Source organism: Lissotriton vulgaris, chromosome 12 (genome assembly GCF_964263255.1).
Source record: "Lissotriton vulgaris chromosome 12, aLisVul1.2, whole genome shotgun sequence".
Classification (NCBI taxonomy): domain Eukaryota; kingdom Metazoa; phylum Chordata; class Amphibia; order Caudata; family Salamandridae; genus Lissotriton; species Lissotriton vulgaris.
The window spans coordinates 78345285-78857260 of record NC_141700.1 but is presented as its reverse complement, the minus strand read 5'-3'; the positions used below and the strand labels follow the sequence as shown (position 1 = coordinate 78857260).

The following is a 511976-nucleotide window of genomic DNA, read 5'->3' as shown; positions in this document are numbered from 1 at the left end:
ACGGCTAACATGTTTACCTCCACAACTGATGCAAATAGAAATCATGGAGTCCTATTAAACTGACACAGCATTAGTGACTTCTAGATCCTTTTTTTACTTTTCAATGTGTACCGATTATGTGGCCCCAGTGAGAATTGGCAACTTAGGGGTCGATTATGATGGCGGACGGATTGCCTCTGCAGGGCTGGCGGAGGCAATCCGTCCGCCATTCTACCTGAAATGATCCCCCGCCACATTAGGATGGCTGGGGGGTCCGCGGCAGACGGCAAGACCATCCGCCGCTTTTCCGCCGGTCGCAAAGGCGACGGGTGGAAAAAGTGCTCACATACGGTGGCGGTGTCTGCGAGACACCGCCAACAATATTAAGATGCTGGCGGTCCAATGCCTTTCCATGGCGGCATTGACGCAGGTTCGTCCGCCATCATAATCGACCCCCTAAGTTTGTCTTCTCGATTACAAATGCAACAAAACTCTATACAAATCACAACCATAAATCCCTTTGGGGGCTTGGGTCCAAAATATAGTACTCCCAAGAGCACAACCCCATCAGTTAAGGCTAGAGAAGTCAGACAACCATTTCTGGATTCCTAGAAACTCAAAGAAATCCAGAAGTGTACAAAATATTAATTTCTGTTTGTCAGCAGACTTGGTTCATGATTGAATCGACCTATAAGTTTGTACCTTTTTTTAATGTATGGTAAGTTTTCAAAATAGACATTTCATTTGGTTGGGGGGGTTTCAAAACATCCATTTTACATAAATGCTTTGTTTTATTTCCACTTTTATCAACTCAGCATAATTAGTGAGCAATTCCATCCTCATTTTAGTATTTTCTTATTAAATAATTAATTGTTCTAAATGTTCTTTTTTTTTTTTTGTCAATTTAATTAAACAAATGCCACTAATGTAGTTCAGTCACTTTTGAAAGCATACTTTATATCGCACAATTACAAATCAATAAGAGAACTTCATTATCTGAAGGCATAGTATCCGTCTGAAAACAGCATTGAGTTAGATTGCACATGGTATTTCTTGTTTACTAGCACACTTCGTGTATGGCCCAGAAGATCTTGAATTTAATATTTTAACATGCTGAAGGCCAATTAAGCTATTTCAAGTCATGTTTTGTGTGATGTCTAGCTGTCAGAGTACGCACTTTTTTAGTGTATGAATGAGGCTACTGGGGAGGATGCTGCAGGAATACAGGTTTGAGTTATCAAAGTTGAGGTTAGTAACACCTTATGATGCACTAAAAAAAATATACAAAATGTCATTTTTAAAACTTCAAACGTTGACTCCTTTAACAACTGTGTTTCTTTGGGTAGCAAAGAAGAGACGTCCTTTTAAAATTATCCCTAAGTTTGTTTCTGTGAAATGTTTAACGTGAACCGAGATTAACAGACACGTCTGGTATGATGTATATGGGTGAAGTAACCACCAACATTACAAAATCAGCTATTGACCCTTGTAGGCACATATGGTTTGCCTTGTTTCAATAATACATTTTGTGAGCACACTTTTATTGAAAATAATTAAACAGTTTTCAATAAATAGTACAACAATGTGTGCAATGAGTGAAAGAGGAATGATCCTTCCAGAACACTGGCTTGGGTATGAGTCTTGTTAAAGAAGCTATGAATTTCAAGGCAGATTGTATCCATAGGATGAGCATCATGTGCTAATAATCCTTGCAATCGTTTGGCAATGAGCGCCCCCCACTTAGCCACAATAAAATTCCCTTGACTGTAGCTCTTTTGATGCCCTTGTGTTGAACAAGTATACAGATTATCTGTCATGTGGACGATCTAAAACTTTCTAAAGGCGTGCCTGGTACAGGCTCAAAGCGGCCATTAATTAACCACATGTATCATACATACCCTAAACTCATTTAAAGATTTGTTATGATGAAGCGCACCTGCCTCATAGGTACTCCACAAAAAAGGAATCCTGAAATGAATATTTTTATTTAATGAATGTCTACTATCTTGTCTGGGATCAAGTTCTGTGGAAAGAACTATGTTCCATATTTTGTAGGCTGGGTTAAGAGAGTTGGATTCACCTTCACTGCTTGGATTTTTTCAATCTCTATAAATGTTTGTAAAGCATGCGTGTGTGTTTATCAGGCACTCTCAAAGGTTCAATAAACTATCCATGCGGGGTCAAGAATTTCCTCATTCAGTTTAAATTTAAATTATTTAAATATGGAGGATTTCATGTCGGCCTTCCCATGATTTTGAGCACTAATTCCCTAAAGCTTCAAGTTTCAATAGCAAATACAATACATTGTAAACCTATTTTAATTCTGAAATAAAGTCTTATGGATCATTGCGTTTGCCATACTGTGCCTGGGTACTGTCCCAAAGGAGTTTGAAAATCCAGACCGATCACAATCGACTGTCTGAAATGGTGTATTTAGATAGGAGTAAATAAATGTAAAACAATGCTTGTGATTGTACTTGCAATGGAACGGTTTTTGTATGTATGAAGGACAAATTTATGCACTAATATTGGATTCAAATGTGTGTGAAGCATCAGAAATGTCTCTAGAAAATATTTGAAAGGATTATACTTTCTGCAGTTTTTTTGTATTTTCAAATAAATAACGGGAATGGAAATACCCCTAAGAATTTACCTTGTATTTCTTTTTTTTTTTTACTGGCGATTTGTGATACCTAGTGACTCACTGGTGATGCTAGATGGTATATTTATATAATTGGCATATACCAGGTTTTGGTTTTTAGAACATTTTAAGGCTCTATAGATCACAGGGTATATGGCGTCAGTGAGCTTCTTACCGACATCAGTTATCCCCCCCAGCCCCTCCAATTGCAGCAGAATAGTTTCTGTCGTCCTGGACAGTGCACAATATAAATGGTAACTATAGATAATTGCATTTTGGAGCATGGCTGCTAATGGAGCCTGAAGCACTATGATTCCAGAAAATGAGCAGAAAGATACAACTTAAATTCTTCACCATGAGACCGTCATGATCGTGAGCGTACAAGATCCTGAGCACTTTAAAAACCAGAACAATTGTCTTTCCACAACCACTATATATCTATGAAGCTATAGTGCAACATGTTGTCACTGGGAGAAAAAAACACAAAGGATTAAGTTCTCCAGTATTACATCTCTCATAGATTCACATGCTTGTATCTTCCCCGTCGTCATGGTGGGAGTCTCACGGTAACAGAATGACCAAGCAGTATCATAGAGAAGAAAAACTGCATAGAAAATCCCCATAGGGGCTGTATTTGGTAACCAGACCATTTCTTTGTTTGGTCCAAAAGCCAGCCAATCAGCATTGCTGCCCTGCCCTCACACTCCCCAGCAGAAGCTTCCTGCCTCAGATTTGCAACCGCCTTCGTGTGAGAAAGGAGTCTCCCTGAGCTCTGCTCAGTATTCTGTTCCTGTGTGAACTTTTGACCCTTTGGAATCTTATTTTCTATCTGCTGGATTAAGGTATTGTGTGTACTTACTTTTTCTCATGATGGCTGAAAGCTCTAAAAAGAGGCTGTTCAGGCCTTGCAGGTCCTGTGGGAAGGCCAGACTTTTCTCTGAGGACCCACATGAGGACTGCCTTTACTGTCTCTATCCTAAACACTTGGTGAAAGACTGTAAACTCTGTAGAAAATTTTCTGACAAAACTAAAAGAGACAGAGAGGCTAGATTACTGTTATGGCTTCAGAAGAAGAAGGCCACATCAGGCTCAGACTCTGAGGAGGAATCTTCTCATTCGACTCCCAAGAAAAGAAAGGCCTCTGTTTCTGTGGAGAGAGTAGAGTCTAAAAGGAGTAAATCTAAGGAGAAATCAACCTCATCTCTTCCTATTACTCCTCTGGAAAAGCAGTCAAGTCTTAAAGGGCCTGGGTCTGCACCTCCGACCAGCTCCCTAGCTTCTGCTCCAAAACCTGTGGTGAAGACTTCAGCTCCATCGACGACTTCACCGTCGACGACGACTTCGTCGACGACGACAGCTTCATCGACGATAGGATCTAAAGCTACGTCGACGGCTACGACGTCGACGACAACAACATCGAGTAAAATTTCACTGTAGACGAAAAGACAGTCGACGACAGGTTCGATGTCGAATGTCGACGGGGGCCCTGTCGACGAAGGTCCCGTCGACGAAGGTCCCGTCGACGATGGTGTCGTCGACGATGATTCCGTCGACGGCGCCGTCGACGAGAATCGTGCTATCTCTGCAAAGGCATTCAAATCACCGCAGTCGAAGACCATGATCTCGATCCGGTCTTTTCAGTCGACCAGGGGTTCGGCTACTATCAGTAAATCTGCAGAGTTCACCTCATGGACAAAGATTTCTCCTTTGCCACCATCCTCATTGCTGGAGCAGGACTCAGATGGAGAGGAGTCCTCAGGTGCCGCCTACAGTCCTTCTCAGCTTCAGATAAAGAGCCAAGACACGGACGAGGAGGAGGTATATTCCTTCAGAGACAGACCCCAATCTTCCAGATATGAGTCATTTCAGGAATCTGGGGATTATGATGAGGAGGAGGAGCAGCATGAGGACTCACGGGAGGAGGAACGTCAAGAGACGGTTTCCATACCTCTCACTCTTGTGTCTGACCTTAGGTTGATGTTAAACGACTACTACCGTCGTTTCCCAGAGGCGAATTCCTCGCAACCAGCTTCGCAGACGCCTTCCTCGCAGACGCCTAAAGCACCTGCTTCACAAGAGCAAGGGGTGAGATCACCGCAGGTGGTTACTATAAGGGATGACCTAACGGAATCCGACGAAGATGAACAGCCTGAAGGAGAGCTTGTTCATGATGCTTCGGGGCGGGAATGGGACGAATACATTTTACCATCGGCTTCGTCACCTGTCCCACTACCGTCTACCTCTCCTCCTCAAGACATCGGAGGTTTCCATGATATCATGGAAAGAGCGGCCAAGAGATTCAATCTGGATGTGGAAGTGCAAGAGACGGATTGTTTCCTGTACGATTTCAAAGATGATAACAAAAGATCGCTTCGCTCAATTCCGATTATCCCTCACATCTGGGAGGAGGGCCTAAAGATTCTGAAAACACCGGCGTCTATAGCGGTTTCAGTTCCCCGAATTTAAAAAAAGTACAGAGCACCAGAGTCCACAGCAGCCTGCCTCATTGGGCACCCCAGGCCGGAATCAGTCGTGACGCAGGCGGCGCAAAGAAATTCAAAGAACCCGGTGGCTACTTCCCTAGTGCCACCAGACAAGGAAGGAAGGAGAATGGATGGAGCAGGTAAGAGGTTTGCGGTCATGGCAGCCTCTACCATTAAAGCGGCAAATGCTATGGCACTGCTTGGCCGTTACAACAGACAAATATGGTCCGATCTTGCACCCATACTTTCTGCACTTCCGGAAGATAGAAAGGAGGAAGCGGCAGCCCTCCTCAAAGAAGGAGCTAAATCTGCTGCCGAATCTATCGACATCGCCATGGATGTCTCGTCTATGGCCTTCAGGCAGATGGCTGGAGCGGTTTCGCTTCGCAGGCAGGGCTGGCTCAAGGCGACTTCTTTTCGTCCAGAGGTGCAGGCGAAAATTGTCTATGCCTTTTGACGGTGAAAATTTATTCGGGAAGCATATCGATGAGGCGTTGCAAGGCATAAAGTCGGACACGGATACAGCTAGAGCGCTGGGATCTCTTCAGCAGGGAAGGTTTCAGTCCTTTCGAAAGAGGGGTGCAAGAGGTCAATTTAATCAAAGACCCTCTTTTCAGTCCAATCGATATCAACCGTATAATCAACAGGGATATCGACAGTATAATACCAGCAACCAGTTCAGGTCCTCCAACTCCTCTTACCAACAGCAGTCCAGAGGTAAACCAAACGCCAGGGGGAAAAATCAGCAGTCTAATAGACGTCAATGATTTCAGGCCGGCGCTCCCCACACAACAGATCCTGGAAAACGACCACTATCTGTCTCTATTTTACACCAACTGGATGTCCATAACATCGGACAAATGGGTTCTAGATGTCATAAGCAGGGGCCACACTCTGGAATTTGTGGAAATACCACTGGATCATCCCCCAGTATTCAGGCTCAACCAACATCGCCAGGAAATGCAGAAAGAAGTACACTCGCTTCTGCAAAAGGGAGCCATAGAGGAAGTGCTGCAACATCTCAGAGGGAGAGGCTTCTATTCGCATTTCTTCCTCATCAAAAAGAAACAAACCCTGAAATGGAGGCAGGTATTGGATTTGAGGGATCTCAATCGATACATAAAGAAGATACCCTTCAGAATGCTATCGTTGCAGGAGATTCTGTTAATGATAAAGGAAAAAGACTACATGGCGTCCTTGGATCTCATAGACGCTTACTTCCATATTCCCATTCACCGGAAGCACAGGAAGTATTTGAGATTTGTTGTGGAGAGTCGCCACTTTCAGTTCAAGGTCCTGCCATTCGGACTCAAATCAGCACCGAGGGTGTTTACCAAATGCATGGCCCCGGTGGCTGTCCATTTAAGACTGCAAGGGCATTACATTTACCCATATCTGGACGACTGGTTGGTGACAGGTCCATCTTTCAGGGACGCAGCAAGGTCTCTTCAAGGCTGCAATCGGCTGTTCCAACGCTTGGGTCTGAGGACCAACTTGGAGAAATCCTCGCTGACTCCGGCCCAAGGCATCCAGTTCTTGGGGGTATGGATATGCACCAGAGCAGGGAAAGCCTATCCTTCCGAAGATCGAAGGAGAAAGATCATGGGGCTATTGGCATCACTGCAAAAAAAAAGTCCACTTCCGTGAGACTGTACAAGTCCATGTTGGGGATGATATCATCCTGCATCCCACTGGTGCCAAACTGTCGTCTTCGAATGAGACCTTTGCAGGAACAACTAGACGAGCAGTGGGTCCAATCCAAAGGAACCTTCGAGGATCGCATTATCATCACGAACCGTATGAAGGTGGCCATGTCATGGTGGAAGGTTCAAAGGAACTTGGACCAAGGCTTGAGCTTTATTCCTCAAGATCACCAATTCGTGATGACAACGGACGCTTCGCTGAAAGGATGGGGTGCGCATCTTCAGGAGCTAGAAATTCAGGGCCTTTGGTCAGATTGGGAAGCTCAGCTTCACATAAATATATTGGAGCTAAAAGCGGTGTTTCTGAGGCTTCAAGCATTCCTTCCCAGAATACGCCAATTGTCAGTACTTCTCCAGACGGACAGCACCACAACCATGTTTTACTTGATAAAACAGGGTGGAACGAGATCCAAACAGCTGTCGACATTGGCGCAAAGAATCTGGAAATGGCTGATATCCAACGGCATCTCAATTCAGGTCCAGCATATACAGGGAGTCCTCAACACACGGGCGGACGCCCTGAGCCGCACTTCCAAGGTGACGCACGAGTGGGAACTGCACGACACTCAGGTTCGCAACTTGTTTCAAAGGTGGGGCACCCCCGCATTAGACTTGTTCGCAACAAAGAACAACTCAAAGTGTGTCCAATTTGCGTCCAGGTACCATCAACAAGGTTCCAAGGGAAATGCATTTCTCATGGACTGGACAGGAAGATTTGCCTACGCCTTCCCTCCGTTTCCGGTGATACCGCGAATCCTGCGCAAGATGAGATTCGAACCCTGCCATGTCATACTGATGGCACCAGCCTGGCCAAGACAAGTGTGGTTTTCAGACCTACTTCAAATGTCGAAGGGCAACAAGATCCAGCTTCCGACATTTCAGAACCTCATCTCCATGAAAGAAGGGCAGATTCTGCACCCGGATCTGCAATCGCTAAAATTGTCAGCATGGAACCTCACGAGCGGGAATTTCAAAATATAGACATTCCGCAGGAATGCAAGCAAATTCTTTCGCAAGCCAGAGCTACATCAACAAACAAAACATATGCAGCGAAATGGACCCGTTTTTGCCACTGGTGCAGCAGTCAAAACTTACATCCGTTTGAGGTACAACCAGAGGGTGTCTTACCTTACCTACTGTCACTTTCTAAGGCAGGTCTCTCACATGCCTCGGTCAAGGTTCACCTGGCAGCGATATCACGCTTCAGGCGGAAGCCAAATGAACCATCTCTCTGGTCTTGCAGGATCATAAAAGAATTTATCAAAGGACTTTTTAGAGTTTTCCTACCCATCCGGCGCCCACCAGTACCGTGGCACCTCAATACAGTCCTATTGCAGCTTATGAGGCCGCCTTTTGAGCCCATACACAAAACAGACTTACAGTTCCTGTCGTGGAAAACAGCCCTTCTGCTCGCACTGACATCAGCAAGGAGGGTTAGCGAAATCCAGGCCTTTTCAGTGGAGGAACCCTTCTTACAATTCCGTCAGGACAGGGTTATATTAAGAACAAATCCTACTTTTATTCCCAAAGTGACGACGTCTTTTCACCTCAATGAGCCTATTATTTTGCCTACTTTTTTCAGCAATCCCTCATCGGAAGCAGAAAGGGCCTTACACTCTCTAGACATCTCCAGATGCCTAAAATTCTACATTGAACGGACAAAAACGTTCCGCAAGTCCAAGCAATTATTCATTGCATTCGAAGTACAAAGGAAAGGCCTTCCTTTGTCAAGACTGAGTATTGCCAGGTGGATATCCTCAGCTATCCAGAAATGTCATGAAAAAGCGGGGAAGCCGCTATGTTCTAAGGTGCATGCACATTCCACGAGGAAGATGGCAACTTCAATGGCCTTGTTCGCAGGAGTGGCGCTGCCTGACATCTGCAGAGCAGCAACGTGGAAGAGCGTGCATTCATTTACAAGACACTACTGTCTAGACACTGCGTGGAAGGAGGACACGGCAGTGGGACAAGCTGTTCTGAAACGTCTATTTCAGTAAGGTATGATCTAATGGCATGATTAATTTTTTATACAGTACTTTGATATATATTTAAACATGCATTTATCGTATTCCTTATATATTGATATGTATTGTTATATCATTGCTTTGCGGCAGAGCTTCCTTATGAGTTCTGTCCTGGAAACGCTACAAATGTTGTGAGCACTGCTTACTACTCTGATACAAGCATGTGAATCTATGAAAGATGTAATACTGGAGAAGGAATTAGTTACTTACCTGTACACTATAGTTCTCCAGTATTATCTTTCATAGATTCACATGCGCCCGCCTCCCCGTTTCTCAGGCAGAACCTGTTTCTCGGTATTTATCCATGTCTCTCACTCGGGGACGGAAATCTGAGGCAGGAAGCTTCTGCTGGGGAGTGTGAGGGCAGGGCAGCAATGCTGATTGGCTGGCTTTTGGACCAAACAAAGAAATGGTCTGGTTACCAAATAATACAGCCCCTATGGGGATTTTCTATGCAGTTTTTCTTCTCTATGATACTGCTTGGTCATTCTGTTACCGTGAGACTCCCACCATGACGACGGGGAAGATACAAGCATGTGAATCTATGAAAGATAATACTGGAGAACTATAGTGTACAGGTAAGTAACTAATTCCTTATGTTTGCCACCTTCTTTTTTGTTTAAAAAAAGTTAGTGATTATCTGATTAAGAATCAAATTATGACTGAAATTCCCAGGTTATGTTTAGGACCATAATGTGAACTCACAACAGCCAATCAAGACAAATCACACACACCAAATGTAATACTTATGATCTCATTCTTAGTGATACAGCTGCAATTACAAATGTTACATTGAGTCTTAACAGATGAGATTATTTATCGCCTATGCCTTACCACTTTCAAAGGGAACTGTGAATGTATTCTCATTTATTGGGTTAATTACATGTTTAATTGTTTTTTCAGTTTGGTGTTGCTGTTTATTGGTATATATTGTGAGGTTATGAGCCTTGCACCTGCTGTTCAAGTTATGATTTGCATGGCTATTGTGTTAGTTATGGATTGTGGTCTTAACCATTGTGAATTTCAGTTTTAATAGCCATACCTATTACCATATTTTTCTTGGTTTCCATAACAGCATTTTTACTGTTTTTTTAGATTCACAATTTTGGTTTTTATTAAACAAATGTTAATGCGTTATTGTCAAGTGGCACAGGTTTTACATACAAGTTAGTCCTAGTTGTATGCTAACATGGGAGCACTAAATCTTTAGAGTGTATGTATGACAGTCGTACGACTTACAAAACAAATAGAGAATGGTAATGCTAACATAGCGTGTGACATCACCATATTATTTTCAGGCCATATTTTCAAAGCAGCACTTTGACATTGCATGTATCTTTTAGAGTGTGGGAAATTTCGGTTCTCCATTTTTTTACAAGGATTCGAGCTACTGGTCATCCTGCCTCGTGAAAAATCAAACTTGGAAACAGATAGAAATGGGTACATTTGACTGCGAAACTATGCAGGAGTTCCCACACCCACCTCTCCAAAGAGAATAATTAGAGGAGAAATTATAAAGGGATGTGAGCATTTGGGCGTGGCAGACACGAGGGCTGATTGCTGAGGGGCATGCTGAAGTGTTGATATCTGACGTAAGATCCAGTGGCTTTATAAGCTGCACAGGGATCCTTACAAGGCTTGGCAGAAATAATTAGGAATTTCAAATAGTCATTCAGCGAATATAATAATCATAGGTCTGAGAAGATATTTAGTTATTCGCTAGGGACTAAACAAATTGAGTATGGAATGTAGGGACTACATTTGATGAAATATCCCTAAGGGTTTCTTTAAATTCAATATGTCTCATTATCATCAATTTGATACACAGGTATCATGGTTCTATCGCACAAGTTACTACTTGTGTAATGATATATTTTTAAGAGACATTAGTTAGTGATACATTCCTTATCTTAGAATATCCACAGCGCGTCAGACTGGATACGGAAAGTTTCTCGTCAGCAGTACCATTGCGCGTCTGTAGGTGGCGTCATGCGGGTCTGCGTCTGTCGCTGGCGTAGTAAGCGCTGAGATGACATCACATACTACTTATGAGCCACCCATGCGCGCTGACATCAGTTTGTACACGACTTTCCAGCTCAGGAAAGCAGAGCCATGAAAGAAACTGACCACTGGTGCCATGAAACTAGGGCCCTGAAAGGGATGTCCTTAACCCTAGAAATCAGTTTGCAGAACTGGAGGATGGTTGGGGCGGTAAGGAATCTATCTCTAACTAATGTCTCTTATAGATATATCGTTACACAAGTAGTAACTTGTGCTTCTGAAATAGACATGTTAGTGAGACGGTTCCTTACTTTAGAATAGATATCCCAGCAATACCAACCCCGGTTGTGGGTCTGCGAATAAGATTACACCAAAAAGTCACAGAGAACAGAACAGCCAAAGAAGCCATCTCTCCAGACTTGCCTGTCAAGGCAGTAATGCTTGGCAAACTTGTGCAGCGAAGCCCACGTAGCTGCTTGACAAATGTCCTGCAAGGGAACACCGCGTCCCAAGGCAAAAGTGGCCGCCGTCTCCCTGATAGAATGGGCACGCAGCCCCACAGGAGGCTTCTTCTTAGCCATTGACACGCTTCAATGCGCAGAACGACCCACTGAGAGATGGTTCGTTTGTGCATGGCCTGACCTTTTTTGACGCCCACGTAGCCAACAAAGAGCTGGTCATCCACCTGGAACTGTTGTGTGAGTTTCAGATAGAACAAGAGCGCACGTTTTGGGTCCAGACGGTGGAGCCTCTCTTCCTCTTTTGAAGGAGGCGGAAAGAAGGTGGGCAAAGTGATGGTCTGCCCGATGTGGGAGGGCTGACAACCTTTGGTAAGAAAGAAGGACTTTTCCTTAAAACCACCTTGTCCGGATGAACAGAAAGGAGGTTTAGAAGAAAGAGCCTGGAGCTCACTCACTCTTCTGGCAGGGGTGATAGCTACCAGGAAAGCCATCTTTAGAGTGAGAAGACGTAAAGGACAGTTATGAAGAGGCTCAAAAGGAGCGCACATCAGATAGGTCAAGACAAGATTTAAGTCCCATTGAGGCATTATGAAAGGCACAGGAGGAAAAGTGTGCATAATGCCTTTCAGTAAAACGGTTAACAACCAGGGACTTAAAGAGAGAAGTCTGATCTGGAAGCCTTAGAAAGGTGGAGATGGCTGAAAGATAACCTTTGATAGTGCCCAGAGCAGAGCCCTGCTGGGCCAAGAATAGTAGGAACAGAAGGACCTCAGAAAGAGGTTCCACAGCCTTTGCTGTGCACCATGCCACAAATTTGTTCCACCTACAAGCGTATAGCGTCTTAGTGGAGGGACGCCTGGCTGCCAGAACGACATCAGACTTCAGGAGGCAGATCGAAATCTGGCAACCGTCGCCACTCAATCTCCGCGCATGGAGGCTGGACAGGTTTGGGTGGAGAACCGCCCCCTGCTGCTGCGACAGAAGATCCTCCCGAAGAGGCAGTCAGATCAGGGGATCGATCGCCATGCTGAGTAGCTCAGAATACCAGTATCTTCGTGCCCAATCTGGAGCCCAAGGATGACTTGGGCCCGGTCACGCCGAATCTTCAGCACAATGGGAAAAAGTGGTATCGGCGGAAAGGCGTACAACAGACCGCAGCTCCACTCGTGATGAAAAGCGTCGCCGAGCGAGTGCCACCTTGGAAATTCCAACGCGTAGAATTGATGACATTGCGTGTTCTCTTTGGTGGTAAATAGATCTAATCAAGGCTCTCCCCACTGCAGAAAGAGACCTTGCGCCACGTCAGGGTTCAGATGCCATTCATGGTCCATCCGCCCTGGCGTTCAGAGAACCTGCCAGGTGTTGAACCACCAAGGTAATGCCTTGATGTTCCAGCCATGTCCAGAGGTGCAGAGCCTCCTGACATAGGGTCCACGACCCCACCCCGCCCTGTTTGTTGCAATGCCCCATGGCGGTGGTGTTGTCCGTGAACACCTGCACTACATTCCCAGGACAGAGGGAAAGAATGCCTTCAGTGCAAGTCGGATCGCCCGAAGCTCCAAAAGATTGATATGGAGTCGGGACTCCGCCGGAGACCAGATGCCTCTGATCTCCGGATCTCCCAAGTGGCCGCCCCATCCCAGGAGGGACGCATCATTCACCACTGTGTGCTCCGGTTGAGGAAGGGAGAGGGATCTGCCACTACCCAATCGCGATTCGTGAGTCACCACTGCAATTGTCGTGCAGCGCCCTCCGAGATCTGGACATGATCGGACAGGTTGCCCTGATGCTGAGCCCACTGGAACTTCAGGTCCCACTGCAAAGCCCGCATAAGCCAGACCCAGGAGCTGGATGGTCATCCTGACTGAAACCCGGGATAGAGGCTGAAAGATCGGAATCATAGCCTGAATATCCCGGACTCGCTGCACGGGAGAATAAAGCCAAAACTGCGTCGAATCCAGAACCGCTTCGAAGAAGGCACGCTGATGGAGAACCCCAGCAAATGCAGGAGGTCGACCGTAGTCTGAAGGTGGGTGACGACTGCCTGGGCGAGCCGCCTTCAACAACCAGTCGTTGAGGTAGGGGAAGACTGACACCCCTGACCTGCGCTGATGAGCTGCAACCACCACCTCCACTTTCCTGAACACCCGAGGGGCGCTGGTAAGGCCGAAGGGGAGCACGGCAAACTAAAAATGCTCCTGGACTACCGTGAACCGCAGGTAACGCCGGCAGGACGGGGATGTGAAAATATGTGTCCTGCAAGTCCAACACTACCATCCAGTCTCCAGGGTTTAGGACAGCCAAGACCTGAGCCGGAGTCAACATCTTGAACTCCTTCCGGAGGAAGCGAATGACGTTCCTGAGGTCCAAGATGGGGCGCAGGCCCCCTTTCTCCTTCTTGGGGACCAGAAAGTAGTGGGAATAGCAACCACGTCCTACTTCTAGCCCAGGAACGTGCTAGATGGCCCCCTTGGCCAAGAGGGCTGTGACTTCCGGTTGGAGAAGCGCAGAGTGATCCCCCGACATGCGGTGAAACTGAGGTGGCATGGCTGGGGGGGGGGGCAGACTCAAAGGGGAGCTGCCCCTTCAGACTATTTGCAGCACCCACCTGTTCAAAGTGACAGAGCGCCAGTGGGGGAGGTGATGTTGAATCCTGCCGCCCACCGGCTTGGGGTGCACCCTAAAGCTTGGACTAGGAAGGCTTTGAGGTCTGATGCTGCGGAGGCGGACTGACCCGCACACTGGCCCCCCCTGTGCCGCAAGGCCACCGTCGTGAAGATGGCTCTCCCCAAAGAGTCCGCGGTGCCTAGCCCACACCGAATGCGGAACTTTGCGGCATTCTTACCCTCGGCAACAACTTGGGGAAAGTACAGCCTGAACCTCCTCAGGGCACTGGGGAAGAGTTTGCTCCACAGTGTCCCACACAGCATAAGAGTAGCGACCCAAGAGACATGCAGTGTTGACGGACCGCAGCCCCGGGCTGGCAAGGAAAATAACTTTTTGCCAAACTGCTCCAGCTTTTTCGACTCCTTATCCGGCGGAGAGGTAGGGAATGCACTTTGGGAAGTGGAAGCCTGAATGACCAGGTTCTCCGGGGTCAGATGATTTTTAAAAAAAGGCAGGGTCACTCGGTGCCGGGGGCGATGACGCCTGGCCATGGTTTTATCCACAGGAACCCCTGTTTGTCCGGTCTAGTCCAGGTGCCCATCAAAACATCCATCAAGGACTCATTGAACAGAAGCAGAGGTTCCATAGAACTTGCCGCCAGCTGGAGCACTTCAGTAAGTAGGTTCATCTTGAGGGTAACAGTAGGCAAATCAAGGTCAAGAGGCTCAGCTGCTCTACGGAGCACCACAGTGTATGGGATGCCTTCCTCTATGACAGCGGGAGGAGACACAAGCCCAGGCTCAGAGGAGAGGTCAAGGCCACCTGCATCCTCCGAGTCCTCTGCCCACTCATGTTTGGACTTGCGCTGCCGTGCAAGAGGGTCCTCCGACCCCTCCCTGTCATCCCGCTCCTCCACGCCCGAGGCACAGGCTGCAGCGGCAGGGAGGCACAGAGAAAAACAAATGCTCCAACGGCGCCGATCCAGCTCCATGTCCCAATTAGGGTCCCAAGCCGGAGCAAATTGCCCGGAAACTCGGGCAAGGGTGAAGGTGGGACGAACAGAACCCATTGCGGCGCCAGGAACGGAGCCGCAGGGGGCACCAGAGCCACCGGCGGAGGTCCTTTTGGGGCCAGAGCCGGGACAGTCGGCGGAGCAGGTAGCAAGCAATGGCCCTCAATAGGACCGCGGGGGCCGGCGGGAGCCCTAGGCCTGAAAATGCAGATCCATGGTGGCAAGAAACTCTTGCACCTGGACCAGAGTCGCCGACGGACCCGGATAGGGCAGGTAGGCCGCGGGACGCTCAGGCTCCAACTGTACCATAGGGGAAGGACCCCTGGCCCCCTCGTCCGGACACAGACGGGGGGGACGTCAGAGGGCGTACACACACTTCTTCAACTTTTTCTTATGACGTCTATTACCCGATTCCGATGGCGAAGACTTTGACCCCGAGGAGGGATGATGGCTCCGCGGTCGGTCCCTCGAGCGACCCCTGGACCTCGAATGGCAGGGAGACAGCAGTTTTCGGGACCGCTACCACAAAGCCTTCAGAGCCATGGCCAGACAGTCTAAACATGACCGGGAGTCATAGTCGCGCTCCAGACAGTAGAGACAGAAGCCATGGGGTCGGCCACAGACATCATATGGCGACAGAGTCAAAGACTCAAAAGAAGTAGAGACAAAAGTCTCAAAAAGTTAGTCAAAAAGTGACTCGGGGGAGAGGAGCTACGTCAGCAAACAAGATGGCTGCTTAGGCTCCCGGCTCCGCCGACCTCCGTAACCCGCCACAATATCCTGTACATTATCCTGATTTTACGCCTAGTCTCTGTGTGCATGAACTGTTCCGCACTCCGATGGTGAAATCTGGAAACTTTTATCGGCTTGTTTGACGAAGTTCCATCGAGTAGAAGTTTGCGGCCTACTCCAGCGGGGAAGCCGGGGCCTCGAGTACTTTCACAGCTGGGCTGCAGTGCAACAACATCGGCCGGTAGAACCAGGCTGGGTCTGGTCAACCGGAGTGGAGGCTTTGTTTAAGCCCGAATTTGGCGGCGATCGTTTCTATTGCTCAGCATAGACTGAGGAGTGATTCTGCTTGCTGCTGGCTGCGGGTGGGGGTCCCCGTCCCGCGGACCCGGTATTGGGCCTGCCTGGGTTCGGTGGTTCGGGGTCTCTGGCCTGCGGCCTTAACTGGGTAGACCGTGGCTGCGAATAAAGACCGGTCACCCTCCGCATCTGCACGTTTGTGATCCTGTTTGCCCCCCCGAGGATACCAGATTCACCCGGGGAGGTGATTGTGATTGGTGTCGGGCATGAGACTATGGATCGAACGGTGCATGAGCCATCGCTGAGGTTAATACTGGCAGAAATTTGGGCGTTTCGCTCACATGTTGATATCTTATTGAGCAAATTGGACACGCGCCTATCTGAGATGCTCCTGGTGGAACCGGACCCAGCCTTACTGTTCGAACAGGAATCTGCGGCCATTCAAACCGTGGCCATTTTGACTCCGTGCGAGAACCCCGTGAGGAAACCAGTATTGGAACCATCGGATGGTGCCCTGGGAGACGGTATTCCCGAGGATGTCATGGTATTGCCGAACCTTCCACCACTATCGACTTTGGAGATATCAAAAGGCGTTCCCCTCCCGGAGACTTTTGTTTGTGACTTTCCATTCATTTTGTGGTCATCTTCTCCTTTCTTGGTGACTCTACGACTCCTGTGCAGGATACATTGGGACGGTTCATCTAGGAGGGAGAGTTTTGATGACTCTCTTCTCCTTTATTACTTCTTTGTGTGCCTTTGGGTCTCGCTGGGGGGTTTCGTGTGTTTGTTCGGAAGGGCCAAGGTTAAGATCGACTAGGTCGGGAAGGGTTGGAGTGAATTTCACAAGTGTACGACCTGCAACTGTTTGATTAATAGGCTGGGCGGTGTATCACGGTACCCTCTAATTTCTTCTAAAGTGTTGTCATAAGTTTGTCTTTTAGTGATGGGGGGGTGGCTGTTTCTGGCGGGGGGACTAAAGGGGCTGGGAGCCCAAATGGATAAGCCCTCCTCCATTCTTTTTCCTACCTTTAGGGTTTTAGTTATTAGGGGCGACAGGGGTCAGGCTGTAGCCATTTGCAGGGTGGGGGGCTGGAAAGGGTTTTTTATTTTGCCTTTTTTATTTCTATGGCCTTTCTTTTCCTTCTCTTTCTTTCCTTAAAGGATCAGTATAGCTACGAATCATTTGGATTCTTATCGTGTGCTTGCATTTAGTGCTTATGCTTTTATGATATCCTGATTTCTGGGTGGGCAGGCCCCGAGAACTGGTGCAACATTGAATGTATATTGTGTTGTCGTTTGTACCGATCTATATGCTTTGGTGCCAATGCTCCATTATAGTGGTTATTACATGCATATCCTGTCTCTTACCCTGTCCCCCGCATTCTTCTGTTTGATTGTATGGCACCTGATCCTCTCTTATATAATATAAAATGGAAACTCTGTCTCATCCTGGAACCCAGTTGTGCATTCTAATACAAGTTTTATCCTGAATCGCTGCCAGACCTCTGGGTTGTCGGCTGATGAGCTGTGTCGTACTGTGATATCGGCAGTCTTAATTTGTCTAGCGGCGGCCCCCGCGGTTGTACGCTCATCCTTGTATTTTTATTGAATGCTAAAATAAAGGTTTTTCAAAACAAAAAAAAGTGACTGGTACGTGCTCTAACCGGATCTGTGCTTGCTGGCATGGAAAAAGAAAGAACCGACGTAAGCGTGCATGGGTGGCACCTAAGTAGTCTCCATGACGTCATCTCAGCGCTTACGACACCAGCGACGGACACAGAGCCATGCAACACGACCTACAGACGCGCAGGGGTACTGCTGATGAAAAACTTTCCGGATCCAGTCTGACCCCTGGGGATATTCTAAGGTAAGGAATCTATCACAGACGTGTCTCTTTCAGATAGGAACTGTATGTTGTAAAATACAATCAACTTGTAGGTCTATTGATTCTACAAGGAAAGGTGGGGAGCTCCAAAAGAACAAGTTACTCACCTTTGGTAAAGCCTTATCTGGTGGAGACTATTTAGCTGCAGAATCCTTACCTTCGAATTATCGCCTGGCATCAGACTAGATCTGGAAATGTTTCTTGAGCAGTACACCTGTGCACTGGTAGGTGGGGTGTTTCGGCTCCGCATGACATCGATCACCCCAGAAGTGACTTGCGCAGTGCCTATATAGGCACCACCCCAGCACGCCGATATCAGTTTCTGTTCACAACTTTCTACATCAGGATCGCGGAGCCACGAGCGCCTCGGACCACTGGTGTGGAAAGCTAGGGTCCTGAAAGAGGGACAGTCCTGACCCTAGAAATCCATTTGCAGAGAGGATGGGTGGGTCGTTAAGGCATCTGCAGCTAGATAGAGTCTGTACCAGATAAGGTGTTACTGAATGTAAGTAACTTGTTTATCTGAAACAGACTTCTACCCACAGATTCCTCACCTTAGAATAGATACCAAGCAATGCCTAGCCGGAGGTGGGTCTGCGGGACAAATTCCCACTAGAAGGTCCTGCAGGGCTGAACAGGTAACATATCCATACTGACTGTCAATGCAGTAGTGCCTGGTGAAATGTGCAAAGAGCCCACATTGCTGTCTGACAGATGTCTAGGACTGGCACTCTGCATGCTAACACAGTGGTCGCAACCTTATTTCCGCTGGAATGAGCACTCAAACCCTCAGAGGATTGCTTCTTGGCCAGTGCGTAGCAGATTTTAATGTAGAGCACCATCCATCGGGAGATGGTCTGTTTCTGCGCAACCTTTCACTTCTTGACTGACAGTTCACAAAGAGTTAATCCTCCAACAGGAATTCTTTTGTGCTGTCAAGGTAGAACACTCTTTTTTGGGTCCAGTCGATGGAGTCGCTCCTCTTCCTTAGAGGGATGTGGCAGAGCATAAAAGGTAGGCAGGGTGAAGGATTGGCCTACATGAAAGGGAGTGATAACCTTTGGCAAAAAGGAAGCTTTAATGCAAAGAACCAGCTTTTCTGGGAATATGGTTAGGTATGGAAAGCTAGGATGACAAGGTTTGGAGCTCAGTGACCCTCCGGGCAGATGTGATCACCTCTAGGTCTTGATGGTAAGGAGTCAGAGAGGGAAGATCGCTCAAAGGGAGCACACATCAAAAAATATAAGAACCAGATTGAGGTCCCACTGAGGAATGATAAAGGGTGAAGGTGGAAACGTGTTAGGAGACCTTTAAAAAATCTATTTTAAACAGGGCATTTGTAGAGGGATGGCGGAGCAGGCAACCGCAGGAAGACGGATATGGCATCAGAATTGTCCTTATAGGTGCCCAAGGCATAGCCTTGCTGGACAAGAGCAAGAATCAACAGAATGATCTGAGTAATGGGAGCAGAAAGAGGATCAACTAGCTTTTCGGCACTCAATGCGACAAACCTGTGCCTGCGGTAGGTGTACACTGTCTTGGCGGAGGAGTATTTGGCTGCCAAAATAAAACGGCAGACTTCGGGCGGAAGGTTGTCAACTGTCGCTGCTCAATCTCCACACAAAAAGGCAGAGGGTTTGTGGGTTCAGGTGAAGAACCCTCCCTTGCTGCTGCGACAGAAGATCCTCCCAAAGGCACAGCCTGATCGGAGGATCATTGGCCATGCTCAACAGCTTGGGATACTAAACTTTCCGAGCCCAGTCTGGAGCCACAAGGATGACTTGGGCGCAGTTATAACAGGTCTTCTTGATAACTCTGGGCAGGAGTACAGGAGGCCTGAGCTCCCATAGAGACGAAAAGTGTTTCTTTGGAAACCAGCAAGCATAACTGCAAAGATTGTGGGTTTGCACAGGTGGCAAATTAATCTAAAAAGGATCTCTGCACTGCTGAAAGAGACCTTGCACCACCTCCGGATGGGGATGCCATTCGGAATCCACAAGGCATCTTCCGCTGAGTTTTTCTACCCTGGCATTCAGAGAGTCTGCCAGGTGTTTAACTACCAGGGATATGCCATGACGTTCCAGCCATGTTCAGAGGTGCGGGCCTCTTGACAAAGGGTCCATGACCCAATCCCATTTGTTGCAGTACCACATTGTGGTGGTGTTAACACCTGCACTAGCCTTCCCATAATGGAGGGTAAATAGTCTTTCAATGCCAGCCGGATCACCAGGAGCTCTAGAAGGTGGATGTGGATTCCGGCAGGGACCATAGGCCTCTGATCTCCAGCTCTCACAGATGGCCACCCTATTCAGTTGTATGACTTTACAATGCATTCGGTTGTAACGCATGCCTTTACCACGCATGCGTTACAGCGCAAATGCCATCACCACGCATATCCTTTACCACGAAAATGCCTTTTAAACGCATACTTTTACAATGATTTTCGTTGTTAAAATATGCAGGTTAATGGCATTTTCATGTTAAAGGATATCACCCTTTAAATTTACCCCTGCGTAACACCACCCCCTCATTTCCCCTTACCTCTCCATCTTCCGAGGTGACGTATGTCGTTAAGAGGAAGCAGAAGTGTCCTTCCGTTTCCTCTAAGGACGCAGATTGCCTCCACATCTTTTTCTTTAAAGGACAGAAACAGGTGCATTTATTTAAATTTTATTTTCGGGGGTGCCCCCCCTCCCCGCCCCCCAGACCCCTTTTTTAATTCCTCACTTGGGGGGGCTGAGACCCCCCCCCCCCCCCCCAAGTCTCCCCTTTATTTTTCTTTTAACTTTAGCACACATGCCTTTACTACGTATCTCGTAGTAAAGGTATGCGTGGTAAAGGCTATTCATTGTAACCACGCATGCGTTTTAATGCATGCATGGAAACAGCCGCGTTGTAGTGCCAGTTTCCCCCTATTCCAGGAGTGACGCATCTACCACCACTGTCAGATCTGGTTGGGGGAAGGGCAAAGGTCAGCTGCCAATCAGTTTGTTAACCACCACTGCAGATCTTCTACAGTTTTGTCGGATTGGGTGAAGTCGAAGACCTCTTAGACTTATTACTTTTCTTCATGTGGGACTTACCTGAACACCAATACAACTTCAAATGCAATGAAAATAGAGGGCTCCAGGATTTTCCTCTTGACCGGTATCGAGACAGACTCACATTGAGTGGCAAGAAGCTTGAGTGACCTCTCCTTCAAGGCCTTGGGGTGGATGGCTTTGCAGTCGACACAGGTCTTTGCCTCTGGTGCTTGCAGCACGACCTTCATGTGAACAAGATGCGTGTCCATTTGTCGGTGACAGGCACTGCAGGCTTTGAAGCCAGCGTTCCAGTGGAAATCCTTGCTACACCATGAGAAAGAGTTTAAATAAATAAAAATAAAAAAGTCAGTCAAAAAATGACTGGAGGTAACTCTCCGGATCTGTGCCGACTGATAGGGAAAGAAAAGAACAGATGTCAGCGTACTGAGGTGGTATGTATAAAGGAGCACCACTCTGCACTTCCGGCACAGACAATGCCACCTACAGGTATGCAAGAGTACTGCTCAAAAAAAAATCTCCAGATCCAATCAGACACCTGGGGATAACTTTAAGGTAAGGAATCTGAGGCTAGAACTCTCTATCAGCTGTATACAATACTCTCCTAGTAGAGGAGTTACTTTGACAGGGTTGTTTCACTTAAAGATCTTTATCTGAATGAGCATAACTTGTAGTGAGTGAGAAACACCTGTCAGTTCTCATTTTCTCTGAAGAGGATATACTTGCCATTTTCTTCTGAATGTGCATACCCAGGCTCTGTAGTTCGCATTATAAAAAAAAAAGGTCAATCACAACTAGACATTATGCTTACAAGGGTTGGCATAGAAAGAATGAGTGAGTCTGAGTAATCATTTAGCCAATATAACAATCATTAACATTAGAACACATGTAGATATACAGTAGGTACTGTAGGGACCTGTAATGAAATATCCCTAAATGTTTCATAACATTAATTTTGTATTAAATTATGATTGCAGAGTTTACCACATTATCAGTATGATACACAAGCCTCATAGTTCTATAAGGAACTGTATGTTGTAAAATACAACCATCCATGTATGTCTACTTATTCTGCAGAGTAAGGCGCAGATATCTATATGTGTATACAATACTCCACTGCAGACGAGTTACTCCGACAGGGTTGCATGACTCCTAACAATCTTTATCTGAATGAGAATAACTTGTAGACAGGAGTGAGATGCACTTATCGGGTTTTCTTTTTTTCTTAAGATAATACACTTGCTACTTGGTTTGTATGGCCTTAGGAGATCAATCTGAATTTGCACCCCAAAGCTGAGCGGTTCACAACATTATAAAAAAAATAAAAAAAAGTCTAATAGAGACTTAGCTGCAGATTCCTTACCTTAGAATATTCCCCAGGCATCAGACTGGTTCTAGAAATTCTTGAGCAGCACAGAGTGCCGGTAGGTGCTGCTGATCAGCGCTGCCAGCAGCAGAAGTGACTTGCTCGGTACCCACATAGGCACCACCCCAGCAAGCTGACCTGAGTTCTTCTTTTCCACAGCATCAGTGCCTATCTGGAACATTACCTCAGTCATTTTTTTTACTGACTTTATTCGAACCTTTGCTGACATTTCCATGCCAGTGTGCCTCTTTTTTCTAGAGATGTCCATCAAAAAAACCTGTGGGTTTCAAACCCCGTGGAGCCTGTCATAGACAAATGTCTGTGATAGACCCCCCCCCAATATTTCCTTAACGTCAGGAAAAACCTCATACTAATTCTTAAATACCTAAACCCTACCTCCTAAAACAATCCATGTCCTTGGATACATGTCGTAATCTCTGAACAAAACTGTGCATTTACCCCTCTTACCCCTGAATCAATCAACCACTGATACCACCAACTCTTTCACCTATTCACTTCGCAATCTAGTCTAGTTTTGTACCATGGATTTATGTACTCTGTACCATATAATGTTGCTGTGCAAACTGTGTAAAGAGCTCAGATACCTTCGGGTCAAGTTTGCGCTACATAAAATAAAAACAAAAAATTAATAAAGTGGTAATAGGAAGGAGAAAAATATGAAATCTAATACTTTCCTATATCAAAAGGTGAAATGCAAAGCTAAAATGTATCTAGAGAACAAGTTACAGATACATTGATACAGAAGGTAAGTAAGACATATGTAGTTATAGATTCTTTACCTTAGAATTTCCCCCAGGCGTCGGACTGGATCTGAAGAAATATTTTCTTATCAGTACCCCTGCGCGTCGGTAGGTGGCGATGGTTGACTCTGCCTCAGTTGCTGGCGTTGTGGTCACCTGGATGACGGCCCCTACATGCTGATGTCAGTTCTGACACGACTTTCCACGCCAGAAGTGCACAGCCACGCAAGACACTGACCACATGTGCACAAAACTAGGGCCTAGAAGGAGTCCCTACCCCTAGAAGTCAGTTCGCAGAACGGGGAGGATGGGTGGGGTGGTGAGGAATCTATAACTACATATGTCGCTTACAGATACATCGTTACTGAAGGTAACTAACTTGTTCATTTGAAAGAGACTGTAGGTATAGATTCCTTCCCTTTAGAATATATACCCGAGCAATGCCAACCCCGAAGGTGAGTCTGCAAACTAAGCTGAGACCAGAACGGTCGAAAAAGCAGTCTCTCCGGACTTGGCTGTCCAGGCAGTAATGCTTGGTGAACGTGTGCAAGGATGCCCATGTGGCTACCAGACAGATCTCAAGTAAGGGAACTCTACGTCCCAAAGCAGTAGCGGCTACCGTCACCCTGGTAGAGAGGGGACACAGTCCCACTGGAGGTTCCTTTTTAGCCAAATAATAGCAGATCTAAATGCATAGGACAACCCATTGAGAGATAAGTTTGTGCACTGCCCGACCATTCTTAGCACCCGCATAACTCGCAAAGAGTTAATCCTCCACCGGGAAGTCTTTTGTGCGGTCAAGGTAGAAAGACAGCGCACGCTTTGGGTCCAGACGGTGAAGTCTCTCCTCTTTGGAAGGGTGCAGAGGTGCGAAGAAGGTAGGCAATGTGATAGTCTGACCTATGTGGCAGGAAGGAACCAATTTGGGCAGAAAAGCGAGTCTAGTACAAAGGACTACTTTGTCCGGATGGACAGCAAGAAAGGGAGGTTTGGAAGATAAAGCCTTATGCTCACTCACCCTGCAAGCGGGAAAGCCATATTTAAAGAAAGAAGAGGACAATTATGTAGTGGCTCAAAGGGACCACACATATGATAAGTGGTACAAGGTTGAAGTCCCACTGGGGTATTACAGAAGGAGGAGGAAAGAGATTAGTAATGCCCATCAGAATCTCTTAACAATTGGGGACTTGAAAAGATAAGGCTGATCAGGTAGGCGAAGAAAGGCTGAAATGGCTGAAAGATAGTCCTTAAGCGTGCCAAGAGCAGAGCCCCGTTGGGCCAAGGTAAGAATGAAGAGTAAATACCTGAATGAGGGGCAGAGGCGAGATCCACAGCCTTTGCTGTACACCATGCCACAAATTTGTTTTTATCTACAGGTGTATACCGTTTCTGAGGAGGGACGACTGACTGCCAAGATCATGTTACAGTCTTTGGGAGGAAGGTTTAAAGCTCAATCTCCATGCGAGGTAGAGGCCGGACAGGTTCAGATGGAGGACCATCCCCTGCTGCTGCGACAGAAGATCCTCCCGAAGAGGCAGTCTGATCAGAGGATCAATACCTATGCTTAAGAGCTCGGGGTACCAGACTCTTCGTGCCCAGTCCGGAACCACAGGAAGACTTGAGCCTGGTTGCGCTTGACTTTCTTCAGCACTCTGTGCAAAAGTGGCACAGGTGGAAAGGAGTACAGGAGGCCGCAATTCCACTCGCGGCAAAAGGCGTCGCCGAGCGAGTGGCACAGTGGAACCTCCAACACGCAGAACTGCTGACATTGTGCATTCTCTTCAGTGGAGAATAAATCTAACATAGGCTCTCCCCACTGCTGAAAGAGACCTTGTACCACCTCCGAGTGAAGACCCCATTTGTGTTCCATCATGCAACAGCAGCTAAGTTAGCCTGCCCTGGCGTTCAGGGAACCTGTCAGGTGTTAAACCACCAGGGATATACCCTCATGTTCCAGCCATGTCCAAAAGTGAAGGGCCTCTTTACATAGGGTCCAGGACCCCACCCCGCCCTATTTGTTGCAGTTACTACATGGCGATGGTATTGTCTGTGAACACTTGCACTACTTTCTTTGAGAGAAGGAAGGAATGCCTTCAGTGCCAGACAAGTCACCCGGAGCGCCACAAGACTGATGTGGAGCCCAGACTCAGCCTGAGACCTAAGGCCCTGATCTCCGCCTCTCCCATGTGGCCGCCCCATCCCAGAAGTGACAGATCTGTCACCACTGTGAACTCTGTCTGGGGAAGGAGAGGGATCTGCAGTTGACCCAATCCTGGTCCATGAGCAACTACTGCAACTGACGCATAGTCCTCTCCGAGATCTGGGCGACATCGGAAAGATTTCCCTGATGCTGCGTCCACTGGAACTTCAGGTCCCACTGCAGAGCCTGCATAGGCCATCTTGCATGATCCACTAGCAGGATGCAGGAGGCCATGAGGCCCAGCAGCATCAGTATCATAGCCCGAATATCGTGGACTCGCTGCTCAGGATATACCCAAAACTGTGCTGTGTCCAGAACTGCTCTGATGAAAAGGAGTTCATGAGATGGGTTCAGGTGCGACTTCAGCACGTTGGCTGTGAACCCCAGCGAATACAAGAGGTGGGCCGTAGTCTGGATGTGGGAGACAACAGCCTGGGGCGAACTCACCTTCAACAGCCCGTCGTTGAGACAGGGGAAGACTGGAACCCCTGAACTGCACAGGTGAGCTGCAACTACCACCATCACTTTCTTGAACACCTGAGGGGTGCTGGTAACACCAAAGGGGAACACTGAAAATTAATGCTCATGGCCTACTGTGAACTGTAGGTAATGACAGTTGGCAAAGGGGATGTTAAAGTAAGCGTCCTGCAAGTCCAACGCTACCATCCAGTCTGCAGGGTCGAGGGCAGACAAGACCTAAGCCAAGGTTAGCATTTTGAACTTCTCCTTCCGGAGGAAGCGGCTGATGTCCCTGAGGTCTAAGATAGGAAGCAGGCCTTTGTCCTTCTTGGGTACCAGGAAGTAGTGGGAGTAGCAACCATGACCTACTTCTGGCACAGGGACACCTTTGATAGCCCCCTTGGCCAAGAGGACCATAACTTGCTGATGGAGAATAGCCAAATTATCCCCTTTGGACTATCTGCAAAACCTACCAGTCCGATGTGATGTTGTGCCAGTGGGGAAGGTGGAGCCTGCCGCCCACTGGCAACTGGTGGCCCTGAAAGGTCGGACTAGGGAGGGTTTGGAGGCTGCTGTGGGCGGGGCATTGGTGGACTGGCCTGCCCTCTGGCCCTAAAACCCACGATGCTGGCTCCCATGTTCCCGGCTGTGCAGCGGCTGGGCAGCTTGCATGGGCCTGTGGTTCTGGGTGGAAAGTGTTGGGCCACGAAAGGGGCGAAAGGCACACTGCATGGGGTGGGAAGTTACAGCAAGGATCTGGCCGTGGCCCTAGAGTCCTTGAAACACTTGAGCATGTTGTCCGCCTTGTCACCAAACAGGAGACGGCCATCAAACGGCATAACAAAAAGGGTAGATTGGACATCTCCAGATAAGCCAGAGGTTCTCAGCCAAGGGATTCCGACGTGGAAACAGTTCTACCCAGCGAGTCGGCGCTATCCAGCCCACACCGGTGAACTTTGCTGCGTCTCGACCCTCCGCAACAGCTTTGTTGAGCACGGCCCAGGCCTCCTCCAGGCACTGTGGCAGCACTTGCGCAACCGTGTCCCACACCGTGTGTGCGTAACGGCCCCGGAGACATGGGGTGTTCACCAACTGCAGTCCAAAGCTGGCAGAAGAATACATCTTCTCAAGATGGTCCAGCTTCTTGGACTCACTATGTTGAGGAGCTGTAGGGTATGTCCTTCCTTTTGAGGCTGAGGCTTGGACCACCAAGCTCTCGGGGTAGGGTGTTGGGAGAGGAAAAGTGGGTCGCCCGGAGCCGGGCGGTGGCGTCGGGCAATCATCCTGTCCACAGGAGCCCCTGTGCTGGGCATGGATCAAGTGCCCAGGAGGATGTCAGTGAGGGCCTCATTAAAAGGTGAAGAATTGACTTGGTAGTCTGGTCTGCCCTATTCCCATGATGCACTGGGCCAGGGACAGACTAATTTGCATGTAGCCAGGTTCTGAGCTGGGATGGTGCAGTGAGCTAAAAAACTGTGATGGATCAAGCCCTGATCTTTGGACTGGGTAAGAGTGGTCTGCTTAATTCAGACACTCTGTTCATCACCACCCCCTTCTCTGAATCATTAAAAGGCAGCAGGGGCTCCGAAGAGGCTGCTGCTGGCTGAAGCACCTCAGTCAGGAGGTTAGTCCAGACTACCACTGTAGGAAGCGCAAGGCCCAATGCCTCAGCCGTCCTATGCAACACCTCAGCGTAGGAGGCTCCCTCCTTCGTAGCCACAGTAGGGGGAGAAAGCATACCAAGGTTTTGAGAGGCATCCAGACCACTGGTATCACCCAACTCCTCTGACCAGTCTGGCTCTTTAAGCGGGTCTGCTAGAGGGTCAACAGACCCCTCCTAATCCTCCTCACCTTCCTCTTGCTGGCAGTTAGGGTGGAAAGGAATGCCAGTAAAGAACAGTGGAACAAAAGTACCAGTCGACGCCGGTTTGGCTCAGTGTCAGTGGTGAGACTGGGGTCGACACCGGCTGGGGGCACAACCGGCATCCGAGGCATCACTGGAATTGGCACTGGGGAAGGTACCGTGAGGTCGACCAGCACCGATCCGGATCAGGCCGGGATCCTTGGGGCCCCTTCGGCACCGGATCCAAAGCCGGCAGCCTCGAAGGCCCAAGGCCCCCAGCCAAATCCGTGGAGCCCGAAGGTGCGCCTGTAAAGTCGGACTGCCCAAAGATGCCGTGAAGCGCTACGTAGAAAGCTCTAAGCTGGGTAATGGGACACACCAGCTCTGGGAAGAGGGATCCGAAGGCGGAACCGGAGAGGAAAGATGTTCCGGGTCCCGCATTGCGTCGGCCAACGGATGAGGTGAAGGCGAAGAGTGACGATGCTTCTTCGCCTTCTTTTTGTGTTTCGACTTACCTGATGAGTGCAAAGACTTTGATGACGAGTGGTGATGGCTCCACAAACCGGTCCGGAGATTTTCCTCTCGACCGAGACCTCGAGTGTCAAGGAGCAGACTGCCGGCCTCCAGAAGCTTTTGGGATAGCTCCCACAAAGACTTTGGGTTCATGTTCAGACAGTCGGAGCACAAGTTTGGGTCGTGGTCACGCTCCAGGCACCAGAGACAAACCAGGTGCGGATCCATAACAGGAGTCACAAGGCTTGAGCAGGTCCAACGATGGGACATGCTTCGTGAACCAGGAGTCGAAAGACTCGAAAAAGGTGTCGACAAAAGTCGAAAAAGCTTTAGTCAAAAAGGGATTAAGGGGCACACTCTCTCCAGATCTGCTTTGGGCTGACGCGGAAAAAGAAAGAAATGACGGGCGGCGTCTAAGTAAACACCGCCACATCATTCCGGTGACCACAACGCACGGGACGGGCGCAATCTCGACTGAAGCGCAGGTGTACTGCTATGAAAAGATTTCTTCCCATCCAGTCTGATGCCTGGGGTTAATTGTAAGGTAACAAATCTATAACAGTCTCTTTCAGATAGCAACATGACAGCCTTTAAAGTTTGTAAAGGCAGTGATTAACCAATCACATAATGCATTTATCGCTATGTGCCGCAATACTTCTGCGAAATACAGCAAAAATAATTAAACAGATATCACTAAGATCAAATGCCTTATAACTTTAACAAAACTACTTACCCTACTTACCAGTAGCACTCAAAAAGGATCAATTGAGCACTATAATCTATAACCCAACTAAATTTAATATAAATCCATTCAGCCATTTTCAGCCTGCGCAAAGTGAAATAGGTGAGGAAGATATGAGTACTCATTGAAAATGTATCCTCATTTTAGCTTTCTACAGCACAAACGATAAATTCTAGGACATGGACGAAATTGTGCATTTGCCCATCTACTCCTGTATCAACCAACCACCGAAGCAGAAACTCTTTCGCCCATCCACTTCTATTGCATTTCTGTACCCTGTATTTATGTGCCCTGTAATCTTGCTGTGCATAGTGCTCGGTTTCCTTCGGGTCAAGTTCGCGTTATATAAAACTAAAACAATATTAATACAGCCGCTTCCCCCCCCCCCCCAGTTAATTTCAAAAGGAAATGCTTCAAGATTGCTTCAGTTTTGTCATAAATATAGAATGTTAGCACCCTATTTGTTCATTAGAACACGGTGGGAGCTGCAGCTGATCACTAGGTATTTAACACCAGAGGTGCCTGGCCTCTTGGCACAGGACCACACTTTGCCCTGCTTGTTGCAGTACTATAAGGCGTGGGTGGTGTATGTGATCTGCGCCAGCCTTCGCTTGATAGACGGTAAAGGGGCCTTCAACGCCAAGAAAATTGCCTGCAGCTTCAACAGATTGAGGCGGGCTGCGTTTCTGACGGAGATCAGAGACCTCTGATCTCCATCTCCCTAAGATGACCTCCACAACCTACAGTGATGCATCTATCACCATCACCAGCTCTGGGGGCGACCAATGAGCAATATTGATCATCCTGGTCCTGGAGTACGTCAGCCTAAGGTCAGAGGTATGAAAAAAAAGCATCGAGAATGATGTCTGACGAACTGATTAAGAGGTCATGCTATGCTGACACGGTCCAATACTACCTGTATCAAATTTCAAGGCATTTCGTAATTTTCCTGCCAGCACGTTTTTAATGGAAAAAAGAAGAAAAAAAAGATGGAAGGTGAAACCCATAAGACTTCCGTTTAGGACCCATTTGTAACTTTTCTGGAACTTGGAGCTTCATCCTTTTTTCTTTGTTAATATAATACGTACATGTTGAGTTATCAAGATGGACAAGACTCAACTTACAGAATAGAGATTGGAAGAAAGCCTGCAAAGCAAGATGTTTTAATATCAGCTGAAGCAGACAGCTATAGTAAGGAGACTTTTTCAGTGACGAGGCAGTAATGTATCAAGACTTCGCACCAGTGCAAAGTCCAGCATAGTTACAGAAACCGTCTTGATAAAGTAATAACTTTTCAGTACAACACATTTTTAGCACTGGAAAATAGCCTGAAAAGTAAAACAAAACTCATGCAACAAGTGTGCCCACAAAAAGGGGTCATGTTGAAGCATAGGTCCTGATACAGGTCGCAGACCCTCTTAAAATCCTGTTATTAAGGCAGCTTCTATGAAAATTCAACTTGGTCGATGCTCTCAAGCACAAGAATGCCAGTCGGGACACGTCCGAAAAATCCTACCCGATATCTAGCTGGAAGGTGCCAGGGCATCAAGATGCAAATTGTACTGTGCTAATGTCTCCTGAATATGAACAGATCCTGCAACTGGTCATGGTGTGTACCGAATTCCCTGGGCCATTGTAAATAACACATGAAACAGTGGCCTTCAACGAGGCTATATTGCTTAGCTTTAGTGCAAATCAGGCACCTCCAGGCTCACTTTGGAACGCAAGGAGCTGGAGGATCTCCTGTCCAACTTCACCTGCCTGCCACTGTCGGACCTAGTACAGGGACCATACCGACTCACACAGTTGGCAACACCAGTGCCAAAGTGCATGCCAATTCGATCTGGATTGACGGCAGCATATTCCAAAAGCACCAATCGAATCTCAACACCACTCTCTGACACCGAACAGTCAGCCCAAACCCGGTATATGTTAGGCGATAGCGCACCTGTGGTTATAATGCAAGATTCCAATCCAACACCTCTACCCCAATGTCACTATCATCAGAGGTTTCACGCTGTTTAGGTGTGAATCAGACCCTGTGCAAGAAACACCCTATACCCTTCAAGACATTGATGAGGAGGAGACAGGTCACTCCCACCTCATTATGCTAAGAATTCATTGTATGTATGTAGACTTACAAACTGGTAATGAGCAGGACATCTCAACAGATTTAGAATCACCACCGGGGCCACCAACAGAAGAAAACATTTGGTTGGCACTGTCGGTTCGGAAGGTAGCTGAAGCACTAGAATTGTAGCTCCCAACTAAAGAGAGAAACACAAATATATTAACATTCTTCGATCAGGACTAGCTTCACCTGTGCTGTTCTTGCCATTTAATAAAGCCCTTACTGTGCCCTTTCTGCTAGATGTTCAACCATACTTGTGCCTGCAAATCATCCTATGGCTAGGCGATCTAGAGCAGCCCCCAGTGATCCAGACATCCTAATTAAGCACCCTATACAAGAGAGCCTGATTGTTCAAACTTCATTAAGTAAGGCCAATCCAATTTCCTTCCTGACGAACCTTCTGAATAGGGAGTCGAAAATAATTGATGCTATCAGAAGGATTATGTTACCCTGTAAGTATCTGTTCTTGGCATGTAGAGCTGTAGATTCATATGCTTTGCATACTCCTGCCCTCTAGTGTTGGGTGCAGATGTTTGCAAGTTGTTTTTCTTCAAAGTCGTCTTTTTTAGTCACAAGGAAAGGTAATTCCTCCCTTCAGTGATAATGCGCATAGGCATTGTTAACCTCATCAGTGCTGCAGCAATTCCCCCTCCTGTGCTGACTCATTTTTTCCCATTGTTCATGACGAGCTGAGCTCGTCATGAGCATCAAAGGGGTTAAGATTCTTTTCCAGCAAGAAGGTGAAAATGGAGTAGGTGAGTGAAGTACAGAGGTGTCCATGCGTATGTAATGTAAATCGGAACTGCAACAACTACAGGTACCCGGGGAGTTGGCCGGGCACATGTGAATCTACCGCTTTACATGCCAAGAACAGATGCTTACAAGGTAAGTAACAAACCGTTTGCTGTAGATACGGGAAACATCCTTTACCACGCAACCATTACAACACGTAATGGTTACATCATGGTTTTAACAACGCAAGTCGTTACATCGACTTGCACTGGAGGGCGCTCTACACTAAGGAATAGTGTGAATTACTATTCCAACACCTTCCCTACTGTACGTAGACTGGAGCTGGAATAGTAATTCACACTATTCCTACGTCCAGCGCCTTCCAACGCAAGTCGATGCAATGACTTGCGTTGTCAAAACCGCGATGTAAAATACCGCGTTGTGATGGTATGTGTGGTATCATCATACATTCGTAGATACACATGCTTTGCATAGACTATATAGCAGTATTCTCCCAAAGCAGTGGCTAACCAGTGGGTGTTGCAGCTGTTTGAAGAAGTGTCTTTAACACTGCTTGTCCTACATAAGCTTGTTGACGCGCTAACACATCCACACAATAATGTTTAGTAAAGGTGTGTGATGTAGACCTTGTTGCTGCTTTACAAAGATCAGCTATGGGAATGCTACTTAAATTGGCCATAGACGCTCCTATTTTACGGGAGGAATGTGCTCTAGGAGGTATAGATAAAGTTTTTAGTTTTAGCATAGCAAATTTGAATACATTTAACAATCGATCTAGAAATGCCAGATTTAGAGATAGGATTACCTTTGTGAGGGGTAGCAAATGCAACAAACAGTTGATTTGTTTTACAAAATTCCTTTGTCCTTTCAATATATTATAATAGTGCTCTTCTGATCTCAAAGGTGTGAAGAGCTCGTTCTGCCACCAAATTAGGTTAATTTTAAGAATGATTTGTAGAGCGCACTTACACCAATTGGTTTCATGGCGCTGTAGGAAAAGGCAGGATTCGCTACTCGACAAGACATTAGTTGTAGGCTTGCTTATACAGCCAGGTTTTAAGTGTTCTTTTGAATTTCATGAGGTTCGGACAGGCTCGGATTTCCAAGGGGAGGGAATTCCAAAGTCTAGGAGCGAGTGTGGCAAATCTGCAGCCTCCTGTGCGCTTCCGTCTGAAGGAGGGGGTGTGGAGAAGTGAGAGGTGGGCTGAGCGTAGGTTACGGGTAGGGGTATGCCTGACCATCAGGTTGTCTATGAATTAGGACTTTGGCCGTGTAAAGATTTAAAAATCAAACATCCCGTTTTGAAAGTGCAACGTTGAGACATGGGGAGCCAGTGAAGCTTCCTAAGTAACGGAGTGGCTGGTTGCAATCTGGGTTGACTTAGAATCAGTCTGCCTGCGTGGTTCTGAACCATCTGCAGTCGCTTTAACAGGTAGAGTGGCATGCCAAGGTATAGGGAATTGGCGTAGTCCAGGTGGGACAGGACAGTGGCTATCACCACCTGGGTGAGGGCCTCTGGCGTGAGGAGACGACAGACCTTTCTTATTTTCCTAAGTTGGAAAAAGCATTTGGAGACTACAAGACCCACTTGCGTTTTCAGTGAGAGATCGCTGTTTAGTGTGACTCCAAGTGTTTTTGCCGACAATGGGGAGCCCATCTCTAGAGGCCAGTAATGTGGGCCCCAGTGCTTGTGGCTGTCCCCTGTGAGTACCAGCTCAGTCTTACCAGGGTTTAATTTGAGGTGGTTTTGGTCCATCCAAAGTTGGATGAACCTCATGGTAGACTGGAAGTTGGTGATTGATTTCTCAGTGTTGTTTATCGTGAAGAGCAGTTGTAGGTCGTCTGCATAGTTGAAGACCGTCACCTTCCTATCCCTAAGGGACTGAATTAGGGGGAAGATGTAGAGGTTGAACAAGTGGGGGGACAGGAAGGGAGCCCTGTGGGACGCCGCAGGTGATTCTCTCTTTGGGGGAAAGAAGACCGATAACTCAACTGATTGGTTAATATGAAAAGCAGAAAACACTTTTGGAAGGGATTTTGGATTTGTACGAAGAACTACTCTATTTTTATGAAGCTGAAAAAAGGGTTCTTCTAAACTAAATGCCTGTTGCTCACCAACTCTCTTTAATGAAGTGATAGCAATCAGGAAGACAACGTTCCATGAGAGAAACAGTAAAGGACAATTGTGTAATGGCTCAAAAGGTGGACCCATGAGTCTTGTACGAACAGTGTTAATATTCCAAATTGCTGCAGGTGGTACTCTGGGTGGCATTACTCTTAAGGCCTTCCATAAAGACTTTAATTACTGGAATCTTGAACAAAGATAAGTGTTGGCTGTTTTGAAAATATGAAGCTACTGCTGCAAGGTGCAATCGAATGGATGTACAGGCTAAGCTAGCTTGCTGTAGATGCAAAAGGTAACCATATTTTGTATAGATGCATTTAGCAGATCAATACTGTTGTTGTTACAGTGTACAACAAATCTTCCATTTTGCGGCATAACATGCCCTGGTGGTAGGCTTTCTTGCCTCTAAGAATTGTCATATAATCTGGCAGGACATTTCAATAGTCAAACTCTGACTACAGGAGCCAAATCACTAGGTTGAGCTCCTCGTGGTTTGGGTGTTTGATTTCTCCATGGTTCAGCGTGAGAAGGCTGGAATTGAAGAGTAGGTTTTGATGTGGAACCATTAATAGTCCCAAGAGTGTGGTGAACCATGGTTGACGGGCCCATGAGGAAGTCACTAAAATGAGTGTGAGTGAGGTTTGCCTGAGCTTCCGGACCAGAAACAGAAGGAGAGTGAGAGGCAGACAAGCGTAAGCAAATATCCCTGACCAATTTATCCATAGGGCATTGTCTTTGGATAGCAACCTGGAGGCAAAGTTTGGGTATTTTAAATTGTCTACTGTGGCGAAAAGACCTATTTGTGGGAATCCCCATTTTTGGAGGTTTGGTAGAGGAACCTGGGGATAAAGTTCCCATTTGTGTATTTGTTGCTGCATCCTGCTGAGGTCAGCAATTTGATTGTTCACTCCTGAGAGGTGCTCTGTGAGAAGGTGAATTCTGTGATGATTTTCCCAACGCCAAAGAGTGACAGTTGTAGGGAGTATGTCCCCTCCCCAGTTTTTGTACATAGTACACGGGTGTCATATTGTCAGTGCGGACTAGGGCAACTTTCCCCATGAGGTGAGACTGAAACGCTTCTAGTGCTAGATACACAGCTAGGAGCTCTAGATAGCTGACATGGAGACTTTTGTGCTGGTTGTCCCACATACCTTGAATTGTTATATTCAGTAGATGAGCAACCCAACCTGTGAGAGATGGTTCTGCTTTTAGTACGATCTGTGGAACAGCGTCAATGTAGGGCCACCCTTTTGGTAAGTTTTGTGTGTTTCACCACTGCAGAGAGCGATGGGTGCGGCGTCTACCAACACTAGATCTGTTAATTGACCCTGTGATTGATTCCACTGACGTGATAAGCATTCCTGTAGGGGGTGCATGTGTAATCGTGCATAAGGCACTATTGCGATGCAGGATGCCATCATTGCTAGTAAGTAAATTCTTTATTGCTTGGTTAGTTAAAACCGTTACAATATATAACATTCTACGACGTTTAAAACAACTTTTAAGAAATAGGGAAGGAGTAGTAAGTAGCAACAGGGAAGAGGAGGAGAATTTTAAAAAACGAGGATAAAACTATGTTACAAAAAGGCCGCCACTGATTTCAGTGGGCTTTGCTAGAGCACGAGTTGTTATTCAAACAGTGTTCTTAGCTCTCGACGAAGGTCGGTTCGATGGCTGTGGGCCTCGTTTTTTTCACAAAGCTGTCCAGAAATTTTACTGATCGGCAGATCAGTTGTGGGTCCGCTGAGCATAGAATCTGGACAATCGCAGATCGACAGGTGCGGACTCCTTGCTCGTTGAGTTTGTCTTTCAGCCAGTGCCTTCGATCTTGATACATTGCAGGACAGATACAGACTATGTGCATAATGTCTTGTTTACCTGCGCCACAAAGATCGCATTCCGTTGTTTCTTGCGGTCTCCATTTAGGTTGATCTAGTTTTGTGGGCAGAATGCCCATCCGTAAAAGGAGAAATTTACGTTTAAGTGTCAGTGAGAATGCGGTGTCTAGGTAAACTGCTGGAGCGAGTCTTGTGTAAGATTTAATAGTCATCCAAGCGTGGGTTCGGGTGCTAAAAGTTATTTTGTCAGTAAGAAACGAATGTTTTTTAGCGATCCTTTTAATCACCTGGTTAAACGAAGGAACTGGCAGTTTTGTTTCCCACAAGGTTCCCAGCTCGGTTGCTTCTAGTGAAAGTTTTAGATACTTTGAGTAGTCAGAGTTCGGACTAGTCTGGATTGCTTCCCAGAGTGCGCCGTACATTACGTTCTCCTTATTCATCCAGACATTGTACCAGAATTTGATGGCTTCATATTTTTTCAGCAAAACCTGAGATTGTAGTCCGAACTCAAGTCTAACTTGAGCTGGAGAAGAACTACTTGGTAACACAAAAACCCGTTTGAAGACTTTGGTTTGTATTTTGTCCAGGAGGATGGCACTTTTTCCGTGGTGCAAGATGCTGCCGTATGCTATTGTGGGCAGTAATTTTGCTTTCATTGCGATTAGTAGAGGGGATACGAGAGGACCCTTTAGCTCGGTTGCCAGTCTGGCAAAGGCGTGCAATAGAGTTGCCCCCTTATTTTCTACGGCTTTAAAATGCTCTTGGAAGTTTAGGCGCTTATCTAGGTATACCCCCAAGTATTTATAGCTGTTCACGGCTTCCAGATGATCATTATTTATTTGGAAGATTGGCTGATTTTTGCGACGTCGTGTTATGAGCAATGTCTTTGTTTTCCTGATGTTTATTGTTAGCAGGTTCCTTTTTGTATAACTGGACAGGTCGTGTAGCAGGCGTTGAAGGCCAATTCTTGTCTGGCTCAGCAGTACCACGTCGTCCGCGTATGATAAGTGCAGAGAGCGATGGGTGCGGCGTCTACCAACACTAGATCTGTTAATTGACCCTGTGATTGATTCCACTGACGTGATAAGCATTCCTGTAGGGGGTGCATGTGTAATCGTGCATAAGGCACTATTGCGATGCAGGATGCCATCATTGCTAGTAGTTGCATGAAATTCCAGACTACTCAGTATGGGTTGGTCTGAAACTTTAGTAACAGAGTTAGAATATTTTGAATCCTAGATAGTGTATGGACTGTGAAGCCCAATTGATGGAGAAGGTTTAATGTAGTCTGAGTGTGTTGCAAACACTTTTGGTGTGTGCTGGCTTTGACGAGCCAATCATCCAGATATAGGAAGACATGAATTTGTTGTCATCTGAAATGAGCTGCAACTACTGCCAGACATTTTGTGAACACTCTGGGTGCAGTAGTAACTCCTAATGGGAGTACTTTGAGCTGATAGTGATATCCTGCTATCACAAAACTGGGTGAACTGAAATGTGGAAGTATGCATCCTTTAAGTCTAGTGTAGACAAAGTCGCCTTGCTATAGACTTGGGAGCACTTGCTAAAGCGTTATCATTTGGAAAGGTTCTGACAGTATGTACATATTTACCTTTTTTAGGTCTGAAATTATTCTTAGGGACCTGTCTTTTTTCGGGATTAGGAAATACAGAGTGTAAACCCCTGACATTGCAATGGAACTGCTTCTATAGCTCTCTGTTAAAGAGCATGCACCTCTTGTTTAAAGAGCTGTAGGTGTTACGAGAGTTTGTGAGTATGAGGTGGAGTATTGGGAGGAGTGCTGGTAAGCTACAAGCAATGCCCATATTGGATAATGTCTGATACCCATTTGTCTGATGTTATTGATTGCCAAATGGGGGGGAAATAGTGAAGTCTTCCCCCGACAGGTGTAAAAAGATTGGGGGGGAAATGTAGGCAAGTCGCTGCTTATTGGGAGAAGGGGAGTTACGTGCTGGCGTACCTTTACCCCTACCCTTGAAATTGTTTCCTCTATACCCTCCTCTACAGAAACCTCTAGATGGAGAGGGTTGGGTGTTGGATTTATATGAGGAGGCATTGGGTCTGCGGGATTGCCTTTGGACACTCCTCCATAAAATGGACGAAAGGAGCCTGTTCGATGGAGTCTGAAGAGTGCTCATATACTTCGCTACTTTTGTGTTTTTCTTCATTTTTTCTAGTGCCTCATGTACTTGTTCTTTGTCAAAAAGAGTATTGAGGATAGACTTCTGAACTTCTAATTTAAATCCTGAAATCCTAAACCATGCAGGTCGTCTAAGGAGAATGCTGGTATTCATTCCTCTTGCTGCAGTGTCAGCAGCATCTAAAGCACGTCTAATGGAGGAATTAGATGCAAGTTTTCCTTCCTGCACAAACTCTTGTACTTTTTTTCTTATGCTCTTCTGAGAGGTGTTGGAGTAGATCTTCCATTTCGTCCCAGTGGCCCCTATCATATCTGGCTAACAGGCCTTGTGTGTTGGCAATGCACCACTGGTTAGCGGATTGAGCAGCTACTCTTACAAGATGCATCTATTAATTTAGATTTCTTCTCTGGGGGAGGTGCATCTGCTGAAGTTTGTGAATTTGCTCTTTTGCGAGCATTAGATACTACTAAAGAATCTAAAGGTAACTGTCCCTTAATAGAAATGGGATCCGACGGGGGAGGTTTATTTTTCTTATCAAACCTAGGTGTTAATATGCATGCATGCACAGGGTCCTTAAAAATGTCACTGGCATGGCTCTTCTTGCCTTTTAGCGAAGGCAATCATTGACTTGTTCTATGTGTAGAACTTCGTGTCACCAATAAAAATTATTTTTCTAAAGATTCTTTGTATAAGGTAGCACCATGGTAAGATGCTGCCCTAGATATCAACGCTTGATATGTTACATTGTCATCAGGAGGTGATGGTTTTGAAGGATATAAAACACTTCACCATTAAACATGGGTGAGTCGATATTATAGTCATTCCATGGGTCTGTTGGTAGTTAACAATTATCATCATCATCTCCTATATCAGGCTGTGTTTGTGGCGAACCCGGAGGTATAATGTGTAAAGGATCTGAGCCTGGAAATGGTGGTAGTGGTGAAGATGGTGGAAAAGATTAGGATGAATAGGGGTTTCATCTATGTCCTTTTTTAGAGGAATTTTGCAGCCAATTTCCTCTGTACCAACTTTCCTTTTGGAAGGTGTAACTCCTTTAGCCAATATGTGTCAAGTATTTGGATTAATATACATTTTCATTTGCTTATGGTCCAGTTTCTCCTTCATAAGGCCCAGGATAAGTTCTGGAGGCTTTTGAAGGGTATCTTTTGATTTCGGGGGTGAAAGTTTTGGTGCCGAACTGGACTGGTCTTTTTGTCTTTTGATTCCGAAGATGGCTTTCCTCGACTCGTTCCTGAGCCGGAAAGCTTGACCAACTGTTTTGGTGCTGGGCTAGAGGGAGGGGAGTCCAAAATCTTGTCTCGTGCCGACCATGGCCAAAGGCAGTGGTCGTGCCAAAGCATTTTGCTTAATGGAAGAGAGTTTGATGGGCAAAGGGGCTTTGTTACTCACGGCACCCTGTCCCATTGTAACGTCTTCGGACTCCAACTCGATTTCCAGTTTGGAATTTGATTCTGGGACAGAGGGGGCTTCCTCTTCTTCTGCCGCCGACACTTCCATCTCTTCGTGTTCTGTATCTTCTCCGAAGATATCCAGAGTGTGTTTTGTCGCTGCATGTCTCTTCATCGAGCCCAACGATCCTGCTAAGTCTTTTTCGATCATAAAGGTTGACAAGCATCGCAAACGTCTTCTTTGTGCTCCGGTGAGAGACGCAAGTTGCAGACTTTATGCAGGTAAGTGTGCGGGTACTTGGAGTGGGACTGAGGAAAGAACTCAAATAGAGTCCGTCCGTTCGATCAGCAGAAGAATGGCTAGTATGGAATGGAGTAGAAGTCAACTGATGTGGCTACGCCCGAAGGTCGCCTACGAGGACTTAGACAGAAGATGGAGTTTTCCAATCTATTCGATACACTGAGAATAGTGAAACGCGTACGATTTCAATACTGTCGAGGGTACAGTGGATTGCACACAGAGGGGTACTCGAAGGACGGTTTTGAAAAAGAGCGGCGCAAACCACGTTTGAACCCGATGGCAGAAAGAAAACAATCTAACAATGGAGTTGATGCCCATGCGCACTATCACTGAATGGAGGAGTCACCTTACCTTGTGACTGGAAAGGACTTCTTCGAAGAAAAACAACTTGCAAGCATCCCGACCCAACACTAGATGGCAGGAGTATGCAAAGCATGTGTATTTACAGCAAACATGCCTCAAACAGAATATTTTCTTTGACTAGGCTAGAGCCAAGATCCATTAAAAACAGTTTGCCTTGAAGAAAAGTACACCGCAACTGCAGGACATGGCCAGTGACCTCTTGCGGACATGCCAGGGCCTTATAGCCCATACCATACAGGATGGCATAGACGTACCAAAGTATTTAAGATAGACATTACTGACTGCATCAGCAGAGATATTGGCACCGTGGTTGTGCTAAGAAGGGGAACCAGGATGCAGTTAACCACATTTTCTGGAGACTTGAAAGTGTCCATGATGTGCATGCCCTTTACCGGTTTCAGGCTGTCCAGAGAAAAGGCTGATTCATCTATAGAACAACTGAATGAGAGGCACATAACACAAACTTTGCGGATGCAAAGGCCCGCTAAACAATCATCCCACAACATAGAAAATTCAGAGGCAGTTCTTGGGGGCTAGGTGTTGTCAGTGCTCGACCAAGTAGACTGGATGGCATTCTTGGACTTGTAAGACACGCATTTCCGTACACCCATCCTGCAATCTCACAGGCGTTACCTGCTGCTAATGATGATCCAGGAACACTGTTAGTTTACCATGCCCCCTACAGTCTTACTGCAGCTCCTTGGGTGTTCATGAATGTGATGGCATTTGTCGCTGCCTGTTTCACAGCTCTGGAGCACATGTTTTCCTATACATTGAAGACTGGCTGCTAAAGGTGGGCTTGTATACAGTTATGGACACCTTCAGTCAACTGCTGACCTCCTGACATCCGGCAGACTTCCATTCATTTCTGCAAAGGTGATGTTCAGAGTCTGTCCTGCCATAGTGATTCTGGGAAATTCAGGTTCTAATCCTGATGTCTCAGGACCAGCCCTGTGCTTTGTTTTAGCACGACAAGCTCAGAGGCTTCTTGGATTCCCGCCCTCGAGCATCATCCTCATCCCAAATACCAAATGGCAGATGCATGCCCTGCAGTTGAAATTCATTGGCCAGCAGGCTTGCCTCACGGATGTCTCTTCAAATCCATTCAGATCTTAAGAGAGATGGGGCAGGATCTGCAGTGCTGACTGCAGCACATCAAACTGATCTACAGAGCGGCACTCATCTGCCCACACCCAAAATTCCTGGAGGTGACCAACATCGTGCTATGTTGGGGAGAGGCCCCTGAGAGTGGTGAAGAACAGAGACCTGTCTCCGGCAGAGTTATATAAATCTTTTGAAGCTTTAACTACCTTGAGCCAATACCCATTAGTGTACAGAAGCGCTGGCGAAGAATTCTCCGGATAGAGTCTGGTACCTGTGGATATAACTGTGTTTCTGCACCCACACCTTATTGGGGGGAGGGGTAATGGGGCGGGTCATTACTCTAAATTATGGCGCAACAGGTCGGGACAAAAATATTAGAGACCAGGGAATTGTTTTTATTTGGGGCAAGGACAGTCGTCCCAGCATAGGCAATGGACTTCCTCACTACCTGAGGGTATAACACTTTTTTGCCCAAAAGGAGTTGGGGAAGTTATGGAGGCTTTGGGCCACACCCTATCACCCTCTGGTCATAGTAGTCTTTCTGCTGACCTGCAAGAGGCAAATTGCTGGGAATACCCGACAAGTGTCAAAGATATTCTTTAGTACCCATAACTGCATCTCAGTTTACATGGGCAGCCGCTGAGGTTCCGTGACGATTTGAACCCGTGTTTTCAATATTGTCGGAAATACATAATATTGGTATCAGCGAACCGCAAATGATCCATTTAGCATATCCTGGTGTTTTCGCTACGCTACGAGCAAGAGCGCTCCTGTTATGAACACATTTCTGATCTACCCACGGCATCCATCTTAGATCATGGCAGCCATTTTGTATTTCTTGCCCTCACATACGCAATAACCTCTGATCACTTCATTTCGATTAAGGACACGTAGCCTTAGCCGGAGATTCACCTCTTTCATGACACGTGCACCTTAAACCAGATCACGCTGTAGCTGCATGACTCGACAAAGGCTGCCTCCTCTGCCCGAGGCCAGCCCCACCGAACTGGTCTTCGTGTCCATTGTCCTGATCATGATTAGGCGGCCGAAGCCGGTAGCCTTGCCCATTTACAACCTACAAACATCTCTTATCCCGCTTTCCTATCTTCCACACCTGGCTCCGTTTCTTTCTTTCTGAATCTTTATTAGGGGGAGGTAACGAAATTTACGATGAGGCGGTCCGGCTCTTGAATGCAATATTGACAAGGGATTGTGATGAACTAGTGGGAACCCCTCTTCGTAGATGTTTGGTATCAGATTTTATCGACGGTTCCTGTGTAACGCCAAATATTTATTGTTTAGGACACAAAGGTTTTGGGAATGTACCAACATGTGAAGAATTCGCCTGAAGGCCAAAATTTAGTATATAAGGAGCAACCCTCTTTGTACAATTTGAACAGGCTCCTAGAATCTGCCCATGTGTGGTTTCTGTGACTTCTGTGTCCCTGCAGTAATAAACCTTTGGTCTTTGACGCCACCATCGAGAAGCCCGTGTTTCTGTTCATTCGCGCACCAAGGCAGGTGGAACTCCGGGGTCTTTGGGTGTTGTTCCCTGACACCTCTGGACGGAACCAAAAAGTCCAGAACTCCAATTGGCGCCCAACGTGGGGCGACGTCATTCGGTACCGGTCCAAAAGCCTGAAGAGTTCGAGAAGCTTCGTGAGAAGATTCCTGAGGGAGGCGCCCCACTTCATCGATCCCGGCATATCGCAAAAGTGGCCCGAAGTTCTCTTCCACGAGGGTTCCCGTTCAGGACGGCTGCAGTGGGCCGTTGCCTTGACCGTCGCCCTGTCTTGGACCCGAGGTGCAGTTCTTAGTACAGCGAAACGTGACGGGTTTCTCCCTGGTGACGTCTTCAGTGCCTCAGTTAAGTATTTAGTGATAGCTAGCTGGTTACTCACTTCGTAAGGGTTGTTAAAATTATTTTCGATTCTTGGTTTGGTTTGGTTTCGTAAGATTATCACTGGTTGTTCTGGTTACGATAATCTATTTGGTTTAGTTTGGGTATCGATACATCAGTTCGTTTTGGTAGGCCTAAGTTCTTGGTTCAGGTGCACATATCTGTTTCTTGTTTTGTTTGTTCTGTGTTCCGGTCTGAAAAATGGTAAGTAGGAGGAATTGTATGTTGTCTTGTTTTGGTTGCAACCGTGACTCACGATTGGAGGACTCATGTCTGGTTCCTCCGATTGGGACTCCCGTATATGACTTGTATTGTAAACATGGTGTGGGTCCTATATCTTATAATGAGGTGTGGGTCCGATACACTGAGAAAGATGGTGTCCTTAGTTGGCCACTGCATGGTAGTTTTGAACCCGAAATTCTTGACAATTTAGAAGCAAAATTGTTTAGGAAGAAAGCCCGGCCGGCAATGTTTGATTCTTTCCGTTACTGGCGAAAAGAATCTAAACAGAGAGAAATGAAAAGGTTAAAGAAAGAACAGAAAGAGCAAGAAGAGTTGACTCTGGAGCAAGCGGCTAAGCAGCTGCAAGTTAACGAGTCAGAGAAGGCCATAGAGGTGGCCATTAGAGAGCATAATTTAGCGATTGACAAGTGCTACCCTGCCTTGCCATCGAAAACAGCTAAGATACTAGAGGATTCTGAAAACGATCCTCTGCTGTCTTATCTGTTACGGTCACCTCCACCGTATGCACAAGGTGCTACGGCTCCACTTGTACCGAATGTTCTATTGCCGGTTGCTGGACAACTTGGTGTTCCTGCCCCTCAGAATCAAGTTCCTGTACCTCCTGTGGTCAATGTGAATGTTCCTACGGCTCCTCCTCTTCCTGGGTTGCCGACTTCTATACCTGTATCTGTCTCGCTTACACCTACTGTTCCACAAACTATCTTTTTCGATACTTCTACTGTCCCGCTATCTGTTCCTACCTCTACTGTGTTCTCTGCGTCTGCTAGTGTGTTGACTCCACTTTCTGTTCGTCGAAGAATCACTGATTCTGTTTCTAACATTCTGTCTCCTTTATATAAAACTTTAATCAAGACTCCTACTTCTGACTCTGTTCAGAGACGTAGTCAGCTTCCGAGTATTGAAGAACGGGGAATTTTAGATTCCACGGCTCTCAGATGGATTTCGAAGAGTAGGAGATATAGTACGAGAGATGTGCTAGATACATTTATGCAGTGGAAAGAACCAACGCAACGGTATGTCTTTGACGAGATGTGCTCGCTGCTACGTGAGGAAATAGAAGAAGATGATGTTGAATCAAATCTAGAAGACTTAATTAAGGTTCAGAAAGAGTTTGCTGCAGGAATGATAGTAGGTGAAAATATAGAAGAAGCGATGGAACTGATTTTAAGTTATAGAAATGACCCATCACTTCGTTCACCAAGAGATTTAGAGAAAAGTAGAACGAAGCTAAGTCGCCAATATCCAATGAGGGAGGTTCCTCCAATTTGGCGCGAAGCTGTGCAAGCTAATGCGGCCCATGGTATTGCAGCCGCTCCGGCGCAATTCCAAAGAGTGTGGATACACATTCCGTGGAAGCGAGCCGAAGTGCTAGCAGTGAAGCAGGCCTTGCCAGATCCGCGTAAGAATCCTGCTGGATACTATAAGGAATTAACACAGACAGTTGAGGCTTGTATAATGAATTTAGCGGACATAGATATGTTATTTGGCAATGTAGTTCCGCAACCAATTTGGGCTAAAATTCGTAGAGAGGATCATCAAGTTGCCTTAGGTGGTGATTGGGCAGCTATCACTGCAGCGGATGGTCAGCAAACAGGTGGTGCAAAACCCGAACCCCTAATTGCTAATCTTCCAGGTAGAATAATCGACTTAATGAAGACTCTGATGCCCGCATTGCGTGTTAATTGGGACAAGTTATCAGCATGCAGGCAGAAGAAAGACGAAAGTGTCTCCGACTTTTTCACCAGGTTCGAAGAGACTTTTGTAGATCACAGTGGTCAGGATATGAGCACAGAAGGAGGACAGAGACTGTTTGTCGATAAATTTGTGCATAATTTGTTACCTGAGTTATGCAATAAATTAAAGGATTCAGAGAGTGCGTGGGCTGTTTCTACAACTGCGCAAATACTTGCAACTGCACAGTATTATGAAAACAGGGATAAAGAGGAAAAAGAGAAATCAGACAAGAAAACGAAAGATTTAAAAACTAAAGTCCTTTTGCAACAGGCATATCCGCCTCGCACGAATCAGACTAATACGCAACAGGGCTCGTATCAAAGGACAGATTATAGTTCACCGAGACCTCAATATCAGTGGAACCAGTGTGCGTACTGTAAGAAAGAGGGTCACTACAAGAATGAATGTCCGATCTTAGCGCAAAATAATGCAGCAGTAGCTCAGAGAGGTCGTGGTGGTTTTGTGCAGAATTCTAGAGGTCGAGGGCGAGGTGCTGTGCCTCCACAAACGAATGATCGACCTTCCAATCACTTTGATCAACGAAATGGCCAGTCGACTCAGCAAAATAGATCTCAACAATATCTTGTTGAAGACTATTGTGAAGTGGATGAGGGATTTCAGCAAAATGTGTACTAGGACAGCCATGGACAGAGAGAGGGAGTAGTATCAGTTCCAGTGGATCAGAGTGGGCCTTATGTCGCAGTAGCAACATCAGGTGTAGTCGAACCGTTTCTGTTGGATACTGGTGCCGCAAAAAGTTCTATCATTCATGCGAAACTCCCTGGCGCACCTTTGTCCGGCTCAACAAATGTTTCTGTAGGTTTTTCAGGCGCCCCTGTTTACAACCCGATATCTGGTCCTTTGTCTATTTCTGTTGGACCGTGTCACTTGAAAGCACCCCTGATTTTGACGACGGGTTGTAATGAAAATCTGCTTGGTTTAGATTTGTTAAAACGACTATATGCGACATTGTACTGTTCTCCGGAAGGAGTACAGCTTACATTGGGTAAAAGAATAACCTCTCCGATGTATTTGTCAATGGATGCACTCCTGCCAGAGCTGCGTTCACTCCCTGATTCTCTTTGGGCGACTGGTCCTAATGATGTAGGCCTCTTAGAAATACCACCATATGTAGTAACTTTGAAAGCAAATGTAAAATTTCCAAGAATTCCTCAATACAAAATATCTAGTGAAGGTGAGCGTGCACTTTTATTGATTGTTCAAGATTTGATTAAGAAAGGTGTGGTTGAAGAAACTAGAGGAAATGTCTGTAACAGTCCTGTATTACCGATCTTGAAACGAACTGATCCTACAAAGCCTCCAGTGTATAGGTTTGTCATCGACCTCAGAGAAGTTAATAAGATTGTAGTTCCGCAGTTTCCTGTAGTTCCAGACATTACTGCCTTGTTAACATTGATTCCTGCTACAGCTACTTGGTTTTCAGTCATCGACTTGAAGAATGCCTTTTTCAGCATTCCGATAGCCGAGGAAAGCAGAGATATTTTTGGCTTCTGTCTAGGAGGTCGAAGTTTCAGATTTAAACGCGCTCCACAAGGCTATTGTGAGAGCCCATCTATTTACAGTCAAGCATTAAAAAGCCAGTTAGATACCTTTGTCCTTCCTCCAAGTTCTGCTCTAGTACAGTATGTAGACTATCTTCTAGTGGCTGCCGATGACAAGGAAACTTGCAAAGCAGCTACAATTTCGTTATTGCATCATTTGTCTAATTTGAATCACAAGGTATCACCTTCGAAAATGCAATACTGCTGCCAAGAAGTGACCTACCTAGGTCATCTCTTGTCAAAGGAGGGAAGAAAGTTGACCCCAGAGAGAATAAAAGCAATTACGCAGATGAGTGTTCCTCGCACGCAGAGAGAAGTACGTGCCTTTTTAGGTATTACCTCTTACTGTAGACAGTGGATCCCAAATTTTTCTCTTTTAGCAAAACCATTGGTAGCTTTGACTGGGAAAAATGTTCCGAGTCCGGTGCCACGGTCTGATGAATGTCAGGAGAGTTTTTCTGAGTTACGAAAAGCATTGTGTTCAGCTCCTGTATTAGGTACACCTGATTACAGTAAGCCATTCACGCTCTACGTCCACGAGAGAGAAGGTTGCGCGTTGAGTGTTCTGACACAGACATTTGGTGATAAACAACGCCCTTGTGCGTATTTTTCATCAACATTAGATCCGGTAGCTAGAGCGTTACCTAGTTGTTTGAGAGCTACAGCGGCAGCTGCGGCTTCCATTCGACAATCTGCTGGTTTGGTGATGAACAACATGCTAGTGGTCATGGTTCCTCATGCAGTGGATACACTCATGAATCGAACCAAGACACAACACCTCACCAGTGCGAGACTATCTGGTTACGAGCTGACGTTATTAGCAAGTCATATTCAGATCAAAAGATGTAATGTATTGAATCCAGCAACACTGTTGCCGGCTAATCAAGAGTCGAGTGATTCCGAGCCACATGATTGCTGTTTTAGAACGGAGGAAGAGACAAAAGGACGTATAGACTTGAAGGACACTCCATTATCAAATCCAGATGGCACGCTGTATGTGGATGGGTCATGTTTTAAACTGGAGAATGGTGATGTGACTGCTGCTTACGCAGTAACGACTTTGAAGACGATTGTGGAGACTGCAAGAGTGAGTCAGAATTCTGCCCAAGCTGCAGAATTAATAGCTCTAACAAGAGCGTGTATTTTAGCTAAGGGAAAGAGAGTGAATGTTTTTACAGATAGTCAGTACGCGTTCGGCGTGGCCCATAGTTTTGGCCGTTTGTGGAGAGAAAGAGGTTTCATTACGTCCCATGGGACTAAGATTCAACATGGTCAGCTAGTTAACGACTTGTTGGAATCTCTAACCTTGCCGACTGAAGTTGCGATTGTAAAGTGCAGTGCTCATAAAGCAATCACGGATGATGTTGGTCGTGGGAATGCTTTTGCTGATGAAACCGCTAAACAAACAGCTAGAGACATGATGAGCAGAATGTATGTTGCTACGTCTGCAAGATGGATTGCTGAATCTGAAATGTGTGAGGATACAATGGAAAGTGTGAAAGAGATTCAGAAAGAGGCAACTGAGGAGGAAAAACGTGTATGGAGAGAAAGTACGGGCAAATTGGATTCGAATGGGTGTTGGATTGATTTGACAGAACAGCAGCGTTGGATGTTGCCTGATGCGTATGTGCTTGCAGTGGTGACGATGGCGCATGGAGTAGCGCATATAAGTTCTAAAGGAATCTGTAAGATGTTGGCTCCAGTCTGGAAGAATGATGGAATCAGTAAATGTGCAGAGAGAGTGGTGAGAAATTGTATGGTATGCCTGATGCATAATCCTGGTAAGGGAACTCCAACTCCTGCTGGTCACTTCGCTCCTCCTTCCTGCCCCTTTGAAGTGATTCAGTTAGACTTCATTCACATGGATCGCTGTAATAATTTGAAATACGTCCTGGTGGTAGTCTGTGCTTTCTCCAGGTGGATTGAAGCATACCCACTAAAGGACAATACTGCCCTATCAACTGCCAAAATTCTTCTCAAAGAATATTTCCCTAGATTCGGTATGCCACGGATTGTATGGTCAGATAACGGAAGTGAGTTTATAGGGAAAGTTATGCAGAGTGTGTGTGCCGGCCTAGGTCTGAAACAAAAGTTCCACAGTGCGAACCATCCCCAGTCTGCTGGTTTAGTGGAGGGTTACAATGGCACCCTCAAACTAAAACTAGCTAAAATACAAGCATCCACAGGTTTACCCTGGCCAGACGCACTTCCTTTGGCTTTGTTATCAACGAGAGCAACTGTACATTCTAGAGTGGGGCTTAGCCCCTACGAAATCGTTTTTGGCCGCCCGGCAAATATTTGGGGTGTGCCGAGGCCTAAGGAGTTTTGTTCTATAGAATATCCTATGCTAATAGACTACCTTTACGACTTGACTGCTAAATTGAGTCTTATTCACCAACAGGTTTTCGATGCATTGCCAAAGCCTCCGGAGAGTCCAGGGCATCAGCTGAAACCAGGAGATCAAGTGGTAATCAGAAATTTCGCGAGGACGAAGAACCTTCAGCCCAGATACATCGGCCCCTTCCAGGTCCTGCTTGTGACGAGAACAGCAGTTCGTGTAGCTGGTCGCAAGCATTGGGTGCACGCCTCCCATGTTAAGCGTGTACCTTTGCCACTTCCTTACGACGACTGGGTGAAGAAGGGAATTGGTGCCTCCGAATTTGAACGCACGCCAAAGTTCATCCCTTTCAGCGATGCCAAATTGATCACTGACACTCCAAACTCTGACTCTCCTCCTGAAAAGACTCCTTTGAACTCTGAACATTTGTCCCCTGCATCAGAAAAAACTGTCATCTGCGAACTTAAACACTGCAACAGCTACCAGTGATACGCTATTTGCCGATCAGACAGTACCTGCGAAGCAAAGATATAATTTACGAAACCGTAATATGGACAAATAAAGCAGGCAACTGCCCATTGTGATATTTTGAAATTTTGAACTTTTGCCTTCAGCCAGGAAGTTTGCTATTGTTTTATTGTTTTTAAAATTGCCTTGCCGTCTGGGTAGCCGTAGGGTCGTGGCTGTGTGCCTAGTTGAATCTGCAGGGGTCTGACACAAGGTCGATCTTTCTGTTGGTTCTGGGAACTCCCAGGGCTGATAGAGGCATTTTCATCTACGTACACATCATCAGTGGTCGCGAGCGGATTGTAGAAGATGGAGCTTCCTGCGCTGCAACGAGAAAATGTGATTTATGTTCGCAGAAACAGACTTTACAGAATCCTTCACAGCAAATGCTTTTTGATACAATGTGCCATTACATTCTTGATTGTTTTGATAACGTTGGTGGGTGGAATCGTTTTCGGTATAAGTATGATTTTTGTGCCAGTTACTACAGTACCTCCCCTTGATCCTGTTACTTCTACTGTTTCCTCTATACACTCTTTTCATTCGTTTCCTGAACATGAGCAAGCTCGACGCTCAGAATTCATTAACAACACTTTTGTACAGCTCTTGCACCAACACCAATTGGTAGTTAACACTACAGACTGCTGGGTGTGTGGCTTGATACCCCACACTATGGATAAAGGTATTCCCTATCTGGTTTTGCCTTTCAGCTACAATGGATCATTTCAGGCCCTTCAAACCATCTTTGCTTATGCCCTTGAAACCTATCCTCCACGTCCACCACGTTCCACTTAATATAACTCTGCCAACAAAGCTTTAGTCCAGGGAATTATTGACATGATCAAGGACGTCAATAATACTCCATCATACCCTAGAGACGAATTGCGAGTATATTTAAGTTGGAATTCTTCAGAGTATCGCCTTAGTTGGGGAGAAAGCAAGCGCAAAAGCTCAACTCCAATCTGGGTCGTACCTCACCGAGGTCAGGTCTGTTTGCAAGGTAATGGGAGGAATCCGAGAGCTCAGCTAGGGAGGAGTGAGTGTGTAGAGACTTACGTGTTTCCGGCTAACTCTTCCCCTGCCTTTCTTACTGCTAGGGGTACCTACTTCATCTGTCGAGACAGAGCTTATACATGGTTGCCTGCCGACTTTTCAGGATCATGCTATATTGCTCGATTGTTGCCCCCAACATACACTGCTTCATCTGATTACCACAGAACCAGAGTAGCGAGAGGTGTCTTCAGCAAGGAAGATACTGCTGGTCAGGAAGCAGGAGACTTCTTCAAAGGTTTCCTTCCGTTCTGGGGGCCTATGGCCAATAGTAGAAACATACGTCAGCTAACACGGGTAGTTGAATCTACTATTACCGAAACTGCTGGTGCCCTTAGCAATTTGACAGCTGAGCTTCAGGCGGATAGACTCATGACGTTGCAGAACCGTATGGTTCTAGACGTTATCCTTGCAGATCGAGGTGGGGTATGCAGAATGATCCAATCGAGCTGCTGTGTCTTTATTCCTAATAATGCTCCAACAGTATACGAGGCGATCTCTAAGCTACACAAGATTTCCGACTCTATTCATGTAGACAAGGGAAACTGGTCCTTCATGGAGTGGTTTTGGACTCGGATCTCAGCGTGGGGATGGAAGGTTCTAATGGTCATTGGTGTCATCTTAGTATTCCTCTTCTCATGTTGCCTGATTATCCAGTGTGGTCCTGCTTTGTGTAGTCTCTGTGCTGCAACTTGTCTTAAGAAACCACCTGTGTTTGGAGAAAAGGCACGAGAAAGGATGATGATACAACAGCATGTCACTGACCTGATGAGCATAGAATTAGATTCTGACATAGACTGAGTAATTGCCTATGTAAGGGCAAAAGGAGGGTCTGAGGTTCCGTGACGATTTGAACCCGTGTTTTCAATATTGTCGGAAATACATAATATTGGTATCAGCGAACCGCAAATGATCCATTTAGCATATCCTGGTGTTTTCGCTACGCTACGAGCAAGAGCGCTCCTGTTATGAACACATTTCTGATCTACCCACGGCATCCATCTTAGATCATGGCAGCCATTTTGTATTTCTTGCCCTCACATACGCAATAACCTCTGATCACTTCATTTCGATTAAGGACACGTAGCCTTAGCCGGAGATTCACCTCTTTCATGACACGTGCACCTTAAACCAGATCACGCTGTAGCTGCATGACTCGACAAAGGCTGCCTCCTCTGCCCGAGGCCAGCCCCACCGAACTGGTCTTCGTGTCCATTGTCCTGATCATGATTAGGCGGCCGAAGCCGGTAGCCTTGCCCATTTACAACCTACAAACATCTCTTATCCCGCTTTCCTATCTTCCACACCTGGCTCCGTTTCTTTCTTTCTGAATCTTTATTAGGGGGAGGTAACGAAATTTACGATGAGGCGGTCCGGCTCTTGAATGCAATATTGACAAGGGATTGTGATGAACTAGTGGGAACCCCTCTTCGTAGATGTTTGGTATCAGATTTTATCGACGGTTCCTGTGTAACGCCAAATATTTATTGTTTAGGACACAAAGGTTTTGGGAATGTACCAACATGTGAAGAATTCGCCTGAAGGCCAAAATTTAGTATATAAGGAGCAACCCTCTTTGTACAATTTGAACAGGCTCCTAGAATCTGCCCATGTGTGGTTTCTGTGACTTCTGTGTCCCTGCAGTAATAAACCTTTGGTCTTTGACGCCACCATCGAGAAGCCCGTGTTTCTGTTCATTTGCGCACCAAGGCAGGTGGAACTCCGGGGTCTTTGGGTGTTGTTCCCTGACACCTCTGGACGGAACCAAAAAGTCCAGAACTCTACCGCATCAGTATTTGGACCCTGCCTTGGTTGGCATGCAGGGAACACCAAGCAACCCAGTGATTTGGGACAGCTAGAGACCGCAGGAAATCAGGGTGGTGTAACTTCTTGGAATCCATGCATTTTCTTAACCCAATTGTTGTGCAATCATCAATAACATCCCTGAAGAACTTAGTACCATCTATTTCCAAGGATTTGGAGGTTGGGCTACAGTCGGCAAGCATCCAAATAATCTCCCAACTGTGGGTATTTCTGTGAATCACTTAACTAGGAAAATCCATGTTAGAAAGGCTTGAATTGATCAAAGTATGTTTTCTTAAACAGGATACGAAGCAAATGTTAACACTAAGCCTAAACAAATAAAACACCATTTCCTCTCAATTTCCAAGTTATTTCAGCAGTATTTGGACAGTGTGAGACAGCATCCAGGACACCCTTTTCAACCATGGGAGTTTGACAACTAGATACGGAACGTAATCTAAGGTGGTGTGGCCTAAATGTACACGACAGACACCATTCGTACTGCCCTAGACCAAGGAAAGAAGGCCGTCCTGATTTTATTAGACCTGTCAGCGGCCTTCGACACGGTCTCTCATGCCATCCTATTAGATCGGCTAAAAACATCGGGCGTGAAGGGGACGGTACTAGAGTGGTTGGAAAACTACCTAAGGGACAGGAGACAGGTGATAACCCTGGGGGAATTTACCTCCACGGAAAAACATCAGACGATGGGAGTACCCCAGGGGTCCAGCCTCAGCCCGACATTATTCAATGTCTACACTGCGCCTCTGATTAAACTAATATCATCTTTTGGCATAGAGGTAGTAGCATATGCCGATGATACGCAGTTAATACTGGTTACGGATAGGGACAACCAGTCATGGGAAGAAACATTCAAGGAATGTTTAACTGCCACCTTTGATTGGATGCGGAAGAATCACCTAAAATGTAATACAGGAAAAACAGAGATCATTCCGCTAGGCCCAAATAATGACTTTATTCCCAGGCAATGGTGGCCAGAAAGGGCAGAAATACCGCCTCATACAACCATAGTTGCTCGGAACCTGGGGGTCACGTTTGATTCCAATCTCGCCTTCAAGCAGCAGGCAATAAAAGTGGCAGGAATGTGCTTTGGCTTAATCAAAAGCCTGAGGAAATTCTTTGATTTACTCCCTTTGGAGGCGAGGAAAACTGTTGCAGTAGCGTTGGTAACGTCGCGCTTAGATTATTGCAACAGTTTGTATGCTGGCACAAATAAAGAAGTAACTTACAGGCTTCAGCTAGTGCAAAGCGCTGCTGCCAGATTGGTGCTAAAATGGCCAAAAAGATCGTCAGCCTCAGGGGCATTAAAAGCTCTTCATTGGCTTCCCATTGTAAAAAGGATCCTGTTCAAGGTTTTGATTATAACATTTCGAGCAATGCACAAAACAGGACCATTATATCTACAGAAAAAATTCAAGAGATACTGCCCAACCAGAAACCTACGATCATCAAATTCCAATACTCTGGTGATTCCTAGGTTTCGTTTAAAAACCCATGAAGGAAAGTCCCTGGCAGTACTGGGTGCAAAGGCTTGGAATACTCTGCCTCTTGCCCTGAGAACTCTGGATAAAGAAACAGAGTTCCGCAAAGAATTAAAAACTTGGATATTTAAACTGCAAGATAGCATGGCCAGAACTCTAGTTTGATGCTTGCCTCTGTTTTTGGTCCAACTCTGAGTCACTTTGTCATCTGGTAATTTGCCGGAGGTAGCGCCTAGATGCTCCATTGGAGCGATTGCTGCGCGATATAAATAAAATTTTACATTACATTACATAAATGGATCCATACGTTTCACCTTCCTCAGACTGCTCTACAAGCATTAACACAAAACATAAAACCTCAAGTTCTTCTCACTTTCTAGGGCAGATTGCTTCTGTATTTGGTCCTATATCAGACAGCTCTCATGGAATCCAACCATGGGTGTTCCTGAAATCTAGAACCTACATGGGTGAAAAAAAATGACACTTCCACAAACTGTTAAAACAGAAAATTCCTAAAGATGCACCAAACGTCCCATTGTCCTGCTGGAAATAGACAGCCCTATAACACAAACGTATAACATTACATGGTAGCTTTGGGCTTCAGTCAACTTGTGAAACAAGCATTTGCAATGCAATAGGTCTCGCATTAGGAAAGTTTGAGCTATTGGTATTGTAAATGACAATTTTTTTATTTATGTGATGGTTTTGAAAATAGCGAAATAATAGCTTTGTCATTTACAATGCCAATACTTTTAACTTTTGCAAATGTGACACCTATAGCATTTGTAATGCAATATGTGTTGTATTTACGTGACTTAGATGTATTGATATTACAAACAACAATTGTTCTTAATTTTCTTTAAATAATTAATTCATAAATAAAAGTTGCTGTAATTTATAATGGCAATAGCTTAAACTTTTGTAAATAACTTTTGTGAAAATTATGTTCAGTGTATTTTATTGTGACGAAAATCCAAGAACAGAAGTGAAATATTAACATCTTTTTGTGACATTTGTAATAAAGCTTGAAACATTGAGAGAACATATGTGAGCCAGTTGTTGAATGGTTGCGACGAGTGATGCTGTGGCGTTCAGTGAGGCTGTGGCGTTGGTGAGTGATGCTGTTGTGATGCGATAGAGTAATTATGTGGGGTGTAACTATGTGGCACTGAGTGGTATTTGGAGTGTATGTTGCATTGAGTGCAGTGTAATTATGTGGCGTGCAATTATGTGGCACGAAGTGGTATTTGGAGTGTATGTTGTGTTGAGCGCAGTGTAAATATGTAGCGTGTAATTATGTGGCACTGAGTGGTGTTTGGAGTGTATGTTGCGTTGAGTGCAGTGTAATTATGTAGCATATAATTATGTGGCACTGAGTGGTATTTGTAGTGTATGTTGCATTGAGTGTAGTGTAAATATGTAGTATATAATTATGTGGCACTGAGTGTTATTGTTTGGGGTGTAATTAGGTGGCATGTAATTATGTGGCACTGAGTGTTATTGTTTGGGGTGTAATTAGGTGGCGTGTAATTATGTGGCACTGAGTGGTATTTGGAGTGTATGTTGCATTGAGTGCAGTGTAATTATGTGGCGTGAATTATGTGGTCTGATGTCAATCTACCTTTTGCTCCTTAATTTGGAGTTTTCATTAAAAAAATGGTGTGCTTGAATTTCAAACAGTTCATAAGTTACCTGTTGAACAGGTTAATTATTCAAGTTTGCTGTTTCTGATGATAAACTGGAACAAATGAAGTGACGTTTTTGTCCGGATCGTATTAATAAGACAAATGCGGAGATTTGTGATGTTTGATTGAAGTGCACACCGCTGGCAGTTATCAACTGGAATCTTAGTGAATTTGTAGTATGAGAATTCGCGCCCAATTACCGAGCCTTCGCAATTTTTACAGTCTTCCTCAATACAGGGTTATCAGTTTGGAAAATAAGTAACTAATAGCACAAGTTTACAGTTACAAATCGGCCCACTTTGTCATGCCCAGGGAGACAGAAATGTTAGTCGGTTCAACCTGTGGGAGCTTCTAAGCTAATCGCTGCATATCGCATAAGCCCAAACCACGTGACTTTCCGATAAGAGAAAGTAATATCTTGGGGCAACCAACAAACATACTAGTAACAAGTCAGTGTTTTTTACTTTTTTTTACTAAGACGAACACCTGAGGCCACCAACGACAATCTGATCTGCTTAATAAAATGTTAGGGGAAACGCCAATTAAACTGCTGCTGACCAGGGACCCTCGTGGACTATCCCTGCAACGTTCCTGCTGCTGGGCTGACCCTTTGCCTCACACCTCGCGGAACCCGCTGCGCGGGTCCCGCATCGCCCGCACTCCAGGACAGGGCTGCCTCGCTGAGGTGAAGAGCTTTGGCGGCGCACCGTGTGCCTCATTGGGCGGAAGGAGAGAACACTCTGCCCGGGCTGCGAGCACCAGGTGAGGGACAGGGACTCCATTTCCCAGGAGTCCCTGTGTAGCCATCCCCTGCACCTGGACGCTCTCCCGGGTAGCCCCGCCCCCAACCGCCGGACTAAAGCTGCTGCTTACCGGACCAAGTTGGGAAACGCCAATTCAACTGCTGCTGACCAGGGACCCTCGTGGACTATCCCTGCAACGTTCCTGCTGCTGGGCTGACCCTTTGCCTCACACCTCGCGGAACCCGCTGCGCGGGTCCCGCATCGCCCGCACTCCAGGACAGGGCTGCCTCGCTGAGGTGAAGAGCTTTGGCGGCGCACCGTGTGCCTCATTGGGCGGAAGGAGAGAACACTCTGCCCGGGCTGCGAGCACCAGGTGAGGGACAGGGACTCCATTTCCCAGGAGTCCCTGTGTAGCCATCCCCTGCACCTGGACGCTCTCCCGGGTAGCCCCGCCCCCAACCGCCGGACTAAAGCTGCTGCTTACCGGACCAAGTTGGGAAACGCCAATTCAACTGCTGCTGACCAGGGACCCTCGTGGACTATCCCTGCAACGTTCCTGCTGCTGGGCTGACCCTTTGCCTCACACCTCGCGGAACCCGCTGCGCGGGTCCCGCATCGCCCGCACTCCAGGACAGGGCTGCCTCGCTGAGGTGAAGAGCTTTGGCGGCGCACCGTGTGCCTCATTGGGCGGAAGGAGAGAACACTCTGCCCGGGCTGCGAGCACCAGGTGAGGGACAGGGACTCCATTTCCCAGGAGTCCCTGTGTAGCCATCCCCTGCACCTGGACGCTCTCCCGGGTAGCCCCGCCCCCAACCGCCGGACTAAAGCTGCTGCTTACCGGACCAAGTTGGGAAACGCCAATTCAACTGCTGCTGACCAGGGACCCTCGTGGACTATCCCTGCAACGTTCCGGCTGCTGGGCTGACCCTTTGCCTCACACCTCGCGGAACCCGCTGCGCGGGTCCCGCATCGCCCGCACTCCAGGACAGGGCTGCCTCGCTGAGGTGAAGAGCTTTGGCGGCGCACCTTGTGCCTCATTGGGCGGAAGGAGAGAACACTCTGCCCGGGCTGCGAGCACCAGGTGAGGGACAGGGACTCCATTTCCCAGGAGTCCCTGTGTAGCCATCCCCTGCACCTGGACGCTCTCCCGGGTAGCCCCGCCCCTAACCGCCTCATCTCCTCATTAGCAACTGCTGACACCCGCTACGCGGGATGCGAGCGGGACGCCCGGGGATAAGCCCGGGACAAGGGCGGGACCGTCTGTGGCCGTCCGGGGACGTCCGAGGACGGGCCGGGCCACCCCCCTAAAAACCTTACTCTTGTACTTGGACTTCACTGGACCCAGACTGTAAGGTAGGCTCTTACCCATGGCTGCTAACACTGAGAACTCCAGCATGGTGGGGTCCAGTAAAAAAACATTGGATAATTATTTCCCAAGGGTTTCTGTGGACTTGGACAAGGATGACTCACTACTTGAACGTAGGATTGAACGCCGTCGCTCCATTGAGTCCCTGAAAAACAGACCATGTACTGATCTGGCATCCCCATCCACTATGTCGGTCATTGTTAGTGACACACCCTATGAAGACCCATTATCGCTGGATAAATTTCCTTTACTCCTCAGAAGTACTCCACCGCCCACGGGCTCCTTATTGGTTGTGTCTCCACCTAATGTTTTGTTCTCGTCTGACCTCAATTCCTCTCCTAATGTAGATATTGCTCCAAAACCTCCCCCCAAAGAGCTGCCCAAAAGGTCAGGCAGACCTCTTACCACGTCCTTAGCCCACGGTCCACCGCCATCTAAAAAGAGGAGGGGGCTAGGAGCTCCTCAACGAGGCAAGCTTAGTCATACCGAGTTTGGTAAGCCGCCAAAACTTAAGACCACTGGCGGTACTACATCTAAAACTCTGGTAACAACTAATACTACGCCTATAGCAGTATCAGTTCCAGACCCACAACCTATACAACCCACTAACACCCGAGGGAGGGAAATAGAGGCTGTCCCTACCCCAAGTCCAGTAACCATTCCCTCTACTAATATTGAGCTGAACACTGTTGAGCAGTTGCTCAGGTCCTTCATGCTGCCTATTCTGGATATTCTAAAAAGGGTGGAGCACCGACTAGGTAATCTGGAGGCATTGTATGCTGATAAGACAAGTGTGCGTATGACCTCGCCAAGGCCTACCATTGCCTCCACAATTACACCCCAGACTCCAACTGTCTATGCTCCCAACCCGCCGGCTCCAAACGGCTGTAACAGTGGCAATAATGGAGCAACTAAACCCCCTGTTAGCAATAAACAGAGCTCTGTAATCCCGACCAAGAATACTGCTAAGGCTAATACTGTAATCAGTAAGCCTGTGAATAATAACCAGCAGAAAAACTTGGTGTCACTGCAGGCCCAGGCTCCTGTCCAAACAGCAACAAATTCTACGGCCCAGGTTGTAAGAGTTCCCCAGAAGAGCGATGTTAATTCTACCACTAAGACCCTGCAACTGGGTAGGGGGAGGCCTGCAAAGCCGACTAACGATAAACAATATGGTCCCAATGTTGAATTACCCCCAGAGTCGCTACCTTTTGTAGTTGTACTCACAGGTGTCCCCCCACTAGAAGCAGGCAGAAAGGAGGGCCATCCCCAACTTAAGAATAAGATCTTACATTGGCTAGGACAAAACAGACCTCTCCCATATTACATCGACGGGGAGATAATTCATGTTAGACGCCTGTCTTGGCTGGGCACTAGGGAAAAAAATATTGAGGGGGACATCGTTGTTATCAATTTCAGGAACCCAGAAGCAGTCAGGACCATACTAACAGGACCCCCTAGGAATTTGAACACTGCTATAGTCCCATACGACCTAACATATTTCTATCCAAGGTCGTATATGACCCCTGTCCTCTACACCGGGGGGTTAACTGACCCCAAAGATATCAGGAATATCCATATGCCTCCCACTAACAGCTATATGTGTCATCTCCAAAGGCCTTTGCCCACCAGGAATAATACAGAGTGGAATATAGTCCCTGCTAGCGGCCGCAGTCTGCCCTTTGTGGGGCTAGAGCATCTGCAGGGGTCTAGAAATATGGAGCACCTGATTCCCTTTACCCCATTGGAAACCTTGAACAGATATGGCGCCCTTTCTGGCCTTGACGGTTGCGATTGACTCCCCGATACGGCTGCCCCCCTATCGAAAGATTTAGGAGTAGTTGGAGGGGGGCTAATAGAGGAGGTCACCCGGAATAGGACAAGGTTTCCAATCACACCTCTCCATTGTGCCAGTTCCCCTTTAAGTATAAATGAGGTTAATTGCACCACAACCAATCATGAATCCACTACGGTGCAGACGAGGCCTGAAGTGGGTGACCAAACTGTAGAAAACATTATATCCCCGAACCTGTTAATTGACCAGTTGTCCCGTAGAGACAAAAATTTATTGTTGATATCATGGAATGTGGCGGGCTTGGGTGCTAAGCTAGATAATACGGAGTGGTGTGACTATGTGGACAACCATGGTATCTTCATATTCCAAGAGACATGGGCCAGGGCTGTCCACCACAGATTGGGTTTTGCTACCTACGCTGAACTTGCAACCAAGGGTCCTAGAGGCAGACCATCTGGTGGACTAACAATTTGGGTGGGTGTCCATCTTGGGTTCTCGGTTAAAAGGATCAATACTAATACTTGTGACATACTATGTATCCTCCTTACTCGTCCTAGCACACCCAAAATAGCGATTATTAACATCTACCTACGCCCTGTCGTGGGGAGTGTGGTCTCCCGTACTCTAGAGTGCCTAACTGCTTTATTAAACTCCCTCCCAAGTGATACCAAGGTGATAATGGGGGGGACCTTAATTGTCACTACGAACCACTTGGGGGGGTTCCCCTAATAACAACTGATGAGGATGATGCCTGCCGGATCCCGCCCCCAAATGTTTACCAAACCAAATCTTGGTCACCTATGGCAATGCAGCTCACATCATTGACATACACATATTCACTTAAAGCTTGCAATGGTCGCTTCCCGGGGGATAGCCCCGGAAGGAGTACCTATAGTGGAATGGGCCATTCATCAATAATAGACTATCTTATGGTTAGTATGTCTTTATGGCACATGATCCGATACTTCCATGTACCTGATCGCTCAGAAAGTGACCACAACCCTTTGGTAGCAGAGTTAGAGTTGCCACTTCCTGATGGGGAGTATCAAGTTGATGATATCCCCTCCAGTAATATTAGGATCCTACAGGGTGGCAAGAGAATCAGTTGGGCCTCCATTAAATCATCAGCAGATAATTTGGCATCACTGTATAATAGTGTCACTGCCCAACTAGAGCGATTAAAAATATTGCTTGAAAGTGCCCACACCCTTGATAAAGATGCTAAACTCTTAAATATACATAATGATTTAATGCTCATCCTAGCGGTAAGCTTCTATAAATCGGTAAAGCAGACTAACCGACAGGCATGTACCACAAATCCTTGGTACAACCAGTCTTGTAGGAGGGCGAAGACTATTCTAATCTCTGCCCTAAAACAAGGCCATAGAGCTACCATTATGGTCACAAGGAAAGCCTACAAGAATCTCCTTTCCCACGCAAAATCTGAATGGGAAACTGAGAAGTGGCAGGCAATTAAACAGGCCCTAATAACGAAAGATGCCCGAACATTTTGGAACCTGGTCCATACCGGGAAACCAGAAGGCACGGCAAAAATCGATCCTAACATCGCTGAGGAAGCATGGCGAGCATTCTTTGGTAATCTTTACTCTAGCCCTGCTCTTCATCATAAGGAACCACTCATCATATCTTCGAGTTTGGACCTTGGATGTCTTCCACCACCCTTTACCATGTCGGAAGTCACAATTGCAGTCCAAGCATTAAAATGTAACAAGGCCCCAGGGTTGGACAAGATCCCCGGTGATCTTTTTAGAGAAGAGCCGAAGATCTGGGTCCCCTACCTGACCGTCATATTTAATGCTATTCTTGACGGTCAAGAGATTCCAAATACCTGGTTGGGGGCCGAAATCATCCCGATTTACAAAAAGGGATCACCGTTGGATCCATCAAATTATAGGCCAATCAGTCTTATCGATGTCACCCAAAAATCTACGCCAAACTACTTTTGCAGCGCTTGCAAGATTGGATTAGTGAGAAAAACATCCTCTCTCATCTGCAAGCAGGGTTCCGTGCCAAAACATCTACCATCGACCAACTACTACGGCTCCAGGTATTATACTGGAAGCACGTGGTCATGGAAGGGGGTAGTCTCTACCTGACATTTGTGGACCTCAAATCCGCATTTGACATGGTGGACAGGAACCAACTATGGAGTATATTAACAACAATGGGCATCCCACCCTACTTATGTCACCAATTTAAAAGACTCCATGAAGGAACCTATGCAAAGGTACGTTATGGCAAATATGGCCAGCTGACGAGAGCTTTCCCTATTGAGAAGGGAGTCAGGCAGGGATGCGTTCTTGCCCCTACCTTATTTTCTCTTTTTTTAAATGGCCTTGTTGACGACCTAAACAGTGTTCATAATATTGACGCTCCTAATCTAGCTGGTGGTAAATTCCCTGCACTTATGTTTGCGGATGACACCCTGCTCCTCTCAAAAACACCTATGGGGATGCAGCGGGTGTTAGACCAATTCACCAAATTCTGTAGGAACAGGAATTTGGTGATTAACATAGACAAAACAAAGTATATGGTGTTCAATGCCAATACAATAAATTGCCCACGCCCGTTAATGGATGGACGACCTCTGGAAAGGGTAAATAATTTCACTTACCTAGGTCTGACCTTAAATGATAAAATGAGTTGGGCAACTCAAATGACCAAGGCTAATTTAGCCCTTTCTCAGTCCACGGGTGGGATCCTCAAGGTGCAGAAGTCTTGTGTCCAAAAAGTAGTCAGTGTTCCACTGGAAATATACAAAGTCCAAACCAGATCAGCTTCCCTTTACGGAGCTGAACTCTGGGGCCACTGTCCAGCGAGTGAGATTAGTACAACAGAGAATAACTTTATTAGGCATCTCCTCTCCTTACCAAAAAACACTCCTCTTGTTCCTCTAAGGTTGGATTTAAACTTGAGACCCATTGCAGAAGCTATTGCTTCACGCCCGCTCCTTTATTGGCGCAGACTGTGGAGCGTCCCGGAGCTTGCGTGTTATAGAGAGGAATTGAAGACTGTGATGGCACGCCCGAGTGTAGGGAGGATAAAGTGGTTATCCTTTATAAGGGAGCAGGCGTCTAGGATTGGCATGGAGAACCTCTGGTCCAACCCGGAGGACACATGCAAATCTATCTCTAAGAGAACCCTGGCTGAGTCTATAAAATATTACAACTTAGAAGAGGTCCTTCGTTCAGCTAGGTCTTCTAGTCTCACTGACACCTTTTTGGATTTTAAAAATGCCTACAGCTTTGAGAAGGAACTAGACAGTATAGAACCTGTTTTAGCAAAAAAACTGTATCTACAGTTTAGATATGGCACACTACCCCTCCATTCTTATACTAATAAATGGAAAGCGGGTCCAGTTCACCCTTGCCCAGGCTGCAACGATCCAAATGAATCCCTAATCCATGTGATATTGTTTTGTCCTGCTTATTTTGCTAGCAGGAAAAAATGGATTTTACAGCTATGTATGAACCTAGGAGTCAGGAACCATGTAGAGTTTTTTAGAATTTTAAAATCCGATACTAATACACTAATAGTTACTGCTATTTCTAAATTCTTGTTTTCAATGTGGTTAATTAGACGGAGATTGATTCGGTAGTATTAAGCTACTCTAACTCAGTAAGATCATGCTTCTACTGCGTTCTGAATATTTAATCAATGCATTTTCTTGCTGTAGTGTTTTTTTTTTCCCACCACCCTAAAAACCACATATTAACTGCTTTTATTCAAAATGAGATTTAATTGTGTATTATTTTATTATTGTAAATGTATTTTTCATTATTTGATGTACTTTTATGGTTCTTAAACAAACCGAAATAAAGTTAATTTGATTGAAAATGTTAACAAATCGCCATTGTTTATTGCCCAAACAAATAAATGAAACAACAATGGTACAACAATAACTGCACTCGTGCAGCCAGCTCCTCCGTTTTAGAAGTACTGGTGGCTGAAGTTCAATGGGATGACCGTCCCATCATTGTAGTGGACACATAGGTGTTAGCCTACATTTAGCATGACCAAGCTTCTTATAACTAAAAGGGAAAGTGCGGTCCAGCCTTCCCGTAAAGGCTCGGTGTAAGAAAAACCAGGTTCAAACAGAGCTTCAAAAAGAGGAAGATATCAGAAAGAGGAGCGGGTGTTAGCCCGCAGTGCCCCTTAAATGGCACTAGCAATACCCACCCTGGTTCTATTACAAATATCCGCCAGTATAGATCAGTAAATTACCAGAATAAACAACAACCCTATACCATGTTTTAACAGCCTTGTTCTGTAATAACTACTTTTCTAATTTAATAATGAAAAACAATGGTCAGTAGGTGGATCGAACCTGCCAGCCTCGCGTTCATAGCACAGAGCTCTAACTAACTGAGCTGACCAATTAAGCGACATCGTAGGGATCATACGCTTATCCAGGATATTCTAATTGCTAAATCATAGGTTGTTCCTGTGTACAGATTCATTCAAGAGGCATACAGACGGGCAATTACTGACCCATCATGGTTTCAGGCCAAGACATTGAGGTGCTCCGATAATCCTGCACCGACTCCCACACACCGGGGAGCGTCACCCAAGAACACCTATTATTTAATGAGATGCACTGAACGCACTACACTAACGAGCTGCACAGAAAAGATGTATTGAAGGGTAGAATCACTCCACATTGCAAACTCCATGTTATTCTCACACCCTGGTGTGGGGGGACCTGGGTCTTAGTAGCCCAACTTGCTTCTGCTAAGGCTGGTGAAACAGATATTAACAATATGAAGGGGAGTGTAATAGTGACAGCTATCACAAATTGCGTCGAAGGGTTATGTGGGAACTGCTAGCATCATCTGCAGCGGCGGAATGTGTGGGGTACTGCTAACAATTAGATTCAGTGGGGTATGTATGAGCTGCTACCATCGTTTACAGCTGCGGTATGTGCAGGGGTTGTTGCCATTTACAGCGTCTGGGTATACAGGGTGGCTGGCACCATTTGTAAATTAGGCTACTAACACCGTCTGCAACTGTGCTTTGTTTAGCAGGTATCTGTTGCAACAGTGGGCAGTGTGGTGGCTACTGGCACCATCTGAAGGGGTTACTAATGGGCTGCTGGTGCCGTGCACAGCCGGGATATTTTCAGATGGAGATATCGCTTGTGATGGTGTACAATATACGGGGCTGTTCGAAATAATTGCAGCTAGAGAGATGTAGTGGCTCGCTTGTATGATTAGCAGCAAGGGTGGTAACACGATTTCCAGGGGTGTTGTATTTGCTTGCTAGCATCACGTGGCCCCTTAGTTTGACGAGTTGCTGTCTTGCACTGCTGTCTTCTAACTGCGGGGTTGGGCTGACGGGCCTCTGATCGGCTGAGCTCGCTGTCAGTTTGCACGCACTGGAGAGACGCTCGAGAGCCGGGAACAAAGGACTGACCCACTCGATAGCACCTCCTGCCAGGAACCCTGTCCGAGGCTCACAACGATGCACTCCCTGGAGACTCCTCTATCAAAAACGAGGCCTGACACGCAAATCGGATTTCCGGCCGGGAGAAAGGAGAGGCGTGACACGCACGAAGGAAGGAAGGGGCGGAGAAACAACGGAGCGGACTGCCGAGTCTGGACACAGGGAGGAACAGGACGAGAGGAGTATAACAGACCCGGTGAGGGGGGGCGTTGGGGCACATTGACAGTGCCCGCCACTCCCAGTGATGGAAGCCCTGGGTGTGCCCGGTGAGTGGGGTTGGGAGGGTGTGTGTGTGTGCGCGTTTGTGTGTGATTGTAAGCCCTGCGTTTGTGTGTGATTGTAGGCCCTGCGTGTTGGGGTGGGTGCAGGGGTGGGGGGTGAGTGTGTGCGCGTGGGAATGTGTGTGCGCATGTGTGACTTTCCCTGTGTGTGAATGAGAGAGCATGTCAAGGGGAGGCAGGGGATGTGCACGGCGCCGTGCGCGCCCTCGAGGAGGAATATGAGACAGCAGAGGCGCGAGCCCGAACGCTGTCTCAGATTCCCCCAAAACCGTCGACAATAGGTCCTTCGCTACGCTCGACCTAAAAAAGCACTGGAACTAATTTTCATACACAAGAAACACCATGCATTACAATATACACACTGCTCTGATTACAGTACTCACTGATTACTTTCAGTATTGCAAATGCTACTTACCAGTATGCATCTGTTCTTGGCATGTAGGGCTGCTGACATTCATATCTGTGCATAGATCGCCGCCTAGAGTTGGGTCCAGATGATTGCACATTGTTGTCCTGGAAGAGTCTTCGAAGTATCACGAGATAGGTGGCTCCTCCCCTGGACTACAGTGCGCATGGGCATCGACTCCATCCCCAGATTGTTTTTAGCCATTGTGGCCGAGATGGAGTGAACTACGTGAGTGATGACCATGCTATGAGCATATATATGAATACTGCAGCTGCTACAGGCGCCGGGGAGGAGGGCGGGCGATATGAATCGCAGCAGCCCTACATGCCAAGAACAGATGCATACTGGTAAGTAGCATTTGCAGTTCGAGGCATGTGGGCTGCTGAATTCATATCTGTGCATAGAATATATAGCAGTCCCTCCATTATCGGCGGCCGCCCGTGCCAGCTGCAGCAGTTTGGAAAAGTGTCTTGAGAACAGCCTGACCCACAGCTGCCTGCTGTTTAGAGTGCACGTCTACACAGTAATGTTTAGTAAATGTATGTGTGGTAGACCATGTGGCTGCTCTAAATATAACCTCTAAGGGAATGTTCCCAAGGAAGGCCATAGAGGCCCACAACTTTCTGGTGGAGTGGGCTCTTGGTGGAATTGTAAGAGTGCGTTTGGCTTTTGCGTAACAGATCTGAATACATTTCACGATCCACCTAGCAATACCAGCCTTGGAAATAGCGTTACATTTGTGGTGTGATGCAAGGGCAACGAAAAGTTGCTTAGTCTTTCTAAAATCCTTGGTCCTGTCAATGTAATACATCAGGGCCCTTTTAACGTCAAGGGTGTGGAGCATCCGCTCCGCCAGCGACTTAGGATTTTGAAAAAACACCGGCAACTCGATTGTTTGGTTTATGTGGAACTGAGACACAACCTTGGGTAGAAATTTAGGGTTAGTGCGGAGCTCTACCCTGTTAGCATGAACTTGGAAAAAAGGCTCTTGGATGGTGAGGGCCTGCAACTCACTAACCCTCCGTAGCGATGTAATTGCTACTAAGAAAGCCACTTTCCAAGTTAGGAACTGAAGCTCGCAAGAGTGTAGTGGCTCAAAAGGAGGACCCATCAGCCTTGTAAGAACCACATTGAGGTTCCATTCGACCTGGGCCTCATGATGGGGTTTGGCCCCGAAGTCAGTATGAGGATGCTCCTCTTCCGAGCTATCCTCTACGGTGGCAATGGCCCCGTCGTCGTCCCCTACCTCCTCAACGACTTCCTCGAACTCTTCGTCTCCCGCGTCGTAGTCTTCCTCGCCCTCCGACGCCGGGTTAGAGTCCGAAACATTCAGGATGGTGTCGTCGTCAACATCTTCTTCAAAGATGTTTGCTGGTGGGGGTGCCGATCTCTGGGCCTGCAGTCTTGCGGCCCGACGTAGCTTGAGAGTCTTCTTCGACCGGAACTTGGAGCAGGCCATACACTTGGCCTCGTCGTGGTCCGGCGACAAGCACTTGTTGCACACTGGGTGCACGTCGATGTGCGGGTACTTTGAGGCACACACTGGGCACCTCTTAAATGGACTTCGTTCCATGTTGAAGTAGTCTGGAGCGTCGTGTAGGCCCGTCCGCGCCAACAGCACGCGGAAGGGCAGCAAGTGATCGGAGACGATGAATAAACCAACCAGAACGACAAACAATACCGACGCAAGTCCTAAAGACCTTTTGGTCTCAAGTAAAGAAACGTAAACAACTATCGATTCCGACAGAGGGAACCGAAACACATCCGAACCCAATGGCGGAAAAAAACAATCTGGGGATGGAGTCGATGCCCATGCGCACTGTAGTCCAGGGGAGGAGCCACCTATCTCGTGATACTTCGAAGACTCTTCCAGGACAACAATGTGCAATCATCCGGACCCAACACTAGGCGGCGATCTATGCACAGATATGAATTCAGCAGCCCACATGCCTCGAACCTTCCAACATGTTACACATTTGCCCCTGCAACAAATAATAGCTCCATCTACTTTGTCCGGGTAACGCTACAGAGTAAATAAGACAGAATCTCAGAAATTCCTACAGCACTGATATGAGTAAGCCAACACACAAATACCCCAGTGGATTATCCAACTATTTTCCAATGGAAGATACCATGATAGTGCAATTGTCACGCACGACTATAATCAAGGGATCCACCCCACAAACATGTTATTGTGCAAGTCTGTACATATAGCTAGACATGGACTAATTTGGAAGGCGCCGGAATAGGCCCTTCACGTATTGGTCTGGTCGGAGCGCATATTCTTTGTTTATGTAACATTGTCAGCGCAGATTTAGGATTATACTCTGTATTGTTTTGCGATATTTGATTGTTGCACCGGTGTGGCCGGACTGCAGAATTACGCTGGTTGATCCTTGCACTGTACTTTTGAAAACTATAAAATGCCAATAAAAACAGATTTGACAAAAAAATAATAGTTTAGTACTAGTCACTACCTTTAAAATGAAATGCAGAAACAAGTACTGAAAATACTCTTAGGCATTTGTCACATCACTAGATTAGGGCATTAAGTTGTAAATATCCTTCTGAATCATAGGGGTGCAATTAAAGGCGCACATAAGTAATGCACAAGAACGATAGGTAGCATAACCAAGTACATTAGCCGGCCAGACTGTGGCGAGCAATGACGTGTAGCGATCTATCGCCTGATGCATTTAAACTAGTATCAATGGAAGCTTGAGTAACATGCTTATTAAAACCACTTTAATAAACAACACTAGCCTATACAGTACAACATATGACGTGTCTAAATATAAATGCTTTTATTATTCACAAAATGTAAGGAATGGCACTTGGAAAGGTGACATGATGAATAAAGTGGAAGTTTGCTTTGCCTTGTGCTTCGTAGATAAAAAAAAAATGGAGCTTCTCATCGTCCCCCATCTGAAAATAAGCTTAGTTGTTCAGAAATGAATGAAGAGAGTCAAATTAATTGTACTGGAATTTTATTTTGCTTTTGTAATCCCTCCTTTTTGCTCCCCTTGCCATACTGTGCAAGCAAGATCTACTTTGTTTGGCAAGAGCTTAGAAAGTTTTTTTATTATTCATATTTAAAAAATTTAAATAAAGACGGATTTCATAAAAAAGCAGGATTTAAGAGAACAGGAATTAACAAAAGAGTAATTCAATAGAAACGAGAGAAACTGTCGGGTATAAATAAGGAGTGCTGAAAAAGATATCAATATTCGTTTACACCAAGAAAATATAGTTTGGATTAGTGTTTGCAGTACATCCTCAACTATTCCAAAGTATCTGCTAAAATCAGCTAAGGCAACAGTGCAAGAAAGACGACAACACACAAAAGAACTCCTCGCCTTTCCCCTTTGTTCGTCTGCTTAAGCTCTGCGTTTCTTTTAAAGATAAACTGTATTGTCCTCCAACACTTTTTAAAAGTATTCAACCAATTGAAAACATTTGATATATTGTGGATACTTCACGTTTGCCAAAGCTAACATTCACCCCTCCAGACTCCAAGCAGGCCAGATAAGGAGTTGGCGGTGGAGTGGTCAAAAACGAGGGAGGTTAGAAAATAACATACTGCACACCATTGTGAAATTTCAAAAGAAAGACATACAATACAGTTTAAGCAGAGGACCATTAAAATTCATTAAGCATAACTGGAAAAACGTAATTTTTCAACGTAGGTAATTTTTAAGATTGCACTAGTATTAGAATGGTCTCGCTGGTGTACAAACGTCACTTTGCAAATGTGTGATGGAGAAGGAGACCACTAAAAAACGTAACTGAATCACTTCTGTGGCAATCACCTTGTCCATAGTGCTTTCAATTCCTTAGGCACCACCGCACACCAAAAAGGTTCAGTACTGTCAGGCAGACAGTTGCATTCAAGAAGTGATGTTGAGGCTTTTCTGGAGATCTGGTAGTGTTTTAAATGAAAGTCTTCTTTAAAAAAATTCTGAATGTCATTGGTGTGTGTGTGTGGAACAAGGGCATATCAGAATTGCTCTTGCCCTTAGGCATTGTAACAGGTATTTGTGCACTTACGAACACTGAGAATCAATGAGGAGCTAATGTGCTCTCCTTATCTCAAGTTAAGTATAATGCACACGGGTGTTAAGCAGGAAAACATTTTAAGAATCTATAACTATGTTAAAATATTGTTAGTCAATATAAGATGTAGTCCAGTTGTCAAATTGTGCGAGATGGTTATAATGTTCATGACCGATGCCTCTTCTCCATTTAAAGGCAATGGCATGTGTGCTAACTCAAAACTGTAGCAGGACTGACAGTATTTGCTTTTTAGGCTTGATTTTTTGGGCATCTTAGGTCAAGATGTGGTTTATGGTTGGCTTGTAAATGACAACCTTAACAACCCAAAAACTCTACATTTCCCTATGAGGGCCAATGGTGACCACTAAACCTTTTGGTAGGGGAAAAAAAAAAAGACTATGGTGCCCAATGGATAATCCTTCCAATTATGTAGTAAAAAATGCGGAAATTTTAAAAACACTACAATATCAAACCCAAATTGCTGCTTACTTCTCGTCTGCTCTGGATGGTTTCTACTGCTTCTTTCCTCTGCACTCGAAGATAAGAGTACAAAATCCGGCCAATGGTACAAGGCTACCCGACACCACATACAATCAACCTCCAAAGCACTCAAATCTATAGTTTGACAGAAAGATTCGAAGAGATAATCTAGATACTAACATTTTGACAATTTATAAATCGGAATTCTAAGAATCTAAACTAATATCTGATCAGTCTTAAGAACAGAGAGCTAAAGGCCACTGCTCCCTTAAACTGCAAGACATTCTAGTGCAAGCAGGGAGGCAACTGCAAGCACTCTGCTAGAAAAGCAAGCATTTTGGGAAGATTGATTTACTGCTACTGCCCAGAAGCAGTCCTTTAAAGTTGCATGAGAAAAAAAACACTTTTGCAAAGTGACTTGTCACCAGGAGACAAAAGTGGCACTTCAGTTCATTACAAGGATTTCTTTTACGCATGCCCAAGTAAAATATGGCGATTTTGTATTTTCCCCAATTTTGTCCTGTTGCATTTCTCTACCCCACCCTCCCAAACACAGTTTACAGATGTTATCGCAAGGACTACGCATGTAAGAAATAGAAACCATTAACAGGTTTTGGCAAAGGTGTTCGAACAACACTGAATAACAAAAGAGATACAAGGTAGTCCGTCACATTACAAAATGCAGCCATCATCCCTAATTCAGCTTTCATACTCTTATAAAAGTTGTCCTTGAGGCATATCAAACAAAAAGAATTAAAACGTTCTCGAACCTCTCCCTCTTCACATAAAAAAGAAAGACCCTTAAAATCTCAAGCCCAACTAGGACCATGTTATACATACAGTACATACATACATATATATAATATATATAAAATATACAGCTTACAGTTTGTTGTCCTATTACAGTTTAAAGCGAACTGAACAGAGTGAGGCCGTCAACGGATGTGGACTGAGAAAAACAGGGCTCACAAAACATCTATGGGATCCATACACGCACTCTTAAAACACTTCGCGCTTGCAGAAAAGCTAAAACATACCATGACAAACTTAAACATAGCACGCAACGGAGAGCCTCTGAAGGCAAGATACCATGCCTAAAGAACCCTATACCACCTGGCACAGGATGGCTGTTTGGGCTTCCTATACAAGCAACTTCACACATTAACTTACTCAGTGATGACCAGTTGATTAAACTCCCCAGCCCATGTCTGTGTGAGGTGTGCTCCTTGTTCTTTTCTAGCTTGGCACAGCAAAGACAATGGTCTAAACAAAACATCCTCATTTTGTTGCTGCGTAACCGTACCAAACGCTCATTGGTGGGGAGGAATGTTTTTGGAACTTCAAGGACCTGTATAGATAGCTCTCTTGTGCAGACACTCTGGGAGGAATTAAAAGTGTTCTGAAGACAATAGCCATTTCTTAAAACAAAAATCGCTTTTCTCTCTGTAGAATGGAGCAGTTCTTTTCAGGTGTCCTCTTTAGTGCCCGTGTCCAAGTGTTCCTATGCAGCGCGGGAAGGACAGACTGAACAACAAGGGTGCCTATGGAACGCCTACAAGGAAAAGTGCAGCTGGTATGCATTCACGGAGCATGGCAGGTCTCTAAGGCAGTGCTTTGGGTGAATTGAGAATTTATAGAAGGCCAAGCTCGATTGGTCTCTGTTCTGGTACCTGGACACGGGATTCCGAACTGCAATGGTAGTTCATTTCTGGGGCCACTGGTCATGTGGCCACAGCCTCTAGGTAGCTCTGCAATTTGCGGACAGTCGTCTCATCCAGGGAGAAAAGGTCAAAGTCAAAAGTCGTATTTGTGACATTAAAATGGCCCGTTTCCTCGATCAGATTTACTATCTGAAAAATAAGAGATCGAAAAGTAACATCAATGGTTAACCATGAGCTTAAAACACATTCTTAGAATGGAATACCGTACAAGGATTAAGACTGCAACCACTACACAATACAGACTATTTTTAATTCATTCACATTACCAAGAAAATGCCAGGCGCAGTGGAAATATTTAGACTTAAGGTAGAAGTGGAAATCGACAGAACATGACAAGGAACTAACCACCTCGCGTTTTCTCAAAACCAACAAAAAAACAAACAGAAAGGGGTAGTTACATACCTGCTGTAAAACATTGCGTTCTCTTAGTGCCATTAACCTCCTGTGAAGATCTACCAGCTCGTCCGTGTACGCCTTACAGAAAAAGAAACAAGATTAGAGTAAAACAGACAACTCACCACAAAGAAGAAATAAAGTAAATATAGAAAACCATTAGGGAAAACACTTGCTCTCCAATTACAGAATATAACCGTTAGATCTGGGGGTCTCTAATTGGCAGAGGTAAGTACCTTAGACCAAGTAGGGACCCTTGCTTCTAGTCAGGGTGAAGAAGTACACACAGTAGATAACCCCTGCTCACCCTCTAGGTAGCTTGGCTCGAGCAAACAGGCTTATCCCCAAGGCAATGTGAATAATAAATGCACTTAACACAAACAATGATCCCCAATCCACCACAAACTGAGACCACACAGGTAAGTATATTTATAAAAATATAACTATCTAGTTGCAGCAATTAAAAATCAATAATACACAATGGTTGTTTCTTGGATAAAAGGTTGCACTTAATCTTGATGGTTGCACTTGTATTTAGGAAGTTCTTATATAAAAATAGTCTCAAGTCTCTTAAATCAGTGTTAAATCTAATATCACCGAATTAGGCTCTAATCAGCTCATTAAATGATTTGCCAAAGCAATGCCAGCGTGTTATTAACTTCAAAAGTCAGCCCCTCGGACTGATTAGCCCAAGCAATGCCAGCACGCCTCACCAATGACTTCAGGCACCACCGTGCCGAGCAGAACAGACTCGCTCCCAGCCCCCCTCCGCCCGCTCTCAGAGTGGCATGGAGCTAGCGCGGCGCTCCGAGCGGGGACAAACAGGCCAGGGGCAGGAAGCACTCTCGTTGCTCCCTCAGCGAGGTCGGGTAACTCTTCCCCCGGCTTCGGCGAGCAGCGCCCGGCTCCCTCAGGCGGTGATGCCCAATAAGTGCGCGGCTCTGCCAGACAAGCCCCCTTCGTGACGTCGCAGCTCCTCTTCAGCGGCCCAATCACGCCGCGGCTTTGCAGACGAGCCCCCTCGTGACGTCGGGGATTCTGTCGAATGGCCCAATCACGTCGCGGCTTGGCCAGACAAGCCTCCCGCAGCCCGCCAATGGCAGCGCGGCGCTTTGGGAGAGCTTTTGGTTGACAGCCAATCGGAGCGCTGCCCCTTCGCTTTCTCGGCCACAGCTCCACGTCGCGGAGGGTGTTTATTCCGAAGATTCCAAGCCCGGGCAGCGGCGGTGAACCGGCGGCAAGAGCTTTTCACATAGTCAGAGGCGAGTAGAGTGCTCGTGGAGCCACCACTCCGGCTGGGGAGTAGTTCATGGAGGAAAACACAACCAACCTCCGATCCTCTGCCAAAACGTGCCGATGAGCACGACAATCTTCCTCCACGGCCACAGTTGCAAGCCACGCTCTCAGCAGAAGTTAAAGCACGATCTTCCTGGCGTTTTCAGTTGCAATGGAACCTTTTGACCCTGGGTTCCAGGACAGGAGGCCAGCTCTTCTCAGGCCCTTGGAGATTCAGTGAACAGACAGCACACAGCAAAGTCTTTGTAGGTCAAGCAGGCAGGGTCACAGCACACAGCAAAGTCCCTCTTCTCCTCAGCTTCAGTCGGTCAGCAGAACAGGTCAGCCCTTAGAGCACACAGCAAGGCAATCTTCCTTCAGTTCTCCAGCAGTCCTTCTTCCAGCAGAGGTTCCTCTTGATTGTAGAATCTGATTTTCTGTTGTCAGGGGTCCTTCTCTTATACTCCAAAAAGTCTTTGAAGTCTTTGTGCAAGTGGGCCCTGAGCCCGGTCTAAACCAGTTCTGGGTGTTGCTGGAGCCCTAGGGCTTCCTGGCTTCCTTCTTTCTTTCAGTATCAGGGACAGAGGTGACAGTCGCCCAGCGGGAGGTGGAGCCAGCATTGTGGTCAGGCAGGCACAGCCCTAGTCACTCCCAGGTGCTATCTCCCCCCACTTCCCTGGCAGCAGATGCAGCCTTTCATCCACGGGCTCACTCAGACAACTTCCTGGGGGCTCTGCAGCCCCTGTCACCCTCAAACCAGACAGTTAATCCACAAGCAGTCCCAGGCACACAGAAGGGTTAGACAAGAGAATAGCCACTTTCTAAAAGTACTATTCTCAAACCCAGAATTTAAAAACCACCTTTCCTAAAAGAGGTGTTATTAAATTCTGAGTTCAGGGATATCAATCACTTATGTCCCATCTTGTTCCTATGGGAAGATAGGCTGGTATCCATTGGGACCAGCCTCCCCCATGTTAATCTATGGAGCAAGATAACCTTGCAGCAGTGAGCACACAACATGGCTGCTGCTCACTACCAGAGCAGGTTACCTGTACGAAATGCTTTACTTACCTGTAACAGCAGTTATCCAGTATTGGTGTCTTTCATAGATTCACATGCCTGAATCATTCCCCGTCGTCGAGACGGGAGCCTCCAGTAAATACAAAAGTAATGTCCATAGACATACATAGAGAAAAAGGGTCTAAGGGCCTCCCCTTAGTAGCCTTTCCTTGTCCTTATGTAAAAAGGACCAAACTCTCACAGTCAGCCAATCAGCTCCGACCTCCCTCTAGAACCTTCCTGGGAGGAGCCTCAGTCCCTCAGATTTTCATACGCACCCAGCTAGGTTGGCGTAATATAGTGCGAGAGGGAAGTGAGTCCTTCCAGGGGAGGCGGGAGGGTTGCATGTGAATCTATGAAAGACACCAATACTGGATAACTGCTGTTACAGGTAAGTAACGCATTTCTTATCCAGTATTAGGGGTGTCTTTCATAGATTCACATGCCTGAATCAGAGTAGCTAGCAATCATATTAGCACATTCGTAAAGTAAAGTTGCTCTGCCGTCATGTTAGATAATGCATATAAACCATACAACAACGAGACAGCATCGAGAGAATAACATCAGAGCAAGAATGTGCATACCTGGAAGGCGGGATGTAGGAAGGCTCACCTTACTGAAAGATGGCGAATCACCGCCTGGCCCACTGCCGCATCCTTCTGGAGTTCGATATCCAGGCAGTAGTGTCTGGCAAAAGTATGCGGTGACTTCCAGGTCGCCGCTCTGCAGATGTCCAGGATTGGCACTCCTGCAAACAGCGCTGCTGACGTGGACATCGCCCTGGTGAAATGAGCAGTAACATGATCATTCAGAGGCCGGCCGGCCTTGTCGTGGTAGAATGAAATCGCAGAGGAGATCCATCTGGATATGCTTTGCTTCGTGAGAGGCAGGCCCATTCGCGGTCTGCTGCGAAGACTTCCTGAGAGCCTTAGTCTTGTACAGGTAGAACTTTATGCACCTCATAAGGTCCAAAGAATGCAGCGACCTTTCCGCTGCCGTAGAAGGGTTAGCAAAGAAGGACTTAAGGACTATTGGTTCATTCAGATGAAAGTCCGAAGGTACTTTTGGAATGAACTTAGGGTTTGGTCGCAGTACCACCCTGTCCTGTCTGAATTGCATGTATGGCTCCTGAATGGATAAAGCTTGCAGTTCGCTAACCCTTCTGGCAGATGTTAGAGCAAGCAAGAGTGCTGTTTTCCACGAGATGTGTTTAAGAGATGCACGATGAATGGGCTCAAACGGGTGACGCATGAGTTGGTTGAGTACCAGATTAAGCTGCCATGTAGGAGGTACTTTCCGAGGCCTCGGAAAGGATCTGTAGAGCCCCTTTAGGAATTGTTTGACCAGTCGGTTGGACCACAGAGAAGGTCCTGTGACCGTTCTGGTGAACCTCGAGATAGCCGCCAGGTGAACCTTGATGGACGCATGCGCTAGTCCTGACTGAGCCAAATGCAGGAGGTTTGGCAATACCTGTTCAGGGGTGATGGCGAGGGGCCGCAGGCCCTGGTCCGAACACCAAATGCAGAACCTCTTCCATTTGAGAGTGTAGGTCTTGTTCGTACTGTCTGCCCTTGCTTTGGCTAATACATCCCTGCAGTCCTGTGGGATATTCAGGGCACCGAACTCTCTGTGCTCAGGAGCCAGGCTGATAATTTGAGCGATTGGAGGTTCGGGTGTTGCACCTGTCCGTTGGACATCGTCAAGAGGGTCGGGTGTTGTTTCAGGCGGATCGGTGATCTGATGGAGTCGAAGCAGATCCGAGAACCAGTGTTGCCTCGGCCAGAGCGGGGCAATTAGGATCAGGGTGCAGGGCTCCACCTTCATCTTCCTGAGGAGCCGAGGGATCATCGGGAATGGAGGAAATGCGTACGCAAAGGCGCTGGACCATCCTATGGAAAATGCATTTCCTAGTGATCCTTGTTGGGGATGCCAACTTGCGTAGCTTGGGCATTTGGCGTTCCTCTTGGTGGCAAACAGGTCGATGTTCGGGACTCCCCATAGAGAGAAGATGTGAGTCAGAGCACTGTCGGATAGTTCCCACTCGTGGGAGAGGGATTTTTGCCTGCTTTAGGGCGTCTGCGATGGTGTTGTCCTTTCCCGGGACATATTCCGCTTTGAGCGGGATACCGTGCATCACTAGCCAGTTCCAGATCTTCTGCGATTCGCGTGAGAGAAAGCGAACGCGTTCCCCCTTGTTTGTTTAGGTAGTGCATCGTCGTGGTGTTGTCTGTCCTGACGAGCACCGGGGAGTTCTGGAGGCGGGGCAAGAAGGCCTGGAGAGCCAGATACATGGCTCTTAGTTCCAAAAGGTTTATGTGGAGCGATTTCTCCCGAGTGTCCCACTTGCCGCTGATCTGAAGTTCCTGGAGAACAGCGCCCCATCCCTCTAGGGAGGCGTCGGTGGTTATCACTAGAGGTGACGCTGGAAGGAGAAACGGTAAGCCGACAGTTAGATTCCGGCGACGTTTCCACCATTGCAGACCTTTGGACATTTTTGGTGTGATCCGAATAATGTCGTTGAAGGAGCCAGTACTTTGAGTCCATTGGCTCGTGAGTGCCTCCTGTAAGGGCCTCATTCTGAGTCTGCAGTGCGGGATGAGGAGTATGCAGGAAGACATCATCCCTAGGAGTGAGGTGTAAGTCCGAACTTTCAGGTGCGTCCTTGCCGCCACAGCCGTGGCCAGGGATAAGATCTTGTCCGTCCTCTCCTTCGAGGGGAAGGCTCTTGTGGACTCCGTGTCTAAGATGGCCCCTAGGAAGGTGATTTTCGTTGTGGGGACCATGCAGGATTTTTTGAGATTGAGCGTCAATCCCAGGCTCTGAAAGAGATTGGTGCAGGCGTTGGAGGATGTGACTGCGTCTGCAGGCGAGGGTGCTTTCACCAGCCAGTCGTCTAGGTAGGGGAAGACTTGGTGGCCCAATTGACGTAGGAAGGCTGCCACTGGCGCAAGGCACTTCGTGAAGATACGTGGCGCGGACTTGAGGCCGAATGGCAGGACCTTGAACTGATAGTGACGGCCCGCCACCTCGAATCTTAGGAATTTCCGGTGACTTCTGAGGATGGGGATGTGGTAGTAGGCATCCTGGAGATCTAAGGATGTCATGAAATCTCCTCTTTCTAGAATGCCCAGAATTTCTTGAATTGTCACCATCCTGAACGATTGGCTCCGTAGGAAGGTGTTGAGCGCCCGGAGATCCAGGATGGGCCTCCACTTGTTCTCTTTTTGCTGTACCAGAAAGAAGTGGGAGTAGAATCCCTTCCCTTTTGAGGATGCCAGCACTCTTTCGATTGCCCCTTTCTGTAGCATTGTCGAAAGTTCCTTTATAAGCTGGCGCGGGTGTTTGTGCGTCCGCCTGCGTGGGGGAGTATTGGGAGGGGTGGAGGTGAATTCGAGAGAATGGCCGAATCGAATAATTTGAAGAACCCACCGGTCCGTGGTGAGGTATTGCCAATTGGTGAGGAAATGGGTCAGCTTTCCTCCAATTTGAAAGGATGGAGAGGGTGGTTGGACTGGCTGGAGTAATCGGTCACTGGCGGCCGCCAGCGCCCCTCTTGGTATTTTTACCTCTGTAGCTAGATCTTCCGAACGAAGATTGGCGGCCTTGTTGCTGTTTGTTTTGGTATTGGCCTTTGTGATTGTATGAAAACGAGGACCTGTTCTGATAGGAGCCTCGATAGGAGGACTGACCTCTTGCTCTGTTGCCCCGAAAGGACTGGTTTCTGGACTGCAGAGTACCCAGTGCCCTTGCCGTGTCCGTGTCCTTTTTAATGGCCTGCAGTGCCTCGTCGATTTTTTCTCCAAAAAGGTGTTGTCCGTCGAAGGGCATGTCCAGCACCTTTGATTGTACTTCCTGGCGGAATGATGTCGCTCTTAGCCATCCTTGGCGTCGTAGGACAGCAGCCCCCGCCAGTTGACGGAAGCCTGTCATGGCTGCGTCGATAGCACAGTCAATCAGTTCCGCTGCTGAAGACTGACCTTCCATTAGTAGCGCCTTCACCTCACCCTGGACTGCGTCAGGCAGTTCCTGTACATAAGGGGCGATGTCCTCCCAGAGCTGGCGATTGTAACGCCCCAACAAGGCAATGGAGTTTGCTACCTTGATGGTCATGGCCGATGTGGATGAGAAACGTTTCCCAATCGTGTCAAGTTTCCTGCCCTCCTTGTCCGGGGGGCGGACAGTGGTGAGGAAGGATTGCGGGAGTGTTTCTGGGCTGCCTGTGTCACCACTGAGTCTGGTTTGGGGTGACCATTGAGGCAAGCCGCTGCCGTAAGTGGTGCTCTGTATTTCTTGTCTAGGCGTGGAACAACCGCCTGTACAGAAGCAGGTGTTAGCATTAATTTCTTTCCTTGTTCCCACAGAAATTCAATAATTAGAATAGTTTTTGCTGATTTGTGAGTCTGCTCCTTAAAATCCAGTAAGAAACAGTCCGTTTCTGTCGATTCCACCGTCATATGGAATCTTTTCGCTGCTCTCTCCACAAGCTTGTGGAAGCCGGCAATGTCCACAGGTGGGGAGTCCGCATGACGCGGTTGTGGTGAAGCGGGGGATGACGCAACATATTCATCCTCTTCATCGTGGTCAGAGTGATCCTGGTCCGAGTGGTCAGAGTGTACCACCTGGACCTCCCCGTCCTCTAGTTCCTCCTCCTCCTCATCATCATCGTCCGAAGAGACCACCACCTGAGGTTGTACGTCATGGTGGGTTTGAGGGTGATGCTGAGATTGTTTCGGGGCGGACACCTGAGCTTGGATGTTAGGTGCCTGATCCCCCTTGTCCTGAGGCGCATGAACGTTAGGGGTATGACCGCCTCTGTTTGACTCTGGAAAGCGTTGCTTGTAATCCTGTACAAGGAACCTTAAGTCATCAACAAGGGTTGCAGGCAAGCATATCATGGGGGTGACTTCCGTGCGGACACTAGTATGGATAGAGTGCTCCTGATAGGTGAAGTCGTCCTGCTCCTCGTCAGTGCTTTGGCTTTTAATGTGCAGGTCCGAGACCGAAGTTGCGGGATCCAGGTGGTCATCCTCTTCGGATTCTTCGCTTTGGAAGATTTCCTGAGGTGGTTGCTTCTCCACTTTGCTTGGAGACGTCGTTTCTGGGGTAATTTGTGGTTTGGTAGGCTTTGTAGACTGCACAACCGAGCCTGTCGTCGTCGAGGGAACCGTCGACGGCGGTAGCATGAGGGTCGATACTTCCACCAGTTTCGATTGTTTCCATGACTCTGGCATTGTCCCCTTCGACGACGAGCCCTCCGTCGACGGTGTCGTCGTCGAGTCCCTCGTCGACGGAGTCTTCGTCGACGGTGTCGTCGTCGAGTCCCTGGTCGACGGAGTCTTCGTCGACGGGGCCGTCGCTGACGACGAGCCCCTCGCCGACGGAGTCGTCGACGAGGTCCTCGTCGACGGTGGAGTCGATGATGGGTTCTTGGTCGTCGACGACTGTGAAGTCGTCGTCGTCTTCGTCGACGGTGCTTTCGTAGACGACGTCCTCGTCGTCTATTCTCTCGTCGACACCTTGGTCGTCGACGGTGGGATGTTGGATAACTGCTTCGACGACGATGGGTTCGTCGACGATGGCGTCGTCGACGGTGTAGTCTTCGTCGTCAAGGTCTTTGTCGTCGATGACGATTTTAGGCTAATAATTGAAGAAACAGGTCTACCTGAAGATGAGGAGGACGTAGTCGTCGTCGTCGACGCTGAAGGCGACGAAGCCGATGTGGTAGACACTGTGGTCGTGACTGAGGTAGTCCTCTGAGCTTGTCTAGAGGACGGAGCAGGTTTCTTAAAGGTTTTATCCTCCTTAGCAGACACTGAAGATGTCGCAGATCTTGCCTCTGAAGACTTTTTGTGAGTTTTCGCAGGAGGAGTGTCTGAGGGGCCCCGGGAAGATACCCTAGGCCTCTTTTGAGAGACTGCTGATGCCCTGGAAGCACTACTCACGGAGGAGTCCAGGTGGTCTCTGTCCTTAAGCCTGTCCAGCCATATAAGAAGGCGACCTTCCCTGTCTCTCACAGTCTTTTTAGGAAAAGACCTACAGATCTTGCATTTGTCTGAGACATGGTCCGGGTAAAGGCAATACAAGCACAGGTCGTGCTGATCATCCACATGAATCCTCTTCTTGCTACAGGAAGAGCATGCCCTGAACAGGGCTTTCTTCTTCGAGTCAGACATGGAAAAAGCAGTTGAAAGAACACACTTACTGCCAAGACAGTGTAGTGAAGTCTTCTTTGAAGAGTTGAGGGTTTAGAGAACACTTTCAAGAAAGTTTGATGAATATTGAAGAATCCTGAGGAGAGCTCAGGCTGGAGACTCCCTAGCACAACGTGCGGTAGAAAATCTGAGGGACTGAGGCTCCTCCCAGGAAGGTTCTAGAGGGAGGTCGGAGCTGATTGGCTGACTGTGAGAGTTTGGTCCTTTTTACATAAGGACAAGGAAAGGCTACTAAGGGGAGGCCCTTAGACCCTTTTTCTCTATGTATGTCTATGGACATTACTTTTGTATTTACCGGAGGCTCCCGTCTCGACGACGGGGAATGATTCAGGCATGTGAATCTATGAAAGACACCCCTAATACTGGATAATAGTACATGCTCTACCTTACCCATACACTGCACCCTGCCCAGGGGGGTACCTTGAGCCTTCCATAGGGGTGACTGATGTGCAGAGACAGGGAAGGGCCAGGCCCAGCCAGTGGGGACACTGGCTAGGTGGACATGGCAGTCCACTGACTGCACACAGGCACTGCGCTGGCAGGCCTGAGACACCATTTTAGGGCTACTTATGTGGGTGGCGCAATCTGCGCTGCAGGCCCACTAGTAGCATCTGTCATCACCAGCCCTGGCACACACAGTGCACTTTACTAGGGACTTCATGGTGATACAAATATGCCAATCAGGTATTCCCAATCAATATGACAATTTACATAGGGAGCACTTACACTCTGGCACTGATCAGCAGTGGCAGTGTGTCCAAAGCATCTAAACCAGCAAAAACGAAATCCAGCACAGCATCAAAAATACAGGAGGCAGAGGCAAAAAGATGGGGGAAAACCACGCCAAGGGTGTCAGGTCTAACAATAACCAAACACATGTACAAATGATTGTGATTTGCCTCGCAGTAAAATAACTACAAAGCAAAGGAGCACTGAATACATCTGTGTTTTTACAGTGTTTCGCATACAGGAAGGAGATATTGCATCACAATGGTTGAACAGTAGTGAGGGAAGGAATGCTGAAATTAGGTTTCCTCGGTTAGCAGGAGGAGCAAAGAGTGGCAGATCAGATGCAAAGTGGTTGGTGGAGTGGGAACTCTTCACTGGAGGTTTGGTATCCAGTTGACTGCCGTATAAGGAGCTTCTGTTCGATTTCCGCTCATTGTGGAAAAGGAGGGGAACCTGATGGGTCTTGACTTTGATGACATTACAGGTCTTAGTTGAATACCTGGGGGATGCATGGTCCAGTTCCGTGCCCTCAGTTTACGGTATATCAGCTCAGCAATAGCGATGCTGCATTCCATGCATGCTCCACTGCAGGCTTGTCCTTGCTCACCAGGTATAGTGGGATGCCTAGACTCAGGCTACCAAAATGGCTCCTAAATATGGTACCCTCAAGTTAGGTGTAGCCATTACAGTACTTTTAGAAAGCTACGATTGCACCATTTCCACAGACCTGTGCCTAAGCTCTTGGCTCCACCCCTCTTACCAGTCAGCTGGGCAAACAAGGGGCTGTTAAGAGGATGGGTATTTGTAAAAGACTGAAACATACGACTAGAAGTCCAAGTTACCATAGAGTACACACACTCTTATTTTCAGCTTTCTTTTATTCCCAGATCATGGGCACAGATCTTAGAGCAAATGAACACTGAAACAGCAGAGGGGACAACAGAACATCTTGCGTCAGGTAAATGACAGTCTCAGAACTTAGTGGACAACTTGGATCACTGTTCTGGAAAGATGCGCCCAAACAACCATTTGCAAAGGGTGCGTGGAGCAGACATGGCGTAATATAAATCTTGATAGGTAAATGTTCCGAGATTTCTTCCCACCTGGTGCAGTCTGAAAATGGATTCCATCTGTGGGCTAACGCTGCAAAACCATTCATCTTGGGACAGTGGGACTTTATTACGCAACCTGTAAAAATCTATCCATGGTTAGGTTGCTGTTTAAGAAGCCCTACTGGAAGAGGCCATGTCAAGAGAACACTAAGTTTTTCTTGCAGCTAGGTTACAACTAACACCCACTGCCTTTCTGGTAGTATTCCATTGACGCAATTTCACTTTAGCAGTTTTCCCACTTGACATGCAAGTGAGTCAGTGCTTTACCGTACGGTTGCATCATAAGCACTGCACTAACACTATAAAAGACAAGGCTGCAGGACACAAGGAGCAGCCACTGGAACCTCGTTTATTTTGTCAAATTGTGTTTTATACCACTGTATCTCCTGTGCACCCTACTTGTAACAACTCTAAATCGCTCCAGTCTCTTTAGTTTGTGATCATTAACTGCCCAACTGTACCAGACCTGGTCTCATATGCAGAAGTACATTTGGAATAGGCCAAATGCGGCTAAATACCCAAGGCGCCATCCCCAACAGTTCATTACATTCCTCAATATCTGAGGCAGAGACGGCTGGTGAATGGGACCCAGACAGCCCAATTCCACCAAAACAAAGATGGTGGAATTCTACGTTTTGTGTTCACACCAGGTAGCCCACCTTAGGGGTGTAACTAGCCTGATGCGGAACACGCGTCCTGACTTGCTAGTTTTCCCACCTGTCCTCGTGCCAAATGGGCCAGAGGTCTTAGTCGCCCTGCTTGGAGGAGTAGACAACACCTCAAGCCAGAGCAGGGATTTTTTCTGCCCTCAGAGAGCACAGGCTCTCACCTGCAGGGTGTTAGAAACCGGAATGTGGTGGAAGGCTGGTCTACTCCAGTTAGCCAGTGCACTAGTAGTTGGTAGGTTCTCAGGGGGTGACCTCTAAGGTGTTGTCTTGGTGCATATATTATTAAATCCATCACTGGAATCAGTATGGGTTTATAAACTAGATACTTGATACTAAGCATCTCTTTAGTTTCAGTGAAGCCGTCATGTAGCTGGGGAACTCGTAATTACCGGTGTCCAGCACATGTACTTAAAATGGCTTCCCTGTTCACTTATAATATTTAAGAATTAACTTGCCCATCACAGGGGCATATCTGCTCATGCAGCTATGCCCACACATGTAGTATCTTCCACCCTGCCTTAGGGGTGTAAGGCCTGCTGTATGGGTGACTTACCTATACGGCATGCAGTGTATGTAGGCATTGCACACAGGGGGTGTGCATTGTCGTGTCTTCACTTTCCTCTGCACCATATCACACAGCCTGCAATGGCAGTCTGCATGAGTGTGCATAGGAGTCTCTTAGGGTGGCATAATACATGCTGGAGCCTTTAGAGGCCCTCTTTAGAACCCCATGCCCTAGGTACCTGGGATACCATTTACTAAGGACTTATAGGGGTGCTAAAGGCATAGCCAATTGGGGGAACAAATGTACAGTTTTAAGCAACAGGATCTGGCACTGCGGACCTGGATAGCACTTTGTAAAAATGTTATCAAATACCAGGCAAAATGTGGGGTGACCATGTCAAAAAGGGGCACTTTCCTATACTCCCCACCCATTTCCCAGTGTTACTGCTTTTTGTGGGGAGCCTGCATCACGGTCCTCCTATACTAGTGGAACAGCATAATTTAGAGCTACATCCTTCATTTATATGCAAAATATAGATTAGTGTATTCAACATATTAATCCCTGTGCCTTATATTTATCGAATATAGGAGGTGATCTTCTTTAAGGGAACCAAGAGTCACCTGTAAAACTTATTTAGCCGAGTTGCAACCATAGTACTCACATTAATATAACATGTATACTTTACTGAATAGAACGGTTTCATTGATTTGTGTTGATGTAGTTGTCTTACGCTTCACTTTGAATCTTGGGTTAATTTAAACTGTAACTATGCCAGAGTACATATTTAAAAGTGTTTCCAGTGTCTTATTTTTCTCACCACTGCAGGTGCATTATCGGACTCATTAACTCGAGGAAGGTTCTTGGTTTCATATTAGACTGATGATAGGCCAGGAAGACTTGACAACTGACATGGAGACATGATGGTGAGAAGAGAATCCGGTACCAGGCAGACCAGACGGGTGTTATAATCAAGGAAGAGCAGGTATGTGGAATATTGTGTGGGGCTGGGAAAATAGAGAGTCTACTGGCTCCAAAAGAGCTCTGTTGCGGGACTGGTAAAATTTGGTAGGAACTGGATAGTGGAAAGTGTATGGAAACATTGTGTTTTAATTTCTGTTCCACAGGTTAGTTTAGGCAGACCCTGTCCCGACTTCACAGAGGAAAAAAAACCTCTCTCTACTCTTCCAGCCCAGAGTTGCAAGGCTTTATGACTGAACGCTCTTACATTTCCTTTGATCCTTAAATGAGGTTCCTATGAGGCAGACACCTCCTTCCTTTTTCTCTTTTGTAGAATTCCCTAGTCACTTCTTTATTTAGAATAAGGAAGTTTCTCTTTGTGGTTAACCTTTTGTTATTTATATAATACTTTAATTTAGATTACTTGATCATTTCAATATAAATGCTGTAATGCTATTGTTCCTACTTTTTGCCAACTAAATTTACTTGTAATTTGACTAATTTGCTAATAAACCTTCATGGTTCGGGACATCCTTTGCAGTTTTTCTGGAGCAATATTGGTTTCACGGGCAACTGAAATGTGCTACTGAAAGCTCCGTTCACACACACACTTCAATTCGACAATCAAATGTCAATACGACTAGTGGGGGATTATGTATGACAACTTTACTAAGAGATTGAGATTCAAGGATCCCTGCTCCATCATTATAGCCTCATCATCTTGCATATCAAATTGCAAACTCCTTTTCTGAGCTGTTGTTTCCCTCTAGGTGTTTCTCCTATTGACCCTGAGGTAGCACAGGTAGTGGTATTTTTTTCCCTCTAAGACATTTAGTTTTTTCACTCAATCTTTTTATACCCAGTGTTTTTGAATTTTAATGAAGGGCAATGCTTCCTCGCAGATTTGCTTCTTAGGCATTACATCACCTTGCAAATGGTGCAAGCTGGCTAGCCGCAAAAGGCCTGAGAATAGTCTAACAAAATGTGTTTATACGTTACAGACTAACCTACCCAGTTAAATCGGAAGGAGCCACGTCCCAACATTTCTATCTGATGGATGTGAAAATCAACAACCTTACAGGTAAACCCAATTCCTGGATGCGTTCACCTAAATATTACCTTGTCATAGACGCCCTTCTTCAAGATCTTCTCAGGCTTGCTGCAGGGTTCAGGACTCTTTCTGCCAACAGTCTAAGTACAAAAAAAGAGAAAACCTTGTATGTGAATGCCACAGATTGACAATAAATATTGCAGAATGGTCTTGTGTTTAGTCAGTCCAGGCGTTCTGCACAGTTTTCCCAATTCTCAAAATACAAACAAAATGAAAATCACATCTATTTTAGAAATATTCAGACCTACGACGGTTAGGGCAGATAGTTTGGGTTTCATTTGCCCTGAGATGTAAACTTGAAAGCAGCACTGAAGAATGCACACAACTATGCTATCAATTCATTCCTTAAAAAACAAGCTAAACATAGGTTTGTTTTTATCTTTCTTTATCTTGCATTAGATGGTAAACATACTCTGTGCCCACTTAAACTACTGAAAATTCTCCTTTGAAAACAAGAATAGTTTAGCTACTCTCAATATACATCGCTACAACCCACAGGGAGTCATATGTTCAGCACTATACAGACCTCACTAAATGTTCTATGTCTTACCCACCCACAGACAAGGGTACTCGCTTGCATTGCAACGTAAAATACACTTTTACAAAGTTACACTGTAACATAAAATTAACTAGGAAATACAACTTAACCATTGTGTAAAACAGCAATATGGGGAAGTATGGCATCAGTGCCTACTTCCTCCCGCCCCACCCCCACCTAATTGGAGCTGTGGAGAGAAAGAACCAAGCCTCAACCGAAAAAAGGTAGGTAACAGAGAGACTTCTGCACAGACGCTATGGCAACTCCAGTGAGAGCAATTTAGACTAAGTGGCAAAGTCAAACATGATTTCACGCAGTCGGGTCTCTAGGGTAGACCTTGACTGAAGGACATTTTGACTATAGCAAGCTAGAACCTACCAAACAAAATTCAGTTGAATTGGAAGATAAAAGAGGCAATAATTTATCACACCGAGACCCGTTGTGGCTGGGGGTAGTTCAGCCACAAAACCTTAAACAGAACAACCTTGTGCCAAAATGGAGACTGCTAAAAGAGGGTGGTGTTAGGAGTGCCGCAGCAATGCCATCTTGAGCTGTGATGCAAGCAAGAAGAAAGGACAGTTAAGCCCCCATGTAGGACGTGCTGGGGTAGTCATTTATCTGGGTCACAGATTCTTTCAGGCACTTGGAAACATGGCTAGAGATCAGATCTCTACCAATAAGAAGGAAGTGGCAGCAATTATCGCCTTAGAAATATCAACCTACACTTCGAAACAGTACTAAACTGAACACATCTTGATCACACTGGTTGATTTCCAGGTGTCTAAATGAGGCGGTCAAGCTTAAGAATATGAAGTGTAACAGAATATTTTAGATTGCACGTAATTTTCAGAAAATCCGATCAGAAGAAACGAAAGCCAGGATAAGTGGAGTTTCTGTAACAAAAACAAACTATATTTACCACTGGTTAAATAAAAATGGTTCTGTTGTGTGACAACACCAATGATTTGCGAATGCTATTCAATGCAATTTACAAAAGAAAGGAACCTCCCTCTGACAAAACCAAAGTAAAATCAACTTCTTACAATGAATGAAAAGAAGACCTGTACTTGACTTGTTGTATGTTATATATTAGTCTGAATTAAATTCATTCAAAATGATTCTCTATACAATTAATACAATGACTGTCAACACAAATATTGAAATGCAAGAAAATGACAATAGTGAATAGTGATCATGTGATAAAAAAAACAGTATGTACAATAATGATGTATTCCAATACAATCAATACATACAAATATATACAAGTTTTATTTCCTGAAGGCCTTCGGCGCCAGTGTCTAAGGTTGCGGCGGGTCTTTTTCAATCAGCTGATTGTTTGCAGTCGTCATATGAGCAGTCGTGCCGTATCACCAAACAGCAATTCTTACAAGTCAAGTACAGGTCTTCTTTTCATTCATTGTAAGAACCTGATTTTACTTTGCATTGAAGAGCATTTGCAAATCATTGGTGACACCCGACAGAACCATTTTTATTTCACCATGGACTACCCAGGTTCTGAGGGACACAGGGTCATCCACGTTTTTCCTAATAATATTTACCACTGGTGGCATTTTCTGGGGTACAGGGGGCTCCCGACCAGGGTGACTGGAGTCTTCGCTTGTGTCACTATCGCTGTCACTCACGCTCGGTCTGAAAGATAAAGACAATTACCCATACAATGTTGTCTTTGACTACACATTAGGTCTAGAAGCAGGGCAGAGAGCATAGGAAATATACTAACATTTAGTTGAATTTTTTTCACTGAACCGTTAACAAAAGAGTCCATGACAAACATTGTTGATGGGGTGAAAAATTCAAGTGGGGTAGCCAATTATATCCTGGTTGTCATAGTCCCATTGCTGCACCATCCAAACAGAACAGTCCAGGAGATGGGAATTAACATCTTAAGACAAAGACCAGCTAAGCAGCATAAATATAAAAGTACAGTACAAACACTTGCTTCTGCAATTAGGCCACCATGATTGCACAGAGCCATTCTTTTCCTGATAATGTGCTGCATGTTGAATATCGCCATGAAATTGTTACATTCCTTTAGGTTGCCTGCGGAGCAGAGCTTGTTTTGGGAAACAAAAGCTGCTTCTCTGGCAGCCTTGGGGAAAGAGCAAATTCAATTGCTGGTAAACAATTTGTATTTGGGCTGCCTCCACCTACTCTATATCCAAACCTACCTGTGGAGATGAGAGCATTTCATGAGTTTATGAATTGCTACTCAGCTGCGAGCTACAATGGGCTAAATGCAGAGACAAAATTGCTAAGATGACCGGTTCCAACAATTCTGATTGGCACCCCAACCAATAGCAAAGGGTCTCTTTTGGATCATTCAGACTGGCAACCATTGAAAGTAGGTCAGCACCTTCATGTGCACGTGGTCACTGCCAAGATGGACAGCCCTGCAGTGGTACAAGACTTGCTGCAAGACACTGGAGCAATCTTTTCTAATTTAACCTTGTGAGATAAAGCTAATCTTCAAAATTACACATTCTTCTAGCAGCCTGTATCTATTTTTCTTGGGCATAAAAAAGCCTTCTTTCAGTTTTATGTAGGTTGTTTTGTTTTATATGGTTTGCTTTCAACACTTCATTACATTTTTGGGTTCTCTCAGAATGAGGATTGCCACTGCTTTGGCATTTATTGCTGAAGTACGGTTTCTGACAAAACCATTGGCGAACAATCTTAACACCCTGGTCACTTCTTTCTCAACACAGTCATTAAGATCCTTTCCGCTTTGTTGTGCTACCTTGTACTTCAACCAAAAGGTGGTACTGCTTTAGACAATTCAACCCTACTGATTAGGAGCCAGTGTAACTAAACTTATTTTAGAGAGTATATTAGATTACCTGTGCTTCTGTGTGACGAAGAATTAACTTTGTGAAGTTAAGGCTATATAAGTATTAAATGCATAAATATTAAGCAATCAATGCATTAAAACATTATTGAATTATTAAGAAAGCTAATATCAATTAGCAATTATATATATTTCCAAGAATTGATGTATTCATTGGTCCCTTTCACAAATCTGTAGCAATAAAAGATAGAAGGTATGAATAAAGCAAACTAGTTGTCCCTTACAGAAGAAATTAATTTACTTGTTCATTCATTTCATGGAGCAGTGGAGTCTAAGTAGCCAATCAACAATCTTTTCAGACAATATGTTGCTCTTCCTGCTCTATTAGATGTTTTGAAATATCTTCTAAAATTAAAATTTTGAATTTGAAAACACCAATCAGGCAATCACTTGCCTCTTCTCCAAGAAAATCTTTGTTCCTGAATATTTTCAACTCCAAGCAGTGGCGGTTTTACCATGGGGGCGTTTGGGCGCCGCCCCCCCTGTTTTCTCGCCGTGCGAGAAGAAGGCAGAAACAAATGGTAGTTATTTATTTATAACTACCATTTGTTTCTGCCTGCCCTTCTCGCACGGCGAGAACGCAGTCAGCAAACTTACTTCCTGTTTACGAGTCGAGCCTCAGCCAGGGCACGGGGGAGTGGCTTGGGGGAGTGGCTTGCCCACTGTTGTGAATACGGACTGTTTGGACAGCCTGAGAGGCAGTCCAAACAGACAGTATTAGCAACAGTGGGCAAGCCGCTCCCCCAAGCCTCCTCCCACTCTCCGTTCTGCAGCATGCAGACCAGGAGACATGACGTATTTAGGGCAGCCGGCCGAACCAATCAGCGCCGGCTGCCATGGAGGGGAGGGAGGCTGCCTGCAGCCTTCAGTGACGACACTGGTGACGAGGGATTCAAAAAAATCCAGGATGGCGCGCGGGAGTCTGCAGTCTCGGCCCTCGGGACAGGACTCGACTCGAGAGCCAGAGCGGGAAGCCAAGCCAAGCCAAGGTAAGTTTTTTTTACTTGTATTTTTATTATTATGAGGCAGTCAGTCTTTATATTTCAATTGTGCGTTTTATAATACTCGAAGCACTAGGTCTGAATGACGGGTGATTTCCATGGGGCGGATATCGGCGCTTAGTGTCCGAGACTGCTGATGTACAAACCGGGGTTTGACTGTTCTATGTGGGGCCAAGCAAAGAGCCTGGCTGCCGGAGACAGATAAAGTTCTCGGCTCGGGGTATCAATGTGGACACCCTGACTGTTGTAACACAAGGAATCCAATTATTTGTGATTCTGTGAATGGAAACATACTTCGTGGTGGTCGTTAAATAATAATGGTGTCAAAAGCCACGGGTTGAAAGAAAATGGACCAGCTGCCCTTTTTCCCCAACGAAGCGGGAATGTTTTGGAGCGGACAATAGCATATCTCTCAATTGCAGTACAGGAGAGAGAGAGATGGAGGCACACGCGCTCGCACCATGTTGTTGGATTAATAGAGCCCCGTTATGTCTTCATATAAACCCCTTATACTTCTATTTTGTTGTCTCTATACAACAAAGCCAGCACACACTGCCAGTTTCGCTGTCCACCATTTAGCCTCGCCAGCCATCACAGTACGCACGTTCACACAATCGCCCCACCACTTTCAAATGTCACCAGCCGCGACTGACTCCAAGTACTAATTGAACTTGGGTTGGAAAAAAAGACAACATCCAGATGGCTATTTCTTTATGTAAACAAACAGAATTGTCACAAGTCCAGCATGTCAAACACTGGACCCTTCCATGTTTAAAGATCTTCCTGCCATAAGCACAAACATCTTCCAGGGTGGGGTGGGTTGCAACTCAAAGGGCAGCATATTTGAAAAGCAAAGTGTGATTTGCAAACTATATGTCAAATGTGCTATATGCAGATACAAAACAGGACCTAGGACATAACTCTAATACATGTGATGGGCATGCTAAGTGGAATAAAGAGGGTTTCTTTGGACTTCTAGTGACACACTATAATATTTCATATGTGCTAAAAGCTCTGTAAAGCAGGGAAAGCAGCCTGAGACGTTTCAAGTTAAGCATTATAAAAGCCACTTCTACTACACGACTGTTGTAATCTCACCTGGATTCCCTGGTAATGGGATTGGGCTTCACTACAGTTTCTTCTCCAGAAGAGGAATCATCATCATCGGATTCCTGCGACTGCAGACGTTCAACCATTGATCGAAGTGGTCCTGTGAGTAAAGCATATGGGAAACGTCTTTGAAAGATCTTGCTTCAAAGTGGTATCCGACCATAACAGGAAAACAAGCTTTAGTTATGTTTTAACAGGGTGCTTACTACACCCTGCAGTGAAAATGCTCTCATGGAAAATGTAACAAATTACCCATTTCGGAGTTAAAAAAAAAAAAATTGTGCCCAACTGTAGGGGCTAACACAGAGGATAAAAAAGAGAATCGGAAAACGGTTGGGTCGACAGTCAAACACACCCACTATGGTTCTATGTTAAAATAACCACACTTATCACCTCATTCTCTATGCCCTTTCACCACACTCCTGTTCCTTAATATTTCTAAAAAGGGCCTACTTGCCATTCTGTTTTTGTTATGAACTTGAACAGGGGTGTGGAGTTAAACAGGCAGACATGTCCTGGTCGACAGACCCGGCATGGAAACAAAAGAGAAAGAGTCATGTCTTGCACTATTGAAAATAGCTCTCTCACCAGCTCATGCTGGGCAGAGGATTTTGTGTCACAAAGTTTAGTTTCCAATTGGCGGGCTCTTGGATCAAGCAGTGCTGCTGCAAAGTAAGTAGCCCTTGTAATGCAAAGGGACAAACCTTTGCAGCTCTGATATCAGCATCTCCTCGCCCTCAGAGGTAGCCCACTAACTTCAGAGGCAGTAGACTTACAAGTGAGTCACAGACGCAACATGATAAAATTTGGATCGTCTCGGTCTGGTAGCGGTGCCACATACAGGAACAGCCGGTCTGTTTATTAAGCTGAGAGAGCTGTTGGAGTAGCAAATGCGTCTGCTGTCTGAAAATCACACAGGCCAGCTGTAGGCCTTAAGTAGTAGTGGGAACCAAGATACAAACCTTGTACAGGTTATGACTCTAAACAAAACTCTTACAATGGTATTATTTTGCAACACTTTTAAATTGCCATTCTGATTGGTTATCGACACTCTGTAACACTAGTGATGTGGAGTGAACTGGATTTCACGGATGAAATTAGACTGCAGGTTTAAATCCATTTCTATATTTGCATTATATTCGATTAGGACAGGCTCCCTATTAGTGATCCCTTAACATATAGTTCTAGCACACACCAATCCCAAAGCACTGCTCTCAAAGTAAGGTCAGCCTTCAGATCGGCGTAAATAGACAGTCGTCAGTAAGCATAGTGAACCCTGGATTGCATAACTGGAAATTTGCAGAGCCCATCTTCATTCCCTTATTCAAAGTCAGAGTTTCCACTGATGACTCTTAAATGTGTGTAACTCAAACCTGCCCATCACTTGGTAGCTTACATCTTACTGTGGGCTCTGGAAGGAAAATATTACTTTCCCAGTAACCATATGTTCATAGCTTGTAGTGCTTTAGATTCACATGCTCTGCAAAGCCTCTGCCATCTAATGCTGGGAGCGCATGCTTGCAACTTATTTTTGTTCGAAGAACATTAGTCACCAGATGCCTTAAGATCCCTCCTGGCCTCCCAAATGTATACTTTCTCCGCCCCTCAGACATTTCTGAAAAGTCACCCAACTTAACACGGTCATCTTGGATCCTAGATCTACTCCACTCATGCTTCATTCAGAGAACATGGATCCATGATTTACCCATTCATGCGTCATCCATAATCTACTCCACTCATGCTTCATTCAGAGAACATGGATCCATGATCTACTCCACTCATGCTTCAGCTAGAGAGAACGGATCCATTATCTACTCCACTTCATCTAGAGAGAATGGATCCATGATCTACCCCACTCATGCTTCATCTAGAGAGAAGGGATCCATGATCTATTCCACTCATGCTTCATCTAGAGAGAAGGGATCCATGATCTATTCCACTCATGCTTCATCTAGAGAGAAGGGATCCATGATCTATTCCACTCATGCTTCATTTAGAGAACAGACCCATGATCTACTCCACTCTTGCTTCATCTAGAGAGAAGGGATCCATGATCTACTCCACTCATGCTTCATCTATAGAGAACAGACCCATGATCTACTCCACTCATGCTTCATCTAGAGAGAAGGGATCCATGATCTACTCCACTCATGCTTCATCTAGAGAGAACAGACCCATGATCTACTCCACTCATGCTTCATCTAGAGAGAACAGATCTATGATCTACTCCACTCATGTTTCATCTAGAGAAAACAGATCTATGATCTACTCCACTCATGCTTCATCTAGAGAGAAGGGATCCATGATCTACTCCACTCATGCTTCATCTAGAGAGTACGGATCCATGATCTGCTCCACTTCATCTAGAGAGAACAGATCTATGATCTACTCCACTCATGCTTCATCTAGAGAGAATGGATCCATAATCTATTCCACTCATGCTTCATCTAGAGAGAACGATCCATGATCTATTCCACTCGTGCTTCATCTAGAGAGAAGGGATCCATGATCTATTCCACTCATGCTTCATCTAGAGAGTACGGATCCATGATCTACTCCACTCATGCTTCATCTAGAGAGAAGGGATCCATGATCTATTCCACTCATGCTTCATCTAGAGAGTACGGATCCATGATCTATTCCACTCATGCTTCATCTAGAGAGTACGGATCCATGATCTACTCAACTCATGCTTCATCTAGAGAGAAGGGATCCATGATCTATTCCACTCATGCCTAATCTAGAGAGAACGGATCCATGATCTACTCCACTCATGCTTCATCTAGAGAGAAGGGAGCCAGGATCTACCCCACTCATGCTTCATCTAGAGAGAAGGGATCCATGATCTACTCAACTCATGCTTCATCTAGAGAGAAGGGATCCATGATCTACTCCACTCATGCTTCATCTAGAGAGTACGGATCCATGATCTACTCCACTTCGTCTAGAGAGAACAGATCTATGATCTACTCCACTCATGCTTCATCTAGAGAGAATGGATCCATGATCTACTCCACTTCATCTAGAGAGAATGGATCCATGATCTATTCCACTCATGCTTCATCTAGAGAGTACGGATCCATGATCTACTCCGCTTCATCTAGAGAACGGATCCATGATCTACTCCACTCATGCTTCATCTAGAGAGAATGGATCCATAATCTATTCCACTCATGCTTCATCTAGAGAGAATAGATCCATGATCTATTCCACTCATACTTCATCTAGAGAGAACAGATCTATGATCTATTCCACTCAATCAATCAATCAATCACGTCATTTGTATAGCACACTACTCACCCGGGAGGGTCTCAAGGCGCTAGGGGAGGGGAAAGTTACTGCTCGAACAGCCAGGTCTTGAGCTGCTTCCTGAAGGAGCGATGGTCTTGGGTTCGCCGAAGGTGGGTGGGGAGGGAGTTCCACGTCTTGGCTGCCAGGTAGGAGAAGGATCTTCCTCCGGCGGTGGCTCTGCGAATGCGTGTTACGGTGGCGGGTGGGCGTGGCCGGTCGATCGTAGCTGGTGGGTGGGCGTGTAGAAGGTCATGCGGTCGTTGAGGTACTTGGGGCCCAGGTCGTGGAGAGCCTTGTGTGCGTGGGTGAGGAGTCTGAACGTGATTCTCTTGCTGACGGGGAGCCAGTGGAGGTCCCTCAGGTGTCCGGTGATGTGGCTGTGTCGGGGGATGTCGAGGATGAGTCGGGCGGAGGCGTTCTGGATGCGTTGGAGTCTTTTTTGAAGTTTCGCTGTGGTTCCGGCGTAGAGGGTGTTCCCGTAGTCCAGTCGGCTGGTGATGAGTGCCTGGGTGATGGTCTTCCTGGTTTCCGTGGGGATCCATCTGAAGATCTTGCGGAGCATGTGCAGGGTGTTGTAGCACGAGGATGAGAAGGCGTTGACTTGTCTGGTCATTGACAGGGAGGAGTCCAGGATGAAGCCCAGGTTGTGTGCGCAGTCCGTCGGTTTGGGAGCGGTGCCCAGGGCAGGGGGCCACTAGGAGTCGTCCCAGGCGGAGGGTGATGATCCCAGGATGAGGACTTCCGTCTTGTCCGAGTTCAGTTTAAGGCGGCTGTTCCTCATCCAGTCGGCGACGTTTTTCATCCCTTCGTGTAGGTTGGCTCTGGCGGTGGTGTGGTCGCTGGTGAGGGAGAGGATGAGCTGGGTGTCGTTGGCGTAGGAGAGGATGTTGAGGTTATGCTGGCGTGCGATGGCTGCGAGGGGGCTCATGTAGACGTTGAAGAGGGTTGGGCTGAGTGAAGATCCTTGTGGTACGCCGCAGATGACTTCGGTGGCCTCGGATCTGAACGGAGGGAGGCGGACTCTCTGGGTTCTTCCGGTGAGGATCGAGATGATCCATTCCAGCGCTTTTTCTCGAATTCCGATGTTGCTGAGGTGCTTCACTAGAGTTCGGTGGCAGACGGTGTTGAATGCCGCAGAGAGGTCCAGGAGGATGAGGGCCGCTGTTTCCCCGTTGTCGATCAGGGTTCTGATGCAGTCGGTGGCTGCGATCAGGGCGGTCTCGGTGCTGTGGTTGGCCCGAAACCCGGACTGCGAGGGGTCGAGGGATCTGTTCGTCTCGAGGAAGGCGGCCAGCTGTTTGTTGACGGTCTTCTCGATGACTTTGGCCGGAAAAGGAAGGAGCGAGATGGGACGGTAGTTCTTGAGGTCTGTGGGGTCCGCCGTTGGTTTCTTCAGGAGGGCAGTCAGCTCGGCGTGCTTCCAGCTCTCTGGGAAGTTGGCTGTGTGGAAGGAGGAGTTGATGGTATCTCAGAGATGGGGTGCGATGGTGGTGTCGGCTTTGTTGAAGACGTGGTGTGGTCACGGGTCGGTTGGTGATCCGGAGTGGATGGAGTTCATCGTGCGGGTGGTGTCTTCGGTGCTGATCGGGGTCCAGTTGCAGAGGGTGGTGGTGGTGGACGTTGGTTCGGTGGTAGGGTGCGTGGTCTGTGTGTCGAAGCTGTTGTGTATGTCGGCGATCTTGCGGTGGAAGAACGAGGCGAGTGAGTTGCAGAGGTCTTGCGAGGGAGTGATGTTGTTGTTTCCAGTGCTGGGGTTGGAGAACTCTTTGACGATGCTGAAGAGTTCCTTGCTGTCGTGGGTGTTGTTGTCCAGTCGTTCTTTGAGTGCCGTCTTCTTGGTGGCGCGGATCAGCTGATGATGTTTGCGGATGGTGTGCTTGAGGGTGGTCCTGTTGTCTGTGGTGTGGTCGAGCCGCCAGGCTTTCTCGAGGGTGCTTCAGTTCTTCTTGGATTCCTTGAGTTCGTCGGTGAACCAGGGGGTTTTCTTGCTGCCGTGTCTGCTGGGAGGGTTCTTTAGTGGTGCGAGGTCATCGGCGCAGGCGGTCAGCCACTTGGTGAGGTTGCTGGCTGCTTCGTTGGGGTCCGTTGTGCTGGTGGGAGTGTTCTGGCTGAGGGAGGCGGTGAGCTGCTCGGCGGTGATCTTGCTCCAGCATCGGCGGGGGACCTGTTGCGGGTGGTGGTGGGTCGTAGTTTTTTTGAAGCTGAAGTGGACGCAGCTGTGGTCCGTCCAGTGGAGTCCGGTGGCGTGGCTGAAGGAGATGTGCTTGCTGGATGTGAAGACTGGGTCGAGCGTGTGGCCGGCGTAGTGGGTGGGGGTGTTCACTAGTTGCTTGAGTCCGAGGTTGGCGAGGTTGTCCAGCAGGGCGATGGTGTTTCTGTCGTTGTTGTTCTCCAGGTGAAAGTTGAGGTCTCCTAGGATGATGAACTTGGCGGAGGGAAGGGCGTGCGGGCTGATTAAGTCTGCAATGTTTTCGCTGAATTGTGTGCGTGGTCACGGTGGTCTGTAGATGAGGGTGCCGCGGAGGGTGGTCTTGGGGTCAGGGTGTATCTGGAAGTGCAGGTGTTCAGCGGCGGTGAAGGTTTCTTCGGAGTTAGTTGAGATGCGGATGGTGTTCTTGTGTACGATGGCGATGCCTCCTCCCGTCTGGTTGACGCGGTCCTTCCGGGTGATCTTGTATCCGTCCGGGATGGCTATGGCGATGTCGGGCGCTGAGGAGGCGTTCATCCAGGTTTCGGTGAGGAAGGCGACGTCCGTGCTGTCGTGTCGAGCAGGTCCCAGAGTTCCACGGCGTGCCTGTGGATGGAGCGGGTGTTGAGCAGGATGCATTTCAGGTGGTTGCTGCTGGTGCAGGGCTTGGCGGGGGCCGTGCAGGTCCAGTAGCAGGAGAAACGGCAGGCTTGGCAGGCGAAGGGTCCGTGGGTGCGTCTCGGGGTGGCTCGGTAGCAGGCAGGGTTCCGGCCAGTGTTGAGTGCGTTGAGTGTTGCGTCGTCGTAGGTCCGTCGGGTCGTCTTGCTTCCGCGGGGGCCAGGGGTCCTGGCACTGGGCGCGGTCCAGGTGCGGACGGGCACAGATGGGCTTACCTTTGGCGCTCAATCGGTGCTCCCGATGCGCCCGTCCGCTTCGCGGTCGCTCAGGGGGCGTCATAAGTAAGGAGCCGGGAGGGAGGAGCATCTGGGTGGTGAATGGAGTCGCAGGGGGGCAGGGCCGCAGGGAGGCAGCGGCGGGAAATCCAAGGGTCTGCGGGCAGCAGGGATCCCAGGAGCTGCGGGCAGCGCTCGAGGGAAACTGCAGGCAGGAGGCGGCAAGGCAGGCAGGAGCGGCAGCAGAGGGTGGAGCGACCAAGCCCTGGGGAGAGCTGAGCGGTCATGCTTCATCTAGAGAGAATAGATCCATGACCTATTCCACTCATGCTTCATCTAGAGAGAACAGATCTATGATCTATTCCACTCATGCTTCATCTAGAGAGATTAGACCCATGATCTATTCCACTCATGCTTCATCTAGAGAGAAGGGATCCATGATCTACTCCACTCATGCTTCATCTAAAGAGAACAGATCTATGATCTACTACACTTCATCTAGAGAGAACCATCCATGATCTATTCCACTCATGCTTCATCTAGAGAGAACGATCCATGATCTACTCCACTTCATCTAGAGAGAATGATCCATGATCTATTCCACTCATGCTTCATCTAGAGAGAACATATCCATGATCTACACCACTCATGCTTCATCTAGAGAGAAGGGATCCATGATCTACTCCACTCATGCGTCATCTAGAGAGAAGGGATCCATGATCTACTCCACTCATGCTTAATCTAGAGAACAGATCCATGATCTACTCCACTCATGCTTCATCTAGAGAGAACAGATCCATGATCTACTCCACTCATGCTTCATCTAGAGAGAACAGATCCATGATCTACTCCACTCATGCTTCATCTAGAGAGAACAGATATATGATCTATTCCACTCATGCTTCATCTAGAGAGAACGGACCCATGATCTACTCCACTCATGCTTCATCTAGAGAGAAGGGATCCATGATCTACTCCACTCATGCTTCATCTAGAGAGAACAGACCCATGATCTACTCCACTCATGCTTCATCTAGAGAGAAGGGATCCATGATCTACTCCACTCATGCTTCATCTAGAGAGAACAGATCCATGATCTACTCCACTCATGCTTCATCTAGAGAGAAGGGATCCATGATCTACTCCACTCATGCTTCATCTAAAGAGAACAGATCTATGATCTATTCCACTCATGCTTCATCTAGAGAGAAGGGACCCATGATCTACTCCACTCATGCTTCATCTAGAGAGAACAGATCTATGATCTACTCCACTCATGCTTCATCTAGAGAGAACATATCCATGATCTACTCAACTCATGCTTCATCTAGAGAGAAGGAATCCATGATCTACTCAACTCATGCTTCATCTAGAGAGAACAGCATCTAGAGAGAAGGGATCCATGATCTACTCCACTTATGCTTCATCTAGAGAGAAGGGATCCATGATCTATTCCACTCATGCTTCATCTAGAGAGAACCGATCCACGATCTACTCCACTCATGCTTCATCTAGAGAGAAGGAATCCAGGATCTACCCCACTCATGCTTCATCTAGAGAGAAGGAATCCATGATCTACTCAACTCATGCTTCATCTAGAGAGAACAGATCCATGATCTACTCCACTCATGCTTCACCTAGAGAGATCAGATCCATGATCTACTCCACTCATGCTTCATCTAGAGAGAAGGAATCCATGATCTACTCAACTCATGCTTCATCTAGAGAGAACAGATCCATGATCTACTCCACTCATGCTTCATCTAGAGAGATCAGATCCATGATCTACTCCACTCATGCTTCATCTAGAGAGAACAGGTCCATGATCTACTCCACTCATGCTTCATCTAGAAAGAAGGGATCCAGGATCTACTCCACTCATGCTTCATCTAGAGAGAAGGGATCCATGATCTACTCCAATCATGCTTCATCTAGAGAGAACGGATCCAGAATCTACTCCACTCATTCTTCATCTAGAGAGAATGGATCTATGATCTATTCCACTCCTGCTTCATCTAGAGAGAACAGACCCATGATCTACTCCACTCATGCTTCATCTAGAAAGAAGGGATCCAGGATCTACTCCACTCATGCTTCATCTAGAGAGAAGGGATCCATGATCTACTCCAATCATGCTTCATCTAGAGAGAACGGATCCATGATCTACTCCACTCATGCTTCATCTAGAGAGAAGGGATCCAGAATCTACTCCTCTCATGCTTCATCTAGAGAGAACAGATCTAAGATCTATTCCTCTCATGCTTCATCTAGAGAGAACAGACCCATGATCTACTCCACTCATGCCTTATCTAGAGAGAACAGATCCATGATCTACTCCACTCATGCTTCATCTAGAGAGAACAGACCCATGATCTATTCCACTCCTGCTTAATCTAGAGAGAACAGACCCATGATCTACTCCACTCATGCTTCATCTAGAGAGAACAGATCCATGATCTACTCCACTCATGCTTCATCTAGAGAGAACAGATCCATGATCTATTCCACTCCTGCTTAATCTAGAGAGAACAGATCCATGATCTACTCCACTCATGCTTCATCTAGAGAGAAGGGATCCAGGATCTACTCCACTCATGCTTTATCTAGAGAGAACAGATCCATGATCTACTCAACTCATGCTTCATCTAGAGAGAACAGCATCTAGAGAGAAGGGATCCATGATCTACTCCACTCATGCTTCATCTAGAGGGAACGGATCCATGATCTACTCACTCATGCTTCATCTAGAGAGAACAGATCCATGATCTACTCCACTCATGCTTCATCTAGAGAGAACGGATCTATGATCTATTCCACTCCTGCTTCATCTAGAGAGAACGGATCCATGATCTACTCCACTCCTGCTTCATCTAGAGAGAAGGGATCCAGGATCTACTCCACTCATGCTTCATCAAGAGAGAACAGATCCATGATCTACTCCACTCATGCTTCATCTAGAGAGATCAGATCCATGATCTACTCCACTCATGCTCCATCTAGAGAGAACAGATCCATGATCTATTCCACTCATGCTTCATCTAGAGAGAACAGATCCATGATCTACTCCACCCATGCTTCATCTAGAGAGAAGGGATCCATGATCTACTCCACTCATGCTTCATCTAGAGAGAACGGATCCATGATCTACTCCACTCATGCTTCATCTAGAGAGAACAGATCCATGATCTATTCCACTCCTGCTTAATCTAGAGAGAACAGATCCATGATCTACTCCACTCATGCTTCATCTAGAGAGAAGGTATCCAGGATCTACTCCACTCATGCTTCATCTAGAGAGAACAGATCCATGATCTACTCAACTCATGCTTCATCTAGAGAGAACAGCATCTAGAGAGAAGGGATCCATGATCTACTCCACATGCTTCATCTAGAGGGAACGGATCCATGATCTATTCCACTCATGCTTCATCTAGAGAGAACAGATCCATGATCTACTCCACCCATGCTTCATCTAGAGAGAACAGATCCATGATCTACTCCACCCATGCTTCATCTAGAGAGAAGGGATCCATGATCTACTCCACTCATGCTTCATCTAGAGAGAACGGATCCATGATCTACTCACTCATGCTTCATCTAGAGAACGGATCTATGATCTATTCCACTCCTGCTTCAGCTAGAGAGAACAGACCCATGATCTACTCCACTCATGCTTCATCTAGAGAGAACAGATCCATGATCTACTCCACTCATGCTTCATCTAGAGAGAACGGATCTATGATCTATTCCACTCCTGCTTCATCTAGAGAGAACAGACCCATGATCTACTCCACTCATGCTTCATCTAGAGAGAACGGATCAATGATCTACTCCACTCATGCTTCATCTAGAGAGAAGGGATCCAGGATCTACTCCACTCATGCTTCATCTAGAGAGAACAGATCCATGATCTATTCCACTCATGCTTCATCTAGAGAGAACAGACCCATGATCTACTCCACTCATGCTTCATCTAGAGAGAAGGGATCCAGGATCTACTCCACTCATGCTTCATCTAGAGAGAACAGATCCATGATCTATTCCACTCATGCTTCATCTAGAGAGAACAGATCCATGATCTACTCCACTCATGCTTCATCTAGAGAGAACAGACCCATGATCTACTCCACTCATGCTTCATCTAGAGAGATGGGACCCCTGATCTAATCCACTCATGCTTCATCTAGAGAGAACAGACCCATGATCTACTCCACTCATGCTTCATCTAGAGAGAACAGATCCATGATCTACTCCACTCATGCTTCATCTAGAGAGAACGGATCCATGATCTACTCCACTCATGCTTCATCTAAAGAGAACAGATCTATGATCTATTCCACTCATGCTTCATCTAGAGAGAAGGGACCCATGATCTACTCCACTCATGCTTCATCTAGAGAGAACAGATCTATGATCTACTCCACTCATGCTTCATCTAGAGAGAACAGATCCATGATCTACTCCACTCATGCTTCATCTAGAGAGAACGGATCCATGATCTACTCCACTCATGCTTCATCTAAAGAGAACAGATCTATGATCTATTCCACTCATGCTTCATCTAGAGAGAAGGGACCCATGATCTACTCCACTCATGCTTCATCTAGAGAGAACAGATCTATGATCTACTCCACTCATGCTTCATCTAGAGAGAACGGATCCATGATCTACTCCACTCATGCTTCATCTAGAGAGAACAGACCCATGATCTATTCCACTCATGCTTCATCTAGAGTGAACAGATCCATGATCTATTCCACTCATGCTTCATCTAGAGAGAACAGATCCATGATCTACTCCACCCATGCTTCATCTAGAGAGAAGGGATCCATGATCTACTCCACTCATGCTTCATCTAGAGAGAACGGATCCATGATCTACTCACTCATGCTTCATCTAGAGAACGGATCTATGATCTATTCCACTCATGCTTCATCTAGAGAGAACAGATCCATGATCTACTCCACCCATGCTTCATCTAGAGAGAAGGGATCCATGATCTACTCCACTCATGCTTCATCTAGAGAGAACGGATCCATGATCTACTCCACTCATGCTTCATCTAGAGAGAACAGACCCATGATCTATTCCACTCATGCTTCATCTAGAGTGAACAGATCCATGATCTATTCCACTCATGCTTCATCTAGAGAGAACAGATCCATGATCTACTCCACCCATGCTTCATCTAGAGAGAAGGGATCCATGATCTACTCCACTCATGCTTCATCTAGAGAGAACGGATCCATGATCTACTCACTCATGCTTCATCTAGAGAACGGATCTATGATCTATTCCACTCCTGCTTCAGCTAGAGAGAACAGACCCATGATCTACTCCACTCATGCTTCATCTAGAGAGAACAGATCCATGATCTACTCCACTCATGCTTCATCTAGAGAGAACGGATCTATGATCTATTCCACTCCTGCTTCATCTAGAGAGAACAGACCCATGATCTACTCCACTCATGCTTCATCTAGAGAGAACGGATCCATGATCTACTCCACTCATGCTTCATCTAGAGAGAAGGGATCCAGGATCTACTCCACTCATGCTTCATCTAGAGAGAACAGATCCATGATCTATTCCACTCATGCTTCATCTAGAGAGAACAGACCCATGATCTACTCCACTCATGCTTCATCTAGAGAGAAGGGATCCAGGATCTACTCCACTCATGCTTCATCTAGAGAGAACAGATCCATGATCTATTCCACTCATGCTTCATCTAGAGAGAACAGATCCATGATCTACTCCACTCATGCTTCATCTAGAGAGAACAGACCCATGATCTACTCCACTCATGCTTCATCTAGAGAGATGGGACCCCTGATCTACTCCACTCATGCTTCATCTAGAGAGAACAGACCCATGATCTACTCCACTCATGCTTCATCTAGAGAGAACGGATCCATGATCTACTCTACTCATGCTTCATCTAGAGAGAACAGATCCATGATCTACTCCACTCATGCTTCATCTAGAGAGAACGGATCCATGATCTACTCCACTCATGCTTCATCTAGAGAGAAGGGATCCATGATCGCCTTCACTCTAATTTCTCTGGAACAGCCAAGGTAAACACTTTGTTACACAGTCCACAGGTTCCAACAGAGAAAGGTTCGAAAGCTCTGAAGTCAAAGCTTTTGAACAATATTTCAACAATGCTGCCAGCCGAGCAGTCCGTACTGAAATTTAGAGACGCTCCGAAAACAAGCTACCTTATTGAGGACATCAACTCTATGTATTATCTATTGCAGACTCAAACATTCAGTCCGAGTAATATTCGTCTCAATACTACTGGATTTTAGCCCATTAGGATATTTGCTTAAATAAGGAAATGTGTGCAGTGCGCACACAATCCCCATCAAATACATGGGAAAAGATGGGCTATCTAATCGGCACACTGACATACAGAAGCATGCTTTATGCTATTCAAAATTTGGTCCCTTGCATTGCTGGTAAACATCGGTGACGCTTTTAGTTAGTTTCTGTAAAAACACACCAGTATTTGTGTTTTTAGAGTTAATGCTTTCAAATCCAATTAGGTTTTTTCATGCCCCTTGGTTTCTTCTATAGTAGAGGAATTATGCAGGATCACAATGTATTAAATTGAGAGGGCGATCAGACGGGGATTTTGCTAAAGTTTATCACGTGGAATCACCAACTTATTTTCACAAATATCAGACTGCATAATTTCCAACTGGTGAAATGAGTGGTCGTAGTAATGAAAACGCGACATACCTTGGCTGTGGGTGTGGGATGATGGCTCAAAATCCGAATCCGAGCTAGAGTCTGAACTGGAGCTGGAGTTGGAAGGACTGGACCTGACAGACTTCCCCGCCAACAAAAAGAAAAGGTTCAAAAGAAAAATGTAATCACAGTGTAATCAGAATTTCAAAGTAGAACAACAAGAAACTACCCGCTCAAGTTGACCAGCTGAACTTACTAATTGGGCCAGATCATTGCAGTAGTGTTCATATGGCAAAACAGCACCAGAGAAGCCAATGTGCCAGCATGACACAAACCAAAGAGGAGGGTTTTTTTAAACAATCTGAAGGGACATCTGAAAATAGCCTTATGAGGCATGCACATTATAAGAGTCTCAGTGAATGAATGGTGTTGGAGAAGCATACAGAACGATGAGCGCAAAGAGAAGCCATGGTAGAACATCACCATTTGCATCATTGCTGTGTATCTATCTGTCATCAGGAAGGTGTCTTTCATGCAGCTACCTCTGTGGTATCGCAGTACTCTGTACAGATGGACTGCAGGCGGAAGGAACCTGCATGTTTACTTGCAGAAGTGAGTAGATGTAGACTGACCTTGAAGGAAGAGTTTACCAAGGTTCATGAGGTGCTGGCAAATAGTGTGTTCTTGTTGTGACAAACGCAGAGCTGCTCTTATCAATGGTAGTGTTTAAAGGGTACGTAAGAAATAGATTGCAATTCATGTCCCCTTCATTTACCAGACATTTACAGGTCTTGTCGGTGTGCTGTAGCCTCTTGCTTTAACCTGTAGTTGGCTACTGTTGAGGTTCAGCTTTTACCTTAGGACAAAAAAAATCTAAGAAACAAGTTTCTAATTGTCGCATCCTACTCTTTAATCAGAAAAGAAGTGAGGACGTATACTGAATGCTCACACCACAGTAGATTCAGAACACTTTGAGGTACTGGTGCCCCAAGTTTCTAAACACTGCTTAAACAATGCTGCTAGGTAAACTGGCAGAGAAGATAAAATGCATACATTCTAAGAGTCCGTCTTCGACTGCATGTTAACAGGTTTAAATCCCACTGGGTTAACTCATCCTTTCATTATTCTAAGGTTGGTAAACGAGTACCAATCAGTTAGGAAACCAGGATATATCTGTTTTTACACGTCATGTTGTTAATAGAGGCCGAATGTTTTTTGTAGAACAGTTCCCTTCATGAAAACATAGAGTGCCACAAGGTGGCAGCAAATGCTAAGACAATGAGGCTTAGGCAAACGTATGCACTTTAGAGTCGTTTAAACAGAACACTGACTATCATTGGAGACTTTCTCCACTGAGAAAAATATGTACTTATTGGGAGTTTTCTCCCCAAAGTTTTGATCTAACTACTGGACAACGGTGGAAACAAAGAAAAGCAAGAGCTATTATTTCTCTCGGTTTATGTGCATCCTTGTGAAGACAACCTTTACCATCTGCATAGCGGTCTACCAGGATATCTCGGAGCATCTGCAGGTCCTCTGGAGAAATTCACCAAGGTCTGTCCATCCTGAGCTTCAGGGAAGAGCTCGATACACTGCCCTTCAACAAGTCCTCATTGTGTAACTCCAGGGGCTGTATTACGTATTGGGATTGTTTGCGCCTGGCACACATTTCAAAACGTGCGCTAGGTGCAAACAGTGCACATGCGCCCCATTATGGTAAAGGTAGCGAATTCAGGTTAAAACACAGAGCAGCTGCTCCGTGTTTTCACTGTGCAGACACCCACCTGCACTTTCAAAGGGGATGTCCGGGGGTCCATGGGGGACCCCTTTACCCTCTGCAAAGGGCTGCTGTCAGGAGGTGCACTGACAGTGCACCACCTTTTAAATGGCGCACTCTCAGTGCGCCTCCTGAGGGCTTCTTTGACTCTGCACCCGCTCTGTAATATGGCGTGGGCGCAGAGTCAAATAAATTCCCTACTTCGCATAGGGCACGACCCAATGCAAATGAGGATCAATCTCTTAAGGTAGCGCTGTAATAAGTGCCCCAGCGCTATCGGTATTATAGAAGGGGATGCACAAGCGTCTGCGCCTCCTTCTATAATAAGCGGGCTCAAATGTTTGTTGTGCTCCCGGGGTACCTTATGTAATATGGCCCCAGATCTGTACAACTCAGGACAATAGACGACACTCCAGTCAAATCCACCAACCGCTTCTCACGAGCCTTAGTCATATTTCAGCTACACTGTACAGCACGCTGCTTTATAGCCAAGTCTGCACTATATTATATATATCCAAAGAAACAGTCCTGTTTACCTTACTTCCATGAAGGGAATCCAGCACATGTATGGACCACAAAAGAAATGTCTCCAAGCACTCCAATAGATCCTTTGCATATTCCGTTATTTCATCATATGCACCACAAACGTGTAACGGACCAGTGTCCGCCCAGACGTGTTTCGATCGCCCACAGCGATTGGGATATATCTATATATCTATATCTATATATATGCATCTCAGTCTGTTCAGCAAGCGCTCGAAATCACACAATACATCTCTTCGGCGTTCAAAAGCAGGAAACGGCAACTCCAAACAGTTATCTGGAAATGGATGATTTGCTTATTCCACCATGTGCAGCAGCAGCGTGAAATGGTCTATGTGGTTCAGCCATAGCCTTCACAACTTTTGTAAATAAAGTTTTGTTGAGGTGTAGGTAGGAGCCCCTGCTCCTTTAAATGGGCACTCTGCACATACATCTCTATTTTTTTTAAAGGTTTTATATAGCGATTGCTAGAACCGGATGTATCAGAGTGCTTTACATGAGCATCAGATCATAGTTACAGGTTACATCGTTACAAAGGTTACACAGTTATTACAGCATGGCAACAGTTACTTGTAAGGTCAAGATAAACAATAAGCACAAATACTTAAGGGGAAAAGCAGGCAAGGGGAAAGGTTCAAGGGAGGGGGAAAAGGAGCTGGGGAAGTAGACCGGTAATGAAGGCGGGAAAGAGGAGGGGAGGGTGAAGTAACAGGGGAAGGGCGACAGGGACACAAACCGGTAGACGAGTCAAAGCAACGTCCAAAGTCCAGTAATATGCGATTCCCCTGGGATCTTGACCTTACAAATAACTATGTTGCCATGCTCTAATAACTGTGTAACCTTTGTAACGATGTAACCTGTAACTATGATCTGATGCTCATGTAAAGCACTCTGATACCTCCGGGCCTAGCCAACGCTATATAAAACCTTTAAAACAAAAAATTGAGATGTATGTGCCCATTTAAAGGAGCAGGGGCTCCTACCTACACCTCAACAAGACTTTATTTACAAAAGTTGAGACAAGACCTCTTTTCATATATATATACACACACACAAGTATACATATACTGTCCATCCACTAGATTTAAAGCACCAGGTTTTCATTTAACATATATCCCTGATTAGACACAGATTATCTCAAAAGGAAAAGGCAAGGAAATGGTAAAGTACCACAATCTCCCAAAACACACCCTCACATGTTTTCTATTTCTCTAACACAATGTTCAATAGTTATACTGCATGACATTTTTGTATTTCTAAGTTGGTAAACGTTCTAATTTATATAAATATAATCCCAGCCTAGTTCATTAATATCCAATATTCTACAAATCTACATGTATGGGAAGTATATTTACACAATTTTAACACTTGTACTAAGTTATTTTCACACTTCTATAGAAAACAAAGTGTGTGATGCTATATTTTCACACATACACACAAAAGTAACTCCTAGGGGAGATGCTTCATCTCCCCGGAAGAGCTCTCTTCACTGTCATCAGAAGACTTCTAGGTGATATTCTTCATCTCCTGAGGAGAGCTCTGTTTACTAAGCCTCGTCAGAAGACTCCTTACTACTGTTTAAAGCTCTTGCTTAAACCTACCCATGGGAAAGTCCTCACCTCTCTTTTGTAGCAACGAACTCAGTTTGGTGCCATCCATAGGAATGACATATCCATGCCAGAAAGGCTGCACTTAAAGTCAAGTGGATAAAGCAGCATAGACACCACAGGGTAGTGGAAAGTGGGCAGATGTCAGTCGGCAGAACTAATCATAGGACACATGAAAAATGTTAACACTGACAGGGTGCTTTAAAATGCACCACAAGAGGAAAAAATGGTGAACCTTCTTTATGATTGCCATCTCAGGTTTGGGTGAGAAGAGCGTGAATCGGCTTGGTTTAAACTCTCTGTATCCCCTCAGCTGACCTTGTCTGGCATTTTAATTTATCGCCCTCCGGAGAAGCCCGCCCCTGGGTCTCCACTTTCCCTGACTTATCGCTCCCTTTATTTTAACGGCAGCACATTTTACAATTCTAGGTGACCTGAACCTTCACCTAGAAGATAATCAGAATAACTTCTGACACACTTTTTTTCTGATTTGGAGGCTCTAAGCTTACTGTTATGCAATCAGGGCCCTACTCCTAAGGCGGGACACCTTCTGGATCCAATTTTGTCCAATCTTTGCTATGACTGTAGTACTCCTGTGCTTCAGTCAGACTGGTCCGACCATTTTATAATTCCATTCAACCTGTAGCCTTCCACATTTAGGGTAGTGGCCCCTACTACTAGCTCAGGTAGTCTCAGATCTTGGGGCAAGTTGAATATGGAGTCTTTTAATACTATTCTGTCTACTAGCATACCTGATGTCACTTTACCTTTGCTTTCATTAAATACTGCTGTCTCGGACTGGCTAACCAATGCCATTGACATCTGTCTGCCCCCTGTACCCAAACGCAGTTTTACTCAACACCCCCCTTCCCCATGGTTTACAAACGATCTTAAAGTTATTAAGTCTAAATGTAAAGCACTTGAAAGAAGATGGAGGAGATTGTACTCTTTAACTTGTAAAGATGCTTACAAAGCTGCTCTTAAAAGTTATCATTCAGCGTGTAAAGAGGCACGCATTTTTTACGTTGCTAACACAATAACTAAGGCATCTAATCGTCCTCAGGCTCTATTTTCGGTAGTGAATAAGTTAGCTGGCTCCGATACCATCCCTCCTCCTCTTATCCTTAATGAAAATCAATGTAACAACATTGCTGACTTCTTTATTCAGAAGGTTGAACTTATTTACAAGTCACTCTCTGCTCCTTCCCCTTCCTTGTGTAGTATGGCTTCTGCATTTGACCCTACATATCACAGTAATTGTGACAAGATAGCCAAGATTTCTTCCTGGCACCCATTTGAAGAGGCGTCTTTCCAAAATTGTTTAAACAGTATTAAATCTGGGCCTCCTCTTGATACTTTGCCTATTCATCCTTCGTAAGCTTTCTGCCACATCTAAAGGCGTCCTTATCGCACTCCTTTACGCCTCTATGCGGGAGGCCTTGGTACCAAACCGCCCCCCGCACACCCCCCCCCCCCGAGTGGAAGCGAGCCATGGTCATCCCTTTGTTGAAAAAGGACGGAGAAAATCCTTCTGTAATATCCAACTTCAGACCTATATCTCTGCTTCCGGCTTTCTCCAACATTTTGGAGAAACATATCAATACTCAACTGACAACACATAGACAAAGTTGGCTTTCTTCATTATTCACAATCCGGGTTCAGAGCCAACTTTTCAACTGAAACCGCTCTGCTTGGGGTTACTGAGAAACTGCGCCAGCATTTAGATCAAGGGAAAACTGCGGCACTCATTCTATTAGATTTGAGTGCCGCATTCAAAACTGTGTTGCATAACATCTTGCTTAACGCCCTTAGGTCTCTTAGGCTGGACGGCACTGCCCTATCCTGGTTTGCTTCATTCCTTGATGAACGCACTTTTCAAGTCTTTTCTGCTAAGGCATCATCTAAGATCGGAGTATCAGCACATGGAGTCCCACAGGGATCCATTTTAAGCCCCTTGCTTTCAAAACATCCATGTCAGACCTCTGGCAGAGATTGTGGAAGAGGCGGGTCTTTCCGTAAATTCGTATGCGGATGATACGCAGATTGTCTTTTCGCTTTCCACCACGAAAGGCGCTACGACATCTGCCCTTCAGTGCAGCCTACGGCAAGTGACAGAGTGGATGCGCCTTAACTTTTTGATATTAAATGGGTATAAGACTGAGGTCCTTATCCTGGGCAAGCACAAGGACCTATGGGGCCCTCACCATTGGTCTCAGGAAATGGGTTCCTTTCCCCTTCCTGTCACCCATGTCCGTAATCTGGGCATCATTATTGATGACAGTCTCTCTATGAGACAACAGGTGGCGAGTGTTGCTGCTATCTGTTTCACGATCTTGCGGTGGCTTCGTAAGATCATTTGGATGTTTCCTGCCTCAACCCAAAGCACGGTAGTCCAGGCACTCATCACCTCTCGCCTCGAATACGGCAATGTTCTCTATCTCAGCTGCCAAGCGGTACTGAGAAAGCTACAGGTAGTTCAGAGCTCTTCAGTACGCCTTCTTTGTCAAGTTCCTAGACAGGCTTCCATCTCGCCGTATTTACGTGACATTCACTGGCTTCGAATTGATCAAAGAATTAAATTTAAAACCCTGTGTTACATCTTTAAAATCAAACAAGGTGTGGCACCAGCGTATCTGCAAGAGCTCATCCATCCTTACATTCCTCCTCATCCCCTGCGCTCTACAGCCCACGGAGACTTTGTGATTCCCAGATTTAAACTTGCAAGAATGGGACGCCGTTCCTTTTCTTATCTTGGCCCCAAAATCCGGAATTCTCTTCCGGTGTCCTTGAAGAATGACCTGCCCTATCTCAGCTTTCGAATAAATCTTGAAACGTGGCTCTTTTACTAGCAAATGGTTCTGGACTGCTCTTTTTCTAGCAATTTGTGTGCTAGGCGCAGGGAAACCCTTTTAGGGTAGCTACGCGCGATACAAAACTAATTTAATAATAATATTAATAAGAGTGGTGACAGGCAAGGCAAACCAAGATACAGCGCAAAGTCTTCTTGATAAAATGTGATGGCTCGGATAACAGAAAGCTCTGAAGTGTCAAAATTACCATATATAGAATTGTACATGTTTTAAAATGAAAAACGAATCCTCAAAGCTCTGTGAATGGAACTGAGGAAGGCAGATTATCAGGTGGAGCATCCACGGTGCTAACATGCTCAGAGAACAGATTTAGAACCCCCTTATGTTCTCCTTCATAAAATCCACTTCCGTCTCATTGAGGAGATAGGATGTAAAGGCCTTGGAATAGACCGAACCTGTATTCTAAGCGATCACCCATGCCTTGATGCGTTGGAGATAGAAGAGGTCACCATCACCATTCGGCTTTGACAATCTGTACAAAGCCAACCAAAGTGGATTTGAGCGTTTGAAAAGAAGCAAACTAGATTTAAAAAGATCGCTTTAGTATGATCTAAGGAGGCAAAATATGTTCAAATAAGTTGTTGGGCTTCCCTATTAAGATTTTAAATGACACATTTCTACCTGGTGAAACCCAGAAAAAAAAGATGCATGTAACTCGAACAAAACAAAAAAAGCACTAAAAAAAGAACTCTAGAAACATTAGCCAGGTTTTGTCTACTGACCTTATTTTAAGATAGGAGCAAAGGGACAGGTCAATTGCAAGGATTGGAAATGCATGAAAAATGATCAGCTCGATTTCTAATGGACAATGGGATATCTGATTCAGATTAAAATGCGTATGTCTACAAAAACTATTTAAATGCTTAAGGTCTTCTCCAGCAAGGAAGAGTTTTCTAAACTAAAAAAGCATAAATGTGAATTTGTTAATTTTTTTTCAATAATGTTCCTGCCAAGCATCTCACAACTTAACTTGCTAAAAAACTGTCACAAAGTCAGTAGGTGACCTTTTCCTAATAAAAAAATAACTAAGTTGTACAACCAGAATAAATCTCAGCCAATTAGATTAGAGGTATTGTTGTATACTGACAGCTTAGCATAGGACTACATCTGCTACAGAAACCACAAAATGACAAATGAAGTAACAAAGCAGGCATTGTGCTGGAATAACTTCCATCATACCTTTACTGTTGGAGTAACACACTCTTACCTCAGACTTGGAAGAGGCCTCGTCCTCAGAGTTGGATTCCTCCACAGGTTTCTTGATCTCAACTTCACTTTCGAGTTTGATCTTTTCTATTTTTGGAATCACTTTCTCCTTGGGAGGTTTTTTCTCGGGATATGTCGATGCAGTGCGTGGGGAGGTAGCTGAGAAAGTTTTCACTCCTTTGGAGCTGCTCTTTTTCAATTTTTTTATGCTAGGCTTTGGCGATTCTACGTTGAGAGGCCTCTTACTGGAAGACTTGGACTCTTGTGGAGGAGGTGGGCCACCCTTGGGAGAAAGGCTTTCCAACTTGGGCTCCTTCAGGGAAAGTTTGGGTTCCTTGAACGCAGCTTTAGGAGGGGCTTTCTCCTCCTTGGGAGGTCTGTTTTCTATTGGTTTTCGAGACGAGTCCTTCGAGGGCTTGCTTTGTTCCCGCTCAGGCTCTTTGGAGAAGCTTTTGCTCTCAGAGTCTTTCCGTGGTCTCTCTCGGTGTTCCTTTGTTACTTTGTGGGGCTTAGACACTTTGACACTCTCTTGTTTTACATCCTAAAGAATACATTGGAAAGAACACCATTGTCAGGTAATAATAATAAAACACTTGTCAAAATGTGAACGTTTGCAGTATATTGCTTTTAACTACCATCTATGGTTACTGATAAACAAAACTACGCAATCTACTGTTGTACGACTCTGATCAAACATTAATTTCCCAAACTCGATTCATTCCATTTTCAAAAGAGGACTTTGCCATTGGAAATTCTGTTTGTAAACAGTTTTTGCAAGTTTTAATTTATCTTTTTTAAATTTCCATGTTTTGCTTCATTAAGTAAAAAAAATACACTGTCTTTACACAATTGTTTATTTTTTATTTATTATTTATCTTGTTTATTTTTAACAAAATATAATTTTACAAAACAAGTGAATATTTGGAGGTGTTCAACTATGTATCATGAAAAAAGTACAGATCCATGATCAAACATTGCATAATCATTCTTAAGCAGTGCTTAATTTGAGTGGGTGGTGCATGTGTGCGACTCATCAGCACTAGGTTGTGGAAACTGGGACTTATTTTTATAAAGCAAACTGACCACGTGCAAGTGTGAGAAAAGCAAAAAAAAAGGTAAAGAATAGAACAATGTTAATATTGTAATAAATGGGGAAATCATGGATGAAAATGCAATAAAGGGGCAGGGATAGTACATTAGTGAATGTCAGAGGCATGAGAGAAAATAAAAATTAACTTGTCTTGGCATTCACCACCAGAGACTGGCAAGATTTTTAAAGGGTGTCAGAGAAAAGTGGCAAAAATTCTGCCTGAATGGGTTTATTTTGAGCCCCATCTGCCAAATACAATTATTAATATGTGCAGCTTTGCAGTATTATTTGTCCACAACCACTTACTCATCTGGCTTGTTAAAGCATATGAACACCTGACGAGATGCATCTTTTGTAGTTCAGAACCTGGATATATTAAAGCTAAATCAGCTCCAAACACTTACCACAGGCTGTTTGAAGAGCACTAATGCTTTATTACAGCTAAAATGAAAAATACAACTAAAGTATTAGTTTAGGGACCAAATAAGTTGTTTATCATGTTTTTGTGTGTCCTTAGCATTAATTCAAATTCAATTTGTGATGGACTGGCCAATACGCACTAACCATTGGAAACACGCTACCCGAATAAATCCCAGACCTCCAATCCTCCCCTTTATAATTGTGTGCAATTAGAACTATTTCCAACTTAAGAAAATTCTCAACAACTGGATTATTTCTTAAAATTCAGTAGTAGCTCTTCGGGCATGGAGGATAATGGAATCAAAGACAACTTGCTGTCTTTCGAACTATAGAAATTATCAGGCATTTATCGCTCAAAAACCTTCTCTTTGAGGTAATTCATTGACTGGGAATCGATATAATCAGGTTACCCATATAAATCCATGTCCAACGCTCAGTACAGCAAAGGATAGCTCCACATTTTATCCAATGCATTCAAGAGTCCAATAGTCCTACCTGAAAATCTGTTAGGTATACCACTATACGGTTTTCAGTTATGATTACATATTTCTGTGTTCTAGCTTCTCTATTGTCTCATGGGTGTCACTTTGAAGCCAGGGCCGTAGGCAACTTGTATATTGCAACTACTTTCTTTTAGCAGTTTTTACTACTGCAGATAGAACCAGACACATTTTCTTAATTTAACTTTTATCAGTTTGTTGGCAAAATATCTGATGAATAAGCTAAATACCATAACCTAGTTTCCTGGCTGACCAAATACAAATCCCTCTTGACGGACACACACACACGGACATACACACGGGGACACACAAACACGGACACAGACGGACACACACGAAACCCATGCAATTACAGATCACGCCGCAGCATTCTCCAACTCTGTTGAACCAAAAAGACTCCTTGATTAAAGACTCACTAACAGGACAGTTGCAAGGACCAGGTCAAACTTTGGAACACAGCTTACTATGAATACCCATAACATGCAGCCGCACAGGGTACTACATACAGGTTACACAATAGACATTCTCAAACCACCTGCAACTCTTTCTCATACCTGCAATGCACATGGATATTGTGGAAGTTTGCAAGACCGCCTGGTTGGGACAAACCTTCAAGTTGACTGCACACTATGCCAACACATCAAACACACACTAGGTCCGTACCAAACATGGCTTCAGGTTAAATAGTCAAACCCACCCTTGCGTACATTAGCTGCAACTAAGGGATCCAAGAGAAATAATTTCAAGTGATTAGCAAATACTTCTCTGTAGTAAATCTTTGCACCTGCACAAAATACTTTTTCTTCTCAAGGTCACTTTTAGATGACCAGACTGTCACCTTGCTACCAAAACCATGTACAGTGTAGCCTGGCTTTTGTGCCTTTGGCAATGGATGCATGAAAATAGCAAATACACTGTAGAAACAAAAGTAGATCTCAAAAAGCTTTCATTGCATAAATCAGTAAAAGCCTTATACACCAGTGTCAATTTCAACTCACCTTTGACCCGTGGGATGGCTTGGTCTTCTTTGGATCAGAGAAGGCAGAGAGTGGGATAGTGGGCAACATTGGGTAATCCGGGCTTGGTCTTGATACAGTTTCAGCTCCTTCTGGCATTACCATCACCTAGGACAACAGAAAGGAGGCTGGTCATCAGAAATGAAAAAGGGTCGGCGAGTGAGAAGACCAGCAATCGACAGAGTAGCACGATTATTAATACAACTTTCTTTCACGCAATAAAAGTGTTTCACACAGGGACAATCCCTATAATCGAATGATTTCAAGAAGTGAAGAAATCAGTAAAAGCGATGCACAGCTTTAACCTTTAGGCAACACAAATGTTATACATTACATAACAGTGCAACAGAACCCTATAAGAAAGGAGGTGCGTTACCACAGACATTGGCCCAAATTAGTCTTAATTTGAATGCGGATTTCTAAAGTGCTTAGCTACCCTAGGGCGTCCCAGCGCTGACATACAACCTATTGTTCCAGAGGGGGGGGGGGCGGGGAGTGCAGAATTATGGGAATAGCCATGTTTTTAGTTGCCTACGAAAGGCGAGTAGATTGTGTTCTCTTCGGATGGACAGTGGAAGGGAGTTCCACAGTTTTGGGGCATGTAGGAGAACAATCGCCCCCCCAGATCGGGCCTTTTTTATTCTGGGGATACTGGCCAGGGAGAGAGAGTCAGATCTGAGATTTCTGTTCGAGTGATGGGGTTTGATGAGTGATCTCAGGATTGGCGGACCTCTGCCTTGCATTATTTTGTGTGCAATGCAAAGGGTCTTAAAGTTGACCCTTTCCTTGATCGGGAGCCAGTGAAGGCTTTTGAGGGCCGGTTTGGCGGAGCATCTGGATGTGGTCCCTGTTAGTAGTCTGGCAGCCGCGTTTTGGAGGTATTGCAGTCTTTTGATGACTGATGCAGGGGCCCCTAAATATAGGGCGTTTCCGTAATCTAGTCTGGAATTCACCAGACCCTGCATAAGCAGTTTCCTGGATTGGAAGGGGAGCAGGTGGAGGATCTACCGCGCTTTTTGAATGAGCCCGAAGCAGATACCAGAGGTTTTTCTGGCCTGGGCTTTAAAGGTGAGCTCTTGGTCCAGCCAGATACCAAGGATCTTGACTTCTGCTTTGGGGGTGGGGGGTGATCCCATGCAGGGTGGCCAAGAGAGGGAAGGAGGGAGTTTGCGTGGGTTGCCCAAGAGGAGGATCTCGGATTTCTCTCCGTTTAATTTCAGGCGTGATTCACACATCCAGTGGAAGATGTTCTCAAGACAGGCTGCCAGGTTGTCCAGGCTTTTACTTGACTGGTTTAAGGACACCACCAGTTGGGTGTCATCGGCATACATGACTGTTTTTATGCTGAATGGGGCTATGATGTCCTCTAAGGGGAACATGTAGACATTAAAAAGTGTGGGGCTCAGGGAGGAGCCCAGGGGGCCCCACACTGGAGGGGAAGAGCACTGGACAGAACTGAGCCATCGGACACCTGGAAGGTTCTGCCTTCGAGGAAGGATTTGATCCAGGACAGGGCGGTGCCAGACACTCCTACCAAGCTGAGCCGGTGGATGAGGATGTTCTGATCCACCGTGTCGAAGGCGGCACTCAGGTCGAGGAGGATCACTGCCACTGATCCTCCTGCGCCTATGATGGTTCTTGCCTCTTCGACCACGGCTAGTAGTGCGGTGTCTGTTCCTTGTCCAGGTCTAAAGCCTGTCTGGGATTGGCGAAGGAGATCGTTGGTTTCTAAAAAAAGGGATAGTTGATGGTTTACAATTCATTCGGCGACTTTGCCGATGGCCGGGAGGAGGGAAATGGGTCTAAAATTGGATAGGTCCGTTGGATCGAGGTGGGGTTTTTTAAGAAGTGCCCTGACTGTAGCTTTTTTCCAATTGTCTGGAACCGTGCCTAGTGCAAGAGAGGTGTTAATCAGTTGGGTGAATGGAGGGGCGATGGTGTCGGCGACCAGTTTTAGTTTGCTCGTCGGAGCTGGATCTGATGGAGCCCCGCTTTTTACGGATTGTAAGGTAGTCAGAAAGCGTTCGGTAGTGACCCCGGAGAATGTTTGGAGGCGAGGAGCCTCTGCACAAGGGGGGGGGGGTTGGGAGGAGATGAGGGATGGGAGGGATTTAAGGATATTGCAAATTTTTGTGGCAAAGAATTCAGCTAGCTGATTGCATCTGGTGCCCGATTGGTCTGGTACAGGCACAGGGTCTGGGGTTTTGGTTAGAAGGCGCACAATGCGATACGTTTCTTTGGAGGAGTTTGATGCTGCTAGTATTTTTTTCTCGAAGAAGGTTGCCTGGGTATTTTTTATACAGGATTTGTATTGTTTTACGGCGGATCTGTATTAGTTTTTGCTTTCAGTCGCCCAGTACTTTCTCCAGAGGCGCTCGAGCTTTTTGCACTGTTTCCTGAGTAGGCGTAGTTCTTGGTCAGTCAGTTAAGGGGTTTTGTACTGTCAGGCTGATGTCTATCACCCCTTAAACTCTTGTAGTTCTAGACCCTCTGATACTCTTTGTAGTTGTTTGGTAATTGGGATCTGTATTCAGAGCTAGGTCTTTAAATATTCCCAGGGTCCTACCCCACCGTTGTATTTTCATTGTTTCCTGAGCAGTCGTATGACTGCGGACCCCTTTTTAGCGTATGCGAATTAACGATATCGCATAAGAATTTCGCTACTATTAGTGGCTGAAACTTGCTTGCTCTCCTCACAGTGGGCAGCTCGGACATATACTTCGTTCTATCCTGGCTGAGAACCATGGTCTTTCTTTCATCGACGATGACCTTTTAGCAGCGCTCGCTGAACATCCTGATCTAATAGAAACCACACACGCCGTCATCTGTTAATGAAGATGAATGGGGCAAACTATTGGGCCTTAAGAAATCACATACAAGAACAGCACTACATGGCACCATTATGGCTCAATATCTACGCAATGACTGTGCTCCGACAGGCCTCATAGTGACGAATGCCCCTAGGTTATTCCTGACAGATAATGAGTTTCTGAAAAGCTGGGCAATGATAGCCTGGAGGTGTACCAGAGATTGGTTAATTTTAATTATACAAACTTCAAAACGTATAGCAGTTGCAATACTAATTGAAATTCAGATCATGGAATCTAAAATTAAAACCACTCTCTCTTCCAAAGCTTTCCAAAAAAATCTGCATGACACTAATAAAAATAGGGAGTACAAAGAATACACATTATCAGTAAAAATTGATAAATTCAGGAAGGACCTTGATAAGTTCAAATTTGAGAAAGTATATCCCTACTCGAGTGATTCCTATGTCCCTAAAGACCTTACCACAACTGGTCGTAGAACAGGTTCCACGTATGCCACATCAAGTTCTGATGATAACAGCTCAGGTAGTGACACCAGTAACAGTAATTCAAATACATGCGGTAGAGGGCGTGGAAAGAAGAATCTGAGAAACAATTGGAGGGGTAATCACCAACAACAATGGTGGTCACCTAACCCGTGGCAATTTGGAGGGATGCCTCCTTTCTTTCCACCACAACAATCAGGCCCTTTCCAACAATCTATGGGCCCGTTTGTACCAAATTTCCCAAACACTTTTCCACCCAGTTTTCAAGGCAACTTTAATGGGCAGCCTTTTTTAGGGTTTGGCCGGGGCAGATCCCGAGGGGGAAGAAGAGGACAAACCCAACTCCAGGTCCACTACAGCCCTCCATCCACATCGTCAGGGACGAGGAATCTGAGGAGCAACTCAGCCAAGAACAAGGAATCCGCCCAGAGCAGTGCAGCCCCGGAATAGTAATCAACCTAAGTCAACACAATTTAACCCAGATTGAACAACAGGCTCTCAACAAAGGGCTCGGCTTTGTACCGACTCATCAGAACAATCATTTTGAGACTCGCTTGGAACTTGCTAGGTTTCTAAGAAAAATAAGATTACACTTCTTTTCAGATAAAGAAACCTCTCAACAAGATGAGAGACCAACACAGGGTTAAAGTGCAAGTCTACTTTTACACCACCAACTCACTTGATGCCACCGCAGGTTCTAGCATATGAACAGGCGATTGAAAAAGAAATAGACAGCCTATTCTCTGAAAACAACAACGTTTTCTATAACTTACCTAAAGCAGAACATCTGGCCTTGAAATCCCTAACTGCCAATAAGGAACTTACCATCAAACCGGCCGATAAGGGCGGATCGATTGTTCTACTCGATACCACTGCATTCCGTTCAGAGTGTTTAAGACAACTTGACATGAGGAACGCATACCAGCTCTTGGATCATGATCCAACTGAAGAATTAAAACAAACCACCAGGAATATGGTGGAAGAGGCGTCCTCAGAAGGATGGATAACCCAAGCTGAAGCTTCTTTTCTATATACAGTACATCCAAAAATGCCCTATTATTACACCTTACCAAAGGTTCATAAAGTACAGCGGCCGCCCCCTGGACGCCCTATAATCTCGGGCATAGGGTCGGCCCTGGAACCTCTGTCCACCTTCGTGGATCATTTCTTACGACCCATAGTGCAAGAGATGCCCACGTATCTCAAAGATACGACAGATTTATTGCAGCTTTTACCCGACATTGAATTTAACATCAATACTGACTTATTGGTCTCTTTCGATGTCGAGGCCCTTTACACCTCCATCCCTCAGGATCAGACCTTGGAGGTGATTCATCAACTATTAGATTCCAAGGATCTAAATAGCATTACACCAGTCCATTATATAATGGCCTGTGCCACGCTGGCGATGAAACAGAACTTTTTCCAATTTGAAGAGAAGATCTACTTACAGGTGTCTGGCACTAGCATGGGGAGCGTTTATGCCCCCAGTCTAGCTAATTTGTATGTTCACTCCTTCGAACAGCAACATATCTTTACTGATCTCAACCCTTATGTCGATAACCTCAGAACCTGGAAAAGGTATATCGACGACATTTTTGTGACCTGGAGAGGCACCAAAGAAAAGTGTCTCGAATTCCTAGGATGGCTCAATACCAGAAACTCCTATCTTAAGTTCACCATTGAGATAGGAAAACATGAACTTGCATTCCTCGATTTATTGATTCTGGCTAAACCTGAAGGCTTGCATTCCGAGCTATACAGAAAACCTACCTCAAAGAATTCATTATTGTTGTTTGACAGTCACCACCCGAAAGCTTTGAAGGAAAACCTTCCATTTTGACAGTTTTTGCGTGTCCAGAGAAACTGTTCTACAACTGCTGCCTACAAAAGACATTCCAGCATTCTATGTAACCAATTGGTTGCTAGGAAATACCCTCCCAGGCTGGTCAAACAATCCATGAAACGGGCCATGAACAACAACCGGCAAGCCCTTTTAGAACCGGCACTACCAAAAGCTCCTCTGGAACGACTGACATTTGTTCACACGTTTGGTACTTTATCCAACAAGATTCAAAAATTGGTCAGGAAACACTGGCCTATTTTGAATTCTGAACAAAAGACCCTACAACGTCCTTTGTTTTCCTTCAAAAGAGGTTCCAACCTGAAAGACAGACTGGTGCACACGCGACCCCCTGAAGAACAATCAAGAGCGATCGGATCATTGTGGAATCTGCCCCCAGTCACAGGACACCATCCCTGTGGCACATGCCATGCTTGTGCACAAACAAAAAAAATCTACCGAGATCGACATAGGTACTTCAAGACCTTGGAAACAAGTAAAGTTTACTAATTGTAACAGTGACCGACTTGTCTACCTCATCACATGTCCATGTGGATACAAGTATGTTGGGATGACAACACGAAAGATTCGTATCCGCATATCGGAACATAAAAGCACCATTCGATGTGTGAGACAGGCAACAAAACTGACCACCCACTTCCTACAGGCCAAACACCAGTCCACTGAATTCCAGTGGACTGTCCTGGACAACCTTTTATTCGATCACATACCGCGGATGTAGCCAAATACCTATTGGTAAAAGAACAGAAATGGGTACTGAAACTTAATACTCATCGCGAGGGACTCAACGATGATATTCCATGGTCTACACTGTAATTTACCTTAATATGGAATATTAAAGTCTACAGCACCTAACTTTCTGTACCAGTTTTTCTGGTTTAAATGCATTAGAGACTAGGAGGCTATGAACCCTTGTGACTGAACCTAAGCTTTATTTTCTTAATCAGCTCTTACATCTAGGTTGACTTAGCAGCACCCCCGTACTAGCAGTTATGTTTGGTTGGATAGGCATTATCTTGTCAACATGGAGGGCTACACTTAATTGCAAATTTGTACATGCTATACACTCCAGCACGACGCATTGATGACATCAGGACACATATATTAATTTCCATTGATATTGCCCTTTAATTGGGAACCCTTGTCTTACACACTGTGGTAAACCTGCAGAGATATGGCATTTGCTGTGCTTATACAACCTATGCACGGCGTAGCTAGACTGCAACTGTCCTGACGGTGCCTAATCAATTGCGGTTACCGCCAGTGATAGTTGCCGTCAGACTTGTACACAACATTCAGTATTGAAAGAAAGAGCAAGCCTAATGATCTGCCAGCGGACTCGGTTTATCATTTCCAGCACCGAGGCGAAGCTGGAGCTAGACGCGATCTCTGGCAACCATAGGAACACCAATGAGAAGCTTGGTTGCAGTTCTAGAGCTGAGCGGACCTATAGGATCGCGAGGCCTCGTGCCCACGTGATCCTTCTACCAATCAGATCGCGCTTGATAACGGACCTCTGTCCTGCCGATCGGTGCCTCCCCAGTCGGTTCAGACGCCGGCATAGGAGCACCGACGGACAGGTAAGAGCGCGCTACGCTTTCTCATTATAGCGAGAGCTAGGCAAGTGAGAGCTATACAGACCAGTAACTCTGAGCGCTTCAACCCATTGTGTTCTCTGCCAGTGACCCACGAGTGGTTTTACTAACAATCCTTATCCCGGAGTCTCCAATATTAGTGCTTGAGAGACTTTACCGGGTTAACCACTCTTTTTATCAGACCCCCTTTCTCAGTACAGAGAAGGCAAGTGCGTGTAGGTTCTTGCACACTGTGATAAACATGTTGTCATTTTTACATGTTTTTTAGAGCGGTGCTTCAGTCTTATCCTGAGCCACTGCCAGGTGGGGTGAGGTCTTCAAATCTTACAGACTACGGAAAGATTTTCTTCTTATATGTTTGGAATGTAAGATATATATCCAAATATAGAAACATCTGTTCCTCTACAAAGATGTGTATTTGTCAGCACCATTTTTTCTGACAGTGTTATAGGTCTATACTGATTGGACCTAACAATAGAAAGTTTTATAAGGTGTGGTTAGCCTCATCTGATACTCATTCCTCTCCTTTTCTTTCTGATTTCACAGTGAACGACACTAGCTGTAATTTCATGACGAACTTTCATGTTCTGGATAATTCAGGTGACATCTGCACTTGTTTATTTACACATTACATTTTCTGTTGTCACTTTAATTTTTCACTTTTGTGCAGTAGCACAGTCTTTTGTTGATTTGGTCCTGATGAAAGCAAGGACGAAGTAGTCCATATGCTGAAACATGTCGACCTGGCTCTACCTTAGACAGTCTACTCAACTGTCTTTGGAAACATTTTTAATCTTTGACAAGCGAGCGTCATTTGAATAAAGTTGGTTCTAAGCTCTCTCATCCAATTTTATAACACATTGTTTATTATTTTCATTCACTTTTTTCTGCACTGCACTCCACAGTCACCACCCCTTTTTTCCACTCATTAACTACTACTGAGTGGTATACCATACTGCTGTTGATGCGGCAAAGAAGACTTTCTAACCATCTGGTCTTTCTTTGACTGTGACAAAACATACTCACACGGATGGTTTGGATAAATCCCAAATGATGAAGGGCGGATCCGAGTGGTGACTGATGGTTTTTTCCTCATCCACCTGAGATGTTGAAGCACACCTTCTTTTTGGTCAGTCAGTTAAGGGGTTTTGTACTGTCAGGCTGATGTCTATCACCCCTTAAACTCTTGTAGTTCTAGACGCTCTGATACTCTTTGTAGTTGTGTAGTTCTTGGGTGAACCACGGGGATTTGAGGGTTTTCTTCTTACTGGGGAGGGGTTTGACGGGAAGGATAGCATCCAGGGATTGATCGATCCAGCCACGTAGTTGAACGTCTGCTCTGGAGGGGTCTGGGTCCAGCGCTGGAGACGTAGAGACAAGTGCTTGGGCCCATGAAGCCGTATCTAGTTTTTGCCACGGACGGGATGGTGCTTGGGGAGGAGGACTCTCCGGTACTTCGGCCGACGGCTGAAGCTTGAAGGGGATTAGGAAATGGTCTGACCAGGGGATAGGGATAAGGGTATTCACGACTAGTCGAGAGGTTTGTGAATATAGGGTCCAACAGGTGGCCCTTGGCATGGGTGGGCTGGTTGCTTTTTAAGTGCAGGTTGAGGGAGGCTAGGTCGTTTTTGAGGTCGGCGGCTGTTTTGTTGTTCAGGTCGTCGAAATGGAGATTTAAGTCTCCTAAGACCATAAAGTTTGGGGTTAGGCAGGCCAGTGAGGTGATGGATTCCACAAGGGAGTCGCGAAAGTTGTTGCTGTCCTGGGGGGCGGTAGACTAATATCCCCGAGAGGGTTGTGGCAGGTGGCAAGTGGATAGAGAAGTGGACGTTTTCGCAGTCCTGAATTGGGCTGTCCTTAAGAAGGCAAGACAGGTGATCACGTTAGATGATTGCTATCCCACCTCCAGTCCCAGAAGGTCTATCCTGGTGTTTGATAAGATAGCCTCGGGGGAGTGTTTGGATTATGTCTGGCGTTGATCCAAGTTTCGGTGAGAAAGAGGATCTCGATCTCAGAGTCCTGTAAAAGCATGTTAATTTCTGCTTGGTGTTTCGGGAGGGATCTGCAGTGGAGTAGAGCCATTATAAGCCAACGTGGTCTCAGGGGGAGGCGTGGGGTGAGCCTATATGGACAGTTTGCACAACAGGACTGTCCATCCTTTAGGGAGATAATGCTGCGACAGGGGGCAAAGGAGGCGCCCCTTAGTTTGAGGAGGGTTTTCTGGGTATACCTCCGGTGGAAGATGTGACCGCGGCAGGGGTCCTGGGCTCTGGGCTCGGTCTGGCGCAGACGGGCTTGCCTTAAGCGCTCCCGCTGCGCTCGTTCGCTGCGCTTCCGTCAGAGGCACATGGTTTATGCGGGAGGGAGGGGGAGGAGTGAGCGTGGCCTAAAAAGGGGCGTGGCCTCTGTCCTCGCCGGTAATGGCATCAGGGGGTGTGTTGGGGCAGGTTTCACGGCAGCACTATGATCCGCTGTGCGAGCCGGTCAGGGGCGAGCAAGTGCCCTGAAGTGGTCTAACGAACGGGTGAGTTTAAAAACACAGATTTATTTGTGACAATCAATTTTTAAAACAATTACCAAGTTGCGCTCCCATCTTCCGCCTCAGGAGATAGGTCAATCTAGTTGTGGCGTTTGTAGATCAGCGTCTTTATACCAGGTGGCAGTGGGCGTGGCCTAAAAAGGGGCGTGGCCTCTGTTCTCACCGGTCTTAACAGTACCAAATACTAGAAACTTTGCTAAGGGTCCTCTTAAGAGAAGGAAAATCTAAAACAAATGACACGTACTCATACAGTTTCTCAGTCTTTCTACAGAGGGTAAAGCCAGCAGATTGGCAGACTTCCACCCAGCGTATCTCACAGAAAAAACTGTCAACTATTCCTAATATTAAATCCATCAAGTAATAACACTTTACCACTGCTTCCTAAGTTATATTGCCAAGACAAACCTACTGTGTCATTTGTTCATACAAAGTTATCTGCACACAACAACAAACCACTCTAACCTCATAAAAGGTTGTGCCGATCTTACCTCAACTGTTTCTTAGTATTAAGACTGCAAGTGAATCGCTCAAATAATTTTGCATTTCGACCAACTTTGCCTAGGCTACCCTAACTGCAGCTACTACCCTTCAGATCATTGGCAAACTACTCACTCTCCTCTGCTATAGAGATCGAAGTGCAATTGAAGTTACCCAACGTATACGGATATTACAACTAAACGGAGTAATTTGTGAAGTCCAATGGAAACTATCCAGATACCTTGGAAAATAGGTATGGTAGTCTTACACATCACACCCACTGCTAAATGCAAGACTTTCAAAGGGATCTCTGAAGACTGGGTATTCAGACCAATCAAACCTATTGGTGTTAATAGCACACTTACTTTCAGGCATAGATTGACTAACAACAATGGAAACATTTACTACAATGAAGAAGCTGAGCTCCCCGCACTATTGTCCCAAACGTGAATAAGGAACCAACTGAGTCTGATGATAATGTCAGGGCACATTGAATGTGAATATGAACAAATGCTACAGAGCGGTTTGGGCTTCAGTAACTGGAACATTGTTCTAATTTACTCACCCCTCCAGCCTTGAGAAGTTTCCGTCTGAATTCCTTAGTGGGGTTGTTGAATGTGAGCTTCTCGCAGCGAAGGTGGTTGACTGGTGGGTTTCCTTCCAAGTTCAGGAACAGGTCGTATGTAAAACAAACTTTCTTCGGCTCCTCCTATAAACATAAAACAGCAAAACGTTATTCAGGTATAATCTCAAAAGAAAAGGTAGTAGTCCCCCAAGATCAATATCAATGTGAAAAAAATTATATTTATGAATTTTCAGAAATACGTTTTGGTCCAAATGCTAGAGATAGCCTGCCATACATGTATTGAAAATGCTGAAAACGACCCACTTCACAATATAAATCGAAAGCCACATTCCTATAACGGTGGTGGTGGGTCTACATCTAAAAGTTTTAAAAAGAGAGAAATCCAATGTTTTGATAAACCGCACATTAGGAAAACTGCAGGTTACAAAAAATGAGGCAAGTTAAGAAAAAACTACACGCAAGAAAATCAGTAAACTAGAAAAATGGCATTCTAGAAAAACATGCTTAAAAATGTTTAAAAAATTAATTTTAAAACAGGGTGGGGGGTTAAACTTGCCTTTAAAGTAAGGGCCAAGGTGGAAGTAAAGTTAAGGGTTAGTACTGATCAAAACATTCAGACTACACGAAATGTGCCAAACCCACCTGCAGAAAAATGAAGCACTTTGATTTGCTGTATGTTTTATGAAATTGTTATGCCTCACACCATTTCCAAATAATTCAGTTTTGAGTAAGTGTTGTTAAATATTTGGTGTTCTGTGGAATTTTGTGCAGTCTACCATGAAAGGCTAAAAAGATCATGAGCTTAGGGCTTTGTTGCAGGACTGTGTGCCTTTTTCCCCCCATACTACAGAACACAGAAGAGCATTTCTCGAACTGTGACTTTTTCAATACCTCTTTCTCAGGAATTAAAAAATGTTTTTGCTCAGAGCTACCTATGGAAAGTTTTGTATGTGCATTAATGGTTACGGGCAAATTCTTGGTTAGGGTACAAACACGGTGTAGATAGGTTTGGCTTGTGTGTGCATTTGAAGTTTGGGATACGGTTACAGTTATGAACAGGAAGGGCTACGGTTAGGTTAACAATAGGTTTAAGGTTTGTGATGAGGTCGGAGTGAGAATTGAAATGAAGGGTAGCACATATTATTCAACTGAGGCATAGGGTGACAGACTGTGAAGGCTAGGCACAGTGGTTGAACGGGGTTGCTAAAACGAATTAGTAAATGACGAGGTCTGAGGGTTAGGGTTGTTGACATATCAAAAAAGACAAGCATTAGGGTTAGGTGTAAGAATTGAGGGTGGGTATCTTCCCGCAAGAGGCAGATCATCTAAATAAATGAGAATAATGGAACAGTATTGTGAACTTCTGGCTTTCGAATTAATTGTGATGCACAGATTGCATTAACATATGAAACGTAGTTCCCTTAGCAATTGTCAAAGTTTGGCGATTCTCAATTTTTAATTTCGAACTATCAACCTAGATTCCCTAGAACACCGACCCCATCTCTGTTTATCAGACAGTAAACACCAGTGCTCAGACTAAGGAGATTTGCCCTCTGTGCCAAGCCTACTCATATTAACGAGGCTCCCAAAGGCGATCATTTCCATCTAGTAATGTTGTGGACCTAATTAGGTATTGAAGGATGAACCTTGCGGGTTTGGCATAAAATTAGAAACCCATTTGTTGGTAAATCAACTTATCACATGTATACTCTGTTCCTAAAAAGAAAACTTGGAGAGAATGATTTAAACTTTAATAAATATAGGTTTTAATGTTATTTAAGTTCACAAACTAGTATTTTTCTAATGTGAAAACAAAGCACAATTTATTATTTACATATTATACCTAAAGAAAAAAGTATTCTAACAAATTGGCTAAAGCCTCGGACAGCAGCATGAAGAGCAATCTGTAGTCCGAAGAACAGTTCATGGTATCTATTTTAGGATTTTTCACAGAACACTTTAGTTTTTGCTATCTGGAAGAAAATGATTCAAACAAATTCAAGAAGTAGTACAGAGAGGTAGTTGGTTATGTGTCAGATCCATTAGTCATAGGCTGTGGTTTTCATGGTTTGCCCAACAAGTACATGCGGTACAAAGCTAGAGTCTGATTGAGTCAGCCTGTTTAGACACTGTTTTTTTCTTATTTTAACAAAGTTGATAATGGTTGGATGAGTGGGCCAACAAGGCTATGTCTAGGTGCTGAAGACAGTTTACTAATAATAAGCTCTCTTGCCACATACTCAAACTCTGGCTGCTAGATGTAATTGTGAAATCATGCACATTAGGCTTAGATCAACAATTTGTCGTAGGTATTTCCCTCTGCCTGTTATCAACATTGTGGTGGCCGATGGTTACTCTCGAAATGAAGGCCTATAAAAAGATATAAACAAAGAGGAATCCTCCTAACATTAAGGTGAAGTCAGTCACCAAACCCTGGTTTACATTTATCCTGGTACGTTCAGGATCATGGTCAACTGAAAGTAAACCAATTAAGTACCGCAGCCATAAGATTCGGTTTGGTCAAGTAAAACGTGCCCTGTACGCGACATACCCTGATGCACATAAAGGGGGTGTCAAAAACCCAGTAGGAGGGACATTGAACTGCTTGATAAGTTTAGTTCAACCAATAGAAATCCAGGCATTAAATTCACATGCCCAATATGAATCAACAAGACTGGCAACTTAACAGAATCCAGTCGAATGAGGGATCCGGGGCAGAAAGAGAGGATGTATGCACAGAAACAAAAAATAAAATTATATTTTGAGTTTTTGTGAAGGATTTTCCTAAAACAACCAAGGAGGTCTAGGAAGGCAGTGTTCTTATAAACAGTTTGTAACATACCTAGTAGTTCTTAAATAGCAAAATAAAAAGGCACATTTTCAAAAGTTAACACACTCTAAATTACTAAGCAATGCGACAAATACACCTCACTTTAAACTCTGGTGTTAACTTTCTCCTCGGAAGGAGAAGGGTTATTGAAGCATTTCACTGGTTGAATTAAGCACATCTTCTAAAAGAAAAAAACACTCCTGTGTTTTCCGACTTATAATACACAAACAAGGGTTCTAGCACTTTTCTTGTTGACCTGTTTCATAAAGAGAGGACAAAGGGGCTCCAGTCGGCTGATGAACAGCTTTTGGTTCACACACTTGAAGATGAAAGCACCTCTTTATTTTACCACCAGAGGCTGTGAAGCGTCTGAAGTGGGATATCCTACATTCAGGGTTCTTGAAGTATCCGTAATCATTAAGCATGAATTGATGCAACCATAGTTGAAGAAGGCTTCTTCGCTGTTTTTTTCTTTTTCACAGGTGTGCCCTGGGGCAAGAGCAAGATTTAACAACTGTATTAAAGACCGATTTGCGACATGCACAATCAACTTCAAGACTGGTCTTAGATCAAGCCTAAAACAAAATTAAGAGGCATTAGAGCTGGTCCATGAGATGAAACAAAACATCTGTATTAAGTGTTCACCAATTTGGGTTAGGTTCAGTAAAAACCACAAGGGCCGATTTCAGAAGTCAACCTTCATTATTGTGGCTTCCTCACAATAGCTCATATCCCATGCCTAAATGAAGTTCTGCTCGGAGGACACATTCATCTTTAGCTATTCAACTTCAGTGCACGACTAAATAAATGACTCCACTTTATGAGTGAGTGAGTGGAGAGAGTGAGTGGAGAGAGTGAGATAGAGTGAGGGAGCGAGAGCCCCCAATAGCATGTTTCAACATAGGACACCGGTAGTGCAACCATTGGTCCAAAAATATCCATTCTAGATTAACCAGGAAGAAATGAACATTTTAGGTCTACAATAGATGAAAAGGGAAAACATGCAAGCTTCAATCGCAGAAGATACATTCAGTTCCTAGGCAAACCTCAGAAGGCTGCTTTCCACTGGAAGAAGACATGTTCCAGTGCAAAGAAACGCTCTCCAAGTCTTTCCCTTACAGCGTTGAGTAACACAGGGCGCAGTGAAGGAAACGCTCAAGGCTGGCTGGTGTCCATACGTAACTGGAGGGACATCCTCTAAAAATATACATATTTCTCTTGATATCCTGTCTGCTAAAATGTTTGTTATTCTTTATCAATGTAATAGTGGCTAGAGGAGAGAAGCCGGGATAAGCTCCCTAGGTTTACAGCTCAGACTGTCTGGAAACTTACCTATACTTCGCAGTCTTTTCCGCCTGACTCCAGAATGAAGCTGTCGCTATGTGCTTACACAATGGCAATCCCTGGCTTGCTAGCTCCATCTGATGCCCTTGTGTACAACGGTTGGAATCCCCAGATACTAGTCAGAACTACACCCTGCACCACCCTGTGTGTGCTGGAGAAGACAGCTCTTATCACAGCAGGACACACTGCACAGTGCAAGCAAGCAAGGCTTGTAAGGAACCTCTGGAGTGGGGATCACAAGCCCTTCTTCAGCACAAAGCAGAAAACATTTATAGGGCTTTTCTCTAACTCCACCTCTTATATTAAAGGCGAGCAAGCCTTACTTTTTTTGGGGGGTTGGGGGGGGTATACGAACACCTCATACATATAAAGAAGTACCTGGTGGGCTTCAAACCTTTAAAATGCTGTGTTCTCCTATGATAATGACACCAAAGTCACTAATGCAGGACTGTTGAGTGGAAACAGACACATGCAAAGGAATATCTCATATAGCAAGTAATCCAATCCAGTAAAGCACAACAAATTACGATGAAAGGAATGGCAAACATCAGAATATAAATATTTAGGCGCTTACATCAAAAGAAATAGGTTCTGAGATGGGACATCAAGAGCCAGTACATTAATGCAGCCATTGGGCGGCAGAATCAATTTTAATGCAAGTGGGACAGTAGCAGCGCCTACAAACAGCACGCCTTTCTACATTTCACCTTGGAAACATGGCAGACAAAGAGGTGCTTGTCATTGTCTGAGACATTCCCCCTCCGAGTCAAATGTCCAATCTTGGCAAGTCGGTAATGGAATGCCATTGAGGTCTTTGAACTATAAGTGGATTTAAGTGCATTAATTCAATTAAGACGTCTTATCAGAAGATTATGACAAAAGACTTGTTGGCCAAAGTGACTCCAACTCTACGTATACATTTTACAATTAAAAATACCATCAAACTAGCACCAAAAACACACAGTTGACTGACAATGTCAAGCGATGCACCGTTCATACAATGATTGAAGCCGCAATAGGTTAAGATAGCCCACCATCAGCACATGCCAAGGAGCTTTAATTTACATCCTTACTACACACGGTACCATGACATGACAACACACAAAACATCTGAAGCTTGGGGGGAGGTTGACATGGAAAAGACAAAAATCTTGGGCAAATCACGGTTAAGGGTGGGAAAAAAAATAGGAATGCATAATTAAGTTACAATGTTTGGGTACATGGAAGACTTCATATAGGGGTTATGGTAACTTATGGAATGGGTAAGGCTACATTTACTCTAAGAAAACAAAATCAGCCTAGGCGTGAAGCTCACAGTAAATGTTAGGAGTAGACCTATGGTGAGGGAAAGTATTAGGTAAAGTTTAGGAGTAAGAGGAATAGTTTGGTTTCAGGTTAGTAAAACGTTTACGTAAATAGGGCAAGCTACCGTTCAGATTAAGCCTGGGCAAAATTCAACGTTCGCTTCTTATACGAAATACCAGCGATTAGATAATTACGCCACATCGAGATTTGGTTCAGGTAAGAATCACACTGTGGCAGCACAGCAACAACACAAACTAACCGAACATGAGCAGCTCCAGTTGAACTTTGTTGTTGGTGCGAAACGCATTGCGCTAAAAATATAGCAAAATGCCAGACCACTAAGGTTATTACACAAATACCATCAAGGCCTAGATAGTATGCGTAATAGGTTTAGAGCTAGGTTAAGAGTAACCTAAAAGGAAAAAAAGGGGGCGATGATACTGAGAACCTTGCTTGTTTCAAATAAAAACAAATGCTTTTATATTTCAAAACTAACGCTAAAATAAACAAACAAAACACACAAAGATAAGAAATAGGACGCTGATATTTTTTTCGTGCCAAGATAATTTTTAAGTGGCACAACTATGAAGTGCAACTACCACACCACAGCCAACTCAAGCAGCAGACTGCGGTTTAAACACCTCCACACTCCTAGTTCAACATTCAAATAAAAAGGCACATCATTGACATTTGATATTCATATAATTAATCAAACTGGCCAGATCTCTCGCCTAGCACCTAAGGTATGTATCCTCGAGTACTCTGGTCTACCCAGGAAACTCGACCTGGACTCCTAAGAACTGAGAACCAAGCAGCCAAAATGCAGGATTGCGCCAAACCAGCTTTAAAAGTTTTGCACTATTTCCCAGTGTAAGCCCGGGTTCAATTTAAAGGTGCGTGTACCACTTAAAGCACATAGGGGCAAAAGTCTGACAACTATGCAGAGACTGAGCCCTCACAACATCTCAAAGCCTACAGTCCATGTCAGACCATAAGATCAACCGACGATCTTTTGGGAGGATGAAGCACAGAGGAAGATCTCTGGGTGTCAAAGGACCTCGTCTCTGGAAGGCCCTTGTCCCCAAGGTCAGAGCTCAACCCAACCACATGATGTCTCAGTTTGGGGAAGGACTGTTGTCTGTACCATGAAAAATCAAGCTGTTGTAAAACCCTGCATGTGCAAAATACTGAAAGGGAACGGGCAGTCCCACACATCCCGCACAAAACTCCTATATAAATTAAGAATGTGCGAAATACAAAACAGGGGCACACAGCGGCTAAAAGTTAAAAACGCAGCTGAAGAAATGCAATTTATTTGTATACGGTGATGTAAATATTCATTGTGATAGATTAATAACAGATCCAATGGAGTGATGAAATCACTGTTTGCCATGCATTTCATCTTCAGCTGCACGAATGGATTTTAATTAAAATAACTTCTTCCATCCTATCCGGAATGCATCAAACATAACTAAAACAAACAGCCCTTGTGGTACCCATGGCAGTGCCAGACACTAAAAAAAAAGTTAGCTGGTCACATTTTAGCTGGGGAATGATCCAATAATGAATAATGCATTAAACCGTTATTAATCAAGAGACTTGTCGAAGGGGCGGTACTGCTGTCCCCAACTGATTGTTGAGGGAACAGCTTTTTTTTGTCTGTAAACGTGAATCAACCAGGTAGAAATAATGACTGCGTCTTAGTGATGAAAAGTTTTGTTTCATTATTTGCAAAAGTTCATGTTAAAACAGAGAGCCTGTACTTCAGCAGCAATTTGTCAGTAGGTCGCCCACAGCACACTAAAATTCGAAATATTTTAATAGGTCTCTGATATCCTGAAGCAAAACACCTTTAAATATATGTAAGTTACAATACTGTTCTGCTGGATTCTTTCCTAATGCAAATAGGTGTTTCGACTCCAATTTAATGATTTTCTTGCCTTTTCGCACTGCCTCCGTGACTCTTTCTCCCTGAGCTTCCTCAGTGTCTTCGGGGTTCTCGCCCTAGTCGCTTGAAAGGCTGTTGTACTTCTAAAAAGTTTTGACCTGTGCCAGGGCATAATATGCCTAACCCTGCATCTCCCTAGTCTTTAGGGTTTTCAGTTGAAATTCTGCACCTGCGTCACAACCCTTTGCATCAGGATCTTTCTGAAGGCAGAGGAAGCATGCAGAGTTTGTGACTTTTGGGGCGAGTTTGTGGAGGCATTTCAAGCAAAACGTTAAGAGGGTATGCTCTAATGTAATTTCTTGACCCCGATTGTCAATGTTCCTCAAATAGTTTTTTTGCAGGTCAAAAAATGCTTTCCTCCTGGACGTCTTCGCAGTTATCGGGGATGTTGCTCCGTTTGTTTTTAGGTCGAGCAGACCTACTCTCAATGCGTGAGCATTGAGAGTGTCTGCTTCAGACCTTTTGTGGCCCGTATTTAGGAATGTGGACAGCTACCAGACGCGCGCTTTGACGAGGTCAGATTTCACCTCGGGAGCGAGCGTCTGGTAGCTGCACTTGCGCGGTGCGAAGCCCTTGCTCACACACAGACACAGGCAGCCCCCATCCCTCTGCATGCACGCACGCACACACACACAGGCGCGCGCATGCACACGCAGGCATACGGCACACATACAGGCACACATACAGGCACACTATCCCCTACCTCGCATTCTCTCTCAATCACACACAGTCACGCATGCGCACACACATTCCCTCGCGCACACACGCACGCACACATTCCCCCACTCCTCCCCCCCTCCCCCCTCCCCCCAGGCATACACACAGGCACGCACGCACTTCACATCAGCCCTGGGCCCCACTCACCGACTGCGCTCTACCGGCGGGGCTCCTCACGGCGCGGCGCGTCTCCTCATCGAAATCGGGGCTCCCTCAGGTCAGAGGAGCCCCGCAACAGGCGCCACACTCCTTCTCCCCGGCCCCCTCCTGGGGACCCGGGCTACTCCGGACGGCAGGGCGCTCCATGCGCCGGCAGCTCGCGGACCTCAAGAGACGGGACTTCCGGTCGGCCGCGAGCGGATTGGCCGGCCGGCCAAGAGCTTCCGGGTCGCCGCGGGCAGCGCGGCGGCGCCCATAATATTTTTGCTTTGTTGCTGGTTTCACCTGGGCGCATGGAAAGCCCTCGGTCAGTCATAGCAATGGGAATGTCGAGGCGTGGCGCAATGAATGGGACGCACGGCGTGAAGGACCGTAAGGCGCTTGTTCTTCATGGAGTGCTGCTATTTCCACCGAGCGCGGGAGAAAAGCAAACGTACACAGAAGACCCTTGTCCTTTGTCTTTGAAGCACCAGGTTGTCCTGGGTTACCAAATACAGGCAGCGCGACTGAAGGATGATGCTCTCTGGTATCGATCTCCGGCATTAAAAGTGGCCCGTCCTCACAGATATTTGGTTCCCGTCTCGCTCGCGGTGAATGTTTTGAATGAAACAGCAGTGCACGTCCCTTGTTGGCGGGTCTCGGAAACAATGGAGACCAAAGGTTGCACTTTGAAATGTTTGCTGCCTTCGAGTGGCTGCGTCTCGACAGTCCCTCCCGACGTGCCTCCGTGCTCGGTTTCTCGTCAGCCGCCCATATATGCGACTCGAGACGCCTCGTAACTGTACTTCACGCGCTCCGCGATAGAGCCCCAGACTCTGAGGAATGCGTGCACGAGGCTGAGCCGTGACGCCAGTCCTGGGAGCGCCCCACACCTGCATTCACCGTCCCCGGAATTCTGGGCTTGGCATAGCATATCACCAAGTCTCATCCGAGGGGCACGGGGACGGCGGCGCTGGCTGCACACGCGAGCGTGATATAGCATTGATTAAACATGCACTTGGCACTTGCTGAAGGAAGGACGCCTGCAAGCCACCATTCCAGACAGCCAGTTGCATAACAATGTGAGATGGCGCTGCCTATTCATTGTCATGCCAAGCACACTGTAATCCCGTAACAGTGAACTTGCACCGATTGGAGGGCGGTGCCGAGTTGCTACACGTTCCCCGATGAAGGGTTGCCTGACCCATTTAGTCGGTGGGGCGCCTATATCTATCTGCTGTGTTGACCATATTAATATTTTAGGGTATTATTAACGTATTTAATTCTGTGTTCTTACGTGTTGACACCCTGATGTCATGCCGCCGTGAATGCGTCATCTTTTTCCGAGTTGGTGTGAAGATATCACAATGTTCTGGTTTGCTCATTGGATTGTGCGTTAAACACGCTTCCTAAGTGCATTTGGTTCCATTTCATGAGACTGATAGCATACAAACATAAAATTCAAGCATCACATGTGGGCTATCACATACAGTGGGTTTTTTGGGATAAATATTTTGCGTTGTACTACTTTCCGGGTTGAATATTTTCTCCTTAAAGCCATAGGGGAAACTGAAAAATCAGTGACTGGGTTAACATGCTCCTGCTGAGAAGCACTAGTACTCTCCCATTAAAAGTATTGCACCCCTGCTAAGAAGGACAGGTACATTCCCATTAAAAGTATTACACCCATGCTGAGGAGCGCTGGTTCTCTCCCATTAAAAGTGTTGCACCCAAGCTTAGAAGCGCAGGTACACTCCCATTAAAAGTATTACACCCATGCTGAGAAGCGCTGGTTCTCTACCATTAAAATGTAAGTATTAATTATTTTTTTTTAAAAGCCATTGTTATTTATAATATCAATACATCTAACTCGCGTAAATACAACACATATTGCATTAGAAATGCTATAGGTGTCACATTTGCGAAAGTTAGAACTATTGGCATTGTAAATGACAAAGCTTTTAATTTCCCTATTTTCAAAACCAACACATAAATAAAAAAATTGTCATTTACAATACCAATAGCTCAAACTTTCCTAATGCGAGACCTATTGCATTGCAAATGCTTGTTTTCTTTAGTTTTTCCTTCCAAATTAAACACTACGGCCCTCTGAAAATCTTGTGCATCCTCACTCTGCTTTTAGACCCAATGGTGGGGGGTAAAAAATGGCTACCATGCAAAGAGGCTTCTGAGGAGGATGTCTGACATCACAGGGAGAAGGACAAGGCACCAAATGTCAACACTGCCCAGGGATGGGGGAACAACTACTAGATTATTATGGACGTCCCTCAACCACTAGATGACTAAATAATGCACAGCATGTGGAGCCAGAAAGGATTCATACTGCAAAGCTCTCAAATCTGAAATTGAATACTAATACATAACCCGCAGCAACGGAATAAAGGAGGCACACCTTGTAATCCACACTTGTATGCAGGGTCAGATTGGTAAGGAGGGCAATGGGTCTGTATCAGAGTTTCAGCTGTGGGCTACTTTTTTGGGCAGCCTAGTGACCTATTTGGGCTGTGTCTATGCTGTTCAGATGCTACCAGCAGGCTAGTGGAGCCCTGAGCGGCCTTTATGGAGGCAGATGGGCCTCTGCTACTTCCCTTTTACCAGCAGTGCGGAGGAGTCATTCCCGGTCCCTCGCTGGGCACGGCCCTTACTGTACGCAGATTGAGCAGGAGTAGTGAGTGGGCTGAGCAGAAGTGGCCTCACTTATATTCGGGTGTGGTTCACAATTGTGCCCTAATACGTGCAGAGTCCTGGCAACACTTGCAGATTTTTTTAATTCAGTAAAATTAAGAAAACATGCCTCTTTTATAGAACACCTCCCACAAATTAATACTTAAAACATTGAAGCAGTGTTTTGCGAAAAGGCGCCATCCGCAAACGTAGGCCACTTTTTAGGTTTCGCCTGGCGAACAGCTGCGCAGCAACGTTTCGCGCAGGCGAAAACTTTTGTTTACAAGTATGTGACTTATTCCCGCCTCTCTCTTCCATTGGCTAGCTCCATAAATGGAGGCTAGCCATTGGAAGAGAGATCTGCCCGTCATTGTCCGAGGCGATTCGTGGGCGTTCCGGCGATTTTTTACCTCCCCGCCCCTTTGACAACATCATTGCGGTGGTGGGCAGTTCCTATTTTTTTTTTTTGGTCGCCTTGTTTTTGTCAGTTACCAAAAGTATTCTCCAGGAGTGGGCTGCGAAATTGAAGTTGCCAGGAAGGAGTTTATATTTGCGATCAGGTAAGCAGCATTTTGTTTGTAATTTTCTTTTCCCTTTGTACGTTTACCCAGTCTCATGTCGTCTCCTTGTTTAACATGTTTGCGTGTCTCGTTGCTTATCCCGTTCCCGCCCCCCCTCCCGCTGTCCGTGTTTTCATTCATTAATCACTGGGTTCTTGTTTGCCTGCCCTTCTCTGAAGTAATATACTCCTTAACTATTCCCAGCGAGTTGTCCTTTGCATGCCTGCTTGCGGGACGCCTGGAGGCAGGCACAAGCGTGTTCATTCATGAAGTCATGTGCTCGGTTTAAGGGATTCTTGGCACTTCCTGAACCCTCTCGGCTACACCGGTTCTCTTCTCGACTGGAAACCTGTTCTATTTTTGTGGTTCGCCGGAGTGTTCAGATGTGGCGGGGTTCCTGCGTCGCCCTCCGCACTGCTGCAGCACAGCATGCAGAGACCCGAGCCTGCGGGCGGGGCGTGGAGCCCTGTAGTGCGCCAGCTGCAGATTGCAGGCATGGGACGACCTTACGGATAGCTGCAAGGATTTCAGCGCGGAGCAGGAAGTGATGAAACGGGCCCGGCAAGCCCCCAGCTGCTGAAACTGGAGGCCACGCGCACTTCACCAGCTGTGCGAGGGAAATAGGTAAACCGTTCTTTTCGGTCTCCCTAGATGGCGACTGCCGGCCCTGACTATGCGCTTGCACTGCAGGCTTTAACGCAAAATACAGCGCGCCTTTCAATGTCCCAAGCGGGGTTAATGTAAGTGACTGCTTAGAAAGAAATGTTATCACCTGTACTTCTGCCTAGCTTGATTTTTTTGTAAACAATTTATATTGGCATTTGATAGGGAGAAACAGGAAGTGCAACATAATCAACTTCTGCCTTGATTTCTTGTGGAATGATTTGTTGGTCTCTGAATTGCTGCTGAAGAGATGGAAGATGTCCTTACAACTGTGAAATATTTTGCTATTCTATATTTTTAAGGTTTGTGATTTTGCTAGTTTTCAGTTTCTCTGTCAGCATTGCGCGTGTCGGCTGCTTATTGAATGCTAACCCAGCAGCTACTGAGGTAAAGAATGACAGCTTATTTTCCTCTGCGAGTGGCATTTAGTATATGTTGTGGGACGTGGCTGTGGATGGTAATATATTTAGGGTTTAGGAAAGCAAGCATGCCTATAAGTTAAGGACGGAAAGCCCATTTCGCAAATTTTTTGTGCATCTTGCCTCACTTATGTGTAAAAAAACGCAGTGACATCTGTGAAGGCCGCTCCATCTGGCTGAACTCCTCTGCTGATGGTTGATTGTGCACTTGAGAGGGTCATTGTTTAGCTCTTCTGCACTCTTTACTGTGTAGTTTTACAGTGTTGATGACTCTCGGCATGTCTGTCTTCATGATTGGAAAATGCTCTTTTGAAGGGTTAAAATCCAATATCATGGCAGGTTTTACTCCATTTTAAGTTTTAGGATCAGGTGTGGGAACGTTGGTGTTTCCATGGAGGAACACGGTCACCATTGGAAATATCGTAAACCCCCCCCCCCCCCCCCAATCATAACATTGTGGTTATTCAGTAACATGTTACATATTGTTAAATCGTTTGCATACATAACCCACTACTCCAAAATTAGGTTTGAGTAATTCTGTAAATGGCTTGTAAAAATGTCTTCTCTCTATTTTGCAAAAGTTGTGGGAATGGTTTTTTCCCCAAAAGGAAATCATTTTATTTGTGGATAAAGTTTTCTTCAAAAAGTGTAGGTTTTCCATTGAAATACACCAGATAGTTTCATGCTCAATGTGGATGAAAGCGCTGCTGTTGCACTCTAAGATGACCAGCACACGGATATCGGATGTAGTCCTGTATGTTACACACCTCCCAGAGTTCCTTCCGGTGCGATTCTACATCTGGTCTTCTAGGAACAGAACAGTGCCTATTTATTATTCATTTAATTTTGAGCGCTGGTTAATGAAGTAAACGTAGAAGGCGTTGCCTAGTCATATACTTGTCAGCAGCTGCTCTTCATGTATTTTAATCCCTATTATCTGCCAGTAGTTTTCAGATCACTTGTTTTTACCTAATGTTATTTATTTTGCTTGCTGTGACTTTAGTGTGCCCAGTGGATGCCAGAAGAGTCCTGGGAAGGCTATGCTTGTTTAACATAATTTGGTATTTGGCCTGCCTATGGAATCTATGCATCTATGGTTGTCGACTGCTCTAATTTATGTGCTTCATTCAGAGGATGAATGCTGTTTACAGAGCATGGATGTGTGTGGTGCTCTCTACTTGTATGAACGCACGTAGAGGATAGAGATGAAACAATATGTTACAGACTAATGCACAGATCTCGGTGTGGACATGCGCTTGTGTAAATGTGACCAGCTGATTTTTTCTTGATTTGTTTACATTAATTTGCATTTTTATACTCTTGTAGTTGTATTTGTTTTTTCTAGTCTGCTGAAATATCTTGGCAGGGGCTGAGGTCAGCCAAAAGATCGGTTTGGCAGTAACGTTTGCATGAGTAAAATTGCACATTGAATATATAGCTGTCAAATGACCCATGATCAATTCTTTGGCCTGCTTTCGAGCGAATACTAAGCCTACTGGGAGTAGATGTGTCACTTTCCACATTTCACTTTCCTTGAGTTGCTAGCAGGTAAGCGGCATATTTTAATACTTTTTTATCCCGTTCCCGCCCTATACCGCTCTGGGTTGGTGTGTGTGGCTCTAGGTGTGTGTGTGTGGCTCTAGGTGTGTGTGTGTGGCTCTAGGTGTGTGTGTGCGGCTCTGGGTGTGTGTGTGTGTGTGTGTGGCGCTCTGGGTGGGGGTGTGTGTGCCGCTCTGGGTGGGTGGGTGTGTGTGGCTGTGGGTGGGTGGGTGTGTGTGGCTGTGGGTGGGTGGGTGTGTGTGGCTGTGGGTGGGTGGGTGTGTGTGGCTCTGGGTGGGGGGGGTGGGGGTGTGTGGCTCTGGGGGTGGGTGTGTGTGGCGCTGGGGGTGGGTGTGTGTGGCGCTGGGGGTGGGTGTGTGTGGCGCTGGGGGTGGGTGTGTGTGGCGCTGGGGGTGGGTGTGTGGCACTGGGGGTGGGTGTGTGTGGCGCTGGGGGTGGGTGTGTGTGGCGCTGGGGGTGGGGGTGTGGCTCTGGGGGTGGGGGTGTGGCTCTGGGGGTGGGGGTGTGTGGCTCTGGGGGTGGGGGTGTGTGGCTCTGGGGGTGGGGGTGTGTGGCTCTGGGGGTGGGGGTGTGTGGCTCTGGGGGTGGGGGTGTGTGGCTCTGGGGGTGGGGGTGTGTGGCTCTGGGGGTGGGGGTGTGTGTGTGGCTCTGGGGGTGGGGGGGGTGTGTGGCTCTGGGGGTGGGGGGGGGTGTGGCTCTGGGGGTGGGGGTGTGTGTGGCTCTGGGGGTGGGGGTGTGTGTGGCTCTGGGGGTGGGGGTGTGTGTGGCTCTGGGGGTGGGGGTGTGTGTGGCTCTGGGGGTGGGGGTGTGTGTGGCTCTGGGGGTGGGGGTGTGTGTGGCTCTGGGGGTGGGTGTGTGTGGCTCTGGGGGTGGGTGTGTGGCTCTGGGGGTGGGTGTGTGGCTCCGGGTGTGTGTGGCTCCGGGTGTGTGTGGCTCCGGGTGTGTGTGGCTCCGGGTGTGTGTGTGTGGCTCCGGGTGTGTGTGTGTGGCTCCGGGTGTGTGTGTGTGGCTCCGGGTGTGTGTGTGTGTGGCTCCGGGTGTGTGTGTGTGGCTCCGGGTGTGTGTGTGTGGCTCCGGGTGTGTGTGTGTGGCTCCGGGTGTGTGTGTGTGGCTCCGGGTGTGTGTGTGTGGCTCCGGGTGTGTGTGTGTGGCTCCGGGTGTGTGTGTGTGGCTCCGGGTGTGTGTGTGTGGCTCCGGGTGCGTGTGTGTGTGTGTGGCTCCGGGTGTGTGTGTGTGTGGCTCTGGGTGTGTGTGTGTGTGGCTCTGGGTGTGTGTGTGTGTGGCTCTGGGTGTGTGTGTGTGTGGCTCTGGGTGTGTGTGTGTGTGGCTCTGGGTGTGTGTGTGTGTGGCTCTGTGTGTGTGTGTGGCTCTGGGTGTGTGTGTGTGTGGCTCTGGGTGTGTGTGTGTGTGTGGCTCTGGGTGTGTGTGTGTGGCTCTGGGTGTGTGTGTGTGTGTGGCTCTGGGTGTGTGTGTGTGGCTCTGGGTGTGGGTGTGTGTGTGGCTCTGGGTGTGTGTGTGTGGCTCTGGGTGTGTGTGTGTGGCTCTGGGTGTGTGTGTGTGTGTATGTGTGTGGCTCTGGGTGTGTGTGTGTGTGTGTGTGGCTCTGGGGGTGTGTGTGTGTGTGGCTCTGGGGGTGTGTGTGTGTGGGGGGGGCTCTGGGGTGTGTGTGGGGGGCTCTGGGGTGTGTGTGGGGCTTGGGGTGTGTGTGGGGCTTGGGGTGTGTGTGGGGCTTGGGGTGTGTGTGGGGCTCGGGGTGTGTGTGGGGCTCGGGGTGTGTGTGTGGCTCTGGGTGTGTGTGTGTGGCTCTGGGTGTGTGTGTGGCTCTGGGTGTGTGTGTGTGGCTCTGGGTGTGTGTGTGTGGCTCTGGGTGTGTGTGTGTGTGGCTCTGGGTGTGTGTGTGTGGCTCTGGGTGTGTGTGTGTGGCTCTGGGTGTGTGTGTGTGTGGCTCTAGGTGTGTGGCTCTGGGTGTGTGTGTGTGGCTCTGGGTGTGTGTGTGGCTCTGGGTGTGTGTGGGGCTGTGTGTGTGGGGGGGCTCTGTGTGTGTGGGGGGGGCTCTGTGTGTGTGTGTGTGTGTGTGTGTGGCTGGCTCTGGGTGTGTGTGTGGCTGGCTCTGGGTGTGTGTGTGTGTGTGGCTGGCTCTGGGTGTGTGTGTGTATGTGTGTGGCTGGCTCTGGGTGTGTGTGTGGCTGGCTCTGGGTGTGTGTGTGGCTGGCTCTGGGTGTGTGTGTGGCTGGCTCTGGGTGTGTGTGTGTGGCTGGCTCTGAGTGTGTTTGTGTGGCTCTGGGTGTGTTTGTGTGGCTCTGGGTGTGTGTGTGTGGTAGTAATTGCTGTCTGCTGAGCTCGTCCGTAGGGTACAATAGGTCTCACATTTGCGAGAGATTAAGCTAATGGCAATGTAAATGACAATGCCATTTATTTATCTGTTTTCAAAACCAACACATAAATACAAATGTTGTCATTTACAATGCCAATAGCTCAAACTTTTCCAATGGCGAAACCATTGTATTGTAAATGCTTGTTTTTTCCAACACTGCATGTACACATGCTTTCTGAGTGATGCAAAAATACTACGCATCGGAAACAAATTTACATGTGCGTAATTGCTGCAACAAGATATTTTTTCTAACGAAGTTATAAGAGAGGGTGTTTATAGGTGTTCTTGGGTTACCTGCCACGGTAAATAGGATTTGGGAATTTACATACTTTCTTTTCCTAAAAATCCTTTTTTTTGTAAAGTAAAATTAATACTTTATCAAGGTCTCAATAGGACATAACCGCGAGATAATACTGCCCCAGAAGGAGTGGCATCATTTGTTTTTGTTAACGCTTGATTTTTATCAATTCTTCCCCGATCATCTTGTGTCCACTGCCGCCTAATTCCAAAGCCCTCTGTTATAAGAAGCCACCACTGTCTCTGCACCGTGCACTCGGCGGAAACCCCCGGCATGGCGTAGATTGTGTTCCAAGCGGGTAGGGAGCGGCGGCTTCCCCAGTCCCACAGACCCCGAGGGGGGGCTGCCTCCGCCATGTGTCAGATGCTTCTGGAAACATCCGCCGGCTCCGGAGCTCATTAGCGCCAGAGAGGGGTGGGTTTCCCTAAACGTGCTGCGCCCCCGCCCCTCAGCCAGTCACACGGGCAGCCTTCCTTTTGTCTGGCGGCGGCGGGGAGACAAAGCCCGCCGCCCCTGTGGACTCTGCAGCTCAATGCGTGGTCCGCCGGGGGCAGCCATGCCGCCTCAGAAATGTCCAGAACACACGAGGCGCGAGAGCCTTCCTTCCCGCAGAGCCGCCAGCGCGCTCCCCGCGCACGGGCCGCCCCGGACTCTGGCAGGCCGCGCGGCCTGTAACCACTCACAAGGACGTCCTCTGAAGACGACACAAAAACCTCTCACGTGCAAAGTGGCAAAAGCACAAAGCGCCCTTTACAAGAGCGAATCAACAACAAAGTGTCTTGGCAAAGGCGACATTCCGCCACCGAGGCCGCCTCCAAGCTCTCGGCAGTCACTGGGCTCAAATGTAACGCCAATAAGCTGCTACAGAGGCATCAAGGCGCCGAGTTCAAAGCGTGGCGCCTGCTGCAGAAACCGCCTTCTGCACCTCTAGACAGGTTCAATGATATGCCCAAAGTGGGAGCGGTTAGAAAGCAGCTCAAAGCGCTATGACGGAACAAGAACTGGAAAAGCCAACTGGTCTCGCCCTTTCCACATTTTAACTTTGCCAATGCCTTTTACCGGCGCTCAGCATCATCAAAAAAATGAAAGGCATTTTAGAGAGGAAATGACAAAAAATGGGAAAACAATGCGCCCATGTTATGATTCTATCGTGGCGAGGCGCGATAACGTGCTCGCATGCAGCACGAAAAAGCGGTCATTAAAAAAAATATATCCTGTTTCAAGAAGGTACACGTCGCTTAAAAATTTAAACAAAAACACATTGAACAAGGCGCACAAATGCACTTTGTGAGAACGGCGCAGCTGAGAAGCAAATGGCAGCTAACAAGTCCTCAAAAATATGAAAACATGTTTCTTGTAAATGGGCAGTGACAGAAGGGTTGGGGAAGCACAGGTGGGTTGGGGAAGCACAGCGGGGGGTCGTGAGGTGCAATGGAAAAAAAACCTTAGAAGCCAGATTTGGGGAAGTAATGGGTAAGCCGAGGGGGTAATATGGCGCACAATGGGTGCGGACAGAAATTTCAGAGGAAGTTGCACGACAGAGAGAAAGACGGTAAACACATACACTCCAATGATGGACTGAAAGAAAAAAGTAGTTCCCTGAATGTGAGCATTGGAAGGATACAACTGATCCAATGAAAAGCACTGTAAATTAGCAATACTCAAACAAAACAAGACAGGCATTGGCAAAGCCAACAGTCATATGTAGAAGGTACATTATTATGGTTTTGATTAGCTGGGGCAAATAGTTATAAGGTGGGGTAGGAGAGGTTCTTGGGAAACCTGCATGCGTGTTACTGAGAGCAGATAGATATACATTGGATAACAGTAGTGTGTAAAGCTTGAACTTTAATTATGCCTCTTGGCCTAAGTTTTTGATTGGAGTAAAACTGACTCCAATGTCAGGTGAAGGTTACGATGCTTCCATTACACTTCCAGCTGGCATTTTGTTACTCCACTTCAGTTATAGGTTGACTAGTGTATATTTAAAGTGAAAGCAATGCACCCGTTCCTGTTACAGGCTATCGTAAAGATGCCTTCTAGGCACATGCAGCTGTCTGAGCACAAGCACATTTCCCCTCTGGCATCTGGGGGCAGGTAAATGAAGGCCGTACATGCAGCTAACAAAGTATACTAATCTTTCTTTCATACAGAGGCTATATTATATAGAAGTATTACTGTTTTACTGTTGCTTTGTTCTTACAGTATAGTAGAGAAATAAACCTGCATACTAAATATTGAAAACACTTGTAAACACAGTAACAACCACACTAGAACCCTCCGAGCATATTGCAGACACTCTGCCATTCCATTAATGTCTGGTCACATACTCGTGCTACATGCTACACGTCACGAGCTCTCATAGCAAAAGTAGAGTTTTCCGGTTTAACACTGGCTGGAGAAATTAAGTCTTTATTTAAGGGGGGTGGGGGAGAAAAACATTTCCCCCCCCAAACCCAGCGTAAGGGGATCTGGGGATATTTCATTAACACGTTGTCTCATTAGGAAACACCGGAAAAGTCTAGTAACGTCATGGGCCCTTTTTCTGATGTTCGCTTTACCTGGACCATGTATTCCTGTGTTGTCGCCTCTGAGCGTTGGAACCTGCGGCCCAGCAGCCACAACATTGAACTGCAGAGCTTTCCTTTGCTTCACACAAACAACACAGACAACCGTGACAGGGAAATCAAACCGCTGAGCAGAGTCAAAAGGAGTCCACACAGGAGAATCTGGTTTGTAATGTTATCAAAAATATTGAGCGGCTGCCGCCACACTACAAAGAAAATAGCGCTTGGTTAAGAAGCGGGGCAACAAAACAAGGTAAACAAACATCTTCACTCCCAAAGTGAGTCTTGCACTACCTTCAGGCTAGAGGCTTAGAACTCACATCACCTTTACCTGCACACAAGGCTCGTATGCTCCTTCGCTGGTGTGACAGCTCCACAGGCTAGGCAATGATCCCAATCTGAGGGACACAGTCCCGCGAGGCAGCTGCCCGGGAACTCACTGGCCAGCCCGAGAAGTAATGCGAACTCAGCTGGAGTACTGGATCCCACAAACAACAGCCGTGCGCACAGAGAAAGAGGGGATAACAAGTGGAATGGGCCAGGCTTAATTTCTCATCGTCGTCAGCGGATCCAGGCTTGTAGGCAAGCTTGCCACCAGCAACAATGCCACTATCCATGGGTCGAGTGAACATAAAAGACATTCTTAGCACAAACAGCTGGTTAAGAAATTTTGCCTCCAGCTACTTCAAATACAAATTTACAATTCGCTAAATATAGTACTTTCATTTGGGCTTGCAGATCCAGCCAAAAATCTCCAATACCGTCCACCACACAGAAACTCCTAGCACCACAAGATTAGGCGATTTGGAAAACATTTCTTGAGCCGTCAAGAAGATGTCTTTTCAACTCTTCAAATCCCCTACCACCTCCAAGAGTGTCTCAATTCCTCCCCATGATAACTAGGATAGTCTTGAACACCAGCAACCTGGTTATCTCAGTGAAATACAGCAATAGTGCGTCTCTGGCTACCAGTGGAAAAGGATACAGAGGGATATTCCCAGCAACCACTGGTTGCCCTCGGATTCCATTAAAGGTCTTGTAGGTATGCTATTCCCTAGACCATATCACTTGCGTCAGGAGACAACAGAGGTTATTTGCACCTCCCTGGCCTGGCCAGACCCAATTTCAATGGACTCGTGGCTGTTGGTTTAGCAAATAACACATTGAAAGACCAAACAATACCAATTCAGCAAGATTATCACCTCTACCATGAGTGTAAGTCACCATACTGGACACCAGAAAGAACAGGGTATCAATGGGAATTTGGAGGTCTAGCTAAAGAATTCAGAGTGGCACTTTCGTGGTATCAACGGAAAAATAATGCAGGACACACCTTGGTAAAGTTCAATCACTATAGTGCTCCTTCTTTTAAGGTCTTGTCTAAGATAGTTCATGCGCTGTCTGTTGCGAGACATATTGTCATCTTAAAATGGGCTTAGAGCCCGAAAAATGCTTTCCATGTGTTGGCTTGAAGGTGTCTCTTATTTGCATGATTCTTATTGGTTAGCTGTGCACACTTTCCTTCCTTCCTCATCTTGTATTTTTCCAGTCCCCGGAGAATGGACGAATTACTATTTCCTTCCACTACTTGCTTCTCAGGCGCTACCTTTTTGTTTTGAAGCACTGTACAAGAGTGCATGTGTTTACCAGCAGTCCCCTCAGGTGCTTCTCCTCCTCTCCACCACATTCACTGTTCCTCTCGCTCACCCATGAGATTCACCTTCTTTAAACTCACACTGCTTTCTCGCTCCTGTGCTTTGCACCGGCCACTGACATTGGTTTTACCCATTTAACACCCCACACGTGCCCAGTTGTTACACCTCCAACCCACACTCCTGTATTGCTTCTACCCACCCACTTAAAAAAATGCTTTGGATTTATTTATTTCCTTTTTAGTTACTGATCCAACTTGGATCGGTAACTAAAAAGAAAAAAAAAAGCACCATGTCACATTATAGGCGCACGCATACATGGTGCATGAGCCTACAAAATGTACCTTCTCTAGCAATGCAGCCCAGCATCGGGGCTGCTGTGCAGCATAGCTAAAACCTTTGGCAAAGCCAATGAATTCCAAAGGCGAGAATTGTTGGTTCTACCAATGCTTGCCTCTGTTAACACTACTCACTGCTTTATTTGGGTACCTTTAGCACCGATGGCTTATAAACAGCCTTTTACGTGTGTGAATGACAGCACGAGTGCTTAAAGTGTCCAACAGTACAAGACGCTGCTCACATCAACAAAATGCTCTTGGACATGTCTTTGTATTTTGCAGACTCCTGCCCCGACCCCACCCAATTTAGGGCCAGTTTAATGAAAGCAAAAGACATGCTGAACATGGGATTCTGTGAACTGAAGATTAACAGGGGGTGGGGAAACCAACTGAGCAAACTTCTGGATGGTGTATAGGTTTCCTTTACAAATTAACTAGAATATAAATGATACCAACACTTGATTTTAGCTTGTGAATCTTTTATAATGTCATTTACTGTTTTTGGTGGTGGTGGTGGGGGGGGGATTCACCAACACCAAGCCACTCACTCAATGGCTGTCTCTTTTACCAAAACTCTGTGTTCAGACAACTGCATTTTGTAGCTCTGCTAAATTACGCAGGTCACAAATGTGACCATCAGTGGGACCTGGTTTTCAGCCAAAGACGCTACAGGTGCTGGTTGTTGTAGTTTCAGGGTTTGCCATGTGTAAATGTAAATGTGTTTGTATTTATTACAGGAACTTCGTTTTTCTGTTTGCTTGTCGCAAATAACGAACCGGACCCAATCAGGTAAATTTGCTTGTTTTATTTAATTAAGTGCAACACTCCATCCGCCATGACGCGTTTTGGGCCCTGAAGCCCTTGATCACATGACACGGTCAGCCAATCTTTGTGTTTTTAACATGCATGCAGACATCATCTGACCACTGGGCCTTCAGTTGAATAAATGTTTCTTTTCTTGTAATTCACTTTCAGAACCTGCGGTGTGGAACTACTGGCGTGGTGACGTTCATCCGGGGGAACATGCTGCACGTTGCGTGGCTGGGGGACTCGCAGGTGATGCTGGTCAGGAAGGGGCAGGCCGTCGAGCTCATGAAACCTCACAAAGTGTTTGTATTTCTATAGCGCCTTCTACCCAGAGGTCTCGTAGCGCGGTATTCATACCACTGTGGAACCCTTCCTGGCTTTCCTGTGAGATGTCCACTCCTGGCACCCCCAAGGTGAAGCCAGGCATCCAAGCGCTGCTGGGGCCGTTGTGGAGATTAAGCTAGCTATTTCCCAGAGTCACAGAGTGGGACCCATGATTAGACTAGGCACCGAGGCGAGAATTATCAGGTCCGGGGAGATTGAGTCCAAGAGCCGCCGAGGCGGGAATTGAACCCTGGTCCCGGGCCAGACCTCTGCATCAGGGTCTGCCACTCTAACCATTGAGCCACGCTTCACGCTTAAGGTCGAACCTTAAAGTCCCATCATGCTTAGCGCTGTTGGTTGCAATCCAAGACAGATTCAAAGTTGCCCTCAAGGTATGGGTTCAGTTGCCATCTATATTACTGTTCGAACTTTAGGGGACGGGACTAGGACATGGCAGCTTTTTCCACGTAATTTTATTTCATTTCCGCTGCCAATGAAACTCCTGTAGTTACCAATTTTTTTTTCCCTTTCACACTAAAGGGTGATGGCACTCCACATCCCACGATGTGAGCCAGACGCTGGTTGGAGGGTTATGCTTTATTTTGAATCGAAAGTCAGGCGTTAGTGCGGTTGACTTAAAAACCGTCTAACTTCTAGTGTTTTTATAAATTTCTGTGTTTGGTGCTAACTTGTATTTTAAAATTATTGGGGGGTGAATTGGCTGGCCGAATCTAAAACATTTTGTTCTGTACCCACTCCCCCTCTGCACTTACCTGATCGGTCCCCGGTCCGTCACAGCGATTTTGTGCCGCTTCAACGGAGGGATGCGACTCCTCCCCCTTGCTGCGTCACTTCCTGGGTCCCTAGATGGTTACTCCGCCGCACAGCGGGCGGGCGCGCCGAAGGTGCGCCTAAGGTAAGCCCGTCTGCGCCCGTCCGCGTCCGGCCGGGGCAAGGGGCACTCCATTTTGCCCTTTCTGCCAGGTATTCGGTCCTCGAATTGACTCACCTGCATGCCCATTGGCCCCTTAGTTTTACTACTCGGTCTACACTTAATACACTGGGGCTGCTTTGTCCAAGACGGGCCTTTCCTGAGGTCGCTTCTCCTTGGGCCATGGAACCTCCTTTAGGCACCCCTTCATGTTCGGATCCCCCCCTCCCTCACTAAAAGGACTGTTAACTCAGAGTTTACTGTGAGCTATTTGAACACTCGCTCCCTGCCCAAGCATCAACTGGAAATATTTAAACTCTTGGATTCTGACAAACCCGACCTGTTATTTATCACCGAGACATGGCTTAACGAGGAATCTTTCCCGGACATCCTCGCTGCGACCCCGCTAGGTTACTACATTCTCCAGGCTAATAGGGTCTCAGGTAAACCGGGTGATTGGGTGGCAGCTATAATCAAGCACCCCACCCGCTTTTCCTCATTGGCTGTGGACGATATTCCTTCGGTCGATTGTCTTGTCCTTAATTGGAATCTCCAGTTGCACCTCTTATTTGTGTCCTGGTCTACCGGCCCCCTCAGCACATGCCCAATTTTCCTTCTAGGTTCGGTGACATGCTCTCTCAATTGGTCATCAACAACTCCAAAGTTTTAATCCTGGGGGATTTTGACTATTGGCCCACCAATGATAGAGAGAGTGCGTGTTCCTTGGCCTTCTCTGATTTTTTGACGGGCATTAATTGCTCCCAACATATTAAATCGGCCACCCATGTAAAAGGCCACATACTGGACCATGTATGGACTGTTAATCTAGATATCTCCATTCCCTGTATCCTCCCCTGTCATTGGTCGGACCATTTTATTATCACCTTTTCTTTTACTATTGGGTCTAACACCAGTCGGATGCTAGAGGGTAATCGCTCAGCCAGGAACTGGAACAGAGCAGATCTTAGCGGATTTGTATCCTTACTTAGAGCCTCTCCCCCCCCTGACTGTGACTCCTTAGACGCCCAGGCCTCTGGCCTAAATTGTGGGCTTGAATCTGCCTGCGACACTGTAGCCCCCTTTAAACAGGTCAGACTTAAACGTCTTCACGACGCACAAAGATGGTTCTCCGAGGAACTTGAAGGCAAGAAGCTTAGACTTAGGCAGGCTGAGCGGTGTTGGCGCCGAGATTATGCCGCTGATAAAAAGCCGGCATTTACGACTCAGCTCAAAGAGTATAAATTAGCCATCCTGCAAGTAAAAACTGTCCAAGAAGATTGTTGATTCAGCTTCTAAAGCCAAAGACATCTTCTCTATTGTTGAGGAGTTGTCACATCCAGACAGGGTCACCATTAGACCCCTCCCCTCCCAGGAGCTCTGTGACTCCCTCAATCAGTTTTTTATTGAAAAAAATCTGAAAAATTAAAAATAGCATTTGCCCTCCTGCCACCCCTGACCCTCTCACTACTGTTGTTACACTTGGTATCCCCAATCCCCAGCTGATTAATCAGATCCCCCCGATCACAGAAGATGAGTTTCTGACTATTGAATAAAGTGGCTTCTGGCTCCCCCACCGACTGCTGTCCCCCTCATGTTTTGCGTGAGGCTTTCTCCGCCTGCCCCTCCCCCCCCTTTGACACTCCTGAATAACTCCCTTAAACTGGGCCTGGTCCCCAGCTCTTTTAAAGTCGCTGAGGTGGTGCCTATTCTAAAAAAAAACAACGCTGATCCTTTAGTTATGCGTAATTTTCGCCCTATTTCTTTACTCCCCTATCTTAGTAAAGTCCTTGAGTCCCATGTCACCAACTCCCTGAGCCTTTTTATCGAGCGTTCGCAGTTCCTCGATTCCCAACAGGCGGGCTTTTGACCCGCCCACTCCACTGAGTCGGTCATCCTCTCAGTGATTAAGGAGCTAAGGAGGGGAGCTGACTAACATCAGTCAGGCCATGGTACTCCTGGATTTGTCGGCCGCCTTTGACACAGTCGACCAGGAGATCCTGGTCGACCGTGTCAGGGAGGCCGGCATCCAGGGATCAGCCCATAACTGGGTCCGCTCCTTTTTGAGTAACCGTTACCAGGCTGTTCGTCTCTCACAGTTCTCCGCGGAGAGAGTTGGGATGACATGAGGTGTTCCACAGGGCTCTTCTCTTTCCCCTCTCCTTTTTAATTTGTACCTGACCTCCCCCTTATCCAGTGCTTACGAAACAGCAAGGTCACCGCATTCAATTATGCGGATGACATTCAGCTTATCTTTGATATTAACTCCTCAGAACAATCGGTTTATAAATACGCAAAATTGCCCGTTTCCTCACTACTTATGCCCTCACCCTGACCCTTTTGGCTTTGGTCATTTCTAGAATAGACTACGCCAATTCTCTCTATGCTGGCATTCCCACCTATCAACTGAATCGCCTACAGCTGGTTCAGAATCAGATTCATTTTCCATCAGCCCAGGCATCAGCATGTGCGCCCCCTGCTGAAGACCCTCCATTGGCTCCCGGTAGCAGAACGCTGCTACTTTAAACTAGGCTGTATCATCTTCAAAGCCCTAGCTGGCCTTGGCCTCCTATTTATTTCTTCTCTTCTTCATCACTATGTTCCCTCCCGTAACCTTCGTTCTTCCCATCTTGCCCTACTCAAAATCCCAGTTTTTAAGCGCAAGAAACATGGAGGGCTTAGAATCTCCTTCTTAGCCCCATCTTTCTGGAATGCACTTCCCTTAGAATTTAGGCTCACTGTCTTACCCCCTTTTCAGGTCCCTTCTCAAAACTCATCTGTTTCGTAAAGCACACAACTGAGTCCTCCTCCGATCTGCCTTCACATGTTCACAGCGCCAAGAAACCGTCAGGTGTTAGTCGCGCTTTACAAATATTTTTACATAACATAACGAGCTGCTTTCACAGAAGAATCAAGACTAAAAAATGGAAATGTTACTCTAACTCTTTTTGCAGCTTGGAGTGCAGGCCATTCAAATGATCTGCACACTTCAGCCATCTTGTGATGGGTGCAAGTTGTTTTTCTTTGAATAAGTCTTCAATCTTGTAATATCCAGGGACTCCTGCCGGATTCATCCACTGCACTGGGACAAAGAGTCCATCTCAGATTGCCTCCTTCACAAGTTTAGTAGGTGGAGTAATCAGGCATAAGAGTAAAAGTGTACAGTCTACTGTGCAAAAGATCAAAACGCATCAACTTGCATTCGGAGAGACGGAAGGTGTAAGAGAATCTACAAAACTACAAGCCGATAGTTAAAGTAACATTCTCAGTGTGGAGCATGCGCTGCTCTGCACTGCCAATACAGCAGTGCACTCTCCTAAGGAAGCGGCTAGCGACCAGAGGAGTAACATACAGAACCTGCTCATTCACAGTGCAGTGCCCATATCCCATGGATGTGGGTAAATGAAGGCGAACCTTCAGCATGTTGCATTTGGCAGTCAAAAACAGGACTGTGGGTATCTCCCATTTCTAGAAGTAATGCTGAACTACATGAGGATTCATTTCCTATTTTTTTATTTGATAATGGATCCTGCCTAGCAGGGCCATTAACCTGATGTCTAGTCCTTCAAGATTTCTCGTTAGGAGCTGGATCAGATAGCAAATGGCTCCGCTGCAGGGCATTAAGCCAACGCGGATGAGTGTGAATAACTCCTTGTATACATATTGTCCATTTTCACCAGAGCTGCCTTCTTTCATACGGGTGTCTAAAACAATATTAATAGCAAGAAAGTGAATGTGTTATTTTCTCTGTTCTTGCACCCAGGTAACACTAAATAACACTGAAACATGTAGACGTTCATGTGTGCTCCTTGCTCCACGTGCAAATTGCCAGTGGGAATGAGTGTCCCAAATAAACAAACAAAAAGCCTGTCCAGGGATACATTTTTGCAATTCTACCATTTGAAACTGTGCTGAACATTAGTTCTCCATCAATGCTAGATCTCTCCATTGACCAGCCATTTATGACCTTGATCTGTATATATGGACCTATGTTTGCAGGCGACTTAATGCGTACGGCACTATGGTCGTTAAGTAGGCCATACTCTAACGATTGTATGACTGTCTCTGACTGCTGGAGGACACAATGTCTGAAAAATGAGGTAGTAGCAGCCTTCGAAATGCTACTCTTGAATTGGCTAGACTTTGCCTGCTACCAGATTTAACACTGCACGGGCTGAATCTGCAGATGACCAAGATGGGACATTTTGGCATTTACTGTAAATCCTGACTTGTGTAGGAACAACACCTGACGGCTGCAGCTGTTTATCACCCAAACCTCCAGATATGGAAATATACGACTTGCAGTGTGGCAGCGATGTGCTGCAACCACCACTAGACATTTTGTAATGCCTATGTGGATGCTGTGACTCCCTGATCCTCCTGAGCTACACCTTTCTTCTTGAGAAGTCACCACTGTTCCTAACTGACTTTGTGATGTTGTGGTATATGTGGTGTAGATCTCCATGCTGCTTCTTTGCAGCACCACGGAAAGGACCAATTGACTGAGGTTATTTCTTCCCACTATTGAAAGAATAACCTGATCCTGCCCCAACAGCTGATGTGTGGACATTGTGGGGTGGGTGGGTTGTGTTGGAGAGCTTGGCAAGTTACTGTCTGGGTTTGAAGGCAGCTTTTTCACAGCCACCTCTACTTCTTCCACAAGCGTTGCCCTGAAATCCTCCCTGTGGAAAGGGAAGGAGGGCGTCAGGAGGGATAATTTGAAAGTTAGTTTTGAGGTGTTAGAGCCATTTCCAGAGCCACCACTACTTCTTCCACAACAGTAGCCCAGAAATCCTCCAGTGTGGAAAGGATGTTTGGGTTTCCCACTCTTGATCGAGCAAATGCTGCTAGGAGCCTGACCACTGAAGTTCTATGGCAGCCTTTGTACTCTCACACACCTGCTAATGCTGAAACCCAAAGTAGCAGGCCAAGATGGAGCGTCCCATGGCCTTAGCAGTGTTTGGATCCTTTTTGATTTTTTCTTGCATTATGTCCTTCGGTAGTCCGTATACGTGTTTCCCACGGATTAAGAGTTGCTAAACCTCAGGAAGGAGCCCTGATTCCTGGCCATGAATGTCTCTGAAGGATCCTGCTGGTTGTTTATTTCTCATGAGAACACATCAGCTGCATAAAACACACATCTGATGGTCTCTTTGCCTCTTTTCCAGTAGGCTTCCAGAAGGCATTTTAATTTTTTCATCTTCTCCCAATGATACAGGTTCTACTTTGATGGGAAGCCCAATGAATTTGCGATACACTACTGTGTTGCTGTCCCTACAGCAACATGCCTTCCAGCTGCATCAATCTTCTGACTAACTTTGTCAAGAGGGCGGCATCATGAAAGCCGTTCAAAAAAATGTTTGAAAGTTGTATCACTACATAATCCAGAAGAAGAAGATCCCCAATGTAAGCCTTCTACTTTTGCTCCACTTTAGAAGTAACTACTCAGATCCGCCCCAGCACCTTAAAGTTCCCTGCCGCACTTCATCACGCTGTGAAGCATGGGAGGGAAGTGTACTGGTTTTTCTGTCTTTGCAAAGTTCTCTACTATAATGGCCACCTATTCCTCTATAACAGGTAGCTTGACAATGTGGTGTTCGGCTGCCTTTGGAATTACAGCATGGTAAGCTACTCTATCATTTGGAGGTGACGCCAATAACATGATGTGGTTCTAAAATGGATTAAACCCCAGGATATTATACAGGTTTCAAAGATAATCCCCTTCATATTGTGGAAGTGGCTCGTAACATGGATGATATGGCTAGTGAATGTCATGCTGGCAGCCACGGACAGAGCGTCTGTGTGAGTACAGATCCCTGTGGCAATTGGAATATCTGTGATAGTGGAGGAATCAGCCTTGAAAGTGCAGGACTAGTCGGTTTGCTTCTAGGTTTCTCTTTCACGTATGTTTCATCATTTGTCTTACTGCTCTCTTATGTTTCTTCTTTCCCGCCCGCCATGTTGGTTACCCTTCACTCACTGCTCAAACCAGCTCACCCACTTTATTTCTCTTCTTTTTTAGGGCTCGGGCCTCCGTCTCCACGAAGTGGGGGGCGGAGCTTCCCGAGCTCTTTTGTATTTAGAAAAAAAGAATTCAGAAAGGGGTCTGGCTGCCACATTCTTTCGTGCGCGCCAGCGTTTTTTATGGCATCTGCCTAGTGATTAGTCTTCGCTGTGCTGTCTATGTAGTAGCCTTGACGTGATAGGGTATATTTACTTTTCGTCCGTCATTTATTGCAGTTGTATGGCATTTTCTGTGCGCGAACGAGCACAGCAGAGTGATTAATCTTAATTAAGAGCTGTCAGAGTGCCCGTGTAATGCAATCCAGATGCTGCGAGCGCGTTCACCATTGCATTGCACAGTCTTTCAAGATTTCTGAAAAGATTTCACAGGCTCCGTAAACCGTCCGCTTGTTCTAAGTTTGTAACCTCCTATGAGGTTTGCCCCTTGTAGATGTGCTGTTACTCGTAATGTTATTCATTCGTTTCGTAGCTCTTTTTTCTTTTTGCTTGTTTAAGCTCAGGAACTGCGCGCGCCCACTCTTACTCCATCTCCCCGGCTGCAACCAACTCCTCCTCCTCCCCGTTCGCACCCTATCTTCGGTTGCATCTGCCTCCTCCTCTCTCCTGCTGTCCAAATCACGTGTCCTGGCATTCCGGTCCCTGCCTTCCTATAGTTGCTTCCGCCTCTGTCTCAGAGCTGAATTAAGTTTGCAATATGTGGTTCTGACGATACCAGCTTTCCTGTTGGCTAATAAGTAATTAAGTGTGGGCGCTAATACGCTTGCTGAGTTTTCTTTTGATACTCTTACGGCTGCCTGGGCAGCCGACATCAGGCGTGGGAGACATGCGTGGGAGAACGGGGTGGGTTTTCCAGCGCACACCGGCAAATCTCTGGTGCGCTGCTCTCTAAAAGAAACTCGCAAAAGTCATCAGAAAGCATGTCCCGTCTCCTGTTGCACACCGGCCTCTCCCCTCTGCAGGGATTACGGACAGCAGCTCGCCTTACACGGCTCCAGATGAAAGTGCCTCGATGCAGGGGCCCTTCAGGTACTGCATGCTTGCAAAGTAGTACACTCTGTGCCGTGACGTTTATTTGGGCACTTTTTGCGTTTGGCCATGTAAATCATGCAGAGAAAATTATCACGTGCAGTGTTACTATTCCAATACATTATAAATGCACTACAGTCTACAGTGACGCACCATGCAGGGGTGAGCATGTTAGACGGGTGCCCGAGGTCTGTTCTGTATTCTCCGAATATGTACCGTGTAGAACTCTTGGGTTTGCTTTCTCTGCCCAAAATCAAATCCTGTTGATTTCAGTGCACAGCCATTAATGAAAAATGTCACCATGTCAGACGCATTCCTGCAGTTACATCTGTCAGAGGGCTGTAGCTCTCACCATAGGCACGGCCTGTCAAAAGGTTAAGAGGGTGAGTGCCTTACTCTGCAGTGTATCGGTCAATCCTGTCTGTGCATTTAGCGGGCGCATGCATACCAAGGCGCCTATTACTCTTATAGACACTTCAGCAATGGCTGTATTAAATGCTCCCGCCTAGAAGTCTGTCACTATATAAAAAAATCTTTCTGAACTAAAGATGTAATGTTCTCTCGTAGGGAATTTCCATATATAGTCACTTGAATAGTCCCGCTCATTTGCAAGAACCCTGGAGCACTTCGATACATCTTCTAAAGTGAGATTTTTTTGCCTTTCTTCATGAAGGCCTGCAAAGACACTTAAGAGATAGAGAGACATAAGGCACCCTAAATAAATAGGCTACATTGGCCGCATCTTCGACTTGAAGTGAAAAAAGGGAGCCAGTATACTTCCTAATTTTTATTTTGAGCCGTGCACGACGAGTGCGAGTTGTGCAGCACGTTCTAAACATGGGTGTCCAAAGTAGGCCCAAGAGGCAAAACCGCTCCAGATTTGAAGGCAACAAAGGTAAAATGATTTTATATGCAATTGATCAGAATCAAACTCTTTTACCTGGTTAGCAGTTAAACTAACAAACTTCCATTAATCCGGCTTATGGACAAATGCTGGACTCCACTGCTGCACATATTTGACCCACTGTTAAAATCAGTTTTTGATCTTTATTTGGGGTAGGAGGGCTTTTGACAGTGAGTGCAGAGTTACAGCAAGTGACAATGAGTGCAGAGTTACAGCAAGTGACAATGAGTGCAGAGTTACAGCAAGTGACAATGAGTGCAAAGTGACAGCAAGTGACAGTGAATGCAGAGTGACAGCAAGTGACAGTGAGTGCAGAGTGACAGCAAGTGACAGTGAGTGCAGAGTGACAGTGACTGCAAACTGCGTGCAGAGTGACAGTGAGGGCAGAGTGACAGTGAGGGCAGAGTGACAGTGAGGGCAGAGTGACAGTGAGGGCAGAGTGACAGTGAGGGCAGAGTGACAGTGAGGGCAGAGTGACAGTGAGGGCAGAGTGACAGTGAGGGCAGAGTGACAGTGAGGGCAGAGTGACAGTGAGGGCAGAGTGACAGTGAGGGCAGAGTGACAGTGAGGGCAGAGTGACAGTGAGGGCAGAGTGACAGTGAGGGCAGAGTGACTGAGTGCAGAGTGACTGAGTGCAGAGTGACTGAGTGCAGAGTGACTGAGTGCAGAGTGACTGAGTGCAGAGTGACTGCAGAGACAGTGTGTAAGGGTGCAGGCTGCACATTGTGTGAGTGTGCTGAATGAGTGTGCAGGATAAACAGTGTGTGACTATGCAGGGTGACATTGGGAGTGTGCGAGTGAGCAGTGTGTGAATGTGTAGGGGCAGTGTGTGAGTGTGCAGAAAACACCACACACACATACACCACACACACATACCACACACACACACCACACACACACACACATACACCACACACACCACACACACATACACCACACACACATACACATACACACCACACACCTCAGTCTCTCAACACCACACACTCGTCACCACTCAACACAACTCACTCACCACCACACTCACTCCCCAGGCTCACCCCCACAGACTCACCACCACACACTCACCAGTACACAAAAAACAACACACACAACAACACACCCCCAGCCGTCAATGAATGCTTTCACCATGCACAAACACCAACAACCATCATCCATCTGTGCACGCTTTTACCAAGCACACACCCACCAGCCGTCAGTGCACCCTTCCACCAGGCACACACACCTCCAGCCGGCAGTGCACTTTTCCACCAAGCACACACACCACCAGCCATCAGTGCATGCATCAATTGTTAACGCATCCACAATTAACTATTGTAGCAATCGCAGTATGGTACACTTTACTTTTAAACATATTCATCTAAAGCACAGCATACCACCATTGGTAAAATTACAATCCAAGCCACATAATTCCACTACACACCACATGCACACACTCCATAACACATGGCGAAAAGACATTGGCATTTACAATGCCATTAGCTCAAACTCAAATAAATCCGAGCCCGATTGCATTTCTAATGCTTGTTTAAAGTGGTTTTGAGTTACAATTTTAAGAAAGTGTTTTCACGCTACTGTTTTTTTCCTCTTAAATTTACAGATTCGTCTTGGTAAATAGAAAGAACAAACACAAGTCATTTTGTTGATGCACATGCGTGTTGAATGCATGCACACTTGTACATAATGACACAGAGGTAACATTGTTGTATTTTTTTTGTTTCAGACATGCTGCACAGGAGTTCCAATGCCATACCGCATAGCAAAAAACATTGGCAAAGCCAATATGTCTCTAAAGCAAGCCGTATGGCTTTCCCAATACCTGTTACTACTGCATGGTGCTGGTAAACAAATCACATGGAGACACAAGCTAACAATTACATGTACAACAACAACAACAAAAATCACACAGAGCCTCATGTGCCTGAATAGGATCTGGTGACGTAGCCAATTTAAATTAGTTATTTAGAGAGAGACTACCAAAGAAGGAATACAGCCATCATAAATCTCCAATCCCCCCCCGAACGATCAGCTCCTGTGAACTATAGGCAAAGGTTACTCCAAGAACTGGACATGGGACGCACAACTAAAAATAGAATAGAAATGTTCAAGTGCTTCGGGTCACTGCTAAAAAGAGACCAGGTTCCTCCCAATCAAAGCCATCCTCAATGCTACTAGAAATTAAAGGCCAGTCTTCACATTGGAGCACAAGTATCAGCCATGCAGCAGACTGAGGGAAGCAGAGACACGCCTTTGGGGGCAAGGCTGAAAGGGAGATGGGGAAATAATGATCCAAAATCTATGCGAAACAACTTCTGCTGGTTTCACCAAAAAGAGAGGCTCAGGCCACAATCTATTTAGCACGGAGAGGCATGCTTCTCAACTCATCAACTTGACAGACATTTTAATTAAGCATGCAATCAGTATAGCATTATGTGAGGGGTGAGAGGAATGTTAAGTGCCTTGTGGGTGCGTCAAGCTCAAGGCATTCAGCAGATCCATCTTTGACAGACATTCAACAATAGCAATGCACAAAAGATGCCGATCTCTTATTAAATCGACTGCCCGGCTCCGTCTCTCAAGAAACGGATGCATAAAGGCAGTCTACACCGCTTAGCCACACATTTTTATAAATTAGAGAATGCATGCGCAGAATCGGCCTTCCCTACCCAAAGTATTCAAGGACCTCTTCGGAAAGAAGACCAATATATATTTATAGCTCTATATCTGGATCTCTCTCTATACATACACACACATATATATAAATATATATATATTTTTATATACACACAGACACACACACACACTGCTTTTCATTATACCAGCTCTCCTGCAATCTTGCAGCATGTTTGTATTGTCTGCATAATCCATCGAGCAATGGTACCTTTAGATATAGGTGTATTGTTGCTTGCTAGTGGAAACCAAACAAAAAATTGCTTTCCATCTTTTGCATGTATTTTCTTACATCATTTCCACAAAGTAGTACTTGATCACTCTCTCTCTGGTCGAACGTGTTCCAGGATCTTTCAGCAAGCACCCTGGGTTGTTAAAAAAACACCGGTAGCTGGATAATTTGGTTGAAATAAAATTGTGACCCCCAACTTTGAAAGAAAATGTTTGTTTGCTTTCATCACCACTCGGTCCTTCTATATTTGCAAGAATGGCTTCCTTGATAATAAGCACTTGCAGCTCGCTGGCTCTACACAGTGATTTGATGGCTACTAGAAATGCTACCTTGGAGTTAGAAATTTTAGCTCAGCCTTATGCATACATCCAAATGGTTCTTTCATCAGCATAGTGAGCACTGTGTTAAAGTTCCACACGGGTGTTGGTTCCGACCTTCAGGGGATGGGCTATCCATTTTGCTCCTTCTAGGAATCTTTTCAAGACCTCTGTGGTAAATCAAATTTTAAGTGGGAATCCCCTAGTGTCCACTACAATGGCAGACAGGTGGACCTTGAGTGATGCGTAGCCATCATCTAGTAAGTGAGTTTGGTATACAAGGACCGTGGTGTCACCAGTGGATAACTCTTCCACTTTGCATTGTAGAATTTAAGCATATTTGTTCTCCTAGCCACCTTGAGGAGGTCCACTGTTCTTTGTAGAAAGTCATGGTAAGCAAATTCTAAGTACTCAGGAACAAGGAGGCCAGGTTGAACCTGGCCTATACCGGTTACAGACCTGTCCCACACACATCAAGAGTAGGTTGTGGGCAGCTGGAGGCATTATAAATCCTCCTCGAGAGATCTTCACCAGGTTCGAGAACAACATCTGTCTCGCCTACAGTGGAGTTATCAGAATGAGCATCATGGTTAGTGTTTGAATTGGTCTATTATCATTGGGCTCATTGGAGGAATAGCATATGCAAACGTATCTGACAGTCTATCGATAGGACATTTCCGCCTGGATCGGAGTTGTGGATATCTGGAGGCAAAGTCTTGGCATCTTGCGTTCTGCGGTTGCTCCCAGATCTATGTCTGGCATGGCCACCTGTAGAAAATTGTATTCAGCACTTGGGAGCTTTAGCTCTCATTCAACAAATACATTTGCTTGTCTGCTTAGCTTGATTGCTGCATTTTATTGAATGGTCGATAGTTGTACTGCTACCAGGACTGTTCTCATTTTGATGGCCCAATGTCCAGGTCCCGCTTGGATGGCAGATGAGACCTTCTCCCTCTCTGCTTTTTTAGCAGAGACATTATGGTCGTATTGTCTATTTGGACCAGTATATTTCTTCTTTTTACCCATCTACGAAAAGCCTTTAGTGCCTGGACAACAATCTTGATCTCCATAATATTCATTTGCTTGACTGCCTCAGTCAGGTTCCACAGGCCTCTGACGTTCAGGGTTTCCATGTGTGCACCCCCCGCAATAAGAGGGGTATTCTCCAGTTCCCCTCACGACCCCACCTTGTGGTCTGAGAATGCACAGTGCTCTCATCCCTGTTTTTTTTCTGGTGGAAACCTGGTACGGTATACTTGAATTAAGCAAAGCTCCGGTGTCGTTTGGTGTCTTTATCCTTTTCTCTGGAATTTCAATTAACGATTTGTCAAATTTGTTAGAATTCTTTCAGATCTCCTCCGCTTTGCATCCAGACCCAATGGCAAAAAAAACAAACCATGGAGATTAGAGCTAAACCTTTTCAAGGTGGCCTCCGAGAACGCATTCTTTGGGGAATTTTGGCTCAGCGAGCTTGGGGCTCCTACAAAGTCAGGCCCAGCGGTGTGTTGCTTGCAAGCAGCCGCCATCAAATCCAGCGTGGCAGAGGTGAAGCTGCTACTGAGACGGTCAAAAATGGACAAGGTTGGCAAAGAGGCAGTGGTACAGCTGGGCTGATTCAAGGCTGCCTCCTAACTTACATGACATTACGACCAACAGGGGAAGGCCCACTTTTCAAACATAGGGATGGGAGCCCAAATTTCAGTTCACAGCGGTGATGCGCCAAGCCCTCAGTAGAGCGGGGCTCCTGCTGGCCGCATTCGGCTCTCATTCATTTAGGATTGGGGCAGCGACCTCGGCAGCCCAACATGGGACGACTGAAGCAGGGCTCAAGGCGATCGGCAGGCGGCAGTCAAAGGCATGCAGGATGTACGTGAGGCCCCAGCTACTGTAAACGAACAAGTTACTTACCTTCGGTAAAGCTTTTTCTGGTGGATAAAGTATCTGCCTGTGGATTCCTCACCTTGTGAATATCCCCTGCGCCAGCAGCCATTCGGAAAGTTTCTTAGGTCTCCATGCCGGCGAGGTCATGGACGAAGTCACAGAGGGTACGACTCCGCTCGCGACCCCACTGACGTCACTCGATCCATAACAGGGCCTCGTCGGCGTGATGACGTCAGTTCAGCCCATTTTTTCCGTGCCCCTGAAGCACACGGACGGACCGACATAAACAAATATAGTATACACAATACACAGCATTTGAACCAACACACATGTGTGAAGACAATTCAAAAGGTAAAAATTAATTCAACATTTCCATTGTACAATACGACAAACACTTGCAGGTATAGAAGAGTGGACAACGGGGAGGCGGGTGGGCATGTGAGGAATCCACAGGCAGATACTGTAGCCACCAGAAAAAGCGTTCCCGAAGGTTAGTAGTAACTTATTCTTCTGATGGATACATCGGCCAGTGGATTCCTCACCTTGTGAGTAGAATCCCACAGCAGTCCCCACTCCCGGAGGAGGGTGTCCACTCCTCTATACCAAGCAATCCTGTAGGACGGAACAGGCAAAATGACCATCCCTCCTCACTTTGGAATCTAAGCAGTAATGCTTTGCGAAAGTGTGGAGCGAGGCCCAAGTTGCCGCTCTGCAAATGTCCTCTACAGGTACACCCCTAAACAAAGCAGGTGTAGAAGAGTTTGCTCTAGTAGACTGAGCTCTTATATCCTCTGGAGGTTCCTTACCAGCCAGGGCATAGCAGATCTTAATACACAAGATAATCCATCTTGAAAGTGTGCGCTTGTGCACCGCTGTTCCCTTCCTGCTGCCAGCAACTCCCAGAAAAAAGCTGGTTGTCCACACAATAGTCCTTAGTGCTATTGAGATAAAAGCTCACCTCCCTCTTAGGGTCCAGATGGTGAAGCTGTTCCTCCTCCTTGGAAGGGTGAGGGGGAGGATAGAAGGTAGGAAGGGTAATGGACCTTGAAGCTCACTTACCCGCCTTGCTGAGGTAATTGCTAAAAGAAAAACAGTCTTAAAAGACAACAGTCTCATGGGACACTTGTGCATAGGTTCAAAAAGTGAACCCATCAAGTAGGTTAAGACAAGATGTAAGAGTAGGAGGAAACTTGTTGGTAAGTCCCTTAATGAAACACAATACCACAGGTGACTTAAACAAAGATGGCTGGTCCGGCAAACAAAGGAAAGCTGACAAGGCCGAAAGATTACCTTTTCCAGTAGCCACAGCAAAACCCTGCTGGGCCAGAGATAGAGCAAACTGAAGAATGTTGGATAAACGAGCCTTTAAAGGGTCAATAGACCTCTCTCGACACCAATGGACAAATTTAGACCAACTATAGGAAGATAGATAGATTTGGTGGAGAGACGTCTGGCGGACAAAATAACATCCACCATATCAGGAGGAAGGGAAAAAGAATTCAGGTTGCCCGTTCAATCTCCAGGCATGAAGGTGTAAGCTCTGGAGGTGGGGGTGTAGAACCTGCCCCTGCGACTGGAGGTCTGCCCTGAGAGGGTGACGGAGCGGAGGGCACGAGGACAGGTGGAGAAGATCTGTGTACCACACCCTTCTTGGCCAATCCGAGGCGATCGATATGACTTGGGCCCGGTCTTGGCAAATCTTCTTTAGAGCCAGAGGAATCAAAGGTATGGGAGGAAACTCGTAAAGGAGTTGAGAACCCAACTCAACTGAAACGCGTCCCCCAACGCCCCCTGCATCAGATACTGGAGACTGCAGAATGACGGGCCGTGAGCATTCTCGTGAGTGGCAAACAGGTCCACCCGAGGAGTTCCTCAACTGAAAGACGTGACGAACCACCTCTGGATGAAGCCTCCACTCATGATCGGCAGAGAACTGCAGACTGAGACTGTCTGCACGCACGTTCAGAACTCCGGCCAGATGATTTGCCATCAGACCAATCTGATGGTCCTGGAAGCCAGAGACGCAGAGACACTGCGACCCTACTCCTCCCTGTTTGTTGTCATACCACATCGCGGTATTGTTGTCTGTCAGGACTTGAACCGACTGCCCACGAAGGGAAAGGGGGGATGGGGGAGGCCTTGAGCGCTAGACGTATTGCCCTCAACTCTAGAAAGTTGATGTGAAGCAACCTTTCCTCTGGAGACCTAAGACCCTTGATCTCCAGGTCCCCCAGATGAGCACCCCACCCAAGAGTGGATGCATCAGTCATCACTGTGGCAACAGATGGAGGAAGATGGAAGGGCTTTCCTTGAGACAGATTGCCCTCCACGCTCCACCAAGACAGATCCGCTGCAGCTTCTCTGGAGATCCTCACTGACTCCCTGAGATCCCCATTGTGCTAATACCACTGCCTGCGAAGGCACAACTGGAGCTCCCTCATGTGCCAGCGTGCATGGTTGACCAACAGAATGCAGGAAGCAAACAGACCGAGCAGACTAAGGACCTTCAGGACTGGAACAACTGGTCCATTGTAAAAATCCTTTGAGGAGGAGGGAATGCCCGACACACAGTAGTGTCCAGTACTGCCCCTATGAACAGGTTGCGCTGTGAGGGCACCAGGGGAGACTTGGGTACATTTATCGAAAAACCCAATTTGTACAACAGCTGGGTTGTCATCTGCAAATGATGGAGCACCTTCTCTGGAGACTCCGCCTTGAGAAGCCAGTTGTCCAGATAGGGGAAAACTGGAGTCCCCAATCTTCTGCGATGGGCTGCCACCACTGCCATCACCTTGGTGAAGACTCGAGGTGCAGTAGTAAGTCCAAACGGGAGGACCGCAAACTGATAGTGCTGCAAACCCACAGTGAAATGGAGATACTTCCTGTGCGACCTCAGGATAGGAATGTGAAAGTACGCATCCTGCAAGTCGATCGACACCATCCAGTCCTCTTGCTCCAGCACCTGAAGAACCAGCGCAAGGGTGAGCATCTTGGACTTCTCTTGTTTCAGAAAAAGATTCAAGATCCTGAGATCCAGAATTGGACGTAACCTGCCATCCTTCTTGGGAATCAGGAAATACCGGGAGTAGCACCCCTGACCCCTTTCCTGCTCTGGGACCACCTCTATCGCACCCTTTTTCAGTAAGGTTAGAACTTCCTCTTGCAGGAGAAGGAGATGTTCTTCCGAGCAAGCACCTTGGCAAGGAGGGTAATTCGGAAGAAATTCCCGAAAGGGAAGAGCATACCCATTTTCTAAAAGATTGAGAACCCATAGGTCTGTAGTGACCGATTCCCAATCTTGCAGGAATTGCGTAAGTCTACCCCCTTACAGGAAAAACATGTTCCGGAATGGGGAATCTAGGGCTCCTTTGCTGCGGTGATAGGAGGGGAGGAAGAGGAGGAGGGTTGACGGCCTCGGAGACGACCTACTTTTTTCCTCTATATGATTTGTATAGAGTATTCTGTTGTTGCTGCTGCGGACGAGGTTGGCAATAGGAAACCCTTTGAATCTCCTAAAAGCTGACCTAGGTTGAGACTGTAAGCCAAGAGATTTAGCTGTTGCCTTACGGTCCTTAAATCTTTCTAAGGCAGCATCAGCCTTCTTTCCGAAGAGCCCTGAACGAAAGGGTAGGTCCAACAGAGTAGCTTGAACATCTGTTGAAAAATCCGTAGACTTCAACCAAGCACTCCTTCTAGTAGCCACAGAAGATCCTATGATCCTTGCTACCGAGTCAAACGCGTCTAATCCACTCTGAATGATTTGACGTGCAGCAGCCTGGGTATACTGTAAAACCTCCACAAAATTCTTCCTGTTTTCCTCAGACAGCTTAGGCAGCAATTGTTTAGATGAGTGCTTCAAAGCATGGATGTATCTGCCCATCAGACAGGTAGCATTTGTTGATTTCAATGCCATGCTTGCAGAGGAGAACACTTTCTTGGCAGATTGATCTAACCACTGTTTCTCTGTCAGCCGGAACTTGAGGGAATGCTTCCGAAGATCTCTCTGAACATGCAGCTTGAACTACTAAGCTCTCTGGGGAAGGATGATGTTGGACCCGGCCTCGTGGCGTGGTCCTCGCTGATCTCCGCAGCTCCAGAACTACGGGTGGAGCAGATGCCCTTCCGCCCAGAACTGTACATGACACTCCTACCCCGGACCTGAGACGATCCCCAGACCGCGTGCCTGCACCCGTGCACGCGACCATCAGACTCCATGTTTGGCCACCCCGGCCGGCCGGCCGCCTTCTTTCCCAGATCTGCCCGGGGGGTGAACGACTCAACAAGTACCGAGACCAAGACTTCCATCACACCTCCGGCCCCCTTCCGAGGAACTAGTTCCCCTCACACCTCCGAACTATCCCTGGGGGCTGGTTTTCGATTGCACCTTGGGCCTCCTAGTGAGCTGGCTCCAGGCCCTGATGGGCGTCTGGGATTCCCTGGACGCATGGTCCAACGCATCAAAGAACCAACCGCCCAGACAATCAGGCGCCTGGCCCTCGGACCTCTGGCCTCCTGCCTTTGAGGGTCCGGACATCAAAGAGCTCCAGTACTATAAGAGCCTGCCTTCCAACTAGTGGGCAGTTGTATCTTGGACAAGAAAGCCCTGCTGATCTGATCGCGGCTGACCTTGAGGAGAACAGACTTTGACCCACCGAGCCCTGCTGATGCTGTCGCGGCTCATCCTCGAATCTACGGAACGGAACCATCGGAGCCCTGCTGACGCTGTCGCGACTCCCTCTCGAAGCACAAGACCTGAACCATCGGAGCCCTGCTGACGCTGTCGCGGCTCCACCTGCCTACGAGTACGACGGAGTACTCCTGACCAAGCCCTGCTGACCTCGTCGCGGTTTGACGAACTCTCTGGTCCGGCTGGACCATCAACGCTACCCTCACTATCATCTTGAACCAGAAGTGAGTAGGACAACAAGTCCCATCGCCAGCCCCCGTGCCCCCCAGTTCGAGGATTAAGAACTGTGCGCAGGGTGCGTGGCGTGCCAGCTGGCATCCTAAGACTGTCCCGCTTCCTTGATCCCTCGTTACGAGACTTTCGCGATCCCTCGATCGCTGTGTATTGCTCCCTACTTTTTTATCTTGATAAAGTCTTTTCTGATAAAGAATCACGGTGTGGTGTCCGTTCATAAGTGTGGTGCGTCGACAGTGTGTACGATCAGTCCTCCCCGGCGGGGACTCCCCCTCGATAAGACTCGGCAGTAATTGTGGGAGAGGAGGTTCCAGGTGGTTAGGAGAGTCCTCTTGACCCCTGGGGTCACCGCCTTCCAACAGATGAGCCGATAAAAACTCTGGGTATCTTCTTGCAATAGACCTGGAAACTGCCGGCGCAGAATGAGGTTTACGCCATCCCTCCAGTACAGGCTCAAGAATTGCCTCATTGAATGGCAATAGAGGCTCAACAACTAAGGAAGGTGAATGGAGAACTTCCGTTAACAGATTTGATTTAAACTCAGTAGTAGGGAGTTCAATGTCCAATAATTCTGCTGCCTTTTAAACTACCACATGATACGGTGCTACATCTTTTGAAGGTGCATTAGAATCAGGAGAAAACTCCCATTCAGGAGAAATGTTTAGGCCACTGGCCTCTCTCAATTCAGCAAAGCACACATCTGAATCATGTAGTTCACTCCTCCATTTCTTCACAATACCGTTCCTCTTCCAAGATCCTCTGGGCTTCGCTCCTGGATCTTATCCGCGGCACAGCAGTCGAGGATCCATCATTGGATTCGGAGCCGGCGTCGTGCACGGATCCGACGGCGCCGCTTGCGTCGAACGAGGCCGAACAGAAGGTGCCGGTGAAGATAGAAATGGCGTTGGAGCCCTCTGCGCCGGGAAACTCCAAGACGGCACTGTTGGAAGGAACGGCATGAAAGTGGCCTGGGCATAGGCTGGAGGAACCCCCAAATTGAAAGCTAATGGACCCATGGGACCCGCAGGTGCACCAGAGGGGTACATAGCCCTGTGAAAGACACAATACATAGCATTAAGATCATGCGATGGGTCTTGTCCTGTTGTGAACGTATCTAGGACCCCAATTAAATATTCCCGATGTATGCCCTTATGTGGTTATAACAAATCATATCCTTATAAAGGCATAAGAATCATATCCATATTTAGTCATAGCCAATGCAGTCCAAATACGGCAAGGCTACTTCCCTAGACTCCTAGAAAGTACAATGCGATCTTTAAACAAACCAAACCTCCAGCAGCCCGGGAATTCTCCCTGCTTCTGTTTTGATTTGTCTAAGACCTCCTGAGAGTCCTGAAAGAACTGCCAGTTCTTAGTGACAGTTCTTAGTGACGTCTTATGTCCAACCTTACGTCAAGCTCAGCACCTAGGTATAAATATACCAGCATTTGCCTTAAGCAACACATGGTGGTTTGCAGCAGAGCGGCTATCTACTTACCCAAAGCCCAGCTTTTGAGAGTGCCGAAGGAAGCCGACCCTCCCATTTGACGCACTGAGAGAGACGCTGTCTTTTCTCCTGCCGAGAAATCCAGCTCCAGTGTTTCAAGTCACCCTTGCGGGTTGCTGAGAGATCGAGCCCTGAGAAAGAGATACAAGACCTCCTTCATTCTAAAACCAAGGTACAGAGCGGATTAGATCTTTGGAGAATTCTTGATTCAGATTCTTGGCAAAACTAACTTAACTCACTTACTCCTTCCCACATACTAGGCTTAGGTTAGGTACACTGGGGCAGGCGTAGTTTAGAAGCACCAGTTAAGTACATTTAGTCAACTTTTATCATTGTATGTATTGTATATATTTTATCAGTTTTAAGTATCATATGGCTCAGAAACCATATAAATGCTTTTACAGTATTATTTCATAATACTCCTTTTACTGTACGTACTTTACTTTATAATAAGTATTGCAATTGTGGCAATTCATTTCTCTTGCATGAGAAAGAAGACTACTCAATAAATAACAACTTTTATTGATAACGCCCGTCTCTCTATTTCTCTGCACTCTGGAGAAACTAGCGGTACAAAAGGGGGTGGTGATGGACGGAGCATCTGAATCAATCAAACACTCACACCCAGTCAAAAGATCTGGGTTTAATCCATCACCGTTTTTTAGCCCACTCTGCCACCCCAGTTCAGACATGGCTATATGCAAATCAGTCTGACCCTGTGCCTCATGGGAACAGTCCAGCCCGAACTGCCAAGCCATGTCTTCCTTGGACCGGAAACAAGCTTCCGAGGACTGGTTTCTGGCATTCCAGCCGTCTTCAGCCCGGCTTGCTTGAATCCAGTGGCAAAGTGAGCAAGGGACTCACGTCTGAGCATACCCTGCCACACTTATGGCGGCCAAAAGCGGTACAAAAGGAGGTGGTGATGGAGCATCTGAATCAATCAAACACTCACACCCAATCAAAAGTTCTGGGTTTAATCCATCACCGTTCTTTAGCCCCCTTTTGTACCGCTCTGGTGAAACTAAGCATGCACGATTGACTGAGTGAAATAGCTATCTATTGTTTTCACACTACTCTGGAGATATACTCATTCTGGAGGGAGCAAAGTTGTCATGTTTATGCGGTTGTCAGAAACTAATCCCTTCTTGTCTAATCAGGAAAGTTAACTCCTTTCTGTTCATTCGAGAAAGTTTCGAGTGACCTCCGAGCTAGCTGGCATACATAATGAAGTCTAACATATTCAGTAGAGACCTAGTCGACCTCAGTCCTACATCTAAACTATCGTTTATGTTATTCCAATGCGCAGAGCCTATTGGGAATATAGGAACTACACTACATGGCGCCCAACGTTTGGTAAGTCGATAATCTAACGCAAGATACACCCACCTTAGGCAAGGCCCCCACCCCAAAACAACACGCAATAAACCTGGGTATCATTATGGACGACGCCCTGACCATGAAGGATCACATGCGATCCCTTTGTGGCAAAGGCTTCGCTATCCTCAAGCTTTTAGCCAGACTGTTCATGGATACCACTGGACTGCAGACGCTCGGTAACACAAGCTTTGCTGGTCAGTCTTATGGACTATGGCAATGCCTTATTCGTAGGCATCGATGAGCATCTATTCACACGCCTACAAGTACTGCAGAATGCAGCAGCAAAACTTGTCTGCAATAAGTTTGAAAGTTTGATTCCGCCTCAGACTGCTTAAAGAAATTGCATTGGCTGGCGATGCGCCAGAGAGCAGTTTTCAAACTTCTCAGCCATACCCATAGAGCCCTCTACAAAACAGGCCCTAGAATACTTCAGGAAAAGATCGAATTTTATGTTCCCACGAGAAACTTGCGATCGCTTCAATCAGCCCTCGCCACAACAAGACGCATTAACACCTTGCGTGCTGCCCCGATTTCCCCCCGGTGCTGGACATTCCATAACTGGGTGTGGTTGTGACGGAACCATTCTGTCATCAGCACAGCTCAACCGTTACTGATGACGGAATGGTTCTGTCACAAGCATCGAAGGGGTTAATAAAGCAAGGACAGGAGGTCGCTCATTTTCCTACCTAGCAGCAAAGAGGTGGAACAAGATACCTCAAGACATACCTCCAACTATCTCCAGTTCCGGAAAAAATTAAAAACACATCTATTACCCAAACCTTAAGTATCAGCTTACTAGCGCCTGGTTGGCAGATTTATCAGTTCTAGCATTAGCGCCTAGATATCCCTTGGGATGAGTGTTGCGCTTTACAAATAAATAATAATAATAATCATAATAATAATAATAATAAAGATACTAGAGTAACTCAGTCGTGCTTTTCACACAGACCCCTTTTCCCGTAAAAAATTGACGCCTGGAGTGGGTAAAAGGTTAATATCCGCCAGAACTTAGTAGGAAGAGATTCCTATGTATTCGTTTTTGGTTTAGTCAACGTTGAAGGATACAGTGTTCCAAAATATTGTGCACCTAATCTTTGTTTCCTTGAAACTTGATCTGCAAAACTTTGTCAGTAAAATGTCAGAAAGTGACGACGAAAGGGAGAGAGCTAGACTAGCAGCTCAACTCTTAGCGGATGACACAAATATGCAAGATAACGACCCGAATGCTGTAATCACCCCGGTCAATATAAGAAAAACTATAACTATAAAACTTATAGAAAATGGAGTATCATCAAGAGGTGGTACAGTTTTATTTGTGGTAGAGGCCCATGAATATCGGCAGGCAGAGGTATTCTATTCCTGGATACATTTTCCAGCAGCACATGCTGTGACACGCGAGTTCCACTAATACAAAATAGAGAAATCTCCAGAGGAATACTCTCCTTTCGAGGAAGTTGAAATTCCACTAACATACCAAGAGCACCTGCTCTGGTTTAATGGCACCCTAAAACATCAAAATCACATTACCAGGCTCGGTCCACTAGGTAGACCAGGGGAGCCACATGGCCGATTCTAGCCAGCTATACACCACACCCCGACATTGAAAAAATGTCAAGCGAAGAACTCTTAGTTAAAATAAAAGAATTAACAAAAGCATATAGAGATTTAGTTTAACAGTTGACGGTACAACCCACCGACTAAAAACACTAACAAAATCCTTAAAAAACTTTCATTAAAAATAATCTTAACTCTCAAAAGAAGAAGTGGGAGGGTAATAAACAAACCTCTCCCAGAAAAAAAACTGTTTCAGTCCAGAGGGAGGTCTCCCCAACAAAGAAATAGATCTCCAGAAAGGGAGGGGGGGGGGGGGGGGGGAGTCTCCACAACGGGAGCCCTCTGAAAAAAGAAATAGGGACAATTTGAGAAAACCTGACTGATATCAAGATATTGATACACGTCCCTCTCGATCTTTTCAGACTACCTCACAGAAATCGGAAAGAAGAGGACAGTCAGAACAAAGAAGAGCACGTCAAGTCCAAAGCCAAGGAACCTGCTCATCAAAGTAAAAAATTACAATTTCCCAGAAAGAAGGTAGCCAGTATTAAAGTAAAACATGCCGAGTATTCTGAGGACACAACTGAAAAACGGAGAGTAGGCCCAGACAATGCTAGACAGCGCAGCAGAAGCGACCATAGCTCGCAAGATCCTGATGAATCTTCAGGAGACAATGGATACAAATTAATACATTAAAGTGGAAACTGCAGACACCCGAGTTAGCGTGCCCCATAAACTATATGAAATAACATTACGTATAGAGGGAGATAAAACTAGGAAAATAAAAGGTCTCTTTTGGGAGAATCTATCTAAAGGTTATGATATCCTTCTAGCAGAGAAATACTGGCCAACAGAGTTTGTCAGGGAGTGCCCACATGGCGAAGAAATGATTATGCCTGCCTTCTCAAATCACATTCCAATTCATAAAAAATACACATTTGCTAGGTAATGGGCAGTGGCCCAAGCCCCTGCATTATATAAAAATCATGTAGGATGAGGATTCTCCTCACCATAAAATCCAGTTAAAAAAATCAACCTACTGCACAGAGGCAGTATCCTGTTAAGCAAGAAGCTAAAAAAAAAGTCAGAGAAATCTTAGATCAACTTGAATATCAAGGGGTTATTGAAACATGCACCTCACAAATGAACAATCCTTTGTTTCCTGTCTCCAAGCCAGACGATTCATATCGTCTAGTTTTGGACTCCAGACACCTAAACTCCCGCTGTAAAACCTTTGCAGTACAAAACTCGCACAGTGCAGCACTAATGAATAATATTGTTCGCAAAAAATATAAAAACGACATTAGATATTTCAAATGGTTTCTTCTGTCAAAACATAGCACCTGAAAGCAGATATTTAACCACTTTCTACAGCATGGGGGCACATAGGCAATTTTGTCGTCTCCCACAGGGATTCAAGAACAGCCCAGGATTATTTTCAGCCAGGGTACAGAGTTACTACAAATATATGATGATGAGGCATTATATTATGTCCATGACATATCTTACAGACGATGACCTGGAGACTCACTTGAAAAGAGTGAACACCATCATACTTGGGTTCCCATCTGAAGGGTACAAATGTAACTTTAAAAAAATCACGAATTGCCCATCTAACTGTCCTATTTTTAGGATATGAATTATCAAGTGAAGGCAAAAGCTTAGCAGACAACTTCTTAGAGAAGTGTGCAGTACTGCAAGCTCCAAAAACGCTGAAAAACGTACAATCAATTCTAGGTTTCCTGAATTTCAGAAGAACATACATTCTAAATTATGCAGAGAGAGTTAAACCTCTCTACGAACGAATAAAACCGGATTCTAAACCAATTAATTGGAATCAGAAACACACATAAATTTTACGATTACAAACAGACATGTTAACTAAAACAAAATTGCAAACACGCGCAAACGAACGCAACCTTGTAATCAGAGTCATCCCAGGAAGATGCGGATTCACATACCTGACCTCTAATGAGGGAGAAACGGTACCAATAGCTTACAAAATCACACTTGTACACACAAGCTTAAATGAAATTCAGTACTACTGAAAATATTCTAACTGCGGTTCAAACTGCTGTAGCCAAAGAAAGAGCCCTGGCACAAGGTAAACTTATATTAATTGTTACACCGGTACCTGCCCTAGAAGCAGTAACAAGAGCAAGCATTCTCAATGCTAAAGCTTTACATCCGAGATGGATACAATGGGTTAATTCTCTTGCTGCACCAGACGTAGTATACGAATTTGATCCTAACTCAAAAACACAAGAATTTCTACAATACGAATATGAATGTCCTCTGCTGACCGAAATCGTGCCTCTCGAACATTACGGCTGTATAATATATACAGACGGCTCAGCACAACCCGCAGTTGCAAGTAAACAAGCCTATAGTGCTGCGTGCCAGATTGTTAAAGGTCGTTGGCACAAAGGAAAATTTAAACCTTTGGTCACTAAAACTCAATCACTCGGAGACTGTACAGCTCAGCGAGCTGAACTACAGGCTTTTAAGATGGCACTTGAAAATACCTATAGCGAATTCCCCACACTAATAGTGTGCGATTCGTATTACTGTGTCCAGTCTTACAATGAATACTTGCATAACTGGGTTCAAAACAACTTCAAAGATGCAAAAGGTGGCAAAATCAAGCATAAAATGCTTTGGGAACAAGTATTTCTTTTACAGAAAGAACTACAAAAGACTCACGTGATTCGTACACTGAGTCATCAACGTGATGGCGTTCACGTTGCGGGGAATTCATTGGCTGATGAGGCCGCGAAAGCAGCTGTACAAACTGCTTCCGTAGCTGTCATTACTCGGTCAAAAACAAAAATAGACAGTGAGATAATGCAAGCTGTCAGTGCTTCAGTAAAATACAGTGGTAAGACACTCCTAAAAGGCTTTCCAGTAAAGTACTCATACAAAATTGATGCAAACAACATTCAGTTTGCTCAAATCCCTGGAGTGGGGGATAGAGCAATTCCAAACACGGAACACAGGTTAGGACTAATTTTAGCAGCACACGAAGGGCTCGCTTCTGCACATGCTGGTGTTTCCGCCACAGTATCTTTTTTTTTATTTATTTTTTATTGAAAGTTCATGACAATAGCATATCCAATAAATACAAGAAAAACACATTGATACAAAGAGACAAAATAAGTATACATCAAAGATGTTAAAACAGGTAAGAAAACCGATAATGTAGGAAGAGTGATAATATATCTGTGGAGGACAGGAGGGAATTTCTACATAGGTACTAAGAGCTGAGGCACGTGATTTTCGACCGCCTCCATGCTGCAACGGGCGACCACAACCTTAGCCCCATATCCCTGGATTTCACTCCCTTCAATGCGTACAGCTCCGATTCGATGTTATGAATCCCGAGCAGCCTGCAAATCCACATCTGAAAGGTTGGGGCATCAGAGTCTTTCCATGCAGCAGTAATTAATATTCTAAAAACAGCTATTGCTAAAAACACAAGTGCCTCAGCCTCGATGCTTAAACCCTGTTTGGCGTCAAACCCGAATATTAGAAGTGTAGGGGATAGGTCGATCTTGACAGCTAGCAGCCCCTCTAAAAACTTTGCAATTTCGTTCTTAATTGGCCCTAGCTTTTCACAGCTGCAAAACATGTGAGGCAGATCCGCAGGGCCCTTACCACATCTAGGACAGTTGTTATCCACTCTCTTACCCCAATCATACAGTTTTGCCGGTGTATAGTATAAGTTAAATAGGGTTTTAAAATGCTGTGCTCTTAGGTTTGAAGAGCGTAAAAAACTTTTATCCATAAGGATGGCTCTATCCAGATCGATATCGGGATCGTTCAGTTTCCCAGCCCAGGTAGCCTCTGTCTTGAGCATATCATCCGGCAGAGTTCCCAAGAATATTGCATATATTTTCCTTATACGGCGACCGCCACCCTTCATATAATCTAATAGTATACATTCTTTTGATATATCTATCACAGGTCTTTTGGATTTAATTGTGTTAGTCAATTGTATATATTTGAACTCTTGAGGGCCTTGAAGTGAATATCGTGTCTTTAGAAGTTCAAGAGGCCTCAGAGCATTCTTTACCATAACTTGACCCAATGTAGTGATTCCCTGCATTTCCCAGTGTCTCCAAGAACCATCTCTGCTTAAATGCGGGAATAACCCTGATTTCCAAAGAAGAGTATGTTTATTAAACTTAGGAATACTCTGGTTCTTTTGTATTGCCAGCCATACCACCCGGATATCTTCCAATATTTTGTAGCCTGGTGATTTGAAAAAACGTTTATCATAGTTCCTTAACAGTATACCATACGCCTCATTTCCTAGTACTAACTGGTATATGGATGGGATAGTACACTGGGAATGTATCGTATCAGCAGGGAAGAAAAGTATAGCCATATCAATGAGGAGACAAGACCAGTGATATAATTTTAAGTTAGGTATACCCAATCCACCCTGTTCCTGGGGTAGAGACATAAATTTAATTGATCTCCTCACCTTGCCGTATTGCCAAAGGAAGTTCATAAAAATAGCCTCCATCTCCCTGATCAGGATATCGTTTATTTTAAAGGGGATTGACCTAAACTTATATAGGATTTTTGGGAACATTGCCATTTTAATGACATTGGCCCTACCTATAATTGATAAGTGTAGGGTATCGATTCTTTTTAGATCCTGTTTCATTTTCAACAGTAGTGGTGAGAAGTTATCTTTAATGATTTCCTGTATCTGGGCATTAATTGTGATTCCCAGATATACTACCGAATCCACATATCTATCATCCAATTTAACTATTTGGTTTGAACATAATACCTGTGTTTTTGCCACATTAAGTCTATATCCAGAGACATTCCCAAAATCAGAGGTGATATTGATTATTTCTCTCATAGCACTAGCTGGATCGACAGTGGTGATAGCTATGTCGTCCACATATGCGAGGATTTTGGTTTCAAGACCATTGATGATAATTGGTTTAATATTAATATTGCTCATAATGCGGCAAATCAGGGGATCGATATAAAGTGCAAATAGGATGGGTGAGCACGGACACCCTTGTCTCGTCCCTCTTGAAATCTGAATAGGGTTGGAGGCCTCGCCCATTGACTGAATGCTAGCTATTGGGTTGTGATACATGGCCTTAATACCCTGAAGAAAACGGGGACCAAATCCTTTGCCGACCAATACTTCCCAGAGAAAGCTCCACCTGACCCGGTCGAACGCTTTCTCTGCGTCGAGGAGGATCATCGCGATCCCCCCCTCCCCCCGAGCATGCAAGTCAAACAGAGTTATGGCTCTTTTGATATGGTCGGTGGTACCTCTGCCAGGGATAAAGCCATGCTGCCAGGGAGAGACGAGGCCCGCAATGATCCTACCCATCCGTGAGGCCAATATTTTAGCGTAAAGTTTATTATCGCTATTAATTAGTGATATAGGCCGATAGGAGCCCGGGCTCTCCTTGGGTTTGCCCTTTTTATGAAAGACAATGATATTGGTTTTAGTCCAGGATTCAGGTATAATACCTGTGTTGATAACCCCATTAAATAGATCTAGCAAGAGAGGGGCCGTTTCTTCCCTCAGGCATTTATAAACTTCGAGAGGTATAAAATCGGGCCCTGCTGCCTTACCAGCAGAGAGATCTTTTAGTGCCTGAAGAAGCTCCTCCATAGAAATTTCCTGTTCTAAGGATTCCCTCTCATTGGACGTCAGATTAAGACCTGTATCCTGCCAATTAATACCAGGATGTGCTGTATCTGCCTCCTCCTTATAGAGGACCTGATAGAATCGCCTAAAGACCTCTATAATTTCTATTGGTTTTGTATACATCTGCTCGCCCTATTTGATCTCGGTGATAATATTTTTTGAGGTGGCCTGTCTTATCCGAAGCGCTAGAGCCCTGCCAGCATTCTCGCCTGTTTCATACATGCCTAATCTACGGGTCTGATATTCTGCTGCAGCCTTCTTTGCTAAATGTCTCTGAATATCTGCTTTTATAGTATTTAGGCTCTCTAGGCTCTGTGACCCCTGGATCCCATGACAGACATCCCTCCTGTGTTGCTCCTCTGCCTTCACCAGTTTAGCCAAAAGACATTCCCTATCCTCCTTCATTTTTTTCCAAAGCCGTGCAGAGAAACTAATTGTCTCCCCTCTTAGACCAGCCTTAAAGCTATCCCAGACCATACCGCGGGAAGCGCTATATCTATTGGCATCAAAAAAGGATTTGGACCACTCCTTCATATGTGTTAAATAGTCGCTATCCACTAGTAGTTTCCTGTCAAAAGACCATGGCCTCATTTTTTCCCTTGGTTTGGTGACAGAAAAATTCAAAACAAGAGGATTATGGTCCGAGATTAGCTTTGGCAGCATTGAAATTTCGACATTACTAAATTGTGTGGCTGAGACAAAAATATAATCCAATTTTGTGTATTTATTAAATGGGTGTGAAAAGTATGTAAATCCCGGATCATTTTTCTTTTGGTTACCCCAGACATCCTTCAGGCCATAAGAGTGCAATATAGAGGACACTGCCCTAAATACTCTAGGCTTACGGCCGCTATATGGGGTGTTACCTGTAAAGTCGGCTGAGATATTAAGATCACCGCAAAATACCATGGGTGCTGACCAGTTAGTAAGCTCCCGTTCAATGTGATCCATCACCCCTGGATCGTCCAGATTAGAACCGTATACTGAGCATAGAGTGATGCCTAATTTTAATTCACAAATTGCCCATCTTCCCAACGGATCAGCTTTTGATTTTCTAGCACCTCCCAGTCCTACCCGGCCTAATATGGCGACCCCCCTGATGGTTGAGGTCTGTGAGGAGCAAGACAAAATTTCATACCCCCTTATGTTCAGCCAATGTTTCTTTTTCCATGGTAGGTGAGTCTCTTGTATACACAGAATATCGGCCCTAATTAATTTGACATACTCCTCAAATTTTTCCCTCTTTTTCCAATCATTCAGTCCTCCTATATTAAGACTGATTATCTTAATCCTTGACATATCCCTGGAGAGAGACGAGCCAACATACTAACCAGTCACTTTTTATCCTAAATCTGACATCAACAAGTTTATCCACTTTCAACAACTCCCATATATCAATAGACATGTTTATTGCATGAACTTTCTTTTTGCTTTTGTTTCCCCCTCCCCCCCCTCCCTCGAGTTGCCCCCCCTCCCCTCCCCCCCGACCCCAACTTACTCCCAGGTGAGGCGCGCAGACTAGTCTGTGCGTGTGATGGGTGTGGCCCTGCGCTGGACACAGTGCAATCAATAAGTCCAAACTTCAACCTTAACCTTATGTGTGCCCACAAATCTCCATAACGTGACACATTTCCCTTTATGAAATTTATGAAATTCAAACTTAGTCTTAGACCAAACTAGCCCCAAGACTTCAACCAGTGACATGAATTAAAGCCTTAGCCTTTGTTGATTGCCATTAGTAATATAACATGCTATAGAGAGTCTAGGAACTCCTTAGCCTTGATTTCCGAGGAAAAGTATATGACCTTGCCTAGGTGGATTATTTTCAACTGAGCTGGATTGATGAGATAGATCTGCACTCCTTTATCCTGGAACGGTTTGATTAATTGTCTTAGTCGCCATCGGCGTTCCACGGTGGTATGGCAGAAATCCGGCCTGACAAAGAAGGACCCTCCTTCAAAGGTTCTTTTAGAGTCTGGCCTAGCTTTCTCTGCAATGGACTGGCAAAGAAGAAAATTGCCTATATAGATTAGGATCGCTCTAGGCTTATCCCCTTCTCTAGCGTTTTTTCTCAGTCTGAAGGGTGTCCTGTGTGCTCTCTGTATTTCAGTGGTCCAGTTCCATCCGGCAATATCTGGAAAGGCTTTCTCGAATATTTTAACAATGAACATTTTGGCATCCTGACCCTCGGCCCCTTCTGGAATGCCCAGGACCCTGAGATTGTTCCTTCTTTGCCGATTCTCCAAGTCCTCCAGCTTCCACTGGATGTCGATAGCTTGAGCTCCCAGTGTTTCGACTTTATTTGTGGCTGCGGCCGCCTCAGCTTCAGTGGCGACTACCCTCTCTTCTAGATTTGAGACTCTGTCTCCAACGTTTACCCAGGCTTTTGACATCTTTCTAACCACTGCTTTCATTTTTCTTATTGCAGCTTGGGATTTAAGGCTGTCTGAACGGGTTTCTTCTCTGTGTGCCGTTATCCCCTGTTGGATTGATTCCATCATCGCCATCATTTACAACTGCGCCGTATCGTTATGCCTTATATCGCCCGTGGCCAGGTTAGCGCTCTCTTGCAAAGATGTCGTAGGAGAGTGGTCCCACGTAAGTGCAGTGTGGTCCCTTTGAGGGGGCACGTTTTTGATAATAGATGACGGTAGCCCTGCCTCACTGTCGCTCTCCGTCTCCGCATTACTACCATCGATATCTGAACTGTGTGGCTCGTCATCATCATCCTCTGACCAGTTGGCCTCCTCTGTGACAGAAAAGAAGCACTCGCTGGGGGTCTTTTCTTTTTCCGCCTCACCATGTGTGACCCCAAGGTGAATTGTACTAACTGTAGAGTCGGCAAGTAGACCCCTATGTACCTCTGGGGCAGTGCATATCTCGGCTGTTGTTGAACCTCCTTGATTGCCCACAATGTTGGCTGGTGGGGCTGGTGGGGCTGCTAACTCTTCTGTTGGGAGGTTCAATGGGAGGTTCGTCGCACATTGTGAGGATATTAAGGTGATAGCCTCAATGCTGCCGGCGGCTCCGAAATCATCAGTCCTCAATTCAGCCATTAGAGACTCTGATTGAATAGTCAGGATCATGTCCCCGCTTGCGGCACCCACCCCAGCTTTCTCCACCTGAGTTGACTGAGGGAACTGTGCCTGCGGATGAGTCTGCTGTAACTGCTGCTGCTGCAGATTCGGGACTAATAGTGCAACTGGTTGCGGTGCTAGAGTTGTACCTGGATCCACTTCTGAGATAATGGCTGGTGTTGGTGGAGAAAGCAACTCAGGTAAAACAGATAGAACGGGTAGTGAGGATGACCCCGGTAATCCAGACGCCGAGGCTACCAAAACTAACTCACTGTCCTTCATTTTTTTTTTTCTTTCATTCCGATTCAGCATTTCCACCACGCTGACAGTCGCTGTGGCTGTAGCTTGTCGGGTTCTGGCTGAGGGTGGACGCATTTCTTTAGGGGTGTTCTGTCCTACGGGCTGTAAAGGTTTTGCCCGCCCTAATCCGGCTTCCAATGCAGGACCTTCCACCTCGGTATTTGCCATATAGTCTAAGCCTAGAGCATTGTCTGCGCTGCCACCATCAGCCGTGCCTTTCTTTTTTGTCTTGCCCCCAGTATTGCTTTTAGGAGCCATAGATAGTGCCAATATTATGAGGAGAGAGACCCTCTGCCTCACCTTAACTGTAACTCCGCTGCGGTGACCCCCTCCACCTCCTTGCACCAACCTGACGTGACTGATGGGTCTATCGGGTCTGACCGAGCTGCTGCCGCCGTTTCCGCTGTTTCTGCCGTTTCTGCCGTCTCTGCTCCGTTTTCCAAGTCTCGCCGGCTTTGATCGGCCCCGCCTCCGGGCTCCGCGAGCTCCGCGAGCCCTGCCGTGCGCCAGCCCACCTCCAAGCGAAGCCTCAGCCAGACGCCGCTGCAGACCCATGCGGAGCAACACGGCGTGGAGATCACCGACAAGCACCATTGATCCCGTCACGATCATGAAAGGTAAACACCGGGTGCACTTTTGCCGCCGCCGCTGAAATGCAACTTTAGTTCCCTCGTCGCTTTGAAGGCTGTTATGACTGCATGTCTATCTCCTATGGCATATGCATTGCACCATGTGTCCATGTGTCCATGTGTCCAGCCGGTCGTGTAACACCGGTATATTCACCGTCCTAATGCTCAAAAAATGATGGCATAATAAAAAAGGGCTTAGGTATCGAGGTTTGCTATAATCACATCATCGCCGCACTATGCACGGTGTCTGGCGCTGCCGCTCAGCCGCTTGTCACGGCCGCCATCTTTCCGCCACAGTATCATTATTAAAACAGAGATATTGGTGGCCATGCATGAGAAAACACACTAGGAACTATGTTCTAGAATGTGAAATATGCCAAAAAATGAAAATATCAATAGTGAAACAACAAGCGCAGACGCCCCTTCTAATCTCAGACAAACCAGACAAACCATTAGCATGTGTCTACCTGGACCACTGTGGTCCCTTACAAAGGGACGGCAACTATAAATATATCATGGTCGCAGTGGATTCCTTCACGAGATTCATTTGGATGTGGCCCCAGCGCTCGGCTGGCGCCAGAACTGTTATAAAAGATTTGAGAGTCTTTATCGGCATATACGCAATTGGCATACTACATTCTGACCAGGGTCCTGGGTTTAGCTCTCGGGCTTACAAGGAGGCCATGACCAGTGTGGGCATTAAATTGCGGTATTCTAGTCCATTCCTTCCCGAGGGAAATGCGGTAGTGGAGAGAAAAAACCGTGACATAAAGCAATCTAGAACAGCGAGGGTATTAGGTTCGGGTGACGGGTGGGTCAAACATCTAATAAGTGTCCAACGTAGTCTTAATAATCTGCCAAGAAATTCTCTAGGAGGTATCACTCCGTACGAACTTTTGTTCAGTACAAGAATGATCATTCATGATCGATTGTCACACTTCAGTGGTGAAACAAAAAAACTTTGATATCAAAGATAGTTTGGCTGTTTTACAGGACTTGAATGAAAGAAGAAGGAGTCTAAGTAACACAAAGCTAAAGCCAAAGACCACTGAAGAAAAACCAGGCTTACCAACCTGAAAAACCATTCATGAACCTGACCAAGGCAGAAAGGGCTGCACTGGATAACCTCAAGATGTGTGAAACTATCACAATAAAACCGGCGGACAAAGGGGGTGGGGTGGTAGTACTAGACACTACTATGTATAAAGCAGAATGCTTGAAATTACTATCTGACGTCAACAACTACTGACAGCTAAGCCATGATACGACATCCGAACTGAGGAATGAAATAAAGTCCCTGATTGACCACGGTGAAGAGAGGGGCTTTATCTCTAAACAAGAAGCTGATTTTCTGTGCAGCAATGAAGGGAAGATACCATACTTCAACACTTTCCCGAAGATGCACAAGAACAAGCATCCCCCACCTGGTAGGCCAATTGTATCGGGATAAGGCTCATTACTGGAACCATTGTTGGGATTCTGCGACGTGTTCCTGAAACCCCTGGTTCAAAAAACCACCACTTACTTGAAAGACACCAAGAGTGTTTTACAGCTGTTAGACCAGATGACGATTGACGATGACACCATACTGGTCAGCTTTGACATAGAGAGCCTGTACACGAGCATACCTCAGGACGACACTCTCAAAGTACTGGAAAAGGCTCTGAACAAAGAAGAATGGACGCACAGGACTTCCAGGAATTTTGTTTTGGAATGTGCAAGATTAGCACTGAAAAATAACTATTTTGAGTTCGAGGGGACCCTATATTTGCAAATAGGGGGTACCTCTATGGGGAGTACCTTCGCTCCCAGCGTGGCAGGTCTTTATATGTTCGATTTTGAGGAGAGATTAATCTTGAGCGATCAAAACCCTTTTGCATCACACATTCTCCTCTGGAAGCGGTACATAGAAGATTTCTGACAATATGGCATGGTCCAGAACCAACCCTTCTGGCATTCTTTGATTGATTAAACTCCCAAGGCAACAATCTGAAGTTTACACACACAAAGGATTCTAAAACCATGACCTTCCTAGACCTGACCATCACCAAGGAAGGAGGACACTTAGAAACCAAAACACACTTTAAGCCTACTGCTAAGAATAACCTTCTGAAGTTTGACAGCTTCCACCCGAGACCCCTCAGGGAAAACTTGCCCTATGGGCAATATCTGAGAATTCTGAGGAATTGCCGTAAAATCAATGACTATCGGGATCAGGAGGGAGACCAAACATCTAAACTCCAAGCAAGAGGCTACCCAGACAGAATCCTCAAGAAATGCCAGAAACGAGCGAGGAATCAGCCACGTGAGGTGCTCCTGGAGGAAACCGCCAGGACACAAGAAGATATACCTCTTTTGTGTGTGACAACCTACTGTACTGCGTCCAACTTGGTCTCAAAGTCTATTAACAAACATTGGAAAATAATTAATACAGGCAACCTCAAATGGGATAAGCCCTTGTTTTCCTACAAGCGGGCGAGAAGCATATGCGATTGTGTAGTAAACACCCGACCCAGGACACCGACTGTGGAACAACCAACAGTACTCAACGCCTGGGGTCTGCCCAAGGTAACAGGCCACTACAAATGTGGAAATTGCAGCGTCTGCCCTCTCACTGAGAACACAAAGACACTTGCTCTGGAACATGGAAAAATGTGGACCATCAGATCACATACTAATTGCAATAGCACTAACGTGGTATACCTGATCACATGCCCCTGCAACTTAAGGTATGTAGGGAGGACTGGCAGGAAAATAAAAACATCTGTGAACACAGGAGCACCATTCGTTGCCAGAAATCAATGACTAAACTGACAGAACACTTCATATCCATGAAACACAGTCCCAATTACATCAAATGGACGATCATAGAACAGATCGAAAGGGACACCAACCCAACCCAATGTCTTTTCGATAAGGAGCAACGTTGGATTTATAGACTTTCAACACACAAGACCGGCTTGAATGACAATATTCCATGGAATTCACTGGTCTAGTGGTGTGACTAAACAATGCAAGTCCACTACACCCTTGGACAATCTGTCTATTGAACTACCATCCTAGACACCTGTAAGACATGACAAGGAAGGTTTCACTAGATGTCGGGCTCTGAAAAACTAACCTCCGACAATCTAGCCATTGATATGTCCACCAGTACTGAATGACCAATGGATTCATTCATATCTTAAATCCCCGCTGAATCCCACGCCGCAGATACCTTCTCTGATCCACGACGCAATCATGGCACCCCCTTGTGTACATAACAGTGCACAACCTTCTGTGCACACGTATTGCTCATGGTATTTCTCATTATCTTTTCATGACACATTTGCGCTTTGCATTGCCCACGCTCTATGCAGACCCCAATGTAGCTTGTAGGATTTACACTGTAATCAAACCATCAATCTGGGTCAGCACTGAGCACCCCTAGGTTGGCCCCACATATAACATTGAGTCACGGACTCCTTTGCAGTTTGTTCGCATACACGCCACTAACGGAACTTAAAGTTCCCATTGTTCAATCTGCACTAACCGCTAGCAGTCACGAAACGCTTCGACTGTTTGGACAAGATTTCACCTGACTACAAGTGACGCGTTAGAGCTCTCAGGCGAGCCCCCACATCAAGTTGGTAGTTAGTCAGGAGTGACACGTTCCCGCAAACCACGCCCCACCCAGAAACGGTCAACTCCTTAATACCGGGACGACGGACCCATACAGTAACACCACGGAGCTCCTGTCGAACGGCATAGGCATGAAAGGCGCCCGTCTTCACCTCTGCAAGCAAGATTGTTGCATTTGGGCAGCCGATGCCCTGCTTTTCATGACCTGAGGCAAACCCCCTTACCTCGCTTTTTATTCCGGACAGATCGTAGCGAGGTCTGGATACTGCTAGTTCGGGGATGCTCATGGAGCCTTGAATACCAGTGCTCCCAGTAAGAATTTATCTTAACCAAGTGGCGAATATCTTTATTGTGATTCACTCGCAATATTATGTTTAGCCAGTACGCATGATTACCACAGACACTCATCTCACATCGGATAGCTCGTCAACCCCAGGTACAGTATCAATGTACCCATTTTAAACTCACACCGATCACGAGCACGGTCTTCTAAGATCGTTCAACCACGAGGCCCGACACCCACTTATCTAGCATTCGGTGCTATGGCCCCTCTCACGAGGGTGAGCCACACACCGGGATGTTGGCTAACGCACAACCAGTGTCCTGTGGGTTGAATCGCACATAAATACGGCTGTTTTCAGTATCAGCACAAATCTTCTGTGGTTATATTGGCCATATAATACAGTATTCTGACCTGCCATTACAACAACGGTCCGCCCCAGACATTAGCACTGGTGGTAGCTGGACCACACAAGGTGCACCCAGCACGGAGGGATATATCAATGTTATATGTTTGTACGTGTAGGTCTGTTACCCACAACCCTCTCCCTATCTTTCTTCCTCAGGTTTTTTTCCCGGGAACACAGGAGTAGAACACACTTAATAGAGAGTCACATTTTGTGATTCTAACAAGGTCAGCAACGTGGATAGGGTGCGCCTTAGCGTGCGCATACCATCCCGCTGGTACAACATTGGTCCTGAAGAAAACCTTACAATTGCACATAGGTTGAAACATGTAGACCTCTTTTTAAACTCACTATATGTCTTATTTTATACACAGATAGCCCACTTAACAGGGCAACTGGTGTCCTACATTTTAACAAGTATCCAAAACACTCCAGAATAAAGTCTCAGAGTGGGTAGCATTGGATTCCTTTTAAACACACGATTACCTGTCTTGCACATATAAAAGAAAACCAGCTCCACTGTAGTCAGGTGTCGCAGCACACCTGAATGGCACTCTGCTGTTCAGGTGGGACCCTGATGTTGAAGCATGTCACCAACTAGGTTGGTGAGTGAGGGGTCTTCTAAAGGACAAAGGACATCCCGTTTGGGGTTGTGATTAACGCACCTTGCCCTCCCTCTACAGAGGATGGGACCTACTGATAGGGTTTAACTCCTTACTTTGTTGTTGAAAAACACCTGTCCCAGCAAGACCTGTCTGGATTCCAAAGATTGGGGATCTGGTCAGAGAAAAGATTGCGGTGAAGAAGGAATTTGGGCCTTCTTACAGAAAAGCAGTACCTGTCTTAGCGGTCAGCGGAACAAGATCAGTAGTACTACCGCCCCTTGCTGGTAAAAAGGAGAACCGAGTATCAATCGACCTGGTAAAACCACAATCATGTGGCCAATCATAAGTACCCAAGAAATCGCAGAAGACCAAATCTTGCTGCAATCCAAGAGGTTCAAACTGAGAGGCTGGTCACATTTTATAAACCTGCAGTGAATAAAAAAGGACTATGCAACAAAGCCATGGAACTTGTGCCTCTTGAAACCCAAAGTGCAACAGTTCGTCAAGAAACACCTGTCTACAATTATGTAGTATCTGAACATACATATCCAAAGATAAATGAAAATCCGGAAGCAATTCCACCAATTGACAGAACTGCATCTGGCTACTTTATCAACTTCGATGACTTTTCTGATGATCCAAGTGAACATGGAAACAAGCCAGCAAACAAAACTTTCAAAAAGAAAATTATAGAGCTCTTTCATCAACTCAGAGAAACATATCCGATTTCACCATGGATTGAATTCTGGATTGTGTTAGGCGTACTTTTCCTCCTTCTATGGCTCATCTTGGTTTTAAGTTTGGGTAGATTTATTGATGGAAAATATAGTACAATGGACACATCAAGTCAGAACATCAACTTGGTCCTGAAACCACACAGATCTTTTCACATCGAAAAAAGAGAACTATCATCAGTGAACATCACAGCCATCCCTATACCTGGTGGTATAGCATGGGACAAAACTGACTATGAAATCTATAGCCCAGTTGAGCTCTTGAAATATCCACACCAATTCAAGATCTCCTTAAGTGACTTTGTATCATCTAGTACTTTCTCTGATGATTGGGACTTTGAAAATATTAATAATATTATGTCAGATTTAGAAATGTCAGCAAAATTTACAGAACATGATTTACAGGGTTCTTCGAATTATGAAGAAATGTATTGCTTCAATCACTTTGGACATCATTATCTGCATAAATCTGCTAATCCTAGACATGTTTTCAGTTATAATCAGTGGGAACATTGTCCAACTCCGCCAAAAGGCAGTTGAAAGACATTTTATGAAAAATTCCCATACTTCTCAGGGTTTAATATCACTAATCCAGAAGCGTTTTATTTCAAAATGTTAAAGACAGGAATGAAAAACATGTTAACAAATACTAAACGGAAATATTCTGAGAAATTTTATGAAAAAATGTCTACATTTGGTTTTGAATTTTGGAAAAACAACATTGAGACAAAAACTATCTGGGGTACAAAAGAGTGGCAGGTACAAGGTGTAGAATCATTATTCAGATCCTGCATGATCCCAGAACAAATAATGTTCCTGAATGACACCATTCAACAATCAACCTGTCTTGGCCTAGCCAAGATATAAGATTTAAACAACCTGTCTATGCCAAAGCCCATGCCTGATAGAAATAACACTACGGATGAGGGGTTAGACGTGCCCCATATTTTAAAACAAAACAGAACAATTCCCGATTGGAACAAATGGTTGATCTGGCCCACAGACACTAATAACTGACATGATAGATTCCTGAACAAAACACAGGGGTTCAAACAGAACAGGCCAGACCCAAGATATTCCCAGAGTCAACATCCAGGGATAATTACAACATACAGTGTAGGAAAACTATGCCTCAAATGAATACAGAAATCCACACTACCCGAGGTTAAGCAACACTTAACTTTACTTAAAGAAGGTGCTGACTTGCGAGATTTCATAATGGGACCTCGCAAACAGCGTCAAAAACGTTTCATATACGCCGGTATATACGCAGCTTACAATGAAGCTTGGAAAATAACACAAATTGAAACTGCAGAAAAAAATACAAGAAATTGATTGTATTCATTTGGAAAAATCACTTTCTGTAGTGGAAAATGGGTTCACGACTCTGTCCTCCAGAATGTATTCACTGGACAGCATTATATCATCTGCTATTGATATAATAGAACAGGATATGCTAATGTTACAACATGGTCAATCCCAATTGCGTTCTATTGTACAGCTAGGCTGGACGTTACAAAACCTCCATTCAGGCTACGTGCCAGGTCGTCTAATCAACACAATGTCATTATTTTCTATCTTTAACCTTACTGATGAACAAATCTCGTTGGCAAAAAAAGGAGCAGACTATACGGTGCTGAGCATTGAAAACTAGAAAAATTACCACTGACAATGTCAGAACGACCGGTCATTGAATGGATAATACATGGCACCATTACAATCCTGATAACAACTTTCCAGTTTCAATACTGCCAAAAGTATATACCAGCAGGCCTTTTTTATGAAAGGTTGGGTAAAGGATACATCAAGTCAACCTGGAATTTGCCTTTTACACATAGATGTTATAGTGAGGGGGAAAAAAATATTTCTTAGTGGTAACAATTGTAAAAAATCACTAAGCGGTACACTTCTGTGTCAAGGTATTAACTTGCGTGGAGCCTGCGAAGGTTCATCAAACAACCTTTCATGTCATCTGCACGGCACCCCTGCTACACAGATAGAGCCCTTTTTCAGACAAATTTCCAATGGTAGCTACGTTATAATAAGTGACCACAGCTGTTGTGGCATGATGCCAGGAAAAGCCTATCTCGTGAGATTTACTTCCAGGGTCATTTGTTGTATGCAAGTATTGTATCCAAACAGCAATCCAGACATGGATGCAGCAATATGGCCTTCTGTGAATCTCTCTTCTATTCTAATTGATACTTTGAGCAGAATGAAGTCTATTCTTTTACAAACAACTGTGCCTTTAACCTCGTCCAAAGAGACGTATGATCTGCAAGTTGCAAGGACAGTGGCAGAGATACATACCCTATTTTCGACAAATTGTCCCGTGCATTTCGTAGAAATGTTAAGCCAAATCTTAAACATGTCAGATACCAGTGGCATCGTACATGTATTTAAGACAATTTTTTCGGGACTGTTAGCACCCTTTGAAGCAGTTCTGGGCATCTTCCCGAATTTTGTGCATTATTTTTTCAGTGGTCTGCCTCTTATTTTGGGACTCGTAGCAGGAATTTTTTTTTTTCCTTCTGCTCCGATATGGCAAGCCAAGTCACAGACAAAACTCAGGCTACGATGGAAGAAACGATCCTAGCAATACGATACCGAGAACGTATCACTAAAGTCCTCGGATTGGCCCGGCTAAGAGATCTGAATACTACCTGGTTTCTTTCGTTCAGACCAATCTGGCAAGATTGCATCTTACCTGTGTTTTGATGTCTGCTATGCGGAGAAGAATGCGTGTTGTACGTCTGTCTTACACTACCATCAGCAGTACCAATGGATATCGATGCTTTTCTTGGTTCGGGAACGGATCATGCAACGTGTTGTCCCCAGCGGCTACCTATTCTGATGACGGCATTCGTTGAGACTTCACCATTACGATTAGGTGGTGAAGTACGAGATGAAAGCGGCACCACACAGGTACAACCTTCTGTGACCATTGCTGATCTAAACACCGATGATGGCAATGGATCGCATATATGCACTATTTCCAATTCTTCTGAGTTGGCCCAACTTTCACCTACTGTTGTAGACAAATTTTTTGCCGGCCTATCTGAAGTACTGTTCTCTCCTAACAACGAGAATAATATTTGAAATAGCGAGCACACAGCGTTCCCTGAACTCTGAATTCGGCCTTCAGTTTTTATAAACAGCACTACTGAAAACATTTGGAACTATTTTTTTTCCCATGAAAGCGAAATTATTTTTTCCCCAATTTCCAAGCGTTCCCAGCGTCGAACGTTCAGCGCCCAGTGCTGAACGTTCGGAGAACGAATGCTGACCCGACGGCCAACGGTCGTGCGCAGCACTGGGGAGGTAGCGCTCGTGACGACCGTTGGCAGCAATTAAAGGGTTAAAGTAGAACTATTCTTAGATAACAGAACTTCTATTTTTAGAGACTCTAGAGACAATATTTTGAATCAGCCTCTAGCACATGTACAATCTTGTATAATTATGTGATGAAATGGTCTCGACCTTTTTTTCTGTATTAAGAGCCATTTCATAAATGTAAATTTCGTGATTCATTCAGTGAAGATTATAATGCACTACAAAAACATCTGAATGATACCACTGCTTGAAAACGTACAGTATAATACTCATTTTCGTGTATCTATACCATTTCAAATGCATTTGATGTATTTTGGGGTGGGCTGGAAAACACATGCATACATATATGTTTATTGATTGCTTAGTATTTAGTAATGATGGACATTATACATGGAGTGAGTGTTGTGAACGTATTTAGGACCCTAATTAAATATTCCCGATTTATGCCCTTATGTGGTTATAACAAATCATATCCTAATAAAGGCATAAGAATCACATCCATATTTAGTCATAGCCAATGCAGTCCAAATACGGCAAGGCTACTTCCCTAGACTCCTAGAAAGTACAAGGCGTTCTTTAAACAAACCAAACCTCCAGCAGCCTGGGAATTCCCCCTGCTTCTGTTTTGATTTGTCCTAGAACTCCTGAGAGTCCTGAAAGAACTGCCAGTTCTCAGTGACGTCTTATGTCCAACCTTACATCAAACTCGGCACCTTCCAGGTATAAATATACCAGCATTTGCCTTAAGCAACACACAGTGGTTTGGAGCAGAGCGGCTATCTAATTACCCAAAGCCCAGCTGATGAGAGTGCCGAAGGAAGCAGACCATCCCATTTGACGCACTGAGAGAGATGCTGTCTTTTCTCCTGCCGAGAAATCCAGGTCCAGTGTTTCCAGTCACCCTTGCGGGTTGCTGGGAGATCAAGTCCTGAGAAAGAGATACAAGACCTCCTTTATTCTAAAACTAAGGTACGGAGCCGATTAGATCCTTCGAGAATTCTTGACAAAACTAACTTATCTTAAACTGCAGCTCACTTACTCCTTCCCACGTACTAGGCTTAGGTTAGGTACACTGGGGTAGGCGTAGTTTTGAAGCATCAGTTGAGTACGTTTAGTCAACTTTTATCATTGTATGTATTGTATATATGTTATCAGTTTTAAGTATCTTTGGCTCAGAAACCATATAAATGCTTTTACAGTATTATTTCATAATACTCCTTTTACTGTACGCACTTTACTTTATGATAAGTATTGTAATTGTGGCAATTCATTTCTCTTGCATGAGAAAGAAGACTGCTCCATAAATAACAACTTTTATTGAAAACGCCCGTCTCTCTATTTCTCTGCACTCTGGTGAAACTAAGCATGCACGATTGACTGAGTGAAATAGCCATCTATTGTTTTCACACGACTCTGGAGATATACTCCTTATTCTGCAGGGTCCAAAGTTGTCATGTTTATGCGGTTGTCAGAAACTAATCCCATCTTGTCTAATCAGGAAAGTTAACTCCTAAGAATGAACAGAGTCCGGTTTCGGAGCCGGCGATCGACGCGGAGAGGCTTCAGGCTAAGCCGACTTTTTTGGTGAAGCCGGAATTGATAATGTAGGAGACACATAATCTTTTCTGTGACGTGGAGGCAAGGTCAATCTCGGCGCCGCTTCTTTATCCGATCAATGTTTTGAAGAGTGCGTCTTCTTATGTTTCTTCGGCTTCAAGTGTCCCGAAGTCGACTTCGAGCCCGACCTCAACTCGGAACGAGACCTCGACCTCCTCCTACCTCTCTTCTTTTCTTTCCTCATTTTGGCCATAAAAAGCTTCGCTTTTCTCTCCTTTAACGCCTTAGGATTCATCTTCCTGCAGCATGGACATCCATCGACTTCATGGTCGGAAGACAAGCACCAAAACACAATCTTTGTGCGGATCAGTGATGGACATCTGTTTACGGCACTCTCTCCAGGGCTTGAAGCCAGATTTCCTCGTGGACATCTTGGAAGGAAATAAGAGAAACACAGCAAAACAACTAGAAATACAAAGTAACTACAGAGAGTCCCAAAAAACCGTTGGCGTCGACGGCGTGAAAAAGAGGGAACTGACGTCATCACGCCGACATAAGCGAGAGGCCTCCTAACATTGTGATTATTGCTTCAGCAGGAAAGTGCCCCCGACTGGTATGGGGGGTGGGGCACTCATTTGTAACCCGGATGCAGTCATGGTGGCAGCGGGTGGGCCACAAGCTGAAGGGCAAGGCGGTCAACACATGCGTCCGATGGATGGGTCGTCGAGGGATGAGATGGAACCAGCTGCTCAAGGAATTCCAGGCAGACGCTGCGAGGCATGCAAACATCTTGATATTATACCTCGGAGGGAACGATCTGGCCCAGCTGGGGAGGAAGGATCCCCTCCAGGCCATTCAGACAGACTTAACGGAGGCGGAGATGTGCTTCGGTAGCACTTCCATCATATGCTCAGAGCTGATCAGTGGAATGGTTTGGCGAGTGGCCGAATCACATAAGGCAGTTGAAAACTCGAGGAGGAGGCTTAACATCATGGTAAGCATGTTCTGTAAAATCAATGGCCTGGAGAGCATCGGGCATGGCCTCATCAACTCAGACCGCCCGGAGAATTATGGTCCGGACGGGGTTCACCAATCGGAGGAAGGAATGCAGGTGTTCTGGCAGGCTGCACCTAAAAAAACACAACAACCAAAAAACTAACAACGCGGGGGCGCAGGAAGACCTTAGTCTCCCTGATGGCATGGCAGATAAGAAAGGGTACGGTGGTGGTTTATGGGGACACACCAATAGGGTGGTGTGTAGTAGAAGGGCCACTCACTATGGGATGCCTTACGGCAGGGTGGGCAGGCTTCACAAAAGGGGTTAGCAAACAGACAGTGCTCACAGGACAGACCCCGCCAGACGGCAGGGCACAAAGACTAACAAGGTAGCGAGTTGGGGCCTAATTCCAGGGAGAGGCTAACCCCCCCCCCCCACACGCAAGGAGCGCGGATACCAACAGAACAATTTTGTAACCCTATAAGTGGCAAGAAATGAGATCTGCCTGCAAAAGATCGGAACAACGCACTGTCAGGGTGATTAATGAATCTAGGATGTGCAAATGAGTTATGACAAGCATTTCAAAATGGTGATTTATGGCCAGGGTCATAAAATTATGATCAGGGTGTTGTAAAAATGAAGAGATGATTATTCATATAATGATAATAAAACTGCGGCCAACAACAACCACAAAAACTACAAGGCATGTTGGCTGTTTTTATTAACGATGCATGGGTAAGAAGATTGCATGCTATTCTGGAGTGGGCACAGTGTGGGGGTTATTTCAATTGACGATTCGTCAAATTTGTTGTGATTCTTTCAGAGCTCCTCTGGCTTGCATCCAGACCCAATGGCAGAAAAAAAACATGAAGATGGCAACCATGCACAGGAACATCTGAGGCACAGGTCAATTCAATTTTAAAGCTTTATTCGATTTTCACCTTTTAAAAATCATAAAAGCAATTCATACAAAAAGTATCACTTTACAAATACACATAATAAATAATTTAAAAAGTAATAAATCAATTGAGGTGATTAATCGATTAATCATTAGTTCATAGTGAGTTCCGTTGTTTCAAAACACTTTTTAAAAACATCGACATAGTCCTAATGCACAGAGGGTTTCCTAGGTGTTGCAGATTCAAATAAGCTGGCCTACATTGCCGCCATGCCCCACCTCTCAAATATTGTTTCAACCATCTAGCACGCTCTTTCTAATCTGAAACCTTTGGGCATACTTGTTAAATAAAAGACTTAATATATTTTGCCAAATTTTTTTTATAAAATCGATAGAGTTAAATAAATGAGATTCGTTCTTTATTTTTGTTAGCAGTAGTGACAATCCTTGACTACACGCAAGATAAGAAAATACCGGTCAAGTTGAGTCTCTGACCTTCGAATATAGGATACCTTCACAACCTATATTAAGAACGATTAGGTAATATTGTTTCTTCTTTTTTAACTAGTTACAAATCTCTGATCTGAGTTTTCAGTATTGTTTATTAGAAGAACATATATAGCAAGTATCCTTTTTTAACCACTTGTAGATCTACATATGGAGACAATCATACGTCGCTCATGCTACCTGTGACAGAAAACACGTAGAAACCCAGGTGGTCGGAATCGTTTCGATTCACGAAAGGTACACAGGAACATATAATACTTTTGAGGTTATACATATGTTGTGTTGATAATTTCCACTCTTTCAGTTGAGGCATTTCACCCTCTGAGGCGGAAGCCGGAGGTCCTACTGCACTTTCCTTTACCTGATCTGCCAACAGAACTAATTGTTGAGGGTAACTTGCATTTTAGAACGGGTCCCGAGTGACCTTTGCTTTTAATCGGCGCTTGATTTTAAAAAGCGTCTTTGCACTTTGACAACTTTTCCTACCTTCCTCTACCTCCTGGGCCGCTCTCAGCTGAGTGTTGACGCTGAGAGCTGGTCCCGGGGAGGCGAGGGTGTCATAGCGGCCATCTTGGGTGTGGGGTCGCACTCTCGCGCTCTAGCTGCCTTATAAAAAGGTACTGGGCTCTTCGCGTAGCAGACGCGCCGGATGCCCGCCAGAGTCACGCCAGAGTCCAGCCCGTCTGCGCCCGTCCGCGCTGAGGACGGGCTGCAGGACGGGCTGGACCCAATCCCTATTCCTTTTTCTCCCAGTGAGTCTCCTAGATTTTATTCCAATTCTGACCTCCTTGCTCTCCGACCCTCATCCCTGCCCTGCTCCCATCGTTTCTCCCCTGAAGAGATCCTGCATTCTTACAGGTGTTGGGCCTGTTCGGCCTCCTTCTTATCCCCTAGGGCAGTCGCTCCTAGTGTTCTCCCTCCGCCCCCACAGCCTGTCTCTCAACGGAGATTCGGCTTCTTAATCAATGCCCGCTCTCTTATTAAGCACAACGTCGCCTTTCACGATTTCGTTGACAGCCGACAACCAGAGTGGGTTTTCATTACGGAGACCTGGGCCTCCGACACCTCTGGACATGATCTGCTCATGGCTATACCTGACGGCTATTCTCTACATAGGCAGGACAGACCCCTGCGCAGAGGAGGTGGCATTGCCATTCTTGTGAAATCCTCCTTTCTCTGTGCAACTAAACCAATATTGATTCCCTCATCTCGCTTAGAATCATTCTATTTCTGCATCTCCCTTTCTCCCTCAGTCTCCTTTTCTGGGATCCTTATCTATAGACCCCCCGGTTCTAGGGCCACCTTTCCCGCTGATCTAATGACCATCCTTGAACCCTATATTGGAAAAACTGCCTTTACCATCGTGGGTGATTTTAATTTTCACCTTGATGAGACTAACTCAAAGGACACTATCGCCCTTGTGGAAACGCTAGAATCCTGTGACCTCGTCCAGCTTGTAAAAAGTTCTACTCACAAGGCAGGACATATTCTCGACGGTCTCTTTTCTAACGATGACAGGCTTTCCACCGGCTCTCCACTCCAGGTGGTCTGGTCTGATCATTTTGCCGTGCCATTTGAACTATGCATTCCTGTCCCCTGTCTCACTAATCGGGAAACCTCCCCCTTTACCCTTAGGAGAAATCTAAGAAATATCTCTGATGAGGCCCTTGCCCCTTTGGTCTCCACTCCTGATACTTTAGCCGTAAACGACGCAGCAGAGGCAGCCCAAATCCTGAATGACTCCATTTTCAATGCAGTGGAACAACTTGCTCCCTTATCCTTGCGCTATGTAGCGCGCCGTAAACCCACGGCACCTTGGTTTTCCGATCAGCTGAGGCTTCTTAGACAAGGTTGTAGGAGCAACGAGAGAAAATGGAGGAAATCTTGGGACCCAAATGACTGAGAGGTTCATAAATCTTCTCTGCGGGCCTACAAACTTCAAGTGATAATTGAGAAACAGAAATATTTTTCCAATCTGACCAGCTCCCTCTCCTCTTCTAGAGAACTCTTTAAAATCGCTGACTCTCTATGCTCCCTGCAACTCCCTGACCCTGTAGTCAGCTCTCAACAACTTTGCAACAATATTTCTGATTTCTTTCATAGTAAAATCCATGACATACATGTCTCTCTTGAAGCCCACTGTCGTGCTCTAGATCAAAAAATTCCACCTGACATTTCCAGTCTTGATTCGCTAGGCAAAGATCCTTCGTGCCTACTCACGACATTTCCATCATTATCCCTTGAATCACTGAACCTACTATTGGACAGGACCAAATCAGCTTCTCCCCTTGATCCGATACCGCTCAAAAAACTGAAAGAATGCAGAAAGTGCCTCCTTCCTCCCTTGCTTCAGGTCCTGAACCAGGCCATTTCTCAAGGATCTTTCCCCCCTATATGGAAGAAGGCAATTGTTAAACCTCTTCTCAAGAAACCGTCCCTGGACCCGGCCTTGCTGAAAAATTTCAGGCCAATCTCCCTCCTTCCAGCGCCTGCGAAGATGCTTGAGGCACATTTGAACTTCCACCTGTCCTCCTTCCTTGACTCCTCTGAATACCTGGATAACACACAACACGGTTTTAGAAAACACCACAGCACAGAGTCCGCCCTTACCTGTGTGGTCGATAACATCCGACGCAAGGTGGACTCTGGCCAAACTACTGTTCTGGTCCTTTTAGACCTCATGGCCGCTTTCGACACCCTATCCCCCGCCATTCTTACATCTCGGCTGAGGGAAGCTGGTGTCGCAGGACCGGCCTTGAGCCTCTTAAACTCCTTCCTGACCGAAAGGGAACAGAGAGTTATGCTTGAGAACCACCTCTCCCCTGCCAAGTCATTGCAGTGTGGGGTGCCACAAGGGTCGGCCTTGAGTCCGGCCCTGTTTAACATCTATGTGGCCCCCCTTGCAAGACTGGTTAAATCTCAGGGGATGGAGGTGGTATCCTACGCAGATGATACCCAGATCATGGTATCACTAGCTCACACCTCTGTTAGTACAGCTGCCACTAGTTTCAGGGTTTGCATGCAGTATGTGGCAGACTGGATGACTATAAACTCCCTCAAACTAAACGGCGAAAAAACGGAGGTGTTGATCTTTGGGAAGGGCCAAAATCTGTGGTCGAGCGAGTGGTGGCCTTCTTTTCTTGGCATCTGCCCCACTCCCTCCCCTTCCGCCAGAAATCTTGGAGTATTATTTGACACCTCGCTCTCTATGTCCCTGCAAGTCAACAGGACCGTGGCCACCTGCTGGGGTGTGATCAGGACGCTCAATAAAATCCGTGGATACCTATCCCCCCAGGCGTGTAAACAGGTTGCAGTCGCCCTGGTTGGCTCAAGGTTGGATTACTGCAACTCCCTGTACATGGAAGCCAATAAAGGCCTGATACATCGTCTGCAGATTCTCCAGAATGCTGCAGCACGCTTTGTTTTAGATCTCCCGAAAGCATCTTCTGCCACCTCAGCCAGGAAGGAGCTTCACTGGCTCCCGGTGCAGCACAGAATTGCCTTTAAAATTCTATGTCTGACCCACAGAGCATTGAAGGATGGTCCTGCTAGTGCTACCGGATCTCTTCTTATGCGTTACGTCCCCACAAGAAACCTCCGATCTGCGGGACTCTGTCAACTGGTTGTTCCTCGTTTCAAACTTGCCAGATGGGGCGCCAGAGCTTTTTCCGTGGTTGCTCCGCAGCTGTGGAACTCCATTCCCACAGAAATAAAAACGCTCCCGACCATCGAGTCTTTCAAAAAGGCTCTCAAAACCTACTTTTTTTAAGAGGGCCTACCCATGAGTAAATAGGACTTGTGTAGTTTTCTAGCTCCTGCATTTGATTTAGGCGCCTTGACGCCCATTGGGCTAAGTCCGCGCATCTACAAGAACTGTTTCATTCATTCATTTATTCATTCATTCTTATACAATTTGCATAATAGTACAAGATGGAAGGTGGACTGGGTTGATACATTGTCACATGGGCAGGGAGCCAAAGTTCTATTCCAGTCTTTTTTATCCGGATATGAAACCAAGTGGTTAAAAATGTTGAACCTGAATCTAGTCAGGACAAAGCGTTCAAACCCCAAAGTCACGATTGTTAAGTATGATTGTATTTTATAAGTAGTCAGCAACGGCTGGTGTTCGAGCACAGATCTTTTACTGACTTCACTCCGAAGCCTTAGGATGTTGAAATGCTCCATACATAGATTTTTTAAGGCTTTCTTAGGGGTTTTCCCAATTAGTTCATGTTTGTAGCACCATTCTGGCCTTTGAATGTCCATGAGAACATTCCTCACGTACTCAAGCCATTTGATACTTTTTACATTGTCCAGGGCCATGACATCATTAATTACTTCTCGATTTCGGCCCAATTCTGGAGTCACCCAGATTCTCCCCCAGAGCAAAATTGGCTGGATTTTAATCAGGTCTGTCAAATATTCCATTCCTAGTTCCATGTGACAGTGGTAGACCGATCTACTTTTCGGAAGGGACAGGAGGTATCGAAAAAAAGTTGTTTTCAATGATTTGGAGCGCTGTAACGTCCTGATATCCCCATATCCGTGCTCCGTACAGAGCAATACTTCTACACTTGGCCACATACATGCTGAGCATTATTTCTGGTTGTTTTTTGCCCAATTTACTAGCAAAATGCTTTACAGCCGCAACCGAGCGTTTAAAGGCTAGAGATCTATTTTTCACCTCGGGGCCCCAAGCCCCTGTTGCCTCGATTGTGACTCCTAGGTATGGGAATGTTTTTGTAGCTTGTAATTGAAGACCTGCCACACTGAGTTGCTTACATCTTGCTCCAACTTTGCCGGATCCCATCACAAAGGACTTTTTAGCGTTAAGTTTAAGGCCCCTATCCTCCATGTAGTCTACGTATTTATTTAATGCTTTTTGGGCGCCAACCTTTGTTCTTGCCATCAACACAGCGTCGTCCGCATACAAAAGGGAGATGATCTGCCTATTCCCAACCTTTGGAGACTCAATGTTGCTGGCACCCAATTCCTTCTCCAAGCCGTTAGTATATAATGAGAAAAGGAATGGGGCCAGCACGCATCCTTGCCTCACCCCCTTCTGTATGCGGAAAGACCTAGTGCATTCCCCCCCCCAGCCCAAACCTTACTCTGGCGGTAGCATTCGAGTAGAATTGTCTCAAAAAGAGAACTATAGCTGGGTCCACTTTAATCTCCTCTAAATGTTTCCCATAATTTGTTGTGTATTACGCAATCAAATGTCGACGAAAATTGCCTAAAAACATCCCTCTTTTGCTCTAGTATATTTCCCCTGTAATAGGCACAGGTCTCAGGTCACTGAGTTACTGACAGACAGCCAAATGTAGTCTACAATACCCATAGAAACAAGCATTAAAAATGCAAAAGGTCTCGGATTTTTTTGAGTTAGAGCTAATGGAATTGTAAATGGCAATGTCTTTTAGCCAGGTGTTATGGAGTGTATGCATGTGGTGTGTAGTTGAAATATGTGTGTTGGATTGGAATAGTAGGAATGGTGGCATGCTGAGCTATAGATGAATAAAGGCTGGTGGTGTGTGTGCTTGTTAAAAGCGTGCACTGACAGCTGGTGGCGGGTGCGCCTAGTGAAAGCATGCACTGACGGCCGGCGGTGTGTGTGTGGGTTTGGTGAAAGCATGCACTGAAATTGGGTGTTGTGAGCGTGGTGGAAGCCTGCACTGACGCCTGGTGGCGTTTGGAAAGGGGCGACCACTCTGTCCCCCCGAACGTATGGCTGGGTGCCCCGATCCCCCCCCGGGAAACCATTTAGGGCGGGGGCGTGGCTCGGCTGGTATGCCCGAAGCGGCGTAGCCGGGGCGCGCCTTTTCCCGCCCAAGAGGGGTTGTCCTAGACACCTACACCGAAGACCACGCCCAGTAGGCGTACCGGAGGAGGGTACACGCCCTCCCGCAGAAGGATAAATAGAGCGGGAATCCGAAGAAGGTCCTCTTGTTCCTGTGCTCTGAAGGCTGCACCCACTCGTTGCTCGTAAGTCCTCGACGGAACAAGCAGCAATTTTGAGAACTTGTAATCTTGTTGTTTCTCTTTCAGTTATTTGGAGTCGAAGAGTCCAGGACCTCGTTGATGGGCTAGGAGCAGAATACTCGAAACCATGGCTGGCAAGAAGGCAGGAAAGGGTTCCGAGACGGATAAGGTGCTACGCCTATTGTCGAATCGGATGGCTTGCATGGACCGAAAATTCGGACAAGTCCAATCGATCGGTCGAGGTTTAGCGGAGGTCAAAAAACAGCTGGCTGCACTGAGCAACCCCGGTAACCCTAAGAAGGTAATAGGCCCGGCTTTGCCGGGAGTCGTCCCCGAGGGTAGAGGGAAGCGGGTCAAGAAGAGGGCGGTTTCAGGGGAGGTTCCGGTCCCAGAGGTACCCCCAGTCGCCCCCGTCACACCGGCGGACAACCCGGTACCAATCCCAGATGCGGGTCAGCCGATCCCGGTGGTGATTACTCCCGCTAACGATGAGGAAATGCCTCCCGAATTGGCCATCCAGTTGGCAGCATGACTCAATAAGAAGGCAGGGGGTGCAGTGGCACCTGGAGACACGGCCAAGAGGCCAAGCTACTAATCGAGCAATTGCGGCAGTCGAGAGATGCCGCAAAGGCGAATCTTCCTCTTGTTTCCCCACAGGTGGCACCGGTGGGACCTGCAGTTGGTCACGAGAAAACGGCGGGAACAACGGCCGAACCGGGTAAGCTCGCTTTGCCAATGACAGGGGAGGGTTCATTACCCTCAAGGCGGGAGAAGGTGGCACAGCACATCCCTATGGCCACGAAAGAGTTAATATGGGGAGAGAAATGTGTCAACATGTTTTCATTATTAACTGACCATCGCGAGATGGAATATGCTAAAACCCAGAAGGATTTGTGGCACCCGAGCGTGTGGCGCGCCAAGATGGCGGAATTCCGGGTGGATGAGACAGTAACGAATTGGGTTAAGGCCTTTTCTATATTTACTGCAGTTATGGGGGAACGTAAACCCGAGGTGTTAACTGAACTGTCTTGCTATCAAAATCGTATTATGGATTTTTATGCAATGTATGAGGGGGAGGAATGGAAAGGTTATGACATGAAATTCCGGAAAGCGAAAGAATATGATGCTTTTCTGACATGGGATTGCCTCGACTCGGTGTCATGGCACAAGCAGCTCCTGCCAGGGGCGGTAGGTACATCCTCGCCGGGCGGGAGTGGGTCAGGGGTCGTCCGCCAAAAGCCCGCGGTGCCCTTTCGAGCGGGCGCCGGTGGGGATTACCAGCCAAAAACCGGCGGGAATGGCGGCAAGCGGGGGGTCTGTTGGGGCTTCAATCGAGGCAACTGTAACAGACCGCAGGGAACATGTAGGTTCAAGCATGTGTGTGCGGGCTGTGGGAATTCCTCACACCCGGAGAGTTCATGTAGATCTAAAAATAGCGGAACGGGAGGAAAAGGAGGGTCCAAGCAGGAGTGAGGTAGAACGTTGTGACCGATTGCCTACCCCCGTTGATCTCATGGCTATGACTCCTTGGTTGAACAAATACCCTGATCATGTATCCGCTGGGGTGTTGAGGAAGGGATTCTTACACGGCTTCCACATCCCGGCGGGGGATTTTCGGGGCGACTCCTTTTGTAAAAACCAGTTATCGGTACAGCACAACCCAAGCGTGGCAGAGAGAAAAATTGCAAAAGAAGTCAGCTTAGGGCGAGTGGCAGGGCCTTTTCATCGCCCGCCGGTGGCGGAGTTCATCTGTTCCCCGTTAGGGGTTGTCCCGAAGAAAGACCCAGGGGAGTTTAGACTTATTCATAACCTGTCTGCTCCAAGGGGTTCCTCGGTGAACGAGGCCATTGACCCAGAAGTTTGTTCAGTGCGGTACGCATCGTTCGATGGTGCTGTGGCCATGTTAAATCGCCTGGGCCCCGGGGCGCTGATGGCGAAATCAGATATCGAATCGGCGTTCATGGTTGCTCCCGGTACACCCACAGGATCAGCGCTTGCTAGGTTTTGCATTTCAAGGGAGTTATTACATGGATAAATGCATGCCTATGGGTTGCTCCATTTCTTGTGTCTATTTTGAAATGTTCAGCTGTTTTTTAGAGTGGGCATTCACCAAGGGCATAGGCATGTTATGCACTATCTTGATGACTTCCTGTTCTTAGGAGCAGCCGGCGATACGAAATGTGCGCAGGCGCTGCATGACTTCTGCATCCTCATGAGGGAGTTTGGAGTCCCGTTGGCACCAGGTAAGACGGTTGGACCATCTACTTCACTGGAGTTTCTGGGAATTGAGCTCGATTCGGTGGAGGGATGTTTCTGTTTACCGAGGGAAAATGTGGCCAAGTTTAGGGCTTCCTTGACGCAATGCCTGGGCAAGGAGAAAGTGACCCTGCACCAGTTACAACAAACAGTGGGTCAGCTTAACTTTGCCTTGAGGGTGATACCAATGGCCCACCCCTTCTCACGCTCTACTGCACAAGCTATGGTTGGTCTCAAAGAGGGACACCACTGTACGAGACTGTCTGCAGAGGTTCGCCAGGATATGCGCATTTGGTTGGCATTTCTGGTGGACTTCAATGGTCGAGTCGTGTGGAACAAGCCGCCAGCGTCCTCAGATGAGCTAGGTCTGTGGACTAACTCAGCGGGGAGCGTGGGATTTGGCGCCATCTTTGGTAATCGATGGTCGGCGCAAACATGGCCGACGTGGTGGCACTCCAGCGGTCTCACAGGTAACATTGGGTTCTTGGAGTTATTCCCCATTTGGGTTGCTCTGATGGCATGGCCAGACGACTTCAGGGACCGCTCAGTGGTGTTTGGTCTGATAATATGACTGTTGTCGAATGCATTAACCAACAGGCAGCACGCTGCAAATGGATCTTGAGATTGTTGAAAGAAATTGTGCTGCTTTGCACGAGACTGAATGTACAGTTCAGGGCGAAACATGTGCCGGGCGTACTGAATCATGCAGCTGATGCACTCTCTCGTTCACATATGCAGGCGTTCAGGGGTTACCTACCGACAGCGGACCTAGTGGCGGCACCATTCCCCGAAGCACTATGGCTAATCGGTGCCCCGGATTACAAGACCTCGTGGCAGCAAGCTTAGCCCCCAGGACAAGGAAGGCATACGAAGGAGCGTTTCGTTCCTATTGCACATTTTTGGGTCCAACAGGGAGTTAGAGCTGGGGTCAGGAGGAATCCTTCTTGGCGTTCCTGGTAGCGCTGCACAGAGAAGGCCGATCAGCGGCAACGGCCAATAGGCATAGGGCGGCCATTTCATTCATGGCACAGGTGCATGGCATAAAAGACCCAACGGGTTCCTTTTTGGTTAAGAAGGCCCTTCGCGGCTGGCAGCGCCTCGAGGGTCGCAAGCAAGATGCGAGGCGCCCGATTGGCTTAGACAGGTTGTCTCTACTTGTAGCGAAACTAGACGAGACGTGCTCCTCCCACTTCGAGGCAGTTCTGTTCCGGGCAGCTTTCGCATTAGCTTTCCATGGGGCTATGCGGGTGAGCGAACTGGTCGCAAGGAATAAGAAAGACGTTGAGGGAGGTTTGTGCAGGGATCACGTCCAAATTAGGGGTGATTCGATGGTTGTCTCGATAGCCAGGTCCAAAACCCGACCAGGGGGCTATGGGCAATAGTGTTGTCGTGCAGCGCGCGCGCGAGGGTCCCCCACCTGCCCGATAAAGTGTATAGAGGAATACTTGGCACTGAGGGCGGCTACATGGGGGGGGGAGTTTGCTAAGGCACAAGAATGGCACCCCACTGACGAGGTTTCAGTTCCAGAGGGTGCTAGCACTGACAATCGCTGCTGCGGGATTGGACCCGTACGATTTTGGGACCCACTCCTTTAGGATAGGGGCTGCTACTGAGGCTACAGCCAGGGGTCAGAGTGCGGAGGAAGTGAAACAGTTGGGACGATGGTCCTCGAATTGCTTCAAAAGGTATGTGCGATTGCACATGTTGTAAAGATCAATTGACATGCACTCACGCTTCTTGTCTTTTGTTTGAATTACAGTTTCGCGAGCCTGTCACGCGGGGCGGAATTTACAGTCGACCCAGCACCAGGAGACCAGCGGTCAAGGACCACCGTCTGGAGAGAGAGTGGTATGGGTCGTGGGCCACTCATATGTGAGGCGCGCCGGGGACGTATTTAAAGCAGGTGACGCGACCCACGCAGCTGGGGAATATGGGTACAGAGTGGCCTTCCATGGGAAGGGCGGGCTCTGTTTTGACCAATTCGAATCATTTTTTGAGGGTCTCTTAGGGCGGCAAAGGTCACCGCCATCTGAAGTCATAGTACACCTGGGGGGCAATGACTTGGTGACACTGGGTAGACGAGTGTTGTTTGAACAAATTGTCTGCTGTTAGCTGGTTGGCTAAAAGAGTCCCAGGATGCACGATTGCCTGGTCCCACATGATTCCCAGGAAGGTATGGCGGGGGGGCCTTTCGGTGTCAGCACTGAACCATTCGGTGAAAAGGGTTAACAATAAAATTGGTAAATTGTTTCGCTCTTCGCAGTTGCATAGCATTTCTCACGGGTGTATTCGGGGTGATCTCATGTATCTGAATGATGGGGTTCACCTGTCCGGGGAGGGAAATGATTTACTCATAGGAGACTTCATAGCATGGCTAAGGGGTTTGAGAAAGCATGACCTTTAGGAGGAGTAGGGGGGGCCAGATAGTCGGTCAACTATTCGGCCTGTGGCGGTAAGGTCATGATCGGCGAGCAGTAATTTCAAGGTCCCTAGAGGGGGGCGCCACCCAGAATGGATGGGAGCGCCCGGGGGGAGGCGGCCATTGGCCCCTCCCAGGGGGGGAGGCTGCTAGATGCCCCTCCTACTAATTTCCCGGGGGGCGGATATCCGCAACGGCGGATAGAGAGTGTGGGGATTGGGGGGGGGGGGGGGGGAGTCCACGATGTCCTTCCTACAGATACCTCACACGGGAACTCGGACGACCTTCAAGATGGCGTCGAGTGGAAAGGGGGCCCCCACCACGACAAGGGAAGTTACAGTTGGCAACGAGGGTAGAGTCCTCTGCGCATGCGCCACTCACACCGTGAGGGCGAGAGTTTTGGTAGTAGGGATCTGACACCGGTTAAGACCTTGCCGTTGGCCCTTAATGCTAGGATGTACAATTTTAATTTAGAATGTATGCATTTGCAGGATGTTAGACTCGGCTAGGAAACCTTTGTATTACAGATCTGTTAAGGTTAGCCAAAGAACATGTCTTCATCGAAATGTAATAAATGTAAAATTGTACATGATTATGAAACTTTTATTTAATGTTTTAAATTTTGTTTCATATTTTAATAAATACGGCCGGGAGGGTGACTCCCTCCCGCCTTCCAAAAGTTCAACCTGTGTCCGACTTCTCCCATCCTTGGGGATTGTGTTGGGAGGGGGTGGCGGGCATCCCGGCCATATGTGCTTGATGAAAGCGTACATTGATGGCTGGTGGTGTTTGCGCCTGGTGAAAGCGTGCACTGACGGCTGGTGGTGTGTGGTTGTGTGTGTGGTGGTGAGTCTGTGGGGGTAAGTGTTTGGTGGTGAGAGGCTGGTGTGTGGTGGACTTTGAGTATTCGTCTTCTGCACACTCTGCACGCAGTCACACTCTGCACGCAGTCACACTCTACTCTGCAGTCACACTCACTCTGCAGTCACACTCACTCTGCAGTCACACTCACTCTGCAGTCACACTCACTCTGCAGTCACACTCACTCTGCAGTCACACTCACTCTGCAGTCACACTCACTCTGCAGTCACACTCACTCTGCAGTCACACTCACTCTGCAGTCATTCTACACTTGCACTCACTTTGCACTTACTCTGCACCTGCACTCACTCTACACGTACTGTGCACTGACACTTATTTTGCAATTAGGAAAGGGAAGAGTTTTCTAGTACTATCAGTGTGTCTAATTTAGCTGTATGTGGCTTTCAGATTATTACTTCTCAGACCCAGGAATAAGAAACGTGGGGGAGCTAGGATACGGAATGGGTTTCTATGGGTTTTAGATTGCCCCGACTTGACCGGAAGGCGTCAGAGCGCTTCACAATAGGAGCAGAGCTGATACATGGGAACATTGCAAGTGAACAAATTACAAAAGGAACGCTAGGACGCATGGGAAAATTGATAAGAGTGGACAGCGAAAATATAGAGATAGCAATCGATGCAGTACAGGAGGCAAAGGGATTGCGTGGACTTGACCTGAAGGCGTCGGAGCGCTCCACAATAGGAGCAGAGCTGATACATGGGAACACTGCAAGTTAACAAATTATGAAAGGAACGCTGATAAACAGCCGAAAGGCGTCAGAGCACTCTTGCAAACCTCTGTACCATATATTGAAAAGGACAGGGGTGTTAAGTTCTTACAACTAACTCTTCAATATCATAACTTTGTTTACTAAGACACTAGATGACAATGATCCATTCAAATAATTTTTCTCGTACTGACTGGTACATCCTGCCCACAGCTTTCAGCCGACCTTGCAGCTGTTTCTCGTACTGAGTGGTACATCCTGCCCATTGCTTTCAGCCGAGCTTGCAGGCGTTACATGAAAATGTAATAAGTTTCAAAGCAGCTGCCGCGTTTTATATTACAGTACAGGAGGAAAAGGGATTGCGCGGACTTGACCGGAAGGCGTCAGAGCGCTTCACAATAAGACCAGAGCTGATACTTGGGAACATTGCAAATTAACAAATTACTAAAGGAATGCTACGACGCATGGGAAAAGTGATAAGAGTGGACAGCGAAAATATAGAGGTAGCAATCGGTACAGTACAGGAGGAATAGGGGATGTGTGGCGGTTGCCAAGATTACAAAGTACAAGTAGGGGAAAAATACTGCAATAAATGACAGACTCTCCAGCACAAAAAAAAAATGTTACGTAGGCAAGGGGGGCCTGGGGCGAGTGCAACGGGAGTGGCCGCGCAGTCATCGTGCTCCGCTTTCCACTACACAAACAAGATTTGGCCGGGAGCCAGCATGAGCACACACACCGCTGAAATAAAACAAACTGGAGAGTGGCGCACGAGCGCCCACCATCTGTCTTCAATTACCGCGGTCCCCGACAGCTGGTAATTGAAGAAATATGCCCTTCTGCTGCGCATGTCCACACGGAATATGCACTAGGCGGAGCAACTCTAACGCCTATGGCGTGCTCTCTTGAAAAACACACGCATGCGAGGGACAATTGCCATGCAGCTGGCAAAAAAAACCAGCAAAAATCACGAGCTTTCTGGAATTCGGTAGGTACGATTTTCGAAGCCCTCAGAAAACGACTTTGGCCTCGCCCACTTCGAGGGACGTAGGCCGAGCCCTAATAAATACAAGAGAAAGAAGAGACAATTCTGGATGCAGCCACAACAAAGCACAACAAATCACTGCATGTGAATCCAGAAAAAAATGTGCACTCCAAAAATAAGGGCTTTTACATCCAGGGCACAATCAGCAAAATGTTAAATCCATTGCCTCAAGCTTTACTTCATTTCCCCCAGTTTCAGTGTAGTTTAATCTATACTGTCAATGTGTTAAAAAAAAATTCAGAGCATGTTTTTAATTTCCTTACAATGCGGCTTTAAATATTGAGCTATGATGTGCACATTCGTGCATGGAAACACCTTTCAAATATTAGTGCATCCTCTATGCCCAACAAAAAACATTTCTCAAAACAGTGACCCACATCTGCAGCCTTAGACGAACAAGGAATACTAAAACTGACACTGGCACTCAAATGCTCCAAATGTTTCCAAAAGATTACAAATTACTTGATCATGTAATATAGAAAATATTTCATGAGTATCGTGTTATATAGCCCTATACTGCCATCTTGTGAATCAGGTAACATTTATTTATCCAGTTGGCCTTCGGCTCGTGGGTTTCGGATATCACAGGGAGCCATTGATGGCAATAGGCCAATATTACACAGGTATCCATTATGTATGTTCTCACAAAGTACTGATACGGTTGCAAATTAATACCGACAACTGTACTGTAACTGTATCATAAACCATAGTTCACAACAAATGCAATGCTCACAGCTCCAACCCATGGTGTGATACACAATTACAAAGGAGTTGAAAATTACTTTTATATTTGGAGCATCTGAGTATCACTTTACTTTCAACATGAGGGGGAAAAAAAAAATAAAAAAAGACTATGAATGTCGTGTTATTCAGTAGCTTAACAACGGTGTTATTTAATCATGTTCTGCTTTTAGGTGTTATTTCTTGCTATAAATATGAGAGGTCATAAGCACTGATTTTAATTTCCAGCCATAACTGTACGTCAACTGTAATTTCCAGGGGTTTTGGATCATATACCAGATACATAATCTACCTTCCCTCATTGTGCATGGCCAAAGGCTGTGCATGCGGGAATTGAGGCCGGCCTGCCCTGTGGTCGGGCACTAAGTTATAGATGCTACAGGCAGCCAAACTCCCTTCGACCTTCCACAGCAAGGGTTGGACCTGAACCAGTGACAAATCTCATCACAGAACCCTCCACAGTTGCCCAAACCGGGCTGCACAGGGACTTTGGTCACGAACTGGATGGTGAACTTTTTTTATTTTCTAACCTTTGAAAGCCCCATTTTGGGACAGTACACCCGCAAACATTTGTGGACCCTTGGTGGCCCTTCTTAGGGTTCAAGGAACTAGTATCAGGTCCAAAGCCCTGGGAGGGACTACATTGATCCACAAACATGAAAGGGATCCGTGGGCATGGGGTAGGTTTTGCGGACACACAGCTGTGCTTCGGTTTGCGAAATTGATGGCACAATCAACAGTTTCTTTTTTTTTATTTGAACTAAAAGAAAAATTCCTTCAGGGTCCCTGCACCTAAGTAAGGAGAGTCCACCTACCCCTCTTGGTGTTCTTCATTTTTATTTTTCAGCATTCATGGTTAAAGTCATTAGTCCTTAACAGCAGCTCAGCGTTATTCCACAAAGTTGTTGCCAGCCAATCAGAAGGCTTCAGGTTTGTAGAGCAGCCTTTGGGATCTTTGACCCAAAATAGATAATTTGGGATAAAGATCCCTAATCCGATCAGGTGTGAATATTTTGGTCAACGAACCTGCATTTGCAGAACCAACTACCGGACTAAAGAAAGAGTACAACGTTTAAGGTAGTTCATGCCTTTTTGGTGGATTTCTAAGTAAGGGGAAATTCAGCATAGGCACCTGATCATGTTAAATGCTTCCTTGTGACTTTATTTACTAGAGAAATAAAAGGGAAAGTTTCATATCCAATATTATGCACAGATTTGGGGTTTATGGGTTGGAAGGTGAGCCAAGTTCTTTTTGCAGTTGGTGGTTGGTCCATTCACTGCTGGTTAATATCTCAGTTTTGTGTGTAAATTAACAAAATTTGTTACAGAAACGATCTAATTCAGATGGACCTTGAAGTTTTGAATATTTTCTGCATCATCCACATAGCTGAAGTTAAAGATGGAGATCTGCTACTTTAGTGGGCTACGGTACGTGATAAAGAAAAGGTGCAGTTGGTGGAACGTTAAGGGATGTCCTCCAATTGAGATTAAAGAGCTGCAGGTGAGGTGAGGCAGTGACAGAATGAGAACAATGAATCGAGCAGAAGGTGGTGGCTTGTCGATTTGAGGAAGTACAATTCTGAGTTGTGAGACATAGGTCTGACTTCAAGGAGTAGCTGATGATAGCCGTCTGAGAAGGTCGCTGAGCTCAATAAATGGGCTACAAAGAGATTAATCTAGGAAAAAGAGCTACAGGGTTTTGTGATTCTGGTGAAATGTTCAGAGGAGAGAGGAGAATAGATTGTGTGATGGAGTTTGTGGGACTGAGTAGATTTGGGAAGATTTAAATGACCTCCTGGTTTTAGAAAAAAGATATCTTTACAAGTCTTTGGCCTAGGAAATTAAGTGGACATCATGGGAGTCACAAGGTTCTTGTGTAGGTGGCTTCGGAATTTGAGCTTTCTGGTTTATGTAATCCTGGGATTATGTGAAGCTTCTTGGTTGTGTCATGCAGCCCTGTTTATCTGAAAGAAGAGGTGTGACGTGAAAACATAAATGGCATTACATGAGGAGGAGGAATTGGGACTTTTGGAAGTCCCTCCCTGTAGAAAGTTGGGACTGTTATAGAGAGCAATTTTTCAGTCAGCTAGAAGGTGGCGCTTGGGCATTATTGGCTTTCCAATCAAGGCTGATATCATATTGGTTGTAACTGGGCTTAAGGGCAACAATTGGGAAGCTTTCACCACCGGGCTTTGAAGGACAGAATTCCAAATATTAGTAGTAGTTAGAATTTGGTTTTGAAACCATGTTCTGGACCTATGTGGAAGACTTGGTGATGGGGGTTATGGAAACTGATGGCATTTAAATGCCTTATTGTTCATATCAATATGGAAGAGAAGATCTTTCAGCCATACAATCTTTTTAGGAAGAATGAAGAGAAGCCACATGCCCGAGATTAAGAGGAGTTGAACATACACCATGAATGTGCCTGATTAGATGAGTATGGGGTGTTTTTGTGCATTTCCATATGGGGAAGGGATGGGTATGGATTTTTTTCTGAGGATTAGAGAAGGTCTACATTTGATTATATTGGTTGCCTTTGATTTACTGGTATTTGGCAAGGTCTGAGCGGCAGATGTCACCTTAAGAGTCACTGCTGAACTACCGACAGGTTCCTTCAAATGGCAATAAAAGTAAATGTAAAAACATCTCAGAGAGCCACAATACCAGGTGCAATTCTGAGGGATCTAGGCTGTATCAGCCACATACCAGTGGCCAGTTAAAACTGAAAACAAAATTCTTGCACGGTTCATGGATCTATATTAATAGGAGATGGCCTGTGCCCAATGGGGTGGTCTTAAAAGCTCATTTTTCTACTGAGCCACTGTAGAACAGCACAGATCTATTTTGAAATAAAATACTGTTACTGTTCACAAAATGGACTATCATTTAGACCGTATGTGCAAAGTAAGTTTGTGAACTCTTTAACTCCAACACAGTAAAAGTAGTTGGTCCAGAAATACATCACAAGTTAAACAAATTCACAAACTCCCCAATCGTGGAAGCTGCTCAAAATGGTCAAGCAAAGAATGCTGTGCTAGTCTTACAGTAAAGCATGCCACACACTTGGGGAAAGGGTGCACTGCAGTTGGTGAGTAAGGTTCAAGGGTTATCTATCGTTAGGACACCTTCCACTTGAATGAATCCACACCAAGAATTAACTGAAGCATCTACAGACATTTCAGCCAGTACTACAGGGCAGAAAATAGGCACGGTTGGGCCATATTGGTCCAGTGATCCCTCCACAATATTGTTCACAACAGATTACATAGTCCCTCCAGAACTTGCAGGGTCATCTGTCAGACAGACACTAAATCTCAACAATAACACCAACTAGCCTTTGTCACTGTAACCTCTCTGATGTCCCATAGCTTGCCGATCCTTTGATCAGTCCTAGAACTGACGGTGGGCTAATAGCAGTGAACATTCGCCTCTGAAAAATGCTGTAATTTTGATCTGAGTTTGGAAGCCAGCAAGGCAGACTCAGTCTTCAATCTTTCCAAGATCCATTAACTGAGATCCTTATTTGTTGAGGGTAAATGTAGATTACCAACAAAATACAAGTTATTAGTTCTATCAAGAAGGAACTAGAACCGGTCAACTTAATATATTTCCTCACTAACATATTTAGGTCCTCTAATATTTTCAATATTTTTTTGACTGAAGCAGGAATCGAAAGAAAACGTTGCAAATTCCTTCAGGTTCCTTCCCTTTGCCATGAAGCAGAACAATCGACAGTAAACGTGTACACTGAACAGACTGCTATGCAGCATGGATTTAACATTTCGGTACACAGTTGTTGCCTTTCCTGTACAAAGCTATGTCGCCGGAAGTGGCATCTTGGGAACAGGTTAATTATGTGTTCCAGGCCTGCTTACAGAGCTCCCAGTCTCCTTGCTGTGCGCTGGTGGAATGTACCCCGCCTCCAAGGTCCAATTAAAGAACTGCATTTGTCGCGGGTGTGCAAGTAAACAAAGGGACCCTGGGCCTTCTGACAAAACACCTTATTCACATATCAATTAAAAAACAAAAAAAAACATGAACAGCAGAGTGAGAAGAGGTATTGTCATGGTACCCTTACAGGTTACTTGTAAGCAAAACAAAATCAATATAGCGACAATCAGATGCTAAAGACAATATGTAGGCATTCTGTTGCATCAATGACTGCAAGCAACGACTGACGAGGGTGAAATTCAAACAAAGCAATACTTGAATTCGGTTTTATCCCATTTTCTTGGGTAAAACTGCTGACATTGTGCTTTTTTACGGCTACAAAATACCCGACGCGTAGCTGACTCCTTACAGCAAGTTTTGAAATATTTTCAAATTAGATATTTTACAAATATGGCTTGAGGGTCGAGAAAAAAGTGTTTAGGGCTTTCATCCTGGGGATATGTAGCAACATTCAGTACAGCATAACCCATAAGCCAGCTATGGCAGAGTCCAAACAACAGGCAAACAACAGAATCAAGCTTGTAGCGTTCCAAGCAAAAACCAGCTTACAGGTTTCAGGTTGAGGAAGCACCAGCCTAAGCTGTGTAGCACTCTTAACCCATCAACAGAGGGAGGCCCCCCCCCTACCGTCAAGCTGGTCAGGCATGCTTGAAGCACAACCACAAGGAAATAAGCACTGTAGATTAGTAGTTGCTGGGTACTACCCTGTTTAATATCGCCTAGGTCTCCTGATGTCAAAGACTGATAAGAATAGTCATTGAAACAACTAAGCCAAAGAACTCTGCATTTAGCGCTATTTCTGATGACAAAAATACCCTTTCCCATCCAAAATGGTTAAGTTTGCATTTTGTGCTAAGAAATAGCGCTAACTGCAACAGAAACCAAATAGTGAGCAAAAGGGGCTCGTTAGATGCGCTCTTGCAGTAGGATTTTTCCCCCTCAAATTACTCTTAATTACACGAGCAGGAGTAACTGAGTAATTATCGGTAATTCCATGTCAAAGAGTAAGGTGGAATTACGAAATTACTCAAATGACTCCAATGTAATCGCAATTCTGCTCAGGCCTACATACCAGACTATCATGTTTATCACTCCTTCGATTGCACTGGTTGGTACGTACACTTTGAGGCGCCTACAACTGGGATGTATGAAGCATAGACAGAATGACAAAGGACTTTAAACGAGCTAGAGGAGACTCTTGAGATACGTTTGGAGCCAAGAGTGTTGACTTACCTTGTTCTTGAAGTAGACCTCAATGGGCATAATGAAGCCGGCGTACCCAGACTCTTCCACTTTGTACGGAGGTTCTTTGCACGCTGCAAGAGGAAAGCCTCTGTTACTATTTCAATGCTAATCATAATTCAGTTCTGCAATACCAATATATCAAAATCAAATGCATTGGAGATCTGGGATAAATGGCAAGGGGTCGCCTTTGTTTCATGGAATCATGACAGATGGAAAAACAAAATACATCTACAACATTCAGAAACATTTTATTTGGACAAACGTTTTCAGCAACTCGCAAATCCAGAAATCAAGTTAAAGTTTATGTACCAGGTGCCCTACAGTGAATATCAATACCAAAAGAGTCCTAGCATGCTATGATTTCAGTCCATTCACTACTGGTCATTTTCAGTTTCAATGCTAGAATCTGTGGTCCCTTTAAACTACCACAGCGCACTGGCACTACAGACCTCAATGTTCGGCAAGGCCCCAGAGCACATTACAGGCCACTCTGCCACACACCGCTGGCACCTCAAAGAGTTCCTGTCACACTGGCAGGTCTTCTCATGCACAGCTCCAGACCCTCCACAACATCGGACCTCAATACCTCAACAATCGCCTCCTCTCCTTTCATGCCCACAAGAGAAACATCCGCCAAGCCTACCTAGCCACCGTCCCACGCTTCTACAGGACCAAAGCGGGCGGAAGGTCCTTCTCCTACCTCACAGCCAAGACCTTGATCGGTCTCTCCCCCTTCATCTACGGCGAAGACTCTGCACCAATTCAGGAAAGACCTCAAGACCTAGCTCTTCGAATGGCTTCAACGGAGCTGCTCACACCCACCCTCAGAGATTTGAGAACCTAATGGGCGAGTAGTGAGCTCTACAAAACCCAGATTGATTGACCTCACCAAGCTACAACTCATTACAGAGCCCTGCACACTGTAAACTGAGTGAAGGATCTTTGTACCATAATACCTTTATCGCTATTCATGGCAAAAGGTGCTTCATATAGTGGAGCACTTGGCCCAACATCAAATCTGAGCAACTCAAGAATCAGTTTAAGGGTTATAATTACGAAACAACAACCAGGCTTGACCTCGGTCCATCTAACTGTTGCACAACCTAATTTGAGCAGGAAACCATTTTACTTATCTTTCCCTTGTACCTGCCAGATCATTAAGTAGTAATGCACGGATTTAATTACCGTGGTACATAGTTGGACTCAAAACATGAAATGAACCTTCAAAGTAAGAGTGGAGCTTTGTTTTGCAAAAATGCAAACTTTGTACTAATTTTAGGGCCAGAGAGATTAACATCATGTTTAATAACATGTACTCCTTCATTACAAAAATCACATTTCCCTCTACCAACCGTTATTTTTATTTAAAGAGATTTCTCCTCCCCTGGCCTGACAGAAAGACTAGTTAGCATACTGTGGCTTTGGAGTCTAATTGCTAGTGGAGGGTCAAATAGAGGGCATGATCCAGTCAATCATGTCCTTGCCAGGGAAAGGTTTTTGCATTTCTCGAATTTGTATCAAGATGAGCGTACTGAAGTAAGCAAGGGTGCTATGCTGTGCAGTGCCCCCCCCCCAACTTTATTAGTCTACAGTTCAAAAGGGAGAATGTTATTGATTCTCCTGTATCTTTTGCAGGATGGAAGGCCCCCAGCCCATATGGAGTGCCCATTGATATATTAATGTATGACAGTGATGTTTGGACAACCTATCTACTAGCTTTGTTTAATGCCATCGCTCTGGGGGATTTGATTCCAGACTCATTGCACAGAGCAGAAGTGATTCCCGTATATAACAAGCATTTGTAATACAATAGGACTCGCATTTACGCGAGATTAAGCTATTGGCATTGTAAATGACAATGCGTTTTGTTTACGTTGCAAAAAAACAAAACATAAATAAAAGGCATTATGATTTAGAATGCCAATAGCTCAAACTCGTGTAAATACGAGACCTGTTGCATTGCAAATGCTTGTTCTCTTTTCTATTAAGTTAATTTCTGGTTTTAGCTTTATCATACCTTATTTCAAAAACACCTATAATAGGCCACACTTATTGTCTGCATGTTGTTTACGCGATCACATCCGCAAAGCTACTGTGTAATCACTTGTTTCTGTACTATAGTCTCAAGTAACACATGCAATGCGATATGATGCAAACCTTAGTACATTAAAACACACAGATGAAAAGGGCTGGGTTTAAGCACTGCATGGATTCTATGTCAGGACCGGAGGCTTCAGATTATGCTTTTCTCTCTTCGCTGTTTATTAACATCACATCGCACAGCAGCCAGAAAAGCATCAAAACTTGAAAACATTTTTAGTATTCCCAACATAGGAATATCAGAAAACATTGTAATAACATTGTTTAATAACTACAAATCCCATGAGATGAACATTTAGGCAGTCCTTCTTTAGTGTCCATAAACCCCAATATAAGGCGTCCAACCAACGAACTCCTCCTCTTTCTTCACTGCTTCGCAGCCAGTTAAGTGCTATTATCCCTCTCTTGCACTTTTGTGTTTGTTGAGGTTTTTTCTGTGTTTTCTTCTATTCTATTTGCATTGATTGTTGCTTTGGGGGGCCTGTGGGGTTTTTCTTCCCTTTCAGAGCCCCTTCCATCGCGGGGACGCCTTCGCCCCTTACGCGATGTCCCCGTGTATTCCGCGGTGTTGAGTCACCGCTAGAGGGCACCGTTGCGTCTCGCCTGCCCGCAGTTTTCGTCTCATTGATTGGAGCTACACTGGGGAGTCGACATCGCAGGTGCCCTGCTGCCACCTAACCCTGACGCCCTCTTGGGTTACACTGTCCCGTGTTGAACGCCCCGGTGGGGTCTGTATAGTGGTTGTACCCACGTTTAAGCCTGCGGGCGATTTCAGCACCTTTTTTCTGCAACAGCTTCCGCTGGGGTGTTCCCCGCTCGAGCGCGCTGGGAGGCGGTGCGGCCCGGTCTCTGGAGAGAGGGTCGGCGCGCTGTAAAGGCTGGTGCTGCCTTTTAATTGTCCGGTTCCACCGGCCTACAACTTTTGCCAACCTTCGGTCGGCCCACACGTGGCAGTCTGTGTACGCCATCGGAACCCTCAGTTTCACTTTCTTATCTACTGCGTAGCGCCATGGCTGAGGGGTACTACGTCGAGGAGGAGGAGTCTCACCAATACCTCCAGGACGACGAGTTCTATGCAACTGTGGACCAGTCGATTTACCGGTGTGTGCAGGAAATCGTTGGGCCTATGGAGGACAGACTTTCAGCCCGCATTGTCTTGGAATGTACAAAGTTGGCACCAGCCCCAGGGGGTTCCCCCGCCAATGATCCTGGCCAGCCTCCGGCGGCCAAAAAGTCACGCGGGGACGCGGGTCCCAGTGGTTCGCAAGGTGTGGACAAGGACGCTTTCGAGCGCCTACGCGACACTTTCCTGGCTAAAGCGTCTGGGTCGACCCCCGAGGCGCCTCCGCCTCAGACACCTTCTACACCGGCGAACGTTGTCCCGGCCTCCCCGGGGGGGGGCTTCCCCCGCAGATACGGACGACGACGAGGACTCCGTGCGGTCATGGCGACCGTCGTCCAATTCGACGGAGCTGCCCAAAGACACCTCGGGCATGCTGGACCCGGACGAGATCATGCACCCGCGGTCAGCCGCCTGGGCGCCTGGCGATAAGGTGGCGCAGTTCGTGGCGGGCCGCCTCCGCAAGCCCTTGGAGAAGGAGGCGCGCAGCTGTCTGAGGGGCGAATGCCCTCGCCCGACTTTGGAGGGGAAGGTGGCCATGACGCCGGAACTTGATGGGAAAATGGCCACCTTCATGGCGAAGTTCGTCAAGGACCCCCGGAAGGGGATAAACCGTTCCTGGCGCTCCTGCCAGGACAAGCTCTTGGACACCATTGGCCCCCTCACCAAGATTCTCGATATGGCCGAAGAAGCCAAGGTGTCGGGCAGCGCCATTTGCCCGGAAGTATTGTCCAATTGGGCGCAGCGGGCGGTTGTCTTCTTGGGGAATGCCAACTGTGCCCTGTCAACCGAGCGGCGTTGGTCGCTCCTGATAAAATAGGATCCCAAGTTGGGCGATTTGGCTTCGTCGGAAGCTGGCGCTGTCGCCCAAGGTGGTCTCTTTGGTGAGCCGTTCATTAAAGAACTGGGGAATTTCGTTTCCACCTTCACCTCCCTGGATAAGGCCCAGTCGACCATCAAGCGGGTCTTCCACCAGCGTTTTTCCCGGGGGGCTGGTCGTGGTAGGGGCCTCACGACCGGCCGTGGTGGTCAGCAACAGCCGGAAAGGGGCATGGCTCCGGCAGGGGAGGCTACAACTCCTCCGCGAATTATAACAACTTCTACCCCACCAGAGGTCAGCGTTTCAGAGGACGCGGAACCTTCCGGAACGACTCCGGCGGCAACAGTTCACACGGTGAGTGTTATTCCTGCAGATCAGGTGGTTATTGGGGGGAGGTTGGCGTGTTTTCCCCAAGCGTGGGAGGCTATTACAACGGACGCATGGGTCCTTCAAACCGTGCGGGGGTTCCGCATAGAGTTTTACGACCAGCCGTACCAGGCGGAGCCTCCCCGGCCCATAACGTTTTCTCAATCGGACGTGCTCTTGATCGACGAAGAAGTCTCGGCGCTGCTGCGCAAGGGGGCTATTTGTCGAACAACGCGCCACCCCCGGGGTTTCCTGAGCAATATTTTTCTTGTGGAAAAAGTGGACGGGGGCAGACGACTAGTCATCAACCTCAGGGAGTTCAATGGCTGGGTGGTGTACAACCACTTCAAGATGGAGGGCATCCATCTTTTGAGGGACGTTTTGCTCCCGAACGACTGGATGGTCCGTCTGGACCTCAAGGATGCGTATCTGGTGGTTCCGATTTACCCCCCGCATCGTTGTTTCCTTCAGTTTTGCTGGAAAGACATGGTGTTCGAGTTCAAGGCCCTTCCGTTCGGTCTTTCCTCGGCCCCTTGGTGCTTTACAAAAATTCTGCACCCGGCCATCGAAACCCTGCGGAGTCAGGGGATTCGGCTTATCGTCTATCTGGACGACATCTTGCTGTTGGGCCAGGAACCGAGCAAGTTGGCCGCCCATCTGTCTCAGACAGTCTCCCTGTTACAAGGTCTGGGGTTTATTGTCAACAGGGAGAAGTCGGTTTTCACCCCCGCCCAGCAAATGGTGTTTCTGGGCTTTGTGGTGGACTCGGTGAAATCGACTCTCAGTTTGCCGTCCAGAAAGATGGCCAAAATAAAGCATCTGCTTCGGCAAACTATCTCAAAATCGCACACCTCCCTCCGGCAGGTGGCCAGAGTAGTAGGCCTTCTCTCATCGTCCATTCAGGCGATATTCCCGGGCCCTCTTCACTATCGGGCCCTTCAGCGACTGAAAGCGCACCATTTGCGCAGAGGGCTATGCTACGATCACTTGATTCCCCTATCGGTGGAGGTCAAAGAGGAAATGTCTTGGTGGCTAGCCCACATGGAAGCGTGGAACGGCCGCGCGATTTTCGGGTCCGTTCCGGACTTGGTGATAAAGTCAGACGCCAGCAGGTCTGGCTGGGGCGCCCGCTGCGGGGATTTCTCCACAGGCGGCGCTTGGTCGTCAGACGAACAGCGACTTCACATCAACTGCTTGGAACTTCTAGCAGGTTAGTTCGCCGTCCGTTGCTGGACGAGGGACTCTGAAGTCATGCGTCCTTCTGCGGATGGACAATGTCTCAGCGGTTCGGTATGTGAACCACTTAGGGGGTCCGCGGTCGAGAGCCCTTGCGGACCTGGCAAAAGACTTTTGGGATTATTGTCTCGCTCATCAAGTCTCGGTTCAGGCGGAATACCTGCCGGGTCGGGCCAATCAGGTGGCGGATTGGCACTCGAGATATCTCCGAGACTCCAGCCTGTGGAAGCTGGATGTTCAAGTGTTCCGCTGGCTGGCGGCGTTCTGGGGTCCGTTTTCCATAGACCTGTTTGCGTCCCGTCTGGACTTCCAGCTTCCGAGGTTCATCAGCTGGAGACCGGATCCTTTGGCGGAAGCGACGGATGCGTTCCTCCAAGACTGGAGTCAGGAACGGCCGTATGCCTTCCCGCCTTTCTCCATGATAGTACGGGCCGCGGCCCAGATTCGCCGGCAGGTGACGGACGTGGTGATGGTGACGCCCGTGTGGAGGTCGCAAGTGTGGTTTCCAGTTCTTCTGGAACTTTCCTGGGATTCTCCAATCCTACTCCCCCGGCTTCCTCGTCTTCTCCTCAATCCAGACGGGGTCCCTCACCATCTCCTCCAGGGTTCTCTCCGCCTCATGGCATGGAGGCTTTCAGGCGACGTTGGTCGCTCCCTGGCCTTTCGAACTCAGCTCAGCACTTTGTCCAAGGCCTGGGCGGGCAGCACTGCCAAGAGGTATAGACCAGCTTGGACCAGGTGGGTTCGTTGGTGTCTTCGACGGGGTTTGGATCCCATGGTCGCAGGCCTCGTTCCTATCCTGAATTTTCTTGCAGAACTCTCTACCGCCGGCTTGGCATACCGGACGATTAATACGATACGTTCCGCCATATCAGCGGCTCATGTGCAGATAGATGGAGCGGCGGTTGGGGAGCATCCCCTGGTATGTCGACTCCTTAGAGGAGTGCGTCTGGCTTTACCGCCGGAGCCACGGTATTCCGTCCTGTGGGATGTTAACGTGGTGTTGAACCTTTTCCTTTCCTGGCAGCCTAACAAGTATCTTTCCTTAAAAGAACTGTCAGCTAAACTGGCGATGCTCTTGTGTTTAGTATCTTGTCCCAGAGTGTCTGATGTGCGTGCCCTGGATGTCACGGCGAGAGCGTTCTCCCCAGATGGGGTGACCTTTACCGTGGGTCGACGCACGAAATCGGCTACGAGGTCTATTTCCTATCCGGCATTTGCAGATGCCCCCAAGTTGTGTGTGGTACAGTGTTTGAAAACCTATGAGGATGTTACACTGGAACTTCGCCCTCCGGGCGAACGGCAGTTGCTGATTGCGCTGCGCAAGCCGCACAAGGCTGTCTCTTCCCCCACTATAGCCCGGTGGGTGCGTTGGGTAATGCAGGAAGCTGGTATTGATACGAGGCAGTTCGGAGCTCACTCAGCAAGAGGGGCCATGGCCTCGAAATCTTTTGCTCTTGGGGCACGATTAGAAGACCTCATGCGCGCGGCGGATTGGTCTTCGGATTCCACCTTCAAACGGTTCTATTTTAAGCCTGTGGTGGATATTGCTAGTTTGGTGGTGAACAAGCTTTAAACAAGCATAATCTGAAGCCTCCGGTCCTGACATAGAATCGAAATTTGCCTAGTGTAGTAACGGTAAGTTTCAATTCTATTAAGGACACGGAGGCGAGGATTATCCCACCCATACCTCCTGCGGAGATCCCGCCCGTACTGGAGTAAGTAATCCGTTTTCCGACTTGCAGTATGGTCACTGTTTTCTTGGGTTGCATGTCGATGACTTGAGACTCTGCTTTGTTGATTTGCCTTCAGGCTTAAGTGGTATGGTTTAGCTCACGCTGTTCTTTTTTCCGCCAGGGAATGATGGTGCGAAAAGAGATGCTTGAGACTTTGGCCTGACTCGCCACGAAGAAAGAGGAGGAGTTCGTTGGTTGGACGCCTTATATTGGGGTTTATGGACACTAAAGAAGGACTGCCTAAATGTTCATCTCATGGGATTTGTAGTTATTAAACGATGTTATTACAATGTTTTCTGATATTCCTATGTTGGGAATACAAAAAAAAAATTTCAAGTTTTGATGCTTTTCTGGCTGCTGTGCGATGTGATGTTAATAAACAGCGAAGAGAGAAAAGCATAATCCTCGCCTCCGTGTCCTTAATAGAATTGAAACTTACCGTTACTACACTAGGCAAATTCCGATTCCATTCCCGAGAGCTGCATGTTTCTGTAGGAAGAACAAGTCTTTTCTAGATACATTACACTGGACTCCTGGAGGCAGTGGTTTATGTGAGGCGAAGAAGATGGGGGGTGGGAGGGGCGGGGAGGTGGAGGAGGGGTCTCAAAAGGGCAAGGCCATAAAAAGCAAAATAGAGACCCTTTCAAAGAGTCGGCCTATTTACTTATAGACATGGCCTAAAACATGTGAATAAGAATTAAGTGCACATTCCTCCAGTTGTTTTTTCTGTTAAAGCATCCAGATACGTCAAACAACAATGAATACAAACACCTAAAACAAGGCAGACCTACTTGCTTTACCAATGCTTGTTGCTAATGATTCTTATACAGTGGCCCATAAAGGAGTACGGACTCTCATTCTTCCCTTTACATTCCTTTCCTCTAATCTCGTTTTCTGCTTTGGTCACTTGTATCCTCTCCACACATCTTTCTGAAGTTACCCCCAACCACGTCACTCGTTAGCGTCTTTCTCCCAATTCGTCTTTTCATGCGTTCCTTCTGCATGCACTTCCTCTCATCTCCTGCACACCACCGCCCCCTTTTTCACTCACACTGTGTTTCCTTTGGCACTGTCCATATTTCCACAGATGTCTCCTCCCCCACCCCAAATCATAGTTCCATTTTGCGCGAATGTGATCATCACTGTGTAAGCTCAGCAGAGAAGACAAGGATTGAATGATCGTATACTAAGTACACCTTCATGACACAGTGACAGACAATATCAGAAACTCACCAATGTTTTCAGTCTCGCCTCCAGAGTTCTCAAACGTGCTTAGTCATCAACACCCATCCACACCCTGAACTTACCCAGAGGCGACGCGGTTGTATTATGTGCTATACAAAATCCACATTTGCCGAAATACAAAACTAAAGAAACATCTGGGAAAAAGAGACGTCTGTGAAATTAAAACGAGTGAAATCTATCAGGCGCCTATGCACTGACTTATTTTAGCTTAAGGTTTCCTGTAAACATTGTCATGAAAGAACGCTCAGTGCTTGGGTTAAATTAAAAAATGTGAATACATGGCCTAGACTAGTTTAATTTTTGTATTTCATTTATTTGTGTGTATCTTATGCCGTTTTAGATAGCACAAACAAGACCCAAAGATATTGGCGTGCTTTACATGAGAACCAGTTACATTAGCTAGGTCACAATTTTAGACGTGGGGAGATTAAGGGATTTGCCCAGAATGTAGGGCAAACCGAAACTGGCACTTGCTTCTCCAATTCCAAAATCAGCAGCTCTGGCCCTAACGGCACAGACTCTTGCATCTGCTACGGGTGCTGAGCACTGGCAGGACCCGCCCCACTTAGCCACTGGATTCAAGCAAGCCGGGCTGAAGACGGCTGGAATGCCAGAAACCGGTCCTCGGAAGCTTGTTTCCGGTCCAGGGAAGGCATGGCTTGGCAGTTCGGGCTGGACTGTTCCCATGAGGCACAGGGTCAGACTGATTTGCAAATAGCCATGTCTGAACTGGGGTGGCAGAGTGGGCTAAAGAACGGTGATGGATTAAACCCAGATCTTTTGACTGGGTGTGAGTGTTTGATTGGTTCAGATGCTCCGTCCATTACCCCCCCCCCCTTTTGTACCGCTTTAGTCCCTTGCTCACTTTGCCACTGGATTCAAGCAAGCCGGGCTGAAGACGGCGCGAATGCCAGAAACCGGCCCTCGGAAGCTTGTTTCCGGTCCAGGGAAGGCATGGAATGGCAGTTCGGGCTGGACTGTTCCCATGAGGCACAAGGTCAGACTGATTTGCATATAGCCATGTCTGAACGGGGGTGGCAGAGTGGGCTAAAGAACGGTGATGGATTAAACCCAGATCTTTTGACTGGGTGGGAGTGTTTGATTGGTTCAGATGCTCCGTCCATTACCACCCCCTTTTGTACCACTTACAGCCCTGGCACAAGGACATTAGCTAATGGGGTGGTTGAAAACGGTAGGGAAGGACTGATTAGGGGGCAATTCCGTGCGTCTTACTCCAGGTAATACACGTATCTAACTGTTTAGGAACGAAGATTGCATTTGTTTGCACAGTGGTACAAGTGCATAAATCGTGCTTAGTAGGAGATTGGTGTCGAAAAAACAGTAACCCTTACAATGTAAATGACGTAGCATTAGAATCTAGATGAACATCGCCTCAAGCCATTTCTTGGTTCCTCCTATCAATTCTGTTAAGAGGTTTACAAGAAGTGTAACACAGTTTTCTTTTCTTTCCACAAGATGACGCCTATAGTCTGTTAAGTGCAATCAAGTACTGCTAAATTGAAATCATATTAGTATTGACGGCATTAAAATTTGGCAAACACCTTCTCGTCCGTCCACAGTGAAATAACGTAAAATATAGTTGCCACATTTTGAAGGACGCGTGTTTTACTGAACAGAGAGCGAGTAATGTGCTTACAACGCAGCGTCGGAATCCAACAGAAAAGGGGCATTTGCATAGATATTTTTCCTTCGGGCGCAACAAGAGAAACTTGATGCGGTTGCCTTAACGCTTAGTGCGATTTCTCAAACAGAGGATAAAGAAGAACTGGCTACATAAAGAAACAAGCACTCTCAGATAATCAATCGCATTTCCTCAGCTCTATCAATAGAAGAATGCCTCGACTCTCAAACCCCCCTAATGTGTTCATGTATCATGTTCCCCTTTAAGCAAGTCTTCAAATGACGAGGAGCTAAAATTAACACTTTGCGGGCACACATCAAACATTTTCTTAAAGATACCTGTGCAAACACGAGGAAAAGAAACACAGGGGGTGCAGGTGGGACTGAAAGCACGAAGCACGCTGCCAGCCTCCGGAGACAGGAGATGTGCACGCGTAGGGAGTGCACATCTCCTGTCCGCGCGTGCCACCTCCTGTCTCCCTTCCAGCACCAAAGCAGCAGCAATAGTCTTGCAAGCAAATCAGCGCATGCGCTGCATTCGTAGCGAGATCTAAAAAGGGGAATAAATCCCTACCTGCGAATTATAGACCTATTAGCCTCATTGACTGTATGCAAAAGATCTTCAGTCGTATGATTCTGGTAAAAATACAAGCATGGATAACTGAAAGGGACATTTTTTGTCCCTTCCAGGCAGGATTCAGGTTTAAAACCTCTACTGTGGACCAGGCATTCTTTAATATAATGGAAGATCCTTTTGATCGGCAGGGGCAACATGCTTGTTGTCTTTGTCAATCTTAAATCTGCATTTGGCACGGTCACGAGGAGAATTTTGCGTCAGGTCCTGCAAGCAATGGGTATCCCTCATGACATTTTAGGCCTATTAACCTCTTAAGTGCTGCGCCTATACCAACGGCCGACGGCACCACTACCTCGGGAGTGCTGCCGTCGGCCGTTGGACGTTCCAGCTGCACCTGCGCAATGGAACGTTCAGCACTGGAGCTGGACGTTCCAAAGCAGCTAAGGTGTTAACCAGGTTCCGTGAGAATAATTTTGCTAAGGTTTGATGGGGCGCCCAGGGTCAATTGACGGATAGGATATCTGTAACGAATGGTTTAAGACAAGGGTGTGTATTGGCCCCTCCCCAGTTTTTTTCATTATATCTGAATGGGTTGGTAGATTATCTTTTAGACTGTCCTGCAGATGATCCATCAATAGGTAATTTCAGGGCCGGCATTTTTATGTTTGCAGATGACATTTAAAAATCTCGAAAACAAAGAGTGGTCTCCCAACTACTTTAGGACACATTTAGTGCGTTTTGCCAGGATCATGGGCTAGAGACTTAACTAAAACCATATTTATGGTGTTTACCAATGTGAGAAAGGTTATGGGTCAACTGAAACTAGGGGGTAGGCCTTTGGTGAGGGTTGACTCTTGATTATTTAGGAATTAAACTTTCTTCTAATATGACAAGGGTAAAGCATATTGAAAAGCCTTGCTTAAAGCACAGACATATCACTGGGACCATTCGGAGAGAACATCGTATATCCCTTACAAAAACAGTAAAACTTGCTCTTATTGTGTATGAGACAAAGGCAAACGGTGCAGCACTATATGGTTGCTGAATTGTGGGGCTTTTTGGGGGGGGGGGGGGGGTGGGGGGGGGGTGGGGGGGTCTGCCTTGGAACGATCCGAAAATGGGTTTTTAAAAGCCTTGGTATCTCCCCCCCGTACTTCTTCGCATCCTTTACGATTAAATATGAATGTTAAAAAGACTGCTCTAAGGGCAACTTCATGCCTTGCTGTACTGGCTGAGGCTTTGGCTAATCACAGAGTTGAGCCACTATGTTGCTGCATTATTAGAGGTTTTAAATGCTGATAGAATTTGAATTTAAAGATATTTGTATAGCGCACGTTTACCTAGCGATTTCATGGCGCTGTGGGGTCAATTCAATTTCAAGTGCAGGCGCAGAGTTGTATCAAGTTGAGAAGGCCTGTGAGAACAGAAGCGTTTTCAGTCTCCCGCGGAACTCCATGTAAGACGCTGATGTTCAAATAGAAAGAGGTAAGGAGTTCTAAAAAGACGGGGCGAGAACAGAGAACTTACAGCCTCCTGTCCTGCTTTTCTTAAAACGGGGCACCACCAGAAGAGATAGGGAAGAGGAGCGTAATTGCCTGCTAGGAATGTAATGATGGATGTTAGATTTAATAAAAGCCGGAGCTGTCCCGGCAAGAGCCTGGAAAGTCAGGCATCCAAGCTTGAACAGGGCTCTTTCTTTAATAGGGAGCCAATGTAAGGAGCAGAGAAAAGGGGTATTGTGCTGAGACCTAGGTAAGCTAAAAACCAAGCGGGTAGCTTGGATCTGCACTAGCTGGAGCCGGCGAAGGGCATAACTGGGAATGCCGTTGTACAGTGCGTTACCATAGTCAAGGCGAGAGAGGACCATCGCCATAACAATAAGTTTAAGAGCTGAAAATTAGAAAAAACGTGAAATCTTGCGAATAGTACGCAACACAAAAAAACAAGAAGAGACCACAGTGCTAACGTGCAAGTAAAGAGTAAGGTGTTGATTTAGAGTGATCCCCAAGGTTTTGACAGAGGAAGAGGGGAAAGGGGGGGAACCGAACGAAGGGGGCCAAAAAACAGAAGACCAAGGATTAAGTTTACCACCAGTCAGGACGAGCTCAGTCTTATCAGGGTTGAGTTTCAGATGGTTCCAATTCATCCAATCCCTGATAAATACCATCACTGACTGGAAGTTGTGAATGCAGTGGGGTGAATTCGACAAAGTAAAAATAAGCTGGAGGTCATCAGCGTAATTAAACACTGTGACCTCCATTCGCTGTAAAGCAAAAATAAGTGGAAAAATATACAAGTTAAAAAGGAGAGGGGAAAGGGAAGAGCCCTGGGGAACACCACATTGCACTTTATGAGCCATAGAGGAGAAGTCCGCCAGATGGACGGCTTGGGTGCGATCACTAAGAAATGAACTCACCCAAGCCAGGGCGGAACCCCGATGCCTGCCGCCTCGACACGGGAAAGAAGGATGGTATGATCAACCGTGTCGAAAGCGGCAGACAAATCGAGGAGAATCAACGCCTGTGGGAGATTGGAATCAAGCCCCTCTCTGAGTGTGTCCATAACGGATACCACCACCTTTTCGGTGGAATGAAGGGGGCAGAAACCTGCTTAAGAGGGGCAAGAAACCCACTGGTCTCAATAAAGGAGCTAAGAATTCTAGTAATGTGCCGCTCCAGAACCTTAGCCAGGTAGGGGAGGAGGGAAATGGGACGATAATTTGCTAATATTGTAGGATCTGCGCCAGACTTTTTTAAAATGGGGACAATCGTGGCTGACTTGTGAGGAAGGGGGACAGTTCCTGTTTTAAGGGACTCATTGAGGAAGGTAAGGGGAGGGAGAGGGCAACTCCGAAAGATGTCACGCATAATATAGGCCAGGCAGACATCTGCGGGTGAACCAGATTTAACACTAAGGAGAATAGAAAAAAAAGTCTCCTCAGATAACAGAGTTAATTGGTCAAAATGACAGGTGTTCTGCGGCGGGACAATGTCAAGGAATGCTGAAGAGGGGGGGGGGGGGATATTGGACTTGATGTCTTCGATTTTACTGATGAAAAAATCATTCAGGGAATCGCACAACTGTTGAGAGGGAACCGGTTTGGCAGTTGTTCTGTCAGAGGAGGCCAATTCGAACACTGTGGCAAAAATTTCCCTCGGTTTGTTCTCCGCCTGGAGAATCTTACCAGAAAAATAAGAGGTGTTTGCCTTAAGAATAGCTTTCTTGTACTCCGCCTGGATAGAGTTATACAAGATTTTAGAAGTCTCACTATAGGTACGTCTCCAGGCACGCTCTGCTTGGTGAGCTGCCAGTTTTTTCTCCTTAACCTCCTGGCTAAACCACTTGTTCGTATAGTGGGTGCGCTTCACCTTAACACGCCTAAGGGGGGCCACCTGATCACATGTCCTAGACAGCCATTTATTAATGGCCTCTACTTGAGATGAAGTGGAGAGGTTATCAATAGCTGGGCTTGAGGTTAAAAGAGAGGAACACAAAGATGGAATGTCGACTTTACCCCAATTACGCGACCAGGTATTCTTTGGGAAAGATGGCTTCTGAGCTAACCTCAAATCCAGGAAGAAGGAAATCAAGTAGTGGTCAGACCACAAACAAGGGGTAACAATAGGGACAGGGATAGGGATTTGAGGGACCAGATTTGGTCCAGGGTATGGCCCTGAACATGAGTAGGGGTATGAACGTGTGAGATGAAATTTAAGCTGCCAAGCAGTTCGGTGAAATCCCTGGAAGGTGCGTCTTCCGCTAGATCAGAGGGCCAGAAGTTAAAATCCCCAAGTACCAGGACCGATGAGTGGCTTACTCCGAGTGTGGCTAGTAATTCCTGGAAAGCTGGGAGAAAATGGGACATATGTTGGGGTGAGCGATACATCAGGACACAGGTAAAAGAGGTTTGGAATTTCACAAAGTACCATGGTTACAATCAATCAAGAAGCAGCTAAGTGCACTAGGTTATGAAAACCTTTGGAACAATACTATCTTGGGTTAATTCCCCTCTAAGGAGATATTGCAAAAACAATATTGGGCAAGAACAATTCAGCAGGAGGAACACAATGCGGCAGGTACCTCTATAACAGAGGAATTCTTGAATTTTAAATCGAAGTAGGAATTAGAAATGTACTAGGATTTTATAACTATCCCGCTAGGCAAGAAATTGTTTCACTAATTTAGAGTAGGGTCACTCCCCTTGAAACCATTTATGGCAAAGTGGATGGGTTCTGGAATGGTGAATTCTCATTGTTTGAACACGAGGAGAATGTGCATGCCGCTTTCAGGAAGGATATTCTCCAGACTTACGTGGCTGGATTGGATAGACTTGAACCCTTGTCGTGGGGCTTCTTCCTGAGAGAAATTGGAATGATATTTGGAACATTCTGTGGATTATCTCACCCCGTTTATATTGCCCTAATGAAGTTCCTTTGAAAGAAACGAAACACATTGGCAGATGTCTAAATCGTATTTCACAAAGAAAAATAAAATAAATATAATGGACTCCCTTGAATATTTTTGACTTCTTTCCTGGCACACCTTCCAACAGTGAAAAAAAAAAAATCATGTGTTGTTTGCATGTCCTGCTTGTGCTCAGATACGTTCAGTTTGGCTGGCACCTTCATATAGGCTTATGGGGACTCGGTGCCATCCACCTCCTTAATGATACTAATATCTGATGCCTCTGCACTTTGTTTGTGCTATAGCGAAATTCCTGGGTAGGATGTGGGCAAAGAGAAGCCTTGTTACGAAATGCTGAACTTTTAAGTTGCAATTTTGAATATCGATTACTATGTATGTTTTTAAAGTCTATTAATGTATATATATGTGATCAAGCTTCAGTGGAAGCGAAATGCGTTATGGCGGCTGGCAATAAATCACTTTGATTAAGCACCGATTCCTGGGTCTGCTCTGTAGGAAGGTGGATACCTGACTATGGTTGCCCCGTACTTTTTGCCTTGTGTTTTGCTGGTTTTCCGACTTAGTTGGCCTGGGACCCTGCCAATCAGGACCCCAGGCCTACTGCTCTCTCTGTAAAATGGATTCCATGTACCTTAGGTGCATTATCCAATTGGGACTGGGCCACCTTATCAGACCCTGTAACTCAGGGCATAGTTGTACCCAGGGCCTACCAGGGGCTGAAGCATGTATTATGCCACCCCTGGATGGCCATCTAAATCGGACACAACTGGCTGCACGACAGCTGGGGCACGGTGGTGTAATCACCCTTTGCTTTAGATATAGTATACCTATATCTAACCCTAAAATGGACACACAGATTCCTATCAGTCACTCCTATGGCAGGCCTTGACAATCCTGAAGGCAGAGTGCTTGGAATCGTGTGAAATGGTGCTCTGGCATGAGCTGAGCCCGTTTGCAGCTTGCGGAACCAAGTCCTAATAGCTGTTCCATGATATCGCATACCATATACTCTTAAGTGCATTATAATCCTCGCGGTTAAATGCTATCTCTGGTATTGCTTTATCAAAACATGTCGAGTAAGGTGTCATACGAATTGGAATACTAACCCCTCGCCAATTCTGGCGACGGGGTTAGCATTCCACCCTTCTAGAGGGACACGACATGTATGTAACTGTGAACCCCGGTTAAAGTTAACTCGAGCCTCAGCATCACAAAATGGATGCTGCCACCAGACACGAGCCTGACCCCCTGCAGCTGGGAGTCCTTCCAGCGAGGGGAGCTTGGACAAAGGGTTTCCTGTCAGGGGCGGTGCTGGCACCATCCCAGACAGGGTTTTGTGTATCCTGGGTAGGCAGGGCTTTTCAGGAAGGTGACTGCAAGTGGCACCCCGGTGCTCACTACGCATCTGCCGGCTAGAACCAGTTCCAGGGGCACACCAGCCCCTGGCCTGGGGAAAGTCCGGCATGGGAGAGGGGTGTAACCACCCCCCTTCCTGGTCCCACCCCTAGGGCAGGACCTAGTCGTGTACCCACCCCTTTCTTTAGGATAAAGGCAGGAGCGGGGACCCTTCCAAATTAGATCATCTTTGAATCAAGAAACTACTTTCTACGAAAGGAACTCTCGACTTCTTCTCAAGATTTCTCCCTTGTGGCTAAGGAGTAGTCACCCTGCACCCGCAGGCACCATCTAAGAACTCTGCGGTTTGCTGCACGTCCTTCCTCAGGAATCCGACCGACCAGCTCGACGAGACCCGGCTTCCCTGGCACCTCTGACCTTTACCTACCTCTACAGCTAAGCTGAGAACCGTAGGTGCGACGAGACCTCGAGGGACCGGCCATCATCAGAACTGCACGACTTCTATCCAGCACGACCGCCGAGGGATCCTCTGGTGAGTGCTTTGGGGTCTGAGAAGCCCCGATCCTGAGCAGCTCTAGCACCGAAGTCCAGCCCCCCAGCATCTCCACGATCTGCGTGGGGCCCTTCTGCTTTTTACTGCTCACCGCGTTGTCTGGCTACTAGCCCGCTGGCTTGTGGCCTTCCCGATGACGATCAACGACGACAACACTGCTGGTCTGGTTGCTCCAGACTGGCCCTTGCTCCCTTCCAAAAGAGGAGCACCCCGGACCCTCCTGGGCCACTCCAGACGCCATTTTGAGTCCACCGCGTGGGCTTGAATTTGCCAAGACTTGTTGCCCTAATCCTGGGTCCAGCGACGTCGACAGCATCAACCATCGTGGGACAGCTCGCACCTCCATCCTGGTCGCCGACAACGCCTCCTGGTCCGTGAGACTGCAGAGCCCAGCGTCGCCCACTCACCTGGTCGAGGTGACTTCGCCCGGTGCCATCCTGGTGCCCACACAATCACTGGCTAGTGATTAAAGAACTTGGTCCCCTCTGCTTTCAGGTGTCATCCATCTTCGATCCAGGCTTGGATCACTTCGAACTTCTTCACTGGTCGCCTGCCAGCAACTTCTTTCTTCAGGCTCCATAGACTGCAACGAGGATTCCCGACGTCTTTTCAAACTTATGCAGCTGCAGCCCCTGGGCTAGGTAACTTCGGCATTTCGGTGCCCCAGCATAGCCTCACTATCCAAGGGTCCAGATCCTTTTCGTTTTTCAGCCTATCTAGTCGGGTTCGCCCGATAACACTAACTTTGTGAAATCTAGCTACCATAGACTTTGTCCCGCATCCCGCGTGAGAGTGCACACTCTGCACCCGAGTCCCCTAGGCCTCCTACTAGTAATCTGAAGGTTCAGTAACGTAATCCTAGCAATTCCAAAGCCTATTAGTACAGTACTTACCTGCTAGTAATTTCGCATTCCACTTTTAGAGTATATGGTTTTTCGTGCCCCTCTGGCATTTGTGTAAATTGTGCAACTTAAAGTATTTTCGTAAGAGTTTTGTTGTGTGCTTAGTACCCTGTCCTCATAAAGAGTACAAGGCTGTTGTGATCTAAATAAATACACTGTTTATTTTCATAACACTTGTGTGGTGTCCTTTCACTTGGTGTTCAAGGGGTATATGTGATGGTATAACAGCTGGCTTAACACGCCCTCTAGAGTTTAGCCCGAAGACTGCTCGTATCCATGCTACTAGGATAGCTGGTCTATAAGGTTGACTTACAACCAATCACCATAAGGGTTGTTTGGACTGATACAAAGTGCTCACTAGAATAGTGAACATTATATATCAGGCCAACTTCTCACATGCTCTTCGTCATTTTCAAAGGCAGGAACCTTTTTCTCTTGGTTTTAGGACTGTTTTTATGGTTTTGATGTATAATCTCTAGGACTCTGCTGAAATAAAGTATTTTGACTGACTAGTTACCTACAATCATCTACACTCTTTCTAGTGAATATGCACAACAGTTTGAAGCCTGTGGTTTTCGTAGTATATGTAAAGTACTTATAAAACCAACCAAAACAGTTTTCATAACAGACAGGATGTTCTGTGCAACACTGCCCGAGAAAAAGAATTTGGATTTAGGGAAACGCCAATGAAAGTTAATGAATGAAAATCACGATCGGAGTCAAAGGACTCAGAAAGAAAGGAATTAATGTCAGGGCACAAAGGTGGCACCTTTGTGTGCTTCTGTACAGTCACTTCCAGAGGAGGTATGAGACTGCTGAGAAGTCGTTTGTGTCACTTATTGAGGCGTGGCAGCAATGCTGAGAGAGAAAGAATTTTCTGTTGTGGCTGATGTTCAGCATGGTTAAAAGTTAGCGGCGTGGAGTAGGGTAGATAGCAATAGAATAGACTTGCGTGGAGTAGCGGTAGATTAGCGTAGTAGATTATAGTGGGGTAGATTAAATTCAGGTAAATTGGGTGGAGTGGGGTAGATTCTGGAAGACAGGAGCAGAGTATATTGGAGTGGGGTAGAATGGAGTGATTTGGAGTGTAGTAGATTGGGTGGATTATAGTAGTTTGGAGTGGGGTATAATGGAAAGAAGTGGGGTAGATAGGAATAGGGCAGATTGGGGACGAGTGGGATATATTGGGGTGGATTGGAAGTGGGGTGGATTGGATAGAGTGGAGTGGGGTAGAGTAAAGTGGAGCAGATTGGGGTGAATTGGAGAAGGGTGGAGTGGAGTGGGATATATCATGGCGAAATGTGAGTGGGGTATATTGGGGTAGAGGAGTGGAGTACACTAGGGAAGAGTGGAGTACAGTGGATTGGGGAGACTGGAGTAAGGTAGGTTGGAGTTGGGTACAGTGGAGTCTGGTAGAATGAGTGGGATAGATTGGGTGGATTATGGTAGGGTAGACTGGAGTCGGGTAGATTGAAGGGAGTAGATTAGAGTGGCGGATAAACTGGGGTTGTTAGACTGGAGTGAAGTAGATTGGCTTTTGGGCGGTTTGGATAGGGTAGATTTGAGTACGGTAGTTTGCGGTGGAGAGGGTTAGACTGGACAGGGGCAGATTTTGGTGGCATGTGGTAAAGTGAAGTAAGGTGGGGTAGATTTTGGTGGCATGTGGTAAAGTGAAGTAAGGTGGGGTAGATTTTGGTGGCATGTGGAAAATTGAAGAGAAGCAGAGTGGGGTGGCGTAGATTGGGTATAGTGGAATGGAATGCAGCCGATTTGGTACAATGGGATGGAGTAAAGCTGGATAGGATTATTTGAGTGGGATAGAGAGGATGGGAGAGGGGAGCAGGGGAAAAGGGGAGTAGAGCAGGGTTGAATGGGGTAGAATGAAGGCGATCAGAGTGTAGTGGAGTTGGGTAGTGTGGGTAGATTGGAGAGGGGTAGGGTAGATTCGTTTGGAGTGGTGTAGAGTGGAGTCGGATAGAGTGGAGTGGGGTAGCTTGGCGTGTGGTAGATTGGGGAAGATTGGACGGGAGTGGAGTAGTTTGGAGTAAAGGTAGATAGAATGGTGTGGGGCAGATTTTGATAGGGTAGACTGGGTTAGGGTGGAATAGACTGAAGTGGAGTGAGGTAGATTGGAGTGGTGTAGATCGAAGTGGGGCAGATTGGAGGAGGATAGTTTGTGGTGAAGTAGGATGAGTGGGTAAGATTGGACTGGAGAAGATTTGGATGGCATGTGGTATATCGGAGGCAAGTGGATTGTGGTAGATTGGGATGCAGTGGGGTAGTATGGGTGAACTGGGGTGGAATAGATTGGAATGGGGTAGAGTTCAGTTGGATAGATTGGAGTAGAGTTGAGACTGGGGTGGAGTGGGGTAGATTCAAGAGGGGTGATTCAAGAGGGGTGTGATTCAAGAGGGGTGTGATTCAAGAGGGGGTAGATTGTGAGGTAGAATGGGTTAGAGTTGGGTAGAGTGGAGTAGATGGGGTAGAGTGGAATAGATTGAGTTAATTGTAGTAGGGTAGATTGGGGTGGAATAGGTAAGACTGGAGTGTGGTAGATTGCAATGGGGTACATTTTAATGGAATTGGGTAAATTGGAATGGGATTAAATTGGAAGGGAGTGGGGTAAATTGGATGAGATTGACTGGAGAGGAGTAGAGTAGGGTAGATTGGAGTAGAGTCGGGTAGACTGGAGTGGGGAGGGTTGGCCTGAGGTACATTGGAGTGGGGTGAATTGGGGTAGAATGGAGTGAGGTAGACTGGAGAAAAGCGAGGTGAATTTCCGTGGAGAACAGCAGACTGGGGGATAGTGGCGAGCAGTTGATTGGGTCAGATTGAGTGGAGTACATTGTAGAGGAGTGGGGGTAGACAACCACAGTGAAGTGGATTGGGGACGAGTCGAGTGTAGTGGGGTAAATTAGGGTGTAGTGGGGTAGAATATAGAGGAGTGGGGTAGACTGGACTATAGTGGAGTGGATTGGGAAAGAGTGGAGTGTACTGGGGTAGATAAGGTGGGGTAGATTGGGAGGATTAGAGTAGGGTAGAGTGAATGGGGTAGATTGGAGGGGGATGGATTGGACTGCAGTGGGTTGTAGTGGAGTGGAATGGGATGGGATGGAGTGGGGTACATTGTGTGGAGTGGGGTGGATTGTAGCAAAGTGGAGAAGGTTCAGGTGGATTGGAGTGGGGTAATTGGTGTGGAGGGGCGTAGAGTTGAGTGGGGTGTTGTGTGGTGGTGTGACTGACAAAGATTGGAGTGGCGCGTCGTAGACTGTCAGAGTGGAGTGGCATTTCGTAGAGTGGAGGGTCATAGAAAGGAGTGGCAGTATATGGGTATAGAGTAGAGTGGTGTAGTGTGGAATATGCATGGTATGGTAGTGCACATTTTCAATTGAAATGTCCATTACATTTGAATTATATGGTTTTACTGCAAACAAAAGATAATGTGTGTAAATATCACCTAGTGTATTGGTGTTTTGATCATATTCAAATATTTGTTTCCACCACACTTCAGAATTACAAAAAAATTGCTTAATTTGCACTAATTCTGATATATTCTGAAACATCAGCACAGTTCTTTTTTTGTGTGATAGAAAAAAAAACATCCTAAACCCTCTCCTGTTACGTGGATACTCAGCAGAATTCTGGCAAATTCTCTCACTTTGAAGCCTAAGAAAGAAAAACAAACGCCAAGCTCGCTTGGAAGAGTGAGACTGACATTTGACCTCCGTCTTTGAATGCACATCAAAAGTGACAAGTGAGAAAGTGAGTTTGTGGAAGAATACAGTAAATAAGGTTTGGGAAAAGGGATGGACAAACGCAAGCTGGACAGCCTAAAGCAAATAAAGCCAGCAAATAAGCCAGAAAATTTGAGTTACAAACTGCTAAGCCATTAGTAAGCAATGGGCGGAATGCATTTCCAGGGAAGCTTTCAGAGTGCCCGCAAGAGGTCTTCAGCAAACCAGATTACTGAGCTGTCTGGTAGGTTTCGACCTAAATATCACTAGTCTGTGACATGACTTCGTTGTGCTAAATCGCATTGATCGGCACGTTGGATTAATACATTCACAACGCACTGTTGGCAAAGAAAGGAAAAATAAAACTCCATATACAAAGAGCGACTGTCTTCAACCGTTTACTAAACCACCGACGATAAGGAATGAAAGGAACAATATGCTGAGAAAACCGAAAACACTGTTCATGTTCCAAACTTTTTCTGTAACTCTCTGGATGCCTTTGTCAAAGATGTTGGCGAGAGGACTCAGCAGATTAAGCATTTAATCTCTGACCCCTTTTCATGAACAGGAAAATCACATTCTTTGAAGCCTTTCCGGGGAGGGTAACCACCACGGCCTGAAGTTCAAGTTCTCAAAAGTTGGAATATAAATCCCCAGGGAGTGATTTAGAATTTAAAAGACAAGACGGCGATATGATGTGAAGGCTTTGCGACAAGTTCAATAAAACAATGCATGTCCTCGAGCTCCCAGCACCACGCGCTAGTAGCTGATCTAGTCCGCATGAGTATGAATAGTGTAGCCACACTAACGCAAATGAAGTTATTGCAACTGACGTGAAGATAGAAAGCACAACATGGTCATCAGCAATGGAATCTATACCTGCTGGTAAGTAATTGGTTTATATCATCATCACATGGCAGCGGTGTCCAACCAAGATCCAGAAAGCCACATTCATGTAAGATTTTCAGAGGTACACACATGAAATGCATAAACAAATCCAAAGGCAAATTTTTGCAGATGGTCTATGGTTATAATTAAAGTATGCATGGATATGGCATGTCTAGACCAACAATGGATTCCACTACCACAGGGCTAAAACTTCAGTGTCCCTTTAAAGAGGTAGTTAACAGGCCAGATAAAGGGTCTCCTAAAGGACTCTAGTGCGCACACTTCAACAGCAGCAGCCCAGTAAACAACATTGAAGACTTCCCCAGGCTGGAAGATAAAAAAACAAAACCCGATGGGACATGCACTGGTAAACCCAACAGGCCTGTCTTTGGCAAGCTGGTGCAATGGTTACATGGCTTCAATAGGTCTCGCCTGCTGCTCGCTCTGCGAGGCTTCTTGTAATCGATAATATTTCAGAAGTGGAGTGAAAGCTCCGCCCCCTCTTTCCATTGGCTTGCCTCACCGTGCAAGCTAAACCCTAGCTTTCTATTTTCAGTGAGGCTTTTTAGTCGCTCCTTGTTAACGCCCTCTCTCCTTTTGTCCCTGCTTACCCGGACTGGATCTTTTTCTCGCGGTGTGACACTGCCTTTTAATTTGCCGCTAAGCACTTTTTTCTTGAATTAGCAAACTGGCAACGTCCTGCAGAGGAGCCCTGGCAACGCCCTGCAGAGGAGCCCTCCGCTGTGCGCTCTTATGTAATGTTGGCTGTGTTACATTTATCACGTGTGCTCTTAAAATAGGATTGTAGCATTTTTTTATTTTTTTTTGTTTTTTGGAGATCTGTAATTAACAAATGTCGGACAACAGCGCGTTTTAATTAAAGTGTGTTCACAGTTGTCAGCAGCAGCCAGACACGGAGACCAGCAGCCCGGAATGGCCCGCGGACAGTGACTGGAGCTGGTGAGCGGAGACCGGGTTCTCTGCCTCTTGCGCCTTTGTGTTCAGTCTCACGACGAGGCGGCTTGCGACACTCCATGGCTTCACCCTCCGTGCTGGTTCCTGTGCCTGATACCTCCTGGGCTGAGTCGTTGCTAGAGCAGAGCCTGACAGCCAGCAGAGCCTTAGCTGTGCTACCCCGAGCATGCTCCCATCTGTTTAAGACACAGGAAGCTTTAATCAGTGTGCGTGCACTATTTTCTTCAGTAAAGAATGTGGGACAGTGGCGGCACTTGAATTTGCATCGCGCCCACATAGCACTCGCTGGACAATGGCGTGTGCTACTTGCAGGCGGAGCGCGCAATGCGCGCTCTCACTTTATTAGTGACAAATACCGCCACCCCCCAGCACTCGCAGGACATTGCGAGCGTTAGGTATGCTATAATTAGTGTGCTAGCACTATTTTCTTCAGTAAACAATGTTGGACAATGGCGGCGCTTGCTGTTAAACAGTCAGCGAGACGGATTTCGAACTAGCAGGCATACTCAGTAGTTGTATTTTTTCAATGAAGCATGGTAAGAAAATACACATTTATTCTATAGTAGAATATCCATTTTGAACTTATGCCGCCAAAGCAGAGAATCAGTAGGCAGAGTTAGTAGGCTCTTCATCAAGGTTCTCCAACGGTCAAGTGATTCGGATAACTGAGGATAGTTCACTCTGTCAAAAGCCCTGCTGCAGATAGAGTGAAGCCTGCAAGTCACTCGTTACCATCCCTATATCATAATTAAGGCTCCCTGTTTTCCATTTTTACAGATAAATACAGACAGAAAGCATTCATTTTCTTGTCTGCATTTATTTTTAAATGTGGATAAAAACAGAAATTGGGGTGCTTTTTGAATAATATTAAATACTGTCTGCCATGACCGCCAGGCCAATAAATGTGTGGATTAATAGATAAGGGGGGTTAAAAACAGTTGATACTGAAATTTAAATATTTTCATATAAGTGCACTGATTTATCCGCTGCTGGTGTTCACAGCACTGAAACCTGGCGGCCATCCAAGCATGAGTGCATATTTATTGGTTAAATAAATGTGGAAATATACTAATTTCAGCTAGATTTTTCCACAAAACCCAATATAAATATGGATCAATACAGATAAAAGTAGCAAAAAATAAATATGGATAAATACAGATTGAAATGGCAAAAAAATAAATACCATAAAACTGGGAGGGAGCCCTAATCATAACTTAGCTGGTTACTGTACCTGTTGTAGGACGCTAACTCAGTGCAATGTGCATGCAACTGATGTCAGCCACATCTAGCCTCTGGTGATGCTAGTTGTGTGACCTACTCATTCAGTTCTAGCTTTCTAACCTTACACACACATTACATGCTGGGGTTTTTGAACCCCTTAAAGCTGCACCCCACAAGTCACATAGTGCAACCAATGATTGGCTATAAAGTTGACTGATTGACGGTGTCCCACAAAAGAGGCAGCCATGTCAGGGCAGGACATCCGGCAGATCACTACCCCAGCCTCGGAGATCTGCTTGAGAGCTACAAAAACACAGTTTCTCTTTTTTATTCTCTTTTTTTTTAATTGGGACTTCTGATAGAGACTTTGTGACTTCCAAATTGTTTGCTTGAACTTGTTAGCAAAACCTCACTTGACGTATACATTATCATGATTTTACTAGCCATACGAAGAAACAAGTACCGTGGCAGCAGGTGCTATTAAACAAAAAAAAAAGCATTGTTATTCTTGAACAATAGAAGCTATCGGCAGACATAGGAGCAAAAAATGATTTATGCTATTTAGAGTTTTTTTGGAATGGGTGGGTCAGAAACTAGAGGACAAAGATGGGAGGAGACGGGATACATGAAGGGGGAGAGGGTGGTGAAATCGAGGGAAGTAGACAAAGAAGGGTACAAGCATTTGCAATGCAATAGGTCTCACATTTACGTGAGGTTAAGCTATTGGTAAAGTGACAATGCCTTTTATTTCTGTTTTGGTTTTTAAAACCTAAATAAAAGGCATTGTAACTTACAATGCCAATTCCTCACACCCGCGTAAATGGTAGACCTATTGCATTGCAAATGCTTGTTAGGTCGAGTAATTTTAATTACTCGAAATCTATTACATCTGAACCAAAGTCTCTTGAACCAGCCGGATTTCCTACAATGCATGTTGTGCAGTGGGAAACAACTAGGGCTGGCTCTAATCAGTAAGGCTGAGCCTAATCAAGGAAATAACAAAAAGAGAGATGCCAATACTGATGATTTCGTTCTCAAATCCTTTTATCAACCAGAAAAAAGTGTACTTCAAGACTGGGAAGTGCTAATAGATAGCATTTTATTTTTCAAATTTCATATAAAAAGGTATAATAATTTTTAGACCTTCTTAGATATGGGAAACACCAAAGAAATTATTTGTGACAAAGACATGAAATAAGGACACAGCACAGGATAAAAATATCAAACAACCAATCATAAATCAACCATGTCACAGTCATACCACAAACATTCATACATTCATACCGGAATACTTCACACAAACTGGAGGATTGATACACCAGAAGGGGAAGTAATGGGTCTGCTGTGAATCTTTAAGGAATTCAATTTCAAAATAATGATAGTACACTCCTTTAGATCAAAAACAATTCAATCATTTCTACATATTTACAAAAGTGAGTTTATGATTGTCAAAAAACTAGTGCACTCTAGCACCAGATCAACCAAAGGCAGACACAATACAGGGGGGCCTACGCGTTTCAAATCCCCAGTGGTTGATGGGATTCTCCTCAGGGCCAGGTTATTCAATTGGAATCTATCCACGGGATCAAGCTCATGAATAAAGGTGGAAAACTCCTTGGTGTTTGAAGGGTCCTGTGCAGAAAAGTGATGTAATTTAATGCTGCGGGACCCGGAGTCCCGGGGTTCTGTAAGCCTGAATCGGTCTTTTGTCTAAAGCTTTCACGGCGGTATTGGATCAATTCGGTACGGGCGTCTCACAAGGAGGAAAGGTTCCGTTCGGTCGCTTGTTCCTCCCTCCCACTCGCTGGCCCCCCCCCCTCCCCCGCCCCCCCCGCCCCCACCAGGCTCTTGCAGCGCGACGCTTCACCAGTGCTTCCCTCCCACTCGCTCGCTCACTCCCCTTCTCCCCCGCCCCCCACCTACATCCGACTTGTTTTTCGTGTTCTTTCCCTCTCAGGCACCCGTACTCACAGCACCTCCAGCAGCCTTCTGCCTCCGTCTACTCCACGACCGTCTCCGGGAGAACAGCCCCTCCTTCCTCGCGAGCGCTCCCCTTCTCCCACCACCCCCATCCGACTTGTTTTTCTTCATTATTGAACGAAAGCCCCTTAAAAGACGTGCATTCTGGAAGTGTGCTGTTCAAAAACCTCTCCTGTTTGGTTTAATTTATTATAGTGTTGCCTATAGGTATGATTGCTATATTTTAACGTTTTGTTCTCTCCTTTTCCTGTTCGCTTAGTCTTAAAATGTACCATTTGATTTTTTGTTCATCTTTTTTGTATGATGATATTTGTATGATGAACATATACTGTTTATATTTGAAATGCCAACTGAAAAAAAAATCTAGGCCATATAGTCAGCATAACAACTGACTTCTTAGTTCACTAATGTCATTATCGTCTAGTCGGAGATCATGAGTGTTTCGAACTTCTTGTTTAAAATGTAAAATTTTTTATTAATGCTTCTCAGAGTTTGTGATATGCTCCCCCAACGGAATATATGTTTTTGATTTTTTAAGAGACTTGAGCATATGTTTAAATGGCCTTTGTTGCACGACTTACATGCCGGAGATTTTCATGCCTCAGGTAGTGTACGGGCTGTAGATAGTGGCATACTGGATGTGGTTAAGGGCCAGAGCGGCCGACATTGCAGCTGTGGGACCAGGTTTGAGTCTCGGGATTGGCTCAACATCTTGAGAAAATTGGCAAATCACTCATCTCCCCAAGCCTACCAAAAATGACTGTGTAAGTTAACTGGTGCTTATGTAAAGCGCTTCAATACCTTCGGGTCGAGTTCGCGCTATATAAAACTGCCACCCTCCCCCAAAAAAATCCTCTGCATTCCTTTTTTTTTTAAACTTGGAAGTGACACCCGATGTGGAAGGGCGGGAGGCAGAAGAGGGGCTGGTTGTGCAGAAGGTCCGTATCGAAACCTCTCAGTTTTGAGTTAAAAACATACAACCGGCTCATGATAAACAAATTTTCTCAGCGGCTCCCGCGCTACGTGCAGCCACTTTTATGACTAGCACTCCCTGCTGACTGACAAGCCTATTACAAGCGCTCACTGCGGCTTCTGTGTGAAAACCAAAGCGCTCGCGGACGGGAACGCGGCCCGAGATAAAATGAGAAACAGACGTGGTTTTCACGTCCTGCTTTGTGCATTTCTCGCTCTAATCCGAGCCAATTGCCACTACACCGGCACTTCCCTCCGATACATCTGCAGCTCCACTTTTCACTTGCTTACATTACCTGCAGCCCCACACCTGGGCAGCACAGATGTTTTCGTTTATGGTACGAAGGGGTATTTATTCACTAGGCAACCGGTGCCTTGAAAATAAATAAACCCCCGAGGACACCCAGGAATTCCTTTCTAGGTTCCAAGGCGTGCGTAGGGCCATTCTGCGTTAAAAGCACATATGCAGACAGTGATTACTCAACGCCACAGCACCCCTCAACGCCACAGCACCCCCTCAACGCCACAGCACCCCCTCAACGCCACAGCACCCCCTCAACGCCACAGCACCCCCTCAACGCCACAGCACCCCTCTACCCCACAGCACCCCTCTACCCCACAGCACCCCTCTACCCCACAGCACCCCTCTACCCCACAGCACCCCTCTACCCCACAGCACCCCTCTACCCCACAGCACCCCTCTGCCCCACAGCACCCCTCTGCCCCACAGCACCCCTCAGCGCCACAGCACCCCTCAGCGCCACAGCACCCCTCAGCGCCACAGCACCCCTCAGCGCCACAGCACCCCTCAGCACCACTGAACGCCACAGCATCACTCAGCACCACTGAACGCCACAGCATCACTCAGCACCACTGAACGCCACAGCATCACTCAGCACCACTGAACGCCACAGCATCACTTCGTAACACTGAACGCCACAGCATCACTCAGCAACACTGAACGCCACAGCATCACTCAGCAACACTGAACGCCACAGCATCACTCAGCAACACTGAACGCCACAGCATCACTCAGCACCACTGAACGCCACAGCATCACTCTGTGCAACCATTCAACAACAACTGGTTCTAATATGTTCTCTCAATGTTTCAAGCTTTATTACAAATGTCACAGAAAGGTGTTAATATTTCACTGCTGTTCTTGGATTTTCATCACAATAAAATACAATGAACATAATCTTCCCAAAAGTTAATTACAAAAGTTGAAGCTATTTCCATTATAAATTACAGTAACTTTTATTTAAGTATTAACTATTAAAAAAATTAAAAGCCATTGTTAATTGTAATATTAATACATCACATATTGCATTACAAATGCTATAGGTGTCACGTTTGCGAAAGTTAAAACTATTGGCATTGTAAATGACAAAGCTATTAATTTCGCTATTTTTAAAACCAACACATAAATAAAATATTTGTCATTTACAATACCAATAGCTCAAACTTTCCTAATGCAAGACCTATTGCATTGCAAATGCTTGTTTTTTTATTGCAAGCCTATGCCACAAAAATAAGCAGGCAAAAAAGGATATACTCCACTACCTAAAAATGGAGGTCATATGCTTCTATTAAAAAATGAAAATAAAAATAACCAATGCATGCCATTTTAGAGTATGGTGTTTGATAGAAGGCAGGTGCCTTTAGAACAGGCACAGAAAAACTTTAGTTTGAATGCACATCACAGAAACATAGGATTCTTAGTGGTGCAAAACAATGTATTGTTTTTGAACTATTGTAACACGAAGTCTATTTAAAACAAACAAAGATAAGGGTCACCCAACGAAAAGAAAACAAAAAAGGATTGACAAAGTAAAATATTGACCCACCGGAGGGGACGTGACTTGGCCGGCTGCAAGATGGCCGCACTGCGAGTAGGCTCTGCCGGCCAAGCTCTTTATCCTCCACAATCCTGCAGCCTGAACGAGTTTCGCTGCCCTTCGCTACCCACACCTCGACCGTGGGATTGTAAGAAGTTACCTGGGACCGTCTTCGGCTGACCCCGACGTCCCTGGGGTGCTGATCGGGCTCCGGGCTGGTGCCGGGCCCGCACCGCCTTTCTTCCGGAGCCTCGGTGGCGCCATCATACCTTGTCCGTGGCACACTGTGAGATACCGCGATGTTGCACCGGCTGCCTGGCGGTGAGTGGTGTCCTGTGGGGGGGCTGCTGGTGATGGGCTGGGGGCTCCCGGCTGCCTGGCCTGCGCGTGTGGCACTGCGGCCTAGTTGGGGCCTAGCTTCCGCCTCGGCTGCCTAGGTGATCGCTGCCCCCTCCAGCAGGCAGCGTGGCCCGGGTGCGGCTCAGACTCAGGGGGGTCGCGCTGCGCGGTCGTTGGGAGGCCTCTCCTCCACTTAGCCCCGATCCGGCCTCTACGACATCGGGCAACCCAGCAGACGACTCTTGGGCAGCGCCTCACCCCTCGACTGTCAGCCCTATAACCTAGATTTGTCCGCCTGCTGACAGCTGTGGCCCGGGCCTGGTGGTTCCTCTCCAGACCTCCTGTCACACGCTTCCCTGCGAGTAGACTGCTTCTACTGCTGGTGTCATTCGCGGCCTGCCACACCCTGCCTGGGCTTCCTGCACTGCTGAGTTCCTGGCTATCACTGAAGCCTCCTCCTCGCCTGTGATTTCTGAATTGGTGGCTGGCCCCCTTAGCTTTGGGACTTCTCTTTGATCCAGAGTGCCCCCGCCTCTGGGGCCGAGTGCTGGGCTGCCTGCGACTGTTCGCCCCGCAACCTCCATGTATAAACGTGCGCGCAGCTGCCCCCCTGCCGGGGTCCTGCTGGGTCTGGTGGGACAGAGACTTGGGTTCTGTGCCGCCTGTGGTCGGTGGGGTCACTGACCGTCTAACTTGGCCCCTAGTGAAAAACTATCGGACTTATACCTTGCTGCGGAGCCCGGAAAGTAGCTGGTGAATCGGGCCTGACTTTCTTCCTACTCACCTGCATGGTCTCACCACGTCGCGTGGTTCGGCGTTCTGTTGCCTTGCTCATCCTCCTGACAACTTGACCACTGGTGGGCTCCAGCCGCATTCTTTTCTCAAGCCTAGGGTCTATCCTCCGCTGGCCGACTCTGTAGCAAGCCGCATTACCATGGGGAAGTCAGACCCCAAGCAGCCCAAGATAGCTTTCGAGCTCCACAGGTCTTCCCGTCAGGACGGTGCGGGCTTGGAGGCGGCGGACTCTGCCGGAGCCCCTGACGCTCTCCCTGGCTGCGACAACAATCTCAAAGCTATAATGTTGGAGGTGAAATCGGCGGTCTCTGGGATCGCCTCTCAACTGGAACAGCTCTCGGCTCGCCTCGACGAAGGCCCGGGTGGACTCCCACGACAATAGGCTCCTTCATGTTGAATCCAGGGTCTCCGACGCCGAGGACGTGGCTACTCAAGATCGACAGAAGCTGCTCCAAATGGATAAAATAATGGCGGTCATTCGTGAAAAGAATGAGGACTTTGAGGCGCGCTCCCGCAGGAGCAACCTCCGCCTTACGGACCTTTCTGAGTTAACCAACATCTCCAAAATGGAGGATTATCTAAAGGACCTACTCAGGGAACTCTTTGGGGATGTCCGCTCATCCTTCATGGTGGAACGTGTGCACCGGTCCCTGGGCCCCCATCCTCGTCCTCATATGCCCCCCCAGCCCCATTGTTGCCAAGATATTGAACTTACGCGACCGAGATGCCATCCTCTGGGCCGCCAGGGACAGGGGTACCATCACGCACCAAGGAAATACCCTCTCCTTCTACCCCGATTACACTGTCCGTGCAAGCTCCAAGAAGAGAATTTCCTCCAGCCAAGCGAATCCTCCAAAAACATGTGTCTTACTCCCTTGCCTATCTGGCGAAACTGAGAATCCGCCAGGGCACCAAAACGCTGGTATTCCCCGACCAGAGGGAAGCGCTTGCCTTTGCCAAACGCCTTGACAAAGAGTCTTGGAATTCCCCCTCGGGGTCATCCCATGAAACCACCAATCAGCTAAGTGACAATGACTAACTGTCCAGGCCGGTCACGGTTTGTATTTCTTGTTGTTTATTGTCATTGATATCGGACCTCTGTATCCATGCTGATCTGGTACTCGCATCTCTCACCCCTTTATTGTCTGTGGGTGCCTTAATTTATGCGAACTGTGGGTTGCTCACATGTGTTGCTTTACTAGTCCCCGCAGCTGTTATTGGGCCATGTATTCTCCTTTTCTCTTCTTTGCTGTATTGAGACTCCTCTTCAGACCCGCTGGGCCTGTGAAATGTATGTGTTACACTTTCTTTTTCAGGAGGCTGCTTTTTGCTCTTAGCTTAGCCACCCTGCTGTCTCGCAGGGGTGTTCACCGAGCCCTGCCATACCCTACCTGGGATGATTCCCACATCTTTGTTTTTGATTCCCAGGGTGGGGTGGGTGGTATTCTCAGCCGGATTGGGGTGTTTTAGTGGGTGGTAGGAGGTGGGGTGTGGGGAGTTCTGGGTCAGGTCCACTAGGTATGGACCTAGTTTTTCTGGCGGGGTGGGGGAGTGGGGGCGTTCTCCACATGATGTTGTGGTTTTGTTGTATTGCTGTCTTGTTGCTGGTTTTTTTTATTTGTATGCTCCAATGCTTATATTGTGCCATGTCTGATCTTCTGCATCCCGTGCCCGGCGAGACACTTGCTGCTCTTTTGAATATAACTAGCCAGATTTATTCCATCCCCAGCAATGCGCCCTATCTGCGGCCCTGTCTTGTTACCTCAGTGACGGAGTGCATTTCCTCAGCCCTGGCGCTTGCCTTCTGCTGCCTCCATATGCCCTTCTCCCCTCATCGACTTAGTCACGGTGGTGCGTTTCTCATACCACCGATCCTCTTGCTTCTTGGTGCAGGCGTCTGCCCTACCCGGTCTGGATTCAGCGTCCTTCGGGCCGCCACCTGTCCTCCCTGCCTCGGGGGGGGGGGGGGTTCCCGCTCCATCCTGCTGGATTGGGGGGTGGGACACTTGATTTCTCGGCGGATTCCCTCGCGCTCCATGGCCTTTGACTCTTCCCTAAATGACTAACATTACGTGCTGGACTTGGAATGTCCGTGGCCTAAATGACTTCCGCAAAGCCCGCCTGACCCATGCCCACTTGCAGCGCCACTGCGTAGATATTTGCTTATTGCAAGAAACTCACCTGCTCCCTAGCTCGGTATCCAGGCTGCATGCGCGTTACTGGGGGAGGCCCATTCCTCTACTTATTCCTCCTACGCCAGGGGGGGGGTCTCAATTCTGATGCGCCGAAGTCTCCCCTAGCAGACTTCCAATGCCCTAATCGATCCAGAGGGTAGATACGTGGTTCTGCACGGTCTCCTATATGCCCAGCCGTGGTTCTGCACGGTCTCCTATATGCCCAGCCGGTTACAATCGCTGCGGTCTATAGCCCGAACTCTGATTACCCCAATTTTTTTCATCACGTGTGGCATCTGATCTCCTCCTGCGGCCCTGCTGCTGTGAACTGGGGTGGGGATTTTAATATAGCCTTCCCCGCTGCGCTGGACCGCTCGGGGGCCCACCGGTTCCACCCGCGGGCTACCAGTGCTCTGTCCTCTATCCTGACAGTTAATTCGCTATTCGACGTTTGGCGTCATCTCCGCCCGGAGGCCCGTGAGGGGACTTGTGTGATGGGTGCTCGCAGCTGCTGGTCGAGAATTGACCTTTGGATAAAATTCACCTGATGTTTTGTCTTGACGGTCGACGCCACTCAAATGGCCCGAACCCTATCCGATCATGCCCCGGTTCAACTGATCAAACCCCCCTTCTCTCAGCGTCGGGCCTTTCCTGGCGCCTTTCTCCCAGTGCCCTCAGGGACGCTGTATCCTGCGACTAAATTCAGTCCTCCATCACTAATTTTTTCGAGCTCAACGTGGGATCAGTGGACTCAGCTTCCGTCCTCTGGGAGTTTTAAGGCATAAATTCGGGGGCGGAGTGCATATCTAAACAATCTGGCGTTCTCAGGTCTATTCGGTGTACGCTAGCTAGGCTGGAAGGAGTGATACGTGACCTTGATGCTGATCTGTTATTGAATCCTGGTCCTGATGTGCTGGCGCTTTTGCGCCAGAAACACACCGAATTTTCTGACGAAGCTGGCCACGAACTCTCTTTTTTGGACAGAGAATCGGGCCCGTCGATTTGGAGACGGGGATCGCCCGGGGCGCACCCTTGCCAACCTACTGCGCCCTCCTCGGGCTGCTTCCTATATCACCGCCCTCTGCAACGGGGTTCCGGATCACACCATGGCCACTGGGGAGATTTGCGCCACTTTCGCTGTATTCTATTCTGATCTTTACCCCACCGGCCCTCCCCCGACCTCGGTGGACTTTGACCAATGCTTTGAGCCTATTGCCCTGGTATGGTTAGCGGACTATCATCGGAAATCCCTTGACGAGCCTTTTTCGAAGGAGGAGATACTGGCGGCAATAAACAGTGCCCCGAGTGATAAGGCACCGGGCCTTGACGGCCTGCTAGCTTCCTTTTATAAAACGTTTGCCGCTTATCTTGTTCCGCATTTAGCCGCCATGTACAACGAATCCTTCGAGACGGGCACGTTCCCACCATCCCTTCGCGAGGCCTCGCTGACCCTCCTTCTCAAGCCCGATAAGCCGGCGGATCGGTGTGATTCTCATCGTCCCCTTACCCTTATTGATATAGACAACAAGATCTTCGCCAAATTAATCGCCTCTCGTCTCTTATTATTAAAGCCCACCATTGCCCTCCCGGATCAATCTGGCTTTATCCCCGGCAGGGTCACCTCCCACAATCTCCGAACCATTTTCTCCGTTTTACATCAAATTAACCCTGAGCTCCCAGCCGTGGCGGCATTGCTAGTCGCCACAAAGGCGTTAGATACCCTGGAGTGGTTTTTCTTATTCTATGTTTTATCGTGCATGGGCTTCAGTGCCCATTGTTTGCAGAATATTCGTCTTCTATATACTAACCCCACGGCCTGGCTCTGTATCAACGGACTGGTGTCTGATCCCATCGCCATATCCCGTAGAACTAGGCAAGGGTGTCCTTTGTCACCCATGCTTTTCGCGATGGAACCCCTAGATGCTCGGCTGCGGCAGCACCACACCCACAGGGGCATCGGTTTTTCATCCTGCTCTCTCCTGGTATCCATGTACGTGGACGACATCACTCTTTATGTTCGCCACCCCCAGGACAACCTTAGCCCCCTGGTGCGGGAGGTCCTTCGGTTCGGCTGACTCTCTGGAGTCCAGATCAACTGGAATATATCTGTGCTTTTTCCCCTAACTGACTTCACTCGTCCTTTCGCGCCCGATTATCCCTTTGAGTGGCCTTCTGCCCCCACGCGTTATCTAGGGATCTGGTTGAGCAGGGACCCAGACTAGCTCTGGCGCTCCAACTTTGGCCGCACGGTGGATTGGTTTGATCCAGGATCCCTCAGTGGAGCCGGCTACCGCTGTCCCTGGCGGGCCGGGTTGCTATAGCCAAGATGGTAGTCCTCCCCAAATTTCTCCATTTATTTTCCAATATACCTATCCCCCTGACCGCTTATTTCCTCTGTCGACTCCGCTCGTTGGCGGTGTCGCTGGTGTGGGCCGGGCGGCAACCCCGAATTGCATATGAAATTCTAACACTTCCTATGTCGATGGGTGGTGTGGGTGCCCCAGATTTCAGAAAGTATGCTCTTTGCGCTCAAGCCAGCTTCCTCCATTTCTGGTTGCATTCCACCCCTTACTAACCCCATGTCGCAGTGGAGTCAGACGTGGCCTGCCCCTGGCCCCTGTCCACGGGCCTCTTCGCACCCGCTGTCCGACCCCGGGCGGAAGTGAATACTGTGGAGACACTGCGCTGGGCATGGTCGCAGCTGAGCCGTCTCGCTGGTCTCCCTCTGATGTCTGCCAACGCCGCACCCATTGTTGATCACCCGGATTTCCACCCCTGCAATCCTCTGCTATGTCTCGCCATGCGGCATCTCGAGGCTTTAAGACTGTTGCGGACCTATACCCGGACGACTCCTATTCCCTACCGGAGTCCCCGTCCCGAATGGACAGACTCCTTTTCTATCAGCTGCGCGCAACCTGTCGGAATCTGCACCCAACCTTCCAGCACCTCCCGCCTACTTTCCCGGCATTAGATTACCTAAACACTTCGGCTTCCCCGCGTAAACTAGTTAAAAAGTAGTACGCCCTTACTCTGCAGGCCTCTACCGTTTCCTCGTCTCGTGCGCGCGACGCTTGGAGCACGGACTTCGGAGTGGAGATTTCGAACGCCGATTGGCTTTACTGCTGTAACCAGACCACTAAACTGTCCCCGAATTATCGACCGCGCTTGATCAACTTTACATTTTTACATAGGTTTTACTGCACGCAGGTTCATCTTCACAGCTTGGGGCTATGCCCGGAGGACATTGCAGGCGCTGCTCGGCGCCGGGCGCAGACTTTGCGCACCTGTCCTGGCTCGGTCCTAAGGTGCAGGGGTTCTGGATAGAGGTCTGTTCCATTATTTCGGCCATTACCGACACGGAGGTACGTCTGGATCCTTCCGTTCGTCTTCTTGGTTTTGTGAAATCCTGTCCCAATGCCTCCCGCCGGCTGATCGCCATGCTCCTAGTGCTGGCTAGGCGAAGAATAGCTCTGTGCTGGGGCCATCGTCCCGCTCCTGAGGCCGCCGCCTGGCTGGAGGACCCCTCCAGTTGTCAAATGCTCCCATCTGAATTTTGGGACCTGATGCCGGCCAAATCACGCCTGGTTGATATTTGGGGTCCCCTGGTGGCCTATCTCCTCTCCCGTGCCCCCTCTAGTGGTGCTGCCTCCCCTGCGCTCCCTGTTGGCCCTGGGCCCGCGGTGGCCGCCGGTGCTGGCCCCCGGTACTCCTGTCTGGCATGGCCTCGACCGCCCCTACGCCTTCCCCCCTGGGGTTCCCGCTCTTCATGTCATCACTCTGGGAACTCTCCTCTTTTCTCTTGTACTCACCAGGCAGCACAATACTATCAAGCTATTGTTTTCATGATTGCTTGCTTGCTGAATATTTGTTATCTATTGTAATAGACATGGACTCGCTATTTTGTAACTGGTCACCCTGCACAATGCACAGACGTGGAGCCATCTTTGGCATTGCTTTGCTGTAATATGTATGCACTATAAAACTGATAAATAAAATATAATTTAAAAAAATATATTGACCCACCAGCTATGGCAAGTACTCATTTGTGGCAATGGGCGCAAGTGATCGGGCAAATTACTACCACTCACCTTGCAAGAGAGCCAATGGCTGAAATGGAATCATCTAATGCTGCATACTGTGATTGGCAGAATCAAAAGGGAACGGACAAACGACCAGAACAGCGGATGAAGAGGGTTAACACAAAGCGCTTCTACGATGTATAGATTTATTTATTTGTAAGTCTGGCTTTATCTGTCTCACCAGCTGCGTGTAATCAACATAATTCAAAGAAATTTAGTGTCTTAAACAGATTATACCCAGATGATAATTTAATTCAATAAGACACCTTCCAGTTCTATAACAGCCTCCATGACTGTCAATCCACCATATTCCGCCACTCAAATATGGATAAAAGCTCAAAGTTGCTGAGAAAAACAGGTGTCAATATTAGGTCAGGGCAACCTTTGAGCCCTCTCCTACTAGCCGTCAAGACTTGAACCAAGCTCCTGCCTACTCAAATTTTATGTTTTTGCTTTCTTCTGAATAAAGATTTTGGTATAAGGAGACAGGGCAATGTGATGGTATCTTTTAATTCATCGTCAGTAGACGTGATTCATAAGGAGAGTTCAATCTTTGTCCCCTTCAGCCAAAGGCAACCATGGTGAATCTGGGAAATGATTACAAAAATCCCAGTTGCTCTGGCTCTACCACCCAGAAACTCCACAACGTGGCAGTGTGCTTGGTTCTTGATTTTCTGAAATTCAACAGGGTTTCAAAGCACGCATGTAATGGAGCTGTGTTTGTTGTGCCACTGGGAGCAAGTGTAGACCTCTTTTGAAGCAACCTTTGGTCCTTGGCCTAATATTTTAGAGGGATAACTGTTTGAGCAAGTACTAGTTTCACTGATTCACTATCAATTTGTTTCAGCTCCGTGTTCAGGATCTCCCAATGTGCAAGCAGTTTTTTTTCATCCCATTCACACAACTTTGGAATTCATTATTATTAGACTTGCACCAGAATAGGAACCCCCGTTGCATTCTGGAAAGCTCCTACAACTCGACTATTGGGATGAGGCGAGGCCTCATGCTTTATTTCTCCTTTTGGATGATTAACTCCGCACTAGCTGGAGATTATGAAACCTTAGACGGTGGATCCACATCATGTCTGGATAAAGATTATAAAAGAGAGTGATCCAAACCACCCCACTCTTTTCAAGTTCCAAGCACTTATGGATTAGGAAAGGCAGTGCTACTTAATGCCCAGAGCTGGTGTCTTCATGACAGCCAGTTTCTCAGAGTTGAGGGACATCTCCTGAAGTCTTAACTTCATGCTGGAAGAGCAGAGGATCGGCCTGAAGCCGAGAAGCCAGTCTGCTAAAAGGAAGGAACGAGTGAGCCTTGCCCTGAAGGAGAGAGGCTGTCCAGGAAGAGAAGCTGGGCCATTTCCTGGAGTGAGAAATACCAGAGGAAAGCAGACTGCCAAAAGGGAATGAAGCCAAGAGCATTGTATAGAGGCACCCGATCCCTTTCAGCAGTTCCATCCATGAACTGTGCCAAGACTTTCATCTGCAAAACATCATTATGTCGGCAGGAATCCTGCTGGGTTCGCAAAAATGGCAACTTATTTTCTCGTGTCACCATGAATGGTGTGTCTTTAAGCATCTATGTCTTCTATTCCAAGTACATTTTTGGGTACTGAGCAGTCACTGTGCAAATCAAACAATTTGTGGGACAGACGTCTTCCAGGATAGATGTACCAAGCTTGAAAGGGAATACATGATGTTCAGGAAACAGGAAGGAGTTGCCTGGGAACAAGGGATGGACATTGGTCACTGAACAGACCTACTGCGCTTAGAACTTCTCAATACAAACCCACACCCATTGCCAGAGGCACTTATTCAATATCCCATCAGCATGGCCTGGGACAATATTAGAAGACGGCAATAGAACCTCGTCAAAGTTGACACAGGTACTAGAGCAACCCACAGTTCAAGAGGAAGCAAGCCTGTGGGCACTTTTAGAGATTAGTTTATTCACACCAATTAGAAGGGATTTCACATTTTAAAAACCTCTTCTTGGTCAAGTAGAGCAAAACACTAAGACCACTTGACAGATTTGCACGCCCGGAATCGCCACTCCGATTCAAGGAGTGATGTGTAATGGGTTGAGACAGTCATGATTCTCCTTTGCCCAGGTAGGTGACCACAGCACAACAAATGGGCAACTAGGTCCATTGTGCGAGGGAAAACATACTCTAGTCAAAGGGAATGGAAGATGACCTGCAACCGTTTATAGGTTTCAAAGTGTGGGACAGGACCGCTGCATATCTAATACAAGGCCAAAATGGATTTAGCCGGCCCTCCCAAAGAAAATCACTAATTCAAAGAGCTTTCACACATCATTCACCAGCCGATCATTGAACAACAGATGTAAAGACATACATGAATCATTCAATTTACCAAAGATGAGAAAAGGCAAGGAGCAATCGACTTGGATACTGAAGAGTACTTTACCCAGCGACAGCCAATAAACTGTCCCTTCCCAAAGCCGCAGGGAGAAATATCTGTGCAAAGGGATTATAAAACGTTACTAAAACAGATTGTATTTAGTTAAACCATGAATAAAAAGGTACTTTATTTGTACAGTAACTATTGAAACTGAATCAGAATTTTTTAGAAGGAAGCATGGTCTTATGTACAAACTAGAGTGCAAACTCTACTACTTAATGCAATGGAACTCAGAAGAACAAAAGGTTTCATTATAGGTCTCTGGTTTTTGATAGAAGTACTTAGGGCTCAATAGTAATCCTGAAAGGAAGCCAAGGGTGCAGTACTAACACTAAAGACAATATTACAATAGGACCTATACACATAAAAATGTAATGTCCACTAGAGGTACTGGTGCTTCTCAGAGCGACAACTAGTGTAGAAATCTACATAAAGGGTAATAATTTGAAAGAAATAAATGTGTTTTTCATTTGATTTTCAGTGGTGTGGCATTCCTATTGCCCGACGTCCAGGACATATTGTTTGAGGTCAAGGACAACAAGTTTTCATGTGTATTTTGTCCTTGGAACAAGTAGACCCAACACCTTACAGCACAACCCCCTTGGCTGCCAGTTCACAGTACCATGTTGCGATCAGGGAAGGGAATTGTTTGCAGTTAAGGTAATATTTGTGTCCATGTGTTAATGCTGTTCAAACTTTTATTTATTGTCATTTATCTTAAAGCCTTTATAAGGGTGAGCGCTCCAAGTAAACGTAAGCTCGGACTGCACTACTGAGTGGGTCCAGTATAAAAACGTGTACACACGTTTTAAAGTTTAGCAATATGTGCCCGAGTACAATGCTCCCAAAATGCTCTCTGGCTGGACGCAAATATTTGCAGAAGTTTGAAAGAAAGACTGATGATTCTTTGTTTTCGAAATAAAATGTTCAGTAAAAAAGTATGAAAAAAAAAACATTTTGATAAAGTATTGTAAAATTTTAGGTACCATTTCTTTGCAGCAACATTTAGTAAAGTGTGTTGATGTATGCTAGTATTTCGCAAAAATAATTATTATGGTAAATGTGTGTAACCAGTTTCAATAAGATTATGGGAAACAAAAATAAACGAGCACTGACAAAGCTTGTAGGCCACAAATTGACGGTCAGCCTTTTGGTTTTGTCAATGCAAGACTTTTTTTTGGAAACGTTTTGCAAAAAATATGTTTGGTCTCAAAAAGCCCAAATTGCAACAGTAGTTCCTGGTACGGAGTGAAACTACTGTGTGTGCCGATATGCTCCTTGTGAAAGAACAAAAGGCTGCGAGAGCGCGAGGAGCACAAGCGGAGAAAGAGAGCGAGCGCGGAGAAAGAGAGCACGCGAAGAAAGAGCGCCAAGTAAGAAAGAGCGCCAAGAAGGACATCGCGCCAAGAAGGACAGCGCGCCAAGAAGGAGAGCGAGCGAGCGAGCACGAGAGAGAGAGAGAGAGAGAGCACGAGAGAGAGAGAGGGAGCGCAAGAGGGAGCGCAAGAGGGAGCGCAAGAGGGAGCGCAAGAGGGTGTGAACTGCATTTTAGCTTGAGCAAATATTTATGTGTAGATTTTCTCATGTGAAAATCAGAGTGTTTGCAAGTTCACTTTCACTCCAACCACTTTTTTCCCAACCCTGGAAGAAGTTTTATGTCTGGCATTGTCAGAAGTAAATTTCCAACCTTTCTCAGTATGGGAAAAGATTAGAGCAGAGTTGGTGAAAACCCTTAAATCACATAAGTGAGTAGATTTGCACAGACTCAAAAAGTGCATTCCAAACCAGGAACTATTACTTAGCATTTTGAGCCCCAGTATGTACAACTGCGGAAACGACGCAACATAACGAAATTGCTAGTATTTAAACCCTACTAGGGTATGAGCCCTGGCATAATCTGAGAGGCTATATCAGAGCGCTTATATAATGAGATTGCTGCCACAATTTGTCACAGCATTACATGGCACAAAAGGAACAAGTAGATTTATGAAGCAACCTGCCCGATGAACAAGTAAATATTTTATATAATTCAACACCCCTGTTCTTTACGAGGTCACCCCCCCTCCCCCCCCATTGAACTTACTAATGGATGTTTTTTTAAGAAGTTAACCCAGTCATGCCAAACAATTAGCCTATCAGAATTAGTCCTCTACTTCACCACAAAATATGTTTAGTACTCACCTCTCTTCGGTTTCGGGAAACTCTCGTGCAGCCGGAAAACTACTTTCTCCACAAAGTGCTGGATGTCACATTGCTCTGGGCCGCGGACAAACACCATCCAATCATGGGTGAACCCCTCAGTAGTGACCTTTTTTCGTAGCTGGGCCCGGTGTCCCAGCTCCAGCTTCACTTGTACCGTGCACTAGGAAGAGAGCAAAAAAAAAAAAGGTAACACTCGTTAATGAGGGACAAGGTGAGACAGAAGTAAACTTGGATGAGGAGATGTCAGCCATATAACATCAGCTCGCTGTGTGTGCAAAACAACCAAAGAAACGCTCGCTTTTGCTTGGTAAAAGAATTTACCAAGCTTGGTAATACTGCACAGGCACCGGCTAAGAGTCCCTAAAGCAGAGACCGGTTACAATAGAGGAACATTCTTATGCACACAGAGCAGCGACTCCCGTCCATTATCCTTAACAATTTGAATTCACAAATAGTAACTCAAAGATATTAAAAAATAATAATAAAGAAGCTTTTGGGGGGGAACTAAATTAGTGTAAACATATTATTCTGGCTGGAGGCGAGGAGGGGTTCTGGTGCTGGCTTTTGAGGGCTCATCCAGAGTTCCAGGCCCTTCTAGTGACATTCCCTGGAACACTGCTATTGTGAGCAACTAGAGGGGGTGGAAACGAGTGCTGGAATTGCAATGCAGTCTTAAAAATCGAAGCACATAACAGTCTACCAGCTGCTGCAAACTATGCTTCAAATTCGAAGTAACCTTACTCCATTTATGAAAAGAAAAGGAGAGCATCTCCCATGAATTACTAATGGTGAATGAAATAGTGCAAAATAACTAAGCACAAGGTTGCGGTTTACAAACTAATTATTATACCAACTTAGTAAGAACCGAAATTCTATGTGTCCCAAGAGGGAGAATCAAACTATTGAAGACGTTAATAGAAAAGAGAAACATTAAATGGGACACCATTAGATGTTACATTGATGAATACGTAGGTAGGCAAATGAATGCATGTAAGGCAAACCAGTAGAGTAGCTAGCAGTTTAAGCGGGATGACAAGCCAATAGTTCTTGCCTTTTGGCTGACAATGTTAATCTATAGGCTCGCTTTTTTTTTTTAAACAACTTTTATTTATCAAATGACACATATGGAGCAGAGCTCTGTAACCCAGAGACGTCTGCACGATCAATATTCAGCATCATGACTGACTTTTCACGAAAGAATTCAAGGAGAAAGTGAAAGCAATACAGATGAAATATATCAAATGAGAAACCCCCACACAACTACCCAACTACCCCCCACCCACATTCCCGTCGCACTAATGCCTGGCTGTAGGAACTCAATCAAACACTAAAGACAACAGCCTGCACCAGCGAGGAAGCATTAATCTGGGTGGAGGTGTCCCATGCAGTGACTGGCTCCAACAGCAGGCCCAGATAGTCTGCCAAGCGCTTCCACACTTTAAAATGCTTCTGCAGGCACCCTATTGCAATGAAAATGGGAAGCGCCAGGCCCATGCAGAAGTCGAGTCCCTTCTTCCATGTCAACACCAAAGGTGGCGCCGGCGCCATCCATGCCCTAGCAATATCCCTCTTCGTCAAGGTAAACCTCAACAGCATAAGATGGCGTTTATAGAGATTGCCCCGAATCCCATCCATAACATGTAGAAGCACCAGTTTCGGCGAATGGGGCAAGTCCCAGCCCAGCACTTCAGAATCTATAAGCTTTCTTAATTTTTTTGTACACCTTTAGCAAAAAAGAGAACTTTAAACTTGCTCATACTGATTAGTGTACACACATTATTATGATACACAACTGCATGTGTGTCATGAAGCTATATAGGGCTAGCGAGATGTCGCATACACAGACATTTGCCATGAATTGTACAGCATGACAGACTTTACTTTGTTTTGTAAATTTGACATTCCAAGACTGTGGGCACCCATCCCGGTCCAGTAAAAAAGCTAAAACGTACACAATATCGCACAAGAAGGGGCCCAAGCGGCGCGCGAGGAGGAGGGAGGGCCCAAGCGAAGCGGCGCACGAGGAGGGTGAGGGCCCAGCCGAGGGAGGGGGCAGGAGACGACGAGGGAGGGGGCAGGAGACGACGAGGGAGGGGGCAGGAGACGACGAGGGAGGGGGCAGGCAACAACAAGTTTTCGAACTGATTAACAGCAAGTAAAACATTTTCTGAACGATAGCCTGTAACCCATTCTCGGGGATACCCACATTTATCCCCATTAAAGCCAGTGGGGCAGGTCACTACCACAGCATTTACAAAAAAAGCGGCAGCAGAATAGCATGGAATAATGTTAACAGGTAGAAGGTAAATTTATATACAACTACAGGACATCAAAAGTATGAAAGGGCTACTCAGATTATGCAATCTTTGATAGAAAAGCATTGGCATCAAGTTAATAAGAGAACCAGTAACTCCATGTTGAATTCAGAATAGATGTGTGTCCTTTCACAAGCCTCTCCCAGTTAGCTCACATCTGGGTTCCCTTGGGGCACTGTACATTCATGGATGGAGATGAATCCAGCTGCCCTCTCTGAACTAGGCTCTCCTGGACTACTTTGTATTCAATGGGCTAAACGAGGAGCATTCCGTTTTATTTTGTCAGCTCATAATAAATAAAGTCTGCAGTCATATGGAGAGACTACTGAAGGAGAGGAAGTAGGTACTACTAGATACATATTGCACCTTATGACTAGCCCTCTTAACATTTTGTTCATACCATGTTCTCTGAGGGAATACTTCGTTAAAACAATTACCAGTTTCCAAAACGGTAAACATCTAGATTTCATCAAGAAATGGTTTTCCTCAATTTCTTAAGTTATGCTTTCCATTGTCTGAAAACGATTTTTTTCTGTGACCTCAAATGATACAAGCCATGACACAGGGTCAAAAACATCACAAATTATTTTACATAATCCAGGAGGTAACGCGGTCCTCCCTCTTCCAGTTTTGAAAACAGCACTCTTTCTAGTTTCCACCCAAAAAACAGTAGCCTAGAAGCCTTTTCCGTCACTCCAAGATCACTAACATGGGACCACTTTGAGATTAAGGGCTCGGTAGGTACCATCAGAGACTGCAAAACCAAAAGCTATACAAAGGTTGGAGCTGGCACAGCAGCGCAACTCTATAAAGGGCAAGTTAACATCTGTCCGAGTATATGTGCAAGTTCGAATGTTCAGGACACACCATCCCACCAACCCGTTAGATCCCTGCTGGCTCGGGACAATGAAAACCCGGCAGACTACTGAATGAAAAACAAGTTCAAGTCTAGTGTTTCAATGGCAATTAACTCGTTTTTTTTACTTTTTGTTTTTTACAAAGATCGGCTAACCTGTGAATCATTTAATCAAAAGAGGCAATAGACATAACACGTTTTCAAACCTACTATTACTAACCACGAGCTGTTTTCTCTTATATGTTGCTAGGTGGATAAAGGCGCACAGTTCAGGACCATCTGTCACCACCTTTCCCCTGAGGCGGAAGCCGGGGGCGCTCTTATCTTCACCCTCTCCCGCTGATTAATACGGAGTGCATTACATTTGTTCAGTACTTTTTTTAAAGTGTGTAAATATTTTATGGGGTGCTTTTTTAATTGCTAACTTGCTGATATATTACCTATAGGGATAAAAACTACTGATTGTCCTACCGGCGCAGCCCGATTGAAGCGCTGACGCCGGTAGTCGCGGATATTTACCGCCGCCGCCATCTTGGGGAAGGCACGAAGGGTAGCGGTCCAGCTTCTGGACGATTCCCGCCCTCCCGCCTTATTTAAGGTCTGTGTTTGCGTGCCTTCTGCAAAATCTGTCACCACCTTTCCCCTGAGGCGGAAGCCGGGGGCGCTCTTATCTTCACCCTCTCCCGCTGATTAATACGGAGTGCATTACATTTGTTCAGTACTTTTTTTAAAGTGTGTAAATATTTTATGGGGTGCTTTTTTAATTGCTAACTTGCTGATATATTACCTATAGGGATAAAAACTACTGATTGTCCTACCGGCGCAGCCCGATTGAAGCGCTGACGCCGGTAGTCGCGGATATTTACCGCCGCCGCCATCTTGGGGAAGGCACGAAGGGTAGCGGTCCAGCTTCTGGACGATTCCCACCCTCCTGTCATGCATAAAAATAACCACTCATATCGCCCGCGCAGCGGGCGGGCGCAGCGGGCGCGCCGATGGCGCGCCGAAGGCGCGCCTAAGGCAAGCCCGTCTGCGCCCGTCCGCGCCTGGCACGGGCCGAGGGCCAGTCCCCCTGCCCAGGCTATTACCAATACCCGCGTCAGTTGGTCTAGAGAGCAACTCCAACAAATTGGACTGGGCACCTGTGTCTTAGACGCTCGCTGCCCCCCTGAAAACTTAGATTGCCATTCATTTCAATGCTCTCAGTGCAATTTTTTTCTCCCTCCATGGTGTGAGCGTATACTGTCCCCACCCCCAGTCCAGACGTCCCATCCCTTAAAAGCAGCGTTGATCAATTGTAGATCTCTCCCTCGTCACGCCAACGAAATTTGGTCGATTCTGTCCACCTACAATTGGGATATTCTTTTTCTAACGGAGTCCTGGACTAAGGATACTTCAAATCCGGATATTTACCTAGCTACCCCCCCGGACTATCGCTTCCTGGGCATTAACCGAGAAGGTAAAACGGGGGGAGGAATTGCCATTATGTTTAAGTCTCACCTCAATATATCTATAAAAAAACTTACTGGCATTGGGCTGATTGAAGCCTTGTATTTCTCGATTGCTAACTCTGCATCTGTCTACTTATCTGGCATTCTAGTATATAATCCTCCAAAAGCTTCCCCTTCCTCCTTAACGCAATTGGTCCACATCATTACTGATCTGTCCCTCAAGCATTCGAACTTCACAGTACTAGGCGATTTTAATTTACATGCTGAGGATCCTTCCTGTACCCTAGCCAGTAGGTTCATCGACTCTCTTCAAAACCTGAGCCTGTTGCAATTAATTCAAGGTCCGACACATGAGGCGGGGCATACTTTGGACCTAATCTTTTCGAATCTACCTGGGATTATATCCTATCCTCCTGTGCCCCTTATCTGGACTGACCATTACCTTCTCTCGTTCGACATCCCTCTACCTCAGCCCCCTACCCTAGTGGTATTGGGTAATGACTTCAGGAGAAAATGGCATAAAATCACATGTTCAGCCCTAGAGCCGATATTTAGTTGCCCTCTGGAGCCTCATTTAGATAATCTAGATGCAGGTGTTTTGAAGCTTAATGCTGCCTTATCATCAGCGATTGACGCTATCGCCCCATCCCTCCCGGTCTCATCGGCTAGATCTCGTCCTTCTGCTCCCTGGTTTTCTGTTGCCTTACGAGAAGAAAAAAGCCGATGCAAAAAATTAGAACGAAGCTGGAGATTGACATACGATGCCGAGGCAAAAACTATATACAAAAGGGCCTTGAAGCAATTCTCCAAGCTTAAAAAAACTGCCATGAAAGAGTTTTTCACCTCGCAAATCAAAGATGCAGACAACTCGGCTAAAACTTTGTTTAAAATTGTCAAAGATTTTGTTAAACCGCCCGCAATTACCCCCAACAATGTTGCCAGCCAATCTCTCTGCGATGGTCTTTCCGATTTTTTTCAGGAAAAAATTGAGAAAATATCATCTACCTTCCACCCAGTAGTGGTGTCTGAGCACCCCAATCCCCATATATCCACTAGATCCGACACCGCTCCTTCTCTATCGACATTCAAGGACCTCTCTCCCGACTTGGCCCTTAAACTTCTTACACAATGTAAGTCTGGCTCCCCTCTGGACCCGGTTCCCCCTAAGATCATGACTGATTTGGCTACCTTATTATTAGAGCCACTTACCTCCCTTTGGAATGCCTCCTTACAGTTAGGCCAATTCCCCTCGGCCTGGAAAGAAGCCTTGCTAGTGCCCATCCTGAAGAAACCTGATGCGGACCCCACTCAATTCTGCAATTACCGGCCTATTTCCCTCCTCCCTAAACCAGCGAAGGTTTTGGAGAAGGCCGTCCAACTTCAATTGGCAGAATATCTCCAGAGTAACTCCCTGCTCCATGACTCCCAGTCCGGTTTCCGTGCGGGTTTCAGCACGGAAACTGCATTATTAGAAGTCTCTGAGACTGTTCGAGAGTGTGTGGATAAGGGCGAGGAGGCCATGTTGGTTCTCCTCGACCTGTCCGCCGCTTTCGATACGGTGTCTCATCAAATACTCTTAGACCGACTGGAGCAGATTGGACTGGGCGGCTCTGCATTGTCTTGGATCACATCTTTTCTTCAGGGCCGATCACAGAGGGTTCTCCTCAGACCTTTTAAATCAGGGTCCAAACCTCTGGTCTGCGGAGTCCCTCAGGGCTCGGCATTGAGCCCTCTGTTCTTTAATGTCTACCTGGCTCCGTTGGCCAAGGTTGTGGAGGCATGCGGAGTCAGAGTGATTTCATATGCTGATGACACACAGCTGATATTCTCCTTTAGAGATCACTCTGACTCCAGCCTCTCTAGCTTTCGCCACTGTTTGGGAGAAATCTGTTCATGGATGGCCTCGAGTCACCTTCGTCTTAATACGGATAAGACGGAGGTCCTGTTTTTTAATCAAAAAATGACAATACCCCCCTCTCTGTGGTGGCCTACGGTACTTAACCCACCCCCTATTCCAGTGCACACGGCCCGTAATCTGGGATTCCAATTTGACGATACGCTCTCTTGCGGCCCTCAAATTAACAAAGTCACGGCGGCCTGCTTTGGTAAGCTAAAAATGATGAAAAAAATCTTTCCATTCTTGCCTATGGATGCGCGCCGAACAGTCACCCAGACGCTAATAACGTCCCATTTGGACTATGCCAACAGTCTTTATGCAGGTGCCCCTCTATATCAAATTGAACGCCTTCAAGCAGTTCAAAACGCGGCAGCAAGACTGATTGGCAATATTCCTTTCCGACATTCGATCTCCATGTTTCGTAAAAAGCTCCACTGGCTGCCTATAGCTTCTCGGATTAAGTTCAAAACACTTACTCTTGCTTTCCGTGCTCTCAACGGGACCGATCCTGAATACCTAAGAAAGAGACTGACATTATCCCATTCTGTGAGAGACTTACGTTCCAACAGCCTACGCCTTATGGTTGTGCCACGCCTTCGCCGCACACGAATGGGCGGCAGAGCTTTTGCTGTCCTGGCCGCAAAACATTGGAACTGCCTCCCTTTAGACCTCAGATTTGTCTCATCTGAAACACTGTTCCGCAGCCGCTTGAAAACTTGGCTATTTTCCTCTTCCTAGATAGATACTTCCTTCTCCTTACTGACAGTTTTTAGCGCCGGGACACCTCCGACGGAGGTAGCCGTGCGCTCTACAAGATCCATAAATAAATAAATAAATAAATAAATAAATAGGTCAAGTGATGCCACTTAATAGTTTTGAGAAATAAAACACCAAGCCATATTCCTCGAAGAACATTTTTAGGAGCTTCAATTTGTTATGAGATTTAATTTTGAAAATAACCAAACCCCCAAACGATTAAATAAAAAGCATTAGGCATTTGCATTTTTCCAATCTCATAAATTAAACAGTTATGCTGTGAATGGCACTGAAACATGGACAGCGTGCACAAAAAGGCAATTTTTCACAATGGCCATCCACCCACAAATCCATTCACCCATCCATCCATCCATCCATCCTCCATCCTCCATCTGTACTTACGACAGAGAATTCTTATTTGTGTTAAATAAAGACAGGAGAGTGGGAAGCTCCCGACTCAAATCATGAGGGAGTAAAGGGAGTGTGGGGTTGGAGTGGTGGAAAAGGGCGAAGAGACTTTAGCCGGGAAGGAATCAGGATGGACGTTGGGTCCAACTGAGGCGTGTACAAGAAATGTCATCATAATATTCCACAACAAAACAACATTAATACCAGCCAGATATTTCCAAAACACAACAGGTTCTGCAATGTACCAGCATCCAGGTGATCCTCCAGAAAAATATAATTAACAAACCAGGAATCATGTTCTCCCATGCATCATTCCAAACCCCACTGATAGGTTGGAAACAGACATTGCTTAGCGTCAAGAGAAGCAGAAACCTAGATTGTACTATAGAAGCATCTTCATCACCACCGCCAGCTGCATTAGGGCAAAAAACACATTTGTAGCTATGGCAGTTCAGGCGCAAAAAATGTCGTTTCGATATCTGTGTCAATCAAAATTAGAAATATACGCATCACACACAAGACTACCCCACCGCCACCAGAAAGACCCGTCTGTCACACCAGGAGATGCAATACAACAGACACCAACAATCTGCCACCGACAGACAACACACAGCGTAGGAGAAAACAAATACCATGTGGACAAATGGGAGCTTCGGTGCAGGCTTCCGCCCACAAATCTCGCTGCTTTGAAGTGACAGCCAGCCTCTCCTCAATGGTAACGGGAGGCAGGCCAGCCTGACGTAGATTATAGCCTATTTTTAACTCTCAACCCAAGATCCCACTTGGACCTGCAGCAGTGTGTAAACACCACCTGCTACAATGCCGACAGTCTCACAAGGGGATGCCTTTGGAGAAGCGGCTTGTTGTGAGAATTCCCAAAACCCTCTGGTGGAATCCCACCGAAACAGGGGTGTTCTCAAAACACAGATAACTGCAAGGCATTCATTCTTCTCCCAATGTTGTATATGTTCACCCTCGAGTTATGACACAACGGGCATCTTGAAGAGTAACACGGTCTACATTTATTATCCAAAAAACATTTCAAATCTCCACACTTCGAGAAGAATATAACGCATCACTTAAAGGATAACTGGAAAAGAAGCTCTGGGACTCCGGGTCCCCACCTTTCGATCAGTGCAAAATCTCACCAGCAACACTCCAAGCCCTTTCGGTCCCCTGGGCTTTCGTCGCTGCTTCCCACCTAGAGAGAGGTTTGAACAAACCACTGCAAGAAAGATTTCCCACATGGTTGGACATTAAAGAAACCTCCATTAACGCACATGAAAACGTCTTTGCAGAAAAACCTTGCTGAGAATGTATAATTAAAAACATGTTTTAAGGAAATCTAACTGTTGACTTGCTGTGAAAATACACCACCAGGTTTGCGCACCGCTTTCTCCATAAATGCATTATATCAAAGTCCCCAAATTGTAGAAGAAATAACATAACCCTTTAAATGCTTACTAAATATGCCCAGTCCACATGAAACATTCCTGCGGTTTAAGACTGAAAGAGTTGCCAGAGGTTCAGACCTGCTCGCAACGAAATACACAAGATGGGACCATGCATGACAAAGACCACTGCAGCGACAACTGAGCATTCACTCCTGTCAGGGAGCACCCAGAGGTGACTCAGGTCTAGGCCTGGGCTGAGTTCGCAGAGTTCTGCTATGCGGAACTATGCAAAGTCCTAAAAAAACTTGATGGGCTCCATGGAGTTCCGCAAGCAGCGGGATACAGTTAGTCGTGCTGCTCAAACTGATTTTTTGCGCCAGGAGTTTGTCCCGCACTGTAAAATCAGCGTGAACGACACCATGTGCAGTGAAAGAAGGAACTACTTCTTTCAGACACTCAAGAAGATGTTCTACTCGAGCTGCAGCTTCCTCATTGTCTGTCAACAACAAAAGGGGGAGAGAGAGAAAATAAATCGAAATGGATTCGTTCTCCCTAGACATATGTAAATAAACAAATAGAATCCACTCTTCGTGTTGTGGGTTTAGTCTCCGCAGTGGGGAGCACCCTCCTTGTTTTTAGGTCCCCTCACACACCAACAGGCCCCTTGGTGTCATGCTTCATCATCGGGGTCATCGTACCCCTCTACGGGGTACGGCGTGCTGCGACCTACGGGTACGTGGGAGCACTTGATGGACTATGTGTGGTGCATGTGAGGGGTTGTTTTTATGTGAGTGTATGGTGGGGTTTGTGGTTACAGGTGATACATTTGTAGTTGAGATTATTACTATAGGTGTCAATTGTGCCTATAGTGGGATAAAAGAAAAAGACAAACCAGACTCACTGACAAAAAACATAACACACACTTTTGTATTGTAGTTCTGGTGTTTAGCATGGTTTCAGAGTAAAACACCATTCGTGGTTAAACAGTATGAGCAAGGTTGTTACGTGCCCCTGTAAAAGGAAATGTTTCATGCTTTTAAGTTTTACCAACATACTGTTTGAAATGGATGAAAAAGCTTCATGAGTCCAACGAATGGATCTGGTATGATATTTAGCACGATTTCAGCAAGGAAATTCCTCCCGATCGATCCCTTTGTGGCTGTGGTGATAATCCCAGAAGGAGTCTAAGGGCCGGGTTTTTATATTCTTCCCTGAGGTTGGGTTAATTGCGCGATAAGTTAATTGGTGTTTCCTTATGCTCATAAGGATATTCGCCGGTTCTGCTCGCGACTCGTTGAGTAAGCGTATTCGGTTGGTGCATGCGCACATGTGCGTGTTAGTTTCAGTGTTTCGCGCGCATGCGTGTTCAAACGCGGTTGCTTCCTGTTCCTGATTGCCGCTTGGGAGGGTAGTGTTACCGCAGAACGCAATGGATTCTACCAGAACCAGTCTTTTTTAGCCTCACGCCCCGGAACAGAAAAGGAAACACAGTGGTGTGGCAGGACACGGTCCAAACGGACCCACGAATGAACACCAGGAGCATGACGGGGGCCCTACCAGAGAACCCATCCACCAGCCGGAGGAGGACCTAGTAATAAATATCACCTCATTGGAACTAACGGATACCCAAAAAGATGTCCTTAACAAAGGGTTGGGTTTCGTCCCCACCAATAAACTGGACTTATTCAAATTACACACGGAAGTACAAGAATTCATCCGCAAAATAAAATTACAGGTATTTTTCGAAGGAAAAGAGAAATTCGCGGAAACAGACACCGGCTTGAAACCGAAATCCACCTTCGTCCGCTAAATAGCATGCCAGATCCATTCGTTGGACTCATGAAGCCTTTTCATCCATTTCAAACAGTATGTTGGTAAAACTTAAAAGCATGAAACATTTCCTTTTACAGGGGCACGTTACAACCTTGCTCATACTGTTTAACCACGAATGGTGTTTTACTCTGAAACCATGCTAAACACCATAACTACAATACAAAAGTGTACGTTTTATGTTTTTTGTCAGTGAGTCTGGTTTGTCTTTTTCTTTTATCCCACTATAGGCACAATTGGCACCTATAGTAATAATCTCAACCACAAATGTATCACCTGTAACCACTGGCCATTTTGCCTATGGATGTAGAGAAGTAGACCACCAGAAAAACATTTTTTATCTTCTTTTCTTTTAAAGGTTGACTAACAAACAAGGTTTTTTGCTAGGTACATTGTCTTACCCTGCACTATATTCCTCACTTTTATTTGAAATTCCAAATAAGAGTTAGAGAAACGTGAGTAAGGTGGGGATTTGTGTACCCCGTCCTGAAGAAGGTGTCTTTACACCGAAACATGTTGACGCACACAGAGAGGAGGTAACGCACATTGACTGCGAGACAACCTCCCACTTTTTAATTTTAATAGCACCAGCCCGGGCTTATTAAATATTTTTTAGTCACCCCACGAGCCAGGTTCTTTTTAACCTTCACTTAGTTCTAAACCCCACCATACACGCACATAAAAACAACCCCTCACCTGCACTACACATAGTTCATCAAGTGCTCCCACGTACCCGTAGGTCGCAGCACGCCGTACCCCATAAAGGGGTACGATGACCCTGATGATGAAGCATGACACCAAGGGGCCGGTTGGTGTGTGAGGGGACCTAAAAACAAGGAGGGTGCTCCCCGCTTCCTCATTGTCAACAGCAGGTTTCTCAACACTAGCGGTAACGGGCTGCCGTGACGAGAAATCTCCCCGGGAGGGTCTAGCGTATGATTTTCCTCACTCGTGCTCACCAACTTCACATTGCAAGTCGCGCAAGAGGAAAAACTCCAGTGTTTTTCGGAACTCTGCACTCTACGCGGCGGGAGCAAAACTCTGGAAACATTAGTCGTCCCCCCTACTCAGTTCTTTTGAGACATACGCTGATCCACCCCCATGCAGCCTGAAACTAGTGTAAACTAACAAGAGCTTAGAAATAAGCCTTTGCACTCACAAACCGGCACAGTCTGAAACTCCGCACTTTCCATTATTCACATATCAGAACCAAAATGACAGGCCACAAGCAAATTGTTTGTCTGATTCTTCCTTCTTTCCCACACTACATCTTCCTTTCAATTTGCTAACTCTCTAAAGTTTCTTCATACTGATTTGCTTTTTCATGCACAATTCCTCCCTCTCCTAGTAAGGAAGGGAGATGGTAATTAAAATGAAACATTAAAGTATGTAAGGAATGCTCCTGCCGAAACTTTGTAGTTCCCAGTCTTGAAGGGACCCCAATGGATCTGTTCTAAATAATCACACACAACATGCAGGTCTACCTAGCACAGAGTCGCTTCACTGGAAGGTCTCCCTAACAGCATCGCTTCATGGGCAATTCTCCCTAGTACAGCGTCGCTTCTAGAGTAGGTCTCACTAGCACAGCGTTGCATCAAGGGGAGGTTTCCCTAGCACAGCGTCACATCAGGGGCAGATCTCCCTAGCACAGCATCGCTTCACAGGCAATTCTCCCTAGCACAGCATCGCTTCCAGAGCAGGTCTCGCTAGCACAGCGTCGCATCAAGGGGAGGTCTCCCTAGCACAGCGTCATATCACGGGCTGGTCTCCCTATCACAGCGTCATATCACGGGCAAGTCTCCCAAGCACAGCATCACTTCCAGAGCAGGTCTCGCTAGCACAGCGTCGCATCAAGGGGAGGTCTCCCTAGCACAGCGTCGCTTCACAAGCAGGTCTTCTCAGTACAGTCTCATATCACTGGCAGGTCTCCCTAGTACAACATCGGAGCTGCTACATAAAATCGGCTTGCCTTAAGTCGTAATTGGCAGAGACGCTCTAGGACACATGCGCACCATCTGGTATTCGTCACAAGTAACCAGCATCTCCATTTACACAGACTCTTCTACTCGCTCAGCACTGGCTTTTTAGGTCTCGCGACCTATCGATGCGCGCAAGCGCATCGAGCGGAGCGAGAATTCATGTCGGCAAAACACAAGTCAAACCAAGGGCTTTCATCCCCGCGGTTTTCTTGCAGTTCACGTGTACATGCACACGCATCGCATGCAAGCCCAGCCTCTCGCATTCCCAGGCTCTCCCGCCCCCATCCGGCATCAGGCACTCCTCCCACACCTCACGGACATCTGCATGCAAGCCCAGCCTCTCGCATTCCCAGGCTCTCCCGCCCCCATCCGGCATCAGGCTTCTCCTCCCCTAGCAGCACTCCTCCCACACCAGCACCTCCCCTCTCTCTCCCCGCAAACACAGCCTTGCCCTAGCAGCACTCCTCCCACACCAGCACCTCCCCCCTCCCACACCAGCACCTCCCCTCTCTCTCCCCGCAAACACCATTGCATGGTTTCTGATGGTGACCAGCCTTTCTCGTCCACTTATCACAAGCCTTGTAAAATACACTACCGAAGCCTGTCTCTGACCTGACCGTGTACGGACAGCCCTTCTCAGATGCAGGGCCTCGGTTTCGTGATGTGGTTGTTGTAAACCTACACCTCCTGCCTGTGGTTCGTTTGTGAACAGTTGTTGCCAACAAGTCCGTCCGCTCCCAGGCCTGACTTGTTTCTTTTTACTTTAAAACTACTTTTTCCAATTTCAACTGTCTCGGAGTTCCCTTGTTTCTCAGACCATGGTATTATCTTCTTATTTCTATCACGTCCATCGCTAAAAATGGCCTTCGGCTGAAGGTGTGGCAGAGCCTATTCTTTTAAGAAGCAGAGATCCGTCACGTGTTTTTCTTTACGAGCCTTGGTGGCGTTCCCTCAGTAAACACACTGGGTTGCTTCGCCATTGCTGTGACGTCAGGGCTTCGAATAGTTGGGTTACGTAAGGCGTACCGTGGATCGTAACTACGTACAGGCAGGCAACAACGCGTCAACAAAAGCGAGGAAGGCTTACAGGAAACATCCTCTGCAGCGGGGCTTATCTCGACTGGGACAGTAATTCAAAGTGAAATGTTATTACTGTTTTGGCTTCTTTCTGCGCCAGCAGGCGGAAAAAAAGACAATGGGAAACAACCGAGACGGCAGAGTCAGCACTCCAGACTGTCAGAATCCACAGAAAGCACGTGCGCCCCACAAATAGGCCATCAGCTCCACCGCATGCCTTCAACCCTAGTTATATTTAATTAGCAGCAGCAGCATTTCTCCTGCGCCAGGCCACATCAAAGGCTCTGTGCCACTTTCACCCACACAGCAACGCTTACAGACACGCAACGCCACTCACACCCACGCAAGCCCACTATCATCCACGCAACACCACACTCACCCACGCAACGCCACTCACGCAAAGCCACTCACACCCACGCAAAGCCACTCACACCCACGCAGTGCCAATTTTTACACACACAGCACCACTTTCAGACACGCAACGCCACTCACCCACGCAACGCCACTCACACCCACGCAACGCCACTCACACCCACGCAACGCCACTCACACCCACGCAACGCCACTCACACCCACGCAACGCCACTCACACCCACGCAACGCCACTCACACCCACGCAACGCCACTCACACCCACGCAACGCCACTCACACCCACGCAACGCCACTCACACACGCAACGCCACTCACACACGCAACGCCACTCACACACGCAACGCCACTCACACACGCAACGCCACTCACACACGCAACGCCACTCACTCAAATGCAGTGCCACTTTCACCCACACTGTGCAGTGCACAATAGGTCTCGCAGTAGGAAAGTTGGAGCTATTGGTTTTGTAAATGACAAAGCCCTTTATGTTTTTAAAATGGAAACAAAAATAAAAGGCATTGTTATTTGCAATTGTAATAGCTCCAACTTTCCTACTGCGAGACCTATTGGCAACGCCAGGGCTTGTTGCTTTGAGTTGGGGCTCAGAGTTCCCGGAGTACATGTGAAAACGTTTTAGGACTAGCATAGAGACAGGTTTATTTGCCTCGTCCAGCCTTGTGTCTTCAGTAAAATGATCTATCAATACATACACACACAGGTTCAGGCCTCTTCATCCACCAGTGTGTACTAATGTTATTCACATGTTGCTGCTGCGCACCACAGCATACAGCACGTGGCAAGGGGTTAGTCAGTCTATGGCCCTTTTCACTGTGACTGCGTTTTGGTCGTGCACATCTGCCTAAATAGTCCACGTCAGTGCCAGGGCTCTTCGGCCAATCACTGCTTGCTTATTCATTTTTACAACAATTTGTCTGCAGCATTTTCACGTTAACAAATGTAATACACAGTACATATGTCCGCAAAATACTGCATGCTTGCATTGCCACTGCTATTGGCTTATCCAATGTTTGATTGACTATGTAGCATTACCACCGAGTTAGGAGGCACAAAAAGATTTGCTTCAAAACCGACTTAAAATGCTTAAAGTTAAACATCCCATTAAATTAAGGTTATATTGCCGACTTGACGCTTTCTTCAACGTAGTTTGATAAACATCCTTGTATTGTCTTTTATGCGGGGAGTTGGCAGTCATTTAAACAACCACCAGACAGGGTCGGATTAGGATCACAATTTGGCCCGGGCACTGACGAAAAAAGTGGCCCACATTCATGAGGCATGGCCCATATTTAGGGGCGTGGCCCATATTCATGAAACACCATTTGCACAGACAAGGAATGAAAGTGGGAGAATACTGTTCTTGCGTAGGACACAGGGCCAAGATGACAATGGCCTACATGCTGAGCAATTAAACAAGCATTTACAATGCAATGGTCTCGGCATTATTAAATGTAGAGCTATTGGCATTGCCCATGACTTTTTTTTTTATCATAAATAAAATGGCATTGTCATTTACATTGCCAATAGCTCAATAGCTCGCAAATGCATGACCTATTGCATTTACGCCCACCCACACACAGACTACACAGACACACTACACACAGACTACACACACACAGACTACATGCACACACAGACTACACGCACACTACACGCACACACAGCCCACCGCTCTCACAGCCAACAGCCCACATGGGCTGGCAATGTGCCACTCTATCAGCCAGCCCAGTATGCTGATTCTATTGGCCTCAGAAGGATGAATGGCTGAATCCAGCAAGACACAGGACCGCTTGTGTCTCAGCTGTGTCTGGTGAAGATAACAAAGAACAGGAGTATTCAGAGAGAGAAGGGAAGGAAGAGAAATACCGTAAAGTAAAAGGAAGGGAGAGAAAGAAGTGGAGAGGGAAGGAAGAGGGGGACAAGTAGGAACGGAACGAAGAGAGAGGGAGGAAATGCAAGAAGCGGGCAGAAGATGAAACATGGGGGAATGAAGAAAAGAGGTAGCTAAGGAGAGAATGAGGAAAACGAGAAGTAGGGGCAGATAGAAGGACTGCTGGGCAGAGAAGAGAGCAGTATTAGCGAAAGCTGGGTGCCGCCTCACCTCATATAGCGCTAGAGGTGCCAGAGGAGACAGATCCGCTCAGGGTCCCGCAGACACCCCGGAGATGTCGTACCGTTTGTCCGCTTGTCTGGTACGCATCTGCAGATTCAGATGTAAACCTTCATTAAGTGGCAGGAGCACACGGCTTCTGATTCATTCACCAGAGAAGTAAAACGCTCAGTTTTCTTTTACAGAATCCCCAAGGGGGCTAAAAAGCACCACGTCCAGGGCGAAAAGTGATTCTGACGGCGTGTCTCGCTCCCGGATTCCCAGATATACACTCTCTTCACGTCTCTCACCCTCAGACTCGGGTTCCGCTGAATTCTCAGACGTCTTCATGAACTTGCCATATTGACTCAAAAGGTCATGAAAGGAACATTTTGTTTCCCCGCCCCGTTATTTTATGGACCTAAATTAAGCCTGCGCCCTCACCTCTGCTCTTAATTGCATGTATGAAAACACTGTACATAAAATAAAGGTTACATTTTTTTTAAATCACACCCAGCCGCTGATGAATGCGTGTGTGTTGGTGCTAGTCCTTTGCCTCCACACCAAGAGCAGAAAGCAAACGTCACTGCTCTGCATTAGCCGTCAACGCCGGCCCTCCCGCCCCAACTACCCCAGGGCCCCCGCCCCCCTTATATTCAGAGGGGCTTCGGGTGGCAAAAAAGAAAACAGGCAGCAGCGACCTCAGTTTCAGAATAATTACATCTAGCGTCTGTCCGCTTGAGAGTAACGGCTTCCTCCTTCATCAAAACTAATACGATTTTCTGTTTCACTCCCAGCCTAGCCTCAAACAAGGAAGGACTTATAGGATATGATACAACATATTTTTAAAAAGTATTTAAACAAGACTCGCGCAGGGGGACGGGACACGCGGGGGGGGGGGGGACGGGTCTGACGCGGGAGGGATGGGACTGACGCGGGGGCGGGACTGGCGCAGGGGGTTAAAAAATACATTTAAAAAAAAAGAAAACTTACCTGACTGCCCGTGTCCTCGTCAGAGCAGAGGAAGCGGCTCTAGTGTGGGTGGAAAGCGGCAACATCACCTTACTCGGCGCCGGCTGGGCAACAATGGCTGCCTCAGAGCTTCCGAACTTTTTCGGATTTGGGGGCGTGTTTTGCTGTCATGAGTGACGGACGACGTCACGAGCTAAAGAACAGCAAAACTTACGCCCCCCAAATCCGAAAAAGACGGGGCTTGTTTTGAGTGACTCCCTTCTCTTCCAATGGCTGGCCTCTGTTAAGGAAGCCAGCCAATGGAAGCAAACGGAGCTGAGAGGCGGGTCTAAACTGCCCTACTATACAACATAAGATCTCTGTACATCCGGTTTTACCTTCGGCAAACCGGATATACCTCGACCTAAAAAACATTAAGGCTCCTTTCTGTCACAAAAGTATTCGAGCCCTCCAGCGCAGGAGCACCTGAAAAGCAGCAAAGCCACTGCTATTACTAACCTACTTAGCCCTCCCCAGCCCTTCAGCCTAGGAGCGCATGAACAGAGGTAAGGCCCCTGAAATTAGTAAATTAATCAGCCCTCCAGGCCTCAGGGCAATGTCCTGGCAGGGGAGCACAAAACACAGCTGCTAGGTCATCCAAGGTAGCCAAGTAGCCAGGGGGAGGCCGAGGTGAAGATGGTGCCCGAGTTCCAAACATCACCTGGCCCACACAGGGAGACCCATTCTTCCTCGCCCACTATGCCCTGAATGTGAAGGGCTGAGGGCGAGGTGTTAAGAGTAACACTGTTTCTGGGCTACGTGGGCCCCAGGGGAGCCGAGGTGAAAATGGCTCAAAGGCCTGAGCAACACCTGGCCCCCAGGGAGGCAGATTCTTGCCAGTAATCACCCCTCCCCAGCCCAGCCTCGTGATTGCTTGGCAGGGCAGGGGCTGAAGGAGAGGCCACAGCTGATAATCGCTGTACGGCGCACAGCAAGGCTGCTTTCATTTCTCTGTCTGTCTCCGTGCCCTCTGTGGGCCGTTTTTATTTTCTCCCCTTTCCTAGTACACTCTCTGGACTGGGAAAGGGGAGAAAAAAACGGCCCACAGAGGGCACGGACACACCGGCCCTTCGGCCGATGCCCGAATGCCCGCCTTGCCAATCCGCCCCTGCCACCAGATACTGCAAAAGTGTTGAGGTGAAGAGAGGTGTAGCACAGATTGCTGGGCTCAAAGCAGCATACACCGAGCGCAGAGGGAAACTAACCTTCAGTCTCAACTAGAACAGATACTGGCACCTTGTACTGCATCAGGGATGGCAGCAGAGGCCCGAGACCCAAAGGTATTGCCACTCAGGTTGTACAGTAGGGGTGGTGAACACTAAGGGGGGGGCTTCCAGGTAATGGAAGAAGCAAAGTCGTCAATTTAAAGTCACGTGATACACAAACACATTCTAAGGGGGAAGATACACAGCGTACAATTACTGGAGCCAACGCTGTGGGTATTAAGGGCCATATGTAGGTAATTTCCAAATACCGAATTCTTAATACCGAATTTAACCGATTCGGTATTAAGAATGTCGGTATTTGTGATTTAGGTAAATATTCAGTAAAATATACTGAATCGTTAATATTCCTTATTACAAATCGGTAATACCGATTCGATAATAAGGAATACCTACCCATTCATTCCTATGGGCTTGGAGGCCCATAGGAATGAATGTGAAGAAATTCTGTATTACCGAAATCGGTAATACCGGGAGGTATTTCAAGGGTGCCAGGGTGTCCAAAGGACACCCTGTTGCCCCCCTGAAATGTGCATGTTTGCACATGTGGCGCACATCCATGCCCTAAGGGCATGGATGTGTGCCACATGGCACTTTTAAAAAAGCAGAGATGTGCTTTTTTAAAGGAATTCGGCAATTACCACCAACTTGAAGTTGCTGGTAATTAATGAATTCCTAAGGCCCAAAAGCACTCTTAAAAGTGCTTCCTACATTGCATTTAAGGAATAGGTATTAACGATTCCTTAAATGCAAGGCCAATTAGGAATCGGTATTAAGGAATCTGTATTTACCAAATCCGTCCTTACATCACGAATGCCTAAATACTGGTCGGTAACGGTGAAATTTACCGAATTTCACCCTTACCGACCGGTATTTGGGCCACCTACCCAGGTAGCTGTATCTCCGGAGGCGGAAGCCGGGAGTTTTTAGAAAAAGCCTGTTTAGGAAACGCTTGCTGTTTTAAATTCTGTTATTTGTGTGCCGTCACCTGTATTTACGTTCTGCATGATCCCTTGATGAATCTCCAGCCGAGTTCGGAGTTGGAGGGGTTGGGAAGGGCGCTACTAGCACGGCGGGCAGTCATCTTGGGGGGGGGACAGCGCGGTCAACACGCTAGTGGTTGACACGGGGGCAGGATAAAAAGAAGATGCAAACGCGGACGAGCGCAGCAGGTGTGCCAAAGGCAAGCCCGTCTGCGCCCGTCCGCGGCCAGGGATGCTGCCCTTTAAGACAGCCCTAGGGCCTTCAGAGCCCATAAGCTATTCCGCTGACTTACTGTTGGAAACAAAAACTCAAGCGTACGCAAATAGAGGGCTGCCTGGAATTTGTACTCCGAAGATACTACATGCTCTGGAAGGGCCAGTAAGCTGTAGGTTATGTCAATTTCAAATGGCAGCTCCTGCAGGGGCTTCAAAACGAGGGGAGGAAACACCAGAACTAGTCACGAAGAAACTGAATTATCTTATGTGTAATGTCAGATCCCTGGCCAAACATGAAATATGGGACATGATAGATACATATGACCCAGATATGTGCTTCCTCACAGAAACATGGTTAGGCCCTGCTAATCAACCTGCAATTACATTGGTCATTCCTGAGAATTATAAATTCACACATCTGGATAGAGATACAAAAACGGGAGGAGGGATTGCAATTTCCTTTAAAAATCATCTGGTGGTGAACTGGACCTCGACAGTCAGTAATGACTGTCTGGAATTGGGGATTTTTAAGGTTACCGCATTGGCATCGGATTGCTGGTACGGTGCCCTTATTTATCGGCCCCCAGGTGTAAAAAGCTAGGTTCACAGATCTCTTGATGGAACACCTGGCCCTACAAGTACTGGCGACTAATAAATTCATTCTGCTTGTAGATTTTAATTTTCACGGGGAAAACCTAATAGACCCGGAGGTAAATAAACTCTTCTCCTCCCTGGAATTGATAGGACTAACTCAAAGGGTAGAAGGCGCTACACATATAGCTGGCCATCAACTGGATCTAGTCTTCTCCAACATAGACCAGCTCCATTGTAATGTGCCTGACCCTCTCCCTTTAGACGGATCACGATTAATATGCAGCAATTAGACCTAAAATTGGCTAACCGTCCTGTTAAATCAACTCCTAAACAGGGTAGGAAATGGTATAAGCTCACAGCAGAAGCCTTTAAGGAGGTCTTCTCCCTGGGCCCAGTCATAAATACCAAAGATTTGGGCGCTAAGTTGGAGAGCATTGGATGCCATTATACCAATACAGGCGCGTAGTGACACAACAAGGCGGGCCTCAACCCCCTGGTATACAGTGGAATAAAAAAAAAAAAAAAAAAAAAAAAAAAGAGAGAAAGAGCTAGCTGTAGGGGTCTGGAAAGAAGGTCGCGCTCAAATAAGACCAATGGAAATAAAGTTCTCTACAGACAGGCTCTAGCTAAGTATCACCTTAATTTAAAAGAGGCCAGGCGTCAGTTTATAATCACCCATATTGAAAACACCAGTAACTCCTCAAAAGCACTGTTTGGGATAGTACAGGAGTTTGTATCCCCGAAAGGGTACAGTCAAGGTCCTGTGGAATCACAGGAATTATGTGACTCGTTAGCACACTTTTTTTATAATAAAATCTCAAAAATGTATGAGAACTTTTACCCACCAGCCCCTTACGACACAGTGGTATCTAACAAGCTAGAGTAGCAGAAGGGGCATGTATCTCACTCACTGAGTAGCTTTACAACAATTACGACTGAGGAGGTCATGAAAGGTTTGGCAACGGCCAAATCAGGGTCACCGTCAGATCTTTGCCCACCAAAGACAATGGCAATCCTAGCAACCAGTTGTGCCCAGACGAACAGAGTCATTTTTAATCAGTCAATCCACACTGGTGTTATTCCAGCGATATGGAAGGGGGCATTTGTGCGCCCTATTCTGGAAAAGCCCATGGTGGACTCTGCCATCCTCAGTAATTACCAACATATTTCCTTGCTACCATTGTTGAGCAAAATCTTTGAAGGTATCATTAACCGACAACTTAGTACTTACCTGGAAGACAATCATCTCCTGGATCCGTCACAGTCAGGGTTCAGGCCAGGCTTTAGTACTGAGACGGCAATCTTGGCAGTGACAGACTCGCTCAGACTAACTATGGACGTGGAGAGGGGAATCAGCAATCCTGATCCTCCTAGATCTCTCCGCAGCCTTTGATACCATTTCGCACTCCAGGCTGGCGGAGAGATTTGTAGTCGTGGGTATTAAGGGGATGGCACTCAAGTGGCTTAACGACTGTCGGAGAGAACCCAAACGGTGATGCTGGGACCTTACATCTCCAAAAAAAGACATCTGGGCAGAGGCATCCCGCAGGGTTCTCGTTTAAGCCCTACTCTTTTCCACTTTATATGGCCCCTTTGGCAAGAATCGTCGAGCAACTGCGTTTCGAGATAGTCTCGTATGCAGACGATACGCAGCTCATTTTTACCATCGGGTCGAACCTCACACTCGACAAGCCCGTTTTGCCACAGCTATGCTAGTCATCTCGGACTGGATGACAGCGAACTATCTCCAGTTGAACCCGGAGAAAACCGAGATGATGTTGCTGGGAAAAGCAACGGATGCTTGGTCAGGAAATTGGTGGCCGACTGAGTTGGGACCATTTCCTAAAGGGACAGTAAAAAACTTGGGGTTAAAGCTTGACCGGGCCTTGAATATAAAAGATCATGTCTTGGCCACGACAAGTTCGTGTTACTATGCCCTCTGACTTCTGAGGAACATTTTACCTTATATTCCAGTCCCACATTGGAGAACACTAGTACAAGCAATGGTAACTAGTCGTCTGGATTATGGGAACGCATTATTGGCGGAAGTTGGAGAGACATTTCTGGCCAAACTTCAGGTAGTGCAGAATACACAGCAGAATGATCCTGAATCAACTTGCAGGTTCACCTTCAGCGCCCCCTCCTGAAGGAGCTGCATTGGTTGGCAGTAAAGAAGAGGTCCTTCTTTAAAATCTGCTGTTTATCGCACAAGGCGGTCAATGAAAGAGGCCCCCTGTACTTACTGAAAAAACTACACAAATACATTCCGTGTAGGAATCTTAGATTTAGGGGGCATGACCTTTTACAGATTTCCCGAATTCAGTTGGTCCGTACGGGAGGCAGAGCCTTCTCATTATTGGCGCCGAGGTACTGGAACCAACTCCCGCAAGAATTACGAAAAATCACAAGTTACAACGTCTTTAGGAAACAGCTGAAAGCATACCTGTTCTAGAAATATGGCTGGGCTACTTTCTTCGCCTTCTTCAAAGGTGTACATCTGCCAGGATAGCGCCGTGATGCCCCAGGGTGATGTGAGCGGTTTATAAACTTTAACATCACATAAAATAACCTACATATGGCCCTAAGTCACCGTAAAGACAAACTTGCACGCACTTTAACATGTACCTCTAAGGGCACCACAAACAAGGACTAGTGATGGAATATGCCCCTTACCATAACCACCTGTATAGTGCCTTAAGGAGGTGTGAAGGTTACAACCCTCTCCAAAAACACTGGATTATTCATCATTGTTTCCTGAACTAAACGCAGGGAACGAGACACCTCCATTTGGCACAGGACTCTAAGCCCACTGGCGGAAGCATTAAAAGTTGCAGTTGAATCTTGCCAAACACTCGCTCCAGAATCAGAGCAGGCCATCACCATATATTCAGTTCCTTGTTTTCAGAAACTAAACATCACCAACCATAGCAAGTGTTATGTACACCTTCCCTATTGTGATATTTGCATAAGGCACAGTGTTTTCAAGCGAGGGGTTACAACCTGTCTGACCGCAGGGCTAACGATCGACCCATTCAGACTCGAGCCACGCACAAGGCCTAGTATTACCAACCCAAGATCCCTTCATTACTGAACTCTCCCTGGAAGACTTACATATTACTCATCACAAAAGCTGATAATGCAACTTTTTGGTTGTGGGGGGAAACAATATGGCAAAGGCGTTCACCCACATGTGGGTGGGTTAACTTCAGGCTAACTGGGTGTTTAGTACGGTGTTAAATTTTAAAAGCTGAAAAAACACCCTAATGACAACGTTAGAGCCACCAGGAATACAAGGCCTTCCATAGTACATCAACATGCAATGCTCACTAGTTTATAAGGGGGGTGCTGCCCCAAATAATTAATTATTGAGCTGTAGCACCTTTAAACACAGTGGAGTGGGTTTAAAAGCCAAAAAGCCAACATCAGTAATAGCAACTTGTAATTGTGGATAAAGATCATTATGGTGTCCACAAAGGTTGGAAGACAACATTTGGGGCCAATCTTCCGTTGTATGGTGTTTTGTATTTCAGGAGTTAAGTACGCCTTATAACTCCACTTGCAGGGCTAAAATAAAAAAAAAAATTTAAAGGTTTAAATTTTTTTTTAAAAAACACACCCCACAACCCAAAACATCTACTTGTTATTAACACCTTGCGTGCTGCCCTGATTTCGACCCCCCCCCCCCCCCCCCCGGTGCTGGACATTCCATAACTGGGTGTGGTCGTGACGGAACCATTCAGTCATCAGCACAGCTCAACCGTGACTGATGACGGAATGGTTCCGTCACAAGCATCGAAGGGGTTAAGGAAGGAATAAAAAGAGAGCAAGCTCGACGTGCAAGGCCTCCTAAATACCCCCTATAGTCCACCCTGTGAAAGAGTACACAGATGTGATGTGCGCACGGGAAGCCCACAATGGCAGCAATTTGTTTGGGATGGCTAGTTGGCCACAGAAGCCTTCCTTTAAGTCCACTTGGTGTGAAACACTAATGGAGGGTAATGTTTCTATTGTTGCCAAGAGTGACCTCATCCTTTGCCTCGTTTCCAAACCCCTAAGACAGTGTGTTTACAGGCTAGTATCCTCGTTAGGACAAACGTTTACCACTAGCATTGCAGCTCTTGGATACCACTGTGATTCAACAGAAATGACAAAGTACGACTTAGAACTTCTGACTCTCCTAAAATGAGTTTGGGCAAGCAGTAAGAGGTGGTTATAGGTTTGGAATAAAACAACTGTCTACTCAGAGCACTTGCCTATAAAAGTAAATAGATCTTTATTCATAAACAGGAAGAGCAGGGTGATATAACTGAAAAACAGATCAAGTTGTCCTATCACATTACAGGGTTTAAAGATGAAACCGCAAACATTATTCTAGTGCCTAAGCACTGTAACTTTGAGGCACTAGATTTAAGTAGTGATATGGCTGAAACACGTGATGTTCTTGGTAGTTGAGTTTACTGCCCCATCTGGTGACCTCTGAGGCTACGACAGGACATGCCAATTCCACTCTGGTTAATAATCTATCCGGGATGATATGACCTGCTTGCTCTTTGCTGTAGTTTCCTCTGCTGCTTGGTGGTTTAATGAGAGTAGTTTTGTGGCGCCGAGTGAGCAGATGACTTAAAACCAATAAAATCCCTTGGACCGTACATTAGGGGGAAGGAGGCCAACAATTAATCAACCAATTAATCAACATGTAGACTAGGATATCACATGGCACACATATAAGACAGTTTGTGGCGCCTGGCTGCCAAGGGAGTCAAGCATGTGCCAAGTCTCAGGCAGGACTCCGGTACTGCTGCTCCTGATCTCGTTTCCCAACTAAGCAAGAGATTATTCTGCTACATTCCATTTACAGGAAAGTTCACTTATATGCGCAAGCGGGTGGTGGCAGAAGGAAACGTAGCAAATGCAAATAAGTTTAAAAAAAAAAAACTGTCGAACTGTTACAATACAAAAAACAAAAATAAATTCAATATGAAAAAGTAAATATAAGCACAATCACAGCAAATTTATGAAGAAAATGCGTGAAGATTACGTAATTACGAGATTTAAAAGTAGTCCAACAAAAACATGGAGAAAGAGGCAGAAAGATCCATGAAGAGGTAAGAGATAAATCCGCTTTAAGCCACAGCCAAAGCGCAGCAAATTTTAGATAACTGGTAACAAAAGGCAGCCGCCAGTTGCATTTTTATAGTCGGACCAAAAAAGTGAGAAGCTATAGAAACAGAAAGCGAGACATGATAAAAAAATAATTTGAATTTGGCGGGTAAATGGTGGTGTGCAGTATGGGAGCTATGGTCAGGAGGCAGCAGTAGAGGGTGCACACCATGGTTCTAATGGCCTTTAGGTGAGACAGTGGTGAAAATTTGAAGATCTTGTATAAGAACTATGTGTGGCTAAGTGTCTATAGAGTGGTCCAGAGAACAGAGCAATGCTGAATGATGCTTGAGTTGGATTGAGGGTGTACAGATTTTTTTGGGGTGTACCATAACATTACAGGTACCTTGCTGGTGACGGTGGCTCCTGAGATTGCAGGTGGCCAGAGAAATCTTAATTCCTTACACAAGAGCGCTATACAAGCATGATTGACTGTATACGATCAGACAGCTGAATAATGGTACGCCCTCGGAGCGGAAGCATCCAGAGTAACCACAGGCGGTCATAGAACAACAGGTCTGAAAAAAAATAAAGTGCTGTCAGACCAGGAATACAAGCATAAGTTGAGTAACCATTAGTCACAAAGATCTAAACCAGAGAAACTTAAGTTGCCGGACAGAAAGATAAAAGACAAAATAATGGTATGTTTTTATAAATAGAATGGGCTATGAACTAGAGCATTGAGGTGGAGACCTATACATGACAGAGCAGTTAGAACCAGGGTAAAAAGACACTGATAGGCCAGGCAGCAGTACATACAAAAGCCAACGAAGTTGAACACCTACCGAAGGTGGAACTTGAACCCCCGCAACTGTCATGGATCTGGTTAAAAAAATACACATTATCAGAAGCAGATGCACGCCTCATATAAACGTTACACCTCTGTAAGACATACACCATCACACCGCAGGATATACACGTAAATTAATGAAACATCACTGAACAAGACTGGAACCTTAGCGATTGTCACAAGGCCCCGGTAATTACTTTCCACAGCGATGGATACAAGCAGAATTAGTCATGCCTTATCGAGAAGCGAGTTCAAAGCTCATAAAATCAGATTTTCTCAGACAGGAAAAATGAAGAGGTAATCTTAGGCTGTCACGTGACCCAATAAATGTTTAAGTATGCACTGATATAGGGAAAGATACAAACTGACCCAAACGTGCATTATCACACAGCAGGAGGCAACACATGTTAACTGCAAATGTGCAGGGTGGGACACAGGCGAGATTAATCGCAACCCTCTTCCGTTTGCTGATGAGAGAAAACCACTCTTCTCAGCTGCCCGAAATTTCAAAGCAATCGTTTGGCCTAAATACTATATACATTCAGTTTTAGTTAAATATCCCAGTTTAGCGGTCAAAAGATCTTGCTGTCAGATGGTAGGAAAAGACCAAGGACATCCCTCTAGAGCTGGTTGAGGATCTATACTGAAAATTCAGTAGCATGGATAAAGAGCAGGGTAATAACATGGTTTCCAGCCTATAAATACAAACCTAGATCAACCTCAAAGAAGGTCAGTTTTTGTCCAAACGTAGAACTACAGGACCACAAATCTTTTTTCACCACTTTACCAACTGCAAGTGAATTACCCGCAAAGTCTTTTCTGAGTTGCCCTGTACCGAGTCCACTAGTAACATTTTCAACTATGAGGCCACTAACATCAAACGTCTGCATGAAGCACTACGCTCTATCCAGTATGTCTACATGAAGCGCTGCGCTCTATAATGCCCAATGTCTGCATGGAACACTGCACTCCAGCCGATCTGATGCCTTTTCTGCAGCTACTCTTTTGTACATTCCTTGCCCATCCAATCCTAGATTTCTTCTTCTATGCAATTCTTCCTCCAAACGCCTTCTCACCAAAAACAGGTTAACGTTTGACCACTATTTAGATTTGCTGTTCGAATCATTGCCCCAATGAAAACACCCAGAATAGCGCCATGAAGGGCACTGGGCGCAAACACCAATGGTAGGACTTTCTGCAGCTCCACTACAGATGTGTAACCAGAGCAGAACACAGGCTGTCCTCCCACTTCCAAGAAACAGAAACAAAATACCACCAAAGCTATAGATTACATTAAGTCGGACCACTTCCTTGAGAGCAGCCGACAGACACTAAAGAGAATAATTTTAACAATGATAACACTAAAGTAATCTAAGTAGTCAAGGACCCATTCGACCGTGATCAATTTCATTTGTTACAGAAAATGATTGGTTAGAAAGACACGTACAAAACGTGCATTTATTTCCGACTTTCTCTAAGGTTACCTGGGACAGTGGCAGCAAGAAATGAATCCTCAACAATTTGAGTGAATGCAGATTCCTCAATCTGATGGCCTTCGAGCCAATCTACGCATTTGCAGGCCTCCAAACCACCGACATCGGACTGTCACCAATCAGGATAGAAAACTGCAACTTCTTACTTAAGTAAGATGACGATTAGGAGTAAGAAGCAGTTTCCAGCAGAAGGAGCAACATAACACACAAGTGGAGAAAAATGGACACCTTCCCTGTGTCACGATATAGGAACAATTAAAATTTACTTCTAACCATGTAAACATCGCCAATATGATTTTCAAAACCGTTTGAAATATTAGTGATAAATCTAAATTCATGCTAGAAGTGCAGAGCAACCACCTGACTTCACTTACTACTCGGAATCAAGTGCAGACACCAATTGCAAAGAATGGCAATATTACTGTGCGACCTAATCTTGTCCTTTTAAGTTACAGTTATGTAAAGGGTTCGAAATACTACCTTCCCTTACATAAAGAAAACTCTTGGATTCCTAGATGAGAGTAACCATGCTAAAGAGCCCACACTACTCCGAAGCCAAAACAGTTAACATGTGTGATAGAGGTCCTGGAAGTACGCGATTCTAGATATATTACTTTACATGAAACCATGAAGAATTCATCCCTTGGTTTAGATTCCGCGAAACAGTATATGCATGTATCATACAGTGTTTGGTTAGCAACCCCTATGCTGCATCACATTTGTTACAAACTGTGTTTGACTTCAGTACTGTATTCAGCAAATCGTGGTGTCCAGATTTCCAAGAAGAACGGATTCATGGACTTGTGTCACCTGAGATGGTTTGTTTTCCCACAAAGTTCAAATTCCTTTTGTTGCGAGCAGTTAAGTGTCCTTGGATTCAAATAGGGGTTTTCCTTTTTCAAGACGGATGTATACATTAAATGGATAAGAATAATAAAGAAAATGTGGCATGCAGTTTGAGTAACCAGATTTGTGCATTAAGATCGATTCAGACGTTGTCTTAGTAACTAACAATTGGGTAAGGGTCCAGAAATTGAATTCAATGTAGAAGCTCAGACATTTTTGCAATGTGACAAAAATATACAAAATACAAAAATGTCAAGTTTGTTTGATGCCAGTTTAACCAAGCCGCCATGGAAACGTGTTTTTAGAATGATGTAACTGGATCACACCAGGCCCAGTAACTTACAGCCAACACACCCAACCCAACGGTTATTCCAGGCAGATAAGTGGATTGAGCACCAGAAGAGTTGCTGTGCAAAACGAAAGAACACACCACCGCAACAAATAGTGTTTCATGTATGAAGCCAGGAAGGATTTAATCACAGATAAATGGCACAGGGTGTCCTGTGAGCCAGCACCTGAGATCTAAACCCATCCAGAGAAATATTCAAGTAAAACCTTCATGTCCCACTGCACCCCTATTACACAAGAAAATATTCACAGCAATTGGAAACAAATCATAAGCGGGCCGTTAAGCACATTTCAATGAAACGAAAGTTTGAATTAATCTTGAGACATGGACGATTGACAAGGCCTCATTCCATTTTCCAGGCCACTGTTCTTCACCTCTACCAAGAGACCGGCCATGTGCAAATCCAATCTTCGTCCTACTGAATAGGGTCCACTCTAGATAGTAACACAAGCAGCCCCTGCTACACCTCCTCAGTACTGTACAGATGGAGTCCTATAGAACAGTGAGCAAAAGAACCTAGTCTTCGTTGATTTTACACCACCGCTTTTGGATGTGTATCACTAGACAAGCTGACAGAGCAGGCAGGGTGGGCCTGGAAGGCCTCTCTTCCTTCCAAATGGGGCATAGACCCCAAGATTATACAGATCGAAAGTATCTTTTAGCAACAGTCACATTTGCGAACGTAGCACCCATTGCCCCCTTCTCTCTCAGATGTAAACAATGTATGTACATTTTTATGACTGCCTGGGTGCTTCAGATGTGCTCTAAAAGTTCAACACCACATTTCTATTTCTCATTTCCTTAGTAGGGTGGGAAGGAGGAGAGTTCACGCATGCGCAAGACCTAATGGGAAAGAACACATGGCTGCCCATGGGCGTCCCAGCGCTAATAAACAAGAACCTGGTGGGGCGTGCCTTATGGGAAAAGCCAAGTTTTGAGTGCTCTGCGGAATGAGAGAAGGTTAGGTTGGGCTCTAAGGTCTGCGGGAAGCGAGTTCCATAGTTTAGCCGCGTTATATGAAAACAGTCGGCCTCCAGAGCGGGCTTTTCTGATCCTAGGTACCGAGGCTAAGTTACAGTTAGAAGAACGAAGCGTTCTTAGGGTGGTGTGGGGTGAGATGAGATTTTGGAGTATAGGAGGAGCCTTGCCATGCAGAATCTTGTGGGTCGTGCAGAGAGCCTTAAATTGAATTCTCTCTTGAATGGGGAGCCAATGTAGGGCCTTCAAGGAGGGTTTGGCTGAGCAGCGGCGATGGGTTCCTGTAAGGATGCGGGCTGCAGCATTTTGAGCCGTTTGGAGTTTTGCCAGAACTTTTTTGGGGGCCCCTAGGTACAGGGCGTTGCCATAGTCCAAACGGGAATGCACAAGGCCGTGGATAAGGAGTTTGCGGGATTGTGCCGGAAGCAAGGGTAGAATTTTCCTTGCTGATCTAAGCAGGCCATGACAAGTTCCAGTGGTTTTCCGCGCTTGGGCTGAGAAGTTGAGCTCTTCATCTAACCAGATGCCCAGGCTCTTGATTTCTGGTTTGGGCACGGGGGAGGGCCCATAGCTGATGGCCATACGGAGATGGAGCGGTATAGAGATTTGTTGCCCAAGAACATTATCTCGGTTTTTTCGTTATTTAGCTTGAGGTGGGAACTACTCATCCATTTCGTTATGTCGATTAAACAGGTGTGAAGGTTGGGAATGGAGTGGTCTTGTTGGTTTAAGGAGACCACCAGTTGAGTGTCGTCCGCATAGGTTAGTAGTTTGATTCCGAAAGGGGCGACTACTTTCTCGAGGGGGGACATATAAACATTAAAAAGGGTTGGGCTCAGAGATGAGCCCTGGGGTACCCCGCAACTGAAGGCTGTGGGTCTGGACGTAAAGGTGCCATCATAATTTATTTCCTTTAACAGATGCTGCACACCATGAGCAAACAGCATTAGCCAAGCCAACATGTCCGAAACGCAAGACATATTGTTAATTTTCATCTTTAAACCTATTGGCATAAAATAGAATGTACTTGTTATTTATACACGATTCGTAGGAACAGAAGCAAAATGTAAAGTTTATGGAACAAAGTAGTAAGATCATTTTTTTCTCATTATGCCACAGCAGCCTGACCTCTCCTTACTCCATCCTTAGAAGGTGGAGGAAGTGAATACAGGCTAATCAAAGGCAGAAAGACACCGAGAAAGGAACAAGGGAATAAGAAGAGGATTATGCATGAATGAGAACAATAGAAGCATGAAGAAGGCGACAATAATAAAGGAAGAATTCCAAGTGCTGCCGATCTGGGCAAGATACTAACGCTAGAGAAACAAGAAAAGAAAGATGGGGAACAAAGGGGAGCCAGCTATGCTGTAATGCAAAGAAAGAAACCAGTAAGAAGGAGGAGGGGTGAGGGAAGAGAAACGGACAAAATGAGAATCATCGTTGGAAAGATGAGTGAGGTGCTACAAATTAGATACCGAGGTATGGGAGACACAAAGGGAAATTAATATCAACAACAATGGGGGGCTGTGAAACAAAGATAATGAAAGGAGAAGAGATGATTGGGGAACTGTGAATAATGGAAGGAGACACGGGGACGGGAGAAGACAAGTAGGCAAGAGAAGCAAAGGGAGAAAAAACTACAATTAAGGGAACAGAAAGGAATAGCGAGTGGGAAGGATATGGATAGCATGAGGAAATCTCAGGGGAGAGACGCAAATGAGCGAAAAATCAAATAAGGAAAAAAAAAAAGGCCACAAGGGAGAATGAAAGCTAATGTGAAAAACAAAGCATAAAAAAGGTGGCATAGAATAAAATTATGTCTCACAAAAGGAGTGCGAGACTGAAGAAAGAATGTGGGAACATGGAACATTTTGAAATACTTAAGGCAAATGGAATCACAAAAGGGAGGAACAAGGAGGCAGACAAAGAGGGCAGGTTGGACACACAGGAATGCCTACTTTAAACATGGTACGGTAAGCCAGAAGCGAAGCATTAACATGATAACACACCAACTTGAGCTGTACTGGGATCAACTGAGTGACAAATACCCAAGAGGCAAATGAACAGCGCACCAGCAATTATGCAGCGAGAACAGGCGGAATGATTATCAGCCACAGCGAAGGCTGTTTGGAGTATTTCCCGCTAGGAAAGACATTAAAGTAAGCAAAATAAGCGATAAAGACTGGGAATCTAAACCGGGGTATTTGAACAGCCTAAGCTATACTTTTAAGAATACTTGCAGCCCTTGCAAGAGAAACAGCTAAAGCTGCAACGTAAGAAAGCAAACGAGTGAGGAGAGACATGGAAACATAACCAGAAGATAAACATAATTAGGAGGGAGATAGAAGGCGGCCAGAAAAGGAGAAAGCACTGCAAAGCAGGCGTTGAAGAACAAAGAAGCAGGCCAGGTACTGCCTGCAATGCCCTTGGACTAATCGTCATGTGATGCTATGCACTCCCCTGAGTGAACATGCAGTCGATGTTACACGCAAACATACCGCCACATGCGTAGGCACAGAAGCAGCCATGACGCCTTGGAGTTGTGTTTACAGCGCTCTGCTCCACAGTGGATAAACCTCGGACTAGCACTTGCAGGACACCCTAAGGGAGGCAATGAAGAATGGGCGACCTACACCCCCGGAAGTGCGGGGCAGGGACTCTGCACCCTCGGGAGAGCGGTGCTGGGGCACCCTATTGAGGGCAGGGGCTCTCCACCCTCGGGAGAGCGGTGCTGGGGGCACCCCCAGTGAGGGCAGGGGCTCGCCACCCTCGGGAGAGCGTTGCAGGCACCCCCAGTGAGGGCAGGCGCTCTCCACCCTCGGGAGAGCGATGCTGGGGCACCCCCAGTGAGGGCAGGGGCTCTCCACCCTCAGTAGAGCGGTGCTGGGGCACCCCCAGTGAGGGCAGGCGCTCTCCACCCTCAGGAGAGCGGTGCTGGGGCATCCCCAGTGAGGGCAGGCGCTCTCCACCCTCAGGAGAGCGGTGCTGGGGCACCCCTGTGAGAGCAGAGACTCTCAACCCTCGGGAGAGCGGTGCTGGGGAACCCCCAGTGAGGGCAGGGGCTCTCCACCCTCGGGAGAGCGGTGCTGGGGGCACCCCCAGTGAAGCAGGAGCTCTCCACCCTCGGCAGAGCGGTGATGGGGGCGCCCCCAAGTGAGGGCAGGAGCTCTCCACCCTCGGGAGAGCGGTGCTGAGGGGGCACCCCCAGTAAGGGCATGGTCTCTCCACCCTCAGAAGAGAGGGGCTGGGGCACCCCCTGTGAGGGCAGGGGCTCTCCACCTTCGGGAGAGCGGTGCTGGGGCACCCCCAGTGAGGGCAGGGGCTCTCCACCCTCGGGAGAGCGGTGCTGGGGCACCCCCAGTGAGGGCAGGGGCTCTCCACCCTCAGAAGAGCGGTGCTGGGGGCACCGGGGCTCTCCACCCTCGGAAGAGAGGGGCTGGGGAACCCCCTGTGAGGGCAGGGACTCTCCACCCTCGGAAGAGCGGTGATGGGGCACCCCTGTGAGGGCAGGGGCTCTCCACCCTCGGAAGAGCAGTGATGGGGCACCCTAGTGAGGGCAGGGGCTCTCCACCCTCGGAAGAGCAGTGATGGGGCACCCTAGTGAGGGCAGGGACTCTCCACCCTTGGAAGAGAGGTGCAGGCACCCCCAGTGAGGGCAGGCGCTCTCCACCCTCGGGAGAGCGATGCTGGGGCACCCCCAGTGAGGGCAGGGGCTCTCCACCCTCAGGAGAGCGGTGCTGGGGCACCCCCAGTGAGGGCAGGCGCTCTCCGCCCTCAGGAGAGCGGTGCTGGGGCACCCCCAGTGAGGGCAGAGGCTCTCAACCCTCGGGAGAGCGGTGCTGGGGAACCCCCAGTGAGAGCAGAGGCTCTCAACCCTCGGGAGAGCGGTGCTGGGGAACCCCCAGTGAGGGCAGGGGCTCTCCACCCTCGGGAGAGCGGTGCTGGGGCACCCCCAGTGAAGGCAGGAGCTCTCCACCCTCGGCAGAGCGTGATGGGGGCGCCCCCAAGTGAGGGCAGGAGCTCCCCACCCTCGGGAGAGCGGTGCTGAGGGGGCACCCCCAGTAAGGGCATGGTCTCTCCACCCTCAGAAGAGAGGGCTGGGGCACCCCCTGTGAGGGCAGGGGATCTCCACCCTCGGGAGAGCGGTGCTGGGGCACCCCCAGTGAGGGCAGGGGATCTCCACCCTTGGGAGAGCGGTGCTGGGGCACCCCCAGTGAGGGCAGGGGCTCTCCACCCTCGGGAGAGCGGTGATGGGCACCCCCAGTGAGGGCAGGGGCTCTCCACCCTCGGAAGAGCGGTGCTGGGGGCACCCTCAGTGAGTGCAGGGGATCTCCACCCTCGGGAGAGCGGTGCTGGCGCACCCCCAGTGAGGGCAGGGGCTCTCCACCCTCGGAAGAGAGGGGCTGGGGAACCCCCTGTGAGGGCAGGGGCTCTCCACCCTCGGAAGAGCGGTGATGGGGCACCCTAGTGAGGGCAGGGGCTCTCCACCCTCGGAAGAGCAGTGATGGGGCACCCTAGTGAGGGCAGGGGCTCTCCACCCTCGGGAGAGCGGTGCTTGGGCACCCCCAGTGAGGGCAGGGGCTCTCCACCCTCGGGAGAGCGGTGCTTAGGCACCCCCAGTGAGGGCAGGAGCTCTCCACCCTTGGAAGAGCGGTGCAGGCACCCCCAGTGAGGGCAGGCTCTCTCCACCCTCGGGAGAGCGGTGCTTGGGCACCCCCAGTGATGGCAGGGGCTCTCCACCCTCGGGAGAGCGATGCTGGGGCACCCCCAGTGAGGGCAGGGGCTCTCCACCCTCGGGAGAGCGGTGCTTGGGCACCCCCAGTGAGGGCAGGAGCTCTCCACCCTTGGAAGAGCGGTGCAGGCACCCCCAGTGAGGGCAGGGGCTCACCACCCTCGGGAGAGCGGTGCTTGGGCACCCCCAGTGAGGGCAGGGGCTCTCCACCCTCCGGAGAGCGGTGCAGGCACCCCCAGTGAGGGCAGGGGCTCTCCACCCTCGGGAGAGCGGTGCTTGGGCACCCCCAGTGATGGCAGGGGCTCTCCACCCTCGGGAGAGCGGTGCTTGGGCACCCCCAGTGAGGGCAGGGGCTCTCCACCCTTGAAGAGCGGTGCAGGCACCCCCAGTGAGGGCAGGGGCTCTCCACCCTCGGGAGAGCGGTGCAGGCACCCCCAGTGAGGGCAGGGGCTCTCCACCCTCGGGAGAGCGGTGCAGGCACCCCCAGTGAGGGCAGGGACTCTGCACCCTCGGGAGAGCGGTGCTTGGGCACCCCCAGTGATGGCAGGGGCTCTCCACCCTCGGGAGAGCGGTGCTTGGGCACCCCCAGTGATGGCAGGGGCTCTCCACCCTCGGGAGAGCGGTGCTTGGGCACCCCCAGTGAGGGCAGGAGCTCTCCACCCTTGGAAGAGCGGTGCAGGCACCCCCAGTGAGGGCAGGGGCTCTCCACCCTCGGGAGAGCGGTGCTTGGGCACCCCCAGTGAGGGCAGGGGCTCTCCACCCTCCGGAGAGCGGTGCAGGCACCCCCAGTGAGGGCAGGGGCTCTCCACCCTCGGGAGAGCGGTGCTGGGGCACCCCCAGTGGTGGCAGGGGCTCTCCACCCTCGGGAGAGCGGTGCTTGGGCACCCCCAGTGATGGCAGGGGCTCTCCACCCTTGGAAGAGCGATGCAGGCACCCCCAGTGAGGGCAAGGGTCCTCCACCATCAGGAGAGCGGCGCTGTAGGCACCCCCCAGTGAGGGCAGGGGCTCCATTGTCTCCCCCTCGAGCAGACAGACACACGGAGGCGGCAGCGCCGGAAGGCCCGGTGCAGCCACTCTCCCTTTAATGGCCGAGACGTGGGCTCGCCCGTCAGCCTAATTAGGCCCCGGGGACCACAGAGCGCAGGGCTGGGAGGGGGGCACCGCATTCTTCGGGAAAGCCGGACCGGAGGTCGTGACGGGGGCCCCCTGGAAGGTGCTCCGTTACAAACACTTGACGTATCTTGGCTGCTTCTGGGCCGTCGTACTTCTGGTTCATGAACACGTGACGCCTCCACACACGAAGCCACCACGGCGGCAATAAACCGTGTCAGAAACGAGGTGGGAGCGGGGACTCGGCGGCAGGGCAGTGGTGTACAAACAGTGCAGGGGCAGGGGCCTCTGCTGGGCAGCATTCCAAAGCACAGGATTACATGCCAAGCCTTCAGGGCACGGGAAGCACCTGCGAGCGCTCCCCTCGGGGGAGGAGCACCAAAATACAAGGAGCAGCGGGTCTGACACCGAGGCCTCTGCCCGGGTAACCTCACTCAGCTGACCGTCTCCAGCCGTCAGTCCCCTAACCGGCCCCTACTGGGCTCCCTGGAGGAGACAAAAGGAGAAAATGACCAAAGAGTCACAGGGTGCTAGCCCAGTTTGCGTGCTGCGGCCTTCAATGCCCTGGAGATCAGAGGTAGCAAGGGTCGGGCCAGAGGCACCAGCAGCTACCCTCATTGCCGTCCATGTGGACAGCTGTGTAGGTCACCTGCAGGGCGACAGAGGGGGCAGATCTTAATACAGCACCCCTAGACAGGATGGCAGTTTGTTTAGAGGGGCACTGTAGGTGGGAAGGGCCTCCCTCGGTATAATGCCCCATGGTGTCAGGAGGCAAAGGAAGGGGGGACAGGTAAGGGGAGACAGATCGGGCTTGGGCTCTATGATGGTCGGCTTTGCCAACTCAGACACCATAAATACACAACGTTGTTGTGAATGCTTCTTTCAGGATTGGAAACCAGAGTTACAAGGCATTGCAGATACTGAATCTCTGTGATGGAAGTCATTACAGTGGGGCCATGGATGACGAGAGGGCACTCCTTAATGCCTCATAGAATAGCTGGAATCCTAAGCACAACTGGAGACTGGCCTTGGTATTTCTTTGACTCATGAAGCAAAAGAAAGAATATGATGGCAATATACTTCTAAATGAACTAACTGTAAATAATCTAAGTGACTTGTTTTGGAGGTGAACTCACCACTGTCACCTGGACAGCTTGTTAGCTAACTCAATCTGTGTAATTAATAAACTTGCAACATAATTATATCCACAAAAGAGTTGCTCTCTTGAAGTTCAGGTTGTGCAGAGGTGAACAACAGTACATTGGTTAGCAACAGGCCATTAATCTACATTACCAGTTAGTATGATTCGGTTCTGTTACAGATTTGCAGCACACTACTTCCCACAATTCAAAGACATCAGCCTCAGTGCATAACCTTGAACTAGCCCAAGCATTTCCTTCACTGGCATTCGCCGACCCGATTTAAGGTTGTACTTTTTAGGTCTTAGAGACGGCTTTAACCGACTAACTCAACTCATGCAACCAAACACAACAAAAGTCATGAATAAAATAGAGATAGAGGCATTAGGTCGGACCCATTTGTCAATTGGTCCGTCTAACTGTCATTCATATTTTGCCGCTGTCCACCATAGCAAACATCACAGGTCAGTTCACTACAGCCACTAGCTCTCTTGCACTATAAATAAGGCATTGTGTCTGATCACATTTGCACATCTGTCTAAATACAGAATTGCACTTCAATGCAAGCCTGATTGGACAGCACTTCAACAATGTTTTCTACTTTGATTTTTTTTTAATCCTTTTTGGTCATCTGCTTGTTTAAACGAGGTCTTCATGTTACAATAATTGCAATCATAAGGCCACCATGTTTAGAGGAGGGAACAATTTTCTTTGTTTGCCATTGCTTGCAATAAAAATAAAACATTTCCATAACACTAGCTTTTGGAGACTAAACCAATTGACTTTGCTGATGCTTGTTTACGTCTGTAAGTAATATAATACTCTTGTAAATTTTTAAATTGTCATCAAATTTCACCATGTAACATTTACAGAAACTAATTATGTAAATGCTAGTGTGCATTACTTTTGGAACATCCGATTTACTCACGGTAATACTTTTTTTGATGCATTTACGTGATTAAGGGAGAGCACTTAAAACATTTTGACAAAGAATCCAACTAAAGAGCAGATTACAAAATAATGTCATGGGTAATGAAATATGCACTTGAAAAAAGATAAAAAGGCATGACTAGGCAGAATTATAGTTCCTACTGTAGAGCACCTGACAGTTAAAGCCTCATGGGTCAGTGGTGTAGACACTTTCCTTCGCTCTCTTGTATAAAGTGTCAAGACTAAAACTAAAAGCGAGTGGACAAGCAGGACCACTCTCTTGCACAGAGAGCATCAACCCAACTTAAGGAGGCACCACGTTTTTAAGCCTTGGCTATCCTTTTCAAAAATCATTCTGATTTTTAGTCCAAGTGGCTTGATGGAAATGAAACAGTTAAAAAAGACAGACGTCCCATAATGCTATGTTTTGTTTAATCAGAGCGCAGCACTGGAATACTGATGAATAGAAGTCACCTGGTCAGCCTACTCAGGCCCATGGTAGCAATGGATTCAGCTGCTCTGCACATCCACAATACTATCACCCCAGCGTAATTTGAACACATCTATCCACTGACTTTTTCCTTCAATTTTACTGATACCCCATCACTTTAATACCATTTTCACTTATATTTATGTATTCAACAGTTTTTCCCCAAAACACAAGCCTACTTTAACACATTACACGTACAATGCACGTCTGTAGTGATGCCAAGAATGCAGATCTCGGTGCCTATTAAGAGCTTTCCACCACACGTGCAGCACTTTCCAACAGATTATGTAACCAGGACTTGTATAGTATGTCCTTGAATTAAACAAACGCGCATCCACCTAAACTTGCAGATAAACACATATCAAATCTACTATATGCAGATGATGCCATTCTTTTAAGTAATACTAAAGTGGGCTTACCGCGTTTAATAGCATGGATATTTGAGTATTCAAAATAGGATTTTGGTGTACTGCCGGGTCTAGCCCATGCACCAGCGTGGAAAAAACGTGAATACGACACTATGTAGGCTGTGTAAATCTGGAGAAGAAAACATTATCCATCTATTATGCCTCTGTCCTGAACTGAAAATGGAAAGAGTAGCTATACTAAAGAGACTATTTAACGAAGAGGGATAAGGACCTGTGACAGGCATTGATTCAATGTCTTTCTTCGGATGATCTACTCATGAATTCTGCTTTAATACAAATTTGAATAAAAGTATGGAAAAAACTAGATGAGTAAGAAATAGGAAACGAATAATGATTATACTTTCTTTTTAAAGTCTTAATGTATGAATTTTATTGTAATCATTTCTTTAAAAAGATGTATTGAATTCTAAGGATTTGTTCTTATTCAAAAATGTATATAACGGATTACTGTATGAATTTGTTTTATTGTAAGATTTTAATTAATCAAACAAAGATCTATCCATCACTAGTATGTCCTATAGGCCACATGTGCCTTCATAAGTCAATATTTTCTTTTCTGTCAGTTTAATATCCTCTCTCCAGCCTTCCAACCATGATTTTTTTTTTAATACTTTCACCTTCTTGTTAACAGGAAAGCCAATTTTTCACCACCATTGCATGAATGACCAGACCAACATTTCCCATGGTTTAAGTAGTGTAGGAGTATCTAGACTACATACACCTCACTGTGCCAAGAAATTAAATTCCATCTTTAACATAGTTCCTTATATATTTATAAAAAAAAATACATTTTTACATATTGCGTTCAATTTACCCTACACGTTTAACTAGAGCTGCTTTTCTACACTACCACAACTAAAATGTTGGGTTGATGAAAGCTAAAAGCAGAGGACTATGGACAACAGGCATTTGTCAAAGAAACAAGTTCTTACATAGGTTACACTTATTCCTTTAGCAAGCATTAGCAAAATCAATAGGTTTCACCAGTGTGAGAGCTACTGGTATGGTCAATGTGAATGTCATTTAACCATGTTGTATAGCAACACATTTCCTGTTCAGAATGGCTAAAAGTCATGGAAAAAAGTGCAATCATGGGCCAACGCTGGTCATGGCACTGCACTTGAACGGTAGGACAAGGAACAACACGAGGGTGCAGAGAGACAGAGCATGTGCGGTGTAGCCAAGAGCTCAAATGAATGCATCCTTGTGTAATGTAACTGTTGCTCGGGTAAAGTCCTCAAATACATTCAGGTTGAGTTTGTGCTATAGAAAACTGCAAAAAATTAACGTGGAGCTCCTCACCATGCCTGCTGGGCAAGGACAACACAAAAGGAGTTTTCTGTGGACAAGCTGAAACAAACGTGCTTCAACCCTCATCAGTTTGTTAGTATTTAGTGGATGCTTCAGCATTTAGGCTAGGCTGTGGTACGTAAAGTACTCCTAAGAATGGAGGTGGCAAACCATGTTCAAGGGGTGCTATGAAATTAAGTCTAGTGAGACAATACAGAACAGTCAACACAGGAACCCATTCGTTTATACACAATATGCCAGGTCTGGGGGAATGCCAGCACTGATGAGAGAGGCTGAGAATCCTCATATAATAAGGAGGTGGTCCTTAACACCTTGGGAGCTAATGGCTTTTCCCCTCCTGTGCTGCAGAATCAGGATCCCCATTGTTCATGACAAGGTCAACTCGTCATAAGCACAGCGCAGGTAACACCCATGACGAGTTGACCTGGTCATGGAGCATGGAAGGGGTTAAGGACTGTTTCGAGGCAAGTAGAGCAGTGGATATCCTCAGGACAAGGGAGTGTGCGTTTCCATGGGTGTATACTAGAAGGGAAAAGAAAAATATGGAAGTTGAACACAGGGGTTGGGAGAATAGTTGGATTTGGGGCTGGTTGGAAGGTAGTTTTGTCAATTGGTTTAGATATCCGAAAGGAACAGGAAAATGGATTATGGAGCAAACAATCATGCTTCGGGGAGGGGGGGTTGCATCTGGATAGAATGATTATGGTTTCAGTTGAAAACTGTAAACCGTTATAAAAGGCTAAAAAGAGGCAGTATGGGAGCCTGTTGTCAAAGTTGTCGAGCTTTCTGAGAACAGAAACCTTCGTCACGGTTTTAAGAGGGAATCAAAAGGTGAAGACAGGTACTTGGATTTCGAGAAGTTGAAAGAGGGTCAGGACATGAGTATGTGAAGCAGGCCCAGACTGACACTACCAGATACCAGGCGTTTTCCTGATGAGCTACTAGAGTGCAGCCCAGTTTTGGTGCTGGGGGCGAACCTGCTGCAAACCCTTTAAAAATAAACAATGCAAAAAGAACGGTTTTAAAGTGTTCTTTAAAAAAATTTATTTAGGTGGTTTCGGTCTACTGCAGGTTTGCCACCAGAACCGCTGACCTTCAAACCTTTTTTTCGGGGGGGGGGGGGGGGGGGGGTACTGCTTTTCCATGGGGCACAGTTTTATATACATGATAAAGACTCTTCCAAAATTGAAACTGTATGTTTCTTTAGAATGTGATCTTTGCAGGACATTTCAGTTTAGAATATTTAATTATACCACTGTACTGAGTCCCACTTGTTAGAAGTGACAGATTCTAATAATGAACCTGGAAATATTCATGCTCACACTACCACTGCCCTGATGACGATGCTATAAGTGAACCAAGAAGAAAGCCAGTTACTTTTAAACCCCTATACAGAGCCTATGGTGTTAAAGGAAATGGATTACCATTATAGTCTTTTGCTTTATGGCAGAACACACCACAAACTGGCTTATTTCAAGGTGCTTTCATGTGAAAATGAAGGAATAGGTGGCACTGTGAAAAAAGTAATTACTAGGATCACACAACGTTGTCAAGTGGAAGCCAGGATTGATGCAAAGTTTCCTGGTTTCATTTTGTGCTATTCAGGCACTACATGGTTATCTCATTCTCTCTCTTGGTTTCACATATGTATTAGTTGTAGTAGTGTTTGGGGGTTGGTGATGTTTTAACGTAGAAGCTAAATTTTATTTTAGGAGTTTTATATAGCACAGGCTAGACCCGAAAGTATTGGAGCGCTTCACAACATTTGTCACGTTAGAGTCATACAGTCTGGCAAAAAGTATATATGCTGGTTTAGGGCATTTGACAGTCTCAGCGCAAGGTAGATCCTTAATGCATGAACGTCTGGTAGTATTCCGGTTGTGTGCCTGTTGACTTCAACTCAACCTCCTGTGGGGAGGCTGGATAAAGTATGGGGTCGTGGAGGCGTAGGAGGTAGAAGACTTAATGTCCCACTAATAGTGCACTGCAGTGTGCTTTGGCTTGAGGGCAGTAGCTATCGGTACGGGAGAGAGCGATTAAGGAAGAGGTCTTTGAGCTGTCTTTTGAATTTTACAAAGGAGGGGGTGGTCCTGATATGGACAGGAATGGGGTTCCAGATTTTGGGTGCATTTCCAGCAAAGGGCTGAGCTGCGGTTTTTTGTTTGCATGATTTCAGAGGGATGAGGAGTAGAGTGTTGGTGCTCCTGAGGTTCCTTTTCTGGCCGGCCTTTTTGAGTTTGGAGGCCAGGTAGTCTGGTTTACCTGTGTGCAGGGCTTTGTGTTTGAGGCAGGCAGTTATGAAGCTGGCACGCATTTCAACCGGGAGCCATTTTAGTTGTCGGAGAACGGGTCTAATGTGATCCTATTTATTAATTCCGGTGACCATTCTCGCTGCTGCATTGAGGGTTGCTCTGAGGGGAGCAATATGGGATTTTGCTGTGCCTGTGCGAACTGCGTTCCCGTAGTCGAGTCTAGACACCACCAGCGATTAAGTCGCTTGCTTGACTTCCTTGGGTGGGATGAAGGGTTTTATTTTGTAGAGTATTTTCAAGTTTAGGAAGGCGCTCTTTGCAGAGTTCTTGATGTGCTTTGCCATGTAAAGTTTCAGGTCTAGGGTGATTCCCAATGATTTAACAGAGTCAGCTAGGGTGAGATTGCTGTTGAGAGCAACAAGAGCTTTTAGCCATTCTAGGATTTGGGAGTTCTCTTCCTTGTTGGAGATGAGGAGGATTTCAGTTTTGTCATGGTTGAGTTTTAGATGATTTATAGATAGCCAGGGTTGAACTTCTCTTAAAGTGTCGTTGAGTCTCTGATTGTCCTCGATGGAGGAGGTTTCGAAATGAAAACCAGGGTACTCATATTAGGTTAACGCATCGAGACAAAGTACTCCATGTAGCTTAAAGTCTTCCATAATCATTCATCCTTCCAACTTCCATTCGTTGAACCATGGAGCCCTCATTCCAATATCCATTGGATAAGGTTATATATTGAAAAATATGTTGCAAAATATATATTTATATTTGCATTTTTCCCCCAATAAATGTCTTGGGCAGCGAATCCCCACTCCCAACCCCCCTTGCTGTGGTCAGACTTGCTCGCTGCATGCCGCATGGGGGAGGCTGCATTGGGCTCAGGTCCTAGTGTGAAAGTGAACTCTGTTCTGTGGAGAACAGGATTGCATTTGCCAAATCATAGAGAAAAGGCAATGTTATTTGGATCAGCGGGGAAAGGTGGAATACACAATTCAGTTTTTCCCAAATTTAAGAGCAAGAGCAGCATCACCCAGCTGAGTATCAGGCAGAAAGTTGATCATTTAATGTTGGAGATGTTCTGTGAGGGTGCGGATGAAATTTTGTTCCAAATACCCTGCTTTAGAATAAACAAAAGAGGAGAAAATGCTGCAAAGAGAAGCAGTTTAAAGAGCTGAGCACAGTAACAGAAACTGAGCCCTTTTCAAGCAAATTCAAGCATAAGGTAGCATAATGAATAGACTGTAAATCAGTTAATAAGCCAAACAACTGATCCTTAGTAGGATGGTGCCAGAAGACGCACTTGCTTGCCTGCTCCCTCAAATTAGAAACCAGAAAACCCATCGATATGACGGGCTTCACCCAAGGAATTCTCAAAGTCTCCAAAGAAGTGCGACAGAAGATTGAAGTACTCATGCGATCTGCTGCAGGGGACAGCAATAGCAGCTCCTGGTAGTAGCAAATGTTATTGTAACAAGGTTGGTCTTGTTGCTCCCTGGGATAAATGGCACCAGGTCCCTTTTGTTTGTTTTTAAATACCTGCACTATGTGTAAATCAACAGCACATGCTTCCTAACCTATTATCAGACGGGATCACCAAACCTTGTTTTACTCTCTGAAAATATCCAAATGCAGACAGATATAAATCACCCTCAAAATGCAAAGTCTGCGCTATATAAAACTCTCAAATAAATAAATCTATGATTACCTTCTATTCTACCTCATCCTCCTCCATCAAGAAGTACAACGTACTCCTTACTTCTATAATTACCCACATTGTATTTACCAGGCTCTCTTAAAAGCCAGTTTTGTGGGTTTTATTCCTTCAGAAGGTAAACGTGCAAGAGCAAAATATGTCCAGGATGTTTTTTAATTAAAACGCACTCTCTAGAGTTGGACAGATTCCCTTCGACTGAAGAACGACGTGTTCTAGTGCATGTAAACCTCACCAGGCCTCTAGGGAGCAGTAAATAAGCAGGACCTAAAAGTGTAGGGGAATTGTCTCGTCCCTGCCTGTGACACCTCTGCGGCAGCTCTGAGACCCCTCTGCATCTGTTTACCTCGTAGCCCTGTGTGACGATAAGACATCACCAGTGACAAGCACACTTTCCTCCGACCCTAGAACCCCACCACCTCACGTTAATAATATCTCTGCTCACTCCCAGAACAACACTTGAGCAGCCCTGTGATTGTGGAAATCTCGGACGCCCCCTAGAGCCGATAATACCGGTTCTCCTTTTACTGCAATGAACCCGACACGCAGTTTCATTCCTCCACGGAATACTCCTCTGCTGGCGACTCTCAAGGAATGGAATAAAAGCGTGGACACCAAAGAAAGCAACATTTGAAAACGTGCAACTTAAATAAAATAAAGACTGCTCTCTCTTTAGCGTACTAGCATACATTATCGGTGGGTTACACAAATGGAGGCAGGCACGCTAAAACGTCTCTTCTGTCAAACAAGTCACCCTCTCTCGCTCCAGGAACCGTTTTTGCTCATGAATATACACATTTCGGATGCCATTCGTATGAAATTTAAAAATGCGCAATGTATAATGTAAAATGTTCTAACATGTGAATATTATTTGTTATGTTTTCGCTTCAGTTTCCAGCGTTTCAGGAATGGGTTTCCAATAAGGCAAAACGAGCCCCAGCTAAATATACCAGTCTGTCTTCCTCGCCTCTATAAAAACACAAAAGGTTTCAAAAGTTCTAGTCTGGCAAATGTAACAAGGGCAATGCCTTCACCGGGTAATGCCATTTAGCATATAGAGCCGTCATCCATTGCTTAAGTTCTTGTGTCTTCCGTTTGAGTAGGTGCCACAGTCAAGTTTTAATAGGTCTCTTTGTGCTCCTACCTAGCTCAATTGGTTTTCAGCCGTCCCTTTGTGAAGCGCATTCATCGCCCGGCTGCCTGTATGAATACATGACATTACTGTGGGGGCAAAGTGTGGCATTTAAGTACATATCCTTATAACTGGGTGCCCGCACTCCCTATTTAGTTACGTTCTTGCGATCTTGTATTGTTTCAGTATCAGCCATTACCATAGGTGCATACCATCTGTTTGAAAACCTTCCACTCGCAAAGATGCCAAACCACATTGCTTTGATGGAACCACATTGCTTTGATGAATGCGTTTGTTTACATATGCACCCCTTGTTTGAACACCTGCTTATTTGGGCAGGTACACAATCGTCACCATCTAAACACCAGTCAGATTGCAGCTGGACACAACCCTTAACTGTTTTAATACATGCTACTCTGTTTAGGTGCCCCTGGCCCTTATTACATCTATTAATATCATGTGGTACAGGTGCATCATTCTCTACTGAACACCTAACTCTTTACCATTCTTTAAACAAAGCACATTTATATAGGTATACTCTATCGAGACACTAGATCTTTGTATAGAGATGCATGGGTACTGCTTGACTACGTATACCCTTAGAGGTAGCAGTGTATGAGAACCTGCACCCTTGTATCAGTGCAACACATTCCTTGCTCGCTGTAAGATGTCTGCCACCTTCTCTGTTAACAGGTAAAAGATGCCACCTTCTCTGTTAACAGGTAAAAGATCCAATGTTAAAAGGTAACAGTGCATGGGACGCAACTCTCCGATGTGCGAGTACCTGCCCCCTGGTACGATTGCACACATTCTTTGCCCTCTGTAAAGAGGTCTGCCACCTCCTCCGATTGAAGACATGTTCCTTGCACAGAGGCCTCCAATCGAACTTGAAATCGTATGCTTTATACCTACACTACTTGATTGAGTCCCTTTGCATCAGCATCCAATTATTTCGATAGCTTGCTGTAGGTGCTTTAAGTCACTGGCTCCTTTTGGGCCTGAACTTTCGTACAAAATCCTTAACCCACCAATTAAAAAGCATTTATACTTCCCTTCTGGTCACTGAATTAAAATAACCCCTTGAACTACTCTCTCCTTCAAACTTTCAACAAGGATCCATACCCCAAAAATGTTTACTCGCCTCGAGCTCACAATTCCCAAATTAAGCTGCATACTTGCTATCGACACGGCTTCTAATGATTAGCAGTGGTTCCATTTCTGCGCACCCAACCAATTTATTCAACAGCCCTTAACGTCAGAGGCAAAACTGAAAGAGATTCCATTGTGTGTCTGGCCTACTTCACGTTTTCATTCACAAGCACTTTCTGCCTAGTTTACACAGAGCCCTGCTAAATCTTTCACCCAGTCTAATCAGCTCCAAAACCTGCCCCAATGATCTCCCACACTTCTACTGAGTCCTGAAAATAAATACCTCCATATTTTCCAAGCATCAATGGGCAGTTCTACACCCCCAACTATTTCACGTCTAGAGCCATTTGTAGATGGTAGCCCCGGTCCCCTTCCAACCCTGGTATGCATTCCACTACCCTATTTATTGTACAGGCCGTCTCGTTGTATCATACTGTACACTGTATCGCTCGCAGACAGTTGTGTCTGGTGCCTCCAACATCTCACTACAGGCAGCGACCTTAAGTTGCGGTGATAATTGTTTACAAATAATTACTACCACCTACGGCTTCAGCACTTTGTCTGATAATCTTGTTAAAATCACCCCTGTCATATCAAAAGGTACGCCAAATTCGAGCTATATGCTTACGAATATAGGGTTACTTCTTCAAAGCCACCCTGCATATACCTTCGCTGGACATGGAATTACGTCTCACACAGGTTAAAAACAAAGACGACGGCCACACACCCTGAACGACATAGCATGCTGCCCATGTAGTCAAGCGATTTATTGAAACTGCATCTATAGAGCGCTTACTAACCCCGACTAGGCGTTGACAGGGGTAAGCGCTATATTCATGTTGAAATAAAACAGCTGAAGCCCAGTATCTTTAGGTCCGGTACTGCATTGCTTGACAGTCCACAGGGGCGTCCCCAAACCGAAAGTTGCATTGGTAAAGACTCGAGATCGGTATTATGTAACTAGTTAACCCTTCTCTCGGGCTACCTGCCGGACATCTGACTTTCCATAGAGGTATTAGAGTCTTTTCTGATCCTTAACAGCAAGATGCTGCTAGTTTTGCCATGTCTGGTTGTCCATAAGTTGACACCTAAACAAGTCCCTTGAACACTACTAGCTAGAACTCCCCAAAAGTCTGTCACTTTGCAGCACACTCCCAGACAATGCTCCCCATTGTCCCAGCATGAGCAGAGAGACATGTTAATGAACATCACTGCCCCTTCGCTACCCTCTTTCCCATTTGACAGCTCAGTCACACTGGTAATCATGGCTTTCACACCCTTGCCAGCAAGCACTTACTCCTTTGCCAATAGCTGCCCCCATAGTATTGCCTGCCAACCTCCTGCTCCTACAAGCATCCTTGCCTGCGTGACTAGTATGGTTCCTTCGTTTCGCCTGTCCATGCACATGGCTGTCATTTAATGAAACACTTTGACCCTGGCCACAGACACACCCCTCAGCCCCTTGTCCTCTTCCATTTCAACTGCCCCAGGCAGGACTGTCAGCAGCCTAAGAACCCAGGCTCACACGGAGTGCTTATTTTACATACAGCAGCAGAATGTCCCACCCATCAGCTGAGCCTTTACGGCCACCTCGCCTTCCAGGAGTCCACTCACCTGGTTGTCCATAGCTGGGTCCCCACCTCCTCCCAGGGCTGCTCAGTTCACTTTCCGGGGGCTCCCCTCACGGGCCTTCTGCTAGTGGCATTCTACGCCCCTTTGGGCGCGGGGCTGGGTCACGCAAGCCCCCGACGAAGGGACCGAGGGATGGCGGCAGACAAAACAAATCCAGCCAGGCTCCTGCCCCAGCCTAGGCCTCGGCTCCCTCCGCACGCAGCAGCCACGGCCAGCGCGCGGCCAATTGGCTGCCAAGGAGCCGGAGTGCCCGGCTCAAATCTGGCCAATCACAAATAAAAGAGGGAGTGACTTCCTCCCTTCTAGGGATGCCCTAGGGCCGCAAACACAGAAGTAGGACATCAAACACTAGCCCGTGCTGAGCACTAGCAGACGCTGTACGTCTTACTCCTTAGGGGTGACAAAGACGATGAAACAAACGGCCATCTTGATGTTTTGCCCGGTTTATTTCTCCAGGAGCAGAATGAGAGAAAAAACTCATAGAATTGCTTTTCTAATAGTTTAACTAATTTTATTTGTACATTAATTGTAATAGTTCAAATTGATGTAACAAAATCCAACACATTTTCGGGGGCTCTTCTTCTTAGAACGTCGCAAGGACATAAATGCAACTGTTTTTTTCGTTTCTCGTAATGCAGTTAGGGTGTAGAATTCCCATTCCAGTGAATGAAAACTGCACGAGGTCTTGCGTCACCGCTACGTCACATACCAGGTAGCAGTGGAATGCCCTTTTTCTTGCTTTCTTTTTCAAAAATCTCCCAGTGCACGCCTGCACTGTAAGAATACTTAGTCTAATACCGCAGCTGTTAATGTGTTTATAGATGTTAAAAATTCGCTTTTAACATGTTTAATATGCTTATCAATAAATGAGAAATACCTTTAAGATAGAAACACGTCCATGATAAGTCTACATTTGGGTAAATGTTTATTAAAAAAAGAATCCCCCACAAAACTATATCCTGACTTTAGAAAATTGCCCCAGTGCTTTGATTCTACAAAAAATTAGTTCCATGATGGCCGCCGTTAATCCCCGTCTCTTTCCATGCCAGCAGGCGCGGAATGTGGCGAAGTGGGCGTGCACTAAACATAAGGCCAGCGCCTCATTGGTGTATTGGATTTACAATAAAGGCAGAAAGGGAGGGGCGGTTAAAGACCGACCCTGCGTGCCAGGGTGAGGAGTTCAGTAGCTTTTGTTAGGAGCCATTCTGTAGTCAAGCAGCAGAATGTCAACTGAGAGGGTTTCCTACATTAATTAAGTGTTCAAAACACTGTTATGAAAAACCGAGACTGATTATTCTCCCCAAAAGAACCCCAGCAGAGACCATTTGAAATGATTTCTTTACCCACACCTTTCACCTTCATTGTTGTCCCAACAAATATACTTGAAAAAGGCATTACAATAGAGTCTTTGGTAAAAAGAAAATTTAGATGTTCCACTTAAACAGCTGAAAATAAAAATTAAAAAAATTCCGTATTGTCAGCCAGAGATTATGTAAGGTTTCCGTAAAGCTTTCTTACAACCAACGTACATTGCTGAGAGTTTCTTTGCACTTGCAGAATCACACATTAGGTGGCCATAACCTAAAGCATGATTAAAGAGCCAGGTAAGAGCAACAGTCACATCGTCAGCAGTTTCCCAAAGCTAAGATGCCTGAATTTAAGAAACAACTACACTAGAATTTTATGCTTTAAGTGGGATGAAAAAAGGGTGTCTTTGAAAGGAATGTAACCAGGGAAGCTGGGTTCTGAATCTCTTTCGAGAGGCGTGGCTGATGTAATGAAAGGCTGGCTTAGAGCATGTGACCTACAATTGAAAATGTTTTAATTATCAAAATATGAGACTAGGAATTAAATATTGCTAAGGTCTGAAAAAGGGGTGGTGGCCTTTGAAAACAAGCATAGCAAACAAGCATCTAGTTAAGGGTGTAATCTTAAAGTTGGTAAACTAAAATCCTGTGCTTTCCATAGCTACCACTGACCTGTATTTTGGTGCCCTTCCATCCGCTTTCTGCTATTATAACCAGACATATCACATAATAACGGACACGCACCCAAAATAAGTCAGAACTATTGGTTTTGCTAACTTAACAGTATCAGACAAACAAGTAACAACAATTATTTTGTTGTGAATAATTAGAATTGAAAATGTTTCAACTCCGAAAATATAAGAATTTTAATTCAAGTGTACAGGGTTCTGTGGATAGGGTGCTCGTCTTCACAGTTTTGCAGTCACTCCCATTCTCACTATCCCACAACTTTCCTCTGTAGCCTCTCTGTAGGAGACACCCTTTCCCCCCATGGCTTTCTGAAATCCTCCATCTCCATATTTCACACCTGATCTCTTTACTCCACGACACCCTCTTTTCACTCTCTTCTGCATGCACTTCCTTACATCTCCTTGACTTCAACATCTGTAAAAGGTTGGAAGCAACCAATAAACAAAGATCCTTAAGTATTGCCCGGCGGTGTCGCCTCTTTAACCCACAAAATATTAATCAATGAAGAGGCAGGCGCTGGAGACTGGAAGGCAGGAAACAAGGGTTTATTCTCTCCGGAGGAGAACACATCAGTTCGGACAGCAAAATATCGTCACGAGGTGCTCTAACCGCATCTCTGAGGCCTGGCCTCTTATACACAAGTTTATTGTTTTATTGCGTCAAACACATCTCTGTCATTACTTTGATGTAAGGAAAGACATCCTCGGAATCCCCGCTTCAGGCCCGTTCCCACACACATTTACAGTTGAAGTCCCCACCCCGGTCACAACAGGTGATGATCATCGCGCAGCTGGACATTCCGCCGATTCACGGAATGTATGAGGTCGATCGAATCTCATGGGGTGGGGGCTTTGATCAACTCATGGATCCTTTGATGGGGGAAGCTTCCTACTGTACAGGAGGGGGGGAGGCAATAACAGTATCCGCAGGGCCAGGTGGCGGCCTGGGAACGAGTAAGACAAACGGGCACAAAGGAAAGGGGGTTTTATCAAAGGATCCGGGACCATGAAAGGGATGAAGGGAGGTGTCGGTCGAGCATGGGGTGTGATTCCCAGGGAAGAGCAGCGCAGATGGAGAGGGTTTATGGCCCATGCATGAGAGAGCGGGGGTGACCAGTGCGTGGGGGGTACTTGTGAGGGCGAAGAGCCGTGCTGGGGGTCAGCGGCGTGCAGAGGGTGGTTCTGACCAAGGCACCTAAAATGGCGGGTGTGCACAACAAAAAGTGTGGCATCGGGGGAAAAGGCAAGATGGCGCAGATAATGTTTACCAAACCGTATTAATTTTCCACAGTCCTCCCTTTAACATTCCCAAGACATCTTGCCGGCCTATTTCCTACCCATGTCTACTGTGGCAGTCATAAGTAAAGAAGTAAGAACCCAGGCGAAGGAGCTGTGTATAAACATTACATTTAAAATCTTTCATCTTAGGAGGCGGGTCCATCGTTAAGCTCGTTGCAGGAAAGTCATAGTAATGCAATATCGGACAAAAAATGATTCTGTAGTGAGAGCGTTGGGTACATTTCATGGATGCTTATAGTCATTCGGAATATGAACTGATAGGTTATTACATATGTAAGTTCGTTTCGTACTCGGTTGGAGCATAATCAATACAATGGTGGCTGGGAGAGAAATGAGACGTAGTAAAAACGATAATCAGAGGTGTCACTGTTCGAAGAGGAGGGGTGTTGCTTTTTCCAGTGTCTTATTGTCGTGGCTTCTGTTGGCACTGTTGAGCACCGGCGGTGGAGCTATGCGTTCAGCTCTATTCCAGATCCTGCGTTGCAGGGCATGACCTTTTCTTCGTTTTTCTGGTCAAAAAGGTCCTTTTTCGCCCTGTGTCCTAACTATTCTTTCATGGGTACCTTAGACAGGGCACCCAAGTTTCATTTTAGTTTGCAACAAAACCCTATTCTATCTGACTGCAGTTTTTCTTTTTCGAGTCGATTGTCAAAGAGTTCAGGTGGAAGAAGGGTGTGTGTGAGTAGTCCTTATGGTAGGTCGGGGGAAGAGGGGATGGAGCAGGGCCAGATCGGGAACAGACCAGGGGGGCGGAAAATTCCAGGTAGGTGGGCCCATGACCGGGCTCAGAGGGCGGGGACTTTTCGGCACATGTTGGTCATCGAGCAGGGGCATCAGGTCAGCCCTTTCCTTTCATTTTGTCGGAAACAGTGCCTCGTCCTGCGACTCCTTACTGTTGCGGTCCCGCCTTGGCCAATGTCGCAGATGTTCCACGATCTGCAGTCAGGCCGCGTGCTCCCACATCCGATCTCTCTCTCCTCCGACAGTGGAACCCTTAAATGAGTTTGAAAAGACAGTCTTTAGAGAACTGGCAGAGGAAGGTAATCACATAAGTCTATTTTCTCTCCCAACTCCAAGCAACTGGGGAAACATCCGTTACATTGGGGTTTGCAACCAACGTATAAATAATTGATGATAGGTTTGCTGGATTCCCTACAACTTTCCATTGTAACTATTTCTTCGGCGTTTGTTGGTATTACATTCATTGTCGTGGTACGAGGTCTGATACCTATTCATTGCATTTGTTTATTACAGTCACGTCAGTTCTTCTGGCAGAGACCCACTTTTCTAGTACTAGTCTTACAAAGCTATACCGTTCTTCAGGGCTTTGTATTTTACGAAAAAGTGCAACGTGCTATCACCATGGCCTGATAGGTATCTTTCTGAGGAATGAACATATGCTAAACAATTTTTCATTATATCAATGCATCCTATCTTTCAGCTAAACATTTTACTTTCAACAGGGTTTACTGCAACAATTTCTTCATTTCGATCTAATCTTAACTTCGCAAACATCATTCTAATTTCTACATAGTCTCTTACAACCTAGCTACTTCATAAAAAAAAAAAACGGGGGGGGGCTTGCGATAACTATTCAACTCATCCTTGGGGTGACCGGGGTCTTATGGAAAACAACCAGGAACATAGCAGACTGGGGTGAGGGACTATCGTCTTGCTTTGTGTCCTAAGGGCGTTATCTAGCAGAAGGCTACAGTTCAGTTGGTAAGCGTTCAGGGATATTTCTCAAATTTCTAAACTTTGTAGCTTGTTCATCAACAAATCATTTCTAGGAACAACGGCTGGCCTGTGTCAGTTGTAAGTCGACCCATCTCTTACAACCGGGGGTGAGCCATATTTTTCAAACTCTTGTCCGGGGCAGCTGATACAAAACTGGGGGCGTTCTGGGAAGACGGGGATGCTTCGATCACTTTTACTGTTTGGGCATTGAGACAATTCGGGACGGGGAAGGTCGCGTTACCTGAGGCATTTTTATCATAGAAGCCACTGACATGTAGTTCCCTCATTACGGGTCAGATTAGGGAACCTCAGTCGTCTCACCTGTCCTTTCCTTTTTGGCCAATCTAGGTTTCATCAATATTTAGCAGAAAGGAGAGGTAGTAACATGGTATCAATGTGTTTTTATTTAAGACAAATTTGTGCAAATACTTGCGGTATTTGGAGCCAATTGGGTGGTGCACCAGGGATGGTGGTCGCCAATTAGGTGCCAGTCGTTAGGAAGAGTAAGAGTGTGGAGGAGCGAGAGAGAGAGAGAGAGAGAGAGAGAGAGAGATGTGCAACAATAGGCTAAACAGTACACGTGAGACATGGAGAGTGGCCGTGTACTAAGATAGGCTATTCTGCGCGTTACACAACAAGAGACATTACGGGTCTGTGTTAGAATTTAGAAAGCATGCAGTTTGGGACGGACGAGCATTAGGTCGGGTACAAAGAGACATGCATTGAGTAAAAGGTACCATTGTGTCGCACTTCTCGCACTCTCGGTCCTTTGCCTAGTTAAGTCAATGCTTCAGTCGCATAGAAAGCATTTTCTCATAGTTTCAGACATACGTGACATGTGCTCATTCACGCAACACGGGTTAGGGGTGATCACGTCCCATCATATCATACAACTATTGGCTCTTTCGTTACAAGAGTAGTTTGTGGGTGTCTTTAGGTGCCACCTTGCAGCGTTAGTCCGCTTCATGTACCGGACATGGCGTGGCTTCAGATCTTCACTATACCCCAGTTGTGATTCCAATGTAACCTGTAGAGGGAGAAAAAGGGGGGAAGGGAGGGGGTACAGCATTCGAGCATATCAAATGTACGGGTACGAAAGTCCTTTACTTACCACATACTCGTCTTATCTCCTCGGGATGTAATCCCTGGGGTCTTGGTTTCTGAAGCCAGGGGGGCGGGCAGCGTGGTAAGGATGGCAAGCGATAGGTTTGTTCATGAGGGAGACGGTCCGAGTGTGGCATTATAGGCCGCGTGTAGGGAAACGTTAGAAATCAGAGGCGCTTAGTGCGAGGTATCTAGTTTGTAGATGTATCTAGCTATCGGGATCCTTAAATCATTTTCGATGCTGTGATGTCCTAAGGCATACCAGCTCTTCGGCCAACCCTGTTCCCTAGTACCTTTGAGTACCATACCTTTATAACATTTTATCATTTACACTGCTTCACTTTACCCGTTCTCAGAAGTCGAGGTCCTTCTCCATGCGTTTGTTCCTGAGCCAGTCGCACATTTGGAGGCAGCGTATCGTGCCTTAGATTCGATCATCAATCCGGGGCTGAGCAACCATTTTCTAATAACCTTAAAAAGAGAACAAAACAGAGCGCACAGAAAAACCCTCCCGCTGATCCCACATTTACAAAAGTATGCGATACCTGTTCATAGTTTGAAAAACCTTTATTTGCACAATTGTTCAGCATGTAAATATGAGAGTGCAATCGTATTTGGCCAGACACGGCGTTGGCTGAAGCGCGTACAGTAAGGGGGGGGGCTATTTTGCAGCATTAAAAACATTTTAAAGGGTTTATTTAGTTATTTGCAGGAAACTAAAAACATCTATCAATAGTTGAGGGATCAGGGGGCATTCATTTCATAATTGGAAGCATAGTCAGACTAGTTGCAATCAAATTTCCTAGATGCATACCGTGGGCGTGTGTCATAAGCGACGTTATGTATCAGTTACAATAATATCATAATAAATCATACATTGAAACCAACATTTTAACGGGATCCTTTTACGTGTTCGCCAAGTGAGCCCTCCCCCTTTTTCGTCAAGTGTACAAAGGATCATATACATATCTCAGAACATCAAGTCTTATTAGCTAAAAACACCACAAGGTGTTCGTGAGTTCCTATTGACACCGGCGCCATTTTGGGCGAGGCCGGGTTAGTCCGGAAGTAGCATCAGGGAAAAATGTTTTCGACAACCGGCGGTTGGACCAGAGTCCCTTTCGGCAGTTCAAAAAGACTTGTGCCAACAGAAGGGGCAGGCAATGTGGATTGTCAATCAAAAGGGGAGGGAGGCAAAATCTCCCCTACCGGGTCACGTTGAGGTTCAGCCGGAACTTGCTCGAATCTGTTAGCCCACAATGTTTCTGGATGATTCAGACCGAAGCTGGCGCTGGCACGAGAGCACCACCATCTTGTGGCTACGTCGTGGTCATTTCGTTAGTGATCAAGGCAGTTGTTCCCCACCGGAAGCCTGCAGGGGCCGAGGGCTCTTGGGACGTTTGTAGAATCTTCAAGGCTGTGGGGATGCTGTCGGAGGTGGGGACTCGTGCCCATGTGGGCAAGCGTCCGAGTTACATTACTGGTCAAAGTTACTCTAGCGGCCTAGACTCGACTTCCAGGGGGCCCAGACGCCATTTTGAGACCCCGCAGCAGCCGCCCTTCGTCGTGTCTGCAAGAGTGGATGAGACTTCTTGGGGCGAAAAATGGAACACCGTGCCGTAGGAGCAGGACATTCGGTTCGGAGCGCTAGGGTGCAGCTGTGGAGCCTCCACCTGGGGAGGTGAGGGAGGCTCGTTCGCGCCGCCTCCCTCTCCCAGTGCACCCCACGCCGTCCCTTTGCACGGGTATACATGATGGCCACCCCACATCCCGTGCTCCACAAGTACACTTGAGGGCCATCATATGTCTCGTGCTGCGCAAGTATGGTTGCTGGCCATTCTATGTCCTGTGCTGCGCAAGTATGTTCGTCGCCCGGCTGGAGGATTTCGGCGCCGGGCCGGGGCTGGGAAACCTCCACCTGGGGAGGCGAGGGAGGCTCGTTCGCGCCGCCTCACTCTCCCAGCCCCCCTGCACCATTTCTTCAGCGGAGGTATTTGTGATGGCCGGACCAGGAGATACGAGGGAGGGGGTCATCTGCATCCGCCCCCTCCCTACTCGTGGCCCGGGGGACGCCGCCCCAGGAAGAAGAGGATGGGACCTGCCGGGCCCGTGGTGCCTCCTGGACTTCCCACCGGCGACCTCTTCAATCGATGGCTGTCAGCAGGACCCCGCCCCACACGTGCTGCGTGTTCCACCTTCCGGATGGGCGTGACCGGTGACCTGCTGCATTTCGGGAACTTCCGGAGTGGGGGTAGGTCTTTTTTTTTTTCATGTTTTCTTTTTGTCTATTGGGCGTGGTAGGAGGCGGGACAGGCATGCCTGGGTAATGGGGGGTGGGGTGTCCACAAGAACAGTTTTCCTGAATGGGGGGGTTGTCTATGCAGGCCTGTAATTGCTTTTGTCCACAGAGTGGGGGGGCAACAGAGAGTAATCAGTCCCATTGCACTCGAAGTTTGAGTTCATTAATGGAATGTATACTAATCTGTCCGAAACTACTCTGTGTGTTGTTCCTGTATGTTATCCGAAAGGGTGGCTTTTGAGTTCGGGAACAGTAGCGGTAGTACGGGGTTCGTCACCGGGTAACCTAGAGCTTGACTGGGTTTCCCGTCTTAGCGTTGTTCGACCTATGAGAACTCAAACATGTCACTGAAATCTGTCTGGCGAAATCTGTGCCATCGGGCGTAATCAAACGTGGTGGTTCTATCCGGCCTGTCCGTGTCAGTCTGATTCATCTTTGTCTCACGCCTTTTCCCTTTCTGCCGGCCTGTTATTTCTGTCGGCCCTCTGCTCTTACCCGTGTTCAGTAGAGTCGGGCATTGGGCTTTCCAGTGCCCGGAATATTTACAAAAAGCACATTGGTTTTGCCCTAAGTCTGTTCGTCCTGCGCGTAGTGTCGGGGGATTGCTTTCGGGTCGTTGTGTCTTGGGGTTGTCCTGTCGGTATATCCCTTTACACCGTTCCCTTCCTGTGTTTACTCCTTGGAACCGTGTCGCTGCTATCCCTTCCTTTGGCCTACCAGATGCTTGGTAGGTTGTCTGTCGCGTTTCTTTACCTACTCTGACTTCGTCTCTTTTCTTTCGTTGCATTGCTTCTTTGCGCCACATACCGAGACTGTCGAGCATAATAGGTGTCGTCTTACTACTACAAAGGGCTATTTCTAACGTTTCTATTTTATCAAGGTCGAAGGATACTATCAGTGGCCACTGTTTCTCTTGATTTTCTTTGGTATACTTATGCCACAGCTTACTATAGGCTATGGTAACTAATCCATACTTTGTGAACATGTCTTTATTAGGGGTGCCTTCCAGCGGAGCTAGATGGTCCACCTCTAATAAACGGACAGTAAATGAACCAGCTACTAATCAGTGAGGAGAAGATAGGCATGACAGATTTCAGCGGGGGACAAGGTCCGCACTACCTATCCTTCACTACGTGCAAAGACTAGACAGAATATTTCTATTCTGTGTTATTTGCAAATAATGAATGCTTCGAGAGAACTAGATCCGGACAGACGATCAGTGGGGAGAAGACAGGCACGACAGATTACATCGGGGACAAAGGTCCGCGTTACCTATCCTTCACTACCTGCAAAGACTAGACAGAATATTGCTATTCTACGTTGTTTGCAAATAGTGAATATCTCAAAAGCAAAATCTATTCTGACAAAAAAAACAGGGAGCTACCCTTACAATCAATCAATCAGTCAATCAGTCAATCAATCAGTGGGGAGAAAAGATAGGCACGACAGATTACATCGGGGACAAAAGTCCGCGTTACCCACCCCTTCACCCTCCACAAATGAAGATAGAGTATTTCTACTCTTCCTCGTTTGTAAGCAGCGAATATCTCAAAGAGCGACAATCGTTTCGCAATTTTGTCGTTTTTACACGACCTTACCCGGACCACATGGGCTGTTTCTCGTCTTCCGCGTCCAGCGCCCGATCGTCCTCCAATCTCCGATATTGCCACGGCACTCCTGATGGTTCCCAGTCAGGACCGTAGATCACTCGAGAGAGGTCGATTCGGAACCAGTGAAGTTCGGATGATCGGCTGCCAGACGAGGGTCTATTGGGCAGGAGCTCTCCCGATCGTTGCAGTCGTTCACTCCGTCGTCAGGACCTCTCCCACTGGATCCACGTGTCGCTGATGGGCCCCACGCTTGGGACGCCAATTGTAAAAGGTTGGAAGCAACCAATAAACAAAGATCCTTAAGTATTGCCCGGCGGTGTCGCCTCTTTAACCCACAAAATATTAATCAATGAAGAGGCAGGCGCTGGAGACTGGAAGGCAGGAAACAAGGGTTTATTCTCTCCGGAGGAGAACACATCAGTTCGGACAGCAAAATATCGTCACGAGGTGCTCTAACCGCATCTCTGAGGCCTGGCCTCTTATACACAAGTTTATTGTTTTATTGCGTCAAACACATCTCTGTCATTACTTTGATGTAAGGAAAGACATCCTCGGAATCCCCGCTTCAGGCCCGTTCCCACACACATTTACAGTTGAAGTCCCCACCCCGGTCACAACAGGTGATGATCATCGCGCAGCTGGACATTCCGCCGATTCACGGAATGTATGAGGTCGATCGGATCTCATGGGGTGGGGGCTTTGATCAACTCATGGATCCTTTGATGGGGGAAGCTTCCTACTGTACAGGAGGGGGGGAGGCAATAACAGTATCCGCAGGGCCAGGTGGCGGCCTGGGAACGAGTAAGACAAACGGGCACAAAGGAAAGGGGGTTTTATCAAAGGATCCGGGACCATGAAAGGGATGAAGGGAGGTGTCGGTCGAGCATGGGGTGTGATTCCCAGGGAAGAGCAGCGCAGATGGAGAGGGTTTATGGCCCATGCATGAGAGAGCGGGGGTGACCAGTGCGTGGGGGGTGCTTGTGAGGGCGAAGAGCCGTGCTGGGGGTCAGCGGCGTGCAGAGGGTGGTTCTGACCAAGGCACCTAAAATGGCGGGTGTGCACAACAAAAAGTGTGGCATTGGGGGAAAAGGCAAGATGGCGCAGATAATGTTTACCAAACCGTATTAATTTTCCACACATCCACCTAAACACTTATCCCCCACTCACCGGGAAGCACTGCATTTTCACACTGTAGATGATTTCACAGCTGTGTACCCCTTCACACACTTTTGCCTACAATTACAATTGGTATCCATGATCACCACTCTTTTTGCTCTGCAATGACGTCCAGGATTAGGGAAAAGACACACAATTGATGGACGGAATGCAGAACAAATCTAAACATTTACCCCCAGTCAAGATATCTGGATTAAATCCATCATTTTTTTGCTCACCATGCCACCCCAGTTTAGACCTGGCCCTATGCAAATCAGTCTGACCCTGTGCTTCATGGGAACAGTCCAGCCCGAACTGCCAAGCCAGGTCCTTCCTGGACTAGAAACAAGCATCCTAGGACCGGTTTCGGGGTTTCACCCCTCTTCAGCCGGGATAGCTTGATTCCAGTGGCACATTGAGCCCAGGACCCACATCTGGGCATACCTGGCGCACTTAGGGCGAGAAAGCAAAAGTCACACAATTGATGGACGGAAGGCAGAACAAATCAAAACATTCACCCCCAGTCAAGAGCTCTGGGTTAAATCCATCATTCTTTTGCTCACAATGCCACCCGGGTTTAGACCTGGCCATATGCAAATCAGTCTTGACCCTGTGCCTCATGGGAACTGTCCAGCACGAACTGCCCAGCCAGGTCCTTCCTGGACAGGAAACAAGCATCCTAGGAACGGTTTCGGGGTTTCACCACTCTTCATCCAGGATAGCTTGATTCCAGTGGCACAGTGAGCACAGGCCCCACGTTTGGGCATACCTGGCACATTTAGGGTGAGAAAGCAAACGACACACAATTGATGGACGAAATGCAAAACAAATCAAAACATTCACCCTCAGTCAAGATATCTGGGTAAATCCATCATTCTTTTCCTCACCATGCCACCCCAGTTTAGACCTGGCCATATGCAAATCAGTCTTGACCCTGTGCCTCATGGGAACTGTCCAGCACGAACTGCCCAGCAAGGTCCTTCCTGGACAGGAAACAAGCATCCTAGGACCGGTTTCAGGGTTTCACCCCTCTTCAACCAGGGTAGCTTGATTCCAGTGGCACAGTGAGCCCAGGACCAAGGATTGGATAAGCATGTATTCTGAACACCTTTATACCCCATTAACAGGTACCATGAGAAATTCGCACTGCCTTTAGCCTCAACTACAGAGCTCTCAAATGTGACCAGAAACAAGACCTGTCACTTTAGCTGAGCATGCAGTTATGGCAGAAAGACATTCCACCAGTTTATTTAAAATTCATGGTCATTGTGTAACCATTCACAGAGAACCATAGTTGTTTACCGAAAACTATAACCACCGGGGATATGGAGTAAAATCTGGATGAAAGATAGACATGAATTGTCCTATAACATCAGTAATATGTACAAATAAAACACAGCATTGTAAACCCCCACAAACAACCTGACTCACACAGACCCCTACAGGCAACTCAGTTTGCAGTACGCGCTATAAAAGAGTAATATGCTGAATGAAAAGAAAACAAATTCCATTCCTTGCAAAAGTAAATACTCTTGTGAAATATATTAGGTTAAACGTGTGAAATGCACCGCACACTATTCTTTAATACTCCGGAGGAGGTGTTTGCCTGGACCGATGAGACTGTCCGCGTCATGGTGCACACTCCGCCTGCTAGAGACTCTGATTCATCCTCGACGACGACGCAGCCGCAGACACCCAACCGCTCGCGAAGTAGGAGCAACTGGAGATCCAGACCGTCAAGACGCTCTCCATCCAAGGAGGTGGAGATGGGGGAGACCGTCGCTCCAGACACTCAAAAGCCAGATTCGTGAGGGTTCGAGGCGCTCCTTTTCAAGGCTCAACGTACGGATCTGCGGGCACGGCTTGAGCGGACATATACGGTCCAGCTACAGATGGACAATGACTATGGGAATTACTATCAGGGGCGTATAGATGCTAATGGCATTGCTGACACAGGATGTGAGTATGGGTGGGGGGGAGCGACCTAGAGAGCGGACGCACACCCCAAGTTCGGAGGAGTTCATCTCCCAGGGGGGGTAGGTTGGGGATTAGGTGGGCTGTTCATGGGGATCCATTGGGATAGAAGGTCTCTGGTCTTCCGTTGGGGGTCGGGGATATCCTATGCCGCGACAGCTACTTCAACGTTGCTGAGGTATGGGGGGGGGGGTTGGGGAGTTGCGGGGGAGTTGGGGGGTTGAAGGTTGGGGAGGGATGGGGGAGGGTTGGGTGGCACAATGTCGTCTGGATCGTTGTTCTTGGTGTGCATGCCCGATGTGCCCGTTGCTGCGCCCTGTGATGTGCTTGCGATTAGATGGCGGTTGAGGGCCCTGGACTGGAGACGCCTAGGGCGTCTATGAGAGTACTAAGTTGGAATGTGCGGGGGATGCTTGATAAAATTTAAAGAAGTGCAGTTCTGAGACTGGGGAAAAGAGAGAAAGCGGATATTCTCTTTCTCTAGGAGACACATCTGTTGGGTAATAAAACGCTCAGCCTGCAGAGGTATGGTTATGATCAGGTCTACCATGCTGGGTTTGTGAGAGGATCCAGAGGAGTGGCCATTCTGGTTCATCGTAGATTGTCCTATATCCACTCGACACAGTGGATTGATCCACAGGGCCGGTATGTGTTTATAAAGGGAATGATTGGTGCGGAGCCGCTGGTAATTGGGAGTGTGTACGCCCGCCCGCCACTACATTGGTCACTGATTGAGAAGTTGTATACAGTGTGGGCGGAGATTCCTGAGAGCCTTGCAGTGATAGGGGGTGATTGGAATGATGTTATGCAATGTCGCATGGATCGCTGCAAACCTGGGGAGGGACAAGTTGCTGACACACCCACCAAACTGAGAGACATGGTGCAGGGCATGGGATGGGTGGACACGTGGTACTATCTCCATATACATGACCGGGAATATACATTTGTCTCAGCAGTTCATAAATCGTTTTCTAGGCTTGATTACATTTTTGTCCCCCAACGCGGTGATAGGGAGGGTCGACACGGCGTCCATCTTACCACGCGGGCTGTCAGATCATTCTCCAGTAACGGTGGATATTACTTTAGACAGAGGAAGGCAGCCATTTCGGTGGCGCCTTTCGGCTTGGACTTTGCAACAGGAAGATTATAAGCGCCATATGGAGGAGGCCATAGCCCATTACTGGGAGAATAATATTGGCACAGTGTCAGATGTGGGGACGTTATGGGAGGCCCTAAAGCCCACGCTCCGTGGGGTGGATATCGCCTGGTGCGCGGCGGCACGTCGGAAACGAAAGGAGGAGTTGGTGAAGGCAGCAGTAGCGGTGGAGTTGTTGGAGACCCAATGTGGGGTGACTCGAGACGGTGGGGATGTGGGACAGCTCCTTCTGGCACAGCAGTCCTATGCGTCCCTGCTGCTTGATGAGGCTCAGCAAGTATGGCTGGCGACAAGGAGCAGAATCTATCAGTGGGGCGATAAATCTAGTACGATGTTACACAGACTCTGCCAAAACACATTTGAGGCGCGGGTGTTGCCGGGTCTTAGGGACGAGACTGGGGCCTCGATTTCGGCACCGAAAGTGCTGGCGGATAGCTTCGCCCGGTACTACGTGGCCCAATATGCTCCTTCGGAGAGTCTCCCTGCGCCAGACATTGATGGCTTTATCGCAGCCCTCCCACCCCGCGCACTCCCAGAGGACGTGCGGGAGCGACTTGATTCTCCGCTGTCGGTAGACGAACTGGGCACAGCCCTGGGGGAGCTCAATACAGGTAAGGCCCCTGGGCCAAATGGGTTTCCAAGCGAGTTCTTCAAGAAATATCATCTCCAGTTAGGGTCACACTATAAGGAAGCCCTGGAAGCGGCGAGAGAACAGGGACTCCTGTCGGCGGACTGGAGACACGCAGAAATTGTTGTGTTTTGTAAACCCGGACGACCACCTGATCGGCACGAGTCATATCGACCGATCTCTCTTCTGAATATTGAGGCCAAAATACTGGCTAAGGCGCTCGCGAACCGGCTCCTCCCATATATCGCAGACCTGATTCACCCTGATCAGGCCGGATTTATGCCCGTAGGGCGACGAGAAACAACATCAGACGAGCACATGTGGCAGTAGAGGCGATTGGGAGAACCGGGACCCAGGCTAGCTACTAGCTGACATTGACAGGGCCTTCGATTCCCTAAGTTGGGTTTACCTCTTTGCACTCCTCCCGCATCTTAACTTTGGGCTGCATCTTTTTGTCATATCTGAAGCTGTTGTACACTGACTTGACGGCCTCGGTGAGGGTAGCGGGGGCTACATCTGTGGCCTTCCCCATAGGGCGAGGCACTTGGCAGGGGTGCCCCCTCTCGCCGTACCTATTCGCTATAGCTATGGAGCCACTGGCGGCGTGGGTTCGGATAGACGCGCAACTGATTTGAATGGGAGGCGGGACCATCGGACAGAATCGCATTATATGCTGATGACGTCCTATTTTTCCTTACAGATGTGAATAGATCAGGGCCCAGAGTCTTGGAGATCATGAGAATATTCGGTGAGGTGTCGGGATTGTACTTGAACCCGCGTAAATCTACCCTTCGGGTGCTAGGAGATCGTCGGGAGATTGGACCGTGGGCATCCATACTGCAGGAAGCGATTGGCGGTCTCAAGTATTTGGGGGTGTTTTTGACAGCCTCGCCCGCTATTGCGTGGGAACGCAATATAATACCTGTCTGGGACCGAGTGCAGACGGAGATGAAGTCCTGGTCTCGTATGCCCCTCAATGTATACGGTAAGTCGGCTATCTTCAAGATGGTTGCCCTTCCGCGCCTTCTGTACCTGTTTCCGATCTCGCCGCAGTGGTTCAGGCAAGTAAATTCGGCCCTGGGGCAGTTCCTGTGGGCAGGAGGGGTGGTGCGAGTGGCCTTGCGCACCTGCTTTTTTGTCCACGTACTGTGGGGGCCTGGCGACATCGGACATTCTGTCCTATTATCAGGCGTCCCACCTTTTGGTCCTGAATGAATGGTGGTATGGGGACAGAGGAGACCCAGCCTATGCCCTTGAGCAATATCTAATGGACCCTGAGACACTACACACTATTTTATACTCGGCACGACTGAGGAAGGTGCTGCCCAAGGCTACGCAAGTGGTCTTTTAGATCTGGCGACAGTCGCTGTGGCGCATGGGATGGTGGGGTAGGCTTACGGGGGAGACCCCACTCTGGCATAATGGGCGGCTGCCGGCGCTGACATCGCTGCGAGGCTTCCGAGGCTGGGATTCTATAGGAATCTCCACACTAGGACACGTTCTGAAGGGCACGTCCCTTAAGTCCTTTCAGGAGCTCAGTGAAGAATTTTGTATGCCCCGAACGCAGTTCTTTAAATACCTACAATTCCGTCATGCCCTTGCGCCCGCATTGGAGGGACTGGACTCCTTGCCTGAATTTAGTCCGATAGAGGCGAAGGTATTCATGGGAGACCTGGAGGAGAAGAAAATATCCCGAATCTATCAAACACTAGTCACGCATTGCTCATCCTCTCTCCAGACTCGGTGGGACTCCTGGGTCAAGGATGTGGGGGAGCTAGAGGAGGAAGACTGGAGAGAAGCCCTCGAGTCCCCTAGAGGTGCGGCCATAGCAGTGCATCTGAGATTCATCCAGTTTAAGTATCTGCACAGGGCCTATTACACCAGGGAGAGATTGTGGCGGGCTGGGTTGATTGAGTCCCCAGTATGCTTGAGGTGTGGGCAAGAAGTGGGCACTTTCCTACATACAGTGTGGGGTTGTGGTAGTATGACAAGGTTTTGGACTGTGGTGTGGGACTGCCTGTCTGAGGTGTTGGGCTGGGACCTCCCTCGCACCCCCAAACTAGGGCTTCTTCACGTCCTTGAAGGCGTTGGTGGTAACATATATAAGAGACACTTACTCGGACTGGGTCTTACAGTCGCAAAGAGGGATGTGGCTCAGGCATGGAAAGACCCCGGGCTTCCAAGGTGGTAGTGTGGAAAAAGGGTCTCGATTTTTGTATGGGGTTAGCGCGACCAGCTTTTGAGGCCAGGAGCTGCTCCAGGAAACATTACAAAATATGGAAAAGATGGGCAGATTACAGGGGACTCTGACTGGAACCGCCAGTATTGTTAAGAGACGCAGAAGGGCAGATGTGATGTGGACATGGGGGCGAACAGATACACACTGCTATATGTATGTAACTTTTCACAGGAATAAAAGAGACATTGTGCGGGGGTGGGGCTTGTTTGAGGGCGGGGGCTGGGGGGGCGGTGGGTGGGGGGTTCGAGGTCCTTGGTATCAGAAGTTAAATAGATCGCTGATTATATTGTGATTTGTATGTGGCAGTTCCTCCTGGGTACGGATTGCTGTGTCCTTTGTACGATCTATCAATAAAAAAGAGTTGTTAAAAAAAAACGTGTGAAATGCAACCTGGCACTACAAATGGATTCTCTTAACTGTATATACCCATTGTTCAGAAATCAATCAATGTTTTTCACCATAAAATTAAGGATAGAATATAAAGCAATTTTAGGATTTATTTCAATGTCAGCTTTTAACTACTCAGGTCTCAGATCCAGACCGACCCACTCCACTTAAAGCTCGGCCCAATACTACTGTCTTTTCAGTCTCTGCCTTCAGCCTGTACTTTCCTATGTCACCTCCCCTTCTCCATGCCTCTTCCTGTGTCTCTCTCTCTCTTCTTAGCTGTAAGCAAATCATTTTCATTTAATTTCCATTGGCGTTGTCAATATTTCAACACCTGTGTATAGCCTTTCACTCACTTTCATACAAAATAGTAACTACAATTGCCAAATACATGAACATCGCTCTATGTGCTCTACCGGGAAGCTAAGGATGGATGAGCATGTAGCCTAAACACCGTATAACCTACTGACAGGTACTGTAAGAAAATATAAACACATTTTAATGTGGCTATATGAACAACAATCGTACATGAGATGCAATTTTATGATAGTTTTAACATATTTACCTATGTTTATGTTGGATTCCTGTATTATAACTGTTGGTAAGCGCTCTGATACCCTCGGATATGGCCTGCACTATATGATGCTCCTTAAATAAATAAATACATTTATATCTATATTTTCTACGAATTTCACTTTATTAGCCACCAGTTGAGCATTATCACCTGAAATTTATGCTATGGCATCCTTAATGTTTCGAATCTTCATGGCTCTAAATATTGGATGTAACCTGGTGTGGCGCAGTGGAGAAGCAGACCAGGAAAACAGGTAGGTTTGTACTTGTGGTTTTCTTTTATTCGAATGTTCAAAACAGGGAATTCTGGGAACTGTAGTCCTGAAAATAATAGTCTTGGGTTTCCGGCTTGTGATTCTTCTTTCCCAGCGATGAATGGCTTCAATGGCGAGGGACTTTTCATTCCTCACATGGGACCGGGTTCACCCAAAAACAAAAGAAAAGACATAGGCTTGATCAGGAAGGTGATTTACCTTCAGAAATGGACGTGGGAAGCAGGGGGGGGGGGTGCAAGGATTCCACCAAACCATCACCAGTGTTTTCTACATACATCAGTGTAGCGAGGCTCTACGCCAGAGGTCTTCAAACTTTTTGATGCCGAGACCCCCTCCTCAAAAGTTTTTAGGTGTAAGGACCCCCTCCTGACAAAATATTCTAGAACCTGTTACTCTCCATCAATAACCATAATCTCCCTTAATTCCTGTGGCAAATCATTTTTACGGTGGGTAAATGTTATTAAACAGTGTAATCTGTGAAAATGTTTAGGTTTTTCACTGCCAGGTAGCTACGTATAAAATAATTAGTAGTTTAAGTGAAAAATACATTTAAAAAGCTGTTACTCAGTGGGAAATGCACAATAGTACATTATGACATCTTTATTGGTGTAATGCACTTCAAAGGTCTATGTGTAACCAGGGACCCACATAATTAATTCTTTGATGGTGCAGTGGAGAATAGTGACGTGCATTTTTTGTGCTAGAAGGTTACATATTGTTACAGAAAACACTGTGAATATGTAAGTCATTATTTAAAACTTGCATTTTAGTAATACCCAGATTGTACTTTTTTTTTACAGAACTGTCCCTTCAACACCTCCTGGGGTGGTAGGTTTTATACAAATTCAATTACAATTGAAAAAACACACTTCAAATCTCTTTGCACTACCACTCAAAAACAATGCATCTGTGTCATCACAAAGCTTTGAATGATTCAATCAATTAAAACCAGTACCTGCTTTCAAGCACCCTTTATTTACATTTTCATCTAGCATATGTTTGTATTTCTTTCAGTCAACCTGCTGCACCCTGAGAGTTAACTGTCTGTGGCCTTCCGTTTCGCAGCACATGACTCTCCTTGAATGACACTCCAGCTAAAGCATATTGTTGTGAAGTTAGCACACCAGTAGTTGGGAGTGGGAGGAGCTAGGGGGCCAGAGGAAGAGGAGGAGTGGACACAGGAAAGAGTTAGTTAGTGTAGGGACAGGGTAGGGATAAGACATGATAAATAAAGTTCCAGTTATAAGGTAACCATAAGTGTGTGTGTTTATTGTAGCTGGACGCTACAACTGGCGACGAGGGTGGGATCTCGTTAATTGCAGCCCACGAGACCACCTAGAGACACCCTGTCCCCTGCAGCGTCGAGAGACGAGCTCCGCTGCCTGAAGAAGCTGAGGCCGGCCGAGGAGGGTCAAGAACGAGTGACCGCGGCCCCAAAGACGCTAGAAACCCCGAGTATACCGTGACCTGGGAGCGCTGGGACGCTCGGTCGAAGAACCGCCTCAGCGCGATTCCCGCCGGGGGTGTGTCACCCAGCCGATGCAAAACAGGAGTCGGGAGCCCACTCCGACCCTGTCCAGTGCCCCACAGCAAGTCAAGAGGTGCCCTGGTGAAAGGGGCGCTGCCCCGAAGAAATCGCTGCCTAGCGCGATTAAGCGCGCCAAAACCGGAGCCTGCACCGGTGAAAGTGCCGACCTCACGCCTGATGCGTGGGTTTTGGCACGCGATCGGCCGAGAAACGCGGAAAAGTGCTGGGCAAGGCGGGAGCCCACCCCAACCCTACCTGGTCGCTGTGGTGGCCAAGGAAGAGTGATTCCTGGAGCGCGCTGCCCTGCAACTGCCGGCCGGTGAGTCTGGAGTGCCTGAATCCAGCGAGAGAGAAACCTCGTGTGACTACATTGGCGGCGGCCATCTTAGAGTCTTAGAGTCATAGAGCGGACATTTTGAAGTCAGGCATCGTGAAAGAAACAAGCATTGGCGACGGAAAGAAACAAGCATTGGCAAATAAAACAAGCATTGGCGATTGAAAATAAAACAAGCATTGGTCAAGAAAACAAGCATTGGCGACTGAAAGAAACAAGCATTGGCAAATATAACAAACATTGGCGACTGAAAGAAACAAGCATTGGCGAAGTCAAGTGAGATTGCTGCACAATGTCCGACGAAGAGAATGCTCAGCCTCCATCAAGTGGGTCGCTTCTACGGGCACCCGCACCTCTCAAGGTGACAACGGGAGGGAGCATGGGTCCCAAATGGCAAGAGTGGCTGGAAGAGTTTGAGGACTACACTGCAGGCTCAGATATCGTAGACGAAAAAAAGAAGTTGATTGTTCTGCGCAACCTGGCGGGGCGAGAGATAGTCAAGATACTCAAAGACCTTCCTGCTACCGACGTGGATACTTATGTTAAAGCATGTGAGGTTTTGAATAAAAAAGTTTCTTCACAAGCGAAATGTAGACTATGAGCGCCACTCATTCCACTCCGCTCGGCAAGGGAAGGATGAGCCCATGAGTGCCTTCATGATGCGTCTGCGGAGGCTAGCCAAATACTGTGAATTTGATAATTTCTCTACCGATGACGCCATCAAATCTCAAATAATAGATGGATGTTATTCGGATCAACTCAGGAGGCGCCTGCTGAGAAAAGCACATGGACTAGATGAAATAGAGGAAATGACACGAGCTTATGATCAGGCGGAGAAGTATGCAGCCGTCATGGAAACGGAACACAAAGGGAGTCATGAACAGGTGCGACGTGTGCACGCCAAAAGTGACAGTCGGAGAAGCTCAGGTGACAAGCAATGGAGATCGCACACGTCGTCCCGTCAAGAGCAATCAAGATATCAACGACGAGAACCATGGAAGAAGGAGAAAAGATCGGAAAGAGTGAGAAAATGCTACCGATGTGGGTATGATTACCCTCATGTGGACAGCTGCCCGGCCATGGGCCAGAGATGTCGGAAGTGTGGTCGAACTAACCACTTCGAAGCAATGTGCGGGGAGTACAATAAAGAAAAACGAAATGGTCCCACAGGGACAACTCGGTCTGACACACGAAGCAGAGCCCCAAGAATGTCTCGGTCCGACACTCGAAGGCACCATGCGCGAGCTGTCCAGGATCAGACGGAACAGTCCTCTGGATCATCACATTCCAGCAGAGAGTCACGTCGGTCCAGGTGGGAGCGAAGGTCACCGTCCAGAGAATCCAGACCGTCGTCCCGAGACTCGGCATACACCATTGAATATCTGAATTTAGCAGCAGATCCAGACCAGCTTAAGAGATACCCTCGGCTGGATATCAAATTTGGAAATCACGACACAAAGTTTGTGCTAGACTCTGGTGCATCCCTAAACTACATTCCAGTTACCGAATACGAAAGAATGAGTCAACGACCTCCTCTGACATTTGCACCGGTGAGGGTTTTCACGTGGATGGCCAAGAAGCCACTCCCCTGCCTGGGGAAGTTCTCGACGACCCTGACACACGACAACACAACTATATCAGCGGTCATCCATGTTATCAAGGGCCCCGAAGCAGACTGTCTTCTGAGCCTACCAACCGCTGAACGGCTTCACCTGGTCGAAATCCTTTTCAAGGTCAGCGACCACCAAGATGTGACTCGCCAGTTTCCCGGATTGTTTCAGGGATTGGGCAAATTGAGAGACTGTCAGGTGCGATTACATATCAATGAACAAGTCAGACCTGTCGCCCAACACCCTCGACGGGTACCATTCCATCTACAGACTGCTGTTGAGGAAGAACTCCAAGACTTGTTAGCTGCGGACATCATCGAGCGCACGGACGGCCCGACTCCATGGGTATCACCAGTCGTTATCGTCCCAAAGAAGGGCACGGCCAACAAAGTCAGACTCTGTGTGGACATGCGCCTGCCCAACACGGCAATAGAAAGAGAACGACACCCGGGGCCACATTTGAGCGACATGATCGCAGCGCTTAATGGAGCCACTGTGTTTTCAAAATTAGATTTGAATAAAGGGTACCATCAATTGGAACTAGAAGTGGGGTCCAGATACATCACCGCCTTTGCAACCCACCTGGGGTTGTTCAGATATAAAAGACTAAGCTTCGGAGTCTCCTCAGCGGCCGAAATATTTCAAGAAACAATTCGGCAAGTCATTCAAAACATTCCTAACACGCTCAACTATAGCGATGACATCCTCGTCTATGGTTCTGACGTTCGAGAACACGACATCGCACTTAATCGTGTCTGCCATGCCCTACTGGCAGCAAACCTGACTCTGAACAAAGAAAAATGCGAATTTCACCAGACCACGCTGAAATTCTTTGGTCATATCTTCTCTGGAGCCGGCATGAAACCTGACCCTGACAAAATTGTGACCTTAAACAACACCAAGAGTCCCCAAGATGTCAGCGAACTCAGGTCGTTCCTTGGAATGGCTAGCTATTGTGCTCGTTATATTAGGGACTACGCCACGATCAGCCATCCCCTCCGAATGCTGACCAAACAGGGTCAGTCATTTGAATGGACTCCCCAGTGTGAGCAGGCATTCAAAGAAATCAAGAAAGCGGTGGAATCAGCGGACCATCTGTCATATTTCAACCCAAAGCGAAAGACTGAAATAACTGTGGATGCCAGCCCCGTGGGGCTTGGAGCGATCCTGGCACAGTACGAGAATGATTCGGATCAACGCCGCATCATTGCCTACGCAAGTCGCAGTCTGACTGACCCAGAACGGGCATACTCCCAGCCCGAAAAGGAGAGCCTAGCTGTAGTGTGGGCATGTGAACATTTTCATGTTTTCATTTATGGCAAACATTTCACTTTAATTACAGACCATCAGGCTCTCATCACTATCTATGGAAATCCAAGATCTAAGATGCCCCCGAGGATTGAAAGGTGGGGCCTACGATTACAGGAATATACGTTCACCATAATTCACAAACCAGGGAAGTCTGAAAATCCTGCGGACTACATGTCCCGGCACCCCCTTCCATCGTCAGCTTCCAAGTCCTCCATCGCAGAAGAGTACATTCATTTTGTAACAGATCAAGCTCTACCGCCAGCCATACCCATGGAGACCATTCGAGAAAGTACAGCACAGGACGCCATCATGCAGAAAGTCATCCACAGAGTCCGCAACAATCGATGGAGATACGATTCTCAGGATGATACTGCCGACCCCTCGACCCAGCGTGAAATGCAAGCCTTCCGGCACGTGAGTGGTGAGCTGTCGGTCACAACTGATGGCATACTGTTGCGAGATCAGAGGATTGTAATTCCCACTAAACTGAGACAAGGAGTGATTGCTCTGGCACATGAAGGGCATCGGGGAATCGTGTCAACCAAAAGAGCACTAAGGGAACGAGTGTGGTTTCCATTCCTCGATCACCTGGTCGAAGCCACCCTGAAGGATTGTCATCTCTGTCAACTCACTAGCAAGAGCGATCCTCCGGCACCATTACAGATGACCACCCTACTCAGTGGTGTGTGGCAAGAAATCGCCATAGATTTTTATGGACCCCTGTCATCGGGCAAATATGTACTGGCCATCATCGATGAGTATTCCAGATACCCCATTGCCTACTTTGTGCCGTCCACTAACACTGCCAGTACTCTCAAAGTACTCGATGAGGTCTTTGCAACGTGGGGGGTTCCCAAAATAGTTAAATCAGATAATGGGCCTCCGTTCAACGGAAATGACTTTGCAGCTTTTGCGAAACACCTAGACTTTCACCATCGCAGGATTACACCCCTCTGGCCACAGGCAAATGGGACAATTGAGAGATTCATGGCCACACTCAAAAAGACCTTCCAACATGCTACAGCGGAAGGGAGGGACCTGCAAACAGCACTCAATGAAGTACTTCGAGCCTATCGTACAACTCCTCACGCAACGACTGGCCAATGCCCGGCGACTCTTATGCTGGGACGTCCCATGAGGAATCGCATTCCAACGTGGGATGGAGCCTTGGAAGCATCATCATCTGCAAAAGATCCGCGTGAAATAAGAGCCACTGATGAACGCAACAAAGGAAAAATGAAGGCCTACGCAGACCACCAGAGAAGAGCGAGGTCACTATCATTACATGAAGGGGACCATGTTGTCGTCAAGCAAGAGACGCAGAAAAAGACCGACTGTCCTTTCAAAGACGAACCATTGGTGGTCACAAGAAGAAAAGGAACTATGGTGACCGCGGAGTCTGAGCAGCGGCGAGTCACGAGAAACATCTCGCACTTTAAGAATGATACCTCAAGAACCATGACGAGTGAAATGGACAATCCCAGAGTGGAAGAACTGCATTCAAATGATCATGAGAACATTGCTCCGATCACTGAGACACTGAGCACCAATAGTCAGAGAGCCAAGTCGCCACGACCTCATCGTGACGTTCGTCCACCCAGGAGACTGATCGAGGAGATGGACTGAGAAGTCAGTATGTTTCGTTTGTTTTGTCACAAAGGGGGGAGATGTTGTGAAGTTAGCACACCAGTAGTTGGGAGTGGGAGGAGCTAGGGGGCCAGAGGAAGAGGAGGAGTGGACACAGGAAAGAGTTAGTTAGTGTAGGGACAGGGTAGGGATAAGACATGATAAATAAAGTTCCAGTTATAAGGTAACCATAAGTGTGTGTGTTTATTGTAGCTGGACGCTACACATATTAACTATTAGAATTAACCGTCCCAGGAGGGTTGGGTTTTTCCATAAAGTAGGGGAACGGCTATTTAAAAATGTTTACGTGTGCTTTCACTGCAGAAACCATCTTCTTTACACGAAAGGACGCACAATTGCACTGTATAATTATAAGATTTGGCAGAATAATCCCTCAATGAGAGCAAAGAATAAATAATTAAAAGTTAATAGAACTAAATCTTACAAGTAATCTGCAAACATTTATTTAAAAGGAAATATAAATATTCTAGCACCAGGTGTCAAATGCTTTTCTAGTACAGGTTTTTTATGCAGCACAATAAAAAACAGAAAATCTAAAGTATTTGTGTAGACTAGGTGAAAAAAAACAGGAAAAATGACGCATTTCGACACAGCAGAAGGTAAGGAAAGTTCGAAGTTGTGTGGGTCTGGCCTCTGATTTCCATCCCAGTTTCCCCTCACTGAGAATGGCCTGCACCAGCCCCCCTCCAAGCCCAGATCGCACCTTTCCTTGTAGATGCAGTGCATAAACAGGCCCAGCACGAGGTCAATTAAGCTAGTACTTGCCTCCTGCAGAGCCTGACTGCCTCTTAATGACGTTGTCACCAAGACCCATCCTCCTTCATCAGCTGGTGTGAAGTGTGCACAATAGGATTGCTCTTTGGAGCAGCTCTCAGTGCGAGGCTCTCTCTGGCACATTGCTCGGCTGGGGAATGCGCGCCCCCCTTCCTGTGACTCCACGGCCCCCCTGGGGGTCGCGCCCCACAGATTGAAGACGTCTGCTCTACGCAATGGCGGTTTTAGTTTCAGCTATTCAGTGGCACCCCCTCCCTTGGGAATCTCTGCAATGCGCCCCCAAACCCGACCAAACCGACCCCGTACCTTGTACAGCCATGACCCTGCAGGGCCGTGGCTGGATTCCGGGTGTTGCCAGTTAGGGTCTGGCTGCCAGTCTGTTGCCCCATCCGTAGTCTCCGGTCCCGGGGACAATCTTCTTTCCGGTGCCTTCTCTTCTCTTGGTGCAGGTTCCGCGCTGCTCAACGGTGAGATCTCGAAGGTCTGTACGAGCCGCTTCTCCTGCTCCGCCTTCCATAACTCTGAAGGTCTCCACGAGAACGCTGCGTCCTCGGCGTCTTCCGCTTTAATCGTCCAGGCCCCGCTGATCCTCTCACGTGACCAGGAGGTGTGGCTGTTTTAAAGGTATAGGGCTCCTCATCAAGCATCTGTAAATATAGAAGAGGAGATGGAGAGATATAAGGGGGAATGTGATCCGCTTTCGGCGGCCTCAGGTAAGGTTCACCCCGGTCCTCTTCCCCACACACCCATACCCCAGTCTGTTCACGATCGGCGAACAGTGGAAGGGGAAAAAGGAAATCCACGTTCCCATTGTCTATGCCCTTTCGATGAATGAACTCAAAGGAGAGCGGCTGTAGGGAGAGGAACCATCGCAGTATTCGTGGGTGTTGGACCCGGCCCTTTTGGCAGGTTCACCCCGAGACTTTTTGCTTTTTCCTAGCCTGTTTCTGTGACCTGGTGTTGGTGATTTTAGGCCTCTGCGCACTTTTTCACTGTGGTACAGTGTAAAGTGCTTGAGCTCTCTGTGTATGTGTGGTGAGTGACCCGCCCCCCCATAGGAATGAATGGGGAATATGTATGCCCAGGGTAGTTCCTGATGTGTGGGGAGTGCAGGGGCGAGTTTGATATGTGTGAACTCGTGAGATTGAATGCTGCGTAATGGTATATGCGGCATGATTGTGTCTAGTCTAGAAGTGCCACTTTTAGAGGTTGGCATATTTGTGTAATTTGTGTCTGGCGTGTGAATGGCTGGTGAGCCTGGTCCAGGAGTGCCTGGGCCTGCTTGTGGATTGACTGTCTGGTTTGAGGGTGACAGGGGCTGGGGAGCCCCAGGAGGTTGTCTGAGTCAGCCCGTGGATGAAAGGCTGCATCTGCTGCCAGGGAAGTGGGAGGAGATGGCACCTGGGAGTGACCAGGGCTGTGCCTGCCTGACCACAATGCTGGCTTCACCTCCCGCTGGGCGACTGTCACCTCTGTCCCTGACACTGAAGAGAGTTCCCTATAACCAGTTCTAGCTGGTTCTCACACTGCCTGCACAAAGACTTCAAAGACTTTTCTCTGTATAAGAAGGGGCTGTGTCCCCTTCCAATTTGTTTTTGGACTTGAATCTTGCCAGGGGCGTGCTGCTGCTTGGGCCCAGGGGAATCCCCGGGCCCTGCCCAGCCTCTGGACACCTGATGGACTTTCCTGGATGCCTGGAGGACTTCTGGGGGACCCCTCTGCCCTGCCTGGGCTGATTGGGGGGACTTTGCTTTGCCCCCTTGGAATCTCTGGGACCTTTGGCAACATGGAGAAGCTGCATTTCCCTGCAGAGAGCGCTTTATTTTTACTTGAACCTTCTTTGTTGCCTGCTGGTGCGTGGGAGCGCTTGATTCGTATTTCTAGCGCCTGGAAGCGCTGTGTTTCCCCCTGAGCACCTGGGAGCGCTCTGTCTGTTTGCTAGTGCTGGGAGTGCCGTGGATTGCCCGTTGGCGCTTAAGAGCGCTTTGTTAGCAGAGGCCGGTGCCCACCCGGCATTGCCAGCGAAACCGAGGACTTCCCGAGCGCTGGGAGCGCTTTATTTTTAAGGCCGGTGCCCACCCGGCATTTGCTGCTTCTGCATTCTGAATCACCGCCGCTGCCCGGGACGAAGCACCGATGGGGGCCGCGCTAGGATTGGCCCGCTGTTGGGGGCTCGTCCCGGTGGGCCGCGCTGCCATTGGCTGGCCGGTCCGGGATTGTTTGGTGATGTTTCCCCGGGCCGCGCTGTGATTGGCTGCCGGCCCGGGGAAAGAGGAAGAATGATGGTGGCGGCTGCTGCGGGGCTCCCGTGACCGAGAGGGAGCCCCGAGAGAAGAGGAGCATGGCGGCTGGTCGTCGGGGCTCCCGTGTGCTGGAGGGAGCCCCGGGAGAAGACGGGCAGCCTGTCGTCCTGCGATGGGGCGGGAGGCGCAATGGCAGAGCCTGCCCCTCCGCGCTGCTCGAGTGAAGCCCCGCAGAGGAAGCGCCGTTGCCCGGAGGAGCCCCCGCCAGGAGAAGAACAGCCCGGTGAGTCGAAGGGCTGGGGGGCTCAGTGTGGGTGCCTGTTGAAGGCACAGTGACGGCAAAAAGTGGCCCCACTTGGCAGCGGGCCACTCCAACCTTTGGGGCATGATTTTAGGAGTTTGAGAGCTCCGCCACGGCAGGGGTACATTCCGGGCGGCCCCACAGTGGGCCGCCCCCATGTTCTGTCAATGGTCCCTGTGGCCTGTGTCTTCCCCCAGTTGTTTCGAGAGCCACGGAGGCTCTAGGGGGGCACATTATTGTTTGAGTCCAGAGGGGCTCACCTGATGTTTAGAGCCCAGTGAGGCTCTTGGGGGACACAAGTGTTTCAGAGCCTGTGTGGCTCCAACGTTCTGCGCCATGGGGCATGTGTAATATCCCCAGAGCCTGTGTGGCTCCAACAGTTGGCGCAGTCTGGCCTAAGGGTCAGTGAGGACCCTCTCGCAGTGTGGACTCCCAGCTGCCCAGCAATTAGTGGGCAGCTGCACCGTTTAGGTCTTGTGTGTTTCCCAGGTGCCCAGCAAGTAGTGGGCACCTGCTACGTTTAGGTTTTGCGCCAGTGGCGCACCCCTGACTGGCGCTGCATGGCAGCGCGCCCTGACATTCTGGACACAGGGCTCTTTTAGTCCCTTTATTAGATGGGGGCTTGTATGTGATTTTATTTAGGCGCAATGTTTTTTATCTATGTGATGGTTTTTGCCTCATGTGATTTTTGCGCTATTGTATTGTTCTGGCACCTCTGAATGTTTTTAGGCATCATGTGTCTTCCTTTTCCCTGCGCTGCACCTCTGAATGTTTTAGGCATCATGTGTCTTCTTGCGCTGCACCTCTGAATGTATTTTATTGCATCATGTGTCTTCCTTGATCTTACTCCTCTGAATGTATATTTATGCATCATGGGTAATGTGTTCCTTCCTAGACCCCTAAAAGGTGTATGATACTTAGGTGGTTGTCCGTACACCTCTGAATGTTTTTAGGCATCATGTGTTTTCCTTTATTACTCCTCTGAATGTGTTTCATGCATCATGGGTAATGTGTTCTTGTTTATACCCCTAGGTGCTGTGTGATACTTAGGTGGTTGTTCTTTTAGTACAGGTGGTCCTAGTGAGGTCCTGGTTCCTGTTACCAGTGGTTACTGGTTGTGTGCCATAGTTGCTAATTTGTGCTACTATGATTTTTATTCTTTATTATTCTTTATTCTAGAAGTGCTATTTCTGATTCTGACAGTGGCCCAAGTGGCCCTGTCTCCTGTAAATAATCCCTTGTGAATATTGCCCGTGCCAGTTGGCACCATGTATTTTGTGTGATACTATCTGATGTGTTTTTACAATACAAAAGTTATTTTATAATAACCTTGTGTGGGGTTCCTTTTGTGGTGTGCCTAGTATGTTGTTGTTGTTGTGTGCTGGTGCAAATGCTTTACACATTGCCTCCGAGTTTAGCCTTACTGCTCATGCCAAGCTACCAGGGGGTGAGCAGGGGTTATCATGGCGTGTGACTCCCTTGCCCTGACTAGAATGGTGGTTTCTGCCTGGCTTTGGCGTCAGCCTTAGCCTACCAGAAATAGCCAGTTCTAACAGTGGGTTATTCCCCTTGTTGCAACTCATCCATTGTAATGGGGCATGGTCTGTAAATAGACGGAAATGGGTGCCCTCTAGATAGTATCTGAACTTGTCCACGGCCCACTTGATCTCAAGGCACTCTTTTTCAAGAGTTGGGTATCTCCGTTCACGTGGAAAAAGCTTTCTACTAATGAAAAGGACAGGTTGTTCAATGCCCTCAGGGGATATCTGCGACAAGACAGCCCCCAACCCATGGTCGGAAGCATCAGTGTGCAGCAAAAAGGGACTGGAAAAATCAGGAGAACGTAAGATGGGCGCTGTGGTTATGGCAGTTTTTAAATCAGAGAAAATTTTTCTGGCTTGTGGGCTAGGGTTTTGCAAATCTTTGGTTTTGACGTGTTTTTGTAGGAGATCAGTGAGAGGTGTGGCTACTTCAGAATACTGAGGAATAAACCTCCTATAATATCCCAGTAGCCCTAAAAAGGCTCTGACCTCTTGTTTTGTGGATGGGAAGGGGGTTTCCTGTATTACTTTTACTTTTTCTGTTTGTTGTGCGATGAACCCGTCACCTGTTTGTAGAGCTGTTAAGACCTGCACACAATGCTGAAGATGAGTCTCCCAGTTGGGGCTAAATATAACGATGTCATCAAGGTATGCGGACGCATAGTCCTGGTGTTGTAGCAATACCTTGTTCATGAGCCTTTGGAACATGGCAGATGCACCATGCAAACCAAAGGGTAACACTGTGAATTCATACAAGCCAGTAGGTGTTGAAAAGGCCGTTTTCTCTTGGTCTTTCTGTTTGAGGGGCACCTGCCACTATCCTTTTGTCAGGTCTAAGGTTGTGATGTACTGTGCTTCCCCTAGTCTCTCGATCAATTAATCGACTCTAGGGATGGGATATGAGTCGCATTTGGAAATAGAATTGACTGCCCTGAAATCGATGCAAAACCGGACAGTCGCATCTGGTTTTGCACTAAAACGGTAGGTGACGACCATTCACTGGGATGGTTTTATGACACCCAGGGCCAGCATGCTTTTGACCTCTTGTCCTATGGCATCTCTTCTGGCAGCCGGTATACGGTAAGGCTTTTGCTTGACTACCTTCCCTGGTTGTGTCTAAATAGAATGCTCTGCGAGGGTAGTATGCCCTGGAAGATCAGAGAAAAGGTGTTTAAAGGGGCTCAGGGGCTCCTGAAGGGTCTTTCCTTGTTCCTCTGTTAATTCAGGATTAACCACTAGCTGTTCTATGGTGGTTTCTGGGACGACTTCAGTTGTTTGTACATCACTTGGTGGGGGGGGGGGGGACCTAACCACTTTTTCAGGAGGTTTATGTGGTATAGTTGTTGTTTTTTGGTGTGACCTGTATTTTATAAGAAATCAACCCTATTTTGTCTACCACTTTGTAGGGTTCTTGCCAATTTGCCTTAGTTTTTCCTATGGCAGAGGGTAGAAGAACCAACACCCAATCCCCTATGTGAAGGTGTCTCCATTTCTTTCCCTTATTATATATCAGCTGTTGTTTGACCTGTGCTTTTTCTAAGTTAGAGTCAGCGAAATCCCTTAGCTTATGTATCTTATTGCGGAGACTGTGTGTATAATCCAAAAAGGATTTGGTCTCTTCCTCCTTTTCCTGTTCCCAAACCTCTTTAGGGATTTCTAAGAGACTTCGAGGCTCTCTTCCATGGAGAAGTTGGAAGAGTGAGCACCCAAGGCTGACTTGAGGTTGGCTCCTCACCATGTACAGTGCCAAAGGGAGTAGCATGTCCTATTCTTTCCCTTCCACAGTAAGGAGTTTTTTTAGGGTTAGCTTCGATGTGGCGTTATAGCGCTCACAGAGGCCGTCCGTCTGTGGATGATACACAGAGGTTTTGATATGGGAGATGTTCAGAGAGGTGCACATTTGGGACATCAACTTGGAGACAAAAGGGGTCCCTTGATTGGTTAATATTTCCCTTGGGAATCCCACTCGAGAAAATAACTCAAGTAGCTTTTCCGGGATGTTCCTAGTGGTGGGAGTCCTCAAGGGAAAAGCCTCCGGATATAGTGTGGCATAATCTACCACGACCAAGGCATACAAGTGCCCTTTTTTAGTCCTCGGGAGAGGTCCTATTAAATCCATACCTATTCTTTCAAAGGGAGCCCCCACGATAGGCAGTGGTTGCAGAGGAACAGCCGGGGGTTTATAGGGGTTCTTTTTTTGACAGACCTCACACTCTTGGCAGAACCGGGTTACATGTGAGAAAATCCCAGGCCAGTAAAAGTGTTGTAACAGCCTTTGAATGGTCTTTTAGGCTCCCCTATGTCCTGCCAGTAAATGGGAGTGGGCAAAAAAAGAACCTGATCCCTAAAAGCATGGGGTATCACAAGCTGAGGGGTGTTCCACTGTTTCCTCACTCTGTACAACAGTTCATTTTTTTTTATAAAAAGGGGAAATGTAGGATTAGCCTGAGGATCTGTTTGTTGGGCATGACCCCAGGCAGGCTGCAGAGTTGGGTCGTTTTTCTGGTTGTACCTGAAACTCTTGTCTGATAGACAGGGGGCCTGTGTTAATAGAGTCGGGGTTACTGGGTTTAAGGTCTTGAGAGTATGCAGCTTATCTTTTAACATGAGCAAGAAGGAATGATTGTCTTGCCCTATAATCATTTGTTCAGGAAGGGATGGCACTACTCCAAGTCTGGCCTCTAAGGTTTGCCCATTCGGAAGTGTGATTGGGACCTGTGATACCGGATACACCCTCACATCTCCATGTACACATCTGATAGGGACAGTCTCTTTGGTTGTGCTGAGGAGAAAAGGTGCTACAATGGAATGGAGTACTACCGATTGTCTACACCCTGAGTCGAGTAGCGATTTTACCTGTATTCCCTGTATCTGTACACTTACATGAAAACTGGGTCCCAATTCTGCAGTATACAGGATGGAACGCGGTATGCAACCAATATCCATTGGCTCCTCCTGGGTTGTTTCTGTGGACAGTTCCGTGCGATATGTCCCCATTCACCGCACTCAAAACATTAAGGGTTCCTCAAAGGGGGTGGTTCTAAACGGACTGGTCTGGACTTCCCAGGGTCTGGTAGGGATTTCACTGGCTTCTTTTCAGGCTTTCCTTGGATAGTGTTTTGATGACTTGACTCAGTATCCCACGGCAAAGTCCGAGGTTGAGCCCTATAAAATGTAATGGCCATATCTACTGCTTGTTCAGGACTCAGGTGTTTGTGCTGTTTAAGCCACCGTTGGATAGGGAAGGGAAGGGCTTCAATGAACTGTTCTAAGTATATCGTTGCCATGATCTCGTCCTTAGAGTCGGTTTGTGGTTTTAGCCACTTATCCGCGGCGGCTTTTAGCTTGAAATATATCAGAAGTGGAACTTCTTTCCTTCCTAAAACGAACCCTATAGGCTTCCGGATCCATCCCCATGTGATCCAAAATGATCTCCTTGATTTCGGAATAAGGTGTATGCCCATTGGGATTGGCAACTTGGTATGCAGCTTGTGCTTCGCCCGTGAGAATGGAAGCTAGGAAGAAAGGCCACTTAGCCTCGGGTCACCCTGAAGCCCTTGCTGCTCTTTCAAAATTCAACAAAAATGCATCAGGGTCCTCTCCTGTGCTATACTTTTGTAAGGAGACATTGGGACCGTTCCCGGCTCTTATCTGTAGTTGTGTGGTCAACTCGAGGTGGTCGTCCGCTACCTTTAACATCTGCTCTGCCTGGTTTGCCAGGCTGTCCTTTAACAGTTCCCGGTCTGCTTGGGCAGAATTCATTTGTTTTTCCACCGCCATTCTAATTTTTCCTGGCCGCGAATCAATTGCTGTATTAGGTTTTCCATGATGAGGCGAACCAAAAGATCCCACTTCTGACACCACGTGTGGCGCTGTGGAGAAGCAGACCAGGAAAACAGGTAGGTTTGTACTTGTGGTTTTCTTTTATTCGAATGTTCAAAACAGGGAATTCTGGGAACTGTAGTCCTGAAAATAATAGTCTTGGGTTTCCGGCTTGTGATTCATCTTTCCCAGTGATAATTGGCTTCAATGGCGAGGGACTTTTCTTTCCTCACATGGGACCGGGTTCACCCAAAAACAAAAGAAAAGACATAGGCTTGATCAGGAAGATGATTTACCTTCAAAAATCAACATGGGAAGCAGGGGGGGGGGCGGGGTGCAAGGATTCCACCAAACCATCACCAGTGTTTTCTACATACATCAGTATAGGGAGGCTCTACGCAACGCAAGTTTTAGTTTCAGCTATTCAGTGGCACCCCCTCCCTTGGGAATCTCTGCAATGCGCCCCCAAACCCGACCAAACCTACCCTGTACCTTGTACAGCCACGACCCTCCAGGGCCGTGGCTGGATTCCGCCTGTTGCCAGCTAGGGTCTGGCTGCCAGTCTGTTGCACCGTCTGTAGTCTCCGGTCCCGGGGACAATCTTCTTTCCGGTGCCTTCTCTTCTCTTGGTGCGGGTCCCGCGCTGCTCAATGGTGAGATCTCGAAGGTCTGAACGAGCCGCTTCTCCTGCTCCGCCTTCCGTAACTCCAAAGGTCTCCACGAGAACGCCGCGTCCTCGGCGTCTTCCGCTTTAACCCCTTCACTGCGGCGGCTATTCCGCCGCAGTGCTAAGGGGGCGGGGCGGCCGCGCGGCGGCCGCATGCTGGTGACGGAACCGCTCCGTCACCAGCGTCGGTTGCGCTGTGCTTATGACGGAGCGATTCCGTCATGGCCCGCCCCGCTCAATGGAACGCTCAGCGCAGGCGCGGAATTCGCACCGCGCAGGCGCTCCGAGCGTGCCATGACGGAACCGCTCCGTCATCAGCACAGCGCCACCGCAGCTGATGACGGAGCGGTTCCGTCATCAGCAGGCAAGGGGTTAATCACCCAAGACCCCGCTGATCCTCTCACGTGACCAGGAGGTGTGGCTGTCTTAAAGGTATAGGGCTCCTCATCAAGTATCTGTAAATATAGAAGAGGAGACGAAGAGATATAAGGGGGAAGGTGATCCGCTTTCAGCGGCCTCAGGTAAGGTTTATTTATTTATTTATTTATTATGAAGCTTATAAAGCGCGCGGCTACCTCCAGCGGGGGTGTCCCGGCGCTAAGGTTCAACCCGGTCCCCTTCCTCACACCTGTATTTTCTTTCCTATTAAAAGCCAGACATGTTGGAAACACAAGGGACAGAGACTCCAACCTGTAACTACAAAGCACATAGATCTTTTGCTCCTTTTTATTAGGTCTCGCTCGAGACCCATTGCTGCCGAGTTCCTTGTCAAGGGACATAGAGCTGGGCACGAGCGCCGATTGCACATTGTGGACACGCATGCCCAGCCCCCCCCCCCCCCAGCTGTGCACATCTCCAGATTGCCAGCCATGCTTCTCAGTCACGTGCACACACACAAAAACACACTGTATACACACACGCACATGCACACACCCCCCCAACCTACTCTGTGCGCACACACACACATGCATGCACACACACACACGCTCACACACACACACTCACACACACACACGTGCACACCCCCCCCCAACCTACTCACTGGCTCACGCGAGCACAGTCACACACACGCATGCACACACTCGAAGTGCCCATCTCCTGTCTAGCTAGCCTGATGCACCAAAAAACAGTCCCCCTACTCACCGGGCTGACTCAGGACTCTCCCGCTGCTCTCTACGCCGGTCTTTCCTCCTCAGGTGTGTAGGGTCAGCGGCTCAGGCTCGGCAGCAGGCGGGGCTCTCCATGAGCACGGGAGCCCCGACGTCCGATGTGCACGCTCACGGCACACGGAAACGCGCGCAGCGTGACTTTGAGTGTGCGCCCGTACAGCTGAGGTGCATGATCGCACGCTCACAACGTTATCCTTCACTTGTTTAATCGTTTTTTTATTTTTTTTAATGGCCTTCCTTTTAACAGGTTTTTTTGTCGCGGGAGACCGTTTCTTACTGTAGAATCCTCTTTATTGGCCCAAGTGCGTCACTGAAATACAAATTAAGAAAAATATTTTCATTTTGCCGGACGGCGCGCGCTCCCGCCCGCCAGGCCCCCTCCCGCGCTTGAGGCTGCACAAGGAGGAAGCACGTGGGCAGCTGGTGTTCGGAGCTACAAAGGGGCAGGCGAGCCCGTTGGTGAGATTTATGTTCCTTTGTGGGGAGCCTTGGGCTGGGAATGTTGTCTGTGCGGCTGATTCCGTGGTCTTGTTCACTTTAGGTAGAAACTTCGACCGTGTGCAAGTGGCCAACATTTGTCAATACATTAATTGAATCACAGACCAATTAGTATAATTTAGTTCTTTCATCTGAATTTCATTGGCCACTTACCTGTCGGTGATTGGGGCCAGAATTTACTAAACAAGTTAGTGTTGCACAAGTTCACCTTTTACACCCCTTTAACCTGGAACTGTGTATGTACTATTGTAGGCTTATGTGTCAATTGAATACAGTACTTTTCTTATCTGCTCTATTCTTTATTAAGTTGTTTGAGGAATAAGCATGCAGTTGAGTTGTGACGTTTGGTGCACGTGTGACAACGTGTGCAGTTTTGTTAGAACAAGTGGAACCACAGTTTCTTCTTTATTTCGCAGAGCGGTTCAGCGTCGCCTTTCTGCCTCCTTAGGGCGTCACGAGGACCGTGTACAGGTTGGGTTATCGACAACGCGTTTCTCTAAATAATGGCATGCCAAAACTGTACCAGAGATGTGACGAATGTCGTCCTGTCAGAGGGGAGTGTCTAGGCTGACGCTCAGGTCTTCTGCTTATATAAGCCAGACGTGGTGCTTATAAGAAGGCTGAGCTGCGCGTTTTCGAAGTTTCAAAAGGCACTGCTGACTTCGAGGTATGTCCTGTCATTGCGCCTCCGCAAGGTATGACATGTAGATCTAACGTCATTACGTGTCAGCTATGGAAAACTGGTAAGCTCGTGTGCTTTTTGGGGTTTTATGTTTGCCTTCTGGTACCCGAAACGAGACCTTTATTAAAAGTCACACTACAGGTACCAGTCTGCAAAGTAAATGCGATGAATGGGGGTGTCTGGCTCCCTCCCACATGACGCAGGACATTAAGCGTCTTGGTGATAGAGAAGTGTTTCTTGGGCCTCTGGAGGCCTCTGCCGTGGTTGGCCTTGTAAACGTGGATGGCTTATGTGCGGCGCCAGATGGAACAGTGTCTGGAGAGAGCTCCGCACCACGTGCATAAAGGAGACGGGTTTATCCCTTCACGTACATAACAGCTAATCCTGTTACTAACTACATCAGAGCGGCAGGAGAGGAACGCGTATCCAATCCTCTTTCTTAGAATACACCTCATCAGACGGTTCACGTGCCACACTCGTAGTCGTGCAGAAGACAACACTGCGAGCCGCGGTCTTTAATTGTTTTAAGCAGACAACTTAGAACCAGAAAGCAAAAGAACTGAGGCAGCAAGGGGTAAAGATAGAGACCGTGCATGATCCGTGTGCAGCGGTAGTGCAAGCTTCTTTCACACAAACAGTATAGTAACGGTAAAGGCACCAGTAGTGCACGCTTCCTCACGTTCATGGAACAAGTGCAGCAGCAGTGGATGCTTGCCTCACACAGAACAAAAGGCAGCAGTACCGCCACTGCATTTGTGATGCTGTTTGTTTGAGAGCGAACATGTGTGAGTTGTGTTGCTTTGGTGCTCCGTTGCCCTGGTACATCCCTCCTCGGTGGGGTGCAGTATTTATGGGAGTGGTATCAGTGGACAGCAGCATTGACAGCTTGAGGTACCGCCTCTCCATCATACTGAACGTGGGCGCCTAAAGCCTACTTGAAATTGATCCACCCCGAAATTGGAGTTTGCTCTCTTTGACAATTAGAATATGACAAACCCAGCTAAAAGAAGAGCCCTCGATAATAGTCATACCTCTATTCTTGGACAGTGCATATTGTTCGGCTTCTACCCGCACCCCAACGTCACTGTCCAGACACAAGCTGTACACCTGAACTTCCAGATGTGCGGAAGCAAGACCTATCTTCTGGAAACTGACTTCAAAACTGTTCTTTATCCTTTGGCACTCTCCCACCTGGATAGTGACTGTGCTCAGCTTGCCGGTACCCCAGACACTTACCAGGCATCCCCACACAGTCTACATGTGGATGCAATACTCATCAAGTATTGGAGAAGCACAATTGGATCACTCCCCCGCTTTACTAACTCCATTGGCCCCCATTGCACACCTGCGTCACCTTGATGATGGGTCGTCTTGTCTTCAAGTCAATTACTTGAACACCACCTTATCTGGCAGGCTAAGTAAAGAGCTCTGGTGGCTAGCTCACTACGCATAGCCTTTGCATTGCTAAGCAAAAGGTCAATAAGTGCAGTTAGAAAGAAGATCAGAAGACACACCTTCTCCTGCTTATCACTAAGGCCCAGTTTAGGATGTCTGTCGGAAAGCTTCTGACCACAGGCCGGAGGCTTACCAACCGATGCGACATCCTTGGTTTGAATTCCGACCGCCGTTTTAGGATTAGGGTAGTCTGAATTTAAACCGGCCGATCATTCCGGCTGGCTTTCAACAGGCTCATGGAGCCCATCGGCCATCCGCAAACCCACCATAATCTTGTGCGGATGGCGTTTCCGCCGTCGGGGTTATGATGTCGGTTTCCAACAGGATTTCCATGTTGGGCTTTCCGACATGGAAACCCTGTTGGGAAGCAAATTTGGGGGCCCCTAGCAGGGCCCCCTTCTCCCTGCGGCCTCCGGTTGGGGGAAGAGGGGGCACCTATTGCACCATGTGGCAAGCACCATACACGTTGGAGGGATTTACATAAACTCTCATTTCTCTATGGGCGCTTGTGCGGCGAGCGATTTCCACCTGCCGCACAAGCCCCCATAGAGAAATGGAAGTTTGTGACTGCACCATGTGCGGTTGCTTCAAAAATATGGTGTTCAGAACCGCCAACTGACGGTCGGTCAGTTCCCACACCAAGACTGTTTCTGTCTGCGACAACTTCGATTGACATCGTAAAAGGGGCCTAAGAATCTTAAACAACATCCAGCTCGAAGCACGCTGATGCATTATGGGAAGTATTCCTGGCAGAATCTGATCCTGGGATTTTCCGTATTGGCCCCTAGAGGATTTTCATCCTCTAGGGAAAAACCAGACGTTCAAGCGTTTTCTAATAATCCTCAACTTTCACCGATTCATAATATACTTTCTGCCGTAGAATGAAGGAGCTTGATCTGGTACTCTTTCTACCATGAAGACATCATGTTCTTTTAGCGCTTTGTGTTGGAGTTTATGTCTGTCACAAGTCTGACGTCCAGTCTTCCACTAGTTAACTAGGTCTTTACTTTATCGCTGCCTCCACAGGATGCTGTGAATTCCAAAGGTTGTGTTTCCTTTCAGGTAAGAAACGTTTTCATCAAGAGAAAGTGATTGAGAGTACTTTGTAGTATGTCACTCCGATGATATGGTAATACACACAGAAGGGGTTAAAGAAAGTTTGAAGAATGCAGCAGGATTATCCATAAATGCTTTCTGGGAAGGCCGACGGACGCCTCCAGAAAGGATATTTGACCACTTTGTAGGGAGTCCTCAGAAGTGCCAAGATGATGGTCCTTTGGCATATTTACTGTACTCCATATGACCAGAGAAAACGTTTTGGAGTCGGACATCCGGATCAAATCCTGGATTTTGTACACAGCAGTAAGAAACGTATCACCTTTAGCAAATAGAAATCGCTTGCAACATCTGCTATAAGAATCCCTGGGAACTATAATGTTGCTCAGTGGTATGGAATTCTATAAAATATCTTCTTCTCTTAGGGATGAGATGATTTAGAAATGTATTTGTCCAGCATAAAAATCCACATGCCGCATTTGCTGCCCAGCAGTGACTTGACAAATTATGGCCGACTTTTCATTTTTTAGAGTTATTATTATAGCCTCTCTGATTATAGCAGTGCACACTAGGGTTTGAGTTCTAGCAATGCTCTGATTATACACATTTCTGATTATTCTGGACTTTGAACATACCAGGGCTCTATTTATTTAAAATCTTTTCATTTTTATTTTAAGTGTATTTGTAAAGTGCACTATCACATGTAAGCTTATTCTGGCGCTGATAAAGTATGTGTGTCTAGCCCTGCCTTATGGTAAGTAGGTTAATTGAAAAGCCAGTTCTTCAAGAGGAAAGGAAGAGGCTCCGACAATGAGTGGGAGGCCGTTTCACACTATAGCACCGATGTCAAATAATGCCCGTCTTCCTGACCTCGTTCTATGTGTGCGAGCTGAAGTCGTGCAGAGCAGAGTTGTCTGGGTGGTTGATGTAAGGAGATGCACTTGTTCAGCTAAGTGGGGCCTAAGTTGTGTAGTTCCTTGAATGTGTGTGTAAGGAGTTTGAAATGAATGCTTTTTTGTACTGGGAGCCAGTGGAGCTCCCTGGGGTGTAGTGTTTATGTGAGTTCCATGTGGGAGGCTTAGGATGAGTCTAGCTGCAAAGTCTGGATAGTTTGTAGTCTGCTAGTGAGTTGCCTGGAGATCCTGAAGTAGAGGGCATTTTGCAGCGTGAACCTTTTCTGGATTCACAGGCTCTGCATTATTCTGCCATCTAGTAGTTGGGTCCGGAATGTCGGTCCGGTAGTAGACCTATGTCTCTTTATTTTCTTTTTAGGTCGAGCCTAAGGCATTGCTCTAGTGGGGCTTTCAAAAATGCCAGTTTAGTTTACTATTGTTTGGGGTTGTCACGATTCACAAGAGGCAAAGACGCAAGTCATAAAGTGTATGTACGGTGCTCCAGTCTCCTTTCAGAGCATTCAGAGGAGAAGAGGGGTGGCACATGAATGAATGAATGATCTCATCCCTTGCCACACATAAATAAGATGAAGTGTCAACTACATGAATCAGTGAGCCTTTGAAGAATGTTTTACATGTGCGCCTTCTGTATTTCACTATGTTGTTTGACACTTAATTCACACAGTCACAATTGATGATAATCACAACTTGATAAATTCATGTAAATATTTCATTTTTTATTTACCTGCGACCAAAATTGCCCTTATCTGATTGCCAAAACAGAGCTTTCAAAGTCTGTTCTTAAAATGCATTTGAATAAATATTCCAAATATATGTAGACTTAATAACAGGTTAGCACGGTTGATCTTTCAAGGCAACCTTGTTAGGTCTCGCTGAGCCAACGTGCATGCGTTGTTCAGCAAGAGTATAGTAAGGGACTTTAAAAAATGCTCCCAGTCTGCAGGCGGATCGAGCACAGTGCATGTGCGCCGGGCACGCGCACCATTTATCCGCCTGCAGATCATTTTTTTTGCCGCTTTGATGTTCTCAGTGAGCCGCGCGGCCACTGAGAACATCAAAGCGGCCGCGAAAGTGCTCACCATTTGCCACCCCCTCCCTTATCCCACTTCCTGCTTGTTCTTGTGCCCTCGTGGCTCGTCTGGTGTAAAAGTTGTTGCTTGTGTGATAAAGGTGCAGCCAGGGCAGTTCTGCCGGTTTACTTTCCGGTCGCATGTACTCTCTCTACCATACTTTCCTCCTCAGTTTCTCTCATTCTCAAATTTGTTCTTTTTTGCAATATGGGCACTTTTGAACCGGACTTCATCTGTCTTACCTCTATTTTGTTTACCCCCTTATTTTGACCCTCTTTGGTCTCCGTCCTGCAGAAGCATCCCACCTCCTAGTGCTTCACTTACTCTCCTGTGGTATAGTACCACACCCCCTGCATCTCTGTGCTGTCGTGAGATGCTGAATGCGCCATTGTCGGCTCAGTCTGAATATTACACCCCCCTCCCAGTCCTGGATGTGTGCCATCATGCTGGCGGCGCCTTCTGGCCATCAACCCCTGCTCCTCTTGCAGCTGGTACACCTGCATACCTGTTCCAGAAGAGTCTGTGCCTTCTCCTTGGACATGTAGCTGTGGTGTGTTCAGGCTGCTCCTTCTGAAAAGCAGCGCGTGCAGCGTGTAATGATACGTTCCTGGGCCAGCCAGCTGCTCTATTTGCCTTTCGGCAATGTTAGTGATCTTGGTCCCTAATGAGTTTATGTAGCTCTGTTCACCAAAGATTTTCTGGTTTGGGTTATTGTTTATAACAGTAGTTCCTCTTTACCTATTTAGTAATATTCCATTTTGTTGGTCTTGTTAGGATTCAAACATATGAAGTCATCTTTGTATATAAAACGTATGGTGGCTGTGTGGATTTAGTTTCTTCTTTCTAATATAGTGGTGGAAAGTTATTTTAGTTTGTGTGTGCTTTGTACAACCTCGTCATATATTTTATTTTTTATTTTTCATTTACACTTCAAAAGCGAACACATTCTACAATTATAATGGCAAAATTGTACCGTAACATACAAAGAAAAAAAAGAACTATTTACTGCAGTTTGCCTTACCAGTTAACTAATATAATCTGAATGAAAAGTGCTATTTTCCATACCTTACCATAGAGATGGGCTGTGTAAGTATTTACATTTTCTTTTCAGGCGGACTTTGACATCTTAAAAGTAATCTCCTCACACACTTGCGTTTTTAATTTTGCCGTTGATGCATCTTTTACTCTACTCTGGTGGCAGCCATGGCAATTTTTTTTAAAGGTTTTCTACTTTGTAACTTTGTGCTACTGTTGTCTTTTAGTGATCACGTTTGCATTTAGATGTGAGTTGACAGACCCTTGGGAGCTCATCTCATGCTATAAAATGAACAGACAACGAGCACGCATTAAATAGATTAACACCTGTCCTCTCTTATTAATGCTACCTGACCAGCTGGTTATGTAGGAGTATTTTTTGTCTGTGTAAAGATGGTTCGTTCCAAATTAAGAAGAAAGAAAAGAAGACCGAAAACAACACTGTGGCAATATGTGAAACTGCTATCTATCTATCTATCGCCCTCACTCTATCTATCTATTGCCCTCACTCTATCTCCCTCACTCTATTTATCTGTCTATCTATCGCCCTCAGTCTGTCTATCTATCGCACTCACTCTGTCTATCTATCGCCCTCACTCTGTCTATCGCCCTCACTCTGTCTATCTATCGCCCTCACTCTGTCTATCTATCGCCCTCACTATATCTATCTATCTATCTATCTATCTATCTATCTATCTATCTATCTATCTATCTATCTATCTATCTATCTATCTCTATCCATCTATCTATCTATCTATCTATCTATCTATCTATCTATCTATCTATCTATCTATCTATCTATCTATCTATCTATCTATCTATCTATCTATCTCTATCCATCTATCTATCTATCTATCGCTATCTATCTATCTATCTATCTATCTATCTATCTCTATCCATCTATCTATCTATCTATCGCTATCTATCTATCCATTTATCTATCGTCCTCACTCTATCTAGATGTCTATCTATCATCCTCACTCTATCTAACTGTCTATCTATCGTCCTCACTCTGTCTATCTATTGCCCTCTATCTATCTATCTATCTATCTATCTATCTATCTATCTATCTATCTATCTATCTATCTATCTATCGCCCTCACTCTGCCTATCTATCGCCCTCACTCTATCTATCGATCGCCCTCACTCTATCTATCTATCTATCTATCTATCTATCTATCTATCTATCTATCTATCTATCTATCTATCTATCTATCTATCTATCTATCGCCCTCTATCTATCTATCTATCACCCTCTATCTATCGCCCTCCCTCTATCTATCGCCCTCCCTCTATCTATCTATCGCCTTCACTCTATCTATCGCCTTCACCACAGCATCACTCAGCACCACCCCAGCATCACTCAGCACCACCTCAGCATCACTCAGGGGCACCACAACATCACTATGCGCTACCACAGCATCACTGAACGCCACAGCATCACTCGTCGCCACCACAACATCACTCAGCGCCACCACAGCATTAATCTGTGCAACCCTTCAACAACAAATGGTTCAAATATGTTCTTTCAATGTTTCAAGCTTTATTACAAATGTCACAAAAAGATGTTAATATTTTACTTCTGTTCTTGGACTTTCGTCAAAATATAATACACTGAACATAATCTTCACACAAGTTATTTTCAAAAGTTTAAGCTATTGCCATTATACATTACAATAACTTTTATTTAAGTATTATTAAAAAAATTAAAAGCCATTGTTATTTGTAATATCAATACATCGAAGTCACGTAAATACAACACATATTGCATTACAAATGCTATAGGTGTCACATTTGCGAAAGTTAAAACTATTGGCATTGTAAATGACAAAGCTATTAATTTTGCTATTTTCAAAACCAATACATAAATAAAAAAATTGTCATTTACAATACTAATAGCTCAAACTTTCCTAATGCGAGACCTATTGCATTGTAAATGCTTATTTACAGATTGTAGGGCATGACCACATCATTTCTAAATTTGTGGTGGATCCCTTTGTGTAAGTGTTCATTATGTAAAGCTGCGGAGTTAATTCATTAAATCAGCTCATACTGAATTGATTACTATTCAGCCTATTAAAAGTCTGTCAGTCCTCAACAAAGGATAAGATCTTTATCTCTGGAGACCACTTGTTATTGTTAATCATAAGGCAAAACTACCCCTAAATTGTTTAACTGAAAATACCATGGGCAATTTGGTTTACATCTGCCAAGGGCCATGGTCATTTGCTGAAATGTATTGACTATCAGTTGATTCTGGCAAATATCATTTTCAAGGCCATTTAAATACTACTGTAATCCTACAAGTAAGTGGTAAGTCAGCAATATGCAGAAGGAATGTTTCCATCTGCATATTGCTGATGGAAACATGCTTTACCCACTAGTTTGGGTGGAACAGTTCACCTATTAAGTAAAGGTTGAGCACAAGTCTGCTCTATAAAGGCTAAAAAGAAGAAGTGCTAATACACATCCTTGTCGTAATCCTGTTTATGTGGGGATCTTTCTTAATGTGTTCGGTTTTTTACCAAAACCCAGATATCAGTATAAAGTAATTATATAGCCCTTACTGGAGGCAAGGAAATACCTAGGTTTACCAACTTGGAGCAGAGTATTCGATCGTTCACTCTGTTAGGTGATGGTTATGATGCAAAAGGCATACACATGGAATACTGCCTGTTTGATTAACTGAGCCATCATTGATAATGCTCATTCCTTGTCCATCGCATCACACCCTGCTCTAAAGCTGATCTGTTTTATTTGGAAAATGCCATTGCCATCCACTTACTTCTGCAACTCCTCTGACCTCACTTGTGCAAAGATCTTACCAACATGAAGGAAGAATATCATCCGATCGCCCTTTGGGTCAATTCGGGTGCCTTTTATAAACAACGAGCAAATGAACAAACCCGTCCAGAGATTCCTTATAAATGATCAAATATTAGGTCATCCCTTGTTAGCCTGTAAGAGCTCGGAACCCCAAACATTTGTTTAAACGTGAAAAGCCAACAAATTTTACTATTATTGATAGCTAAGCAATTTGAAATATTTCACAGCAGATTTAAAGTCGATATAGACGCGATGACATAGAGTGAATCTCTAGAAGATGTCCATGTGATAGCACTATTAATGCTGACAGCTTGTTCCATGCCTTCCAGTCGTTTAGTATTTGCCAATTTCCTTTTTGTTACAATTTTTGTTTTTACTTATGTCAACATATTACCTTTTAGTTTCCAACAAATTTGCATTGTACTTTTTTTTTTACATGTTTGCTCCATTTTGACTATGGACTACACACAGTGGGTTACCTAGATAACCTATTCACCTCCCTGTCGAACTATAGAGCTTGCTCACGTGTACTCTCCCAATTCTAAGAGGATCCCACCTCCCCCAGGCATGGCCCTCTCCTGGCCTAAGAGATTGCTCCCATCTTGATCTTCAGACAATCTTTCTCAGGCAGAACCTGTTGACACAATCAGGCTTCGAGAACACTCTGTCATCCACCTCAACAATCACACACATACTCTATACACACTAGCAGACCAACCCTAAATGTGCAGTCAATCAAGCTGCCCTTTGAGGGTAACATAACACTATTCATGCGAATGAGTCCATTTTAGCAATGCCACCCAAGAAAATGAACACACACACACAGAACTTACCCCCTTAATAGGAACACTCATTCCTGTAACCTGTGTTGATCTGTACTTCACTGAAGATGGTGGGATCCCTACATCCTGCCTTTCTGACTTTGTCCAGTCCGACTTCTGTGCTTGTAAAAAAAAAAAAGGACTCGTAGCGTTTCTCAGGACGCTCTCCCTTGCTGATGCGGCAGAATAAGAGGACTAATGAATATCAAGGCTGCCTAGTCGCTATTCCCAATTCAGCCATATTCTTCCTCTACCTTCCACTTCCTGCCTCATCACCGCCCTCTTCCAGGTAGTTTTTTTTATCCCCACTCTCTCACTTTGATGCTGTTTTCCTAGCTTTCCCTTACACCTTTCTCCATTTCATACATGTTTCTCTCTTTCTCCAGGTAGAAGTCTGAGGGTGAAAATTGGCGCTGGTCTCTAAAAATGAGTGCCTTTGTCCACCACCAGCAGGAATCGCACACATATTTAGCATGGTTTGTCACCATATCATATTGGTCAATACAACATCGTGGCTAACTGTCTACACTATGTACATGTTCAGAGGTGTCTTGATCACATCCTTGGAATCCAACTGCACCACAGTAAGCCTGAGCTCACATACACCTAGTAGACATGCAGCCATTACTCCACATAATCACATCTGAGATCACATGCATTTGTAGCTAAATAACTAACACGGTATCCTTGGTGACAAGTCTCCTGCTCGCAATAAGAAGTGGAAAATTGTAGCAGTACGGCACAATTCATGGTCCTTCACCCATTCACAGTCATTCTTCTGGATTTACATGCCAATTAGCAGACATGAGTTCACAATAATTCATCGGCTCTCTTCCTTTGCTACCCAGGTCCATCGGCTTCAAGAACTAGGAGGAGCTTCTGGAGCTACAGGCAGGTCCCCCATATCGAGGCCGAGTCACTCAGCGGCTCCGTACATTACCTGATCTTTGTAAATATCAACATCGAATCCAAGCAAGCATGGAGAAGTGTGGCTCAATGGTTAGAGCGGCAGACCCTGATGCAGATGTCTGGCCCGGGACCCGGGTTCAATTCCCACCACGGCAGGTCTTGGGCTCACTCGCGTAGCTAGTGGGGGGCGAGGGGGGCGGACCGCCCCAGGCGGCACTGTTTTGGAGGCGGCGGCCGCGCGGCACTGGTGGCCCATTGCGGTGGCTTTTATAATTTATTTGGGGACACTCACTGTCTGACACTTTGTCAGTCAGTGTCCCCAAATAAATTCTAAAGGCTGCCGCAACGGGCCACCAGTGCCGCGCGCGCGCAGCCCCCGTTTGAAGCAAACTCACGTGACCTTCTACGCTGCACGCAGGTGTGGTGCGTGCGCGAGGTCAGAGCATGCAGTCTCTGTCTCTCCCGGGTAATCCGCGCACAGAGGCTAAGGCAGGGAGCGAGGGACGAGTTACGGTCTCGCAGTCATGCGAGGGTCAGCTGCCGCCTGCAAAGGTTTGTGCTGCACTTTTAGGCTGCGCCAGCTCTCAAGTGAGTACATCCGCCGAGGCTGCCAGACAGACTGTAGTTGGTGCCTGTAGCCTGTAAGGATCATGCTGCGTGACTCGGGCCCAGGTGCGGCTGCTGGAGAACATTTTTCCTGCATAGAGCCTCTCATAACGCTGGGCCCGACAATTCTCCTTTCATCGCTATGCCAGAAGTACCCAGGTAATTTGATAGTCTTTTATTTATATTTTTAATCACTGTAGTGTGCCCGTTACAGCTCTCATTGCGTGGCTGTCTACTCCGATTTAATTCGATACAGTATGTAGTGTCGCGCACTAGATGTTGCACGTCACGCCTTGACGTGACGTGCGGGCAGCCATATTGGCGGCTGCGTGCGCATCTCGAGCAGAGGCGCGAAAGCCGACCGGAAAGTTAGATCGGCTCGGTGCTCTTTAAGGGAAGAGTTTAAAATAAATAAGAGTTGAAACCACACACGGCTGCAGAGTCATTATTAAGCAGAGAAGCTACATTACAATGGCGACGAGAGCGGGATCCTGAACCCCGGCACCCTGGAAAACACATTTATCAGGAAAATACACCAAGAGAGACAACAGCACACCGGTGAAACCAGACAAACAGGACAGCAAGGCCAAGCAGCCAGAGAAGCACGGTGTCGAGGAGGGGCAAACAAGCCACCGCATGAGGTACCAGACCATAAAGAGCGCAGCAGAGCCCAAACACACCCAGTGGGGAAGACAACCACGCAAGGGGGAGATAAAGGAACCAGGCGTAGTCAGGACTGAGCGCGCCGAATCCACACGGCTAACTTAAACAAGGGTAACCGCGCTGGCTACTGTAAAAGAAGGCGAGGGGGCTGACACAGATAGTCCCCAGTTACAAGCGGGAAAACAGGAGCCAGACAGCACTCCAGGTAGTCCCAGAGGCCAAGGAAACACACCACCCACAGTCAAAGAGGAGAAAATGAGCACTCAAGCGGGATACGCAATGGCGCCAGTCCACTTCCTGCCCAAACCGGGGGAACCACTTATGAAGTGGGAAGATTGGAGGGAGTATATAGACAACTTCATAGGAGTCCTAGAAGACGAGAATGAGGAACAATTTAACCCCAAGAGAAAAAAGCGCATTCTACTACTCAATTTAGTCCCGGAAGGACTCAGAATTTACAAGAGCCTAGTATCCAAACCAAGCGGAAGCACAGACGATGACGTGTACGCCCATTCCATTTACGACTTGAACGAACACAACCGGCCGGCAGTGTGTGTATCAGTCGACAGATTTAATTTCCAACAAAGGAAACAACGTCCCGGAGAGTCAGTAGAGGAGTATGTGGCGGCCTTGAAGAAACTGGTGACCACATGCAAATACGATGCATGGGAAGATGAGTTCATTAAAGATCAAATAGTGATGCACACTACGAGCACGAACGTACAGGACAAGCTGTGGGCCAGTGGGGAAACCACGCTGAAGGAGGTGATGGTCATTGTCAAAAGGGCAGAATTGGCACCCAGGTGCGCAGACGCTGCAAAGAAGGAAACGACACCCAGTCCCATGGTGAACAAAGTAGACGATGAGGAGCCTCGCAGAGACTATAAATACAGAAGTTCCGCCGCAAAAGGACCAAATAAATGGCAAGGCAACCCCAGGCCACCAGCATGACAAGCAGGGAACAACAAGAAAATGTGCTACAGATGCGGAAGCTGGTCCCACGAAGCACACGACAGGAAATGCCCAGCGTTCCGGGCCAAATGTATGTACTGTGGCATAATAGGTCACTACGAGAAGGTGTGCCTGAGAAAATCTTCCAAGAACATGGTGAAATACATTGATCAGGATCAGGAAGACCATGAGGGAAGCACAGAGGAAGAAGTAGTCACCGTACTGTGTATATACGACCAGGTGTTGTGTGTGGACGGAAAAAGGACAACCAAACCAGTATTAGAAATGACAATCGGCGGAATACCCATAAGCGTAGTGGCGGACACCGGCTCTCCCTACACCATTGTCCAGAGAGCGGTGTGGAATGAAATTTTCAGGCCACACTTAGGCCCAGAACTGGAGAAATTGGACATCCAACCAGTCACATACAATGAGGACCGCATACCGGTGGCAGGATTCCGACCCTTAAAGTTTGAGTTCAGAGGCCGATCCGCATTTTGCAAGCTGTACGTATCAGAGAAGGGACCGTCAGTATTGGGATGGCTAGACCAAGGTGACCTGGGCATCAAACTGGATCCAGGCGGGAAGGAGCAGATACTGCTCACAGAACCAGAAGCATGGCCAGACCTGGTCAGGTGGAAAGAAGACTACCCCAAAGTATTCGGAGGCACAGTGGGAAGGTTGGAGAAATTCCTACACAGAATTGTGCTGAAGGACGGAGCCATACCAGTCGCCCACAAAGTGAGAAACGTGCCCCTAGCGGTGAGAGATGCTGTTCAAGTTGAACTACAGGACTTAGAAAAAAAAGGAATTATCGAACCCATCACGTGTGCAGAGTGGCTCGCGCCATTAGTGGTGGTCATGAAGCCCAGTGGAAAGGTCAGGTTATGTGTTGACCTGAGGGAGTTGAACAAGAATATCGTGGTGGAGAAGTTCCCTCTACCAAGAATCGAAGAAATGTTGGCAAAAACCAGAGGAGTCAAGTGGTACTCCACCATCGATTTGACCTCGGCTTACCATCAAATTGTCTTGCACCCTGACAGCAGGAAATTAACATCATTCATCACCCCATTCGGATGTTATCAGTTCTGCCGCATGCCGTTCGGACTGGCCTCTGCGGCTGCAGTGTTCCAGGAACTGATGCACCAGCTGTTTAGGAATATGGACGGCATCCAGTACTTCCAGGACGACATCCTGGTAATGGGGCGCGACAAAATGGACCACGACTCGAAACTCAACAAGGTGCTGAAGACCTTGGAGGTCAAGGGCCTCACAGCAGAATGGGCCAAGTGCCGATTGGGCATGGAGTCGGTAACCTACCTAGGCCACGAGATAGGGGTGCAAGGGATCACGCCTAAAACAGAAAACGTAAAGGCCATTTATGAGGCACCGCCACCCACCAACAAGGAGGAGGTCAGGTCATTCCTGGGCATGGCGGAGTATTACAGTAAATTTGTAATGCATTTTGCCTCAAAGACACACCACATGAGGATGCTGACAAGGGAGAGCACTGCATTCCAGTGGACAGCAGAGACTCAGAGTGAATTTGAAACCATCAAGAAGGACGTCTCAGGAGCTGTGCCACTCCAGGGGTATGACCCTCAGGGCATAACGGTGCTCACAACCGATTCCAGCGACAAGGGGCTGGGTGCAGAACTCATGCAAGATCGAGGCCAAGGGCAAATGGAGACAATCAGCTTCGCATCCCGCACATTGAGCGATACGGAAAAGAAATACAGTGTTATCGAAAAGGAGATGCTGGCTGTTGTGTGGGCAATGACAAGGTTCAGGCAATTCCTATGGGGCACTCAATTCCAGCTGAAGACAGATCACAAGCCATTATTGAAAGTGTTAGCATCCAGCGGACATACCAGTGCCACGCCCAGGATCTCGAAGATGACCTTGAAATTGCTTTAATTCTGATACGACGTAGAGTACATTCCAGGAAATCGGAACAGGGTAGCAGACTACCTAAGCAGAGCGGCGGCCATGGAGCCAGGAGAAGAAGACCAGGCAGGAAAGGAGGAGATGGTAGCACTCACGGAAGACCAAGAGAGAGTCATCTGCAATCAGGAGTGGACGGAAGCATACAAAAAGGACTGCACCATACAGGAAGTGAAGTTACACATTGTCAAAGGTTGGCCGGACAAAAGACAAATGAACGAGAACCTTAAACCATACTATGAGGTCAGGGAAGAGTTGTCGTTGGATGACCGAGGAGTATTCGTGTACAGAGGAGATAAAGTCATCCCCCCAGAAGGTATCATTCCCAAGCTACTAGACATACTACATGAGGGCCATTTGGGAATAGGAAAAATGAAATTAAGGACCAAACAAAACTACTGGTGGCCAGGTATGGACCTACGGGCAGAGAGACATGTCAGAGATTGTCTACAGTGCCAGGGAGCAGACAAGACGCTCAAACCTTTGCGTCCAGCATTAGGGAAATTCGACCCTCCACAGAATCCGTGAGAAGAACTGTCGATAGACATTTTGGGCCCGATTCTCGACGGCAAGGTATCCAAAAGTACGTATGTGTCCTTATAGACAGATACTCGAAATGGCCAGAGGTAAAAATAGATGAAGCAATGGATGCTGAGAACATTTTAAAGTTTATGTCGGACACCTTCGTGAGAGAGGGCATCCCCAAGTCCATCCTGAGTGATAATGGCCCCCAATTCACTTCCGACAAATGGAACAACTTCATGCAGAGGAATGGTATCAGTACCAAACGCACGTCGATCTACCATCCGGCTGGCAACGGTCTGGTAGAACGATTCAATAGAGTAGTGATGGGAGCTGTACAGGCAGCGATCTCCAGCAACAAGGACAGGGAAAAGGGAATATGGCACATGGTGTGGGCGTACAGAATTACCCCCACTGGGACTGGGTACAGCCCCTTCCAGATACTGAGAGGTCGCGAACCATTCACTCATGACAACCGCGCATGGAAGGAAAAAACTATAACAAGTGAGTGATCCCCTGCAGTGGTTCAAGCCAACCTGGAAAGAGCACAGACCATATATGCCAACCACTACAACAAACGCAGGAATGTGAAAAGTACAGAACTGGAAAAAGGCGATGGGTGTGAGTAAAGTTAGCAACGTTGCAGAGGAAGGGGGACAGTAAGTACAGTAAACCAATGCAGGTCAAGGAGGTGTATGACTGAGCGGCCGTGCTGAGTGATGGGAATGTGTGGTCCCAGGACCGCATGGCCAGGTGCAACAAAGTCTTACGATGGCATCAAGGCGGAACAGAATGGGAAGACATGGAGGAACCCAATGTGGAGCAGGAAGAACCCGCCGTAGAGTTGCAGGAGAGGAGAGGCGAACAGCACGAGGAGAGAAACCCTGACAGCAACCAAGAAACTGCAATGGAAATGCAAGTGAGGAGAACTAATGGAAGCGCGGCGGCGCTGAGAGAGGGAAGGATAAGCACAGAGACCCAGGATAGGGGGGCGCCGTCCACCCCAGCAAGGGTAACCCGGAGAGGACGAACCGTGGTGAAACCTGCTAGGTTTAGAGACTTTGATATGGACAGCGAACTGTAAGTTACTTGTTCTTTGTTTGGAAAAAAGGGAGATATGTAGTGTCGCGCACTAGATATTGCACGTCACGCCGTGACGTGACGTGCGGGCGGCCATATTGGCGGCTGCATGCGCATCTCGAGCAGAGGCGCGAAAGCCGACCGGAGAGTTAGATCGGCTTGGCGCTCTTTAGGGGAAGAGTTTAAAATAAATAAGAGTTGAAACCACACACGGCTGCAGAGTGATTATTAAGCAGAGAAGCTACTTTACACAGTACATCGGACAACCCCCTGCATCAGTGCCCGGTGGCCTTTCATTTTGGTTCTGACCGGGACTCCCAGGCAGGAAGGATCACGTCAGGATAATATCTGGAAGTGGTGGTGGCGGGGGAGGGACCCATGCCAGCCGGATCCTGCCTGTCCAAATTGAATCTCGGGTGACATAGGCCAGAGTTCCTTTATGTTGCCCAATGCAGGAAAAAGTCAGTTTGCAGCTGCAAAGTGCATGATGTGCACTACACAATTCCAGCAGATATTCAAGCACTGGCAGCACAGCAGCAGGTCGCAGCTCCTCACCCTGAACTGCCCAGTGGGGAAGCCTATGCCCTGGAGGGAAGAGGGGGGAAGAGGTTGTGTCCGTCCTTGCCACAGTGAGAGAATCTATAGATAATATGGAGCTGGTTCGGCGGGCCGCCCCGGAGCTTCAATGAAGCCTTAACTGGACACAAGCTTTTTGTCAGCGCATGGTGGGTGCAGCTGAGGCCATGGCGATTTCCCCCTGAGATAAGGTTGCAGCTATCTCTTTAGTTTACGTTCTGCCACCAGTGCAGTCCGATCTCCAGATGGCGGGTCAGGCCACAGTGTGTGGGGTGTTTTCTTTTTTGTCTGTTTGTGGCCTTGTCAGGCTGGACTGCTGATTTTTCTGAAGAAAGTAAAATCCTTAAGTAAGCTTAAATGAACGGAATCTGACATGCAAAATAGGTATATAACATATGAGGACAACCTGAAAACGTGTTTGTTATGGTGTACGTCATGATCTCCTACTGCTGATTTGCTATGCTATGAAAATGTGCTTTTGGTGGGACAGTCGCGTTGCTGAAATGGGTGTAATTTCTGATATTTACGTTTCCCTCGTTTTCATTGCTTGATTTTACTTGCAAAAAAGTGTCACTCATAGTCGTTGAAATGTCACTCATAATTTCCCTAAAATTATGAACACGTCACTCATAGCCAGAAACCGGTCCCCGGAAGCTTGTCTCCTTCGCAGTATAAAAATTGGCTTGGTATTTTGGTTTGCCCTGTTCCCATCATGCACTGGGACAGGAACAGACTAATTTGCATATAGCCAGGTTCTGAGCGGGGATGGTGCAGTGAGCTAAAAAACGGTGATGGATCAAGCCCTGATCTCTTGACTGGGTAGGAGTATTCTGCATCATTAAGAAACTCTGTCCATCACCTTTTCCAAAATTGATTTTATCCACACTAAGTGTGGGAGGGTATACTCAGATATGAGTCCCTAGCTCATTGCACCATCAGGATTCAAGCAAGCTGGGCCGACGACGGCTGAAATGCCAGAAACCAGTCCACGGAAGCTTGTCTCCTTCCCAGTATAAGAATTGGCTTGGTAGTTTGGTTTGCCCTGTTCCCATCATGCACTGGGACAGGAACAGACTAATTTGCATATAGCCAGGTTCTGAGCTGGGATGGTGCAGTGAGCTAAAAAACGGTGATGGATCAAGCCCTGATCTCTTGACTGGGTAGGAGTATTCTGCATCATTCAGAAACTCTGTCCATCACCTTTTCCAAAATGGATTTTATCCACACTAAGGGGTCGATTATGATGGCGAACGGACCTGAGTCCGTCCGCCACCATAGAGTAGGAGGGACCGTCCGCAGGGGCAGCGGCGGTCCCTCCGTGCAAATTAGGATGTGACCGCCACCCTGGCGGTCACATCCTGTATTTCTATCATTGCGGCGGGTGTGGCTTGAAGCAGCACCCGCCGCAATGATAAAAATGTGAATTGTGCATTTGCATGCACAAAGCGGCAGGCACCTCGCGGTGCCTGCCGCTTTGTGCAGGCAAATGCAGGGGGGTACCATAGGTACCCCCCATGTGCACCCCCCACCCCCTTCACCCCTGGGGGCCCGCAACGGGCCCCCAAACACGAATCCGTATGCCTTTACACGGCGGAAATGCCGCCGTGTAAAGGCATCTTTCCGCAGACATCCTAATATGGCTGGCGGTGTCTGATAGACACCGCCAGCCATGTTAAAGCTTTTCCGCCGCGGTCGGAAGGCGACCGCGGCGGAAAAGCTGCGGACTGAAAAACGATCCCCCAGCCATCCTAATCTGGCGGGGGGTCTTTTTCAGTCCGCAGCGGTTTTCCCGCATCCTCCGGGCCGGCGGTGGCTTCCGCCGGCCCGGAGGATGCGGGAAAACCGCAATCGTAATCAGGCCCTAAGTGTGGGAGGGTATACTCAGACGTGAGTCTCTAGCTCATTGCACCATCATGGTGCAGTGAGCTAAAAAACGGTGACGGATTAAGCCCTGATCTCTTGACTGGGTAGGAGTATTCTGCATCATTCAGAAACTCTGTCCATCACCTTTTCCAAAATTGATTTTATCCACACTAAGTGTGGGAGGGTATACTCAGACGTGAGTCCCTAGCTCATTGCACCATCAGGATTCAAGCAAGCCGGGCCGACGACAGCTGAAATGCCAGAAACCGGTCCCCGGAAGTTTGTCTCCTTCCCAGTATAAGAATTGGCTTGGTAGTTTGGTTTGCCCTGTTCCCATCATGCACTGGGACAGGAACAGACTAATTTGCATATAGCCAGGTTCTGAGCTGGGATGGTGCAGTGAGCTAAAAAACGGTGATGGATCAAGCCCTGATCTCTTGACTGGGTAGGAGTATTCTGCATCATTCAGAAACTCTGTCCATCACCTTTCCCAAAATTGATTTTATCCACACTAAGTGTAGGAGGTTATACTCAGACGTGAGTCCCTAGCTCATTGCACCATCAGGATTCAAGCAAGCCGGGCCGACGACGGCTGAAATGCCAGAAACCGGTCCCCGGAAGCTTGTCTCCTTCCCAGTATAAGAATTGGCTTGGTAGTTTGGTTTGCCCTGTTCCCATCATGCACTGGGACAGGAACAGAATAATTTGCATATAGCCAGGTTCTGAGCTGGGATGGTTCAGTGAGCTAAAAAACGGTGATGGATCAAGCCCTGATCTCTTGACTGGGTAGGAGTATTCTGCATCATTCAGAAACTCTGTCCATCACCATTTCCAAAATTGATTTTATCCACACTAAGTGTGGGAGGGTATACTCAGACGTGAGTCCCTAGCTCATTGCACCATCAGGATTCAAGCAAGCCGGGCCGACGACGGCTGAAATGCCAGAAACCGGTCCCCGGAAGCTTGTCTCCTTCCCAGTATAAGAATTGGCTTGGTAGTTTGGTTTGCCCTGTTCCCATCATGCACTGGGACAGGAACAGACTAATTTGCATATAGCCAGGTTCTGAGCTGGGATGGTGCAGTGAGCTAAAAAACGGTGATGGATCAAGCCCTGATCTCTTGACTGGGTAGGAGTATTCTGCATCATTCAGAAACTCTGTCCATCACCTTTTACAAAATTGATTTTATCCACACTAAGTGTGGGAGGGTATACTCAGACGTGAGTCCCTAGCTCATTGCACCATCAGGATTCAAGCAAGCTGGGCCGACGACGGCTGAAATGCCAGAAACCGGTCCACGGAAGCTTGTCTCCTTCCCAGTATAAGAATTGGCTTGGTAGTTTGGTTTGCCCTGTTCCCATCATGCACTGGGACAGGAACAGACTAATTTGCATATAGCCAGGTTCTGAGCTGGGATGGTGCAGTTAGCTAAAAAACGGTGATGGATCAAGCCCTGATCTCTTGACTGGGTAGGAGTATTCTGCATCATTCAGAAACTCTGTCCATCACCTTTTCCAAAATTCACGTCACTCATAGCAGTCTGAAACCTTGGCAGCTATGGAGAGGCAGCAGGCACAAACCAAATACTGCTGGCGGTGCAAGCACAGGTAAGCTCACTCTTGGCAGAATTAAACATTTAGAAAGTTTCATAACTGGCGCCTATTTCCGCGCCGCGTGCAGCACCACGTCCTATTTATAATTTGCATCTTGTGTCTCGGCTGGCATTGCTGGACGAATTTAACATGGATTGGAGCTAGAACATACATTTACAATTTGGCAGCCCTGCGTTATTAGCGGTGGTGGCACTTTATTTTGTCCACAGCTGCGGCAGTGAACTTTGCGGTGTTGGTGCCCCTGCTTTTGTCCATCCTGATCCACGGTGCCACAGCCTGTAAACGAAACTACTTCGGAGGGCAGGCCCCGCCCGGGTCTCGGTAATTGGGCAGTCAGTCACTGACTCACTGCGACAGCCGCGTGCAGGCACTGGCAGCAGGGTAAATGGTAACATTTGTAGTACTGAGCCTAAGAGCACAGAGTTAACTGTTTACTAACTGTGCTGCTGCTGGCCGCAAGTGAAGTCTGCTGCCTGCGGCCCCGGGCACACACAGGTGTGTCTGAGCGCCAGTGCCGTTTGCACCTGGCGTAGCAGGCAGCCAGTTTCAGCACTGTCAGAAGAGAGTGTGGTCAGGGACAAAAATGCGTGACAATGCATTTCAGTGCGGTGTTGCGGGAATACCACACTGAAATGCGTTAGTGTCACGCCCAATGTATGAAACTTGGCAGGCCTGTAATTCTAAACTGCGCGACAGCCTGGAAGCCAGCTTCAATTTATTCGACCCTGTCCCGGTGGGTGGGGATCTTGAGGAATGGATTGATTCCCACCACCAACGCATGCCATCCGGGACAGGTGGGCCCAGGCAATGCCGGCTGCTGTTAAATTTAGTCGGTCAACTGCCTGCTAAGTGCTGGGCTTCAAAGCAGCATGATGAGTTCCTGCCTGGTGAATGGACCCATGACCTCAGGCCTACCTGTGGCTTACTCGAGTGATGCAGGCATTCTGAGTCACCGGCGAACCTGTGCAGAAGTATAGGAGCTGTTTAAGCTTCTCACGTGGGGGCACCTGCGCGCGGGATTCGATGCACAGCTGCCACAAGAAGTCATTCATCTTCAGGAGTCAGTAGGAGTGCCTGTATGTTTTAAAGCAAATACTTGTGTGCAGTGCCATATGTATTTTTAAGACTACTTTTACAGCCTGCTGCATAACACGCACTGGTGGAAGTACTGTTAGATAGCTCAGACTTTTTAATGCCCACTCTCTCACAAAGTATATATTTGAAATAAAACTGCCACAGGCCGAGTTGTGACCGCTAGGCTATGTGTACTTTAACCAAACTTTTCTCCTGAGGCTTTCATGCACCCCCATGCTCTATTGTGTCTCAGTGTTAATTGCTTAGACTAGCAATGCAACAGCTTCTGCCTTAGGTTGTTAATAAAGGGCAGCACCGCACACCCTGCTGTTATCAGCAAATTGATTTTTATCAAATTGCTCAGTGTATCTTTTTGACATAAATTACAGTCTGCAGAGGGGTTGTGACCTCTAAGCTGCGCGTGTACCCTTCCATTTCAGTGCTTTGCAGCCGTTTAACAATCTTCTTGCAGTTTCCTATTGCTCAAATGGGTGTAATTTCGGATATTTATGTTTCTGTTGTTTTTATTGCTTGATTTTCCTAGCGAAAAAAGTGTCACTCATAGTTGTTGAAATGTCACTCATAGTTACGCTGACATTATAAAAATGTCACACTTAGCAATCTGAAACCATGGCAGCTATGCTTCCTTTATGTCCGACCTGCTGATGTTAGACATACTTCTGGTGCCAGCTGCACCCCTCCACGTGCACAAACCATGAGCTGAACATTGCAGGCATTGCCCTGCAACTGCAGAAACGTAGACATGGCCGCCGGTTGTACAGTGGGGTGTCAGAGAACATTCCATAAAGTATAGAACCCTGCGAATGCTGGTAATTTCTAACTTGCAAAGACATACAGTTTTACAGATAAAATATAGCGCACAAACGATGTGTGGAAATCTGGTGACAATCAATCAAACAAACAGGATTTGCAAAGCGCTACTTATCACCTGTGAGGTCATCTAGGCATTAGGGGCGGTGCTGCTGATGAGGGACGTTAACCGAATAACCATGTTTTTAGGCCCTTCCTGAAATCCTGCAGGGTGGCAGTCTGTGTTCTCCTTTGTAATGCCGGTCACCGGTGTATTTAACTGTGTAGCCTTGGACCGTGTCATGTATGTGCATGTAACTTGCATGATCGAGGTAACTATTAGTGGCAATAATATGTGTCTCTCGGTCCTTTTTCCCTAATACCCTTCCGCCTCCTCATCAGGGGCGGCAATCTGAGGGATAGCCCCGGGCGCCACAAGCTCTAGCTACGCCCCTGCTTGGGCTCAATTTCCTCTGACCTGATAATTCTCTCCTCGGTGCCTATTCCAATCATGGAGTCCCACTCTGCGACTCTGGGCAATAGCTTGCTTAATCTCCACAACGGCCCCAACAGCGCTGAGATGCCTGGCTTCACCTTGGGGGTGCCCAGGAGTGGACATTTTACAGGGAAAAACAGGAAGGGTCCCACAGTGGTATGCGTTACAGCGCCAGGACACCCCAGTTGGGGTATAAGTGCGTTTTACAAGTACAAATTACATTTACATTTACATTCATCCTAAGGTCTCACTGGGTATACAATCAATGTGACAGGCAAAGGGAAAATAAACAATAAATCCAGCAAACATTTATTGGGGAAGAAAAGCAAGACAAACACAATTGCTGATTTTTTTTCTAGTTTATTTTACTGATTTTGGTCCTGGGACAGTAAAAGGGAAATTAAGCTCCAGTTTTATTATGCGGACAATGAATGGTTAACTGAGTCTTACTCTGGACTTGGCTTCTGATCACAATTTTTGAAGTGTTTTTGTACAGCAATGAGCTAGACAAGAACTTGGAAAAGCAAGCATTGGCAAAGCCAGTAGGTCTCACCTTTGCAACTCTGTGCAGCATGGCTAAAGTAAAAAAAAGAATACAAAAGCCTTTGTCACAGCCACCTGCGTCATTTTGTTGGGGCTCGGAGTGTGATGTTTGCCAAATAATTAATGAAGAGGTACATATTGCCCTGAATACTTTGGGATAATGGTCAGGCTAGTCATGTTTGGGTGGCCTCTGTGTTCATGAAGTTAGTCACCGGCTTGTGGAGGTGCTAAAAAAGGTTGGTGTCTTTCATGGCTAGTGTAGGAGGGGTAACCAATATGCTATTTAGGCACGGCTGTCCAATGGAGACCTAGGAGAGTCAAAGTGAATAGGACTGCTATAATTTACATGTAAATTAATTAGGTTTAGGTTATTTGTACATACATTGATTGTATCTCTATATCCTCCTGGAGATAAGCTGTCCACTGTCTTAGATCTTATATCGCTAGTATAGACAGGCTCTCTTCCTTGCCATAGTAATCAGGCATCATATCTGACTGGTACTTCCAAATGGTAATGGAAGCCTAGAGAATATATTTATTGTTATTTCATTAAGCCCTTATGGATCTATTTACTTATATTTCAGAACTATCGGATCCTAAATTGCATTTGGGAATATTCAAGATACAGCTTGGCAATAAGCCAATCTTTTCCAGATCGGAACTTTATATGAGAAAAAAGTAAAAAATAGAGAAACCTATAGAGTCCTTTTTCTGGCTTTAACAGGGTCCAGGTCGACATAACTGTTGCATGTTTTCATATATTATGTTTTTGCTTAATCAAAAACATTTAGATGAAAGAGTCTCCTGATAAAGAGTGTTCACCCAAAATGCATTGGTGCTAGAATGTATGAATCAGTATAATAATTTAACCAAGATTTGATAAATACTGAATAAATAAAACATACGGAATTTCCTGGAATATCAACTGCATTTTTTTTACCACAAAAACTCAGATATAAATGAAACCAGATATCCCATCCATAAAATGGCCATAGGCTATAATGCACTTGTAATACAGAAGACAGGACATCCACCACATTTGAGGCAGAGTATCCCGTCTGCCAATCTCTAAATCAGGACCTTAGGGCCTAATTTACAGTTTGGTGGATAGCGTAGTCTGTCGCAAACGTGACGGACTACTCTGCCCGCGAAACCCATGGTCTGAGATGGACAGACTTTAAGTTTGACCGAGCCCCCGTTTGTTCAGTCAATGGAATACTTCCTCCATTGGCCCATTCTCCATTGGACATTAAGCCGCCCGCTTTAATAATGGTGGATAGCGTAATGTCTGTTTTTTCCTGTCCGCTACCTCCTGGATAAAGCTGGTGGTGAGGAAAAGGAATATAACAATGAATACCCTCACACTCTGGAAGCAAACTCCAATGGTCTAGAGGTCATTATTTTAAAAAAAAAACCTTCGACTTTGTTTTCGAAAAATCAAAAACATTTGAAAAGTTTGATGGCCGGACATCATGGCCGATGGTACTGCCTGTCAAACTTTTCATACATTGATGGGAACCGCAGTGGTGGTGGTTCCTTTCATAGTACAAAGTGAATACCCACTTTGTGAGTTAGTTTTTGAAAAACCCCAAAAAGTTAAAAGTTTGACATGCTCATCAAAATCAACAACGGTTGTCCACAAAACCTTTTATACATTGAAAGGAGCCGTCGTCATGGTGCTTCCCTTCAATGTACAGAGTTGACCGCTGGGCTGACAGTCACCTTTATATTTGGCGGGTGATAACCTGTCAGAGGTAATGCTGTCTGCCACACTGATGGACTCTGCTCTCCATGCCAATCTCTAAATCGGGCTTTAATCCTTGAAATGTTAATACCCTCAGCACTATAAAGGCAGAAGATGGTTTTCTACACTGCTAATTCAGGGCGGTTAAGAATCCCTTCGGCAATTCATTTTATTAAGAAGATACCCAACTTGGCATTTTGCACAGTGATTCATTTTCCTACATGTCAAATTAAAAAACAATGTTTGGCATCTGATATCCAAGACACTGAGGCCAAGACAGTTAAGCACTCTTTACCTACCCATGGCTTTATATTTACAGATATGACCATTTATTGTCAGCTGATTTAATTCAACCTCACATTCTTGACAACTCTGAATTGTGTGGTTCTGATTATCCTGCTAATTGTGAACCCTATAGTTTTTATTTGTTACGCATTGGTATAGGCACCTCTTTTTAATATGAAAACTTTTTTAACTGTATGGCACTGTATTGATGTTATTAATTACTGATTTTATTGATTTGTAATAAATTGTGCAAACATTTTTTAACAAACAAATATATGTTTTATTCATTTAGTGAGAAATGTTTTTGTTTTCATTGTATGTCTTAAATGGTACACTTTTCTATTCTGTTGGCATTTTGAGTTATGAGGGAGATATACAAAAAGGCTCTTCTAGAGTTGACTACTGGGACTTGTTAAGTTCTTTACTTCTTCTCTCCTTGTCCCCCATCGGACTATTTAGGAGCCCTCCCTTTCTTTTACTTTAGAAATCAGAAGGCCTGCTTTCCAAATGCATTCTCTTGGTAACTTTCATTACATCAGGGCGCACAATGGGGGATTACTGGGACCAGAAGGGGATGAAGAACATTAAGGGACACAGTGTTGGTCTGCATTCCCAGGTAGCAAACTTTGGGCCTCATTATGATGTTGGTCGGAAAGGCTCCGAACGGCATTCGGATTTTCCTAATCCGAGTTGGAACTGATGTTGGGGCCTGTGGGGGTACCCATGGGACCCCTCTTTACAACCATGCACAGTACAGCAGGCACCATGGGGTACCCACCACAGGGTGCAAGGTTTTCTGCAACTGCCCCTTTCTTTGACAGGAGCCTGTGTTGTGTTGTCGGTCGGAGCACAGGCTCCCTTTGAAGTCAATGGGAGTCCAACAGAACGGTGTTCGGAAACATCGTAATTGATCGTCAGACTCCCCAAACCTGAGTCGGTCGGAAACCATTCCGACACGGAATCGGTTCGAATGTTTTCCGACCAATATCATAATGAGGCCCTTTGTGTTTATGCCTTCTGTGCCTTTGGTTTAACCAGGCGGTCTAGGTCAGTTCTACTTGAAGATTGTGAGAAGTTGGCCTGGCATATGCTGTCCACTATTCTAGTGGGCACCTTGCACCAGTCCAAACGACCCTTATTGATGGTAGGTTTAAAGACAACCTATATAGAAAACTATCCTAGTGGTAGCTGTGGAGAGCAGCCTTCAGGCTAAGTCTTGAAGGAATGTAAAGCAGCTTGTTTTAGCAGTCTATAATCTTGTGAATTACCAAATTAAAGGAGAACCACCCCAGGTATATATAAATAAAATATATGTATTTATTCTAAACACATCCCTCTAGTCTCTTTATGAGGCTAGAGGCAAAAGTACACAAGGAAAACTTAATAGCACACAGTAAACTAGCACAATATACGTTGAGCCCTAGAGGCGTACCAAACCATATATTAAGAAAGTGGTATAAGTACCACGACTTACATAGAGAACAGGCCTAGAGCCTGTAGAACCGCTGGGGCCACCAGGAACCACCCACGGTAGTGACACTGGGGACCCACGGGGGACGCGTGCAGTGTCTAAACACAGCCGCAAATCACCATTAACTTCTATGGGGAAAGTCGCGGTTGGAAATTAAGGACACTTAGAAGAGGACTTGGAGCAAACCCCTTTAGAACTAGGAGGTTCTAAGGTCAACACCCACGGGAGCACCGGAGTACTCAAGTTACCTCACCCAGGGATGCCGGGTGCATAGGTGTCTTTTCATGTCGGGTTTCAACGTCAATTTCAATGGAGAGCTCTGCAAAGTGCTGCTGGCGTCAAAGTGGAAAGTGTCCGGGTGGAGCGGAGATGAGAAGCACCTGAAAGCAGATGGGACAGAGTCTGGGTCACTTGCCAGTGACCAGGAAGGTGATGAGAAGATGCCCACCGATGTCGGGTGATTTCAGGTGAAGAAGGTAAAAGCTTGACTCGTCAGCCACGAGGACCAGGAAGCATTGACGATGACCAGGAGCTGGATTAGAGCTGTCCCACAAAGGATGTTGAGTCCTGCGGTGTCGGTATCCGGATTGGACCCAACAAGCCTTGGCAACAGCAACCCATGCAGAAAGCAAAGATTTGCTTCGGTGCAGACCAGCAAGGTCTGAGGGGCTCATCTCTTGGTAGGGAGTTAGGGCACGTCTGGCAAAACCAGGGAAGCCCAAAGGAAAGACGAGTTACCTTCGTGGGACCCACAAGTCGACGGACCAGGGATCGCGAAGGGGCATCATGCAGAAATGCTAGAAGCAGGCTCACAGAACACTTGTGGAGTGTAGGCCCACAATCTTCGATGTAGATGGTGTTCGGGGCTTGGACTACAAGTAGCCCAATGCACAACTTCGGGATTGGGAAAGCTCGGGAAGTTGATGCACTTGCAAATGTGCACGGTGTCCAGGAGTTCTGGTACCACGTCACTCGTGAGAATTGCGGGTCTCAGGTTTGCTGGGATCTCGTGTTGGCCTCAGAGAAGTCTGGAGGTCCATGTCCTGAGTCGCAACTACTTCGGGGTCCGGCGGGAGCCTCGGAAATGCAGACTGGCAAGATGCTTCCTGGTGCCTGTTTGAACAGGGGAGTCACTCCATGACCCCAAAGGAAGATTCTTCCGACTTCTAGTCATGTAGAATGTCAAAGTTCCAGGATATATGCTGCAGCGTTTCATCCAGGTGTAATCTGAAGTCCTAAGGACTGGGGTCCCATACGTATACTAAGATAGGGGGTTGGACAAACTCTGGGGACCCACCTGTGGGAGGGTCTGGTGAGAGGGGTGGTTACACCCCTTTCCCTTTGTCCAGTTGGCTGAGTGCCCATGCAACTGGTTTGAACTGGAGTATGCACAGGGACACTAAGTGTGCCCCAGCACTGTCTGAAAAGAATTCTCGGAATACACCCACCCAGCCCCAATACACTAAAGCCTGTCTGGGAGGTGGTTACACCTCTCTGTGACAGGAAACCTATTGTCCAGGCCTACCCTGCCCGAGTTTAATCCAGCAGCAGGCGGTCAGACTCGTGTCTGTGGCTGCAGCAACCATTTTGTGATGCCAGGGCTCTTTTAAAATATTACCGGTTAGACCAGTGTGTACATGTCTCTCCCTCTACAAGAGTGGAATTCTACCCCGCCGCCAGGACCGGTGGCGGGGGAGGGAGGATTCCAAAGTGTTTGACACCAAACACAACATGTTTCCATGCAGCCTTCCAAAGTTAGCATTTACCAAGAGGTTATAATGCACTTCAGAGTTTATGGTCTGGCTGCATCACAGAACAGCCTCAGAGAATAGATTCCGAAAGCTGCAGAGGGGGCCTGCTCATGCATGGGCACCCTCTCACACAAAACCAAGCACTCTGCCTTCAGGATTATTAAGGCCTGCCATAGGAGTGGCTTATAGGTTTATATGTGCCAGTGATTAAAGGTAGATATGAGTAACCTATATCTTAGTAAGGGGTGCATGCGCCACTTTACCCAGGCTGCAGTAGCAGACCTGGGATGGCATTTTGGAAGGCTTCCAAGGGGTGGCATAATACATGCTTCAGCCCCTGGTAGGCCTTTGGGGTACCTATGCCCTTAGTACCTAAGGTACCATATACTAGGGGCTCACAAGGGTAACCCAGTAACCAATCTGGAGTGTACCTAAAGTACATTCAATCATTTTAGAGAGGAAGCAGCTAAGCTGGGGTCCTGATTAGCAGGGCTCAGCCAGACTAAAGTCACGAAACAGTGAAACACCAGCAAAAAGTGGGGGTAACCGTAATACGGAGATCCTACTCTCCTACAAGGATCTTCAACCTCACACGGCCACAAGTCTTTCATTTGTAGTATGTGTTGTTTCGCATGAAGGATGAGTCTGCGGCCACACACCTGTCAATGAGGGAGAGAACAAAGGCACATACAATGTTGAGACGTCATTTAGACCTATCTGTGGTTTGGGGTTCTTCCACAAAGGGAATCAGAACCGCTGATTTGTGGATTTTGGCTGTATGTTCTGTTGTGTTAAGGAAAAAAGTCAGTCTGGCAAAAATCCAAGTGACATGGTATGTGATACAAAGTAGTGTGGAGTAGAAAATGTCACATTTGGAAGGGAATGGGAGATTTGTCTGGGTGGAGCAAGAGTTACTTAGTTTTGTTAGGTCTAAACTTGAAGACGGCAGATGCCATCTAAAGTTTAAAATGCACACCATTTATGTAGAGGTGGGGACCTCCAAACATGGCGGGAATCGTGACTTATCGCCAAGCGAGAATCACACAAATGATGATTGGAGGAACAGTTGCAAAAATTCTAACTACTGGCATGAGCTTAGGGTAGCATTCCAACCCATTGTTCGTTGGCCACTGTGCCACTCTAGACAAAAGCCCGCATTATGCAAATCCATAGTGACCCTGTTTCTCATGGGAAAAGTCCATCCCAAACTTCCAGGCATAGCGCCCTCCAGAAAGGAATAGAAGTAACCCTAGACCCTCATCACAGTTTGTGAGATTGACCTTACGCCTTAAGTGGCCAAGGGTATGCCCAGACCTGGATCATTTGCTCACTGTGCCATAAGATCCAATCTACACCTCACGGATGAGGAATGCAGTAACCCGTCCGGAGTTACTTGTGTCCCCTTCTGGAGGGGGCCGGGTCTGGGAATTTGAGGTAAAAGTTTAAATTGGGCCACTTCAGGTGGAACGTATTCCCTTTTTTGAGAGACTGTACCCTGCTAGATCAGAATCCCAAGCGGGCCAGGAACCTGGAGTTCACAAAGGGGACTTTGCAGTGCTCTTCAAAACACCAAGGTCAATAAATACTAGAAGTTTTTTGGGTGGACGCTAGAACGAGATTTTGAATTCACTGCAATGACTGGTGAAGGTATCAGCATTTTTTTTCACATTTCGAGTTTCCTAAAAGTGTACTCTGAGAGGCAAGGAGGGGTGCACTGAAAATCTCAGCGGGACAGACTCCTTTCCTACCTCTCGGAACTGAGAGAGACCAACTGTGGAGTGCCCCACGCCCCTTCCTCAGCCCCACCCTCTTCAACGTCTACATGGCACCCCTCGCAACCATCGTCAGGAATCACGGGCTCAACATCGTCTCCTATACCGACAACACCCACCTTATCCTCTCCCTCACTAATGAACCCAACATCACCAAACACAACTTCAAAGAAGGGATGAAAGCTGTTACCACCTGGATTAAGAACAGGTGCCTGAAACTCAACTCTGGGAAAACAGAAGTACTCATCCTTGGGTCCAGGCTCTCCGCATGGGACGAATCCTGGTGGCCCCGCCCTCAAAAATCCTCCACATCATACTAGATTCATCACTCACAATGAACCTCCAGATCAACGCCGTATCCTCAATCAGCTTCAACACCCTTCGCATTCTTCGAAAGACGTTCAGTTGGATCCCATCCGAATCCAGAAATACTGTCACACATGCTCTCATCAGCAGCAGACTGGACTACGCCAACACTCTACGCCAGAATCAACAAGAAACTCCTTCCCAAACTCCAGACATGTCCAGAACGCCGGTGCCAGACTGATCCTCGACATCCTCCGTCGCAGTCGCATCACCCAACACCTCCGCGATCTCAACTGGCTCACAGTCAAAAGAAGAATAACCTTCAAACTCCTCACCCAAGCATACAAGGCCTTTAACAACCCCAGACAGACATACCTGAACAACTGCCTCTCCTTCCACGCACCCAAAAGACACCTCTGATCAGCCAAACTCTCTCTGGCCAACGTCCCTCTCAACTACAAGACCAGAACGGGTGGAAAGTCCTTCTCCTACCTCATACCCAAGGCCTGGAACGACCTCCACCTCCGGCAAGCTTCCATACTGCCCCAGTTGAGGGAGGACCTCAACACCTGGCTCTTTGGATGATCGCAGCACTCAACAGAGCGGCCCTCATCGCCCCCAGCGCCTTGAGACCTTCAGGGGTGAGTAGTTGCGCTTTAACCAACCCTGATTGATTGACCAAATCTTTCTAACACCCTGTATCCCTTAGCCTCTCCCACAAGCCAGTTAATAATTCCTTGTCTTTGAAAGTAGTAGACTTGGGGTCCTACCGAAGGCCTATCGTGTAGGTCATCACTCTGGGGGTCACTCTAAGTTCACAAAAATAATTTGCATGTTTCCACTGAATATGGCTATCCTGTTCTTCAAAAAGTCCTGCTCTAGCGGAAGCTTCTTAGGACGGATGGTCAAGCTATGGAACTTGATTCCTGCAAGGACAAGGATATTTGACAACCACCTTGACTTACGGAGAAGATGAAAAACATGGGGCCTATTGAGAAATGCCTTTTGGAGTGTGTAAATGAGTATTCATGTGATTCTCTTTTACACACTCTTAGAAATCTGTGTGAATTGAACACAAAACATCTAAAATGGGAACAAACAGGAATATTCATATAAAATTAGTACAAATAGACAGGACTGCGCCATCTTTGAACTTTTACTGATGGGGAGTTCGGGGATTCACAAAAGCATGTAAGAGAACGTAAAACAGTGCTCATATAGATCAACTTTGTATGTAAAAGAACGTAAAAGAGTACTCCTGTGGAACAAATTCCCATACTGCTTTTGTGAATCAGCCCACTGGATTTTTCCATACACAATATTATACGACATAGGCCACTCCAAAAAAAAGGCAGGTGCTTCTATGCGTGACACTTTTCTGCAACACTTCATTCTTATTGGCAGCTACTCTGGTGCCACACCATGCATAAGGGATGTTTCCCATCCTCGCACACTACGCCCAAATCCTCCACTATGGTCCAAACTACAACCAACCTCCGTGGCATAGCTACCATTGGTGCAGCAGGTGCAGTAATACCGGGGCGCAGAGCCCTGCGGGGGCCCATTGAACCCTGATAAATACTGTATTTTACTGCTCACACAGCAGTCGAAAGGGCTGTTTTCCTTGCACCCTTGCTACGCTACTGCTCAACCCTATCCACTGGGCACCTCTCTTGGGAATCAGACCGCTTAGAGGCCTCACAGGGGGTATATAGCGCTATATAAATTCTACAGTACAATACAGTCCTGGAAGAGTCCAGGGTTCGAGCCTGCAAAAGCTGGTGATGAAAGGTCCATCCCACAGCTCGCTTTTGTTGGACAGTAAACATGGCGGAGGGGGATAAAAGGGGAGAGGATGTCCTCATGGCTAGACTGCCGACTTTGGAGCTGGGAAACCAAGGTTCGATCCTTGGGGTCGACTCCATGTCACACTGTGATTCTGGGCAAATCACTTAATCTCCCCGTGCCTGCCCCCCACCCCAAAAATGAATGTGTCCTTGTGTAACATAACGCAGGTGCTCATGTAAAGCGCTCCAATACCTTCGGGTCGAGTTCGCGCTATATAAATCTGCAACCAAAAAATGGCGGAGCAGGAATGTGTTCTGGACTATAGGCCCATGGTGTTCGAGTTCCAAAATGACACCAAGCACACCCCACAGAAGAGGATGGGACTCGTATATTTTATGCGCCCTTTATCTCTGACGTTGCCTAGCAGCGGGGTCATTGTAGGGGCAGCCCCCCTCCCTTGCCTGGGTTGCACTTTTCAACTTGCTTTTGAGGTGAACATTGGCATTGGTTCTGTGGGAAGATAGAGCTGTGTGAATTCAAGGCGCTAGAATCTGGCTTTGTGAAAATAGCAATTTCTTATCTTAGAATCTTATGACGAATTCGGCGAGTGGAGGGGCTGGGTGAAAGGAGAAATTATGAAAACAGTGTACGGAAAAGAGTCAACAGAACTAAATAAGATGTTTTTTCACTGGCACATGCCTCGAAAAGATAGGGCTGTAGGCGAACCATATTGGGACCTCTAAAAAGGCTGGGAGGGCTGGGGCTGAGCCAGCCACTGGTAAGAGTCGCGGGCCGTGGCATGTGTCCCTAGATGGGATTCTGTCTCTGACAGGCTCCCTAAGTAACCGAAGCCACGGAAAGGCCAATAGGGGTGACCCGGAAGTAGAAGACTGCAAGCATAATGCCACTAGCTCAGACTGTGCATCCCGTAGAGAAACATGGATTACCTGCCTGAATCACAGAACACGAAACAGAAAGTATTACATTTAATATAAATGTTCATACTCATCACATTTTCTTCAGAAGGACTGGAAAATTCATTTGTGCCGATTGCACAGTTCAGCTTCATCAAAACCTATAGGCCTTAAAAGACATTTACATTTTTCAATGAATGCAACGTATAGGTGCCTCATAATTGTGAACCTCTGAAGCAGCCCCTCAACACATATGGTTTAGAAATGAAAGATTTCTATTCGCGACATGGATTGTAACATAAATTCATCTCACTTCTTGAAACGTTCCACTTTATTAAATCAAACCATTTGCACAGGGGACGTGAAATAGTGACCTGCAAGTCCTAATCAAGGTGGGGCAGTTGCAGGCGTTTATTCTTATAAGGTCGATAAGTAGAACGGAATCTGGCTGTGAGAATGAAAATTCGTAAAAGATCCGAGTGGAAATCCAGTTTTTGGTATTCCTGGAGTAGTCACCTTTAGAAACATCAAAAGCTCTCTGTTTCCAGCAGTATGGTCAACTTTGATCAAGTATATCGGGTAAATATTCAAATTCTATAATGTCACTTTACTGACCTTAAAATAATTGATTAATAAAGAACTTGAGGAGGTCTTGTTCACCCTAACAAAAATACCAGGGCCTCTCCTTGAGATTTAAATGAATCTGTGTATTGAACCCATGATATGATTTAAAAACAAATTACAGCTTTTTTCAACCCACCAGGACCTTCCACTAATGATGGTGACCGTACTCTTACTGTTGACCGTGCGAATGTGCCTTTAGCCCATTTTAGGGATTTTTACCATAAAATACCAAAAATGCCATTGTTGTAAAATTCTCATTTAGGATCTTTTCACCAAATCTCTCCTGTGTTTTTCGTAAACATTCCTGAACTACTCATGCTCATCTGACCATCAAATTGTTAAACATCTCCCCCCACTTACATCCAAACATCTCAATCGGCTCTTCAACCTATTCCACACACTATCGCCTACATTCTCTGCTTCAAGATGGCCGCCTTCACTCTTCTTGGCCAACAAATAACAGCTGATCACTGCCCTTGTCACCAATACGTGCCACGTCTTCTTCATCGTCTCCTGATTAAACATAATGTTCAATATTTTAGTCTCCAACAGAGTGCTCACTGCCTCGCCAGGAAGGATATACAACCCTCTATGTTGTTGTATGTCACAATATCAGAGCAAGCAAAAGCTATCTGCAGCAATATTGACTACCACTATACCGTCAAGGTAAAATATATGAGTAGATAGATAGATACGTAGATAGATAAGTATAGATTAATTTTTAATTTACTAACACCACATCTTACATCTATGATATTGTTCTAGGGGAATATTTTGACATAGCTATTGTGACGCTCCCCACACCCACCTGAGGGTAAACAGCCTTTACTGCGCGGCAGAAACTGCGCATACCTTTACTTCGCAAGTGTTACTACGCTTGCGATGTTACAACGCGTACCATTAGTTCGCAAGTTGTTACATCGCAAGCGTTGTTACTACGCATGCGAAGTAATGGTATGCTTACTTAGAAAACGATACACATCGTTGTAAGGAAAATGTAAGGAAAATGAGGTTGTTTCCTCACAACGACGTGCAACGCCCATCGGAGACGACGTGAGGAAGGTTCCAGGAGGAGAGAGGAATCACGAGGAGAGTGAGGTAAGGGCGATCTACTGTGTTTTTGTAGTGTAGGGGGTCGTGCTAGGTGTAGTGTTAGGGTGCAGGATAGGGTTGTGTTTTTTTAGTTTGGGGGGGTTGTGCTGGGACTAGTGTTAGGGTTCAGGGTAGTGTTGTGTTTTTGTAGAGTAGGGGTTGTGCTGGTGTAGTGTTTTAGGGTGGTGTTGTAGTGTAGGGAAGTGTTTTTAGGGTAAAGTTGTAGTGTATGTGTACTGTAGGGGGTAGTGTTTTGGGGTTTAAGGCAGTGTTGTAGTGTATGTGTAGTGTAGGGGGTAGGTAGTGTTTTAGGGTTTAGGGTAGTGCAGTAGTGCATGTGTAGTGTATAGGGGTAGTGTTTAAGGGTAGTGTTGTAGTGTGCGTGTAGTGTGGGGGGTAGTGTTTTTGGCTTTAGGGTAGTGTGAGGGGGACGAGTAGGGAAGTGTTTGTGTGTAGAGGCAAGAATGTGGCACAGGGTAGTGTAATGCTATGTAATGTTGAAGGGATTAGAGTAGTGTTGAGAAGTTCGCGGTGTGTAGGGTATAGTATTTTGCGTAGTGTTAAGTTATTTATTAAATGTATTTTTTTTTTTATGAAAAGTGTTTTGGTGATTAGTTATAAAATTAATCCCCCACCCAAAACCCCTATATCCCTTAAATCACATCTCATGGTTTAGGTAACTTTAATTAAAAAGATATTTAGAATGGTACATAATTGCGTAGTAGTGGTATGCGAAGTAATTAATCGCGAAGTAAAGGCGCATTCCTATATTCTAAATGCTTTTGCGTAGTAATGGTATGCTAATTAAAATAATGCGGAGTAAAGATAGTTGCGAAGTAAAAACATCGCAATAAAAGCATGCGTAGTAATGGCATGCTAAGAAGCGTCAAACATTCCCACCTGAGGCCTTTCCTCCTAAAAGTTAAATGGGGTAAATTGTGCCCAGTGGAACATCATCCAGGGATGTTTGCTATGTCTTTGTACAAACATTCCAACAGAAATCTGAATCAGAGATTCAGCCAGGGTCGGAGTGTCCCTAGCAGGCATCAGGCGGTTCCCCGAAAGGCTGAAAGGGAGGGGATCGGTTTTGTAGTGGTGAAGGCCGGTTTTGTTACTGGGGGCTTCACACTTGCAACCCCCTCCCATCACTCTCTCCAGGAGCTGGTCCGACAAAATTGCCAGGGCTGCTTTGGGTTCCAAGTCTGCATGACATTTAAAGGATCGACCTCAGATGCATTGAGATGATTCACCAACAAAATGAGCTGAAGTTACAAGCAATGACTTAGTCCAGAGGGAAATCACATTTTGCATTCCTAAAAACGTTGGTGCCATTTGATACATTTGGAGTTTGACAAAGACAGGAGGAGAGAGCGACTTGGAAAAGGGGGCAGGGCATTAAGCTGCATGAAATGTCACTCCAAACAATGCAGTTCACTATTCTTCGACCCTTGCAAGTTTTATGCAGGATGATCAAGCAGAAGTCAGAAACACAAGGTACTAGGGGAGGGGTCCCTAGCCTGAACCCTCTCCAGGCCGGCTTTAGCGCTGGTGGCGTCCGTTGCAAAGTCATTTTTGCCGCCCCCTCATCCCATGACCACCTCCTCAGATTCTCTCACTACCATTGGGCAAAAGTGTCCCTCATCTCTCCAATCATAAGTTATTGGTAAACACAGCGCCCCCGCTCCTTGAGGTCCGTGCCCAGTGCGGCCGAACCAGCCGCACTACCATAAATCCCGCTCTGTCCCTCTCCATTCTTAACATGAAGGGAGATTTTGGTTCAGCTACATAAAAATGGAAGGACACCAATGTTGGCACACATATACATCACCATACTGCATATTTCTTATAAATTAAAGTGGTATTTGATTATCCGTTGGAAGCAGGACATTTTGCTTTGTTGGAAAGAATAAAGTCAGAATAACACTCATTTTAATAAAGATAAAATACTGTTACAAGTGTTGTCATGTAATGAAATGAAATATTTAACAGGAAACTCATGAGTTCAGCTGAGCCATGTTAAAAAACAAGCATTTGCAATGCAACAGTCTCACCTTTGCAAAAGTTAGAGCTATTGGGACTGTAAATGACAACATTGTTATTTATGTGTTGGTTTTGAAAACAGATAAATAAATGGCATTGTCATTTACAATGCCAATAGCTTAATGTCTCGCAAATGCAAGACCTATTGCATTTGCACCCCCACACCCACACACAGAGCCACACACACAGCGCCACACACACACAAAGCGCCACACACACACAAAGCGCCACACACACACAGCGCCACACACACACACAGCGCCACACACACACACACACAGCGACGCACGCACACACACACAGCAACGCACGCACACACACACAGCAACACACACACAGCGCCAGGTGTGAGGGGATGTGAGGATGAGAGGGTGAGTGATGGGGTGAGAGGGTGAGTGAGGGTGAGTGAGTGAGGGTGAGTGATGCGGTGTGAGGGTGGGTGAAGGGGTGTGAGGGTGGGTGAGGGGGTGCGAGGGTGAGGGGGTGTGAGGGGGTGAGGGTGTGTGAGAGTGAGTGAGGGTGAGTGAGAGTGAGTGATGGGGTGTGAGGGTGGGTGAAGGGGTGTGAGGGTGGGTGAGGGGGTGCGAGGGTGGGTGAGGGGGTGCGAGGGTGAGGGGGTGTGAGGGGGTGAGGGGGTGTGAGAGGGGCAAACTTAAGGGGTGGGATAGCCACAATTTGGGCAAGCCAATGGCTGTCAGGTAAGCAAAACCTAAACATGATTTGTACATTTTGCGACATGATGAAACGTGAATTTGCATGACCCTTTTTTTTTAACTGTCTCCAATACCTGTGGCTTTTTAAGCTAATTGTTAACAGAAATTGTGCTGAAAAAGCCTGTTATACCAGAGTATTTCAGTGTTGTCTTGAGGAGGATGATAACCCTGGGCTCTTGAAGGGAGGGTTTCAGAGTCGTGTTAACGCACCATGAATGAAAGTTTTGAAATATTTCATAAGTGCCCCTTCTTAACCTATGGCATTTTAGCAGGTTTTTGGGGTGACAAGCGTGCCTAAAAATGCGTGCTTAAGTCTCTTGGTGAATTCGAGGCTGGCAGCTATTCCACACCATGTTCAAGGTTCAGAAACTCTGCTGTGTTTTGGCTCACCATTCTCCATGGGACAGTGGTCGAGCGTGGCAAGAGCCCGCATCGAGCCTTGCCTGAGTTGCATATTTCTATTTTGAAGCATGGGAATATCTCCTTCCTTATTATCGTTGTGAGGGCACTATTCTTGTAGAAGTAGGAATCCACAGGCTGCCCGATCAAGAACTTGAAAGTAACCCATGCTTTGCGAGGAACCTGTTTTACCGTTGCGCTGCACAATTGGATAAACATGTTTCCTAAAAGTGCAGGTCTAAGAAGCCCTCTTGCCAGGTGCACTCAGTGTCGCCAAGGAGGCCCTGGCTGCAGCCTGCTCCCCCGGATCTCTGAGGGAGGATGTGGTTTGCGGCTGCGAAGCCTTTCTGGTGGCGTGTTTACACGTCTTGGGAGGCAGCCAGGTGTTTACCTTCCTGCGGCTGCTCTCTCCCTCCTCATGTCTTGTGGTGACGTCTGTGGGGAGGTGGCAGGGGGTTGCTGGGGCAGTCTCCCCGAGGGGGTCATGCATGTAGAGGGAGGCACGGCCCGCCATCATGCCGCAGAAACAAATAACCAGGCAAGTTCTTGGGACGGCTTCATCTAGGCAACGATTCGGGAAAGATGGAAAGGTACCAGACCACATCTTACAGCCTTTGTGTAAACTGGCTATTTAAACTGCTCTTATTTTTGACGCGTCGTTTAGAATTCTGAGGCTGTGCTCTAAGAGCAGGCACAAGTTGAGTGAGAAAGGCACTAAATAGGACCAGGGGTGGGAGGGCAGAAAAACACAACTGGGAGACAGTAAGAAAGAACAAGAGGGTGTAAGAGGGATAAGTAGAGGAAAATGTGGATAAAGACCGAGAGAAGGAGCGGGCCAAAGACGGAGTAAAATTGAGCGAGACAGACAATGCGAGAGAGAAGAGGGGGCGGGGAGGGGGTTTACAACCGACAGAGGGGCGCTCAGCTGCAGCCCTGCTGCTATTCAGCTCCAGTGGGTGTGAAGTGCCGGCGCCTGTGAGCGGGACTCTCCACGCCCTCGGGACAGCCCCCACCCAGCGGGAGACGGCAACCCGCCACAATTGCCAAGATAAAACATTTTTTAATCTCAACACTAATAAAAACGACATAGCGGTGTTATGCTCTAGACCTCACTGCATGTGCCATAACTCTTCAGTACACGAATGTACACAAAGCAAGCCACGTGTCCCCGCAGACGGACACTATCATTTTCCACTTCACATTTTCAACCGCACGCAACAGCTGAAAAACACTGCATGATTACAGTCAGTTTTGATGTTTTGTAGCCTGAGCGCAACAATTATAACAAGCATTTACAAGTGGGGCCGGAGACACGGACAGCGGGAAGGGGGGGGCAGAAACGGGCACACGGACAGCGGGAGGGGGGCGGGAATGGGCACACTGACAGCGGGAGGGGAGGGGAGCACTCACCTGGACTTCTTACGGCGGTGGTCGGCCTGGAGGAATGACAAAAAAAAACTCTGAAGAAAAAAAAACAATAAACAACCGCCCACCACCGCATGACGTGCTAAAAGGGGTGGGAGGAGTAAAAATCTACGGAACGCCCACAAATCTGCTCCGACAATTACGGACAGATCTCTCTTCCAATGGCTAGCCTCCATTTATGGAGCTAGCCAATGGAAGAGAGAGGCGGGACAAAGCCCTGTACTGGTAAACATAAGATTTCACCTGCGCGAACACTGCTGCACAGTGGACGCCAGGCGAAACCTAAAAAAGTGAAAATCATACTCAATAATGCAACTAAAGAATACTGAGAAATTGCCGGATCACACCAGAGCCATGTATGCCAGCATCGGAAGGGCAAAAATAAAGTACTTTGCCCATCATCATTTGCAATTCTCCCCATCACTAAAGTCCATCAGCAGAATTGGGAATTACTTGGAGCAGAACTCTCCATGGGTAGGAGAATACTGCAGCGAAAGGTAGCAGCCTTGGGCCCCATTGCCCAGCAGGTCGGTCCAGCATATCGGGTTGTCTTACCTTGGATACAGTGTGGTCAAAAGCAGAGCAAATAATGCCTTGATATTCACTTAATCAGTAATTAATATCTTGGGTCTAAACATGACACTACTGTAGGAATTATGTGCTTTTTGCTGTAAAGTTTATCTTGCTTCTACTTGTGCTTTTCTCCCATCTCATTTGTTTTTTTTGCCTACGGGACCACAAGGCAGACTGCTCAGACTCAAAACACCCCACACAATATCACGCTAATGTATAAAAGTGACATTCTAGAACTACTTTCACAGTCCATTCCCAGAGCCAACATACATTCCCCACAGTCAATACATTACGGGCAGTGCAACTGGAATTATGTAGTAATGAAATGAACACATTTTGTGACAAGATGTACCAAATTATGTTGCAAGGAAAGGCAAATTATGCAGCACAAATCGACACATCTTGTGACAGTGTTACTTCATTATTTTGTAATTTTGAGGTTGAGCCTGCGTGAGTATGCGCCAGCGCTTGAATTCTCCCTTGCGAGACTCTTGAAGTCAATAAGGGGCTAGGAACCCGCCCATAGCTTACCATTCTTTGGCATCATTGTCGCTCTTCTTTGAGCTATGGCGCGGTCAATGCTGGTTGCGTTATAGCTCTTATTTTTTTCCACTTATCCCCACCCCTCCCCGTTTCTTCTCCGCTCCCTCCCTTCTGTTTCTTCTCACTCTCACTGTATATTTTTATGTAACTTATCGCTTGTACTTGGGGGGTGGGGGAGACAAAACAAGAACTCTATGCTTAAAAAAAAATAGTTTGGGAATCTTTGGTGATCATTGACCACTACTTGCACAGGCTGTCCGTAAATCCAGCACAACATTCCGTTATAGGTTTTTCCTGCACAAGACATTAGCCCATAAGTTTAGTACTTCCAGTACACATAACAGCCACCCCAGGGGAAATATATTCTCGGAGTCTTTTTGGGAGTGCGAGGGATGCATAATATGTCAGATGATGTAGAATTGGAGCATCAGCAGTACCTCAGTCAATTCTAGTGCCCTGCACTGAATTCACAGGTACAGCTAACCAATGGGTGGCCTCATTCCTGAGTGATAGATTCTGTCAATGTATGGAGGCCAGAATCTTCTCAGCCCCTTGGGGAGTCCCTCAGGGATCTTACTGATGCGCTACCCTCTTTAATATCTACCTGAGCCCACTAGCTCACATAGTACAGGAGTTCGGACTCTCCATTGTGTCATGTGCTGATGACACGCAACTAGTGGTCTCAATTTCAGATTCCCTCAACTCTGACTATAGGCAACTAGGCCCTTGCCTGGGAAAAAATCAGATCATGGATGGCTCACTGTAGCCTTAAGCTGAATGGGGATAAAACCAAGCTTATTATACTGGGCAGCAACTTCAGCCCACGCTCAGAGATCCCCTGGCCAGAAAAATGAGCCCCCCCCAAACTTCCATACAAAAACTTGGGGATGTGGCTGGACCAGAATTTAATGATGGAAATCCAAGCCAAAATACTCTTGAGTACCTGTTTTGGGATACTTCAAATGATCAGGAAAATAATGAGCTGCTCCCAGAAAACTCAAGTAAGACGGTGGCTCAAGCCTTGGTGGTGTGGAGGCTGGACTACGGCATTTCTCTATACTTGGGCTCCCCCAAATATGTCACGGACAGACTATAAGTAGTACAGAATGCAGCAGCCCGACTGCTTCTGAAGATACCCAGACACCAGCAAGTAAAAACATTCCTTAGGGAGCTACACCGGCTTCCGGTCAAGGCCAGGATCAAATTCAAGTCTCTCTGCTTGGCCCATAGAGCCATGTATGGGAGAGGCCCCGCTTTGTTACGAACTCTGATCTCCCACTACTGACTCCATCGCCATCTCAGATCAGGATCAAACTTTCTGATGAACACCACCAGAATCAAGAGATCTAGGTGGGGTGGAAGTTCGTTCACACACCTGGTACCCAAACTGTGGAACAGTATGGACCCAGAACTCCGACTGATTGGAAACAAACTGTCCTTTAAAAAGAGACTTAAAACATGGTGCTCCCCAAAATCCATGTGCAAGATATCTTCCTGGCCTGTTTCATACCAGCGCTGGATGCCTGCGGGTAGCCATGCGCTCTACAAATCCCTAAACCTAAACCTGAGGTGTTCATTTGCTACATAGTCCAAACGTGCCTTTGCAGGACATGTGGGTGCTATTTTAGCTGTCCTACTCTAGTTGTAGCGATGCAGTTTCTAGTAACATGTACTTTGCTGCTGGAAACCTGAATAGGTTGAGCCTTGTTTTTAGGTCTCACATGCGCTGCTCGCCTTGACGAGATCTATTGTCGTTGGTTTTCTGTCTGGTATCTTTGGAAGGGGGGTTGGTGACCGCCCTGTCTCCCTTAGGCGCCGCTCACCCGGACTGGAGATTTAGCTCGCGCACGGCGTCTCTTCCAGACAGCGTCTCCAAATAACATGCAGTCACTTTGGCATCTATAACTTGGTGACAGAATGGAATCACCCGATGCTCGTAAATGAGAGGTGGGATCTCAACGTATTTCCCCAAAAGCACCGCTTCAAGGATAAGATGAAATGTGTGGTGACTAGTAGAGCCCCAGGTATTCCCCGCACTCATGGTAATGTGAAGGACCTCACAGATGAATTGCGTCATATTACATTTAAAATAACAGAATTGCCCGCTTCGTTGCTCGTAGCTCAATGGGGGTAAAAGGAACACATGCCGCTGACTCTCCACAACAGACTACCACTTCCTCTACTATATACTCTCACAAACCTTGTTCCCCGGCATCCAAAATGGCGTCAATACAACCCACCGCTGGCTCCCTCTGAGGTTTTCGAACTCAAAGTCACGTGCCGCGAGAGCAGCCAATGACAGGAGGGGTTCACTTTTCTCTCCGCCGCTGACAGGCTAGAACGCACGCTTCAGCGTTGTACCTCCGGCTCGCGCTCCTTCGCCATTGTAAGCTACTGTTTGCCAACTTGAGAGGGGCTCGCATGTGCGTGCACGAAAGGAAGAGGAGGTACCTAGGCGAGCACGAGCTCAGGGAGGCCGAAGAAGATAGCAGCCAAAATATATACCCTTCCAAAAAACAAAAAAAAGAGCCTGACTGGCTCACAGGGATTCTGGCACTAAGGAACCATGGACAGTCTCAGCTTACAACCCCGGAACAACGCCTGACAAACAGCTTTGTGAAGACCCCGACAAACGAGGAGCCAAAATCAGCCCCTGGTTGTATGTGTTCCTAGCACACCGCCCCATAGGGAGGAGGCTCTGTCTGTGTGCGATCACCTGAGAGGAGCTCTCCAGCAGAGTCTGGAGCTGCACTCAGGGGATTGAGGATGAACCAGGCTGAAGGTAAGAGTAGGAGCTTTCCAAAATACGCCAATTTTGCCATTGAATCCTGTAAAAAAGGGGGTGGGTCAGGTGTATGGAGCCTACAGCACAAGCAATACTAATGGTCTATTTGTGGTTTTACCCTCCATCCCTTGAGCAGCATTCTCGGCATATCCACCATTTCTCTGTTAAGCGCAGGTGAACGCAACGTCAAGAGTCACTGCAGGTGTGGGCTTTCTGCAACCACTCTCATCCCCCTACTGAGAGGAGCACACTGATACCAGAGTGCGCACATCCTCTCCGTTGCAGGGCTTACTTTTTATTATTTTGCGTTCTGCTGGTGTGTGTAGTACAAGGGAACGAGCGGGTAATTTTATTGGCAGGCTAGTAAGCTACAAATTGGATAAAAATTGGTAAAGTAGGAACATTCTTTGCTCTTTTGATGTATAATCTAAGATAGCTCTGGACAGCTGTTGCCGCTTTACATAAACAGATATCTCAGTTGAAGGTTTGGACTACAGGTTTCTCTTTTCAGATGAACATTCACCCGTCATTTTTTATTGATGGCCTTCTTTTGAGGGGAAAAACACCCACGTTTGTACCACTGCTTTGACGTGCGTTGCTCATATTGTCAGATCACGTGACTCTTTAAATGAAAGTTGTTCAGAGTGGGTGGTTTTAAGTGAGCCAAACATCACCACACAAGAGTCTTACGTTACGGAAGACACTGCATCGATACATTTTTTTCTAGATTGGAAGTTACTTTCTTTGCATGAAAAGATCCACATCATTTGCAGGACGTCGGTGTGTTTTGAAATGCATTCTCATTTAAAACAAGCATTTACAATGCAACGGTCTCGCCTTTGCAAAAGTTAGCGCTTTTGGCATTGTAAATGACAAATGTTTTATTTATGTGTTGGTTTTGGAAACAGATAAATAAATGGCATTGTCATGAGCAGTAGAGAGTGAGTAGTAGAGAGAGTAGTAGTGAGTAGTAGAGAGTGAGTAGAGAGTAGTAAGTGAGTAATAGAGTGTGTAGTAGAGAGTAGTGAGTGTGTAGTAGAGAGTAGTGAGTGTGTAGTAGAGAGTGTGTAGTAGAGAGTGTGTAGTAGAGAGTGTGTAGTAGAGAGTGAGCAGTAGAGACTAGTGAGTGTGTAGTAGAGTGGTGAGTGTGTAGTAGAGTGGTGAGTGTGTAGTAGAGTGGTGAGTGTGTAGTAGAGTGTGTAGTAGAGTGTGTAGGAGAATGTGTAGTAGGGAGTGTAGTAGGGAGTGTAGTAGAGTGTGTAGTAGAGTGTGTAGTAGAGAGTAGTGAGTGTGTAGTAGAGAGTGTGTAATACAGAATGTGAAGTAGAGAGATTGAAGTAGAGAGATTGAAGTAGAGAGATTGAGGTAGAGAGATTGAGGTAGAGAGATTGAATTAGAGAGATTGAGGTAGAGAGATTGAAGTAGAGAGTGTGGAGTAGAGAGTGTGGAGTAGAGAGTGGAGAGTCTGTAGTAGAGTGGAGTAGAAAGTAGTGAGTGTGTAGTAGAGTAGTAGAGAATGTGTAGTAGAGTAGTAGAGAGTAGTAGAGGGTGTGTAGTAGAGTGTGTAGTAGAGCGTGTGTAGCAGAGTGTGTAGTAGAGTGTAGTAGAGTGTGTAGTGTAGAGTGTGTAGTAGAGAGTGTGTAGTAGAGAGTGTGTAATGTAGAGTGTGTAATGTAGAGTGTGTAATGTAGAGTGTGTAGTAGAGTGTGTAATGTAGAGTGTGTAGTAGAGTGTGTAGTAGAGAGTGTAGTAAGTAGTGACTGTAGTAGATAGTGTGTAGTAGAGAGTGTCTAGTATAGAGTGTGTCGAAGAGAGTAGTGGCTGTAGTAGTGAGTGTGTAGTGAGTGTGTAGTAGAGTGTGTAGTAGAGAGTAGTGACTGTAGTAGAGAGTGTGTAGTAGTGTGTAGTAGAGAGTAGTGACTGTAGTAGAGTGTGTAGTACAGTGTGTAGTAGAGAGTAGTGACTGTAGTAGATAGTGTGTAGTAGAGAGTGTCTAGTATAGAGTGTGTCGAAGAGAGTAGTGGCTGTAGTAGTGAGTGTAGTAGTGAGTGTGTAGTGAGTGTGTAGTAGAGAGTAGTGACTGTAGTAGAGAGTGTGTAGTAGTGTGTAGTAGAGAGTAGTGACTGTAGTAGAGTGTGTAGTACAGTGTGTAGTAGAGAGTAGCGACTGTAGTAGAGAGTGTATAGTAGAGTGTGTAGTAGAGAGTGTGTAGTAGAGTGTGTAGTAGAGAGTAGAGTGCGTAGCAGAGAGTAGTGACTGTAGTAGAGAGTGTGTAGTAGAGTGTGTAGTAGAGAGTGTGTAGTAGAGTGTAGTAGAGAGTAGAGTGCGTAGCAGAGAGTAGTGACTGTAGTAGAGAGTGTGTAGCAGAATGTGTAGTAGAGAGTAGTGACTGTAGTAGGGAGTGTGTAGTAGAGAGTAGTGACTGTAGTAGAGAGTGTGTAGTAGAGAGTGTGTAGTAGAGAGTGTGCAGTGATTTGAGTTTTACATCAAATTAAAAACGGGAACGGAACAAACTCATCCTATACATTATTGTGGTAGGTGCCCACGCATATAGGGTTAAATGATGCGTTAGATGCCACAGGTCCCACCAACACGCTTCCTTTATGATAGGAGAATGCCCAACATCGCGGAGATTTGCTCTCTGCTCTTCCCGGATATTTGTATTTTCAAATGTATAATGTTATCCTGCTAAACGAAGACGATGCTCAAACTATAAAAGAAGAGGGTTTCACAGATATGTTAGTCCTTCCGGGCAAACGAAATGACCCAAAGAAAGATCAAGTGACAGTTTAGAGCTCCAAGTGAGTCTTAATAAAATCAGTGTCTGGAACGCATAGCATCAAAAAACGAGCGGGGCATCAAACTGCAGTGTCATTCAATCAAAGCTTCAAGGCTTCTGAGCGCTAGCCGAGAATTATTTTTTGTGAAGCACTAATCACTGTGGAAGGTGCCCCTGCTATCCCAGATGTGAGAAGTCAGTCTGATATGAAAATAAGCAGTATTTGGAATGAATGTATTTGGCAGGGGGAAGGTGGGACGGCGCAAGACCGTACTGACGAGTGAACAGGAGCCATTTTGTACCGAGTGATTCTGCCTGTGTGCATGTAGACAAACCAGGCGGCAGCATGAGCATGTGATTCGGTAAAATAACAAGCATTTACAATGCAATGGTTTTGCCTTTGTTAAAGTTAGAGCTATTGGCATTGCTCTTGACACTCTGAAGCTCCACTCTGCATTCTGAAGCTCCACTCTGCACTCTGAAGCTCCACTCTGCACTCTGAAGCTCCACTCTGCACTCTGAAGCTCCACTCTGAAGCTCCACTCTGCACTCTGAAGCTCCACTCTGAATCTGAACTCTGAAGCTCCACTCTGAATCTGCACTCTGCACTCTGAATCTGCACTCTGAATCTCCACTCTGCACTCTGAAGCTCCACTCTGCACTCTGAAGCTCCACTCTGCACTCTGAAGCTCCACTCTGAATCACCACTCTGCACTCTGAAGCTCCACTCTGCACTCTGAAGCTCCACTCTGCACTCTGAAGCTCCACTCTGCACTCTGAAGCTCCACTCTGCACTCTGAATCTCAACTCTGAAGCTCCACTCTCCACTCTGAAGCTCCACTCTCCACTCTGAATCTCCACTCTCCACTCTGAAGCTCCACTCTGAAGCTCCACTCTGAAGCTCCACTCTGAAGCTCCACTCCACTCTGAAACTCCACTCTGAAGCTCCACTCTGAAGCTCCACTCTGCACTCTGAATCTGCACTCTGAAGCTCCACTCTCCACTCTGAATCTGCACTCTGAAGCTCCACTCTGAGGCTCCACTCTGAGGCTCCACTCTGAGGCTCCACTCTGAAGCTCCACTCTGAAGCTCCACTCTGAAGCTCCACTCTGCACTCTGAAGCTCCACTCTGAAGCTCCACTCTGCACTCTGAAGCTCCACTCTGAAGCTCCGCTCTGAAGCTCCGCTCTGAAGCTCCGCTCTGAAGCTCCGCTCTGAAGCTCCACTCTGAAGCTCCACTCTGAAGCTCCACTCTGCACTCTGAAGCTCCACTCTGCACTCTGAAGCTCCACTCTGCACTCTGAAGCTCCACTCTGAAGCTCCACTCTGCACTCTGAAGCTCCACTCTGCACTCTGAAGCTCCACTCTGAAGCTCCACTCTGAAGCTCCACTCTGAAGCTCCACTCTGAAGCTCCACTCTGAAGCTCCACTCTGCACTCTGAAGCTCCACTCTGAAGCTCCACTCTGCACTCTGAAGCTCCACTCTGAAGCTCCACTCTGCACTCTGAAGCTCCACTCTGAAGCTCCACTCTGAAGCTCCACTCTGAAGCTCCACTCTGCACTCTGAAGCTCCACTCTGAAGCTCCACTCTGCACTCTGAAGCTCCACTCTGGAGCTCCACTCTGCACTCTGAAGCTCCACTCTGAAGCTCCACTCTGCACTCTGAAGCTCCACTCTGAATCTGCACTCTGAAGCTCCACTCTGAAGCTCCACTCTGAAGCTGCACTCTGAAGCTCCACTCTGAAGCTCCACTCTGAAGCTCCACTCTGAAGCTCCACTCTGAAGCTCCACTCTGAAGCTCCACTCTGAAGCTCCACTCTGAAGCTCCACTCTGAGCTCCACTCTGAAGCTCCACTCTGAAGCTCCACTCTCCACTCTGAAGCTCCACTCTGAAGCTCCACTCTGAAGCTCCACTCTGAAGCTCCACTCTGAAGCTCCACTCTCCACTCTGAAGCTCCACTCTGCACTCTGAAGCTCCACTCTGAAGCTCCACTCTGCACTCTGAAGCTCCACTCTGAATCTCCACTCTGCACTCTGAAGCTCCACTCTGCACTCTGAAGCTCCACTCTGCACTCTGAATCTGCACTCTGAAGCTCCACTCTCCACTCTGAATCTGCACTCTGAAGCTCCACTCTGAGGCTCCACTCTGAGGCTCCACTCTGAGGCTCCACTCTGAAGCTCCACTCTGAAGCTCCACTCTGAAGCTCCACTCTGCACTCTGAAGCTCCACTCTGAAGCTCCACTCTGCACTCTGAAGCTCCACTCTGAAGCTCCACTCTGCACTCTGAAGCTCCACTCTGAAGCTCCGCTCTGAAGCTCCACTCTGCACTCTGAATCTGCACTCTGAAGCTCCACTCTCCACTCTGAATCTGCACTCTGAAGCTCCACTCTGAAGCTCCACTCTCCACTCTGAAGCTCCACTCTGAAGCTCCACTCTGAAGCTCCACTCTGAAGCTCCACTCTGAAGCTCCACTCTGAAGCTCCACTCTCCACTCTGAAGCTCCACTCTGAGCTCCACTCTGAAGCTCCACTCTGAAGCTCCACTCTCCACTCTGAAGCTCCACTCTGAAGCTCCACTCTGAAGCTCCACTCTGAAGCTCCACTCTGAAGCTCCACTCTGAAGCTCCACTCTGCACTCTGAAGCTCCACTCTGAAGCTCCACTCTGAAGCTCCACTCTGAAGCTCCACTCTGAAGCTCCACTCTGAAGCTCCACTCTGAAGCTCCACTCTGAAGCTCCACTCTGCACTCTGAAGCTCCACTCTGAAGCTCCACTCTGAAGCTCCACTCTGAAGCTCCACTCTGAAGCTCCACTCTGCACTCTGAAGCTCTACTCTGAAGCTCCACTCTGCACTCTGAAGCTCCACTCTGCACTCTGAAGCTCCACTCTGAAGCTCCACTCTGCACTCTGAAGCTGCACTCTGAACCTCCACTCTGAACCTCCACTCTGAAGCTCCACTCTGAAGCTCCACTCTGAAGCTCCACTCTGAAGCTCCACTCTGAAGCTCCACTCTGCACTCTGAAGCTCTACTCTGAAGCTCCACTCTGAAGCTCCACTCTGAAGCTCCACTCTGAAGCTCCACTCTGAAGCTCCACTCTGAAGCTCCACTCTGAAGCTCCACTCTGCACTCTGAAGCTCCACTCTGCAGCTCCACTCTGCAGCTCCACTCTGAAGCTCCACTCTGAAGCTCCACTCTGAAGCTCCACTCTGAAGCTCCACTCTGAAGCTCCACTCTGAAGCTCCACTCTGAAGCTCCACTCTGCACTCTGAAGCTCCACTCTGCAGCTCCACTCTGAAGCTCCACTCTGAAGCTCCACTCTGAATCTGCACTCTGAAGCTCCACTCTGAAGCTCCACTCTGAAGCTCCACTCTGAAGCTCCACTCTGAAGCTCCACTCTGAAGCTCCACTCTGAAGCTCCACTCTGCACTCTGAAGCTCCACTCTGAAGCTCCACTCTGCACTCTGAAGCTCCACTCTGAAGCTCCACTCTGAAGCACCACTCTGAAGCTCCACTCTGAAGCTCCACTCTGAAGCTCCACTCTGAAGCTCCACTCTGCACTCTGAACGGTCAGACTCCAAAAATCGGCCCTAATCACAATAGTATTATTTCACCTGCGTGAATATAAGTCTTTGAAATTCTGGCCAGTGGTAATACACACAAGTAATATAAAATTGTTGTTCCAAAGAGCATTAAATGGAAATAAAACAAGTACCAGACCCATTGACGCCTGCACCTTAAAAGTGAAACTGACTGAAGCAAGCGCCAGGGCCACGTTGAAAAAAAAAAGCCACACACATTAGATGCAGTCAAGGCGCGCTCACGAGGTCAGAAGGCACTCCACATGAACAACTACCAGACACATTGACGCCTGCACTTTCAAAGTGAAATGAAACAAAGTGAAACTGACTAAAGGAAGCGCACGGCCCATTAGATGCAGTCAAGGCGCGCTCACGAGGTCAAATCTCCAAAGGAGAAGCTCGTGACAGCCTGACTACAGCAGAAAAAGCTCGTAACAGTCTGATGTCCACACCATTCCCAGAAAAGTGGCAACATAAGTTGTCTCGCATAGACAGCAAAAGCTTCGCTTTTGCTTTCATCTAGGCGAGACCTAAAAAAGTTAGTCTTTTATTTAGCGGAATGTTGGACATTCAGTATTTCTGTTACCCACTTGATGGGTCGTTGCCTGCTATGTCTGTCTTTTTTTTTGCTGCAGAAGGATGCATATGTATGCCATTTTGCTGTTTATATTTGATTGTATTACCGTTGCATTACATGCATTTCTGTGAATATTTATCAACTAAGGTACTGTGCATAACCTTGCTCTAAGTGTTCTATTGCACCTCTTTTGCTGCACTAAAATACTCCATGCTGTATAGCCATTTTTGAGATGAACAATGGTTAGTATGTGTCGATAATTTTTGATTCATGCTTTTGAATTGCTGATTATGCCTGTTAGTCAACTTGTGAAATGTTTCAGTAAATGGGTCCTTTGTTAGTTCACAGCAACATGATCCAATTTTAAACACTCCTATTTCTATGTGAACACCTGTTCCTATTTGTATACGTATACCACCTACCTCTGTGTTATCGGCAAACTGCGACCATCAGGATGCTATGTTGCAGACGTTATAACAAAAAAAAAATTGCAATACCTTTTTTTGAAGACCCCTTTTTAGGTCGAGCGTAGCGATGGACCTATAGTTGGCGTGTTCCGGGGAATGTGAGACAGCGATCGCCCATGCGCCTCGCTGTCTCAGATTCCTCCTCGAGGGCGCGCACGTCGCCGTGCACATCCCCTGCCTGCCATTCACTCTCAATCACAGACAGCCACACTCACGCATGCGCGCACACACACACATACACCCACGCAGGCACAATGCATACACACACACGAGCGCCCATGCACGCACGCACATACATACATGCAGAGACACCCCCCCACACACATACACACACGAGAGCACTGAGGCCCCCCCAGCCCTTTGGAACTTACCGGGCCAATCTCGGGGGAACTCCACTCGCAGCACGCTCCTTTCCCGGGGCTCCCACTTGGTCAAGGGAGCTCCCCCCAACACTTCCGCAACCACCTGCTAGCGGCCCCGGGGCTCTCCACCGCTCACAGGAGCCCCGGGCCGCAAGACGGATTTACGCCTCCTCTTCCGGTCCAAACGCGTCCACGCCCCCGTCACAAGGCGACCTTGCCTGACTTCCGGTGCGGCCGCGGCGGGATTCACAGCTGGTTTTTAAAGCACTGAAGAATTAACAAATGTCCGCAGCGCAGTATTGCACAATGAAAACCAGCACATATCTTCAGTGACGCCTTGTTGTCAACTTGCGCGCGTCAGCTTCTTAAGTTTCATTTTCGTCAACTTGGTGTGAAGAGAAGCAGGGCAGCGGGGAGTTGGGGCCAAGCGTCGGCGCCCGAGGAGGAACCACGACCAGCAGCTACGGAGGCGGCAGAAGCGCTGGAGGAAGGGGTAATGCTTGTTGCTTCCATGACTCTGTCCTTGTTATCAAGTGTCCTTGTTAAACTATGCAGGTGTGTCAAAGCCTCAGTCAATGTCGCCTAATAATCGGCATGCTCAATGGTTTTCATATTTCCATAAGTGCTGTAAACTGGCGATCCTGCTGGATACCGAGCACAGGTACCAAGCCCAAACTTCTTTCCTGATGCTTTCAGTCCCGCATGTCTATTTGTCACTCTCTCCTCGGTAACGGCATGCCTTACCACTCCTGATGAAAAGCACCCTTATGTGTTTGCCACAGCTTGCTATACTTGCGGCGCCTCCTGTGTCAGATCGGGTTACCCTGGCATAGACGGAGGCCTGTCCCCGGGCACTCTGTCACAGGCCCTCACAGCTCTTTGCACACCGTGTGCATAGAGCGGGGGGACTGGAGGCATGTGTCCGGTGGGAGCTCCGACTAGACGCTGCTCAGGGAACCAGCTAGTACAAGCTTGCATGGGCAGGCGACCCTGGGCAAGAACATGAGTATGCACTGATGCTGCGGGGCGTGTGCACGACGGTGTATTAGTGCACACATCCGTCCGCCTAGGAAGAGTGAGAGAGGTGCTAGACAAAGGAGCAGGCCACCTTAAAGATGTTTGCGGTAATCGGTACCACCTGTGAGGTACTGGACCACAGGGTTACAGGTGGTGGCGGGCGTCGCACAGACCAGGAGCGTCTGTGCAGAGCCTATGTTTGTATTCTGCAGTCATGCAGTAAAGTGCCTTCCGACTTTGTAAGGCTCAGGGAGACGATTAGCGTGTGATAAATTTCGCAATCAGCCGCGGTATTTACAGTCACAAGAATGGGGTCCTCCATCGGGGTGCGTGCAAGGGATGAAAGGCACGGTACCACGAGTACTACACCTAGCGCGGAACCCCGCGCACAGCAGTGTGTTGTGCTCCTGCTCGGGTCACGCGCTGTACCTACCAAAACATTACACACCAACACTTCACACACCACTACACAACAGTGGCTCACGGCCCTCTGATGTCCTAACTCCTCACCCCTGGCCTTGTGACCCTTACCCCCCCCCCCCAAACTACACCCAGCGCGGATCCCCTCCCCTCACACACGACTGAGGCTCCCGGCCCTCACCTCTGCCCACCGCCCCCCACCTCCGTACTACACCAGGCACAAATCCACGCACACAGCAGTGTGTTTGTGATGCTGCTCAGGTCACGCAGCAATCACTCAGTACCTACCAACACTTCACACATCACACAACAGAGGCTCCCTCTGGTGTCCTAATGCCTCACCCCTGCCCTCGTGACTACCTACTACACCCAGTGGGGATCCCCGCGCACAGCAGTGTGTTGTGCTCCTGCTCGGGTCACGGGGTGTACCTAACAGCTCATCACACACCAACACTTCACACACCACATAACTAAGGCTCCCGGTCCTCTGGCGTCCTAAAGCCTCACCCCTGCCCTCGTGACCCCCTGCCCCCTCTTGGGGTATCCGCTGGTCTTGTTAAGATCAGTGGATGCATTAGTCCACTGCGGACTTTTAACGCTGTCGATACCTCGCCTGGTCGAGCCACGCGGTCCCCAGACAGTATAAACTCGAACACCGAATCAACAGATTGAGGGTCACAAGCCCCTGCGGTGTGCCGTATTCTGTCATCAAATTCTCAAGGAGCGTTAATCCCCTGCCAATGGGGATGATATTGAAACCCTGTGAATTGCGAGGAGGCGAAGGGCGGAAGCTGCATTCTGACCGAGATGCCTGAACACAAACAGCACAAATTGAGAGCTACGGCAAGAAAGACATGCAGTGCCAAGAGGCCGATAGTCAGCGCTGCTGCAACAGCATACCAAAACTATCACACTAAGAAGTGTACACTTCGAGGTAATTCGTTTACACTTTCATTTTTTTTAAAACACACAGGAACTTAGTCTTGGTCTGTTATATAATAGTCAGTAAAAACAGTTTCCGTTTCTGTATGTGCTTTTACCTCCCGAACAGCATACACTCAGCCTCTTTCAGATTAAATGCCATCGGGACGAAATTGAGATGGTTTTAGTGCCTGACATCTTTTTCTTCGCTTGTTTAATGAGGAGATAAACCCGTATCCCAGTTGCATAAAGGTTGCTTCTAAACGAGCATGGGTCAGATGCAGTAGGAAAGAAATATCCTAGCTGTCAGTATACAAAAAATGTGGCTCATGCTTTTTACACCATGCCCACTAAGAAGCTACATAGATGTTTTATCTATCTCACACGCTCCTGGGCGTGTGAGATAAAGCAGTGAGTGAATTTATACTTGATTAATAAATACGATCTGGTGACAATGATTTATTAAGAAAGTAAAGTTATAATGTGTGTGTATCCATCCATCCATCCCTCCCTCCCGCCCTCCCTCCCTCCCTCCCTTGCAACCTGCAGAGCTGGGTGTTGGGGAGGAGAATGTGGGCCGGCTTATAAAGTAGTTGGTGTTTTTTAGGGAAAGGGAAAACTGTTATTAGAATATGAATGGGGTCCAGGAGAGGGGGAGAATGGTGGATTACATCTTAATTGCTTTAACCATGGGCACTGATATATGTTTTCACGCCCTCCTCCAAATCTGCACCCTCTCACCCTCACACACCCTCCCTCACCCTCACCCACCATCACTCACCCTCACTCACCCTCATTCACACCCCCTCACCCTCACACCCCATCACCCTCACACATCCTCACCCCGTCACCCTTACACCCCCTCACCCTCACACACGCTCACTCACCCTCACTAAGACTTACAGCCTCACACCCCTCACCCTCACAACCCTCACACCCTCACCCTCAAACACCACATCACTCAGGAACACCACCGCATCACTCAGAGACACCACCGCATCACTCAGAGACACCACCGCATCACTCAGAGACACCACTCAGGGGTACCACCACGTCACTCAGGGACACCACCACATCACTCGGGGACACCACCACATCACTCGGGGACACCACCACATCAGCTAACCATTCACAAACAATGTTTATATACCAATTGCAAATTAAAAAAATAAATATGCAAAGCATTGTCATTTACAATGCCAGTAACTCAAACTTTAATGCTGCGAGAGCTATTGCATTGTAAATGCTTGTTCAAAGTTGCTCTCTGTAATTTCCACATGTCTGCTAGTTCCACTTTTATGGTGAAGTTTGTGGCGGATTTTACTGCAGCAGTCATGTCACAGTTTCTTTGGTCATTTTATGTGTTTTAAAATTGAGGAGTATGTTTTTTTACATAGCTGTATTTCTCAACAAGCATTTGCAATGCAATAGGTCTCGCATTTGCAAGAGTTGGAGCTATTGGCACTGTAAATAACAACACCTTTTATTCATTTGTTTTTAAAACCTGCAAGCGGTGCATAAACACTCACTTTGTACATATAGTCCTTGCTTACTAGAAGCAAGGCTGGCAGTAAAAGAGACTGCCAGCCTTGCTTCTCATAAGCATGGACTAGAAGTACAAAGTGCTTGTTTACACACAGCTTGCTGGTTTTCAAACGCATACATAAAAGGCATTTTCATTTACAATGCATGTGGAGGTAGCCGTTGCACACCTGTTTGTCATCATTTCTTCACGTTTATTATTTTGTTCCTTATTTCGCGTGCAGTCTGGGACCGTGCCTCGCCTCATTGCACGGATAGTAATAGATTCAAAAGAGTGCAACATAAGTGTGTCGCAAACCCATTCGCACTGCATCAGAAAAATGTGTTGCCAACTTTTCAATTGTAAATTCATTTTATTTAGAAGTTTTCATAATGTATCCATCTTGACTTCATTAATCACGAAAAAGCTGTCCAAATATCCATGAGCTTCACACAAAATAATTGTGCCCATCCAGGCCTCTTATTACATTGCGTCAGGACATTTTAAATTCATGAATGGCAGCAAAAGACTTATTCCCAATGCATTTCGAGCACCTTTCTTGCTCTTCGTCAGGGGAAGCTGTTTTAATAAAATAAAACCCATGTTAGTCCTCCAGTTTTCTACTCCGACATATCTATCTGACCTTGCATGCTGTAAACATAACCTGCATTCTCTACCCTTTTAAATAAATGAATAATTTACACACAAATTGACCCAAAATACCTGTCTACCAAAGTGCAAAGTTTACTAAACGCAGTAACCTCCCCCTCTCCAACCTCGTTTTAAAAAACCTGCAAAACTTACACCTGCGTTTACATAAACAGTACACATCCCCAGTGAATTAAACGTATTCTAAATATCTCAAAAACAACTCTACTATTTATTTTCGATGCCTACATTCCCATCTTATTTAAATAAACAGAAATACCCTTCCTGATGTAGTGCCTTCAAAGTTACGCTCATCGTTTCTATTCAATACCGTCTCTCTGCTCAATCTTCCCTATAGTCATTGTGCGCTATTTAAACATTTGCTTCTGCACAGATCGCAACTATGACGTGACCTCCTTCACCTTCAACTGCACCCAATCCTAGATAAACAGTCCTTTAACCCACATCTTTCCGCCCTGTGTTTCCTGCTCTTTATTCACTACTTCATGTCCCATAATCCTTTGTGAAACAAATAAATACCAACTGAACCTTTAAATAACGTGTGTGAAATGCAATCACCATGAAAAAGCTTCAGAAATGTAACATATATAATGAGTTATTAACAATTTTTTTTATGAGGCTTCGATACTGCAAACAGTACATTGTAATTATACGGACACTTGCAAGATGATTTCAAATGTAATGAATATGCATCACGAACCAATTTTTAATTTGTTAATAACTCATTATATATGTATGTATATTGCATAACTGGCAAAGAGCAGCCAAATCTATGGGACTGTCAAGCACCAAACAGTGCACAAATGAAACCCATAGGTAAAACTAGCATAAGCCAAACAACCTCATGTGCACAGCATTGCATCACAAGACACAGCCCAGGGGCGTCGTACACATAAAATGCACAGATTTCTAAGCAAGCATTCAACAATAGTCTCTTGATTCTTGAGTTTTTATCTGTGATCTATAATGCAACACTGCCCTCTTGTGGCACATTGTAGTACAAAAGTCAATTTCTCAGTCAAATATACTTTTCAGGCTTTCAGTAGGTTGGGTAGGTCTCAAAAACTGTTAAGAATGAACGAAGTGTATGTAGTAATTGTACTTGCATTTATATAGCGCTTATTACCCCCGGCGAGGGGTTGAAACGCTCTTCAAGCCCAAAGTTTTGTTCAGAAGCCCGTGACAGGCGCTACCGTTTCCACCTCATGCCGCTTTAATCTACCACCATACACTCGCTGCTGCTTTATCTCTCTCTTGCAGGTTCCTCTTTTCTCCCCTTGTCACTGTTTCTCCATCTTTCGCTTCCTCCTTCTCTGCTTTTCTCTCTTTTGCTTTGGGTCCATGTTTCCTGATGAAAAATGCCTGCCAGTACCTCGAAATGAGTGCTGCTGGGCCCCACCTGCAACCACCAGCTCAGATTAACCCTTTCGATGCTGATGACGAGCTGGGCTCGTCATGGTGCACAGTGGTCGTGTGCTGATGACGAGCCCAGCTCGTCATAAAATGAGGAAAATAGCAATTTCCAGCACAGGAGGGGAATTGCCTTAGCAGCGAAGGTGTTAAGCCTTCTGTGTATGCACTGTTTACAACAAAGAAAAGTGACGCTACCCAGCACAAAATATTTTTTTACCAATTTACTTTACAGCACAAAACTTGTTTTGTGTTCGAAAGTAACATACAAGTAAGGCAAAGTAGCAGCATTGCTTTGCTTTACCTAGCGCCAAGGGGGCATTACATGGGTGGCACATAGCGTAGGGTGACCAGATTCCCAAAACAAAAAACGGGGACCGGTCATAGACATAGAAGTAGGACTGCTGTTTGCAGTAACCATCGACATAAAAGTAGGATTATTTGACAGCTGTCATAGACATAGAAAAGGGACAACAACGACAGCTCCCTCCACAGACCGAGATGAAGTATTACAGACAACAAATCCGAGGTCTTTTATTGGCATCCCTCTCCTTTACACAGCAGCATTAGTACTTCTTATTACATTTACACTTATAAGGACTACAGCATATATTTGCCAAAAATCAATAAAACATCACAGGATAGCAAATGCCAGTGCAAAGAGAGCATGCACATGCATGCTCAACTGGAACAATGAAAAACAGGGACATTTCTGTGTTTACCTGGGACACTGTTTGAAAACGGGGACATTTGAGTCACTTGGAGAAAAGTGTCGGGACACGGGGACATTTCTCCAAAAACGGGGACCGTCCTGGGAAAACGGGGACGTCTGGTCACCCTAACATAGCGTTCCCATGCAACCATCCATGCCTACAAACAATTGCACACATACAAAGTGGGAAAAGTGTTTGAACTTGTCTAGGCATAGTATTTTGTACAGGAAGGATACCCTTCCTGTACAAAACCTATGCCCGACTCAGGCACGCACCTAAGCGCTCTGGCGCTAAGGTGTGTGCCTGAAATCAGCGCCACCGCTAGGGACAGGGGAGGAGAGAGACATGATTCTGTATATATGGCGCTCTCCTGCTCCCTCCCCGTCACGCAATGCAGTGCAGCATTTTTGGCTGCTGCATCGAAAATCTGGCCCATAGTGTCATAATATAACCTCAATTCTGAACTTGTACCCAATCAGAATGCATATTTTAGCGAATTATCCTCAATGTAGAAGGAGCCAATCACAGTGCTGCACGTCCCATCTGCCACTTTGTTAAACTGTTGAATTAAGTAAATATAAAAATCATAACTACACACACGCAAGCACAGATCCATTTACAACCTTTATTTATTGCAATTTTTAGAATACCATATAAACATGATGAACAAGTAGGTGAAGTTTCTTAGTGCAGGTGAAATACATGGTGGATGTGATGTACCAACCAAAGTCCGCTAGGCCTGGCATGCTGAGCAGAGTAAGAGGTTATGAAGATTTACACTTTATTTTGGTGTTTTGAAACCCAACAAAAGCAGTAGTTCGATGACGCAAGTGATGGACTGACAGCTCACCTGGCCCCAGCCCCTTTCACTCTACTTAGTCTCCTCAGTCACATGGCATGTAACCAACCAATAGGAGACAGCCACTTGTACTGCTATGATTGAGAGAAGACAAGAGTCATGCGCATTCAACACTGAAATAAACAAAAGGCTCAATTAACGCAGTGGGTCAGAAGTAGTCTTCAATTTACTCCCTCTTCAGCTCCGTCAGACCAGAGAAGCCTTCGTAAAAGAGGCACCACAGCACATTAGGCTACAAGCTTTAGGAAGGGCATATACCACTACTGTGGAGTCAGGAAAAACAAACCTCTTGATACCTATGAGTGAGTTCAGATGGGGGACCTGTAGTCTGTTAAACAACAAGAGCATCTTTCACTTACAAGAGAAAGTTGCCATCAGTCTTTTGTAACTGTAAGGTCTTTCAAAACGCAAAAACCAACATCCACTTTAGTCTTTTCCAATGGTTCCATTTGCTCTTTAGATAACAAATATTCTCATGAAGGAAAATCCTCTCAGACCACGTAATGACTACAGAACGTATTGTGTAAACAAGGCCAGATCTTTGGCAAGGCAGGACTGGCAGGTACAAAAGACACCATCAGGTGGCACAGCATTGCCATAACCCTAGGCCTAAATTACCAATTTACAAAAGGAAGTAAAGCTGTGCTCGTAAATCACTCATGTATTCCATTTCAGGGGCAGAAGCACAAACGTTGGAACCCAGATTATCTGTTTTTAATGTTTACTTTCCATCTAAAACCCATTCTACTTCAGCACATTTGAACAGAGAGCTTGGAGAAGTTTCTTTTTCTGACTAACAAAGTCCATATTTCTGAAGTTAAGAGGTTTGTTTACGTGTCCTCGGATTCTGCACCCAAGCCAGGTCTGGTTTGAAAAGGATACTCTTGTACACCTTCTAAAACAGCAAAATTTACATCCAGCGTTGGTAAATATTTGGAAATGCTCAAGGCGCGCATCTTCAAGATTTATGTCATGCAGCAACAGCGACTTACTGACTAAAACCGCTGTTCATACATAAGCCGTCACAAAAACAGAATGTTGTCTCAAACACGTTAAGACAAACCTCAATGCCCTCATATTGTTTCTAAATTTGTCGCTTGGTGATAAGACTCAAAATCACATTTTACAACCCTTTCGGGAGGGTCCCAGAGAATCAAAGGTTGTGGTGAGGTGAGTTGGTACCGTAACCGATGGAGTACATGCACGCGTCATGATGGAATCTGAAGGGCAGCCCACGCGTTTGCCCGCAAGAGCATAGTCAAGACTATCCCTAGTCTTGGAGCAGATGGGACACCTGGTTTCCTTTGAAAGACCTTTCCTTTTCTCTTCATCTGATTGCAAGTAATATACTTATAAGCAGTTTCTGTCCTTGATGAACATTTCACTGATAAAGGAAGCTCATGAACTACAGTTTCTCTATATTATTTATTCCATTAATACAAAGTTCACACATTCTGGGTAGTACAAGAGATGGCCAACCGCTGGCACAAGTAATCCTTTTAAGTACCAATCTGACAAGAAAAATGCACCTCTTGCAAGAACACTGTATCAAAAACAGTCTACAACCCAGCTTCTCGCGCATTCTGCTGCCTTTTAGACAGGTGTGGGCTATACAAGCAGCACATATGCCCATACATTAGGACAAAGTGGGTGTGGCGAGGTAGGCTCCATGAACCTGAGCCACAACTGCTGAGGTCAGCTTTTCAAAATGGTGCCCACTTAGCCCTGCGGCATTGCTAAGAGACAAGCACAAGGAAGCCAATGTGCAGGAGCAGCACTCGGGTTAAAAATAGCCATGGCAATGAGATAATGTTAGTTGTGTGAATAAAGTTGACAAGCCCTTTGCAAAAAGTTCATTTCTCTCACACAGAGGAAGAGATGGAGCTAGGGCAACCCAGGAGATGAAGAGTGGAAGTCAGTGGTACCATAGTGTTTTTGTACACTGCTCTACTTGGGAGAATGTCCCAGTAGTCCGGCAAGAAGGGCAGAAAACATACAAGAGATCATTTCCAAAGTAAGCAATTCATTTTGAGAAGAATTTGTACAATTTCTTATTTTCATTTTGTTAATTATTTACCAATATTCACTTACATTAAATCTCTGGGTTGTTTCCAATATTTTATACATCAGCTATGACATTAGCCAACTAAAAATACATAGAAATCATAAATATGAGTAGGACAAATGTAAATAAGAAAATCCTCTAAAGTTTGTGAAATCCTTTGTCTTCAAATGTGACATCCAAGCTTCAAAAGATGGTGCCCTTAATGTGCCACAAAGGACTCAGCAACTTGCAAATCCAATAAATGAATATTGCATTTATGTAAGCAATGTAAGACAAAAATCCAAGCAACTTCCTGTTTTGAATTCTTCATGCAGGTAAATAATTCACCATTCACCACATTTCCCCCCTCCAAGAGTCCAGTTGAAAACTCGCTTTAGATTTCCAATCCTTTGACATATTTACTACTTATTGACTTCTGTGGTGGGAAGGCACTGACTCCTCATTAAAGTTTACATCAATATTTAGTGCAATGGTTAAGTTGATATTATTATCGTAGAGCGACTCAGAAAGTGTTCAAAAGGTATGGCGACATCTGGTGTGTGTAAAAGACATGGATTACCTTTATATATCATGGTAAAGTATTTCAGAGAAATGAACATTTATTAGCAACATTGTTGATGTAGCTTCAGGAAGAATGTTTCTATGTATAGCATTTTATGGGAAGAAAAGCATTTAGAAAATACATATAAAAAATATGGAAATAGTCAACTTGATTCATGAAGACACTAGTGCATTTCAAACTATAAATGTAGCCACAAAGGACACACGTTCCAAATCTTTCAAAATAATCGAAATGTTTTCCAAACTGAAAGTTTCAAAAAGGAATGCTTGTCGAACTAAACGTTTCACATCATTCGCTTAAAACCTAGCAGCATATTCTGAAGAGAGGCCACTAAGGAGAATGGCTAGAATAAGAGGTCCTTACCTCTAAGTTAACAGTGGCTGAAATTGTATCCAAATCTCACAAAAAAAGCTATTTTACACTCTGGAGAAAAAGGGAGCAGTGGAGTCCAGAACGGATACTTTTCTTCTTCTAATAGGTATAGTTTAGCAGTACTTTGGTTATGGGTAAGAATTGTTAATTTTAATTGAAAAGCAGTGCCGGGAAGGAATATCAGATTCAACTCTTTGGTATGAGAGACAGATACGCTTTCGTTTGTAAGTCACACCCTCACAATCTACATACCTGGTATAAGTGGCCCTATCTAGCCCCAATCCTTCCTCCTGTGAATGATCTGTATGATTAGATCTCAGCTGACACTACCCAATAATATCATGTTCTCACCCTTCTAGGTTATTCTGTATATTTGTAGAAGGAAAAGTCAGGCTATGAGCTATACAAAGAAAATTGTACGTACACTCTTCATGTTGCTCCTGTTATCCACTATACTGAACTCATCGAATACTTTCTTCATGAAAGATCACACCTCCATTTAGACGAGGGTGTTTAAGGCACAGTTCTCCTTGGTCAGATTGTGTGCAATATACATTTAATGTAAACAATGTGTCTTGTAATATGCTGGGGAGTACATCTACAGCACAGAGATCATCTTCCATTCATCCATAGCTTATTTACTGGAATGCGATCACTCCTCTTCCACTATGCTCTGCCGATAAATATGCGCTTGCCTTGATCTTACCAAAGGAGCTGTGACATACAAGTGGGAGAGCAGTGTACATGTGACCACTTGGTAAATAGCAATGACCGGAAACCAGTGTCTCCGACCAAGAAAAAGCTGGGGAAATAGTCGCTTAATGGCAACTATATGAGCGACTTATCCAACCATGCCAAATCCACTGGTAGCCGATTGTTGTTTTCCTATAGGGCAGTTTAGCTCTGTCAGTTCTGATCTGGACAATGAGGCCACTAAATAGATTTTTCTCTGCAGGTCACAATGTAAATGTGACTACTTACAGAAAACATTCTAGACGATAAAAGCAGTCAAGCGTCAGCTGCTTAGAGACCGACAAACGAATCATCTTTTATATGTTATATGACCCTATACTGTAAACACATATTCTCTTCCTTTAGATTACACTTGGATCAATAGCCTAGCAAGCCCAGCCTGCTAACGCCTTCTGACGCAATATATTAGCTTGCCCTGTGGCTGGTTAACATTCTGGAACTGATTACTTTTGAATTGTTCTATACACAAACAATAGCTTTTAAAAAACAAATAGTTTCTATAATTCTCCTAATATAATGATCATCTTTATCATTGTCCTGTTTAATGACTGGATCATTGTGATAGGTAGTGGCGAGTCAAATAAACGTGGCAAGTGACTGTTTATATTACAAAAAGTAATGTGAATGTATATTTGAATGGCTTTTCAGTTTGCAGATTCATTTCTTAAATATAGGGGTTTTTCAGTGAGTTACACCTTTATGCTCGTGCTTCGCATGATTGTTGATTATCAGACACCCTTAATTACAGAAATTCAGTCCATTAAAGATGCCGCCTGATCACAAATTCTCGAATACACAATAAAACTTTCTTACTGAGGGTTATGTAAAAACACTGCATAGTTTAAGTTGATAAAAACCCTGAGATGTGGTTCCTGGGATTGGTCAGCATGGCATGTAGATCCTATCTGCTCTTGTAAATCCTCTGACTTGTATAAAACAGTGAGGAGCAGCAAGCAAGCCAATACCTTGCGTATGAATGTGGCCAGCACGCACTTACGAGTACAAAATCGAGCGTGACAAAAAAATTAATCTGTCCGGCATTGGCTGAGTTAACAAGACTTCTTGGGCTTTTTATTGGCCAGTACAGCCAGGTATGGTAGACCGAACTGCCACCGGTTGGAAGGCCAGTACTGGATCTCAGGCTGGCATTGTGGAATTTCGTAGACGGCATCAAAATAGGCAAACAAGGTGATGCTGTGAACAACGGTGATGCTGATCAGAACATGCCTGCAAAGGAAACACAAGGAAGCATGTTTTAGAGCACAGGGAACTAAAAAATTCCACTATAGTGGGTCTGTACTTCTTTAAAACAAGTTGAGCTGCATGCATCTGCTATTTTCAGCAGCATCAATATTTTTAGGTCGAGCCTGGGCAGTGCCTGAGCTGCGCTGCTCTGCGAGGCATGCTGTATTGAAGTATAGATTTGAAGCCCTGCTCAGTCGACCCCATATTTGTCATTGGCTTGTGTCATTGTCCTTCCTAAAGGCTGGCTTCTGATTTGTTAATGGGCTTGTTTGTCCCTCCTTAGTACCGCCTTCTCTCCATTTGTAACCTCCCATGAAGATTGGCCCTTTTACTTCGGTTGTTACAAGGTACTTCTTATTTAGTCTGTCAGCACTATTTTCTTTAATGAGTTTGACCCACTGCAGGCACAACATGCTTTCCTGCAACGCGAGCTTTCGCTTTCCAAGCAGCCCGGGACAATGGCGGCTGCTTTGTTGAAATGCAATAGGTCTCGAATTTACAAGAGTTTGAGCTATTCGCATTGTAGATGACAATGCCTTTTATTTATGTGTTAATGATCAAACCAGATAAGTAAAAGGCATTGTCATTTACAATGCCAATAGCTTAAACTTTCACAAATGCGACACCTACTGTATTGCAAATGCTTGTTTACAATGCCACAGAATATTAATGACTCACAGTTTAATCAATGCTTTGAAGTGCAGCGAAAATGTACACATTTATTCCATTAAATCTTATACATATTAATGAGTTCTTTTGTTAACTAAATCTACACAGGTTGTCAGCAACTATGCACAAAAAACGGTTCAGCCTAATAATAAGTTAATACCTGATAATGCCCAGATCATACCTCGCAAAGTGGAGTCCGTTTTATATTCCACTTCTGGCTCCAGATTTCATATAAGCTATTCTCATGACACCGTGTACATGATGGTGTGTGTTACTTTGTGGTGAAAGGCCTGAAGCTTCACTTCCATCACAGGAAATTCGGGAGCAAATCATGCACATATAACAAAAATCCACTATTTAAGGAAAGGGAGTGATGGAATGAAGGTATAATGTTCACATACAAGGCCCTCTCGCAGAGAAATTAGTCTATGTCCCAGTCACAGGTTTATGAATATCATTTACATACATATTCCCTTGTGGGATTCACCAAAATACCATAGTCAATGAATTAACACCATCAAAAATTGAATATTTTTTGTGCACACCAAAGCCTACACCAGTGCTTAATTTGAGCCTTTGGTTTCCAGTGCTCAGGACCGGCACTTAATAGTTGGCACTTATGTCAGTCTTCCACATGGTGGCGCTAGTTGTCTAATTTAGAGATAAGCACAACAAAAGTATACATTAAAAATGACCAATGCCTACCACTCAAGCCATTCTTATAGCTCTGGGGAGCTGAAATAGTCTGAAGTCACACTTGTAGGAGTGTAATGGTTTGTTGTTGGGTTGGTACTGTCTTTGGCAGCTCTTGCAGGAGCAATGGGTGGTGTCTGGTGCACTGGCCTCCTAATGAAGACCCTGGCATTAATATCTTTGAAAATTATGCACAGCCCTAAACCTATGTATAGCAAGAAAGTAGCTGGTTTATTGGCTGGTAACAAGCACCTGGATATATTTTTACACATGTTAAATCCATTTCCTGCATCCCTGAATATATGAGAGCATTTGGGAATTATTCGTACATAATGTGAACACCAATATGCAGCTTTTCTTGTATGTTAGATACATATATTGAGAGTGAAATCCTATTGGAAATGTCTAGGAACACCTACAAACTTATGAGCTTGTGTGTATTTGCAAGGGGTGTGTCAGTTTCATCAGCTTTACTTGCGCTAAGTTTGAAAAGCTTTTTAAAAATGTCACTAATGTGGTAAACATCAGGAAGTCTGCTAAGTTGAGAATAAAAACTGGGATAAAGCCCTGTGTCTTACCAGACTGCTTATTATGTAGGACTTGAAAATTGTTCAACTTTTTTGATTTCTATTTTGCAGTTTTACAGAAATCGATGGAACGATGAGGATTAGAGAGTCTTCGAAGTTCTACCAACTTACCAGAAGCTGTGAAGGTAGCAAAAATTGATCCGTCGCCAGAATCCACAAAGGAAGCGATCACTAAGCCAACACGAGATGGCCAACACCCACCAGCACACAGACATGGCAGCCAGTCGGTGCATCTTTGGAATAGTGCATCTAAAAAACAAAAAAGAAGGTAAGACTACTGAAGAACAGATCGAGTTGCTGGGCATAACTGGAGTTTTGGGTTCAAGACGTGTATTTTGAACATCAGAGTACATGGCTGTTTTTTGGTGACTCTAGTAAGCCTTGTTTTCACACCCACTCCTCTCCCAAAGGAACCTAATCTCCATGAACTGACAGCAGGCCATATCTCAGCGATGACCTATCACTGTTACAAGCCCTTCATCGGCTACACATCATCCCTGAGCCTAATTACACAAATCTAGATCTTCAGGGGGAAGATTACAAAACAAAAGTTTTAATTACATAATTAATGAAGCATGATCATACTAAATAGCATGACACCATGATAAGTGACTGGACGCCACTATAAGAACTCTTTGAATGGGGTGGTATGGGGAGGAGATATATTTTCTATTCAATGCCCCTCAAGTTTGAGAGAAAACAGTGGAAGGTTTTGAATGTTAAAAGCAATTCTAAAACAGGCTGGTGTTTCTGCATGTAAAGGGACTGTATGTGTGGCACAATGACCTGTTCATCAAGGCATAGCATGGAAATTCACTAACTGCATAGATTCATTCTTGATTCAGCCCGAGGAAGGTATATTCCTACCCTTTTGCCATGTTAAGTTAATTTCAAAATCATCAAGACAATGTTCACATGCCTAAAAATGCCTCCATGTAGAAGGAGAGTAAAGAATAAGTCCTATAATTTACCAATGCTTGTTATCACAGGCATTCACATATGCGATTTTCATGCATTGCATGCGCAAACAGGGTGTTCACAACATAGCCTACCCCTTTGCTTTGCCACTGCTTGGGAAAAACTTCTAGAAATTGAATTTTTTTATCGAATGCACAGGAGATAAAAAAAAAAAACACTGACTGTGATACAAATTTGTGAAATCTCCAATGGGGTCAATCCAGTATCCCTAAGAACCTGGGCAGTTAATCAATATTATAACAATTGGTTCCTTCGGGTGTACCACATTTCTTTTTACTTACTCATACTTGTATGTAGTATATAAGGTAAAGATCAGTACATGCCTATCTAGAACCAGAAAGATAACCAGATCTTCGGAGCATGTGGAGTCTGCCACCTATTATTGGCCATTTAAAATGTGGCTCTTGCAAGGCCTGTGATCTTTGTCAAGAAGGGAACAAATTCACACACGCAGGTAGAACATACAAACTCCATGACTTCAGCAATTGCAACAGCTCTCACCTGATCTACGCAATAATGTGTCCATGCACTAAAATATATGTAGGACAGACGACCCAAAAAATAAAGACACGTATCTTACAACGCATGAGTAGAGTAAAATGTAAAACACAGGGGGCACCGTTGGTGGAGCATTTCCATACTCAGAAACATACTCCTCAAGATATAAAATGGTGGGTCCTAGAAAAAATACATATTAACCCAAGGGGAGGTTCAATTTCACATGCATTAAAATATAAGGAGTGCCGCTGGATACATTCATTAGACTCAGTGAGAAATGGATTTAATGAGACTGAGGAAACCAATAGACAAATGGGACAACTATGATAAATATTACTGTTAATGTCTCCAGATATTGGCACTCAGACTGTAACTCAATATGTATGTGGGAGAATAATGACAGACGCCTGTTTTCAGAGGGCTAGATGATAACGTATTTATGGTTATAAAATCAGATACAACAGTGATATGTTTATATGCACTTATTTATATATTTCTTGTAGAGCGCAGGAATTCGATCTCCAAGGAGATATCTCCGCGCTGTGTTGTTCCGAAGATAAGTAGGGACAGAAAGTTTGTATGACATATCTAAGATTGCTGGGTAGGAAACAAGTAAGTCTTCAGGTATTTTCTGAAAGTAACAAGATTGGAATTTTGTCTTAGGAAAGGGGGTAATGAATTCCATAAAGTAGGACCTCTAGATGCCAGGGCCCGGCCTCCTTGTCTTTCTCTTTTGATCCTTATAAATCATGTTGGATGGCTCTCATTGCATTTGTAATATAGGATATGTAAAATATGTACATATTGTAAAGTAGAATTGTTTTTACTAGCACAACATTGTTTTTATTGTCTAAACAACGCACACCCTGCCACCATATGTCCTATGCCGAATTATTCTTAACTTGCCATATTCATTGGAAACTCGGCAGATCAAAGAGCCATGTGACCATGCAGCTCTAGCCTAGGGTTGCCTTGGTTACCGTAATCGGGATATTGACATTAACCCGAGGAGAACATTTTTCTTGCTGAAGAATATCCGTTAGACTGAACAATTAGCGATTGAGTAGCGGCTATTACGATAAGCTTTTAAATTCATCATAAGAAGCTAAGTGCAGGTTAGTGTTTTGAACCCACCAGACCGAATAAACTTTCCAATCACTATGGCAACCACGTAGTTCATGGTTACATCACAACCCAGCGTCATGACGTAGTTTTGAATCACCCCGCGCTCGGCGAGTCTGTTTACATATAGCGGCTGACGTTCAGCAGCGAATTGCCACCGGTGCACTAAACGGAGTTGGGACCACGCTGGGTAGGAAGAGGCTTCTCCTCCAGTGTTCGGCATCGTGTTTCAAAATACTTCCCGAGTGAAGGTAAGCCCGGTCCCTGCATAGGCGCCCGCACAAAGTAATTCATACTTCGAACTCCGACCATGGTTGTCACTGAGATTTTATCTCCCTCTTTATTTCGGTTGTAGTGGGACTTTGACCAAATAAATCTCTGGTTCTGCAATTCGTAATCTGAACCACGACTGGGTACAAGATTAACTCCAATACCCAGGTGAGTTGAATTACCTGTGCACTGTGTGTCCTACGCTCAGTGTATATTCAATAATTAATATCACTAAATACATACTCTTCATTTTTTCAGTTAGGATAAAAGTGGGCATAGTACATTAACAAGGATAACCGTCGGGGGAGCACTCCACGCACCGCCGATAGGTAAGGAAGATAGGAAGTGAGCTAAATAACATTGTCCTAACTCCACCTATAGAATTAAGGTACTAATTAGGTCCTTTTCTATCTGAACAGACGCACACAGTTCAAGCTGTTCAAGCCCCACCTCGAACCCGGTTGGGTTCACATGAAGGTGATTGCAGCTATGGCTTGCATAGGCATTAGAACTCCGATGCCTCTCAGAATACCCCTACTAAAAAACACCTCCTTTTTTAAAATCACTTAGGCTGTTCCACCCCCCAGTCCTGATGAAGACCCGTGTTTGACGCCTCACGTGCGCTTGTAGAGGGTCGAAACGTCGACGAATAGTTGGATCTGTCTTATCAATATCCTGTACCTAAAACTGACAAATGTAGTATACAGTGGTATATTTGAGATTGTGCAGACCAAGTTAAATTACTGTTCATATTTTCTTGTATATAATTATTGTATAGTTCTTTGATCACCTTTGCGCCGCCAGCACTGAGCACTAAATGTCACAAATTTGCACTTTTTATCACTTATTGTACAGCCTATCTTGAAATTTACAAAGAGTATTTATGAATGACTATAATTCATAAAATAGTGCATAAATACATGATTGGAGTCGGATTCTGATCTTTACCTTATACACTACATACAAGTATGAGTAAGTAAAAAGAAATGTGGTACACCAGAAGGAACCAATTGTTATAATATTGTGATACAAATTTGTCACAGAAAAACCCAGCAGTGATCACTTGTTGCGAGATGGCAGCTTAACTGACCAGGGAAAGGAGGTAGGACAAGTGAACCTCTTGGGAAGCTGAAGATGCCATCGGCATAAGAGTTTTGATTTAATCAGTTCATTTTACCAGAATTCACACGAAAGATGCCAATTTTGGTGCACATTTGTTTTTTAAGAACGCTCTTTGACGGAAGTAACCCTCCCCCGTTTGATCCGCTTCCGGTTCTCGAAGCTTTTGGTTTGCTTTCACTATAAAGGGGTGTGAAGCATGTCTGGCAAATCGTCAACTGCACTTCCTTTTAAACTCAATGAAGGTGTTTGCCACTCCCTATTCTTAGGAAACAAACATCTAAACCATACTTGAAAGTCCTGTTTGTGTGTTTCCCTGCAGATGGATGCTGACCTACATCTGGCGGACTTCCCTTTCTGTATTGCATTGTTCGCAGATTCACCCACTCACAGAACACATCATAAACAGCAATCTTCCTGTGCTTATTACAATCAGCCTTTCAGTGAAGATGATATCCTGGAGGCCTGGCATCCTTGGAGAGGGTTATGTGACGTACAGTGGCCCAGACCCCTCTAACTGTGACTAGGTTGTGTACCAATCTTGGGTTCTCTCCTAGCACCCATGTCCCAGCCTGGGTCTAGGGTGGCATAGATTCTGCTTTATGTGGTTATAGTACAGTTCCTCCCATCGCCCTCACCTAGTTCACATTGATTGTCCATTCCTTGGAATTAGTGGAAGGGGACACATGGGGTTGATGAGAAGCTTCAGGCTCGCCCCTTTCCACCTTGTACCACGGCAAGGCTTTGGAATGTATTTTAAATAAAATGGGAGCTTGAGAATTCTCCATCTTACTCTGTTGAGGATTTGGCATCTGCATCTGTTAATACTTTCATGGTCTGTGTTGGGAGCGCGGACTTGTGCAGGGTCACCCGCCCCACCTTTATGTAGATTTGGAGGTCCTGTATTTGCTTATATTGCACCTTGTGGGCTTTTTTTAGTCTTGCGTTTCTTTAGAAGCCTACAGTTACTCCATCAACCTCTCCTACTTTCTCAGATTCTAAACCCTGACTGCAGTAGGAAGTACGCCCTCTTGTACGATTTCAGAAGAGTTCCTAGGGACTGTTATAGCATTGCTGTACAATGGGCTACCTGACTATGGACCGGATTTAGATCTTGGCGGACGGGTTACTCCGTAAGAACGGTGACGGATATCCCGTCGGCCAAAATATAAATCCCATTATATCTTATGAGATTAATGTTTCGGCGGGCGGGATATCTGTCATCGCTGTGATGGAGTAACCCGTCCGCCAATATCTAAATGAGGCTCTACGACTTTCAGCAGATAGGCTTTTGACCTACTGAGCGGTTTGGTGCCATTCTGCAGATGGGCCTTTGGTCCTGAGATAAGTCTTTCCTTTATTTTTATTATCAAATAACCTGGCATTCTGTAACCGATTATGAATTTTTTGCGATCTTCAAGGTTCCATGGTAGACGTTGATAGATGTGTTCAAGTTGTCTGAAGAGATTCCTTTCATGATATCTAAGCATGATTCGGTACAGTTTCCCTTGCAAGAGGGATCGCTAATGTAAATGTATTTTGGCACCGCAGGGTGAGCATAATAATAATAATTCATAGAATAATTCTGCTGCTTGAGCAGCTGCTGCCGAGGCTTGCACTGGTGCTGCATGTTGTGTAAGCTCAAGGTATCTGCTGGAACTGTCAAAGCTTTCATGCGTGAGTGGTTTATTGCATGGAGTTTCCATTGGTTGCCAGGCATGGCAGTCCCTTCAGGGGACAGGGAGCTGGTAGTAGGCACTTCAAATACTGTTCACTTGCCTCAGATGTCTTCTTTATTTTATTTTACATGATCTTTGTTTTTTATGAGAAATATGTGAATCGATGTCTTTCAGAATTTGAGAAACATTCACATCTAGTAGGCTGAAGAAAAGTGAACACTCAAAAAAAGAAAAAAAAGAAAAAAAATACTTTAAAAAAACCAAAACAGGTCATGCCTGGAACTACACATGCTGGTACTGCGAAGGATTCGAATCTTTTACACTTGCAAGACAAGAAGGCATACCAACATTCCTGTCCTGTACTTAGACAAAGGCATAGGATATTTGACATGCTTGCTTAAGAGTCACAGACTAGACTGGTTTGCAGATTTCTTCCCTCCAGACACTGTAGTAAGATTTGGTTTCTGTTTATCAAAGGCAAGGAAGCAGCTTTGCAACACCTAAGACAACAACAACCAGAGCCATCCTGGGCATGCGCATGGGCACTACAGTCGGTTCGCAAGGATAAAGTGGCAAGGATCTACCCTCTTGTGACAAAATAATGTGCCCTCAATGAGTGAAAAGTCAGGGTAGTGATGGAAAAATCTTTGAGCATGCACAACTGTCTTTATGCATTTCTAATTATGTATGTTTTCTGGTGTCGTCAATTAGCGGCTGATCTGGTGTCTTGCGCCCATGTGCATGAAAATGTATTCTCCCTCCACGCTGTGCGCATGTGTGACCTTGTGCTTTTATAGTCAGGGTGCTTTTTCTAGACAACCTGACGTGGACTATCTGTCATCATGATCTTTCATTTTGGGTAGTGTATTGTTGGACACAGAGGGCTCTTTTTAGGTACGGTTAGCAGCCTCCTCGATCCTGGCGGAACTACTGCCCGCCATTTTTCGAGATCTCCAGTGGCTAGGGTGACCAACTGGCATTGGTGCAAATTCAGGACGGTGAGTGTAAAAATTCAGGACAAATTCAGGACAGGAGGTCAAAATTCAGGACAAAACTTTAGGACATTTGGATACGTTTTACAGACACATCAGAGGTCGCGCAATAGTATATAAGTAAGCCCAGCCATATCCAAACATTCAACCAGTTGCAAACTTAGCCATCATGTATCCTTCCATCTATCATTTCACTCATCCATCCCTTCATTCACCCTTTCACTCATCAATCCATTATCCATCCATCCACCCCTTCACCCTATACATCTGTACACTCATCCATCCACTCTTCTACCCATCCACCCATTCACTCACCCATTCAGCCATTTACCCTTTCACCCATCCAGCCATCCTTTCACTTATTCATTCTTCCACCCAGTCACTCATCCTTCCACCCATCCACCCTTTCAGTTATCCATCCATCCTTTCAGTCATCCATCCATCCTCCCTTTCTCTCTCCATCGACCCTTTCACTTAGCAATCCTTCCTTCCATCCATCCACCCTCACTCCCATCCATCCATCCATCTACTCATCCACTCATGAATCCACCCATTGACCCTATCACTCATCCATCTTTCCTCTCATCCATTTATCCTTTCACTCCTTCACTCATCTATTCATCCTTTTGTCCATCTACCACCCCTTTCACTCACTTATCCATCCTTACATCCACCCTTTCACTCATCCGTTCATCCATTCACCCTTGCACTTATCAATTCATCAACCCATCCATCCACCTTTTCACTCATCCATCGTTTCACCCATCCATCCACCCTTTTACCCATCCAGCTACCCTTCCACCCATACATCCAGCTATTTACCTTTTCTCTCCTCCATCCTTCGAATCACTCATCAATCCATCCATCCTCTCTCATTATCCATCTATTCAATCTTTCATTCATCCATTCACCCTTTCACTAATTCATCCAGCCATCCAGCCATCCACCCATCCCTTCACTTACTCACTCGCCCACCTTAACATATTAATTTTTAGCTGAGCCTTTTTGAGAAGAGGCCCATCAAGAACTTCACCCTCGCTGCAGGAGCCATTCCAGGACTGGGACAGAAGCCACCCAGGGCAGTAACAGATCCACCACATGGAGGGACAGGAGCCATCACAGGCGCAGGGAGGGGGGGGGGCAGGAGCCACCACATGGGGGGGACAGGAGCCATCACTGGGGGGTGGGGGGCAGGAGCTATCTCTTTCCAAAATGTTACTTTTGCCATCTCCAACTGTGATGTACAGTACTTAAAGGAGATACTCCGAGAGAACTGATTTAACTGATTGTCCTCCATACTTTGTTAATCAGTGTGGGTGCGATTGTGCCATTTCTTTATTTTATTACATTATAGACTGCATGTTTGCAGAACCGAGGTTTGTTGAAACCACGTGCTGTCTCGGTGTCACCTCCAAGCACCTCTTAACAGCTCATCAAGGGCTGGAGGTGTGAGGCCATCCCACTGTGTCTCTCCAATGCTGCTACTAGGTATCCCAGCTTGCATCTGAGTCTGTTAAAAACCCGACCCCAACAGCATCAGAGTTGTTGGACCCGGCCTCGTGGCATGGTCCTCGCTGCTCTCTGCAGTCCCAGAATTACGGGTGGAACTGATTCCCTTCCACCCAGAACTGTACATGACACTCCTACCCCGGACCTGAGACGATCCCCAGATCGCGTGCCTGCACCCGTGCACGTGACCATCAGACTCCATGTTTGGCCACCCCGGCCGGCCGGCCGCCTTCTCTCCTTTCAGCAGCCCTGGCCACTCCTGGCTACAGCGAAGCGTGCGCGTCCGGCGCGCCCAGATCCGCCCGGGGGGTGAACGACTCCCCAAGTACCCGAAACCAAGACTTCCATCACACCTCCGGCCCCCTTCTGAGGAACTAGTTCCCCTCACACCTCTGAACTATCCCTGGGGGGCTGGTTTCGATTGCACCTTGGGCCTCCTGGTGAGCTGGCTCCAGGCCCTGATGGGCGTCTGGGATTCCCTGGACGCATGGTCCAAAGCATCAAAGAATCAACCGCCCAGACAATCAGGCGCCTGGCCCTCGGACCTCCGGCCCCCTGCCTCTGAGGGTCCGGACATCAAAGAGCTCCAGTACTATAAGACAGCCTGCCTTCCATCTAGTCGGCAGTTGTATCTTGGACAAGAAAGCCCTGCTGATCTGATCGCGGCTGACCTTGAGGAGAACAGACTCTGACCCACTGAGCCCTGCTGACGTCGTCGCGGCTCATCCTCGAATCTACGGAACTGAACCATCGGAGCCCTGCTGACGCTGTCGCGGCTCCCTCTCGAAGCACGAGACCTGAACCATCCAGAGCCCTGCTGACGCTGTCGCGGCTCCCTCTCGAAGCGCAAGACCTGAACCATCGGAGCCCTGCTGACGCTGTCGCGGCTCCTTCTCGAAGCACGAGACCTGAACCATCCAGAGCCCTGCTGACGCTGTCGCGGCTCCACCTGCCCACGAGTATGACGGAGTACTCCTGACCAAGCCCTGCTGACCTCGTCGCGGCTTGAAGAACTCTCTGGTCCGGCTGGACCATCAACGCTACCCTCACGACCATCTGAACTAGAAGTGAGTAGGACAGCAAGTTCCATCGCCAGCCCCGGTACCCCCCAGTTCGAGGATTGAGAACTGTGCGCCGGGTACGTGGTGCGCCAGCTGGCCCTTTAAGACTGTCCCGCTTCCCCGTTACGAGACTTTCGCGATCCCTCAATCGCTGTGTATTGCTCCCTACTTTTATCTTGATAAAATTCATACTTGATAAAGATTCACGGTGTGGTGTCCGTTCGTAAGTGTGGTGTGTCGACAGTGTGTACGATCAGTCCTCCCCGGTGGGGACTCCCCCCTCGATAAGACTCAACAGTAATTGTGGGAGAGGAGGTTCCGGGTGGTTAGGAGAGTCCTTTTGACCCCTGGGGTCACCGCCTTCCAACATTGGTGGCAGCGACGCGATACGAACCTATGTCTAAAGATCGTACCACTGGCACACTACCTGAACCCACCCGCAGAAACCAGACCACACGCTCTCCTCCCGCGACGAGAGCCGCCCCGAGTGCAGGACCCCCGGGGCTCCGCCCCAGCTCCACGTGCTTCAAGTGTCAGCAACCCGGGCACTATGCCGGTGACCCCCGATGTCCCATGACCCCGAAATCCACTCCCGCTGGCCCCTCCACTAGACAGATATCCTCAGTAGCCTTAGAAGAGGAAGAGATAGAAGAACAGGGGGAGTGGGAGCCCGCAGCCATGGTCTTAGCCTCCCTGGGGAATAGCGAGATGATCCCAGGAGATTACCTGCCCGACAACACAGAAAAGTACCGCCAAACAGTGAAGGTTAACAGGCGCTGCATAGGAGCATAGGAGCCCTTCGAGACACAGTAGCCAGCATCACGTCTGTTAGGTACACGCTAGTTCCTGAGTCCATGATCATCCCCCACACCTCCTGTCGGGTGATAGCAGCCGATAATTCCGTCCGCACCTGCAGGATAGCACAGGTCCCGTTTGAGTGGGAGGGAGTGTCGGGCGATCTGTGGGTAGCGGTCCGCACGGACATGCCTGTAGACTGCCTCCTGGGGAATGACTTAGAGAGTTCCCCGTGGAAAGAGGTAGAGAGGAGGACCCATTTAGCAATGCTAGGACTGCCCCAATGGGCCTTTGTGAGCACCCGAGCCATGACGGCCAGAATTTCCAACCCCGGGAACGAAGAGCCCGAGTTCCCCAGTTCAACCCCTTATGTCCCCGAGGGTGGCGAGCACCCCACGGTCCTCGACCAGCCCCCCATCGAAGAAAACGCATCCGACGAAGGTCCCCTCGGACCCGCTGTCGAACCAGTCCCCACCCTAGCAGATCTCCCCGAGTTGGCCCAGTGGCGCAAGAGGGAGGACCGTCCCGGGAGGAGTTCTGCCAAGAGCAGACCTCCTGCCCTAGAGGGGCTCCGGCGACAGGCCGCAGCCCAGGCCGCTTGAGACCAGTCCGGCTCCCATTACCTTTACTGGAAAAATGGCCTACTGTACAGTGACAGAAGACCGCTGAACTAGGGTCAGCCCGCGTGCTGGTGGTACCCCTACGTTTCCGCGGACTCCTCCTCAACCTGGCCCACGATGTGCCCCTGGCGGGACATCTGGGCCAAGATAAGACCTTCCAACGACTAGTGACCCATTTCTACTGGCCCCACATGCGGGCCGATGTGGAACACCACAGTAAGTCCTGCCCCACGTGTCAGGCTAGCGGCAAAAGCGGAGGCAAGCGTAAGGCTCCCCTCCAGCCCTTCCCCGTTGTCAGTACCCCCTTTGAAAGGGTGGGAATCGACATCGTCGGACCCCTGGACCCCCAGACCTCCTTAGGCCACCGTTTCATTCTGGTTCTGGTCGATCACGCCACCCGATACCCCGAAGCTATCCCCCTCCGGACCGTGACGGCCCCGGTCGTGGGCCAGGCCATCATGGGGATCTTCTCCCGGGTGGGATTCCCCCGGGAAGTGGTAAGCGACCGAGGCACCAACTTTATCTCCTGGTATATGAAGTCCCTCTGGCAACAGTGTGGGGTGTCATACCGGTTCACCACCCCCTACCATCCCCAGGGTAACGGCCTGGTTGAGCGGTTCAACCGCACCCTGAAAGGGATGATCATGGGTCTCGAGGAGCCCTTGAGACGCAAGTGGGACGTCCTCCTACCCTGCCTCCTGTTCGCCTACCGAGAGGTACCCCAGAAATCCTTGGGGTTCAGCCCTTTCGAGCTGCTCTATGGGCAGCCCATCCGGGGTCCCCTCAGCCTGGTCAAGGAAGGCTGGGAAACAGCCCCCCCCCCCGAGCACACTCCCCGAAGTGTTCTCCTACGTCCTGGCCCTCCGAAACCAGACGCGGAAGTTTCGCGAACTGGCCGAGGCCAACCTGGAGGCCAGCCAAGAGGAGAGGAAACGCTGGTACGACCAGAATGCCACTCTGGTCGAGTTTCAACCAGGCCAACAGGTTTGGGTCATGTCCCCAGTGGAACCTTGTGCCTTGCAGGACAAGTGGACTGGACCCTTTAGGGCAGAGGTCTTCAAACTTTTTGATGCCGAGACCCCCTTGTAAAACCTTTTTAGGCGTAAGGACCCCCTTCCGACAAAAGATTCTAGAAACTGGTACTCCTCATCATAAACAACTATCGACAACCATAAATGCGCCTGTTAGACCTCATCACATCCATCCATCCATCATTCATCCACCCACACTTCCACACATCCATCCATCCTTCATCCATCCACCCTTTCATCCTTCCATCCATACATCCATCCTTTACCTATCCACCCGTCCATCCACACACCCACCTTTTCACACATCCATCCATCCATCCATCCATCATTCATCCATGCAACCTTTTATACATCCATCATCCATCCACCCTTTCATCCTTCCATCCATACATCCATCCTTTACCTATCCACCCGTCCATCCATCCATCATTCTTCCACCCACCTTTTCACACATCCATCCATCATTCATCCATGCAACCTTTTATCCATCCACCAATACACCATCCTTCATCCATCCACCCTTTCATCCTTCCATCCATACATCCATCCTTCATCCATCCACCCTTTCATTATTCCATCCATATATCCATCCACCCTTTCATCCATACATCCATCCTTCATCCATCCACCCTTTCATCCTTCCATCCATACATCCATCCTTCATCCATCCAACCTTTCATTAATCCATCCACCCTTTCATTATTCCATCCATATATCCATCCACCCTTTCATCTATACATCCATCCTTCATCCACCCACCCTTTCATCCATCCATCCACCCACCCATCCATCATTCATCCCCCACCTTTTCACACATCCATCCATGCATCCATCATTCATCCATGCAACCTTTTATCCATCCATACTTCCATCCTTCATCCATCCATCCACACTTTCATCCTTCCATCCTTCCATCCATCCTTCATCCATCCACCCTTACATCCATCCATTCACCCCTCACTCATCCACCCACCTTTTCACAAATCCATCCATCATTCATCCATGCAACCTTTTATCCATCCATACATCCATCCCTCATCCATCTACCCTTTCATCCTTCCATCCACCCTTTCATCCATCCTCCATCCACCCATTTTTTCACACATCCATCCATCCTTCATCCATCCATCCACCCTTTCATCTTTACATCCATCCACTCATCATTCATCCACCCACCTTTTCACACATCCGTCCACCCTTTCATCCTTCCATCCGTCCATCCATACAGCCATCCACCCTTTCATCCATCCATCCATACATCCTTCATCCGTCCACCCTTTCATCCATCCATCCACCCATCATTCATTCACCCACCTTGTCTGTGCCTCTCTCATGGGGGGTCAGTATCTCTCTGCTTTGTCTTCCTCTCTCATGGGAGGGCATCTCTGTGCCTCCCTGCTTGGGGGGGGGGGGGTGGGGGGGGTGTCAGATGGCTGTGAAAACATCTCACCATGAAGAACAGACTCTCCGCCACATTTCTCCTGCACAGGCGCCAGGTATGAGGGCCTGTGGGACTTGAACCAATGATATGATTGTAATGTCCTTCTGCTGTCCTTCTGCTGTTTACTGTGTATTTGTAAAGCGCTCTGATACCTACGGGTTAAACTAGCGCTATATAAAACGTTAAAAGTAAAAATAAACCCACAGCTAAGTCCATTGAACTCAAAGGGCTACAGCCTCCTCTACCACCCCCCAGCTCGTCCCCCAGCTCGTGTATGTCAGCCTGGCTGAAACAGCTTGGACACACACAAAGGCACACCAGAGTACTATCACAGGTCTTTAAAAGACCTTTACTTGTTAACAAGGCTTTGATGTTTTTCACACCTCGGTGTGAATTAGGCGGCCTCCGCCTTGAGCACCCTCGATCAGCCCGACGCCAGGAACTGCACTCTGGCAGAATCTGCGACCCCCTTCCCAGGACTCCACGACCCCCCTGGGGGTCGCGCCCCACAGATTGAAGACCTCTGCTTTAGGGTGATAGAGCGCAAGAGCCAGGTCACCTACCTCGTTGATACGAAATCAGCCAGGAACGCCCTGAAAGTGTTACACGTAAACCGGCTCAAACCCCATTTTGTGCGGTCTGAGTTGGGGTTACTCCTTGCCACAGACGACGGAGAGGAAGAGGAAACGGACCCTCTACCCGACCTCCTGTGTTCAAGGGATCAAGATGGCTCCGTAGAAGGAGTGAGCCTCTCCTCCTTCCTCACCCCCTCACAGCGTGAAGAATGTCACCACTTGCTGGGACAATTCTCAGACCTCTTTTCCCTCACCCCCGGCGTCACCAGCTGGTGCGTCCACGACATGGACACCGGGGACAGCCCTCCGGTACGGCACAGAGCCTACCGAGTCCCGGGCCGAGTCCGAGCCTGCATCAAGGCGGAGGTCGACAAAATGTTGGACCTAGGAGTGGTGGAAGCCTTCCGACAGCCCATGGGCTAGCCCCGTGGTCCTGGTTCCGAAGGCGGCCGCCCCCGGCACCGTTCCTGAGCTGAGGTTCTGGGTAGACTACCGTGGACTCAACGCAGTCACCCGAACTGACGCACACCCCATCCCCCGAGCCGACAAACTGATTGACCGCCTAGGGTCGGCTCAGTACCTTCGATCTCAACAGTGGCTACTGGCAGATCGGCCTCACGGAGAGGGCCCAAGAAAGGTCTGCTTTTTCCACTCCGGATGGCCATTTCCACTTCCGTGTCATGCCCTTTGGCATGAAAAACGCCCCCGCCACCTTCCAGCGACTGGTCAATCAGGTCCTGGCCGGGTTGGAAGGTTTCAGCGCAGCGTATCTCGACGACATTGCGGTGTTCAGTGCTCACTGGCCCGAGCACCTGCACCACCTCTGGGAGGTGTTGGACGCCCTGCGTCGAGCCGGGCTCACCATTAAAGCTAGTAAGTGCCAAATTGGACAAAGCTCCGTGGTATATCTAGGACACCAGGTCGGAAGCGGCCTTGTAGCCCCACTCCAACCCAAGATAGACGCGATCACTGCCTGGGAGAGCCCCACGACCCAGACCGAAGTGCGGGCCTTCCTAGGGCTCACAGGGTACTACCGTAGATTCATCAAGGGGTACGGGAGTATTGTAGGCCCCCTCACAGAGTTGACAGCCAAGGCCAACCCCAAGAAGGTTATGTGGACCCCCGCCTGTCAGAAGGCCTTTGAGGAATTGAAACAGGCCATGTGCACCGCTCCAATACTACAGGCCCCTGACTACTCCAGAGAGTTCGTGGTCCAGACCGACGCCTCCGAACATGGCATCGGAGCAGTGCTCTCCCAAGTGGACGACCAGGGGATTGATCCTCCGGTAGCCTTTATAAGCCGGAGGCTACTACCCCGGGAGCAGAGATGGAGCACCATCGAATGAGAAGCCTTTGCAGTAGTCTGGGCCTTGAAGAAACTGAGGCCCTACCTGTTCGGGACCCACTTCCGGGTCCAGACCGACCACCGTCCTCTCCGGTGGCTCATGCAGATGAGAGGAGAGAACCCTAAACTGCTACGCTGGTCCATCTCCCTCCAAGGGATGGATTTTACTGTGGAACACAGGCCCGGTGCAGACCACGCCAACGCCGACGGCCTGTCCCGCTTCTTCCGCCTCAGCAAAGAGAACCCCCAAGAGGATGGGTAGTTCTCCTCGTCTTTCAGCTGGAGGGGACGCATGTTGGACCCGGCCTGTGGCATGGTCCTCGCTGCTCTCTGCAGCCCCAGAATTATGGGTGGAACTGATTCCCTTCCACCCAGAACTGTACATGACACTCCTACCCCGGACCTGAGACGATCCCCAGACCGTGTGCCTGCACCCGTGCACGTGACCATCAGACTCCATGTTTAGCCACCCCGGCCGGCCGGCTTCTCTCCTTTCGGCAGCCCTGGCCACTCCTGGCTACAGCTAAGCGTGCGCGTCCGGCGCGCCCAGATCCGCCCGGGGGGGTGATCGACTCCCCAAGTACCCGAAACCAAGACTTCCATTACACCTCCGGACCCCTTCCGAGGAACTGGTTCCCCTCACACCTCTGAACTATCCCCGGGGGGCTGGTTTCTATTGCACCGTGGGCCTCCTGGTGAGCTGGCTCCAGGCCCTGATGGGCGTCTGGGATTCCCTGGACGCATGGTCCAAAGCATCAAAGAATCAACCGCCCAGACAATCAAGCGCCTGGCCCTCGGACCTCCGGCCCCCTGCCTCTGAGGGTCCGGACATTAAAGAGCTCCAGTACTATAAGACAGCCTACCTTCCATCTAGTCGGCAGTTGTATCTTGGACAAGAAAGCCCTGCTGATCTGATCGCGGCTGACCTTGAGGAGAACAGACACTGACCCACTGAGCCCTGCTGACGTCGTCGCGGCTCATCCTCGAATCTACGGAACTGAACCATCGGAGCCCTGCTGAGGCTGTCGCGGCTCCCTCTCGAAGCACGAGACCTGAACCATCCAGAGCCCTGCTGACGCTGTCGCGGCTCCCTCTCAAAGCGCAAGACCTGAACCATCGGAGCCCTGCTGACGCTGTCGCTGCTCCCTCTCGAAGCACGAGACCTGAACCATCCAGAGCCCTGCTGACGCTGTCGCGGCTCCACCTGCCCACAAGTACGACATAGTACTCCTGACCAAGCCCTGCTGACCTCGTCGCGGCTTGAAGAACTCTCTGGTCCGGCTGGACCATCAACTCTACCCTCACGACCATCTGAACTAGAAGTGAGTAGGACAGCAAGTCCCATCGCCAGCCCCCGTACCCCCCAGTTCGAGGATTGAGAACTGTGCGCCGGGTACGTGGTGCGCCAGCTGGCCCTTTAAGACTGTCCCGCTTCCCCGTTCCCCTGTTACGAGACTTTCGCGATCCCTCGATCGCTGTGTATTGCTCCCTACTTTTATCTTGATAAAATTCATACTTGATAAAGATTTACGGTGTGGTGTCCGTTCGTAAGTGTGGTGTGTCGACAGTGTATTCGATCAGTCCTCCCCGGTGGGGACTCCCCCCTCGATAAGACTCGGCAGTAATTGTGGGAGAGGAGGTTCCGGGTGGTTAGGAGAGTCCTCTTGACCCCCGGGGTCACTGCCTTCCAACTAGAGTCAAGAAGGGAGGTGAGTGGTTAAAATTACGGACAAATGGCGTCCGTTAAAGAATCCTTCACGGACAACGGACAGACGGCTGAAATTACGGACTGTCCGTGAAATTTACGGACGGTTGGTCACCCTACCAGTGGTCCAAAGGAAACCTCTGTGCCCGCACAGCAGCTGCCACCACCGAGGTTCCTCGGAAGGCATTAATACATAGCTGGGCACTGAGCGTGCATCAGGTGGGCACTCAGGAAAATTCTGATTTCCTATAACTAACTCCTAAAGTGGGAGTTTGTGTTTGAAAAAACATAAACCACTAAAAGTTTTCTCAAGGGTGTTGTGGTCATTTTTCTCCTGTATCAGATTGGCGTCCTATAAAAACAAATCTGACAGTACACTCTAAATAGGATGAACGTCAAATCTTTCATCCATCAGTATGGGGATTTTGACGGCAGAGCCAGCGGTGGCACCACCATCAGAAACATGATGGTCTACCCAACTCGAAAGAGAGCGGGTGGTCCGGCACTTTGGCGGTCAGGCTGCTCCACCACATTTCTGGTGGAGTAACCGGTCTGCCAAACACTAAATCAGGACTAGAGTGGTATGTAACTTGGAATGATCCCTGCCTGTTAAGTGACTGGGGTTAATTTTTTATGGCTTTTGAGATAAGATGTCAATGTATCCAGTAGATTTGTGTGGGTTCATTTTTTACCATTCAGTCAAATGCCTGCGGTTCACGCTCAGAGATGGACACCTCGGTTCTCCTGTGTGTTAAGTGAGGGGAACAGGTGCGGAGGTTCATTGATGCTTCTGAAGACTATTCTGTTGGTTTTCTCTTGCAGGACTGGGCATTTCACTGAGTTCAAATAGCAGGTTTGACCTTTGAATCTTTCGGTAGGTCATGCATAGGACAATGTGCTCCCCTGTGTCGGTGTCATATGCCTTCTTAACTAGACAGCACATGCGCTGTCTGTCATGAGACATATTGTGGCTTACCAAGAACATTCAGGGTCGCGGAGCTCGCCCATTGGTTGGGTTTCCTGTCACTATTATTGTCCTGATTCTTATTCAGGTCACAGTTTGTAAACATTGCAAACCACCGGCGAGACCCGTAAGCCCTGGTAAGACCTGGGTACATATAGTATCATGCAAAACAATGTCTCAACAGAAGTCAACAGGAGGTAGTCCCAACTTTTTGATTAAAGGAATTTATATAATGAACAGGGGCATACACACATGCTTCACAGGATATCATACAGCATCAACCATGCTTTCAAAATGTGTACTAAGTGCAAGGTGAACACATTGTGCTTGTGAAGTACTATTTAAATGGCATAATGCTTTCAGGTATTTTTTTCATTTTTAGTTACTAACGACTCGGATCAGTAGCAAAAAATAAAAAAAATAGAAAAGCAGCTGCATGCAGCAGATATTGTGCAGCGTGGCTAAAAACCATTTGTAAAGCCATGTATTTCCCGAAGACCCACGGACGTTGCCAATGCTGGTTTTCTTAGTTGCAGTTGCTTTATTCTTCTTGTTTCTGACATGTTTATTCTCGTGTCTGGTCTCCAGCCCACACGTGCCCAGCGTTAACAGACCTGCACTCAGGGAGCAGAGGGACCGTTCATCGTCATTTCTGGAGGTGGTGTCCTCTTGCATCGCTGCGTCTTGGATCCAACTTTGGTAAGACTCTCCTCATGCAAGTGTATTGATTGAAGATTTGGAGATATGAGATTCCTGTTATAGACTTATCTGGAGATTGATATGATGGTCATTGACGAGTAACTTACCTTCCTTCTCCGGTGGAGTTTCGGGACCGGTATAACCACATGGGCCACAATGATGCATGCCTTGTGTGCCTTCGAAGGCAGGACAGGTCTCTATGGCCTCCTTGCATGGAAAGGGAATAGAAGGACTTTAAAGGCCTTTGTGGTCGCCCCCTCACATCAGTCACCTTTTACTGTCAGGACTGTGATGAGGAAGAGTAGGGCTCGGTGGAAGGAGACTTACCAGTAGTACTCACTTGATGTACTAAGCGTCCAATGATCCCCATCCCTACTAACCCAAAGCTCAAGCAGAGAAACACACTCTATGAATGAGAACATTGCTGTATCTTACTTTCTCATTTCCAGCACAAGCACGTAGATGATGTGGAAAGTGACGCAGTTGAGTACGTATGCGTTGACTGTTGGTTTGGCGAAGGACATCAGGGTGGTGACGCAGGCAGCTACAGAAACAGCTGAGGCAAACTGTCTCCTGTAACAGAAAGCACAAGAAATGAGTTGAAGGTAGCAACACAAACTGCACTGGAAACACAAAAGACAGGCCAAGCGCTAATGCCTAGTGTCTGTGCTGTGAATTGTGGAAATGGGCTACGACAACCCACACTGTTCCATGGTTCATGAAGTGGTAGCCCTGTTGATTGGCACGGCTAGCAGCAAGGCACTGAGACGGGCTCTTGGATTGGCTCTCAATTTCCTAATGCTCTCTGTTTGTACAGTTCTTTACCAGGCATCTCCAACCACCAGCCCGCACTGACATTCATCTCCTGAGACAATGTCTGACTATGACCAAGGATTGAAGGTCCCCTCCACATTCTGAACCTCAACACTGCTACAAAGACTTCACTCGCATTCCTCTTCACTGTACACACCTCTTCTTTCAACTCTCCATGCTATCCTCCGTCGTCGCTGTTCTCGTTCAACTTAAGTGAAATCTCTGGATTCAGGTCTTGACTCCTGCCTGAATTCCAACTTCACATTAGCAAATTGGTCCCTGCATGTTCATTTCAGATTGCACATCTGTCTGAAATGAAATTTCATGTCATTTCACATCTGTCTAAAAGAATGCCCCTATTCTCTCTTGGAGGTGGATCGGTAAATGGAAAAAAAAGTCGTGTGCAAGGGCTCTATTATAAAGTAGGGCAAAGAGCTTTTTAAAAAATGTGTGGAAAAGCAACACGAGGGGAAAATCACAGGCAAAAGAGCAACGTGGAGCACATGGTTAGAGACCCACCTGGGAGAGAAAAAGCAATGTGGGGTGGAGGAAAGCACAGAAAGGAGAGAGCTGCAAAACACATGCACTCTAATTGAGTGCTTAAACAAAAAAGAAAAAAATAATTCACTAAAGGCAAGCAGAGGAAACAAAGAAGCCAGCCTTTCAAAAAGAATATAAAGAGGCTATTTTCCAGGTGGAGGATAAACACAATATAGGCAGGCTGGAACATGGAAGGCCACCCAATAGAATGCAAGCATATAAGAGTGGCAAAAAAGCCAACCAGTGGTAAGTAATTGGCACGCTGCAACCCTATGTCTTTTCTTGGTAAGCTCACAGTATACCTTTCTAAACCAGACAGCTTTCACTGTCCGGGAGGTTCGACCTAATAAATTCTAACAAATAAGGCATGTAGGCATAGGGAAGAGCTGCCACAAGTACAGTGCGCAGCCAAAGAGAAATGATATGAGTGGAAAAAAAAGACAGAAAGAGTAAGGCAAACAGAAGAGACAAACAGGATGGAAAAGGGAAAGAAATAAACATAAAAAGGAGAGGAATGAAAGGTCAGTAAATAGAAAGTGTTGAGGGAAGGGAGAAGAGATGAATGCTGAAAGGAGAATCAGATAGGTTCATCAGAAGACTCCATAAAGGTGGTCCAGGAGGGGATTTTCCCCATGTCTAGGTAAGTGGCTGTTCTAAGCCATGGCACAAACATTAGTTTTGTAAGTCTCTAAATTTTTACCAATTTTATATCAAAGCACATTCAATTAGTTGTTCTTTTAAATTGGAACATTACCTACTCTTGTGAATGCATCTGTATATTTTTTCTGCGCCCATGCCCTCACCGCCACACTCACAGCATTTGTCCATCCATCCTTACCTGTCCTTGATGAAGTTTGGAAAGTGAGGCTGTGGGAACCATATAGAATATCCCACCGCCAGAATCCAGAGGATGGAAATCTCGTCCAGCAGCTGCCCCAGGTAACTCAGGGTCATGTGATAATAGGCTGAGAAGATACCTAGATGGAAAGAGATGGTGCGTGATGACATCAGCAAGGAGCGAAACATAAAATAACATTTCTAGTTTTATTCTTCTTTTGTAATGTTTCATTGAAAGCATTGATAACGCCACATCAGTATATCTGACCCCAGAAACAACACACAGGCGGCAGTGCTATAACATCTGTTATATCCCGCGTGCTGTTATCGACATTGCTTTGCCGACATCAAACATAAACCTGGGGTATTATCAGTCATGCAAAGAAATGCAGCAATAAAGATCTACTTATTTTTTTCATTATCAGCCCAATATGAAACTGGGTGGGCGGCAGTCAGTGATATATATATAAATATATATATATATATTTTTTTTAGTAGGGGCATGAAGAATTGACCATGTAACGTATGGCTGGCCTGTTACTCCTCTTCCCCTGGGTTTCAGCTGCAAGCAGGGCAGATGATTTCTGGGGCCATGCATAACATAAAATTGTAGATGAGTAAAAAGTAATGAATAGGCATGTTTTCACCCCCGGGCTCTCAGTGACATCATGACAACTCGAGCGTCACTCTCACTGTCTACTTGATGTCACTCAGAACCCTGCACTGGTTACCTGTCGGGGACAGAGTAAAATTTAAATCACTCTGTATCGCCCACCAGACATTCTGGGAAACGGGCCCAGACATCAATCGCCCCCTGATTTCTCCCTACAGGCCCAACAAATCTCTTCGCTCTTCAACAGCATTTTTGGCCGAAATCCCCAGAATACGCAGAGCCAGAGCAGGAGGACGCTCCTTCTCGTATAATGTTTCCAAACTCTGGAACTCCCTCCCTCTGCAGCTGAGGAACAACCCCAACCTGACTACGTTCCGGAAACAGCTAAAAACCCTGCTATTCAATGCATAAAAGTAACCTCAAGAGTGCTTCTTCTGCTTTAGCGCCTGGACGCCTCAGGGCAGCTGCAGCGCTCTACAAGTCACATTTTCATTTCATTTCATTTCATTTCGGGGAAGGGGGGGGCATCCCTTTTATTCACTATTGCCCATTGAATATTCTGGATGCTCTGGACACAAACCTGTGCCTTGCCTCATCTTTCCAGCAAAATGGCTGCTCCTTCTGCAAAGTCAAAGTCCAGTTAGTCACTCATATTTTCTATCGACATCTGTCTTTTTCTCCACCATTCAAAAAGCTGCTCCATCTCTAAACGTTCTAAAGGGAGCTCAGTTTTTTCACAACTCTTTGTAAGACGCAGGATCTATCTTCTCCAATTTTCACATGCTCCAGTCTTTCTCGATACATACCTGCTTCTTTCATCATCTTTTTAGAAACAAAGTACTTGACAAGTCTGCTCTCTTCCACACTCTTCACATGTACAGGACTACTTCTTATTTAAATTAAAAACACACACTAACTTCTTCAACACTTCTAAAAATGGACAAAACTGCCACTGCCCCACTCTATCTAGTTGCAGATATACAACTACTAGACTCATCCAAGATCGAGACCTTCTAGCCACCACAGCAGACCTCTATAGACCAGCCCCTTCTCGCTTTTTACCGGCTCCGCGCTACTTCCATTTAGAAATGCTGTCCTGGTCTTCCCGCGCCCCTACTTGACCTTCTGAAATATGTTGTAAATCAGATATTCCAAATATGGCCATACAACCCCTAAATGCTTAAACTTCCTGTGTTTCTGTTCATTCTAAACATCAGTCAATATTTATTCTGTTTCCTAGTACCTAAGTGTTTTCATATCACTCACATCTTATATCACTGGTAGTGTGCAAATAATGTCACGTGGCCAGCCAGTCCCAGTACCTTTTAAATGATTGATGGGCCTGATAAGTAATATTTACTCTTGTCCATGACCTTTCATGAAGACAGCCTGTTATGAACATGTGGCCTGCACTCCCACAGATACAGAACCTGCTCAGTGGAGTCTCAGGTACAGTCGCGGCTGGCGACCCGTGGTTAGGGGGGCTAGTTGGGGGGTCGCGCAAGGGTTAAATTAAAATGAAATAATAATAAACTTACCTTCCCAGGTCCCGCTCCAGTTCTGGGGCAGGTCCTGCGTTTTCCTGGAACAGGAAGCAAGCAGCCTCCCTCCCCTCACCATAGCCAATCACAACGCTGCAATGGCAGCGGTGTGATTGGCTGGGATGCCAACCACACAGGTGTTCATGGGAAGGCTATTTTCTCCATGTCGGCAGCCGACATGGAGAAAAGGCAAAGTGCGTATAACTGGTTTGGTCGGCCCAACAGTCAGCGCCCTCAGAGTGGGCAAGCCACTCCTCCCCTGGACTCCAGCAGACCCGCCCGCCCCCAACCAAACCCTTCTGCTTTTTCGCAGTACAAGAAGCAGAAACATAAAATTGTAGTTTTACCATTTTATGTTTTTGCTTCTCGCATGGTGAGAAAGCAGTGGGGCGACGCTCCGCCGCCCTAATGGAGGAGCCGCCCCTGCCTAGGTATATGGACATGCATGCATTCCCCCTAACCGCTCAAGAATGGCTTCCCTTCCTGGGTGAGGCAGCCAAGCTCAATATCAGAGATTGCACAGAGTTTTAAGAGAGAGGCTTCAAATTCCAGGAGTGCCAGTTAGCTGGCCCAGCCGGTTCCCTGGAGGGTGTGTTGGCCCGGCAGCAACACATTCTTTCAGCAGTGCCACTGCTCAGTGACCGACACAATGACACTGCTTGCCCTGAGGCTTAGCAGCTGGAGGGCTGATGTTTAGTAAGATGAAGGGAGGTGCTCCTACTTTGATTGAACAACACGTGACATTTTAAAATCAGGGAGTAACCAGCGTCGCTTTCATCTGCATGCCAACCCATAGTATAAATGGCTTAGGCACTACAGATTTCCACTCATGACTGGCAACTGAGCAGGGTCACTTCCCCCTCTAGCCAGGGCTAGTGTGTCCCCAGGCAACAGCAAATGTGATTTACGTCTGACAACTCTCATCCATCCGAGTTGCCCACAATGAATACATTTATTAAAGCGGAGCAGGCATATTTGATAGATGAGATCTGCTCTAGTACATCTGCTCAGATGTGAAAATCACAGCTGAAGAAAGAAACCCCCTTTTTTAAGGCTGCCTATTTAAGAGTGGGATCAATTTGCAGCAGGTGTGGTGAGGGGGAGTTTTCGGGGCTGTGACAAGTGGTCGGTCAAAGATATAACAGATACCTAACTGACATTACAGATAAGCTTGGTAATGTAGAGTAAGCCACCAGCTACTAACTACTTTATGTAAGTTGTGAAAAGCACAGTGGGTGCCTAAACTTTTGGCAGAAGACACATCCCCTTCAAACAAAACCCTCCACACCCCCTTGGTTCATATAAAATTGCAGTATTTTTCCATTTCTTCCAATAGGACTGAAAAGCCCCAATAACAACACATTTGGTCTGAAAAAAACACAATACAGATAAAAGCATGTCTTTTCAATTTTCTGTGGGTTACGTTTAAGCATTAGTTGTCACCCATGTCTCACTTTTTATCAATCCGAGCCCAGCGCTTGGATGCTGAGAAAGAAGACAAATTCAGGTAAAATGAGATTTCACTCTAATATTAGCAGTAGAAGACGTCTTACTCTCCTTTAGGATTCACAATTCCCAGATGTAAACATGGGCGTCCGCAGAATTTTTTCCAGGGGGGGGGGGGCAAAAGGTTAACGTCATTACGGAGCAGTCCAGGGGGTTCAAACATCACCTCACCTCGCTGCAAAATCAGCTATTTATAGCCCGCGGCCGCAAGGACCTGGACATGCTATCTTTATGACTTACTGTCTCTCTTCAACTTCAAGCTTGGGAGCAGGCAAGCCCGGACCTTCAATCTCTCTCTAATCTTGCCGGGCGGCCATGGCTGAGTTTGGAGGAGTGTGTGAACACAAGGAGAGAAACAGAGGAGCTGAAGGAGTAACAACCCGGTGACAGTCTGAGTAGAGTTTTGTAGCAACAATAGCAGAGAGGGTGATATATGTACGTGTGGGGGGCACTCATAGCTCGTTCAAATCAGAAAGGGGCAGTTAGAAAGCCAAACCTGCCCCATAGAGGGTTCGACAGTGGCCTAAATGAGTTTGAGGCAGATCGATGTGGTGGAAGGCGACAACAGTTTAACTCGACAGCTGGGAAGGCCTTATGATGAGGCACAGACTTGAAAGCCTCTAAACACTGGCTTCAAACAGGGCCCGTGTGTGGACCCGCTGGCAGGATAGGGCGGATTATTCCCAAATAATAAGGAATCATTTCAGAGTGCCGCAGCCGCTCAGGAGGAAAGACATTGGGATCCGAGGAGGCCGGGGCTTCCCTCGTGCACGCACGGTGAGAGATGTGTTTTGTGCAGAGCCCCGGAGATAGCATCGTGCGTGTGTCCGTGCCACGCGCTGATCCCAGCACAGACGCCACGCGCAATCAATGAATGCATCCTGCCACGCAGGCACCATATTCATCCCGGACCCAAACCCATCCTTAACCAACAAAGGCAGTGAGCGAACCAGTGGGACCTAAGCTGATGCCTGGAAAGGTCGTGAACCCCTAAACCGCCTTCAGATAATACACACAAACCATTCATTTTTGATTAGATTAAACACATTTCAGATAGATGCAGTCCGGCAGGGAGGCAAAAACCATGTCTTCCACCTGTTTACTTGTCTGCTGTAACACTACAGATCATGTAGGTCGTCAGCTATGATTACGCATATGTGCAACAGCTTCAGCCTCAGTTATGTATACGTGTGACACTATATACACACCATGTAAACCTTCATTTATGATTACCCATGCGTCCAACACTACAGCCCATGTAGGTCTTAAGCCACGATTACACAAATATGTAACAACACAGACAATGTAGGTCTTAAGCCACGAATATCCATCCATACGTGTAACACTACGTACCAACTATGTATGTCTAGAGCAGCGATTATGCATACGTGTAGCACTACAGACCATATAGGTCTTCAGACATGACTACCCATATGTGTAACACTACAAACAGTGTAAGTCTACAGCTGCAAATTATGCATTTGTGTAACACTACAGACCATTTAGGTATTCAGGCACGATTGCGCAATGGTATCCCAGACCTTTTCTGAATTCTGTTAAAGGTTCTGCTCTAATTCATCAAAATGTCTTTTTTTAGTTCAAGACTCACGCTTAAACTATCTATCCAAAAGTGTACCATACCAGCTGAGACAGTAAAAACACATTCAATCTTTTATACCCAAACCAGAAAAAAATATCTGTCCAATTTCTTGTTATTTCACATGTTCACTATGAAAACCCCTTGCAAATGTTTGACTGGCTCCCTCAGATCAGCGTTTCCCTCTGTAGCCCGCCTTTTATTCGGTGCTAAAAAGTTTAATCAAATGACGACCTTACCCGGTTCTAACCTCTCCGAATTGGCGCCTCTGGGATTTTATAAGCATTCAGAAGCACTGTTGCTCGCCACCCCGAAATATCTTGCACAAACAAATCAATGTCTCTGGTGGTACTATAGATCTCAGAATCAAAAACATACTGTGTCACAAAGTCTTTACTTCTAGGAAATTCTCTGAGTCTTACTTGCAGACCTTCGCTAGTTGAAAAATGCTACTCGGAACAGTCAGCAGCCGTTTTCCCAAATTCCTGCTTGGCGGGCTGACCTGCTCCTAATATTAACGGTGTCACGGCTCTGGCCTGGAAACACCACTGTGTGGGTGTGGGCTGTGTGTGTGACCGAAATCGCGGGCGCGCCCGGCGCGGTACTTTGCAGCGTAGGATAGGTGGCGCACCAGGCGCAGCACTCTCCGTCATGATGTCATAGGGATTTGGTGCTGCTGCCTGCTGCTGGCCTAAAATGATACAATGAAGAGGCCTGCTTACAAAATTAAAACTTCTGACTTCCGAAATTCCGATCATCTGTCCATTATTTCTAACAATCATGGAAATGAAAATGGAAAATAAATGCCACACTGACTCACCACCACCACGGCACGGCACCAGACATTGCAGGCCGGGTGATCCGGGGGGGGGGCAAGTGCCCCCCCTTGCCCCTACCTGCGGACGCCCATGGATGTAAAGTTTTATCACTGTGGGGGAGAGAAAGAACCCCAGATAAATGCTAGATGTTCGGACCGACCTCTGTGGTTGAATCACCCAACTTAAACAACTGACTTAGGTTTGTAAGGCTGACCATTATCCAAATTGAATGGTGCCTCTGAAGAGTATTTCTTTAGTTGCAGTTTTATATAGCGTAAACTCGACCTGAACATATTGCAGAGCTTTACATGACCATCAGTTACATTACGCAATATCAAATAGATATTTTTAATTAGGCACGGGGACATTAAGAGATTTGACCAGAATCACAGGATGTTGAGCAGATTCACCAGTTCCAAAGACAGCGGCCCAGGCCGTTACGCTACACCCTCTCTGAGAGTGGTCTATGATCTGTAGCATATAAGACGAGTGGCCGATATATCACCAACGGAAGACCCACTTGGAAGAGTTTGCAGACATTCCTCTTTCAGTGTCCAACTGTGGCATGCACCCAATAATCAATATTTCAATACTGGTGCTGGCTAAAATCATCAAGGGGGGGCAAGGGAGCAAGTACAAGCAACGAGGGGGGGGGACAACAAGCACGAGCAACGGGTGGGGGCAGGGGAGCAAGCACGAGCAACGGGGGCAGGGGAGCAAGCACAAGTAACGAGGGGGCAGGACAGCAAGCACGAGCAACGAGGGGAGTAGGACAGCAAGCACAAGCAACGAGGGGGTGCAGGGGAGCAAGCACAAGCAACAAGGGGGGGGAGGACCGCAAGCACGAGCAACGGGGGGCAGGGGAGCAAGCACAAGCAACGAGGGGGGAGGACAGCAAGCACGAGCAACGGGGGCAGGGGAGGAAGCACGAGCAACTGGGGGGCAGGGGAGCAAGCACAAGCAACGAGGGGGCAGGACAGCAAGCACAAGCAACCAGGGGGGGCAGGACAGCAAGCACAAGCAACGAGGGGGCAGGACAGCAAACACTCACCGGAGGACACAGCAGCTTCTCGACTTCTTCCGGCGGCGGTCGGGCAGAAATGGCGTCACAAAAGCAGCCGAGAGGCGTATAAAAGTACGTTTGACCGAACATAAGTCAAACATTAGACTCAAGAACATGAAATCAGCTCTTTCGGCTCATTTTGTTGAATCCCAACACAATGTTTCTCAAGTTAAGTTTATTGTACTAGAGACTGTTCCAAAGTATGAGGGTGTAAATAACAACAAGCAACTTTTACGCAGAGAGAACTATTGGATCCAGAAATTATCTACCCAGAAACCCGCGGGGTTAAACGAAAGGATAGAATTTTCTTGCTACTTGTAAATATATAGCTCTATAAATCGTCTGTATTGTTATTGTGTGATATGTTCCCGACATCTTGACACTAGCTTAACCCATATAATTTTCACCACACCGATAACTGCCACCTAGTAGCTTCACCGGCTAAACGTTTAACTCACCACGCACCACATCCCCTTAGCCGAGTTCGAATCCCCGTTATGACCGATTAATTTTAACTTTTTCAGCACGCATGTGCACTTCCTTTCAGAATCCTTCACTTTTTAATTCCCGTGCCTCACTACAGAACAAGAACAACCACAGCCTGAAATAAGTTTGCCCGTCGCTACCATATTCACATAACCCGTTAAACTGGTTACATATGATAGTCTTTCCTTTCTCTCTATCCCATGTGACCGAGAGAACCACCTTAAACTAATGAAAGCCGGAAGCTAACTGCTTTTACCGGCACATCGAAAACCGGCAGACTCGGAGATAAAGCGCGTTCTAAACATCCCACAGGTTAGTGCAGAAGCTCACAGCGCTGCTTCACAGCGCGCACGCATTTGCTTTTTTAATTCTTTCGTAAACTTGACAAACACCTAACAAACGCCTGTACCTCCACAGATTAACCGCTATATCGACATGACAGGCATGTGAGTATAAACAGAATTGATCTTTTCACAACCCCCAGCACAAACCCCAACTACCTTTCACAATACCACCAACTGTTATTAAGTGCATGAGATACACGTTTTAGGAAAAACACGTTCTTTTGCATGCTGTATTATGTGAACTGAAACGTAATGCAATAATATTGAGACAAGATCAGCATTATTGATATTTTGTTTTATCTTCATTTGTAGTGTCATTTCCCTGATGAAGGGCACATTGTGTTAGTGCCCGAAATGCATTGGACACGCCTTGATATTTGCCTGATGTTGAAACTTGATATAATTTGATGAACTTTGATATGAAAGAATATAAAACACAACGCAAATTATGAACAACCTTAAATAAAACATGATCTAAGTGAATACTGAATGAAAGTGTTTTTCTGACCCAAGAGAACACAACCAAAGTGTGTGCCAACTAGGGATGACACCAGATACCATCTGGTCTCACTTATCTCGTAATTTTCCTGACGTCGTGGGGCTCTCGACGCCTCCTAATTGAGCACCACCAAACTTGAATAAAGTACATTGAACGTGAACAAATTCACCATAACCAGCAGTGCATCAACCCAACTTTATTACATTGTCACAAAAGCAGCGCCATTTTCGCATTCGGGGGCGTGGTTTTTGCAGTTGAGTGACGGATGACGTCACGGCCAGAAAACTGCAAAAAACACGCCCCTGAATCCGAAAAGGACGGGGCTTGAACGAGTGATGCCCCTCTCCTCCAATGGCTGGCCTCCGTTTAGGAAGCCAGCCAATGGAGAAGAGGGGCGGGTTCAATCCCCCGTACTAAGAAACATGAATTCTCGGCTGCGCGACAATGCTGCGCAGTGTACGCTAGGCCGAGACCTAAAAAGGGATACACTGCATGTGGATTCTACAGGATTATTAATAAACTCAACCTGGAAGTCTTCAAGTAAAATTAAAAGTGACTGGTGGGCTCCACTTGCCTTAGGTCCACTGGACAAACTAAGAGCCACGGGTGGGACGCTCTCTTTCCGGGTGCAGAATCCTACGCTTGGATTGGGGCGCCAGACTTTATCCGATGACTCAGACATTACTAAAGAAACAACATTTAAGCATTGCAAATGCGAGACACAGGAGTTCAATGCAAGAAAACAGCAAATCAATTGCACTCCTCAGAGTAAAATTGCCTCAAACAAATCAAAATATATGCACGCTAACCCCAAACACAACAGAGTTTAGCAGACACATACCTACTACCATCAGCATAGGCCAGAAGACGTGCACTGCCCACGTGCGCTCCCTGGCATAGGGGTGCATGAGGTACATCATCAAGGGAGCCACGATGAAGAACGTCACATTGCTGATCTGAAAAATAAGGAAAATTATAGTGAGTCCTGGAGTTGTAGGCATATACCTAGAGGCCACATCTGTGGTGTGCCAGGGCCTTACAGTTTTTTTACGTCTGTGTTTTTAGGCACACACAAGGCTGGAAGTATGCAAGTAAATGGCATGAAAGGAACTATATTGCTTCTTCTGCAAATGACAGGTACACATATTAGTCCTGAAAGCTGCACTAGCTTACTGTACCCAAGACATACGAAATAATCCTATGATTATTGCTGAGAATTGTGGGGATTATTGAAGGGAAGCACCAAGGTTGTGGAGATAGGAACAGTGGTGGTGACAACACAGTGGTCTTTGCTGCTCCCTGCTGATGAGGTGATTCAGCAACTGCCTTTCTCACTTAACGGGTCTGCCAGCCTTGTGTGGATCTTATTACAGCTGGAGGTAACGTTTACCTGAGATGACGCATATGCCTGGTCCCCGTCCTAAACCAATTGAAAAAAAAAAAAACATATGCCCCTTAACCTCTAAATTTCATACAACCAACCCTGAACCCTAAAAAAACTTTACATCCCTTGACATATACCTATCCCTGCAGCCTAAAACCCTTACCACCAATTTCTTCTTCCCAACCCAGAACTCTTAAAAAAAAAACCTTATGTCTCCTCACCTCTACTCATGCTTAAACCCTAAAAAAGTTTACCTCTACCCACTCTGAACCCTAAAAACAACACCTTTCCTCTTGCTACTCGCCCCTGAACCCTTAAAAACACCTTTTAAGTCCCTTTACCTCTAGATGCCCTGAACCCTAAACAACCCATCCTTTAAACCCTCAATCCCTTTTTTAAGTGATATGAAAAATATGTAATTAAAAAGGGAAAAATACTTGCACAGTAAACTACTACTAGGTGGTACGTATTTGCATTTTACTGACCTATGTTGTAATGTCCCACTTTGTAAACATTGCTTGGTGAATGTTACATTCCTCTAGGTGGACGCTCATGATTCCAGTACTTGAAGTACAATCTTGATGCATGAATGGCCAAGTTAGTGAATATCTCTTTGATGCAGAGGACTTGAGACACAGCTGTGTGCTTATTGCTGTACTATTATCCCTAATTTCCATAATCACGGGAGCCCACGATTTTCTTTCATCTCAGTCAGCTCTTTAAATGGAAAAAGAGAAGTGCTGGTACTCACGAAATTGATTGGGGTGGGTCTGGAAGGGGCGTGTCTAGGGGTGTGGCTTCGAGGCAGCCATGTACAATATCAGCATTTTCTCCTTCAATGTAAAGTGCCAAAGTGCCCTTAGCTAAGTTCAGCTCATTAGTGCAGGGCGTAATTGGTATTTTTTGTAGTTTTATATAGCGTGTACTTGCCCCGGGGGCATTAAAGCGTTTTACACGAGAAGCCGAAGTTTTATGTGAAAGCATACTTTTTTTGTTTGTATGGCACAGAGATTTAAGTGATTTTCCCAAAATCACAGGATGTTAAACAGACGCTGGGATTTCACCTCCCTGTGCCATAAAAACGAAAAACGATGCTTTCATGTAGAACTTGTGCTTCCCATGTAAAGTGCTTTAATGCCCCCTGCCAAGCTTGCGCTATATATAACTGCAAAAAAGTACCAATTGTGACCTGCTGACACGAGCCGAACTTGGCCGAAGGGCGTTAGGTGCTCTGACAGGCAATGGGGAGTGTATTCCAGCGCTTCAACCTTACGCTATAACTGACAGCGCGACAGCTCCATTGTCGGGAACTCTAGTCGTCAAGCCACATCTCCTTATTCCTGTCCCGCAGTCAGTTAGAGTGTAAGGCTGAAGGAGCAACCTTGCTCTGGAATACACCCAACATAAACTGTCAGTGGCCCATACCCCAGAGCCTGACCCCAGTGTGCCACTAGGAGGACCGGTACTCTCTTGACACAAGCAGAAGTCCTGATACTCAATGGGAGAACACTGAGAAGTGCTGGTACTCAGCACCGGTGAGTACTAGCCCATTCAAAGCACCAACCCCAGCCAGTCTAGCTCTGGAATACAACCGACATAAACTGTCAGTGGCCCATACCCCAGAGCCTGACCCCAGTGTGCCACTAGGAGGACCGGTACTCTCTTGACACAAGCAGAAGTCCTGATACTCAATGGGAGAACACTGAGAAGTGCTGGTACTCAGCACCGGTGAGTACTTGCCCATTCAAAGCACCAACCCCAGCCAGTCAAGCCCCGTCTGGATGATCGCTCAGGTACACACCTCCGCCTGGTAAGGATGTTGCACCTCAGCCGAGGGATCCGGTTCCCTGAACACCTCTTTCATCTGCAGACAAATTAGGTTCTGGCGCGGCTTTAAAATATGTATCACACCCTGCCCTCTGCGTCGCGAAACAGTCAATTCATTCACCCTGCCTGGCACAGAAGACACCTTCATCTTACACAAAGGAATCCTCCCTTTGAATTACTTTACCAAAGAAATGTGCATGTCCCCGTCTGTCCTCTCCAGTGCTTGGCACCGCCACTTAATTGTCAACACCAGCTCTTATGCTAGTCTACCACATGGTAGCCATATTTGGCTAATTTAAAAACAGTTGTTTGTTAATTCAATATACCTTAAAATGACTAATACCTGCCCCCTAAGCCATTCTTATAGCTTTGGGGGCCTAGAATAGTCTGAACTGTCACACTTGTAGGAGTGTGATGCTTAGTAGTTATGTTGGGTCTGTCGGCACCGCTGGCAGGGGTAATAGGTGGTGCAAGCTTCAGTGGCCTACTGACACGGGGCCCTAGCACTTATTTTTCTTACAAATTAAGCACTCAACTATCGCCAACGAGAAACAGACTATGTTCTCCCCCAAGCTAGTCCAGAGCATGGTATGGATACACATGGTCTCTCCAACTCACACTGGCCTCTGCACATAGCTTTACCACCTGCTCAGAGCAAGGGCTAAGTAAGCAACAGTGTTAAACTGTCCAGAATCGGACAGACCTGGTAATTCTGGATCTAGCAGTGTACTTCCCATTCTGGGGAGATTACCTCGTTACTCCCCATAACACACGGGCGGTTATAGAATTATTCCAGCCCCAGTATCTTCTCTCGGAATTAACAGTAACTCGTAACAGGGGCTCAAAATAGTACTCAATTTACCCACCTTCAAAGAATGAAAGGTTGAGTGAGCCTTGCCTCGATTACTAGTGACCTGTAGATCACAACATTTTTTTTGCATGACAAGTTTATCTCACTGAGCTATCATGCCAATTAATTCAATAGTGTCTATTTACTAACAAGTATGTTGCATCAAGAGTAGTGTGGACCTTAAATTCCACTTTAGGGTAGATTTAAAACGTCTGTTTTTGTATACATACACAAGTATATTCTATGAGCCATTTGTAGGTGCTTTTCCATTTTTATTTTCGGAAATATTGACCAGATGCATTTATATAATAGTAAGAATCATTAGTAATGCAGTGTAAGAACTTGAAAGCAGTAACTCCATTGAAAAGAGAACACAGTACACAAACTGAATTGACAGACCTGAAAAAAAGTCTGAGTACATATTAGAACTCTATTGGCACATACAGTAATTAACCCGCTAAGCGCGCCGCAAATTCCGCCCCAGTGCGGACGTTCCATTACGCGGGCGGGATCGGAACGTTCAGCGGACGTGCGCAGCACTAGCGAGGTAGTGCACGCGACGTCCGCAGCACTTAAAGGGTTTAATACTGTAATGGAACTACTGAGCACCTCATTATGAATAGGGGTCTCCGGAATGTTTTTTGGTCGAATTTTGGTCACTCCACGCTACTCTTTACCACAGAGTTCTGGCCAAATTCTGCCAATCACCGTATGGCAGAATTTTTCTCCCACAAGGCACCAGAAAATACAAGCTTACATAAACTGGGTTTGCTCAAACTGAAATGCACATCTATTGACCTTCTAAGTCCGAAAAAGGAGGATTTTTCTTTTACACGTTTTCCGGTAGAGGGTGCTCTAAAAGAGTGTTTTTGCACCCACCCACTGGGGAGTCAATCAGCCTATGGATTACAAGAATCCTGACTCGATATTATATCTACTGCACCCGAGCACACCTGATCCTTATTTCTATCATCTAATTGGATTATAGACATAATGATCAGGTGTGCTTGGGTGCAGTAAATAAGAAAATACAAGCTGGCAAGCGCGATTTGGTGGCCCCTGGTGCGATTTTCAAACGTGAACAGTCGAGGTCGAAAGGCTGCTGTTCGAGTAGATCTGCTGCAGCTCAAGATGGTTTTTGTACTCGAGCTGCAGCAAAATCAACTTGAATGGCTGTGTGCTCTTCTGCAACGCATGTTGCTGCTCGTGCTCATTTTCAGCACAGCTCGTGCTACCAGCACTTAATTGCAGCTCGAGCTGCATATTTACATTCAATGACGGAGCTCTGCGCAATCTTATGGAATTTAAGTGTAACCCTGTGGAATTCTGCTGAGCGAAACTCCACGAGTTCCGCTCACCCCTAGGTATGAGTTTCCCCGTACATCAAATGGGGCTGGTAAGCCGCTGGAGCTGGTAATGGAAGATACTAGCTAGGGGTGTAACAAAATGTGTATTTGTAAAGCGCACGTTCACCCCTATTGGGGTATCTTGGCGCTGAATAACAGATGTTTATTGTTACCCAACTCAATGGTATTCATTTTATCGACCTCAGAAACGATGAAAGGCCGAGTCGATATGCTGGGAGTTGAACTTGTGACCATGAGGTCGAACACAGGCCCCTGCAGTGGATGCAATAGTCCACTGAGCCACCTGACCCCGCTGAGCATCCATGGTGCAGCACGTGCAGTGACACCAGGGCTCAGAGGCTTGTGGGGCTCACCGTACCTTGGTTATTGCTGTACTTTATCATTCAAACAGCAGCCTGTGGGGCCATTCACTCCCCTGCACTAGGGCCCATGACACACTGTCTACGCTACTGGTACCGGCCCCATCGGCATTACTTGTACTGGTGTTTCACACAGAGACTTCATCTGCTAAAAGCAAAGGAAATCTTCCTCTGAAACATCAAGAAAAATCTGACCTAAATCTGCACAGAAACTACGATTTCCATCCATTAAGCCCAAAATCTTGTAACCCCCATCATTTTTGGGACCCCAGTTAGAGAAGTTTCGTGGGCGTAAACACGACACTGATTATTCTGAAGTGCTCATAATTAAGTCCTACATAGCGCACCAATGCTCTTAAAGAAACAGGACGCATTTCTTTAAACCTGTTTGAGGTACAAGTGACTCGAATGGTTGGAATACTTTCCCGCACCCTCACCAAGCGCGTGAGGAGTTAAGGTTACTTTCAGTTCAGAAAGGATTCCATTTATGGGCCTGAATCATCAACACTCAGTTGGATCAAAACGTTCATGGTTCAAGGACACTGCAATAAACGTTCAATCACAGCCATTCGCTCAAATGTTAGACACGCTGTTCATTAATATACAATACTTCTCTAGAGCGCTTCTTCAGAGATTGGTATTAAAGCGCTGTAAGCGTAGAATGGGCAGCACGAAAATGGGCGCATCATCATTCAAGGGTACGTGTGTGTATTAAACACACGTGGGTACATGTTCATAGGTAGTAGGGTTGGATTGGGATCAAAAATAGGCCCAGGCACGCAAAAAAAGTGGCCCACATTTGTGGATGTTTTTCTTAATTTCACTTAGATCAAAAAAATGAGTGGATTAGTTCACACTGCTGAACCACACATGAATGAAATGAAATGAAATGAAATGAAATGAAAAAGAAACTTGGTTAAGCGCACTGCGGCCAAGCGGCTTCCTGGCGCTGAGGACTACAAGTAAGACCACGTCAGCTCAGGCCCCTCGCCCCCACTCAATCTGCATACTTTAATGGGCCGGCCCAGCAAGAGAAAGGGAGTGACATCTCTGCCCATCTGCCTCCAGAAAGGCCACTCAGGCCCCCACTGCCCGCTGGCGGCATCCGAACAACACAGACAGCCCCCAGGCTGCCCAAAACACGGCCCACAGCAGAAAGTCGGATACCGGCCCCTCGCCCATTGCCGAGTGCCCACCTTACCAATCCGACGCTGATAGTTAAGGTATGAGTTGCTCACAACATGAAAACACTTCCCACATAGGCTCAAATCAAAAACAACACCTTTCCAGCCACACACCCCGCAGGGTTTTGGCGCTGTTAGCATGTTATAATACAATACAAAATGCAGGGCTGCTTGCAGCAGGTGCCTCTTGGCACCATGCACGGAGCACAGCTGAAAAGCATGGGGCCTGTGAGAAACACGAGCCAGCCATCTTGAATAGGAGCAGCTTACTCGCAAGATAAGAAGGGACCACGTCAGGTTGGACAATGGTTAATTAGTAAATAAAGCAAGTGCTTTAATCTGGCAGGCTGGCAGTGTAGCAAAATAGGCCTTTACTGTTTGAAACTGCTTTGTAGGATTTTTCATTCTCCTTTCTTCAAACGGCCTCCTTGAAGTTGGCGATCTAGTTCCTCAATTATATCACAATTATATTTGTAAACCACACACTCAAAGGGCCTCTTGGCGCTATAGTACAGATTTCAATTTTACCTGATTCATATGGGTTCCCATTTTATTGGCTTACGGACCGAGGACGAAAGGCTGAGCGGCCGCACATGGATTGGAACCTGTGAGCATGCATTCAAACACAACTCCTGCACTGGATTCATCAATGAACCCAGCAATGAAAACTGCATTCACCTTGCTCTCCTTGACCTGCATGACCCGGGTGCTAGGTTTGAAATAAGAGGCTGCTCGTGCAACTCTAAATATAGCACCCAGACAGCATATTGGACAACTCTTGGCTTCCTTTATTTACTTCCGGTCCTTCAAGTCTGTGTGTATTGTGCACCAGATAATCCATGGAAGCCAACTTTCAATCTGCAACTCGAATTCAAAACGTACACTCCTTGGCCTCTTTGCACACAGCATTAGTTCACACACAACACATCCAAAAGCAAAGATTCTGGGAGGGGGCTTCTGTATCCCTCTCTGGAACCAAACTCACTACTCCTAAGATGTACTCGAAACGCTCTACTCTTCAGACAGGATCTAAAAATAAGTGGCGGCCGCTACTTAACAAGGGTGGAGGGGAGGAAAAATATGAAAGAACAATAATAACTCACCTGCAGGCCGGATGCCACCTCTTGATCCTCTTCGGTCCGGTCATCGACTCCTAGAAGCAGGAAGCACACAGGCTCCCCTAGCCAATCACAACACTGCTCTCACCAGCATCACAGCCAGGGTCACACTTATGGTTCGGCGCTCAGGCCGGGACTGGGAGCTTGTGCATGTGCTCTACCCAGGCTGTGCAATACAGCAGGTGGAGAACATGCTAACTGTGCATGACTGTTTGGCCAGCCCAAGACGGCCAGATAAACAGTCATGCGCACTTAGAGAGTGACCACCACTCCTCCCCCTGCTCTGGCCAACCCAGCCCTGCACGCACCTAAGCCAGCACCGAAAAATACAATGATAACATTGCATTATTATCATTTTATTTTTCCTTTTTGAACTGTTCGCGGAGCAGTGGGGCAACACTCCTCCGCCTTAACAGAGGAGCCGCTGCCGCTGCTGCTAAAAATGTCCCGTACTCAAAGCCTCGAACCAAATCTCGAGTCAACTAAAGTCGGACTTTTCAGTGAATAACAAAAGAATTGGGAATAATATATTTGAGTGATTCATGTATAGAAAAAGACCAAGGTGGTGTTGGTACCAGACTGTGCGGTGGAGGAAAAGTTGGAAAGTTGGCAAGTGCCAATCCTAAGAATGTTTCCAGCTAATTGCATATGAAAGGGTAGCTAGGAAGCCCATGTGGATAGAACACAACCTGTCACAATTTTTGGCATTTGGAACCTTGTTATGGAAATTAATTTTCCATGCAGAATCTCACGTAAACGTATGCCTTTCATGTTTTTTTTGCCTTCTCATAATAGAAATGTGTTACTCCTTTGGGACTTTAAAATGAAAACATAGATGTGTTGTGGTTGTTGGATGTAGACCTGTTGTATAGTACTTTCTAAGCCAGGTGTCTCGGTCTTAATGAAATCTTGAGCTTCAGCATTCTTTGTGGTTGTCCAACCTTGGGTCAACATTCCACATAGCTCAGTCTGTATTGTCCCCACACCCCCTTAGTATAAGGAAGTACCTTAATCCTTCTGCAATTAAGACTTTTGATCTTATCTGCCTTTGGTGGTTTTCACAAATACCTGTTGTTGCAGATTGTTAGAGATGCCTGACTGGGCAAAGAGAACGTTTTTTTTACTACACTGGTTGCCCATGTAAGCGATGCTGCTATTTGTGCAGCCTGTTTTGGGGTTGTTTGATAGAACTCTGAGCAGCAGGTGATGTGAGTCAATGAACCTTTAGACCACAGCAGTGGAAAAGAAGTCATAGTTATTTATTAGGAACCATTGTTGGCATGGGACCAGGAATCCCAGATGCTTTGATTCAGCTAGCTTTAGGAGACAGCAAGATCTGCTTTGATAACAGCGGCAGGGCGATTCTCAGCATTGGCGTCAGTGTGGACAAGACCCTTATGAGCAGGGCCAAGCAACTGAAATGGACACATTCTCCATAGTTGGGGTCAACTGTTGGTAAGTTCAGTTTTCTGCTCCATTGCCCGTACTAGCCAACCACATGTGACCTTAGTGCTGAAGTAATAAAGCAATACTATCAAAGAAACTGCTACAATTAACTTTTTGGGCTTATACCCTAAATAGCATGTCACATAGCTCTACCACATCGACATTAACACCTTGGTTCCTTCTTTTTAAAGATGTACCAAATGTTGAGCCATTCATAGATGAGGTGCGCCCAAAATTAGCTAAATCTTTATATATAAAGTTTAGATATGGTGTGCTACAAACAAATGCTAATAAATCTAGATGGGAGTAGTAACCATGGAAGTGAAAATAATGAATTGTGTGTATTATGTCAAAGTGAAGCTAAAGAAAATGATTTGCATGTCCTATTTTTCTGCCCAGTGTATGACAACCTAGGAAGAAATGATTATACCCATTTGTAAAAATATAAATACTAGGTTCTGCAAAGAGGCAGTGAGAATTTTGAAAACTGATACATTGCAACCAATTGTCTTTAGCGTAAGCGGATACTTTTTTAATGTAAGCCTTATAAGGGCTAAAGCTGGGCTAAAGCTCTGATAGTGGATACTATGGTAATCAAAGGTATAATCTGAACAAAATTTGCTTACGCACTGTTTGACCTCGCACACAGCACTATACGATTTTGCACATAGCGCTTTGAAGCTGATATATGCATATTACGATCGAATTGTGGAATATGGGAACGATGATTTTAAACATGTATTGATGAAATTTGTAGCACCATGAAGTCATATAAGGATCCCATGGGGAAGCATAAATACGGAAAAAGGCCATTGGATTAGAAACAAATGATTTTATGATTATGAATGCCTATATTTTAGATATTTATTGTATATTATATGGTTTTAGTAGCTATAGTGGGGGCAGGTTGCATCATTCACATTCCTTTCTAAAAGTCCTTATTGCGGTGTATAGCATTTGTATTACCATCAACTGTATTTGAATAATTGGAAATTGGTTTTATATGCATCTTTTATGGTTCCAAATGAATCGAAATAAAGATTTTTTGACTTTGACTTTGAATAAAGCATTATAATAATTTGATGTTTTAAGAGTAGCCAGATTGTGCTCACGTTCGAGAAATGTAAGGTGAACAAAAGGAATTCCCAGGGCACAGATTTTGTAAGTGCTGCAGAACCTGACTGGAGTCATTTGGACTTACATATTTTTATTTCAATCAAGTAATGAAGGCTACTACTTTTCAGTCGTGCTTGTGGCCCAAATCCAAGTCACTAAGAGTGTATCTTCACAACGTTTACCCAATAAGTGCCTTGACAACGGCAGGATAAAACGATTGCATATCCCTGTGCAAAGAATTTTCAGAAAAGGAAGTATGAAAATTACAATTGGTGCAGAGCCCAGCAGATGGCCATATCACAGGATACGTGATATGGCCACCAAACGGTCTAAGTCAGCCATGTCCGATGATGCCATATCGGTTGGATACTTGCCAAAGTTTCAGAATATCCACATGAGATAAATGTACATGGAGCAAATCGAAATGGGAATGGTTTACATTGTCAGTGGTTATCCTGAACATGGCTCAAGGATCTGGTTGTTCTGGACCAATGTTCAAGGACAAATAAATCCACAAACTGCGCTGGCCTAATGGACCCATAGAGATATATCCGGTGGTTAGTTCCTCATCAGCATCCTTACACAATCTCAGCTGAGATACCTTCTTGAAAACTAAAAACATTTTTTTTTAAATAAACTTATGTGCCAAGATAGCCAGAACCAATGGTTGAGGAGATTTTAAGTCATGGAACTCCACTAACTATACAAGTCATATTTACCTCAATGTTTTCAGAATTTGTGTGACAAAAGTAACTGATTGTTTCTCTGTACAGTTTAGAGCACTCCTGCTCAGGAGGTGTGTCCTGGCACGAGTAGAGAGCACCGAAGATGAGAGGGGTTCAGAAAGAAAAGTCAGGTTTGTGATTTTTTTGTGACTGGGTACACACATTGCATTGTGGTCTTAACACCTTGGCTGCTAAGGGGTTTTCCCCTCCTGCGCTGAGTATTCAGGATCCCCATTGTTCATGACAAGGTCATCTCGTCATAAGCAGGTAAAACCCATGACGAGTTGAACTTGTCATGAGCACTGAAGGGGTTAAAGAGAGTGCAAGTTTGTTCAAAAGTTCAACAGAGGTATGAGAAAGACCCCTCTCAGACAACAGGTGTGATGAAATTTAGGAATAGATACAAGAGCTATGGCCAACGTTACAGTTTACAATGGAAGTAACAAATTCCTAGGATGTTATAGAGAGAGATTGGAGGCCAAAAAGAAAGTAGCTCAGAACAAGGCCGGACTGGCCAGTCGGGCAAGCGGGCAATTCCCGGGAGGCTGGAGCCCCAGGAGGCCGGTATTGACACTTGGAGGCCGGTTCGGCCTCTCCGAATGGTGGTGCTCATTACCGATCCTGGCCGCAACTTGAAAGCGTTGCTTTTATTCTAGCGCACATTAGGACGTCTGCCCATGCGGGCTGAATTTTTAATTTTGCCAGGTTTGTTTTAAGTTTCCAGTCCGGCCCTGGCTCAGAAAGAAGAACTTTATGACAGATACAGAGGACCTTAAAGAGAATTTGTTTATGAACCACGAGCTAATGGAGTTTCTCTAAATATGTGGAGACAGAAACATGCCAATTGTAAAACTGATTCGGTAACACTCCGATTCTTTCCATTCAAAGTATATGTCATTTTCCAATTTTTCAACGGTGTATTACAGGGTTTGTAGTTTTCTCTTATAAGGGGAGAGGGAGAGAGAGAGGGAGAGGGAGAGGGAGGGGGGGAGAGAGGGAGAGGGGAGAGGCAGAGGGGAGAGAGAGAGAGAGAGAGAGAGAGAGAGAATTGATCAAGCTACGGTCCTTTTACCCACTGGTAGTTTCAGCCCACGGAAGTGTTCCTAGGTGCGGAGTATTTAGTTTGCCTAATTTGCTCTGATATTTATGCTAGCCAGTCTTTTAGTCTTAATTGTCCATAGCCAGGTATGCACAGTCACCAACAGTTCTGCTAAAGATCTGCTCAGCAGAGAGACGTAAGGGTGGGTCGCAACCTGCAAGAAACAATATGGTGGTTTGACCTGTCGCAATCAAGCGCCACCTCACACTAACCATTTGTGGATAGAAGAGCGCTTTTTTCTCTCCCACACTGGAAAACCAAGTATTCCTTTCTCAGGCAACACCTTAAAATAGGCAGCAGGTCCTTATGGCACTCTTCCAGGTACCTCTGCGGTACTATGGATAAAACACACTGTCCCACTCTATGCCGTGGCGCACACTTAAGCCTGTGTTCTGGGCACCAATTGGCAAAGGTGTCGTACCACAACAAAGGTGCTGTTCCCAGTGGTGAAATGCACCAGTGGCTGCGCTGCAAAAAGCGCCTTCGTGAAGGGCAGACTGGCTGTTTGAATCCACCAGTCCGCCTTTCACTGTGTGGGTGAAAAAGACACCGGATTTTCGAAGAAGGGAGTGGAGACCCCGATGTAGTGAGTGACTGCACCTGCCTGTAAGGGGGAGGCCCGGAGGAGGTTCCTGGCACCTTCTGTCCTCTATTCTCTGAGGAGATGTTGACCGTGCATTGACCAGCACCACCGCAATGACGAGCACCATCGGTTGGCCAGCTGACAGCCCATTGTCCCTGCACCGTCTGGAAACACAGCGACGGCCAGAGGCAAAGTGTTCCCTCATTGGTATGAGGCCGCATCCCTCTGCAAGTGATGCAGGAACGCATGTAGTGCTGGCACTATTACAGAAAGGGCCGGAAGAGTGTCTGGAGCGCACCGGTAAGACCGGATTCCAGGGGATGGAAGACACCCCTTAATTATATCAGACGGTCTATATGCCTTTCACAGTCATTCAACCAATCAGAGGCTGTTGCTGCAGCTCCAACTCTCCTTGCCAGAGCTGGACACAGAGTAAGGGAGGTGGACAGCAGCACACCCGGTTGTACCTTGAAGAGCACATGGTCATGACTGTGACTTCGGTCTTTGTTGAATTGCTGTTTCTTTGCAGCCACACGCTGACCTACCGGAACTTGTTGAAGTCAGTTGGGTGAAAAACAAAGAGAACACTCCCTGCTGCATTGGACACATCCAGAAACCTAGAAATCTGGCTGCAATGGCCTGCGCAGGAAGGGCGAGCAAGGAGCTGCACAGGAACTTGCTGGCGAAACAGGAGGAGGCAACAATCAGTAATATCTGCAGCTGTATCATTGACAACAGACACGTTTCGGACCACACACAAACAAGGCGACCCACACCCAAGATTGTCTAAATCTGCCATATACACATACACCTGCTGAGCCAATACCTCTTGCACCTGTGGCAAAGGTGACTGTCAAAGTCATGACATACTCAGCTGTTTACCCGGGAGGGCCAAAAATGAGACTCCCCAAACCAGGAATACACGCAAAAAGTCCTGCAACAAACAACTAACCATGAGCGCCACCAACCACCAGTCATGTCACAGCCAGAAAATGGGACCAGCAGTCACCCATATTGAAAGGAGGATCACTTTAGTTGAATCCATCATGTTCCAGCAGATTCAAGCAATCTGCTCTCAACAATCACACTGGAGCAGGCACAAGATGAGACCTCACATCAGTCGCCTGAGCAGATCAACATATTGGTTGGACAAGAAAGACTGAAGTCAAAAGCAGGGAAGCTCAAGGACGTTCAAACCTGAATTCGCCCCCTCACACGTAGGATGGTATCTAATTCCTCACTCACTCCAGCCATTGTCTGTTAACACCCATCGGATCATGAGGAGACGACTTCACAACATTGTGAGAACAAAAACCCCAGAAAATTGCTCGAAGGGGGTTAAGTCCATTCTCTGCAAAACACTTAGAAACTTATTTGGAATTCACAAAGTACTCTGGGAGCAGTAATGGAAAGTTTTCACAATCATGGATTTCCAGGAGTACTCAAATGTTTAAGTAGGTCGAAAAGCAAAGGGTAAGCAGATGCACCATTCTATTATCAACAATCATATGCAAATCAGAATAAAAGAACAACATTCTAATCCATGGTTCATCCCAACAAAAGCACAAGCAAACACTCAGGTGCATCTCATGAAGGTTGAAGGAAATAGTCTCACCATAAAAACGGGACGAGTCTTGCATAGGGGTGGGTTCACTAGACTATTTGGGACAAACAATAGATCATGTTGGTGTTAAATCCAAATTAGATCTCGCTGAACCCATCATAAAAGTACCACACCCCACTAATAAGGAGTAATAAATGTCGTTCTTGGGACTAGCAAAATAATGTGCTAGATTTCTGAAGAACTTTTAGGCAAACTCTTTAATTGTCCTTCGACACTGTCCTGATGATGGCCCTGGTCTAATTAACTACCTGGGGCTGAAACATGGACAATCTTACAATATGAACTGTTCGAATATCTACAGTGCTAATAACTACTACAAGTAGATGTTGATTATAACATATGAGATTATACTTCTGCACAGCCTATTGTTTACTTTGATTAAAGTGTTTTGTATTCATGTTTTTGCCTTTTTCTGTTTGCCCCTTGTCTTCACAAAAAGCGCTGTGCCGCTGCACAATATCACGTTCATTATTATAAACTACTGAAAATGTAAATTATTGTTTTAAACTCCTTTTTGTGTGCTTTTATATGTATATTTATTGCACGTGCAAGGTTGTGCACTTATGTTTCCTATTCTGTGGCCATCCATGGAGATTAATCCAAATATTGTTTTTAAATAACTGCTTCTAGCGCCTGGAGTAGACATGGGTACTTCTTTCAGCTGTCCGGGTTTAAATGTTTGTGCAACTCGGCATTGGTGCAGTAGTGACACTCACTGATCTTGTGACTCTATTGCTGTTAGCTTATGTCATGCGGATTTGTAGAGCACGCGGTCACCCAGAAGGATATCCTGGCACTGAGCAAATGTTAGTCTAAACAAATCTAGGGTCTAGGGGGACTACTCGAAAAGCCAGGTCTTCAGCTTCTTGCTGGATTCAAGAAGTGAAGAGGAGGAGGCTCTTATGTGTAGTTGCAGGTCCTGACATGCTCTAAGAGGGTTTAGGAGAAGGCTCGACTGCGGAATCTGGTTTTCTGTATGAGTGGGATTTTTGCAAGTAGGATTACGGACTAGCGGAGGTGCATGGAAGGTTTGTGAAAGCAGATTGGATTGTTGAGGTGTGCTGGGCCAGTGTTATTTAGTGCCTTAAAGGTGTTGGTGAGGAGTTTGAATAGTGGCCGTTTGTGAGTGGGAGCCTGTGATGGTCCGTAAAACATCTCACTATTGTAGTGTAGCAATTACAAAACATATGCATTTGACCTGTCCCAATACACAAAATAAAACAAAAGTGCACTTCCCGCTGTTAAGGACAGAATTATACCTAATACTCGGTGCTATCCACCTCATACCACAATTGAATATAGAACAACAGGGTCCACAAACAAATCTAGATAATTCAACTGTAAACACCCCACCTCCCCATCCGGTCACCTTGGGATACACCTCCCGGCATCTTGTACCACTGACTATTTAGCACCATTCTCCGGGGCTCACCAGTAAGTTTACAAATCAGGATTAGTCTCCGGTCATGCTCTCTACTCCGATCCATGTCCAACCGACTGCGTTCCCCTCAGTGGCGTGTGTAAGGGGACTCTCCTCCACCACCTCTAGAGGGACCACTGAAATGCTGGCCTGCCACGCCCTCATGTCATCCTCCAATTTGTTGTCCCTATGGACTAGTCTCATGCGAATTAGTTCCACTGTGGCCCATTCCTCCAAGTCTCTGGTCCAGTTTGTCACTGCGGGCGGCATCGGGCTCATCCAGTTAATTGCAATCCGTCTTTTGGCCAGCACCAGTCCCAGCTGCAGAAACCTTCTTGTGTTTCTTGCCCTTGGGATAAGTCCCAAAAGTACCTGCTTAATGGAGTGTGGAATCGACCAACCCGTTATCTCCTTTAAACGGTCTAGAAACGCCTCCCAAAAGAGTTTCAATTTCGGGCAATCCCAGGTCATATGCAAGTACAGAGCGTCATTAGAACCACATTTGGGGCAGTGAGAGGAACGGTCCGGATAAGTTCTATGTAGTGTATGTAGAGTCAAGTATGTTTGATGCACAATATTACATTGATTAAACCTAAATCACACATTTGAACTAATTTGATGCCCTCTACATGTACCTTTCCCCACTATGAATATGACAATGGCTCTTATAGTACTCCGTCCGATCTGCCTGCACTGGTTGCAGGTCTGCGGCAAGGTCCTCTCTCAATGCCCTGTAGATATAGGATCAAATCTGTGGCCCCAGGCCTTCGTAATGAGGATCCAGAGTGTGGCAGTTATGGGTGGCTCTTCAGGGAATGATGGCCATATCTCCTGTGCGAATGCTGAAATCTTAGCGTACTGGAGATATTGTCCCCGGCCCACATCGAAGGTATAGATGCCCCTTTGTGGCACAACCTCTCGCCGTCCACCTAGTGATGGCCATATGTTGGCTCATTCTTTTGAACGGTATCACCGCCAATATCGGGGTCTCCGGAGTGTACAGTGCTCGTTTCACTACTGTTTTAATTGCATATTCCCATAGTGTAGCCACATGCCTAATGACATATGGAAGGTGCGCTGGTACCCTCGATCCCATCATGAGGAGATCCGGAAAGGGACCCTCCAACAGCCGTTTCTCCCAATTGTCATTTTCATCCAGCCAATGTATCGCATGATGAAGTTGTGTCGCTATGTAATAATATGTAAGCCTGGGCACTTCCAGCCCCACTGATCCCACGTTCTCGGCAGAGTATCCAGCTTTACTCTTTTCCGTGTAGATCCCCACAAAAGTTCCACCAGAAGTCGATCCAGCCTTTGAAAGTACACCCATGAGATACAATAGAGCGAGTTCTGCAGAACATTTTAGGCATTGTGGAAGGACCACCAATTTAATCTGTGGCGGTCCTTCAGGTGTGCATGATGTGAGTGCTGCGTGGGAGGTTCAGAGTGATCATGGTTGATAGTGATCTATTCTACAACCGGCTTGCAACTATAAAGAGTGCAGCACGTGCAGTGGCACTATTGCCTAGGCGTCTGCGGTGCTCCCTGCACCTGATTTAGGGCTGTATTTTAGTAGATAACCAACCTTCAGGTGTGCATGATGTGAGTGCTGCGTGGGAGGTTTAGAGTGATCATGGTTGATAGTGATCTATTCTACAACCGGCTTGCAACTATAAAGAGTGCAGCACGTGCAGTGGCACTATTGCCTAGGGGTCTGCGGTGCTCCCTGCACCTGATTTAGGGCTGTATTTTAGTAGATAACCAGCTACTGGGTGGGGCTATTGCTTGCTTGCATTCTAGATACTGGCTCCACCACTGTCACAAATATCTTCGTTTGCTGACCACTGCACTAAGCAAATGGGATTTAAAATATATTTTGTGGCGGGTGTGCTACCACTAAGCCCCGTATATCTAAAGTTTGACTTTGCTTAGTATTAGAATACTATCCATCTCCCAAACAAGCATGCGCCTGGCTGTAGCCTCGTTGGCTCATGCCCCTGAGGGAGACACATTGCCTGCACCTGGCTGGGACGGCTTGAAATCTGGGCTGACCCCTCCACTATCACTAAAATAAAAGAGAAAAACTTGAGTGGTCAGGGAATCCAAGTCTACCTGTGGGAGGGGCTCCTACAGGTAATTGTTATGGCATTTATGGCGCTTACTAACCTGATGAGGCATTGCATTTTTTTGGCGATCACTCAGCCCGCATTCCCTCTATCCCTGCAAACTTTTGCTTTCCTAGCCTCTCCATTACGCTGCCTTACCATCACACACACGCCCTCTCTCTCTCACTTACTCAGGGCCCGATTCACATAGGGACTTGTGTGTAGTAAAGTTATGACGAGTGCGGATTCTTCACACTAGTGGCAAAGTCTCCATAATCGAGGTGGAGTCTACACAATTGTGGTGGAATCTTGGCAATCGTGGCAGAATCTCGGCATTCAGGGCGGAATATCTGCACGGCGCACTCTTTGCTGTTCACCGTGTGGATATTCCGCCCTGAGTGCGGAGATTCCGCCCTAAATGCGGAGATTCCGCCCCGAGTGCGGCGACTCCGCACTCGTACCTTAACTACACACAAGTCACTTTGTGGATCAGGCCCATAAAGCCTCTCACCTTCATGAGCACTCACATTCACTGCTCTTTCACTCTCATGCCTTTTGTTCTCCAGCAGTGATTTGGTGGAATGACTAACAATGGAGTTTACAATGTTCCCTCGAATCAGAGAGATTCAAAAAGACCATCAAAGGCAAAAAATAAAACAAATAACGGTTCTCCTCACTTTCTCCAGCACTTTCAACAATCAGATTGCAGAATGCCCCTTTGTTTGATGTGTGATTGGGTTTTGAGCGCTAGAACATCCCTTTGTTTATCTGAGTTCTGGATTACAGAAGGCTCCTTGCCTGAGGTGTGGGATTGGGTTTTGGATCCAGACTGGCCAACTTTTTGATGGTGTATTTGTTTTTTTTATTCCAGATGTCCTTTGGTTTGACATCCGGTTTGGCGCTGCACTGTCCCTTCATCTCTCGCTGTATCTAGACACTACCCCTTTTGCCACCCCCCTTTACTTTCCTCACCCCATTTTCCTTTTCTTCTATGCTCCCAAAAAGTTTTTTTCTGGTATCTTTTGTGACTATTTTCCCCTCATCTCTACGTCCTGGCTTCCTCCTACCCCTTTACCCTATCCCCTTACCCTTCCTGCTCCATTCACCTTGCCCCTATGTTCTTCAAATGCTTTTCTTGATACTTATGTAACTTTCAACTGATGTAATTTGCAACATTATTGTCCCTCATGTAAAGCGCTCCGATTCCATCGGGTCTAGCCAGCGCTATATAATAACTCATTAATTACATTTGTTCCCATTTAGGACTCTCTCTTTCCCTTTGTCTGCCTCCCTAGCTCCTATCCACTCTCCCCTGAATCTCTCACCTTACCTGCTAGTCTGCCTAGCCCCCTATCCTTTGTGCCCTTTGACTAAGCACTCCTTCTCCCCTTGTTGGGGAAAGATCCAATATTTATACTCTGGAGTCTCAGCATACCCGCTGAGAGAGTCCACTGCGCCAAGGGAGCCACTCACAGCTGAGGTATGGTGTGGCACCCCTTGCCAAAGCACTCCCTCTCCCCTTTTTGGGGAAGGATCCAGTATGTAGGCCTTGAAGTCTCAGAGAACCCTCTGAGAGAGTCCACTGCGTAAAGGGAGCCTCCCGCAAATGAGATAGGGAAGTGATACCACTTCCCCTGGGATCACAGCTTACTGGATTTTGGACGTTGCTTTGACTCGTCTACCGGTTTGTGCCCCAGTCGCCCTTTCCCTCCTCTTTCCATGCAAGGTCTTTCACCCCCCCTCCTCTTTCCCGCCTTCATTACCTGCCTACTTCCCCAGCTCCTGCCCCCCTCCCCCGAATCTTTCCCCTTGCTTGCTTTTCCCCTTTCGTACTTGTGCTTATTGTTTATCTTGACCTTACAAGTAACTATGCTGCCATGCTCTAATAACTGTGTAACCTTTGTGACGATGTAACCTGTAACTATGATCTGATACTCATGTAAAGCGCTCTGATACATCTGGGTCTAGCCAGCGCTATATAAAACCTTTAAAATAATTTTCTTTTTTTTAAAACCGGTCATACTCCACATCACTCACCAAGCATCACCATCACTAACCAATCTCACCAAAGCAACCTGCCATACTCTCACATCACTCACCAAAGCATCACCATCACTAACCGATCTCTAAGGAACCTGCCATACTCTCACACCACTCACCAAAGCCTGACCATCCCTAACCGATCTCACCAAAGTAACCTGCCATACTCTCACATCACTCACCAAGCATCACCATCACTAACCAATCTCACAAAAGCAACCTGCCATACTCTCACATCACTCACCAAAGCCTCACCATCACTAACCAATCTCACCAAAGAAACCTGCCATACTCTCACATCACTCACCAAGCATCACCATCACTAACCAATCTCACCAAAGCAACCTGCCATACTCTCACATCACTCACCAAAGCCTGACAATCACTAACAAATCTCACCAATGCAACCTGACATACTCTCATCACTCACCAAAGCCTCACCATCACCAAACGATCTCACCAATGCAACCCGTCATACTCTCATCACTCACCAAAGTCAAACCATCACCAACCGATCTCACCAATGCAACCGCCATACTCTCATCACTCACCAAATCCGCATCAAACCCAACTGATCTCACCAATGCAACCCGTCATAATCTCATCACTCACCAAAGCCTCACCATCACAAACCGATCTTACCAATGCAACCCGTCATACTCTCACATCACTCAGCAAAGCCTGACCATCACTAACCAATCTCACCAATGCAACCTGACATACTCTCATCACTCACCAAAGCCTCACCATCATCAAATCTCACCAATGCAACCCATCATACTCATAACTCAACAAAGCCTCACCATCACCAACCGATCTCACCAATGCAACCCGACATACTCTCATCACTCACCAAATCTGCACCAAAACCAACCAATCTCACCAATGTAAGCCGTCATACTCATCACTCACCAAAGCTTCACCATCACCAACCGATCTCACCAATGCAACCCGACATACTCTCATCACTCACCAAATCTGCATCAAAACCAACCGATCTCACCAATGCAACCCGTCATAATCTCATCACTCACCAAAGCCTCACCATCACTGCTGATCAAACCAATGCAACTGCCATACTCTCATCACTCACCAAAGCCTCACCATCACCAAACGATCTCACCAATGCAACCCGCCATACTCTCATCACTCACCAAAGCCTCACCATCACCAACCGATCTCACCAATGCAACCCGACATACTCTCACATCACTCACCAAAGCCTCACCATCACCAACCGATCTCACCAATGCAACCCAACATACTCTCATCACTCACCAAATCCACATCAAACCCAACCGATCTCACCAATGCAACCCGCCATACTCTCACATCACTCACCAAAGCCTGACCATCACTAACCAATCTAACCAATGCAACCTGACATACTGTCATCATTCACCAAAGCCTCACCATCACAAACCGATCTCACCAATGCAACCTGCCATACTCTCACATCACTCACCAAAGCCTCACCATCACCAAACGATCTCACCAATGCAACCCGCCATACTCTCATCACTCACCAAATCCACATCAAACCCAACCGATCTCAGCAATGCAACCCGTCATACTCTCATCACCCACCAAAGCCTCACCATCACCAACCGATCTCACCTATGCAACCAGTCATACTCTCCTCATTCACCAAAGCCTCACCATCACAAACCGATCTCACCAATGCAACCCGTCATACTCTCACATCCCTCACCAAAGCCTGACCATCACTAACCAATCTCACCAATGCAACCCGTCATACTCATCACCCACCAAAGCCTCACCATCACCAACCGATCTCACCAAAGCAACCCGTCATACTCTCACATCCCTCACCAAACCCTGACCATCACTAACCAATCTCACCAATGCAACCCGTCATACTCATCACTCACCAAAGAATCACCATCACCAACCGATCTCACCAATGCAACCCGACATACTCATCACCCACCAAAGCCTCACCATCACCAACCGATCTCACCAAAGCAACCTGCCATACTCTCACATCACTCACCAAAGCATCACCATCACTAACCAATCTCACCAATGCAACCCGTCATACTCTCACATCCCTCACCAAAGCCTGACCATCACTAACCAATCTCACCAATGCAACCCGACATACTCATCACCCACCAAAGCCTCACCATCACTAACCGATCTCACCAAAGCAACCTGCCATACTCTCACATCACTCACCAAAGCATCACCATCACTAACCGATATCACCAAAGCAACCTGCCATACTCTCACATCACTCACCAAAGCCTCACCATCACCAACCGATCTCACCAATGCAACCGCCATACTCTCATCACTCACCAAAGCCTCACCATCACCAACCGATCTCACCAATGCAACTGCCATACTCTCATCACTCACCAAAGCCTCACCATCACCAACCGATCTCACCAAAGCAACCTGCCATACTCTCACATCACTCACCAAAGCCTCACCATCACCAACCGATCTCACCAATGCAACCGCCATACTCTCATCACTCACCAAAGCCTCACCATCACCAACCGATCTCACCAATGCAACCGCCATACTCTCATCACTCACCAAAGCCTCACCATCACCAACCAATCTCACCAATGCAACCCGACATACTCCCACATCACTCACCAAAGCCTCACCATCACTGCTGATCAAACCAATGCAACTGCCATACTCTCATCACTCACCAAAGTCTCACCATCACTAACTGATCTCACCAATGCAATCAGACATAGTCTCATCACTCACCAAAACCTCACCATCACCAACCGATCTCACCAATGCATCCCGAGATACTCTCATCATTCACCAAATCCGCATCAAAACCAACCGCTCACCAATGCAACCAGTCATACTCTCACATCACTCACCAAAGCCTGACCATCACCAACCAATCTCACCAATGCAACCCGTCATACTCTCATCAGACACCAAAGCCTCACCATCACCAACCGATCTTACCAATGCAACCGTTACTACCACCACAGCCTCACCACGACTACTCATCAAATGCTCATTGTCACCATCAACCATCACATTCTCATGGTCAACCTCACTCACGGCAGTCTTACCAGTGCTACCCATCACACTCTCAGATCACACACCAGTCTCTGGTAAGCTCTCGCAGTACTTCCATGTCTGTCCTTAATAACATACATCCTACAGCCCCCCTCGTGTGCCCCGTCTGCACACTTTGTACACAGAGCCCATTCTTGTACATTCACAGTGGGCTCCCCTCTGACATGACTTATTGGGGTGTACTATCCTTATGCAGCATCCTAGGCATTCAAAGGCTGCCAAGAACGTAGAACAAGCCTTTGCAATGCCAAAGGGTCGGGCTTGATTGTGCTAATACATGCAAACAATGTCAAACACAGGTACGCACAAATGCGCAACAAAAGTCAGACCTATAGGCTTTGCCCACTCCTGTTCACTTGATTACAGGCTCCGGGTGTGCAATATGATTGACACCACCAGCACTAATTCCTGGAAACATGAACTCGTTGGCACGTTCTGTATTGTCATAATACACAAGAGCTGATAATGGGGGAACGCGGTTCTTTATTAAAGTACCGGACAAGTGGCCGTCTCTGTCGTGCAATCACCTTTTTCTTTCTCTAGTTTTGCTCATGAGACCAGGTGTTATATGGTGTATTGACAAACATTTTAAATTTGAACACTGGGAACTAGGTATGACTGGCACCTTGGCGAAGCCAGCTTCTTGGCAGAGATAGTTTAAGACTGCCCCTGGCACTCTAAGAAAGAATAGTGTTCCCCCATAATCAGGTCTTGTGTATTATGGTTTAGTGAGTGGAGGGCGACCTGGTTACTTTTCCCTTTTTTGCTCCCCTTTTGTTGATGACGTTCTGCATTGTCCCAGTCTGCAGAGCAGCAAGAGACAACAGATAGCCAGTCTTTCTTTTACTTCCACTAAGGTCATGGAAACAGGCGAAGGACCACCAATACACCACAGAGGAAATAAGAGAAGAACTGCCTCTCACGCCCCTGGACAGTGAGCATTACTGAGTTGACAGCTCTCAGTGGAGATGGTGGGCTGCAGCAGCTGCTGGTCACAGGGTGGGGAAGCAAAGGCCGGTTTTCCAAATCTTGGGGAGCGGCACTTGCTTCTTTATAAATCAAGCACTTCAGTTGTGTCGCAGGCCAGAGCTCGTCTAGCCGCACCCTTACCCCCAGTGCCTACAGAGCTGCAGCTCCTGGTATCAGTGGGAGATACAGATCAGTGTGTATACACACATGGCCAGGTGTAACTAGCCAGAGGGCGATACAGATCAGTGTGTATACACACATGGCCAGGTGTAACTAGCCAGAGGGCGATACAGATCAGTGTGTATACACACATGGCCAGGTGTAACTAGCCAGAGGGCGATACAGATCAGTGTGTATACACACATGGCCAGGTGTAACTAGCCAGAGGGCGATACAGATCAGTGTGTATACACACATGGCCAGGTGTAACTAGCCAGAGGGCGATACAGATCAGTGTATACACACATGGCCAGGTGTAACTAGCCAGAGGGCGATACAGATCAGTGTGTATACACACATGGCCAGGTGTAACTAGCCAGAGGGCGATACAGATCAGTGTATACACACATGGCCAGGTGTAACTAGCCAGAGGGCGATATACATCAGTGTGCATACACACAAGGCCAGGTGTAACTAGCCAGTGGGCGGGGCTATCAGGAAGGGATCGGTAGGAACCTTCACCCCAGTGCCATGTGCGCCATTCTGTGGCCTCGTGCTCAGCCCCTGCTGAATCATTGGCACACTAATGCAGCTGCTGTTGCCAGATTGGGCAGGGCACTAGTAAAGTTGGCACAAGAATTGCACAAATATACGGACTCATCAAATTATCCTCGTGGCATGTCCAGGGACCAGATGTTACAATGTGGGAGGTTTCTGTATTTATTCATATTATGGTGTTTTACAAGAGACCAACATGACATCTGGGAACTTCAAAGCACCAAAGCACAGAGACCGGCAAAAACCACAGCCCTTCGAAAAGCATTCGAATGCCCTGGTTAGGGATAAAAACGTTTAGGAGATTTAAAAATGCGGGGGGAATGCAACAATATAGCCAGAAAAGACAGAGGTTACAATTACTTCAGGAACACTCGGTATTCATTAAAACAAGTAATGAACACTGCTGGGTCAAAGCCGACGGAAAATGTCAGCATTTTAAGTAGCAAGAAACTCAGGGTGAGTGAAGGAGTATAACTTGAGGTGAAAACCTGACCAGGCGAGTAGTGTTGGTGAACAATGCTTGTGGGGTGGATGTCCCCTTTAGAGAGGGGGGCATTTGCAACTTTAGAGCAAATCTAACATCACCTGCGCGGTTTGTGGGTGAAAGCAGCCGGAGACGAAACAAACTGGAAATGTCAAGGGTTTGAAACCTACTACATGTCAGCCCGGGAGGGTCGATGCACTTCTCTAGCCCAGGTCATTACAAAACGTATCAACATACGCTCGTGCGCCGTCAGCTTAACGGAACGGGAGGGATTACAAACTGCTCATTGCTAGAATAATAAAATAAGGAGCTGAACTAGATTTGATTTAGCACTTAGACACGCAAGAGACCGAACAGGCACTGGAGTTCCAACAGGAGGGACAAAGTACCAGAACCTCTGAGAAGGAAAATTCTCGTGGTAACTATCAGTCACCACTTCCTCATCATTACTACTCATCACACTGCCACAGCACTCACCATTGCTACTCATTACACTGTTACAGCACTCACCATTGCTACTCATCACACTGCCACAGCACTCACCATTGCTACTCATTACACTGTTACAGCACTCACCATTGCTACTCATCACACTGCCACAGCACTCACCATTGCTACTCATTACACAGGCACATCATTCACCACAGCCCCACCATTGCTACTCATTACACGGGCACATAATTCACCACAGCCTCACCATTGCTACTCATTACACAGGCACATCATTCACCACAGCCTCACCATTGCTACTCATCACACTGCCACAGCACTCACCTCAGCCGCACCATTGCTACTCATCACACTGCCACAGCACTCACCATTGCTACTCATTACACAGGCACATCATTCACCACAGCCCCACCATTGCTACTCATTACACGGGCACATCATTCACCACAGCCCCACCATTGCTACTCATTACACGGGCACATCATTCACCACAGCCCCACCATTGCTACTCATTACACGGGCACATCATTCACCACAGCCCCACCATTGCTACTCATTACACGGACACATCATTCACCACAGCCTTACCATGCCACTCATTACACTGGCACATCATTCACCACAGCCTCACCATTGCTACTCATTACACTGGCACATCATTCACCACAGCCTCACCATTGCTACTCATTACACTGGCACATCATTCACCACAGCCCCACCATTGCTACTCATTACACTGGCACATCATTCACCACAGCCTCACCATTGCTACTCATTACACTGGCACATCATTCACCACAGCCTCACCATTGCTACTCATTACACTGGCACATCATTCACCACAGCCCCACCATTGCTACTCATTACACTGGCACATCATTCACCACAGCCTTACCATTGCTACTCATTACACTGGCACATCATTCACCACAGCCCCACCATTGCTACTCATTACACTGGCACATCATTCACCACAGCCTCACCATTGCTACTCATTACACGGGCACATCATTCACCACAGCCTTACCATTGCTACTCATTACACTGGCACATCATTCACCGCAGCCTCACCATTGCTACTCATTACACGGGCACATCATTCACCACAGCCTCACCATTGCTACTCATTACACGGGCACATCATTCACCACAGCCTCACCATTGCTACTCATTACACGGGCACATCATTCACCGCAGCCTCACCATTGCTACTCATTACACGGGCACATCATTCACCACAGCCTCACCATTGCTACTAATTACACGGGCACATCATTCACCGCAGCCTCACCATTGCTACTAATTACACGGGCACATCATTCACCGCAGCCTCACCATTGCTACTAATTACACAGGCACATCATTCACCGCAGCCTCACCATTGCTACTAATTACACGGGCACATCATTCACCGCAGCCTCACCATTGCTACTCATTACACGGGCAAATCATTCACCACAGCCTCACCATTGCTACTAATTACACGGGCACATCATTCACCACAGCCTTACCATTGCTACTCATTACACGGGCACATCATTCACCACAGCACTCACCATTGCTACTCATTACACTGGCACATCATTCACCACAGCCTCACCATTGCTACTCATTACACTGGCACATCATTCACCACAGCCTCACCATTGCTACTAATTACACAGGCACATCATTCACCACAGCCTCACCATTGCTACTCATTACACGGGCACATCATTCACCGCAGCCTCACCATTGCTACTCATTACACGGGCACATCATTCACCACAGCCCCACCATTGCTACTCATTACACGGACACATCATTCACCACAGCCTTACCATGCCACTCATTACACTGGCACATCATTCACCACAGCCTCACCATTGCTACTCATTACACTGGCACATCATTCACCACAGCCTCACCATTGCTACTCATTACACTGGCACATCATTCACCACAGCCTCACCATTGCTACTCATTACACTGGCACATCATTCACCACAGCCTCACCATTGCTACTCATTACACTGGCACATCATTCACCACAGCCCCACCATTGCTACTCATTACACTGGCACATCATTCACCACAGCCTTACCATTGCTACTCATTACACTGGCACATCATTCACCACAGCCCCACCATTGCTACTCATTACACTGGCACATCATTCACCACAGCCTCACCATTGCTACTCATTACACGGGCACATCATTCACCACAGCCTTACCATTGCTACTCATTACACTGGCACATCATTCACCGCAGCCTCACCATTGCTACTCATTACACGGGCACATCATTCACCACAGCCTCACCATTGCTACTCATTACACGGGCACATCATTCACCACAGCCTCACCATTGCTACTCATTACACGGGCACATCATTCACCGCAGCCTCACCATTGCTACTCATTACACGGGCACATCATTCACCACAGCCTCACCATTGCTACTAATTACACGGGCACATCATTCACCGCAGCCTCACCATTGCTACTAATTACACGGGCACATCATTCACCGCAGCCTCACCATTGCTACTAATTACACAGGCACATCATTCACCGCAGCCTCACCATTGCTACTAATTACACGGGCACATCATTCACCGCAGCCTCACCATTGCTACTCATTACACGGGCAAATCATTCACCACAGCCTCACCATTGCTACTAATTACACGGGCACATCATTCACCACAGCCTTACCATTGCTACTCATTACACGGGCACATCATTCACCACAGCACTCACCATTGCTACTCATTACACTGGCACATCATTCACCACAGCCTCACCATTGCTACTCATTACACTGGCACATCATTCACCACAGCCTCACCATTGCTACTAATTACACAGGCACATCATTCACCACAGCCTCACCATTGCTACTCATTACACGGGCACATCATTCACCGCAGCCTCACCATTGCTACTCATTACACGGGCAAATCATTCACCACAGCCTCACCATTGCTACTCATTACACGGGCACATCATTCACCACAGCCTCACCATTGCTACTCATTACACGGGCACATCATTCACCACAGCCTTACCATTGCTACTCATTACACGGGCACATCATTCACCACAGCACTCACCATTGCTACTAATTACACAGGCACATCATTCACCACAGCCTCACCATTGCTACTCATTACACTGGCACATCATTCACCACAGCCCCACCATTGCTACTCATTACACTGGCACATCATTCACCACAGCCTCACCATTGCTACTCATTACACTGGCACATCATTCACCACAGCCTCACCATTGCTACTCATTACACTGGCACATCATTCACCACAGCCCCACCATTGCTACTCATTACACTGGCACATCATTCACCACAGCCTTACCATTGCTACTCATTACACTGGCACATCATTCACCACAGCCCCACCATTGCTACTCATTACACGGGCACATCATTCACCACAGCCTCACCATTGCTACTAATTACACGGGCACATCATTCACCGCAGCCTCACCATTGCTACTAATTACACGGGCACATCATTCACCGCAGCCTCACCATTGCTACTAATTACACAGGCACATCATTCACCACAGCCTCACCATTGCTACTAATTACACGGGCACATCATTCACCGCAGCCTCACCATTGCTACTAATTACACGGGCACATCATTCACCGGAGCCTCACCATTGCTACTCATTACACTGGCACATCATTCACCACAGCCTCACCATTGCTACTAATTACACAGGCACATCATTCACCACAGCCTCACCATTGCTACTCATTACACGGGCACATCATTCACCGCAGCCTCACCATTGCTACTCATTACACGGGCACATCATTCACCACAGCCCCACCATTGCTACTCATTACACTGGCACATCATTCACCACAGCCTCACCATTGCTACTCATTACACTGGCACATCATTCACCACAGCCTCACCATTGCTACTCATTACACTGGCACATCATTCACCACAGCCTCACCATTGCTACTCATTACACTGGCACATCATTCACCACAGCCTCACCATTGCTACTCATTACACTGGCACATCATTCACCACAGCCTCACCATTGCTACTAATTACACGGGCACATCATTCACCACAGCCTTACCATTGCTACTCATTACACTGGCACATCATTCACCACAGCCTCACCATTGCTACTAATTACACGGGCACATCATTCACCACAGCCTTACCATTGCTACTCATTACACTGGCACATCATTCACCACAGCCTCACCATTGCTACTCATTACACTGGCACATCATTCACCACAGCCTTACCATTGCTCCTCATTACACTGGCACATCATTCACCACAGCCCCACCATTGCTACTCATTACACTGGCACATCATTCACCACAGCCTCACCATTGCTACTCATTACACTGGCACATCATTCACCACAGCCTCACCATTGCTACTCATTACACTGGCACATCATTCACCACAGCCTCACCATTGCTACTAATTACACAGGCACATCATTCACCACAGCCTCACCATTGCTACTCATTACACTGTCACAGCACTCACCACAGACTCAACTTTGCTACTCATCACACTGTCACAGCACTCACCACAGCATCATCGTTGCTACTCATTACACTGTCACATCCTCACCATTACTACTTTTCACACTGTCACAGCACTCACCACAGCCTCAACTTTGCTACTCATTACACCGGCACATCATTCACCACAGCCTCATCATTGCTACTAATTACACTGTTACAGCACTCACCACAGCCTCACCATTTCTACTCATTACACTGTCACAGCACTCACCACAGACTCAACTTTGCTACTCATTAAACCAGCACATCATTCACCACAGCCTCATCATTGCTACTAATTACACTGTCACATCCTCACCACAGCATCAACTGTGCTGCTCATTACACTGTCACATCATTCATCACAGCCTCGCCATTGCTACTCAGCACACCGTCACAGCACTCACCACAGCCTCACCATTGCTACCCATTACACTGTCGCATCCTCACCGTTACTACTTTTCACACTGTCACAGCACTCACCACAGCCTCATCATTGCTACTCATTAACTGTCACATCCTCACCACAGCCTCACCATTGCTACCTATTACACTGGCACAGCACACACCACAGCCTCACCATTACTACTCATCACATTGTCACAGCTTCACAATTGTTACTCTTTACACTGGCACATCATTCCTCACAGCCTCGCCATTGCTACTCATCACACCGTCACAACACTCACAACAGCCTCACCATTGCTACCCATTACACTGTCGCATCCTCACCGTTACTACTTTTCACACTGTCACAGCACTCACCACAGCCTCATCATTGCTACCCATTACACTGTCACTTCCTCGCCGTTACTACTTTTCACACTGTCACAGCACTCACCACAGCCTCACCATTGCTACCCATTACACTGTCGCATCCTCACCGTTACTACTTTTCACACTGTCACAGCACTCACCACAGCCTCATCATTGCTACTCATTAACTGTCACATCCTCACCACAGCATCAACTTTTCTGCTCATTACACTGGCACATCATTCATCACAGCCTCGCCATTGCTACTCATCACACCGTCACAGCACTCACCACAGCCTCACCATTGCTACCCATTACACTGTCGCATCCTCACCGTTACTACTTTTCACACTGTCACAGCACTCACCACAGCCTCATCATTGCTACTCATTAACTGTCACATCCTCACCACAGCATCAACTTTTCTGCTCATTACACTGGCACATCATTCATCACAGCCTCACCATTGCTATTCATCACACTGTCACAGCACTCACCACAGCCTCACCATTGCTACTCATCACACTGTCACAGCACTCACCACAGCCTCACCATTGCTACCTATTACACCGTCACAGAACTCACCACAGCCTAACCATTGCTACCCATTACACTGTCGCATCCTCACCGTTACTACTTTTCACACTGTCACAGCACTCACCACAGCCTCATCATTGCTACTCATTAACTGTCACATCCTCACCACAGCATCAACTTTTCTGCTCATTACACTGGCACATCATTCATCATAGCCTCGCCATTGCTACTCATCACACCGTCACAGCACTCACCACAGCCTCACCATTGCTACCCATTACACTGTCGCATCCTCACCGTTACTACTTTTCACACTGTCACAGCACTCACCACACCCTCATCATTGCTACTCATGAACTGTCACATCCTCACCACAGCATCAACTTTTCTGCTCATTACACTGGCACATCATTCATCACAGCTTCACCAATGCTACTCATCACACTGTCGCAGCACTCACCACAGCCTCACCATTGCTACTCATCACACTGTCACAGCACTCACCACAGCCTCACCATTGCTACTCATTACACTGTCACAGCACTCACCACAGACTCAACTTTGCTACTCATCACACTGTCACAGCACTCCCCACAGCCTCATCGTTGCTACTCATTACACTGTCACATCCTCACCATTACTACTTTTCACACTGTCACAGCACTCACCACAGCCTCAACTTTGCTACTCATTACACCGGCACATCATTCACCACAGCCTCATCATTGCTACTAATTACACTGTCACAGCACTCACCACAGCCTCACCATTGCTACTCATTACACTGTCACAGCACTCACCACAGACTCAACTTTGCTACTCATTACACCGGCACATCATTCACCACAGCCTCATCATTGCTACTAATTACACTGTCACATCCTCACCACAGCATCAACTGTGCTGCTCATTACACTGTCACATCATTCATCACAGCCTCGCCATTGCTACTCATCACACTGTCGCAGCACTCACCACAGCCTCACCATTGCTACCCATTACACTGTTGCATCCTCACCGTTACTACTTTTCACACTGTCACAGCACTCACCACAGCCTCATCATTGCTACTCATTAACTGTCACATCCTCACCACAGCCTCACCATTGCTACCTATTACACTGGCACAGCACACACCACAGCCTCACCATTACTACTCATCACATTGTCACAGCTTCACAATTGTTACTCTTTACACTGGCACATCATTCATCACAGCCTCGCCATTGCTACTCATCACACCGTCACAGCACTCACCACAGTCTCACCATTGCTGCCCATTACACTGTCACATCCTCACCGTTACTACTTTTCACACTGTCACAGCACTCGCCACAGCCTCAACTTTGCTACTCATTACACTGGCCCATCATTCATCACAGCTTCACCATTGCTACTCATTACACGGGCCCATCATTCATCACAGCTTCACCATTGCTACTCATTACACTGTCACAGCCTCACCACAGCTTCACCATTGCTACTCATCAAACTGGCACAAAACTCACCACTGCTTCAACATTACTACTCAACACACTGGCACATCACTCACCACAGCTTCTCATCACACTGACACAGCACACACCACAGCCTCACCATTACTACTCATCACATAGTCACAGCCTCAAAATTGCTACTCTTCACACTGTCACAACATTCACCACCGCCTCGCCATTGCTACTCATCACACTGTCACAGCACTCACCACAGCTTCTCATCACACTGACACAGCACACACCACAGCCTCACCATTACTACTCATCACATTGTCACAGCCTCACAATTGCTACTCATTACACTGGCACAACATTCACCACCGCCTCGCCATTGCTACTCATCACACTGTCATAGCCTCACCATTACTACTCATCACATTGTCACAGCCTCACAATTGCTACTCTTTACACTGTCACAACATTCACCACCGCCTCGCCATTGCTACTCATCACACTGTCATAGCCTCACCATTACTACTCATCACATTGTCACAGCCTCACAATTGCTACTCTTTACACTGTCACAACATTCACCACAGCCTCGCCATTGCAACTCATTACACTGGCACAGCACTCACCATAGCCTCACCATTGCTACTCATTACACTGGCACAGCACTCACCACAGCTTCTCATCACACTGGCACAGCACACACCACAGTCTCACCATTACTACTCATTACATTCTCACAGACTCACAATTGCAACTCTTTACACTGTCACAAACCTCACCACTGCCTCAACATTGCTACTCATTACTGTTAGAAGGTGACCTCAGAGGGGGGCAGGAAGTACACCTGACCACCCTAGGACCCACCTCCCTAGGAACGAAGATGAGCACTGAAGGGCGAGACTTCAGGGAGAGAGTCTCGAGTCTAGGATCGCACACACTACGCATGCACCACACGACAAGGAGACACCACACCGTAGCTTCTTAAGAACGTTTCTTTATCTCGTATTTCAAGGGAGATATTTATGATCAGATAAGCTTAGTAATTACAAGCGTAGCAGAGCTTTAGAGTCTTGGTCAGGGTAAGGGTAGCGGGACGGTCTTTAGGATCAGAGTCAAATGTTGTTGCGTATCCGGCGGACAGCTCTCAATCCTCGAGCCGGGGGATACGGGCGATTTTACAGTGTCCAGCCGGACCAGGAGAGTCAGAGAGCCGCGAGTCACTCAGCAGGGCTCAAGCACGATGTCGGTGGTCTTACGATCTTCAGGGGGAGCCGCGAGTCACTCAGCAGGGCTCAGGTGGTTCAAGGTTGCAGGGGAGCCGCGAGTCACTCAGCAGGGCTCAGGTGGTTCCAGCAGAAGTCCTTCTCTGCCAAACGAGCCGCGACCACGTCAGCAGGGCTCTCGATGTTCCAGAGTCGAATCTGTCAATAGTCCCGGGGCAACCCCAGTTATAGGACTGCTCCTCTTTGACCTCCGGAGTCTGGTCGGCAGGGGTCTTGACACCTGGGGGCCGCTTGTTGGGGTTTCCTGTCATGCGGCCCCTTTGATTCATTCAGTTGGTTTCGGGAGGAGTCCCAGACACACAGCAGGCGTGGAGCCAGCCCTCCGGAGGAGCGATCGAAACCCACTTCTCGAGGAGAGGTCGGCGGTGTGAAGGATACTGCTCCTCCCTCTCTCACTCAAGGGGAGCGCTCTGTCTTCCAGCCAGGGTGGCGCCTCTCGACCTAGGCCGCGCTGGCTCGGGCAGCCATCTTAGGTGCCGAAAAGTGGGCACACAGGGTCCATGGGTCGGGAAGATGGAGGCACGGGCTGGAAAGTCCGGAAAGGGTCAGGGCTTAACGTGTAGGAAAGGTTGGGATAGGCCGGGGGACTCAGGGGTCTGTTGTGGTGGAAGCTCGGACGGGAGGTTGCTATGGGTCAGGAGGGACCACGCCACGAGGCTGGGTCTAACAATTACACTGTCACAGCATTTACCACAACCTTACCATTGCTACTCATCACACTGGCACAGCACTCACTACAGCTTCACCAGTGCTACTCATCACACTGTCACAGCACTCACCACAGCCTCGCCATTGCTACTCATCACACTGCCACAGCACTCACCACAGCTTCTAATCCCACTGGCACAGCACACACCACAGCTTCACCATTGCTACTCATCACACTGTCAGAGCACTCACCACAGCCTCGCCATTGCTACTCATCACACTGCCACAGCACTTACCACAGCCTCATCATTGCTACTCATTACACTGTCACATCCTCACCATTACAATTCATCGCACTGCCACAGCACTCACCACAGCTTCTAATCACACTGGCACAGCACACACCACAGCTTCACCATTGCTACTCATCACACTGCCACAGCACTCACCACAGCCTCATCATTGCTACTCATTACACTGTCACATCCTCACCATTACAATTCATCGCACTGCCACAGAACTCACCACAGCCTCATCATTGCTACTCATTACACTGTCACATCCTCACCATTACAATTCATCGCACTGCCACAGCACTCACCACAGCTTCTAATCACACTGGCACAGCACACACCACAGCTTCACCATTGCTACTCATCACACTGTCACAGCACTCACCAAAGTATCACCATTGCTACTCATCACACTGTCGGAGCACTCACCACAGCCTCACCATTGCTACTCATTACACTGTCACATCACTCAGCACAGCCTCACCATTGCTACTCATTACACTGTCACAGCACTCAGCACAGCCTCACCATTGCTACTCATCACACTGTCACAGGCTCACCATTGCTACTCATTACACTGTCACAGGCTCACCATTGCTACTCATCACACTGTCACAGCACTCAGCACAGCCTCACCATTGCTACTCATTACACTGTCACAGGCTCACCATTGCTACTCATCACACTGTCACAGGCTCACCATTGCTACTCATTACACTGTCACAGCACTCAGCACAGCCTCACCATTGCTACTCATCACACTGTCACAGGCTCACCATTGCTACTCATTACACTGTCACAGCACTCAGCACAGCCTCACCATTGCTACTCATCACACTGTCACAGGCTCACCATTGCTACTCATTACACTGTCACAGGCTCACCATTGCTACTCATCACACTGTCACAGCACTCAGCACAGCCTCACCATTGCTACTCATCACAGTGTCACAGGCTCACCATTGCTACTCATCACACTGTCACAGGCTCACCATTGCTACTCATCACACTGTCACAGCACTCAGCACAGCCTCACCATTGCTACTCACCACACTGTCACAGGCTCACCATTGCTACTCATCACACTGTCACAGGCTCACCATTGCTACTCATCACACTGTCACAGCACTCAGCACAGCCTCACCATTGCTACTCATTACACTGTCACATCACTCAGCACAGCCTCACCATTGCTACTCATTACACTGTCACATCACTCAGCACAGCCTCACCATTGCTACTCATTACACTGTCACAGCACTCAGCACAGCCTCACCGTTGCTACTCATCACACTGTCACAGGCTCACCATTGCTACTCATTACACTGTCACAGGCTCACCGTTGCTACTCATTACACTGTCACAGGCTCACCATTGCTACTCTTTACACTGTCACAGCACTCACCACAGCCTCACCATTGCTACTCTTTACACTGTCACAGCACTCACCACAGCCTCGCCATTGCTACTCATCAGACTGGCACAAAACTCAGCACAGTCTCGCCATCGTCACACTTCATTGGTTCATTTACCTGGATCACATCTTTATAGCAAGATTGTTCCGATGTACTCTTCAATTCAAGAGTGAGATGGCAGGCAGAAAGAGGGGAACATACAGAGAACATCTGAGGGGAAGCGATAGACAAAGATACAAGAAAAAAGTGTCAGAAGAATACAAGAAAGAAAATGAGAAACTAGAAAAATGAAGCTGAGCAGACAATATATGAAATAGATGCGAAATTCAGGAGAAAGAACTAAAGGCAGCAAAGAGAAAACTGTAATGCTGTAGGATAGCGGAGAGCCCAGTGAACAGAAAGTAACATTTTACATACCTTGAACAACAGTTCTCAAACTTAGATAACACCTATAGATATGAATGACGTAAAAACTTGCTTCTATAAGGCGGAAGATCTTGGATCACTTTACAATCTAAAAAGCTACTACTTTGTTTAAAAATAATACAGGGTAGGCATTTTGTTTTAGCCTCTTGGCCACTGAAAGATCCCACAATCCTCAGGGTAGTGCCACCTCTTACTCTTACCACTCAGCAGGCGCTGTAAAGAATGTTATTCTATTTTTACAGAAAAGTATCTTTTTCTACAGCATGCGTCGTAGACAGGATCATATGCGTGAAATGGAGAACAAAACAGAAGAAATCTTCCACGAGGAGGACGTGGGGCACTGGGCAGCGAGCATTCATCTAAGACTCCAAATTAATAATAGAAGACCAGGGGCAGAAAGGGGGGAAACCGAATACTCGCAACAAACAAGGGAGCTGGAGACCAGGCTGTGTGGGTCAAAAACATCAAGAACTTGGCAGAGTTGACTGAACTCTGTAAATCAATTCAGTCATCAAATATTGTATTTCCCAGAACAGATTACAGGGTGGATGGTCTCATTTGGGAATCCTACCTGGAGAGTATCCTGTCAGCAATGTTCAGACCGAACGAACAGTATCGCACAGGGCGGACTTGTAACTTTTAAGTAGAAGGACAACAGTACCCCAGGGGGACACTTGCCTCTCTTAGAGTGGAACACTAGATGGTAAGGGGGACAGATTGTGTCTGGCTGTCAGGATTTATTAAATATGTGATAATCTTCAGACCTGGACATATATTCCTTGAAAGCATCTTTCTAATGGTTTACGGCAAAAGAGATGCCATGCCGGAATATTCTTCGTTATTCCGAAGAAGCTGAAACCGACTCTAAGTTGGGGCCCCAGAATTATTGAAAGAGAACCTCGTGATTAGAACTAAACTCGGATATTAAGTCACATAAATTCCCGACTGTGTATTAACAAAAAACATAAAGACTTTGTAAACTGCCAGTGACTACTACTCCAATGTCTGATTTTTGAGACCGAGAAAAGCCTTTTTGCTTTTTCAGTTTTTTTTCATATTGGGCTAAGGCCCAGCAGCTCCCACAACAACATTTTATAAAAAATATGGCAAAACCAAACCAGCTTTGGCAAAGCTATAAAGACTGGCAGCAAATGCCAGACAGATTGACTTTGCCAATACTTAGTTCTTAATGAAATTCATGAATTCAACCAAACGCCTAGAAGGGAGCTTTTAAATAATAATCGTGCCTGCAGTTTCCATTAGCAATGAAATGTATTAACTAATCCCTCAAGCGAGTAACAACCTGACCCTTGAGATAGAGGGAGTCAACTTCCCAAAATGTAAATATACCCTCTTAATACAGGAGAGAATTTCAAAGGATTTATTGGACTTAATCTCTATTAATTGTCAGTCTGCATTTTTACTCTTTGTTGCACGTCCAAGATAATTTACACCTACCCGGAAAGGTTTGCTGGCTTAGAATCGTGTATATTTTCTTTAAAAGCAAATATTCAATTTAACAACATTTATTTAAATATTAAAAAACATAGGAGTCTAAAACGAAGGCAATGTATTGAGCAAAGAGATTAAATGCCTAGGACCATCGTGGGCAAGCAATCGACACCAAATAGAACTGGCGAGGCCTCGGCAGAAATATCTAAAACATATTGAAAATATGCATCCAAGTACTTTGAAATCGAATCAGAATGACATTGTCAAACAGGATCGATGGTGTTGTTCCAGCTTAGTTCACCCTGATTGTTAAATGACATATATAAATATAACAGTGCATATGTAATATACATCGTAAGTTTCCAAATGCGATTTCTGACTTTCTGAGGATTTAAAATATCTTCCCAGGAGTCTCTCTAGATATATCTTATAATATACTGCCCCTCCTCCTCTGTGCTTACCCGGCCAGCTTCTGGGAATGGCGTACGCGTAATGTGCACTTACAGCTGGGAAAATCTCCAAATCCCTGGGGCCCAGTTTTAAAAACGTTTTGTTTTATATGGTTGTAATTAGATTCATAAAGCGCTTACTAAACCTGCCGCGGCGCTGAAGCACTGTTTGAGGCATGCCAGTCCTACAGTTTATTGTCGACAGAGATCGAAGTGTGCTGTTGTGTAACCTTCTGCGTCGGTCGAGCATCCTCCGGGTTATTTTTCTGTGCTATTCTAATCCCCCATCTTTCTGTTCTACCCCTCCCCGCCTCTGTCGCCGCCCTCCCGGGCTCAGAAGCGTCGGCCGGCTGCGAGAGGCGTTTAAGTACCTTTCACCCTGTAACTAGGGCGGCCACGACAAAGCGGCCGGAAGAGGGCGGGCCCTGCTCTCTCGGGGGGGAGGGGGGGGGAGGGAGCGAGGAGGGAGCCGGAGAAGCCGATTACAAATCTGGGGCAAGGGCCACCCCTGCTCGCGCTCAAATGCTCACGAGGACGGACACACCGTCTCTCATCTGCAAAACCAGTTTAAAAGGGGCCATCCTTTGTAGGGGGAAATGTTTGCCTACCCAGGCCGACATCTCGAACCATCCCGGGCAACAGAAAATCCGTAGAACATGTGCCATCGCCTGTGAAAGATATCTAAATGTGCATTGCCCTTGTGAGTAGACCGGTGTGTGTGCCAAAAAGAGTGGAGTGGAATGTTTGCTGCAGGACTTAATTATTGAACACTCATGTCAGTGAAGGGCACATGGGATGACACAGATACAACTATGCTCAGGCGCGCACAGGGCTGTTGGGGAGAATTCCTTACAGGCCAGGGAATCGGGAGTCCAGCTGGGCTGGGGGAGGGTCAGTCACACAGAAGACAGCCTTTAGCACAGCGCTGCAGTTCATGTCTGAAAGCTTTCTTTCAAAATAAATGTCTCTCTTGGGCCTGCACGGGTCATAAGTTGGGTTATTTAGAAATGGCATTTCGGGATGAAAAATTACGTTTATTTGACTTGGTAGGAAGGAACCAACAGGAATACTTTATATAGCAAGACACAGTGTTGAACACGGTAAATGCGAGAGATGCTCTTAGTAAATAACATTTATAGGTGGCATAGCATGTATTTCCTTACTGTAACGCTCAAGAATCCACTATGCTCGATGCAGGTTAATGTATACATTAAACATATATTTCCTAAATTATTAGTTCTTAAACTTGGGTCTGGGGACCCCTGGAGGCCTGCAACACCTTAGAAAACTAAGCATTAATAACAGTGTACATAAGCAAAGAAGCAAAATGTAAAATTGAACACTTGAAAACATTCTGTAAATGTAAAGGAATTTGAGGTTGGTGGTTAAAAATTAAGTTCGTATTCTTAGATTGATTCGCAGGAGCAGAGCAAGTGCATCAAACAGAGTATAGTAAAGAAGAAGCGTGGCCTTAACTGAATTAAAAAAAAGCTCCAACCTTTCTATGAAAATTTAAATTGAGAGTTTTTTTTATATTTGTTAATTATATCATATATTTCATTATGTGTTGTTTGATGAAAGCTTGTGTCTCTTTTTTGTGTGTGTTGTTATGCGGTTCAAATCGTCAAAATTGCACAGGACTGGCTCCCTGGACTCAAATAAGGAGTCAGTGGGGTCTCTGAATTCGTCAAACTCCCATAAGGATTCCACATTCCAGTAATGATTCAGCGGGGGCCCACATGTGTCAAAAGGTTAAAGGGATTCCTCTCTATCTTGGACGTTGCTGCCACATTCTCCAGAGCGTTTCCTTTTATTTCAACTCAACCCACATCTTGCGGTACCCGCTCCGCGGGTCCCGCTGCGAGGAAGGCGGACTGAAAGCTCTAACGAGGGAAAGTGAGAGAAGCAGGGCTGCGAGCTGTTGCTGGCGCAGGACTACCTGTCCCAGGAGCGCCAGCAACCTCCCCAAATTGCAATCAGCTGGGGCGCTCTCCCTGCCGGCTCCTCCCTCGCTCCAGCAGTGCAGATAAGCCTCTTTCCTTCTGCTCTCCAGTGGATTCCTCTCTATCTTGGACGTTGCTGCCACATTCTCCAGAGCGTTTCCTTTTATTTCAACTCAACCCACATCTTGCGGTACCCGCTCCGCGGGTCCCGCTGCGAGGAAGGCGGACTGAAAGCTCTAACGAGGGAAAGTGAGAGAAGCAGGGCTGCGAGCTGTTGCTGGCGCAGGACTACCTGTCCCAGGAGCGCCAGCAACCTCCCCAAATTGCAATCAGCTGGGGCGCTCTCCCTGCCGGCTCCTCCCTCGCTCCAGCAGTGCAGATAAGCCTCTTTCCTTCTGCTCTCCAGTGGATTCCTCTCTATCTTGGACGTTGCTGCCACATTCTCCAGAGCGTTTCCTTTTATTTCAACTCAACCCACATCTTGCGGTACCCGCTCCGCGGGTCCCGCTGCGAGGAAGGCGGACTGAAAGCTCTAACGAGGGAAAGTGAGAGAAGCAGGGCTGCGAGCTGTTGCTGGCGCAGGACTACCTGTCCCAGGAGCGCCAGCAACCTCCCCAAATTGCAATCAGCTGGGGCGCTCTCCCTGCCGGCTCCTCCCTCGCTCCAGCAGTGCAGATAAGCCTCTTTCCTTCTGCTCTCCAGTGGATTCCTCTCTATCTTGGACGTTGCTGCCACATTCTCCAGAGCGTTTCCTTTTATTTCAACTCAACCCACATCTTGCGGTACCCGCTCCGCGGGTCCCGCTGCGAGGAAGGCGGACTGAAAGCTCTAACGAGGGAAAGTGAGAGAAGCAGGGCTGCGAGCTGTTGCTGGCGCAGGACTACCTGTCCCAGGAGCGCCAGCAACCTCCCCAAATTGCAATCAGCTGGGGCGCTCTCCCTGCCGGCTCCTCCCCCCATAGCTCTAATAGTTCATTAGCAGTCGAAGAGACCCGCTGCGCGGGAGCGCGCGGGAGGGCGCCGGGAGAAGCCCGGGAGAAGGGCGGGACCGACTGTGACCGACAGAGACTGATAGAGGCTGGGCTGGGACACATCCCTTTTATCCTTCATTTAGGTTAATACTGGTAACATTTTCAACCATTTTTTTCCATCTTCACTGTTCAATTTTATATTATTGATATTTATAGGATTGTATTGTGTCCCACATTTGCCCTCGTCTTTTATATACAAGATGACTACCAAGAAACTAAGATCCGGGCGAGTGCTAGTTGGTAGAGCTTGTTCTAAAACCAAATCTAATCCTTTGCGAAATAGAAACGGGCCAGCGGTACAAGTAAAAAGCACATGCCAGCTATATTCATTATGGGATAAGGGTAAAGACAAAGCGGATCGAGAAGAAGTCAACTCTGATAATACTATCATTAGTGCTAAAGATCAGGTACAAGACTTCTGCATGAATAAGATAGTTAGTAATTCGCCAGATATTACAGCCCCATCCCACACTGAAGTGTTAACCTATAAGAATCAAGAACAAGATATAGTTCCCCCTCCAGAAACCCAAAACTTGGTAACTAAAGAGGTAAATCAAGGTTCCCCATTATTAATTATAGCTCATAATCCTTCTCCCTTTTTAAATAATGATCAAAATATATGCCCTGGTTCATCATCCCCGCTGCATATTCCTCCAGAGGACTACACCCTTCCTGATATTAATCTTGAGTCCCAGAAAGTTCTAATTCAGAATCTTACCCCAAGACAGGATATTATGGCTACTCCTATGTTGCATCTATACAGCAGCACACCCTCTCATAAATCAGATTTTTCTACCCCAGAAATGAATCTATTTGTTAGTCCCTCTCACGACCAAAATCAAGATAATGATCGGCATAATTCATATGTACGAGAAAATAATGTAATCTCCGATTCCTTATCTACTCTAGAGCGACTAATTTCTTCTATCTTAATACTCTTGGAAAAATTAGTAAATGGATCAGATAATGTCTTTGACACAGTAACTCTGATCCTAAAGGCACTATTGAGTAATCATACAGGACTGGAAGATATCATCTACCCAAAAATATCAAATTCCCCTCAAAATTTAGGTGAGGAACAACAATATGAAACAAAGGATAAAATAATAACTGACCTGCCTACTGCGTCTGATTTTCCGGGTAAGACTAATACAGATCTTATAGTTCCGATCCACTCTCCCATCCAAAGGAATGGGAATTTAATTAAAAATAATTGTGCCGCTCTTATTGGACAAGAGATTAAGACATCTCCGCTTTTGGAGATTAAAGAGAGTAATACCTTACCTCCTATCTTTCCTATTTTTGTCCCCCAAACAAATAAAGAAACCCTAAATTCATTGGCCATAGTGGATAAAGTGCCTCCCTCAGATGAGAATAAATTCGAAATAAAGGTATCTAAAAAACAAAAAGGGAAAAAAAGAAAACTAAATCGTAGATTCTATAAAAAGAGACAACGGAAAATTATTTTCGAAAATGTTAAAGATTCTCTAATAAACAACTCCAATCTGGTCGATTCGGATCCTAATTCATCAAATGAACTAGTGTCAAGTCCAAAGGTAACTCTTTCAGTAGTACAACAAGAACCAATAAGCCACACAAATCAGCAATACGCTGATGTTCAACGTACTATTGTAAATGATTTAAATCTAACTCCTGCTTCTGATTCAGTTTCAAGAGCAATTCTAAATCCTTTGGCTATTCCTTTCTCACAAGTTGTTGTACCTGAAATTACATGTAAGACAGCCCCTAAGACTAGAGAATACGTAGATACTCTCTTTCTTGATTTTATTCCCATCTTTGATCCAGACCTGATTTTAAATAGATCCGTATTAGTTAATTGTTTTCAGGAAATAGAGAGCCTAAAATTAATCCACTCGGCAGATATAGATGTTGTAAATCTAATAACTTCGAATAATGGAAAGATAGCTCGTGTGAAATTTTACTCCAAACTGGTATTAAACCACATTCTCCAGTGGGCAGAAGAATTTCAAATAAGAGGAATTGATGTTGATACTCACATACCGGCCAAATTAGTCGGCCAAAACTGTAAAGGATTGTTAACCTATCAGGGGTTGAAAGCCTGTTCTTCGGATAACCTTCCTGTAAAGAATGAAGAGTTGAAAATACGGATACAAAAAAATAAGCGACAAGTGATAGTTAATAATCCACTCTCGTTAAAACAGACTAGGGTAAAAGATGCTGATTTTGAGTGGAGTTGGTTACCCTCTATCCTGTCGAATAAATCGGGTCCTTCATTCGGAGTCAATCCTAATCTTTAGCGATAACTCAAAAATAATTTCATGGAACGTTGCTGGTTTAACCCAGAGTTCCGATAAATTGTTATTTTTAAACTCTTTAGATGCAGATATAATCTGCTTGCAGGAAACCTGGCTAATAGGGCACTTTCCAGTCATGAAAGATTATTATGTGCTAGAGAGCAGCGCCACTCCCTCTATCAGAGGCCGAGCCAAAGGTGGGCTAGCTTGTTTGCTATCTAACAAAATAACATGGAATTATACCCACTTTGTAGATTCGAATAAATTATTCCAGGCGATCACATTAATAAATTTCCTGAATGATGGCTCGAACAAATCGGTCATAATAATAAATGCTTACTTACCTCCTGATTTAAAATATAACTGTGGTATTAAGACGATTTCCTCCTTCATCCTTAACCTACAGGAATCCTGTCCCCCTCCACACATTATACTGGTGGGTGATTTAAATGCAAAAATATCAAATGGAGTTTTAGGGTTATTTAGAAACAAAACAAAGGAGGAAATGTTCCAGATACCAAAAGCCATATTCCCAAAGAATATTAAAACAAATAAAAGAGGGAAATTAATCTTAGAGAGCTTAACCGAAGCAGACTGTATTATAGCCAATGGGAGGTTTCCCTCTGACAGTCCTGCTCATTTAACACATAAATCAGGAAATGGTGGTTCAATTTTGGATTATGTGATTGTCGATAGCACATTTTTTAATTTTTTGAAGGACCTGGTAGTGTTAGCCACCGATCTTAGTGATCATAATGTCTTGATGCTGAAGTTGAATGTATCATCTCCCAAAAATCACTGGAAAATTGGGGATGATTTATTGAACTTTAATACTAAAAGCAGGAAGTGCTATTGGAACCCCGGGACTATTAAAAATCTGTCCAACTTACTGGAATATACAGTAGATAATTTAGCTTTATGGGAAGGCAGAGAACTAGACTGCTTTACGTCATTTTTACAAATTTTAAAATTAAAAGCTCAAAAGCAACTAACAGCTAAGGTAATGCATAAAATTCCCTCTGATCTCCTTAATTTAAATAAGGAAATAAATAAGCTGGTAAGGGCCCAATACCTTTCTCCCTCTCCAGACCGTAGACAAAGAATTTCACTCTTGAAGAGGAGAAGAAACAGGCTGAAGGTCAGATTAAAACGTCAGAAGGAAGACGCTCTTTGGTGTAAATTACGGGAAGCCGCCAAGAATGGTCGGACTAAGACCTTTTGGTCACTAATTGGGGAGGGTTGTGGGGTGAGAGCCAGACCCTCTCCGATATCAATAAATGAGCAGACTTGGGTAAATTTTGTTCAGGGTCTATATAGTAGTAATGGCGAGGAGTTTGATCGCAATAAATTGCAGGAAGATTTATGTCCTTATGATCCTCCTTCCGAATTAGAAATTGAAACTGCAATTAAAGCTCTCCGCTCGTCCGGTGCCCTCGGCCCAGATGAAATTCCAATTTCTGTATTGAAAACTCATAGTGCCTTATGGGGAAAAATTCTATACCCCGTCTTTAAAGCCTGTTATAATAATGGCATTGTTCCACATTCTTGGAAAGGGAGCTTGCTAATTCCTATCTACAAAAAGGGCGCCAGGGATTCTCCTGAAAATTATAGACAAATAGCTCTCCTAGACGCTATAGGCAAGGTTTTCACCAAGTGTCTATTGAATTCTATAAATGACTGGGTGACCATGTCTGCAATTCTTCCACTAGAGCAGACCGGATTTAGAAAACACCACGGTACCTTAGATAACTCTACTGCTCTTCAAATTTTAATTGAAAAATATGTCACAGTCCGTAGAGGAGGTCTTTATGGAGCATTTATTGACTTCTCTACGGCCTTTGACAAGGTGGAAAGAGCTCTGCTTTGGAGTAAGCTAATAAAATTAGGAATGCCCCCGAGCCTATTGAAACTAGTTATTGAACTCCATACAGACACCTGGTGCAGAGTTTTAATGGGTGGTGATAGAGGACTCTCCAGGATAATATCTACCAATAATGGGCTTAAACAGGGCTGCCTCCTGGCCCCACTGTTATTTTCCTTATACATTGCGGATTTACCTAAAGCCATGTTAGCCACGAGTAATGGTATTGCCCCTGTATTAGGGGGATTATCCATCGCATGCTTAATGTATGCTGACGATATTATAATTCTAGACCTCACCCCAAAGGGTCTGAATAATCGTTTAAAAAGTCTGTACTCCTACTCCGTGGCCCACTTTTTAAAAATTAACACCTCAAAAAGTAAAATAATGTGCTTCTGTGGAAGGAGAAAACCTAAATACAGCGATTATTTCTGGTCTGTCGGGGGGGAAAGATTAGAAGTAGTTAAATCCTACCCCTTCCTTGGGAAGATCGTCACGAGTAATCTCTCAGAAAAAACCCATACAGAGAAGAATGGTAGGAAAGCTCTCGCTCAAGGGAGGAGTCTTATCTCCTTATACAAAGCGACAGGTCGGAGGCATTTTTCTATATTGCTCGAAGTCTATCAGGCAAAAATCCCCGCATCTCTAATCTTCGGACTAGAAATAGTGGACATGGCATGCTGGAAATTCCTGGATTCTATTGAGGGAAGAATTCTTCGTAATCTAGCCTCTGTAAATACTGCAAGCTCTACGTCATCGTTGCGACAAGAGTTTGGTCTACGTAGTGCACGGTCCCAGGCAGTGGCGAGTGTTGTGAGATGGGTTTTTTATATTGCTGAAGGAAAACCTGGCACCCTGAGGTTTCAAATAAAAAAAGAACTGCTGGGTTCCTATAATGTTTACTCCTCTATAGTAAAAAACTTCAGACAGGCAATTTCTCTATTACAGATTGATGAACAAAGTCTTTTTACACTATCAACTCCCCAATTAAAATTATCTTTAAAAACCTCATCTTGGGAGTTGAGTTTTAGAGCTGATAGTACGATCCGAAAGTCTAAGAGAGGAATGTTCACCCTCGGTAACTCTTGTGAAATTAAAAAATGTCAACCATATTTAGGTTGGAATCTTCCTCATGCAGTTAGGCGATTTATCTTACTGTTAAGATATGATTTACTCCCATTGAATTGTTTATTGTCTAAATGGCATGGTGGTACAGATATCTGTGACCTCTGTAAACTCTATCCCCAGGATTTATACCATGTAGTTTTTGTTTGCCCAGCCCTTATGGTACACAGACGAAAATGGGTAAAACCTCTGTGTTTTCAGCTGGGTATTTTTACTGCTTATGATTTCATTGTAGCTATGTTTAATCCTCCTAACGAAATGTTTTGCTTTAAATTGTTTTCCTTCTTTAAATGTTTTTTAACACTGTATTGACATTTCTATTTAAATATGTATTGAAAATTGTTTCTTTTCTTTTTTTACTTTATTGCTAAACTGTTATGTGGATCTCGACAGAGTTCCGTTATCATAAAAATAAAAAACTTGAAACTTGAACTTGTCAAAAGGTTAAGAACCACTTGTCTAAATATTTAGAAAGGATAGGTACCCAAGGACATGATTCATTCTTTTTTTTCCCACTGAAATAGGCAATGTGGGCCTTTCACCTGCACACCTGTGTGTGTATCTACCATTGTTGCAGCAGGTGCAGTGGCACCAGGGCGCAGGGACCTGCACAGCCTATTGAACCCTGATGTACTTCATCACCCCCTACAGCAGTCAGAGGGGCAATTTTCTTTGCTTGCATAAATCCAAGGAATTCTTGCTACACCGCAACCTTTTTAAGCTGAATGAAAATGTGCCTTCAACATGCCGGGACACATGCAAGCAATTTTCTTGCGTATGACAGATGTTTGACGAAATCTCATTACATATGTAGTACGCACCACAGACTTAATTGTCTGTTGATTCTCAAGAAAATACGTGTCATTATCTCCCGCCCAATGTTTTTTATCCAAATGAATGGGTGGCTCTGTTAAATCTCTTAAGAGGGGTTCCTAGTTTATGTAGCTGATGTTCAAATTCTGTGACAATGTTGCCTTTGCTCAGAAGTAACTTCTTGAATTGTATGAACGATTTGATCTCTGCAGATCACCTACGCCTGGAATCAAGATGGCGGCCCCGAAGGAGGATGCTAGAGCGGAGTACAGACTGAATAACTAGGAAAGGACACTGTTTAGAATGAAAAAGCAAAGGTCGCTTGCTGTCCTGTGTATCATCTACTGAGAGGAGTTTTTGGTGATCATGACACTGGGCCCAGGCCACCAACCATCACCATAACACTCACCGTGTTGTAGAACTCCGCCACGTGCACAGAGTGCTGGAAGTTACCCTCGCACCAGTCGATCTCAGAGCTCTGGTAGGTCAGGATGTGCACCATGGTGGGACCCTCTGAAAAAGAGAAATCTTTGTCACACACAGCAAAGGCAAAGGCACTTAAGGCAGCAAGCTCAACCTGTCGGGACAGCTCCTATAACAACACAACATACACATACAGAAGCATCATGCCTATCATTAGCAGATCCAGTCCTACTGGGCGAGAAGCAAGACAGCTATCGAAGAAGTCTGTGAGCTGCATGCGACTGATTATTCACCATGCAGACTGCAACCAGGAGAAATGTAAACAGCAAACCTGAAAAACAGCTTTTCTCAGGTGGAAACCAGAAAGACTACTTCGAAGAGGTTTAGTTGTGCAAATGAACCGAAATTTCATTATAAAACAAGCCTCTACTGACACCTAGGGCGTGATTCGCAAAGTTAACTTACAGTTTTGACTTGAGTAGGTTTACATGTTGGAGTAAGTTTACTACTTTCGGTATTCAGAAACTCAGAGTACAAACATGCTACAAAAGAGAAAGTTACATCTCACAACCTTCAGAGTGAAGCAGCTGACTTGCTTTTGTGTGGTGGGGCGATATCCCACCCCAAACCCTTCCCTGACCCTACCTAGCCCCTCTTAGTCATCCCTAAATCCATCCAGTTTACAAGGACGTCTGCCCCTTTCCATGTCCAATCCCCTGTGTCTCTCCAATATTTACAACTAAGACCTATATTTACGTGTGCTGTAACTCCACAGTCGAGGCAGAAAACTGCATGCACAAGTAAAGGTAAAACGTTCATTTTGTAGTACCTTTAGTGGTACTACTAAACATTCTACAAAGTGAAGTTTGTGAATCACACTCCAAATGTTTTCCAATTGCCATCATGACTATAACCTTACAGAACACACATGGATCATAGGGGGCCGATCGAAGATGTAAGTGTGCGACAGCTCAACTGGATTTTAGGGTTGCACGAGTGCAAGTCTTTCAACCCTAAGGCAGGTCTGAGGCAGAGACCCTGTCTCTGCCTCAGACCTGCTGTTTTTTCAAATGGACCGGTCATTTTGAAAATTTCGCAATCCTTCCAGATGCCAAAGTTTCTAAGAACATCACATCAAGTTAATGCATTTGTACAGCACGTGCCTTTCACTGGCGTGGCCTTTTTGGACTGTCTGGAATGTGTGTTGCAAAAGAGCTCTTCCTTGCATGGATGTTAAAGGACAGAATGTGGAAAGGAACTTGTATGGAATCTGTAAACCAATAAAACATATAAAGATGCAACTCTTCAAAATGTAAAATTAAAAATTAGACACCCTTGACTAAAGGGTAGACTTTCTCTCTGCCTGTTACACGAAAGCATGGTTAGGTACACTGGATGTATTGTATTGTAACATTTATATAGCGCTTACTACCCCTATGTGGGGCACGGAGGAGCTTGCCTACTTGGGTAGCATACTACACTAAGTAGGGTGTGTGGCTGGGAGCAGAGGGGGCCTTTGCTCAGAGAATACTCTGGGTGAAACCAAATTAGACTCCCCCTCTAACTCGTCCTTTTTAATGGTCTATGTCGTGAAAATGTGGGAGGAGTAGAAAAAAAAATGAGGTGAGCAAGATGGAGGAGCACTGTGAAAAGAACAATAAACAGAGAGAAGACAAGGGCGCCAGTAGCCTTCTTAAAAAGTATATCATGGACTTTTGGAACGAAGCCATAGGGAGACTACTGCAGGGAGCTCTAAACGCCGCTCTGGAGGTTGGCGCCTTGGGGGAGAACCAGCTCGCATATGCTAAAGTCTTGATGGAGGGGAATTGCTTTTGTTTTGATCCTATGTTGGAAGTGTTTCCATGTCATGCGTGATGACCCTTGAGGTGCGGTTATCGTGTTATGGAACGCAACTCCCATGTCTGGTAAATGAAGAATGGTGAAACATAGGTGCGCAGTTTATGGTTTTCTGGAAGCGAGCACCTTTAAACCTATCTGCTGGCCCGTTTGTTGTATTTCTTATAATCTACTTATTTGGGTATTCATTGGATTGTCCATTCTCAGATTTCTAGTTTAAAGCTTATGATCCTGAGCAGGAGTAGGCTGGAGGGGGAGATGGGAGGGAGACCTACTGGGATAGGCTTTGTTACTATGATCCCATATATGACTGTCATTGTGAGATGTCAAGAAGCGATCATAGTGTGTAGCTGGTGGGGACACTCATTGGTAGACTCATTGAGAGTCCTCTGTTGGCCAGCAGTATGTGGCAGATCTCTTCAGGTATTCTAGACTTGCTCAATTGGTGATTGGTGGATTATTACTGTGGACTGGAACAGGATTGGGTGAAGAAAGGACTCGTAGGAGTGTGAAGCAATATAAGGGAATTATTATGCAGTCTGTTTGAACTTCAATCTGCAAAAAACTACGGCAAAAAAAATTATAACACATTTTTTAATTTCTTGTTGCTTGTGACCACAGATGGAGATAAAACAAGCACTGGCGTTGCCAATAGGTCTCGCAGTAGGAAAGTTGAAACTATTGGTTTTGTAAATGACAAAGCCCTTTATGTTTTTAAAATGAAAAAAAAATAAAAGGCATTGTTATTTGCAATTGTAATGGCTCCAACTTTCCTACTGCGAGACCTATTGGCAACGTGAGTGGTGTTGCGTGTGTGATTGGCGTTGCGTGTGTGAGTGGCGTTGCGTGTGTGATTGGCGTTGCGTGTGTGAGTGGCGTTGCGTGTGTGAGTGGCGTTGCGTGTGTGAGTGGCGTTGCGTGTGTGAGTGGCGTTGCGTGTGTGAGTGGCGTTGCGTGTGTGAGTGGCGTTGCGTGGATGAGTGGCGTTGCGTGGATGAGTGGCGTTGCGTGGATGAGTGGCGTTGCGTGGATGAGTGGCATTGCGTGGATGAGTGGTGTTGCGTGGATGAGTGGTGCTGAGTGGATGAGTGGCGTTGCGTGGATGAGTGGCGTTGCGTGTGAGTGGGGTTGCGTGGGTGAGTTGTGTTGCGTGTGTGAGTGGTGTTGCTTGGGTGAGTGGCGTTGCGTGGGTGATAGTGGGCTTGCGTGGGTGTGAGTGGCGTTGCGTGTCTGAAAGACTATTACTGGGTCACTTGCTTCGCCACTCGTCATGATCCCCGCATGTCCGCTTCCTACACTTGCTTAATTTTTATTAATATTGCTGCAAAGGCCCAGGGATAGCACACTCCTACCGGAGTGCTTGCTTCTGTTGCTTTGCATAACATCATGCATACTTGTTTTTAAATTTACTATTCTAGTGAAAGCTGATTGCGGTCTACTTTTAGGGTCTTGTGGCGTGTCACTGTAAAGAAAAGTTGCATTTTACTAGCTGATACCTCATGTGATTGCATCTTCACTTGTGAATCCAGTGTATTTCACCAGCGCATTCATACCCTGGATAAAGTGGGATTTGATACTGTACATATTACGGCTGAATCAGGAGCGTGGTGCATCGGCCGAACCGGATTAGAGGAGACTGCCTGCAAAGTGCCGATAGCTCTCTGCGGCAGACAACACGAGGCCCGGGTGAGGCCTGCAATACGGCTGAATCAGGAGCGTGGTGCATCGGCCGGGCCTGATTAAAGGAGACTGCCTGCAACAGCCACAAGCTGGTGAGAGCGGCTGCTGTATCCTCGGTGTGGTGTGGCTTGGGAGGCGGCGGCTGGGGTCACACACAAACCTGGGAGTGCCGACCCGGCTCTTGGCCTTCACTCGGAGTGCCTGGCTGAGAGGGCGCCCCCTGGTGCGGCACCCCGGAAACTCCACCGGTTTGCTGGCGTCTGGGGATGAGATGACTGGCTCGCCCTGGTGATCTGGATCTGCTGCCGCCCTGCATTGGGTGGAACATGCGGAGTGCCGATAGCTCTCTGCGGCAGAAAACATGAGGCCCGGGTGAGGCCTGTAATACGGCTGAATCAGGAGCGTGGTGCATCGGCCGGGCCTGATTAGAGGAGACTGCCTGCAAAGTGCAGATAGCTCTCTGCGGCAGACAACATGAGGCCCGGGTGAGGCCTGCAATACGGCTGAATCAGGAGCGTGGTGCATCGGCCGGGCCTGATTAGAGGAGACTGCCTGCAAGAGCCACAAGCTGGTGAGAGCGGCTGCTGAATCCTCCGTGTGCTGTGGGAGGAGTGCTGTTGCGGGGAGAGAGAGGGGAGGTGCTGGTGTGGTCGGGGGGAGGTGCTGGTGTGGGAGGAGTGCTGCTGGGGCAAGGCTGTGTTGTGGGAGGAGTGCTGTTGCGGAGAGAGAGAGGGGAGGTGCTGGTGTGGGAGGGGGAGGTGCTGGTGTGGGAGGAGTGCTGCTAGGGCAAGGCTGTGTTTGCGGGGAGAGAGAGGGGAGGTGCTGGTGTGGGAGGGGGGAGGTGCTGGTGTGGGAGGAGTGCTGCTACGGCAAGGCTGTGTTTGCGGGGAGAGAGAGGGGAGGTGCTGGTGTGGGAGGGGGGAGTTGCTGGTGTGGGAGGAGTGCTGCTAGGGGAGGAGAAGCCTGATGCCGGATGGGGGCGGGAGAGCCTGGGAATGCGAGAGGCTGGGCTTGCATGCGATGCGCGTGCATGTACACGGAAACTGCATGAAAACCGCGGGCTGAAAGCCCTTTGGTTTCACGATGTTTTCGCCACTTGAATTCTCGCTCCGCTCGATGCGCTTGCGCACATCGATAGGTCGCGAGACCTAAAAAATACTGGCAAAGCAAATAGATCCTGGTTTTATGAGTACATGCAGGCAAACATGGACAAGCACACTTGCGGTTTGCATGTATAAGCCCATTAGAGCTAGACACTGTGACTTAGGCAATGCTTCTTTCCTGGACGCAATAAAAAGGTAACCAATCGTGTGGGTAGCAGGTGGATAGTACCTCTCAAGTACAAATGTTTGTTAATGGGCAAGCATTTACACTCATCTAAAGAAACAGGCTGCATTAGAAAGCATATGGCCCAGCACCCACACAGGCTGAAAGGTGGGAGAGTAGAGTTTGCAGAACTTATGGAGAAGCCAAGAAGGCTTCATTAGTTCCAAGTCCGCAGAGGAAGAATTTGCAACAGTGAGCTCTGGGCAGGAATCCAAAATTTACTCAGCGAAAACGATATAAGATATTTGAAAGATATGATATCCATTCAACCTTTGAGACAGTCGTGATTGAATAATGGAGTTATGCCACACCTAAAAAAGCCCTAAGACATGAACTTTTAAAGTTCAGGTGCGGTGTGAACCAAATTCTTGCTATCAATCCAGCTAAGAGAGTCATGTTAGACTGCAACAATATTCATACTTGTCGTTTGAAGATGAAATGTAATATTAAATCATGTTTTATTAGACGGTCTATTGTTTTTAAAGGTGCAGAAAGCACTGCTTAGACCATTACTTAGGATATATGGCGTATTAAATTAGGCACAAAAAAGCTATATTTGTAATGGACATGCAGTATCTCGATGTAACATGGACACTTGGAAGATAGTTATTAGCAGGACGTGTTAATGGTTTTGATTGAGTGAACAGAAATGGGTAAATGTTTTGGTATTTTTGCAATAGGAGGGTCATTGTTTTTAATAACAGTTTTCTATTTCGTTATTTTCATCTTGCCTGTAACTATTGTGTTTGATTTAATTTTGGAAATGTTTAAAGACCAAGGTCTAAATAAACATAATTGTTGATTAAGGCTCCCGGTTTTCCGTTTAAACGGATTTTTACATATAAATACAGACAGAAAGCTTTTTGGTTTTTGTCTGTATTTATATATAAACACGGGAAAATACTAATAAAACCAATGCTCCTCCTGCCTCTGTGCGCTGTAAAATCCGAGTCAGAGGTGCACAGTGGCAGCCAAAATAAATGGGAAACTGCTGCCCTGAAACTGCTCCAGAGAGGGGGAACTGGCAGCGCTGTGTCTGCAGACACTCCAGCACCTCTCACAGCGGTAGTTCACACAATCCAATTGTTGTAGCAGTGCAAGCAGCCTATGTCCTAAGAGGTGTGAAAACACCACAGGACATCGGCTGCAGCTCCAGCAACCTTTTGTTTTCTTTAGGTCTCACGTGTTGCGTCACTGTTGTGCTGTAAACATCCCACGCCACCTTAATCCCACCACATTCTAGGCAGGGACCATTTTCGGGTAGTGTTGACAGGACATATTTCCTGTCTGAGGGATTTTAGACACATTGAGCTGTTGCTGCGGTCATTGTTTTGGTAAATGACGCACATTACAGGCTTCGTGAAGTGTTATAGGCGCCGATTAACAGTGAGAGCCTCAAATGTATCTGGACTGCAAAGGATGTCTGCCCTCTCCCCCACTGGGCTTATTTTGCATTTCCCAGTTCGCCTCTTTCTTAGGACGGAGGATTCATCATCATTTTTTTCCCCTTCAATACACCAGCTTGGTGCATTGCGGGGCATGTCGTTTTGTTGTTAACAGTTTCAGAATAGGCTCCAAACCCCAGCAAACAAAGTATGCTGGGGTTTGGAGCCTATTCTGCCTATTCTGTATGCTTGATGTTGACTAAAATCCGAGAATTGCTCACTTCTCAGCTACGTTTTAAAATTTTACAAAGTCAGCTACTCCATAAAAAAAATGCTTGTTTCACATGTAAATTAAAAAATAAACTCTGCTGTCACTTTTATTCACATCAAGCATTTAAATAGCAATTGGAAATATGAATCTTTTTTCATTTGCTTAGCAACACAATAAATAACCGCCTCCCCCCTCCCTGCACGGACTCTCCCCCTCCCCACCAGTCATGCGGCTGATTGTATCAGACAAGCATTTAAATGTGACTGGAAATGTTATTTTATGAGATTTCAGGGTAGCTGTAGGGTTGGGCTTAGTTTAAATTGGCATGGACTGGGGAGGGGGGGAGAGTTAAAATTAAGGTAGAGACTCGCAGAGACAAGTGGTTCGGTGGTAGGGGGCAGTCTTTGCGAAGCCCACCCAACATCCCTGTCAGATCTGCTGGTGCAAGGAAGTTGTCAGACGTGCCGATTCTGCTCAGTGTCTACTGATACCATAGAAATATGCACATTTTATGGCACAGCCTACGTAAGCAGTACCACGCGAAAGGCGCGCTGCTTTCAAAATGCACATACAAAGGATTCTTGTGCCACTGTGCAAGATGCCACCGCGTCATATAAAATACTCAATAATAATAAAACAATACACAATTTTGATGTCACTACGATGTGGCGCGTTATATTTCTTTCACAATCTCATCATTTCAGAGCTGATGCATTTTCAAAATATGCAACAAAGCCATTGTTGTTGCTTAGTTATTTTATGCAACTAACTACCATTGACAAAGCCAATAGTCCTGGCTTGTTACTTGTTGTATTATGTAACTGGATGCGGTGACAGAAGCAGTACCTTATGCAAGGTTAATGTGCTTTAACAAGCTATAACAACCTAGTGCAAGTGTGCATGCCAACTTTAAATAAATGTGGAAAAATATTAGCTTTAGCGTTTTTTTTCTTGTGTCAAAAATAAATGTGGATAAATACAGATAAAATGACCTAAAAATAAATATGGATAAATACAGACGGAAATGTGAAAAAAATAAATACCATAAAACCGGGAGCCCTGTTGTTGATTGACTCACTCCCATGGGATCCCGAGTCATATAATAAAGTGAATACAGCGCAGCTTCAGCCCTCCTGAGATGGCATCATCATTAGGAGATGTAGTGAGAGTCCTAAGATAAAGGAATATAGCACACTAAATAAATAAATAAATGCAACAGTAGTCATATCATGGAGTGCAGTAGCCAGGATTTGTGCAGCGGCAGGGCTGCAGCACACCTCAAGGGTGGAATGAGAATATCCCACCTGGGTCTCAGGGCTCAAAGACACGTATGGTCCACAGCCAGGTAATGGAAGGCTGCTACAATAATTTATACTTATACTAACCCTGGGGTGGACATCTGCTTTTCTCTTTTTATGGTCACCTCCTTAGTCTCTGGTGCTCATTCTGGAAATTACAGGGGCATGTTTCTACTGTTGCCAAGATTCTATTTATATCAGTGAAGCGGCCTATATTTGGAGTTTAGTGTCAAATTCTCCTGTATAAAAAGAACTTTCTCCAGCGAAGCACTACAAGCTACTTCTGAAACATGAATGACAAAGTTGACAAACCGAGACCAAAGGAGAAAGCAGGGTTGAAAAAGAACCTGCAAGGGTAAAATAAAGACAGGCAGGGCTGGTTTTATTGCTGGTGGCACCCGGTGCGACAATGTTTGTTGGCATCTCCCCCATCCATGGGGGAGGTGGTGCCCACCTCCACCACGGATTCCCTCACCACCACCTTTTAACAGTGCCCCTCTAGTCTCCGTAACCACTCTCTCTCAGATTCATTTAGTTTTATAGCACGACTCATACCAGTGCAAGGTGTCAGAGCACTTTACATCACACACACACACGCACAGAGACAATCATAAGTGTGCAAATCAAATAATATAGGAAACAATACATAAGACATAGAGGACTGCAAGGTGTAGGAATCACATGTCATCCATACTGGTAGACAGTATAGTTTTATTGCTTCGTCTGAAGAAGCACAAACTCAGAATTGAAAATAGAACACCACAGTTGGGGGTTGCCTTTAATAATAAGAATCAATTTCTACCCAAATTAACCCCTTTTTGCAACATTAATCTACGCTCTAATCTATACTTTGCAGTGTGCATGCAGTTCTTGATGACTTTTATTAATTCACTGTTCTATATTAGGATTTTAACTTATATGCTTCAAGTAACAAAAAGGATGTCTCTTAGAAACCTATTCACCTATTTACATTATATGCACTTTGTGATCTGCATGGTACACGTTCTTTGCAGCAGGCGTATTAATCCTCTGTGCTATGATCAATCAAAACCTCAACTGGACAAAACTCCGATCTCTCTCTCCAGGAAGAACATTAATCACCGGAGTTACCTTGACATTTTTATTGTTGCCTGGAAATTGCTGGCGGCAAGGAACGCAGCAGCAGGTGCTTCTAAAACCAAAATAAACATGCAAACACTTCGCCCCCTGAAGTCAGCACCTGGTGCGGTGGCACTGGTTCCACCGCCCTAGAGTGCCAGCCCTGAGGGAGGGTGAGGTGGTGGACGAAAAGAGTCTTGATGTGGATCCAAGACTAGACTTCCGTGACCTTCAGCAACCCTGAGGTTCAGGAATGCCAGCATGTGCTTGGGACCCACTGGATACACACTATGGAAGGAGTTTTGGTAAAGCCATCACCGCTCTCCAGTCCTGGAGAAAAAAATGGATTTGAAGTACAGACAAATGACAGAATGATTTTCACTGTGGTCCTCGCCGAATCGTCTAACAATTCAGAAGGATTAACACAGTGACAGACTGAAATGTGTGCTAATTGGTCTTGTGATAATGATATGCAAGACATTACTCACCACCTAATTAAGTGATGCCCATGTAACTAGAAAAGGCACCTGCATGAAACAAGCTTCCTGGCATATGGTGTACCTGCCTATGGTGGTAAATGATAGATCACAGATGCCTTCTTATTATCAGATGGGTGTGGGAGACAAGGCTTCAGGTAAGCAGGCTGGTTGACGAGAACTTCTATTATCCTGATCCAAAAACACGGATATGCGCTGAGGGATGGGTGGATCCTTCCTTTTGAATAAATGCACATTCAAGCCTTGGCGTGAAAGAGCACCACGCCCTTCAGGTAGATGGGATGGCAGATACAAAAAGAGAGCTTGAATATAGAGTATGAAAGGCCCAACAGGAGTACCGATGAGCTGTAAGCGCTATATAAATCCAAATACAGATGAGCTGTAAGCGCTATGTAAATCTAAATACAGATGAGCTGTACGCGCTATGTAAATCCAAATACAGATGAGCTGTAAGCGCTATATAAATCCAAATAACGGTGAGCTGTAAGCGCTATGTAATTCTAAATACAGATGAGCTTGTAAGCGCTATATAAATCCAATACAGATGAGATTGTAAGCGCTAATTATATATCCAAATACAGATGTGCTTGTAAGCGCTATGTAAATCTAAATACAGATGTGCTTGTAAGCGCTATGTAAATCCAATACAGATGAGATTGTAAGCGCTAAATATATATCCAAATACAGATGTGCTTGTAAGGGCTATGTAAATCCTATTACAGATAAGATTGTTAAAAGCTGAAATTCTTGACTGGGTACTTGTGAGAACTGCTTCCATGAACAACTCACTGCTGCAGAGGCACCGCGTCCCAGAAATGTTAAGAAAAATGAAAACAAACATCTTCTTAAGGGTTTAAGGACAGCTATTTGAGAAATCGATATTAATTCATCTGCTTTCCCCGAAGAAGCTTTAAATGAGTCCACACCTCTATGCAAAGGCTCAGATTACACAAACATGTCCTGAAAACAGCAAGTGAGAAATGGCATTTGAACTTGAAATCATTAGTCCGGGAAAGTGCAATCTCTCCTCTCTCGGTCTCCCCGTGCTAAGGTGTCTGAGGAGGCAGGGCGGCGGCTGAGTGACAAGCAGAGACGGGCACTTACCTGAGCTTGCAACCGGCGCTCTGTTTGACTCCGGAGTGGCAGGAGGTGTGCAGCAAACATGCAGCTTGTCTGCCCAAGAAGCCTCGCCTCACTCCTGCTAACACGTGCGATCTCACAGGAGGCAGCCGGGCAAAGTCCCACAGGCGTGTGCGACAACGCCTTACGGCTGCCACCTGCAGGGACAGGGACGAACAGAGCAGGCAGGTGGGGCGAGGAGGGGACCAGACGTCTGCTCTGGTGGCTTTGTGGGATAATGCGACCAGTGTAGGGGCCTGTGCTTGGCCTTATGGCCACAGGTTTAAATCCCGGGAGGTCTGCTCAGCTTTTAATCCTTCTGAGGATGATAAAACGAGAGGCGGATTCAGGTGCAAATTGCGCACCTCATCATCGCTGTACCCCGTGTAAACAGTAATTAGCATGCACATACCTTGCAATCAGGGCCTAAGCGGTGATATAAAGTTAGTGTGTGAGGCACCTCCAGGAACTATTATGTCAGGATCCAGTGTGAGTTGGACTCAGCACCACCTATAATCTACCACCCTCCTATCTGGGCACAGCATGTTCACCGCTGTACAGTGGCTTCGTGTCAGGTGTGACACCTTCTCCCGATCTTGACGTTTGAACCAACATAGCTTTGCATCCATGGAGTTTGTATTTTTGCTCTTAAAATCCCAGATTCAAAGTACCGATGGGTCACAGCTCTTGAAGGCATCACACAGGACATGGGCCGTCAGGCAATTAGGCAAACTCACTTTACCCCAGTCAGATAGGGCAAAGTCTTTGGAAACGCCATTCTCCGATCTTGGGCATTCAACGAGGAGCCTAGTGCATTCTGGGAGCTGTAGTCTTTGCTAACATCGAATGAACCAACTGGACTAAGGTATCAGAATACTATGGTTTCTAGAATGAAAGCCCAGTATTTAAGCAGCATGCGTGTCTTAAGTGAGATGACGTCATGGATCACCCTACATAAGGGTAATCAACTCAGAAGGGTGTCCGGGAATCCTTCTGTACGTCTGAATAATGCCAGCGGTGCAGTGCTGACCATTATCAAGCAACACAGGCCTAGTGCTTTCTAATGATGTGAACCCCGACTGACGTCCGTTGAGCATGGACCTACACGTGCAACCGAACTAGTATTAGGAAATAAAACATTTGGTTTCAACATTTTTTTTGCACCAAAACTAGCATTTAGCCATAATTACTCCAATAAGGTGATTAAGGGGCAATACAGGACAGCCTGAGGATTATTTACATTGCTGTAATGAAGTCTCCGGGGGAGAAGGTAGAACTAGGGATTGGTAAATTGTGTTCAGGGCACCCACTTTCTCTAACAAGCCAATTTCCTGTTTAGCAGACCCTGCAAAAAATGTTTCTAACGAGGAATAATTAAAGATAGAGTTGACATTAATAAGCTTCTTCTCGGCGGCGGGGTTGCGTCAGTAGAAACAGATCTGCGTACCTTTGCCCCGATTTAGAGGTGGGTTTTAATGGAAATTCCCCCGATTGGCTGTGTAGGTGCTAAATCCGCAGGGAGATCCACCGTGTGCAATCAATTCTCCATCACAGGGACAGAATGATGGCTAACACTGAAGTCATTTGTGGCGTGCCACAAGGATCTTCTCTCAGCCCCACCCTCTTCAACGTATACATGAGCCCCCTTGCGACCATCGCTCGCCAACACAACCTCAACATCATCTCCTATGCTGACGACACTCAACTGATCCTCTCACTCACCAAAGACCCTAACACCGCCAAAACCAACTTACACGAAGGAATGAAAGAAGTAGCCGAGTGGATGAAGCACAGCCGTCTGAAACTGAACTCCGACAAAACAGAAGTCCGCATCTTAGGCACCTCCCCCTCCGCCTGGGATGACTCTTGGTGGCCAGAGGCCCTTGGAAAGGCACCCATCCCGACAGACCACGCACGGAACCTGGGCGTCATCCTGGACTCCTCACTCTCGATGACCAGACAAGTCAATGCCGTTTCATCATCCTGTTTCAACATTCTTCGCATGCTCAAAAAAACATTTCGCTGGATCCCCACCGAAACACGTAAAACGGTCACCCACGCACTGGTCACTAGCCGCCTGGACTACGGAAACACCCTCTACGCCGGTACTACCGCAAAACTCCAGAAAAAACTCCAACGCATACAGAACGCCTCTGCCAGGCTCATACTAGACATCCCGCGTAAAGAACACATCTCTGGTCATCTGAAAACCCTACACTGGCTCCCCGTAAATAAGAGGATTACCTTCCGCCTCCTAACCCACGCACACAAAGCACTTTACAAACTTGGACCTGAATGCCTCAACACACGACTGTCCTTCTACACCCCCTCCCGTCAGCTACGATCCTCCAACCAAGCTCTTGCCACTGTACCTCGCATCAACAAAACCACCATGGGAGGCAGATCCTTCTCCTACCTGGCAGCTAAAACTTGGAACTCTCTTCCTACTCACCTTCGCCTTACTCAGAACCACCTAGCATTCAGAAAGCAACTTAAAACTTGGATATTCGACAAGTAATTCCCCACCCCTCCTCAAGCGCCTTGAGACCCTATGGGTATGTAGCGCGCTATATAAATCTTTTGACTTGACTTGACTTGACTTGAGGTAGCACTTCCTCTAGAAATGAGATATTTTTCCATTACCAGCATTAAAACCAAATTCTAAATCAAGTCCTCCGATTCTTCCGCAGTGGTCTAGGCCAGAATGTCCCACAAAGCAGTAGTTGGAAAAAGATTGAACAATCTCAGTGCATAGCACCTCAGTATGCAAGATCCAAAATGGCCGCCTCTAAACCTTATGGCAAGCTCTGGCTCATCATCTCCTTTATCACCGCTGCTGCCGGGTACCAACTTCTGAGCATCTCGAACATGTCCCCACAGGGGCGACTGGTAACCAGGGCCGGACTGGGAACCAAAACCGGCCCCGGCAAACTGCTCGGCCGGCCCCCCTGGGGGAGGTTGGGGGTGCGACTGAGATCTTTGCCGGGGCCGGTTTTCGCCAGATTTTGTTACATGGCCAATTGTGCTATTCTGCAAAAACGGCCCTCTAACAAATCGGCCCCCAGGGGCCCAAAATCGGCCCCCACCCTTGCGGCACACCAGGGGATTGCCGGGTGCCCGCAACGGTCAGTCCGGGCATGCTGGTAACTTTTGAAAGTGATCGGGCGAGCGAAGTGCCCCAGTGCTTCTGCAAAACCGAAATAAAACAATCCTACCACCACTCCTTCCAGAAGCCCAAAATAAAACAATAAATATCCTGCAACATAAACACAAACTAAAGCACCACACTGACATGCATTACACTAACATTGGTAACAAATAAAATCAAATCAAATGGTCTTTACCCACGGGCTGCGCGTCCTACTCAGTGTTTTTCCGCAGTCTGTGGCACGAAGAGCTCCCCCGAACCAATCCAGGCGCTGCTCATGTGCCAGTATGAGAGAGGCACCAGGATTGAATATTACAGGTTGGCTGGACGCTCCTTCAGACCCTGGAGGCCTGTGCCTGCTCTCCACCCAGCTGTCTAGGACAGCTCGGGTTAGAGAGCTTTAAAGTGCGCATGTCAGGCCTGCCACGCTAAGACACTGCTCCAGTCCTCCATGCTGTCAATCAGCAGCAGGTGATGAGCCCTGGATTTCTCCTAGGTCAGGCACAGGCTGGCGGCGTGCATTGGGGAAAAATAAAATAGGAATTTTAAATCATTTCAATGGCATTTTATTTTTTCACATTTATGCACAGCTCACAAGGGGCGACACTCCTCCACCCTCACGAAGAAACCGCCATTTTGTCCACACCTTCCTTTCGTAAATAATCAGATGTCTGAACCACAGCGCGGCCACGTGCAAACTTGATGACTGCAAGAGAAATTCACACAAATGCCCTTTGCTCCTATGCAAAAATGTATCAGTCTGGTTATCCACACATTTTCACCTTCCTTTATGAACCTCCATGCCATGTTGGTTTGGTGTCAAGTAAACAGTACACAGGACACTCCCCACATTGTCTCTTCAAAAACCTCCACAAACCCTACCATTCCAAGGTCACTCTGTGTCCCTTCAGGTACAGTTTTTTTGAACAACCAACAACTCTTTAATTCTCTGAGCAAACATTTTTACATTTTTATTTACATTTTATACAAATAAGGTTTAGAAAACTGTGGATTGCTCAAAGAAATCAATGAGCATATATATATTTTAAAAGGACTATAAAATGGGAGACTGAAATTTCTGCCTCTCTAATTTTATTATTACAGCAGATATGCCGACTTTAGTCAGCTGGAATAACGAAATGACACGGCTGCTTATTTGTAGCAAGTTATTACAGTATCATGTGGCTACATCATGCCAACTGCCAAAGTCATCAGCCAAGGTGAAAGGGAGGTCACAAAGGTTAAATACAGCTGCAGATTATACAATGAAAATGAAAACTGTCTTTTCATTCTTCTGACCTGTTTTTTTAATAACGACCAGTGGTCAACAGCAAACAGCTATTTATGGCAACATGTTTATTTTATGCTCGCTATAGGTTTTACTAGAAAACTAGGATCTCAGCTGCATGTTTCTATACATTAAGAGCCACTGTATTTTTTAAGTGTGACTTACAATAAACTGCAAAAAGTAACTAACAGCTTTTGGGTTGTTTAACTTTGTGCTAAACTTTCCACTTTTATTTTTCATGTATGCAGACATCATATCCCTTTCGTATGAAAGAGGAATTAATCAAGGGTTCAAGCAGTTTGTGGCAAGGGTAATTTTGTGACCTTGTATTATGAGGAATAAAGTAACCCCTGTGATACGCTACAAGGATACTGCAAGTCACCTCCAAGTTACATTACCTTATAAAGGAACTCAGCCTTTTGCCTAGTTCCTCTATATCGTCAAAGAACTCCTTGGTAGCATGCACTAGCCAGTTTATGTACAGTAAGAAGCACTTTCTCCTACATATATTACTCATTAAATATACACAGAAAGATTCTGCCAACCAGAAACTGCTTCCTGCCTCCATTTCAATGTTATCAACAAGAGCATAGGTTGGTCAGTAGGATTGGGGGAGTGTGAGCTTCAGATTTTCCGACAATCAGAGTGGCATATAATGTTTCCATACATTATACGACAAACAGGGTGCATGAGAGGGGGCTAACGGGCAGTGACAAACAGAGGAATGCAGACTGGTAGGAGTACTGAAAGAAAAAACAATATTTTGTAAAATAACCACTATTTTGAGGACTTTCAAAACAGAGAGGAAGAGAGAGAGTGTGTATGCGGTTTTGTCTGTGTGAATGAAAACATCCCTGGTGAAATCCGACCGACATCTCACAATACTCGACTGAAAGCACCTCTACCCAACTATTTATCCGAAAACAGATTTATTAGGGGGTGTCACAACCCAAGCACCCTCCTGAAGCTACAACCCTGGGTATCAATGCGCATCAGTGTCAGGGAGTCCTACTTGTTTCTTCGTAGAGCATTTTCCAATGCTACAGCTGCCTCATGGGGGGGGTCTACTGTCAGGGTGGTACATCACCTGTTGCAACAGGGTGCCAAGTTGTCGGACAGTTTGTCAGTTGTCTCAACTGGAGTGGCATTGCTGGTCATCTCTCAGCAGCTGGAAAGTGTGGGTCTCAGTGACAGCGCCCCATGTATCATATTACTCTTCTTTGCAAAAATAAGGCTAGCTGGGCACATTTGTACTTCATGGTGTCTCTCTATTACCACGTCACCACGCCCAGACGCAGAGTCACAGAGCTAATATCTTTACTCATCCCACTGGTCATTTGCACCTTTTATTTCTTTCCATTTATTTACAATACCATTTCACTTGTAGAAAGTTTGCATCTGTTTCTCTACACCTGGGTCATTTTGCACAAAGTATATTTAAAGCAGCCACCTGGGAGCAAGAGAGTGGTCATGCAGAGTGTTAAACTGCACCCTGCCAGCCCAGCAAGGTGGGCATATTGTGGACACTTTCTAGCTTGCAGTCCAAAATGAACTATTGCCTTTTCAAAGTTAGCAAACCAGTGGCCCATCCTCAGACTATCCACGTGATTTCCGCTTTTTAATTAAGAAAATTGGTTCCAGCGAGGAGAAAATGAGCTTACAAATGGGTCAGGATGTGCATCTGAGCACTGACCTACTTTTTATCTTCAGCTCTTGGACCTACATTTTACTTACAGCTACTTAATGAACATGTCTCCCCTTCTCGTCTTGATGAACATTTCTCCCTCCCCAAAATCTCAGTCTTCATATGTCTCTCTGAATGAGTAACTCACTCAATCCGGCTTTTTTAATCTGTATTCGATTACATGTGTTCCTTGAATTTATAATGGGATACAGGAATTTATATTGGGATAAACAGAACAACAAGTCCCAGAATTCAGAGAAAAATAGAACTGTGATAACTCCTTATGTATGGACCTGACGAAATGATGGGGTACCTTTGCACTGCAGGCCGCAATGTGATGGCCAGGCAGTGCACATCCTTCGACTGATGTCAGCGGGCAGTCGTTTCCAGAATACACATTTGTAAAGAGCCCACCGCAAATCTGAGTTTACATAGGGTGGCCAGATGGCTCCATCTACTCCAATTTTCCATTCCTGGACTTTGCTTTTACTTGTTATTTGGGTAGTTGGTTCAATATATTCGATTAAAAAAGAACCAAGACTACAACTCCCAGAATGCACTGATATGTAAAAGCAATGCCCAGGATGGAAAAGTGGTGTCTCTGTGAAATGGATTATAATGAGCAGCCCTAAAATGTTTCTACTACTTTTGCTGGCAGAGTGGTAGCACATAACTGTTAGAAAACTTAACTCTCAAGTATTGCATTCTGGTAGTCCTAATTTTATAACCAGATAAACACAGCCATAGGTCAGCATTCCAGTCCCGTTTCCAAGGTCCATGTATCACTGCCTACTTCAGTCAAGGTTTTTTTCTCTTAATTCAGGGACTTGTAGTCATGTTTGTCCCATTCTAAAACCATGACTGCAAGTTCCGGAATGAAAAGAAAACAAGCATTTAAAATGCAATAGTTCTCGCACTGACATTACTTCAAGCTATTGACATTGTAAATTATTTTTTTATCTTTAGTAAAACAAATAAAATGCATTGTAATTTATTTCGGCACTTGCTATAAAAAAATTATGCCTGCAGTAGTAGAAACTATCTAAAGAAAATAGTGCTTATAGACTAAAAAAGACTCACTGTGTAACAACAGAAGTAAAAGGGCCAGTCCTCATGGGAGGTTACGAATTAAGACAAGGCTGTACTAAGGAGGGACTAACAAGCCTAATAACGAAACAGAAGCCAGCACTTACGAAGGACAATGACACAAGCCAATGACAAATAGAGGCAGAGAGTGGGCGGTGCTTCTGTTCCATACTCCAATACAGCATGCTTCGCAGAGTAGCGCATGCGCTGCCCAAGCTCGACCTAAAAATCTGACCTAGCCCCTTGGTTCACACCAAGAAAATACTCACAAACACTCTTCTCTTAGAAAGGGGTCAGTCCAGAGGGATCGGTTGATTGTACTTACTCACATACAATGGTTTACACCAGCTTGCATCATGGGTGCACCACACTTAGAAGAGACTCATCGATGAGAGGGCAGGCTGGCAGTGACATCCCCTTTATCAGCAGTGAAGAAGCAGAGGTACAGGCAAAGTATATATATCCAACCAGTAAGTAACAAGGGCCTAATTCTGTGCCAAGAAAGAAACTCTCTCAAGACTTAGGAATTGATGTAACAAGGATGGTGTAGGAGCCACAATGATGGAAGTGTAGACTTTACAGAAAATCCTTTCAAAATGAATTAGTGTAGTAATTGGTCTTATGGTGCTACAATTACTTCAGAAATTGAAATTGTGTCTTCATAATCAAAAACTTGAGCCCCTGCTTGTCCTGTTTCAAGACATTCTTTTTGTAAATATTTTAAAGCGCATTTTGGTTGTTTATTTATTTTATAAATGCAAAAGTGATAAGAGTTATTTTTCACTTGAGGTTAGATTTAACGACTATTTGGAATTGGTGGGGACTTGATGGACAGATGTATAGTAACACAAGGCCACGGATTGGCAAGAGAGTATACTCTCTTTATCCCCACCAATGTACTGGCGAAGGCTGTGGTAGTGACCTAAGATACTGATGCACGTAAGCTGCGATCATACCAAATGAAGATGTATTCAAACGTTTTTAGAGTGCAGTGACTTCAGATTTTGTCGCATATGCTCCCATTATATGCTCCTATCCCCAAACAATGCAAAATGTAGCACATACAGCTGACACTATCCAAGTATACCACATCACAGACATGCACATAAAAATACAAAAAACACACAACAACTGCCAACAGAGTATACTGGCAAAAACACACATACACCCAAGCACAGAATGAATGAATATATTAATTTACTGGTAGTATGGCGTTGAAAGAGTCTGAGGACGAGGATGCAAAATCAAGAAGCTGGTTAGCAAAGGGCGAAAGTAAAAAGTCTACCTAGTAACTATAATTTGCCTTTCAAGTCTGAGCAATTCTAATGAGTGGGCTCCCAAATCAAGTGCAAATAGCCAAGTTCTGAACGATTACCTTTGAAATTAAGGCTTATTTGTTTTGTTACTTGTGACCCAAGAAAGGATGTAGGCACGGCGCACAACCTTGTTTCGTAGTGGGGATTGTGTAAGAGGGTATTGTAGTTTGGGTAGTTTTCAGGTGCTCCGGCAGGTGACGTAACTGTCCGAGTATGCCGAGTGATCAATGAAGGGGTGAGTGCATTACCTCAAGTGTAAATGCATCCCTTGTTACTTGTGTTCATTCCATCTTTAATTAATTTTATGATTTTACTGAGTCTATGTTGTGTGCATAAAAGAGGATAATGCAAATACGAGCTCAGTGATATTTACTTCATCGGGTTGTTTTTATGCATTCTGGTGATGTAAAGATGGAATGATCTGGGTTGAATTGAGAAGGGCCTGAGACAGTTGTTTATGACCAACAATTCTGAGAGGGATTCGTTCTCTGTGCATCAAAATAGACCTCATGTTCAACCCTTCTCAAACATTCCAAGTGTGTGTGTGTCTGTGTGGGAGGGGGGTCACCGCAGTATAGTCAACAACCCTATGTCAGATAGGGGTATTCACAGTTTGTAGTAATTAAAGTTTGTGCACGAGTCAGTTCTAAAGGGCTCTCTTTGGTCAGTTGACACTTTTCTCCATGAATAGGCCCTTATTAATCAAAGTGTCTCCTCGGAGATCACACAATAGAATGGACGCTGGTGGCAGTTCAGAATCTCATGGTAGCTACACAGGTAGAAAGTATTGTCTTCTTGCGAGAGTTCTATTGTTTACTACTGGACGCTCAGTAAGGTTAAGCAATGGATGTCAGAAGTGAACCTAAAATGGGCGCTTTTATGTTACTATCGGAAGTAAAACAGCAATGTAAAAATACCCGTTTAGGTTTCCCTAACACTAGAGGTGTCGCTCGGCTGCTGATAAAGCAGGTTCCGTGGTGTTGCTTCTGTAAACAAAGTCAGTGCCAAAATGAATGTCTACTGGCGATTCTCCAACAATTACCATACACAAAATACAGGTTTTTCGGAGCTGACATTGCACGCTTTTCTAGTCTCCGTGGACAGACTGTCTGAGGGGGGATCCTTACATATATTGAAATGTCGAAGTGCTGGTTGGTGACAGTGCCACATGAGGTGGGAAAGGAGTCGGCCTGCGTAATTTTTTTATGGCTATGAAATGTATGAAAATTCTGCCATTTATTCTCAAGGAGAGGACCGCAAGCGGAAATTGCTTTGTGAGAGACATTTTCTTTTAGGCCAGCCTCCTTGGTTTCTCGCAATACTTCTGAAGGGGGGCTTGGCGTGCGTTGTGTTCTTTCTTAGCAGAGGATATGCAAAGCGAATTTCGGACATTCAACACTGCCCTAGAGGAGAGTCCCTTAAAAACAGCCATGAAATACATCATCTGAATTTAATATGTCAGGGGACGGCGGTTCCAGCCTATTGTTGGTTTTGTCCTGCTCCAATCTATATTATTACACATCGCATTGTGACAAGCAGTCTACATGGCAGAATGGAGTATATTAGGAAACTATGTAAAGCTGTACAATCAAAGAATGCGATGTGAGCCTTGCGCTCGGTTTACAATTGTATTCAAACTCCAGTGAAGATATGTACGTGCTCGTATATTTTTAAACAGTAAAAACAATCAGTCCTCACAACTGTAGTTGTACACAGAACTTGCGGCTTGGCAGCAGTCCGCCCTCCTCGGAAATGACACTTGTTCGCTGCAACCAGCACTCATTAAGAAGAAAAACTAGCGGTCAGAAACATGACCCGGCAGTACACGCCTCATAAAGATAAGAAATTGCTTCACGACAGCCAAAAGGCAGACGATCCAGTCCAGACAAAAAGAAGAAAGGGCGGAAACCAAAAAGCCTCAGTTTCAATAGGAGGCCACAGTTTTACATAAACGACGACACCAGCGAATGAAAATGAGGGGGGAGCTTCAAGTCCTCCTCTGAAATCTCCTCATCCACAATAAGTCTTGCAGACCATGCAGCGCATGCGAGCTGCAACGCTAGGCAAGACCTAAAAACCTGGCCTGCAGCAGCTCTTCATGCATGAACCTGGGAAACTTTGCAGCAATTCGCTTCATGCCCTGAAAGAAGGAAACTTGAGGCGTCTATGAGGGGCAGGCTTGTCAGAAGCCTAAACCAGGCTCCAGGCAAAAATTCAAGTGAAGCCCCATGTGCTTTGTAATGCTACCTCATGATTAAGAGAATCGTTTGCTAAGGATAGGAAACCTGGCTTTTAGCGCCACCTAGTAATTCAGTTAGCTGTGTTAATAAGCACAGGAAAGGTCTGCTTTTATTATTATTTAATTCTATTTTCAGGGCCACTGGAATTATGCGGCTGGAGAGTACAAAATTATGTGTCAGGGCAGAGTACATTATGCAGCAAGAAAAGCCAATTTATGCAGCATAATGTTGCACATTTTGTAATAGTATTAGTTCATTATTTCATCATTTTTAAACTTGGTAACACTGTCTGGGCATTGGTTGCAGCTCATTAGTAGTAGTTTAGTTCCCAAATATAGCAAAAAGCAACTGAAAGGTGACCAGTCTAGCTTTGCAAAGGACCTTCCACTGCGCAGCAACACGTGTTACTGTATTTTTAGTAACTCTTGATCCGATTGAGCTAGAAACAAAAATGTTTTTTGTTAAAATCTGCAGATTATGCGGCAGATGGTGGATTATGTGGCAAATGCAGAAAATTTATAATTACGCAAAAATCAGCGGAGCCACACAATCTTATAATTCCAGTGGCCCTGTCTATTCTGTAACAGAAGCACAGGGCCCAAAACCATTAATTGGACCGTGCTTCAGCCCTTCTTGTGAGAAACTATCTTGCTGGCGGAGTGAACGTGACGTTACCTCATGATGCGCTTGTTTAACAACGGAGTTGGCTGCTATACCCGGCATTCATCTCACAGTATTAGGTTCTGGGATTGCACTTTATTAAAAAAGAGCGGCCAAGTTTCCCAAGCCCATGCGTGACTAGTATGTCCAGTCTGTTTTAGGTTAGAATTCTGGGACTTGTGGTCCTGGTTTTATACTGGATTACTTAAGACTACAGGTCCCAGAGTACTAAGAAAAAAACAGGACTGCTTAACTATTCATGCATGACCTGGGAACCTTGGCAGCCATTTTATTAATAATATATTATGGTTTTAAAAACACCTGCTGCTGTGTTCTTTGCCTCCAGCAATTTTCAGGCAACAATACAAATGTCAAGATAACTCTGAGGGAGAGATTGATTTTATCAAGTAGAAGTTTTGACTCACCATTAAGTAGCCAGGAGGTTTAATAAGCCTGCTGCAAAAGACGTGTACCCTGCCGATCACAAAGTGCATATAATGAAATAGGCCCATAGGTTTCTGCTTTTGTCAGAGAGATCCTATAGTTACTTGCAGTTTATAAGTTAGAATCCTAATGTAGAACAGTGAGCAATTAACTGTCAAAGAGCTGCATGAAAACTTCAAGGTATAGGTTAGAGCGTTATGATTTGCCCCCAGTCTTTCATTGTTCTAATGTTGCAAAATTGCTTCATTGGAGTACAAATCCATTCTTATTACCAACCCCTTCGATGCTCATGACGGAACGGTTCCGTCATGAGTCCATAAGCCCAATGGAACGTTCAGCACATCGCACAAATTTGCGCTGCGCTGATGAGGCTAAAGTGAAAGCCCTACCATGGTGTTACATTTCAAATTCTAAGTTTGTGCTTCTCCAGACCAAGCACTCAAACTATACTGCATACCAGTATGGGTGACATGGGACTCCTACACCTTGTAGACCTCTGTCTTATGTAACATTTCCCATACACTGATTTACACATGTATGATTGTCTCTGTGTAATATCTGTGTGGTGTAACAGACTTTGACACCCTACACTGGTAGGAGTGGTGCTATACAACGAATTAAATGCAGCTGAGTGGTATGAGGAATGGAGGGGCACTGTTAAAAGGTGGTAGTGAGGGAATACGTGGCGGAGTGGTCATTTGGGGGAGAGGCAGGGCGCTAACAAACATTGTCGCACCGGGCCAGATATCACTGACATTGCAATGCGGCACATTTTGTCAATGTAGTGTGAAAGACCGGGCTGCCCTTGCCCAGACTTAAAGCATGCTCACTTAGTTATCAAGTAGCTACTTGCCATGTTTGATACCTTCAGTCAGCGGTGGCAGTTCAGTCAACAAAACTTTACATGTCTGGATATTGAGGCTTAAGGTAAGAATAGTAAACCAGCAAATATTAGCCCTAGAATGTAAAGCAGTGTTGTCCCAGTACACAGTACTGACTATGGTATATGTGGCCGGCCTGCAGGCTGTGCCTTTGCCAGCCAATCAAAAGGCAGGGAATGAGGCTGAAGATAGAACATCATTGCATCTTTGTCCTGCCTCTGGCAGTTGATTGGCCACAACCGGACAAGTCCTATCAATATGACTGGCTCCAGGGACTCTCTGTCCATCAGTAACTAAAGGTTAAAGGACAGGAGCAGAGAAAGGGCAGTATCTGGCCATATGCCCTGCAACGAAGCCTGGTGCTTTCACAAGGCGGGGTTACACAGCGGCCTTAGGCTTCCACTGAGAGGTGGTACAAAATTACAAAAAATGGGCCAGGAAGTGACATTTGTTTAGTGAACAGACAGTGCTTCTGCTGGCAAAGGGCTATTTTGCCTGCAAGACTACTACCAAGGCACAGTTTGCGGCCAGCACATGCCTGCACCAGTGGTTAAATTGTAAAAAAATAAGACGGGGCTCTCGTCAGGAGGCAGCTTGCACCAACTCATTTCTCTTGTTAGCACTGCCTAAAACATAACCAACTTAAAACCATAAAAGTAGAAAGATGAGGCATAATAGCCAGAGCTGGTGACTTCGGAGCTGGGGAACCAGGTTCGAGTCTCTGCATTGGCTCAACATCCTGTGATTCTGGGCAAATCCTACCACTAATGAATTTGTCCTTAACTGGTGCTCATGAAAAGTGCCAGTGATGATGATTAAGTGCTGCTGCTGAGCAATGGAAAACAAAGGCTCAAATTAAGCACTGGTCCGCACCCTCCTGCAACCCTCTTTTAGTAGGTCCCAGCTGAAAAAAAATAATGTGCCTATTTCTGTCTGAATCTGTATGAGTCCTGGGCCGACCTTGCTTTTTAGTAGCTTCGATCAGTTACAAGGTCATCCATCACACTGCTAAGCACTGCATCCCATAACATGATAACCGCAGCTCGGTGGTCATCCCACCATGGAAACACTTGCCACACAGAATCAGAGACAACTCTTCTGCAAGGCATAGCATTCTAACGAATGGAGAAAAAGTTTCAGTGCCCCACATAGGGGTAGTAAATGTAATACAAAATACAAGGTGGAAACAGTGACCTATAGGCACTCTCCAAGTCTGCGGAGAAGAAAAAGTGCCAAGAGAGCGATGAAGCTTGTCCAATGGTATTTTCTGTTTCAGATGAAGGTGTATGGGAATAGAATAACAAACAGAGCTGCCAAGATTCCCAGGTGTATGCGTGACCAGCTGCTCCAGTCAGATGATGTTTGCATTCGGTCATGCATATTCTAAAATCAGGACTACAAGTCCCAAAATGCAAACAACAAAACCAAGCCTGGAGCAGCTCATCATGCATGGCACTGTGCAACTTAGCAGGGTGGCAAACACATCCTTGTGTGTTTTTGCCTTGAGATAGGCAGCACTTCCCACAACGCACGACTATGAAGTTTCAACCCTTTCCTAAAATAGTTGGTGAATTTTTGTACTTCCCACCAACACATTGCAGGAGTGGAGTTGGAATAGTAAGTGAGCCTCCTGTTGTATTTGAGAGAGAGTTGCAATTTTCCCTCAAATATTCTACGACTAAAGTTACAATAGTAAATTTGACCTCGCAGTATCGGCCATGCCCATCGTTGCCCAAAGGGTGACTTGCAGGACAAGAAACATGCCAACATATACTGCATACACCTGCTCCCCCCCCCCCCCCCTCCTCACGGTTCTTGAATACCTGTGGTCCAAGCTCATTCATGCCAAATCTCCCCATTTAGTAGGAAGAATCTAAAGTTTTTGCTCAAATTGTTTATAATCTCTCATTTGATTCAAAGTATTTTGGCACAGTCACGTGATTCTTCTTTCTGTCCCAAAACCTCCTTCCTGAGTGTTCCCAAATGCAGACTCTCCGGATATTCAATGGTGCAACTAGTTATTTTGCCCGTGATGTTTCTTTGCATTCTGGTACTTGTAGTAATGGTGTCTCAATGCAAGAGGCCAACAGTTAAACTCTGAATGTAACGGAATAAGCAGGACTGGGTAGACTACTGATTCAGGACATATCCCTGCAGGTGATATCATTTGTCTATGGCTTCCATGGGTCCATTGCTTGAGGGACACCTTAGCATCTCACATCATGTTAGCCAACATTACTTTGCATTCTGGGACTTGTAGTTTTTCTTTCAACACTGTTTGTATAGGCAGAAAATCACAACCTGGAAAGTGCTGAAGTTTAAAAACGAGGACTGGCACATGACACTGTGAAATAAGAATCTAGTAAAGAGAATGAATAAAAACAACTGTAATCACTAAACAAAATACATTTTTTCCTCTGTGCATTGCTGACCTATGGTCCAATATCTGAGCACACGGTTTCCCAGTTCTGGCTCCCAAGCTAACGGTTGCTTGGCTGCTGTGACTGCACACACACCCCATTCGTGGTAAAGACTTGTAATTTCCATAATGCAAAGAGTTGTTTGATTCAGTGTGGATGAGGGGGTCACCCATGAGATGTGGGAGTAGCTCATCCAGGTCAGGTTATTTTGCTTTGCATGCTAGGATTTGTAGAGCCGTTTTGTTTTATCTTTTAAAAACATTTTAATAAGAATACATTACATTTTTGTCATAAAATAGTATTTTGCTACACATTTTAAAATGAATATTGGCGTATTAAATATACTTCTGTAAGGTGGGCAAAATAATTTGAGTGATGGTTAATTAAATAAAAGTAAAGCAGCATTTGCACTTTAGTGTTTTAATATGCTGGGAATTGTAGAACCGTTTAAGTTATTTTATCGCCGGAACTACAAGTCCCAAAGTTGAAGAACATCTGGAACGGCTGTGATACTTTCACATGGCACTGTGAAACTTAAGATGTCTGGGTGACTTGGGATTAATTGACAATTACGTTGGCAAACGGGATGTAAGTTTGTTCGGTGACCAAGTTAGTCTTTTTCCAGTATGAAAATCTAATTTCACAAAGAAAATAACTGTCACTCACCTTCAACATGACGTACACGTTCTCCAGGGGGTGCTTGGGGCCTTGTAAGGAACATGAACCCCTCTGGAAATGCACATTACAAGACTACTTGTTCACTACCACTCAGTGCTTTAATGGAAATATAGTTGTGCAGGTACTCACTCACTCCTTAGAGTGCCTGTTCTCTCCCATTAAATGTATTGCAGCAGTGCTGAAAAGTGCAGGCACTCTCCCTTCCAATTTAAAGAAGTGCAAGTACTCCGTACCGGACAGTACCTGCCCAGTTAACGCACTGCTATCACTAAATTCTAAGAAGGGAGCTCAGCCCTACAAAGTTACCCAGGTCTGCTCGTGACGTTCTGTTCCAGTCCAGGTTTTTTCTTTGACTTCTGGGACTTGTAATCTTGTTTATTCCATTCCATTATTAAACAGGACTACAAGTCCCAGAGTTCAAAGGGGAGCCCCTGAACTGGTACAGCACATCCTTCATGGACCTGTAAAACCTGTCTCCTATGGGATCCACGGTGGTAGAGAGGGTGGCTTTGTTTGAAGACAGGTGTGACGCAAGCGCATCCTTTATTGTTGTAACTGTGGTTGCGGATTTCTTCCTGGTCGTTGTCCTTATGGGACCCCTGCAGCAGGCGGCTGTCTCATGGGACTGCTGGTCTCCAGACTGCTGGATGCTAGTACGTTTACCAGCTCCGTGTGGCCAAGTACACACTAACCCGTCCAGTCCTGGGTTTCCATTCTGCATTCTAGTGCGTTATGGTACTGGTAACTTTGATTCACTGTAGTTGCTTCCTATCGAAATAAGAAACCTGAAACGAATGACCTGCGAAAGAAAAACCCAGCACTGGGGCATGGCGGCCTCGCTGACATGGAGCCGTCTGGTAGACTTCTGTGCGAGGCAGTGCCTGCAATAAATGAAGAGTGGTGCAGGGAGTATGGTCCAAGAGTAGCCAAGCCACTTCCATCTGACAAGTGTGTGTAGAAGTGCGCCCTCGGTCAGAAGTGCTGGGCGGGAGGTTTAATGAACGGAGTGCTGTGCAGGCTCTCAGAGCCTGACGTGATCCGCCCTTTAAAGAACCGACCCCGGGAGACTTGCACAGAGCTGAAAACCACTTCACTGCGAGCTTCCTTCAGTGCCTGCGCGTGCTGTTGCCAAACAAGAGTGTAGCCAGGACGCCATTTCTCCTGGTGCAAGCAAGAAGAGAGCTACTTTGGCTGCTGTTGCGTTAGTAAAATGCAGCATAGCGAGGGCTCATGAGCCCGTGAGGCGTATGCGCCCAGTGCCGCTGCACCACATCTACTCCCCTGTTGCCAAAGAAGACGAGCTAATATAAAACTGTCAGGACGGAGTAAAAACAAAAACTCGGAATACCCGGAGTACAGCGAGTGACAACAGGCGTGGTGGCCGCACACATCTGCAGTCTACAGATAAAGCGACCACCCCACCCCACACACCCTCCCCCTGGGTCCAGAGCATGTGGGGGAGGCGGGGGCCAGCGGTACATACAAAACAAACATCTTCTTAGGGAGATAGAGGAGCTTGTTACGGGGGTCAGCTCGCTCTAGGCCACCGCACGTGGAGACCTGGGTTTTAACCTGCAAGCAAAATGCACGCTGGGAGTTGTAGTTTGGCTTCATTTCAAGTTGAATGACGGGAGAAACACACCTGAATGATTGATGAAATGAAAGCCCGGGGCTGTCATCTAATCCTTCGGCGTTAAAACGCTCCATCAAGGATTAGAGAGGGGGTGGGGGTCTTCTAGCGCACACATGCGACGCCCCGGCGTTCTCCTCTCTAAGTGTGCAGCCGTCCCATCTGACGGTTCCGGGCAAAGTTTCCGGCAGCTGTCAGATGGCAGCGGCACTGCCCGGGTGAGGGAGGCTGAGCGGAAGAGGTCCCAGCGCACACATGCAGTGAGTTGTCCTGTGTTTGCCACTTGAGGCTGCTGACAGCTTGTTTGGGGCTGGGGCGCACTCACCCGCTCCTCCGGACCGCCGCTCCCCGCCGCTGTCTCAGTACTGGTGTCTCTCTGGCTGCTCTCATGCTCCGCTCTCGGCCAGCATCCCCCTCTGGGCTCTCGGGGAGGTTTCCCGAACTTCCTCTTCCTGTCCTCCCTGCCCCCGTCCCTTCTGCTCCTCTCCGGCGCCTCGCCCCTCTCGCTGGTCACTTTCCTCCTGTCATGCCGCGTCCTCCCCTCTTCCTGGCCGCAGAGCCAGTCTTCTCTCTCGCCCCGCTCTCCGCTGGCATTGTGTTGGGTTTCCTGTCTGTCGCTCTTCCCCCTCCCCTCCTCTGCTCCGCGAGGGCTGCCCGGAGCTGCCAGCCTATGACACGTTCAGTAAATATGAACAGCCTTTGCATACCACTGCACCGGCGCGAGGGGAATTCATGGACGAGTCTGCACTTCTCTGGCTTAGAAAGGCTGGGAGGGCTGAGCCCGTTACAAGTCCGGTCTGAAGATGATATGACTGGGCCCCAGAGAGGCTGGGAGGGCAGAGTCAGTTACAAGTCCGGTCTGAAGATTATATGACTGGGCCCCAGAAAGGCTGGGAGGGCAGAGTCAGTTACAAGTCCGGTCTAATGTCGTATGACTGGGCCTTAGAAAGGCTGGGAGGGCAGAGTCAGTTACAAGTCCGGTCTGAAGAATATATGACTGGGCCCCAGGGCAGAGTCAATTACAAGTCCGGTCTGATGACGTATGACTGGGCCTTAGAAAGGCTGGGAGGGCTGAGCCTGTTACAAGTCCGGTCTGAAGAATATATGACTGGGCCTTAGAAAGGCTGGGAGGGCTGAGTCAGTTACAAGTCCGGTCTGAAGAATATATGACTGGGCCCCAATGCAGAGTCAATTACAAGTCCGGTCTGAAGAATATATGGCTGGGCCTTAGAAAGGCTGGGAGGGCAGAGTCAGTCACAAGTCCGGTC

General features: G+C 46.5%; 2 protein-coding genes across 9 annotated transcripts; both read right to left on the bottom strand.

The window, feature by feature from the left end:
* Nucleotides 1-68284: 68284 nt before the first annotated feature.
* MLLT1 (MLLT1 super elongation complex subunit) lies at nucleotides 68285-303384 on the bottom strand. 2 transcript variants are annotated; one of them, XM_086947224.1, is made up of 12 exons: nucleotides 303094-303384; nucleotides 254989-255169; nucleotides 213298-213380; nucleotides 125555-125698; nucleotides 115184-115309; nucleotides 112177-112716; nucleotides 104224-104314; nucleotides 91093-91204; nucleotides 87687-87777; nucleotides 85598-85669; nucleotides 71971-72042; nucleotides 68285-71697 (listed from the first exon to the last, which is right to left on the bottom strand). In XM_086947224.1, exons 1-12 carry the CDS (start codon nucleotides 303103-303105, stop codon nucleotides 71569-71571), a joined length of 1653 nt encoding a protein of 550 aa, XP_086803350.1. In that variant the 5' UTR covers nucleotides 303106-303384; the 3' UTR covers nucleotides 68285-71568. The 2 variants fall into 2 exon arrangements, with proteins under 2 accessions (XP_086803350.1, XP_086803349.1); XM_086947223.1 differs by having other exon boundaries at nucleotides 104224-104324; nucleotides 112178-112716.
* A 94383-nt stretch (nucleotides 303385-397767) lies between these two features.
* ACER1 (alkaline ceramidase 1) lies at nucleotides 397768-511353 on the bottom strand. Of its 7 annotated transcripts, none has more exons than XM_086947217.1 (8): nucleotides 511034-511280; nucleotides 482689-482792; nucleotides 471022-471114; nucleotides 434863-434977; nucleotides 425556-425694; nucleotides 423800-423937; nucleotides 405073-405210; nucleotides 397768-402994 (listed from the first exon to the last, which is right to left on the bottom strand). In XM_086947217.1, the coding sequence occupies exons 2-8, from the start codon at nucleotides 482779-482781 to the stop codon at nucleotides 402817-402819; spliced, it is 894 nt and encodes a 297-aa protein (XP_086803343.1). In that variant the 5' UTR covers nucleotides 482782-482792; nucleotides 511034-511280; the 3' UTR covers nucleotides 397768-402816. The 7 variants fall into 7 exon arrangements, with proteins under 7 accessions (XP_086803343.1, XP_086803342.1, XP_086803344.1 ...); XM_086947216.1 differs by lacking the exon at nucleotides 511034-511280 and adding an exon at nucleotides 510721-510742; XM_086947218.1 differs by lacking the exon at nucleotides 511034-511280 and adding an exon at nucleotides 493219-493380.
* Nucleotides 511354-511976: the final 623 nt, after the last annotated feature.

Coding starts and splice junctions, on each gene's coding strand:
- MLLT1 (XM_086947223.1), bottom strand. Junction 87,778..91,092: donor CCCATTACCAGGGAATCCAG/GTGAGATTACAA, acceptor TTTATCTTTCAG/ACCGAGCGTGAGTGACAGCG. Junction 71,698..71,970: donor AACGCAATGTTTTACAGCAG/GTATGTAACTAC, acceptor CTTATTTTTCAG/ATAGTAAATCTGATCGAGGA.
- ACER1 (XM_086947217.1), bottom strand. CDS start 482,781: ATGGTGCACATCCTGACCTACCAGAGCTCTGAGATCGACTGGTGCGAG. Junction 471,115..482,688: donor TGGCGGAGTTCTACAACACG/GTGAGTGTTATG, acceptor GCTTCCCCTCAG/ATGTTCTCTGTATGTTCCCC. Junction 402,995..405,072: donor TGCTACCTTCACAGCTTCTG/GTAAGTTGGTAG, acceptor TTTCCTTTGCAG/GCATGTTCTGATCAGCATCA.